Source organism: Caloenas nicobarica, chromosome 2 (assembly GCF_036013445.1).
Source record: "Caloenas nicobarica isolate bCalNic1 chromosome 2, bCalNic1.hap1, whole genome shotgun sequence".
NCBI lineage: Eukaryota > Metazoa > Chordata > Aves > Columbiformes > Columbidae > Caloenas > Caloenas nicobarica.
The window spans coordinates 115791763-116273876 of record NC_088246.1 but is presented as its reverse complement, the minus strand read 5'-3'; the positions used below and the strand labels follow the sequence as shown (position 1 = coordinate 116273876).

The 482114-nt window shown below is 41.2% G+C and overlaps 8 protein-coding genes across 12 annotated transcripts; 3 read left to right on the top strand and 5 right to left on the bottom strand.

The window, feature by feature from the left end:
- Nucleotides 1-8700: 8700 nt before the first annotated feature.
- On the bottom strand, nucleotides 8701-125767 carry LAMA3 (laminin subunit alpha 3). The gene is made up of 76 exons (XM_065627294.1): nucleotides 125500-125767; nucleotides 119347-119499; nucleotides 108038-108155; nucleotides 105699-105817; nucleotides 103981-104151; nucleotides 100971-101068; nucleotides 99397-99512; nucleotides 95963-96081; nucleotides 93647-93737; nucleotides 92481-92612; nucleotides 90656-90718; nucleotides 88145-88279; nucleotides 85428-85562; nucleotides 84055-84192; nucleotides 83502-83548; nucleotides 82492-82591; nucleotides 81230-81282; nucleotides 80735-80840; nucleotides 78919-79018; nucleotides 78315-78471; nucleotides 74988-75120; nucleotides 73582-73724; nucleotides 72153-72253; nucleotides 71875-72028; nucleotides 70310-70470; nucleotides 67973-68081; nucleotides 65695-65792; nucleotides 63306-63471; nucleotides 62609-62735; nucleotides 62382-62521; nucleotides 61887-62002; nucleotides 61152-61363; nucleotides 59668-59872; nucleotides 56964-57108; nucleotides 56047-56187; nucleotides 54493-54657; nucleotides 51510-51611; nucleotides 50379-50462; nucleotides 49201-49431; nucleotides 45287-45400; nucleotides 41463-41572; nucleotides 39723-39803; nucleotides 38221-38327; nucleotides 35540-35590; nucleotides 35066-35217; nucleotides 34419-34529; nucleotides 34207-34318; nucleotides 33494-33661; nucleotides 32145-32341; nucleotides 30627-30743; nucleotides 30297-30451; nucleotides 28773-28914; nucleotides 28083-28182; nucleotides 27576-27692; nucleotides 27317-27496; nucleotides 25687-25829; nucleotides 24447-24623; nucleotides 23125-23276; nucleotides 22864-23026; nucleotides 22256-22389; nucleotides 21600-21750; nucleotides 21230-21349; nucleotides 20157-20281; nucleotides 19684-19804; nucleotides 18377-18517; nucleotides 17472-17602; nucleotides 16471-16602; nucleotides 14700-14844; nucleotides 14234-14400; nucleotides 13635-13824; nucleotides 13192-13332; nucleotides 12243-12402; nucleotides 11968-12095; nucleotides 10102-10195; nucleotides 9636-9755; nucleotides 8701-9403 (listed from the first exon to the last, which is right to left on the bottom strand). The coding sequence occupies exons 1-76, from the start codon at nucleotides 125755-125757 to the stop codon at nucleotides 9258-9260; spliced, it is 10137 nt and encodes a 3378-aa protein (XP_065483366.1). The 5' UTR covers nucleotides 125758-125767; the 3' UTR covers nucleotides 8701-9257.
- A 12837-nt stretch (nucleotides 125768-138604) lies between these two features.
- Nucleotides 138605-168278, top strand: ANKRD29 (ankyrin repeat domain 29). Its single transcript, XM_065629118.1, has 10 exons — nucleotides 138605-138688; nucleotides 143989-144099; nucleotides 146120-146218; nucleotides 149303-149401; nucleotides 156356-156454; nucleotides 159406-159504; nucleotides 164277-164375; nucleotides 164850-164945; nucleotides 166017-166115; nucleotides 167668-168278. The coding sequence occupies exons 1-10, from the start codon at nucleotides 138668-138670 to the stop codon at nucleotides 167749-167751; spliced, it is 906 nt and encodes a 301-aa protein (XP_065485190.1). The 5' UTR covers nucleotides 138605-138667; the 3' UTR covers nucleotides 167752-168278.
- An 11283-nt stretch (nucleotides 168279-179561) lies between these two features.
- NPC1 (NPC intracellular cholesterol transporter 1) lies at nucleotides 179562-207935 on the top strand. Of its 2 annotated transcripts, XM_065627620.1 has the most exons (25): nucleotides 179562-179711; nucleotides 186802-186924; nucleotides 188166-188272; nucleotides 188862-189037; nucleotides 190116-190283; nucleotides 190915-191164; nucleotides 192946-193019; nucleotides 193967-194337; nucleotides 194738-194964; nucleotides 195529-195629; nucleotides 196571-196673; nucleotides 197648-197837; nucleotides 198250-198432; nucleotides 199125-199239; nucleotides 200027-200154; nucleotides 200244-200384; nucleotides 200947-201036; nucleotides 201147-201337; nucleotides 202115-202230; nucleotides 202805-202934; nucleotides 203321-203521; nucleotides 204387-204618; nucleotides 205668-205781; nucleotides 206583-206745; nucleotides 207384-207935. In XM_065627620.1, exons 1-25 carry the CDS (start codon nucleotides 179634-179636, stop codon nucleotides 207461-207463), a joined length of 3852 nt encoding a protein of 1283 aa, XP_065483692.1. In that variant the 5' UTR covers nucleotides 179562-179633; the 3' UTR covers nucleotides 207464-207935. The 2 variants fall into 2 exon arrangements, with proteins under 2 accessions (XP_065483692.1, XP_065483693.1); XM_065627621.1 differs by lacking the exons at nucleotides 204387-204618; nucleotides 206583-206745; nucleotides 207384-207935 and having other exon boundaries at nucleotides 205668-205777.
- On the bottom strand, nucleotides 207899-224547 carry RMC1 (regulator of MON1-CCZ1). Its single transcript, XM_065627622.1, has 20 exons — nucleotides 224202-224547; nucleotides 221455-221531; nucleotides 219928-220012; nucleotides 219435-219491; nucleotides 218298-218384; nucleotides 216929-217069; nucleotides 215186-215289; nucleotides 214626-214715; nucleotides 214416-214521; nucleotides 213428-213539; nucleotides 212210-212254; nucleotides 211723-211776; nucleotides 211121-211249; nucleotides 210669-210775; nucleotides 209865-209984; nucleotides 209631-209708; nucleotides 209363-209467; nucleotides 209208-209276; nucleotides 208844-209069; nucleotides 207899-208086 (listed from the first exon to the last, which is right to left on the bottom strand). The coding sequence occupies exons 1-20, from the start codon at nucleotides 224373-224375 to the stop codon at nucleotides 208007-208009; spliced, it is 2046 nt and encodes a 681-aa protein (XP_065483694.1). The 5' UTR covers nucleotides 224376-224547; the 3' UTR covers nucleotides 207899-208006.
- Nucleotides 224548-229812: 5265 nt separating this feature from the next.
- Nucleotides 229813-241781, bottom strand: RIOK3 (RIO kinase 3). Its single transcript, XM_065627589.1, has 13 exons — nucleotides 241575-241781; nucleotides 240403-240524; nucleotides 239403-239548; nucleotides 239172-239276; nucleotides 238523-238632; nucleotides 237671-237814; nucleotides 236655-236782; nucleotides 235377-235562; nucleotides 234710-234869; nucleotides 233644-233724; nucleotides 233466-233555; nucleotides 232986-233093; nucleotides 229813-231517 (listed from the first exon to the last, which is right to left on the bottom strand). Exons 1-13 carry the CDS (start codon nucleotides 241779-241781, stop codon nucleotides 231416-231418), a joined length of 1689 nt encoding a protein of 562 aa, XP_065483661.1. The 3' UTR covers nucleotides 229813-231415.
- Nucleotides 241782-245163: 3382 nt separating this feature from the next.
- Nucleotides 245164-304343, top strand: TMEM241 (transmembrane protein 241). Of its 4 annotated transcripts, XR_010605723.1 has the most exons (16): nucleotides 245164-245294; nucleotides 247406-247452; nucleotides 250005-250082; nucleotides 254664-254745; nucleotides 257985-258062; nucleotides 259454-259479; nucleotides 260883-260934; nucleotides 262100-262148; nucleotides 264166-264211; nucleotides 265477-265512; nucleotides 273072-273106; nucleotides 274334-274403; nucleotides 276802-276895; nucleotides 300325-300389; nucleotides 300893-300948; nucleotides 303666-304343. XR_010605723.1 is itself a non-coding variant. In XM_065627591.1 (15 exons), exons 1-15 carry the CDS (start codon nucleotides 245223-245225, stop codon nucleotides 303724-303726), a joined length of 891 nt encoding a protein of 296 aa, XP_065483663.1. In that variant the 5' UTR covers nucleotides 245164-245222; the 3' UTR covers nucleotides 303727-304343. The 4 variants fall into 4 exon arrangements, 3 of the variants coding, with proteins under 3 accessions (XP_065483663.1, XP_065483664.1, XP_065483665.1); XM_065627591.1 differs by lacking the exon at nucleotides 300893-300948; XM_065627592.1 differs by lacking the exons at nucleotides 300325-300389; nucleotides 300893-300948.
- A 13059-nt stretch (nucleotides 304344-317402) lies between these two features.
- On the bottom strand, nucleotides 317403-393487 carry CABLES1 (Cdk5 and Abl enzyme substrate 1). The gene is made up of 10 exons (XM_065627590.1): nucleotides 392958-393487; nucleotides 357477-357548; nucleotides 355128-355220; nucleotides 346107-346184; nucleotides 335762-335861; nucleotides 334120-334276; nucleotides 333233-333336; nucleotides 323180-323286; nucleotides 322049-322256; nucleotides 317403-320473 (listed from the first exon to the last, which is right to left on the bottom strand). The coding sequence occupies exons 1-10, from the start codon at nucleotides 393485-393487 to the stop codon at nucleotides 320333-320335; spliced, it is 1590 nt and encodes a 529-aa protein (XP_065483662.1). The 3' UTR covers nucleotides 317403-320332.
- A 29039-nt stretch (nucleotides 393488-422526) lies between these two features.
- Nucleotides 422527-460742, bottom strand: RBBP8 (RB binding protein 8, endonuclease). The gene is made up of 19 exons (XM_065628072.1): nucleotides 460653-460742; nucleotides 458932-459156; nucleotides 454020-454062; nucleotides 449312-449407; nucleotides 447118-447230; nucleotides 445279-445354; nucleotides 440629-440798; nucleotides 439096-439197; nucleotides 437933-438030; nucleotides 437184-437311; nucleotides 435367-436249; nucleotides 435154-435280; nucleotides 433939-434036; nucleotides 433002-433116; nucleotides 431930-432097; nucleotides 431250-431319; nucleotides 430172-430268; nucleotides 425475-425616; nucleotides 422527-422782 (listed from the first exon to the last, which is right to left on the bottom strand). The coding sequence occupies exons 2-19, from the start codon at nucleotides 459041-459043 to the stop codon at nucleotides 422685-422687; spliced, it is 2736 nt and encodes a 911-aa protein (XP_065484144.1). The 5' UTR covers nucleotides 459044-459156; nucleotides 460653-460742; the 3' UTR covers nucleotides 422527-422684.
- Between the last annotated feature and the right edge of the window lie 21372 nt (nucleotides 460743-482114).

Genomic DNA, 482114 nt, shown 5'->3' with positions numbered 1-482114 from the left:
TAAAATGTCTGTCCCTTTTAAGCCCCTTTTAAGTACTGAAAGACCACAATAAGATCTCCCTGGAGCCTTCTCTTCTCCAGGCTGAACAACCCCAGCTTTCTCAGCCTGTCCTCACAGCAGAGCTGTTCCAGCCTTCTGATCATTTTTGTGGCCTCCTCTGGCCCCTCTCCAACAGGTCCATGTCTTTCCTGTACTGAGGGCTCCAGAACTGGATGCAGGAGTTCAGTTGGGGTCTGAGCAGAGCAGAGGGGCAGAATCACCTCCCTCAACCTGCTGGCCACTCTGCTTCTGATGCAGCCCAAGATACGACTGACCTTCTGGGCTGCAAGTGCACATTGCCAGCTCATGTCCAGTCTTTTATCCACCAGTATCCCCAAGTCCTTCTCCGCAAGGCTGCTCTCAATCCCTTCATCCTCCAGCCTGTATTGGTACCCAGGGTTGCCCTGATCCAGGTGCAGGACCTTGTACTTGGCCTTGTTGAACCTCACAAGGTTCACATGGTCCCACTTCTCAAGCTTGTCCAGGTCCCTCTGGATGGCATCTCGTCCCTCAGGTGTGTCAGCTGCACCACTCAGCTTGGTGTCATCTGCAAACTTGCTGAGGGTGCACTCAATCCCACTGTCTATGTCATTGATGAGGATATTAAACAGTACTGGTCCCAGTACGGGCCCCTGAGGGACACCACTGGTTACTGGTGTCCATCCAGACATCGTGCCATTGACCGCTACTCTCTGGGTGCGACCATCCAGCCAGTTCCTCATCCACCAAACAGTCCACCCATCAAATCCATACCTCTCCACTTTAGAGAGAAGGATGTTGTGGGGGACCATGTCAAAGGCTTTAGAGAAGTCCAGACAGACAACATCCATAGCCTTTCCTTTGTCCATTGATGTAGTTACTCCATCGTAGAAGGCCATTAGGTTGGTCAGGCAGGACTTGCCCTTGGTGAAGCCATGCCGGCTGTCTCAAATGACCTCCCTAGCCAGTCCTGTTACTACAGACAAACTAAAAGATACAGTGCCAGAGGTTGAAATTTAGGAACATGCAATGCAGTCTTTGGTTCTGAGCCAAACAGAAATTTGTTGTGCTTTGTAAATGATTCTAAACCATGTCTTTTTGTTGTGGCCCTGAGTAACTTTCTGGTTTACCTGTCTAGCAAATTTGACTCTCTTACAGGAGAAAGAAGGACACCTATCCTAGGCAACAAAATGCTACCTGTGGCTTCACTGCCAGGGGACTCTCTACAACTGAAAAGACAAGCATAGGATATATGTGTTTACTTGACATGATAAGATTTTATAATATAACCTTCATAGGCCTGGGGTGGAAACTGTAGGGCAAACAGAAACTTCTTTATAGCTGCAGGGAATAAATAAGCCAGTATTTGCCTTGGGCAACTGCAGCGAGGCAAGGATCAGCCCTAGAAAATAGCAGCAGTCAGGAACGACTCTCAGAGCTCAGTGTCCTTAGATGTGAGAGGACGAACCAGGAAAAAAACCTTCTTATAGCCCCAACTAACCTGGGATGCAGACACAGGTGTTTGGATTTGGGTCACTTGCATCATGTCTTATGCAGAAAGCAGTTACTACTAGAAATAGATGTATCAGAGGCAGTTCACTCTAGTCAATGTTACATTGAAGGGTTTAAGCTCAGCTGCACAACTGCCTTCACAAAGAGGAGGCCAGTGCTCTGCACCTCTCAGAGACGCAGGCCTTAGGGGTCCCTCTGAGGGGAACAGAAGAACAGGCAGGCAGGGGTGTGGAAAGCTGTCTTATGACTAATTGCTGTTTGCAGCTGCAGATAGACACGTGCTTAATTATCTGCTATATGCATGCAAATTTGGTTTGCTCTCACTAGAGTCCAGCTGTTCCCTTCAACTATACTATAATAAGTACAACAAACAAAAGAAAAAGGGTTAGAGAGTAAAATAAAAGGGGTCAGGAATGGCAGCTTTGTGCTGTTTTCCTTCCTGTTGTATGCAAAGCCTGGCCTACCGGTTTTCTGAACTCCCCAATGCAGAGATTTTGAGCTCATAGGCTGAGTATCTGGTCAGAGAGGAGGTGAAGCCTGAGAAAAGCTGTTCCCCCAGCTCCCAGGAGCGGGGAAGGGGTGCAGGCAGGCACCCAGCCTTGCAGCAGGCAGAGGCCGGGATGTCACTCAGGCACAGAATCACAGAGTGTTAGGGATTGGAAGGGACCTCGAAAGATCATCTAGTCCAATCCCCTCGTCGGAGCAGGAACACCCAGATGAGGTTACACAGGAAGGCGTCCATGCAGGGTTTGAATGTCTCCAGAGAAGGAGACTCCACAACCTCCCTGGGCACCCTGTTCCAGTGCTCTGTCACCCTCACTGAGAAGAAGTTTCTTCTCATATTTAAGTGGAACCTCCTGTGTTCCAGTTTATACCCATTGCCCCTTGTCCCTTGGTTGTCACTGAGAAGAGCCTGGCTCCATCCTCGTGACACCCGGGAGCATAGCACTGAGTTGTGGGTTGGAAGGGAGCAGAGACTGGGCTCCTTGACACCACCGTGTAGCCTGAAATGGGTCAGTCAAACTGACAGTCATCCCAGTTTCTATCTAGCTTCTGTCCTCTAGACCTGATTTCCCTTGGCAGGGGTAAATCCTCTCTGAGCAATCTTAAGACTTACTTTTGCTTATGTAGCTTTTCTTCTTCAACTATAAAGTCTTTCTATCTGTCCTCTAGGCTTGCATCTGTTCTTTAGGTAATTTATTGTACTGATTAAAAAAATACAGTATTTTTTTCACAGAACATTAATTGAAACATTCTTTAACTCTTTGTAGCAAAGTGCTTTTCATAAGATCGATACATTGTGTTCCCAACATTTAAAAACAAGAGGCTACCTAAAGGAGATTAGATCCTTTCCTCCTGTCAGCCCAAATCTGGGAACAATAGAGCTATGTTGATTTCTACTGATCATGCACCTGGCCTTTGTTCTTTGGCATTCAGTGTCTCTTTGGAAGATTTAACCTGTTCATTCCTTTTTAATTAAATAACAATGATGATCATTAGTGGTTTTGTGGTGTCTGTTTTGAATTAAATTTGTTCTGAGTATATACGTCATGTTGATTCATTTTATCTTTTGTGATAAATGCAATATATTCAGATTCAATGATCACATGCCCTCTTAAGTGGCTCAGCACTGGGAACATTTCCTTCCTTTAACATGGCAACATCAAGTTACAAAAATCTGACTGAATACAACTTATCAGTTCAAAATTTGGTCCTACTCTTGCGTATGCAGGGGTAATGAAATTCCCAGAAGGGTTTTCTTTTCTTTAACCCTGGTAAAGGCCTAGTGGGCTGACTGCAGGTGCTTCTGATTTCGAGCAGCATGGGAAGGGCTGAGCCGGGGCGGGCTCTCTGGGCATTGAGGCTAAGGGATCACGGTTGGTGGTTTGAGACCAGCCCTTGGCGCTGCCTTCACTGCTGACGCTCCCCAGGCAGAATGATTTATCTATACGGTCTCATTTCCACCCTTATGGCTGATGCAAATAACCTTTGCTTTTGTGTAAAGTTTCCGTTTATGTATCTTTGCATAAAAAAGGGTTATCTTAGGTTTCCTAGTGACTGTCTTGCCCTGTATTACATCACAGATTTAATCTGCTATAACAATTCTCTATAAACCTTGGCAATATCTTAGGATACATTTTTTACAAACTGTACGTAAGATTTTCTGCATGTTTTAATAAGGTGTGTGAGCCAAAGTCCTGTGAAGTGGTTAGATCTTTCCACTCAGCCACTGAACTTTGGGTCATGTCTGTGTTTTCTTGGAGAATTGCCCAGAGCACCTTTAGCTTCTTTACTACTTAGGTTACTGTCCCCAGAGGTATGTCATTACCTTTGATTTAACTGAGTACAGCGAAGGGAAAGTTAGAACTTCATTACTGATTTGACACCTCATTTTCAGGTAAATTTTATTAGTTGAAATCCTTGCCTCAGCCAAAGGAACTGGTATCCAGGTGAATTTCTGACTCTGTTTGTAGCATCCAGGCAGTAATTCTGATCAGAAACTAAGCAGAAGGATCTAGAATTAAGATTTAAGGCAGTTGCTGTTACCTGACAATATAAATCCTATATTAAGTAACATCTCGTGCTGATAGATCCTGGCTCATTATGTTATTAACACACCCTTAACTGTGTCTGCAAGAGCTGGACACAGAGCCATTTATTTCTGTATCCTTTAAAATGATTTTCTTCATTATGACTTCAGGCTTCAAAAAATGGATCTGAACCATTCTTTCTGGATTGAAATTCTAACATTTTCTTTCATATTAATTTAAAAAATACTGACATTCCTATGAATGTAATTATTCATTCTTACCAGTGCACAGTCCTCCTGTGACAGGAATCTTAGACATAGGTTCCTGCACAATAGAGAAATCTGCTGCTGTTCCCAGTTTAAATATAACTGAACAGAGACAAAAGATCTTGATGTCAACTATTTGACTTTTTATTCTGGGTAAAAATACAGCAGTGCTCAATCTTTATCAACGAGCAGGTGACATCTTAACAAAGAAACTGCATCTCATGGAACACATCACATATGCTTCACATTTGGAATAACCTGTAGGAGACACAGTAATTGGCTGAGGTGCAAACTAAGATAGGAGTATGTTTAAAAAAATCTTATATATTTTGAATGCCATCAGCTGCAAACCACACAGTATGATATGAACAACAGGTCATAGTTTGGTTTCGTTGCTATAGAGGAGCTCCAAAATTGACAGAGAGAACATAAAGACTCATGGGCTATTTTGCTCGCAATTCTTTATGCTCAGAGGATGCTTCATTGCAGCTCTGGCAATGACCAGCCTCTTGCAGTTTTGAGATGTCTGGGCCAGCTGCACAAAGGAGGTTTATGCTTATGTCTTGCAGTCTTAATGCCTTCAGCAAAGCTGTAACATTCTGTTATGGCGCTATCCCCTTGAACGTAAAGTAGTTGCTTTGCCAGGAACATCCATTTAATGTATTTTTAGAAAATACAGACAGATTTACAGAAGACTGAACCTTTGTGCCCTAAATTTCCTTACATCATTAGAGAAAGATGCAGAAGGTTTTTGGTTTGGGGTTTTGTTTGTGTGTGTGTGTGTGTTTCTTGGGTGTTTTGGTTTGGTTTGATTTGGTTTGGTTTTAATGAGGAACCACAAATTCAATGGTAAGAGGCAAAAAGCATGGCAAGAGTGCATTACAAAGCCATAATGCATTTATAGCATTTTCAGTAAGACCGCGTTTTCCAGGCTATTTTATGGGGGGCAGAAAGGAAGCAGAGAGGAGAAAAAAAAGCAGTAATTCAGAGGACTCCAAAACGGGCAAAGCTACTAGCAGGATGGAGAGCTAAAAATGAAATGGCTCACAGGTGACTCCAAAGAAATAGTTACAAAACTGGAGAAAGTTAACTCACCCAATTCATTTCGCTGCTGAGAGAGTGAAAGGTCAGTGGCTCTGTGTTTTACGTGAAAGCTCCACAGTAACAAAAGCACAGACCTTTGAGCTCAGATACGGGAAGACTGTTAAAAAGTTTTACTTGGAAGCTTTTGTTACCGGAAGCATAAGTTATAGTATCATTTATAAGCAGTGAAAATTTTAAAAAAATGTTTTCTTTGAATATAAATGCTTTTGTCTACAGTGAATGTATATTTCCTTTTAGAGTGCCCTGTGATCCATTTCATTTTATTTGCCTGCAGTTCTCACTGCCAGGCTTCCTAACTGTCTGTCAGCTCCCATTGATCTGGCTGTGGTTTGTAGTTATAATAAATGGGAACTCACAGACCTTAGTGTCGGCCACCTCAGATAACATGATCCTATTAAATCTAATCCAAATCAACTAGAGAAAAACCCTTTGCCTTTGTAACTTATATGGACAAGAGAGAGATTTGGCGCTAGCAATACCAACGTGGTTTAATCTAGAAAGAAATTCTGTTCTCTTTATGCAATTGATTTGTGATTCAGAGGAGCCATTATAGCAATCCAAACACACTGTTGAAGAGCGTGGGTTTTAAGCCATGCACTCTCAGCGTATTGAACACTATATTTGATCCATTTTCATTAAACTTTTCAAAACTTTCCTCAGAAGCTGGAATTTCAAGAAGTACAAACCATATAGCAAAATCTTGCCAGCAGACATTAACATATGCATTTGTTTGGTTATTCCTTTTAATTTTAAGGCGAATGAAGCAAAATGCAAGATGCAATACCTTCATACCCTTGAACACAAGCAAGGAGTAATAATGCAGGCTTAGAAAGGATGTCTGGAGTTGAGAGGTTTTTACCATTGAAAATATTAGTATTACTTAAAGGCTTGAACAGCAAATAGTAAAGATGACTAGAGAATTAAAAATTACAGGGAAAGCCTCTCCTGGAAGAGTTATTTACTTTTGTTCTGACACAGAAATTGGTAGATACAGGGTAACCACCTGAAATGCTGTACCCAAAGGATGTAAATAATCCATGGAAGTTACTGTCAAATGGCAACACTCGGATGCTGAAAGCCTTGGAAATAGTACTTATGACAGGAAAAAAAAAGGACACTGTGTTCATCCAAGGTTCACATTGCTATTTATTCTCACACCATTTCATCTTACTACAAGATTGGGTCACTTCTGGTCTGCTATAAAATGTATTGGAGGAACACCCAATACCTGAAAAGAAGGAATCTTTACGACTAAAATTATAATTCATGTCATGAAACGATTGAAAATTCAGCCTCTTCTTTTCCAGAAGATGTTTCCCACATGAAAAAAATCAGAATATTCTAAGCACGAAACAGATAATGCATGAAATACAGTTCAGTATCCATGGGGATTTCTTCGATAATAAGAGTTCTTTATCAGACTAATCTAAACAGAACAACTTTCCTCATGTAAAAATTATCCACTAGTTCTTCAGGATCAAAAAGCTTTTTACTGTTTTTCAGCCTGATATAGATTTATCTACGTTAAAGTACAAAACCTGAAACTCTAGTTGGCTTTTATTGATTGTGCCAACGTGTGACAGCCTGACTCTGTGGAAACAATACAACTGAAGAATGGGTGGGAGGGGAGAACAGCCACCAAGAACCTTAAAACCAAAGAGACTTTTCTATTTCTTTCTTTTCTTTCTTTTTTTTTTTTTTTAAATGCATTAGGATTTTATTGGAATTAATACTTACTAATCATTATAACTTACATTTACTCAAGTATTCACACATTTTTCATTTCTTCTTGTCAGCATTAAAACTACTTCTGATAAAATAAAATCAGATGGAAGGGAATTGGCTCCAGGTTGTGATGCAAAAAATCTTTGCCGTGTTTGCTTTTACTGAGGAGGGGGGAAGGAAGAAGGAAAAGGCTTTTTTTTTGTGACCAGGGAAAATCTGCTTCAGAGAGCAGTCAAGTGGGCATTAGATATGAAATGTTACTAGAGAATTACTTGATAAAGTTTAACCATTCTTCCTTTCTCCTTGTGGAAATTTTCAGTGCCAACTAAGTCCAGTAAATCAATTGAGTATTTCCACAGTTTGGGTCACCTGAATATTTGACAAGCTACTTCAAAAGCAGGCTTTACATGTAGGAAAGATTCAGTTGTTGCCATCCAAACAGATGATTTCCAAAAGCCACCATCTCCAGGCTGATGGCTGTTTCTGTCCCACATGACAGGCAGCGGTACACAAGAAGCTGTTTCTGCAGAGCATCTCCAGAGGGAGGGCTCCACCATTCCAATCCTCTGCTCCTGCAGAGGCCTCAACCTCGGCACACTTTCACCTCATCCCATTCTCTCCAAAACCAGCTCTACACCTAGGAAACCTCTGCACAGACATAGATTTACCTCTAACAGAGTTGCCATAAAAGAAAAAGCAACACAAGATTGGGTGTGAAGGACTTCCTGGTGCTTTTGCCACCCTACAAAGCTGCAGAAATTTGATAAGGGCTTAACGACCAAAGGCATTTGAGCTATTGGGCTGGTGTCTTCTGCTGTTAATCCAGCTGACACCTCCTTCCGAGCACACTGAGGACATGCTGCTGCACCTTCAGCAAGAAGACAGTGGAAGGCAGGAGGAAACATTGTGTTAGGTGAGAAGGACGGTTTGTTTGCATCGCTGCCTACTCCTGCCTAAGACCAGCCTTAGCAAATGTTTTAATTTTGCAAAACAGGGTTGGCATCAGGGAAGTGAAAAAACCCCAGTAACTATCAAAATGCTGCTTCTGAATAATAATAGAAGAAGCAGCCATATCAAGTCTATTCAGTCCAGCCCTGTATTCAGAAGAATAAAGCAAACTGGCTCCCCCACCCTCCACCATGGGTCACAATCACGTACAAAGTAAACATTTAAATGTCAAAGCAAAGAGTTTTGCTGGTTTAGTCCTGTAATTCATGCCACATAACTGTAGCAGGTGCAACTGCTGTTCCTAATATAACTTGTCTTCGTTTAATCAGAAAAAAAAAAAAAAGCAGCCTATGGAGGAGACTTTCTGGCTCTGAAGATTACATAGAAAATTACGCTCTTTCTGAGGTTTTTATATAACTAAATTCTAATAAGCAGAGATGATGGACTCCTGCTTATTCAGGCAGATCAGCTTATTAAAACTACATAAATATTTGCATAAAACAAGCAGGATTTAGCAGCCTGTAAAAAGTACATATAAGAAACATCATGTTCAAATAACCAAACAAGCAAAAGGATGGTTTACAGAACATACTGCATTTATTTGGCCCCAGAATTCCTAGCATTGTAACAAACTCCCAAAATTTCACTCCTTAAAGTGCTTCAAACTCCATTTATATTATTATTACTTTTAACATTAATGTACATTTCTGTATAAGCATCAATCCAAAGAGATCTCTATTTTTATAGAATTCTTTATATTAGTGGATCAAATTTGCTCTCAAGATCACCAGCATTAAGGCAAATTTCCAGAATTAAGACACTGGAGTTACTCAAGTCTATGCTGTTGTTGATGAGAGCAGAATTTGGCCCAGTCAGGTATATACAGTTCTATTTTCTGCATATATTTCAAAAGGCACAACAGATTACCTTGGAAATCAATAACATTTAAAAGGGAGTTTACCAAAGCAAATACTTTCAATTTGCTTTGGCACAGTCCACATCCAGAGGATGCATTTTCTCACCAGCTGTTCTGAATAACCAGCGTGATGACAGTGACGCGGTGATCAGCAAAAGGGGAACCCACGTTGCGTGACTTCACTCAGTACTTCAGCAGCCCCAGCCTGATGTATGTACAGGTACCATAACAGCAAAGTCACTTTGTTGGGCACCCATGCAAACTCACAACACCGTGAACCTCTGAAATTCTCCTGGTGGAGACATGTTTGTCGTTGATGTTAATATTCCGAAGACAGCCAAAAAATGGGTCTTTAACTGGAAGCCACACTGTGTCCAAATTTGCTAAAAAAAACCCAAAACAAAACACAAAACCCAAGCCACAAAAACAAACAAACAAAAAAACACAGGTAGAAAGATCAAATTAATATAATGAGAATTATTTTAAAGAACATTAAGTACTGCAGGCTTTAAAAAGAAGGGGAATGACATTGAAATACATGCATGAATGGGATTTTGGTTTGGAAAGGAAAAAAGCCACACAGAGACATGAAAAAATAAGCAGCAATAATATTACCTGGAATTTTGCCAAAGTAGAGTGGCTGATGTTCACGTCTAGGAGGAAGCGGTGGAAGTCCAGTCGTATAGTTATGCTGTGTACCCACCTCTAGCTGCACCATGTTCTCCTTCTGAGAGACTGCAAAGAAGCAGGTAAATGAGTACTCTTTCTCAACCCTACTAAAGAAACAACTAGATATGGCTCTACTTTTAGATAGCATCTGTCTTGAAATTTAACTCATCAGAAAAATAGATTTTATTTGAATTCAAAGTCAGGTTGACATATGTCATCTAAGTACTCTCTTTCTAAATACAGCCCCAAGCCCCACTCTTACATAAAGGCTTGAATTAACACAAGACACATTGTTCTAAAGAGTATACTCAGAATAAACAGAAGTGAAATGATTAATAAAAAACTGGAACTGCAGCATTCTGTGCTCACCATCCTTTTGAAATTTCTGAAGAGCTGTTAAGATACAACGTACCTGCAATAGTATGCCACTGTCCGTTAGACAGAGGTCGCTTAGGTGTGACTGATGTCTGGAATTCTCCAGCACCACTATTTCCAGCAGCAATGACCTGTACAAAAGTTATCTTTTAAGTTACCGTGACAAAGAAAAGCACAACAGATAAATACAGTACTTTAAGTAATTTACTGAACTTGTGATGGCTGCATTTCACCTAATAGTTTTACGAGTCACAGTCGTTGTATACATATTTCAGAAATTATCCTCTCCAAGAGGAAAGTAAATTTCCTCAGTAGAATGTCAGGAGAGGATATTTGACAAATTTTACAAGCCTAAATACATACCTTTGTCTCTCCCTCTCCATCTTACAAAATTATGTTAATTCTTTTGACATAAGCTCTCTGAGACAAGGTCTTTCCTACTAGGCCTTCTTTTCCTTTCCCAAAGCAGTCTTCTACATGCTTGGCATCTCCTGAGAGAATCTCTGCAGTACATTTCTCTGGCATTTCACACAACTTTGGACTACTCATAATTCACTCATGTACCTTGCAACCTGACTATTTATAGTGACATTTTGAACAAGCACCTGCTTGTGCTTCTCACATCTTGCTTCTCATTCCTTGCAAGTGCATTATTTTTTTTTCAACTCTTTCCTTTCAAACTTTTTTCCAGTGTGATAGTTACAACAAACTTGGTAAAGGTCAGGTAACTGATCTGCTGAGGCCACCTCCTATCAGGCTGATTGATGGTGTCCCATTGACCTTTCATTCCTTCCTGTTGCATCCTGTCAATGCTGACAGCCAGCATGAGTCTAAGTTACTGCTGAAAAAAGTGGTCAGTCTTGCCCTTAAGGAGTCCCCAGCTCTGGATGCTCCTGCTACTTGTGCTAATTGTGCTAGTTGTGTCTTGAACCAGATCAGTGATCTGGGGGAAACTAGCTGATGACAAAAAGATAAATAATAAAAACGAGTTCCCTAATCTGGGAAGAGAAGAGCAAAGCTGAGCTTTCTGAAGTGAGGTAGACTCATGCTGTTTTAAACCGTGCCATGAGACAGCAGGTTCTGTGGAGCACTGACATCTTTCTAGTTGATGTCTCTCCAGCAGCAACCACAATAGTTTTGTAGTCCAAGACTCACATTCTGAAGCTGTGACATTATGAAAAAGCAATACTGACAATAATCACCACCATGACACAACTAGAGGAGAATATGCTAACATGAAGCGAAACCCCTTGTGTTCTATAATGGACATGGTTATAGAGCTGCATAATGACTGAAGAAGGAGTAGGAATATGCTTCAGAGTTCTGTAGAATCACAGCAGCATTTTGATTGGAAGAGACCCTCAGGATCATCGAGTCCAACCGTAACCTAAGTCTAGCACTAAACCATGTCCCTAAGAACCGCATCTAAACGCCTTTTAAACACCTCCAGGGATGGTGACTCCACCACTGCCCTGGGCAGCCTGCTCCAATGCCTGATAACCCTTTCTGTGAAGAATTTTTTCCTAATATCCAATCTAAGCCTCCCTTGAGGCAACTTGAGGCCATTTCCTCTCATCCTATCACTTACTCTAACCTCTGGCCAAAATCCCAGTGGATTTTTGCAAAGGCCCAGAAGTCTGAGAAAACTGAGACTGTGCTCTACTGCTGACCACTGTGAAGGAAACACATGCAAGTTAGTGTGCACACAATGGAAGCTGCTAACGTAGGCATAGTGACAGGTTAAATACACGATTTTCCATGTGATGGTTTTAAACAACTCTGAGGAAGTTGTTCAGTGTTGTACCTATAGACAAATGCAATATGTAAGTCCAGAGTTCAAGGTCAGAATTCCCCTGCTAAATGAGGACAATGTAGCTGAAATGGAAACACAGTGTGTACTTACCTTTCCTCCTTTCATGTAAATAGTCAAGTAGTCGTCTTGCTTGCTTCCAGCATGGAGGAGTATACCTGTTGAGCTCCTTGGTCGAATAGTAAATACAATCCTGAAATCCAAGCCCATCAGCAAATTACCTGTGGAGAACAAAACAGTGAGTGGAGGAGGAATCACAGGAGGACATAATTGGAAAACCACATAAAAATAAATGAAAAAATCCTTACGCATGCACACATACACATTTAAGACATAATTCCATATACTATAATCTCTACACATCTTACCAATGGAGATATATCCTCCTTCATTAAAGAAATAAATCCCCCTCTCTGCAGGAACATCCAGACATGGAAGTACGCCATTTTTTTGCTGAGATGCATTCAAGACTTGTCCATTCATCTTAAAATTCCTCAGGCAACCCTTGAAACTGTTCATTGGTATATTCTGGAAGCATATTTCAAAACATTAATACTAAAGCATGATGGCATTTTTTTTAGTAAGAATACCCATTAGTTCTTATGTATTGTTGGACTGCAGAAAAACAAGGCACCTAAAACCCATCTCTGATGCAGTGAAAACGTATTCCAAAATTTAGAAAAAGAGCTTGAAATATGAAAGTAACAGTTGATTTTGAGTTAATATAACTCCTGCTTGCAGAGCAGATACTTCCCAAGGATGTGTCAAAAAGACAACATGAGTTGTGAAATGTCAAGTGCACCCTTCTTAAGAGGCTGTTTATTTAAATCTGATTTTATAAAAGGCCCAGCATCATTAATTGTCCAATTTTTAAATTAATAGGAACCACACATATTTCCATTTAAAATCCAGTTCTACATTCATAATTCTTTAATGAGAAGGATTCCTTTGCTTCTCTACAGATTATTGCTTACGCCACTGAGGTAAATATTCTGTGGGAAGAGGATGTGCCTAGAATTACAAATGTGACTTTGTTATGTTCTATTTTTTAAAGAACAGAAACGAAAACAGTACATGGTTGTCATCAGTGTCTCAGCAACACATGTGGAAAATATTGATCCAGCTGAGATCTCTGTTAATAGGTCAGGAAAAAGGTCTGTAATGAAGAATGGCAAACAGCAGTCACAGATGGCACTCAGTCAGTGCTTGGAAATACCCCCCAAACCTTTTCAACAGGGAAGTCCTGTGTATTAACACTTTCACATGTAATTAGTGCAGCATGAGGACTGTGTGTGGGTGGATGTGCCTATTATTTACCTGTCTTTTCAGTGATGGCAGCCCTCCCACATAGATTGGCGACTTAATGCTGACGGCAGAATTTGTTGCTAATCTCCCATGCTGGGCCCTTAGACCATCAACTACAAGGCGGACGTTCTTCCCATCTGTGCCAAAGACCACCTTTGCAGGGCGCAAACATAACAGAATGAGAAACCCCCAAAGCCAATGAAAACCTCTGGAGATATTTTTCTTTAACTTAAACACGGTGTTGTCAAAATATTTAAACTCAAAAGAGCATACTGGGACCATCAGTTTCTATAAGCTCTCTCATAACACAGACCCGCCAACCACATGAACTTTGAGGCACAGCAATTAACTTCAGATGACCCAAATCAAATTTCTAATAGCTTAAAAATTCAATAGGCTTTGCCTGCTGAATGCTAGTTGTGGTTTCACCACAGTTCCTGTGCCATACTACTTACAGTGTGCCATTGCCCATCATTGTATTTAGTACTGGTTTTGATTTTGATTTGTTTTCCTCCAAAGCCGAGTGAAAAGACAAAACGTCCTTTTGAAATGTGAAGAGCCATATAAGAGTCTTCAGACCTTTCCTCCATGAAAACTATTAATCCTCTTGATGATCGAGTCCGTATATCTACAGAAAAATGTAACCTGTAGAGGAAAGGAAGCATTTGAAATATAGGTCTCTTTTATTAGTTGTTGTAGTCTTTCTGTTCTCCAGAAAAATGTCACTGAAACTCCATTTGTGAAAATGCAGAATAGCTTTTGAGTGGAATCACAGCGGTTTGCATTGCCTGCATTTCTGAATGTGAATTAAAGTTGACATATTCAGGCTTAGGATTTGGCATCAATATGCACTGTAATTTCCACGACATCCAAGTCAGTCTACTCAGTTTGGCTAAACGTTAGCAAAGAAAAAAAATGCACGAACCTTTAGAATCACTCTTCTGTCATGCCCCAAGATATAAACAAGAAGAAAATCCTGGCTCTTGGCACACAAAGATTCAAGCAGCTTTGACAATTCGAGTATTAGGAGGAGAACAGAGAACATTTGTATTACCTGTCTGTAGATGCTGGTGGAGAAAACATGTAGGATAAGAAACTGTTGGGGGTGTTTCCAAGGAGATAAGCTTCACTGCTGACATTTAGCTGAGTTGGTAAATTGTGGTTTTGCTGGTCTGGCAAATTAGCGGCTCTCAAATAATCAAGGTATTTTTCATTCTTTACCTGTAAGACAGAATTGAAACATTTACTGTGTGTGAACATGAAAAAAAAAAACATTTCAATCTACACATTTAAGAGTTCCCACCTGAGACGGTCAACAGCCTTCTCTAAATGACAGAAAAGCTGTTGTCATTCTGGACAGGTATGGGTTTAGCATGGAACTTCAACACAAAAAGAACCTGCTTCAGGTGTGAGATGGAAGGAAAATAACAACATTTGAATCTCAGTTCTGCAAACCATGGTTGTGCAGGCAAAGGTTTGGCATCGATATGGAGTGAAGACGACAGTAAAAATAAGCATACCTTGAGCATCTTAAACCTGAGAGGATTCTTAAATTCCTTCAGCAACATTGGTTTGAGGTTCTCATATTTGCGGCAAGCTCCGAGGGATACGCCAGTCTTTGCAGTATAATTAATGAGATTTTGAACCTCAGGGAGCTGACCTGCCCTGGAGTGATGAGAACAGTAAGTTCTGCGACACGACATTCCTTTTCTTTAGCCTAAACAACAACATACTGTAAAACGGTGTTCTGTACAAAATAGATTTCCCAGTGACCTGATGTTAAACTACCAATTTTTATTTTTCAATGAAAAATGTAGGTTTGATGCTGTAAAAAGTATTCCTATTTGTCCTGCTTCTGCCCATTTCTTTTTGGCTGTGGAAAAAACTCTGATGTTTTCTTCTCATCTTTTCTAAACAAAGTATTTTTTGCTAAAAATTATCTGTTAAAAAAACACCACAAACAAATATTGCCATTGAAAAAAGGGGAAAAAATGACAGCAGCCTTTATAGAATAAGATTGCTGGGTTGGACTACAAAACTTCGCTAGTTGATTGTGCATAACCAGTGGCAGATCAAGAAAAAATGGCAACATCAGATTCTGCTAACTCTGTAATTCACTCTCTCCTTAAATAAGATGTTATAATGAGATTCGTCGAGGGTCAAAGCCCACCACAATTTAATATGTAGCTTTAGTATTACAGCTAAATTATCAGAAAGACTGTCAAAACCAATTTCCTGTGTGTATAAAGAATAATATTAAGTAATACTGTCATTTTGTAAGTTGTACCCAGCATCTCTAATCAGTACATTACAGAACACTTTGCATCTAGAAAAAGCAATGAAGCTCCTTGCCTGTGGTTCTTTTTTGCGAGGAGAGTGGTATAGTTGGGAGCAGAACCTGAACTACTTCTGTTCCAGTCCAGTTCTCCATTCACTTAATCAGACTAGCTACTATATAAATTCTCCATCTACTTTTGTTCTAAAAGCAATTTTCAAATTTGTCTTCTGATTGGGAGGTTAATATACAAATTATTTCATCGTCTTGCAGTGCTTTAAATGAAGATATAATTTGAGCAACCTGATCGACTGAAACATGTCCCTGCCCAAGGAAGAGGTTGGTCTAAGTGATCTTTAAATGTCCCTTCCAACTCAAACCCTTCTGTGATTCTATGATAAATCAAAATATACTATTTTTTGTAAATTCTACACACGTATAAATATTCACCAAAACTTAGCTAAAACAAAGCCTCACCGGGAAATTACTTGTGACTCAAGAAATGCTTTAAAGAACATATTTATGCCTCATTTCTCTCCCAAATTTCACCTGTAAGATGTCTCTAATAACCAGATAAACATGTGAAAAAAAGAGACAACATAAATCAGGCGCCTGATTTCTGTACATACGCTCTCATTTGTTGGTGTAGCTGGTTTGGTTCTGTCAGTAAGCTTTGCTCCCTGTGCAGCTATAATGATATAATCCAGCAGATCTTTTTGGATGCCTTGTTGGGACACTTCCAATTTGCTATGTTGAGTTCATTTTTTGATTTAAAGACTACTAAACAAGTATGATTCAGACTAAAATTCCATTACATCTGAACAGCAGATTTAATTACAATTTGATACCGTGTATATCTGCCTGAATAAAAGAATATTTGGGAGCAGCGAAGTTATGCATTCATGAAGACTTCCCGCATGTAGAAGAAAAGCAATTTAGCAAAAAGTTATTTTAGCGTGATTAAAGGGGACAACAGACCAAAATGCATGAAACAGAATTCTTTCTAGGCCAAATACCTTTTTATAAAGATGTTTGAGATGCAACCTTCAAAATTATCTCCACCGAATTTTATAGGTTCAACTAATGCCCGTGCTCTTGGAGAGTCAACTGATTTTAATGCCGATTCATCATCAACCAGCAGATGTACTCTGAAACAGAGTGAATAAAAATAAACATGTAATCTAAAAAATTGTTATGAGCCTAAATGAAATATATATATAAAAAGAACCATTTGACAGATGTGTTTGCCTGTTACATTGTAATTATGCTAGAGCTTCATTAGCTTCTGGGATTTTTTTCAGTATGTGCTCACTGACTGCTATGAAACTGCTCTGCTTTTTGGTAGTAGATGTCAAGCAAGAGTTGAAGCTGCTACTTCAGTCCTAGGGTGAGATCCTGCTCCAATTGAAATTTACGACAAAGCTCACAACTATGGGACAGGATTTCATCCTTTGTGTCAAAATGGTGCACTTGACATGTTAGCAACTGCTAGTTAGAGATAACATTAAGTTATAATTACCTGCAGTTATAGCCAATCACTCAGAACTCGCCACTTCAACTAATACTTATGTCATTTTATGTGTTCCACAGAAATCAATTTGATTTAGGAGCTTTTCAGTAAATTGTCTCTTCTGGTATGTACATAACAGATCATAGTTGAAAAAAACAGCCACAATATTAGCTTCTTTCCTGGGCCTTTAGCCACCTATGTTACAGTGACATGTGTAAATGTTATGGGAAGAGGAAGAGTTTCAAAGCTCCAGCTTGACAAGCAGTCAAAACTCACACAGTCTATAAAAGACACGCATAGTGATGTCCAGCTGAAACATCACAGGTACTGACATGCACATTCATAGACCAAAAATCTCCTTTTGCTTCGTTATTTCAGTATCCTGAAAATTTTAGCCATTTTTACACAGCCATTTTTAGCTGTCTACCCAAAGAACAAGTCACACAAAATTTTAATATTCTTTCTCCAACCACAGCATTAAAGTATCAGATGAAGAACTGGACTCACCTGTTGTCTGTTTTTATTACTGTCACATAATGCAGTGACCCATCTTCGTATTTCTTTTTCAGTTCAATTTCCATCTCTCCCATCTTTGCAGTTACAATGCCAGGTCTCAGAAAGATGGTGAGAATATTAGGCTGCAAAAGAATCCCACAAAATGATCAGTTGAATGCAAGCGCCTTTAGTTCTCTTTGATATTGCCACTAACACAGTTCTCAGTGGTCTCTCATGGGAAAGAAATTTTCTTAAACTACATTTCTTAGTCACCTAGTACCACGTATTATGTCTAGTTCTCCACAATTAGAATAGTTCCTGTTTTAAAATACTTCTGCACTCTGAATATCAAGCAGTTCTTTAAAACACTTGTTTAAAATATTTTTACAAAAAGCAGAGGATTCCATTCTCCACCTCTCAAATACCTGACGTGCATTCACTTCTTAACTCCTCCAGCCAGCAAGAATGGGGTTCTGCTTGAACCTTCCTGCTTTCTGAGGGAACGTAGCCAAAATCAATCCCTTTCCTCTGCATATTTGATCATATCTGTGTGGGCAGAATGCCAGTTTTTCCTGAGAAAATATCCAGCCAACCGTATTGGGCAACAGTTATCTTACTGGGATGGTGGTCTTACAGTGCATGAGCTACTCTGCAGAAGGCTTGAGTTCAAAGCTCAGTTACTTGTTGAACTACTTGTTGGTTGAGTGAAGAAATTGCCAGGGTGAATTTCTCTGGCCTACAATATGCAAGATGCCATGATCAAAAGATTATTATAATAGGCATTTCTTGCCTTAAAATACAGGAATCTATATGAGGCTTATGACACAAACTGACACCAAACTGACACAGTCACAAACAGACATGATTGAGCCAGAAATAAAACCAATCACAAATTCTAAGTTGAACATATTTCATACCCAAAGATTGTAATTTAAGAGTGTTCCAGTCGATGCCATGGTCTGAAAGCCAAAGCCAACTTGGAAATCCTTGGGAAATGGGAAACCCGCTGCACTCAGGCTCAGCATTCCCTTCTTGGAGAAAGCCGCAGATCTGATGAGCTGAAAAAGAGATAATAATGCTTTCAGTGATTTTCCTTTTAATCAGAAGAAATGGCAACATGGGACAACTGCCCTACTCAACGTAATTGCAACTGACTCCAGTTAAATCCAACCACAAAGCAAGTACAATTATTTCAGTACAGAACAGACAGAATGAATTTGTTTCACCAGCATTAACTACGATCTGAGAAATTCTAAAGGGAGGTGAGACTTGCTGAGTATAACAAGCTGTTAGTCTCTAGCTACTCTTCGCATTGACACGATGGCTTTGAAAGTTTTCACATTTGGGGACACGAAAGTGAGCAGCTGGAGGAATAGTTTGTAAGTACAGAGCTGTGCAGATGAGCTACATAACTGAAGCTGTGCGAGTCACAGGACAGAATATATCTGGGCCTTTTTGAACAAAACGTATTTTAATACATGAGAAGTTACACAGATATAGAGTGAAGTCAGATCCTCTGCATTGGGAAATGGCCTGTGAAGAAATTGCTCTGTGGAAGGTTTAAATGCCACAAAGGGAAAGCAAGTGAGCACAAAATTTCATAGTAAAAAGGGCAAACGGTGTCATACACTACGTAAGTAGCAGTAAGTAGAAGCAGAAGTGCAATTTTCATCTCTCCATGCAGCATTGGTTAAGCCAGCACTGAAACATCCCATTGTCCCATTTTAAAAAGAACATGGCAAAACTCAAGGGTGCACAGGTGATAATTATAAAACAATCAGATGAGTGGAGCAACAGCCTTACAATGAGAGACCACGGTAGAAGCCGAGTCTGCCCAGCTCTTTCAAGAAAAAAGGTTGAGTGGTCATTTAATTAGGAAGCATAAGCACTTTAGTGGGAAGAAAGATCCTGAGTAGTATTAAGTAAAGTATTCTGGCCTAATCAATAACAACTAGAAGCCAACAAGTTTACATGGTAAATATGAATTCTTAACTGTACACAATATTAATTAAGAGGGTGGACTATGTGCTGAATCAAGCTATCACAGTTGGGGTGGAGTCTCCATTCTTCTGTATCTTTATACCAAGCCCAGGTTCCTTTATTACCATCACACATTAACCAAATATAATTTTCGACCTAAGTAAAACATAATGATCCGGGATTTATAGACGAGCCAGACTCTGTGAACTCTAGCAGAAGCTTTTTTAGGAACTTTTTTAGTTACCTTCCAGTCATCTGAACATTTCTTGCTGACACCAACAGTCTCGTCAAAAATAACAGATGCAGTGTTAGGGTTTTTCACATTCTTCATGCAGCCCCGGAATGGAGGTGTGGATATATCAAAGCTGATTTCAGGGAGTGGAAGAAAAAAGAGCTCAGTAGCCTGGTATTTCAAAGCACACACCAGTACAGCAGCCTGTAAATGCTGACGATATAAGAAACAGAAAAACAGAACACGAGCGATCTTTCTTGCACACAGATACTTCATGTTGATCAAACCCAACCTTCAGGATACACTCCAACAAAGATCCCACCATTAACCAAAAATCACAGATCATGATTGTGTATTATACACTGGTTATTTTCATATCACATAAGATACCTGATACAGAGTGTGAAAGAAATTTCCTAAGAAAATAGTTTAGACAGGGTTTCCATACAAAGCCTGTGTATTACAGTCATTTTATAGTTACTCACCGTTCCCGTAGAGAAGGTGGAATTCCACCCAGATAGTACTTAGTGAAAGGGAAGACATTTATGTCGGCTTTAATATCACGACTGACGTGAACAGTATTCCTACTTCGGGCTAGCACCAAATGAATCTGAAATAGGTGAATAATGAGAATTACTTCACTTAGCAGAAACAAAAATAATGTAGCAGATTAAAAGTACTCCCACAGAGCAGGACACTTTTTTTTTTTACCTCCTCTTGTTTACTAGTGACTTAAATCCAGAAAAACTACAGTGCTTCAAAGGTACTTTGCAAAATTTGGGCATTTAGCCAAAGCAAATGCCTAAGGGAAATGCTCTACCAGCCAAATACAAGGTGAGGTTTTATTTTCCTCAAGAAGATTGCCCCAAAAATACACCTCACCTAAGAGTCAGATATTGCCTTCCGTTTGCACTTAAAGATTCAGGAGCTGCTGCCTGATCCGAATCCTGGGTCAGTCAGCTGGGTGGAGGTAACTTGACCCAGTACACAACATAAAGATTCCTTCCAGCAGACCCTGCAACCTACCCTACTTAGCTGGAGATGTAGTAAGGGTAAAAGAGAGAATGAATGAACATTGTCCATCAAATATTTTAACACTGTATTTACAATTTCACTCTGGTAGTTCTACAAAAGAGCCGGATTGAAGCTAAGTAGACAAGCAACAAAAAAAAAAGAATGCAAAAGAGGAATCTCTGTAAAGATCAGCCTGGCCTGAAGACATAAACCCCTAGGTGGTGAAAACACTCATCTAAGTATCAAACTAATGTTAATAATCACAATGTACACAGCTCTCTTTAAATAAAGCAATACTCTGACAAAGTGTTGTTTGTTTGTTTTTTCCTTTGGTGGTTTTTCTGTTAAAACTGAATTTACTCATAGGAAAGCATGACAGTAGAAAGATTAATTTTCACATGTCCAAACTAATCCCCAGCAGCTTGATCTCCTCAACAGAAAAGGAAAACTTCACAACTAAACTTTACAACAGGATGTTTAGTTTCAGCTATTAATAATATGTAATTTACAAATAATGATCACTTGATTATTTAAAACGACATACTTGTTTAAATGTTCCATCATTTACAGTTGCATTGGTTTCTATTTCTTTTGGAGGATCAGAGCCAACTTTGTATTTAAAAACTGTATGACCATCTTTAATGAGCACACTGATGAACTGATCCTGCAATTAAAAAAAAATAAAAACAAAATAAAAAAACACCAGCACAAACTGCCAAAATTTCATATGTATTTCACTGTCATGTGAATAATTTTAATGAAGCTATCTAGTTGCTTCCATAAAGCTTTTGGGGGAAAAGATAACACAAAACAGGCTAAAACAGTTATTACTAAATCTAACATGTTCTCGAGTAAGCAAAGTTTTAAAAAATGTTCTTGGACCGCAAAACTGACAGAAGTATTTCAGAAATTACCTCATTTGCAGCAAAAAACACAATGCCTTCATCTGCAGTAGTCTCAATTGTCTGCTCATAGCGTACTTGGCTATGGATATTTGATTCTTTCAATGTGACGCTGGCATAACCGGTGCCTTCAAAATAGCTTTGATCAGTCTCTTCTTTATACCTGTAATAATTCAGTGTCACAGATGTGAATATATGAGAGCAAAAACTGTTACCACATGGACTTACTGTCATAATTTTAAAAAAGCTTAAGTTAAAGCATTGGGTACGGGGCCACTGATAGAGCCATATTCTGATCTAACCCAAGCAAAGAGAAAACCTTCCACTGGCTTCTATTGGAATCACATATGGTCTTAAGAGAGGAAATCATTAGTGACTGACTTTTTTGCAGTTAATATAGTATTTACTTTATAAAGGAGTGGAATACAGTAGCCTACGAATTGTGTCTGGGCATTATAACATTTAAAGTATTGGCCAATGGACTGAGATAGCCATAGATATGAATAGTGCCAACACTGAGGATTTTCTCTAAGAAATGTAGTAATGACTAAAAGGTAGAAAAAAATCAGCAATTTATCCACAGTGGTTATTGTTCTGGATGTGAAAAGACATGAATTCATCATGATAAAAATCACAGAAAGCGAAACACTTCTGTGTTTACATCATACCTTCTGCAGGGTTGCACTTCAGTGGTATTGAGATTAAATGTCCTCTTGAAGTTGTAAAGGCTGATAATGTGCTCATTTAGGTTGTCTAATTCAATGCAGCCTTCATAATGAGGATAGTCTAGTTTACGTGGAGGCTGCAAGATAGTGTCATCAAAAACATCCCATCAACATCAGCTGACAAATTTTACATCTATGTGTAACTGCTAAGACTTACTGCAAATATTAATAAGACATGGAATATGACCTCCTTAATATAATAAAATTATTATGTCTTTATATATAATACTCAAACCATCTGATAACACCCCAGGAGTACTGCAGCATAATTTAAAGCCGAGTCATATGGATGGATTGGGAATAGTACTTGGCAGGGCTGGACAGATTTCTTGCTGTTGTTGGCACATGAATTACTATCATGCTCCCTTCTTTGAGTTTTAGCATGCTACAAGCTATAGGAAGCAGCATCTCCTTGCATCCCGTCCATTCCTACTGACACGGATAAACTTTTACACAGCCTTTGAAAGACTGCTAGTGACAATCTGTACTTGTAAGAACGAAAGAATGATTAACACAGAAAACTCTTTAAAAGACTAAGCAACTCTTTGTACCCTAAAATCTGGTGGGTATCCTCCAACATAAAAGACAACGGTGCTGGGATCAAGATTTAGAAGAATGTCATTGCTTCCGCTGCTGGCAGTCAAAGGGCTTTCATACACTGGAGAAGCTGCTGTTGCTGCTTTGATGTAATTCAGCTTTGCATACTGGTAAATCCTAAAACCAGAACAGACAGGCAAAATATCACATCACTCTAACACAAGATGTTCTTAACAGGTTTTGGAAAAGACTGTTGTGCACTGTGGATCTTATACCTTTCAAACTTAACTTGATCCATAACGGCTTCCTCAGTTTCGCTTTGAGTCACAAGTGGCTGCACGTCTATTTCTACATCACCGTCTCCCAGGTTATAGACACAAGTGAGGTGACCATCTTTCACAGCCATACCAATATAGTCTTTGGAAGCCTAAAAATAGCAAAGCAAATAATCATTAATAAATGATTAATGCTAATGAAGGTAAAATACAGCAGCACTTCCTCAGAGACGTGAGCATACTGTGCATGAGTCATAAGAAATCCACCCACCTAACGAAGAGAATTGTTATTAAGTTTATCAGTTTGGGGAAGAAATAATTGTAATCTTATATATGTTGCACTGATTCAGTGAATATAGTTACAAATTAATTGAAGAGTCATGTGTGTCTTTTTATTTTTATAACAATAGTAGCTAAAATAATTGTAACATTTGTAACATCTCCCAGCTAAAGCCATGAAAACATGGCACCTTTACTAAAAATTAGACTCAACATCTGTGAAATAAAAAAGATGTTTGGAATAACACTGAGTCAAGGACAATGGTTCCTACTGAGGTGACTGGAAGCAGTCATTTTCCCAAATAATTCAAATTTTATTTTTCCAACATACCATATTTCACAAGTAATGATTAAAATGCTGTCAACAGATATCCTGACCAGATATTCAGGGGATAAAAAGGTGAAATCCAGTGTAGAGCAACTACTTTTAAACAGCTCTTCGTGTATGCACAAGACTCACTACAGATACAGCTGCTGTTAGATAACAAGACTCAAACATACATAGTTAGGAACCACATGCAGGAAATTTTTTAAATGTTTGATGGTGCTTGAACAAGCCTGTATACACAGCAGGTCTGTAATGTTCTGCCTATTCAGAAGACAAAAATATTAAGAGTTGAGAGACTGGATTTTAAAACTGAAGTGGTCGCTTTTTTTCAACCAACAGAGAAACTCACAGTGACTTATATTGTGAAAGGGGTCAAAGCTCTGAGGCAGGAGTTGGGCCGTGTTTGTGCTGACTGCTGCAGAACCTGGCACTTCTGACAAGACTGTATGATTGTATCCATGACTGATAAGTAAATTCCAAAGGAGCAAAACAGCAAAGCATCAAAGGGAAAAGCAGTCGGTCACCCAACAAGTTACTTTGTTTGTGGAGGAATGAACTATTCTTCACAAAACACTTCTTCCACCGCATAATGACAGTTACAAAGAAATGGGCCAACAGTAGCTGTAAACTTCAGTCAAAATAAATAATCTCCCTTCTGTTTCTCAAAGCATGTTGTCTGTTCTAAAAATCAGATTAAATCTCAAAATATACCTACATCTTTATTGCCCAGGTACAGTACAAACTTATTTGATGCCCTCTGGGGGGTGTCTAGTCTTGTCTGAGGTCTTTGGAGAAAGAAAGAGAGGGAAGTATAGCCTTTCACATCTTCAAGGTTGCTTGGAGGTCGAACCTCTACACCAGAGCTGCCATTGAACCTCATAGGAATAGCAACCTGTTAAGAAAAACAAAATTCAGTATGTTACAATTATCTATTGCTACTACTCCTACTTATTTCACCATTGTGTTTAATTGCAAAGTAACCTATTGCATATTCTAGTTATGTTATAGCCTTCAATTACTACAGATTTGGACTCTGATCCCACCAAGCAATGTAATTAGGAAACAGACTGGATAATACAGTATTCTGTATTATCAATACTTATCACTAACACAGCACTTTTTTACTCCAGACATCAATTAATCAACTCTTACCGTGCCTCTGTCAAGTAATTGCTACCTTGAATACAGGGACACGGAAGGACATGCCCTGCAGCTCTAAAGAATGAGTCTATGAATTATTTAGATGTCTACATACATATCCTGATGTTTCCCTTAGCTGGACTTGACTGTCTGTTGGAAATTATAAAGCACCTCTGATATTAATGAAGACACATCCCACTACAGCTATTTACACGACGGTCACAGATTCCTCTTATTCGTTGTAACTGGAGGTTATTTGTGATGACCTCAGCGATATGTATCAGGGACCTGAGACCATGTTACCCCTTGAGCAACTACAGCAATTGCTTAAATGGAGAAGGGGCATCCAAACAAGAAGATGCCAGTAGCTGATTCCTAGTGTGGTGGGGCAGCTGGAGACATGAGAGCACTGGGCTACACAAATTTTGGCAGTGCCAGCATTCAACTGGCCATGCATGGGTGCAGAGCCTCTAAGCTGCAGGGCTGACTCTACCTCTGCTGCCAAAGCCACCACAACGTATCTTGGAAGATAAGAGGCTATTGGACAAATAAGTATTGCAGAGAGGCCCTGAAAAAAAAAAGCCTGCAGGAGAAGGATGGAGCAGGATGCTACTGTGTCCACTCATTTTTATGTACAAATTATTATGCTTCCCATCATAACAGTTTAAGTGTTGGGTGGTGCTGTTGATTTAAATTTATGTCTGGTCTTTCACAAAAATTTTTAAAAAACTATTCAGAAAGAGAAAGAGGAACAAAAGTACTGCTGTGTGTTGAAACCACGGAGGTCAAGCATGATTGCAATGTTCAGGACAGACCTTATTCGCAGCATCTCTTGCCTGCTGAATCAGCTCTCTTATGCGATTTAAGTTCTCAGAGATGTTGCTTATGGGCATCAGCTGTTGGTTGATACTCTCGATCTTGCTGAACAGATCTGGAAGTTTGTTTGTCAATTTTTTTACTGCAGTGAAGGAAAAAAAACATTGATGATGAAAAGAGGAAGAAAACAGATGCCAAAATATGATATCACTACATGATTATCAGAAAAGCTGTTAGCACGGCGATGACAGAACTGTTTTCATAACTCCTAGAATATTAGGAAGCCCTCACTGAAACCAGCAGCTTATACCGAAGTTATTGCACTCTTGAAATTTGTGGCCAAAGGTATTTGCAGAAGATATTATGATAATCTCAACTTTCATTAGGTCAGGAAATGATTTTTCATCTCCTGGGATTGAAAAAAAAAAAAAAAGCCTGGAAGCACTAGCAGACTGAAACTGTATCATGCAGAAGCCAAATAAAAAGAAATCCAGATCTATTATTTTTCTAAATATGATTCCTAAACTGGTCTTGTGACTGCAGGGATGTCTTATGACTCTGCAATAACATGCAGGGCTAGGTCTTGTATTTCTGTTATCTAAAATGTTTTCTTTCACTTGACTATATCTGACAAAGTTGCTGAAAAGAGGAAAAAAGATGTTGTTTGTTATTGTCCCTTATTCTATATTCCACCCAGTCTGCATGCAATCCTTTCCAATTAATTTCAGCTAACAGATGTCTTAGTGTAAGCTAATTGTCTAGGTCCCTTTTCTAGTCAGTGCAGCAGAAAAATCACAGAATCACAGAGTGGCTGAGGTTGGAAGGGACCTCTGAAGGTCACCTTGTCCAACCCCTGTGCTCAAGCAGGGACACCTAGAATCAGTTGCCCAGAACTGTGTCCAGATGGCTTTTGAGTATCTCCAAGGATAGAGACTCCACAGCCTCTCTGGGCAACCTGTGCCTGTGCTTGGTCACCCTCACATTTTTCTTAAGTTCAGAGGGAACCTCCTGTGTTTCAGTCTTTGCTGCAAGGTCATGTTGCTGGCTCGTGTTCAGTTTGGTGCTTACCAGTACCCTCAGGTCCTTTTCTGCAAAGCTGCTTTCCAGCTGGATGGCCCCCAGCAAATACTGTTGCATGGGGGGTTTTTTTCCCCAGCCACAAAACTTCTTGATATTCATGAGGTTCCTGTCAGTTCATTTCTGCAGCCTCTTGAGCTCCCTCTGGATGGCAGCATGACCTTCTGATGTATCAGCCACTCCTCCCAGTTTTGTGTCATCAACAGACTTGCTGAGGGTACACTCTGCCCCATCACCCAGATCATGAGTGGAGATGTCAAACAAGATCGGACGGAGTATTGACCCCTGGGGCACCCTGCTAGTCACTGGCCTCCAAGTCTTCAGAGACCAGTCATGGTATCAGCTTTTAATACATACCACAAGACGGCCTGAATCACCTTCTGCTGTAGCTGTCCCTTTCCACTCACAGTATAGGAAGTCCAGAACACTAACTTAGGTGCCTAACTTTTGGATGACTAAAATTTCTGCTGCAGAACTGACCACATTCATCTAACAGTGACTTAGCAGGTCTCAGATAGCACCTGCACCTGCAACAGCAAATACAACACCTACCTGAATTGTTTGCCTCCATCAATGCTTTACTGAAGCCAGCACTCTGTGTGCTTCCATAGGTGCTCTTCATTTTCTCCACATCTTCTTGAATTGGCAGCAGCTTATCCAATACATTAGTTGTGACATCCTCGGCACTTTTTACCATGTTCTTTGCACTGGTGATGATGCTGTCGATGTCATCTGAAACACATAAAAATGCATGTGCAGATTCTTATAGTAACAGATTAAAAAGGCAAAACAGAAGTGATCAGTAACAGACCTCTGTTTATCCCATTGAGATTATTTTGAAGAGTGACAAGATCAATTTGCAGTGCATTCTTCTTTCCATCAGCAACATCAATTCTTTGCTTTATGTCTTCAAGGGTCGGACCAAGAGCTGCAAAACAGTGAATGTCCTGTATGAATTTTAAAAAGAAATACCAGCTCTCTGTTGGACAGGTGGTGTGGAAGCACCAGCCTGCACTCTTACACAGCTTGTGTTACCACTGAGCACTGAATGAGCATTTGCACTGCAAAACAAGCACAAGGCTAAGGATTTGCTGGACAGGAGTACTGAGAAGGTGTATAGCATAGCAGAGGTATCAAATGCATTTTCTCGCCTTTTTGCCATTGGAAATAACCATAACAAAATGTCCCATTGTAATGGAACTAGCCTCTTCTGGTTAAACTTGTGCTGCAGAACTTTGCTGAGCTGTGAAGATTCATGGTTCAATGAAAGTTCGTCATGCTGTGCCAACATTTCTACTATCACTTTCATTTTCAGTACCTTGCAAGGTCTTTTCAGTCTCTTGTGCTTGATTCAAGAGTGTACTGCTCTCAGTTTTTAACTTTGTAGCTTTTCCTGATAGATCTTCTCTCTTCACAGTCTGGTAACAGAAGCGTGGCAATGTAAGACTGTTGTAATAATTATACTAAAATTTAAAAAGTAAAAGAGCCCATTCCAGTTTAAAAAAACAACTATAGAAGGGCAGAGATTTCATGTGAAGAACAGCACCTTAAATAACAATTATCAAGAGTAATTTAAGCATAATACACCCTTGGTCTTTAGCAAACTTCTGATAGATTTTGGAGCATTTGTAAGAAATTGCTAGCATGTAACTGTTAGATATTACTCCCCTGCTGAAGAGCTTGTGGGTGTTACTCCTGCAAAGTAAAAGACAATACCTGAAATCGCATTCAGTGATTACTGGGTTTGCCTTATACACATCTCTTTATTTTGCACGGAAAGGAACAGTTAGTATTCATGTGGACGGCCTCATCAGAAAGGCAGTAACTAGTCTGCTTAGTGCTGAACCAAGGCTAATTCGTGAGCACATAGAAGATCAGTTCATATATTGGCTGCAGCCAAGTAAGGCACACCAAGACACATGGGTCTTTTTTGGTGCCTCTCTGGTAGATAACAAAAAAATCTAGTTGTAACAAGTTTACCATCATTTGGCCACTTACAGGTACTTACCGATAAAGCTGAGTCAGCTGCACTCCCAGCTTTGCTGGCTGCTTCCTCTGCTGCTTTGATGGCATTAATAATATTGTCATAGGCAGTAGAAGCTTCCACAGCACAGCCTACCAGCTCGTCCTTCCTGGCACTGTTCTTTATTCTGTGGGAAACAGAGTGGAAAATGCAACCTTCTGCAAAAACTATGGCCCATGAGAAGTATCCTGAATCCAGTATTTTCACTATTTTCCAATCAATGCCAATACAGAAAATGATTTTCAGCTAGATCTGTACTTTCTTTCTGCAAAAATATCAAACTTAGAGGCAGAGCAATATGAAAAGATTCTTCAAATTATGGGATAAGTTCAGGTGCTTTGAAAAGCACAACTATGGGCCTCCAAAGCAGCCTTTAAATGACACAGATTGTGAGAATTCACCAAGGCACAAAGTCAATCAGGCATCTCCATCACAGTCCCCCAAATACACTTCAGTTCAGAGAACTGCAGCTTCCAGATAATCTCCGGCTGCTCCAGCATCCTACAGCAGCAGATGGGGCACAAGATGGAGCAACTACACCACCCTTGGGCTTTTCCCCAAGAACCAGTGCAGTAGCTCTGGAATCAGAAACAAAAGACAAAATCTCTTATACCCACTTCCCATGAGCTGTGCAACTGTCCAACGTTAGCTGCCTTGTATTTGTGAGAACATTGTCCTTTTAATTGAAAAAATCATGCTGAAAACTAATAAAAAGTTAATGATTTTTTAAATTATTATTATTTTAACCAAGAATTTTCCACCTGAATTAGGCACTTTGGAATTTAATTTTTGAGAGTTTCTAGTTGGTATAATGACAAAATGCAAACAATTTGCACAGGAAAAAAAAAATTAAGAATTTTGCTTTTTACATTTTGTTCAGATGTACAATAGAAAGCCTCCAAACTTCACTCATAATTCCAAGCTAAAGTACAAGTAATGGAGAGAGAAACACTTGATTCATATCAAGTTTCTCGTATTTTTGCCTTTCTATAAGATTCCTTGAAGTATGAGAAAAATATAGGAAATCTTTTCCTCACTAATGCTAAACAGGCAGGTCTGAAGACTCTGCCAAGACAACATTGCTTCCAATGATTTGCCCCAATCCATTGACATCATAAAGGTATCCCTTAGTATGAGTACAGGAAATAACACTACGAAAAAGATATTTAGAATATGTTCCTATTCTGTACACGTGGATTTTCTCTTGCTAGTAAGAAGTTAATGCTGTGTTAATGCAGCACAATAAAGCCATATTATGGGAGTCCCTACTTCTGGGAAAAAAAAAAAAAAAAAAAAATCGGGGAAAAAAAAAATCAGGAGAAATAAAGAAAGATCTGGTTTGTGGGGAAAAAAGAAAACATTTGTACATCAGGAAGAAGCAGAAAAAGACAAACCAAATTTCTTTTCAAGTTTGTAAATGGTCATTAAAGCAAGTGAAGTTGCAAACAGAACATTGCAACCATGGAAGTTATGTACAAAAATTTCTTATTTACAGGAATAGCAACATACTCTTCCAGTTGTTTTGCCAAGTCTTGCAAAGATTTGGCATGTTCCTCAGCCCTCACCACCAGCGGTTCTTTGCTTGCTGATAAGGAGCCATTTGCCAGCTTTTCATTCATATCCTTCCTTGCTCCATCCAGCTGAGCAGCCAAGCTTTCATATTCCTGTGGGTTTATAAAGATAAAATCTTATTTGTATTCATACATGTTTGATTTTGTCCTCATCTCCTTCAGTGTTACATAGATAAGCCTCATGTCCTAACCACTGAGCTATGCTGCCCATCACAGTGACAGCAAGGTATTGAGAGTTTTAACCTTAACTTAAGAAGGTTAACTATACCTCTTTGCTCTTCTGCAATAATCCAAGTACACTGTTAGCTTGCGTCAGGGAAGTTCGGGCAGAGCTCAGAATATCCAAGATACTTTTCTGTTGCACATTTGTCTCCTCAATCCTTTTCTGAGGAAAAATGAAAAGTTGAGTAACACATGATTGGGTTAAAAATGAAAGGCAGGGAAAACTGTATCTACCTAACCTAGTTTGCAGTAGGATTTACTGAAGGTACCATTGCTGTGTTAATCAGACACCTATAGTGTTCAGGGTCTAATGCTATCCTGCTGGTTAGAGGAGAAAACTCAGGAGTCAGCTGGGCAGCAGGCTATGGCAGTTCAGTTATTAGCCCTCAAAGTAAAAGTAGTATGGGTAGTTGAGATGAGCTGTCAGGACAGACTACCTAAGTGTCTGACTCCTCAAACCTGGAAACTTCAAACCTGGAAGCTAAAGCAGCTCCCGGGTGACTACCCTGATCTTTTTCGTTCTCTTGAAGGCAGAAATACAGTGATTACACTATTCTTTCACCTGGGGATCTTACCAGAAAGGGGGTGTGAAACCTCCTCACCTTATTCTCTTGAAAGCTCTGAGGGGAAAGAAGCTCCTTGGTCTAGAGCAGCCCTATGACAATCCATAGTGTAGCTCTAGGGTAATGGCACACCACAAACACAGCCGGGCAAGTGGTGTTGCAGGGAGGGATGCATTAGCTCTCTTCAGCTGGGTTGCTATCACAGTAATGTGTCAAAACTCTCTGTACCAGGGAAGTGTATCAGGAGATTTATGACTTCTACAGATGCATCCATCTTTTAACACAACTGTGCATACTTAGGTGGCATATGTATTGTATAGTCCATGCACATAAAAGTACAATTAAATATTGAAAGAGACAATTGAATGCAGAAATTCTTTTGTTCAAGCAGTGTTAGTAAACTGGACAGACATAAGTGTGCAAAAACAGTGATACATTTCAGCAAAATCACAATTACTTTAAAATAATAGGTCCTGCAGCACTCTCTTATTTCTTGTACTATTTCACCAGCTCTAAAAATCAAGCACTGCTCAGGAATGACAGCTGTTCCTTGTCACCTTTCTGATGAGACCTCAGAAGCAGTTCTATAGAATATTAATCCTAAATAATTTAAAAGTACTGCACATGTTATTGCTCCCATCTTCATGGCTGTTAAAGCCAAATACTTTAAGGAACTTACTACAAAAAGTACATCAGCATCAGGAATTTGATCTAGAATAGGAAACAAAAAGGCTACTGGCAGCTGAAGAGAAGGGCCAGGCAGAGACTCTCCTTCCCCGCTCTCATCAGAACTATGTCTTGGTCACGCTGTCCTAGTCACATAAAGAGGACACAAGTGGGAGCCATTTATATCTGTCCACACATACATCATATGACAGAAAAAGGCCCTGGAGAAAGTCTAAAGAATTAGTGCTACCTGGCTTTGCAAGGCCAAAAGTAGCAATCAAAACCACTTCTTATCTCCTGAGGTTTAACTTTCTTCTCCTGAACCCCGACATTACCTTGATGTCTTCCAACAGAACTCCATTATCTCTGTTTAAGTTTTCGGCCTGCTTGATTTGTCCAGTCGCCTCATTCAGAGCTTCACGAAGGTCAGTGATTTTGGATTCATATTCATTCAATGAATCCCTCACAATTTTAATAAGCCCGTGGTTTTCTTGGTGGTACTTTTGTAGTTCATTCTTAATATGTGCCAGTACTGCAGTATGAGGACCAGAAAGAAAAGTTTTGTTCACAGAAGAAGGGAACCAGAACAAACTTCCTTCAAAAGGGCTTGACATTTAGGATTAGAAAGCTGTGGTTGTGTGAAATACTGAGCATCCTTTGCAGCACTCATTTCAATGTTACTATAGCAGAGATGCTACTCAGCATCTCACTGGATCAGATCTGCTCACAAGTTTGCTGCTGCAAACACAGAGCACAGATAAACATTTATTTGGCTACTCCTAAATTAAGTAAGGATGAAGATGATCTGCAAATACTGAATTGTTTTATCTTTTATTATATGGAACTAACACAATTTCATCAACCATTTCATCTACAATGCAGATATCTACATCTGTGCTAGTCGCCAAAGCTTCCTCTGTAATCAGTGGAGAGACATAAACACATTTAATTTCAAAGAAGGTAGAAAAATAGAAGAGGTGAAATCAATCACACTCTTCAGGGTGCCCATTTTACTGCCTGCAAGAAGAGTTACAGAAGAGTTACTCGGAGGTAGGTATCAAAGTCTAAAGTTGGGGAAATTATTATTATTCCTAAGGTCATTCACATTTCTCAACTATGCCCCTGGTTAGGAGATAAGCATGTGAATCTGCTGTCCTTGCAGTCTCTAATGTCTGGAATCAGGTTTCTGAACGTCCCAGTCAAACATATACAGAGAACATAAAAGGGAGTATAATTAGTGCAACTAGGTCTTCTGAACTCCCTTAACCTTGTATGATCTGGTCCTTGGGACTACTCCAGCAGCTTCTTAAAATCTGTTGTTAAATTACACGTATAATGCCTCTAAAATAGCTGCATCTGCCATAGCCTATATAATACACAGAAGTGCTGCATAGGTGTATATTATTATAGGCTACGTCTTTATTTTACTGAGATACATCTAGTAGTTAAAGAAGGACCTACTGGGTTGCTTCCACAGCTCAACTCGGTTTCTTCCTTAACAAACTAAAAATGCTTTTAAAATCCCTCCAGAACTACAACTTTCCTGTTGACTAACGACTGCTACAGATCCCAGGGCTACATTGCAAAATGCCCCTCCCTGCACTCCATCCCAAACAATCAATAATGCTTCAGACTTAAGATTGATCTTTCTAGAGAGCAAGCAGCTGAGAGAACAAGCCCTTACACAATTGAGCTTCTGTTCGCTCCTTCTCCGCCTCTGCTTGAAGTTGGCCAAAGTTGCGGTTTCGCATCTCCCTCACCATGCGTTCAGCTTCGGCCAGTTCTTTGGCAGCATCTCCCAAGGGCAAGTTGTTACCTTCTACATTCGTACCAGCTATTTGTTCCAAAAGCACTGAAAAAAAGTGGTGTTAAAATCAAAGAGAGGATGCATTTAAACCTATGCAAAGGACACAAATAAGTCTCTTTTCTGAAAAAGGTATGCCTATTCCTGAATTCCTTAATGAAGCAGATCTATTTTGCATTAACTGTATTAAGTTGAAAAGTGTTCCATGTCACACAACCAGTGCTAATAAGATGGCATCAGGCTTGAAATGTGTCCCAAATGACCAAGTTCACAGCAATAATTTTAAGCTTCTAACTTAAAAGAACCTATGCAGACTGAAGACAGACTAAAGCCATCATAGTCAATTTGTTGCTCTGAATGTCCCTGTGGGAAAGCTTCTCTGTCCCTATTCACTACATAGGGAAGGTAGGCTTCTAAATTAACGTTCTATATTAGATTTCTAATAGGAAGAGTGAATTCCACAGCTATGTCTAAATTCTGATTTATGAAGTTGCTTTCTAAGAAAACTTCTCATGTTTAATTAAGAATATTGTAAATAAACTGAAAAGATTCCATAAAACAAAACATGTTATGGAGTTAGAAATTATTTTTACCTTGTATATTGTTGACAACTATTTGTATTCGTGAAACCAAATCCTTTCCTTTTTGATGAGTTTGGCCAAAATTATTAAATAACATCTCAGCTGCTTTGTAGTTAATTTCAGCCTAGCAAAGGAAAAAAGCGATTACACTAAAAATATCTGAATACAGCATGCTAAAATAAGAGTCAATAGATGTGTATTTTGAAATTGATTTGGCAAGTCACCTTTTCCTGGAGAGCATTTATATCATGGTTTAGGTTAATGAATTCTGTCTCCAACTCATCTGCCTTTGAACCCTGATTATGAACAACAGAACGGTAATTGTTCAGTAAGACCTGAAAAGAAAGAAAAAAATCCAATAAATCACCCATCAACAGGAGACAAAAAGCAAAAGTTCACTGGATTAAATCTTTACCCAAGGTAAATAAAAGCAGCATTACTGACATGAAGGCTGACCAATTGCTGCCCAAAACCTGGGCTTTTTTATCTGAGTGTAGAGAAACTGCTACTCCAACCAAAGAAAAGTTTTTAAGACGAACTCTGGTATTGGCAATTGGAATGCTGGGGTTTTTCAGTAATGCAGAAACATGAAGTGCTGGAAACAGACAGAGCTATAGGGAAAACTCTGAGATATATCTTTCAAGGTGAGCAGTCCTCAGAAAAATCAGAGATACTGATTCTCTTTCAGAGCATGACATGGAAACAACAGCTTTCTTTTAACAGGTGAAGCCCAGTGCTGCCAGCATCTGGTATTTGAAATCAAAAGTTGATGTATGTTTCCTTGCAAGCTGACAAAAAGATGGCATAAGTTCCTAGGTTCAGCTCTTATCTGCTTAACCTGAAATCCAGTTTTCTGTTTATGTGCATCTACCTTTAACTCCTTGATGCGTGTTTCCAGATGTCTCATCTGCTCCAGTGTGTGGGTACTCGCATGGACATTTTGCAGCTGAGACTTGATCAGCTGAACCTCATCACCTATTGTCCTCAAATCCTTCAGCAGCGTAATTACACAGCTATCGCAAGCTGGAGGGAGCAAGAGCAAAGGAAAACAATACATATTATTGCCTGTCACCTGGTGCCACCTGAAGAACTAAGGCAACAACAAAGCCCACAGTAGTAAGGAGAAGTGACCCAACCCAGAAATAATGAGGAGGCCCCATTTACATCTGGCTAGTTGACCTCTTTTATAATTTTTTCCAAGTGTTTGATTAAATATTTGCTTTTAAAGGATTCATTACAGGACACTTCCAGTCCTTTTTAAACTCTGCCACCCTTAAAAGAATCATCAGTGTATGTCTGAAGCCAGCAGACAGCTATCTAAGTGCAGTTCTATTTTATGACTTACGGTCGCAATCTTCGTTTGGATCCACATCTTTTGGTTCGTTATTGAAACACTCTGAAATCACAAGACTGTCATCAGTAACCAAAGTTTTCTTATGGAAATACTATTATTGCATTTTTACCCTCACTTTTTATGGTTAGCAGCCATTAAAGCACGGTGCTGCCCTTTCCCAAATCCATACTCACTGTGAACGAGCCCAGATGCCCAGAAGGCTCGAGCATGCCAAAACATTCAGCTCCCACTTACGCCTTGCTGAGTTCAACATCTTTTTCGGCCCTCAAAGGAAACTGACCTTTGGGTCTTGGGTAGCAGCAAGACTTGGGTAGCAGCAAGAGGCTCTCTCACATCAAGTGTGCTAAATATATTGCCAGAATTTGCCTAGAATAACAGCACCGGGATTGTAGCCAAGGCTGTATTGCTAAAGCATTTAACCCAGGACATGGGTTGAAACCCCTTTATCTACTTGAACATCCATATTCAAGCCACAAATTCTGATTCCCCAAAGAATATCTTACCCACAAGGAACTGAGAAATGTTTATAGACTTCCTTCATACCTGTCTCATCTTGCAAGACTGAGGGATTAATCGAGCTTGAGAGAAATCCAGAGTGTACGCATGGAAGGAGGCACTGTACACAACCCAAGGCATGGCAGGTGGGCCACAGATACAGGTGGTACACAACAGACATTGCCCTCAGACTTTCTAACAAGCTGGCACAAGTGACTGCCTGTTCAGTGTCTGTTTTGGTTTCTTTGTCTCACAAACCCCATTACAAGAAGCTTATTGCTCTCCAGGTGCACATGGGATCGTAACATCCTGGGATCCTAACTTCTAGGAGGCAGGAAAGGAACTGGCTCCTAAAAATGCCGTCATATAGGACAGTAATCTCCCCATCTTGATGCCCAAGCTCCTTTTACATGCTTGGTCCTACTGCCAAACTCTCATCTCCTTTTGAAAATGAAAAGGGCTGTGCATGTCTTTTACTCTGAAGGAAAAGGATGCACTCGGGGTAGAGGCTGCTGCTGTCAAAAGCCAACATGAGCTTGCAACTGTGAGAGGTTACACTGATGAAATTGGACCTGAACTTTAACAGCAGTGTGAAACAGCCTGGAACAAACTGCCTCGATGTGCTCTTTCCTTTGGCACTTGCACGTTAAGTCATCAGGAAGCAAAATGGGATTGGTAGTGAGCACTGCTGCCAAAAGGAGACAAGTGACAAAGAATATATTTGTGAGAGAATGAAGGAAATTATCCCGAAATTAACTACTCGTGCAGTTGTGCTCTTGTGTAATTCAGCGAACACCAGACACATTTCAGCTGTCACTGTGAGATACCAATTAAATAAAACTATTATTACAGCCTATGCACAAACAACATCAGCCAAGAAATGGCGAAATGAGAAAGTCTGGCCAAGTGCCGAACATCATGCAGAAGAAACCTGCTAGAACATGCTGTGCTGATGATCACAGAGAATTTTATTCTTAATGTGGAGAAAGAGATGGCTGCTCAGAATACATAGTTGGAGACAAACTGAAAACAAACTGGCTTGTTGAATTTTGCCCTACAGATTAGTTTGTCCTAGTAAACTCTTGCTTCAAAAAGAAAGGCATGACAAAACATCAAACACTGCTTGGATCTGTTCCACACAAGGTATAAATATAATAAAGATGTATTACTTCACGGATGAAAAATGAAATGAGAAATAGCTATTGAAAAATTGCACCAGGTGTCAACAGCAGTTCACATCACTTGCTGGTTTTCTAATTTCTGTGACCAAGATGATCTTGTGGTCATTTGAATGCAAGTATGAACAGCAGTGCAGAGAAAGGAAGAGCATGGAAATATTAGGAGTTATTAGCTTGACAGTTCACTAGCATGTCAGGAGGAAAAGCTGCCTACAGGGAAAGAACAGTGTAATTTTATTGAGGAATGAAAATATGGGAGAATCAAGGTCCTTTTCAAGAGTAGTGGCCTATGTGTTTCTGAATATAAATGAGTATCTCAGGGTCTGAGGTGAATCAAGGTAAAGACAGTCTGAGGAGTGTAGGATCAGGCCTTTTACTTAAGAATTATAATAAATAAACCAAATACATGCTAGTAGTATAAAATTCTTCTAAGGCTTACTAGTAGTGGAGTACGCGTGTGACTGATACTGGGAGAGTCACAGATGTCTCAGATTGCACGATGGGGCATAGCAGCCTCCTGAATCAGGTCCTAACTTCCACCATAAACACAGCTTGGGTACCTAAGATGGCAGTGCCTGATGCAGACTCTGAAGATGTCACTAATGTGTCCCAAATACATTTTAAAAAGGCATACTGAGACTGCTCAGTTTCATAAGTTCGTATCACAGACTGGCAAGATATGACTTAACCATGGCAGAAGAGGAACCATAATGCATTTGACAACATGCCCATGAAATAGAAAAACAAAATAAAATTGTTAGTATTTATGAAAGGAAATACATGATAAAATGGCGTACAAGGATGAACTCAATGACTCAGAATAGCCCTTGTCTTACCATGGTGTTATGTTTTAAGGAAAACTTACATTTTTGTTAAAAATTATCTACATTTCTTATAAGTCTAGATTTTTCCTTCAGTTCAACTTATCTAAATACCTTCCTTCTCTGCTTCCCAGAGAGAAAACAACGCTCCCTTCCATGTTCATAGGCCCTCACGTACCTCCAGTCAGGTGGTCACAGCTAGCCGGCTGTCCATTATTATTACAATTACATTTCTGACAGTAGCCTCCATATTTTTGTGGATTTCCAAAATATCCTGGAGCACAGCTAGATAAAGAGATACAAATAATTTTTCTTAAATATTTGAAGCTACTTTTGCGAAATATACTTTCCCTTGGCAAAAACCGCCAGTTATTATCCTGAATAAACTTTCAAGAACTTTTGATTCCATGTCTTGACTTAGACAAAAAGAGTTTCTTTTTAATTTACAGTATCCTCTGCACTATAATAAAAACATCTTTCCAAGTAGTGCAGATTTTTTTTCTAAAAATAAAAGAACTCCCACAATGCTCATACAGGAATAATTCACTTAATCTGAAAAAAATACAATGCACACAGATACATACATACATAGAGAATTCGACAAGGCCTAGCCCAGCAAACCACACCATCCCACCAGAAAACACATAATAAGGAGGATCATAGTGCAAGCACATGTGAGACATGTCAAACAGCAGTGGCACTGAATGACACTGTCAGCCTTCTGCTGGGTGACACCTTCTCTTGCCATCTGCCAGCAAAGCACTCTGTGTGAGTGATCTCTAAACATTTTATAGGTAAAATATATTGTCCCAGCTGGCTAGCTAATATTCCTAGAAGTCACTCTGTTGTAAGATCTACAGGGGTGGTAATGCATGATGGTCCTGGTGAGCATCATGAGCCATGGTGAGCAGCTGAGGCACGGCTAGATCAGGAAGAGAAAATCTGTCTATGATCTGCAGCTTAGATGCCAAAGGTAACAGTCTTGAAGCACAAGACAGTGTGCTACTGGAGCTACTGTCTTCAGGTGAGACATCACGACTTATTGGCCTCGAGTTTCCGAACCAGGTAACACCACTCCATTATGCTTAAATTTCCCCTGGATTTGAAACTCAGTGAAATTGCTTCCTCTGCTTGCCCAAAACTGCCACGCTGTTCCTCTTGTGCTTTGCCAAACTGCTGCAATGTTCTAGCAAATAAGGTGGCTTCAGTGTTGTGTTTGTATGCTCCAGAATGATTTGGGATGAAAGGTATGGTGTTAAATGTTATGTGGTGGCTGTTGGATAACTAAGAACACTGAAGCACCACCAGCCACATTGGAGGAAATGGGAAAAAGTTTTCAACTCAAAAATTAATGAAGTGGGAGTCATTATTACCAGAATGAGTGCAGGATGAGGCAAGGCACGAGGCACTTAGGCAAAGAGGCTCACTCTTGTCTTTTTTGGTTCAACTGTGCAGTTACTAAATAGCCTGTGGAGATTTGTTTACATTTCTCCAGGGAGTGTTGGGTTTACATCTAGAATTACACTATAGCACCACACTAGCAGCTATTCCTATAAATAAACACTCCTTAAGCATGTGCATAGTATGCATACGCATATGTCCATATATTACCCAACACAGACATAACCCCCTTTTATGGTGTCTCTCAAAAACCTTGGTCTTGAGAAACAAGTCACTTACCGTTCACAACGAACTCCAGTATAGCCTTCTTTGCAGAGACACTGAATTTCTTCACCATTTGCCACACAGCCAGTTGCAAATCTTTGAGAAGCAGCAAAAATATTATTGTGAGCACATCGTCAAAGAGGTTTTACACTCTAGAGGCTAAATTAAGTTAAATTATTTTAAAATTAAAAAGGTTTTACAGCAGCAAATTACTTCTCAGCTAATTTAATTGCCTCTACATAAATTGCTGTGGCTTATTATTTGAAGTTTCATATTTTTTGAATGAATTCTTCCCTTAGACTAAAAAATAGTAATTTCCTGACCCTCTGGACTGAGAATAATAGTTCATTACCCAAAGGAATGCCTAAAATAAACCTTAACAGTGATGCTGTAAAATAAAACAAGTCTGGGTAGCTATTTTATCCTACTAGGCAAGAATCAGTAGCCTGTGCTAGACAACATTTCCTCCTGTTTAGATAGCTTTTTTTTTTTTTTATTTTTTATGGGTGGAAACATTAGAGGATATTTTTATGTAGCTAAGGTTGTGGGGATTTTTGTTTTGTTTTTAACTAAGGCAGAATAGAGTTTTAGAATGTTTGCTATTTCCATTTCTTAATCTATGAACATTTGCATAAAACAAGTCTGTGTATCAAAGACAGGTGTCTGCACTACGAATCACATATAATTTGACTAGGTGGAAAATTGTCAACCCCAATAATGCCAGGTGGGATGCATTTCTTATGTCAGGAATGGTATTTACCACCCTAATGTGCGGCTTATGAAAGTGCACGGGTTTATGGTCTCCCTAGGTATTTCATCACTCTTAAAGCAAAAGATGACTGCAAATATGTTCGGTCAGCCTCAGGCAAACACCTGCAGAAGAGGCCAATGCTGTCAAAACCAGATCTATCAGAGTTCTCTGATAAATGAAAAATGTGCCTATTGTCTGATAGCGTAAATCTCTCACTTAAGGCTACTCAGTGTTTGCTAATGCACCTGGCAAATGCTATGTGGTGCCTTTAGTAATTTATAGGTTAGGGATTTTAAAAATATATATTTGGTTTTACGTAACACGTTTCACCTTTCACAACTGACCTATGATGACAATGTGGCTAAACATACAGTGCATTTGAAATGCAATTTACTGCCCAATTTTAAAAGCCTGGCAACCTTATTAGATCCAATGAAATGGATTTTTTTCTAGCTCAATAGGTTTGCTCTTCAAACAGAGCATCCACCTGAAGACCAACCACACTCTTTCAGAAATCTAGATAGGTGCTTAACAACTTCAGTGCTTTTATATTATTTTTGCATCCTACTAAATTTTCTGAATTCACATAAAAGGCTTGTTTAATTGACTCACATCTTGCATTTCAGCAAACAAGAAAGATTCTGGTTGTGCCCAGTAAGGGAAAAGACTTTCATCCCGTATTTCTCTCTATGAAGGAGATACTGGTGGTTTTATACATAAGCCCATTACAACTGCCTCGTGGTCTCCCAGGCAATGAGCAGTGTGTCTTTGTGGTTCAGGAACTGAGTGAGAATTGGAATACGCAGCTTAATAAAAAAGGCAATGCCATGAGGCAGAGCACCAAGTTACTGCTGGCCTAACATGCCTCAAATGGATCTGATACCCCACCATTTGGGGTGATATGAAAATACAGAAAAAGATCATTATCCTGCTGTGGTAGTTTTGTTTTGTTTTTCTTCTTCCTCTCCTCTTTACTCTTAACTACCCATGACCTTTTACTGTACCTGTTTGTATAAGGGCAAGGACACACTCGACAGGAACCTTGAGTGGCATCTCCAAAATAACCATCTTTACAGCGCTCACATTTGTCCCCAGCAGTATTATACTGACAGTTCTTAAAAAGGAAACAAGCAAGAGAGTTAACAGCTTTTTACCACTCAATACGGCTTTTTTTTTTAAATTATAGCCAATCTACTCAGAGGATATGTCTTTTCCTTCTACATAACCAAGCATTTCTTGCCAAACTGCCTTCGTGACCAGGACAGATTGATTCCAACGATTCTCTAAATTGTAGAAAGTATGATTCACTTACTATTGTGGAAAAGTAACAGATAAATAAGCAGCATTAAATATCTTTTTTAAAAAAACCAAATCAGATACGTAGTTTGTTAGGGAACATTCCATTAATACACTCCCTATGTCATGATATTTCAATTAAAAGTTACTATGTTTAAATGGAACTTTAAATTTTGCATCTTAACACTAATTAGAAGGCAGATGTCATTTAGAAGCATGCAATTAATTGAGTCCAAGTACATTCTTAAAAAAATCCCATGAGATTAATAGAAAAAGTATTTATCTTAGTAGATTCAGATCAGAATTTAATTTCATGTACTTTCTCCAGTGTATATGTAATTTTAATTATCTAGGGAAACTGGAATAAATAATGAAGAGCAAAGGCTGGGAAAACAATTGAATCTGATATAACTGAGCCACTTTTTCGATGATAAAATTGTTGGTAATTATATTTTATTTTAGAAACAGTCCTATTCCTGGTGCTGTGCAATTGTCACAAACATTTATGCACTATAGGAAGAAGATGAACAAGTTGCTTTTGCATTACCTAAAGCAACGCTAGTTTAAAATAAAAGTTGTTCAAATACATTTTTGATCAGCCATAAAAACTCCATGTGACCAACACTCAAGAGACGTTCACACTCCCAAGTTCTACAACTGCTTTCTTCAGTGTGCAACATACTGATCCAGTGTCCCACAGAGTTGGGGGTGTACTAATAAAGTGAAAGGTGGAAAGAGAAAGTGGGAAATTGTCTGTAAACAATCACTGAGCAGATCGCACTCCCATTTCATGGACTTTGGCGGCTTAGGGCTATGGCTGAAGGCCCTACTGCCATGTTTTGCAGCAGAGTAGCATTTTTCCCTGCAAATGAGACAGTTCTGTCTCACCTATCTCCTCTCACGCTCCATTCTCCTCCACATTTCTTCACACTCAGATTCCCTCAAACACATCAACAGCGCTTCCCTCAGCTGCTGCAGGTAGTAACCCCTAATTTGGTTTTGTTTTGGTTAAAGAATTAAATTTGTGGCTCACTTGTGAAAGGTTCTGGGGAAGAACAGGGAAAGCTCCAGTTCACGTGTGGGCCATTTAGCTAGGGGAAGCTAAAGAAATATGAACACACAATGTGTGTAAAAAGAATCATTTTAAAATGCAGCCTCTACAAAAGCTGCTGCATATATTCCCAAAAAACCTTCATGGAAAATTCAGAAGGTTTCTGAAAAATTAATGTACGTTTTTATAATCCTGAAAAATAAATTAAACTGCAAAAAGAGTAAAAGAGAGGTCTTCAAAAATAATTGCATTGGTGTCAGCTTGGAGGAACCTTTCCCGAAGTTTATCTCCTGGCTTTTGTTTGAATTGCTTCTCTATAGAAATTGAGGAAATTCCATATATTGCCAAAGAAAGTTTAAGTTATTTCACATATAAGCCACTCCCAATGTGGCATGCTCTTCCTCTTGCTATGTGGCGCCTAAGGACTGAAGAACCTAACCCTGTGCTCCCAAGGCACGGTGGAATGAAGCCAGAGCAGCAACTCCCTCATGGGTCTTCCTTCAGGCTTCACAGGGCCAGGGACAACCATGGAGTCACAGCATCTCCAGACCGCCAAGAACTGACAACTCTGAAAGGAAAACTCTCAGGTGGCTCCATATGCACCTGGATGGTACAAGGAAGCCAGAACAGAGCGTGTCAGGGCCGCAACAGAAATACCTATGTACACGGGGGTTACATGACATGAAAGAACTTGTCATGGGATGAGCAAGTCTCAGCGTCATGCTGCTGCTGAGAGAACCTGCCTTTCAGAAGGAATGGCAGGGACCATGAGGACACAAAGCCCGACTTGTGGCAGAGGGCCAGCTTTCCCCTGCAGAGGAGAAGCAGTTCTTCTGTCTTCTCCATCTCCTCCTGCACCTTGTTCCCCTCCACCTTCAGCAGCGCAGCACTGCACCCCTTTCCTTCCACCAGCACCCAGTGGGACAGGTGCCGCCTGGCTTGGCAAGCATTGCACTGCTGCCATGGAGGAAAGTGTCAGCCTGGGTTCAGCCTCAGAAAGCCTTCTCTGGAGGCTGTCACTGGAGAGACGCTGCATGTGAAGGTACTGGGGTCCAGTGCTCCAGGTGAGGAGCGGGAAGAAGGAGGCCACGTGAGCAAGATTTGCACCTCAGATGTGAAACTTAACAGCTCCACATTGGGAAGCCTCCTTGTCTTCTCTGCACCACTACAGGTCTTTGTTCCATGGCTCCTCTACACAGAGACAAACTTGCTTCTTGGCTCATGATGGAAATACAGGCCCTCTGGGCTTTCATTTTTCACCACATTATCCTGGATGACTTCGCTTGGCCTAAATTTTGTCCCAGGGCCAAGTGTTGATTTAGCTCTATCTATCTGAAAGTTAATCCAGCTGTGAGAAGGAGAGGCTAAAGACAATCCTAAATCACATACTTCATGAGGTAAAAGAAAAATTTGCATTTTCTTTTTTCCCCTTTATAATTTTCATCTGAAGTAAAATGTCCTCATCTTTATAGCTCTGCTGCAGCACTTTCCTGTCACGGCCTGCCCTGCCTCTCCAAAGCAGCAGCCTGTAAGTCATCCCCCAGAATGTGCAGAATTGGTTTATATGTTTCCATTAAAGCAAGAGGGTTGGCGGAGACAAAGTCAGGGGAATGACATAACGCACAGGAATGCACCGCAGGCAGAACGGATGCAGCACGAACAAGGAAGAAATAACAGAGAAGACAGACCATGAAAGATGTTGGCACGGTTCTTGTTTACACAGTAAGTGAAAAATTAGTGAAAAGTTTTTAAGTGGGAATTTTTCAGAACAAACTGTTCAAAGAAGCATAATGGATATAAGTCAGAGAAGCACAGTCGGCCAAATGTCACGCTTACGTTGCCATGAGGACTGATCCACTCCCGGGAGGCGGCTTGGGGTTTAATATGGTATGCCAGGGAGCATAATCTGCCCCACTATACCTTCTGTAACAGCTGAAATTTCCTAATTAATCTACCATCTATCCCCTTTTTCTCATTTACTCCAATGTTTTTAAATTAATCTAGCTGTAAATTAAGATTAGTGGAGATTTACTGATGCTGATTAAAGAAGAGATTCTGCAAAGGCTATGCTATGCGTGAATGTGCTATTTGTCAGTGTTGGCAAACCCTAGTATATATGTATAAAACTAAGTACCGCATATGCCACAGTAAGACCCATATTTATTATAAATAACTGCAAACACATATGTACTGTTATCATGCCTTTTTTGTACCATGAGCTAACAAAAATTATAGGAGAAAGAAGATGACAAAAACGAGGACACAAATTATTCTAATCATCCACAGTTACATTAAATTTGCATGTAAGTGTATGAAACTTATGTTTATTAACAGTACAAGATATAGAGAATGAGGCACGTAAGAATTAGCTTAAGTTGCTAGGAGTTTAAGAATACTGTGTAGTCTATGATGCAGTAAGATAAATGGGGTTTTTTTCACTTTAAAAAAAAATTCATTTCTTGAATGTTAGTATTTACTTACAATACATTTTCCAGTACCATCTTGACACCTATTCGAATTTCCATTGCAGTTGCAGGGGACACAGCGTCCGGTGAATAATCCTTTATTCTCACGATAAAATCCAAGGCCACATTCCTAGACAATAAGCAGAGAGAATTAAAACAGTGAGTGTTGGTGGAAAGAAAGTTTTACAGGTTATGGGAAGGGTATTTTGAAATAGTTTGTCATTTTGAAGCAGTAGTGGAGGTGTACATTTCCTTGCAAACTCTTCTAAGCCCATACTGTTGAAGCCTGTATTGTTGTTCAAATCATGAGTATTTAAACACAGTGAATAGCAATGAATGGAGCTGAAGTAGTTTCGTCTGAACCCTGGGCTCTACAATTTGTGGTAGTGGGGATTTCATCATTTTGACTCTAACCTCTGAGCAAAGTACATTTCCTGTGGCTATGTACAAAGGTGTGGAATATGATTTTTAAACCACAGAAAAAGATTTGAATATAGATTCACACTACAGTGTTCTCAAAGAAGAACACATGGAAATCTCACATATTAGCTAGTGGTTAAGTGAAATCTTGATATTAATTTAATTACAGTGTATTCTTTGGAAATACTTCTAATGAGATCTCTTTTACACGAATTCATCATGACTTCCACAACAACTCTACCTGGAGCTATACAAAGCCATGGTTAGACAGAGGTAGGTGATCTTATGAAACACACAGAGCAGTCTAATTCTAAGTACAGGCTTGTCCAAGAGATCTGGGAAGCATGAGAAGAATGTTCAGCTGTTGTGAGCACAGGAGCATGAGCACAGCCTGTCATATCAAAGTCAGGTTTAAATAGAGAGCTGAACCAGAGGAACGTTATGAATGAAGCAAGAGACATGAAGTTTGTTAGCCTACACCAGGAAGGTAGTAACTAATATGTTAAAACCACGTTCTTCCTTGGCATGGGCACGGAAAGTGCAAGGGTAGGGAAAGTACAAGCAATTCTAGCTGGGCAGGCAGCCTTCCCGTGTACAGAGCAATTAAAGAATTCATGCCCACCTTCTCTGCTCAGCATCCTCCTGGCACACCAACCACAACAAAAATGACTGGACATAAATCTGTCCTTTCTACTCCTAGGTCCTTCTGACTAGTAACTAGGCTGGTGTGGTGCAAGGAAGATCAGCAGCTATATGAAAGGGAGGAGAAGGCTGTGCCCCCCACGAAACCGACACTTTCCAGGTTCCTGCCTCCAGCAACCTACTTCTGCACTGCACCTCTACCTCACCTCTACCTCACCATTAGGGGTGGCCCCGATGACATTCAGAAAACATGCGACAGATGAACTTTAAAGCCATAAAACTTTTCGCATAGCAATTGCACCACCAAGACCTATGAGACTAATCTGAAGACCAAAAAGGTTTGCAGGACGGTGTCTCGAAACATGTCCCAGTGATGTGAGGTGTAAGTATTTATGCAGGGACAGGATTAACAAATGAATTTATCAACCATGTAACTACCAAGAAAAAAAAAAAATCACTTCTCCCAAAGCAGATCCCAAAAGGAATATTGAGTTATTGCTGTTTAAACAACAGTTGCAAGTAGCACCTTTGCCTTCTTAACATGTGGGATAAATTAAATTTAAAAAAAAAAAAAAGCACAATACTAGTATCACCAAGAGCTTTTAATAATGAATTCAGTGTGAGCGAGGACTGAATTTTGATTAGGCACTTGAAATCCTTTAGATATATTTTTAAAACAGTGAATAAGTTCCCTGAACAGCAGAGAGCCAATATCCACAGCTTCTGAAGGAAACAGGGCCTGAAATACATTAAACAGCATGACTAAGTAAAATATAGGCTCTAATGCATGCAAATTTTATTTACTGAAAGTCTGTTTTGGAGAGCAAAATGAGTCACTTATTTTAAAAATATATCCAAATGCATTTGGAAAAAATCTGTGCAGCTTTTTGTTTTTCTATTTATGCTGTCTTTAAAACAACACATTTGGAGTATGTGGGCACTTTGTTTTTGAAGCAGCATTCATGATACTGACAAATTATTCCAGACGAAGATAAAGCTCTAGGCACTTTAAAATACTTTGGAGTTCAGGCTGGCTGTTTTCAAGTAAACAGCAATTTAAAAGCAACTTCTAGCACACACTTTTGCTAGCAAATTACTCTGAGGTAGAAGATTAGCCTTCTTATTACTTTTATATTAAGTAGTGTATAACTTATTATCAAATTACTTCATTTAAAAACAAAGAGGAAAAAGGACATACAAGAGGAAGGGAAAATGAGCAAATTACCTGTCTCAGGTAAAAATCCCATTGAACTTGTTGCTGCTGACTGCCCTCCTGCAGGTGAGGATACGATAGCCTCTGTTGCATATCTTGTGCTAAACAACGCCCCAGGGCTACTAACGTGACAACCAGCCATCCTACATTCCTCGGCCTCCGTGCTTGGGCCATCGTTCTCCTTTAGCTCCGGTGCGAACATACGCTGCTCTCCTGTTGGCGCTCGCTCGTTCTCTTATACTCACCCTTCTTCTCCAGCTTCTGACTCAGATTAATGAGGCGCTGCACTGCGATGGGCCCCACCTTTAAACTTTATCCATGAGTCAAGTTGTACAGCACACATTACCGTTCCTGAGGTTAACAAGTAACCCCGCAGTTCCTGTAGCTCAATATATACCTAAGTCAGGGTGTGGCAGGCATCACCTCCACCCCACCTAAGGCAGCCAGACAGAGCTTGGTGATTAGAGCACTAAATCACTGCCTGAGTAACGCTGCATAAACATACGGGGCTTATGAACTACCCAGGTGAGTGTCTTGATCACTTCCTTTCGTTATGTACTTCTACCAGGTTATACAAAAAAAACCCCAACAGTTTAGTTTATCAAGGCAGTCTGTTGAAAGCAATGGGATGGCAGGAGGAATTTCAGTCAATGCTCATCAATTTGTGTGTGGCAGAGAACATCAAATGTATGCAAAAAAACCCACGTTTCTGGAAATACTTCCAAAATGGTATCTGACAGAGGATGAAGAGCTGCCCTGAGCAGTGCATGCACACATGAGACACAAGCCAGCCATAAAAGTTGTTTTGGTCAGTCTCTCTGCAGCTGCTCCAGTCTAGAAATTATACTTTCATTCTCATTTCAAAAATGTTTGCAGGGTTAGTACAGCAATTGCTGCTTTATGGTAACCCTCAACCATTTTCTGACAGAATAATCCCTCATATTTTGTGCACTTTGTACACTGCTTATCTCTCCAGTACTTTATTCTGCTGCTTTGGGTGCTTACACATGGGAACAGTCAAGCTCTAAACTAAGCAAAGTGACAACCAAAAGAATTACAGCTATAGGACCAGCACCAGGGATGAGATATACAGCTGTAGCTAGGATTTCAATCATTCTTCAGGTAACAGTGTTACTTTGTAATGCTTATATTATCTTTCATAAAAATATCTCCAAATGTTTTTTGCAAATATGTTAACTTCAGCTTTCAAACATTTTCCTATAAAAATAGGAAAGTATCCAGAATTATCTGTGTCCAGGTTACTTCCCTTAGACCCTGCTAAAATGAGGAACACCAGGAATCTTCTCCACTGTGTAGAGTCTCACAGACTGTGATCAAGTCAATTCCGACCTTCTCTGCATTAAAGTAAGTACCAACTGAGATTATTCAGCCTGTCACAGGGCATCACAGGAGAATCCCTCATTATAGTGCCTTACACATACAAAATGACATTCACAGCTCCACAAAAGCAATCACAAGTTGAATAACCCTACAGTGCTTCTTAGACAGTGAAAGTATTTGAGCCATTGAAAGTGGCTTCCAAGAAGCATGTTTAATTACTTTAATAACCAGCCTGTTCCTCTAACTAAACCAGTGTGAATAGCTGTAGGCAAGACAGAAGATAATGGTACAGCACAGAGGCAAACGCTACCTACCTGACATGAGTCACCAGCGTACTCCGGAGGGCAGGAACATCTCTCTACGCTGTAGGCAACGCTGCCACTTCCCATGCTGGTGGCTTCTTCCAGCCCAACCTCACCAAGGGTTAATCGCTGAGTCTCCGTGAAGTAAAGGCCTCTGATGTGTAAACCATCTAGTCGAGACAGGATTATCATCAGTTCTTCTCTGGATACAAGGTTATTACTGCTGGCATGCCTGAAGTTTCCCTGCACATTAAGGGCACAAAATGAGCACAACCCAGCTGCTTCTTTTTTAAGAGGATCTGCAAAGAAGACAGGATGACAGAAAAAAAGGGAGAAAAAAAAGTGTGGAACAGACCCCTACAGTGCCAAATGGTGTGGGGTGAAACAGAGGTCAGGAAAATAAATATAATGAATGTGAACACAGCAATAATTACCATAAAAAGGGGTGTAGCCTGTACTTTGCAAGATACATACAGCTTTGAGGTATCAAAAAGTGAAGAAGCATATAGGTTCTTCTCCAGTCACCCAAATTTCTTTGAGGTAACACCCACCAAACCACAAAACAGTGGAGGAAAATGCTTTTATTTTTAAGAGTAAGTGAAGTCCTACAAATCTAACTTTTGAGGGCTGCCTTCACATGTTTTCTTCCTACTAATAGACACAGCATTACTGAAAATGAAATCTGGCATGAAGAAACATTTGATTTTTTGCCTATGCATGAGACGGAAATAACCTGGTTTGAATTTCTGAGCACAGATTTAAGGTAGGAATGAACCCTGCTCACTTCAGCTACCTAAATGCTGGATACCCATTCAAGACTAGGTACCTAGACACCAAGGAAAACAGATAACAGTTCATTCCATCCCTATTAAGTACATGTCTGGGGCTGCAATGAATCATCTTCCATTGACGACTGATTCCAGTATTACTCCACTGGCCCTGGAGGGAGTGTTACGGGCTAGATTGGACAAGATGCCTGACTTAGAGGTGCTAAAATTAAGTGGCACGAACCAGAACCCAGGTTCAATGTGGCAGGAAAGAAAGAAAATAAAGTTTTTATTTAAGATCTGCAGCATTTAAGTTTATATTCATTAACATTATCAACTATATGGCATTTCTGCACAAAGTACCTGCATGATTTATGTGTCACTGGGAAGACAAGGGAAGGTCATTCCATTTTCATTTCTTACCTCAACCAGCTGCACACGGCCATAATATTGACGGTCAGGCAGTGGGTTGTTGGGATCCATGTAAACAACTTTCATTTGCTGGCCCTGTGTAAGAATGAGGATATAACACTGATGTTTCACTACTCTTTATGGTAAAAATTTGCTGAAGCACATTAATACTGTTATTGGGGGGATGAAAACTTAGGTAATACTAGGAAAACCGTGTATCATTTCATCAGTGAAGTGGTATAGCAAACACTGTGTTCGAGTCAGCAGAGTTTTCACTGCTTTTGCCTAGTAACAACCTTGCTTTCCAATAAAACACCAAGAGAATTAAATTACTGCTTACCAGTTTTCAGAGGAACTAGTTATTACTTTTGAGTAAAAGCACTTTTGTGTTTTCAGTCTCCTTTGCTGCCACACTCTCTCAGAAAAGGAGCTGCCTCCTGATATCATCTTTAGAGCTTGCCTTGGAAATTTGTGGCTGGCAAGAGGAGGGGAATAAGACTAATAAGGGAGTGAGGAACAGGGACTCTGACTCGACATTCTGGTGCACTTTGGATACTACTGTAGTAGTTTATGAGACAAGTTTCCCAATGAGAATCCTAGAATATTGAGTTAGTATTTCTGATGGTCTGAAGAAACAAAGCCACTCCCTTAGGAATTTCAACAAACTGTAAAAGATTTCAATTTTGGCCTTAAAGTGGTTAAATTAAAAAACTGTTAACCTAAACCGCATTTTTACTTCAGTCCCCTGAAGCCTTATAATTATACTTCATTTTACGCTGAAGAAAATTCTCACAAAAAGCAAGATTAATTACATATGGAATCCAGCACGTTTTGCAGAGCCGAGGCCATACTTGTTGACAACTGTGCAAGGCATTAATTTTTTTTTTTCCACAGGTGCATTTCACAGAAAAAAAAAATCTGTTTTATCTTTTCATTTGCTCTCAAGTTAGTTATGCTTAATAATATGTTACTTTGGCAAGAGAGGTGTGTTGATGGCTTTGAGTAAAATGTAGTTAATAGAAATGCAGCAAGTTGCTATAAAAGTTAAGCACACTATAGGAGCAAAATCTGCCACAGCTGTCATGTAACAGAAGAAAATCCTGGTATTGTTATTGCTTGAAATAAAAAAGTTTCAAAACTTACTGTTAGTTGTATATCAGGTCTCTTATCCAGAAGAACCATGCCCTCACTAGGTAAGCCAAAAGATTTCACTTGGTAACTTAGGAAGCCACCATACGAAGAAAGCTATAACAAAATGCACAAAAACCAGAGGTATTTGACTGCGCTATTGCTCAATATTAATATAATTTTGTATTCAAGTTTACCCCATTTTCCAGTTCTGCAAATACTATATTTACTCTTTGTTCTTTAGTCCAAATATAAAAATATGTGTTCCTTGGAAGAAAATTCTTTAAATTTTGTTTACTTAGTGTATCTGGCATCACTTTTTGAGCAGTACCTGTGCTCTGGAAGGTTACCTGCATTGGGGTTTTTTTTTCATATCTGGGATTGCACCATCTGTGATCATGGAGAAATCACATGTTCACATGAACAGTGGTCTTCCCCAGACTCTACAGAACAGATTTGGCTCATCAAGGAGCTGATATTAGACTGACAATAAAAGTGGTAATACACCACATGAACAGCCATGGATAAAAAGGAAAAGTCAGACTAAGCTGGGTTTTATATGCCAGCATTTTTCAACCTTACTACAAGCATGAATCTAATCAGGAAATCTTTGCTCCACCTCCTGAAGGACAGGACTTCTACTGATATCACCTCTGTTGTAAACAGAACGTTGCTGTACGTTCGGCTGAAACTACACTTCTTTTGGCTCCACCACAGGTGGCCTCAAACCCAACCAAATACATATGCTGCTGCCCGAAACAAAGACTTAGGTGAGTATGTTTGAATCATCTGACCAACAGCTTCCCGGGCTCATGTATGAGTGACTCAGTTTGAAACATATTGAGAGGAAAAGAAGCTCCAGGCAATTGCCCAGACAGCGTTTGTTCCAAGAAGAGCCTATGAAGAAAGTTTGTGGGTACTAGGTGAAATCAGGTGTTTTGCCACATATATACTACTTTGTCTTGCACCCTTTGCTCTTATGGCTTACGATTGGTTTTGATGTGGGAAGAAGAACAGCTTTGTCAGGTTTTGGTGCTCTGCAGATAAGCACCAGCCTTCACTCTACCCCTTCCCACATACTTTGATGAATTACAAACATAACACAGACATCTCAGTCCTAAATTTGTTCCTTGGATCACAGGACCATAATTAATGATATTATCTTTAGCCAACTGCATTTTCAAAAGCATCATTTGGAACATTGGCCATATTTTGCCAACATAATCAAAACAACCCCATATAAATATATTTTTAAAAAATATAAGAAAATTTAAGTTAGAGCTAATTTCCTGTTTAACACACATTTCAGGACTGCACCATATGACCAGCTGTTATATTACTGCTTGTTTAATGATTTTTTTTTTAATGGAAAAATATTGGTGTTGTAAACTACCCTCTGTATTCTATATGCACAGTGTTTATTTTCTAACATTAAGAGTGGTCTATTAAATAGAATGTTAAAATACACAAAAGCAGAAAATGAGGATGATGTGATCTGAATTTCTCAATGCCTGTTAGTTTCTGCACTGCTGTAGGTTTTATATTTGATTCCCTTTTAACTTTGCAAAGAAAAGACAGAGAGGGGACAGGAAATATACTCTGCTAAATATTAATGTTCCAGAGTAACTAGTTAAAAGGTTTAAGATAATAGAAAACAGTATTTATATCCTCATCATATTGAGTGACCTTGTTCACATTTTCCAAAAACAGGTATCACTGAAAGTAGACCAAAATATGACATTTTCAGAATGTAATAACATGAATGACTGGTTAATTTATGAGCTTCTAAAGCTAGAATCAAGATAGCATTTTGGGGGGTACTTTCGCTACTACAGTACAGCCGGTGTCAAAATATACACTTACACACAGTGTACAGTAAAAGCAGGGCCAAAAATAGAACTATTTTATTTACTGTGTTGTCATGGTAAATAAAAGCAAGTCATGGCATGCCTAGTTAGATACTGTGACATTCAACACAAAACTCTTAGCACTGTTCTTAACAGCTGTGCTTAAAAAAGGGTAATTGCCTGCTTTATATTTTGTTGTGGGAACAACAAAAGTCCTTTTGGTTTAACATTGTAGCAAATAAAGTGTGCTTTATCAAGAAATTTATTTGAAAAATAAGTTGCAGACATTGAAACAAGAACCTCTATAACATTGACAAAAAGCACCCTCACTAAACGTGCTGTTCAACTGAAATTTACCTCTGAGCATAAGAGAGCAGGGTGAAAAATACTGCTCTAGTCCTTAAAAAGGGCACTAAGAGGAACTTCAAAACTTGTACCATTTTAAATGCCCTAGTGTCTATCCCATTCGTTTTCACTTGTGTGACAGTAGGGTTGCATCTGAAAAGCCTGTGTGTCCTACAACTGGCCAGCAGCCGTCAACACAGGCAGAAGACCTGGGGCTCTGGGCCTGAAAGCCACAACTAGCAAAGTCCTCCTGGTCACTGTGATCCTCAGGCTGAAGTGCTGATGGATGTTAGTGGTGAGCAAGGGACTGCTCCCGTGCATGAGTAGAAAGAGCAGCAAGCACTTCAAAGAATACAAAGGTTAGAAAACCAGGTGTTGCTCTTCCCAAGCGACATATCGAAAGCAAAAGTTTGGGGTTTTTCTTGTGTGCCACTGAGCATGTAATCACCTTTTATTCTTTTGGAAATGTGCCCAGGAGGTACTCTAGGGAGTCTTAGGGATATTCAAGCACATTGGCAAGATCTATGTGTTCTGTCTTTCAGAAAAGCAGCTGAAGGTACCAGCTCCCTGAACCATAGCTCCTGACCATGGCACCCACCAAGATGATTAATTTGGTATTACTGATTTATAATTTTAATACTCTATTCAAAAGTCAAATGTCGTGATTCCTAGCATGACAAGAGAGAGACAAATCTCATGAGGGAAGAGGGAGAAAAGTATCTAAGAAAACCAACAAGACTCCATTTTTTTGCCAGCATCTTTGATAAAGACATGTTATTAAAACAGATGAGTTGGGTGTCATTTACCTTCTCTCCCAGGTAAGATGGTGGTGCTTTCCAGTACAAACTGTGCACTGAAGCAGGCAATTCTTGAACATCAGCCACTACGCTATTACTGACCGGATTGAAAGTGACTGGAATGTCAATATTTTCATCCACTGCCTCCAAGCGCCAGTTCCTCATGTCCACAAACTAATGAAAATACATAAAGGAAATAAAAGCTTGTCTCACGCTTTATTAAACTTTACCAGCACCAAGTAATGAAGAGAAATTATTTAGCCTCTATAATTCCCTTAGCATGAAATTCAATGACTTCAGAGCCAGTCTGAAGTCTTTGCACAGTGGATGTTGCAATGACCTCAAAAGAGAGCTTAAGTGGGATGGATGTGCCAAAGCTACTTGGGATGGAGGTATTTGGTTTGTCACCTGCAACCTCAACTCCATCTTCAGTCACATGAAGTCATAACCCTTCTGGAGGTGAGTAGGAATTGTGTACACAAACCCAAGGATACAATTTGGAGGTGCTTTTGTAAGTCCATTGCAAAATCAAAATAGGGGCATAACCTAAAAGACAGAGTGAAGACCTGTTGTGGTAGGTTAACTGTGAGAGAGGGGACATGGCAAGATATTTTGGAGAGGCAGGCAATGTAGCCTAACATTCTGGCTCTTTAATGCACATTTTGTGTTCATGGGTGTTGTTTCGTGAAAGACCATACATCCTGGTATTTATCATTATGCCGGGAGTAAGAAAGCATAATGCGTATGTTCCAGAACAGTTCTGTGGTGGGTTGACCTTGGCTGGCCAGAGCAATAAAACAAAAACAAAAAGATAGACATGTTTTCAAAAACAGTCTTTGTGAGGACAAGTAATCACTAGAGGAAACTTTCCTAAAGCAAATGGAAGTTTGCTACTGACTTCAAAAAGGCCAGTTTTTCATCCTTTGCTTGTAAACAGTGAAGTGCCACAACCTGGATTGCATCTAGTCAACATTCAACCCTAAACTCCTCATCCATCATTCTAGGGCTCTGCTTCTCACTTTCTCTTGCATTTTTTTCAGGTAGTTGTTGCTTTTTTTTTCAGTCTTCAGCCATCTTACCATTTATTTATGCTACTAAAATCCTGTCTTCTTTTCTCACACTTGATGTCATGTCTTTTTAGTAGGGAGGGAAGAAAGACAGTTTTTACAATCTCCATAGAATCTGTCACACATCTCTTAGGTTTCAAAATGCATCTGTGATATAGACATGTAAAATGACACGTGCTTATCAAAGCATCTTGAAGGAGACCATTGACTTTAATGATGAACAAGTGTCTGAAGACACAGCAATAGATGGCCAGCTCAGCTTCAGTCCAGCTAGTGATTTGTAAACAAACAGGTGAAAAGGGTCATTTCTGCTGAAAGGCACTTTCCCACTACACCTGCGTTTTAACAAGGCTGCACTACATCTGCACTATTGCTTGCAGAATATTTTTCCTCCTCAGAAACTTATAAAATATATTTTCAATTTTGGAAGAAATACGACATGTCCTTGGAATAAATGCAGGTTCATGAGAGCAAAGAAAAAAACGATTGAATACACCTTGGTTCTACGATGATTTGTGCTGCGACAGTTGCTGGTTGCCCCAAAACAAAAGCAAGAAGTGCATCCCTTGGGATTAGAAGGGTCCAGATAAAAGGATCCTGGTCGGCAAATATCACATTCTGCACCTTCAACATTCTCCTGTTAAAGCATAATTGAAAGAAATCTCAGAGTTTGCCTTTTGGTTTTGGTGAGGCCCCCAAAACCTCCTGCACATAAAACAAATCTTCTGAAAGAATAATTATTTAAATTTATGGAAACATGAATGAAAATGTGTGATTGTCTGGATACACCGTATTCCACATGCAAATGAAACTGGCTTCTTGGAGACTTAGTTATGAGCTGTCTTTCCAGTTTATAAAGTGAACCACCAAGTAATAAATATTAGTCAGAGACAGCTGGTAACTTCCCTGCCAAAACCCTCCTGCTGGCTTTTCCAAATCTACAGTATAAAAGGTCACTTGTGAAAGTTCACATTTATCACATTTAATTATGCAGAACAGAACAAAAGAAGATTTCCTGGATATAATGATGTGGTGAAATGTCAACTGACATAATATGGCTAAAAAAAGCATGGGACCTGGTTAACATCCAAGAGTCAAGATACAGATGCATAAAGTGGATGTGTGCAGGGTACAGACTGCTTCAGTGAATCAATGGACATCCGCTCTGCAGCACTGCAACACCCTGCAAAGCCTAAGAGTGCCTGTAAAACTGACAGATATTGAACTCATCAAAAATGGTATTTAACTGCTACTGTGATAATCTGTGCACATACTGCAAAGTGTGATGGTTTTGTATTTAATTCTTACTGAAAACTACATTATAAACTCACTTCATTCCCCCCATTAAGCACAAAACAGTCACTGATGTGTAAACGATGCTTGTGAATGCAGAAGTAATTTGATTTATCTGACCTTGCAGAGGCAAATTCCTGTCTGGGGATCGCAAACATCTGGTTCTGTTCCATCTCTGTTGCAGTTACATGGCACACAGTTTGGGAAACCATAAGTACCAGGAGCACACTGATCACACCGCCGTCCTTTTATTCCCGGTTTGCATCTTTATCAACAAAAACACACAGAGGAGGGAGTTAAGAGGGTAGGCAGGAATGCAGCAAGGAAGGGAAGATGAAAGCAAAAGGCAGGTGGATCTCTGAAGTGCTTGCATGGCTATGACACAACTTCATCACTTTTTCAGCAGCAGGTTAGTATTGTTCTCTGATTCCAATGGTGAGAGTTTTTATACGGTTGTGGAACTGATTAGGAATGGATTTGATTTCTAAGGTTATAAATGCTCACAAGGGAATTAGACTCCTACAGCTATACAGTGCTTGCAGAGCAGAACTACTCTCTCTGTACAGCAAGGTGTGAAACATGGGTGTTGTACACAGGGAAGCGGAGCTGGAAGATGATTTATAGCTGGAAGATGTGACTGGGCATTTCTCAAGGAATTCACCTGCTAACATAGAGGTGGAAAATCCCTGGCATATGAATAATTATGGGGACTTCAACCTGCCACAAGGCTTGGATTAGTTTATAACTGTTCACAAAGGACAAAATCCACTTTGCTCACAGTGGAGGCTGGATGTCTTGGGTTTACTTAGGGGAAGTACAGAAGACACCAAAAAACAACATCAAACTATGAACAAGGCTTGAGGTAAGAGAGAACATTGTTCAGTGGCAGCAGCTGCTTCATCCTACCTTTACAACAAATTTGCACAGTCGGGTAAAACTAGTGAAAATATAGGTCTGATAATCTCTCTTCCTCCTGTCTGTGCCAGCAAACTGTCTGTACCAGCCCAAAGGAGGTTTCAAGAGAGTAAGAATCCATCGATAAAGAATGACTGCCGCCACCACCATCCACATCTTTACATTGCAGTTGTGGTGAGATAGTTTTAAAAAGTCCAGCAAGTCAGTGGAGTGTCCTTTGGCTCTCAGCACCAAATTTATATGTGCACTAACACTACAAATTTAATGGAAAGAAACAGTTGAAGTATGCAGACAACATAGACTGCACCTCATGGCATATATGAAAGCAGTTACTCAATTCACCAAACAACAGGCAAAGCTTCCCAGAGTCTCTCTGAATGCATTACCCTCACATACAGACAACTGGAGCTGGATGGGGACTTTGAACTTCATGTAATCCACAGACGGAAAAGTATTAATCATAATGTAGTAGTTAGCTATACACTTCAGCAATCAGCCCAAAAGGCAAATGTCAAATTTTGCTTCAGATCTTTTTGCCATAAATTGTCATTTCTTTGATATTTCTAATTAGGCTGCACATGAAAAATATCACCGTTATAACCAGGCAATACAGCTTTTCACTGAAATGGAAAAATGTGACTATTTCTGCAAACATTATCCTCAATTTTACTCGAGTTGAAATGTGCTAAGGCCTTTCTTTGAAGTACTAAATTTTATTTAACTGAAGTATTTATATTATTTATTTTTGCATAGTATTATTTTTATTTTTATTTTGAACTGTACAGGGAAAATGAAAGCAGAGACTAATCAGAGTGAGTGTGCATCAAGAGATACAGAATATGCTACACTTTCTAAATATGAAGAGAGATTCCTGTTTTGCCCAAGGGGTAAGAAAATTATTCACTCCATACCAAAAGGACAGACTCAGGAAAAAAATTTAAATTCAGGAAATAATATGAGCACTCTCCGAAAATTAGTGTCCTCTATCATATTACAGAATTTACAGGATTAATGGCAGAGCAGGAAGGACGATATTTCTTTTTGTTAGGACCCTGCAAAAACATAGCCAAACCAATCAAACTAAACTAACCAAGGCCTTACACAACCTATGGGCTATCAAGTATTTGTACTCATTATTTAAGGACTTGATTTTCCCAAGGAAATAATAGAAATGTTCAACTATACTAATAATGACAGCATCTAAATATGGGAACATTCCCTATGGCTGTGGCTGTATGCTATACATATTTTAGAGGATGTAAATATGAGAATAAAACTAAACAAAAAAAAATTCATCTCAGCATGCTAACCTACAGAAGAATAAGCATATATCATATAGAAGGGATTATTTTAAGGGTAGTTATCACCTGCAGCTCCAACAGAACCGTATTTTCCATACACACAGCACCTATCATTAAAATTTTTCAAAATTCATTGAAGACATTCATGCATTATAGTACTTAAAAACATCATTAGATTTAAACCTAGGCAGACTGTGGAAGGTCAAATGCAAAGTTTTAAGAATTGGGGAGATAAGGTACACCATTACAAATGATGCACATGTCCAGAAGTCAGCAGCTCTGATGTGAGGTCTGCTGCTAACTGGACATTGAATAAGCCATATGAGACAGACACAGATTTGGTGACTTACCATGAGCAACATGGCACGTCACTGGCAAACAGAATGCATCCCCAGGAATCTCAAATCCCACTATTATTTACCTGCACAAACCACATTTTCACTAAACATTGCAGGTACCCCTGAAACGGACGAGTTCTCACTGTCGCCACGTACTGCTTAAATCCCTATTCATCATCATGAGTTTCCCTCATCCCCTCCAAATACCTGAAAAGAATGGTGAAGCAAGACACTCGTACATTGTTTATAATGCACATAACCCAAACTTACTTGCACTGCCCGTTGTTTTTTTCACATTCTGGGCTTGCCACATTAATGACTCCTCTTTCTGAACAGTTGCAGCTCTCACAGCCAGCAAGAGGGTGATAGCCGAAGTAATGTTTCTCACACACTTCACATTTTGGTTTCACAGTTTGTGGAGGGCAAATGCATTTACCAGTCATGTCATCACAAAGACGCTGCCCACAGTTGCATACTAGGTCAAAGAAAAAGTTGTACAATCAATCACATCTCAGCCAACAATCACAGAATCATAGAATCATAAAATAGTTTGGGTTGGAAGGGACCTTCAAAGATCATCTAGTCCAACCCCCCTGCAATGAGCAGGAACATCTTCAACCAGATCAGGTTGCTCAGAGCCCCGTCCAGCCTGGCCTGGAATGTGTCCAGGGATGGGGCATCTACCACCTCTCTGGGCAACCTGGGCCAGTATTTTACCACCCTCATTGTAAAGAATTTCTTCCTCACGTCTGGCCTGAATCTCCCCTCCTTTACTTTAAAACCGTTACCCCTTGTCCTGTCATAGCAGGTCTCACTGAAAAGTCTGTCCTCGTCTTTCTTATAGGCCCCTTTTAGTACTGAAAGGCCGCAATAAGGTGTCCCCGGAGCCTTCTCTTCTCCAGGCTGAACAACCCCAACTCTCTCAGCCTTTCCCCAGAGCAGGGGTGTTCCAGTCCCCAGATCATTTTTGTGTCCTCCTCTAGACTTACATTTGAAGCAAACACATACAATCTGTATGTATAAAGGACATGATTCTTTTCTCTCACTAGTTTTAAGCTCATGGTCACGGAAACCAACCATATGACTCTAATGGTGGTTTCAAAGAGTAGCTTTAGTCCCCAGCCCTTTTCCACAGATTGGTTGCTTAACTTCACCACAAGCATTATTATCATTTCCCCAAACTGCCAAGGATTCAACAACAAATAGTTCTGGTGTGAAGAGCACCACTTTTACAAATTAACAGTAATAAACAGAGTATAATATCTGGGAAAGCTGCTGAAGACTCTTGGTGTAATCTATAAATCTGGCGATATTTTTTAGAATAGCACCAGAAAAAGAGGAATTAAGCATGCTATGTCTCTGATTATCTATGGAAAATCTTGAAGGTACAAAATGGGATACAACAGTAATAACTTACAAATGATTTAGCGGTCAGTGCAGAATAATCCATTTGACTGAAAGAGTGGCAATATGAATTTTAACCAATAAAACTGTAAGCCTGCTACACCTGATCAGACAACACATGTGAAGGCACAGTTCATAATGAACTAGATGTGCTTAAAGGGAATGGGGTTACTTCTGCATTAAACTGAAAGCTATGCTATGCAACATGTAAGGTGGCTCAAACATATGATCTCTCTCTCATATGATCAAGCCCTATGGAGAAAAGTAAGGCTGCAGTACCTATGCAGTGAAATCGCAGAATTAAATAAAAGGTCAGGTCAGGCGCTGAATAAGTCCGAGTATGTACTTACACTTGCAGAACGGGAATCCATAGTAGCCAGTTTGGCATCGGCTGCACTGACGACCGATGACGTTAGGCCTGCAAATACACTGTCCTCCCAGGGGGCTGCAGGTAGGGCTCGTGGCACCCGCACTGTGGCAATTACACGGCAGAGCTCCGTTGTTGTAGAAAGCCACCAGTGACCTTGCAGAGTCCTTACAGAAGGCAGATGATCCTTCTGGGCTATTTAAATTGAAATATAAATCATGTAAGTATTGGCACTTGGGAATTGTTCTGAGCGTGCTTTGCAGTGGTTCAGTAAATTAGGGCCCTGGATTTGTTTGGCATAAGGATAGCATCACTACACATGCAAGGATATACTTTAACTAAATTAGTGGTGAATGGCTTTGAACATGCAGGTAGGAGATTTTTTTTTTTCAAAGAAAGTGCATATATTAGTCATATCAGTTCAGACATGCCAAGCAAAATACTAAGTACCAAAGATGGAAATACCAAAGACAGAAAGATGACATAGATTTTCGTCTTTTGTACTGTGAGTAATAAAGCTCTACCTTTACATTTAATTTACAATAGAAAGTCATGGAAAAATGACTCATGGAAATTTAATGGGCCAGCATAAGCCATGAAAAGCATTTTAATGTAGCACAATGATGGGGATTTTATACATATGTCTTAAATACCGACTGAAAATAATATTAATTCCCAGCTTGTTGTCAAATGATGTTTTTTAGAAAGCGATGCTTACTCAATATAAAAACTGTTTCCTCCACACTGGCTGATAAAATCAAATGACTTGTCCACTGTCTTTTTGTCAAGAATTTTGTAACTGTAGGTGTCTGCTGGAACAACTAAGACATTTTCCTTAAAACAACAAAAAAGCTAAATTGTACATTTCAGAGAAAAGCAAAAGACACAGGCTAAGGCATTTATATATTTAAATGTTGCTTTATTATGCATTTTGGATTTTCCCAAAACCCATGACATTTTAAATGGAAAAAAAAGGAAAATATACTAATCTTGCCCCCAGAGCTGTGACGCTACAAGCAGTGTACAATAAAAACAGTGTATGATATCTTAAAAATTTAAAATAAAACAGAAGCAGTGCACAAAATCCTAAAAATTTGGAACACAACATTAAAACCCAAATTCTTTCTTTTTGGTTTTCATCTTTGCATCTACTTCTAAATGAATGGTGAAACTAAGAATAACATTTCGAAGTACATTTAGGTACTAAACATACCAGAACCAGCGTTCGTCCATCTGGTATCATCACTGTAACAGAGACCTCAGGTTCAGAAATGTCAAGCTCAATTTGGTTTTCTGCAATCACCTGATCCCGACAGCCAGAGGTGTGAGGGCAGAATGAAGCATTGAAGGAACCTAGAAGAAAAAACATGGTGCCAAAAAACGTTCCATGTACAAAAATGCTGAGAAAGGAAACGGGTTAGATCAAATTCAAACGCTTACCTGACCACAGACGTCCTGCACCCACATGCACTTGCACGGGGAATACTGGGTGTGTTGGCTGATAAAAATGTACCACAAATACATATCTGCCCAAGTGGGGCACTCTGCCACCCAAGGTAATCTGGTTCTGCAGAAACAAGAACAGCTCTGATGATAGCATATTTGTTTCACCTATCTGCAATGAAGTTAGCAATGTCTCCAACGAATCATCGAATCATAGAATAGTTTGGGTTGGAAAGGACCTTCAAAGGTCATCTAGTCCAATCCCCCTGCAATGAGCAGGGACATCTTCAACTAGATCAGGTTGCTCAGAGCCCCGTCCAGCCTGGCCTGGAATGTGTCCAGGGATGGGGCATCTACCACTTTTCTGGGCAACCTGGGCCAGTGTTATATCACCCTCATTGTAAAATTTGGCAAAATATGTAGAATATGTCATTACAACTGCATGCTCCTATCTGTGTTCATGCCAAGCATACCTAATGCTCTCCTGCAGTCTGTGAGACTACTCTGGAGTTCAGAAAGAAGCTGGGAATTTTGTTTCTCTTTCTGTATATTGTCTTTGTGGCTTACTCAGTCTGCAACATTTTGATCATACCACATCATTCAGTTTTGATACTCTTAAAGTATTTCTTCTATTTAACTTTACTAAGAACATGCTTTATAACTCAGGAAACAATATTTTCAAAATATGAGATACCTGTAATGGTGTCAAGGTGACTCCATTAACTGAGTCAGAAGGTAAAGTGACACTTAGTGGATCATCCAGTATATTTCTCTGTACTTCAGGAATTTTCCCATCATTGAATGGATCCAAAACCAAAGCTGCTGGGGGAGTTTCGTACACTGAGGGAATGCACGTTGCACTAAAACCAGAATTATGTAATTACTCTTGGGGCCAAGAGAATTTTTTAAGCATTGTAAAAGGAAGAGCTCGCAAAAGTCAATATATTAGACTGCAGTACAATTAATAATGCAATAGTAACCTCTGTTACTCTTTGGATTCTATGTAAATGAACAGGAAGTAAGTGAAAACAAGAGGTATGGATTTAACTCACAAAAGGGAAAATGTACATCAACTGCTTTTACTCCCTCGAAATTTTCAAAAGTTGAACAATGTCAATGGAAAGAGTTTGCTAGGGAAGAGAAGCCTAAAAGAACCAAGAGTGTTTAAAAAAAAAAAAAAAAGTGTGAATCCAGTTAGCTACATTCACTAGAATCTGTACTAATATTGAATTCTCAGTTCCACAAATATTTACGTAGGTGTATCCTTTAAACATGCAAGTTTTCCCACTGAGGTCAACTGGACTACTTAAGTACTTAGAAGTTAAGTATACACTCAAATATTTGTAGTATTGGAGCCAAAACAAATAACAGTGCTCCTTGAAAGCATCCTTATTCATTCACTGCTGTGTTTAACTATTCCTTCCTTGGTGTATTTAATTCTGAAGGACTTGATGGAGAGAAATATTTTCCAAGACTGCAGGAGAAAATGGTTTTGGGGGTTTCCTGCTAGTATTTGTTCACTTCTCGTAAGTATTCAACAGACAATTATTAATCTTCGCTCAAGACAGGCCCAGAACTGCAATGGCAAGTGTGTTTCAGGGCCAGGACTGAGACGGATTTGCCAGGCCTGTGTGGGAAATCACAAGCAGTATCCACTTACAATACTGTCAAACTGAGCCAAGACTCTGTACCTTTCAACTTGGTGAACGCTAAACATTTTCAGAAAAATAAAAATACTGCCAAATAATGGTCTCAATGGCAGAACGTAAACATACAATAAAAAAACAAAACCACAAAACCAAAGTAAAAAGTACTAATTTCTACATTAGCTTTATTTTAAATCTTGTTTTTCACCCAGCCTCTTTTCCTCATTTTATTCAGAATGTAAATGTGCAGGAATGCAAAATACCTTTTATGCGAGGACAAGTATCTTCAGTTTTAAAAAGCTACTCTCAGTTGTCGCACTCTGAGCAGGATGATTAAAGCTGCAATTCAATGCTATGCATGCTTGGAAGCCAAGTATAGTCACATGCCGTTATCCAATTTAGTATCCAGATTTTTCTGCTCACTATTTCAATTCAACCATTATATTAGAAGCTACAGTCTGGAAAACTATTAGACCTAGTCACCAACGCCTTCTGCCTCTGAAGTCCTGCAAATGACATTTACTTTTACTTTGAGGCCCTTCCCATTGCCAGATCAGTAGGAAGAAAGCCTTAGGAGTAGCATCACAAGGGACATCCTGGGGAGTGCAGCAGGAATTGAAATGTGGGACTCCCTGATTTGGAAACTGCAGCGATAGCTCCTCTCTGGCCCAAAGAATAAAATATAAGGAGAAAAGAGCTTCAACAGGACATAACAAGTGATCTGCAGAACCCCAAACTGATCACGTGGGAAGTGAAAGTTCAGTTTCGGATCTTCACAGCAAGAGAAGAGCCGTCAACCCGGGTCAACCGAGTGCTCTAATTACTGGTCCCATACAAGTATAACAGAGGAGCAGGATCATGTGGCGTTGCTGTGCGGGGTGAATGCTGAGGGCAGACCTACCATACAGGCCCCACAATGAGATGGACAAGGGAATGGCTTGTTTGTGAAGAAAGGGTTTACATCTTGAGTAATTTGCTGCTGTCAAGTTGAGCTGGTGGATTTGTGCATGAAAGGGCAGTCACATCCCTTACCTAATGGCAAATTAAAGCCATTTTGGAACAGCTGAAGCAGCAACGTGCAGAATGAAACTCCAGGTGGAGCAGTAAGGATTTCAGGCCACAGAACTCACAATGTTGCTCCAGCTTGGATACCTATCACGCTGGAGAGCATGTGAGAGATGTGTGTTTTCTAATTCATTAGCACTCTGTGGTTCAGACAGGCCTGAAATACGCTAGTGTTAACAAAATCCTGGCCAAAGACTGTCTAGGTTAACACTAACACTTTAGCTTTTTTTACAAATACCACTTTGCAAAAGCAGTCTACAAATCACCTGTAAATCACTGAGCAAAGCTTCATTCAAAAGAATAAAAATGCCATTTAGTCTGCCTTTCAAGGTCTTTTTCAGAAAATACGAGGAATAAAAACAAGCAAGTTACCTTCCATCATGGGTACTCTTGTAAGCAGCTATGCACTGTACTTTAGGATTCACATATTCTGGAGAAAATTCTTCGGCTGAAATAATACAAACCTTATGCTGAAAAATAGCACAAGGCACAATTAACAATTAATATCATAAATAACAGGGCCAGCCCTGAAGGGGAAGGATGGAGCCTAATTTTATCATAGGGAAACTTGAGCCCAAAGCCTTGTTCTGTCATGGACTTCCCACAAGATTTTGGATCCTGTTCCCTGCCTGCACCTCAATACCTCAGTGCTGAATATGATTTTTCTGTCCTTCTCAGGAGAAGGCTGGCTGTTGGGAAGTTAAATAAATTAAAATGTAAGTATACCTGTGGCAATGGGAATGACAGAAGACCAGCGTTGTGTGGTCAGAAGCTAGACAAGGAGCGAACAAAGGGAAAAAGACCTCATCCGTGATGCTAGACCCTGGGGGAATTCCTAGACCTTCTGAAAAGCAGGCACAAACATTTGCACAAAGTCTGTAGAAGTGAGTTTCAGTGACACCAGGATTTCTCCCAATAGATTCAGAACTCATTTTAAAAGCCAGTGAGACTTTTTTTACTTTTTTTTTAACTAGAGCTAGACATGAGCACATGAAGCTGTGGTAGTCCTGCTGTAGACATGGTGGTAAGGACGTAAGGGAAAGCTTATGGGTAGATACAACAGTTTGCACTAACAGAACACACCACTTGCACTTACAAAACACAGAAGTGCAGATTAGAATACTTGTGCATGAACTACTTGAAAAGGAGACAAAAATACCTGATAGGCAGTAAGATGACTAGCACTATGTATTAATATAACTAAAAATTACACAGGGAGAATTCATTAATGCACAAAGTGATTCAGTTTAGAAGCAGGTCCTAAGGGAGCTCAGCTTGTGTTTTAGCAGTAGCAAGCAGGAACTAGAAACCCTTCACAAGCTAGAAGGCAGAGTGCTAAAAGTCCCTTTCCTGGGCAGCAAATGTTGTGCCTGTCCAGCATGTAATGACCAACAGGGCTCCAGCCCATGGCGGCAGAACAAGGGTAGACTCTGAGGCTCTGAACTACACTTTATGAGCAGCTAAAAAGTTAGTGCGAAACACGATCTGGGTTTAGGCAGCTCATATGCATCAGCATGAGGTGAACACCATCAATTTGCGAGAGCCCTTCTTGAAAGCTGACCTCGGGAACACCATCTCCTCTTTATTTAGACTTGATTTCTGAACCCCAGCATTGGCAGTGGTTCCCCTTTGCCTCTCTGATCTAAATGACAGGGGGTCACACAAGGGTCTTTAAGTCCAAAGCTGCTGCCATTGACTCCATGGTTAGTGCCCATAGACCAGGAGCTCTTCTTTTTTTCCCCTTTCTTCCTATCATTTGCTAAGTGCAGTCTTTACATTTAACAGAGGGAAATATTTCCTGTATCTAAGAAGAATATCAAAATTTATCTTGCAACAAGTTATCCAGCAAATGAAAACTAGAATTTAGAAATAAAGAGATTCTTAGCACATGAAACTCTACATGTGGAGATAGAGACCAATAATATCGGGGTCTTTTCAATATAGGTCTTGTTAGCACAGCAATTGCTGCAGGGAGCTAATAGACAATTTAAATGGCATTGGTTTGCACTTAACACTCCCTCAAGAAATGATGAAAACATGTATCAGTTGTTAAACCTAACAGTTCCACAAAACTACTATGTGTTTATAGCTGGGTTTCAACTCTAGATTTTAACCAATTGTGTAACTCACCTTTTCTTTTTAAAACGGAAAACAGAAACAAAAGAAAATTCAGTGTCCAAAACAGTGTATTCCTGGTGTGGCCAAAAGAGGGCAGTGAAGACTTTTTATTCGAGCCATTTAAAAGATAGGACTAATGAACGCGTTTATTACCTGAGATTTTGTAAGAGATTGAGGAAACTCCAATGTGGGTTTTGAGGATTTTCAAAAAGTGAAAGGTAGATGAAAAAAATATGATGAAGTATAAAAGCTACTAGAATATTTTTCATTTCAAGTTCACGTGTATGAGGGAGAGAGGAACTGAAATAAAGCACGAGAGAGTTGGGAAAACTCTCGTCAGAAAGGCAAATTTCTGTTTATCTTTGATCAAATTTGCCTCAGTATTCTCTGAGTATATATAAAGAAACATCTTCAAGCATCTAATACACATCCTTTCACACACTACAATTAAGCATCTGAACATGGGGAGAAAAGTATCTCTCTTTACACAGGGAGCAAGTGTTAGAAAAAGGAAAAGAAAACAAAAACTTACCAGAAGAAAATTAATTGATGATGCCTTAAGATGTATCTTTGTATCTGCTAGCAGGTCATAAGCTGCAATTCGGTTCCTATTGTCAACTACAACGCTGCGACAAAGGAAACTGAGAAAGAAAGCAGGGTTAAAAATGAGCTCGCTGGCATTGCTGTGTTGTTTATCCTATTGCCTAGCTCAGCTGCCCAGCTTTTGGCCAGCCTCAGCCCTGGTGCCTGGACGTTCCCCTGGATTGTAGGTAACCTTTGGCCACTGGTGAACATACTGTATCCTCACTAGGAAGACAAAGGATGGACCACATACAAAACACTGCTTGTCCTTTGTGGGTTAACCTACTCAGAGACCAAACCTCCAGACTTCATCTCAAATCACCATTTAAGCTACTGCTTTAAGTAGGATGTGGACAGATGCACATACATGCTGTCTGCAGAGGTTTCCAAGCTGTGTAAGGTGGCGTGCAACTAATATTCTGCGCTTTGGTCCGTGTTCCTCAAGGTGCCAGCATGTACCAGCTGCTGCTTTCCAGTTCTGCTACACACCGTTGATGGAGTGGGTCAGCAGCTCTCTCCCACACAATGGCAGCTGGGCATGTCTCGATTTTAGGAAGCTATCTATACACTGAGGTGCTCCTCAATACAAGTGAAAAAATGTAGGTCTGCCTCTTAGCTACTGCCTCTGAAGGGCTGCGCATCTTTTGTAAAGAGAAATACATAATAAGAGGAAGAGTCTTGCTAAAGGCTTCAAACTGCATTGTTCAAGGAGCATGATCCCTGCAGCTTGGCAAAAGTAAAATCAGTTCCCTTTTGCTAAAGAGAAGTCATACGAGGCTTTAATTTCTTTCCGTTCTTCTGCACTTCTTCTCATGTAGGCCAGCCAGCATGGCCTGGGTGAGAAGGTATAACCACCATACAACTGCTTATTTCACCACTAGGAACCAGGGAATACGAAAGTTTCACTCTCGTTTAGAGCACAGCTCAGAAATAATGTCAGCTCAGGGCTAAGGACATTTAAGACTGGAGAAATGTAGGTCTCTTACTTGTGATTCTCTGGAAGCTTGCAATGTTTTATTGGGAGTTACAAAACTCATAGAGGTGTAAGATGGCCTGGCACAATATATTGCTAATACTACAAGTTACTCTTATCTGCATGCACTTCACTATGTCCTTTCTTGATTTATTTTGTAACAGAAGAGACTTGTAGCTTCCTGCTTAGGAAAGATGACCCAGCAATTTACTTGCAATGTGACCACTGCCTTCATGCAGAATGGTCACAGAATTTACTGCACTGCTACATTAAAATAGCAAGGGCTTTCTTTGTCTTTTCACAACCAAGTTCTTAGTGTATCGTAACAATCTTAGTGTATCAGAACAAAAAAGTATGTTCAAAATCAGTCCATAAACTGTGTTTGGAAAAAAAAAGCAATAAAATGGAAGCTTTATAGCAAGTGGTCTGGGGCTCAAAGTGTTATGTAACAGGATAAAATAAGAGCTTTCCCCAGCAACAACCTGATGAGGTCACTGCTGCGTATAGCTCTGCTCTGTATCACAAACATGCTGATGAAAATGATTTTTCTTACTGGGCAATTTCATCCCAAACATCCCTAAGCCTCCAATCTGCCAAACACTTGGCTCACAGGAAAAAGGGATGCATGTCGGTAGTCCCTTGGCACTGGGCAGGCTCTCCCAGGGGCTTAAACATCTGCAGGATCACAATCCTAATTTGAGTCATAAATTGAAATGCTCAAGTGTTAAAGGCAATCTTGCTTAGGACAGACAAAATGTCCTGTGCAGAAACATCTGCAGTAAGCTCAGTAGTCAACGAGGATAAAGAAGCATTCGGCTGAAGACCTTGCCTACAGCCTAACAGCCAGAGAATGGCTACACTCAGAATTTCAGAGGCATTTAAACTTCTGCTTCGGCAGATCCTGTTAGAAACAGTGGGAATATGCTTGTAAAACTGTCAACTACATTTTTTTATAGGTAAAGCCCTTGAACATGCTTTTAACTAAATAAAAACAGTGCAGGCATCTGCAGCCAACAGTGATGCTCTTTCACTGGACTCTCAGATTAATAGTTTATAAGGACTTATGAATGTACATAAGGAAAGTAATCCTTTGTATAGGAAAACAGCTCACTGAAGTAGTCACAATATTTAATGAGCTGATTGCACAGAGAGAATTAAAAAATCTGTACAATACCCACAGAATCATGTACTGGACTTTAAATAGTCCTAAAATTTGAACAATCTACATGGTAAAATGGATTCCAATATCTAAAAAGTATAATTATATTCTGAATGCTTATCTAATCATTCAGTGATTACATCAGAAATTCTTACCTGTATTTACAGCTGTATATTCTTACTTTGCCCTCAATGACAGGTCCAGGGCTATGTATTATTACCGCGGCGGTGTATAACTGATCCTCTTCATTGGCATATTCAAAAACCAGAACATAGCGACCAACTTGAGGAACATTTATTGTCATCTGTAAATCGACCTAGGTCAAGATCATTGAAAAAAGAAAAAATTCTTTCGATTTTTCACTCCCTTTGTTGTAGGAAGCTCCCTTTTCCTGCCCTGCAAGATGACTGCTCAGCATCAGTCCAGGGCCAATCCTGCACTGCCTCAGCAAAAGACATTCAGCAGAATGGAAGCAATGCTTATACATATCACTTCGGCCACTAATAAGAGTCAACCAAGTTCACGAAAGAGCTGACATTGAAACAGTTCTAGGAAGGCTGTAAAATAAGCCTGCGAAATGATTATATTATTTCTCTTCTCTCCGGTAAAAGTACCAATGAGGAAACTTAAATGATACTGAAAAATTGTCACCCTCATCTCTAAGCTATCTTTAATAACAAATGAAAATTGACTTTATTTTTCCACTGAGAAAAACATTTCCAGGAACACAATTCCTACTACAGCAGTGCTGTATATCGATTCCCTACAAAGAGCAAAAGCATCTTCTCCAGCAAAAAGCTAATGCCACTTTCTGAAGCATCAAGTTTTTCTTTCAGTTTACCTGCACAAATTGTTTTAAACAATATTTGATTCAAAATACTTCGAAGTATTAATAATTGCATGGAAAGCACTGTGGTTACAGGGGAGGTTGCTACAGTTGGCTGCATAATTATTTTCAAATTTAAATGTTTTTTTCCTCAATATTGCCTTAGGCTATGAACACTTTAACATGTAAATAATTCTGTCAACAGCCCTCTTGACTTCACTGCAATTATTCATACCAGTGAAGTTGTGCACATGCATCAGTGATGAAGCACCAGGGCCTGTGTCATGTAAGTATTCTTTTTGCACTGAGTATTTTTAAAAGCAATATCAGAGCACAGTAATAGAGGACATAATCATTTTACATGCCATTATCATTTACTTGACAAAATACCTTATTTTTAGAAAACACACTCCTAGTGTAACTTTTCATTTCATAAAACATGTTTCTGTTTAAATGGACCTACAGCAGTGGCATAATTGTTTCTGCTTGTTTTTTAGTAAAGCAAATATTTTACATAAGTATAGCTATTTAAGATAGAAAAAAATTAATTCAGAGTGACACTGTGTACAGCATTTCAGCTGACAAACCATTATGCCATTTCTTTTGTAATTAAACAGTATGCTGAACAAACCAGTATGCCTAAAGCAGAGGAATTTTTATTTAATAAGATACTTTTGTCAGAGTGAAATGTCCACTCTGGACACCAGTTATAAATCTGCCTACACTGATCCATCTACGCAGTCGTGTATTAAATGCAGAACTTGGCACAGAGTCTGCTTTAGGGATGCACTACAGATCTGCAAATCCTGAGCAGTAAATCTGCAACCATTTTAGTCCAGTAGGTTTATAACCAACAGTGGAGATAGGACTGCAATTAGCAGGTAGGAATCTGACCTCTGTTCCGCTGATATGGGACATCACTGGTTGATCAGGAAATGGCTGTCGCACAGGTATTCTTCTGTATTCTCCCTCATGTCTGAAGTATGTTGCCTCTGAACCAAGGACACAGGAAAATTTGCCCAGTGGCAAATGCTGATAGAGCAAGCAGCTTACCAAAAAAAAAAAAAAAATCAAACCAAAACACAACACAGGATTATTATTGTTTCCAAGTGCAGCAAGACAATAATAAAATAATCCAAGACAATGGCTAATTCTGCAGCATATATACTGACTGCTCTGTTGAAGCATGTCCCGAATAGGTGCAAGGGTCTGTAACTTGTATCTGCAAGATGGACGCTTCGTAGTAATCACTAGGTAACAGCACCATATAATCCTAAGAACAAAGAATACAACAAATGCAAGACCATGCAGAGCGTTACAAAAGGAACATTTCTAGACTTTCACAATGTAGCAATGAACAAAACCAGGCACACAAATAATTTTTACAGAGGATATCTGCAAGACGTGGATTTTGTTGCTGTTACATGGGCCAATAACACCAGGATGGGTCTCCCTAGCTCTACTTATACCTTCATAGAGATGGGATGAAGGCAGCTGCCCTGTGAGCAGGGAAACTCCAAAGCCACACTCCCATCATGTGTTTTAAAAGATGGTGCTTATACCAGTCCCCATGGCTTGGTTACACACAGCTGACTGGGTGCAATCCCCATGCACACAACTCAACTCTGTGTGACTCCACCATGGAGACTCAGCTGTCCCAGGTGACCTTATAAAAATATTCCATGTAATCTATTAAGCTGTGCTTCAAAAGCTGGTGTATTTTTGCTCTGCCTTGCCTACTTAAATTAACATATTAGAGCTTATTTATAAAAACTGTTATTGTGAGAATACACTGGGTTAAGACAATTAATAAAATAATTTTCAAAGGTGTTAGTAAAAAAACCCAGGCACAATAAGTACTGTCACTTTCAGCAAGAAATATGTTTGCAAGCTCTTTTGTAACATTTCATGTGGTATTCCATAAATTTAACAGAGCCCTAGGCTTAAAGACTAAAAGACACTGGCTACTTATTAACTCTATACAATATACATATGAATTTCAGTATGCTGTCTGTGCCATCATACATGTTCAAGGTTTTTCATAAATGATCACCTCAAAAAAATTGTATTCTTATAGCAATTTCTCAGAACTGCTGTCAGAAAACTTCTCACATTTTCAGTGAGTGAAACGAGGATAATGATGGGAGGACAAAAACATTTAGAAAATGAGCTGCTGACCATGCAGCCCATCTTATAATACTTTTCTGAAGAATCTTTGTCAAGAAACTAAAGCCTTGGTCATTTGTGGCTAAGACAAGCTTTAGATATGACAGCTGATAGGTAAGAATTACTAATTTCTGTGAGCATTTATGTTCAACAAATTGTGCTGTATGTTAATACTACTTTATGCTTTGAAGGTACAGATTCCAGACAGACTGAAAGTCTGTAAGAACAAGAAAAATTAGAGCAGGTAAAAGTCAGAGTAGCAAAAAAAAAAAATAATAGAGGCAGAACTGTACATTTTCATGATGATATTCTGCTGCTGTACTCTTTGCTTGTGCTGAATTTTAATTGCTTGCAGACTACTTCACAGCAAATAACTCCAGAGCAAGACCATCATGATAGCCTTCAAGTACTTGTTTTCCTCAATTATTTTCTTACCAAGAGGACTCCCTCTGCCATTATACTGACAGTCCACGTGCCTGGAACCAGTGAGAAAGGCTCTGGGGAGCTTTTTCCTGGGATTGTGACAAAAGCTGGCTCCTTGCTGGGTGGGAAGACAATTTCTTTGCTCTGAGCAGCCCCTGCCAGCAAAAAAAAGTCAAGTAAAAAAATAAGGGACTGTGTAAAATGTCTCTACTTGCTTGGTGATCTGGACTAATGTTTTTATCCATTAAACTGTCTAACAGGAGCTGACCAATGCTTTTCTGTCAATATGTAATAACAGTGCATTTGACCATGCACAATAAGCTACAGAGCTATGCAGTGGTTGTTGTTTTCATTCTTATTATTAACAGTTTCGAGCAAGTTGGTTCAGAAAAGCAGAGCTTATCCTCTGTAATGGCCAGTTTCACAATACTCTGAAATACTCACTTCTTCACTTTCCCCTTCCATTGTTTTCCATTCAACCTGTCTCTGCACTGACTCATGACACAAGGCCTGTTCTCATGTGACTTTCAGCCAAATATTTCAGATACTGGAGGTTCTCAGTACCATCTAAAATGTTTAGTTACAGATAGCAACTGAAGGTAACTTCTGGGCAGAGATGATGTACAACAGAAATATAGCTGCAGGATGCTTTATCAAAGAGAAGTCATGAGGATCAATTGTTATGAACATTAAAGGTTTCCTCTTTGAAGCTCCTGGACACAGACAAAAGCTGGTTCCCTGCCTTCCAGGCAATATAAGCCAGACCCAACCACAAACTGCTGCCACTCTGCTGAGTGGTATCTGCCAAGTCTTTGGTTTCGTCTTTTCTGAATTACTGAAAGGATCTATGACTAAACTCCATCAGTTTCCACCGGTATGCAGAGGTTAGGCACGATGAGAGATAGTTCTGGAAATAGGCTTGGTATGCCCCTACCAGTAAAAGGATATGGACTTATCTTTCATCAGGGCCCAAAAGGCATCACATGCTGTTGAGGTCTGTAGTCAGAGCTAACTTGGTGGATTGGATTAATAATTAAATATTATTCATGGAATTAAGGCAGAAGCCACCTTTAAACTGAAGCACTAAAGGCAACTAAACCAAGATAAGTGATGCTATCCCTTCTTTCAAAGCTTCAGAAAATACACAATTCAGAGCTGCCAAGTCCAGAACTGAAAGTACTGTTTGGCAAACATTTGAAAAAAACAGATCTTGATTACTGCTGTAAGCAGGTGGTTCATGCAAACACAGCCACATCAATTACACAGCAAAATAGATTAGGAAAAGCACAAAAGCACTGACACTGTTAAAAGTGATGCATTTTAAGGGACATCATTACAAATTTGACTCAGGTGCACCTGGAAAAGGCATTTCTGATGTAACATTCATCTGATCTGTTGCGCTGTTGAGTTGCACCTACCTGTTTCAGGCCGAGATTGACAAGCAGATATGCGGCCAGATAATGTTTCACCTCCAGGGTTAATATACCTCAGGATAATGCGAGATAAGTACAGGTTTGATTTTTCCACATTCAAAGTTATCCTCACTTCGTTCTGAAAAATCGAAGTTAATAAACAAAAACAGCCATAAAGTGCTGAATAGAGGAACAGTTAGAAGCCATGCAAGCACCATACTAAAGTCCTACAAGAAAAACGCACATGCAGACAAGTATATACTGGAATAGTAATGCTGGTGTACGACATAGGAAGACAGGCAAGCCTAGTGAGAAAATTAATTCACTTACAAGTGTAATTAGTGCCAAAATGTTTTCCCTCAGCAACTGAGATCTTCCCTTTAGAGCTTTTTGAACCCAGGCTGACATAGCGGAGGACTAGGTGGAAGAGTTTAGGGGAAGCCACAGTGACAGGCACAACCACCTCTGGCTGGGAAAAATAAAAAGAAAGGGGAAAAAGGAGGAAAGGAAAGTATATTATTTGTTACTAGCACCCAGAGAAAGAAAAAACCATTTGGCAAAGACAAACTCCATTACAGAAAAGAAAGGCTCAGGCAGTTTACAAAAGAGTATAGAACAAAACCTGCTGTGAAATAAAATAACTCTTGTTGGATAACATCCAGAAAGACACAGAATGGCTGAGCTAACATGTATGTTGATATCGCACCTTAAACCATGTACAGTATCTCACTGTTATTCTCCCCTCCCGTGCCGTAAGTAAGACATACGGTATCAAGAGCTGCCCATATTCCCGGCTTCCTGAAGAACAGGACAGAACCATTGACCCATATCTAAGGTCACACACAACGGTCCACAGCATGCAGACATCTCAGACCATCACTGAAACTTCTGCTCTTCCACCAAATCTCGCAATTTAATCTTAGAGACGTGATGCCATGGCTCTCATCACCCTCAGCTGAGCTGACACCTCTGGAGCCGTGCAGTTCTCACCAGGCCTGAGCAGACAGCAAGCCTGTCAGGGGCTGCATTTGCACAACCCCCACAATTTAGTTTGCAGAGCAACAGAATCTGCAGAGACATGTTCAAAGGTTGGTGGTGGGTTAGGAAAAACTAGGATTGGTGCAACCTCAATGGTTTGGCTTCCTTCTTTCCATCCTAAATCTCCCCTCACAATCCAACTCCCAGTTTACCCATCACAATCCACTCAGTGTCCCTTTCCAAGACACTTGTGGTATGGTGAGATCCCCACCACTGTGGTCCATTGTGCTTCCCCAAAAGCACACAGGATTTATCAGGTCCACACATTTGAGAACAGAGCACAAAGTCTCATTTTCTCTTACTGCTAAAAGCTACCATATATTCAAGATTGACAGCTCCCATATGCTATTCTGAATGTATATACCTCAATTCTGTCATCATCGATCTGGAGACCTCCACTTTCTCAACAGAAATGCAAAGCAGAAAGCAAAAATAGACATACAACAGATGGTAGGGCTGACAGATCTACAGAGACTAGATAGCTAAAATACAGGTGATTGCAGAAGCACGGTGGACAGAAAATACAGAACAGAAAATACAGACAAGCAGGGGAAGGTTTTATGAGTGTTGCTTTAAATGGAGAAGGATGACTATTGAAGGATACTACATGGATAAAACAGGCACTGAGTTAACACTTGAAAAATAGATACAAACAAAAAATAAAAGGCAAAAGAAATAAAGAAACATGCTTCAGGAGATTCAAAATGGTTTCTAAGCTTTAATGGAAAATCTAGAAGACATGTTGAAGAGAAAAAAAATATGTGAGGAAAAAGAGAGGAAGAGATGGTGGTCCCTGGCTTCAAGCAAAGGCAGGGAGTGGGGAGAAGTTATTCTTTGAGCTCTGTCACAAACTTGGGCAACTTTGGCCAGCACTTTAAAATCTGAGCCCATCTATCAGCTCTTCAATCTATAATGAGAAAGCCAGGTCAGCAGCATGACAGGATACGGGTCACCAGCTCCACTGAGGTCACACACAGCTTATTCATTTCACTTCAAAAATTTTGAACTGTATTGAAACAGTTTCTTTTCACAAAAAGTTGCCTTTTGTGTGGTAGATATGGTAATACCATTTGTCTTTGACAAAATAAATGTGAGGAGGATTATTTCAGGGTCCTGAAGGACACAGAAACACTACGTCAAATTTAGGAAAGTTTCTTGAAATTAAGAACGTGAGACTATCTCAGTTATGCAAGGATCTAACCAAGGAGGGCCCGGAGCTGGCAATTACTTACATGAGTGAAAAGCTTTACCCAGGTAAGAAAACAGTGCACAATTTTAGCAAGATTAGAGACTGAGGCCTTTCACTACCTCTTTACAAAATGCCGCTGGATATGAAATGCAAAAAGGATCTGAGTTAGAAAGCTGAAGAAATCACAGCTGCTGGAGAGTTGCCTTCATTGGTAAACATGGAATAATTCTGAATATCCAAGGAATATGAACTCCGGGATTTTAAAAAGAGAGAAAAAAAGAACAAAGACGAAAGAGTGAAAAATGAAGAACTGAAGGGAAATCACTACACTTGTGCAATGGTTATGTGCTTATGTCCCAGTCTATAGTAATCCATTAGTCCTTGGACAACTTACAGAGGCTGGACACAACTATACCAGAGTACTACTTTTAAGGAGAATGAGCAAATCCCATTTATTGTTTAAATCTACCATTGGTTAGTTTATTTGTACACTGTCATGAGACTAAAATAAATGTTGCCAATATGCTCCTGTTCACAGCCTCTTTTACTGAATAATACATTTTCCTGTTTGATGTAATGTGAAGGTATCATTCCTAATAAAAGTTGGTGCTTTCCTCTTCTTTGTCCAATGTAAGTTGCAAGTATAAGACAACTTCAGTGGCAGCACTGTGAGGGTACCTGAAATTCTTATGGAACCAGACTACCATGGAATTGTGTAATTCAAATAACTTAGCCAAGCATCAATCTTCTGCTGATTCCACTGTCCTTGTCGTGACAAGAATTTCTGCAGTTAGCACTCTAGACTTTAAAGCTATGAGTTCCTTTCTTTACATCTATTGCAAAATGCATGTTCCTCACAAAAAACCCTCCAAGAACATTTCTGAAGAACACATATTTGCACAAGCAATGACCAGCTTGCAATAAATACTGACGCTCACTAATCCAAACAGCAATACAGTGCCAAAGGGTTAGGATTAGTGAGATCTTGTCTCTTTTTTTTTTTCCTGATTTTTCCATGACCTTGCACACACACAGCAGTACTATAGAGACATACATACCACATCTTATGTTTTCATCCCAAAGCCTTGAGTGAAATACCAGCTTACTTGTATAGAGGACATCTGGGCATATCCTCTCCAACTGAAGCCAGGAAATTCCCGAGGATCATAGCCAAACCGAATTTCCCTTCCCTTGGCAGTAGTACCATCTTCAATCTCAAACTTCATGTGGTGCAGATCAGGGAAAAAATAGGTTTTTTCAGGCCTTTCAAGGAGAAAAACACCAACAAATAATTACCAGGCACTGTATGATCTACATCTAAGAGCATAAAGCAGTGGGAGGGAGGTGACCTACTGATGACTGAGGAATTCTGGTAGCAGCTAATAAATTCAAGACAGCTGATAAAATGGATGTAGTGAGAATTCCCTTTCCAGAAGCTTTTACAGCTTACATACGTTTTCCTATATGACTCTTGATCGATACATAGATGTTTATGCAATACTAATGCAAAACAGGTACTGGTTATTTACGGAAACACATTAAAAAATCTTATTTAAATAACAGAAGAAAACTGCCCAGCAAAATTAATATCAATAACTAATACAATTTACCAGCTCTTTTATCGACAAACCCAGAATCTCACGTGAAAGGTTAGCAAGGGACCTGCGGGCAGTTTCAAGAGAACCATGCTGAAGCCCGATCTAGACTCACTCCCGACAGGCCGTCCCCACGACGTGCGGCCTGCACCGGCAGCCACCCCAGGGCTCGGCGCACGTCGGGCTGAGGGATCCTCCAACGTCACACCGGCAGCCTGGCAGACAAAGAGCAGAAGTAAAATATCCCATCAGAAAAGAAGTGATGAAAGTTACCAGAAAACACACTTCGCTTCCATTAATTAAACATGATTATCGACCCATTTCCTCCTTCCAGAGCCCTTCAGACTCCCTTCAGACTCTTTCAAACACATGCTAACACATGTGCATAAGCTGCGATTATTTCTGGCTTCCCACGTTTGTGGTTGTTTTCTTTATTTCTCCTTGGAATGTGACAAAAGACACTTCAAAAAAAAATCACAAGTAATAAGCCATGCCACATTACTGGACTACACTTTTGCTGAACAGCCCTTCAATTGTTTTGCTAATAAGTCAGAATATCTACAGCAATATCATGATAAATAACTATTCTTAAAAACAAACCCACAAAACCTAACTTACAAAAAATGTAAGATGTTAATTTTTCAGAACCTGGCACCCCAATATTTATCTTACAAACATTGCACACATCAAGAATATGTATGTTGATACAGTAGCATATGCATAATTTTAACCAATACTGGACAACAATATTGAATATTCTATATTCTATAGGACACAGGACCTGTGACACAAACTAAAGGACACCTCTAGAAATGATGTATAATATATCATACTAATGAACAGGTATGTCTAGGCTAAAAATTTCAAGCTGAATTGAAAAGTTGAAGGTTCCTAAACATGTATTTACATCGTAGTGTAAAAAGCCTGTTTTCTAAGACATGTTAAGCACCTGTAGTCTCACTGAAATCAATGATAATTAGGGTATTTGACACCTTTGTGAAACCAGATCCCTTTCAATAGCTCCTTGGTTTGCACATTAGGCATAAACGCTGTGCTTAATCCAGTAGCCATTATTTTTAACTTTGCACATATTAAATGATTGTTAGAAGTACTTCAATGTTTTGAAAATAAATCTCTTGCAATGACCCTGTACAAGTGTAAAGTACACTGAAGTCAGTGAAAGTGCTTTCAATAATTTTAACAAACCTAAATCTACACTGGGGGGACAAGGAGGGAATGGAGGTGTTGAAGTAGCCCTGCATCACTCAAAACACATGGCAGGGCAAGAATTCTTCAGAAAAACAATCACTTCTCCACATCACAGCTACATCTGGCTCTGCTTCAAAACACATTGAGCATTGGGCTAAAGCAATACATTAATATGCCTGCAAAAAAAAAAAATCAAGCTAGTATTTGTTTCAGCAATTTAAGTTTTTATTGTGGCAGCAGCCCTTAGAAAACTGCCAAATGGAACAGAGAGCTACCACTCTTAAAGGTAACACTTGCAGGAAAGTCAACCATCCCTGGCCCCAGAACTTGAGAGAAGGAGTGAGAGGAGGAAGGACTCTGAGTTAACTTATTTGATAGCATAACAGCTTTAGTAGTGCCTCGTTCAATCTCACTGTGGGTTTTGACAGAGAAGCCTCAGGTGGTGGTAAATGAGGCATGGGTGAAGGTGAGGTGAAGGACCATGAAAGAGGCACAAAATAGCTGGGAACCACAGTGGTAACATCTGCCTTGTTCTTGCTCCCTTTGGAGACCAAAGAAGGATTTACACAGGTTACAGGCAATTACAAGCCATAGTGCAAAATGCTGTGCACATGAGTGATTCAACAAATACATCCACATTTTAATAATACAACCTAGGGAATTCTAAAGACTTTTCTGCTAAGTGAAAATGTGCCACTAGAGGTGTCCTTTATTCATTTTACCTTGGCAGCCAAAATAATTCTTGTTTTCGAGAGCATAATAACCAGCTTGACAAGTGTCACAGGAATCTCCACAAACATTAGATTTGCAGTAACAATGCCCATTTTCCTACGAAGAAAACAATTTCATCAAAAATGTTTCAGCATCTTTTTCAGTACTTTTATCTTTCAGTACTTTGAATTCCTCTGATTCTATAGAGGAAAAAACACTCTATTTTTCAACCGAAAAGTACTATCTGGACATAACTTCTGTCATTTATAATCTTCAATGAATAGACTAAAAATACGTAAACTCAAGATGAAAAATTTTTAGAACTTTTATACATCCCTAGGATATATAAAACTTCTGTATAAAACTGCTTCTTTGCTGTATAAAACTACCCACTTTATGTGCAAAAGCAATAATGAGTACTAAGATTTCTACCTTACTGAATGTTACAACAATTTTTCTTTACAAAAATCAATTTAATTAATGTCTTTCTTTTAATTTCACTTTACCTGCTGACATTCTCCAACTCCACTTAGTGTTCCACTCACATCACACTGGCACGCTGCACAGATTAAAAAAAAACAATCTGCATTTTGTCTTTCCAAGGTACTTTGCAGGAAACAAACAAAAACACAGCACCCTGAATCTGCAATTCTGAGTCATCGTGCCACAAGGTGGATTTTACTCTGGAAGGTTCAGAACAGCAGATGGGTACTGACACAGGGTGAGAAGAAAAAGCAAAGTAAGAAGAATGAGGATTTCTGTGTATGTGCAATTCACTGGTGTGTTTTAAAATGTTCTAATTTGTGTTTAACAAAAACAGTTGTGAGTATGGATTTTCTTAGAAACATTCAGACAATTGATGCAAACCAGTGTCTTCCAGCCTGACTGGCACCTTCTGTTCTGCAGTGCTACCTTGGGACCAGTCCAACTCTCCATATGAAATATAAATGAAGCAAATATTGTGGGAATGAGCTATGCTGACCTAGAGGTTTGGTGAAATCCAGTATTGACACTGTGACTGAAGGCAGAGAAGATGAATTACATTAAAGGTGCAGTAATTAATCTTTGAAAAGATATTTAGACTGTACAGTATTTAGAGATTTATAGTCAAAGACATCATAATATCAGTATAAGCTCTAAGGCTACTCATCCTATCCAAGTGGCTGTTGTGGTGAACCTATTAGAAATTAAATAGTTGGGGAGAAAAAATCTTTAAAGATTTTTTTATCTTTATTCCTTTTAATCTTTAAAATTATCATCTGCCTGAAAAACACACAGTTACTGTTAGCAAACATTGAAAATTTAAAACAGATCAGTATGATATAGACATAAACCATAATAGATTTGTCACACCCTGAGGCCATGAAAAGGCTTTTTACTCCTCTGCAAACTAGGAGATTATAATAAATGAAAAAGCACCTTTTTCTCTAAATAATGAGACAAATTCTGGTTTAAGTGTTAAGGGCAGAAATTCCATCTCCCTCCAGTAAAACTGCCATAGGGCCATATGAAGTATACACATAATTGTAACTCAGAGCACACCTTGGTCCAGGACTAGCAAACACTTATGAAATTACAGTCCGATTTCTAAAAGTAACTCTTGGTATCATGGGTAATTTGGTGTTACAGTTAAGTAGCATGAAAAACATGCTGTTAACAAGTGTTGTGAAAGTCACTGAGCACCAAAGATGGTGACAGTGAAAAAAGATGAGTTTCAAAATAATTTAGCACATTCCACAAGCCAAAGAAATATGTCATGAAGCTGTACCTGTACATCCCTCAGGGTTTTCTTTAGCCAGGTTCCAGTACAACGGTTTGCATTTACTACAGGTAGGACCTTCAACGTGCTGAAGACATTGACAATAGCCCTAATGACAGAAAGGAGTTAATATGGGTTCATCAGTCTCATCAAAAACATACTGCTCTTTAGTACTAAGAACAACCTAATATTAACAGCTCAGGTAGTTTACTGAATTTTACAGATGCATGGAAACTGAGGCTGATTCAGATTTCTCAGATTTTTGTGTCTCATACTATCAGCGCAGGATTGTTCCACCCTACATATTTTTTCCATATCTAATTTATTCTAAATGTCCCAACCACTGTACTTTCTGATTCTTTTATAGCCTTATTAGAACTGCTCTAAAGTATTAACTGTTTTGCAAAAAATTTAAAACCCGAATTTCCTTAAAAATTATCTTTAATTTTTGTATTTACTTTTTCCTTTTTTGGTGGAAGACACACATAACTGTGTACATGAGCCTACATAGATACCTCTTCCATTGGTCAGACTTATTCTCTAGGTCTTCTTTGCTACACATTTAGCAAAGACTCTAATTTGTCATAACATCCTGCTACTGATAACCATCACTGTATTAATAATAGTGGTATAGCAACAGTTACAAAGAGGTAATATTTTTTTCTGTAATAATTTGATGCTGAAATGGTCTGTTGCAACTCAGAACCTTTGAGACGTGCACAGGCTTATATGCATATTTGCATGTACAGATTAGTGTTCTAGCATACCAAGAAGACTAAGCAGTTTGAATATTCTATATGTAATCAATAAAACCCCCCGCCCTCAACAGCTAATTGCACTGATATGATCAAAGAACAAAACACAAAAGTCTGTTTTCACCCTTACTCTGCAAATAAGCTCATGCAATTCTCTCACAGTCTAAGAGAAGGCTTCAGGACTTGAGCAATGAAGTGAATGTGTCCAGCAAAGGCACATGAAGTATTAGCACATACTGTTAGCTGCAATAGTAGAATACTTACGGAATGAGAACCAATGCTACCTGAAGGGTCACATTCACTGTTGGCACCTTTATGAAATTAAAAAACAAACACATTGAAAGATACTTTGAAAAGAGAGCTGTGGAATGTAGTAGTGCAGAAGTACAATGCAGCAGGTGTGAGTTTGAAAGGGCTTTTTAATATGGCTACCTTGGAGGGACACAAATACTTTAAATGTCAAGACCAGCAGAAGCCTTTAATAATTATTTTTCCAATATGTATTTAGCCTGGTTTAGACTGTTTGGTTTGATATGCAAAGTAGTCACTTGGAAAAATACAGCACTAACCTACAGAACTGAGAGAGGTTTTCTCAAAGTTCCTGGTCCATCATCATTTAGAAAAGGTTTTAATCTTACAGTTCACTTCATACAGAATGACAAATAAGCTCATATAGTATGTGCTCTTGGTGTGTCCCTTCCCATGCCTCAGGGGGTTCCTATAAAACTTTGCAAGCAGCAGACTGCCCTGGAGAGTCCTGCAATAAAAACAGGGGTGACCACATCCAGAATGAAGGATTTTCCCCCAGAAGCATTACCTTGGCAATAGGGGAAGCTGTCAGCTGCAGAAAGGCACCTGTCACACTGTCGCCCCGTGACACCTGTTTGACACCAGCACTGCCCCGACACAGATTCACACATGTTGTGCTGGGAACCGTCGGGAGAGCACTGGCAAGCTACACAATGAGAAACACAGGCAGTGGTGGGAGGGTTGGTTCACCCTGTAGGTATCAAGCAACAACTTTCTAAAACATTAATACTGTAGAGGTTTTGAATACTATTTGTCTAGAGCATTCTTCTTTTTTCTTTCCCATAAATAGCTCACAAGGTCCCCCTATAACTCACAGGGTTCTCATCTCTGCTTGGAACCTGTAAGTCTGAGGTGACCTGTACCATCTTCACATTGTTTTCCTCTATTCTTGACAGAAATAGGTAGGATTATCTGGAACCGTAATAAATCTCCCTTCCTCAACTTCTTTGTCCCATCCTAAGAGCAGGTTTGGTTTTGGCTTTCTGCTTACTTGATCTTCCTGTGGTTACAGAAAGCACAGGGCAAATTCTGTGATTTGACCTACACTTAAAAATATGATGGTGAATTATAGAATATAAAATTGTATGCCCATCACACCTTTAGATCTGAGGGCAGGGGAGGCCAGAAGCAAGCTTTGAAATACACCATGCAACCAGTCTTGTTTCAGATTCCTACGTAAGGTCTCAGTTGTGCAATGAGTTACACACACACGGTAAATAAGAAAATGCCAGAAAAAAGAACAATGCTGCTACGGCCCAGGGGACTTTTCTGTGTTCACATAGAGTCTAAGGGTGAAATGGTTAATGACAATTATTTTAGTAAAGTAGTAGCCAGTCTCCTAAAGAGAGAGAACGAACCTGTCAGATTATTTTTTGTTGTGGTGATTAGTAATAGCAGAATTCTCAGGATACGTTCCTTCTTTAGCACTAATAACCATTTGATTTCTAGAAAAGAGCAGTCCTGTTCATGATGATCAAGTCACTTGCTGATTTTAATGACAGAGCCTGGGCCTGATCAACTGATCCACATGGGCAGGAAAAATTGTTGATATGATGGCAGATACGCAAAGTCAAGCCCTTCTAGACTAGGATTTGTGGTGCAGCCTTGGCACATGTCAAGAGCACACATTAATGCACTTAATTAGAAGTTTACAGGACGGTGTATCAAATATCAGAAGCCCAAACAGCTGGAACACAGCTCACATTCTCTAAGCTGATGGAGCCAAAACTCAGGAAATGCCCACTGCGAAGCCTAAGCTTTAGATTTCATGTTTTAAAAGAGATACAACTGCAGCAAGGCCAAACACTGGAAACTATTGTCTTCTGTATTGCAACAATTAGAAGGGAAACCCCAGTAAAAGGAGGAAAGGCTTTTACTCACGCAAGCAGCTGGGATAGCTGTAATAACCGGGAGCGCACTGGTCACAGCTAAGTCCAGCGTAGCTGCTGTGGCACAGACACTGACCTCTAGGACCACATGTTTTCTCCACTGAGCCAATAGCATCACAGTTACATTCTGCATAGAGAAAAAAAATAATAACCACCCTGACAGATATATGTCTAAACCAGCAGTTATTTAAACCAGAATTTGCCAAAAAAAAGTTACATTTGAATGTAAAGAATTCTTGAAGAAACCAGATTAACCATAATTTTACCACCAAAAATAAATATAATTAAATAGATGCTTATACTGTAATCACCTCCTCAATCACTGATAATCAGGTTCTTACTGCAATTCTATAATTTACAGTTTAAAGATTTAGTTTGATGCCTTGCAAAACATGTGTAAGGGCCAGACATACATCTTTCAATGGAAAGAACGTCACATGAGAGAAGTACTTAACATCTGTAAAAAATAACCTCTTGAGAAACAGCATCCACAAAGCTAGGCTAGGCCTAATGGCTAACAAGAAGCTATTAGTAATGATGCACAAGCACACGTCCATGATGCACAAGGGAAAAACTGCTGACATCCTAATTCTACAAGCTGGCAAGCAGTGCATTGCCAGAATTTGCATGCAACACCCGAGACACCTCGTCAGACCACAACAAAAGCTATTGTCAAACTTCTCTTGGAGTTACCACAGCTTTAGGCTAACAGCTCTATCATAGGCAAGACGTGCTATCTTATTGAAATGATGCTGGATGTTACACAGGGTCACACTTTTCTAGGTACATGAATGGGAGCCCATCTGGGAATCCCAGCTGCGCCAGATACAAGCTGAAGTATTGCAGATAATCACTTGCATTTTATGACTGACAGAAATGGCTGACTGACAGAAATATAAAACGAACACTGTCTTTCTGTTCCCTGTTCACGTTCCTGGTTCCCCCTTTTGGTTCCTCTTTCTGCTGCAGCCAAGGACATCTGACGTGGCTGTTGTTACTTCAAAGAAGCCTGGAAAGAACACAGGGCTTGCTAGGAAGTTCATATTAGAGAAATACAAATACTGAAGCTTCCAAAAACATCATCCACACTAGAGTCGACCCCCAGCCAAACATTATATTGCATTTTCTCCTCATTTTAATAACATTAATTTGTTTAAAGGCTTTATTTTGATATCACTCTTATTGGATAAAGCTTCTATTGAGTTCAACAGGACAGGATGAGAGAGATCAGCTCTAGCTGCAGCAGCCAAGAAGTTAATAGATCTACCTCCCTTCCGAAGATGACAATTCCAAACAGGAGTAGCAGGCTGGGCTGCTCACTTTCCACCACAATTTGCAGCATGCTGCATTAGTTTAAGTCTAAACCCATGGCAGCTTATTTTAACAGAACAAGCTGTGAACTACAGCAGTTTTGAGTAATCCCACTGATTGTGTTTTCAACTATTTTTATCTGTCTTTCACAATTTGTTTTTGCAAGCTTTTTTAAGCTTTTGTGTCACTTTTCAGCTTTTGGTGCTAAAAGTTCAAAGGTACTCAATACAAGTTTGATTTGCTTTAAGATTGCCACCTGATTCAGTTCTAAGGAAAAAAAAAGTTTAAACCACTGAACAGTGTGTCCCAACGCAGAATCCTGGTTTTATGTTTTTCATTTAAAAATGTTAATCTACTCCAGACCATAAAATGTGGTCATGTGGTGTTTCTTTATTCCACCCATTGTGTTTGCTAACACAACATAATTGTCTTTGCAAGGGCACAAAGGATTCTGCTGTCTATTCATCGGATGTAAACAAGTACGTAAGCCCAAAAGGAAGAGGGCTACTATAGCCAGCAACCAAAAATAATGAGAGAGGAGAAAGTAAATCATAATGTTCTCTGTAAATATTGCTACGCTGTACAGAAAGTACATACACCAGGACTCAGCAATACCCTATATTCTTTCTCACTGTAAAATTCACTAAGGATTAAGGGCCTCTGTCTCTCTCTCTGCAAAGGCAGACAAAACCTAGGGGCCAGATAGTACTTGATGGATTCCTCATACACACAGAAAACCACTATGACATTCAAGGTTATGTTTCATTAGTGCTGATCAATTTTCCTCTCTTGTAAAAGGCCAACTAGTCCTTGGTGGCAAGTACACTGGTGAAACCCTACAGAGACTATTTGCATGTCATGACTATGTGAACAGAGGTTGGATCTGTGCCTGTCGTATGATCTTAAAATTAGTGAGAAATCACTGTGAAGGGCAAAATGAGAGTATCTCATTTTCAGATTTATAGAACACACATTTTACAAGGTACCAAACAAAGACCCTCTGCTAAAGCAGATCAATGCTTCACGGCTCCACTATGCCAGTTCCTTAGCAGTCAAGCGTGCTCTGTTGCTGTAGTCTCCATGTGAAAAGAGCTTTCAAATCCTTTGGTTATTAGTAAGGCATCTGTGCTGACTGAGGCTATATCAAACTGTCTGACCACGCGAAAAAAGCCTATGAGAGAGCAGACACTGTAATTCTTCCACACTATGGAAAGATGCCTGGAAGTAGTGCTTGGAGAACGAGAATGTATGAGAATTTCACTGTAGAGAACAAGAGTCTCTGGCCCATTTACTACTATGAACATTGCTTCAGCCATGGCAAAAACAGTACTTGAAAAGCAGTTCAGTCTGCCTGTTCGAGGGCCTGTTTGATGCTGTACATGCAATCAGCAGCCTTACCTTGGCAGGCAGGGAAAGAGTGGTGGCCAGGCTGACAGCTGTCACACTGAAGTCCAGCTACCCCAGAGCGACACAGACACCTCCCGAGAAAGTCGCAGACTTCGGGCTGGGTACCCGCCAAATTACATTCACACACTGCAAATGACAAAAGACATTTCAGACGCAGCCTCTGCACAGGCTCTCTTCTTTTATTTTTCTTTAAATGAAAAGAAAAAAAAAAATCAGCATCAAGGCAAACATTAATGAAAGAGCAAAAGAATCTGGATAAAAGTAACTACTGGGTTCAATATCAGCGTTGCAGCACTACACTTAGCTCATCTCCCTTCAGAGTCTGATTTATCGATGCCAAGTGGTATGACAATTATTGAAAATAGTTACATCTTTTTTTAAGACTAAAATGAAACAATGTATGGTTTTGATTTACGATCTCAAGTGGCAGGGGTTAATAAAATGCCTAAAAAGATAGTACAGAGATAGTTAATAAAGTTTAAAAATAGTCAGTTTTCTAGTATTGATTAGAAAGGGCTGCTTGGTGTATCAAAGTGAGGTTGCAAATTCAAATTAAACACAGTTTTTAAAAAAAAGAAAAAACAAGAAAAAACAATCAAGGATAAGTAAGAGAGATGCTCCTAAAGGTATTCTAAATTTCATCAATGTTACTAAATCCAACCCCTAACTGGAGTCTGACAGCTGCATCTGACAGTAGACAGCAATCAAGGAAATACAGGCATTTTTAGATAGAAATCTCCCCTCATCACATTCTTCTTGTTTGATTTCTGTGAATTTTGGGGGAGTCCCTTATGAACACACTTCCTTGGCAAAAGAACTTCATCTCTCAGTATAAAACTCAGGTCTGCATTTTGGATATGTTGCAAAAAGGGAACATTTGTCTTACCCTGGCAGAAGGGGTAATGAAAATACCCAGCTGCACAGGTGTCACAGGAAAGCCCCCAAAATCCCGTTCGACATCTGCACTGTCCAGTAGTTCCATCGCAGTCACCGCCCAGCACTCCTGCGCCATGGCACTGGCACGCTGAAGAGCACATTTGTAAAGAAAATATTTGTGGCATTACAATCTTAAAGTTCCTATTTCACTTGGAAGCTGAAGGCTGGCATTTACACTGGAGCACAGGCTCCAAGCACCAAAGTAACTATGGCACTTACGTAGACACTGGAGGCCAAAATATCCTGGTTTGCAGCCACCTTCTAGTTACAACAGGAAAGGAAAAGAAAGAAAGGAACAAAGTCAGTGCATAAAATCACGCAACTCCTCTTATGTTTGCAGAGAAAAACAGATCAGTGCTTAGCAATTATTTCTCTTGAATTGACAAAACTATTTTTATGACCCTTACATACAAATCTCATTTAAAAAATAATAATCTGTAATCATGCTTTGTCTGCCAGCACAAATTTATAACTTCTCCATAGAAGCTTCTGCTTAGAGGCAGCTGCCTTTCTTATGCCTTCAGACTCAGATGCTACTTGTTGAAAATGTAAATAGCTCAAGATCTGTTTTCTCCTGTTTATATTTATTCATTTTTCTTCAGAGTTTTCTTCCTTCTTCCTTTTTAAAAATATGTGAGAGAACAGGATATGCATACTGAGAGGCCTACCAGGGCAATTATTGTGGATGCTGTATGAAGGAGATAAGTGGACTGAGGATTTGTGGGCTGCGATGGCAACTGCAGACACTTTTAAGAAAACAATTGGGACTTGTAAATACATACATGGATTTGTACTGTCTGCTTATATCTAAGCATCTACTACATTCACGGAAGAAAACACTTTTTCATTTGTCAACATAGACTTCACTTCTATTAAAACTAATAGAAATAAAGGGAAAGGATGTTCATTTTAGGATATAAAAAAGGTTTTGAGGTTTTTTAAGGTTATTAATCCTGATATGAATTACAAGTATGTATATGATTTAGCGCTAGCTGTGATGATGTCTCTATTCTGCAGTATAATAATGTATACTAAAAAATATAAGCCCACTGAGGGAATCGTATAGATTTCAGGCAGCTTTGCAGGGGGCTAAATGATAAATATGTAGCTGTCTTAGAAATCAAAGTTCTTCACTGCCAAGGGCAATGTACAATTTGCCAGGTGCAAGAGGACTGTCCAGAAGCAGAGGCCAGATAGTCTTTAAGAAAGAGATTTACACTGCAAAACAGCTGAGAAGTTGTACATGTCAGAATATCTTGCTGGATCTGTTCGTAAGAGCACCAAACAAGATGGTCAGCCTCTTCTGCAGATGTTTGCCGGAGGCTGGTCAAACTTATTTTGATCCATAACTCTTTGTGAAGCTAGCCCACTAAACTGTTCAGAACGAACATGACAATACGATGAACTGGCAAGAACAAATGCTCTCTGAAAGATAAATACCAACAGTGGCAAAATTACTACATAAATCTCCATGAAAGAGCAGGCACCACCAAAACAGTGAAAAATAGTGACACAGGTCAAAACAGTGAAATGGGAGAAAAAAAACCCAAAACACCAAGAACTTGCCAATTATGTCACCAGCCATAGCATCTCTTGGATTTGGAGAAGTAAAAGGATATACAGGAATACCTTTAAAAGAAAAGAAACAATGAAGTGTATTTGAAACAGATACAGTTATTTCACTAAAAATCGTCACAAACCATGAAGTCATCTCCTGTCAGTAGAGTATGATATTCACATGATCGCAGTAACAACTTCAGCTTAGTGTCCTTTCAGTTAGGAACACGATAAGAAATTTTACTTTTGCTCTCCAATTCAGGTGCAAACATCCCTTCTCGAAAGAACAGTATGAAAGGCCAGACACCACTTGCAAATGCTATCAATTTGCTTCCCTCCTCTTTACCCTTTTGTACAGAAAGCTTCCTCATGCCAGATGGTGTTATGAGAGCTATCTAGGGAGCTCCGTATTTCACACTCCTTGCTTCCAGCTGAAGGTCCATTTCCTGTTATGTGCTGTTATCACTCCTTACCTGAACTGTAAGGAGAGCTTTTTATTTGAGAAGCCTCCAGATTAGGAATGGGAAAGACACCCCAACATACTTTCCTCCATTAAGATGGGATCCAAAGTTGAAGTGTTACCAACACCAGTGGATTTTAGACCAAGGTCTACCTGAGCTGAACTTACTTAAAAATGTTGCATTACAAACAAAAGGATAAATGAGATGTAATAATCTAGAGTGAACTGTACAGAGAAGATTTATTCTACTACAGCCATTGAATTCAAACAATATTCCATTTTTTAAATCTTTTTTTCCTTTGTTTTGTATTGATTTCGCTCTTCTTCCATTTTTATCATGGTATCTGTACTTTAGTCAGACCTCAAATCTTGCCCCAGAACACCCGTTTTATCGGCTGTCAGAAACATGCTTCTCCTGAGGGCATAAAACATTCTCACTGATACATTTTTAGAATCTGATCATGGAAAAACAAGCTTTTATGCAGCAAATACAATCCTGATGTTACTTGTTCCTCAGCTGTTTTATATATAATTTGTTTATGAGGAAAGCGTTTAATTTGCTAAATTCCCAACACATACTTTTAATCTCTTTATTTTAAAGTAAAAATCTGATTTTTGATTAATCAATAGCATTAGTTAGCATTCTGTTACCATTTTCAATCAGCAGAACAACTCAGTATTAGTGCCACATCATTTTTTCTAATATGTTTATTTTCTCTGGATTTACAAACACTTCTTAACCACTTTTTCAACCACTTCTTAAAAAATCTGAATCAAACTGGAAACCTTCCTTTCACAACATATCTGCACCTATTCACAGTCCAGCAAAAATAAAAGAGCATTGCTGAGAGCTCTATGCTCTGCCAGGAGAACCTTTCCAAAATTACACAGGCACTGTTTTAGAACTATTTTTTTATTATTTTAGAAGCCACTGACAGCCCACAAGCTTTGTTTATCAGGGATGCAAGTTCCAAATCCTAGGAGGTTACAGGGAGAACACATAACCATTTTATCCTGTCTTTCTCACTACAGTCATGTTCCACTTCTTTATATCTAAAAACCCCAAGACATGTTGAAACAATTTGTCCGGGGCTTTAGGATTGGAGTTCATGACTTACTGAAAGAGAGGCTGTAGCCTTGACGAAGATGTTTTAAAGGAACTCAGAATTGTGAGAATGCAGCACAATCTATTTGATTTTCAAGTAACCACCATTTTGTAAAATAAACGAGACTCTCATCAGTATTATGACAATTGATTTATCAGAATGTGTAAACATGTGAAGCTGAAATGCCAGATGTTTTAACCAAGTCAAGCTAGTTCTTTAATGCACGGTTAAAATACTGGAAAAGTGGTATTTTAATGTGTATACTTACGGATACAAAATGGGTAATCATAGAATCCATCAGCACACCGTTCACAGTTTTCTCCCTGGAAATTCTGCTTACAGAAGCAGCGGCCAGACCCTTCCTCACAGTCCTCTGCATGCTCCGAGTTACAGCTGCAGGCTAAGTAAGTATCAGCAATTAGGTGCTTTTTTGAAAAGAATTAATTTACCGTTCACAGCAGTGCACAATGACATTATAATAGTGTTTCATTCGCAGTTGTGAATGCCTCATTGTTTAAGAATGAAAATTTGCATACTGTAACATATTTTCCAAGTACTCTATGTCACCAATTAATATTTGTGATATCCCTTAGAAGCAAGACCTATATTATTTTCTTAGAGTGTTTAACTTTTTTTTTGATTCAGAAAGTCGCATGTTATTACTCCACAGCACTACAGAAACTCTCTTTTATGTGGCTTCTGCTCATCTCTCACCATGCTCTAGGCTGAGCACCATGCTCCAACCACCTTCCCTTACACACCACATGCAACATTAAGGCAGCACTCTGCAGCTCTGTTGACTTCCCATTCATATCAATATCCCACACGACAAACCTCGGTTTCCTCCTACCTGTCACAAGGCTCCTTCAGCCTGTTTGTAATTCAACTCTTATCTCCTACCTATACTCAGTTCTTATTTTTTAAATGTTATATTAGTAATTATCCTATTGCATTACTTATTGGTCACTGAAAATAGTAGTGATCCTCCTGACCTTTTGAGCTATAGAATAAAATTTTCAAGCAACCAAGAGCCAAAAGATATCTCATGTCTACATCAGAGAGCTAAGAGAAGCAAGGCCATGAGACTAGGAGATAAGAGTGGCTTCCTAGAGGTCATGCCACCTCACCATGGGGTGTGTAGCAGCACCCCAACCTTTCCTGATCCTGTCTCCTCAGCAGCCTTTTCTGCCTTCCTCCTACGGTCCTGCTGCTGGCCTGAAGCTTTAGGTTCATGATACATAAGTTGAGAAGGGTCTAAAAGGATCTAAAGCAACACAGAAAGTCATTTGCAGTTGCTCTCCAACATCTTTTGGCCACTCTTTCATTTTTCCTCCTCAAAAGATGCATCCCATACCCAGGGTATAGGAAAAAAAAAAAAAGCAAACATGCCCATAGCCCCTACCGTAAGAAGATACTTAATAGAGAAGGACTCACGTATACAGCCATCAGGAGCTCTCACTGAAACACCATAAGGACGATAATAACCTTTTGCACACTTCTCACAGTTAATACCAGCTGTGTTATGCTGTGCAGAATAAAACAAAAGGAGAATATGAGATGAAAATGGGAACTTGGAAGAATTAAGATACAATAACATCCTTTACACTGTTTCTATATACAACTAAGAAAGGATCAGCACAGGAAAAAAATGGAATATGACTGCAAAAAAGACAGCATTCATCATTTGTTGTTCTTTAATCCTCTGTTCTCTACAGATTTCTTTGTCATTGTATTCTTACATAAAGAAGCTGAATTTTGTCTCTAAAGCATGATAAAAAAAGCTATTTTAACAAAAAAAAGCTAGGAAAATATTCCGTTTTCGCTATTACATTATATTTATCTCTTTTTACACTCCTTTCTTATCATAATGTATACATGGTTTAGGCAACTGCATCATTAACTTTTCCTCACACAATGTATTACTTTTTTCAATATCCTATGGCTAAGGTTGGCAACATCAAAATTAACCAAAACCTGATCAGTCAGGTTGGCACAAAACAGATCTTCCATTGGAAAAGTGTGCACCTCTGTAAACAGGTATTTTCAGCATACAGAAAAAATACCGTAAGTAACTTGAACTACGGCAAAAATAAACAAATCCCCTGTGAACGCATCCCTGAGTGTATTTCAACTCATGCAGCAAAGCTCTCCCCTGTGGTGGGGGTGCAGGAGCATGCAGCGGAGGTGGCATTCACCAGTTGAGTAAATCATGGTCATGAGGCATTTTGGCAAGCTCGTAGTCTCGTAAGCAGGGAACTGGAAGTGGAGAGGAAGTTTCTCCCTGGAGCAGCTGCCCCGAGCTCCCACTCGCTGTTCAGCTCCTCCTTAGGGAGCGTTGAAGTTCAGGGCTGTGAGGGGGGACCTGGTATTTAATGGGGGGGGGCTGGTGGGGCAGTTCATGAGCAGGGCAACCAGGATGTTAATGGGGCTGCTGCTCACAGTTGGAGTTCTCGGTTTCAGCAGCAGTTTTGGGTTCTGCTTCCAGCTCTTCCAGGAGTCTCCTCTAGTGTCTTCAGATCTGCGCTACTGCTGGGAAAGGCTGAGGCTAGATCAGGGAGAGTGATGCTCACATCGCACAGAGCACATCACAGGAACACGGTGGTTGTAAGGGACCTCAGGGGGTCAGGTGGTTCAGTCCCACTCAGAGCAGAGAAAGTCCAAGATTAGATCACGTTAATCAGAGCCTTGTATGACCTTTCCTGATAGCAATTAGCCAGAGTAGAACAAAAGTTACTCAGGAAGAGAGACATTCTTTCTCTTTCCAAGAATGTGTTATTCATTAATGACAGATACAGCATAAAGTCTCTGACTCCAAGTTTACATCTGCCGATTCAATCCACCTGAGTCTCTAAGACAGTTAAGGGGCTGGAGAATGTGGCATGTAAGGAGAAACTGAGGGAATGGCTTTGGTTTGCTTGGAGAAGTTCAAGGCAGGGTAGGGATGTCTAATGGCAGTTTTCTGCTGCCAAAGAGGGGGGTTACACATGAGATAGAGTCAACTCTTCTCAGACATGCACAGCAGAAGGATAAAAGCCAACAACAAGTTGCAGTTGGGGAAATTCCTATTGAACAGTAATAAAAATCTCTTTACCATGAGAGTGATCAAGTGCTGTAGTAAGTTACCTAGAGACTGTGTAATCTTCATCCTCGGAAATGTTCAGACTCAAGTGGACATTTCTTGGTGCAAGCTGATATAACTTTGTATCTAGCCTTGGTTTGAGTGGAACAGTAGTCTAGATGACTTCCAGAGGTTCCTTCTACAATTGTGTGCTTTTTCAATACCTATAAGCTTCCTTCTTGGCATAGCCTATGCCCTCCTTTACTCCCGTTGATGAACGAGAGTCCTCTGTGTTTTGCTGCAGTAAGGAATGAGCTGGCCTGAGCTGGAATTTAATTTGGTTAATTTTACTTCCTTCTGTTAAGCAGGGAAATGGCAGAGTTCATAATAACAGGAAAGAGATTTTTTTTTTTTTTAGTTGTTTTAATTGTTGCATTGTGTGGCTTTGTTTGAATTACACAGGACTGAGCACAAATACAACTTCTATGTGTCTTTTATATATTAACAAGCAATGTTGTGCGATGTAAATTATTTTCAGACACCTTTTTCCCCGCTTTGAGTACAAGTAACAACAACAGAGACACAGAGCTATCTAGACTGGTCAGCCTCCAAACTATTGCTGTGGACAGTCCCACTTCAGTAGCCCTTCTTCAGATATCCTTTATTTAAATTGACCAAAATGACCTTTTTACCTGGCAGTTAATGCAGACTCCTCCACCTTCATAACGCCCAAGGATGTTTAAGCTTTCTCGACGCTGATCAACATCAGCATCATAGTAGCAATCGGTGGCATGTCCATGGCAATTGCAAGCTGAAAAAGTAATATTCCAAGTCAGCTTTCATTATAATGCTGGAATTCAATAATGTAGCAGAGGTGAAAAAGAAGCTTAGATTTTTTTTGTATACATACCCTCAGGTATCTTGGAGTATGCTCAAATGCACATATTTGCCTATCAACAACAGGATTTTCACAGCAGAAACATGCTAAGATGGTCTAGATATGAGGAAAGCATGTGATGCGAGGCTTATGAGAGGAGGCAACGGTTGTGCCATCTCAAAACTATATAGTTATGCATAAATGCAGAACTAGGAAGCTCCAGAAGAACGGTCTCAGCAGTTTTCAAAAATTGTCAAAAGCATGTTCAAATGTTTACTCCGCTTTTCCATGTCTAAAAATACATCTGGGCTAAAGCTGTGTACACTAAATCTTTATTTAAAATAAACAATAATAACAATAAGATAAACACAAATAAAAATACCTACACCAAGGAACTGTCATACATATAGTACAAATATACCAACAAACTTATGTATACATTTACCTAGCTGCTGTCTTCCAAATGGATATTTTTAAAGTACGAGTTCATTCTACTTCCTTAAAATTCTGGATTCAAAAAGAAGTATGGTTTGAAGAAGTATGATCTGAAGAACAATACTAACAACAACAACAACAATAATAATATATAATATATTATTATTATATATATTATATATTATTATTGTCTAGAAAATGGTAGAATTAGGTGACTAAGATAACTAAATTCCCCAGTTTATGGTTGTTTACAGTCTTAGCTGTGATAAATTTTACTTTGGGTGGTTTATGATTAGCTCCTTTATTTTTCCCTTCTGTTAAGTCAAATAAAGGTAACAGCTGAACTCACAGTGGCTCTGAATCCGCCTCTACATACATGTTCTGCTGTACTTTTAACTCCTTCTGACAGATGCCGGTATTGCGGTGATCAGAAAAGACTGAAAGATATCTGTGAGGTTTTGCTTGCAGGGACATCAGCCTCACATATGGCTCAGTCTAGGAAGTTCACCTATTGAAAACATCTGAGATATATCCACTAATATATCCCCTTGTGGCCTTATACATGCATCAGCTGGCTTCACCAATCTCCTTACATTGACGTGGGACACCTAAATCCTGAAGAACCTTTGCTGTTTTACCTTTTTGCAAATAGGCCTGGCAACATAAAACCCAGAGCCAGCCCAATGCTTGTGCTTTGCTTGCAGAAGAGAATTAACCTGAAAAATAGCTCCACACTTTCAATAGTTCCTGCAAATAAATTTGAGTAAAGGGTGAGGGATTTACCCACAAAATAATTTATCTGATTTCCTAGAGATCAGGTATGTGTATCTCATAATCTTCCCATCTTGGTTAAAACTAATCTCTTCCCACTGGTCATGTAAAGTTCTGCCTGTCTTCACTGAAATCTTCCAGATCTACAATATAAATCTGAGTAGGAACTTTGGTGGGTTTTATTCATATAATTCTTCAAGAAAATACAACATTGCAAAAATGAGATGCTGGTTCAAGATACTAAGTCAGAAAAGGAAAGAAGACTTGAAAAAAAAAAAAGCAATGTAAATAAAAGCTCATTGCCTCTAGGGCCAAACCACCTGTGAGCTACAGCTCACAAGTAGGTCTTCTAATAGCAACAGGAAATTACTTGCTCTGATTATAGTAATAGCATTTTCTCTCACAGGGGAGCAGAAACCCCTTCTACCTCACAAAGCACCTTCTCACCACTTTGGGCCATTTGCTGGTCCATACAGTACCGGGAAACTCACAACAAAAGTTTGGGCTTATCCCTACAAGCTCCCACCAACCTCTTTCAACCAGTTTCTCTCAAGGAACCTCAGGCTTCTGGGAAGCTTAACGAAGTTGCTTTAATTCCTTCATTACTGGCTGCCAGAAAAAGAGGTCTGCACCTGGCAAATGCTCTCAAAAAATCACCTCAAAGCGCTAGGAGCAAACCATACTAAAAAGGGTATTTTTTCAGAGGCAGGTAGAAGCAAAGTGGTTTTGGCTCAGAATCTTGTAGATGATCTTCTATAAACTCATTCTTTAAAAAACATGACAATATTTATGTTCTTTGTCTATCTCTTTCCTGGCAGAAAAAGTTTTCCTTTCAAAGAGGGGAATTAAAATGAGGTTTCAAATAATGTCCAAAAGCTGTGTCCCAACATGCCTATCATTGGGACAAATATCAAATATTTTAATCGTTTTCCTCCCTCCCAACACTCAGTCTTTGTAGTGCAGTTTTGATTAAACAAGCCTTCTCTTTATTCCTCAAACTAATCATATAGGTACATCTCTTTGGCTTTCAAATAAGGTTCCCCCGTTAACGGTTTGTACCCAGTGGCTACACTACTCTCAGCAATGGCAGACAAGGAAAATAAATTAGGCCAGACACAAAAGAAAATATAGGCTGCCAACACATTTGTTCAGAATAAGATGTGCATATAGTTCATACAATCATACAATACCAGGTTGGAATGGACCTCTAGGGTCATCTGGTCCAATCTTTCCTGGCAAAGGCACGGTCTAGACAAGATGGCCCAGCACCCTGTTCAGCTGAATCGACGGCAACACTGTCTGTACCACCCTCACTGTTTTCTGGCCAGGAGGATGCAAAACACCCACGTGTAACAGTACCCACCCCCTCCACCAAAAGAGAGTCCGTGCCATCCTTTTCTTTAACAAAAGAATGGAACACAGAGGAGGTGGGAGAAAGGTCAGTCGGCTTCTCCAGCTTGACTACTCAGTCTGTGGACCTCAAGCTCTCCAAATTCCCAATGACAAGCACGGGAGGGGGTGCAAGAGTGGAATTGCCAGCAGTCCCCACCAAGAATGCCTGTGTGCCCACATGGGGTCAGTGAGGGGCAACCATCAGCAGGGGAACACAGGGCAGCTCAAGCATCTGTAAGCAGTGTGAGCCTTAAGCAATCTCTGTTCAATCTGAACAAGAGGCTGGATGATGGGGAAGCAAATTTTGGACTTGTACAAGATGCCCATATTCTCTGCTGTACTAGTGAGGATCCACAATCTGTCAGCAGACTGGGGAGAAATGTTGATTCAATGTACTAGAAGAAGGCTTCCACTGCTCTCAGGTAATATGCTCACACAAATTCTATTTTCATTGTTCAATAAGAGAGAATATAAATAATATTCACTGCATCATCTGTTCCTTATTGCTGTATGGAAATAATTTTCTCAGTAAAGAAAAAAGGTGTTAAAACATGCAACGTGGTGTGTATGCTCTATGAATATGTGTGCTATGGCTAATTCTGACCCACTTGTCAATGTCCCTTTTAATCTGGCATCTTTTAGGCTACTTACATTCACATAGGTTTGTGCTCCCAGCTGTTGCAGGTTGCCACTGTTTCTGATTATATCCAGGGCAGCAGTGATCACAGGTTTCCCCACAAGTGTTATGCTGACATTCACACCGAAACCTACAGAAACGAAAGCCTCTTATTCTACTGAAGCTGGATTTAAACTTTTTTTTTCTTAATTTTATTGCAGTTCAAGACTTAAACGTAGTGTGAAAAGGACAGGATATAAGCTCACATATAAAGAGGTTGAACAGTAATATTAGAACATTTTTGAACTTTCCTAGAACTCTTTGTGATTGTTTACTTTAATCATGTGATTATGAGTTTATTAGCATAAATTAGTTATAGAGAACATTTATAATTGGATTCAGTGGACTGGATTATTAAAATTTGTTTTAGACTATTAAATCATGATGATACAAACCAGTGTAGAATGTATCCTACTTTAGCTTCATTCCAAGGTTCAAGCTTGTTGAACTACAGTAAATCAAAATATTTATCACCTTTATAGGCATGCCTTCAGAATTTTTTCACTATGCTTTGTTTATAATAATTTTATTAGTGTTTTTAATACACCAAGATCATAACTTAATCTCATTATTTTTAAAATAGTGCACACTATTCATCAAGAAAATGTGGTTCATATTTATTTTTATTTAGCTGAATAGCCTACTTAAAGGGCAGGCTCTCATTATGGGCTAAGTCTTACTATTGTGCATAGTAACTGAATCCCAGGAGTAACATAGACCTCGAGACTGGAGAGGGCTTTTCCAATGTTCCTTCTTATCTGTGTAGTCTAATAAACAACGTGCAATAAACTTTTCAAGTATAACCATCCTGTTCTCATGGATTTTACACCTTCTATACTTACTTTTCTCTAGCATAGATGTCTTGAAAGGATGAACCCACTTGCCCACTTACTCTTCATTAGAACACAATTTAAAATATTGCATTGTCCTGATAAAAGTTTGTTTCAATGCCACAGTGGAGAGCAACAGCTGATTTAAACCAGGCTTTTAAAATATGTTTTAGATATAGCCTGATTATTCACAGTCACTTCCCTACAGCAGATGAGCTGAGAAGCCTGATCTAACACCTTGTGAAACCAATACAGAGATCATAAACTTCACACAGAAAGAGAATAGTTCATTTAATTTATGCTTTTACTTTTTATAGTAATGATTAAAAGCCATTGGATCTTGGCTGAGCTCAGTTACAATGCACAATATCTCCAGGAAGTTCCCTAACTTTGTTCTTGAGTTCGCTTTCTAATTCCTGCTCTTGGAAGGTGATACCAACCTATGTTTTCCACAAAGAACTAAGGGTTTCTAAAAAATTATTCAACCTGCCAAACTTTTATTTCAATTAAAAAGAAAAATCTAAGACCTTTTTGTTATTATATTTCATGTACAATAGCTCTTTATATGTTTTCTTGTCAAATATCAGCAGATGCAAGGTTTTAAATATAAAGAAAAATCCCTATAAGACTATATCATTCTATAATAAAAAAGGTCATTTGAAAACATTCATGTGGGGTTTTTTCTCATATTAAATTAATGTTATGCTCAGTTTACTTACTGGTATCGGTTTTCAGTACTCTTTGCATTACATACTTCAGCATGGCCATGGCAAACACATCGACCACCAATACTGATGTCTTTTATACTGTAGTAATACTATGGAACAAGCACAAAAAGTACATATTGATATTTCCTTACTTGTATTATGTCATAAATATCAACATCAGATTGTTAAATCTTGCTTATCAGAATTTTAAAGGCATGCCTTTACAAAAGGCCAAAGTCAGGCAGCCAGTGGTCAAACCTCTGTTGATGTTTATGTCCCAGCACTAGTACCAGCAAATCAAAGTCAATACTCACGGGGTGCCTGATAGGAACAGGTTCGTGCAGCTCACATCAAATGCATATTGCTATAGCTCTCCATTTCCCAGCACCCACACGGCCACCAGTACCCAGGCCCAAAGCTTGTTCAAAGCCAGCTTGAGGACGGAGATGTAAAGTACTGTCAAAGTATCGATTTGTGAGACCTTGGTCTGGTCAACACACCAGACACGCTGGTATGGGCAGTGCATTTTCCCCATTCAGTCACTAAACACTAGAAACAGACCAAAATCACCAGGTCAGCCAAAATCACTCATGACTCAAGCTGGATTTGAAATTTTGACGTGAAGTTGAAACACTTTGTATCTCATCCTCATGCCTTGCAGGCATCTAGGCAACAGAAAATAAAAATTTAATTGGTTCGACTCAGTGAAATTATCATTACTGTATACATAAAAATAGTAACTTCTGCAAACATTTTTGTAGCTCAGAAGTTGTTTCCTTGTCTCCTTAGAGCACCAGGCAGAATGCAGAGCTGTTGTAAATCTTGATCTCAATGTACTCCCAGAAAAATTAAAGGGGCATATTTAATGCCACTGGAGAATGAACAGAAAAAGGGTCAGAACATTATGCGGTCTCCTGTGCTCACTCTAGTAACAATACAGCCCCTCTAGGTGGTATATATAGCCTCTCTCATTGGTGATCCTTCCCCTGTACTCAGCACTGGTGAGGCCACACCTGAAGTGCTGTGTCAAATTCTGGGCTTCCCAGTACAAGGCAGGCATGGGCATACTGGAGAGAGTCCAATGAAGGGCCAGGAAGATGATGAAGGGACTGGAGCACCTGTACAATGGAGAAAGGCTGAAAGAGCTGGGACTGCTCAGCCTGGAGAACAGAAGGCTCAGAGGAAACTTATCAATATTTATAAATACCTGAAGGGAGGGGGCAAAGAGGACAGAGCCAGGATCTTGTCAGTGGTGCCCAGTGACAGGACCAGAGGCAAAGGGTACAAACTGACACACATGAAGTTCCCTCTGAACATTAAGAAACACTTTTTCACTGTGAGGGTGACTGGTACAAGTTACCCAAAGAGGTTGTGGAGTCTTCCTCCTTGGAGATACTCAAGAGCTGTCTGGACAAGGTCCTGGCCAACTGGCTCCAGGTGACCCTGCTTGAGCAGGGACGTTGGACCAGGTGACTTCCAGATGTCCTTTCAACCTCAACCATTCCGTGATTCATTTCAGTTACATATACATTCTCTACTTTTACATGGGTGGAATTGGCTGGGCACAGATGAGATGCTTCCCCAAGGCACAGAGTTTTTCCAATTAGTTCTCTTTGCTCTAGGCAGGTGAAGAACAGCAGCTGGGATATACAGACTAGGAAATATTTTTTGCCTTCTGAACTCTCTCTATTCAAACACACACATTAATTTCTAACTGTGCACACTGTTTTCATACTGTAAGTAAAACCTAGGCTTTCAGTGTTTTCAGCACAGTTGAAAACATATTTGACCGTTTTTGTGTATGAGTCTTCACAACCCGGTCTATAGTTTCATACAGCCTTGCAGAGCTATGCTTTACTACTAACAGTGATTGTACTGTCACTGGTCACTAATAAGTCAAATTAGCAATAAGACAAATGATTAATAGGCCAAATGGCCACAGTACAGACATACAATATGCTCTATATAATTAGATGTGCCATGAACCCAAACCATTAACAGGGGAAGCCAGGTAGTTACTTGAAAAAGAGAACAGAATTGGTCTGGTTTTCATCTGTTTCTATAATAACACAAAGATTTTCCTTAAGAGTATTAAATCTTAATAAAACACTCAACTTTTCATTCATCTATCCTACATACCATGGTTATGATAACATCAGAAGTTCCTTACACTAAAGCTGTGCTGCTTGTTGAGTACAACGAATACAGCATTTACATCTGCCTGTGAGCAACATCTGAAAATTTACTTAAGACAACAAAGTTATTTAATGGGAGTGCTATCAAGTAACTAGAATAGTTTTATATTTTTTGATGCAGAAACTCTCACACACATTTGTGCAGTGCCTCACCCCAGGGTTTCCTCCAATTGTTACCGAATCTTCATTTTAAATGAAAAGGTTAAAAACAATACAATATGAAGCCTGAGTCTCTCTAAGTATATGAATTTCCATGTGGTGTTCCATCGAAAGAGATCATTTTCCTTACATTTCCCCACTGAGTGGGAGTGGGATTTGGTTTTCAAGCTCTTGGATAGTCCAAAATCCACTGAAAACAATTAGGCATCTCAAATGATTCGTGGAAAGACAGTAACTTTCAAGTATGCCCTTTGATTCCTGCTCCTTCAGAACTCAGGTACTGTTTCCTGCAAATCTTTCTTTGAATAAATAGGGGAGAAAATAGTGTCAAATAAAACTGAAGAGATTTAGTTCCTCAGCCCTACATAAGATAGGTTAGAAGATTTCCGCTTTGGCTCCTTATAGCTCCTATGATGCACTCAACTTCCTTCCATATTCAAAAACAGGGAAAGAAGACAGTCTGTAACAAAATCATTAATTATTACTTCCCCTCCATAAATCTGTGCTGGCTGAGTTACCTTCTTGTTTCAAACGAATCTGGAGAAAATATGGGGATTTAAAGGTGGGTCACTGTAAAATTTGATAGTGAAAAAACATGCAGATAATTTTTTGGTCTCTAACAGGTTGAATACAATTGTCAAGCATATCTGGGTGAAAACAGTACTTACTCTACGGGTTACAGTGGGGTCTCGTTGAGCTTTTGATATCAAGTGTCCAAGAAGTGTATTAGTTCTGAGAAAATGAAGGCGGATATTTGTTGCTTTTGTGAATTCTCGAAGACTAGGGGAGTAAGTGAAGTTTTTTGCTCCTGGGCGTCCGTTTACCAAAGATACTACAATCTGAAAAAGAAGTAAGCACATTTTTGTTAAAATATATCAACTGCAACTGTTAGTAGTAGCACAGAGAAAAATTAATAAAAGAATCCAAAAACTTATTATTGTTTCTGAGCATATTTGCAGTAACAAATACACATTTCATACTGAAGCCAGGATATTGGGAAAAATAGTGTTGTTAGTCTTGGACTCTCCTGAATTCTCATTACCCATATGGTACATAGGAAAAAAAAGTATCTCTATCTGTTTTGAAAACAGTAGATATAACACACAAAAAGTACAATAGGAATAGTTGCAAATAGTTACACTAACAGTTGATAGTGTCAATGGGAGTTTTGCCTGAGTAAAAACATCGGATTTTGGCTGTTTCCCAAAGCACATTTATTTTTGTATTAAGGCGCAAACATTCCTGGAAAATATTATTGTTACCAGGTCCAGTGCCTGGGAGCATATTAATGGTCTTTTGGAAGAAAGTACACAGTGTTGCTTTAGAAAATCCCCTCACATGAAAGCAGGTTTATCTGACTTCCAAAACAAGGGCTCTGGTACTTTTTTATTTTTTAAAGAAACAGATGCCAGCAGCTTAGCAATAATGAATCTCTATTAAATGAAAAATCCAGTATGCATATACAGGACTTAGTGAGAGACTTTCATTTATTTATAACCAACCAGATAACAGATTTCTATTTTCAAACATCTCCTATACTCTGAAGCAGGTAACAAGGGAATGGTGATGGCTCTGATTGCAGCACAATTCCTTCAGGAAAAGTCATACAACATGTAGTAAGGGATGGCAACAGCAGTGTTCTTCTAGGGAAATTTTTTGCAATATTTTATCAGAAAATTTTACAGATATGTTAATAAACAAATTCTACTTTAATATGAAACTACAACCCCAGAGCCATATGCTCAAAATTCTGGCTAATTCTTGAGGAGATCAGATCTGGACTTTAACCACTTCAGGTGTAAAAGGAGAAAGTCAGCAGGAGCCATCAGCACAGCCAGGAGTTTAACACTTATTCGAAGAACACAAGCCACACAAGAACACAAGTCTAGCAGGGAACAACAGCTAAGATCAGAGCAATGTCTTCCAAACACATGTATTGTATTATAAATGTGTAGCATTTTATATATTCTTTTCTTAAATAGCTATTTATTCTTGAATGGTAAATATCTGCTTCCACAGCTTTATGCCCATGAGCAATTCTGATGCAGTAAAGTCTGCTCTGTATGTTGGAAATGTTCAGAAAATGAGGTTAGCACCTTCAAATGCATATGGTTTGTGAGGTACCTAAAGCATGATAAAAGTCAACACAGGTGGCTCTGAGCAGCCCCTACCCCCACAGGGGACGGTGAAAATTAGGAGGAGCCAGCTCACCCTCCAGAAATCTCACCAGCTACTCAAGTGCTTGGTTATGGACTTATTAATGTAGCTTCAAGCAGCCATAGCTGAAAAATTGCTTCCAGTTCTAGGTTTTTATTGAAACAGCAAACTTCTGAAACAAATGCTGCTTCCTTCCAGCATTACACATCACTTTCCTACCAGCACTTACCTCTCCATTTTCAAGAGGCAGAATGCGAGAGTACTCTGTGGTGCACAGGACATCACTGTCCCTCCTCACTGGAAGGTTAGCTTCCTTTCCAAAGCGCTGCAAGCAATCTGCTTTGGAGTCTAGTCAAGTGAGAACAAAATTATTTTTATGTGTGAAAATAAACATTATTGTTTTAATTTAAATTAACTACGAAGTATCTCTTTTGCTTTTCGGTAAATTCTCCCCTGTAATTGAATAATAACCAGTGATTGTACCGCTCAGCACAGAAAAACAGAAATTCCTAAAAACAAATTATTTCTTGTCCTCAGCAATCACAGAATCACAGAATGTTAGGGATTGGAAGGGACCTCGAAAGATCATCTAGTCCAATCCCCCTGCCAGAGCAGGAACACCTAGGTGAGGTTACACAGGAAGGCGTCCAGGCGGGTTTTGAATGTCTCCAGAGAAGGAGAATCCACAACCCCCCTGGGCAGCCTGTTCCAGTGTTCCATCACCCTCACTGAGAAGAAGTTTCTTCTCACATTTAAGTGGAACCTCTTGTGTTCCAGCTTGAACCCATTACCCCTTGTCTTACTGTTGGTTGTCACCGAGAAGAGCCTGGCTCCATCCTCGTGACACCCACCCTTTATATATTTATAAACATTAATAAGGTCACCCCTCAGTCTCCTATTCTCCAAGCTAAAGACACCCAGCTCCCTCAGCCTTTCCTCATAAGGGAGATGCTCCACTCCCTTAATCATCTTCGTTGCCCTGCGCTGGACTCTCTCCAGCAGTTCCCTGTCCTTCTTGAACTGAGGGGCCCAGAACTGGACACAATATTCCAGATGAGGTCTCACCAGGGCAGAGTAGAGGGGAAGGAGAACCTCTCTGGACCTACTAACCACCCCCCTTCTAATACACCCCAGGATGCCATTGGCCTTCTTGGCCACAAGGGCACAGTGCTGGCTCATGGTCATCCTGCTGTCCACCAGGACCCCCAGGTCCCTTTCCCCTACACTGCTCTCCAACAGGTCATTCCCCAACCTGTACTGGAACCTGGGGTTGTTCCTGCCCAGATGCAAGACTCTACATTTCCCCTTGTTATATTTCATTAAATTTTTCCCCGTCCAACTCTCTAGCCTGTCCAGATCTCGCTGGATGGCAGCACAGCCCTCTGGCGTGTCAGCCACTCCTCCCAGCTTGGTGTCATCAGCAAACTTGCTGATAGTACACTCAATTCCCTCATCCAAGTCATTGATGAATATATTGAACAGTATTGGTCCCAGAACTGACCCTTGAGGCACTCCACTAGATACAGGCCTCCAACCAGACTCCGCCCCATTGATCACAACTCTCTGGCTTCTCTCCTTCAGCCAGTTTGCAGTCCACCTCACTACCCGATCATCCAGTCCACACTTCCTCAGTTTTGCCGTGAGGATGCTGTGGGAGACGGTGTCAAATGCTTTGCTGAAGTCAAGGTAGACCACATCCACTGCTCTGCCATCGTCAATCCACCTTGTTACGTCTTCATAAAAGGCTATGAGGCTGGTCAAACACGACTTCCCCTTGGTGAAGCCATGTTGACTGTCCCTGATGACCCTCTTATCCTTGATATGTCTTAAGATGGCACCAAGGATAAGGTGTTCCATCACTTTCCCAGGGATGGAGGTGAGGCTGACCGGTCTATAGTTGCCCGGGTCCTCCTTCTTGCCCTTTTTGAAGACCGGAGTGACATTTGCTTTCCTCCAGTCCTCAGGCACCTCTCCCGTTTCCCAAGACTTGGCAAAGATGATGGAGAGCGGTCCAGCAATGACTTCAGCCAGCTCCCTCAGTACCCGCGGGTGCATCCCATCTGGACCCATGGATTTATGGATGTCCAGATTGCTTAATTGCTCCCTAACCCAGTCCTCATCAACTGAGGCATTCATTCAGTGGTGCCTGACAAGACATGGCACAATATTTCTCATATTGTCACAAAAAAGCTACATATGTCCTCCAAGATTTTGCATTTGTATTTGCCTTTGATTTTTGTGAGGAAGTCCAGGGTCCCATGGGATGAAGGACACTGTAGTTCTAACATACTCAAAACAAAGACAAACCAAACGAAACTAAAATTCCCAACAGACTGAGAAATATGCATGTGCTGAGTTACACTTTCAAAATATCATACTCATTTTTAGTGACACTCTCATCGCCAGTTCATTGTGGATAACTAAGACAAGAGAAATGTATTTGACTTTCACTGTCATCACAGCAGTTGAAATCTTTAGTGAGACCCATGATCTGATTTTCCTGCTATTGGGCGAATGATTAACAAAACCTGTCCACAAAAGAGCAGTGACACAAGGATTGATACTCACGAGCAAAATATTGCCAGGGGGTGTAAGTTCTTCCAAAGTCCACTGATCTTTCTAAGATCCAGAGATCTGGACGAGGAGAATTTGCAAACTTGATAAGGATGTAGGCAACATGGAAGAGCTGGTGACAGAATATACATAGATCATATCAGGAGTTTTCTGAACTTTAAAAAATTACTGCCATACTAAACCCAATGCAAATAAACACCTTTTCTTTAGTGTACAGTGATAAGGTTATCCTCTACAATTCCATTCCCGTTAAGATAATAGGCCGGATTCTCACCTGGCTACCCCACCCAGCAATGTGCTCCAATACATTAAGAAAGCTGCAATAGGACTGTGTTAAATGCCATCTCATACATTTTAGAACAGCTCTGTTTTGCACATGACTGATTGCTTGAGTGTGTTAAGGGTATAGTTCCTAACCTTGAAAAGTTAGCATCATGACACATCATTTAACCAAGATACTTTTGCAGCATCCTGGTACATCTGTGTTGCATTCCAACCATGTAATCATGCTTGTAGCCAAGAAAAATCACAATGGCGTAAGAGAAAATGCACACACTCTTTACACTGGGACTCCTTTAGCTGTGTTTTATGGTAATTTAAGCCACTTATTCCCTCACTTTAGGAATATTTCTATCATTTATATCATTTTGCCATTTGACAGACTTTCCAAGTAACAGAAGCAAGCCACCCCAGAGTTTTGTGGGTATCAAGTATGGAAGAGATTCTTATGACTGGTAGCTTATTCATTGTCTGAAACAGCTCAAAGAGCTGTTGATTCTAAGGGTCATTTAGAATTTAAAAAACCACAGTATGGATACGAGTTGTAAATAAAAGTGATCTGATACTGAGGTACAGTCAATATTCAAGTGAAGCCGTACTGGAATTTCCCACTCAACAGCCTCAATTCAGAACCATCTGCTTCCAAGAGATTCTTCCTTTGGTGGTGGAGGCAGGGAGTTACAGTCAACAGTCTGTCAAGTAACTGCTGCCAGAGCCCTCATATCAAATACACCCATGCAGTTTATCTTTTCTCAAACATCACAAATGTCATAACCCTGAAGCTAATACACAGGTTGTTAGACTCCAAACCACAAGTGTATACAAGCTCCCAACCACAAACTGGGAACAGCATCTGTTGCCATGCCTGGCCCATTCAGCTGCCAGCTAGGACCAATTCATTAGCTGTCACACCAGCTGGAGCCACCAAGAGCCAGATGCAAATGGTGAACACCACAGTGGAGCAGATATTTGGAAATATGTGTCCCTAACCAGCACTGCACATGCCAGTCCCATGGCTTCACACATGTTGCAGTCATATGGCTACATGCAGCCTCAGTCTTCACACATCTATTTCAGACATCAACTTCTGAATATGAAAAGTATTCACAGAAGAAAGTAAAACCTTCTTATGGAGAAATGGGAAGAATTCAGAGACTTCATGGAGCATGTACTCATGATAATACCTCATGTCCAAGAAGAAAAAAACTGAAACTTTTTCATTGTCCATTCATTTAATGCAGTATGTACAACTATCCAGGGCAATCATCTGTTCTATACATACCAAGGCATCACTGCAGCAGGTGTCATACCTTGAAACCTATTTCAGAAACTGCTGATTTGCTGAATGTTGCTTACCTAGGTCAGTGGAGAAATAACTGGGGAAAAAATAACCTTTCGTGTCAGTGTCAGAGTTTACCCTGACAAGCACCAACTCCTCTCCTGTCATACTAAATTAGGTACCTAAATAGCCAGACAGTATCTACGTATACAAAATGACTTACTAGACAACAGTATCAAGCAAAGTGAGTGGCAGCAATTCTATTGACAGAACCATGACAGAACTATGCACAATGACTGCAAAGGTGGAGTAATGCCCTTAAATTACTGACAGAAAGTCTCTTCACTGATTGTCAGAAATAGGTAAGTAGTTTGGGAACTGTGGCAAGATTTGCTCTTACCGAGTTTCTGATACTCTTTGCCTAAGTAATTTCTGCTACTTGACTGGCAAGTTTCAGAGCAGGGATATTAGCCAAGTGGACATTACATGTGATCCAGTATGGCCATTCAATGCAAAGACTGGTATCCTCCCAGGAAAGCAGAAGAATTCTGAAATTCCTGAAAAAACAGTGCTTCATGTTCTTGCTTTTGGTCAGCTGACTCTCTCAAGGGCCATTGTCCTGTTCAAAACAAGTTTGCACTGGGCAGGCAACTGCTTACCCATTACTAGTCTTGCTTCCCCTATGTTTTAAGGTCGTTGGGACTCCCATCCTTACATGCATGTTAGCAAGTGTGGATAGCACTCTGTGTGTTGATTCATACAAATTTCATCAAGGCAAATGGTTTAGAAAGCTCAAGAGGAAACAAAAGAAGCATACAGAGAGGGCCTGCCTTCTCCAAGGCCCCATTGATTGTAGTCACATTGTGGAATCATTACAACGATGACCTTCTACCTACTCTCCAAAGAAGTAGATGACCTCTGCTTCAGCTATTATATACAGTTATTATATTATTTCATGCAGATGCTATTTTAAAGTGCTGACACAGCCAGTCTCGTCTTGTCTCTTAACAGGTGATACCTTCTCATAAGCATGAGCAAAATAGTAGCAGTGAATTCCATTTCCTCTGTACTTCCACTCTGCTGAAGAAATATGAGACATACTCACTTCTACATCAGCGTCACCCTGGTCTATAACCTTTCATAAGAATATAGAGGATAAAGTGGCCAAAATGAAAGTACACAACAGTAAAACAGCTGAATCAGCACGTGCCATCCACCAAACACCTGCACGCCACTTCTGCTATGCAGCTGCGGAATTTGCTTAAGCCTACGACTACTCAATGTGTGTGAAGCTGAAGTACAGTCCAACATATGTGCTATATTAGGAACCCCACAACATGCTTCTCTATCAAGCCTGTCAGTGCAAGAATTGTCTCCCATTACCACACTTTGCATACTTCCATGCAAACCACAAAATGAAAGAAAAACTGTATGGCAACTTCAATCTTCTCTTGCATATGAAAACCTTCAATTTGCATGCAGCTCTCTAACATCTCATAGTTTAAAATACTGCTCAGGTTTGTACAGTCACATTCAGAAAGGGGAAAGGGATAGGTCTTGATAAAAATTAAATTAGTATCAGTTCATGACAATATATCACTAAACCTTAGTCACCAACCCCACCGTATGTCCTGCTTCTGACTTCACACGAATGCCAATGATTTGGCTCTGACCTGGATCAAGGATGCAGAATGATCACTGTGACTGAATATTGACTAAGTAGAAGAACGGCCTCTCTCCAGATCTGATGAGGCAACAATGGAAGAAAAACAATCCTTGGCTTGCAAAATAAATTCCAGGTAAAGATGGAGGAGTAATCTTGCTGACATAAGACCCATAAAAGCAAGCATTAAACCCAACTTTAATCACATATTCTGAGATGACATTTCACTAATTTAAATCTTGATGCTATTGTACTGACAGAAATAAGACCCACTCTGAAGAAAGGCATAATAAACTCAAAACAGCGTTTTTCTTCAGTCATTCAGTTTGGGGAAAAAAGGAAGTGAATTTCTTCATTTAAAAAAAAAAAGGTTTATTTGGTTGCTTTTAAGTCAAGTTTCTTTCATTAAAAAAACAACAATTTTTCAAAAGGAGCGTTAAAAATGTAAGTAAACATTAAAAATAACTGCTGGTTTTGTGTAGTCATATGACAATTTAAAAATCACCAAAAAATCTGAAATACAGCTTAATCAAAATTCTGACAGTTTTCTTATATGAATAAAGAATTAAGTTTAAAAGTAGAAACAGTATTTTGTTTCCAGTAACGGAAACAATCCACTCTGGAAACGCATGCTTGAAAGAGGATGTATTCCTGTAAACATCCCAACACCATATCCTGCTGTAATCTAGCAGCACGGGTCAAACCTAATGGATTGTCAACAGCTGGAACTTCACCAGTTCCATATTGATGTGACCTTTTCCTGTTCACTTAAGCTTGTTCAGATTTGAAATGTTCTTGCAGGCAGTGGCCTTGAAGGTTTATGAAAGCCTGGATAAATTTTTTAAAAATCAGCCACTAGGATGGGCAAAATGACTTGTTCAACTGAGAACGGAAAATTATAATTCAGTGTTAGGAATTACCGATATTACATTATAAGGAAGGAAACACTTCTATAAAAGCCCTTACAGGTGAATTTAAGACTGTCTTAAAAGAGCTCATTTAAATTGAATTAGAATCACACTATACCATTATTGTTGATGATATAACATTCATGAACACCATGCATACTACTTGTTTTAACCCAACAGACAGAAAACTTTCTACAACCCATTGCATTCTCATGAGAATTCGAAAAATTACAATAGCCATTAAAAACCTTTTCTCCATTTTCTCCTTAAAATTCTAAACAGCTCTTTAAATAGAGGAATTTCCAAGATTTGTTTGAATCCTGAAATACGTATGCAAATGGAAGAAAGACGTGCATATACAAAAGTACAGTGTATTTTCCTCCATTCCTACCACTACCAACTCAATACAGAATAGTAAAATATTGGAATTACTTCTTAGTTAAATGCAGGACATAAACTAGTAGAAAAGAAAAACACATTATGTCCTGAGCAAGCATTATGCTGTGTGCCACACACGTAGCAAAGGATTGTTCTCCCTTTTTGGCTCATGAAGAATAAAAATTCCTGTAGTGTGGTAACACCAAGAACACAACTAGAGCCAGGTAGATCATCTATCTGAGTCATCCTGTATATCTCAAGATGTGTTCAAAGAGATACCAACAACATTCTTCATGTAATCTGAATTGCAGAAGTACAGAGAACAGCTGTTTCCAACACAATAGTATTTCCTCAAACTGTTAGCAGATATAGCTACAGCACCAAAACTTCCTTCAACACGTTTTTCTAGGCTTCAGACTTTTCAGACTGTTTTTCTAGGCTTCTGACATTATTTCGAATACTGCCACTGTCACTGGGGTTGTCATTGCACATTATGCAGAAGATAGTGAGGTCCCTGCACTGAAGGATCTCTGCAAAAGATTCCCTGCATTATCAGACACGCAACCTTTCTCTGCTTGCTGGATAAGTTAGTAAAAAAAAAGGGAGAAAGAGGCAGAAATCTGATGATCATTCAGTATCTAAGCTAAACTTCTCAGACATGGACCGATGCAGGAGTGGGTACCAAGGAAATGTGAATTGTGCTTAGCACCTGCTCCAGAATGCATTAAAGTGAGCAATTCGCTTAACTTGAGAGGAAAATTGTATAGGTATACCTCCAAATATATTCCACATACATATGCACTAAGCTATAGATTAGTGTAAATATATTCAAATATTCATGGATTAATACGTGCGAGTACGCGTCTGTTTAAAGATTTGTACGTAAGCTTTTAACCATATACCTTTGTGTGTGTGTGTGTGTGTGTGTTTCTATATGTAAGTGATTTAATTCTCTCCTTTTTAAGTACGGTGTGACCCTTGACATCATCAAATCCGTAACATAGTCAGTTTTAATTCTAACAAATCCCATTGATTTGTTTTAAATCATTTTGTTAATCAAGTGCTGACTAAGCATTATCAGAGATCATATATTACACTTGTGATCTACCTTAATAAATCCTAAATTGTTGCTAAACCAAAACAGAGCTAACATTCCATTCTGCAACATTTGTAAGTCAGTGCCTGTGAATATGCCTCATTGACATGTCTGGAGATGTTAAGTCTTATCTCTATCACAGTCAACAGGCAGGACCAGAAGGGAGAAGCTCTCCACACTTCACAGTCACTGTTCTGGAAAGAAGAAACATTTCCAGAAATGAAAAGGTAGTCCATTGTCCAGGTTCAATTGGTCCTTGGTCTTTTTGCCAAGGCTGCAGGCAAATACATCAATGATTGTCAGTTACTATCCTGAAATGTCTCATGCAGCCACTTTTCCATTGGGATCTGGATAAAGACCAACTCAATGTTCATAATTATTTCTTACATATGGCCTATTTCTTCACGGAACATTGAAGCTATTCATAAGGGAAAGGATTTGTATGATTCAGACCTCAGTTGTCCAGGAGATAAACGTCCCCTTATGAGGGCTGCAGTCCAAAGTAGAAAGAACACAGTAGTACTGTCAGCTCTGGAAGGCAACACAAGAAAGTGCAGAGGGTTGAAAGCTATCAGCAGAGGTCCTGCTTTTACTATATTCAGTTGAAAGTGAGGTATTTAGAACAACATATCACAAAATGAAAGTAATGTGTAGGAATGAGCATGGAAAGGGAGCTGGGAGAAGCAGAAGTACAGATATAGAGGGAAGTGAGATCAATAAGTGGGAACGAAGACCTTCCTAAAGGGATGCTGAAGAAGAACCAGAAGAAGACAGTGTCAGGAAAGTGAAGGACAGCAAGACTTGCAAGATTTTTTCCTTTGTGTTTTGAGAATAATACCAAATCAGCACCAAAACCACGTTTTAAAGCCAATGACATAGATCTATTCACGCAAACATAACAAAAAAAATGCTGAGCCATTCAAAAGGTCTTTAATTAAAGTTTTAAGAAAACACAACACATTGACTACATCTTAAAGGACAATATATGAACAAGAAAGGCTGTATTTAGGGTATTTCCCTGATTAAGGCTGGCAAGCCAGCTCAGTATGAGCTGCTTGTAGTGTGACCAAGGAATAAATGGAGTGTGTGTTACCTGATACGAATTTTAGAAACTTCTATCAGACAGCTGCTACTTGATTAGCTGAAGTTGTGTTAATCTAGAGTTCACGAGTAGATTCACCGTATTGCGGTATGAGCCAAAATCAACTAACTTCAAAGGACAGCGTTTTGTGGCATCATCCCAAATCAGCTTCCTGCACAAACTGATATACCCAGAACCAGAGTTCTCTAATATGAAGTAACGCAAGATTCTCTGTGCTGTTGGCATCCCTATTTTTGGGTACTGCACGGACAATATTGTACCCTTCCAAGCCCTAAAAGCCCCTTTTCTCCCCAGTGTGAACCAAAGCAGCAGAGTAGGAGTCAGTGTCACTGCACAGGCGGAGCTGTGCAGGGGTTCCAGAGGCTTTGCCTCACTGCTGGGGCAGTTCTGTACGACTGCAGAAGCTGTATGCACTGGTTCTCATGTCCTAATTTGTTGGACTTCTCGTTGTTGTCATAGAGGTTACACAATTCCACACTAGAGCTGGGTCTAATTTCAGGATCAGCAGTAATATAAAGTCTTCAGTAGTCAAGCACGGTGAATGCAATGACTATTTTTGGAAGCTTGTGATAAATCTCCCACCACCTTGACGGTTTCTCCCTACAGGAGAAGGGCCTACAGGCCATTTAATTTTTCCAGAATCACAGTTAAATTAACTGTAACTTCAGACGCATTTTAAGAAATTATTTCAATCTTTCGTAAGTTAAGAACAATTGTTTTTAATAACAACAATTAGCTAAGGCTGATTAATATTCCCAACGACAAATATTATTTATAAAGCTATGGACATAAAGGATTGCTATCCAATATAAAAATTAAACCCATAAGAAATAGCTACCATATCAAAGCAACTCAGAAGATATGCCAAAGTGCAAGACTTTTTTACAAAATGTTTACAGGCTTTAATTAGCAGATAACATAAAAGCATAAAGTCCTAAACAGGCCATCTCTGTTATCTTAAATTTATGGTTGAGTTTCCCTCTCTCCTTAATGAAAGTGCTAATTTGGACATTACATTCCACTGTGTGCCTTTAATTTACAACAGTGACTAATAATATTGCTACATAAAAACTATTCAACATACTAGTGTGCAAGACTTCAGCGAGCCTGAGTCTTTCAGCACTATATTATTGCCACAAAAGCACAGTAAAAAATGACGCATAACTAAAAGCAACAATAAAATTTGTGGACTACACTTTTTGAAGTGCAACAGTTAGACATTTCTTTCTCATCATATACTATCAGGCTATCCTAAACCTTCAACTTCTTCTGAAGACGGAGTTCAGAAAAATACCTTGGGGGGATATTACTATAAAACGTGCTGAGCATTAAGCAAATCGAAGATGAGGGCACACCTGCTAAAATTAGGCAATCCAAAGAGTCAGGGAAAGGGCAATGAACTTCAGTCAGACATTCTGGATTCAGAAGTTTAAAATATGTCGAAAACTATGTCGGGAAAATCAGGACCAATTAAAGGAATAAATGAGACTTCATTTGATCCAAGCATTTTAAACAAGTCAGGAATAGCCACAGTATAAGCACATATGTTAACGGGATGGAGAGAGTGCCTCAGGGATCAACATTAAAATTATTATTCAGAAGGACTGTGATTGATTAGAATTTTAACCACAGTACAGAAAGTCAGAAAGGGAACTAAAGCAGGGCTTTTGCTTTAAGGGTTTTACTTTTTCTGTCATTACAAAGTACAGCAAAATGAGCATTTTGCTGGCAGAAAGATTTAACATCCTGATGGGATTTTGACATTCAAAATCACCCCTAGCCTTTGTGAAACAGAAGCAGCAGCAGGTGGGTGTTCTGTTCCAACTACAGGGTAGTGAGTGCTCAAACTTCCATCATGGTGCAACCATTCAATTAAATATTGTCTTTAGACCATGTTGAAAGGCTCTGCTGGGACACTACTCTCAGTCTTAAAGATATAATGGCAGAAGCGCAGTAATTTAAAAGCTTTTGACGTTGCACTAAGTTTTGCTTCCTCTAATTGTGAATGTTTGATGACCAACTTACAACTCAGTCATTACTTCCCTGCATGGATATGTATCTTACTCTTTGTCATGTTTTGCACATGCAAAAACATTTCCATATTTTGTTTGTAAAGAAAGGTGCCTCGTGTCAAAATAAAGAACGGGACAACCACTCAGTGAGGAAAACTACATCCCTGCTATCTTTTCAATATTGCAGCCTGTGGTTCTGCAAGATATATAGGCACACATTGGACTTTAAGAACATTTATTTTTCCTTAAAAGCCAAAACCTTCATTGCAGCTAACTTGAGGGGAAATTGCAGTCTGAAAATTTCTGTCTCTGTCAACTACTGAGAAAGTCTGCATGACTAACACACACTAAGCTCTTAATTTTTAGGACCCTGAAATAAGGTAAGGTGAATTGGGGTTTACCTGTTTGCTGAAGTAGACTTACTGTGTCACAGTATTTAATTTTCTTCTTCACTATTAGTATTGTGCATTACTGTACAAATTCGAGGTGTGAGAATATTAGGCAAGATGTCAAAACTGAATCTCAAGTTGAAACAAATCCTGAGATTAAGGTTTAACTGACTGAATGCAGATGTGAGATAATGTCCATGAAAAACAAACAAACAAACATCACATGAATCCTACTAAACACTCATCCATTTGCCAACTAAAATTATCCCTTCCTAATCACAAGACCTGCAGTCATTTTGACCTTTGTCTTGGGTTTCCCTCACTTCCAAGTAAGCTCAGATTTGCCTTTCCAAGTGCTAACAGAGTAAAGAGAAACACAGCTTCCCGCTGAGAAATCCTTTAGTAACTACAAGAATTTACAAGAATTTTAGCACATAGTAGTTGCTCTCCAAGGAGTCCCATAAGAAGGAGGAACTCAGTTCATATCCTTCCTCTGAAGGAAGGAGGTTTCTCAGAAGTTCACTCAACATAAAAAAGGATAAAGTGTCCGTCAGCAGATCCTCCAAAGAAGCTAACAAGTACACAGTGGGAATAGAAGTTTTGGATGGAGCAATGTGCTACCCAAATGAATAATTATGACGTAAAGTGTTGGTCACAAATATGCTGGACTACACCATAAGACAAATTATAGCCTGCAACCTAATCCTGAGTCTTGCAGAGACCACGATGGATGCAAGTAGTTCAGAAGCTAAGGTCTGCTTTACTGGGAGGTGATTGCCTTCCCACAGCACCCTCCTCTGCATTCAGTGTCCCTGCTCTGTATGCCCAGCCTGAAAGACACACTTCCCTACAGTTTGCTGGGAAAGAATGACTGAGCATCTCACTTCACAGGAGCACAAAGCACCAGAGGCTGCAACACTCCTCAACTGTACAGTGGAACAGAAAGAGCAATACAACTCAAGAGGTGGTGTCCTCAGCCAATGTGGGAACTGTGGTCTAAAAATTCATCAGCTTCTACCTAGCTCTCCCTTCTTTCATGGTATGGTGGAAAAAAGCAACCAAGAAAACAGGCATATCATCAATTAATAGAAGTGCAAATTCAAAAATCACAGCAGTTTAGTTTACTGATATTCTCTATCTCAAGTTGTCTGGCCTTTCTGCACTGCTGCTATACTGAATCCAAAAACACTGAATTAAGATATCCTCAAAACAAGAACCATTCCAGTCATGTGAGGGACAGGAGCATTAAAACCTCATGTAACAGAAGACGTAAAATAATTTGCACCTGAATCCCCAACAAAAGGGCAGCTAAGTCTCAGCGAAACATTTTTCCTTAGTTATTCATCCCCTTGCTGTCAACAAAATCGAACGCCCATTTGAAAAATCCTGTCCTATATAATCCGTCAATGAACAGTTACTACTGTCCAAAATATATATGCATATGTATACATATATTTTGCAGCCCCCAACCATATTTATAGTTTTATATTTTCAGCTGGCATGAACTTGCTGAGTGTAACTAATTTCACTGGACCAGTGCCCAATTATGGCAGCTGAGAATCCGTCTCTGTGACTTAAAATACAGATACAGTTGGCTACTTGACTATCGCCTGCAGAGGAAATACGGGTGTTCATGTTACTGTCACAGTACTAATTCATATTACACTAGTTTTCCTGTCCTTTCCTTTTTAGATCATGTCATCAGTATTTTCCTGTCTATCTTGCAGATCTGGCTGGATGATTGAGAAACCAGAAGGACCCCTAAGGCAAAAGCAGACTCCAAACAGTATTCTCAAAATGTGTGCATGGTAAGAAACCATGAAACTTCTTTCTCTCTCTCTCTCTCTCTCTGTGCCCATGGAAAAGGAGAATATGAAATGGAAGATAGAGCCCTAGTTTCAACAGAGCAGTCCCCTCTGTAACCTCAGGTTAACGAGTTACAGTGTCTGTGCAAGAAAGCAGGCAGTCATTAAATCTGTGTGATGCCAGTGGCAAGAGCCCAAATCATCAAAATTCCCAAAGGAAAACAATCACTTTAATAAAGTTAACTTGGTGAAGAAATACAGAATGCAAACCATACCAAAAAGCTGCGTTGTTGTAAGTTAAAAATCATCAGTTCAAACATCCTTCCCAATTGCAAAGTTTCTATAGAAATGCAAAAAATGGTCAAACCTCACCCAATAGCTCATGCACTCACCTGCCCCAGATCTAGAGTGACATTGACTTCATTGTACTTCAAGCCCATAGAAAGAGGAGGACTTTGCCACCAGCGCTCCGTGCCATCAATTGCATTGGTTATCGGGTGAGCTTTACCGGGATCAGCAGCATTGCAGTAATCACAAAACTGTCCCTGAAACACAATAAATTAAAAAGATGGTCTTAGCTGAAATCTTATGCAGAAACGTGTTGCTATTAATTCAGATTCTGAACGTGAGTGTTGACTCAAAATGTGGCTAAATTTTGTTTCTCTCTTTAAATACTGTAATTTTTAATGTATAAATTATTTCCCTAGCAATTAAAATACACACTTATACCCTGAAACACACTAAATTTTATGTTAAAAACTAACATTTCAGAAATCTCTTTAAGGAAACTAGAATAACTCTTTATTAATGAATTTATTAATACTTTGGTGAAATTACCTATATCACATCTGCAGGAAGCTAATGAAACAAAGACTCTTAAAACTGGATTAAGACTAACACACAAATCATCCCAAACTCTCCTAAAAGACCATCGAATATTCACATATGTACATAGCCTGGTATTAATAAAACCATAAAACATACTCTATATGTTACTTGCCTGTAAGTTTGGTGTTACAATTTTATAATACTGCTTTAATTTTTTTCATGCCATTGTAATACATTCTGAATCAGAGACTTCTGAACAATATGTACTCATGGAAAATGCAATGGATCCTATAGACTTTTCCCTTTATTTTTCCTTTTAAAGAATCCCATTGTATCTTCATTTGCAGATGTTGCCACCCAATTTCCAGGCCACAACTAAAGTCACTCTCCAGAGATGCCCTGATAACCTCTCTTTGATAGTCTCTAAAGCTCTTTGTACTCTTCTGTACAATAATGATGAATAAACTTCAGGAAACTTCATTGTCTTTTAATTTGGCACCTTCGCTTGCCCCATGAGCATTATTTTTATCTTCAAGAAACTGCATTTTACTGTCTACTATGATTAGTGTTGAAACATTGTCATTAGTTACTAAGGCATCTTCTTAGCGTCCCATTCACTTCTTACTCCAGTCACTGGGTGGAGATAAGCATTGAAAATGCTAAACTGTGCCAGACACAGATCTTTGTAGAACCCCAATAGAATAATTACATTTTCATTAAATGGCAGTACCCTCTTAATGGTTACTCCAGTCAGACCCTTGCTTAATCCATTCTGCCTGTGAGGTTCTGACACTGTGTTGGACCCATGTTTTATATAAAGTAATATTTGCAGCACTCTCTTTATCAGCTAAGCATATTTTCTTCAAAAATATGTGTCAAATCTTTTGTTGTTTCCATAACCGATATTGCCTGGCATGAAGTACTTCCCTACCTTATAAGTACTAACAGAATCCCATAAAACTGCCATTATTTTGTTTGTCGCTGCTGTAAGACTAACCAGTGTAAAATAACTGGAGCAATCATACTTGACCACTTTTACTAGAGGAATAGCACTAGGGCTCTCACATTCTTGCTGAGTACAGTCTTGCAAGCTTGGTGAATTTAAGATGCTTATCTCTAGCAGAATTTGTTTAACATCTGCCATAGTTACTAATGGATTGGAAACTACTTCATTGTTCTCATGTGATACAAATACACCATTTTGTGTCTTTCAAACACAAAACATAGATGTTTACTGAATATTTCCACATAAGTAGTAATAATTTCAGTATCTGCCTCCAGCAATGCCTCCATCCTCATCCTGCTCTTCCAGAAAGCCCAGAATACGACATTGTTTCCAGAAGATATGGCTACTGTTAGCTGTTCTGATTTAGCACTGCAGGTGTCAACCTGGCTGAGGGTTAACTCTTGAGAATTCAAAGAGCTGTTCAGAGACTTACTAAATCCTCAAGCACATACGTTGGTTACCTATGTCTGGTGTCATGTTATAATATGATTCTCCTCCAGCTCTGTTAGAGAAGATGCTTTGACTGATTTTCCTCCCAACTACAATACGGCAGGGATCTGCTGCATTCAGATACAGTTTGACGCAGCAGACACCACACCAGCCCATGCGAGCTACAGGCAACATTGCCAGTTTCCACAGCGATGACAAAGAACATCGTGTTGCTATCTGCAAAATCAATACACTGAGAAATCAATCTATGCACAAACAATTGCAGTTACCATCACGTCAGAGCATCTTTCCTGATAAATGCATACTTGGAGTTCTGACATATATATGTTACAACAATACAGGCTTCCCTAAATAGTTTTATAATGTGCGTGAAACATGTTCTTCAGATCTGAATTCACATTCACAATTATCAGGCTGGAAATAAACAGGAAACGCTGCTACAGCAGTTTCAGCTCTGATCTGGAAACAGCCTCAAAAAAACAGGTTGAATGAGCAGAAAACAATGGGGAGTATTAAATGCAAGCGTAACACTTACATGCACCTATGTGATTTCACTATAGCAGAGCACTTGATCTGAACTCAAGATACACCCTTTTTCTTTCTAGGCACATAATTCAAAGACTTTCATTGCAACAGCTGGAGTTTCAGCTATTTAAAGTACATTCCAGCAACACTGCCAATAAGGCAGCAAAACAAAAAATGAAAGAAAGTACATTATTGGACAGAGCAGCCCTCCCTGCTTCCCAATGGCAGCATCTCAGGCACGTCGAGCTCAGCCTGGCTGCTCCAAGACACATCTCCATTCCAGGAGACTGAGCCTCGAGACTTTGATTTTGGCTGCAGTTCATCAGGCAGGCAGGTGTGCATTTGCTGGTGACCTTATTACCCTCCTTGCCCCTGGTTCTCCCAAGTGAAGGAGAAAACTGGAACCGCATGAAGGAGTTTGCTGAAATACACTGGCATGGACCAGAGACACTCGGGGATGAAAATGTCTCACCTGTCAGTTATAGAAAATGTCGACAATGAAGGATTTGTTCACTATTTAATACCTAGCAGCTCTGTGCCCACTGGCAGGACAGGACAGGTATGTAGCTAAACTTTAATTCACACCTGCACACCACTGTGCATAGATGGGCAGACAAAACCAGGCATGCCATTTATCTATCAGTTGCTGAAATATTTTACACTGCAGTGCATCTCCTCACTCAACACTGTTCTTATTAAGTCATTGTCCCTCTTGCCAATGCACTAAATAAGGGAAACACACTGCTTTCCACAACCTATGTCCAGCACCACCTTCAGAGCCTCAGTTGAGCTGCCCATGAAGGGACTGTCCACCCCATCGATCTCCAAACACTTTTCTGGATTTGCCAGGTACTACAGCCTGCATTAAAAGACACGCCACCAAATGACAAGCTGAATGAGAGAGGTCAGTGGCAGAGCAGTGGAAATTAAGCTCGGACTGCTCTTCCTCTCCTTGCCCTGTTTTCAGTGTTCCGGATAGCACTGGCGACAGAGCTGTCTGCTCCCTTCATCAGACTGAGGATCGCTCTCCACGCCTTCTTTCCAATTTCTATATTCATAGAGCAACAGATGCAATCCAGCCTTGTAGAGACCCCAAAAGTGACTGACTCAAGTGTACAGCATTGCTTTAATTTGAACTGGCCTGACACGGTGACTATTACACCTATCACTTTATGTAAAAGCCTCATGACCTTCCCTCAGACTCTTCAGAAACAACACGTGAATACTTATGCTGATTTTAAATCCTTCCATGTAAGCTCAGCTTCTGTAAGAGTTTAATGCACTTCTTTCCAATTTTTCATGAAAGAAGAGATTCTCTTATTTGCAGTGTCTTTGAACTTGTGAGGTAGAGTGGCTTGATAATACATACATTGTGCTGTTATCGCATTTTCCATGGCTGGATTTCCCTGGTCTTTTGAAAGACTTTCCAACCCTTCTTGAACCACAACAACTACTGGTAAACCACAGAAGTATTCATGTTATGTATCTCAATGGGGCTTTGTTAAAACTGGAGAGAGACGCTGCTGTACCCACACTTACACAAATGCTGTAAGAGGCACAACATGCTTGCTTGTGCCTTGAGCTATCAATAGTCCTTCTGGGAACATGAATCAGGAGTGAACCATAATTGCCCTCTAACCTAGGACCTGTAAGGCAAATATTTAACAAGAGAAACTCCCCCTCTTTCCAGCCTCTTCCTACATACCGCAAAGCCTCATTTTGAGTTGGATGTTAGTATACTAAGGGAACAATTACAAAAACCATCAGTGGTAACGTGCATCACACAACAGGCTTCGTTTTGCTTGCTTGACATGTTTATCTGACGTTTGCTTTGGCTGGCTTTTTTTTATACTGTGATTTCTGATAGTCCAAGGCATGTTAGTATGAGATTCCACTGCAGCAGTGGGCTATAGCGTGTTGCTGAGAGATTATTTGGCTTGCTGTTCACCTGGTGGCATGGTTGTTTCAGGTAACTTTAAACATGGGTGTTGCATTCAATATGGAAGAATGGATGCCTAAACTTCAGAAGTGTGTTAGAAACACAGGACCAAGCAGTTTCCTGATCATCACAAGCTCTTTTTGTAACCTTAGTTTAAGCATGTAATACTTGTGATCCAGTTTTCCTATTAGTTAAACTGTGTTATACTCAGCCTGTAAGCATTTCCAAAGCGCTTTGAGCTTTTTGTGACAGATGACACTACACAGGTGTAAGGTAAACCGAGATTTCATGGTAAGGCAGGGAGGCATGGCAGAGAGGAGTTCAGGGCAGGGCACACTGCTGGCTGTGCCTGCCTGATGAACTGTGAGGGGAGGCTGCGTGATGGTGCATGCTCCCTTCTGGCACATGACAAAGACTATATATGCTGCAACTTCTTAGTCCTCTCTCCCTCTCTTGAGCATCTGTCCCCATTAAAAAATGAGAATAAAACCTCTCTTATCCATTGCAACCTCTTCTGAAGCCAGATAAAAAGAGTTGTTTCACTATTAAAACATACAAACACCTCATAAGACTTTGAAACACTAGCCTTTCTTCCAAGACGCTAAAAATTTAATTGCATTCTTTCTGTATTGCCTGGAGTCAGATAGTGGACCTTAAAGCTTTCGAAATCCCCTTCAAATTGCAGTTTCATTCTGGCTCTCTTCTCCTCCCACCGAGAGAGAATACAAATAAAATAACTTTGGAAGGTCTGAAGCTTTAGGAAAGTCCCCCCTTTAACAAAGTTCTGATCAAACCGATACTGAACATCTATCGCAGTACATCACAGAGTTTGGTGCATTTGTTACTCCTTCCTTACTCTCTAACGGACAAGTTAATACAAGTTCCTACCAAAGGAAACATATATTTCCATTAACTCTTTTCTAGAAGTTTTGTCGTCTATTGTTGTCTTTCTTGTGATTGGCACAAAACATGTCTAAATAATCTTATGCTATGCTAGGGGAGACTGTCATCATCCTCCTTGCCCTGTGTGCTCATCAAAGTCCCAAAGAATCTCTGGCTTCCTCCCACAAGCAATGCAAGGCATAGACAACGAGCCTCACATGTAGAGCCCGTAAAATACCACAAAACCCCCTGACTAACACCGGACCTCTCTTCCCACCACCCGCTGGGAAGACGCCAGATCTCCAGTGAGGAGGCCACCAGTGCAGTACGTCCCCATGCATTCCCCCACAAGTCTCACTGCTTTCCCCCCAGCAGCATCCCGCTGCTCACCGCGGACCATGGGCCAAGCGCTGAGGCCACGAAATCCCGCTCGGGTACCCTCTAAGCCACCTCCGGGCGCCCGGCGGGGCGAGCGGCTCTCGCATTGCCGGGAGCAGCCTCAGCACCGTGGGCACCGGGAGCGGCTGGGGCAGCGGGGCCAGGGGGGCCGGCGCTCCCAGCGGTGGGGTGGGGGGGTCTCCAGAGGGTGCCGGGACACCTGCGGGCAGAGGCGCGGGCAGAAGCGCCGCTGCCCTCTTCCACCCTGCCCAGTGCTTCCCTGCGTGGGGTGCCGCTGGTCCACGCTCCCCTCCTCTGCCCGGGACACACTCCCAGCCAGAAGAAAGCCCTAGAGAAAATGAGACCACGCACTCCAGCATAATGCCGGCGCCTCCGGAGAGGAAGGAACTACCCAAAAGGGACACCCCCCGACACATACACGCCGCTCCGCAGCGCGGGGAGGCGGTGCAGGACGGGGAGCGGGGTGCGAGGGGAAGGGGGTCCCGGCGCCGTGACCCCACACGGCAGCCCGGTTACCTGGATGGCGCGGCCCAGGGGGGCGGCGGCCGGCCCCCCCACCAGCTTGCAGTACAGCTCCGGCCGCCCTCCGCCGCCCGCCGCCTCCCCGCAGGTGGCCGTCGCCCAGATGCTGGCTGCCGCGGCCAGGTTGAAGTAGGGCGGGTGGAGGCTGAGCCCCATCCCGCGGGAGCCGGGGGGCTCCGGCTGCGCGGAGCAGAGGCTGAGAAGCGGCAGGAAGAGCGCCCAAAGGAGCGGGGAGCCCGGCGCCGCGGCCATCCTGCGCCGGGCTCTGCCCTCGCCGCCCCAGGGCGGCTCTATAGCTGCGGTGGGCGGGCGGGCCGGGTGCGGAGGAGGCAGGGGGGCTGCCCGCGCCTCCCCGCCTGCCGTGCGCCGACCGGGGCGGGACGGGACGCGGCCCCGGTGCGGGGCGCTGGGCGGAGCGGATCGAGTCCCCCGGGACGTGCGGAACGGCGCGGGGGATGGGAAGGGTCTCCGGAGCAGTGGGGTTGAGGCAGGTGTGAGCCCTGACGCCCAGCGCCGCGGGCATTCTGAGACGTGACACCCTCCCCACTCACCAACTCACGGCTTAGCTGGAGCTTTGTGATCCTCCCCCACTCAGAGGTATGTGGCTGAATAATTGTAACGGACTGTGGAGGAATCTCAGAGCATCCATTCTCGTAAGCGGTAACCTGTCACGTCACATACAGACAGTAAAATCAGGGTTTTCCACAGCGTCCTCTTCGCGCAGGGCTGTCTCCACACGAGACAGACCCTGCTTCTATCTGCGGGTCTTTGGGAAGACACCCTGCGCCAGTGTGCTGCAGAAATCCCAACTCCTCCTGCCATTTTCAGTGCTCTGAGGCTGCTGGAAACCGTGTGGCCCGGGCCACCCTGCTACAACGCACAGCCAGCCCTTTGGGGTCCTTGTGAAAAGGGTGCTCCTGCTCATCCTCGGCAGACAATGAAACTTCTGTCTTTTTGAAGATATTTGGCACAGGCTTTGGATAATACAGAAGCTGGAGAGGAGGCTGGGGAGGGAGAGGAGGCTTAAGAACTGTGTCTTCTGTATCAGGAGTTGCACTGCTTGATGGCATTGCTATCCTAAGTTTCATATCTATTCACGTTTCCAAGCCTGCATGCTCTCACACATCCAGTGCTCACACATCCAGTGCTCTTAATAAAATTTGTAGGATTCTGATGCAAAGATATGGTTAGATACACATTCCTCTAATGTTTTAATAGTGATTTATGTGAGTAGCAAAGTATTTCATAACTTTATGGGGGCTTTGCTACATGCCACACAGCACTAGCAAGGGAGATCCCTGGTATACTGTTTCAGGAAGCACCAGCGACAAGCTATTGATTTTGTCTGCTACAAAGTATCACTGCCCTTGGTTTTGTGCCACTAGGGCTTTAGCACACCACAGAGACAAATCTGTAGGAGACAATTTTTGTGTTCTTTGTAGAAAAGTTGGCTTTCACAAATGTAGCATGCTGCCAACTTAAATATATCAGATTTGGCTATCCTATCCATAAATGTTTTTAATTTCTAGCACAACTTAAAAATATTCTCCTTTTCCAACCATGATATTGTGGAAAGGAAGTTATCTTATTGCACATGTCCATCATGTCATTTCCTACAATAGTTTATACTTCATAAAATCTATGAGAAGCTTGAACACACGCAAGTAACAACATCTTCAAATGTTCCATTAAACAAAATGCCCCATTATCAGGTAGGATAGCCACTGATATTTTCAACCTATTTCTTAAAAACTTGTTAAATCCTAAGACACTTGGAGTATGTAAGTTTTTACAAATGGAGATCTGCAAGTATCTGGTGTAAGTGGCCTTTAAGTCTACAACAAGCAAACTCTTACAAGGATGTGCTGTCTATTAACTTGCTGAGTACCCTTGTCATCTTTATTGTTGGAGGAATTAAATCAAACTGAATAAAAGCTGAGCAGAGCATGTTCCTGGTAGAAAAGAAACATTAAGGAAAGTCCATTATAAAGTACAATATTAAGAGGAACTGATAAAGATTACAATTATGAAGCTAACAAAATTATCACAATCTCTTCCTGAATAGTCAGATTATCTTCAGACTGGGCATCCAGTTAACAATCTCTGAAAGATGTTGCTTCTGTATATATCCAACAAGCCATGATACATTTTCTCCTTCTCAACCAGAAATAAACTTACTGTTTTGCACAACATTTGGGAAAATGAGTTTACTCCTGTTATCCTGTACTCTCCTACAGATTGGATTCCAGTTCTGGGATTGCAGATTTTTACGGCAAGGTATCTTTTGGTATGGAAGATTCAAATCGAAATAACTGTAAAATGAATAACCTTTAGTTAATTTGGACACACTTTGTGCACAGAGCCCTGTCTGTATATGTGTGGAGGTCGTAAGCAGCACCTCTGCTTTTTGAGTTCTGAATTCTTGTTCTGCATCTTTGTCCCTGGTCTCCAAAATAAACACTTGGGAAGGCTTTTTTGAGAAGTGTAAGCCTAGAATAAGGATAAGCAGAACACAAACCAGGTGATTCAAGTATTAATACATTTGATGAAGCTTTAAAAAAATCACAGAATGTACTGTGAAAGTATAGAAAACAAATGCCTAAACTTAGAGTTTGAAATGGAGAACTACATCCTGTGTCTATTAGAATCTACTCCAAATTTTCTTCGACTACACTTGTATAGTGTAATACCTGATATGTTTTTCTAGCATGGTTTTGTGGGCAGTTCAGGTAAGGAATCCAGCTTCAGGAGATCCTTTGCAACCTCACTTTAAAGAGAAGATTCTTGTAAACTGTCTAATAGGTTGCACAGCACAAAAGGCAGAGATGTCCTTTCTCAAACAGGGAGTATCAGTTAATTTATTGGGAAGTATCACATGAGAAAATGTGGCTTATTTGAGCAAGAACCTAATCCTTTAGTAAAATAACGGCATGTTCTTGGATCTGGTTTCCTGGAGTTAAAAAACCCAATGTAACTTTGCAAACATTGAGAAAATTAACCAATCAGATGGAAAAGGAGAGGAAGCAATCCTATTCCTTTCCTTATAAAATCATGTGCTTTTTGTTCAATTTATAGCTATATTTTAAAATATTTTGTTGGACCTCTGGGTGATTTTTCTGTCCTTTTGCTAAACGCTTACACCAAACAAGCCTTTCTTATATTCATTGTGCTTTCTAGAAATGAAGACTAAATTGTCACCTTTTAGATTTTCCTACCCATAGAGCATATGGGATATATCATGCATTGTTCTCACACTCATGCAATACATATGTTCTCAGACCCACTTCACCTCCCACTGTAGAGTTATATACAATAATGTACAAGCAATGCCCAGGAAAAATGGCCACTGTATGAATTCATCTGAGTGTGTCTTTATATTACATGAGCTTCACTGCCCATCAAGTTTAGATTCTCCATGGACTCAGCCATTTTCATTATCTGCATGAGTATCAGTCAGCAGTTAAGTGGCACACATAAATTAAAAGGCCTATAAACCCAAAGCACTTGAATGCAGGTTCACTGGCTTCTCTCTGGCTGAGCAGATGGAAAATAGGTAAACAGTTAACTTCAGACTGAGTCATAAAATCAACATGTACAGAGGATAAAGCAGGTAAAGGAAAAGGAAATGATAGATGAAGAAAATATTCAGTCACAATCTGTACACGCTGCCTGAAAGCAATAAAACTTCAGGAGGGCAAAATTCCAAGACTGGGAGGGGAAGGATAAAAATCTTAAAGTATAATGTACCTGTGCAGATGCTAACATACAAGTGTTTAATTTCAGCTGTTTGAAGGCTGAAAGGCACTAACACTGAAGTGAAGTTGGTGTGATGGTGCTTACACGGGACTGGAAACTGGTCTTAGATGGTAGCTGTAGTCCTTTCGTTGACTTCCATGACATATCGTTTAATCTATGTGGCTAAAAGCATTAATTGGCTAGCAACAAAAGGAAAAGAGAGAACAAAAGAGCAAATTCATTGAAATACTCAAATGACAATTTGTGGAAGTCATTGTGTACTACGTACTCAAGTACAATCCTAACTTCTCTCTGGTTCCTAGGTCACAAGCCAAGGCATCGGTTCGAAGGTCCACACGAAGGAAGTTTGTAACAGCCATGTGGTCCTAGCAGCTGGGTGTCCTTATACCAGCTTATACCAGCAAATTTGATATGAAGTCTGATATTGTAGGAGGCCTCTAGCAAAAGGACCATGGAGTGAAAAGAAAGGTTCAAGGTAACAAGCTGCCCAGGGGGGTTGTGGAGTCTCCTTCTCTGGAGACATTCAAACCCCGCCTGGACGCCTTCCTGTGTAATCTCATCTGGGTGTTCCTGCTCCGGCGGGGGGATTGGACTAGATGGTCTTTCGAGGTCCCTTCTAATCCCTGACATTCTGTGGTTCTGTGATTCTGTAACATCTCCTTAGAAGGATGAATGCATACAGTTATGAACATGTTGGGTAGATTATTTCTATTATTAGATAAACATCTCCTTTTTCAGGTCCAGTTTTGTAAATTCTCAGTTCTATTTTTAACAGGTTTATGGGATACATAAATATTTGGTACAGTTTTCCTGAGAAGTCTGCAGGATTTGTTTCTAAAGTAATTTTTACTATTTCTCTTATTATCACTGTTTATTTCTAAGAGTATCTCCCCAAAAAAAAAGTAACTTAAAGAACATTCTTTATACACTAGTTTTAGTAAAATAGGCCTGTATTTTTTGTAAACATTATAGAATCAAGAAATAGCCCATGGAGTTGGTTATGCTGCAGTTAAGCAAGGGAAATGTAAATGATAGCCCAGATGGAAAACATTTTGTTTTATAGACTGCTTTTTCAAAGCTATTGCTGATGATTTAAATACATTTTCTTGAACAAGAAAAATTTAAATTAACTAACAGTGTGTGATTGTAAGACAATTTATTTGCAGGACATTTATGATTTCTGTCTTTTTTCAGAAATGAGAGAAGTAAACTAATTATGATCTTATACTATAAAAAGCTAAGCTTTAGTTAAATCGTTTTAAAGTTTTGGTATTTCACAAATTTCATCAGTGCAGTCACAATGCAAACTTCAAGACTTCTCAGTCTAGTAAAAGTAACAATTTTAGGTATTTCAAAAGATATACAATATTTTAGAAAAGTAATAGTGTGCTGGAAAGATCCCATCATTTCAGCAATAACTGGAAGAGTACTTGATACAGTCTTCCTATTGTTTTCATGATTTAAACTCAGGCATATCTTAAATGACTGCTCTGCTTCTTTTATAATGAAAAAAATGCATAAACTGTTTAAAGATATACAGACTTGCAGTAACTCTGGAAAACACAGACCAACCATTCATTTCTTCCACTCATCAGAGCGTCGTTCTCTGCACAGGCACTCATCACAGTCTGAACTCAATACGAACATTTAAAGCTTCAGCCCAAAGCTCCATCACCTATGTGAAAGGAATAATTGACAGCATTTATTCATCACATGGGCCAGTCATTGGGAGGAACCTATTTCTGGAGTCCTAAAATCGGTTCCCACTACTTAAACGGAAGTAGGTTGAGGACAGCGATGAAGGCAGAGTGGTCAGTTGTCACAGGAAAATCTCCCACAGGAAGCTCTGCCTTTGAATGGATCTCATGGAAGCTGGTCAAAATGGCTTACTGTGTCCCATAGAGGTTTCTGTTACACAGCTCAAAGCAGCTGGAACTCAAATTATTAAGCAAAGCAGACCTCTGCTGCATCTCACAGAGCAAGGCAGAAATAGCACATATTTTTTCCAAGGGCAGTGCCGTTTAAGGGATAGGAACTTGTAGCTGTTACACTTTTCCATGAAGTACTGGGAATGAAATGTATGTCTTACACTGCGTGCATGAGAGACCTTCCATTGCCTACTTATGGAGACAGACTTAACAATGGATGTTTGCAAAAGGGCCATAAAGTGAATTTGTGGTTTCTTTACAGTACACAACTTTCTGAAATGTATACAGCAGATTATTTGTTTCCCTGGCACAAAGAAGGACTGTAGTTGAAAAGCCTGAGCTATACTCAGTGGAGACAACAAGCAGAGAGCACTGTGCAGCTAGAGGTTGGCGTTGGGATTGAACGAGAGGTAAACTTCCAATATGTCACATGGAATACATGTTGATGATATTTATGTTCCAGACAAATGCAGAATCGAGTCCCAAACCTTCTAGGAGCTTGCTGTTTGATCTTGGAAAAAAATGCTCAGTTTCCCTCACCTAGGCATTACCACCAGTATAAGACATACAAGTATGACTTAAAAAAGAAAAATAAAATTTTACATGAAAAGTTCAGTATACGAGTGCAGTTGAAGACTATAGAGTTTCTGGTAATTGTAAATTTGACAGTCACTCAATCTATTAAATTAATTTTATCTGAATTTTGCAATATTTCATTTTCAAATTAAATTAGGTTCTAAAACAAACAAATCAACAAAACCAGGTAAGATTCCTTAAAGAATCATACATAAGTGTCTCCCAAAGCCTGAAAGTCTCATAAAAGAGGGTGCAAATTTATTGGGAAGGCATTAAAGCATGAATTAACCAGATGCAATCCTATTAATTAATCCTAGGAGTTGTCATTGTATGGTAGGACTTTCTGATTTCAGTGCTTTGAGTATCAGATCTTGCTGAAGTTATGTTATTGAAATATTTGTCCATAGAGTGCCAGCAAGAATGTTTTGGCTTGAAATGAACGGCATCTTTTTCATTCATAAATATTAATATTTATTATATATATAACATATTATATATATTATAATCATTATGAAGTTAGGGGATTATGTACCACCTCAGCAGCAAGGCTGTGAGGCATCTAGTATGTGTGTGTGCTTATGCATTTTCACAGTGACACATTGATGGAAGTGTACTGGTACTTCCATGATTTAAAACTCCTTGTACATAAAAGTGAATGCTGAAAGTAAAATGACAGTTCACCGAACTAATTTAGAAGCGCCTCTCAGATCTGTCACTATTCCTCTTTTTAAGAGTAATTGCCTAAAAATATATTGAAAGACATTTGAAATAACAATAATATATTGCACTCAAATTAATATTCACCTCATAATGGCCTAGCATTTTGAAAAGAAATGTTAGCTAATTACACAAGAAATGATCCACCTGAGACATGCCACTGGTTTTATCTGCAGTTGTTCAAGTGTTTCACATAAGATGAGCATCTCATTTAAACAAGAAAGCTCAGATATTCAACCCTAAGTGCCCATGAAGGAGCAAAAGGACATAAAAAGTTGCAACCAAGAAAGAGCTGAGGATTCCCTTTGGGCAGAAGAATACTCCCAGGTGAAGTAGCATGCTGGATTAGGAATGATTAATACTCCCAGGCAGATGATGGGCATGCCCAGGCACTCCAGGCTGTACTACTCTTGTTGCACAGGTAAAAGCTGATGACACAAGCTGTGCCCAGTAGATACAACATGCTTGGAAAGTAACATATTTTTTGTGCATGCTCTGTACCATGACTTTGCCTACGCATAGAGCATCCTGAAAAGGTCGAGTTCGTGTGGAGGGTTGATGGAGCATGTGTACATGAAGTCTACAGTACATCAGAGCGGGCAGGCAGATTTCCAGATGTTTTGTAGCCTGCAGGACATGTATAAGACCTGGACAAATAATGAGACTTCCCAGATTCTCACTGGATGAGAAAACACATACAGGGCGAGTGGAAGGGGCAGTGGCACAAGGCTTTGACTACCTTTCAGGCAGGAGGGTGGGTCAATGTGGTTATACCACCCAGCTTATTATTAGGTATTTTTTCTACACTAAAGACTGCATTGCACTGAGGAGATATCTAAGCTAGTTCTGGCAGCAGTAGCAATCTACTTTGGACAGCACAGGCTGTCTACTTTTGCAAGTAGTGAAGACTAACAGGAGTGGATCTCTACAGCAAACAGTTGGTGGCAAGGGCCTGAAGGACCATTGTACCTATTTCATGGTTTTGTTGTTGTTTGTTTGCTTGGTTTTGGGGTGGGGTTTTTTGTTGTTGGTTTGGTTTGGTTTGTTGTTTGGTTTTGTTTTTTTCAATTCAGATTGGCTGCCATTCAGACGTAGGACAATGAATACCCATACGCAGCTGCAGTCCACTAAGTCTGCTCCTGGAGAAATTCGAGTTTAATTTAAAAATATATCCAGTTTGCATAGTACAAGATCACAATGAGAACAGCACAATGATGGGAGACAATGGGGAGATTCACTTCACAAGCATGCTCCTGATCCAGGCTGAAACACTAACGCAGACATCCCCAGGGAGATCAGCATGAACTGATTTAGCTAGCCAAGCAGTTGGGCTTGTTGGTCCACTCCAATGTCCATGCTGGCACAGCAGAACTGCTGGTGGTGTCCAGGCTGGCCGGCTCAGTTTGCTGTACAGCACATTGCAGGCTTTAGCCAAGATCAAGAGTGATTTTAGAAGCATAGAGAGTCCAAAGATCAGGGAAAGAGAAAAGTTTTAGAGCTGCCGTCTTATTGTGTGCTGATACTGAAACTCACTGGTGAAAACTGATGTGTAAAAACCTTAGTTTGATGCTTGGAAAAGTGCAGTTTGTCCTGGGTGTCTGCATCTTGAGTTACAAGGCAAGAGAATGTAAGGAAGCCAAAGTGATGGCACATTTTTGAAGATTTTGCCACAAAAGGCTTGCCAAGCCCACACAAGGGGTCACAGGCAAAAACACACAGCAGTCCTCCAAAAGGCAATGATCAAAGATTTTTGAATTATGCAGAGAGAATTAGAGTAGTAAAGAGGATTTATACCTTAGTAAAATGGAAATTGCATTTGCTCTTAACAGGAACTGGGGATATTACTATCGTCTGAGTAAAAAATTAGGCTTCAAAATTTTTAACTGAAACTGCTGAAGAGTGCTCTAGTTTACCTTTTAGATTGCCTTTTGTTTTTAATCTTTTGATAAAGTAATTTATTTCTGGAAAAGCATTCAAACCTATTTACATTTTTTGAATATTTAAATAACTAAATGTTCACAGAAGCAAATGTCCCAGGACAGAAGGCAATGCAGATACAGCTGAAATCAATAACATTAGAGTAAGGTCTCCACCTTCTGTAAAACTTTAGGAAAAAAAAAAGTTACAGGCAGAGAATCAAGGTCAGAGGCTCCCATCAATGGTCTTTATACAGGTGATATTGGAAGCAGAGGCATCAACACTAGGGACACACAGCCACATGGGAGATAAGTTAATGCAGAAACATATTTGTCAGTGTAATATCTCCTGAGTTACACAAATGCAGGGTGTGACGCACCCCACAGTAAAGAGTTCTGGAGTCTAGAAGGTGGCAGTCAAATTTAGCAATCAGTTTTAGAGATGGGGGCAGAATCCTGTGTCAGAGCTCACCAAAGTTACAAAACTTATACTAACCACCGTACTCTGCTGAAACATATTTTTCAGTTTACATACCCAGCAAGCAAACTTATATTGCTCTTCACTGACATTTCTAAAGGTGTATTTGCTTGTTGATTGTTATTTTTTAAAGCAAATAGAAATGAATGTATGCATTTGCATAAAAACTTGTAGATACTTGGATCAAGATCTCCAAATGTATATTTTGGCTAACCCAAAATTTGTGACACTTCTTTTAATTCTTCATATATAGCTGTGCCTGACCTGCTCTGGCATAGGTGAGGTTTGTCTGTGACTTAGACAGAACAGTTGGATCAGCTTTTAAAGGCAATGGTTTCATTTGTTCCAGCAATTCATTTCAGGTAGCCTTCAGATTTTTATAAAAGAACACGACTCAGGATATTTGAAATAGTCACTGTGATGAAATATTAAGTGATCGGCATGCAGCCTGCTGCCCTGCAGATTAATTCTGCCAAACAGGTAACAAATCCCAACCAGTTCAAATATCTTGCAATCTTAAAAATCCTGCCAAGTATCAAAAATAGGGGAGATGTGGGTAGTGTAACCACATAGCCCTAAAATACAGTATTTCCACTGCTAGTGGCAGGCACTCAGTTTGCAAGGCCTCAAGACTGAGGCTTGTCAGACTTGCTCTGTTGACCTCCACTCAACTTCATTTTACACAGTTTAGCTCTAACAGCAGTTTTTCTAATTGACCGAGTGTCTACGAGTGATTCATTTTACTTTCATTTACCTATGTGTAGTACTACTACGGCTTTACGACTCTTACATAACAATGTGGCATAGGGAAATGCAGACCTGGTGTGACTAAGAAGTGGTGATACAGGGTGCAAGGTACCTGAGCATGGGCATGGGATGATAAGAGGTGGGACACAAGCTTGGCACTGGTGACCTCATGCCTATAAATTACTTGCCAATAGTCAGGTACAGAGATGCAGACCTGGAGCTAGACAAAACTGGATTTAGGGGTAACGAAAGGAACTAAAAAACAGTGTCTAACAAACATAAAAGCCACCACGTGTAGTAAGTTTGGTTAAAATGTGGAGCTGCAGAGCAGCGAAGAAATAACAAGATGTAAAGCTTGTTAGCAAATGTATAAAATGACTCTATGCAGATCCTGAAGGAAGGAAGGAAAAAGAAGCCATCAACATGAACATGATGTTCCCTTCGTCGAGCAACTCCGGATGCTGACAGATCACCATAACATCCCAAACCACCACCACCAAAACGAAACCACCAACTTTAGGACCCAGCAGAGCAGGGGAAAAGTGAGGATAATATCAGGAAAAGGAGTAAAAACTAGGAAGTGTTTTTAAGTTTTTAACTGTAGTATTATTAATACTGATTTTTTTTCTGCATAGACTTATTTTTTCCTTTCTCTGCAGTAATTACATCTCCTCTAGTAATGATTCTTGGATTAGGCTGCTAAGATTCAGTTATACTAACTATAAATTCTTGGTTTTATATATATGAGTGTGTTTCCTCTTTGCTCATAAAAAAGATTTTGAGTGTAGCAATAGACAGAGAGATATACCAAATGCTTTGTGGGATAAACTTTCAAAGGGTCACCAAAAAAGGACATTCCTTATATATGTATTTCCCTATTCAACAGTTCTGACAAATTATTGCACCTGAATATGAAAACAGCAAAATCACAGGAGGCTGTGTGCAATTGAAAATAGGTGCAGCCTCAGATTTTGTGGGCAAATTAAGAAAGACGCTTCAGAATTTGTCCCTTGACATCGAAAATAAATACAAACTTCCCCAAAACCTGTACTGTGTTAGTCTCCTTTTTTGTCATTCATCCACAGAATTCTTTGTTTTTACTTTGTCAGAAAATTTAACATTTTGGCTGATGAATGTGAAAAGAATGGTATGTTATTCACAATAGTTTGAATAAATATTAATACAGGGATTTTCCAGGGGTGAGGCAAGGAGTGTGTACGGATTAGTAATTTTTTCCTCTATCCGTGGGCAAGCATCACTGGATCAGATCAAGGATGACTCTTAACTGTGCAATCTACAAGAGTTTATTCTGTATTTTGAAGTTTAAGAAAAAATCAGACTGATCATCCATGTTTGTATGATCTCAGTAATTAAGGTGAGGTTCACGCCAGACCATATATTCTGAGATAAGTTTAAGCTTTTAGCAGCTTTCATCTGCTTGCCTACAGTTTGGTTTACTGTATGCACATATGAATATTGCCCCAGGAAAAAAATCTGCAGAAGATCCTCTACTTGCAGATTTGTAGAATAAACTATTTGAATCTTAGTGCCAGTATTTTCTCTCAATGCACATGCATAATTTTCCCATGAATGGGATTTATGTGTGCACATCAAAAGAAGAAAATCCCTAAGGGCTCAGTTTAAATCAACAATAGCAAAGAAATTCAGGAATCTCCCACCAGAGCATGCCCTGTTTTGCCTACTTTATATCACGCAGACTTTGAATGAAATCTGTGGCAGCCAGGCAAAACAGGACATGCATTGGCTTTATGGTTGTTCATTTTCAAGGCTTAAAATTAAGCCCTTAAGAACTTACTGTCTTCCTAATGAGTGCACATCACCCATGGGAGATAGTGTTGGTGATAGCTGGAGACAGGCAAGGTGAGGGAACGCTCACCCCCACACGCCTGTGTGGTGCATTGTGAGTACACTCACAACCATCCCTTCTGATAGTTTTTTCCTAGATATCAAGGGAAAAGGCTGTGAAATAAAAAAGTGGTGCCATGGAGGTGGCATCAGCTCCGTGAGGAGACCCGGGGCTGGAGTGGGAGTGGTTTCAGACCATTTTGGTGCCATTTCTGAGCAGCAGAGGCTCAACCTGCAGGTCTGAACCAGTGGCTGAGCAGTGTGGGTTCCCACCATGGGGTCTTGCTTTTTGGGAGGATGCTGCTGGTGTGGGTGGCTGCCTTGGCCACTGATTAAAAATAGTAATAAAAATAATAATAACTATAAAAATAAAATTAGTAACAACTCTAACACCCCCTGTAAGGAGCCGTTGAAGGAGGAATGTTGTTTTTACAACTGATCTGGCACCTGACCCCAGCGGGGGGAAAGGACTGAGAGACATCAGACTATGAATCCTTAATGTAAAACAAAGTCTCTCCAAACTGATCCTGGAATGCACACTGATGCCTGTATTTAAAAAGTTAAGCTAGGAGGAAGGGTAGCCAAAGAGCCAGGAATCTGTATTTTAAATAAATCAATAAGGGGAAGGGGGCTGTTAGAATTAGATGAATGAAATATGTAAACTGAGGCAGGCATTGGGTAAGACTACAGACATAAACCCTAAAGTACCCAACCAGTGGGGAACAGGGGAGGGAATTTGCGGCCGGGATTTTGGGGGGAGTATAAAGCAGGAGCTTTTTGCCCTATTCCAAGTGCCTACCTTTAGGTAGAACACCCTTTTTTGCAAAATCGTTAATAAAATATGCTTTGCTGAGAGATCCTGCCTGAGCCTATTATACATTGGCAAGATGATCGTTTCCTACACCCCCTCCAGGGGAAGAAAAAAAAAAAAACAAACAAGCCCACAAAACAACAACAACAACAACGCACGAACAAACACAAACCACGCACACCTTTAAAAGGGCAAGGGGAATGATAGCCAGAAGCTCATGAGCACACCGCCGTGCAGGAGGGAGGCGCCGACCCTGCGCCCCGCCCCGGCCCCGCGCAGCCCCGGGGCGCGGAGGCGTGCGGAAGAGCGCGGAGGCGTGCGGAGGGGCGCGGAAGAGCGCGGAGGGGCGCGGAGGCGGGGAGCTGAGATGTGCAGGATGTCGTTCAAGGTGAGCCGGGAGCCGCGGAGAGGGGCGGGGGGAAACGAGTTTGGTCTCCCGCTTTGTGCTTGCTGTGCCGGCAGCCCCTGAAATGCTCCGTCATATTCTTGGATTTAGGGATTTCTGTATTTAAATATATACACATATGTACTGAGGAAAAACGGGGGTGTTTGAGGGCGGAAGGAAGGAAAACAGGAGCATCTTTCCCGGGCTATGGGGTGCCCCGGGTGTGCTGCGGTGGCAGCTGATGGACCGAAAGGATGCATGGTTGATGTTATATAAACTGGGAGCCTTCCTGAATCCTTACGCCGGCCTTAGGGTGGCCGGGCTCAGCGCTGTGGGTTTTGGTGCAGTCGGGAGCCCCCTCTTCACTTTTTCTGATCGTCTCTGCTAGTGCTGGTTGTGTAATAGTGAGGAGGCAGCATTTATCCATGCTCTTCATTTCAGGCTGTGGTGGCCACTGAAACCAGACTCGTTCCTTCCCTTCCCTGTCTATGATTCCTGTCGCTTTTTGTGCTTCATCCATCCAAAACTGGGCAAGAATAGTCGTTTTCAAAAGATCATCTAAACCAAGGGGTTTTTTTAACCTGAGGACTGGATTAATAAGATCAATTGGCAAAGACAGAAGCAAGCAGCAATTTACTGATGCTAATGGACAATATTTATGCTAGATGTACATCTTCTCTGTTGTGCACTTCCTAGATGCTGTGCTTGCCCTTCTCTTATTGATCACCAGCTCTGTGCCAGTCCTTTGCCATGTTGCTTGTGTTGCATTGTTTTGTTTGATGGATTATTCCTTGTACTCACCCCTCACTCTAGTGAATGTGTCTCCCCTCCGGAGTGCTGCTGCTGTGGTGGCACCATGTTGGTTTGATGGTGGTGCAGCAGGTGCTTTCCACCTGCAGTTAAAGCCACTGATGTGACAGGGACCAGGTGGAATCTTCGTATTCCTTCCCTTTTTGGTCCTTCGTTGGCCTTGTACCTCCTTTCTTTTTTTTTTTCTTTTTCCTGTTCCTCCATTCTGCCTCCATGAGTTTTTCCCACTGTCATTTCTCACAAGCATCCACCCTAATGGATTCTAGCCCCATGTTCCTGGTGGTGCCAGCCCCTTCTTCTTGCATTCTTCTCCTTTTTTTGGCCTCTTGGTTTTTTTTACCTTGTCCTTTAGGTCTTCTTTTCTGTGCTGTTCCTATCAGCTCATTTTCTGTACCCTGTATCTCACTTTCTATTCCCTCAGGTAGTGCTGGTTGAGGTAGCTTACTACCTGCTCCTTCTCCCTCTGGAGAAATGCAGCCCCCACCTCCCTCTGCTTTGTCTCTTTTTTCTGTATCTTTTTGCTTGGCATTTTCTCTTTCCCTCAGAAGACTGTGTACTTACCTTGGATTCATACTGTCTCTGCCACTGCCTATTAATGTTTTCCATCTTATTATCCTACTTGCCCATGAGGTAGAATTTATCTTTCTCACTGTCTGTATACATGAATATCCTCTCTTCTCCTACCAGCTTTTGTGTGTCTAAGCTTACATTTACATCTTGAACTACCTTTCTTTTTTATCAAGATCCTTCGTGTAGTATGTATTGCTATCTAATAAAGTCCTCTCACTTTCCTCCGAAGTCCCACTAACATTTTCCGTTGTATCAAGCTTGATCACAATTTCCAGTTCTTCTTCTTAAAACTTTTTACTCAGTTCCTCCTTTCCACTAGGACTGGTTTGGAAATTGAGAAAGAAAAGGGAACTTTCTTGTTTTTTGACAGTACAAGGAACCAGCTGCCAGGCTAGTGGGTTTTTTCTCCCCTCTTTTCTTTCTCTTTGCCTATTGCCTCTTTTCTTCCATCTTCAAGATCTCTGTTCAAGAATTACGCTTTTCCTCCTCAGTTGTTACCCCACTGTGACCTGCCCTTTCTCTGCAAACAGCAAAGCAAATGTGGAGCGGGGAGCAGGAGCTGCTTATCATGGCATTTAAATGATACTTTCCCCCCCAATATTCCTAAAATGACACATACAGATACATTATCACATTTTATTTTTTTCTGTATTCCTGCATAGAAATGGTCTTGTCAGACTTATATATTTTCCTCTAGACCATTTTTGAATAAGTATTTTTCTTGATGTCAATACAGCATGAATATAATGCCAACTTTTCATCTTTGGGCTCTCGTAAGAGCATATAAACAATTTAAATGAATAGCACAGTCAGAGTTTGAAATAATGCTTCAGAGCTCTTAATGAAATGGAGGAAATTACATCCTGAAATTTGCTGATGCTGCAGCAAATGTCATAATGAAACATGTCATTTTCACCAAAGCTATTAGCTAATCACTTTTAAACATTTACTGCATTCTGTTCCCTGACTGTCTATGCTGAGGGTCAGTTGTTTACTTTAAGGAGTTTTTAGGACCAGACTAGCTTTATAATAAGAATGACTTGAAAATTGTATCCAGTTAATCTCTTAAAATTCAATATTACTTCTCCCTAAGAAGTATCAGATGAGACAGGATGGAATTCATAAATGAACAACAACAGCAGCCAAGGCTTATGTCATATCGTGTTTAAAACCCATTTATTGCTCAAAAATTATTGAATTTATCAGATCATTAATCCCAAAGTAGTGTCTTATACTTCACCTACCAGTAATGTCAGTATTGCTGGTTCCACCTGAAAATGAAGAGCACAGCATTATAAATCCTTGTTTTGAAAGCAGAAGATAAATTGCCACGTGGTACTCCTTGAGGCTGTCCTTGTAGGGTGCCCAGATCATCTGAATTATTTTGCACATTCCATTCATCTTAGCAGGTAAAATAGCTCAGATTCGTGTTTGCTTTTATCTAATCACTACAAGGTTGATGGTCCGAGTATGCTGTATACTCTACTTTTATACAAGGAATCCCTAGTAATGTGGAGGCATGAGGGGAAGTACAAGTACTGATAGCAGTCATTCCAAATTGGGTCAAAAGCACCTCTGGGAAAAACCTGATTTAGTGTCCTTGATGCGCTGGAGAATTCTTCCTTTCCTTGGGTCTGATCCAAAACATGAGGACAACTTTGCTGCAGAGCTACTGTAGGAATTACAGGGGTGAAAAAGGTAGGAATTCATGACTCAAAAAGGCTAAAGACTTTAGACTTCTACTTCCAGACTAGGTTAACCCTGGCAACTTAGTTCTCTCCTCATGTAAACTGATGAAAGCAGGTAGAGTTCCTGAATATGGATTCAGGTTCCTGTCTGCCTGATCGGTAAAGGAGTTGTTGTATGGTAGGCATAATAAGATGCATTCACATTGTTACTATGCCCTCATAGTGAAAACCAGGCTGCATGAAATAAATCTTTCTCTGTGTGGATATCTTGCCATATCCCAAAGCCTCCTAAAACTTTAAGGGATAGAGTGAGACAATAAAAGGTAAGGAATTTGATTTCCCATTCTGTAAGGTCTAAATATCATTCTTTTGCAATAGCTTTCCACTGAATAGCATAATAATAAAGAAAATAAGACAATATTCCCAACTACCAGCTCTATAAATAAATATCTGCCTAATAAATCAGAGCAAAAAGGGCAACAAAAAAGGCAACACTGTCTGTTTAGGTCAATCGTTCGCTTTTAAATAAAATTTCAATGGTTGTAAGGAAAAAGGTAGGAAAATACTACTGTGTTGCCAGCAAGAAGGGTATAAACTACCACCTCTACTCTTGACCAAGAGTATCTACAGATTCACCAGGGGAAATGTGTTAGCTATAACAGAAAGATCAGAACTTAGCCTAACGTGTTTGCTGAATTTTTCAGGCTCCTGTTCTTGTGTGTGCTGGTACAAGAAACATCACTATCAGTTTATAGGAAGTGTCTTATAATTTATTAAATGGTTGAAACTTCTCTTGTCTCGAACAGCTGCCAGTTTTCTAACCTGTGCATATTAAACAAGCAACCAATGGAAGGTGCTCGGTTAGACAGACCTGGGAGAGATTCACACAGGATTGGTCTTGAATCTGCTGGTTTCTGCAAGATTTTTTCCCTGTGTGACAGTGAAGAAAGCAATTTATCTTTGCTCTGTGTGTTAATTTTAAGTATTACCATAAAACCATTCAGTCCTGATTTTCTACCACACAACACGTGCACATTGACATTTAGACATGGGGAAGTCTGTGTGACATTTTCTGAAGCAGAATGGTTGACTGTTGCATGTACTCTGGACTCTCTCTGGGTTATCCTGAAGGAAGGATTCCCTGCAGAGCAAGGCTCCCAGGTATTTTTGACACTGTTTTGGTCTAAGATGTCTATCAGTGAAATGATGCTTTACCAAACTGTTGGTGGTTTGGGGTCTTATTAAAAATCAGCAGCGTGAGCCTGCTCCAGGCTACATGCCATTGCCATCACAGCGTTTTTTCCTCCTCTGCACTTCACCCATCGCAGCGCTAACATGTCAGGGCAGCATTTTGGCAGCTGCCTGCATGGATCAGACAGGGAGGTCAGGAGCAAAGTCCGTGGTTTAGCTTTTTTCTGCTGTCCTCCTCCTATGCTGGGCCAGTGATAATTTGCTCCTATCCAGGAGAAGTCACAGCGCAACCTTTTTTCTAGGACTAAGAAAGCCTCAAAAGGTTATTAGATTACTATTTAAGAGTAGCCTATGTTATCTAGATTTCAGAATTTCCCAATTTTGCCTTATAGTTTGCCTTGCATACATAGTAGAAGAATCCGTAAGTCTTTGAACAGCAAGATTTTAGCCTTTTTTTTTTTTTTTTTTTTTTTTTTTTTCCTAGCATCACCCAGGAGATATGCCCCCAGTTACAAGATGTTAATTCCAGGGAAGAGGCAGACCAAACAGTATGGGAGATGGATGAGCAGTACCTTTCCTGTATTGGGACTTTATATGCAGAAAAGAAGGAGATGGCAGAGACTTAACCTGAAAGCCAGGAGGATGTCCTGCAGCAGGGCACGTCAGCAGGATGATTCAGCCTCTCTAACTGTGCCCAGCCCCACCACAGAAGCAGATAATACAGGTACCAGTTAGCACGTTGTTTCCTGTGATGTTCCCCTGTGGATCTGGACTAGCGTCACCGTCTCTCATTATAGAGCAAGCTGAGAGAGACAGGCTGCCATGGACACAGGGAACACCTGAAACAACATGAGGTAGCACAGGAAGACCGATCTCTTTAATTGTGCAAATAAATTAAATTAGCTTCCCTTCCATGCTCTGGTTTTGAAAGAACACCACACTAAGCTGAAACTTGCCTGGCTTGAATGCAGAATTTGCATGTGTCCAAAGGCATCTTCTAAAGTGTTCTATTTCTGCCTTTTTTTTTTTTCTTTTTTTCACCAGAAAGAAACACCACTTGCCAATGCTGCATTTTGGGCTGCGAGAAAAGGAAACTTGGCTCTCCTCCAGCTGCTGCTGAACAGTGGGCGAGTAGATGTGGACTGCAAAGACAGTGTATGCACACAATGCACCTACACCCACGGCACTGATTTTACATCACTTTCTATAGCCTGCTGCACTGAGGGTGTGGCAGGGATCTAACATGAGACTTTTGAGAGTCTTATGGCATTTAGGGTTGATTTAAAACCTTCTTTTGTCAGGAAGCAAGCTTGATACTCGAGATAAAATAGTGTGATGATTTACATCGGTGGCAAGAGGTCAGGAATCTGCCAGCACTCAAAAAAGTGCTTACACAGTTATTTGTGGCGCTGACATTAGAAACACAGATTTTAGCACCTCAGGCTTCTCTTTTCAAGAAAATGTCATTGTAGTAATAGATCACATTGAAGAATTGACTGGACCAGGCCCAGGTAGCAATGATTCTGTCAGCTAGCAGAGCTCCTCATAATTATTTAAATAAAAATAAATAAATTAAAATTAAAATTAAAAAAAAACCCCCACACATCTAACCAACCAACCAAAAAAAACCTGGACCACAGTTTCCATGTAGACAACATAGAAGTTTGCATCTGATGTGCAGCCATTCCCGTCTGGTGTGGTATGCAATGTCCTATACCCAGCGGTGCCGTCAGAACTGCTGGCCTCCTAACTTCTTCCTCCCACCCCCAGTATCTCCTGGACTTGGCACCAGCATGAAGGCACAGTGAGACTGCCAAGCAGAGAGGAGCCTGGGATTTCATGGGAATTTCCTTACTGTAACTGGCATGGATTGAAATTAGTTTTGAGATTATAAATGGGTTGAAAACACAGAAAATGGGTATGTTGTGCTATTCTGCCTCCAACATATGGAGAGATACTTGATCGTACTAAGCTATGGCAAAGAAAAAGGGAAAACTGAGGTTGTGAAGTTCCCAGATTGCTTTTATTTAGTGTTGGAACTGACTTACTGAGAGTCGTGCCTGTTTTGAACTGGATTAGTACCACTTCCAACCTCAAACATGCGTTTGCCAAAGCTTCTCTCACTTTGAATACCTTCAAAGTGAGAGAGATTTTCTAAGCCCATTGACTTTAACCTATTTTTTCATTTTCATGTCATTTTTGCCCTGTAGGCAAGTATTTGACCTGCAGTGCTTCTGGAGCTGATCTGTGACTGTCATTCTGACAGGGAGGGATGTTAAGATGGGGCATGAAGTAAACAGGATAGAGATTGATGTAAAGAAATAAGGTCCACTACTGCTCATTTTTTCTCAAAAGATTATTTTCAATACACTGTAAAATATCCTGACACTAATTGTAACAGGCATACACGTTTTCTAGAGTAAAATATTTTCATACAATTAAGGCTGCATGCTTCTTTTCGATAATAACACACATTCCTTCTTTAAATTGAACTGGTGTGTGTGAATGTTTTAGAAGGATGAATTTCATCCTTGTTCATGTGGTTTCCATGCATTGTCCATGCACCACGTACATATAACCTAAACCTTACTTGATTCACTGGAACAGTGAGCTTATGGTGTACTGAGGGAACTCAAATGTGAAGTTCTGGTATGGAAAGTTCTCTCCTATGGTGTGAAGAATCACAGAGTGAGTTTGCTCTCACCGTTTGGATAATGAATTAATATTCAGATCACCAGACCTTACTCCGCACTATGACTCAGAATTAAGTGACTCAGCTGAGTCACTCAGTCACTGTGTCTAAGGTTATTCTTCTGGAAATGATGCAAATATCTTTGGGATTGTCTGATAAAAATGCTGTGTATAAACCAAAAAATTCTTGTTATTCTTGTTGCACTTATTTTGGGACAATAAGATGAAGTCATTGCGTACGTATTTGTTGAATGGTCAGGCTTTAGCACTGCAGGCAAATCTGTAATGTTTTTGCTTTGACACCTGCTAATTGCTTATTTACAAAGTATTCTTGACAGTAGGTTTTAAATGATAGCAGGGTTTTCAATGATCATAAGCTTCCTTCAGCTTTTCAGAATATGTGCTGTCTCTTCCAGACAGCCTGATTCATTGCTGGATGTGTCTGTTGAACATACTGACTTTTTTTTTTTTTCCTTACTCCCAGCTTGGCACAACAGCTCTGATGGTAGCATCTTACTATGGCCACGTAGATTGTGTACGGGAATTGGTGTTGCAAGGAGCAGATATCAATCTGCAGAGAGAGGTAGGAGAAGTTGTGCATTCAAACAGGGACTGATTAAGTGACCGTTGATTTATTACAAATAATAAAAAAGTGTTGTCTATTGCTTTTTGCCAATTGTTTATTTGTCATTTGCTATGCAGTGTATGTATGAACAGAGTCCGTTCTCCTGAGGGCACCAAAGAATCAGATGTCTAGAGTTTATAATAGAAAATGACGTGCCAGAGGTACATTTGTAAATAATTTATCAAACATTTCCAGCACATCTGGTTGGCGAGGGCAGTTCTATCTGAGATGTAGCCCCCCAGAGTTGCATGTTTTATACATCTGCAGCTTTACTTATTGGCACAGTAATTTATAGCTCTCTGGATGGCATAAGTGATAAGGAGAAGTCCTTTACCTTTTGATTTGCAGAGTCTGGTCATTAAAATGGAGCAGATGCCACTGCTAGCATGAGGTTTATTTTGACTTCGTATGCATTGGAGTTTCTGTCTCTGAGCCAAGTCACCTCTAACAATCACAGGGCTTCATCACTCGTACCCTTCCCTGCATCTCTGCTTTGTGTTCAAGGCATCTCTCACACCATGACATGCTTGCGGAGGGGACACTGTCAGTGACTAGTTTTGTGAAAGTGCCTTCCCCCCATACTCCGTGCAAATGATTGTAAGGAGTACCTGCAGCTGGTCTGGTCTGTGTGCTGGCTACACGGAGAGCAGGATTGCTCTGGGACAAGGCCAGTCGTACTGGTCCAGGGAGAAGCGCAGTGTAAGGAGGGCATGCAGTAACATGGGATGGCAGCAGGCAGCACAGGGCAAGAGAGTGCTCGTCACTTTAACAACACAAGCAAATGTTTCTTGCTTTCCTTGGTTACCTGGAACTAGAGCATTAATCTCATGTTGACATCTGCAAGTTACTAAGTCAGTGAATGCTGTGTTTGATGATATAAATGTCTTTGCACTTACTGGCCTAAACTTGCTCTAACCATGACTGTTAGTGTCTTTCAGAGGGGTCCTGTTCCAAAACCCCATGTATTTAAACATGTCCCTTCCCTTAGGTAAACACTGCTTGAAAAGCAGCAACAAAAGGAAAAGTTGAGGACAGTTTTATGGAGCTGCTCTTGTGTATTGCTCAGGACATACCAATTCAGCAAGCCAATAAAAAGAGAAACATTGAAATCCTCCAGAATCACTCTGGTGCAGAGAGAATGCAAAACAGATGAAGTTTAAGCCCTGAAGACCAATGGCACTGTTCTGAAACTAAATCTGCATACTCAAACCAGTGCTCATGTACTCTGAAGTTGTTGTGAAGCTTGGGGAAGTGGGAGTCCCCTAAATATGTCTGGGAGAGGGGGCTCTGAAATGGTCTCAAGGGGCCATATGAATTTCACATGCAGCTCCTCTTTTCTGCACCTTCTACACTACATGGGATGAGAGCCCAAAGTCAGGAAAGCCTGCTTGGCTTCTCTCTCTTCCCCCCCATCTCTTTCCCCCTCTTTCTCTACTCTCCCCCAGCTTTCCTCTTTTCCTCCTCTTTTCCTCCTCTTTTCCTCCTCTTTTCCTCCTCTTTTCCTCCTCTTTTCCTCCTCTTTTCCTCCTCTTTTCCTCCTCTTTTCCTCCTCTTTTCCTCCTCTTTTCCTCCTCTTTTCCTCCTCTTTTCCTCCTCTTTTCCTCCTCTTTTCCTCCTCTTTTCCTCCTCTTTTCCTCCTCTTTTCCTCCTCTTTTCCTCCTCTTTTCCTCCTCTTTTCCTCCTCTTTTCCTCCTCTTTTCCTCCTCTTTTCCTCCTCTTTTCCTCCTCTTTTCCTCCTCTTTTCCTCCTCTTTTCCTCCTCTTTTCCTCCTCTTTTCCTCCTCTTTTCCTCCTCTTTTCCTCCTCTTTTCCTCCTCTTTTCCTCCTCTTTTCCTCCTCTTTTCCTCCTCTTTTCCTCCTCTTTTCCTCCTCTTTTCCTCCTCTTTTCCTCCTCTTTTCCTCCTCTTTTCCTCCTCTTTTCCTCCTCTTTTCCTCCTCTTTTCCTCCTCTTTTCCTCCTCTTTTCCTCCTCTTTTCCTCCTCTTTTCCTCCTCTTTTCCTCCTCTTTTCCTCCTCTTTTCCTCCTCTTTTCCTCCTCTTTTCCTCCTCTTTTCCTCCTCTTTTCCTCCTCTTTTCCTCCTCTTTTCCTCCTCTTTTCCTCCTCTTTTCCTCCTCTTTTCCTCCTCTTTTCCTCCTCTTTTCCTCCTCTTTTCCTCCTCTTTTCCTCCTCTTTTCCTCCTCTTTTCCTCCTCTTTTCCTCCTCTTTTCCTCCTCTTTTCCTCCTCTTTTCCTCCTCTTTTCCTCCTCTTTTCCTCCTCTTTTCCTCCTCTTTTCCTCCTCTTTTCCTCCTCTTTTCCTCCTCTTTTCCTCCTCTTTCCTTCCTTTTACTTCTGTCCAGCCATTAAAATCTCACATATTCATTTTTGGGTGCTTGTTTACTCACATGTCAATGACAGTATTTTATACAACTAGTATAAAATATGGGGTTTCCACTCTTCAGTGAGATTAAGGGAAAGCAGAAGTTGCAGGGCTGGTTACAGTTGCTTGAAGGTTGCTTGGCTGGGTGGGGAGCTACTGCTCCAGGAGACCAGCATGACTTATTCCAACAGCAGTCACATTTTGTCAGCAGAGAGTCCAGCAAGGTGGAGCTCTGCTGTACCAAGTAACCACCTCCCAGGTCTTTTTACACCCTGACCCAAATCCATCTCGTGCTCCTATTTGTCCCACGTTGTAGCAGCAGGTGGAATAGGGGTTGGTTTCAAATTGGCTGTTCCTCTGTTGTGCAAGACGTTTCTCACTCTGGGCTCGTTTCTCTATCTGATGACTGCGTAGAAGTGAGTGAATCCTGAGAGGCCTATATTAGAAAGACTGTGCAGAAGCCCTTTGTGAAACTTGCGTTTTACTCAAATGTATGGTGCTGAACAGATTTCTCAGTGCAGTGGGAAGAAAACTGACCTAAGATACCTAGTGTCCTCTGAAGTCCTCAAAATCATCATGTCTTTTCAGCTGATATTCAACCAATTGTACTTTTTAATTTGAAATGTGTATACTACAGTCAAGTGTGTTACATGTTTGGGGGTTTTTAATCAATTTTTTCCTTACAGTCAGGTGCAACTTCTCTGTTCTTTGCTGCACAGCAAGGCCACAATGATGTAGTGAAGTTTCTCTTCGAATTTGGAGCCTCCACTGAATTTAAGAATAAAGTAAGATGATGGGTATATTTTTGCATGCTGATACATTCTGACAATCAGGGCTGGTTTTTCCTATTTAAACACAATATGGCAGCAGGAAGATGATAGAATTATTTCCTCACTTGAACATTTTCTGAGTAATATGAGTAATGCAACATATTGTGAAAATATTAACTACTAGCTTTTAATACCTAGACTTAATGGCATAAGTTCATCAAATATCAGTCCCTTGACAGTGACATCAGTCTTTCCTCTCTAGCTATCCTCCAACAGAAGAACAAAGGGTCTTTTTGTATGTGTTAGGTAGGACCCTGGTTTAGGTGTATATGTACTTCACTTGTATAGACTGAAATTTTGTCTACATTGAGATGTCTCTGCATTCCAACCATAGGAGACATAAGAGTATAATGGCTTCAGTCTCCCCTAAATTCCCATTTACCCATCTGTGACAAGAAGATTAAATGCACCTCAGGGCTTCTGTTTCTTTGTTCAGGCAGGTCCTTTTTCAAAATCTTCTTAGAACAGTCAAAAGCACAGACAGTAGAGCCTGGGTTTGGTTCATCACCCCTCATGGGGTGAACAGCATTAAGAAGAGTAGTTCATCACTGACAGCAGTATATCAACTCAGTTTCTTTGCCCAAGGCAGTACTAGCACTTCTGCTTTCAGCAAACAGAACCAAAAGCACCAGATTTTCATTAAATATTCTTACCCTTGACATGCTGGCCACATTTTGGAGCATTCCCATAATTTGGGGAAGACACTTGCCAGTCACTGACACTGGGCTCCATAGTGATGTGTTTGAAGGAGAAGGAATAATTCCTAACCCCACAGCAACCAATTTTTCAAGGTGTTATAGTCTGTGATTTGAATTACTCGCTCAACCCATACCTGCTTTCCTGAGTTCCTGGAAATATAGGCTTTAAATACTAAGGGAATTGATGGAGCATCAGAGACTCAGCTCCTTATGTTCCAGGAACTAAAAATCCTGAGGTTTTGTGGCTGGAGTTCACACATGCCCACACAGTAGGATTCTGGTACCCCAGAGAGCCATGCTAGTGGTCAACAACTCTCTGACCACAGCAGCGATCAGAAAATGCAAAAACATAAATGAAATTATGGCTGTTTAATACAACATGCATGGAGTGCAGCTGTGGAACTTGGCAATGTAGGAGGTTGCAGTGCTAAATACAACAGCTTCATTTTAAAGTGCTGGATAATGTCATGTGGGACAGAGCTGCTGGGAGAAGCTGCACATCGAAATAAGGATTGCTTCTCAGTTTTTTATTTCAGGGAATAGATGAGGGATAGCAAGATTCAGAAAGATCATCTCTTGCATTCAGCTGGGCGAGTGAACTTACACTGTCCTTTGAGTCATCTGGCCTATAAAAAGGCCACAAATCTATGATGAAGGACCAATGGTGTCCCAGGCATAAGAGGAGCCTGGATTACTCACTGCAGCTCAGCATGAAACTGGGTAGTGTTTTTGCAGAGGGAGGGGAAGCAGTGAATGCAGGAAACTTGGTAAGGAGGGAAGACAGAGGCTGACTATCTTATTTTGTCTAGAGGGACAGTTACATTTTCACCAAACCTTTCCACAGCCTGTGAACTAGGAGTCTGTGAAGAGGCCGAGACTTGACCCAGAAGGTGAACAGCAGGCTTGAAATTGTCTGATCCTTCATGACAATATATGCTCTTTTTTGAAGCATGCAAAATATGTTGATGTGAGTCACTAGGGCAGATAAAAGGGAGTAAATATCTAAATGATAAGAAAATATTCCTGCATTCAGCTGCTCCTAATAGCTTCCATCTTTGGACAAATGCAAGTTTGGGCTCTACTGTTGGTCGCCTTGAAATTTCGCTCCCGGCTCCCATGTTCCTGCCTGCCTCTTCTGAATTCAGACCTGACTGGACTCATGTGCCAGTCCTAAGTATCTTTTAAGCTGCAGATTGTTGTTCTTCTCCAGGCCACAGTTTTCTGTCACTTCCAGTCAAGCTGGTCACAAGACAGCATCAGTTCCCAGGGAATATAACATGACAAACTGGTGTGCAATGTGTATGTGAGGCTATTTTCCAGCAGCATCAAATGTGCTTGTTCAAGGACTCCCTCTTTTTTATTACCTCTTGAAGAGGTCTATCAGTCACTTCAGCATTCATAGTATGACACAAGCTATAGTGCCTGAAAAGGCTCTTAAAAACTGAACAAAGGATAGTTGGAGTAAAATTAATCTGACACTGGTTTAAAAAGTCAAGGCTAGTTATCATGTCCATGCGCTCTTTGCTGAAAGGACATGCTCTCTCTGAATAGTAGTATGAGGACATTGCTAGATTCATCATTAATGTTGGAAACTGCCGTGTTCATTCTTTCATTCATTCCTTGCCTGGGGACTGCAGCTCTTCTTCTGAAATTAGGATTTAGACAGAGGAATCCAAACGCTTACAGCTTCCAGACTGGGCTTTGGTAAACCACCATATTTTTAGACTGAGGCTGGGTGGGAAACCAGCTTGTACTTTGTGCAGCAGTGTGTACCTGAGCAGGAGGCACGACTGAGAACATACTGCATTAGTATTCCTCTTCCATTGGCCTTCTGGTGTGCTTTTGTATCAGTTCAGTTTTTTGATTTAATAATATGGTTTTCATAACTTGGAATTACTCCATCAAACCATTGCCTTGTTAACAGGCAACTACGATAATAGGCTTCTCCATCCTCCCTCAACCCCAGAAACAACATAGTTGACAACATGTGCCTTTTCAGGTCAGAGATAAGCATTTTCTGATTAAGGCACTCATCTGGGAGCAGAGCTGGGAAAGATATAGCTGTTTTTAAAGGACACTGCAAACTTAATCAATTTACAAACAACTTTATTTTATAAATTAAGGCATGGAATTGAAATAAGAAAATAAATTGAATGTATCCCAAGAAATAGAGACTTTAAAGCAAGGACGTGCAAAGGCCAACATCTTCTTTTTCATGTACCTCTCTGTAAATTGTAATTACTACCTTTGTTACTCATATATGAGAGTGGTGGAGAACTATCTTAATATAGGCATTCAATTCTTGTTACCTCCTGTATCATTAGATTTGATATTCACTAGAGCAGGCAAAGCAAACATTCTAAAACAGTGTAATAAAGTAATTAGCAATAATTGCTGATGTTGTAAAGAGAATAAATATTGAAGGTTATTTTATATATTAGAACATACATATTATTCAATAATATTATTCTGCATTGTCGCAGTCTGACATCCCTAGAAGTATGCATCATAAGTTAAAACATGTTCTCTTTTGTTACTCTTAGACATAAACATGTGGGGTTTTAAAAGGGTTTGCACAGCGGCATGTTTTCTGAGCAGTGCTGCTGGTCAAATGGTGTGTCAGAGGCTGTTTTTCAGCGAGTAGTGACTGCAGAAGATCGGTTCCCCTCCCTTGTAGCATATTTCAGAGATGATAAAACACCATATAATTCTAAGCTACGTTCAGGTGATGATGATGGAGGTGAAGGAAGAGGTAGGCAAATAGACTGAGAAGTCTGCACCAGGTAGTGTGTCCTTATCGGATGCTGCTGTTCGAAACACTCACATGGGAGATTGGCAGCTGCTGTATGTGCCGTCAGTGGGGAGGATAGACTGTGGGGATAAGAAAAAAGGTTACAGAGGAAGAATTGCAGATGTAGCTGAAAGAACTGGCTTCTATGTGTTCTTGGTGTGTGGGAAGGGTTTGCAGTGAAGGATTAATAGAAGCTATTATAGTGTCAGGAGAACAGGGTATGAGCAAGAAATAAACCCAAAGGGTATGCCCTCTGTCAGCCCCACCGCTGGCATCCCACCCGCTGGGGAAGGGCCATTGCCCTCGAGTCATAGACTGTCCTGAGTTGGAAGGGACCCACAAGGATCATAGAGTCCAGCTCCTGTCCCTGCACAGGACAAGCCCAAAATTCACACCGTGTCTGTGCTTGTTCACGTGTCCCTGCCCTCGCTTGCTGCCCTGCTCAGAATTTCCAAGAGCCTTGCCAGTACCAAAGATGCTCCTTCAGCTTTTTACTCATCTTGGCTGAAGCCAAAAAGCAATGAAAAGAGGGAATGACATGGCTAAAAGGGATTTTTATACTCTGACATTTACTTTTTTTTTTTTCCCCTCATAACTCATCTGCCTTCCCAATAGCATGTAAAACTTTGTGGTCTCCAGCTAGACTGGAGGAAAGGCTCTTGTGCTGGCAAAAAGTGAAGAAAGTCTAAGAGAAAGCAAGATGGAGGCTCAATAGGCATGAGTGGGGCTGAGCTTTCTCCTCCTAAGAAACCATGGACCTTCACGCTGTTTGACAATTTCTCAGTTTAACTGAGTGCTGTCTTACCGCATAGTCTTGTCAGTGGAAAAGATTTCTTGTCCCAAGTTCCCTTTCTTACAGCAAGGCTTATCTCTTTATCAGAGTATTCAAATGAACCTCAGTCCCTTCTTTTGAACGTATTCAGCTTCACAGGAGACGTGCAGTAGAGCAGGTCTTAGAGCTCAGTTGTCTTACCGATCAGGAACCAAATCTTTGATCCAAGGAGTTGTTAGCCAATTCTTTCTGACCCAGAAAATACTTGATTCAGGGTAGGCAGCTGGAACTGGGAACTACCCAATGTTTTTTTCTGTTCCCTGGACTCTGATCAGGGTGATCTAGGAAACTTGGTCACTCTAGTCTGGAAGAACTAAATGTTGTATTTTGGAAATGTGTCCTTTTAAAAAATGTATCTGATTAAAACTGTTCATGGGATTCAGCCAAACACTTGGTCAGGATCCTCAGTTTGAGACATATAGATATATCCTGAGAAGTGTCTCCCTTCTTAAACCTCAAGCTGTGACATTTCCCAAGGTGGGGTCATGCAGCTGTACTCTGAGCACTGGGCACCAGCTCTGCTGTGCTAACTGTGCTTGGCTTTGCAGGCCTGCCTTTTACTTGGGTTTGCCATTTGGTTCCCTCCAGAAATTATGTTAATAAGCAAACAATCTTCTTAAAAATAACAGGGGTTTGTGGAGAACACAAGAATTTTGAAAAACTAAAACCATGACCATAAAGGAATAAGCAAGCTATTCCCATATGCAGATAACTGAGCATGCCTATTTACCCTCCACGTAGGGAACCTCAATATTATTAAGCTTCCTATAGCTGATCCTTCCCTGCCTCTCTGCAGAGGACCTCCAATCTGCATAGCGCAGTTTCTCTTCTTAACTCACTAACCTTTCTCTCCCAATTTCCTTCAGGGAAAGAGTCTTAGAAATGTCTCTGTTTTTTGTTTGTAGCCTTTTCATCTGGCAACTCGCTACTCAGCAAAACGGGCTTTCAGCTGGAGACAGGAAATACGTTTCACAAAGTGATTAGCTTTTGCCATTGTGTTTTAAGTGTGTATAAGGTGGTTTTTAATCCAGAAACCATTGTGGTTGCTTTTATGTTTTGTTACAGCAGTTCCTATTAAATTAGGGTAGTTTAATTTGACAGCAAAGTCTAATGACTCATTGTAGCTATAAAGTAACTTAACTCTACTGACCCGATTACACACTATATTTACTCAATCCAGAATCAATATGGAATTCGTAGATTGTCATATAACAGCTTCACATCTGTGACTTTGCTGATACTGAAGCCTTGTTTACTTTTCAGTGTTGCAGGGAGGGAGGGTGAATATGAGGTTTTCAGAGTAGCTATAGACAGTCCATGTGGGTTAGTTCAGTCATGTCAGAGCTCAAGTTTTCATGAGGTTATTATAGGCATGAGATAGCACCACAGATTAATAAATTTGATTGGCACTTCCCATTATAAAACACTCGTTTGGGCTTTCAGGCTGTAACTTCTCTGGTGGATATCTGTCTGTGTGGAAAATTTCAGCCAAAATTTGGAGCTGTTTCAGAGAACAAGGCTGGGGGAAAACACAATCTCTTGCCCACATTAATAACAGCTTTAGAAACCATTTATCTGAAATGCTTTAGATAGCTTATCTTACAAAGGACGGGTATGAGACTGGGAGAAGGCAAGGGAGGAGAGAGAAGACCTCCGCTGTGGATGACTTGCGGTGTGCGTCATCCTTGCATGATGGCATGGTGCCATCCCAGGCAGAAGATGAGAACTTCGTCTCTGTATCAGTGTAGGAAATAATGGTAATTTTTGAGTGAGATACGGGGCATTTAACAAGATGGCAAGACTCACATTTGCTGTCTTAGTTGTTTCAGCTGGCTTGGAGACAATTGCCAGCAACACTGAAGTGTTCTCCTTCTCAGGCAGCTCCCAAGGGAGCGGCTCTGCAACCAGGACTTGATGCATGTGCCTAGGTCTCCCTTTAGTGGTGATGTGCAGCAACTTTAACTACCTGGGATTGCTTCTACCTGCAGGGATCTCTTCTTCAGCTGAAGTAACGGGGCCTTCACTGGTGGTCATGGGTCTGGTCTGAAGCACACTTCCACAGTTAGCTAACATGCTTTAAAATGCATTCTTCCTACTCTTCTTCAGGCCAACAATCAACAGGCGAGAGGCAGGACATGACAGGGCATGAGGTTCTGCCCAAAGAAGAGTAGATGATCAGTAGGCTTTGGAGCAGGGGAAAGGCGTGCTGTCCTTCAGTAGGTGGAAGAGCTTGGTAGGGACGCGGGATTTGGCTGTAAAGGGAAGAGACATGGAGGAGCTTGGAGCTGTGAAGGGAACAAAGCTTCTAGTGGGAAGGCAGAAGCTAAGGAACATAAAGCAGAATTTTCTTGCTTCCTATCCCTCACTAAAAATACTCAGGAGAAAAATTTTCATAGTGACAGGGCCAAGTTTAAAGACTTATATGGCAAGACTGGGTGTTAAAATTATGAAAGATTCAGTAGCCAGTAACCACAGAACTGCTATGAGCCAAATTCTGAAAATCCTTAAAATTGGCGCTATTTTATGGTGATGTTCAGTCCAGCACCTGCCCTCTCACCTCACCGTGCCCATTCTTTGCTTTTTCACAGGATGGAGGTACTGCTCTTCTAGCTGCTTGTCAATATGGGCATACAAAAGTAGTGGAAACTCTGTTGAAGCATGGTGCCAACATTCATGATCAACTTTATGTGAGTTATTTGATACAAATAATATTGACAACATTTGTGGTGGAACAAATGTGCTGTTGATTGGACAACAGTGGATACTCTGGCTCCAGCACAGAGAAGCATTTGCCAGACATTGTGGTTTTATAGTACTCCACTTTTTTAAGATGTGAATTTTGTCAACTGTCTGCTTTTCACAATTCTGGGAGAAGTAGCACAAAATCAGGAACAATGATTTAGCTGCCTCTTGGTTCATTATCTGTATGAAGCATATGCACCAAATCTGGATCAGGTTTGTGCTGTCTGTTCGCCTTGAAGAAAAGACCATGTCGTGTTCTACCACGATTTGCACTGCAAACAGAAGACTTACTAGCTATAAAGCCCCTGAGGTTCTAGAGAATCAGTTCATCAGTTTTCTGCCTGAAATAGTAAAAGTTAAAATCTTTAAATATCTTTAAAATATTTTTAAAATATTGATTAAAATGATGTTATCTGATATTTGTGCATCTCTAGCTTGTCAGCGCTTTGGGCGAAGAATGGTTACAATGGCTGAACTGATGTTGTCTAGTTGACTTTCAGAAAGCCAGATTAAGCAAACGAAGCCCTGCATTTAATTTACTCCAAAAGAAACACAAATAAGTTGAGCTTTTCAGCCTTCAACAGAAACGAGTGGCAGATTTTCTCTCCACTTCCTCTCGTTCCTACTCCAGGGCACTCAGGGCTGATAAAGGGGATATAGGGGTTTTTTTCCACCGTTCCCATGGGGTTTGGCTCTGCAGGATGCCATCACACTCTTAGGTCCTACGAGCATACGTGGGAGCCAAGGGCTGGTGACCACAGAAGCCACCAGCGTGCTAGGGGCTGGTTTCACAGGGGGTCCCCTCTTTTGTGCTGCACTCGCCCCGTATTTATAAAGAAGGGTGTCCCACCCTCGCTGCTGCACAAATAGTGCTTGCCTTTCTAATCTGAGGGCAGTGATTCATACCTCTGCATGGTAATCCCAGGGCTCACCACTCCATTTAAAAATAGCCACGCTGCCACACCCGCAGACAATTACCTAGAAGTGAAGGCAGTAAAATAGCTTCCTTATTGTGTCTCCTGGAAATCAGAAATATTTGCAATTGGATTTTGAGATGTATTTTTATTGCTCACAGACATTGGACAAACCTAGTCAGAAACAGCTGTTTATTAAGTATAAAATCTTTTGAAAACAAGTGTTCACCTGGCTCCTTTTGTGAGACATCATGAAGCTGCTTTTTGCAAAGCAGTATCTGGCTGGCAGTTGCACTGGCAAGTGGCCGAATGAGCAGGATTTTGAGCATGCATTTGGGTAGTCATCCCAAAACCATCAAGATAGATGTTTTAATCTTAAATTGACTCACGTGAGGGGTAGAAGAGAAGAACACAGAATACCCTAGCTAAACTGTGTTTCTTGCAGAAATATCTTCAAAACAGCTTTCTCATTACGGCATCAATTCAAATCAAGTACAGAAACCTAATAATTAATTTTTTAAATGTTAGGGAGCCCAAGGTTCTCCATCTTGATTGATGCTACAATGAAGAGCTTCTTTATTATTACACAGCCTTGTTTACTTTCTAAATGGAAGTGTTCTCACTACCCCTGTCTCTGGAGGAAGCCCGCAAAGGACCTTCTAACATCACACTATTTCATGTATTCGCATAGCAGCCACAGAAAGCAGCCCCTCAGAGGGCCCAGGGGCATGCATTTGTAGTGCCAGCAAACACTTCTCGTGTTTACCAGGACATTTGTCTTGAAACCAAGGTCAAACATTTTAAATTGAGTCTCTGGGGCACTATATTCAGCTCATGCTTCACTAGGCCTGTGCTGAGTTTTGCAGGAAGAAGAGTAGCAAAGCAGTATCTCTAGGCAGACAACAGCATTCGGTCCCAACATAGTGATATGTCAACAACATTAGGCTTCCACTAACATGCTCTGTATTTTGTAATAAGCATTATGCATAAATTGGTTGGAAGATGTGTACTTATACATCTGAGGTGTGGTGAAGTGGTTCTTTCAAGTCTCTATTTAAATTAAAAGAGTCTTCCCTCCTAGGAAAACTTGCCCTAGCATGCTCTGTGCTGAGTACTGTGGATACAGGATGGGCAAACTCCTGTCCCACTCTCAGTGCAGGTTTCCACTTCCAGTTGGTTGGACAGATTCAAATGCTATTTGAAATTTGTTCATCAAAAAAAATTAATGAGATATGATTTTTAAATATTTTACCTAAGGAAAAAGCTTATGTGAAGTCAAATGCTGAGAACATCTGCACATGAAAGACATGTTGAGAAAAAAAGAAATCCTATTGTTATTCATTTCTTTCTCAAGCCTTTTGCAGGAAAATGCTGGTTTCTGATAGGACTATGAGATACTCTGTCTTGCATGTTCTACTTTTACATGGTTATATTACAGATGAAGTCTCTTCTGCAGGATGTGCCAGAGTGACATGGTAGTTGCTGGGGTGGCACAGCAGTGTCGCACAGTACTTACTCCTTCAGCCTAAAGGGCTGAAGTCTAGTCTCTGTAGTCTGCTGGAGTCTCCTGTTCTGCAAAACATGTTTTCACCATGTATGTTTATGTAGCAGAACAATACTGCATGAACATGTAACAGCTAAATTAACCAAAATAAATATATTTTTCTCTATAGGAGTGGATTTCTTGTTATGTAGATCAATGCTTTGATGAACTAGACTCTTAGTATTCCAGACCCGGGATTTAATGCTCCGTTTGGTATATGATGGGAAGCAGTACTTGTTCATGCTGAATGAAAATGTTACCATAGTTTGTTATGAACTAGAGTTTGGATTTTGGTAATTATTTCTTGACCTTGGCTGTATATGTGCTATTACACTGCATGATGGCTTAAAAAGGGGAACTTGATTCAGTTTGGTTTTGTTTTGTGTAGAAAAAATGACATCATTGCAACACAGTGTAAGCTAGATGTATTTGTTCTTAGGATGGAGCTTCTGCAATTTTCCTGGCAGCACAAGGAGGCTATCTGGATGTCATCCGACTGCTGCTTTCATCAGGAGCAAAGGTTAACCAGCCACGGCAGGTAAGCTTAACAACACTTCGGAGAAGAGCCAGGGTCTAATTACTAAATTTTACAGTTATGAAAAATTAACACTGGATGAGAGAGATTTCCTAGGTGTTAAACTAACTGAGGGATATGTAAACATGCATCATGTATGTATATAAAAGCTCTCTTGGTTTCCTTAAAAGGATTTCTTAACTGGTTAGCAGTTTCTTGACTCTAAAATCAGTGGTTAAATAGCACATTTAGATGCCGCTTTGAGCTGTAAAGCTCGCTTTACTCTCAGCACTTAGAAACATCTGGTTAGAGACAAGGCTTCCCAGGAATCTTTGCCTGCTTTGGGATAGCTTCCCCTGTGGTCTACTGAAACCCTGCAGGCAAGGTACCTGCCTTGCCTCTTCACTGCACATTTTAAATTGATGGGATAAGGTCTTGTCCTTGCAATCAGTCATGGATGTCTGCCAGGTGGCTGTGATCACTGACTGCAGCAAGTAAAAAATCAGCAGACAAGAGCAAATGAATGTGAATTATAACAGTGGACGGTGTGGCATGTGACAAGCTTTGCCAGGTATTTTCAGTATTTCCTTTCATCTACACCAAAAAGCCTGACAAATCATAGCCTGGCAGCAGTGATTGATCTATATGACTTCTGCTGCATCTATAGGTCTGCGTAGAACTGCATTAGCATTTTATGTGCCCAAAGTAAAGTAATTTTCCTGCTGCCTCTTCCCCTGCCTCTCCAGCAGCAAAGTTGTGCTGGCAGCTGCTCCCTGAACTACGCTTGAGCTGCTCCTACGCTGCCTCCACACTGTCTCCCAAGATCAAAATTAAGAAATGCTGTTAAAAGCTGTTAATTAAGACAGTCTAAAAGATAAATGTAGAAGGATAGACCAAGGTATGCCTTTTGAGTGGGTCAAAATAGAGTTGGGGAGCCTTAGATTTAGCTTCACCATGTTGCCATAAAAAATGCATTCTGCTAACCACAAATGTAATACCCCATCTAATTCTTCCTGACAATATTTTTTTAGTTCTCTAATCCAATCTCTACAACACAATGTTTCATGAGGCATTTTTAAATCTTAGTTGAGTCGAAGACTTGACTCTGTGTGACTCTTCCTCCTGGCTCTGTTTAATCTCGGGCAGTATGGGCTTACTTTGCTTCAGGGTACCTCTGATCCTTGCTAAGATTATGCCTGGATAAGTCTGTGGCATTTGTATTTGGGCCCACTGTAACCTGAAACATTTCCTTGACAAATGGAACATTTTTACTGTTTAATTAGTAAAGTAATGGTTGGATGGACTTCAGTCTCTTTCTTGCTAACAAACAGATTTGTACTTTGTTCGAAGGTGGCACGTTGGTCATGAGGAATGTAGCTGTAGATGGGGCAGTTTCGATGCCAGCTGAATCTTACTGTCAGTCACAAACCACACTGCTCTCACTGCTGTAGGCAACTTTTCTAAGCAATGTAACATCAAATACAGGGCTGCAGAGCGCCAGGTGTGAGTTCCTGCTTCTCTTTCCTCATGGTATCCAGGTTTTCCTCTCTGTCTTGTGAATTTGGGGTCTTAGTTCATGTGCCTGAGCATGCGCTTCTGTCTTGTGTGTCTCCTGCTGCTGCTGCAGTGGGTACCAGTTCCCCTTCGGTCTTGTGCCCCATCTCCCGGTCCCACCTGGATGCTCCTGGCACCACAGAGCATCTCGGATGGCGCTGGCTGCCTGTGCACAGGCCCCCCAGCTGAGCTTTCACAAGACTGAATAGCAGAGCTTCCTGGAAAGTTTCTTCCCTGGCAATGTCATTTCTCTTGGTTTTTAGCCGCCTTCTGCTCTTTCTGACATTGTGGAGCCAGGCAGGAATTCTTTTGTCATCTTTTTGTCTAGACAGAGTCTGAATCCTGGTGCAGGAGACGTTTCTTTCCTTCTCCAACTCAAAAACAAAGCGAGAAGGTTATTTGCCAATGAGTTTTACACTCTGTTTTGGCAGCTTGTGTCCCAGCAGGCTTTAGTCTAACTGGCTAAGCAGATTCAAAATACTCTGAAAACTAATGTTTTCTCTTAATGCATGCTACACAATCACACATATCTGTAAACCAGTAAACCTCTATAGAGTATAGACTTCAGACAAGCAAGCAATTTCTTATTAGCAAGAATTCAGCTGGTGTAGTGGTGCGTGTGGACTCATGGGCAGAACAGTGCAGGAGATGACACCGAGTAGCCTGAAACTAGGGGCTCCCTGTCCCTGGAAGTCCTTACTGGGAATTCAAAGGGTATCTCACTTCCCAACCTAATCCAGCCCTTTACAACACTCCAAGCCACCAGCAAATATTGAGATTCAAAGCTGCAAAGCGAAGTTTTAGTTAATGAGTGAGAGAAACAGCATCAGAAATTTTGGTCAGAGTATGTTTGGAACTGCTGGACAAAATGAGATATAAATCATATTTATTAGCTTGCAATCAATATGGAAATAAGCACAGCTTAAAAACATATGGGGTATTTAACATTGTTCTAGGAATGTAGTGGTCTACAGTCTGTTGGGTGGGCAGGAGCACTAGAAAAGTAAAGTAGTTTCTGAATTGCTTCTTTTCCTGTTCTCACTTTCTTCCTGACTCATCTAATATCTGTTTACACAGAGATTCTCATATGGCCTCTTAGTACAATGTAATATCTCTTTCGAACCAAACACCAGCAAAAAATGGACATAAATCTCACCTACTCCATATAAATATTATACTTGTTGGCATAAACCTGCCTGTTAGGTGCTGTTTGCATGAGAGAACCTGACAATAGTCAATGTGAGCCTACTATCAACTTCATCACCTTTGTTCTCTTCAGACTAAGTCCTCCAAGACAGCCACTCTTTCTCACAACGTCTTTTTGCCTCTAGCCTATAAATGAGATACTGAGGATGATGTCTAACAATAATACCACTAAGGACAGTTAATGGTAATAGTGACGTTAGCCAACACGTGTATTTTCTTCTGCTCCTTTCCATTTATACCTGGAAATAAGAGTTGTTCTCATAAACTTCACTGTGAGTAAAAGAAACTTGCTATATTCCCCATGCTGTGCTTGTGCATGCACTTCTTGTATAAATAGAAGCGTGAATTTACACAGCATTGGATCTTCACGTAGATTAAATTGTGTAAGCGGCTCTCGGATATTTTCAAAGTTTTATAGGCTTTTTCAGCATCCCTATTGCTATTTTCTAGAGCCCTCTGGTGGGGGGAGCATAGAAAAAATATGAAGTGTCAACTTACTCATAGGGAAAACACGATAAATTGGAGAGGGACGGGTTTTGCCATGAGGCTAACATCACATACTCTGTATACAAGAGAGCCTTTGTTATTTTTGAATCACAAAGAACACTCACTGTATTAACAGGATATATACTAGAATGTCAGCCACTAATTTCAATGAGTTAATTTATAGAGAAACTATAGAAGAGTGGACAAAGATCCTGTTCCTCACCATTTGAGAAGACTGAAGAATTCAGGATGTGCATTCGTTCTTTCTCTGAATCAGAAAAAGGGAAGCCCAGAATGTTATATCAAAGGAAGAAATAACTTTTCTGTTTCTTCCAGAGGATTAAGTCACTAGCCCACAGAACTCAGAGAACTGTTTCAACAATGTTTTTTTTGGATTGCATGAGCAAGTCATATGAATCTTCAGTTGGCACTGAGGAGAGAGATTGCTTCTTTGATCAGGGTGGAAATATTTAAAGCAAAAAGTTGTTTTCTTCTGAAACTTCTCATTAAGGCTCTTTTGAAAGCCCCAGTATTTTTTTTCTTCCTTTTTTTCTGACAAGTCTTCAGGCTGCTGGGGGCGGTGAGGGGAACTGGCAAGTGCTGAAGGCAGAAGCCGGCACCCCGCTACGCGAGGCCTCACTTTCATGTTAAAGTCCCTACAAGCAAAGCCCTTTGTTAAAGGCCCACAAGACTCAATTTGGCACCACGTAGCCGCTGGAGTCCTCCTGTAGTCTGGAGAATCAGGCCATTTAAAAGCAAAAAGAGGAAAAGACACAAATCTAAATTCTAATTGCAGTGAGAAATACTTCTAGTGCTTCAGTTCCCCTTTGCATTGAGATGGGAAGCCATCACAAAGTTTAGCTTATTCAGAATGTGCATTTTATTTTCTGGGGTTTTCCACTGAGATAACGATTGCACAGGACAGTTTTTCCAAACCAGATGGCTTGACACTGGATTCCTTGATAATTGCCTTGTTTTCTAGAGGAATTCTTGAAGATAAAATTTGTGGATTACCATCACTGTAAGGCAGGACATTTTTACTGGATTTCCCTAGGGTGGATAATGTAACTAACCATTGAAAGTTGGTGATCATCTTGCATTGTTCCTTAGCTTCTGTAAACAACTTCCACTCCATCTAAACAGAGACCCACTTGCAGAATTTGCCCACACGTGCTGAGATTTGCCTGTATCTTCTAGCTGCCTGGAGTTCAGACTATGCAGGATAACATTAGCCTTTACATTTCAAATTTCCTGATGTATTTTAGGCACAACTGATAAGCCAAAGAGGGCTTTAAGTGTTCACAAAATAATGCCCATTTCAGGTCAACTAATCAAGAGAAAACAACCAAGGATGGAGCGGTTCTGGAGCAGTTCTGACTTGATACACTGAGCTCCCATGGCAGCAACACTGCGTATGTCTATCTGTGATGTGGGATTTAACTGAGGAATTGAAATACGTCCATTCCAGTAGGCAGACCTGAGCAGTAAAATACCAGGGAGCACAGGATCTCAACATGATAGTCTCATTAGCAGTCTCATTTTGTTTGCAGGATGGTACAGCTCCCCTGTGGATTGCATCGCAGATGGGTCACAGCGAAGTGGTGCGAGTAATGCTGCTCCGGGGAGCTGAGCGAGATGCTGCACGGGATGTGAGTAGCACCTCGTCCTGCGCTCTGGCTACAGCTTAACACTTCCTAGCTTTTTTTTTAGGCTGCAAGTCTGCCTGAATGGATGCCCAGTGTCCCCAGAGTCTGCCTGGTTTGCCAGGCTATGAAGTCCCACCATGGGCTCCTTTTTTCCCTTTGTGTCTGGGACAGCTTCCTGGAAGGACCTCCTGGAATAAGGGAATGGAAATGTCCATATAAATGAGAGACAAAAGTGATATATGGTGTCACTGCTTCATTTCACCCTTCATTTCACCCTGAAGTTTTCACCTGCCAGAGTAACAATCCTCCAGATGCCCTCAAAGCAGCAGCATAAGTTGTGGAGGTGCCTCAAAGACGATGAGCAGAGGACACTTTCCTCTCAGAAGTGTGGGGGGGAGCCGGCGTTTCCTTCCAGCCAAGGGGAATGCAGGTAAAGCATTGGTAACAACTGAGCTGACCTTCCTCTCTCTTTTAAAGGATGGTACAACTGCATTACTGAAGGCTGCCATTAAAGGGTACAACAATGTGATAGAGGAGTTGCTGAAATTCTCTCCCACGCTTGGCCTGCTGAAGGTTAGTAGTGAAACATACAAGTTTTTAGGCAGAAAATCAAGAAGGCAAAGGGTCCAACGAAAGATCTGACATTTACGGCTATACCAGTGGAAGACAATAAGGAGCTTGAGCCCAAAAAAGTCAACAGAAAAATGAAATTATCTTATTTAGCCTTTAATGCCACACACAAACTAATCTGTTCGAACAAAATTGTGAGTTTGATTTTTGGAAGGAGAAAGTACATTGTGTCATAGAAGCAATTCTCCTGCATTTCATAATCTGATTTTATTTCTACTATAAATGGGCTGCTGTCAATGGTGCAGTCTTTAGAATTTTACCCTGTCCAGTATTGCATTTAGTCAGCAAAATAGTATTCCAAGAGATCTGATATGAGCAAATCTCTACGTGACTTTGTTTTCCTCTTAATTAAAAAAATTACTTGAAAAGTAACAGATATTTGGAGGGTGCTTTTTACTAGCTGATCTAATTTTATGTGCCTATAAATCACATACTTTGATAGCCTCTGTGCATGCAATTAATTGGCATTTTTATGTACTTGAAAATCCAGGTGGCATTAACTTAGTTGCTAATTGCAAGTATGAAATAGCTTCCACGCCTATTTGAACTGTCAGTTTGCAGACACAAACAAAAGGCCAGCCATAAAATATCACCATTCAGCTGTCTGACATTGAGACCATTAATCATCAGAGAAAGAAGATAAAATGCACAGATGGTTTCCATTACTGCTTGTGCTTCTGTTTCACTTGCTAATGGCTGATTTTGCCAGGCAGAAGCAAGTGTTGTGTTCGTTTTACCTCTAATCTATTGACAAGGGTAATTTTTAAAAGGAAATATTGCTGTGGTAAGGTGAACTTGACTCTCATTTTTATTAAAGCATTTTAAATCACTTCCTTCGCAGCCCACTTGCCTGTCAGTGCCCTGTCTAAATCAGACCCTATACCTTTGATGACCTAACCTCTTCCACGTTACTTCTTTCTGCTTCGTAGGTTTGTTCTTTACAAACATTTGTGTTTCAGTGCCTTTTGATTTCTTCCCATGCATGCTACCAATGTCTCCCATGGTATTTTCTAGAATGGGACCTCTGCTCTCCACGCAGCTGTCCTGAGCGGCAACGCGAGGACAGTGGCACTGCTCCTTGAAGCTGGAGCTGACCCGTGCCTGAGGAACAAGGTATGTCCTGGAACACCGTCCCTGGTGAGGAGCAGCTGGGGAGGACCGAGCGATGGAGCCCTGTGTGCCGCGGAGGCAGTGGCAGCCCACGTTTCTGTGTTGGTCCGTGGTTGCCTCTTGATCCTCTCCTGAAGCACCATCGCTTGGTCCATGTGTTTCTGTATACAGCCATCTATAAGGGTGCGAGGCAGTGCCACTGGTGATGCCAGTTCTTGCAAATTACATCAATCTGAGAATAACCGAACCACTCACTCAAGAGTCACAGATTAATTGTTAACTAGTCACGGGTTAGCTAGGTTGTATTTTAGGGAAACAATAATCTGTTACTGTTTTGATAAGTCATAATTTATATTAATAACTCCATACAGATATGCAAGTAGGCAAAATGTGTTATCTGGGTGCCTTTGATAAGAAAACTCGGCTAGAATTCAGCATATTGCTGCTACAAAAAATATCCCAAATTACATGCCTCTTTCCAATATCTTACTGTAAATATGTTAGTTTCTCGAACTAGATTCACATTATTTTTATAACAGAAACTTTAGTGCAGAAAACTTGTCCTGGTTTTATTCTGTAAATTGTTTTAACATTACACGTTTGATAATTTCCATGAAAATGTCTTCCTCTGGATTGTGTTTATGAACTATTTGCCACTAGTATTTGACATCTGTCTGGGTTTGTTAAGGTGTGAACGGATAGTCTGGTATTTACTTCTGGTTTATGACTGGGTGGATGAAAGTCTGTAACACAAGTAATCCAGCAGGCACCTTCTAAATGTTTTGGTCATTTAATACAAAACCTGTGCCTGTTATTTATGTATCATTCCACTTGATGGCAGCAGAGTTAATGCCACTCATACAGTAATTCGCATTTATAGGCATTTTGTTTTGCTATTAACCCAAAAAATGTGCAAGATTCTTCTGCTACTAATGGTGATTTACAGCAGGAGGGCATGCAGTATAAGAAAGTCTGTGGCTGTAACCTCTTCTACTGGATTTTTTTTTATATAATAACATGCAGTTTGGCACAAGAGTACATTTGCAGGACAAAATCACTTATTTTCAGAAGTAGGTTCATTATAAATGCTTCATGTTACGAAAATTGCATTCAATAAATGCAGAAGGCCAAACTCTGATGTTCTATTGCCAGTCCTACAGAGTAGCACTGACTAGTTCATAGCAATTAAAGTTTGGATTTTCATGGACTTTGGTACTTAAAGACCTGTCTTATCTCCCCTAAAAAATCAGCTGCTATGCTCTCTGTTACTTCTGGGGCAGAAGCACAGGGAGATCAAGGGATACACCGTTTAGCCTGGACTGTCACCACAGAATAAGCTGACCACTCAAATCCCATGCTGGGATTATTTTGAAGACTTAAGTGAGACTTGCACACTGAAAGGTGATTTCTTAAGATATCTCCAACAGTAGCATAGACAACAATGGAATGAACATATCATTATAATGCCTAGTGTTATCTTCTTTAGATCATAAGGCTTTTAAACCATGTTTTGGAAATATTCATTTCTGCTAACCTCAATGTTTTCTTGTTCCAGGCAAATGAACTGCCAGCAGAACTAACAAAAAATGAACGTATCCTCCGACTTCTCCGCATGAAGGAAAAGCAAAGGAAAAGCTAATGCAGCCCTGTAGCAAATTGGTTTGACAGAGATGTGCCCTGACCACAGTAGCATGACAGTAAACCCTGACGGTTGCCCAAGAAGGGCTTGTTGGAACAGTTGCAGAACTGATCAGCCTCTCCAGCACATGCTCCCTGAACACATGAGGCCCTTGCCATGGGGTCACCACGGGCTAGGGCCTCCGCCTGGCATTGCTGAGCACAGAAAGACTGCAATGGGAGCAGGGTTTGGCCTGGGAGCTGCATTTGCACCGCCTGTACTCCAGGATCCCACCAGTCCCAGCACCCACATTTGCCTGCAGCGTACGCATCCCCGCACACGCAAGCTCTCCCACCGTTTCAGAGACACGTTCCTGTACTGGCATGGCCGCACACCCGTAACGGGTACCTCGGGGTGCTCTTGTGGGTCAGGAGGACTCAGCCTTTGTGCCAAAAGGACTCCCAGATCTCCCAGCTGTTCGGATGCAGTTGGTCCTGGAGGAGCCCCATGGTGCTGCTGCCCTCCCTTTGCTGGCAGAGCTGGCTCAGAACATTCCGCTCTACCTCCAAGTGCCACGTGGGGCTAGAGGTGAAATCTCACCTGCGACATCTCAAAGGGAAACATCTCCTGCCAACCCAGGGCTTTGGTAACATTTTGGCTACTACATGAAGCTCCACAGAAATGCTCCAGAGCATTACAAATTATGCCAAAAGCTATCAACCAAACAATAAGCAAGGAGATGTCCTCCTCAGTCATAGCATCCTGATCCGTCAATCTGTCCAGGAACAGAAACACAGCAGAGCAGTTGGCAGCATTTTGTGATGCATTCGCAGTGCTTTGGGGCTCCATCCCCAAGCCTACAGTCTACATTTGTGCATTTTGGTGGGTAGGGGAGGACCAGTTACTGAGCAAACCAACCAGGGCATATCATTCACTGGTGCAAGTACCCAGAAACTTGGGTACAACAGCAGAGATGCGAGATAAGTAGTATACGTATGTTCTGCACACTCATATATGTGACACTATGGTTTAGAACCCACAGCTATGCAATGCACTTGTTCCTCAGGACTGTGACAGGAGTTAAGGGAGAAGTGCACAGTGTACAGGTATTTCAACAGCTGGTGAGAGGGTTACATGTAGCTGCACTTGAACAGGCCCACTAATTAATGTTGGCATGGAAAGTGAAGGCCTAACAGCAATTTTGGCCTTTGTTGTGGTTGAGATGCTTAGACATGCTACTAGTGCCTGTGCAGGGAAGGCAGTGCTAATTGTAGATGGTTTGTGAAGAGCTATGTTTTAACCATATTGCTGTAAGACACCCCATTAAAACCTGGTTATTTTTGCTGTATAAACAGTATATACTAAGTCCTGTTAGCCACAAAAAACATTAGAGATGATTTTATAGTGAGTTGAGGTATAGCGTTAGTTCAGTGCATAAATCCAGGCACTTTACCTGCCTTCGAAACTTAGCAAATTACTGAAAAATTGCGTTAAAAGTTGAGGACAGAGAAGATTGTAGAGAAGCAAAATGTTCCCCACTTAAACAATGTCTGCCTAGGACTCAGCTGAATTGTTGCACTTTTGCTTCGGTGAGTTAAAAAAAAAAGCAAAAAAAAAAGCTTTTAGTGAGCTAGTGAGCTAGCACAAATGAATGTAGGTTACTTATTGCAAATTAGCCATATGTATTACCAAATCATAAAGCTATTCTTTTTATGAGTAACTTAAGTAAGAAGTTCTGGTGAAGAGAACAGAAGTGGGCAAACCTTTGCTTGGGAGCTGGAATTGCTATTCAATTTCTATTCGGCATTAGAAAGGAAAACTTTAAGTTTTCCAACAAAATAAGAAGACACCAGAAAAATCTATTTGTTTAGGTAATTCATGCTGCTGTCTTTTAAAATTAAAATAATGTTGTGCCTAACAGAAACTTCCAGACAAACTGGTACAGTACCAAAGAATTATGCAAGATGCTTAGAGGATGGTTGTATCCAGGGTTCAATTATGCAAAAGACTAAAAAATACTGAGCATGCAGAAATCTCAAGAGCCGTATTGGGACTTTAAGTTGCACAGCATTATGTGAGACTGGACTCTAATTTGTTTAAAAAGCAATGCTGGAGAGGATAGGTTTATTTGGAGCCCCCAGTGGGCTGAAGATGAACACATTGTTTTGGAGAATGCCAGAGGGACTCTAGGCAGTCTGGCCTCAATATTGATCTTTATCCCTAAAGTTTCTTCAAATCAACAGCTGGAAACAACCACACTCTTAAGATGAAAAGCCCTTTCACAGTTGTAAAGGAGAAGGATAATCATTAGAAGGTCTTCAGCAGTCATGCTGGGTGAGTAATAAATACTCTTAAGATCAAATAGGCTGTAATGATCAATCAATCTTCCTAAAAAATGTGGAAGCCTTTACTGTTGGGGAGGGTGTCCTGTTTTTCCCTGATGGTAGAGTGTAGGACAAAGGACAGGGCAAGCCAACAGCCGTCCCATGACAGCTCAAATAAGTAAGCTGAGATAACAACATGCAAGTGGCCAGTACCTGCATGCGGCCTCTCTGCCAGGCATATTTTCTTGTGAAAGTGGTCTGACCCCAAAGGGAGCAGCTACTCAGCAAAGAGCTGCTTCTTGAACTATGCCTGTCCACGGGAAGATGGATGTTTGCTCTTCACCATTCAGAGTAGGACTTCCCAAGTCATGTGTCCAGCTGCCTCCATGACTGGCCACCACAGCTGGGGCTCTCATGCAACAAGCAAAGAACACCTGGGATGCCGCACCCTGTAGAGCACATCTGTTGTCCTTCTTCTGAGAGGATGCAGTTACCAGCTCCTTATTTTTTTGAGCAGTGTTGAGCTATAACTGGCTTTTCTTATTTCTAAACAAAATTTGAAATGTGAGGCTAGAACAGGTTGAAGGGAAAGGCTCGTAGCTCCCTCCTCACTCTCATGAGTGTTCACTGACATGGCATGTAGGCTGTGTGGGTCTCCATGGTGGAGAACAGGCAGCAAAGTCTTTCTCTGTCATGTTCAAGCTGAAGTTGAATCTACTTCAACAAAGACACTCTTCAGCCAAAATGGGATTTTTAGGCATGGAAACATGCCTGTTGGGAGCATCTGTTTCATCTTGGAGCCTTTGGAAAGAGGGCTGGTTTTAGTTTTGCGTTTCCTGTAACCAAAATGTGCTCATTCTGCCTGTAGATGGGTTTGAAATTTGCAATACCATTTCTCACCATGCAGTTAGTTCTTAGTATTTATGTAGCTGCTGTTATCTTTAAAGTGCTCAGTAAATACTGCTGTGGTTTGTTTGTTGTTCTGAAACGGAAACCTGCTTTCCCTTAGCGGCTGAAGTGATTCACTAATATTGACAGTAGCTCTTTGCATAGTTGTCGTGCCTTTTGTGCAAGGCTTTCCAAGTGCTCTGCAGACACTAGTATCTTTGTATGTTCCAAAATGCATTGCTGTGGGAGGCAGGGAAATAGATTATTTCATTCACCCACCAGTGAAATGCAGCAGCTGTTCATCAGTTCATGTCAATAGACAACAGTAAATTTAGACTAGAAATTCAAGGGCACCAAATCCATTTCACAGTTGGCAGGGTAAAGGTGGGTACTATGTAATGATATGAAATAATCTGGAACAGGATAACAAGCCAGATTGTTTTTTGGGTGAGGTTTTGGGGTTTCTTTTCCCCCCAAAGTGCCATATATATATATATATAGATATATATGTATCTATCTTACACCCCCGAAAAATGAGCTCCATTAGCACACTGCTTTTCGGCTTGTCTCTTTGCACATTCAGATCCAGGGGCCCAGCCTGCTGGCCTCTCTACCTGGGATTTATGCAGGTGCTATAATACGATGACTTCCCATCAGCTGCAAGTGAGTATAAAGGATGTGAGACCGAGAACAGGCTACACAAATGAGTCAAGGAGAAGTAGAGCTTTTTTAAAAAATTTGTTGTTGTTGTTGTTGTTTTGTTTCACTAGTATCAAGCCATTGGAGAATGGGGATGTGCACAAGGAAAGGATCATGCGATATAGAGAGAAGTGGCATCTGATCAGTAACAAGGTATTGGTGTAGCCTCAGAGGTCTCAGATTCATGGAGAGCATCATTTAAGAGGATCACTGCAGTGCAGTGTTGAGGGACATGTATTTAGTAATGATAAAAAAGGCAATGTTGTACCTCCTAACTTGCACATGCTGTTCTTCCCTTGGAGTGAAAACATCTGACTATTCATCTACCCACCTTTGTTTAGTTTAGAAAAGCTGAGAGGGTTAGAGCAGCAGATCAAACAGCTGCAGGTCATGTTTAATGCACTTTAACAACAATGGTTATTTGCCTCAGAGTCAGAGCCTAATTGCAAGAATAATTCATGCTTCTTTATTCAGCTGGTCATGGTGACTATTGGGAAATCCATAAGTAAACCAAATCTTGCGTTGTCTCAAATTTCAGAACTATTGTACAGAAAATGAGGTAGCGCAAACCCCATCCCATTTGTACTTCACTTAATATGAACACTGAGCAGATGTAAAAAACTACCTTTGTCTGGAACCCTTGAGTCAGTGGTGTTAAAACATTAATGTTTGCTGTGAGTCCAACCAAAGATTATACACATGGCTCTTTTTTCCAGCAATGGAGTATTGTACTGCACATGTGGGTCTAAATGGAGTTGTGCCTTCTCAGAGCAGCTCTGCATTTGGTCCTTGGAAATGTCACAATAGTTTCATGCTTTTCTGAATTCCACTTTCTTTTGACCTGCCCTTTTATGCATTTGATAAAAGCTATATAAATTTACCCAATTCCATGTAAGACTAATATTCTGCAACAGGAATGTTGCTTTGCTAAAACACAGTTTTCCATGCTATTATTTCAATAAAAATTAATACTTGGATTATCTTGTCTGCATACTTCAACATTTCTTTCCTCCCTATTCTACTCTGTCTCTTTGTAGAATACCAGAATTAATTTCCTGTTTATATAAAGACCACTTTATTCTATTCCACTTGATTGGTTAGACTTTTGCTATTTTTCAGGTTGTTACAGATGAGATAGCGTTCACAGAACAAATAAAGCCACTGCCTTGGCTTGAGAAACAGGAAAATTTGATTTAGCAAGACATAACAAGGTTTCTTTCAAAGTTCCAGACATGAGTGACAGAGTCCCCTTGATATTAACATCACTCAGGTCAGATCTGATGGGAAGATTATAAAAAGCAACTTAGGAACCAAAGGAATAAGACTACACTTTTATTCAGTTAGCCAAACATGTCTCGGTGGTTCTGTTATTATTCCTAGATGTAAAACTGGTCTTTACACTGATCTGACCTACTTCAGTTTAAAAAAAAAAAAAAAGGCTACAACCTGCTGATACGCTTCTTATGGCACACAGTGGATTATTAACATTATGAAAGGGGAAAAGAGTCTACAATGAAAAACATATTTCTGACCTTGTGTTTGACATCCCTGGCTTTTTGCCTCATTTCTACGATTTTCTGTTGTGGTGAGCTACATTTTAAATCATCATCAAAAATTCTTACAGCCACAACTCAGTAAAGCATCTCCATCAGTCAGAAAATACCAGGAGAAAGTGCTGTGACTTGTTCATGGCCTAAATTACTGCAAGGATGACTTCTGGTAGTGGAAAGCTCCTTAATTTTGCATATCAAAGCATAGCCAAACAGTGTCAAGTGGTTGAAATGAGTGAAGATAATTGTCTATTGAAAAAAAAGAAAAGCTGAGATCCAAAAAAATCCACCAAAACCAAACCAAAACAAAAAAAACCTAAAAAACCAACCAAACCAAAAAAACCAAACCCAAAACACAAAATCCCACAACCAAACCAAAGTACTTTTCATTCTGAAAGATGCATTTCACTTGAAACATTTTGTGTTTGATTCAGGAATTACTGCATGAAATTATGTGATATGCAGGAAGTAATACTATGTGATCATAATAGTCTCCTTGACCTTAAAATATATGAATCAATACATTTTTTGCTTTGTCTCCTCAGTGATTTAAAGAGATGCTAACTCTTATGAGATGAATGACATGACCATATGCCTAGCAACCATGGCTGTATCTGCATGGCAAAATGCAACGTGAGACACGTACCTAAATTGTTTCTAAATAATCTGTTTTGCTCTCCCAATGTTGACAAGGCATTTTAATGGGACAAATACTTTAATGTCCTGCTTTTAATGTTGAGTCAGTTGTTCAGAGCTGGCACAAGGGCTGTGTAGTGCTGCATCTTGCCAGGGAGCAGGGATCAGCAGAGCAACCTCAGGCACACTGGTGGGGGACACAGCGAAGTCAGGAAGGAACAAGGGATGCCACTTTTTGCTGTGGCAGATGTCTCACTGGCTTGAACACACAGATGGAGCATGACACAACACAGACCTGGAACGGACTACTGCGATTTTATATACACATATGCAAATATACTTTTTATCCAGTGTATGGGATGAGGCTCCTCCAGTCTCCCTGGAAAACTGATATCAGAACCTTGCGGTCTGCTTGTCTGGACTACATTGCATGAAGAGGCAGAAGAAACATACCACTTTCTGAAGACTCCAACAGCAGGCTCTGCAGGTGCTCCCCTGGCCACGCTACTACTCACTGGGCAAACTGTTATAAACCTTACAAAAACTCTTCCAAGTCCATATTCTCCATTTCAACAGCAAATCCTGAGTTACCCACCAAGTGGCAGCGTGGTGTTCACAGGGACTCAGTAAATTACATTAATGCAAACCAGGAGCCATATACATCCATTAATAGGTCAAATCTCAAATTTGTTAGCATATCAGTGCTTACACACAGTATCTGGCGTGAGTACACACTGTACCTCTTTGTTCACAGCAGCAAGCGTGGCGTGTCTGCAGACTCTGCTGCAATAATTAAGCAGCATTTCTACAGCGCTTTCCTTCAACAGCTCACTGGTTGACACCTAGTTTTGGAGCTCTTGGGCCACATGTTGCCATGCAATTGGCACCTCTTTACAGAAGGCAAAATTGCACTGCGGAGGTGGGAACCTGCCCAGATCATCCAGCAAAAATTGTAGCAAAACTGGAACAAACTTTGAGTCATTTGAATTCAAGTCCCAAGTTTTTGCTACTAGGCAATAAATGACTTCACCTGATTGTAATAAAAGTGAGCAAATTTCAATGACTTCAATGATAAATGCAGAAAGAATGTGACCTTAAGGAGTGACTTTCTAAGATTAGGTAGAGACACACTTGCACAGGTTGGTAGAGCAGCCATCAAAAGTACATTAGGGCAGAAACAAAGATGAAAAGATAAAAAGACATGATTCAGCATCACCTGACATACTACATGTATATTTAAGTGAGTATATCTAAGTGATTATCAGCTCCCTCAGTCTGATTTGATCCCACGTAGGAAGTCTGAAGCCAAGAGTATCTGACCAAGGTAACAGCTACATTGAGGTGGGTATAATTAAAAGGCGATTAGGCCTCCACAAGTGAGGAGAGCTGACAAATGAGAGCTGATTAAAAGAATATGATTTGCTCTACAAGACCAAATAAGAAACACCATCTTTGTTTAGTACAAGTCTTATTCCGGTTTAGCTGGAAAAACCATCTTGGAACAAGCTATTGTGGTTCGGATTGGCTCGACGAAAAAGTGGAAGAGTGAGAAATTGGGTGAAACTTCTCACCCACCTGTTGCAGCTTGTCTTCACACAGCTTGCAAGATGTCCAAGGAGAATATTGTGCTTTCCCATGTGCTTGTGCAGGGTATTGCTTAACGTAGCTCCCACTTCTTGAAAGTGCCTCTGGGTATTAACGCAATAGAAATAATAAAGGCTCATAACGAATTATGGAGAATAAGCAGCAATGGACTTTTTAATTCGTTTTGCTGCAAAGTGATCACGTATTGTGTTTCCATTTGTGTGCCTGAGTAATTCTTCAGACAGACTGCCATCCAGAAATCGCAAGGTCATTACCACTAGGTGCTTGAGTTTCTACTGGAAGTGGCAGCACAGTTTTCATTTCTGCGTTGAGTAAAGCGATGGATACACAGTAACTTCTACACCTATGAAGGCAACACTCAGGGCTTTCCAGCAAAGATGTAGAGGAGAACAAAGCAGGCAGCTGTTCTACACGAGCTTCCCAGCACCCACCTTTACACCATTCAGGGTATCCAGTGAAGGAAAGAATGAACAATTAAAGACTTGTTTGGTGTGACGGAGGCACCAAGTGACACTCTACATGATAAATTAATATTGGCCTCTTCTTCTGGGCAGCAAAATTTAGTTTTGTTTATGCTGCTGACAAGCAGAACAAGTATTCCCCGTTAGCCTTCCAAGCGGACAGTCCCTAACAACTATGCAAAATCCTGGGTTTAAAAAGGAACCTTATGAGACAAAACTTGACAAGTGTCCTTCAACAAGAGCAGCCGGGGGTGCGGATGGTCTCCCTTTGGCCTTATGTACCATAGACAAGGCAATGAGCTGTTGGCAGCAGCGATCCCGGTTAACTCTTCAGGGCTGCTTTTTCCCTGCCTAGAAGGAAAGAGATAACTTTCAGGTGACACGGTCAACGGTGACAACTTTATCATCGATAACACTCATGCAACTACACATAAATGCCCGGGAGCTGCTAGAGGTAGCTCTGCATCCTCACCCCCTGAATATGGCTCAGGGCTGCAATGAAGGCTGAAGGCTGCAGTGGGACTGACAGAATCTGGACCCAGCTCTGGTCTGCTGGCTGCCAGCGTACAGAGGCAACATCAAAACAGACTATGATATGTTTGGGCTTCTGTACCTGACATTATGCAAGATTTCGGAAGTCTCCACAAGCGAAGACAGGCTTAGTCTGATTAGCATTTGTTCATCAGTCTTCAACATCTACAGCACTTCACTTTAGCTTCTGAGTGCAAAAAGGCAGCACTCCATGAGGGACTGCACTGGAATAACAGTGTGAATATAGACCGCCATCTAAATACAGATATGCATCAGAGATTTAGAGAAATATTTAGATAAATATTAAAATACTACCTCTTCTCTCTGTTTACACTGTGGGTGATAGACACGTGTGATATTACGGACTTAGTTTATGGTGGAAGTTATCACTGCAATAGATTCCCTATATCTTGTTTTGCAACCTTATAAATTGGTTCTTTCTCACCTATGATTCTTAAACCACTCTGTGTAATTCATTCAGAAAGGAAATGCCCTTTCTCTTTAGTCAGTTTTGCTATCCTTCATGTTTTCCATAAGCGCTGAAACAATGTTATTGCATTTTTTTAACTTGTAGCTATGCAAGCTATGCTTACTGCATCCTCAGCTTACGTCCAGTGCCCAGAAAATGTGGCAACCTAGTTCCTTGCTTTTAGGATCACACTGCATAGCGCTGAATTTTTTTTGTTTATGACGTCAAAATTAAAACCCAATATAACTGCAGCTACTCTAGTTTTGTTTAGCACTTGCCAGATGCCAAGTCCCACACCTGGGATAGAATAACTCCCTGGAAAAGTACAAGCTGGGTGGACGGAACCAATTTTGCAGAAAGAAACAGGGTGGTTGGGCTGGGCAAGATCCTGAACACAAGTCAGCGGGCTGTATCAGCAAAGGGGTAGCCCGTAGGTCAAGTGTTGGGGCTATTCCTCTCTCTTTGAGACTTGTAGGAGCACATCTGGAGTACTGTGTCCAGTTTTGAGCTTCCCAGATTTAAAAAAAAATGACACTGACATACTGGAGCAAGTCCAGTGTACTGCCACCATGATAGCTGGGACTGCTGGAGCACATGAGTTGTGTTTGCTGAGCTCTAAGCAGACAGCTGGTTCTGGGGACATCTTTCTGTGCTACACAGCTACCAAATGGGAGGATGCAGACAAGGGGGAACCAGGCTCTTCTCAGGCAGGCCCAGTGACAGTGCAAGAGGCAACATGCTCAAGCTGGAACATAGGAAAATCTCTTTAGAGATGGGAAATAAACAAAAAAACGAACAACAAAAAATACCCCAAACAACAACCCCAAACTGCTAAGTGTGGTTGAAGAGTGGAACAGTTTGTCCAAGGAGGCTGTGAAATCTCTGCCTCTGGACAACTGGACAACTCCCTGAGCCAACTGACCTAACTGGATTCTGCTTTCAGTAGAAAGTTGGAGTACATGACCCTCTAGAGGTCCCAAGTTACCCCGTGAAGCTATGACACCAAGACTAATCTGCATTTTTGTCAGCAGATGGCAATATCTGCTAAATTACACATTTTATTCCAGCAGTGCAATGTGTGCTACCGAGCAGCGAAGGCAATAAAGTGGTGGAGAAACCACAGAGAGGCCACATGGGAATGCATCGCACCCTGCTTTTAGTGAGCCTCCTCCCAGACAGATCCTGAACTGACCCAAAACAAACAGATCCCGGAGGGCAGGGTGCAATCAGCGCTCCAAAAACTGCTGACTGCACCATCAGTCATGTCCCCGGTTGACAGCCAGTCACGTGCAGCACACGCAGCTCTGACGGCCAAATTCACCCCCAGCCAAATAAACCCTGGGAAAGCATTTTGCTTGGGAGTTATGTTTATTGAAGCTGCAGGGTAATAGTACACCGGATTGTGAGGCTGACACTTGGAAGTAATGAACCAGTGACTTTAAAGCAAAATCAAGATGCTTTTGACGAAGCCAGGATTTTTAAAGTGACTTTGATATTTATAAACCGTGTGATTATAGAATCATAGGATAGTTTGGGTTGGAAGGGACCTTCAAGGGTCATCTAGTCCAACCCCCCTGCAATGAGCAGGGACATCTTCAACTAGATCAGGTTGCTCAGAGCCCCGTCCAGCCTGGCCTGGAATGTTTCCAGGGATGGGGCATCTCCCTTATGAGGAAAGGCTGAGGGAGCTGGGTCTCTTCAGCTTGGAGGAGACTGAGGGGTGACCTCATTAATGTTTATAAATATGTAAAGGGTGAGTGTCACGAGGATGGAGCCAGGCTCTTCTCAGTGACAACCAATGATAGGACAAGGGGCAATGGGTACAAACTGGAATACAGGAGGTTCCACTTAAATAGGAGAAGAAACTTCTTCTCAGTGAGGGTGACAGACACTGGAACAGGCTGCCCAGGGAGGTTGTGGAGTCTCCTTCTCTGGAGACATTCAAACCCCGCCTGGACACCTTCCTGTGTAACCTCATCTGGGTGTTCCTGCTCCAGCGGGGGGATTGGACTGGATGATCTTTTGAGGTCCCTTCCAATCCCTGACATTCTGTGATTCTGTGATTCTATGAGGCATCTACCACCTCTCTGGGCAACCTGTGCCAGTGTTTCACCACCCTCAGTGTAAAAAATTTCCCCCTCATGTCTGGCTTAAATCTCCCCTCCTTTAGTTTAAAACCATTACCCCTTGTCCCATTGCAAAACGTCTGTCCCCATCTTTCTTACAGGCCCCTTTTAAGTACTGAAAGGCCGCAACAAGCTCTCCCCGGAGCCTTCTCTTCTCCAGGCTGAATTTACACTTCCGCGCCCTCACGGAGCCGCTGACCGGCTGGTGCCGCACCCAAGGCGGGACGTTCCGTTCCGGAAAGGCGCAGCTCCGCTCCAACCCCGGCACGCGCCTCCCGCCGCACCACGGCGGAGCAGCCCCGCCCCAGCCCCGCCCCTGCTGCGCGCCCCGCCCGTGGCGTGAGGCGCGGCCCCGCCCCGCTGCCGGAGGGGGCGGGGCCGGGGGCGGGGCGGTGGCCGTTGGCGGTGGCGCGCGGGCATGGCCCCTCCCCGCCGCTCCTCGAAGGGGCGGGGCCGGGAGCACCGCCCGGGCTGGCGAGAGCGGCCCTTCCGGACCTGCGCGGGCACGGCCGCCTGACGGCCCGCCCCCGCCTCCCTCCCGCTCTTCCCTCCTCCGCCTCCCGGTGCTGCAGCGGAGCGTCCTGCCAGCCCCCCGCGCCCCTGCCCGCGCCGCCATGGGGAGCCTGCAAGGCAGCCCCCGGCGGGGTGGCCTCGGCCTCCTCGTCCTCCTTCTGCTTCTGTCGCCCGCGCGGGTGAGTCGCTCCCGGGGAGGGCGCCGCGGGGCAGCCGTGTCTGCGGCGGGGCCGTCGGGCCTCCTGACACCGTCAGGAGCAGAGCGGGGCGGTGGGTGCCCGGCCTGGGGAGCGGGATCCCCCGAGTGTTGCTTCAGAGCGCGGGGGGCCGGGGGTCTCCCCAGGGGGAAGCTGGCTGGGGGAGCCGGCTGGCCGCCCGGTGCGGTGAGGCCGCTGGGATCGGGGCGAAGCGAAGCGGGGGGTCCCTTCGTTGTCCCCGGTGGGGCTCTCTCTCCCCTTTCCCTCCCTCCTGGAGCCGGTGCCGGGGTGAGGCGGGAGTGCGGGGCAGCCCGGTGACACAGCAGGCCGGCCCGGGAGCACCTGTTGGCGGGACAGCGGGCGTGCGCTCGGGCTTCGCGCACTTCGGCGTCTGGCCGGTCCGAGCCCCCTGGGGCTGCAGCCAGCCCCCGGGCTGCCGCGGTGCCGCGCCGTGCCCCCGTTGTGCAATGCCCTCCGCATGTGAGTGGCCGTGCGGTCACATGTCTGTGTCCGCTTCGGTTTGCACGGAGTGTGCCTTATGCTAAGTGACAGCTTCGGGGAAGCAGTAGTCTGTGTGTAATAAGATCTGCTATGTGTTAATGTGGCAGTATTAAGACTGCATGTTTCCATAAAATTTAGGGCTGGAATAAGTTGGACTTATTGATACTTTAGGAAAAATACTGGAAAACATTCACTCCTCTCTTCTCAGTCATGTTTTGTTTATGCAGTACTCCAAGATAGGAGTGAGATACCCCACATTCCTCTGGAGAAACAAGGAGTGTCTTGTAAGCCTTAGTGCAGTGGTTCGGGTTTTTTTTTTCTCTCTAACCAACTTGGAAACATACTTTCTAGGTCAAGTTTTATGCTTAACACTTTTTAAACTCACAAGTTCGGCATCCTATGTGTGCGCTGAGGTTCTTCCGTTGTCGTATCCTCTTCAAACAACCTTTAAAGAGCTTGAACAGAAAACTAGGAATTCATTCTTCTGTTACCACTGGAGAAGCCAATTGTTTAGTAGTGACTAATGATCTCCAGGTGGGTAGGTAATGGACTCACACCTTACCAACACTCCTTTATTTAATGTCTTTGAAGGGAGATAGCATCTTGTAGCAATGAGTAGTTTTCCTGGGCTGGTAAGGGAATGACAAGATGCTTTTCTTTAGGTGACAGATGGATACTGAGCTAGGGGAGCTTGGAACAACAAGACTTAGGGGATCCTTGGAGAGGATGTGGCTTTGTGGTCCATAAAAAGTAAACATTGCAAAATGACTGTAACCAGGCAGATCTCGGTTTTGTAATGTAAGAAGGCAAAATTTCTTTCTTCTTTTTTTTTTTTTTTTTTTTGCCATTAACTGTTGTTTACAGCCTAAAAATCCACAAAGTGCACCTTGGTATATTTCAAAGAGAAGCTCGTCCTTCAGGTAGACTGAGCCTATATAGTGTTAGATGCATGCAGAAGGGGAGCATTGTGCAAGTGAACCTGTTTTCTCCTTCAAGTATACTGGTAGTGTAATGTTTTCATGCTTTTGGTTGTGGTGTCTATAAACTAAAGTGTCATATGTCATGTTTCTTCTTTTTAAAGAAGTCAGTGGACTAGAATGGCATTTCAGTTTGCAGTCCTTCCATTATGTACGCTTTCACAAGGAACTTGAAGTGTTCAGCCTGTGTAGGATTATCTTTCACTCTGAGCAGTGCATGGTTCAAGGCTTGTGCCAGCTAACCTGATACTAGTTGGTAGTTAACTATCCATTAATACCATCTAAGAACTACAATGAAAATTTTGGCTCCCTTAGTCTCTTTTCTGAATGTGGATTTACAGGAGGATGATGTCTTGAAACTGTTATTGTTTTCTTATGAACATCTTAATGTACTAGATGGCATCTTGTGTGCTTAATGGCAGCTGTTTCAGTTGATACTCATATAATTATACCAAAACACCAACTGTCAAATTGGTGGCTAGGCAAGGTTGGACACAGGTTTCCTATCAGCAACTGGGATCCCAACCTGTAGGATTTATTTGAGTTTCTGAAATCCTATGGGACGATGTTAGCGGAAGGTGCTGCTCTGCCTCAAACTTACCAAGTGGCCCACAGCGCGGTGTTACGTGATCCTGGGCATGAGGTTCCGAAATGCCTGTGTGGAACAGCTTGCTTGGCAGGGATGGCAATGCAGCTTCACAACAAGACAGTAACGACTTAAATTACTTCCTGGAAAATCAGGAGTGACTTGTTCGTAGTCTTTCTGGATGGAAAGTGAGGAAGCCTTCTTAGAAGGGGAGAGATCACTGAAGGGAATGACTGGTAGAACTGAATCATGATTTGCTGGGTGTTAGACAGTACTTTGTGTGCAGTATTATTACTATTCCCCTGCAGGACATCAGAGTGCGTTGTGGTGCAGATGTCCTTAGTTGCAGACCACTGCTAGTTAGGGAACCTGTACTTTCTGATCGTGCATGCAGTAAGTGTGTATTTTCCTAATAAATCATTGTCAGTTAACACCAGGTTGCTCTGACAGGTACCAAACTATTACCATTATTGCAACTTTCTCTTTCTACTTGACCCTGAATTTCCCGTGACATGTGAAGTGTGCTTGGATAACTCTAGAACTGGGGCTTGTTTTGCCTGACCAGGCGTAGCTGATGATTTTTCTGTCTGAAAGGGAGCAGTCCTTTACCTATGGGCAAAAGGAACAAGAGGAGCTTAGCAGATGAAGGTTGTCTCTGAATTGGCTCTGTCTGAACAAGTTACTGAAAGAGACAAAGTCAGAGTTAAACCTGTAAAGTTTCCTTTAGTCCATGGACCTCCTTCCTCTTATGGGGAGGACTGTGAGGTAATGTGCGACTTCTGGGGCAGATCTGCAAACTCGACCTGGCCACCTCTTTCCAGAAACCAGTCTTGCCATTTATTAAGGGTGATGTGGTATTGTGTTTCCCCAGAACTCAATTTTTTGACCCAGTGGACAATATCAGCTATTAAGTGTGATGTGGGCTAGATATTGAGGGATTGAGGGGGGAAGAGTATGCTGTTTCCTGGAATCTTTCCTCTTGCCCTGCAAGTCCTGGGATCTTTCTTCTTCCCTGCAAGATCCCAGATGTACCATCCTAGAAGAAGGAACGGGAAACAGCTGTATCTGATACTGTTGCCTTTTCCATACATTAGTAATCTTAATTTGGAGAGCCAAACAATGTTCGCTTGTCATCTGGTATTTGCAAGACGACAAGTAGTTGCTGTTTCTGTATACAACATCATCATTGTTCTTTGTCTGCTTAACAGCTACATATTCATTGTTGGTTATGACCAATGTTGCTGGAAGCATTGAAGATTATTGATTTGTTTCAACATGCAGTTGAAGCAATTTGGACTGAAATAAATGTGTGTTTGATCTGTTTGAACATTAATTTTACTACGAACCGATGATAATGCCTGGAACCAGAAAACTGTAACAGAACCTTTGTGGAATGTTAATAGTCATTAAATGCCCATGCTTGCTCATGTGCAAGTTCTTTATTAGGGCTTCTGGAGCTCTGACTTGAGGTGAAATTTTTCAAAGAGGATACATCTTCTAGAAGCAGGAATATACTTTCTGAACTCTGAGGAGGTACTGAAGACTAGTGTTAGCATATTGCCAGATCGCAGGAGGTTATGTTGCTATTGCTTCCTGAAGTAACTAGGAAAGTTTCACTTAGTAATGTGATCTCTTTTAAAAGAAAACAACAACAACAACAAAAAACAACCCACCACACAAAAAAGCCACAACCCCCCAAAAACCCGACCTTATGTTATTCTTATGGAGTATCTTGCATTGTTTAGAAGGCAGTTTGGCTCAACACAGCATTTCTCTGTTAATTTTGGAGTTGGGAGGACTTTCACCCATTTAAGAAACATGATTGTTCACCCAAATCTTAAGTGACTTGGAAGTCTGACTTTGCAAGCAGTACCTTTAACCATGACTTATTTACAACCACACTTACTCATCCCTGTGTCTTCCCACCAGTGTAGGAATGTTCTGAAAGAATGGCAAGAGTGAAGTACTTGTCTTATTCTATAACTTAATCTGGCTTTTACTAGAGGGTTTTTGGAGGAAGAACTTCCAGCTGTATCTTATCAGTGGTAATGGCGTAGTTACTTAGTTACTTATAGTATCCCTGAATACTGTCTGAACTGTGGGAGACCAGCCCTCTCCCATATTTTGTGGCTGACTCAGTGATGGGTCTGCTATTGACTTGTTGATGTTGGAGAGCTCTGGTGGTGACTTTAGGCTGTTGACTTTGATTATGTGGGATTTTTTTTAGGCTTATTGACTTGGTTTAACCACTGTAAATCAAGGATCACCAAAGCTTACTGGTTCAGGGAACAAATTCAGACTTTTATTAGCGAGATCCTGCTAGGTCATGGCATAAATATCTAATCTTGGGTTGTCTCTGAAATTGAATTCTTGGTGTTAATACTGAAATAGAGTATGCAAACTTGCAGCTCTTCAGTAGTTACAAGTAACCAGTCTGTTCAGCTTTTTCAAACAGGCTGAAAGTTTGAGTGATAAATATGTTGGTTTTTCCATTGTAGGTTTTATCGATGTGGGACTTCAGTATTATGGTTTTAGATTCTGTATTCCAATTACAAGTGTAAACTAACACTAGGCCAGAATACTTTTTTTTTCTTCTTGTGTGTTTAGCTGAATACTTTTTGGTGCATGACCAAGTGTCATGTGCAAGTGAGTTGCTCTATGTTCTGTCCTGAAAATGATGGCAAAAAGCCTTGTAGGTAAATTTGTAGACATAATACAGCTTGTATTTTATTTTGTATCTGTGTAGTTATAACTAAGGAAGTGTTACCTTGAAATACAGATAATATTTTAAAAACAATAGAATTATCAGTCAGCCTGGTGTGGTAGCTGAAACTTACCTCCAGGTTTTTCTGTATAAGAAGTGCCCTGAGAACTTTGAGGTTTTTTTGTAACTGGTGACTGCATTACCAGTTTTACCACACTTTCCACTCTGGAAGAAGCTAAATCTTTCTGAAAAGAGTAGGTTGATAATTTTGTGGATTTTAAAAATCAAGAAGTGTTAGATAACAAGACTTAATGAAGCAGAGAAAGTGTTGTGGTATTTTTTCTTTTTTAGAAAGTGTTCATAGAAAGTATGATTACAAACCATTCTAGACTAAACATTTAACCCAGCCTGATAGTGAAGAAATATCTAATCCTGTTCTCATGGGCAGTACTAAGCAGCTCACAATTCATTGCCCTTTTGCAAGAATAGCAGTGAATCTGTGCTTCCTCTTGAACAGATGATTGATTAACTTCTGACACTGATACATACAAACACTAAACCATCTTCTTTCCCCACTTCTAGACTGCTCTTAAAACTTGGGTGCGCAGATGTGAGGAAACAGGTGAAGATAGTGACTTCTAAATTTGCATCAGAGAAGTGTTGACTTCTTAGATTAATTTGATGCATGAACAAATTTACAATGTAGTTTCTGTAAATAATCTCCAAGTTATGGGAATTTAACTTTCTGGCTTATGCTGGTGTTAAACATTCTGTGTTTACAAGTGCAATTTTGAAGGGGTTCTTTCCACCTTCTGTGTAAGAATATGGTGACACTGAGCAGCTGATTACATGTTTAGAAGAAATGCTAGAGTAGACAAATGAAATAATTATCTGGATGAGTGGTACTAAAATTGACTTTTGGACTTGGCTTATAGTGAGTAACTTTGAATCGGGCCATGTTGAGTTAAAGAGAAAACAATTCTAATAGGGTCAGGTGAATTTGCGATGATTGTTGTCCCTGATTTTTAAAAAATACAATTATTTATGTACTCTTTGAAGAACTGTCAGTGTTGTGCAGCACAAAAATGGGTGGTGCGGAGGCATTTGAATTCTGGGTAGCTCTTGGGTGTTATGAATACAGCTTTCAGGGGCCTCTCTGCTCAGTAAACAATATTATTCATGGTCAAGCACAAAGCACAGCAGTCTGTCCTTGCAGCGTAAGCATATGGTGTTTCTGCAAATGCTAGGTCAAGGTTGTTCAGGAGATAAAAATAGGTCAGTTATCTCTCAAACTGTACCATGCGAACTTCTGATCAAGAGCTGGCAGAAGTGCAGTAAATGTTTGTGCAGTCTGCTTTCTGCTTGCAGGCCAGGTGCACAGGAGAACATTGGACCTGACTTAATGCTTTTTCTGTAAATAACTTGTTATTGCATGAAATGTTTTAATTTTCAGAATATTTTGGTTTAGCATGTCAAATGTCTCCTGTTCGTACCACTGAACAAAAAACCCCAGGTTTGCAAGGTACCACTGTCTCCTTTTCAATTTCCTTTATTTTATGCACATAGTGAAGAGCCAATTTCTGAATTTTTCAATAGTCCTTCCAATTGAAACATCTTTAAAATGAGCCTTGAAGCTTTTTTCATTTTACTTCGCACTGTAAGCCCATTTAAATATTACATGCTTAGGCTTAAAAGGGGTGATGGAGAGCATCGTTTGAGATTGTGGTAACACATGGCATTCTTTGGCGAGTGCAGAGCTGTAAAGTTCTGTTTCAGAATCTGCTTTATGCTGCTACTTCCTCAGTCTGTCGCTATAAGTTACTGAGTTTGTGAGAAAGATTAAAAGGTGGCAGGAGGAACTGAAATATTGCATATAAGCAATATTCTTCTCTCCATGTACACTGAATCATGTGCTCTAAAGTGACAAGTTTAACCCACTAATCATGTGCATTGTCTTCTGTTAACAAATTATTTTCTACATCGCCTTATATCTGGAGATGCTTTTAAAGTATTTTTTTCTTAAGTAACTTGCACTTAGTCTTAACTGTAGACAATGTACTTCCTGTTTCTAGACTGGGCAAGGAAGGATGGGGAGCTGAGCTGGAGATCAGTGGTGATGTGCACCCTGTTAAAAGCACATGCTGTTGCTAATGGCTGCTTCATGTAGGACATGCTGATGTTTAGCAGGAAGTTGTCTAAACTGGATTGCAAATGACTTTTGGAATGGTAGCACCCAAACTCTACAGCAGCTGAGACCTTTGACAACTATTTCTAGCAGTTAACCAGTTATCTTATGTTGATTAGGTACTTTCACAGTTCTGTGTCTGGTATGGAGAATGTGGAGTTGCTTCTGGAGACAAGAGATACAACTGTGCATATGATGGACCACCAATAGCACTACCAGAAGATGGCTATGACTTAATGCAGGTGAGCTTCTTTTGGAGGTCTGCTGCTAAAAAATAAGTCTCCTACACTGTAGAGTTCTGTATCGGATTCTGTTGGACCTGCATGATAACCTTTGGCTTTATCATCCTGATTTGCTGAGAAAGTGAACGGGTTATCTCTAATTTCTCAGGTATGGATTGTAGCCCCAACTGTGTGAAGGTGATATACCTCAGAAGTATGAGAAGTCTCCAAGACATGTCATTACAGGCTTTTGCAAACATAACCTTAAATATAGGATTGGTTTGCTTTTCTGCATATTTTCCGCACTGGTTTGAGTAGTCTTTAGTCAGACTGATGTTTTTAGGGCTCTTCAAAACTATAATACATTTTGCAGTTATGCCCTTCTGATCTCTAAAGGACAAGACTAGACTGTTTTCCATCAAATTATCATTGCTGATCTCTTCCTTAAATAGGACATCTGACACTCAAAGGGAGCAAACTTGGACATTTAGTCTCTTTAGCTGTGGCTAATGTGAGACCATATTTCTTTATCTGGACTCTAGCTGTGAAAGCGAACAAAACCAAAGTCAAAATAGAGTTTGTGGATTTGATGTACAATATAGGATGATGCTGCCAGACTTGCCTCCTGGCAGATGGTAGTGCAAAGCATTAAAGTGTGAAATAGCTACAGAGTTAAACAATGGTTTGGCTGGCAGGAGGAGTGACTTAAATATGTAGGTGAGCTAAGTACTGTGTTGTACTGCTTCTGGAGACTTAATATACAGTTCTTGTATGTTACTACCATTTATACTTGTGTTAAATGCATTTGTCTCTTCTATAAATTGAACATGAAATAGCTTTTCCAGGTAACCAGTGATTTTGTGGGTAGTGGCTTGCCTTCTGAGACTTTAGAATCTGATACTATCCAGAAGGTATACTAGAGGATAAGCTGCAAGAATACTTTCAACTTGGATAAACATGTGGTGTCCTTTTACTAGTAGACTCTCAAATACCATTATCATTCTATATATAGACCCTGGTGACTAACGATCATCTGAAGGAGCTTTTTAAAAGGAAGTGATGCCTTGAATAAAACAAGTGATTCTTTTCCCTGTTCTCTAAAGAATCTGACTAGGTTGGTATTTTTTTCTCTGCATCTCCTACAGCAACAGCTACTGTCTTCTGAAATATGCTGAAGCAGAACCCGTAACTCTAATGAGTTGTGAAGTCTTAAACATGCTTTTCCTTCCTTCCCCCTGACCTTGATACTGTTTTTATTTAAGGAACTCTGTCCAGGCTTATTCTTCGGCAATGTTAGCACTTGCTGTGATGTTCATCAGCTTCAGACTTTGAAAAACAACTTGCAGCTGCCTCTGCAGTTTCTTTCCAGGTATGTTAATGAATGACAAAGCAACTAGAGCTTTGTAACATAATAAGAAAGCACATTAAGACTCTTCTGTTCAAGTAGACTGTGGAAAAGGTGGTAATTCCATTTAAAGGCTTATTGCAGAAAGCTTTGGGAGAGGTTCCTTCATCCATATCAGGAAGCTTTAATTTCATGAGACAACTGCTTGCAGTCTGGATTGAGTTAGCTGGTAGAATAAACATTACCTTAGTTTGTCTCAAGCTACTGTATTTGTAATGAAGGCTTCAGATGAGGGTGACATAAAGTACTGTTCAGTCTTTTTCTACCAGAAATCTCCCTGCTAGCAGCAGTTAGTTTTTCCTTCAAATTCTACTTGTATCTGCTATTTGAGGTAGGCAATTTTGTTAGTGAATGTTGTTGATGCTACTGGTGAGGAGTAAGTGATTTTTAAGCACCAGCTAATGTTGCATTGCTAATTAAAAACTTACAGAATTTAAATACTTTGTTCTGATGCTCTGAGCAGAATGTTTACACTTGCTGTGTAGGTCAAATAAGATATGTCGTGCACTTTTACCTCTTCATCTGATTGCTTTTCATTAACTTTCCTACACAGATGTCCATCGTGTTTTTACAACTTGATAAACCTCTTCTGTGAACTGACTTGCAGTCCAAATCAGTCTGACTTTTTGAATGTTACAAGCACCATACCTTATTACGATCCAATATTAAAAGAGAACAAAAGTAGCATTACAGAGCTGCAGTACTTTATTGGAGAACGCTTTGCAAATGGTGAGTAAACAGTGTGTTAATCTACCTAGGCTTTTGTCAAGGTGACAAGACCAATGCCTTCTCAGAAGGAACTGTGAGGAGGAAATATCTCCTTGTCTTTTGAAGTTTGAGGCATCAAATAGGTACCAGTAGGTTCCCATTGAAACTGCTGGAACACTAACTTCTGCCTGGGTAGGAGACATTACACTGATGCTGTTAATAACAGTATTTTTGAAGACTCAGCTGAGACTGAACATCTATACAAATCAAAGGATCATTTGGTTGGAAGAGACCCTCAAGATCAAGTCCAACCATTAACCTAACTGGCACTAAACTGTGTCTCTAAGAACCTCATCTATACGTCTTTTAAACACCTCCAGGGATGGCGACTCCACCACTTCCCCAGGCAGCCTGTTCCAATGCTTGACAAAATGGTTAATAGCTGATAACCCTGATGACTTTAACTTCAGAAAAACAAAGTTGTTGCCAAATACTGAATGTCCAAAGCCGAGCTGACATTGAAACTGTCTGGCAAGTATGAGAGTAACGTTTGTATACAGTGTACTGCAGTGGTTCTCTAAGAGGCATTTACTCCTCTTGAAATGGACTGTTCTAATCCTTTGTCAAATCCAGAGATTTTTTTCCACAGAACAAACAAGTTTGGGTTGTATTTTGGTTTTATAGCAAGCTTGAAGAATCAGTTCAGTCATTATATACTTTGTGTAGTAACCTTTGATCAAATTATGAGGCACTTGAAAGTTGTATAAGGCCTACAGATCAAAAGTAAATAGTTGTCATAATTTTCCCTGGAATTAACTTCATATTAAGTGCTATTCCTTCTCAAACAGTAAAGTATGTTCTGGTGTAATGCAGATTCGTGTGGCATACTCAGAGTAAGATAGCCGTAACAAAGAGTTGCAACCTTGAATACTGTAAATGCAACTGGAAGCATTATTTCACTATCTTAAGATATTTCATCTTGAAAGCTATAAGCATGTTCTTTGAACTTGGTGAGTCTAATTATTGGAAATACTTGGAATGCTCACTCAAATAATAACATTGGTTTAACGACTCTTCTGTCTTAATGCACTCTTCCTAGCCATGTATAATGCCTGCAAAGATGTGGAGGCTCCGTCGAGTAATGTTAAAGCACTGGGGCTGCTGTGTGGGAGGGATGCCAAGGACTGCAATGCCACCAACTGGATTGAGTACATGTTTAGTAAGGACAATGGACAAACTCCTTTCAGCATTATTCCTATCTTTTCAGGTAAGAAACTGAGTAGTCCCTGCCTTGGAAGCTGCTGTCAAAGGCTGTGTGCTGCAGCTAGTATACTGATTTGTTAAACAGCTGCCCCATGATGAATGTCTGCAGTCAGAGGCCTTCAAAGCAATGCAAGATAAACTGATTATCTCTTTCTGCTGGGAAGTCATACTTTGCATTTGCTTTGGTATGCAGCTTCATGTTGTGTAGATATCTAAAACTCATTAAGGGATGGGCTGAGCTTAGGCAACCAGATTGCTTGTATTCTTTGGGAAACTAGGGCAGTACCCTGATCCTTTAGGATTTCTTTGCAAGGAAACTAACACATTACACAATCTGGACGGATGATGGGGGCGACAAATCATTGCTGGAACGATAGAAGTATGTGCTTACTGCTTTTACAAACTGAAGAGTTCTAAAACATGACCAGTCATTTAGTTAGTAGACAACTGTAAACAGTTGGTACCTGCTGTGGAAAAGGCAGTGGCTTTGTCAGCTGTAAGACCAAGAAAAGCTACTCTATAGAGGATAGGGCCTTTCGTATAAAGGGTTAACTCACTTAACTGGGAAGCTTGTGTTGAAGGTCTGGATTTTTACCTGGTAGTAAACTGGTTCCGCAACTTGTGACTTGTCATAGATGTTCCTGTCCATGGAATGAATCCTATGAACAATGCTACCAAAGGCTGTAATGAGTCTGTGGATGATTCGACAGGACCATGCAGCTGTCAGGACTGTTCAATTGTTTGTGGTCCAAAACCTCAACCCCCTCCGTTGCCTGTTCCATGGCTTTTGTTTGGTTTGGATGCTGTGTATGTCGTCACGTGGATCTCCTACATGGGATTTCTGCTTGTATATTTTGCACTGTTTTTTGGAATCTGGTGTTACAGGTAAAGTATTCAAAATGCTCAGCTCTGAAAGTCTCTTGCCTCTTTCTGGAAAGCTTCATTTGCCCAGGACAGAATGCTTATGTCTTAACTTCTTTCACCCAGCCAAAAGTCATGTTCTGTGGCAGATGCTTATACTTACGAGGAGTGTTCTAGCACCTAAAAACACACGGTAGAAAGTAGGCGCAGAAGTTCGTTTAGTTGATGTGCAACTCTTGTAGCATCCATAGCTACAGGATCAAATACACAAATCTACAACTTTCATAGGCAGGAACTTGAGAGTATGTAAAAGTCTGGGGAAATGCATATATCTACTTTGTTGGTTTGACATTAAACCTTTATGATAAAGAGTAAAGTCTCAGTTCAACTGTTTCTGTTCTTGTGTGGTGTGCATTAAGATACCAGAGCACCACCTTTCAGGAGCAGTGAACTGCCTTTGTGCTCAAATGTCAAACTTCTCTGAGAGCTTAAGACTAGATCAGTCCACTAAAAAACTAGTAGCTTGGAGAACCCATGTGACTAAGTAAAAATGCAGTCCTGTTCTCTAACTTATTTCGTAAGTTGTAATTGGAACGAACTGAAACTCCAGCAACGGGGAGGCCTGTTTACCACATGCAGTGTTTCATTAAAGCCACCATTACTTCTGGCTGTTGTTACATGTGCAACAAAGTGTTTAACATATCATACTTTGTCAGGAGATGTGGCTGAGATGGGAAGAATCACGAAAAGTTTGACTTCAAGTTAATGGGTTTGTAAGAACTCGATTTAGGATCAGTGAGAGAGAGCAAGATCTAGTATGGGCAGCCATGTGCAATCATAGTGTTTTGTTACAAGCGTTGGTCTGCAGGAAAACTATCACTACCCTATTGCAAATTAAGTCACTAATACTTTTTCTTAGCCTCCTGTTCTGAAAAAACTAAACAAAAGCTGATCCTCCAGTAATCGTAGCATTGTGTAAAGTAAGGGCCAGCAAGCCAGCTTCTCTGTACTGTGATACTAGTGAAATGTACACATAACTGTAAATGCTTTGGTATGGGTGTGCTAACAATCCAGAGCAGTGGAATACTGTTAATATTTTGTAATAGCATTTTCTGGAGGCTTCCATTATCTAACATCCTTAACTATGGTGGTACTTTTCAGTGCAACTTCAATATTTTTCAGTTATGACCAGGAATCTGAAATTGCTGTATAATAAGAATTGCATCTGTGTGGAGAAGGGTAGTGGGTACAACAAGCTTATGATGTGCTCAGCAGCCTTATCTTACTGGGCAATATATGTAGTAACTACATGAAATGGTAGGGGTGTCTGAGATGTCTAGTTCATAGTCCAAACCATCCTGCCATAACTGGAGGTCTGATTATTACAGCTTACCATGAGGAGGCTATTGAACTTATCTCCTGCTCTGGGTATCAGGAATGAGTATAAGCAATATAGGTCTAGCATAAGTGTTCTGGGCTATAACTTGCCTGTTGTCAGGACAGGAAGAAAGTACCTTACTTTGCTATTTCCTCACTCACACTTACTTAGCCTGACGAACTGGGTAACTTGAGCAGTTTGACTAATGAGGTCAAATATTTCTAATGTAGAAAACTCTTCCACATGTTATCACTCTAAGTTATGATCAATCTAAAGAGATTCTCTGTCCTCTTAATGCTACTGATCTTCTAAATAGACATAAAGAATGTGTGCTTGATCCAAGTTTGACAAGCGTATTAAGATAGGAGGAGAAACCCCAAAAAATACCTTTTGAGGAAGTAGAGTAACGTAGCTTTTTGTCTTGCAGGAGGCGGCACTTTGTCTCAGAGTACACACCAATTGACAGCAATGTAGCCTCTGTGAATTCCCGTCGTGACAATGGTATGTCTTGGATAAGAGTAATAGATTTATTGGAAACTCGGCTTAAGTGCTTCCGCTTTCTTTGGATGGGCTCTGGAATTTTAGCTTCATTAGGCCATATAATCCATTCTTAGAAGGCTTCATTTCAGTCTTTTGGCCAATACTTCTCTTTTAGAGTGGTACTTAACCCTATTTTGCTGGATGCTGGAAGCCCTGGTTGCAGTTTATGGATCTAGCTATTCTAATAGGAATTTCTGGAGTGCTTTGTAGCTGGCAGCGAAAGGGATAGCATGATGTTAAAATCACTTTGATCATGTTCTGACCTATCCATGTATCCATTCAAAGCATGCCATGAAAGAACTGTAGTTTAATTTGTGTAGCAGCTGTGGTAGCTCACTTTAATGCATATACATCTTTTAGCTGCTTCTTGCCTTTATTTGCTGTACTTACTGCTGTAAAAGACAATTTTGTATTAGAAGGGGCAGTGTCAGGTACAGGCTAGTTTCTCCTCTCTTGACCTCACTCAAGGATTGGTTGCTGGGTCTGACTGTCAGTGTAGACATAGCTTCTGGTGCTTACTACAAGCAGAACTAAAAATTTCATCTTTCCTAGTGGAAAAATCTTTCCTAGTGACAACCAACAGTAAGACAAGGGGTAATGGGTTCAAACTGGAACACAAGAGGTTCCACTTAAATTTGAGAAGAAACTTCTTCTCAGTCAGGGTGACGGAACACTGGAACAGGCTGCCCAGGGAGGTTGTGGAGTCTTCTTCTCTGGAGACATTCAAAACCCGCCTGGACGCTTTCCTGTGTAACCTCACCTAGGTGTTCCTGCTCTGGCAGGGGGATTGGACTAGATGATCTTTTGAGGTCCCTTCCAATCCCTAACTTTCTGTGATTCTGTGACTTCAAGAAAATGCTGCTTAATGGACTTCTCAAACATTTACTGTTTACTTCTTGCTCTTACAGGGAAAATTACCTGTAGTGAAAGGCTTGGTGAAAGGTTTGAGAATGGCCTAAGGATGACATTCACGTCATGGGGGGCTTTCTGCGTCAGAAATCCACGTCCTGTTATCCTCTTCTCTGTGGTCTTCATTGCAATGTGCTGCTCAGGCTTTGTGTATATTAAAGCAACCACAAACCCTGTAGATCTCTGGTCAGCCCCAAGCAGCCAAGCTCGCAAGGAGAAGGAGTACTTTGACACACACTTCGGGCCTTTCTTTCGTACTGAACAACTTATTATTCAAGCACCAAACAGCCATCCAGACACCTATTCACCTTACCCATCAGGAGCAGATGTACCTTTTGGGCCTCCACTTACCAAAGAGATTCTCCACCAGGTAATTGGGACTTCCCACGAGCAAAGACCTAAACATACCCAGCAGGTATAACAATATGGAGTTGGCTTCCATCTGTGATGCCATGTGTCCATCAAAACAATCACTAGATATTCATATTAAAAATCCAAGTATTACCATAAAAGCTTTTTGCTGAAAACCTTGTCTTCTGACCTCTTCTATTAGAGGTAGACCTGCAGGCTAAGTTCCGGTAAGTACTCTTGCTGCAAACACAGAAATAATGAGATTTAGTCATGTGCTTCTGTTGGTGTGTACCACTGCCTTTGGAAACTTAGAGGAATACAGCATGCACTGAAGTCTTGTCTTGCAAGGGAAATGCTTTCTTGTGCTGCTCTTAAAACTATGGTGTGTATTGTGGTTTTTTTTTTTTTTTTTCTCCAAGGTACTGGATTTGCAGGATGCTATTGTCAACATAACTGCTTCTTTTGACAATGAGACTGTAATGCTGAAAGACATTTGCTTGGCTCCTCTTGCTCCCTACAACAACAACTGCACTATACTGAGTGTACTCAACTACTTTCAGAATAGTCATTCCGTACTAGATCACTCTGTTGGGGACGAGTTCTTTGTCTATGCTGACTACCACACTCACTTCCTATACTGTGTTCGGTAAGCAGGATGATGACGTGTTTTTTGAACTGTAGGCTAACTAGGTATTTGTCTTGCTGGCAAACAAAATTAGCTCATTCTTGCTGCTCTCTTGAACCTTTTCTCACCTCTTTTTAAACTCACAATACTATGTGGAACTGCAGGTTAGTATAGATTGCTTCTGTTTCTTTGTCTTAGTACTTTAACAGGAGTTGTGTTTTAATCGGGTTTCAGGTTACGCTTGGTTTGGTGTAGGCAGTGGCTCTGTTTTACCTTAAACGTGTTTCAAATACTTCTGAGAAGCAGAATTCTGATATAGAAGACAGTTTCTAAGTTTTCCCTTCAGTTCACAGTTCAGTGGGCAGAAGCCACTCCTTTTCCTAGGAACTATAAGGAAGACACCCTTAAAACTGTATTTAAATTCAAAGCAAACATAGCACAAGGGCAATGTATCACTAAGAGTCTTATCTCATTTCTCTCTTGATAGTCAGTTATAACACAACAGCTTTTTTTGTTTTTTGTTCTGTGGTGCTGTGCCTTAGTTGTTGAGCAGAAGCTAACAGTTGTTGCTGGTGATCTCTCTAGGGCTCCAGCATCACTGAACGACACAAGCTTGCTTCACGATCCCTGCTTGGGAACATTTGGTGGACCTGTATTTCCATGGCTGGTGTTGGGAGGATACGATGGTAAGTAGCAAAACAGTGTTGCAGTTTGTCTTGAAAGTCTTGTGTGCTGCCTTTGGCACTAAAGGTGCACTCTCATTCACCAGATGCTTAAATGCACTCCAGAGAAACTGGAGTTTTGTTCAGCTTTCAGTAAGTAAGGACATTTTAAATTTTCAGTGGATCAGTGCTGAGATTGGAGACAGACTAGGCATTTCTAGAGTAGTCATTACTAGAACATACTTGTCTTGTTGACAAGCATGCGAGTGTTCAGTCTACTTTGGGCCTACTAAAGGATCTTTAGTTTTTAGAGACTAGATAAGACATGAAGTATCTCAAGTTGACACGCTGGAACATGTGTGTTTTGCTTTTGAGTAAAATGAAATTTTGTTACTGATCTGACAAAGCAGTTAAGGATAGGTTAAGATGTTCATAAAGGAATCCATTTCATAATTATTCTGAAGCCAGAATTTTGTTGAAGCAATTTATCCAATTAAACATAACTTTATAGATATATCAAACACAAATGTGCTAAAACAGCCTTTGAAGGCAAGCACTTGATTAAACCGTAGATTTTTGTACTTCCTTTGAATAAAAGCCAAGTATGCAAGAGGCATCATGTTTAAGAAATCACATCCTGTTATCTCACAAGATGGAAAGTCATAAGCACTGGTTATATAGTAGCCCCTTGTCTAACAATGCAATGACGTGATGTTGGGGTGCCATGAACATGGTAAACAATGAATGATTACTTTTGAATGCAGTCTGCAATGCTTATTAACTTCCATTCTCACTGCGGTAATGTCTATTTCAGTAGTGGTTTGTTGTTAAATAGATCGCATTTAGTGGAGCTGTGGGGATGGAATTGCTTTGGCCAATACTGATTTTAAACTTGATTGTAGCTGCCTGTAGGAATGTAGGCTGCATTTGGTAATGCCTGACAATTTTTCTTTCCTATTCTATAGAGGAGAACTATAATAATGCTACAGCTCTTGTTATTACTTTTCCTGTCAACAACTACTACAATGACTCAAGAAAGCTAATGAAAGCTTTGGCATGGGAAAAAGAGTAAGTAGGCTTCCTGTATTCTGAAATGCATAAATTACTTAGAGCAACTTTTAAATGTAGATAAATGAAAAACACCTGTACTGCATTGGCAATTTCTCAGTGTAACTACAGGGGTGTTTTGAGAAGCAGCAAAACCCATTAAGGACAGAATGTACTGGTCATAAGACTTTCACTTTATCTGGCATACTTCATTTGCTTTGAGGAGATAAGTTCTAGTCTTGTTAGTGACAAACTAGTCCAGTAGTACTTGCTGATAAGTAACTTTAGAAAGGATTTGATATATTTCACTTTGGCTAGACTTACACAGGTAGACTCTCCTGTTTATTTGACAATTATCACTAGTGGAAAGGTCCAGCATTATCCTTTGATTCTTAAGCTGTAATTTTTACAAAAGTCTTCCAGGTGAGGTTCTAAAGCTTTCATCCCCTTCACCATCTTGAAGACCTGATGTTGGCTTACACAGGCCAACTGTTCTGGATAGCGGTTCAGATAAAAACTACTGCACTAGAAAGTCTGAGACTTAATAAAAGTATAACTAGTGTCTACCTGTGTCACAAGCACCTCTCTTCAGTTAGGGAACTGAAATAAGGGATAATAAATTGCTCAAGTACTGTAAGCAAGCTGCAGTCATTTCACATGTCTGGCTTTGAGGAAAACTGCATTTATGCTTTGAAATGGTTTATGCTTATGCAAGATATCTGATTGTCCTCAAACTCTGGAGAGAACATGGAAGGTATTTCAGCATAGTGTATTTCTAGTGCTTGGAGTAGAGTTCTAGGGATGTGTAGTGAGCAGCCCTCTTTTAAAAATGAGCAATGTCCCTCAAAGTAGTTTCTGGCCACAGTGGACTCTTGTACCACATAGATTATTTAAATTTGCCTTCAGCTGACTTCCAAATATTTTCAATACAAAATGTTTTATCCTTTAAAGTGTGACTGATTTTTTTTTTTTTTTTTTTTTTCCTTCCCTTTTAGGTTTATTAACTTTTTGAAGAACTATGATAATCCAAACTTGACTGTATCATTTTCTGCGGAACGGAGTGTTGAAGATGAAATCAATCGTGAAAGCAACAGTGATATTAGCACTGTAGTGATAAGCTATATTGTAATGTTTCTGTACATCTCCATAGCTTTGGGACACAGCCAGGGCTGCAGAAGAGTAATGGTATGTGTATAGTTCTCATAGCTATAAACACTGAAGCTACAGATTGCTGATTAGTTTTTCTTAGCTTTAAGTGACTGAAATATTTTTGCAAACTGCTCATATTCAGTCTTGTATTAAAATTAAAGCATCGAGTACTCCTTGGGCAGGAACTATGGGAAGCATTGTCCTTGTCATACTTGACAATTTGTGTGCTTCATAGCCTCAACTAAGTCTATTTTCACTTGAGGTGTCCAGTTAACTTAAGCTTTAAGGCTTGTAACTTCAATTTATTTTTAAAATATCCAGATCTTCAAAAGAATCAGGAAAGCGTTCTACTAACTACACAAAATATGTAAGAATATGGTTTTTACCTTTGCTATAATCTGTCCTGTTTGATGCTGGCTTGGTTGACAGTCATTAACTTTTTTTTTAGGTGGATTCAAAGATCTCCCTGGGCATTGCAGGCATCCTGATTGTACTGAGCTCGGTGGCATGTTCTATAGGCATTTTCAGCTACTTTGGAGTCCCACTGACACTGATTGTGATAGAAGTAATTCCCTTCTTGGTCTTGGCTATTGGGGTGGACAACATTTTCATTATAGTCCAGACACTTCAGGTATGTGTGTGTTCATATAGACTATTCTCAATATGCCTGTCTTTGAAGGCTGTTAACTTGGAGCAGAAAGTCTTCTGCATTCCAGTGTGCAGTCCAGTTGGAGCAGCTCTGGACCCTCACAGAATATCTACGGGTCTTGGAAAGAGAGAGACAAGATTATATGTACATTCTCACTTACTGCTGGTTGATATTAATCTCATGTAACATAATTTCTGGTCCACATTCTAATGATGTACAAATGAATATTATTTTAAACATCCTTCTCTGGTAGTTGTAGAACTCGACTACTGTTTTGATAGCTTGTAACTTTAGTGTATTGTGAGCAGTAATCATTGACTAAACTACATGCTCCAGACTAGGGAGTTCTGACACCAAGTCTTAGTGGGCAATCGGCTTTCTAATTTGACAGGCACAATAACCCACTAAAACTGACACTGTCTCTGGCAAGTGTGTGGTTTTGGGTGAAGTACTGAACTTTACTACTGTATTTTAAGTTAAGTTTGAAGCAAGGCAACAGTGATATTCAAGCTGCTTTTGTATTAGAGAATCTCTGTTTGTTGATCTCATGTTAATGAACTTAAAATGATAAAAGATAGTTTGGGTGTTTGAAAGTGTGTGGATTTTTTATATTTCCTATGAAAGCACTTTTTAAGTTGTGTGATTCCTAATTATAATAAATTGCCTTAAAATAGAGAGATGAGCGCCTTCAGGGTGAAACTCTGGATAAACAGATTGGCAGAGTCTTGGGAGATGTGGCACCCAGTATGTTTCTCTCATCTTTTTCGGAGACTGTGGCATTCTTTCTTGGTAAGACTTCTTTAATATTTGAAGACAAGAGTCTGCATGTTGCAGGAAAAAATGCAAAACTAAAAAATAAAAACTAAGCAAGATTTTTTTAGAGGAAGTTTAGCTTAGTTGTTCATTGCTATAATCAAGTTCAACTTGGCCTCTGCTGAGAATAGGCATTGTAGTACTTTATGAGACTGGCACAGTTAAGAAGATGTAATTCTACATCTGTCAAGCTCTTCAGCTTGAAAGGCAAGAGCCTTTTACTGATTTGTAGTGACTGACAAATCGAAGTTTGACCTTAGTAATACATCAAATAACAGGGTGTACTAGCTCCTACATTGTTTGATCATCTTGCTACTGCTTGGAAAAACGTCCCATGACAGATTATGTTTGAGGTTCACTCTTACGGTATATGTCAGAAGCATATCTTTTGTTGGCACCCTTCAGGTATAAATTTGCCTTCTTTCATAATGAACTTGTTTATTTAGAGTGTAATTTACCATTGGTTCAATTTGCATTGAGTGGTTCAATATTGAAGCAAGATCTTGCTTGACAACACTCCTTAACTACCCTCTTATGTGGCCTGCACAAGACTAGTGACTTTAGAACTCAGAAATGTCTCAAAGCTGCTCACTTCTTTGCACAGTTTGCTGTCAAACAGATCAAAGACAGCAGCTGTAGCTAGGCTCATATCAGCTAGGCTTTGTCCTGTTAATGTTTAAATTGGATATCTGTCTAGAAAATGCTCATGCGTTTCTGAGAGCAGGGAGCTTGCTTGTTTAACAAACTGGGTCACTTCCTTCAGGGACACTGTCTACGATGCCAGCGGTTCGCACTTTCTCCCTTTTTGCTGGAATGGCTGTGCTCATAGACTTTATTCTTCAAGTCACTTGCTTTGTAAGTCTCCTGGGCTTGGATATCAAGCGTAAAGAGGTGAGTATAAATGCACCCGTAACTGCAGTGTAATACAGATAGCATCTTCTGCAGAACAGTACTCAGTCTGGTATTTAATCAACTTTCAGGGGAATGGACTGGATATTCTGTGTTGCATCAAAAGCAATGAAGAAATGAGTGAAGTCCAGCGTTCTGAGAGCATGTTATTTCTGTTCTTCAAAAATCTGTATTCTCCATATCTGCTGAAGAACTGGATGAGACCAATAGTAGTATGTACACTCTGTTTACAGTAAGCAGTCATCTAAACTTGAGCAAAAGTGTAGTGAGCCTGAAGGTTGCATACTGAAGAAGAATCTTCAGCACAATGAAACAAATGAAGCTTCTGGGATTTTTTGCTTTCAGCCTTAGTATTGGAATAAACTTTTGTAGCTGCAAGAGTATTTCTAGTAAACAAGAGGCTTGACCTTGGATTGTCCAAGGCCCAGATTTAAGAGTTGCATTACTGACAATCAAATCACTTTAGGCATATGCCAAAAATCACCACATGTTGGCTCCTACACAGTGTTGTTGCTGAATCTGTGATTCAGTTTGAGGTTACTGTGCTTATTTGCAGAAGGTGCTTGGTATATCCTTCACTCCTGCCTTTTAAGTATAAATTTTCCTTTATGGCTCTGAAGGGAACTCTGAGTACCTAGGTTTTACTCCAACTAGTTTACTAATTTGGGGTATCATACTTAAGCTAGAGCTTTTTGCATGGTTGCTATTAACTTAATAAATTATTGCTTCTTGTTTCTGTGTGGTTTTCACTTTCATGAATTTTCTCTTTTGCAGATAGCAGTGTTTGTGGGTGTTCTTTCATTTAGTACAGCAGTCATACACAATGTAGAGATTGGACTGGATCAGTCTCTCTCAATGCCAGATGTAAGTCTTAAGATCATGGTGCTCTTCAGCAATTTGTGGCTAAAAGAGATTTGATATCTTATTGTGCTACCTCAACATTGTCATAGTAACTAAAAACTTTTCCCTTTAAGGACTCCTATGTAATGGATTACTTCAGCCAGCTCAGCAAGTACCTGCATGCAGGTCCTCCTGTCTACTTTGTCCTAGAAGAAGGCCACAACTACACCTCTTTGGAAGGACAGAACATGGTGTGTGGTGGAATGGGATGTAATAACGATTCACTTGTCCAGCAAGTCTTCAATGCTGCAGAAATTAGTAGCTAGTAAGTCTTTCATGCTTTTCTCTGCATAGTCACATGGAAGAGATGTAGCTGGCTAGTGTGTCCTTCAATTTAGTTCAGGCTCAGCTGTTGATTGTACAGCTGACACTTTGTTTTATACTGTGGTTTGGGGAGGGAAGGGGAAGGGAAGAAGCTGTGACAGTCTCCTAGAATGAGGATAAAATCTGTGTGGACTGGTGGCATATGTTGATGTAATTGGGTTTGGAAAAGGGGCTTGATCATTCAAGGAATCTGGGAATGGTAGGAAGAAAAACTTGCAAAGACCTTTCAGTATGGTTAAGCTCTTCTGGAAAATGACTTGCATGCTCAGCTTCTAAGCTTGGTGGATAAACTAGCCTAGCAAGGCTAAGCAGGAATTGTATCTGGAGTTCAGTAGCTAACAACTGAAGGAGGTATCTTCCCCATTCCTTTAAGTGTAGTTCAGTGGTTTTATTTCAGCCTAAGTGAAGGAGATACCTTGCTTATTAACTGAGGCAACAATATGTAGAACAGGATGGGTCATAGAGTGGACAGGGGATGGAAAGCTGAGCTTGCCAGTGGAACTTGAATGCATGGGAGAAGCTCCTGCTGTTTTCTGGCTGCAGCGTTATAAGCAAGACTGGCTTTTGGCTGGGGTACTGGAGCAGGGGGACTATGGGGAGAGCTAACTAGCTTGGACCAGAATGAGTGGCCATGGAGTAAGTCAGAACTGGAGAGATCAAGGGATGTGTTCTGGAACGAAACACAAAATTACTGGTGACGGTTGTGTTATTTTATTAGCACAAGGATAGGCTATGCCCCATCATCCTGGATTGATGACTACTTTGACTGGGTGAAGCCACAGTCGTCCTGTTGCAGAGTCTACAATACCACTGGGCAGTTTTGCAATGCATCAGGTATTGACGTCCATCTTGTTGCTAGGGGATTATCTTGGTTTATGAGTTTGTGCAGACAAAACAATTTTTCGTGGTATGAGTCAGGCGAACAGCTTTCCTTCGAGTGAGCTGGCACCTCTTGAGTTGCCCTCTGACTTATGTGAATTGCTGTTTGATTGAACTTACACATTCTACTGGAATGCTGCAAGTTGAAGATGGCCAACCTAGACAGCCAGTCTAATGACTATTACGAAAATAACATATTATAAAATGTTGATCCTTCTGCTGGTTTCATTAGAGTACAGAAACTTAGTGTTCTGGTTTTGTTCAGATCTTTCGGTTTGGTATAGTTCTTATCTGGTCTAATGTAGATAGTACACAAGTAACTGAGTTCTCTGATAGCCCTTGCCTTAGTAGTAATAAATAAAAGTAAAGGACTACAAATTTTATATGAATTTCAGGGCTGATCAGTTATTTCATCAGTGAAAATGCTTTTTATGGAATTGTATCCTGTAGTGTTGCAGGTCAGAATTTACTAGTGTTACAACAAAGAATACTTGGTCCTCTAACTGACCTTCTTCCTATATTTCTTCAGTCATTGATCCATCTTGCACTCGTTGTCGACCACTGACTCAAGAAGGCAAGCAGAGACCACAGGGCAAAGACTTCATGACATTTTTGCCAATGTTCCTATCAGACAACCCTAATCCTAAATGTGGCAAAGGGTAAGAGCCATATTCTGTACATCTTGTTTAGACCAGTGTGTCAAAGATGCTTGCTCTGTAAGTGTGACTTTGTCTGCAATGCTGAGAATCTAATGTCCTTCTAAAGGTCATAAAAACACTGACATGTCACCTGTTCTATAGTATTTTCTGAAACAAAACTTGGAAAACAAATGCATCATCAACTAAATGGAACAGCAGCTCTCCCTTGTACAACGAGAAACAACTTTTATAGTCAGTCTGTTCCAGTATATCTTGTGAAATGTTGAAATGTATTGTGCTCTGAAGCTTTTAGCAGTTTTGGAAACTGTTAGAAACGAGATGGAGTTATAAAAGCTAATACATTTGAATGGTGCTGACATTGACATAAAAATGTTATGTTTATATAGAGGTCATGCTGCATATAGCTCTGCTGTCAACTTTATAAACAACAAATCTGATGTTGGAGCTACTTATTTTATGACTTACCATACTGTACTGAAAACATCATCTGATTTTATTGATGCCATGAAGAAAGCTCGGGCCATAGCAGATAACATTACTGAAACCATGGGCATCAAAGAGAAGAACTACCGAGTGTTTCCTTACAGGTATGCTTAGATCTTTCTTGCCTTAGTGACAAATATTCAGCTTGAACTGAGAAAAGGTACTGGTTAATAACATCTTGGAGACTTGAGTCTTGAGTTTTGTCTAACGAGTTGTAATATAGCGACTCTGGAATTTCTAGTAAAAAACACAACTTACATCTACAGCACTTACTTCCCTTTGCTTTGGCTGTTAGCTAGCTAAAATCAAGAAACCTGTCCTTTAATACAACGGTGTCTCTGGCTTCAGCTCGGGCACTTCCTAGCTTTCATAGTAGGGTTTAATAGTTGTAACTTAAGCAGATATGTTGACCTGAGTTGTTGCAAGCTGTAATGTGAACTTATTGACTTAAAATTTAAGTTATTTAAACCTAAAGCGAAGGCAGCAGTGATGTGTAGTGCCTGTCTAATGGTTGCATGATTAACATACTGAAGAATCTGTAAGAGTACCATGATGAAATGGAGTTGGAATTGGTATCTGTACAGCTGAAATACCGATCTCTTAGCTTCAAAGAATTCTATCCATTATTACAGTCTTACTGCATAATGAATCAGTTCAGACCCTCTGCAGTAGTTCCTGCAGGTACCACAATCAACCTGAGGAACTATCTCCTGGTAACTGCTGTAGCTGCTTATATTGAAGTGTGGGAATTAATCTGACTTCCAGATACAACCTTTATTTGAAGAGTTAATGAAGAGCTGTTGTATAACAGCCAGCATCCTGTAGGAGCTGTTCCACTGATGCTAGGAAGCCAGTTCCCGTTGGTGACTTCTGTAAGGAGAGAACTACTTTATCCTTGGCACAGAAGCTAATCTAATATTAGCATATAGTAAGGAAGATGGCTAACTGCAACTTCTCTTCTTTCCGCAGTGTGTTTTATGTTTTCTATGAACAATACTTGACAATTGTGCATGATGCTGTCTTTAACCTCTGCATCTCCTTGGGATCGATATTTTTGGTGACAACAGTGCTGCTTGGTTTTGAAGTATGGGCTGCTGTCGTAGTTTCAATAACTATTGCTATGATAATTGTCAACATGTTTGGAGTGATGTGGCTCTGGGGCATCAGCTTGAATGCGGTTTCATTAGTGAATCTTGTCATGGTAAGTTAACAAGGCATTCCTCTGTTTCTGTTTCCAAGTCTTGAGCAGTTCTGTCTTATATTTTTATATTCCTGATGCTGAGTAGTATTTTCTACTAAACTGTGACAGGCATTTGAACAGTAGTGGAACTATCTTAATACATCTAGATGGTGGGTTGAAAACAGGTTTATTCTGATGACTAGTCCTAGTACTGATAAGATGCTGCATAGCGGACAGTTCAAGTGCTGGTGGTGGTCTCTTCTGTTCTGCAGCAACAGTTGTATTGCTACTGTATAGGCCAGGTGCTGTTGCACATCAACAGAGGTTGTTGATGCCTAAGGTAAGGATACATAGGTTAGTGTTAAGGCTTCTGCTGCATTCATGTTCTACAGAGTAGATCTGTGTGCACCAGCCTGGTTCTTGCGTAAGTGGGTGAAACCACTTGGGCAGAGAGTGCCTTGGTGAAATGCTCCAGAACTTGGTAACTAATTGCTGAGTGCTGGAGCCCTGGTTTACCTTTCCTTGGAGATATTTCTGGCAGATCTGAGACAGTTATGAGAGAATAAACTGTTGCCCTGTGTTACAACCAGGCATATGTTCATGTAAGTTTAGATGAGATTTGCCAACTGTTAATTCAGTGTTGTAAATGACTATTTAAATAGCTGAACTTTTATGGTATCAAATCAGCATGTATATTCAGTGTTATCCTAAAACAATGTTATTGCAGCTAATATCTGTAAACCGATCTTAGTGCTCAGTGTTCACTGCAGGCACTGTATTGAAGCCAGCTTTCTTCAACACCAAGAAACTTTTGTTCTCCAAAATGATCTCATGCTCTGATTCCTGTTTAATCAGATTAGTTGTCCATCAGTAATGACTGGTGGTAAAATGCCATACAGCACCTGCTAGAGCCTCTAATAACCAAGTAATACTGTAACTTCCAATGACGTTTTAACCCTGGGAAGTGATCAGAGCTGCTAGAACCTTTCTAGCCTGTCTAGAGGTCTGAGACCTTACCATCAAAGTGCTCATTTAAATGATATTGTCATGTGTGTTTCTTTTCACTCTAGAGTTGTGGTATTGCTGTGGAATTCTGCAGTCACGTGACAAGAGCGTTCACTGTTAGTACTAAGGGCAGTAGAGTAGAGTGTGCAGAAGAAGCTCTGTCTCACATGGGCAGTTCAGTAAGTATCCACTGTACTGGGGGGCAGGGTGGAAATGAGTAGCCAAGTTACAACTTTACAGACTATGGTGATATCCTGAAGTTGTAAGGATGGCCTTGCATTTTCTTTTCAGAATACTTGATTAAACCTCTTAAAGGTCAGCCTATGTTCCTACTAGTAATAGAGGTGCTCAAGACTCAATTTTTAGTCTGATAATACTACTACCTAATTCTAGAGAACAGAGCTAAAAGCCTTACCTGAACTAGTAGTTTGGATTAATTTTGAATTGTCCTGTTAAAGTGCTTCTCTTTTGCACATACTCAGAGGTGACTAGGAAAAGATTCTTCTGAATAAGGGATGCAATCGGAGCTTTGGGAATGCATGCAGGGTGCAGTGTTTAGGTGGTACTGTCATGTCACTTAAACTAAGATAAGTGACCTGGATGGGGTTGGAGTAGACTGTTCTGGTGGTGCATGTACCGGACCCAGGTAAGGCACTTCACTGGAATGAGAGTTATTTCAGTAGTAGTTTTCATCTTTATCTGCCTGAAGTAAACATTAGGTGGCTGTACAGATTAGAGTGACTTTTTAATCACACTGAGCCTGTCCTGTGGTGTCAGGTTCTAGTGGGGACAAGAACTTGAACTCTTCTCCCAAGTAGTCCTTGGATTTGGTTCAAAGGACTAACAGTCAAGGAGGTATGCTGCACATAAGAGCCTCAAATTATGTAAGAATTTTAGCAAATGTTAAAAACTTAAAGCAAATGGATTACATAAAGCCCTACTTATAACTTTAAAATACTTATTTTTTTTTTAATTGACAGGTTTTCAGTGGTATCACACTGACCAAATTTGGAGGAATCATAGTACTGGCTTTTTCCAAATCTCAAATCTTCAAGATATTCTACTTCAGGATGTATCTAGCTATGGTTCTGCTGGGAGCAACACATGGACTAATGTTTCTTCCAGTTCTGCTTAGTTACATAGGTAAGATGTGACAATCTGCTCTAAAACACTTCAAATGACAATAGCTAGCTACATGTGGACACTTTCTCTCCAATTAAATGGAAAGGTTGCAGAGATAAAAAGCAGCACTGAATGTGCCTCTGTTCAAGTCGCAGGTCTGTTGGAAAACAAGGGGTGACGGGTGGCAGTGGAAGCTCACTGAACTGAAGCAACCACAGCTGGCCCTGTGTGGATTGCACTGTGCTGCTCTGCAAGGAGGCAGCTGCTGTGGCCCAACTGACAGCAGCATGATTCATGTCTCTTAACCTGGGGACAGGATGGTGGGTGGAAGCAACAAACCTGCTGTGGGACAGTGTTCCTGCATTTGCAGGAGTGATCTTGCTTTTTAGTAAGGATGGTCCAAATATTGTCCTCTTCAATTTGGGAATTCATGCCTACGGTGTAGTTTTTAAAAGCAGACTTTAAGCCTTATTTAAGGAGGTTAAGTGGGGATTCACCTGCTGCCCTTGCTGCTGCTGACAGCTATTAACAGCTGAGCAGAAGCATGTTTCTGAAGCAGCATTAACATAAAGCTGGACCTAGACTTGTGCATGCTTCTTGATGACCGACTGATCTGCTGTAATGTTGAGACTTTGTAATAACTCTTTTCTCTCACTCAGGCCCATCAGTAAATAAAGCTAAAATTCGTGCTGCACAAGAGAGGACCAGAGGTACAGAACGGGAGCGACTCCTCTTCTAGTTTTTAACAGTGTTCAGTGGACTCCATGAACTCTGGCTTAGGCCCAACTCTCTTAAGAACCAAAGTGCAGCAATGTTCTATGACATCACACTGTAACCATCACTGACTTGACTCCTGCACGGATTCAACTAGAAGATACCAGCTGCAGCTTTGGACATAGCTTTAAACTCAGGAAATGCTAGGTGTGGCTCACATAACAGTATTACTAAAACTTAGATGTGTTAACAAGATTACTGAAACACTTCTGTTTACAAGAGGTTTTTTTTTTCTTCTAGAAACCTAAACCAGCTGTATTGCAAGTTGAATAGTTTTTTTGAGGTGATGTGTAGGAGAATGGACTGCTAAACCACTGACACTAATTTTAAATGCAGGTCAATGCAATTTTTGTCTCTATTTTTAGGGGGAAGCCAACACAAGTTGTAATATTTTTAGTACTCTTTGCCAAAATGTCTTGTATATACTTTATTATAAAATAGCAATTTTGTAGTTCAAAAATCTACTTAAATGCAATAAATTAAGTTTATACATTTCAGTGGAAGTCTTTCAGAATGTTGTGGGCTTCATAAGAGCTTCTTCTCCAAAAACTTGTTTGAAGAAAGTGACATGTTCTTCACAGTGCTCACCTAAAGGGGGGGAATGCAAAATAGAAGTTATGTTATGTTAACTTTAAAACTCAAACTGAGAAGCAACACTGTGTACTTATGCTTAACCTCAGTTTAAAAGTACTAATTATTTAATGCTTTTGAGTAAAGGAGTTGAACAATTTTAAAGCAAGGGAATACTGAAGTGTCTCCAGTCCTTTGACAAGTATTCTTGTAAAGGAGCAGATGTCTGATAGAGTTCCTCTATCTAACCAGCAGATTTATATCCATGAGAGTTCTTTACTGTCAAGATGTGAGATCTTGGAGTGGCACTCTGTGCCGATAGGCTATCTGGTGATTAAGAACATGCTGTTGGTACAAACAGTTTAAATTTTTCTTTTTTTTTTTTTTTAAATGAGAGGAACTGTAGTGTAAAACAGGCCTTGGATTTTTGTGATCTGTGGAAAAACAACTGAACTCAAAGGTTTCTTGATCCAGTTCCTGGCTTTAGGAGAAAGCACTAATTAGAGATAAGGGCTTTACTAAACTAAGCAGTGCAAGCAACTGCAAGCCAAACAGGTTAGCTTAATCTGCAAGTTCTTTGGCTCAGTCTCTTCACTCCTGGGTGCAGTATACAAAGGAGTAAGACAACTTTGGAACTATGCCTAAAACTAAGCCTAAAATACAGACTAAAATGCACCAAGGGTTTTATTTTGTAATACAGACTCAGCTGGAGCAGAAGTGAAACAAGTCTTAGTTCTGCTTGCATAATGAGTATCTTGGTCTGCTTGTTGCTTACCTGGTGTGAAACTAGGGTTTCCTCGTAACCGCTGATTTCTTTGTTCAAAGAATCTGAATATCGTATAGAAAAGCATGTCATCTTCTGCTTGCTTTGCTGCGTCAAGGAATTTGCGGGCTGAAATGCTGTCGTGTCCTCCAATGCCCCTGATGAATCTCAAGGCAGCCAAAACTTGGTGTTTGGACAACAGAACTTCCACTATTTCATCATTTGCTGTAGAAAGTCTCTGTGAAGTCAATCACAGCTGTAAGACTTCTAACAAATGATTGAGATGCTAGTTAGTCACTTCAAGCTTGGTCAGGTAAGCTATTTGATAAGTCTAACCCACACATGACATGAAGTTACTATAGTATGAAATGCTTACTTTTAGCATGTCCAGAGAGAGCTGATGTGCGGGAGGGTAAATGCTTTCCAGGGACAGTAACAGACAAGCCTAGGGCAAAAGTAAGAAATAACCTTGAACTTCTGAAGACTTCCCACCTCCATCACTAGCTTATTGAAGTGCCTTGTCTTACATACCAAAGGCTTGGAGTCACTGAGCACATGGTACTGCAGAAACTGATGGAGCATGTAGAACAAGTTGTGTTGAACAAGGGTTTTGATGACCAGTTCATACAAGTAGTGCTGTGAATGCAGGAAGAAGACCATCAAAGGTAGGTCTCAACACCAGTCTTTACAATCTAGAAGGTAGTGTTGTATAGGACTTAAACACATGACTGAGACTGGTTTGAAACTGTAATTTCGTGGAGGTGATATACTTGGTATTTCATGTATGCAAGTCTTTTACCTGAACTGCAATCTGGAACTGGTTAAGCGAGCGAATGTACTCCATCAAGACTGCTATAGTGAACTTATGAGGTGCTTCCTGGACAAGAAACAAGTGTTAGGTGGAACTTGCATAGCTTCCCCCATTAATGACAACTCCATAAGAATGGGCATCAAAATACCCTAATCCTGATAATAAAGCCTTCCCCAGGCTATTTCAAGCAGTCAAGTTTGCTAGCACTTAACGTTAACTTACCTTCTTCTCTGTAAATACAGATAAAACATGTGTGTACATGTCAGACTGGTCAATGACCGCTTGAGTGCGGACTGGACGTTTCAGGAGTGGATTACTTCTACTCAGGCCTGCTTCTACCACCTAGAAGAAGAAAGCCTTTTTAAAAGAAAACTAGTGGTGTAGTACAGTTTTAGTCTCAGACTGTTTTTCCACGGGGAACATAATTATAAACATATTTTGTTACTACGCAAATTCACATCTGTGGTCAGGTAATACTAGATGCATTCTATTCAGTGTGGGCTTTCACATTAAAACTGCTTTTACAAGTTATATAAAAATGATGCTCCTATTTTAAGTCTCCAAGCCAAGAGATGAATCAATCTTACTATGTTGGCACAGGCATGCTGCTTTAGAAGGATTTTTAGCATGTGGCTGCACTAGGAGTTTTAGCAGAATTAAGGGCTGTATCTGTGCAGTGGTACAGTGTGCCATGAAATCAGTGGTTTGGAAATTATTTTGATAGTTATGGGTTCCAAGTTGCTTTTTAAGCTTTTACCCTCTTCCTGCTTTCAAGCACTGGGGTATGTTACTTGTCATACTGGAGATGAGCTATGCAGCATCTGCCACAGCAGAGCACTGAGTGGGAGTCTTGGTGCACCTTGCATAGTGGACCTTCTGCTGTGAGCCTGAGGCAGACAGGACCTCGGGGTAGGCCTGAATTCCCTAAGCAGGGAAGAGCAGGTATTTTGCCTTCACTGTGATGCAACGTGAAATGCAAATAGCATTGGCCTGTCTTTGTAAGCTGCTGTATCTAACATGGTTTACCATTGTATAGCTTTGCTCAGCTTCCAAGTACTTCTTATATTCATGATTCAGTTTGTCAAAAACAGTTGCAATCACAGACAGTGATCCCCTTTCTGGCTCACTAAGCACTGAAAAGATAAGAAAAAAAAAAGAGCTATGAGGAGAGATAATCAGGAGCTTAATGTTGCCTTTTTCAAAAGGTGATCTTTAAGCTTTATTCTAAATAAACACTTTCAGTCAGGTCAGATGTACTTAACTAAAGGAGTGGGGGAGAAGGAATTGAATTCTTTCATGTGGTTAAGTAATTCCTTTAAGAATGGTGACTGAGGGTAGTCTAGGTAAATGACATCTTACAGGACCAAGGTAGTTCCAGAGGTTATCTCAAATCTAAGAACAGCCCAGCTAACTTGTGTGAGCACTTATGAAAATGCAGTGTTGTACTTTCAAGATACAGACAAAACATGTGAACTTACTTTGAGAGCATACAGATAGGATAACCATTTTGCATTCTTTCCTTTGGAGAAGGAAATCCATTAGTTTTCCTTTATCTAACAAGAGGTTAACTACAGGTTCAAGTTTCACTTGAAGACTCCAGAGGTAACCTTGATTTGAAGGAGTAAAACAGAAGTGAATTTCCTTACACAGTATAGCCTAGGTATCCAACTTCTCCACCTTACATCTCAATTATGATTTATTTGCCTTCATCTATGTTTTAGAGCGGCATTACCCCAGAGAAGTTGTAGTAAAAATATGGTCATCTTCAGTTATGACTACCAAGAGTAGTCATCTTACTAGGTACAGCTGCTTAGTCATTGGTTTTAAGCTGCCTTGTGCACTGAGGGTAGAAACTATCCCCCTTTTGACACTAAGTATTGTTAGGGAATAGACTGCCTTAGCTTATTGAATTATTTGGCATATTGCCTCTTAGAGAACTTGTTTAGAAATGGCTTATATAGAGTTTACTCAGCATAAGTAAATTTGCTCAGCATAACTTCTGCAAGCTGTAAACCTTTGAACTTTCTGCTTCATTAAGTAAAAAAGGCTGCATAGTAGAGTCAGGCAGCTTGCCACTTACCTTCACTTGCACTGATGATAATATCAGGTTGAAAGACAATCCAAGAAGAAGAATCTAAATGTTAAAGTTCTAACATCCATAGTTAACACTGCTTCTAAACTTTTGCTACTAAATTCTCATTACTGTACTGAAGCAGATCCCATTAATGTCACTTAAACTTACTGTCACCTTTTCTTGTAAAAGGTCTTGAACCATATTCTTGGAATTACATCTTCAGTTCCATGGTGCACCTATTCAGTCCTTTCATATTTATTGGTCATTTGAAATGCACATATGGTATTGCGTTATACTAGATTTCCATATTTACAACTCGATGAAAGCATTACAGTCTCTTGGGAAGCATGCTCTTTTGTCTTAAAGTAAATATGCATAATCAGCTAAAGCCAGACTTAATGGGTCAAGGTAAGAAATGCTGGCTGCTTCTATGCTTGGTACATAGAATGAGGCTTTAGCAAGACTTAACACTTCTGGAGTATTGAAAGGATACAGAGTTTACATGGAACAGGAGATGGACTTGTCACAGAGGCTGGACCTACAGAAAAATTAACATCACGTGAAGAACAGTACTAGTCTGGCAGCTCTCCTACATGAACAAAATACAAACTGCAATCTTACACTGAAAAGGCAAGTATAGATTGTAATGTCTAGCAGTCATGTTACAGCACACAGGCAAAAGAGATATATCCATTTGTGTGAGAGAGATAATCTACATAGAAAATCTGACACTGGGAAGGCAAAGAAATTCTTCAACACGTGACTCTTTTGTTTTTCAGCTAAGTTAAACCATGCATGCAGAAGTATTCCATTTCTCTTACTATAATTCTACATAGGTTCCATTTGCTGTATTTATATGTAATCACATTAATTTTTTAAAAAGAGCAAGACTGGTTTGTACTTCTGATCCTAATCTTTGTTTAATACAAACCTCCACCTGCAGATTTCAGTCATACTTGCTATTAGTGACTTCACAATTCAGACGTTAGAGAGGTTTTATGGTGCAATTGTTCCTATAGAAGCATCTGCCTCTTCTGTAAAGAGAACCACACTGCTTTGCTGTATGTTACTGGAACTATGCTCAGACTATTTCTAGCTACTTCCAGCTTGAGCGTAATTATCTGCTATACTTCTAGGATGAGAATAGAAAGATAATCCAAGAAGAATCTAAGTGGTAAAGTCCTAATGTTGATCTTAAAGTTGCTTCTAAACTGCTCCTAAACTTGATTCTAGCTTAGATTATCTTTCAGCCTCTTTATGTTATTTAGGAATGGCTATGTAGCCATGATTTAAGCCAGAAAATCATGGAGTGCTTTTAAGTAGACACACAAGCTTTTATAGCTGGGGAAAAAAACCAAACCCAACACACATACCACAAAACAACCAAACAAAACCCATCACACCAAACAACTTTGCTTTTACAGTTCAAAGTACATGGGGAAGTATACATCTTAAACATCAACTCTTACTCTTCTGTAGTAGGCACAAGTTTGGAATGCATTTACACTCAATGCCTTATTACCTTCTTTCTTCTCTCACCCCCTCCTAAGTGTGTGTATATATATATAGTGTATATATAGTGTGTGTATATATATATAATAGAAATGTTAGTAACAAGCACCCTCAAAATTGAAACACTCTTGTATGCCAGCTGTTATATTTAGATAATCTTGGTAACAGTGTTAGGATATTTATTACATAGTAGTTTTACCTGCTACAGGTATTTGATAGGGTTGTATTGATCGAGGTGGAAGTACAAACTGATGGATTGTAGTAGACCCATCAAATTCTCCTTTTAGCTTGATGTCAAATATAACTGAAGTCTGCAATTGAGAAGAGGAATTACTATTCACAAATGTGAATTACCACCCATTTACATGTATTCAGGTCACTTTTCACTCTACCTTTCACTCTTGTTCAACTCAGGTCACTAATGCTTCTACTCAGTATGGACAACATTCTTATGGAAATTAGTTTCACTTCCAACGCTAATGAAACATGACTTCAATTAATGGTATCTACCCTATTTGGTCTGATTTTGTTTTCTGTATTTACACAGTCATGTTTACAGCTTGACCACAATGCTGGAGAATAAGTGCTCTGGGTAAAATGCTCAAGCGTAGAATTAACATGAATTATAACTGAAACATCAACTAACCACCCAAACAAGATAATGTGCTCCAGTTCTTGAAGCTGCCCAAGAGAAAATACAAGAAGCCAAAGTCTTTCCACAAGTTAAGAGCAAAGTACCATTTGAGCTTTACCACTGATCAAGCCTTGCTATTGAGACTACAAGCTAGCAAGTTTTACCTGTGCTACCATATGCATAAGATCATTTGTATTCATAGAAGTTTTTGCAGAACTGGGCCTTCAATAATTTAGTATCCAATTTAATTCTACCTCTTCATATAATGTCTTCAAAGTCTACACAGTGCAGCATCAGAATATCACAGGAAAGTGACAAGAAAAAAAGTGTATGAAAAAACAGGCAGTGGCAAAAACCCTTAAAATGCTAGCCCAACAAGGTAAAAGGATAAGTCTGAATCTCTTAGGCCTTTATGGGTTTATTCCTGTAAAGACTCTGGCTTTTGGAAAAGGTAAGCATATGCAAAAATACTTTCTAAAGCTAACAGCCATCATTATTAAAATCTGCCATAACTTTAGAAGTTGAAGTACAATATAATATAAATAAACCACACCTCAGTGTCCTGATGATGGACTACCACCAAGTTATCCACAACATTCAGTGCAAACTTTCCAGTTCTGTTCAGCTTTAAAATATGTGTCTTCTTACAAGAGCCCTCTCTATGGGAACAGATGAGAAGAACAGGTCAGTAAGCCTGTTTTAACTAGAAAAGCAGATGTCTCTTCACATGAATTGCCACTAATATTCTTCATTTTGTTCTTACCTTGGTAAGTGATAGAGGACCACTTCTGCTCCTGTACTATTGGAAGTCCTTGAGTGATGCCTCAAATAGAGAACATAAAGCTGCCCATATCTAATGAGACAACAGGATTAAAGCATTAGTTTCAAGTAAGAGCTCTACCAGTCTGTTAGAGCCATACATTTAATCCTAAAAGAACAGATGTGAGATTACCTAAGTCAAGTGATCAATTAATTAAAAGTGAAAGACTAAAAGAGCACTCGGTAAATCACAATGCATGGCCTACTCATGCAAGTTAGGCATCTAAGAACTCTACCAACACATCAGTTCAAAAATGAAGCATTCTAAAAATTTCTCTACTAACAAAGAACAATTTCATGTGAGACTTCCCAGTTAGCTTCCCCTCCCCACCTTGCCCCAAAAGAGTTGTTGAGATGCTTTGTTCAAGGCAGTAACTGAAGCACCTTAAAGCAGTAGTACTGCTAAAACAAGAAACAAGCGCAACCATGTTAATGTTCTTGTCTTCTCTCATCCCCAAAACTGTCACACTGCTCCATGAAATGCTTGATTGGTTAGATACATACATTGTAGCCATAGCAATGTCTCTTTCAGAAAGGCTGAGCTTGGAGGATTTGGGTGCTGCTGGTAACTCAATTTCAAATTTTGATAGTTTTGACATTGTTCCACTCTGTTAAACAGGAAAAAAAAAAAAAAAAGAAATCCATTGTTAAGACTCCAAACAGAAAGGTCTCATACTTGACCTTTAACCAAAGGCTGCATCAATAGCACCCCCATGAGGTGAAGGATGGTGATGGCTGAAAAGAAAAAAAGGGTTAGACACTTTTTTCCTACTGTGATCCTAAACACATCCTTCCAGTATTCTAATTTTAGCAGCTTTATCATCTTGATTTTATAACACCAGCTTCAGCTAGCAAAACATTTCAATTTTAATTAAGTCAAGATGAATTTGCATGCAGATCCCATTTACAGTTGATCTCAAACAGCGGTTCTCTTAACCTCCTTTATCAAAACATATGCTCCAACTTTTAAATAAGTGCTTACTGGGAAGGGGAAAATATCAGTATGTCCTGCCAGTCACAATCTCCTTTCATTCCTGCTAACTCCAGAATCTGCATTACACTCAGCATATTCCTGCTCCCACCCAAGCTTTCCTCTCTCCTCTTCCTCTTTTCCTAAAGAATTTATATTCAAGCAAGTTTTCAGAGTTTCTGAAACTACTTCTGCAATTCACTTCCCATTCTCATTAACTCATTCCTGAGTGTGAAGTGTAAACACTACAGAAGTCTGCCCTTTGCTAGAGCTCTATTTTCAAAGATTATTTTAGTACAGTCCCATTTTCCATGAAATCTTTAAAGGTTACTTTCTGAACACAAAATTATTTAGCTTCAAGCTACAACTTGATGCAAAACGTTAAGGAGGGAGAAGCATGACCTAGGTCCTTAAAAATAAAGCTGTGAGAGGCTAGTAAGTTCCACCTCGCCACCTAAGAGAACATCATTTCAGGACAGACCCTACGCAAGATTAAACCAGGAAACCCATTTGAATAAGCTTCTTTTTAATCTCTTCCCTTAGACTACCAGAGAAACCTTCCTAATCCCTTGAGAGAAGGAAGACGAACTCTGTAGTTATTTTACTCATTTTTTTAAAACATCTTACTGCATGATTAACTCAAAACAGATTCTAGCTTTTACTACACACTTTTTCTAAGCCAAAAAGAAAAATATTTTCCCAGTAACCTTAAGTGTTATCCACAGGGAAGAACATTATGAGAAATAAATACTGTAAAAAAGCCCTCTAATGCTTGGGACAACAGCTGTTTCTTCAGTGCTGCCTTTTTTCTTTCTTTCAAATTCATCCACTCACATTTGGAAGGTGGTTGTTATGAGCACAAGTGAAAGGCCCTTAATTTTTCTTTATTACCACACTACAGAGTGCAAATGCCCATAGTTAAATTAAATAATATACCCTTCTTTAAGTGAAAAATAAAGATCTCTTGAAAGATATTTAAGTTGTCAAATACTGGGTCACTAATTTTTTTTTTTCTCCTTTCTCAAGGTCAACTGTCCAACTGGACACACCTCTTTCCAAAGAAGACATAAGAAAGAGCGCATTACTTAATTTTAAGCCATCACCTAGGAACTGCCTTATATATTTTTGCTTTGTGCTTTGCTTATTGTCGTATAAGGATGTGAACACATGCACCTCTTGGAAGAAATCCAGGAAAAGCAACAGAATATTTGAACAAAGCAGCAGCCTAAAAAAACCAGAAGCACACAAAATGAAAAGTGTGGAACACATGTCTTTACCTTGAAATAGAACGGCTGCAGGACGTTGCCAAGAACAGTGGTCGACAGAAGAATAACAGAGCTCTCTGGACAATACATGTACCAGTTGACATTAATACTCTGATTCTTCAGAAGTTTTAAACTTCGTTTCTCTGGTAATACCTGGAAACAAGGGATATTAGCGTTATAGTGCCATCAGGATTCCACAGCATCAATGGTACTACACAGTAGCTAGGACTGTTAAGCAAGAAACAGTTAAGTGTTAGGGCATTTGCAGCGCGAGAATTAAAAATCAGAAACCTGACAATTACAGCTTAGTCCCCAATTTACTATAGCTAAGGAAATGCACATCAAATTCTCCTCAAATGCTAATGAGCAGAAAGGTGCTGTGTCTTGCCCCTCATCCAGGTCTGGGTATAAGTTCTGTCCATAACAAAGAAAACAACTAGCTTTACACAACTAGTCAAGTTTTTATAAAAGTTATTACAATATCTCTGCTGCCTTCACTCCCCAGCTTCCTTAGTCTTTTAAGAACTAAGATAGTACATAAATTGATTATCTTCATTTAAATTTATTATCTTCATTTTGAGGGCTTAAATAATTATCTCCAAAAATATACTTATTTGATTTGATCCTTTGACCTGCAGGGTTGACATTCATGATCCTTTTAGGTGCCAAATGTATTTTTCCTCTCAATTAGCAGGAAATAATGCTGCTTTTTCAGTTACTTTCTTTAGTACTAGTTACTAGTAAGAGTAATTACGTGAAACACCATGTCTTAGCTCCAGGACCAGAACTATTGGGAAGCGCACAACTTTGGAGGAAGCTCATAATATCTCTCATCATGAATGTCAGAAAGGGCTATTCATTCACTAGGTTTCTTAAAAGCGTATGCTAAAGTAATTAGACAAACACAGAGGAAATCAGACAATGAGACTAACACAGGAGCAAGCTGCCAATTTGCAGAAAGATGTCACTATCTAGTAAATTATTTGTTCTTTGCTGCATTGTAAGCATGCACACATCCTCCCCAATGCCAATTTGTTTTGCATTAAGTGATACTTCACATTAGATTTAGATACTCATTTCCATACAAGCCAAGAGCATTTACTAATCTAGAGTTCTCAAGGCTTGATTCAGTACTCCTTTATACAGGGCCTTTGTTAGCTGTGCTAAATAACCTGTTAATGATTAATTCCCTCTGCCCCAAAAATGTATTTCTCTCAAAGAAAAATAATTATAATCTACAAAAAAACCAGCAGAATTTATATTTTTGTTTTAGTAGTGCACTTTCTCAATTAGAGAGTTAGAAGAAAGGAATTAAAAAATACTGTCACAAATTTACATTTTCAAATCTCTAAATATGTCCTACAGGAGTAATTTGTATTACCTGGTACAATTCGATTCCTTGATCTGTGATGAAGACAATTTCTGTAGAACTTGTCCAGCAGAATCCTAAAATATTGGCATTCTTTGTCTTTTAACAAACAAGCAAACAAACACGCTTTTACTTGGAAAAAATGAACTATTCAGATATGCTAATATTACTAAATGAAGAACGTGGGATCAAGGGCAATTCAGTTATCCAAACACTGGAGTTAACGCTTTTGGCCACCCAGCATGCATCAGCTACTTTTGTTAAGACTCATAAAACTATGTATTGACACAACTACTGTAGGATTTTGGGCAGCGTGTAAGATTTACAAGTTTATTACACAGTCAGATTTTATTTATACAGCCAAGTTCTTCTGGTCCAAATCACGCTGCCAATTCAACCAATTCCTGACATGAAAAGACGGTTCCTTCTGTGGACAGAAATCAAAAACTAAGTGGACATATTTGCAGTGACTTGACTCAGAACACTACCATAAATGCTTTGCTAGAATGGTTTACTCAAACACATAATCCTGAACAACAAAGCAGAGAGTGCTTTAGCTTTCAAGTCTACAGGAATAAAGGGATCTGTGCAAATCAGATGTTTAGCAACTTATTTTAGCATTCTATTACCCCAAAATGTAATTTATCTTAGTTAGAAGTTGGAAAGTACCAAACAATGACAATGGTACTTGTTTCTCATTTAAAAAAATCATCAAAAAAACTAGAAGGGTTGTTTAAAAATACCAAACATAGTCTGCAAAATAGTAATATCTTATCATCACTGATCAGTGAAATCAGGGTAAAACCTCCACATTAACATATCTGGCATTTGTATAATTACTGTCCACTGGTTTTGTATCATCAGCACTTTGTCTCTCCTCTCCTTCCCCAACCTTGACTTTTGTTGCCTCCACAGCATTTCCAATCCTTTCTAGGAAAGAAAGTGACTGGACCAGGAAGTTTTTAATGCTATTGTTAATACCTGTTTGTTTACCTCAATTCAGATGGATAGTAGCGACTACATATCTCATTTACTTCATGTTAGTGTTTTGGAAGGTATCCCAATGAGTTCTCTTGTAGAGTAGAGGCCACCAGCGTAAGTAACATTAGAGTTTCACTTAAGCATATAAGTTTTGGACATTTAACTTACCTTACATTCCTGTGTATACTCTAGCTGAGGGCTATCTGGAATAAAATTCAAAAAATCCTGCAAAAATGCCCATGAAGTATGTTAGCAATTATGATGCGCAAACGAGATACATAAATAGACACAAGAGAATAGATATTAGTTTATCAAATTGTTTTGGTTTAAATATATAGACACAAGAGAATTGATATTAGTTTATCAAATTGTTTTGGTTAAAATATATAGAAGAAAAAATTACTATATTCCACTTCACCCCTGCCAGGGAATTCTTTACAGAAGTTGGCTCCCCCACACTTTTTCTTAAATGATGACACTAGCAAGACAACAATGTTGCCTGTTCAGCCTCTCAGCATGACAGTGGAATTTTCACTACAGCTGTTATTAGCCATCAGTCCTCTTGAACATTTGTCTCAGGCTTTTACTCTGGTACTGTCAGTATTAATAGAAGATTTCCAGCTCCAGTTCCCTGTCTATCTGCAGGGCGTAGGTTTCTTACCACACTCTTCAAAGTTCTCTGTACAGCCAGTATCTTGTTCCCCAAGGAAAACTTGATGCACTTCACTTCTCCTTTGTCTTCCATCCTATACAGAAAGAAAAAGAAGTTATGGAAGTATCATCTAAAATAGTTTCCCCCAGAACTCTGTAATATACCCTCAAAAAGACAATGATCGGGGGGGAAAGTGTAATGCAAATGCTTTTGTATACAACACGAGTGTTGCCAGACAATTACAGGATTCAAAACTCAGACTGGAGATAAAGGCAGTTCATTCTTCAGAAGTCCTGCACATATCTGTTACAGAAACATAGCTAAGGCTGCACAAATTAGCACCTGAAGTTACTACAAATGCTCAGCTCTGTTGGCCTATGATGTGGAATCGAAAGACTGTGGGACTACTCAAATCTGTGTTCTCAGTTCTGTCTCAGTGAGCCTGGAGCTCTGTGACACTCACCAACATCCTGCAATCGGGTCCTTTACTTCCAGAACTACTGCTAATCGACACCAGCCCACTTGCCTCCCCATTAGGACACACACTTTAAAAGAATTTCTGATGTTAAAGGGGGAGCGAGGCTACTTTCACACTACTTGAAAGAATAAAAAATGTATTCTTACCAAACAAGCATCAGTACAATTGGCATGAATAAAGTAGTACTACTTCCAGTATGCATTATTAAGTCCAGACAAAGAGAGAACTAGATAGTCAGGCAGAAAAATTGTGGAACCTACTGAAGTTCACTGAGTATTCTCTCAGGATTTGTGACAAAGGTAGTCCAAAAAAAAGTCAAATAAAACCAGCAACTTTCAGGATAGGCCCTATGTAATACCTGACAGATCACAGTAAACACACTTTGAATGCAAATTGCTTTATCCATATGCGGATTGAAGCCACCTTCGAGCAAAAGAATTTTTCCTTACATATGGACAGCAGAGTGCAAAGAGCCATTGCTCTTAACAGAGGCATATATAAAATAGTTTTCTAAAGATAAAGTTTCATTGGAAGTACTGCTGTCCAATTCTGAAAAAACCTCCCACATTTCAATAAAAAATGGAAGATATAAAAGACAATTTAGATTAAACAAGAAACAATGCAAGAAACGTAGGGAACACTGTGCTTGAATCATAGGCATAAAATTCAAAAATTACAGTTCTCTACACATTTAAGTTTACTTCATTTTGTTTAACTTGCTAAATAGCATCCTTGAAGAAGTTATTGCTGTTGTAGGAATCACCAGTTTGAATCTCCATATTCTACTACATGCATAGCATGTTTTAATAAAGCATTGCTGTTAAAAAAAAAAAAAAAAAAAAGCCACAGCCTAATAACTTCCCCCCCCGGAAGACTATAAATTCATGAGGGCAAAGCATGCCATCTTAATTACAAAATTTTGTCTAAGAAAAAAAAATCAAAATATGATCACAACTGCTTGTAAATTTTACGCCTAAACTGTAGTATATCAGTATTAAGTACCATGTAATTTTAAGACTACAGAATTCCATCCCAAGACAAAGATAAAGGTGCCTTACCTGAAGGAAATGGGATTTTTATCCTCCAAACCTTTAACGACAACTCCTGTAGCTCCTCCAGATCGAACAGCAAAAACCTATTTAAAAAAAAAGTGTTTTGAACACATTTGTAGTTTATTAAAAATCATAACCCCTTAACATGCTTTCTTTTCTATAAGCCACACCTTTAATTTTTTTACTAGACATCGTTTTTGTTCTTGTACAGATCTGCCAGCTCATACTGAGATTCAGTAAGTAACCAATTCCTTTCTCTGGAGCTCCAAGTTTAATTGGAGTTTGGAGTTGACAGGTTTACAATGGTACTGTAACAGTCTTGTAGGCATATTCTGAACTACTGGGCACATTAAAACAGTAAAAGTCTGTATAAGCTCTCCTTTTTAATTTTTTTTTTTAATATATTCTTATTTTCCTAAGTCAGGTACTGGCACAAGTATCTGAGACATCAGGGCATTGTTTAAAACAAAATCAGTTTGCGGACTGGGAAGCAGCGTAACTCAGTGACCCAGAAGCTTTCTCTTGTCAGAACACGTTCTTAGATAGGAATAGTTTAATAATAATCTGCAGTTTTATCTGTACCTGAGAAGTTTCAGCCGACTTGCACTAATAACTTAAAGAATTCCTTTAGCACAACGGCACATACATATGTATAAAACCTGCAAGAGCTATATGGCTTATTGAGCTGGAATAAGGTAACATTAAAAAAGTTATGCTCTTACAAATTATAACTGGCTTAGAAAAAGAAAGTCAGGCAGATGCCTTATTTGTACTCATTGTACATGTAGAAGCACTAGACAAGACAGATCTGCTCTCAGAATAACAGATAAATTGTTTGATTACATTAGGTATACTACTGGTGCAGCATGCTCGTGCAGAAATACAGGTGTCAAGACTATAAAATGCAAACAAGTCCACAGCCTTACCAGAATGACAAATACTTAGTTTAACTACTTCTAATATTGATGTAGATAGAAAATGAAGGCAAAACTGTCTTAATCTTTGTGAGGTGAGAAGACAGCATGGACAGATCTCTCAGAAGGACGTTCATCTGAGAAACAGTCATTGGTTAAAAATGGTTTAGAGACACACCAGAAATGGAACAATTTTAAAGTAGCAAAAGACCACAGAGAATTAAATTTCAGCTTTAGTTGAAAATAAGTTTCTTTCAAGCGAACTCTTAACAACTAGTTTCTGTGTAGTTACGTCACATCCACACTATGATACAGTGTCTCCTGGCAGGCATGTTTAAGTAATCTTAATTCAACTTGCCCTCAAAACCTAAGTAAAGGATTATGGTTTATAAAGAGAAAGGACACCACTAATTCTGAACAGAGTGCAATAGCAAGAAACACATCCCAGAAATACTCGCCCATCTCCAAATATACCACTAATCATGTCCACACCTCACATGGTGAATCATGACATTTATATGGATAATAAAGCTTGAATGTTTCAATTCTGTGAATGCTGAGATCACAGAATAGTTACAGAAATTAGACAGCGAAACATATCCACATCTATATAAGCTTCATGAGAGACTGTGGATCTTTGAGTTATACTGAGTTGAATACTCAGAAGCCCACAGAGATATTTAAGGTGAAACACGCTTAAAAGAACAAAAGCCAAGAAACAAAAAGCAAAGCATTGACTCAGGTCTGAGCCACAAGTAAAGCTTCAAGTATTTATTTTTATGAATATACTGAACTTTAAGAATTTAAAAAGGAAAAAAAAAAAATCAGAGAAATGAAGTGACACACTGAAATGACATAGTCTGTCAGTAATGTTGGGACATTTGGAACAGAAAGAAAGAGCGCTGACTCTGAAGAATTACAGGAAGACAGCAGTGAAAATAAAGGCTGGTGAAATTCAACCTAATAAATCTATGTTGATGCATTTGAGGAAAAAAAAGTTACTACCATCTCTAGCAAGATGACGGGTTCTGAGCCAGCACCCAACAGCACGACCTCGCACCATAGCAGTACCACAGAAAGAGAACAACCAGCCTCATCTCAGCAGCCGAGGAAAGGGGACAAAACCAGCCCCTGGCATGAGCCTCCAGGCCCCTCTGCTCGGAGAGGCAGCCGAGCAGCAGCGGGAAAGGCTGAGGCAACGGGCCCGAGGCCGCCACTCCAGCCCGGAGGCGGTGTCCAGGAGCCGCCGGCCGCTCGCTCACCCCGGCCGGCTGGGGGCTCGGCACCGGCACAGGGCAGCGCTCTGCCCTCACCCGGCCCCGGGAGAGAGGGCAGGGAGGAGGGTGGGGGGTCGCGATACGGTCGCGATACTGAGGAAGCTTGGAGGAGACTGAGACTGACTAATGTTTATAAATATGTAACGGGTGAGTGTCACGAGGATGGAGCCAGGCTCTTCTCGGGGACAACCAATGATAGGAAGGGGCAACGGGTGCAAACCGGAACACAAGAGGTTCTACTTAAATATGAGAGGAAACTTCTTCACGGTGAGGGTGCCGGAACACTGGAACAGGCTGCCCAGGGAGGTTGTGGAGTCTCCTTCTCTGGAGACATTCAAACCCCGCCTGGACACCTTCCTGTGTAACCTCACCTGGGTGTTCCTGCTCCGGCGGGGGGATTGGACTAGATGGTCTTTCGAGGTCCCTTCCAACCCCTGACATTCTGTGATTCTGTGACAACACCGTGGGTCGACGAGCACCCCCCCCGGGCGGCCTGTCAGGACGGGCAGCGCGGCCTCCCGCCGCCCCCGCGGAGAGCGCCCGCTGCCGCCGCCGCGCCCACCTGCTTGTTGGCCTCGTCGAAGAAGACGCAGTTGACGGCGTTGGCCTTCTCGAAGTGCACGGGCCGCGAGCACAGCGCCAGGTAGCAGCCGCCCTCCGCGGGCCTCGCCCGCCCGTCTCCTCCTTCAGCTCCTCCCGCCGCTTCTTCCTCCCCCGCCGGCGGCTCGCGGCTCATGGCGGCGGCTCGAGCCACCCGGCGCTAAACGGTCCCCAACGAACACCTCTCGCCGCCCGGCCGGCCGCTTCCTGTTTACACTCCCCCCGCACGTGACGCGAGGCCGGCCCTGCCTTAAAGGCGCAGGACGCGGCGGCACCGGCCGCAGGAGAGCGCGCGGGGGGAACGCGGCTGCCGGCGGCCCCGGGCTGACAGAGCCCCGCCCCGCGCCGCCCCGCCCTCGGGCGCGCGGGGGGCGGGGCATTACGGGTCCCCGCCCACTCCGCCCCTCCCTTCGCGGCCCCGGTTCGCCTGCGCGGGAGGCGGCGCTTCCGCGTCATGAGGCGGCCCCGTGTGTCGGGCTGCGGCATGGGGCTTGTTGCGGGCCGGTGTCGGGAGCCAGAACTCGCCCGGAGGGAGAACGAACCTCCTAACGAGGCCGGAACGGCAGCGCGGGGCCTGCGCGGGGCGGCGCCGCTTCCAGCCGCAACCTGGAGCCGCGGGTTCGATACCGCCCTGCAGCGCAATGTCACGCTGAAATCCTTCCCTGTACCTGGGAAAGGCCTCAGGGACAGCCGGTGGCTTTGGTAGGAAGGAAAATACTTACAGTGGGACATGCCATACAGGAGGTAAATACAGTTGACCCAACCTTTTATAGTGTTTTCTCAAAAAAAAACCCACGCAAAAAACTTTAAGTGGGAGGAGGAAGCAACTGCCTCACCACGCTGCCTTAACTTGCTCTTTGCCTCATCAGGACTGAAAGGCAGACGCTATTGATTATTGATACTGGTTTTGTGCATGAAACTGCTTTTTAGTGGCCATGGTTATAAAATAGATCGGAAAGGGAAATTAAACTCATACTCTGCAAACAGTCCTTATTTCAGTAACAGTATTAATAAAGCATTAATGAAGTTAAAGTCTGGGTTGCTTCTCAGCATTTATGCTTCTTGTTTGTGTTTTACTTTGAGCAATAAACTAGCAAAGTTATGGGGTTTTTTGTTGATGATGCACTGGCTAATGCCTGAGTTCACTAGTTGCAAAACCTACAGTATAATTTGGAAATTGTGTGAGAACATAATCAATTACATATTTGTTTATTTGCTATCAGGTTCAGAAAGCGAAATGAAAGAAATAAAAATATGTGGGGGAGGGGAAAGGGGGAAATGATACCAAATTACAAGTCTTCAGATTAGACCAGAGTGGCACAACTTAGTACAGGAGAAAGACAAATTTAATTACCAGATACTGACACAGTATCACACAAACATCTGCTTGCTGACTTGTGACTCAGTCCAACTGCAATAATTTCACATCAGACTAGAGAAACTCAAGTCACAACTAGGAATTGCAACAAGCTATTTGTTCTGCAGAACAGGACCCCCATGTGTGACCAAACAATTCTATGTTAGCTAGAAAGGGCAAGTATTTCCAGAGCTATTAGAGTACAGAATCACAGAATGTTAGGGATTGGAAGGGACCTCGAAAGATCATCTAGTCCAATCCCCCTGCCAGGGCAGGAACACCTAGGTGAGGTTACACAGGAAGGCGTCCAGGCGGGTTTTGAATGTCTCCAGAGAAGGAGAATCCACAACCTCCCTGGGCAGCCTGTTCAAGTGTTCCGTCACCCTGACTGAGAAGAAGTTTCTTCTCAAATTTAAGTGGAACCTCTTGTGTTCCAGCTTGAACCCATTACCCCTTGTCTTACTGTTGGTTGTCACCGAGAAGAGCCTGGCTCCATCCTCGTGACACCCACCCTTTATATATTTATAAACATTGATGAGGTCACCCCTCAGTCTCCTCCAAGCTAAAGAGCCCCAGCTCCCTCAGCCTTTCCTCATAAGGGAGATGCTCCACTCCCTTAATCATCTTTGTGGCCCTGCGCTGGACTCTCTCCAGCAGTTCCCTGTCCTTCTTGAACTGAGGGGCCCAGAACTGGACACAATATTCCAGATGCAATCTCACCAGGGCAGAGTAGAGGGGGAGGAGAACCCCTCTCGACCTACTAACCACCCCCCTTCTAATACACCCCAGGATGCCATTGGCCTTCTTGGCCACAAGGGCACAGTGCTGGCTCATGGTCATCCTGCTGTCCACCAGGACCCCCAGGTCCCTTTCCCCTACACTGCTCTCTAACAGGTCATTCCCCAACCTATAATGGAACCTGGGGTTGTTCCTGCTCAGATGCAAGACTCTACATTTTTCCTTGTTATATTTCATTAAATTTTTCCCCGCCCAACTCTCTAGCCTGTCCAGATCTCGCTGGATGGCAGCACAGCCTTCTGGCGTGTCAGCCACTCCTCCCAGCTTGGTGTCATCAGCAAACTTGCTGATAGTTCACTCAATTCCCTCATCCAAGTCATTGATGAATATATTCAACAGTATTGGTCCCAGAACTGACCCTTGAGGCACTCCACTAGATACAGGCCTCCAACCAGACTCTGCCCCATTGACCACGACTCTCTGGCTTCTTTCCTTCAGCCAGTTTGCAGTCCACCTCACTACCCGATCGTCCAGTCCACACTTCCTCAGTTTTGCCGTGAGGATGCTGTGGGAGACGGTGTCAAATGCTTTGCTGAAGTCAAGGTAGACCACATCCACTGCTCTGCCATCGTCAATCCACCTTGTTACGTCTTCATAAAAGGCTATGAGGTTGGTCAAACACGACTTCCCCTTGGTGAAGCCATGTTGACTGTCCCTGATGACCCTCTTATCCTTGATATGTCTTAAGATGGCACCAAGGATAAGGTGTTCCATCACTTTCCCAGGGATGGAGGTGAGGCTGACCGGTCTATAGTTGCCCGGGTCCTCCTTCTTGCCCTTTTTGAAGACCGGAGTGACATTTGCTTTCCTCCAGTCCTCAGGCACCTCTCCCGTTTCCCAAGACTTGGCAAAGATGATGGAGAGCGGTCCAGCAATGACTTCAGCCAGCTCCCCCAGCACCCGCGGGTGCATCCCATCTGGACCCATGGATTTATGGATGTCCAGATTGCTTAATTGCTCCCTAACCCAGTCCTCATCAACTGAGGCAAACTCCTCCATTGCCCTGCCTTCCTCTGGGGCCTCAGGGGTATGGGGCTCCTCAGGACAGCCTCCGGCAGAGTAGACAGAGACAAAGGTGGCATTCAGTAATTCTGCCTTCTCTGTATCTTCTGTCACCAGGGCACCCACCCCATTCATCAGTGGGCCTACATTGCCTCTGGTGTTAGTTTTATCTGCCATGTATTTGAAGAAGCTCTTTCTGTTGTCCTTGACCCCTCTCGCCAGGTTTAACTCTAAGGAGGCCTTAGCTTTCCTAGTTGCCTCCCTACATCCTCTGACAACAGCCTTATATTCTTCCCAAGTGGCCAGCCCCTCCTTCCATGATTTGTAAACCCTCCTCATCCACTTGAGCTTGCCCAGCAGTTCCCTGTTTAACCACGCAGGTCTCCTGGCTCCCTTCCTTGACTTCCTGCGCGTCGGGATGCTCTGATCTTGATAGAAGCTGTCCCTGAATGTTAACCAACTATCTTGAGCCCCTTTACCTTCAAGCAGCCTTGCCCACGGGATTTCCTCCAGCAATTGTTTGAACAGGCCAAAGTCGGCCCTGCTGAAGTCCAGGGTTGCAATTCTGCTCGGTATTCTGCTCCCACCACAGGAGATTCTGAACTCCACCATCTCATGGTCGCTGCAACCAAGGCAGCCCCCCACCTTTACTGCTTCAACCAGACCCTCCTTGTTAGCGAGGACGAGATCCAGCAGCGCACCTCTCCTAGTCGGCTCCTCCACCATTTGCATCAGAAAGTTATCGTCAATGCACTGGAGGAACCTCCTAGACTGAGGCTGGCTGGCTGAGTAGTCCTTCCAGCAAACATCAAGGTAGTTAAAATCCCCCATAACAACCAGGGCCTGTGACTGTGAGGCCACGCTCAGCTGCCCGCAGAAGGCCTCATCAACTTCCTCACCCTGATCTGGTGGCCTGTAATAGACTCCCACAACAGTGTCACCCCTGCCAGCCTGCCCCTTAATTCTCACCCACAGACTCTCAACTCGCTCCTCAACCGCACCTGGACAGTACTCTATACATTGTAGCTGCTCTCTCACTTAAAGAGCAACTCCACCACCATGCTTGGCTGGCCTGTCTTTCCTGAGAAGGACATAGCCATCCATGACCACATTCCAGTCATGTGAGCTGTCCCACCATGTCTCTGTTAATGCCACCAGATCATAATCTCCTGACCGAACGCAGGTTTCTAACTCCTCCTGCTTATTCCCCATGCTGCGCGCATTGGTGTACAGGCATTTCAGGGAGCGAGCCGAGTACACTGATTTCACCCTAGGGGCCTGAGGGGCCTCTCGGTCTTTATCGATTCCAGCATGCTGCCCCACTGATGCAAGCCCAGCTACAACCCCATCCCCCTTCAAATCTAGTTTAAAGCCCTCCAAATGAGCCCTGCTAATTCCTGTCCCAGCATCCTTTTACTCCTGTGGGATAAACCTTTCCCACCTTTACCTTAAAGTTTGTAATTTTTTACAAAATAAAAAGTTCTTTGCGTGTTAGCCGGAAGTTTAATTAATCCAAGGTCAAAATTTAAGAAATTCTACTGATGTTATGTTTAACCTTCTATGACTTCCCTACAGGACAGCAAGTACTTTCTGTAATTGCAAAAGGAATATTAAGATAGTAGAAAACCAAGGTATAGGGGAGGGGAAGGGGGAGGCGGGACAGAAATCAGCAAAATATATGAAGACACAACTTGAAACTATTGTGATAGTTTCTGAATTGGCCATTAGAATAACCATAACATCAGAAAAGTTAATGGCTTAGTTAACAATGAAAAATCTGTATTTACTTTAAGTGATTCTATTTGGTTAATAACAATCCTAGAACCTTTTATTTCAAAGTCCAAGAACATACATTAGCAACTTTTTCCTTGTTTTCAACTACCTGATGAAGTTCCTAGATGTTTTAAAATCTCAAAACAAATTCCTGAGCCAGTTTTACTGCTGGAAGTGGAAAAATGTTTAGGCAATATAATCAGGCCCAGTAGCTTTAAATCACAGACTTGAGGACCATTGGTTGTTGGGGGTTTTTGTATGTTTGTTTTTTAAAATCAGTGCTAGGCATATTTTAGAAATTACAAATGACAGTAACAACTTAAGCTTCCATTCAAGCACAATGATAGAAGCAGGCTCCTCTGTTTCAGATGATGGCTCAAAACCCACCACCCCCCACTTCCCCTTCTTTCTCCTCTCTTCCCCTCACTTAATGCAAATATCCTTAACAATCAACATCTTTCCTCGACAAGTACATTGTGAGGCATTAGCAACTACTTTGAGATTTTTCCTCTAAGAAATGGTAAAGTATCAAAACTTGTAATAAGCCTGGAATAGGACTATGCTTTTTAAAAGCCTTCTCCTCTGAACACTTTGAGGAAGATCGGGTTGTATTTGCTTTCACTCTTCCTGAAGGGGTTAAATAACTGTAGCACCTTGCTCTCAGTACCTAAGTCTCTTCTTTCCCTGATATCATTATTTTGGGCAACTGTTTCACCAAGCAATTAGGAATAGACTTAAGTCTCCAAAAGATGTCAGTTCCTTTATTTCAAAAGCAAGATGTAAATGCAAGATAATTGTCCCATTTAGAAAAGGGAAGAGGATCCAAATACTGGAATGAAACTGGCAAAAACATCAGGTTTGTTTACTCCTTACATGGTACCCACCAAAATAGTAATTCTTCTATTGTTACAGTGAACTAGGGTAGTCCTAGCCTAACACTGCCTCAGTGCACTAGTGAGGATCGATGAAGGCCTGTACAATGCAAAGAACCACACAAGAATCCCACCAGATCTTAAGCTTTTACTTCACCATCAGTTTTCCAATTAAAAAAAAAAAAAAAAAAAAAAAAAAAAATCAGTTTCACAGCACACTGTGAGAACAGTAGCAACACTATATTCTGCTTGATAAAGAGCAGCATCAGAAACAGCAATCAGTTAAAAATAAGCTGATCAGAATTTCTTAATTCCAAACTATCCCGCTACATCAGTGCATCTTTAAATGTGTTGTTTTGGAGAGAAACACTGCTGGATTTTTAGAACTTCCTAAAATAAAAAGACTAACATTAAGAATAAAAGCATGAGGAAAAAAACCAAAAATTTGAGTATTCTTTTTGCTCTTGTAAGCAAAAGCTTCATTTAAAGGTAACGATGATCAATAATTAGTTTTCATGGTCTATGATTATCTTCAGAGTACAAATGTTTGATGCTTTACCCAGAATTTCAGTTATTTTTTGTTTGTTTGTTTGCACCTAGTTCTTGGAACCATTTGTTTATTAAGTCTGAAGCTAACTGAACTTACTCTTTGTTATGCAGCTTGGATGCAGCTCTTGGGAATTCCTGGCATGTCACCAAGAAGTCCTTTGCTGGTTGGATTCAAATCTGTTTCTCATGTAATATCCAACTGTATTTACAGAGATAAATAAAGCCACATTCCATGTGCTTCAAATGAAAAGGTCCAGACTTTTGCATATATAAAGACATTGGTTTGTTAACAGTTTCATACAACTGCAGCACATAGTTTGGCTTTTCATTTTGCTCTTGGTGGAGAAGGATGAAAGGTTCACTGACATTGTGTCACAATTGTGACACAATTTCTAATTATTTTTTCAATAAGCAATAGAGATAAAAAAAAAAAGGGGAGACTCTCCTAGTATGGTTTCCCACTAAATACTTCAGATGATCTAGGTAATTTTTTGTTTTTTAAACTAAAACATACAAGCTCTGAATCATGCAAAATATGACCACCTCAGCTACAATAGTCTAACGTAACTGGGCAATTGGTGAAGTTGTCAGACCATCCGAAGAGGTAGTGACAGTCCATTCTCACAGTGCCAGCCTGACGTGGGCTAAGTTAAAAAAAAGAAAACAAAACACTGAGGCATCACCGTATGTTCGCTCTGTTTTCCATTTTGGTGTTCCCAGCCAACCACTCTCTCTTGACATTGGCAGTTGACATTTACCACTGCACCAACATAGTTAGAAGCAGTAAATTTGTGTTTCATTTCGTTAGCAGCTATATACTCAGTGCTATTCAGCATATATAGGTGGGTCTCCATCGCCTGAAAACACTGACAGTTTCTTTCCATGATTCTGCACGTGATCTTCATTCATCTTCTCCAAAGCTTCAATCTAGAGAGCCAAAAATAAATCCATGCTGAAATCATAAAACCACACTGGCACCAGAATGTTTCTACATGTTGTTAAGAGGTAGCTACTGATGACTGATAGGTATATACAATATCGATATTTCAGTGATTCAGTCACATGTATGGGGCAATATACTTTGGAAGTACAGCTTGAAACATCTCAGCAAGTTAGTAAAATGAGTAGCGCTTGTTTATAGTTTCATGCTACATAACCAAAATGCACAACTTGCAGGGAGGACTGGATGATTCTTAAGACTTCAGCTGTATTCCCCAAAGTACAGAGGTGTCCCTTTCTCCAGCTCTGAACACCTCTACTGTAACTCAGCCAATCCATCAGCATTGGAGAAATTCCAAGTAATACTAAGAAAACAAACCCAATGCAACCATTTTTAATGGTGCAAGTTGAAGACAGTTATACTTCAATGGTTTGTGCAATCAAAACAACACAGTACAGTAGCTTATTTTGATCTTCAGATTGTTACATTTAGATTACTTCCTCTGGCACTCCAGGGGAGATAATTTTAGTTACTAGCAACTAAAGTCAAAGCCTGAACTTTGAGGACGGGCTGCTCAAATTCACTTCAATGTAAACAGCAGTGTCTTTCCCATAAAACTTATAAGCACAAAGGATGATATAAAACAGTACCCCTCCACTCCCCACCTCAACGCTCACACCAGAGTCAGTGAGGGAATTATTTTTTGCTTGATTAACTGATACATAAGGATCATGGAACAGTGACATTGTGCTCCTTTTTCTCTCTTCCTCACTTTGGGGACCTACCCCAAGAGGTAACTAGTTTCAAGCTCCCACAAGCTACATGCTGGACAAGCATAAACCTAAACTATCATTAGGAATTAAGTAGCTGGAATTGCCATGTTGCCCTTACTTTAATTAGTGAATACAGATTATATATCTGATATCAGGATGCATGCCTTGAGGAGTTACAGCCAAAATTTGAAAATTAAAAGCCAAAGGTGACCCAAGATTCCTAGTCCATATTTACACTACCGTGATTTTAGGCTTGAAAACTGAAAATGCAAGCTAAAACTTTTAGTTCAAGTAACTTAAAATCTAAAACATGAAAAATAAGCAGTAGAACATTTTTTAACCTAGCTTTCCTTTCTCTGAACAACCTTTAACATATGTAAGGAAAGACAAAGGTAGCTTTTAAACCAAAATAGATCACTAAATTTTCCTTAAGGGTGAAAGAAGCCATTACATGCAACATGAAGCCTTTTATACTTGGGAGCAGGAACGGTGGTGGAGAGGTCTGTCAATCTGAGTTTCTGAAATGTTTTTACTAGGTTGAAATAATCAAGTTTTGAAAGAGACATGCAGAATGATTGCTGAAACACACACACACTAATTGTATAAGCTACACATGCACAGTTAAGGTATTACAACAGCTACTATAGCTAACCAAATTAAAACGTTAGACACAAAGATATACCTCTGCTTGGAAGTCTACTTCATTGTCAGCTGTAATATTTAAACCTGAGACAGCATTGAAGAGTTCGCGCTCATTAAGTGCTTCTGCCACACCTGCCTTCTGGAAGAACTAGTCAATATAAAAAGTACACATTAAGCACTACTACACAAACCAAAATACTCTGTTTCCTTCCCCAAATTACAATTACAATATTTAGTTAAAATGAAATTTTTGCTTTTGTTGACCTACAGATAAAAATAACTGAAAGAAGATTTAAATTTCTGTGGTACTGTTTCATTCTTTCACTTTTTTTTGCTTTTGGAGAACACCATCAGTACAGACAATATGCAAGAGTAACCATATATATATATATAAAAATAAATATATGTGGTGGTGATTCGTTTTTTATGGAGTTGTATTGGTTGATTTTTAGTTAGCTCTGAATTTTATCTTTGAAAACATTCAGTATAAACAGAAGACTGTCAGATGAAGAGGTCTTACCTGTGCAACATTCCTACAGTCTCTGAACAAAAACTCAAGTCCATGAGGATGGGTTGGCTCCACAGACTGACTGACATCAATAAGCCAGACCTGTAGTCACAGAGAGACAACGATTCACTTTGTTTTAACGTTTCACATTAGATGAAGCCTTTCATTTCCACATTAAGAACATGCTCACCTTCCCATCATGCCAAAGCATGTTGTATTCGCTCAGATCTGCATGGACCAGGTTGCACTCCTTATACAACTGCTGCATCATCTGCAAGGAACCAGATGAATGAATTAATGAAATGTGCTACACTCCAAATAAATATTGTTTGCATGACTATAACAAAACAAAGCCTTTCCCCAATCACTCACTCAATTTACACCATTTTTCTCCAAGTCTTCAATAAAGTTTCATACAGGGAATCACACTTTTGCTAAAGTGCCAGCAAATGACGCTTTTATCACTGAGCTTAGCTTTGGCAAGTCAGAAGAATCAGTCTCACAAACTCCTGTCAGCTCGGCCAACCAGTCCAAGTGCATGAGACAGATAAACACGTTCTCTAAATATACCTGTCATTCTCATCTCTGTCACACAGGAAAGAAGTTGCACAGTTTTAGGTACTGAACCCTAACTAGTATGCGAGTTCACTTAAAACACAGTTGTGTTGCTCCACTGATCTCAAGATTTGAGGCACAGACAATTCATATCATCAAGCTGCTGGGTTGATTGGTTTTAATGTCTATAATGGCATAGTCAGTAGACAGCAGGTACACATTTGAACCAATTATGGCAGATAATAGGAAAGCAAGGTATCCACCATGCAATATTCTAATTCATTCTTTGATTTCTAAATTTGCTAAAGAGAGGGGGGTGAGGAGGGGGTTATGCACTGGAGACTGCTTAAACATTGTAAATTAATTATTCAGGAAGCCCAGAAGACTTTAGAGAACTTTCTAAAGCACATATGCTTCTATAAAAGGGCAACTGCTTGCTCATAACTCCTCTGCTGCTAATTTGCCGTTTGTCATCAAGTTCCAGCATGTTTTCCACTCAGATTAAGATCTGATCTTTTGTGCATAATTTCTTATTTATTCTAAGTCACACATTAAACAGCAGCAAAAGAAGCCTTTGGACTCCATATATCGAAAGTGATGCAAGCATCCTGACAAGTAAATAAATGCTGATTTGTCCTTTAAGGTATTCCCCTGAAAGAAAACACAGCCCAGAACTGGAGGAGAAATCAGCATTGTCTTACATTAAGAACCTGATAGTAAGCCTTTTTCATATCTTCACTACTAAGTGTTACATCCTTTAGTTTAGGAGCTGGGACTTGATCCTGGCCAATGAAAGACATAACCAAGACGTGTTTCTTAAGGATAACCACTTGAGGACAAGGAATTCCTGCATTTTGCATTCTGTGGATCAAAAAACAGATACTGATTAAGAAAAACAAAACAAAAATCCCCCAAACCCTACAGTTCTAGTTCCTTCTTGCTCATTTCCAGTCTTAGAGAGCTGTGCATGAGAAACTTGATCCTGAGTCAAAAAGTTTTTGAAATAGACCAAATTGAAAACTGAACATATATATATATTTTTTTTTCCCCACAGTATTTCACATCAGAAAAATTCAGATCTTACAGTCAGAAGTGGGTCTAAAAATGCTCACTAAAAATTAATCACTTTTACAGCTAGAGCCTGTTAACTTCATGGGCTTGTAAATTCTGCTGCCACATCACTGAAGATGCAGACAATTCACTAACCTGTACAAAACCAGAGGCTTATTCAATCTCTGCTGGGCTGTACATTACTTAGCTTAAAAATCAAATCTAAACTTCTACCCAGAAGTAGTGTATCTTCCTTAAATAAAGAATAGGAAACCAACAGGCATTTGGTAAGAACAGCAGGGGTTTTTTTGTCTTTACCTTGTTAAGTTATGCATTTCTTTCTCAGCCCACATACGAATAATCTTTCGTGGATTCAATTTACTGAAGCGGTCTTTAAATCTGTAGTCATCCTTAATGTATTTGTCACGGTTCTTGAATTCATTAAGAGTTGTTTTAAACACTTTGATAGCACATTCTGGAGGTATAACTTTATCTTCAGTTGCACTTATTGTGGGAAAAAATCAAATGCATAACAAAGTTAACTATTCACATATTCACAAGTAAATGCATGGGTTTGTTTTTTTATTTCTTTTAAAATATTGCAAGATACAGTGATATTTACTATAAGAGAAGATCTGATTTTCTATCAAATTTGGAAGCCAATTCAAGTTAAATTTATACGAGGTCAATGATTAAGCTTATACATGAATGATTGGATTTTGGCCTTTTGATTATGTAGCTTCTCACATAGGTTCCATCTCCCAGTTTGTTAATGTTTTACTTAAATATCATAGCTAGTAATAGGCCTGTTAATGGATGTACTTGGTTTAAGAAACTACAACTGAAAAAAGGGCTTGCATTAGAGTAATGGTAGTTTCACGTTTTGTTCAGCACCACAAAGATACTGCCCATTGAACAATACTAAGCAAAAGAACACTCCTGAACATCATTCAAGCAAAGATTTAAAAAAAAAAAAAAAAAAAAAAAAAAGGCAGCACACCTGTTCTCCCCACCCCCAATTTAGGGAGGTCTCTTTCAACATCACTAAATAGATTATCTGGATTTGGATTTTATTCGTTCTTTCTTAACTCACTTTAAACTAGTGGTGTTTCAATGCACTACAATCACTACTAACGTACTACAATCCTTCTAGTGTGGGAGTGTTTAAAACTGGACTCTTGCAAGACTTGCAAAGTGAACTGCATTGCAACACTATTCTCAGGGTAACCCAAAATTAACAAACAGCACCTCCACTGAACTGCACAGATGGAGCCAATAATACAGTGATCTGTACGGAAAGACAATTTCCAGGCAGCCTAAGATAATCATGACAGATCTGCAGTGTAAGACAGGTCAGTGGAAAGAGCTCCTCAAAATCTCAAGTCTTCTTTTTTTTGTAAAAGGAATACACATTTTTCCACAGAAAGCTATAGTGGATTTGTCCCTGTTCATTAAATGGTCTCCAAGAAGGAAAGTGGGGAATTTTTAACGTGACGGTTGGTACCATCTAGTTTAAATATTTTTGTGGTTTCTGCTTTTTAAACTATCTCTGGTATAATAGTTAAAGCTACTGTCAGTAACAAACAATATACTTACTTTCCCCCATATGCATGAAAAACAACCGATTCTTTTCCTGTGCTGACACAGCCTGTGATGGTCTCCAGCATCCCGGAATTGACCATTTTGTACATAAGTAAACGTGTTTTAGGATCCACTGCTTTCTCCTACAAGCAAAAAATGAGCACTCAATTCATTAAAATAATTCTTTGCTTTACAGTGAGTTTAGGGTATTTATATACTGTAAGTGTTCACCTAGGTGGAAAGAATAATGTATGAAGATCATTCTCTCAATTGATAGAGAAAAAACAAACAAAAACCAAACAAATGAAGCAAAGTCAAACTACTCCAGCACTACCATCTTAAGATTTCATACTCTCAAGTACCTTAACAGCTATGTAGCAGACACAATATTTTACCAGTTCCACATGAAGTACAGACTGTGACTCAAGAGCACTTTCTACAGTGTTTTCAAGAAGTCTTTGCAAATCTTGAATAAAAATATCCCAAATATTACATCCCTTTTATATCAGTAACAGTAAAACAAAAAATGAAACACCTAAATTTGAAAAAGTCCACAGCAGGAATTACCAGAGGCCCTGCTCTAAACTCACCCACAAAGCGTATCAACTGACTTTCTAAACTATTAAGTCAGAGTTTACTTGGTCACATGATCTTCCTGAAATTTGCTATGAAGACAGATATTTGGAGTCACGTGATTCAGCTGTAGAGGATTAGTCCTCTGGATGGTTTCTAATAAATAATTTCTGGGTAGTTTATTCATTGTAGCTGATTAAGAGAAGTTTAGAAAGCCAAAGAGAAAAAAAGATTTAAGCTGCTTGCTCTTATTTTTATATAGCACTCACAATAATGCAGCTCAAATAAAGACAGCCTTTTTCTAGTAGGAGTTGGCCGATACCATCTCCTTCGGCAACATGAACATAGTATCATTTAACTGTTTTACTAAAAATCGAATGTTTCAAGGAATTACCAAAACAGTGTTCAGCTGTTGCACAAGATAAAAAGCATACAGAGAGACTTTAATGAAAACATACAGCAGTGGAGTGCTCCTTCTTTTCATGAAGTCTTGCACTTCGACGTTCCTCAGAGTACGCATGCTGCTTTAAGGCATTGAAGACTTGATTTGACAACTTTAAGTCCATCCCAATTCCATCCCCAACTTGGAATTCAGGTGCAAACTACAAGCAGAAATAACAGAAATTTAGGCATCGTTACTAAGCAGACACCAAAAGTTGGCACAAGCAGAAATTTCTCTTTCTGATTTGTAAAAACCCAGTGTAGAGTAGGACTTATGCAAAACCTACTTTGTGTAATGCTGCTGCTACGTTAAAAAATATACTGCTCTAAGCTGAGAACTTGAAGTTCTGCCCAAATTGATCTGAGATTACCCAATATCCTGTAAAACAGCATTTGCAGCATTTCCTTATTTGCAGAAGTTGTACCAGTTGCATTAAAGTGAGCAGAAGGTATGTACTACGGATAAACAGACTGAAAAGCAGAAAGTCAAGCAACTGACTGAAAATAAGCTACTTGGCTCATCAGGCAAAATTAATTTAAAAAAACAGGTTACGTGACAGTTATGCTTTTCAAAAATAGCCTTGGTGTTTTATTTGACTGTGTACCAAACTTGCTGATAGTTTTGTTTTGCCAAAACAGTTCTGTGCAAATTCTTGAATTGCAGTCATTAACAAACTTTTATTAAACAAAAAACCTGCACAACTCAAACTGCCAATTTGAATAACTAATCCAGATACTGCCTCGCTTTCATCTGATTTAAAAAAAAAAAAATAATCTGCATTGTATACCACAGCACAGATGGACAAATATTATTTCTTTGGTTGAGTTACAGCATTCCAGTTTTACGAACAAAATAAGTTTTCACTTACATTTTCCATGCGAGCAGTGTTCTTTCTTCCACATACCACTTCATCATGTTTAGTAGTGATGTCTTTTCCTTTTCCTATGAAGCCCTTTCTTGGTGTAGTAGTAGGTTTATCTGCCAACAGTGAGAAAAATAAATCAACTTTACATCTAAACAAACCTAAGTAATGCTCATAAAGGTTCCACAATGCCCACAAACAAAAGTAACATAATTTCACTTATTAAACAAATTAAAATACTTCAATTGTATGATCTTAATGCAGCCTTCTTTTATCCTAAACACAACAACTTCTTTTGCTATGTTATGACTTAATTCTTTGTCTTCTCTGACGTGTCAGACACACCTTTGACATTTTAAAAGACACAAATATTCAATATCACGTGCAGATGCTCCTAGCCAAATGTAGATGACAGACAGGCATATGCCACAATACTTTCAATGTACAGTAGTTATTTTACCAGATTAAGACGCTGAGGCAAATACACTGGCAGACAGAAGCCTGAAGTTACCCGCCCAACTTCCTTCATAACACCACCCAATTATGTGACCTGATTTTACATACAACAGGTAGGTCTCCTCACGTTCAAGAAAAACTAATGTCATTCTTAAGTCTATCATCCAAAGAAATTGTGTTGTTTAAAACTGTCACATACCTGCTCTGTAAGGATCATGACGGGTATCCTGCCAATCAACCTCATCCTCTGAGCTGTCACTGTCATAGGGATGTACCTTCCGATAATTTTCAAAGGATATGGAGACTTGAGAAACAAAACAAACAAGCATGTCTGATTACCAGGGGTTTGCTACTTCCTCACAACTCTGTCAACTTAAGCAGAGCACCAAAGATATTTTTGCTTTGGAGATATCTCTTCTGATGAGGGTACCTTTGCTATCTCCATTGATCTTCTTCTCTTCACGCCGAAGCTGTGCATCATATTCCCTGTCAAATTCCATCTGCAGCATCTGAGCTAGCATTAGGTCACTAGAAGTGTCAATATTTTCTCCTGTAATAAATGGTCCTTCAGCAACACTATGTAAAATGAAAACAGAAATTTAAAAAATTAAACACAGTAATCTAAACAGAATCACTACTTTATACCATTTCACTCTATACAAGACATCACGCAGAGCAGCACAGAAACTAATGGATCTCAACTGTCTGACCCCCCTCCAAGCCAACACTAAATATTAATAGAGCATGACTTTATTTCTCTTTGCCAGTCCTTTGCAATGCAAATATTACTTAAACTTTTACTTGTTTACCATTCTGTAAGAGGCATTAGGCTCTATTTTTAAGATACTCTTCATGAAAGAGAAAGAAGGCATACATCTATATATGTATATATATATGTCTATATCTTTTTATAACCAAATAAAACAAAATTTTTTAAAAAAGCAACAACAATAAAATCACAGTGTTGCTTTGCTGTGCTTCACAGAAAAGACAAGCAAAATTCGTATGAGTTTTGAACTAGTAGGCTCTTGGCCTATGTCTAGAGCTTCTAAGTGTTAGGAGGATACAGGTGACACACCTGACAGTTCTCAAAACAACATTGTACACTGCTAACAAGAATCTCTAAAAGGGAATTAAAAACACATCTGTGACGTTTCTCAAAAGATTGCTTATAGACTTGCCTAAAGCACCCAAAACAATGTGCAGAAAATATCAAGAAAGAAGGTTATCTTCTCTGTCACCCTTACTAAGGAAGAGTTTTAACTGGCGAACCCATCTTCACTGAAAAAGACCTGAAGAAGACGAGTCAGGAGAAAATAGGCAAAGCATTTACTACATGGCTACACATTAAGTACACTGTAAGAAAATGCACAAGAGATAAAAGATGGCTCCAAATCTATGAAGATCACTAATCCAGGATTTAAACTTACGCAACCACTTCAGGAAAAGCAGCATTTTCTTCTTCTAGCTGCAGCTCTTTCGCCAGCTGTTCACTCATCACATCAGCAAGGGAACATGACATTGATGTTGTGTTATGGGCTCCCCATGGACACTGTAAATAAACGTTTTATTCGAGTCAGCAAGAAATGCAGTAGCAACACAATAATCGGGATAATTAGGATAACTGGCTCTAAAATAAGCTCATGTAATCTCATAAGAACTTGTCTTCTACAGATACTTAGGGAAGGATGATGAACTAAAGTACAGAAAATACCTCAAGGAGTAGTTTCACAAACTCAATAAGAGAACTGTGATTGAAAGGATGTTGATGGTTACTTACTACTGGGGAGAAAAAGAGTCAGTTTATCAGTGCCAGTACCCTCTGAAGACAGGGGCAAAGCCTTCCCAGTAAGCTCACTTACAAGTACATACAGAGTCTGTGTAATACTTCTCAGAACACCACAAAATTAATGGCTTAGGCACAGCTTTCTCCCCCGTTTCTAGAGCCCTGAAAGGACAGCCGTCATAACCACCCTTTCAAAAACACAGGACACACACACACACACCCCCTCTGTCTGGAAAAGTGTGGGGGTTGGGGAATGATGAAGCCAACCCAGTTGTGACTCACCACCTACCGCCTTGATAACCAAACTGACTTGAATCCAATTCCCTGCTCGCCCACTGAGCCTGGAAACAAGCGGCTCCTTTATCGGTGTCTGACAGCAGCTCTCTCCACGAAGATAACTGCGAGCAGCAGCGAACCCCACCGTCCCCGGCCGGCGCAGCTCACTGCCCGCTTCGGCAGCGGAGCCAAGTGCTCGGTTTGCCAAATCGCTGTGACCCCTCGCTGTGCTGACCGCGGGCTCTGGAAGCCCCAGCCTGCTGGCAGCGCGGCGGGCGGGAGCAGAGCAGCCGCCTAGCGCCGCTACCTCCGGGCCTCCCCCCTGCCCCGAGCGGAGCTGGGCCGCAGGCGGCGCCCGAGCCCCGGCACCCCCGTCCTCCCCCACCCCCGAGGAGCCAAGCCAGCGCCGGCCGCGCCTCTACGGCCCCGGAGGGTCGCAGTGCCGTGGACAGCCGTGGGGAGCCGGGCACAGCCCCGCGGGCCGCCGCCCAAGGCCTGGCTGCGCCCAGCCGCCGCCGTCCAGGCCCGGCCCGCGCTCACCTTGCTCTGCCAGGCGGGGCCCGGCCCGGCGTCGGGGGCGGCGGCGACTTCTACCGAATCCATCTGTGCATGCAAGGGCGGGCGGGCGGACAGCGCGGCGACGGCGACAGCGGGGACCCTCCTGAGGCCAGCGACGCTCCGAATGCGAAACCTTCCGGGTTCTCCCCTCTTCTCTCTTTGACCGTCACCTGCCGTCAGGCTCCCCATTGGCCGCCGGCTCGGGGCTTCGCCCGCCTTTCCGGTGATGTCACCGGGGCGGCTGCGGGGTCCCGGGTGCAGCAGGAAGGCCCTGGGGGCCGCCGGGGGGCTGAGGCGGCGGGCCGGCAGCGGGGGGCCAGGGCGGTGGCAGCCGGGCCGCCGGGGAGCTGTGCTGACAGAGAAACAACCGGGATGACATCACTGACACTGACAAACTGGCTCTTTTTTGGCGAGTTTTACGCGGACTGTGTGTCCGCTTGTAGGCAAGCTCTCCGGGAAGGCTTTGCCCCCGTCTCCACAGGGTAGCGGCACTGGCAAACTGACCCTTTCTTTCCACCCGTTAGTAAGTGACCGTCAACATCCTTTCAATCACAGTTCGCCTTATTGAGTTTATTAAACCACTTCTTGAGGCATTTTCTGTACTTTAGTTCATCATCCTTCCCCAAGTATCTGTAGAAGACAAGCTCTTATAAGGCTACATGAGCTTATTTTAGAGCCAGTTATCCTAATTATCCTGACTATTGTGTTGCCACTGTATCTCTTGCTGACTAGAATAAAATGTTTATTCAGAGGTGATGTTTGCTTTTATCTAAGGAAGTAAGCAAGCGAAGGGGAAAAAAAACCCATAGCCAAACTAATTAATTTGATCCTGATCCCATGACTCACTACAAATACAAAATTAAATACCTCATATGTGATCTGGCACCTGTTACACCTCAATTGTATATGTAGTGTTTACCTGGAAAACAGTACTGTGATTAAAATGCTCTGTTTCCAGGACAGGGCTGACTGGATGGCGTTTTGCTACAATACAGTTGCTGTCTGACATCTGCTTGAGCAAGTTTCCCACCAGGAAGGAAGCGATGCCCGGAAACCTCCTCGGGCCCAGCTCACCACCAGCTGTCAGCGCTATCTGCAAACGCCCAGTACTGTGCTGTTGCTGCCACTGTCGATAACCAGAAAAGCAGCTGAACCAAGCCGGCTGGCTCCCAGAGCAGGAGGAGTGGTAAGGGGTCATACAGCCCCTGCAGCATCTCCCAGCCTGCGCACAGTAAGTTCCGCATTACACACCGAGCAAAGCCCACGCTGCCAGGGCAGGCCCAGCAAAAGCCACTCTCGTCAACTCTTGGGTGTGCAAGAATCAGCTTTGTTGGCCAAAGTTCATCTGATTTGTCCTTAACAACCTACAATGGTGTAAGACGTTACAGTCTCCCAAGACAATCTGTTCCAGCGTTCATTACTGCAGCAAGTCCCCAGCTGAAGGTCTGGGAGAGGGTCGTAGCGCACAACCTGCAGGCACAACACAGGCGTGTGCCACGGAGGTATTGGGATGGCTTTGTCTGGTGATGCAGTACCAGTGTGGTTCTTATCCCCTCTGCCCTTAGCCCTGGAGGAAAGAGATTATTTTTTTCCCTCTGCAGCCACTTTTTGGGGCATGAAGATTGCTTCTGTGCCCTCTTCTATCTTCTTTGGCTAAATTTATCAGTTTTATAAATGCGCAGAATGTCAAAGCGATGTCCTGCTGCCCTGAGAAAATCATTACTGTAGCACGGCTGTAGAAACACTGATTATGAAAATGGGTTTTGGTAGGTTTTGATTCAAAAAGACATTAGCAAAGACTTAATATTCCTATGTCTTTTTATTAATTTCTAAATTTTCAGAAATACATCTTCTGTATGAGTCTCTTAGATATTACCTGATTAGGCCTTGATCCCATGACCTCTTATATGAGGATCTAACTTTGTACTGAATTATATTATGAAGAAATGTTCTATAAAATGACATGTAAACAAAATCATTTGCCACACATTCACATCTCCTAATAAAAATAGTTTAAAATCTAGATAGAGCAAAATCCTCCCTTCATATTACTCAAAATAATTCCAAAGCTGTATAGCAATTACTCAATATGTAATTCAAGTTAGTCATGATTGTGATAAACAACATTGGCAGAAATGTATATCTTCACACTTAATCGCTCACTGTCAGTGACTTACAAGAATTCAAACCTGCCTCTGCATTTTGCTCTAGGAAGATATATCATCTTTGCCCGAGTCTCTGACTTATAGTAAGAAATACTGTAAGAAACACAGAGCAATATCACTGTAATATTTTGCATGACAACGACACTCCACTAACATAAAAATTCAAAAGTATTCTTATCACACGCTTACATTAGTTTTTGTAGATACCTGCATACTTCTCTTGTTCTTTTTTTAAGCTTTACAGGCTGAATTTTGGCACAATGTAAGGTATACCTTTGTTGCAAAATACACATTTGGCATGCTTACATAAACATATGCTCTGCAAAGTGTAAATGCTGTATCACCAACCCTGCCCTCTCTATCGCATCCATTTTGGGGGCATGTCAGTGATCTCTGTAGGCCTGGAGGGACTAAACCTTTCGGCACTGGAAATTTAAAAACAGGGTGTACAGAGAGAGCCTTGTATTTGCATTACCTCAGCAAAGTCAAGGTGGGGACTGCAAAGGCAGGGCCTTGCCAATACCAGATCTGGGAAGAATGAGGTTTACCTAGGCCATAATAAAAGAACGCCCAGTGATCGTGACTAGGTAGGGCATGTCTTTAATTGCTTCTCCACCTCTCTGGGCTATTTATAGCTTACACATCACCGATGAATCACAGAATCATAGAATAATTTGGGTTGGAAGGGACCTTCAAAGGGCATCTAGTCCAACCCCCCGCAATGAGCAGGGACATCTTCAACTAGATTAGGTTGCTCAGAGCCCTGTCCAGCCTGGCTTGGGATGTCTCCAGGGATGGGGCATCTACCACCTCTCTGGGCAACCTGGGCCAGTGTTTCACCACCCTCAGTGTAAAAAATGTCTTCCTTATACCTAGCCTAAATCTCTCCTCCTTTAGTTTAAAACCATCACCCCTTGTCCTATCGCAACAGGCTAAAAAGTCTGTCCCCATCTTTCTTATAGGCGCCTTTTAGGTACTGAAAGGCCGCAATAAGGTTTTGCCAGACCCTTCTCCAGGTTGAACAACCCCAACTCTCTCAGCCTGTCCTCACAGCAGAGCTGTTCCAGCCCTCCGATCATTTTTATGGCCCCCTCTGGCCCCTCTCCAACAGGTCCATGTCTTTCCTGTGCTGAGGGCCCCAGAGCTGGACACAGGACTCCAGGTGGGGTCTCACCAGAGCAGAGCAGAGGGGCAGAATCACCTCCCTCGACCTGCTGGCCACGCTCCTTTTGATGCCGCCCAGGCTTTCTGGGCTGCGAGCGCACATTGCCGGCTCACGCCCAGCTCCCCATCCACCGGTACCCCCTCCCCTCTCCCCGCGGCGGCACCAGCGGCCCTTTAAGGAGGCGGCGCCGGGCGGGGCAGCCGGTGCCCATTGGGGCGGGCGGCGCTACGTGTCGCCGCCATGGCCGCCGCCCGCCGGGCCCGGGCGGCGCGGTGCTGGCGGCGGGGCGGGCGCTGACAGATGTATTTGAAGCGGCCGGCGGGCGGGCTCGCCTTCTGCCTCTTCTACCTGGCCTCCTGCTTCACCAACAAGGTGAGGGCGGGCGCGGAGGGGCCGGGCGAGGCGGCGGGAGATGCGGGGGGCGCTGGGGAGTTGATCCGCTGTAGTGAGAGCGCGGCGGGGGCGAGCAGGGACCCGGGAGGAGGAGAAGGAGGAGAAAGAGAAAGAGGAGGGACGGTGCCCCTGCTCGTCCTGCCCTGCTCAGGGGGAGCGGACGGGTCAGGGCTACCCCACCAGTGGAAAAAAAAAACAAAACACAACCAACCAAAACAAAACAAACCCCAACCAAACAAAAAAACCCAAACCTCTGGCATTTCAGCCCACAGCCCGAGGGCTGCCGAGCGCCGTGTGCGCTCGTAACTGCGAATATGTGTTAACTGGAACAAAAATACGCAAGTATCCAAGGAAAAATGTGAAATATTCAAAGTGTTACAGCAGTAGCGATGCAAGTATTAGCTTCCGTGGACCATTTGACAGTTTAATTAACTTGCAAATTAAGGACAAAAAGGCCGTTCGTTTCCCACTGTGCAGCTCAGTTGCCTGTTGCTATTGCTGAAATGTCTAAGCAAAAGGAGAAAAAGGCTGAAGATGGCCACATTGTGAATAAAGCTGTAGAGTTTAAACATAATTTGAAGTAGTTGTTTTGGGTTTTTTTCACTCTGAGAGGGGGAGATAGAGTAACCACTCCTTGCTGTCTTATTTATCAGAGAGTGTGTCTGTGTTTCTGGTGCAGATTTCTAAAAGAAATTATCTTTTTGAAGCAATTTGTGTATGGATATCCTGAGGGAGACTTAAGAAAAAAGCATCATTTTGGAGGTGAAAATAAAACCTCAGCACTGGCCACTGGTTTCTGTTCCAAGGTGTTACTTGCCATTAAGGATGCCCAGAAGCGGACTGAAGTCCAAGTGTGAAACAAAGTTTGTCGGGAAAGATAATGCACGTGATTTGACAGACAGCTGGGAGCAGGGATTAGTTAAACAGAGTGGGGCGAGAAGAGCTGCCAGATTGCATCATACGTTGGAAAAGGCACTTGGCTTCACTATACTTGAGTGGAAGTTGGAAGGACCTTGACATAGGGCCTCCATTTTCAAACCCGAATGTAGGTTTTAGTGTAGTAAAAATAAACAGAATATAGACCTTTCCGTTGTTGCAGGTGGTATGTAAATGCAAGCAGAGGCATGGCCATGTGCAGGTATATCCTCCTGATTTAAAACCCATGTGGCAGTTCTGATAAGTATATGTGTAACATGACCTTTTGTGAATCAACATGCTCTGTGTATTGAGACCAGATTCTTAGTGACATCCCTCACACCTAAAAACTGGACCTTGCAAAGTGCTCAGCACAGTTTCCTCTCTGTTGAAAGCTTTCGGCTTCTCCTTTTGCCATTGACAACTTCTGCTGGTTCCTGGAAGGAATGGCAGGTACCTTTCCTCTGAGGAAGCTTCAGTCATTCTTCTTTGCAGAAATAGTATTTATATACTTCATTATGGGAAGTTGTCAGTTCCTGATATACATATCGAAAGGCGTATGTATTTCTGCCTTTTATTTGCATATGTACATATACAGTGGGAAAGGACACTAGCATCCATACTTGCGGACCCTGACAAAGCATAATAAAGCAACAATACAGAGGCTTTGCTTTTTTTCCTCCCATATATTACATCTCCAAAAGGCTTTATGGACTGCTTAATGTTTTCCACAAAATGGTGTGTGAACAGAATGTTAGGTCTGTAAGATGACTTAATCATTACATTAAGATTATAGGTCTTGATTCTGCCAAAGGTTGCCTCTGCCGTATGATACGATTTTAATTTACAAGTGATTGCGTCTTTTTGTTCTGTTTCATCCTTTTCCCATTCAGTGCAATGCATGGAGTGTGCTCAGAAAGTGAAAGAGCAGTTCAGAAGGTAGCCCTCTCTCCATCGTTCAGTGTGTCCAGTCATGTGTGTCTGATAACTTCCACAGTGACCGGGGCAGCATCCAGCAGTTCCGGCTTGGGAAGAGAAATTACAATTTTTTTTTTTCTTTTTATTTTTCTTTATTTTGGTAGAAACTTTCTGTGTTTTGTTGCTCTCATGGTTGTTTGTTAATGTTAAAATGCCGTGGGTGTTTGACCTCCATTAATTTGGTATTTGTTTTCCAGTATGTCCTGTCTGTCCTGAAATTTACCTACCCTACCCTTTTTCAAGGGTAAGTACCATTTTAAGAATACAGTTGCTTGAAAAATGGCTTTAATCAGTAAGTGTCTTACGGTTCCATGCTGAAGCTAACTGTAGTACCTCTTGTCGTTTCTGGCTTTTACAGTCTAGGGAACATACTTTATGAAGCCTTAGTAAAGCATCCATTAATGTGTCTTTGTTAATTTTTAAACATCATGATTGTGCTGTAATTAAGATATATAGACTCCATCATTTCTCATTTTTCTGAAAGTCTTATACTTCAGCATAGAAAAGTAGTATAGTATAGCCTGTCTTCTTTGGAAATGGCACTCATGGATAATGTGCAGTTGCGGTGTATTCTTTCACTATGATAATGAAAACCAACCTTAAACCCATCTTCAGGCACATACAATTACTATGTTGCTTATTTTCATGCTTAGCCTTTGTTGTAGCTCTGCATCACAAGTCACTGTCATATCTTAGTGATCGTAATGAGAAATTTAGTGTTTTGTCAAGTATCCATATATACCACCAGTGCTGTTAGTATTTTGAGAGACATTTAGTGAAAATCTGGCCTCTTAGAGTCAAGACTTCACCCATTTGTTCTTTTGAGATAATAGTAAAACCCACAAACACTGGATATCTTTAATTCCTTTACTACTGCTTGGCATGGTTTATATTTTCGCCTGACTTGCAGCCGCAGGACTCTTATTATAAGAATAACTGCCTTGGGAATCTCCGTTTTCTTGAAGTGTACGCAGCTCTATTAAGTATATAATGAATACTTTCTTAAGTCATATGGGGAAAGGGTTGTGAGTAATGTATGTAAAATACAAATGTGGTAAATCAACAGTAAAAAAGCATATTTCAGTGGCAAGCAACTGCCTTATGGCATCTGTGTTGCCACAGATACTTCCTTTTTCTATTATTTGGAAATGCATCTCAGCATCTTAATCTTTTTCTGTAAGTTCTGGATTTTAAAAGGTGACCTTTCCCTGAAAATTATTGTGTGGCTCAGATGCACTTTCATTTAGAGCTATGACAGATGAGCAAAGGAGGAAAAGAGTGTTATTCTCAGTTCACACTGTTATTGTTCATTGTCATTGGTTTTGTTGCCTATGTAGTTTAAGACTATATTTCATAGAGCTAAGCATCTGGAACTGTTACTAACTTCAACTTCTGCCCTTAAAACCTGAGACAAGAGGAAATTCTTTACAATAAAGTTCATGGGAATTAATCACTGGCTTGGAATAGGGCATGATCAAGCCTACACCAAACATTAGGGATACCTGGCTTTTGAGCTCTCTTATGCTCTTAATCTAAAAAAAGGTGAAGTGAGCTGTGATAACAGCTTTGAATATTCATCATACCCATGTGGACAATGAGCTCGCCCTTCTTTGACACTGTCCAACTGTATGTAATACTGCATAGAGTGAATATTTGTTTATTTGTCTATGTGTGTGAGAGATTTTAAAAACTTGCTTAAATGCATTGCAATGAATGGGAATAATAAATAAAACGACTTCTCTAGCTGTTACAGATGTTAATGTAATTTAACACTGTAGTACAGTATCTCTGTCTGAACTGTGCTAGATGTTCAAGCATTTTCCCCTGAGGAACATGAAACACCTCTCTGAAAACCACTATCTTAAGGAAGAAGGAAGCTAATAACTTATTTTAAAGCTTAAAAAAATCAGTGTGCATCACTACTAATTTTAAGTTATCTGCAAGCATTTCTAAGACCTCACATACTATTTCCGTAATAGATTAAGGAATGTCATTATGGTAGGATAAGTCATTAGATAGTTAAGTCAGTGCAGAATGTGTGTAATTGTTACATACCTTTTCAATGCGAAAACCACAGTATTGTGGTTTATGTGCAAGGTTATCTGGCTAGAAAGATGTTTTCTTTAGAGGCTTTGAATCAGAGGCTCATGCAGCATAATGATGTTATTGTTGATGACACTTGGTGCTTCCTACACAAGTTGTAGCGGTGGGCAGGAAAGCATTCTGAGTTTAAGGAAGTTTGTAATCTAAACCCAGCACAAATAACCATGGGAAGTCACAGAGCTAATGTTTGAAACTACTAGGACTACACACGTCATCCTTGGGGCTTATTATTTCAGCTGAAGCGAGTCTTTGAATCTGGAAATATTGTTTATTTGTTCTAACAGTAACAGTTTATGCACAAAAAGATTAATCTCTTGTCACAAACCTTATCTCACTTGCATCTTCAGATCATCATGGCTATAGCATCACTATTGTTATTGTAAACCTTATGTGGGAAGAGATGATAACATTTGGATTCAGTAACATGACTAAAGTAATTGTGGTAGATGGTAATTTAGAAAGCATTTGAAACAAGAGGTGGGAGAACCAGACTATTGGAAAATTTGGAGGAAATTAAGGCCCACAAAAATGAAAGATTCAAAAGAGGAATAGTGGCGTGCCTGGAAACCTAGAGAAATGGTAGATAACTAGAGTCATGGGTGTGCTGTGGGAAATTCTGTGGATTCTAAGGTCATGCTCCATGCGGTTAAAAAGGACAAACAATTCAGAGGTGCTGTTTTGTTTCTATTTCAGGTGGCAGACATTAGTGGGTGGACTTCTGCTTCATGCCTCTTGGAAACTGGGCTGGGTGGAGATAAGCTTGTGTTCAAGGTACTGTGGGGTTTTCAGTAGCTGCTAAATGTTTATTTTCTGTAGCTGCATAATGACATAGTTAGGTTGGTTGTGGAAGTTAGGAACTTGCTCAAATATAAGTCGGGGTGTATGTATGCATTCTGCTTCACAGGTGTAGGAGAGATCTTGTGGTTTGGTCTAATGGGTGTTCAATGACGCATACTTCAACTGATTACTAATATGAAGTGGATTCAGTTTAACTTTGGTAAGACAATCAAAAAAGCATAGTCATTCATGAAAACTAAAAGGATAACTTATTCAACTGTCTGTCCACATCTCTTCCCTGGAGTATTTTATAGTATTGTAAGAGAAACCTTAGTAACGTTAGTTAAGAGCATTGACACACCCTTCCCCAAAACTCCAGTGCAGTGAAGTCCACAAATGTCATCTGCCTTTTTCTCTAAGAAACGTATATTCCCATAAATGGGAATCACTCACCATTGCCTATCTCCAGCATTTATAACCACACAGCAAGAGCAGCCATTGCAGTACAGGATTGGCATAATAATCAAACTCCAAATTAAAAGGTGCTTTGTAGACAGAGGTCACCTGCTTGAACTGAGTGTGACGGCAACTCAGAAGAGTCATCCAGCACGCTGCACTCTGCTCAGGTGGATCCATTCTGTGGTATGGAATGTGTCGTATCTTTTTTTATTTTGCAAAATGTTATAATTTAGAAGACATATGCCCACAGCAATTGTCGAATCTCCATCTCTGGATATATTCAAAATTTTACTGGACAATGACCAGTGTAATGTGACTTGACTCAGAAGCTGGGGAGGATTGGACTAGATGACTGCCAGAATGCCCTTCTAATGTAACTTTTCTCAGTGATTCTGTATAAGTAAATGGCAACTGATGAATTTTCTGGTTGGGTTTCAAACAGTTGTCTTGCAAAACTGAATCTCCTCATTTAGATTGAAATTCTGTTTGTATGCCAGAAGAACCAGGCTTAGTTCTGTTTTCATGTCTGTGCAAGTGACTACATCACCACTGAAACTTTAGTCAAGTTGTAAATGGAAACTGAATTTAACTTCCTATCTTTTATCAACAGCATTGATAAAATGAGGATATTGGTGTAAAAGCTGTCATTGATATTGGTAGAGGCAGGATTGGGGTCCAAACCTTGCTTTAGTGACAGTTACTGATATATATACATTATTATAAAACATATATTGTTTATGCAGGTTTTGTCTTCACAGTACAGCCTAAAGGACAAAGGAATACAGCCACCAATAACGTCCTTTTTAGTTCAACCTTTCATCACTAGATGATTACTTTTGCTTTAAATCATGAAATTAAAGAAGTTGAATATTTTTTTCCAGCTTGGAAAAGATATTTTTATTTTTTCAAAACTTTGAAGACATTAAAGAAAATACTGAATAAGAACCATTTTCTGCTGTCAAAGGGGATGTTTTTGTCTAAGAAAAGTTTTGGTGAAAAATAAGTTCATGTTTTGATTTCAAGCCACTAGATGTCAGCACACTATAGGAAAAGTGATTAAGATACATCTTCAGAAACCTCGTCATTAGTTCAGCTAATCCAGAACGCCTTTTCTAGAATAGACTGAATGAAATTACCAGAATGAATTGATATGTTTTGGCTGTAATTCAGCCAGCTGCTGAAGCATAAGTTTAAATCTGTCTGTCTTTAGAAGAAGAATTAAGCACGTGCTGTAATGCTTTGCTGAACTGAAGTTGGAGCATGCATCTCCTGTATTAAAAACAAAACAAAGCAAGCAAAAACCAAACAAACCAAACGACAAAAAAGTCCCCCAAAACAACCAAAAAACTCCCCAACAAACAAACAGAATGTCTCAAAGTTTCTGTGTACCACTTCTACTAAAGCTGCTTCCCTCCTTCCACTTCCAAAGGTGATTTTTCTTTTTCTTTTTCTTTTTTTTCCTTTTTTTTTTTTCTTGGTGTATGTTTGGGATACATAAGAACACCATATCTAGTCCCTGGTCTTGTCATGCTTCAAATAATAAACTGCCACCCATTTGTTTGTTTGTTTCCACAAAAATCTCGGTATTTCTATCATGTGGACTGATCTCATAGTCTTTCTGAGCCAGTTCAGGCTGTCCCAAAGTGTCTCAGCAGAATAATTTTATTACATAGAGATCATCACCTTTTTTTCTGAAGTCAGGAATGCTAACTTCACGATAAAGACCAAACAAAAACATTTTATTGAGAGTAATTTCTCTTAGGCTTTGTGGATATCCTGCTTTTCATTTGCTTCCCCCTAGTACTCCCAGCTGTGAGGGACTCCGTCACTATCATTGCTGCTTCTAAGGGGTGAATGGTGACTGTCTGTCTGCAAAACTTGTATCCAAAGCAAGGGCTCTGTGGAGGGCAGAGCAATGTGTGCAGCATCTGCACAAAGCTTCCAGCACTGAGATCTGGTGCCCAGCTTCTGCCCGTCCTGGTATGCACTCTAAGTCCTGTGTGTTCTGGTTGGTATTTCTTGTAGCACATGAGTTTTCCCAACAACTAAGCAGCAGCTTAGAGCAGGGGTGTCAAACTCATTGTCAGCGGGGGGTCACATCAGCTTCCCGGTTGCCTTCAAAGGGCCGAATGTAATTTTAGGACTGTATAAATGTAGAAGTAGTTACGTTTATACAGTCCTAAAATTACATTCGGCCCTTTGAAGGCAACTGGGAGGCCGATGCGGCCCCTGCTGACAATGAGTTTTACACCTCAGGCTTAGAGCCTTGCTTAACCCAAAGCTCCAGAGTGTGGTTTAAGGGAACCTACCCGTTGACTGAAGTGGGCTTTGGATGTAGCCTTCACCACCACAAACTCATCGGTTCTTTTATGTCACTGAGCTTTCCTGTTTTGCCTGTATATCACTGTTTTGCCAACATAAGAAGCTACTAATTGGTTTACATACAAGACAGATTGTTGGTGCTGACACATTACATCAAACATTCATGCATTCTTTTGCAGTCTTGAAATTCCCACTTGGCAGCATAAACTTCTACCCTTACATCATGGAAAAGGCATTTGAAGTCCTTTTCCATTGCACTTTGCAGTGTTGCACTGGAGATGAAGATATATTTGGGATTCCTAGAATTTAGTGGTGAGGAACATGAAAGAGTGATATTTTTATGTTCTAAATGAAAATTCAGTTTTCATCGTGTGTTCCTTTCATCTTCCCAGCCCTCCTTTCTTTTTTCCCCTCACCCCTTTCTTCCATTTGTTTCAGTTCCAATAGGATGGGGGTATTTTTGTTGGTAAGAAGGTATGACAGTTTTAGATCCTGATCTTGACGAAATTACAGCTGAAGTCGATAATCTTAAAAGGAACAGTGTTTGTATAAAAAATGAGGGTGGCTACTCCAAAAAACAGAGCAAATATTTATGCCAGTGAAAAGATCTAAAGATTACTCTATTTTCCTTACCCTGGGTTTTTGATCAAGTCTCTTAGAAAATTATATATATAAAACAAAGAGGAAATGTGCTGGTTTGGTCTGTGTTTGCATGAATCTTTGGGCATGTTTTATCTTTATTCAGACTGTTGCAATTTCATCGTTTAGTGGTCTATTTTTCTTGTGTTCCATGAAGTGTGGTAGTGTAGAGGTACCTATAATTACGTTTTAACTCTTACATGTTAGTTGGAAGTGTAATCCAAATTAAGGACCTACAAGCAATTTGGTTTCATTTTGAGAACCAGCATTATTCACTAACATTTTCTTGACTTTAGTTCAAAGCTTGGGAAGAGTGAATGGGGGTAGCAGTGTCTTCGGTCCTGGGAAGCCTTTGGAGCAGGACTTTAGATCACTGCTACTCCTGTCCTCCCTTGCTCAAAATCTTACATTATTCTCTCTGAAATTTGCCACCTACACAATCTATTTTTCCCCTTAAGTACCAAGATCAAAAAAGGAAAAGTGCAAATTCTGAAGCTTCTTCTCAGAACTGAAACCTGACCCTATTGCAATAACCATGGCTGAAAAAAATATCAGCTTAATCTGCGATGACTTCATTCCTCCATTAGTTGTCAAACAGCCTCTAGGAGTTTGGCTTAGTCAGAGGAGTATCATCAGGAAATCTCAAGAGACAGGCTCCCACAGAGACAATCTGATCTTTAGGAAGAATTTCTTTGTGAATCTGGCTGAGAAATGGACGTGTGGGTGGGTAAGTGTATTTGTACATAGTGAAAATGTGTGCTGTCTGTGCAAGTACGCCATTTTATGCCTTTATTTGTCAGTTTTTCTTCCTTTTACGGTGCATCAAGGAAATTAGCTGAAATTTCTTTTCCCTGAAACCAATAGGAGTAATTTCCATGACACAAACACTTTTGGAGGGATAGAAGCCAGGGAATGAGTAAAAGAAAATATATCTGCAGATAGTTCCTATCTGGGGTTAGATGAAGTGACTAATATCTGTCTCAGACTTATTTACTACATGAGAGGAATACTGAACAATTGTACAATGAATTTAATATGCACACCCTTGAAATACATGTACATATATGCATATTATTGTATTCCTTGCAAGCCACTGTTGCTGGCTGTATGTAAACAGAATGTGGTGAAGTAATGGGATTTTAATTGTTTTCACAGGTCTGAAATCCTGTCATGGCTTCCTGCTTCAGTACTGTTTGTTGGCATTATTTATGCTGGCTCTAGGGCACTGTCTAGATTGGTAAGAAATGCACAAGTAGAAGCTGGTTCTTTTTTACCTCTACTTTACAAGCAAAAACCATTCGCTTCATACAAGGTGTTTAATGCTGTTCCTGGGTTGAGAGGAAAGAAGGGAGGAGGGGTTTAAATAATACATAAACCATTAATGGTGCTAGAGCAGTGGTCCAATCCTACACAGTGTGGAGCAGTATCCAAAAGCACCTCTGTGACAGTCCAAAGCACTCAGCATTTCTCCAGAGCCCTTTGTGTTTTGCAGAACAGATCCTCAGCAGTCTGAATTGTGCAGGTGGGGGAGAAGCTGTAAGAAATTACTAGCTGTAGCTTTGTAAAAGGGGGAATGGGGCTGTGGGATCTGTGGGAAATCCTTCCAAGAAAAGGATGAAGATCATTTCAGTGAAAGGCTTCTGATGCTTTCCAGGATTTGAAAAAAATAAATTGAAGATTGGAAAGAGATTATGGGGAGGGTTAGATTAATCAGTGTTATGACCCATTTGAATCACAATAACCTACCAAATGTTTAGAGGATATTGAATCTACTTTCATTGAAGTTGAATGCTTTTTACTTAAATGATACAGTCTTTGTTTAAAATAAAAAATAAAGGTGATGTGAGTTTTTAAAAACCAGCAATGCTTTACTGCTCTTATGCAGTCTGCAAGGCCAGATTCTGCACTAGTTCCCTTCTGCATTCTGTCAATGCATCTTAATCTAACTCTGGGGCCAGCTCACTCATGCCAGCTCTTAAACTCCAAGAAGGATCAAAAGGGAATTTTTGACAAGATTCTGCTTGTAGTGATCCCTTGCACATCCCAGCGGAGAGGCAGGGTGGAAAAAGACAGGAGGTCTCTGTCCTGATAAAGAAGGCTGGGGGCCTCATCTTGGACCCAAGTGATGTTTGGGAAGCACAGGCATGTGCTCAGAAGCCCCGTGCCTCCAGATCAGCTCTGTCTGGGGGCAATTGCATTTATTTCCTCTTAGTTCCTTGTCAAAGCAAGTTCCATTGGGCTTCCTTGGTGTAAACTGAGCAAAGATCCCTAAGGAGAGCCCTTCCTGGAAACAGCAATAAAGCCTTGGTGGCAGCATCTTTTCTGTCCGCTCACCTGGGAGGTGGAGGAGATATGAATTGCATCCTCTCTTCTATTTCTTCTTACTTCCTAATCATCCCTGAGTCACTCAGCTTCCCTCCTGTCCCTGCTCTCATTGTTCAAGAGTGAGATACACTGGAGTGGCAGAGGTGCTGTGAATGGTTTTGATTTGTATCCCAGACCTTTCTTAAGGTGCATTTCCCATTTCTGAATGGCTTTTTGTTGTACATGAATGGGGATTTGGAGGCCTAGTTCTGTGGCCATTTTAGGAGTAAAGACAAAAGGACAAGTAGTCTCAGGCCATAATTATGAGGTAATGCCTTGTGCTGGCGCTAAATTCAATTCTACATAAAGCTTTACTTACAATAACTTTGCATATAACAATTTTATGACACAGTGAGAAGGAAAATAGACCCTCCCAAACCTCTACCTGAACTGGCTCACCTCAGCAGTGTATTTGAATTGAGTGGGTTTATTCTTAAAGCAGAAATTTATGTGCACTTTTTTTTTGATCAAATCCAAGGAGACCCACTTTCAAACACTCCTGTATACTGGCAGGGTGACAACCTCAATTTCTCTTTGTGCCTCTCCCTAGAGGTGCTGGCAGCCTCCCCTGCCCAGGAGGTCAGGGCTGGAGCTGGAGGAGCGCTGCTTAGCTCCGCACTGTGATGCATTAACAAAACTATGCAGAGCTGCGAGGGGAGGTTTGTACAGAGTCTATTCTCCCTGTCTGCCCAACCAGTAAACCTTGCTTTTCGTAAGCATTATGCCCACTCAGAAATTTAAGAAATACTCACATCAAAGACAATAGACATATGGAGAAGTTTAACTGGGCTAGGCAAACTGGAGCCATTCTTGGCTCCAAAGGACACTTGGAAGAGCAAAAAGCAGGAGGAAGGAAAGAAAAACCCAACAAATTGCCTTCGCGAAAGGAAGAATGTAAATTCTGCTGTCAACTTGTGTTTTTTTTCTTGTATGTCCTGTTACTGTGTCAGGCTCAGGATGCTGTTAGATACTTCTGGTTTTATGTTCTCAGTTGTCCAGCAACAGGATTGAGAATGGTTTTTCAGAACCTTTGAAGCTGGGACTGACAGCGTCATGCCAGTTGTGTTTGTGTGATTTTTTTCATTCCTTGCTAATTTAGAGGTGTTAAAAGTTATCTTGGTGTAACTGTTAAGTTTATGGATCCACCCAAGTAGTCATTATGACTTAAAACGTTTAATTAGCGATGCTTATCCAGCTTTATGAGAATGAAAAGGAAAATGAGAAAAAAAATCCAGATTTCTGAAAACAAAGTCAAATTTAAGAGATATTTGCTGCTTATATCACCCGATACTTAAAAGGCATGGACGTAACTGAGAAATTAACTCATTCTCTACTTGTGTGATTTAAATACTATACACAAGTGGGGAAATACTGCTTCTTAAAACTGCCTTAGTCTTTCGATTATCTTTATTGGAGCAGAGAATTGCTTCTATTTCAGCTGAGAGACCACAGATCTGCTTTAGAGGAAGTATTACAAACCACTAATTCTGGTTGGTTTTGCCTGGGGCAATGGGTGTTTGATTCACAATTGTTATCATTGGGGTATGTTTCCTAATGAATTCATGTTGGGATGATGTCCAGATACCTCACTGGGTATAATTTCAGCATCACTTGTGTATGAACTATTGTATTTCTACCTTAATTTCTGGCAGCTCTTCCTAGCAGTAACTGAAAGAAATCACTTGAAATCATCTTGCTTGAAATCATTTTGTTGCTAGGAGTCACACTGTATTCTTAGTACAGTAGACAGAGATAGGAAAAATAATGAGAGCTGTTTACCGTGGAGGCTGCAGATATTTGAAGAGAGGCAAAACTAGAGGCAGAATCCCGGTGCAAATCTCACCGAGGTAGCTGTGTACAAACAGACCGACGGAGCATTCGAAAGCAGGAGGAGAAGCAAGCATGGTCTGCATCTGAAGATGCCTGTGCCTTGTAATATTGATTGCAATGGGTCTAAGTCCCTTTTAGGAGTCGTAGCATGGGTTTACAGTTTAAAAACAAAACAAAGCAACCACAATCATATGGGACAGCTGTCCTTAAGAGGAGTACTCCTTCCTATGTGTGTGACTGTTCTGGGTTGATTTGGGTGTTTCTGTTCTCTCCCAATGGCAGCCGATCCCGATATTCCTCACCGTGCACAATGCGGCAGAAGTTATAACCTGTGGGTTCCAGAAGTTTGTGCAGAAAGAGGTAATTGATCTATTAATTGATACATTCAAGGCACCTCCTGTGATATAACTGCCCTGTAGCAAGCTACCTAATTTAATATGGGCATGAATGCCACGTGCTTTTCTAGTCTTGCTGTGATATCTAGTCATTAATGAAACCCCGAGAGAGCTTTGCTGTTGGCAAGCGTCTATACTGATGTTTTCTTTTCTGCTTTAGTTGATGAAACACTGCAAATGCCTGTCGACAGTTTGATCTGCTTTTTTAAGACTGGCTTGGTCCTGCTTGTTTTTTCCTTTTCAAAATTAATATCCCCTTTTTCTCATGCCCCACATAAAGATCTCATTGTTTGTGCTGAGAGGAAGGAGGACTGGGTCCTTGGATCTAATTAGTGTGATATATTTAGTGTGTTGTGTGATTATAGATAGATCGCATCTCCACATGAAATGCAGCAAAACCAGAGCATTTTTTGATTTATTTTGAATGCTTGAGAATTAGTCCCAACACCTTTTAAAGTTAGAAGAACATTTCCTGTGCCCTTTAGTAATAGCTGGGTTAGTTTCTCACAAACTGCATTGGGGATTCTTCTTTTTAGGCTATGAAATGCTTTTCTAATGGACCAGAGGGCTGTTGTGTGAGGTAGCACTGGGAAATCATTCATCACAGAAGTAATTTCTACAGCGGCCTCTGACTCGCTGTGGAAGAGATCTTCTATTCACTACATCTGTTGTGTATATAGAAGACAAATAAATGGCCTGTGTTTGCTACTCCTGACAAACTGAAAAGGTCACTAAGGTTATGCCTGAGGGACATAGCAGTGTGTACCATGGCATGTCCACGTGGCGTTGTCCTCCAATTAGTGTTTCTGTCAAAGTATTTCATATCTTCCTTCTAGCTCTCATGCTTATGACTCTTCTCTTTAAAAACAAAAGTGCTATGGAGAGGGATAATGCAAAAACAGGTCTTGCTGGAAAGCTGCTGGGGAATAATTTTGGACCAAAGGACTGGGAAACTCTCATGAGTTTAAACCAAGGCTGATTTGGCTGGGGTAGTACCCAAATAATTAAGAATACCCAATATTTAAGTACATACAATACACAGTTTTGGTATAGTGCAAGTTAAGTTTGAGGATCGGGTATAAAGTTCACACCTGATTTTAGGTTTACCTGCTGGTAAGTAATCTGAAAATATAAATCAAGTTGAAGTAGGCTAATCTATAATCCTGGTTCTTTTTTTCAGATTAGGTTTGCTAAGCAGTGCTCAAATGTAATGGGCTGTTGAATGTTGCTTGCTGGATTTTTAATGTGTTTGGTACAGTCAGATCAGCTGTCATCGCTTTCTTCTTTTTGGAAGGAGAAAGCACTATTTCACAGCTTTCAAATTTTAATTTTTTAATCATACTTTCTTTTTTACAGCAAACCTCTCATCTGAAAGTCTGTAGGTAAGCTTTAAAAACTGCTCAGGTTCAGATTCAGACTTGTTTTGACTCCAGCTTCTGTATTTGCTTCAGATAATGGCATGCCGAAAAACCAACCAAGAATGTAAGGCACATTCTTGTGGGTGGTGATCCCAAATTGCAACATAAGAGTAATTAAGTATTTTAAAAATGTATTTACTTTTTTTTTAACAATTGCTTAAATAGATACATATTTGTCTCCTTGTAAAAACAAAAAAGCCAGAAGGCCGGTGTTCCTGAATAACAAAGCGGTGCTTGTAAGAATGTTTTTGGAAAGGAGATGGAAACTGGGTTTGAAGTTCCAGTGGGTAGTCTTAAACACTTAAGAGAAAGATAATTAGCGTGATAGAAAATAGCTGAAAAACGCCTTTCCTAAGAAATAAAAGGTTAGTGATACCTAGTTCTGCTAGAATAGTTCATATTAAGCTACACAACCTACCAACCCTCCTTGGCCCCAGTTGTTTAGGCTCCAAAAAGGAGATAGAAAGGGACAAACGGAAGTCAGCCGGTCATGTATTAAAACTTTCTTTCTATCCCCCATCCCCCAGAAGAATGCATATTTGTTGTCTTCTACATTCTGTAATCTTTTAGCTGTGGATAATGTTGGGTTATTATTTAGTGTACTTAGAGACACCATCTTCCTAATTTCTCCCCATTGTTTCCATTATCTGACTTACTGCAGCCTTGTTTTCACCACTGGATTATTGTCAAGGCTACCAGTTTTTTATCATCTTCGTTCAGTCTTTTCCTATGCCCCTAGAGAGCAGGAAAATGAGTTACAAAAGCAAATGTGTGTTGTTATTAACAATGACAGTCCACAGAAATTCCACATCAGTGTGTTCAGTGTAGCCTGTCAAAATACTGACTCAGCCACAGGTTAAGAATTTACTTAGTCCAACTCAGTAGCTAGGGGAGGACTTGTGTTGTCCTTAAGCCATTTCTAGTGTGATACCACCCACTCCCACTTCACTCTGTCTTCTGGAGTTACAACATAGTCACCCCTGCTGGAATTGTTGCAATAGGCATTCACCTTGAGGAAAGAACTTTTTTATAGCCGTTCACAGCCACGAATCAGTGAATTTTGGCTTTGTGAAGCAGCCTAGGGAAGCCAGATGGCAAGTGAAGAGTAGTATTCCATACCAAAACAATTGTTTTTGTCACTGCTGAGGTGTTTTGTGCTGCTTCTCGTACAACTTCACTGTGCATGAGTTATGAAGAATGCACGATGTAAAACTTAATTTTGGTGACAGAAATTACTGCTAAGATATAGAATAAAAATTAAACAAATGAAATGTCAGTGTAAAATTGAGTGGAATTGCCTATACATTGCTGAAAGAACAAATCCAGGTTACGAGCTTTTGGTCTTATCTTTTTTCTCTTCTCCACAGTGTGCTGTTCCTCCTGGCGGCAGCAGCGTGCCTTCCTTGGTGTGACACACAGGTGAGCTCTGCTTTGTAAAGCTGCTCTACTTAGACCTTGATGTTTGACATCTTATTAGAACACGGGGGATGCAGCTTTGACTTGTAAGCTAGGGTGGGATTCCTGCAAAGGAATTGTAAATGTTGCCTGTTGCCGTGCTGTAGTCTTGCTGGTTTTAATGTGTTTGCCTCATGGTAAAACCTCTCAGTGGTGCAGACTTGCAGCTCATCGGTGAAGGTGGTCGCTGGGGAAACCACGGTTTAACTTCTTACAAGCCTTATAGCAGATCACTTAGATTTGAGTTAATTGCAAGTGCTTTCAGTATGTTCCTAAATTAGCTTTGTAATCTACATGCTTCCTGTAGCTCCTGGAGAAAGAAAGAAGGTACTTCCAGAGAGCGCTTAATCCAGCAAAGATCTGTTCCTTGGAGGTGCTTTTCTCTTTTGGAATCCATGGTTTAGATACTTTAGTTAATATTTGAAGTCAGGTGGGATGAATCTGGGAACTTGTCTGGTGGCATCTGATCAAGTGTCACCACCAGAAGTGTTATACCTGCTCTGGCTCCCTTCATAGTCTGTGGTGCAGAGCCAGGAACTTCTGGTCTATAATTCATCTCCCCTGAAACCAGACATCTAAAATACGCCAAGTGAACTCGTTTCAATTAAAAAAAGAAAAAAATTCCTTTCCATGTGTATTTTTTCCCATTGATTGTGAAGAAAGCCTACCTTACTTGGAGGCAGAAGTCTGTTTAAAGCACTTTTTTTGGATACTCTGCAGTTAGTGAGAGCCTTGGGAAGAGAGAGTGCTTAGCGGCTGAGAGGGGACAGGAGGCAAGACAAAAACCTTAGTGATGTTCCTCTGATCCTCTTGCCCCTGCCTGACTGCCAAAGGAAGACTAAGCATACTGGGGTCTATATTCTCAGATTGTTTAAAATGGTGTACATATCTGAAAGAAATAGAGCTGTCCTTGCCAGGACTAACCGAGAACCTGGGTAATTGACGGATGGAGATCTCTCAGCGGGACTGGAAAGACTTCAGTCTTCCTAGTCTTCTTTAGTTGCCTTCTCTTTCTTTGTAGCACAGCTCCCACTTGCTGTGCTTGCTCTGTGAAGTTAACTGCAGGGAAATGGCGATACGTATGTTTACATGAACGTGCATTTATTTATGTAGGTGTTCTTTATTACAGTTTGATGCAAACGGTTATTTATGGGCCCTAATTCACTTGATCTGTGTTGGTAAGTCATTTTCTTTTGGAAAAATAATTAGAAGGAGTAAATGTGTTGGTGAAGCAAATCAGCTTTAGTATGAAGTTATTGATATTGAAGGTTCTTGATGTAAGAAACACTTGGAAAGCTCAGTAAAGATAAGAAAGTGGATTCCTTTTATACCTTTTATGTTGAAAACAACAACATAATAAACTAGATATTGCAGTCAGTTAACAGTGGATGAGAAAATGCACATACAATTTTAATAGCATTAAGCTTTTCTGGGAGTTTTTGATGGTTGTCTCCTAAGAGATGCTTCTTTCTGAGGAGAGGAGAAACATGGAAAAAAATGAAAACAAGCAGTAATTTGTAGTTGGAGCTTTATTGCACACACTGATTTTATTTAAAAACTGACAAAAATATTCTAAAATGTCATGGAATATGCTCCCAGAGGAAGGATGTTGAAATGGTGGGGTTTTTTATGCAATCATATGCATTTAAAAAAAATTTTAACAATGAGTTGCATGACCTGTCAGATTTTCTGTTGTCCTTTTCAGACTAAACATTGATTTAGTTAACACATAATTCTTCCCTGAAAAGCCAGAAACAATAAGACCCAGAAAATCTGCAGAAAACAAGAGCAGTCATTTTTTACCAGGAGACTGGTGTCTTTTGGAGCATTAGGCTGGTTAATAAGGGACTTGTATTTGGTTCTTAGCTGTCCTATAGACTTAATGAGTGATTCATTCTTATGTTAAGTCTTGTCTGCAAATTAGGGATGATTCCTTCTTTATTTTGTATATTCATATTGTAAAATTTTCAGGGCAGAGGTTATATGTTTAAGCTTATTTTTGTCTAGGGAGGTCTAGAGATCCCACTGGAAAATATTGTTAACATACAAATAAGAAATTTTTTTTTTCCTTTAGGAAATGTTATATGGTGAACATTTGCTCATTTAGATAAAACAAAAAGCTAAGCATTTTTCACTTCAAATACTTGTTTGCTGTAACAAGCGATGATATTGCTTTGTCAAAGCCAAGAGGTCTCATTTGCAAAGCACTGCTAAGGCACAGAGGTGGAAAGCTGCCTAGAGAGTCTTCAGGAGGCCTCTTCTGTGTGCTTGAAACATGTAGGAAGTGTCAACATAATGTTTATGCTTAAAATGTAGCTTTCCATTTTGCTTGTTTTTGAGAGAAAGTTGTCAATATGACTGGAGTTTTTTTGTTTGGTTGGTTTTGGTTTTTTTGTTTTTTCTATGTAATTAGATTTCCTGTCAACTAACAGAATTAAGATGCTACAAGAAAGGGCAAACAGATGAACTGACTTATCACACAGTTAATGAAGACAGAGCACTAGTGACAGGACATGTGTTCTACCCTTCAGCTTGTCTAACAGAGGCAGAATTGAGGACATTACGACATAGTGTTCTACTGGATTTGCTTTTTATGTTCTGGTTTAATTTGTGAATCAAAGAAACCCAACAAAGCCTTGAAGAAGGGGTCTGATAAAATAGAGCCTGAAGCTGTATTGTTCCTTCCTTGAGTGCTTAAAGCTTTTCCCAGAATAGAAAGGGGAGCTAACCAAGAGGTGGGTAGGTCAAGAATGGAAAGAACCTGAAGACCCTAGAGCTGAGAGAATCCTAAACAGGAAAGACAGCTCAGAGCCAACAACTGTAGGGGTCTGCAGAAATGAACACATCATAGAAGCTACCCGAAAAATGGGGTGGGCTGAAGAACCCATTCTGTGACACTTTCCTGTGTGTATTTACACACACCCCTTCGTAGCTGCCATGAGCTAGTTGTCGTCTCTTCTTCAGAAGGACTAGCAGAAACACATAGCATGGCAGCGCTCCGAGACAATAACACTTGGAAAACCATTAGTTTGAAGCAATAGGTTCATTTTACTCACAGTTTGGCCATCCTTTGTGCCACCTTGCTAAACTGTAATACAGAGGGGTTCCACGTCTGCAGGTACCATGGCCACACAAACCGTCGTTTGTCAGAATGATTGCATGTTACGGCAATTACACATGTCGTTTCAATTACAGGGGCTTACAAAGTATTTCACAAGTTATGGAAACCTGGCTCTTTAAGGTAATGTGTTTTCATGTTCTTTTAAGAAGAAAGATTGCTATCAAAGAGGGTTAGAGACACATCTGTCTAGCAGCCAGGTAAACTGTAGGGATCTCTGTGTTATCAACATGAGCTGGGCCGCTCTTGGTTAATCATTAATTACTTTAATTAATGACTGGTAAGAGAAGGGGTAATGAGTTCCAACTGGAGCACAAGAGGTTCCACTTAAATTTGAGAAGAAACTTCTCAGTGAGGGTGCCAGAACACTGGAACAGGCTGCCCAGGGAGGTTGTGGATTCTCCTTCTCTGGAGACATTCAAACCCCGCCTGGACGCCTTCCTGTGTAATCTCATCTGGGTGTTCCTGCTCCGGCGGGGGGATTGGACTAGATGGTCTTTCGAGGTCCCTTCCAATCCCTGACATTCTGTGATTCTGTGGTTCTGTGACTTACCTTGCATGAGGAGCCTTATTTATTGTTGATAACAATACATGTAGTTATTGGTAGTTATACTACTAACTCAAACACTGAATTAGTTTTAAACAGTGTATTATCCAAGAGTGATGACTCAGTCCTGGAAAAAGAACCCTTAATTACCGGCACAGGCATGAAGAGGAAATGTTAGTTTGTGTTAGCCTTGCAGGCTGCGTGGTTTGAATCTGTCAGTATCTCCCTTTGCAACACCACCTCAAAAGCGTTGGGCAGCTGGTGACTTGCCACAGGACTTGAAGGCTGAGTACCTTAAAAACCTTGAGACCTCGCACTAATCCCATGTGGTATTAGAACTTCAGCCAGACAATAGTTGTTCTGAAAGCAGGTGACATTACGTGTTCACAGTGTCTATAACCTGCAGTTGTCTGTATGGATGGAGATCGATATGTTGCCGCTGCATATTATGTATATGTACATAAAATTTACAAGTACGGAATATGGTTAAGCTCATTTATTTCAAAACCATTTTCCATCTCAGTTTAAAGGGTGTAAATTTTAGTCAGTCTCACTTTATCTTCACGTCAAATGGAACTCCCACTGACATAGTAACAACAGAAATAATGAGCAAATGATGTGTAAATTAATATGCCAATTAATATATTGATAATATTTTTGTTATAATGTATATAATTATAATATTATGTTAGTATAACCTAAATATATTATTGTGTCATATATTATTTAATATTATTATAGCACTGTAACATCATATTATTACTTATAATACATTGATCTCTTATACCAAATGAACTGCAGTACTAAAAGAACACCTTTTTTTCTTTCCTTCCTCTCCCAGTGATCTGGACCAACAGTACATCAACTATGTATTCAGGTAAAATGAATAAGCCTTTGATACACCATAGCTGGTTGTATATGGTATATGTTTTCATTTTCAACCATGGCTTGTTTAGGAAACTCATAACTACCACTACTTAAATGTATTTATTTGGCCAGACATTCACTGAAAGAACAGTGCTAAGCTGAATGGCTTAGCAGCTCAATTTTTTTTGGCTCTGGTTATATGAGGACATGCCAATATACACCTGGGGAGGTAACGAGGTGTTAATTATGAATTTTTTAATCATCATGTGCACAAGTGATCTATCATTTCCAGAAATAATATTTACAGAGTAACTCCCTGGCAATACCCCTTTTCAGAAAATAAAACTTGTACTAAATTGCCAGAAGGGGAGGTTGTGATTACAAAAGCACGATGTGCAAAGAACATGGGCAATAACTGATTGTTCAGAGTGCTGTTAGCGGTGGGATTGAGTAATTCAGACTTTCATTTGGTTTCTAATTCGGAGACAGAAAAGTGGCTTGTTATTTTGTAGTTAGTGAAAGAGCCTGAGTCACTGATCAGACTCCTCTGTGGGGTTTTTTTGTTTGTTTTGTTTTTTTTAAAAGGTCAATCCTTTCCTCAAAGAGCCATGTAAGCCAGAACATTTGGTGTGCATGGCTTCTGCTAGATTTTTGTAAAGCTTTATTTGAGGTAAGGTATATAGAGACTTAACTAGATTTTCCCCCATCTACAATCATATCTTGTATATGTTGATCTCTTTTCTTGGAATGGTAGCTGAAGTTGTATGGGAGCACTGTGGAGTATGGATACTAAGTTTTAAGAAAAGGTGGTCAAAAGGAATGAAATCCATAAATTAGCTTGGGAAGGAGCAGAATGGAGAGCAGAAGTTAGGAATAAGCATAACAAAAGTGAAGTTGTGCTTGTCCATTTGATTAGATGGATGTGTGCTCTTGTCTGACCACATTAAGATCCTTGATAGGAACGTGTCTGGGACGCCAGTGTAGGACAGTTACTTCAATTCCCATTTATCTTGTGAACGTCATCAACATTATAATACTGTGTATCTCTTTCTATCTTAGTTCAATCAAATGTCCTATTTCAATAAATAAGTAACACACAGTGTTAGGGAATGGAAAACTTCTGTAACATAGGCCTCTGATTTGGGGTTCGTATGATTCCAGTGTGTATTCCCAGGGGTCTGAATATCAGTGTGCTCAAAGCAGGCTCTTGTTTAAGTCAGTTGTTGTTTTCCATCTACTATGAAGTGCAAAGCACATCAGTTGTACTCAAAGAAGATAGCTGTGTTTATTGAAACTTTTCTGAAGAATTAGTCATGGAACTTACAAATATGCTGCGATGTGCAGCCATAACCCATGAAGTCTTGAATGAGCTGTGCCTATTTGTCAGTATTGAAGGGAGAATTGTGAAACAAGCACTAAAATAAATTGATTTTTCATTTGGCACCTGCCTGACGATGGCTGTCTGTTGTCATTTTAGTTAAAAATTACATTCGGGCCTGAACCTTTAAAATCAGATTTTGGCTGAAGGTCTTAATTTTGCAGCTTTGATTGAAAAGTCAGGACTGGGTTCCCTGCTGTGTTAGTTGATGGTATCCTTTGAAATTTATGAACCTGTGTCCAGCAGAGAGCAGGAGTTCCACATTACAGGGAGAGCATGATTATTGATTGAGAGGCTTTTGAAAGGGAGAAACTTCTCGCTAAGGAACTGTGAGGTGCAGTGGTATGTATTTGAAAACTGTTCTTGGTTTTATGTGTGGCATTTTTTTTCTTGTTGTTTTTTCAAACCAACAACAACAATAGAATAAAAGCAAAAAGGTGTTACCAAAACTTGTAAAGATTTTCGTCTTTAAGGGTCTCAAAAGTCAGTGTAGCTTGTGAGCTGATGGTGCAAAGCAATTGTGCAAAGGTGGCTTAGAAGAGGTAGAAGACTGGATGCTTATTTGTTTGGCTTGAGTCTGTGGATATCTATATGTCTATATCTATCTATGTATGTATATTTTTCTATGTGTTAGAGAAGCTTGCGGTCCATATCATTTGGACCTCATCTTGTCTAGGGAAAACAAACAGTACCATGGGCAATGGAATAAGTGACATCTGATTTCTTTTAGAGTTTTGTCATAATAGTGGATGATGTTTGAAAGGTGTGAAATTTGGCAGAAGCTCTCTTCTTGTTTGCAAACTCCATGATGTGCCCGTGCCGGGAAGGTCCTCCAGTGTTGAATGGGGCCGAAATCTCTGCTGCAGAAGGCACTGGCAGGGTTTGTCTCCTTGTGAGACCTCTTGGAGATGATTGCCACTTCCCAGATTTGGATGAAGCTGGTCAGCGTGTTTGAGAGCTATGTAGAGCTATATATGTATGTGTACACACAGCTTTATTGCACAAGCTTCATTTCTGTAGAAAATAGTCAAAAGTATATTTGAATCACACTGAGTAGAAGGCATTTTACTCTGAACATTCTCTGAATGAGGGCTAACTGCTCATGGGCAATTCTGGGTCAGAATTACTATAAATGTGTGTTTATCTCTGTCAGAGGGTACCCAGCTCTAATGTTTGTGATTTCGCAGGTGTTAAGGTGTATGCTGCTTCCTGTGTTCAGGGCTTCTGGAGGACTGTTTCAACCATGACAGGATCCCAGTTCTACCTCCAGAACAGGACAGTCTAATGTGTACTGGTGGTCTTGTCTCTATGAGTATGATTCTGTGATTTATGGAGGACCTTGCTAGGGTGGTATCAGTGCAGCTTGCTCCTCTCAACACTATTATCAATAGGCCTTTATAAAGATCCTTCTTTCTAACCTAGATCAGACAGCTGGCTGTACAGGGAAAAGAAAGCAGCTGTGCGGGCACAGCCAGATGGCGTTTAGAATCATAAATCATAGAATCTTTTAGGTTGGAAAAGACCCTTAATATCATTGAGTCCTACTGTAAACCTAACACTACCAAGTCCACCGCTGAACCGTGTCCCTAAGCACGTGTCTTTTAAACACCTCCAGGGATGGTGACTCAACCACTTCCCTGGGCAGCCTGTTCCAACGCCTGACAACATTTTCAGTGAGGAAATTTTTCCTAATATATAGGTAAATATAGGAAAATTTATAGTTTTTTTACAATAGAGGTTGTCCAAAACGTCTGTTTGGTGCGGAAGCAGAGTTGTATTCTCAGTGTAGAGACTGCCTAGATAGAGCAGATTAAAAGTTCTGCCCCAGGCTACTGGGTGCTAGAATGTACCAATATGTTAGATTAAATATGTATATATTTAGATTAAAAATAAACATTAACTGCATTTGCTCCATTGGCCACTTCCAGAGGTGCAACTGAAATTAGCAAAGTCTCCTAACAGACGCTGTCTCTACGTGCCACACACCGTTCCTTGGTTTAAAATCTGGAACAATTTGGGAGGGGAGAACATCTTAAGCAAATGTACATTTGTGGGAACTTTCCAGAACCAAACAGATCTGAGGAAATATTTGCTGATGTTGAAAGTGCGGCGTTCTTCTCACTTCATCACTTACAGCGCGGTTATTCAATGGCTTTTATAAAGGGAGCCAGAGCAGGAACAAGTGTAGGAGGGACAGCAGAGCTGTGCCATGCAGGGATGGGAGGGGTGATGGTGTTTCTCCGTGCCCAACCCCATCTTGTTCATCCATCCCCCTTGTGTTTCAGGATGTGGGGTAGAGAGGAGGAGGAAGAAAGGGAGGGAAATGTACTTCCAAGAATCTCCCTCTAATCCTTCAGGCTTGTTCCCACTGCAGCATTGTATTTCCCTGTGCTCTGATTTCTGCATTGATGTTCTACTTCCTAGTGGTTTTACCAGTAATCTCGCATTTTCTTTCATTCCTTCCCAGTCCCCCACTTTTTATTACGGAGGGAGCCAGATTTCTCCCTTGTAGCAAGCTGGCAAGGGGTAGTGCATCTGCCTGGCATGTTGAGGGATACAAAACGTATCTTAGAAGTGGGTCGCAGCTCATCTTGGGCTTTCTCCTGTGCTGAGACAGGTAGAGATATTTTACTTCTTGTGGAGAACCTGGCATCTGTCACTGTCTGAAATTTGTTCACAAAGGCGTACTAGATAGCCTAGCAGTGACTGGTGAGGAGAAAACAAAGACAGCGGGAGAGTTTCAAACGGTGAATAAATGTCACTGACCAAGGTGTGAGGTTAAGGCTCTACTCTGCAGCTAAACTACATCTGGCTTCTGGAAGAGCTGCTAATCTGTCGCTTTTGTGAATTAAAAAAGCTGCAGTAAATTTCCTGCAATAGGGAAGGGCAGCTTTGCAGCCATAAATTGCCATTCTTGCTGACAAAACCCCTTTTTAGCCAGAAAGAAAACCATGAGTGCTCCAGCCCTCAGTATTGAGTACAGGGAAAAAGAGAGGAGCAGAGAAATCTGGCACAGGGATTTTGTTTTTGCAGCAGCCTGATGTCCAAGCTGTCCTGCTTGAAACCTCTGAATCCCTAATCTGGTTTTACAACATCATCATGTCTTTTCTACTGATGTTCTGTTCAGAGCAGAGTTACAGTACAGCTTTAATGCCGTCTAACCCATTTGCCTTAACCTGCCACTTCACAAAGAAGGTTTTGTTTGCCTCCTATATTTTCTTTGGATTGAGGCCTGGGATGTCTGCTAGGGTTATCAACTCAGCTTGGTTGCAGAAGCAAGTTTCTCTCTGAGCGTTTCCCAGTCTCACTCTTTTTTTTGTCTAAAAATTAATAATGCAAAAAAGAAAAAGTGGAGAGACATGGCTTAGTCGTAATTCTCATCACTGTTGATACAGTTTCACTTGACCTGCCAGTCTCCTTTTTTCTCTGATATTCACTCAAAAGCAATAGGCCTTTTCTACTTTTCTCTCTTTACCAGGAAACTGAGGAATTGGATCTGTTTATTGTTAATTCCTCTTGGCATCTCATGCAGGAAGAATGTGCATGTGTGGGGAGGAGGGGCAGGGGGGAATTCCTACTGTAAGTGATCTGCTTTGCCTCATTTAATGTCTTTGTGACAACCACATCTTTCAAAACCATATATAAATATTGACAATGTGACCATACTGTACCAGCTGATGCCTTTTAAAGACATTGTATAAAACATTAAGCCTCAAATACTCGCCTGTCTTTGTCATGAACCGTATCATAGAATCATATAGTTTGGGTTGGAAGGGACCTTCAAGGGTCATCTAGTCCAACCCCCCCGCAATGAGCAGGGACATCTTCAACCAGATCAGGTTGCTCAGAGCCCCGTCCAGCCTGGCCTGGAATGTCTCCAGGGATGGGGCATCTACCACCTCTCTGGGCAACCTGTGCCAGTGTTTTACCACCTCAGTGTAAAAAATTTTTTCTGCATGTCTGGCCTGAATCTCCCATCCGTTAGTTTAAAACCATCACCCCTTGTCCTATCACAACAGTCCCTGCTAAAAAGTCCGTCCCCATCTTTCTTATAGGCCGCTTTTAACTACTGAAAGGCTGCAATAAGGTCTCCCTGGAGCCTTCTCCAGGCTGAGAAGTTGCCACCTTCGGCCCGTGGCCTTCCACGCCTGATTTCAGTGACAAGCTTTCCCCCAAGACTTCCTTGGCCATGGGATTTCCATGCTTTGCAGTTCCTTTTGCTGCTGGCACCTCTGCAAATGACACTGGGATTCAGCAAAGCATGCTGAGGGCAGGCCACTGTGCCCAATAGCCCCATCACGTAGAGAGCTGGGACCAGCTGAGAGCGAGGAGGCTTGGGAACAGTAGCTGTGTTAACACTAGAAAAGGGAGTTTGCTTGCTATGAGCACCGCACTGATGTTACTGTACTGCTGCAGGTAGCTCATTTACAGCGAGTTCAGCTTTCTAGCCATAGCCTTGTGTACTGCGAACCACCTCCAGCTCTTTCTCTGCTTTCACTTTTCCTTGTGCAGGCTTCCCTTCCTCTGTGGGCTGGGCTGGCACTTCACTGCCATTACTGGGCCTAGTGAACTGTAAGAAGCACTGGCAGTTAGCCAGGAAAAATTGCCTAGCTTTAGCATTCATAACTTGAATGAATGTCTTTTTACCTTTGTAAGTAAGTACAGTGTTTGCTGCTCAGCACGTAGCAACCTCTCCAGATACTCTTTTCTCCTTCTCCCTCTTGTCCTTTGTGTTTGTCATGGACGTACGTTGTTGCTAATGGGAGGAAGCTGTAGCTCTGATTTGAAGACTTGCATGCTTTTCCTATCTTACAGTGCCCCAGAATACATTTCCATAGCCTTCTAACCATGGAAACAACAAGGAATGAAAAACTTTGGGGGGGAAAAAAATAATCAGAAATTTACCAGAAGAACTGGTAGCACTGAAAAAGGCTCTGTACAGCCTATACCACAAACTCAGAAGGTGAAGTTTTTGTAGGACCAAAAACTTTAAGTGATACTCCAGGCAAAGAACTGGTCCCATCTCATTTTCTTGTTCACTTGTACCTTTCTGAAAAGTTTGCAGCATTTGGGCTGGTACTTGGTTTTATTTTAATGTGTTTTTAAAAATTTATTTAATTGCAGCATTTGTCCTTTCTCTGACATTTGGGGCATGAATGTGCAGTACATGGACAATCACACACATAAGACTCAGTATTTGACTCTTATATGTAATATATGCACATCCCTATAAAGCGGACATTGGTATGCACACAGCTGACATTAATCCTTGGACAGAGAGACACTCAAGTGTAGACACAAGTACAGTTCTCTGTAGATTCTGGCTCAGTAGTGTCACCAGCTGGCTGAACAGCAAGTGGGTCTGTTAAAAAGAACTTAGGGATAACAGTGAATGCTGAGGTCTATATGAGGCAGTAGTGCATGCTCATGGCAAATTAAGGCAAACCGTGTATTGGGTTACATGAGCAGGAGCGTGGCCATTAGATTGGGAGAAGTTATTGTAAGCATTGCTGAGGCTGCAGCTGGAATAGCCTATTCAGTTTGGGGGCTCCCAGTTCAAGAAAGATGCTGAGAAATTCAAGATCTAGCAAAGGGCCACTGACATTGTTAGGGACTTAGAGCACCTGGCTACTGCAAGGAATGTTTGAAGGCGCTTGTCTTGTGGAGACTGGCAAAGTGGAGACCGAGGTGCAGCCTGACAACTGCCTACACATTCTTGAAAGGAAGTTGCGAAGATGACAGAGCCGAACTCTTCTAAAGAGTGGCAGATGGTATGACATGGAACAACAACCACAGATTGCAGCTTTCGTGGTTTAGAGGTGGGACATCAGGAAAAACTTCTTCGCTAGGAGGGTGGGGTGGTTCTGGGACAAGTTACCCGGAGAGGTGTGGAATCTCCAAGCTGGGAGATTTTTGAGACCTGGCTTTTTGAGACAGAGCCACAGAGGACATGATCATATATTAGTGATAGACCTGCTTTAAGTCAGAGCTTGTGTTAGGTGACCCCAGAGATTCCTTTCCACGCAACTTTTTTTTTTTTTTTTTAATTGATACTTATGCCTCAGACGTTCTACTTAACTGGAAAAAGTTTCACCATGAAAAAAAAAACAAGCACAAAGCTGTCAATTCATAATATTTAAGTTATATCATAAATTCTGTAGTATGCAATTAATCTTTTTTTTATTTTTCAGTGTGGTGCTGTTGGCATCTGCATCACATCCAGCAGGTAAGGTGGACTAAGTTGTTCCTTTTTTATGTTTCCATATTGCCTTTCCTTTCCATGCATGTTTTCAGAGGCCAAACTCTGTAGGACTTTAGCCCTGGAATTCAACAAGAATACGAGCAATAATATGATATCCTGTAGGAAGAGGAGGGTATATAACACTGTGTAAATTGCATGATGTTTACTAATAACTTTCTTAGCTGTCCTTTGCAAAGAAGCAGCATGAGACAGACAACAAAGAACAGCCTTTGAGGTGGTGCATGGTAAAGAAAAAAGATTCCCTAGGTGAATATGTCCTCTTCAGAGCAGTGTCTCAGCAGTCCATTGCTCCCAATGCTATGCAGAGATTTCATTTTGTTGCTTTCATAGGATGTATCCCACCACAGGATTTGAGGTAGCAACAGATCAAAGGCTAAAAATGGAGAAGTTGAATATTTGATGATGGCTAATATTCATATCATACTGGTGTTGAAATAGTTGGAAGGATAAAGATAGTCTGTTGCTTTCACTAGACATTTGCTCAGTCAGAAAAACAAAGGAAGAAGCATTTAAATAAACATAAATTTCCCCCTTTTGCCTGGTGGTACATATTGTGTATATAGCACTCCCCCACCAATATAGACAACATGTTAATCAAAATAGTCCTGCATTTCAAAAAGTGAAAGATGGAGCTTCCTCTGAATCTGTAGAGCCCGAAGGCTCCTGAGAATTGTTGTTACCAAGAACAACCGGGGCTCAGGTTCCTGGAAATGCAAGTACTCAAGAGCTTTGCTTGGATCTGGGAGACTTTTTAAACCTCTCAACTTGCTTGGTGTGACAGAGTTCAAATGCCAGAGGGGGAAGCAGCCAACATATGTCTGTGTTTCCTGTTGCTTCAATAGGAACTATCACGAGCTCTGTAATATAATAAGCCCATATGATGCATGTCTATCCACTGGCAACTGTTGCTTAAGCAGGATCTTTGTACACTAGCAAAGAATACTCTTACGTACCCCTTTACCCTTTTTCAAGCAAAGGCAGGAGCTGGCTAGAAGCAAGGTCAGAGAGAAATCATTAAACACACTAGAAATGTGGAAACCATCCTAAATGAAAAGTCAGCCAGCTGTAAACGCTCAAAGGAATGTTAAACTAGTGATGTTCATTTAATTGCTGTTCCCTTGCTTGTAAGACTGGGTTGTTTTTTTTTTTTTTTCTGCTGTGTTCCACTGTGTGTGTTTCTTTGTCCCTCAGGTGATCTCTTCAGTGCCTTGGACTTCCCGTTCCTGTACTTCTACAGGTTTCATAGCAGCTGCTGTGCCAGGTAACCTCTCTATAACAGGCCAGATGAATGTTTTCAAAATAAGAGATCCTGTTGACTTCCAACCTTGACTCTCAGTTAAAAAATTTGGAGCATGCAAAACCTTAGTTATACTAGTTTCTGCTGGCATAAGCCAGTAAAACTGCAGATAATACGTATCTGTGTGTATGTGTGGATGTGCATTCGAAGGCCAGAGATTCAAATGTGCTGGAAGTATATGTGTTTAACTGAGTGAGTGCATTCTGACCAGGAGAATTCCCAGTCACCAGTAAAATATTTTTTACCTAATGTAGCAAAGCATTGCTAAATAGCATCTATCAAAAGCCTCTGAAGTCGGATTAGCCCTTGTAAAACTTGCTGTTTGCAGTGATTACAAAGTATTAGTCTTCAACAGTACATGGGTGTACATGGATTTATTTGCCTGTACATCTTGTTATTTGGCAGAATGCTTCTTTGGGGTAAAACGGAAAAGCTTTAACAAGCATTCCTTTATTTTGAGTAGCAAAAGTTCACTGCCCAATAGTGTAATTCTCAAAGGACAATGTAAGTAGGTTTTCTGTAGATCTTAATTATCTCAAAAAAATTTATTCCTGTCTTTCCCCTCCAGTCCTTTGCCAAATGGAATTATTTTCCTCTTAGAGGGGAAAAAATATTTACATGCTAACTGTTGGCAAAAATATTTCCTGATCATTAGGGATTTTCTTAATTGTATCCGGATTTTCCATTTAAAGAGGATATTAAAAATTATTGTTAAATAATTTCCCTATCTACATAGTTTTTTGGTATGAAGGTGGCTTTTTTTTCAAGGGTGGGCTATCCGGCCTACAAGTAACTTGCAATTAGGTATTAGTGAATAAGTTGTTCCACGGTAGGTAGGTGAAATCTGTTTCTTCCTGAAGGCAAGGTCTAACTGCAGGTGCTAGTAGATATCTGTCTAGCCCAGATACTCTTCTTTTTCACTCTGGAATTTTATCACTGTTGTAGCTTCCCATTTCTGTTTCAATTGCCCCAGCTTTAGTGCATGTATAGTGGATAGCACTGTACACTACCACAAGTGGAAAGGAATAGTTAGATGGAGAAACAAGCATGTTGGTTGCTCTCCTATGTTTTGTAATCTAGTGACTTTGTAGATGCAAAGGATTTGGAGGAAAACCTATACAATGTAAAGTAAGGGTAACTGATGCAGCTAAGTTTACTATCCGTGCAGAACGTCTGAAGCATTAGTAATAAGGTGCGAAGCGCTCAATTTATTGAATGAAATGTTAATACATCAATGTTAATTGTGACATCAGTATTTCAGGTGTTATAATTAGCCATTTCACTTTTTATCTCTGAATTACACTAAATGGCTTCAAATCACTCTGACTAAAAGCCCTTCTCAGCAGGGCAGAAGATGTGGAACAAACTTAAGCAAACTCTCAAAAGTTTGAGCAATGCTACTTCACTGAACTCACTGATTTCTCAGAGCGGAATGTGCTGCTGTTCAGCACTTCATCCTCTGCACCAGGGAGCTGAATTTGGGCCTTATCTTTTATCAATAAAGCAGCATCTGCTTTCTTGGCTCCGGGCACAGCGGATGGTCCTTTTATGTCTCCTGTTATGGCTCAGTGTATGAGACTCTTGTACTTCCTGCTCCGGGGCAGTTATCTTACCCTACTATGGTGTATCAAAAACACCTGTACTAGCATGTGCCTGAGATGCAACTTTTTTTTTTGTTTGAAACAACATCCAGAGCCAAAGCTTATAACCTCTGTGAGGTGTGGAGCAGAGTTTCCTTAAGAGTAGTCTTGGCTACAGGAGCACTGGGGACTACTGTCCTGTATGACTTGAGAATCAAAATTCACTTAATTGTCAGCAGAGAGCTTTGTAGTATGCTGTTCCCAGCATTACTGAGTCATCTGTCTGTTTGTTATACAGTAGAAATGTATTTGACTTCCTAATTGGAATTTAGGTTTCATGAAGTTTAAACAGCTTGAAAGCTTCAGTCAGAAACTTTCCAGTGGTTATTTTTTCAATTCGAGGCTCTGTGGGGGTTGAAGTGAGTTAGTTGCCAGACGTGTAGCTCCTGTTGAAATTAGCAGTGCCTTTATTCAGAGCCATTTCAATGCCTGAAGTTAGTATTTCGCCTCATGTTTTCAATAGTCTCTACTTTTCTGATTATGCAAGGGTATTAGAGGCCAGCCATAAGAGTGTCAGACTTTACTCAGACTCTAGAACAAAACCTGAGATAGACTAAACATAATGTAAGCTCTTTGTCCACCAGCTTTCTTTCTCCAAGCGGGTTTAACACTGCTTGAAGGGCGACTGTTCAATTCTGCATTACGAAAACCAAGATGCCAGTAAGAGGTTGCTTAGTTGAAATTAAGAGACTTTATTAACAAGCTTTCCCCATCCTTTGCAGTGGACTGTTGGGATTCTTTCTGATGTTGCACACAGTGAAGCTAAAAAGCAGCACAACCTCAGGGCAATATGCAGCATGGAGTTTCCTTGCAAAGGTAAGAGAAAGGATGTCACAGAAACACAGTGGATCTGTGCTTCTCCCAGGAGAACTGAGGAATTTCTGCATCTCTCTACTTTCCCTTGTTATTCCTGTGTGATGCTCCTGGGGCCTGTCAGTGCAACCTGCATGTAGAGTTGAGGTGACAAATATCAGGTGCGTAATAGGCCAGGATCATTAGCTGAGGTGAAATGCTGTATATAGACGGAGTTAAATGGAGCTGGGCTGATTACTGCAGCTAAGGATTTGGCCTACTGAATCCCAGTAATACAAATCTATACTTTCCAAAGGTGTTTTGGAGAAGAATACTCCTTCTGAGAGTGCGTGCACCAGCCGTTGTTTCCAGTGTGTCTTACCAGAGGCAAGAGTTAAAACTAGTTCCCTGAAGTTCAGTACCAGAGCTCCCACAGCTATCGTTGCAGGGGAGAGTGGTGGATGTCATTTGGCTTGACACTAACGAGGCTCTTGACAGTACCTCCTGAACTGTTCTTATATCCAATTTAGACTGTTACAGTCTGGATGGGTGGACAATTAGATGGGTGAACAAATGGTTGGATGATCAGGCTCAGAAGATAGAGGTTAACAATTCGTACTCTAACTGGAGGCTTGTGACTACTGGAGTAGCACAGGGTCCTGTCGTGGGCCACCTCCTGTTTAACATCTTTATTGAAGAATCAGAGGTTATAAGAGTGCACTCACATTTGCAAAGGACACCAAACTGGGAGGAACAGTCTATAACACTGAAGGACAAGGTTGCCTTCCAGAGGGACCTGGCCAGGCCAACAGAATGGGGCAACAGAAATCTTACAAAATTCAGCAAGGATAGATGTGAAGCCCTATACATGGAAGGGAAGAGCCCTTGGCAATAATATAGGCTGGGGACTGGATGGCTGGGAAGCAGCTCTGCAGAAAAGGACCTGGGGATTTTGGTAGATAGGAAGCTGAACATGAGCCAGCAGTGTGCCCTGGCAGCTACGAAGACCAAACGTATACTGGGTTGTGCTAACAGTAGCACAGGCAGTAAATTCATGGAAATGATCATGCCTCTCTACTCAGCACTTGTTAGACCACATCTGGAATAGGGAGCCTTGTTTTAGGTGCCTCTATACCAGGAAGACATTGATAAACTGGAGTAAGTTTGGCAGAGGGCTGCCAAGAAAGTCAGGGGGCTGAAGCACTTTCCTTGTGAGGAGCAGAGAGAGACAGCTTTGGGAGCATCTAACAGACAGCAGCCGCCCGGTAGCTATGGAGAAATTATTAAAGACAGATCCAGGTTCTTTACGGTGGTGCATGGTGAGGCGGGGGAAGAAGGATAAGTGTGAGCTGAAACAAGAGAGCTTCAGATTTGGTACATGGAAAAACTTTTTCACCTCAAGAACAATTCAGGCAGGCACACAGGTTGTCCAGGGAGGCTGTGCAGTCTCCAGCTTTGAACATTTTCAAGACTCAACTGGACAAAGCCCTGAGCAACCCAGTCTGACCTCCTGCAGTCCATTCCTACTGGAATTATCTTATGATCTGTGGATCTAGGGTTTGGCTCTATTTGATTTAAGTTATTAACAGCTCATTTGTTAAATTATCAGTGGTAACTGCAGTCAGAAGATCTTGTCAGACTCCTTTTCCTTGGTTAGATTTTACTTAGTTTCATCACTCTTAGCTAAGTCATCTGGAAACCACAACCTTCCCGTGTGGTTTGTGATCCCAGCTTTCCTACTACAGTGAATGAAGCTCTTACCTTACAAAAAAAAAAAAAAAAACAAAAACAAACCCCTTGTGTAATATGCTTGTTTAGAAACTGTAGTCAAATGGGTCTTTGGTTTTTCTGGGGAAAACAAGAAGGGAGTGATATGCCTTATTTTGTGCTTTGCAAGCTGTTCCACACTGTACAAGTCACATAGAGTTTCTCACCAGTCTGAATTTCTTCCAAACATTCTGACTGTGCAGATTTTAGTACCTTAGCTTTCTTCTTACTCCTTGGTAGCAAGTCAACTGATCTAAAGCTTGCTCTTGCATCTTTTATTTTCTTTTTTAACATTCTGGGTTGGAGATAGGAATAGCTGGCTCTGCTAGTAGGTATTATGAATAAAGAGAAATGGTTCTACATGTGGTATTTGTGACCTATCCAAAAAAAATGCAGGCAAAGATGTGTTGTGAAATATATTTTAAGTAGATTTGGGTCCTTCCCCGTTGAAGTGGATCAGAGCCACAAAGTCTGGACAGGATCAAAGCTTTTCCAAAGTTCAAGAGTTTCTAGATTTGTGGGGTTTTGGCCAATTCTAGACTTAAATTAGACAAGGTTTGTTCTGGCCACTGTTGTCAATGAAATTACATGGCTTTATACCAAGTAAAGATTTGTCCCCGTGTCACTATGATAATTTAATCTGTTCTTCAGCCTTAAACATCTCTGTTAATGGGCATGGTTTAATTATCTTGCTTAGTAAGGTTTTTGTAACAGGGCAAATTAGTCGTTTTCCTGTTGTAGCTTCTAACCCAGTGCTCAAATTTTATGTCTTGAATAAGTAATATGGACATGAGATCTGTCTGTGGCACTAGTCATTTTATCAAAACTAGCAGTGTCTCTAGTGTTTTTCACTAGTGTTTTAAAGCTTGGTATAAGAGTGATTTCAGGGCTCTGTCATACCCATCTGAGGCAGTATGAGGAACATGGAGGAACTGCTGCTCCAAGTGATTTTGGAGTAGAAGTTAGTGAATGCTTGAAAAATTCAGGAACGCTATATGTCACTTTTAGAACAGGGATCAAAAGAGACTGCAGAAACAGACACAGGCAGAAAGCAAGAGCTGAACTGGAGCCTGTCTACAAGGGTAGGGGCCGATCTACCAGCTCCTGCAAAATTCTCACAGGGTATCTTTTAAGGAACCGTAAATTTACATATGGAGTAGTTAGGAAGAGTCTTGTCTGTCTGATCACTAATGCTGCTTCCTTCAGGTCTTTGGAAGTGTTAAAACTACACATTGATCCAGCCCAACATTGCCTGGGTATAAGAGCTGTGTCAGTCTTAAGTCATCTTAGATGCAGACATCTTAAGTCATCATAGATGCAGAAAAGCACTATTTAACTCCTTCTGTAAAAATATGTTTAAATTCAAGTGTGTGACTCTCTTTAAATTAAAAAAAAAAAAAAAAGGAAAAAAAGAAGGAAGTTAATGTGGATAAAGAATAAAGATAGAAACTATTTGAATCTGGACTTGCAGAATGAGATCCAGTGGAAAAGAAAAAAACTCTGGTCATAACACTGGCTTTGTGTTCCCACATGAGCATTTTTCTTGGATTGAGTAGTGCCCTAGATCATCCTCTTAATCTCTCAGACTGACTGAAGTTTTCACCAGCAGTTGGAAAGGAGCAGCATGTGAAGCCAGAATATGTTTGTCTTGCAAATGAGCCAAGAAAGGAGAAGGCTCCAGTCCTCGGACAGCAGCGGAGGTCTCTTGAGAGGCGCAGAGAATCAGAAAATCTGTTTTCTATTTAGATGCTTTGTACCTGTGTGACTGAGCTGGGGCCGAGATCGTTGCCACCACTTCACTTCTTGTTAAGTGCCGATAGACCAATAAACTAACCATGAGATCTGATCAGGCCTGCTTTGCAGATTCAAGGCGACGTTCTTTGTGAAGCCCACATATTTGGCCTCCCTGCCCTCTAATTTTTCATTCACTTAAAAACTGGAGCTGGGTCGTAACTTGTTTTTATGATACTTACTTTGACTGTGGCAAGTTAATCATTGTATGAGGTTTTTAAATTCTTCTCCATAATGATTTCTGACAGCTTTCGTGTCGAAGCGTTGCTTTGTGCAGAGACAGATGAAGCACAGGTTTCTTCTGTGTATATAGCCCTGTGTAGTATTTATAGTGACAAATGCTCTCTGCACTTTTGCTGTGAAAGCAAATAGTGTATGTGTTAGCCACATCTGTATAGATTTTTGAGAAATGCCAAGAAATCACTAAAGCGATCTGTAAAACAAACAAACAAAAAGCTTTTAAGAAGCCCAAGAAATATGGAATGCTTTGTCGTAGCCTTGCACAGATTTAATCCCCAGAAGAGCAAGGAGTTGAAACTGTACTGAGATTTCTTGTTTTAATTTGAAAGTTGTTCTAGTGTCATGGGTCACGTACTGGAAGGAAAAACTGGACGTGCTCATATAGGCAGACAGAAGCATCTGGTGAGAATGCTAATGAGCTATAACAGTGCTGTCAGTGAGTTTGTTTAGATTAAGGCTGCCAATCTATATCTGGTGTTGAAACCTGTTAGTGTTTCTAAAAGCTAAGCAGCAGAAACAATTTAAATCATGAATAGAAGAGGAAAATGGTATTTCAGAATATTTCTTCAAGATATTGGTTACTTATGAATTCATCCTCCTGTATCATGTTTAGTGTTATCCCAATAAACTTGTAGTAGGGAATTCAGCTTGTTTCCAATAGGAACTTATTGAGACAGCTTGTTATAAAGACGAAGAATATACAGGAAGGTCAGTGGAACATGGATTTTGGATTCTCTCTTCCTCTCAGCTCTGAAGAACTGAAGTTGGATAACTGAAATGAAGTTGCATTGGATTTTACACTGATTTTCTTATGCATTGGTTGGAAGAAAATGTAGGTTAATCTGAGCAGGAGCATGCAGCCCTTTTCCCTATGGCCATCCCCTGCACTGTTATGTACTCTAGTGTAGCTGAATAGTGTTGGCGGCTCCCTGATACATAAAAGCACCCCCTGACAGCTGCTTTGCTTCCTTGTTAACTTTAGAAATGTTTGTCCCTGGTTACCCTGTGTTTAATGTTGGCTACCAGACATTGCAAAAGTACTTTTGCAGAAGCATCTGAAAGAGTATCTTATCTATGGCTCCTATGTACCTAACTGTAGCTCACTGTGCTTATACCCCAGCAGTTTTAGTCCTCTCCCAAAATACAGGACAGCTGTTCAGAATTACTCCTGTAGTCTTTGATTTTACGTTTTGTGTCTGTATATCTGCTTCTTTGGTCCCCATGGTGTCTTGAAGAGAATGGATAGACTAAATCCATCTTCATGTCAGTGCAAAAAAAAAAAGGATGTTATCCTTCTTAAAGACTGGAAAAGTACTGCTGTTTTTTATTAAAGCAGAAATTATCTTTTTTTTTTTTTTGGCTTCTCATAAGATGGAGAGGCCACAACTGCAAGTCTTCTGGGGCTCCTAGCCTGGTTATGCTCACTGCACCTCTCTCCACAGATAGCAGTTCACATGAAAATTTTATCTGCTTTAATTCCAGGGGCAAACCAACCAAGAGAAATAAAATAAATTCATGTTTTTCCACATTTTTGCAGTTTTAAAGCCTCTGCTAAACCATGCACTCCTATTCGTATATCTCTTAATTCCTCTCTCACTGCTGCTTATTATGCAAGTGCTATAAAATATTCTGGTCCAGAATGTCAATTCCTTACTTCTGCAATGGCTGTTTACTGGCAGAAATAAGTGCCACTCTAAAAGATTCCTGCCATTGGTACCTTCTGAAGCAAATAGCTCTTCTTGTTCATCTCTGCCCTAATGGGAAAGGATTCTGGATAAAAAACCAATCTGTTTAAAATTTTTGTGTATATATATCATAACCAGAAGAAGAATGTATTTGGTCGTTTTGCACTTGCCCACTTGGTTATATTGTAGACTGAAGTAGTGTCATCTTTGCATGCTGTTGTGCTCAGGCAAAAGTGACAGGGAGACTCTTGGCTGAAAATCACATTGCTTTCTTGGCTTAGACCTCCTAAAGCTTTGTGCAGAAATGTCATGAACTCCCACTGGAGTTCCATAAACACAGTGCGTTTGCATTCAGCAAAGATCCTGCCCTGAGTGCAAGGCTGTCTCAGGATCTGTGCTTGCCCAACCTGGAAAAACCCTGCAAACCTGGAAAAACTACAAGCCAAGGCCCTGGGAGAGGGACCGTGTGAGAGACCTGACCAGACTCTGGTGGTAGGTGCTCTCCATGGCACCAGTGTGGTTTGAACTTTGTCTCTAATCTGAGAGATGGAGTTTCCACGACCCCGAAGCTTTCAAGTGTGCCAAGAGGGGTTCTTAACAGCAGGAGTGAGCTTCTTCCATCTACACACCTTGGGTACTCATGTGCATGTGGATATGCACACACATATGCATAAAGATAATTAAAAATGGTAAAAATCCTTATGGATTTGAGGTCGGTCCTCGCCGTGTGAAATATGCACTTTTATTCTTGACACATCTACCTGATTCCTGTGAGTCACCATGGGGACTATGCAAATACCTTGGAAAAGAAAATGTTTTCCTCAGCTGAGCTTGACAAGCAGATAAGGCAAACAGTGTGCTCCTAACTGTGCCTTAAGGGTCTAGAAAAAAGACCAGTTGCTGAAACCTTAGAAGTATAGGGTTTTGGGTAGTTTCCATGGAGACAGCTTGGTAGTTATGTTGTAGCATCCAACACTAATTACACCATATAATTGTTGGGAAGACCAGTCTCCATAACAACTCCTTTGTGTGCTACATGACCACTAAGCTAAGTGTCATGGGCTCCCTGGGGGCACTAATGCAATTTAAGGAAACTGTCTCGTAAGAATAGCAGAGGCTCGTTGGAGATTTTGAATCTCCAGGTAGTGGAAAATTTTAATATGTATCTTAAGAGGTGTTGTATGAGGGCTGCAGTTGTGTATCCATTGAAAATGGCAGCTACACAGCTTTTGAGCGTGACATGGTCACACAAATAAGCACATAAAGTTATGTGTTGCAACTTGGGGGTAGTATTACACCATGATTTTCATCTGTGCTTGATATAATAAATCCAGTCTCAGAAGACATTAATTGATAGATTGAGCCCTAAGGGATGCTCTGAATTAGTTTGTTTCCTTTTATCCATCATGATATCCATTTGAAGTGCATCGTGTACATTTGGTGTTGTCATTCTCTTGAACATAAAACTCACTGCAGATCCATTAATTTAGAGTACATCTTTGGATGGTACTTTTTCACCCCTGCCCTTGACAAACTGTCTCTATATACTTGACAGTAGAAAATGACAGTTTAAAAGTAGATTTTGTCAACTCTTAACAGAATTTTGAATTGCAGAGGATGCAGGATCATTGTTTCCTCTGCATAATAGATTCCAAGTCTCCTGTGTGTTTATTTGGTCTCCTGGAGTTACTTGCATATGGAGACCTGAGGCTGGGAGATAAATCAGAAGCGTGACAAAGAGAAGACGAAAGAATGAGGACTCTTTTGGAAATAGTTTCTGTTGCTAATGTGGTGATGTAAATGCCAAAATCATATGAGAGAACTGTGCACTATGTATAATAACATACTAATGTAGAAGGTTTCAAAACTAGCTAAGGCTAGGCTTCCTAAAATGAGCAAAAATAGCCACATTCTTCTCCCTTGCTCGTTCCCTGTTCTTTTCAGGATCTGGCTCGCTAGCTGCCTTTTTGATTCTTAAAAACTCATAGGTGAAATGTCTCCAGGCTGCCTCACAAATCTTGAGCTTTCTTCAGGACCTCCTCGTGTTAGCGAGCTGCTGCTGTCTGAAACGGGTCTCCCAGTCGTTCGCTTGCTCTCCCTCCCCAACTCAGAACCAATCTTTGCGAAGTCTCAAGTGCATCCATTTTTCAATCCCCCTCTGTACAACTGTTTAAGGATTAGATTTTGACTTTCAGCAAAAGTCAGCAAACAGCCACAGGGCTCTGGAGGAGGCAGACTGAACAGCTTATGTCCTGTCCATGGAATATGTGGTGCTCAGGGAAATCACGTAGGCTTCAAACAATCTCAGGAGATGACCATGAGCTGTCCTTGTCCTATTCATGGGTAGCACAGAGAAGAAGAGTCCAAGTCCAGCTTTCTCTTCATGTATGTTGCTATGGACAGTTGTCCTAATGAGGTGGAAGAGAGTGGGTCTTGTTGCAGAGTCTTCCCCACCCTTTCTGAGGGAATGGGAGGCCAAAGACTATAGCCAACTAGAGTCACTTCTGTCACTGTCGTCCCATGCGTGAGGCATACAGGGCCCTCTGGTGCCCACAGGGCTAAGTGTGTAACCTTGTGACATTGCTCATAAAAGGCATTGCTCAAAACGGATTAGCTATGTTAATGTTTTAAAAAACCCATTTTTTTCAAGTATCACAGTTTTTAAGGTTTCTGGTGGAATATTTTGACCTTTTGAATGGTTGGAAAGCCCTGGAAATACTTTTGGTTCTGAATAAAAACAGAAAACCTTAAAGAGCACCAATTCTTCCTTGCAGTCCTTAGAAGAATACTACTACTACTAATAGCATGTTGATTTCTTTCCATTACATCATCACTAAAACAGCATAAACACACCAGAGAATGGCAATGCAGAGCCTATGTCTCTGTTATAATTGTTGGGTTGTACAGAAGGGAGTAGCAGGGAGATTTAGTTATCTGATCTGGGAACTGTTTGTTTATGAATTAGGTTTTCCCAAAGGAGTCATGAGATGGGAAATACAATAGGAAATGGACTTTGTACATGCACAGAAATACCAAGACTGTAAGTGTCATGCGGGAGAGAGGTCGATGGAAACTTGCTATTTTTGCTAACAGATTTTTTAAAAATACTTGATCACACATCCTGAAGTTTCCTATGCTATTTTTGATACTAGTGATATCCTCCAAAGAGTTCCAAGTTAGTCATGAGAGAAAAATGTTTTACATCTGATGATGTTGACAAGGAACATAAGCGCTTCACATATGCCTATGGATTTTAACAATGGAAAAATGCATTATATTGCTTTTCACTAAAACATTCCCCTTGAGCTAGGTGTCCTCACTGGTTCTGATAATATCCTCAAACCCTTCCAGCAACATTTGTGCTTTCCGTGTATGAGTAAAGCAGCGTGCGTAGGATCTGTCCTCTTATAGCAGTGATACTGGAGGCAGGAAGAGCTTTGAAGAGGCACTCAAAAAATGCACAGGTCTTGAAGGGGCAATGGCCTGAATCTGCAGTGTTCATCCTGAGACCTTCGGGCAATCCAGCATGGAAAGAGCAGTCGCTGAGAATGTGTTCAGCATCCTGCCCAGCACCCCCTCTACAGCAAGGTATTCCAGATATAATCAGTCTTGGCACAACGGGCCAGTCCCCATCTGGGTCATTTGAGCCAGCCGTGGAGGTGCCTTCAGAGCAGACAGCTGGGTGGGTGGTCACCTACCCTGATACCTGTGTGGAAAAGAAAGTTCGTTCAGTTTCGGGCCCCTCATCATAAGAAGAACGTTGAGGTACTAGAAAGAGTGCAGAGGAGGGTGATGAAGCTGGTGAGGGGTCTGGAGCACAAGTCTGATGAGGAGCGGCTGAGGGAGCTGGGGCTGTTCAGCCTGGAGCAAAGGAGGCTGAGGGGAGACCTGATCGCTGTCTGCAAACTGCCTGAAAGGAGGTTGTAGCATGGAGGGGGCTGGTCTCTTGTCCCAAGTAGCAAGTGATAGGACGAGAGCAAATGGCCTCAAGTTGCACCAGGGGAGGTTTAGACTGGATATTAGGAAAAAATTCTTCATGGAAAGAGTTGTCAGGCATTGGAACAGGCTGCCCAGGGAAGTGGTGGAGTCACCATCCCTGGAGGTGTTTAAAAGGCGTTTAGACGAGGTTCTTAGGGACATGGTTTAGTGTTAGCCTTAGGTTATGGTTGGACTCGATGAGCCTGAGGGTTTCTTCCAACTGAAATGATTCTATGATTCCCATATTGCTCAGGGGATAGTTTCTGCTGTGAGTCTTCTGGTGTGCTTTGTGAAGGTATTATCTGGTATAGGGCACTGCCTAAGCACTTGGCTTTGGCCTGAGTGTCCAGGTGACTTTTGAAAAGACGTTCAGTTTTTGTGATGCATGGAAACACATTGATGTAGCCTGTAACACATCTGCCTTTGGCCCTATTTTTTTGCCGCTGTCTCTACACTGTTGAAGTTCTCTTTCAGAAGTTGTGATCCCTAGAGCTGTGTTCTCTTGAACTTTAAAAGAGAATAAACTGACAGGGGTTGAAAGTATCAGCCTGGTTAATTTGGACTTTGGTAAGAATTATGAAATGGTGGTCATAAAGTGGCTAAATGCTGAAGAATTATCACAGCCACTAAGCAGTCTATTCTTAAAAATATTGTCTTCCACCACTGTGCAAATAGATTATGCCTCTAAGGAAACTCAGATCAATTCTCCTTTTCTTCATGGACCCCAGCTGCCAGGAACTTTACATTCTGCCTGCTGGAACCAGCTTTTCTTTTTTCGCCTGGATGCCAGCTGAGCCAGCACTGAGACACTGCTATGGAAGGTCATGGTCCAACTGTGAGGACTTTGGAATTGCCTCCTCTCCCGCTTTTGGGCAGAGGTCCTGATACTGCAGGGCAGTTATAGTAACAGTTCCTGCCAGATCTGGCTGCTGGCCCACCCGCTGGCATCTAACACTTGCGAGGAAGACAGACATAAGCAGATGCTGAGCTCAGTCCTTCCCAAAGAGCCAATTCCTTTTGTGCCAGATATATGTAACAAACTGTCAGTTTGCCTGTTAAATTTGCGGCTTAAGTGTGACAATGAAAAGCATCGTCCTCTTATCTCGGTTATCAGCCTTCTCTGTCTCTTCGTGGTAATCTCTGTTTCACGATCTCATCAGGGTTAGGTGAGGTGAAGAGTGATGTGGGATGCCAAAAGGCTAGCTCTTGCTGAGCTTAACATAAGATTAAGTGTATTTTACAGCAGCAGAGCGTTAGAACAGCTGGCTGCTCCCCAACTCTGAGAAGCAATACTTTTCAAATCAGAAAAAATAATTCTTTAACACAGTATACCATATTACTGACCAGTAAAATTCAGGGTATCGAACAGAAGATAATGCTGAGACAATTGACTGAGTAAAAGTAAAAAGAGGTGTGTATTCCTTACAGGTTCAGATCTGTTCAAAAGGTTTCAGTGACTGAGTCACTAGTAATTTCAGCAGAAGCAGACATTATATAGAAATCTTTCTAGGACAGAAATGGAAAGATTAATATACTGTGTGCCACGGTGTGCAAGTCTTGTATCAACTAAGGTCAAGATGCAAATCCTTCCTTTTCTCTGATGTGCACATTGACTGCAGACTTGCTGCATTAGGGGAGGATCATAAATTCTCCTCAATTCTCTGCCATCAGCCAATACTTGATTAAACAAACCCTTGGTCCACTCCGGTTGGTGTCTGTGACCCTAATAGGTAGAACACTTCACTGCTGTTGTTGTTGCTGTTGCAATGCTTACTCCATTACACAAATATTTAATAATTCATGAAATAAGGACAAGATGGTAAATCACATTGCCCTGCCAGCTTATGAGCTCAGAGGTATCAGGGAAGAGACTAAATGGTAGGAGCAGTTTAAGGCCTTTGCAGTAATGGGGCAGCATATAAGGAAAAGATACTCCTACAGGCTGAAACAGCGGAAGAAAAGTACAGTGAAGCGTTATAATTTATGCAGCATTTGCAGGAAACAGGAGGTGATGGGGCTTAAGTTGGGTATAACCTGGAAATACTAGTATTTTTCAGCTTTTGGTCAAATATACATGTATCAACAGTCAATCTTATAACAGCAAGGATGGACAAAGCACTTATTGGCAAAGTCAAATAAAATTAAACTTATTTCACTGAAAGAAGCCTTCTCATATTTCTCATTAAATGTCTTTTGTTGTCCTTGCTTGACAAAGCTTCAGCTGCATGGATCGTGCCCCTCATTTGCAGAACTGACCCGAACAGATGCTGTCAGTCTGGTGCCTGCACACCCACCTGTTGGAATTGTGATTGATAGTGTTTCCACATCAGCAGAGCATGCTTCGGGGAGAACGGCCGTGAACTGCACAGGGTTTTCCCTTCAGCTGCCTGATACAGAACCAGAACACTGAGAGTAATGACAGCATCTGGATTAAGAGCAATACTTCCATATGAACAGAGGCACTGTTAAAACTGAGTTCTGTACTATAACCACTCTGCACTTTACAGGCTGAAGATTGGTGGCACTTCCCCAGCTATCTCATTAGTCACAGGAAGGGGAAATGTATGTTCTGGCCATTATCTCCAGTAGTGGAGGGCAAATGCTTCTTGCTTTGCCTTTCTCTTTATGATGATAGCAAGTCTGATGTTTGTGTTTGAGTGAAGGTAGGGTGGAGTAGCTACTTGATGTGCAAAAAGAAATAGCTACCATAATTTTCAAGCCAATCTAGTATTTTACAAAGGGCAAAGAGTTTTGTTTTTCTTTAAAAGTCTCAGGATATGTTTCACTTTTTGTAGGAAAGGAAAATGAGTTATAATGTTCTTGTAATTGTTTACTCTTATCAGTGGTGTATGTTTATATATTTCTATGCTATATATAGTAAGTGTTTATATATGAATGCATTTATAGGTATGTGTTTATACATTGATAGATGTAGGCCTTTCTGAAAAGAAAAAGTCTTGTCTTGTTCATGTCTGATCATTGTAAATATGACCATGATATCCTGTCTCTCATAAGAGAATTGCTTTCAAAAATTCTATTAATTACACTCAGTAACCCACATACCCTTCTTTACTTTCTGTACTTAACTACTGGAAAATGTCTCTGCAACATAAAATAACTGCTGTATCTTTCTCTGTGGCCGCCCTTGTGAGGTTTAAAAAAAAGAAAGAGACAGTGCAGAAATGAGGAAATTAAGGTATTGCCCAGAATCAGTCAGAAAGGCTATCCTTTAGCTACACATTAAATCTTTGTATGGCTGAGAGCTTTAAGGTGCCACGCAGCTTAAGGAGGTGAAGGCAGAGGGTTCCCTAGCAGTGATTCAGAGGCAAGAGGCAGATGGGCTTTTCTGCGTTGTAGGATGGGGCTGGGCATACAGCTGGGTTCCAGCATGACCCAGTAACCACAGTATCCGCTGATGGCTCATTTTCTCCTGTGGCCAAACTGCTAATGAGATGCATACGGTGCAAGAACAATAGCTTGGCCACCTTTGTCGTATGAGGAATAAAAGAATTAAGAAGTTAGGCGACAATTCAGCAATTTTTTTGGCATTCACATGATGCTCAGGGTTAAAAAATGGTTACTGCGGCATATTAATCAGAAAGGATTATACAATAATCCTTGACAATATGTTAATCTGATAAAACAGGATGCTGAATGACTTCAAGGGAGCTGATACAACCACCTATTGCTTCAATCTTGCACTCGCAGGATCAGTATCTTGCTTGTATTAGTCATTGCATCCTGGAAATGAAAAGAACATATGAAAAACAGCACCGAGAAAAATCTTCATAAATGTGATGGAAAGCAGAGGAGGGATACCTAATTCCCTAAATACTGGAACTGCATATGGGTATCTAGGCATAGAAATGCAGAGGATTATCTGCCCTCTAAATGCATACTAGGGATAATTAAGAAATTAAATTTCTTGTAGCAATTGAAAAGCTGGTATATAGGAATGTTCCTCTGTGATACAGAGATTATTGTTTTGTGTATCAGTAAGGTGAAAAAACCCACCTTAAAAATATCTGGCTATTTTGCTGGAGGTGAGCATTTATACTGCTTCTGTTCCAAAAACATTTTAGAGAGCAGGTTGCTCATTGTGTTTGTTATTTGATCCACCTTCACCCTCTTTTTTCATGTTTTATGTTTTAAATGCGACACGTAGCTGATTTTAAGATGGATCAGAAATTAACTGCTATGAAAACCAGATAGATTCATTTACACTAGAACTACGTTTTATCATTTTGCTTAGGCATTTGACTGCCAGGGCATTTTTAAGCACTGGCTGCTTTTGAGTCACAATACATGGAACTAATTGCATTCTTAAAGAACCCCTGGAATTTACCATTATTGTTTTAATAATGCTCAACAAAATAAAGAAAAATAAAATACAAGGAAAGGACAGAAGAGAGTGACCAAACCTCCTTTGAGAAAAAATGTGCTTTAGAGTGGCTGGACATCTGTGCAGGCATTTAGGCAAATATGAAATAGAGGATCTCAAAGAAATTTACAGCAGCCGGTAAAACTTCTGTGTGGCTGGATCAAAGCTGTGTGGATGATGAAGTCACTGACTCTATCACCGTTGCCATGGTGCCACCGTTGCTATGGTGCCAGCATCACCAGGCCATCCTTTAAGTCACATCCTTTAAGGCCTGTGCACCTCTTGGTCAAGAGTGTGTGTCAGGGAGGGTTGAAAGCTTTTCTTCCTTCAGGAGAGCTGAGCAGAGTCCACCTGTGAGCAATGTGCACCTAAATATGCTGTAATGCACAAACCCATTGCACTGTCTGCTGAATTCATAGACTGACAGTCTCCAGTTATGTCTGTCGGGGAATAAAAACCCCTTAGGGCATGTCTGCACTTTGCTCAGGCTGTGAGGATAATGCAGTAGCTGGGCTCAAGTTGGCTTTAATGAGCAGAACTGAGAGCAAGACCTGTTTGGTTTTCCCCTGTTTTCCAATATATTTCACTTAAGATTGTTTCTTTCCCTTGTTTGGGCTACTCGGCTTCTCAGGCAGGTTCATGGCATTGATTTTTCCTTTGGAAAGAGCCATTATTTTGGTGGTTCAAGGCTAAAGCTTCATTACTTCTCCTTGGGAAAAGCTGTGTCTTTGCTTTAAATCCTTCCTTGTCGGTGGATTTATTAGTACTGCTCCTTCAGGGGGCTGTATTATCAGCTGAAGCCATTAGGTTAAGCAGCATATTTTGTCTTGCCTTTGGATTGGTAACAACAGGCTCTCACAGAACAAAGTTGAAAACTCTCACAGGTCATTTTGATGTGTTGATTAATACACCTGAATCAATATCTATAGGAAGGAGGCTTTACAGAAGAGTTGGTCAGAGGAATTTTGCCCCATTTTGCTGTATGTCTTTTAAAAAAAGATTGGCTATGTCACTTTAAAGATGGTTTACAAGGAGCCTTCAAGCTTCTAGAAATTATCTAAACTGCATGGAAAACCTTCTCATTGCAATAGACAATATATTCGAAAGCTTCCAGGTAAGCTTTTATTTCTGTGGTAGATTCCCCTAAAGCTGACCTGCAATTAAACAGTTAATGCTTGTTTGATTTTGGTCTGGTTCTGCAGGCTGTATTCATTCGGGTACTGTGCAGGACTGGGAAGATCTTCTGTGCACAGTATCTGCAGCTGTTAATACTGCTCTATTTTGACTGACGACTATGGGAGAAAAATAGTATATTCATTTTTTCTCCATGTTTTCTTTGTATTTGATTGTTTTCCCCTGTCCCATTCACAAGCAGGCTGGTTGTATTTGACTTCAGTTCTAATCCTCTTTCTTGCGAGGAAGAATGTTCCCGTCTTTGTCATCTTCAGCAGAGATTTTTGCTGCCCACTTACGGCAGGTGTCCAGTGCCTGTACCAGCCATCTGTCCACAACTGGTGAGCTTATTGGTGGTCGTTAATGCCTCTCGTTGTTCATTGCTGACTTTCTGCAGTTTGTGAAACAGTCAGCACCTGGTCTATGAAGATCTCCTCTCAAGTTTGGGCTTTTTCAGAAAGGCTTGTCAGTATGTGCTGGGCCGCTTTAGTCAGGGTTTAGACAGGAGAGATCCAGGTCCCTTGGTGTTCCTTCCATGTATTTGGCTGTCCCAGTTAATGCCTTATTCTTCTGTTTCTGTATCTTCTGGATCCATCTGAATCAAAATATTCTTGCTGAGGTCCAGAGAAGTTACCCATCTGGCAGTGTTTGGTTCCCTTAACTTTGGATGTAGCACAGTGGAGGAGAGCTGGATAGCAATGGCTTGTAGTCCAACTGGGATGAAAAATGTATGTAAACAAGGAGGAATGGTGTTAATAGCTTAGTAAATTCTTGTGAATTAATGAATACAGAAGATTGCATTTAAAGAATCAATGCCCTTTTTTCCTGTTCTGAAGATTTTTGTTTCATTTTTGCTAGATCTTCATACCTGACATAACATTTTGTGTGCACATATGTACATATGCTTATTCTCAAGTAGACATGTATACAAAAGAGACGTAACTCTGAAATCTGGGAAATTATTTCAGTGGCCCTCCCTCAAGAAACAGAAGAGTATATGTTGTTACTGATGATTGCCAGCTGTAATTTCTGGTAGTACTGGATTATCTTGATGTAACTGTTTTGAGTGGCACTAACAGTGATCCATTGCCCTGGTGATATTTGATTATTATCTTAGCAGCTGGTTAAAACATGCAGAAGAGGGAGAAAACAAATATTATGTCTATAAAAAGCTTGACATTGCTTTAATTCCACCAGTAGAATGAAAACAAAGGTTATGTACATCAGAAGCTTTTTCCTTATGTTTTGAGAAGATGACCTGATGATAAATAGAATAATTTATTTTGAACAGTGAGTGAACTTGATGAGCCATTTCAAAATACTGTCTTTGGAAAAAATACGCATTCTTGTAAGGACAAAAGTTTTGGCACTTTGAGGAAGTGAGGTTACAAGGATTGGCTCTGTGTACACAAACTAAGGAAAACTTTGTAAAGTATTCTGTGTTCACTTACAGCAAGAACTATGACATTTAACTTTCTAGCAGTTTTACAGTGAATCAGAGGAAACATACTTTTTATATAGTATGTACCAGCATAGTTGTAATATTAACAAATCACGGTCATGTCTGGACTGAATCTCCCATATCTTTCCATTCCAGATAGGAAGATTAAATCAGAATCTAAATTTTGAAAATGTCCTCATCCATGTTCTTGACTATGTAGACAACGTGTTCCTGAACACCTCAGAAGTGTTAGATATTTAAAATCTACAGCCAGCTCTTGCAGCTTGAAAATCTTTCTCTAAAGTGATGGAAAGTCAGAGATGGAAGGGAGCAATGATAGCTTGGTCAAGAATGACACATTTATTTAGTCAGTGCTGGCTGGTTTGAACTGATTGAGAATTGACACCGTAGAGGCTATGGGATAACCACAGCTGGTCGGTGGAGAAGGCAAGGCAGCAAAGAATGCCAAGTTCCCCATTTCTGTATCTCCCAGGATCCAAGTTTCTGCTTTGTCAAGGACCAGGAACCTTTAGGATGCCATTGCCATCTCCTGTCTTCAAGCCACATGTCAGACTTACCAGAATTTTCTGATGTTATGTGGTCAACAAATAGCTCTAATAGAGAAACTGGCTCAGCAGTGATCTTGCCTGTACTCAAGGTCATCCAGCAAAGAATACTCCAGGCAGTCTTTATTTTCTATTTCATTATCTATAAAACTAAATTATTTTCCAGTTCTAAATTAATTTCTAAATTTATTTCTAATTTTTTAGAAAGAACTTTTAGGAAATAGATTTGGCTTTCCCTTCTGAACATTTTTTCCTGTCTGCCCATAATGTGATTAGGAGAAAGGAGGGGATCATTCACGTTGTGAGTTGTGTCGTGGTCTGTCAAAGTTCCTTTGGAATTCTTTAAGTCTAGTGGTAGTAGTGCCTCCCTCTGCTCATGAATCACTAAAGCAAATTTACAAATGCAGATGTACGAGAGCACGTTCTTTCCTATGCCTCCTTTTGGCTGTGCAAGGGTGATTTTATGTGCTGGATTTGTCCCTACTGTGCAACAGGTTCTTCCATATATTAGGATATTCATGCTTGGTGAATCTTAGTCCATTACCTAGCATTTCACCCATACCGTCGTTGTTCTTTTGCCGGTAATTCAGCTTGAAAAAAAGCAAACTCTGGACCTGAGGAATTGACTCCGTTCTTCTCTTTGGATCCTGAAGTTGGGCACTGCGTTCTTCAGAGCATGTTGTTAAATGTAAATGACAATGTAGGCAGCGTGTGGGGTGTTACATGGCATCTGGGCCTGTCTTTGATTCCCAGAATGGTGAGAATTCCTGAGGTTTTCACCCTTTTTTTTTTTGTGGGGAACTGAATCTGGGAATCTCTCCTAACCAAGAAAGAGTTTGAAACCTCTAATTGTCCCACGTCTTGTGGGTTAATTCTCTGGAGGCCCACGTCCCCCTGCTTTGCCAGGCTGTGGTGTACCAGTACCCGAAGCTCAGACTTTCAGACAGACATTTCACCACTGAGGAAACAGCAATTTCTTTCCTCCTACTTGATTCCTTGTGATCTTTCCTTAAAGCTTCACCGTAGTTCATGCCTCACCAACTTCTGACGAGTTATGGCCATGGTTCCTCTAATGCACAAACCCTAGAGCTCTTGGATATCTGCAGTCATTAGGTATAATGAGTTCAGCCTCATCCGTTTCTGTTTCAATGTTTACAATAGGTCTTTCCTGTCACTGAATCTCCTCGAAATATGTTGCTCTTATTCAGAAACTGGAGCAGGCATCTCACGAGCTTTGTTTCCCTCTTTAGGGACTGGGTTGTAAGGTGGCAAAGGAGTCTGTATTTCTCTGCTGTCCCACCCTTTCTAGGTGGGTCTAACCCCACTTCTGGTGCAAACTTGTAGAAGGGCTGCTGGAGGAGCTTGGAGAAGCTTGGAGGAGACTGAAGGGAGACCTCATCATGGTCTGCAGCTTCCTCACAAGGGGAGGAGGAGGGGCAGGCGCGGATCTCTTTTCTCTGGCGACCAATGACAGAACCTGAGGGAATGGCAGGAAGATGTGCCAGGGGAGGTTTAGGTTGGACATGAGAAAAAGGTTCTTCCCCCAGAGGGTGGTGGACACTGGAACAGGCTCCCCAGGGAGGTGTCACAGCCCCAAGCCTGACAGTGTTCAAGAAGAGACTGGACAACGCCCTCAGACACATGGTGTGAACTGTGAGGTTGTCATATGCAGGGACAGGAGTTGGACTCGATGACCCTTGTGGGTCCCTTCCAACTCGGGACATTCTGTGATTCTTTCTATGCTATTCTAAGACCCTTCTCTGTGGCACAATCAAGCCACAGGGCTGGGTTGGCCTCTATTTTCTCTCCTGGTGCTTGTTTGTTCCTTGTCCTAGAGCAGCAATGTAAAGAAGTCCCATCTGTTCTGTTTCATTATCTAACTATTCAGGCCAAATCTTTGTTCCGGCAGTCGTGAAGCATTCTCCCAGTGCTTGAGCTGATGCTGCTCTAATCTTCTTCTTCTTCTTGATGGGATCTGCAGTCCTAGCTCATGCAGGCTATCTGCATTACCGTATAAGCCATTTCATCTATGGTAAGTTCGCTGGGCCGATGAATTTCTGCAAGTTGTGTCCTCCAGCAGTGGAGGAGATCAGCCCGTTCTCCTCTTACACAGAGACCTCATCTCAAGTAAGTATCTATCGCAAGGATATTTCCTTCAGTGTTGATACACATTGTAAAGAGCTAGAACTGGTTTTGACTGAGATAACAAGCACATTCTGAAATGCCAGGATTTTTGTTCATTTATAAAATTACTTGTAAATAATTCAGTGATTTGAACTATAGAAATAGTTGAGATCAAGGCAAATGGGTGTTAATAAAATGTTCCTTTAAATGGATCTTGTTTCCACAGTACAATGGAGTGACATGTGAAATTTAGAGTTATTTATTTTAAGAAACAATATTTTTTCTTTTTTTTATTGTGCAAAGAAGGGTTTGAAATTACTTCTCAGGAACGATTTCAGCTCACATGGAGATGTTTTGTTGAATGATGCTACACTTGGATTATTTTTCCTAGTCGCTGAAAGCTTTGTCAGAATTGTGTAGAAATGTTCACGGCATGAATGTTTTTAAGAACAGCTTTTGCAGTACTGCCTGGTCACAGTTCCTTTAAGCAAGTAAGTAGGCAGACTCCATAGAGCTATTCCTGTTTCTAAAATTGCTGAGGTTAAACCATCCAGTCTGTATCATTTGGTAGAATTAGTGACTGTATGTCAAAATCTTGGGGACCTTTGTTCAAAATATGCTGGTTATAGCTAATTAAAATTTTCCTTTCCACCTCCTAGTTTCAAAGATTCAGCACCAAAATATGTTTAGAAATCATTAACTTTAGTTTGTCCTTTTACTTGCTATCTTTCGTCTTGCAAGCTCATTCCTTTTCCTAAAGCATCTGAACGGTGACCTTTGAAGTAAAGAAAGAGATTACTGCACTTAGCATGTTATGGTTTTGTGGTTTTTTGATGGGTTTTTTTTGTTCGTTTGGTTTTTTTGTTTTCTTTTTTTTTTTTTTTAAGGACATTCAGAACATCCATGTAGGTGGGGTTTTTTTAAAACGAAATAGGCACTTAAAACACTTTGGAAAATGCTGAAATGTACTTGAAGGAAAATTACCTTCTGAACTATGTCCTTAGACTTAAGATTCTTCCCCTGGAATAAATAATATGGTTAGCTTCCCTGAAAACTTGTTTTCTATTTTTAAATGTGCTCCTCTTTTAGATATATAATCAAAGCTGGATGTTTTAGCAATGTGTTTTCCTTTTGCTTTGTTTTTGTTTTGTTTTGTTTTTTCTTTCACACGCTTACTTCATGTGCTCTTCCAACCCACATTTTAGTTCTCTTTGGCACTGAGAGACTCTTACATAATTTTTCAAAAATACAACAGTGTTCTGCTGGAGTAGCCCAAAAGGCTACAGCCTGCATTTTTGCAGAGGTTTAGGATGGTCGCAGTAGAATGGTGTATTGTTTTTGATAAGGCCTGTTTTGGGAGAATTCTTAAATGCCTGTTTCTCTGCTGTTGGCCTCTTCTCAATTTTCTGATAAACGGGACTTTACAAGGGAGTGGGTGACACAACTTTAACTTGTGTCACTTCTCAAATACAGCACTTCAGTTTCTTTCAGGAGGACAGCTTAAAGAAAAGAATGCTCTGTAGATACCACAGCTGCTATCCTTCATTAGTTCCTGTTTACATGCTCGGTAATGAATATTGTGTCTTTATGTAATAAGTTAGTATTAGCCTAAGATAACCTTAATGCAGTTGATTCTACAATATTCACGCTGATGTAAAAGAGAAATAGTTCCTTGTAGGTCAGCACAGCTGCTGCAAGGTGTGTGAGGGGAGAATCCCGCCTGCTGGAGCAAGACGTGGATGTATTTTAGAGTGATGCATTTGAACTGACAGATATCCAGCTTAGCTTAGGAGCTGTATTGGGGTGAAGTGCCTGAAAGATTCAGCTCCTGAGTGGTTAACTTCCACTGTTTACAGTAGGTGTGAGCTCTCTCTGGCTGCGAACGACTGTGAGACAGGCCAAGGTGTGACCTGAATGTGGAAAGTTGCAATATCATCTTCTTGAGTTTTGAAGAATAACTTTCAATTTGTGACTTTTCCTTCTCCTCTCTCAGTCTCTTTTGGGTGCATCTATGTAGTGATATGTTTGCTTGTATGTATACATCCGAGGCTATAGGGGTAGAGCTGATATATACCTTTGATTTTCCCCTGGAGTGAGAGCTCACTTTTTCTGTTAGCTTTGGGCTTTACAGTATTAACCATGTTTTTCATTGCTCTGGTAGGCAGTGTGCAAATACTTAAGTCAGATGGATTAATAGTTTGTATCAGGAAGCCTGTCTGTGGTTGTGTGGATACCAGCAATTCAATTGCTGTGCAGGAATGGAGTGGATCTGCATTTTCATGGCATCCTTCCTGGATGAAGTCCATCTCCTGCCTCTTTCCCTCTGCAAGGTGCCTCTGCTATAGGCAAATGCAGAACAGTGAGGGCGTGATTTCTGGTAATGTCTAGGAGTTAAAAAAACATCTGAATGCCTCAGTCTCCCTAAATTACAGAACAACCCCCAACAGGCCAGAGGAGACGCTCACTGTGTAGTCCCCATCAAGCACCACCACTCCCGTGTGGTGCTTGCTGCCACTGCGCCGTCTCACTGCTGGCTTTACATTATTGTCCCTGCTCCAGCTAACTCAGTTACAGCGGGGCTGGAGAAGTGGGGGACAACCAGCTCTTTTTCATCCGCTGCTGCTCATGATCCTGCACTGATCACACTCCAGGCAGATTCAGAACCCTGCCTTTTAAAATGCAGCCCTAACAAATGTGGTGGGTGTTGACTAACAAATGGTTGATGCAAGCTCTGGTGCACAGAGTCTACTCTAAAATGGCATTTGCTTCCCTACTGCACATGTAGTAGTGTTTTAACGAGTAATAGATTAACGAATGAAGTTTCTGCTGTCACCCCTGGGAGTCAACTAGACAAACAATGATTAGGAAATCTTAGCTGATAATTGTTTAAATGTTTTGTTTCTTAATTTCATCTTTTTCCTTGGGCAATTTTGTATTATCCTAAATAGCGCCTCTCATTCCTCAGTGTTTGTGTTTCCCAAGTATTTGTAAATCACTACCAAGTCTTCCTTTCCCACAGGCATTGCTTATCCTAACTGTTGACTGAAAATCAATCCCTCCATCTAATGGCTCTGTCACTGCTCTCTGAACTCTTTCCATTTTACATTATCCATCTGGCAACAAAATGTCCCAAACTGCGCACAGGATGCAGATGTGGTAGCTCCGTAGCTGTTGAGGCAGGGAGCTGTTACAAACCATTGTATGTCAGGAACTTGCTGGTTTTAGGGTCAGTACTGTGAAAATATAAAGTTGTTTGCCCACAGCTTCTCTGCCCAGAACACCTCGGTGTAATGGTATTTGTGATATAAACCCACTGAAGTTGCATTGTTTTTCTTTATGCTGTAACCTATTCCTTTTCTTTGGCTTTTCTGCACCCACAAACACGTTTCAAGCTCTCATTCTTCTCAGAAATATGAGCGTTTTCGAGCCTGGGATCTAAATGCTGTCCCAGCCTGCTGTGGGCAAATAAAAGCCAGGAGGTTTCCAGGCCAGGGCAGCTGGGATGTGTGATAAGGGACCTTCTGCTCTGGTTCCCTGTCCAGGTTCTGTAGGAGTCAAAACTGAACTGTGACACATAACCATCGTACTATTTTCCCCGTTCTTTCCAGCCTAACGAGCAGCATCTTTTGCATGTGCTTTTCCAGCAATACCCCACAGGCAGGTTCCTGCCCCAAGCTGGCTGTGCAGCTCTTGTATCCCTGCCTATTGGGATTTCTTCTGCTTTATGGATTGATCTGAAGGGTTAACGTGAGTGTCTGTCTCTTCTCCCAAGTAACAAACGATAGGACAAGAGGAAATGGCCTCAAGTTGCACTAGGGGAGGTTTAAAATGAGTATTTGGAAAAACGTCTTCACGGAAAGGGTTGTCAGGCATTGGAACAGGCTGCCCAGGGAAGTGGTGGAGTCACCATCCCTGGAGGTGTTTAAAAGATGTGGTGCTTAGGGACATGGTTTAGAGGTGGACTTGGCAGTACAAGGTTAATGGATAGACTCAATGATCTTAAAGGTCTTTTCCAATCTAAACAATTCTATGATTCTCAGATTCTACTTCCTGCTGTCTCCCACTTACATAGGGGAGGGAGATTGGGCTGGAGTAGAAGCTCCATGTTTAGCAATATCGTTGAGTTTCTCCTGTCCACTGACAATCTGTTTTAGGTACTAAATGTAATGGTTAAGACAGACAACAAAGAAAAAAAAAAAAGAAAAAAAAAGCGACTGCACATTACTTCAGCAAAAGTATTTCATTTTTCATTCGTGATATCACAAGATCACAGGGTTGTTTTTTTTTTTTTTCTTTCAATTTTACAGGTTATCACTGCTAGCTTATCACCGTTCTTCTTTGTCATGACTGCCAATGTACTAACAATTTCTTGGTAAGTGCCTACGTGAGCTTTTTTCTTAACAGTAAAAATGAATTTCCACACAGTGCTTCATGTGGAAATACTTTCTAAATGTCACCTTCTATTAGCACCAGTAATATTTTGCATGTAAGGAGAACCAGGTGTGCAATGATGGATGCAGTTCAGCAATACAGAGCATTTCTTCTGCCTCTGTGGGAGAACACAGACATTTTGGACATCAGGCCTCACCACAATTCACTCAGCATGTTTTACAGCTTGACAAATGGAAGCAATAGGCAAATAAATGACCCATTCAAAGTCATGCTATAAAGTAGTGGCGGAATTGGAAATAAAACACAGGCATCATGGTTTGGTGACAGCATCTTTTTAACCAATAGGGTACATTCAAGTTGCCCTAACACAGTGTGTACTGTGAATGCATACAATGAAAAAACAATGATAATAAACTTTTTCCAAAGCTGTATTTTGTAATGTATGGCTACACGTTATGAATCGCCTTAACCTGAATTTTTCAGATAGCAATAAGAAAGGATTGGCGTGCAAACTTCTTTGGTCAAAGACTATAGTTTTGGTAAGTGAAAGGGAATTCCAGCCCATGACTGACACTCCTGAATGTTTCTACTATGCAAATAACAACTAGATATGAGGTTGGGCATGTATCTCTGAGGACAGATTTGTTGTCGGAAATGAAAATCTGCTTGCTTTTTTCCCCTCACAGTTTGATTGTCATCCTAAAATATTAGCTATGCAGGAAATGGAATTAGCATATTCTTTTTTTGGGTGTGAAGTTACAGGAAGGAGAATCTCAGTTTAAACTAGCCTCATATACACATGTGTGAATATGCGTCCTCGTATGTATGTTAGGCGCATGTAATCTCAAATACTAAAATAAGTAATGTGTAAATTTTTTTAGCTCTTGCAATGCATTTATGTAGCCTATGTGTGTAAGAGGCTGAACTAATATCAATGCACTCCTAGTGCAGACCATTAACTTGCCGTTCCTCACCATGTTTTACATGTGTTTGTGCAGGTCTATCATGTGCGTCCTAGAGGTAGGCTTTTATAATATGTATGTATTCACTGACATGTATACTAAAAAATCATGTATACCTTTGTTAATGTGAGAACATAGACCTGTGTAGTTGCACACATACTACACGCCCCATACGCACTGGAAGTAATATAAATGATGAACACATATGTATCTTTACAAGAAACTTCGCTTTAGCCCTTGGGCCACTGTTGCACTTTGAGAGTCATAATTCAAAAACATAACCATTTTATTTATTTAGTTAGTTAGTTAGTCAGTTATTTTGAGTTCTGTTATTGCTTGTGCATCAGCAGTGCCTTGGCTACCAGCAAAGCTCTGGAAATAGTTAGATGATAGCAGCTGCAAATAACTCATGAGATCATTAATCACCGAATTTTTTAATGTTGCTCCAGTGTTGTTATGGACAATATCATATGTTAATTTCTGAGTGATGGGCAAATGCAGTTAGCTGTCACCCCACAATAAACAGAAGCTGGAGGATTTGCCACATGGTAAAATTAAGGTAAATCAAGGCTTGACGTTTAGCAAAGGTTTTTGCTTTGGCTCATCTTGAAGTTATAATGATGATTTCTATTGGCCTAGTAATCTGGTGAGTATGGGCACGTGGATACCTGAGGTTTATTAAAGAACAGTTTAGATACAGTTACCTTTTTACGGAACAGGGCTGTACAGTTTACTAATTTTTGTACAGAATTGCCAGTCTAATTTTCAGAATGCCACAGCAGAGATAGGCTTCTTTTTTAAAGCCTTCATTTAAAATGTTGTAGAAAACAATGTGTTTACAGAAATTTATAAAAAAAATAGTAAATTCTAAGAGTCAGTTAGGTTTTGTTTTTCCTATATTCAGTGGGGTTTTTTCCTTAGGATAAAGAAGAATATAGTATCCAACCTTAGCTTCTGAAGGAATTAATGCAGAGGGGATGTTTATAACTGGAGCTGAAATCCATGCAAGACATGGGGGTTAACCTTCTCCAGAGAAAAGTGCTCAGAGGTTGTTAGTGATTACAGGCAGGCAGACTCTCATGTTTTAGATCTTTTTGAAAAGCCTGCAGTTCTCGCAGCCCTTTGCTCCTCATTGGTAATTCCACACCCAAAGGTATTCTGTCTCCACAGTGGACTCTCTACAGACTGTCTGTAGTACCTACTTTCCAGGGCTGATTACTGTGTAATTGTAAGATATTGTACTGTTGTTATACAATGTTTGATCCTCTCAGGAACAAGGGCAGTTATGTGATTTTTAAAACAGCTCACCAAAGCTAAGATTTAAGCGAATGTAATGCTGTTAAAGACCAGAGAGCCTTCAGCTTTACATGTTGGTTTTGGGTTTTTTTTTCCAAGAAAAAAAAGAAAGCGCCCTCTTACAAATGGACTTAACAGAAGTTTGTTCTTTAAGGAGCTTTCCTGTTTCATAAACTCACTAAACCATGAGGCTAAGATGAAAAGTCTGTACACTCAGCTTTGCACTGTTATAAAAGGGGAGACGAGTTGGTATCCTACCATATTCCCGTCAATTAGGATAGATAGCAGAGGAGATTTGGGGATTATTAGCTGTTGCACGGGTTGAGTGCGTTGACAGCTTATTTCAGTGAATGGCTTTTGTTTGTAAAACCATTCATCCTGATTTGGAGCCCTGCTTCTAGCCTGAATCGTGGAGAGAAGCATTAGTGCTGTTTTGGCTGGGGCAGGTTCTTTCACCAGTTTCCTCACAAAGAGAAGCAAACATGGGAATTCTACCCACCTCGCTACTACCAGTGGGATCTCCCCTGAGCAAAATTCTTTTTCCCAGTTTCCTCAGTCCCCAAAACCTAGGCTTTACATCTCTTCATCACTTCAGGAGAGAACACAATACAAACAGAAATTGCAAGGGGGAATTATTAACCTAATGAAGTTCAAACTTTCCTGCCTTCCTTTCCTGTTCTTGCTAGTGTATGGGTGTGCAGCTGTTCTTTTACCCAGGTGCAACCTTCTCTATCTAGATTGCTGTCGGTGTATTCTCATGTGAATACCACCAACTCTAAAATATAGAAAGAGTAGTTTCTGGTGAGATCAGTTAAAGAAGACATTTCTGGTTTCAGCCCTTTCTTAGCAAGGCGAATGAAAAAATCACTGGGTTACTGTCTCTAGGTTTAGATGTGTTTAGACAAAACAATACCTTTCTCTTAATGTTGTGCTGTTTGGCATTGTATCAAGTAGGGGGACTTGCCTGATGCTAAATGTGTGGTATACTTTGTTTACAGCCTTGTGATCAGTGGAGTTGGAGAAGCTTTGCTTGTTTACACTGAAAGGACAGGCACATAAAGAGGAACCGGATCTCACCAGCTGGGAAGGAGCTGACTTGCAGCCTAGAGACCCCATCATGAATAAAATGCGGCAGCAGGAATGAAGAAGTGCAACCAAACACAAGGAAAGAGACCTATTGTTTTTCTATTGAGAAAGAAAAACTATGCTATTAATAGTGCTGGTAAGAGAGCAGCATAGTTGGCAGGATGGTTAGGAGCCTTTGCCTCAAAGCAGAAGACAATCTATTTCTGATTGATGTGGTAAAGGAAAAACTGTTGTGTCTCATGCTGGTGGCTCTGTGTGAGAACCTCTCAGGAGCAGCTTCTCGCACAGGGAATGGAACTCAGGAAAAGCAGCATTCCCAACTGGATGCGCCTGTTTCTTTGGTTGGAAGCTGACAGCAGGTTGTACCAAACAGCGTCAGAGCCCAGATCCTGCCATGAATTCAGGATCAGGAGGGATGGATTTTGTCTCCAACTGTTCCATAAGCAGCAAGCTGCTGCACACAGGTCTCTAGTCACGTCGTCTGAACTGACACAGTGACTGAGGCCATGGGGTGTCTGGAGATAATCCACTTCTGGAACTGCGGCGGTATGACAGCTTTGCAGAATGGGGAAATCAGCAATAAATCTCAATATCTGTAGTGGTTGCTCTGTGTGTATTTTTTTCCTCTCCCGTTTTCTGAGATTTCTCTTGAGCTCCACAAATTTTTGTCAGCTGGAGGGGTGGAGGGACACATAATGTTCTCAGCAGTGGTTTGTCTCTTAAATTATTGCAAGAGGCAACAAAGATTATGAACTTTGACTGAATGTCATGAAGAGTGTAAGGCAATTCATGTCAAGAGTTCTTAAAATAGTTTCATTTCTGGTTGCTTAATGGCTGTTAGAAATTAGTCTGGATACATTAGTGCCTGGGAAACCAATCTATGTGAAAGTAATATTAAATGATGAGTTGATAATATTGTGGGGAAGGTCTACATGGTAAAAGGAGCTTGGTAACAAATCTTCAACGAGTAGAGGGACTTCTCTCATATGACATTAGATTTCTAAAGAGTAATCCCTTAATCTAAGTTGACAAAGTTTCCTTCATAGTCAATGGAAGGAGAGAGATGCCCTCACAGAGATGATTCTTCTTGAAAAGACTGCCGTGTTAATATGACTGAAAGACCTTCTGGAAGTGCTCCTCTCTCTCGATGGAACCCGGGTGACTAGTCTAGGCAAGACATGTGGCTTTTAGAAGGCTACAGTTAGCAGAGGCGTATCTGCATCAACCTCACAAATTCCACCAGATGGGTTTTAAAGTATAGCTACGTTTAAACTTCAAATAAAACACCTTAGCTTAACGAAGAAGGTATGTTTTACAAAAGATGGCAGTCAATTTCTATCACTGGAGAGTTTTAAGTAAATTTTCATTGGTTTTCAGAAAAAAAATGCTTTCATTTAAAAAAAGATAATTCAGAGAAGTACTCTGACCTGTATTGTACCTAAGCTTATCCCAACTGATCGCAAGGTGTCTTTTTATACTGGCATGTTGCCCATGTATGCTGGGTCACGCTCTGGCTTGAGTTTGGAGTGAGCCATTTTCTTGCCAGGTGGTAAAACTCAGGTTTGGGAAGAAAGGCAGCGAGAGGCACAAGCATGAAAAAACATGTGCTCGAACTTGAGCACTGGTCCTGAAACCAACATGAGCCACATGGCACGGGCGCTTGAGCCTGTCCTCACACCCAGTGAGCCAAGGCACAGCCAGCCACGGACCGTCATGGCCTTCCAGGCTGGAAAATCAGACATTGCTGGGAGTAATGGCTGCAGTGTGCTGGCTCTGGGGGAATTCAGTCTCTGCAGCTGCTGAATTAGCATCTCCCTGTGTAGTAAGACCACTACCTTTTTATTTAATGTCATGCATTTAAACAACACTGAGCGGTTTGCTTCTGCTTTCATTTTTGTGCCTTAGTGCAATGTGCTTGCACTTCTAAGACTCTGCTTGATGTAAGTAAAGTCTAAATTGGTTGCCACATAAGCAAATCGAGGAAGCAGAGTTGGCAGTGAAGCTGGGCTCCTCTGTCAAACATGGCTGGGAATAAAAGGCACCCTCTGACCTGACCTGACCTGCTTCAGGTGAGGATGACTCCTGCAGACCAGCGCGAGGCTCATCAGCCTTGCTAAAGACTCAGAGTAGGGTGGAAGGGGAGCTCCATGGCCTTCAAAATCTAGTTTTGCATATTCAGAGTTGTCTCAAGGTGCTAAAGGCATGGGTTGGCTTCCTTCTTCCTCAGGCGGTGGCAGACGTGACAGCAGAGCTGGGGTCTGGCGTGGCAGCCTGCGAGCGAAGGGCTGCTCGTGCCTTACCAGCAGCGAGCCGGCGGAGGGCTCGCCCTGCTCGAGGGAAGAGTTTGCAGAAAGAGAGCCCTTCGGTGGGCTTCTGGATGTTGGAACAAGTGGTGCCTTTTGTCAATGGTGAGTGCTAGGGTGGGGATGTTGGCCTGGGAACGGTGAGCTCTTGGGAAGGGACGCGTTCCTGCCAGCGGTATTTTGGAGAGAAGAGATGCAGAGAGGCGCGGGTTGGGCTCCCTGGCAGCAAACAGCCCCGGGCAGGGAGGGGATTATGGCAGGGGGGAGACATGGGGAGGACAGACATGGACTGGCCACTTGTGGAGGCTGGTGGCTGGAAGGGATGGGGCAAAGCAAACCTTGGTGGTTCCTGAGGAAGCAGAGACCTGAGCTTTAGTTCAGCCCTGCCTCAGAAGGTGGGATAGTGCCTGGTGAAAAATGCACTTCGGGGTTGTTACAATGAGGAGGAAAACTCAGAAGTTCAAGCTGAAGATGGCTCTTGCAAGACTAGCGAACAGTTATGTTCAGTAATTTAAGAGAACAAACATGCAAAGGGTGGATTATTTATATCTAATTGTCCTTTTTTCCAGTCAGTCAAAGATACAAAGTGAGAAACACGCAGCTCTAAGGAGGAGTTCCTTTACTTTCAATGGCACTAATTAATGCCACTAATTACTGCCTGACTGCAACGCAGTAGGTCTGTATCTCAGCTGCTGGAAGAACCTCTGGTTTTATCAGTATCTGTCATTTAAGGAATTTAGTGTCTGAAGGCTCCCCAGTTCTTGAACTGTCTCCACGTGGCACTAGAGGGAGAAATCAGAGTGTGCTGGTGTTTCTGAGGGACAGCAGGTCCCTGGAGGCTGTCCCATCGTGGCGTTTTCTTATCTACTGGTTTTGATCAAACCACTCAGACAGAGATGGTCCTGAATCATGTAAACCCTTTCTGATCTTGTCTTGCTTACGCTTTTATTTTTCAAATGCCTTTTTTTTCCCTCTCGCTGAAGTAATGGGTTTGTGGCAAGGCTTGTATTATCTGCTGCAGAGGCTCGTGTGTGGCTGGTCTTAGTGCTAAGGAGCCTCTACTTAAAGCCAAGTGCCATGGAAAGAAGACTGAAATTTTAAAGCTGATGGATATAGACTACAAGTGAGTTACTAAAACGCAGGCAGCAGCGATGCTGTTTCAAAACAGTCTTGTGGATCTGGCGGCTGCGACATAGCTTCCAGCAGAAAATGTTGTTAAATGAATTAAATGAACCCGATGCTCACCACTGAAGTGATTCTGTTGTCGCTTATTGCCGAGTGGCTGTTGTGCTTTGTGTTGGAAGAGAATCTATGCCATGCTTTCGGTACCAGTTTAATACTGAAGCTGAAAATCTGCAGAACAAGAGATCTTAGCAAGAAGCAATAGGAAAAGCTTTTAAAATTATATTTTAAAAAGCAATAGACCTATTAAAAAGCTCGGTAGGGGATAGAGTTCTGATTTACTATTACTCTTTTTAACACATATGTCCGAGTTGGTGGATGAGTGTATATATATTTATGTTCTTGTTTTCCATCCTCAAACAAGAAGCTCTGAAGAATTCAAGAAATGTGATGTCAACACAGGATATGTTTTGAAAAGGATGCTTTTATTAAATATTGCAGAAAAGTTAGTTGCTGGGAGCTGTACTGAGCGCCGAGGAAAGGTTTCCTCCAGCTTCGTTTTCCCTGTAAGCTAAAGGAGATGGTGAGTTGAAAAAAACTCCGTAGCAAATTTGCCTTGCCCGGAGCAGAAGCTGAATGAGCAGCTTTCAAACAGATCATCTGCTACTGCGAACCAGGCGACAGGCTCAGTGTGAAACTTTAATCCTGTTCCAGACGACAGACACAGGGACAGGCTCATTTTGTTTGAAGAGAAGGTGTGGGTGAGGGGAAGGAGATTGGGGGCAGGACTGAAAAAAGTTTGGGCCAAAATAGTTTCGTACCAGGAAATAAAATCAGAAGAGATTTGCTTCTGAAAATTGAGTTGCTTATTCATAGGGGTTTGTTTGTTTGGGTGGTTGGTTGGTTGGTTTGTTTTGTTTTAAATTAGGGTATATTACAAATACATGTCTGTTTAGTCCCAAAAACGGATTAAAGGAGCTCATGAAGGTTGTGTAACTGTTTCCATATTAATTGCCTTGTTTGAGAAGCTTAACCCTTTTTAACTATGCTTCGAAAGTGACATTGTGTAAGCTTTGATTTCTGTTAGAAAATTGACTATTATTTTTTGGAGGGATGCTGGTGAAAAAGTTGTGCTGTCTCTTCTTGATCAGGAGTGTACCTCTTCCTTACTGTCTGGGATGGAAAGCAGTCAGTGCTCTTCTACCTTTTCATAAATGTCTCGGCTTCTAGAATAGATGAGAGGAGCCAGCTGGCATGTGAAGTTCTTGATTTGATGGTATACAAAAATCTCTTCAAAAACCACACTGAGAGCAAACTTAGAATATTTTGTCTCATGCTCTGCCATTAAGATTTAAAAACATATAGCTCAGAACTTGCCCAATTGCCAGCTTGCGCCTGCATAGAAAAGCAAACACATGGTTTTCTGAATCGTAAAGTGAGTGCGATCCTCTCAAAAAACTGCCTGGCAAAGGATGAAATCCCCTAACGGCATTTGCAGACGTGACTGTAAGAGAGGGTGCGTAATGTCAGGAGCTAAGAGTGCTTGAGCTTTTCTTATTACTGTTTGCTATCAGCAGTTCCGCACCTTTCATGACTTCTCACAAACATCATTTTGAGAGGGTGGCAGACTTGGGCTTCTACAGATGAAGCTGAGGAAGAGGTGGTTGCTCTACCCTAAGACTTGTGTTGGTCCAAGTACCTGAGGGTCAGTACACCCTGGGAAGCAGACGTAAGGCCCATTTTCCTGTAGGAGTTTGATCCGTGTTTATGCTTAGCTTCCAATTTCTGTACCCCTTGATGATGAGGAGGAAAGCTGCTGTGCCAACAGGTTTGTTGATGCTGGAGCTGCAGGCATCCAGCGCCTTGCAATCCTGGGTCACGTTAATGCCTGCCAGAGGCAAGCTGGCTGAATAGAACAAACCTCCAGCACAACCCCAGCTGATAAGGAGAAGGCACTGATGTTGTTTGGAGGAAAGGGATATTCAGACTGAGGAAATGGTAGTTTGGAGCTACGCTCATCAAGTCATAAGACAACGAAGATGGAAAGGAAAGGTGGAGAGCTGGAAATGCCACTTGCCGTGCCTGGTTGCAGAATGGGCATCACTAACACCAGACAGATTAACAAGAGGGTTAAAGTTTCTGCTAAGAGGACTGTGGCTCAAGCATGAAATAGTTGTTGAGCAGAAGCGTTTTGGAGATTTGCAAATGCCCACTGTAAGAACTAGGCTGCAGTAATTAGCAGTCACAGCACGAAAGCAGAAAGCATTCATGGACTGGGGTGGGAAACGCCGCAAGGCAAATATTTCCCAAACCTTCCTTTGCAAGCTGCTGAGACTAAGCCACTCTGGCTAATCCCTGGCTGGAGATGGGAACCAGAAGGGGGTTTTTGCCGTTTCTCTGTCGAATGCCTTCCGGGACATCAAGGAATGAGCTTTGGCTTCAAACAAGCCATGGAAAACTTCTCTCAAGCAGTCACCTCTCCCTTATTAGAAATAAGTAAGTCTGTTCTTTGCCTTCTAAGGGGAGGGGTCCCTGTGCCTCCATACCAGTTACCTCTACGAGTTGACAAGTTAGCAGATGAAGTTCATTCAGGTTAGAGCAGTCAGAAAATCTTGAATTGAGACCCTCCATCCCCATCAGTCTGCAACCCTGCAGGCAGTCCAATGCCAGCAAAAAGACCATCAGCATATTGCCAGGGGTGCTCAGCGTGATCAGCCCTTACAGTGAGTTTCTTCATTTAAGCTGAGTGACAGAAATGCCAACCCCATTTTGGTGTCACTGGAGACCAAGCCAGAGGTAAAGTTGCGTGTGACTCTGCAGGCATTACCCTGGATCTCGCTTGCCAGCAGTTGAATGACCCCGTCTACTTGTGAAGCAAACTTCAGCAGTTCGTGGAGAACACTCCGATAGCTGTAGTGTAGGCAGCACGATAAATTTTTGCAGGCAGAAGAAAACAGCGTCCAAGTTCTTCTCATCCTGCCTCTTGCTGTCCTGCTGCCTAAGACTCAGATCTGCAAATCACTCCGGTGATGGCTGCTCAGAAAACAGAGCTGAACTTTCTTTCAAACATTATGCTCCTTCAGGGCAAAGTTAATTGTTTTCTCTCATTTAATGTCTCCAGTTATATTCAAAGAATTAGGATGTAGGATAGACACAGAAGCTAAAAATTTCAGCAAGGCAGCTTTTATTTCTTTATTAGACTTGTCTGTTCATACTGTCTTCAGCATTGGTGCTCCTTGGGCTTATTATTGATGATGAATAAGAATAGACTGTGCAGATTAACACAGATGGTTGTAGCCTCAAGACTCGATGAGCTGTAACCAAAGAAAATAAATTTCTATTTTCAAGGAGAGCCTTACACAACAGAATTTCATGTGGCTCAGCTGTATTCAAAGTGGAATATTAAAATTGCTGAGCAACGAATTGAATGGCTCATTTTGTGAATAGCCATGTTGTATGGGTAAATTGCTTACCACAGCCCCTCAGATGGAAAAAACCTCAACTATAGTGTTTTCTTTTGGGTTAAAACAAACAAACAAACCCATAAAACAAACCCATGGTGATTCAGAAATCTTTGGAGAAAAGCAGTGTGGTTCACCAGAGCTAATGCTGAATTGCAAAGGCAGCGCCACTGAAAATTTTCACAGAGGAACCCTTAACCTCCTGCTACAGAAACCGGTGTAAAAGCTAGAAAATAAGTTCCCTTTCCCTTCAAAATCTCTCTTGTGTTTTTCACTCTTCTTGTTTATGGAAATATGACGCAAGGGCACCATTCTGGTTCAAACTCCTCTTTGAAACCATGGAAGTCTGTTTTAAAGGAGTCAATGCAGTGGAAAACAGCCGAGATGGTTGTGTAACCTCTTGCTGCCACTGTCTGGGGCTTCAGCAGCCCAGGGGAGAACAGGGAGAGTTTTCCAGACTAGAGGAAACTTGGCTCTATCACGGCGTTCTGCACTGTGATTTAATAAAGCACATCTTCTTTTAAACCGATGCAGATTAAATCTGTTTATCAATCAGTCAGTTCACTGCACATGGGCTTTGGGCTAGATAAAGCTCCCTTAAACAGATGGTTGTGCTGGTGGGAATGTCTTAGCCTGTGATTTCAGCTAGGAGGAGGAAAATCATGGACTATTATATTGCGCCAGCTCCCAGTCCACTCAATCGTTTCATCCAAAGGTAAAGACTGGAAGGGTTTTGCAAGTTCTTACGTTTTTTCAGGGAAAGGAGAAAAGGGAACATACTCTTAAATAGCCCATGTCTTTCACGCTGGTCTCTCTGAGAGACTTCATGAACTCACTTCATGACAAATTCTTTCATAGGCTGGAGGTTCGGCCATCTTTCCTTAATAGGAAGGTACAAAGTGCTCTGAAATATTTTTGACCACTCCAAAAATATATTCCTGCTATAGAATTCTATCCTCATTTTCCATGTGATAGTTTAAAAACAAACAAGAAACCAAGCCCATGGCATGAGATTTCAGCTGGAACATTCTTTAAGGTTTTGGGGTTTTTCTGGTGTAGAATCCATTAAGGTTCCGTGTCATTATATTGGTTTCATCTCCTCCTATATTCTGTAGTAGTCTTATGTAAATAACCATAGTTACAGTTATGCTAAAAATAAATATTTCTCTTACATTATTGCTACACTGTTAACTGAAAAAAAGAAAATAATATGAGGGCACTATTGTAGTTAAATCAATCAGTAGGTTTAAGAGCAGCAATTCAACATGGTTTTCCAGCTTTTTATTTACCTATTTTTCCCTTTAAGAATACCATTGCTACGACCTAAGCTCAGTTGCCCTTTGAAAAGTCAATTTACTGGCTTCTGCTCTGTGAGCAGCAGCAACCCAGTGTAGATGGGTTTCCACGTGCCTTCATGGGCTTTTCTAATGTCTGATGAGATCTTCAGTGAAGGTTGCTGCAGTGCCTTCTTCCCTTTACTCAGCTGCTTATTTTAATGAAACCACAGAATGATGTCCCTGAGCCTCCTTTCACTTTCTCAAACTTAGTGATGAGTACAGAAGTGAGTGGAGAAGGCCCAAGTGTCATCAGATATGTCTCAGATCTTTCAGAAGTTAAGGAGAGAATAACTTGGGTGGTTAGCAAATTTAATGTCATGGCGATCGATGTCCTATCATATATGTTCAAAAGATCAACTCTGCAAAGTGCCTGAACTTCCTGCTGGTGAGGAATATTTAGATTTTTCATCCCTGTGGCCTTGAAGACTTTCATGGTACCCTTCTTTATCTTCCTAACCAAGGAGCTGCTTTGGGTCACAGATTGCCATTTCTTTAATATTTATCTTAATAATTGTGCTGCCACCATCAATTAAATTCCCCAGATATTTTTCTCCCTGACCTCCTGCAGCTTCGATCTGAAATTTTCCATTTTCCTGCCCATGGACACCATCACAGCCTGAACAGAGTCCAATTTTCCATTAACGGACACGGCAGGCTTTTAAAATGAATCAGACAAAGGGTGGAGTCTGCAGCTCGGGGTGCACCATGTAGAAGAGTCAGCCAGACCCAACTCCCACTACTGCACAACCTTCTTCCTGCGAACCAAGAGGAAAGAAAAAAAGAAATTAAACCCCCCCCCATCTAAACAGCAGCAGTCAAGTGAAAAGCAACTAACAAGGAATAAAAGAGAGAACATGATGTCATGATTCTTAATCCATCTACATGATCCATAAGTTAAACTGTGATACCTGAAAAGTTCCTTAGAGCGTACATTTGAACGCAATGCCTCATACGCTCCACTGGTTGCCCACGGAAATACTGATGGGCATCCAGTCTCTGCTGCTCACTGGAGGATGTTTCAAGATAGCTGGGAGGGTGTTGCTCCAGAAGAAGGCATCAAATATTGAGCACAGAGTGCATGTAAATGCCCTGGAATTGCTTATAAGCTTGAGATGGTCTAGTTTTGACTAGAAAAAAAAATGTTCACAACTAACAGACTGAGGTTGGAACAACTTCCTGATGTTCGCAAATGAGATGTGTTGGACTTCGTCCATCTGAAACATCTAAATCATGCTTAGATATTTTGTTAAAATGCTTATGCTCCATGAGGAGCTACGGTGCAGGTAGTTGGCGGGCTGCATCACGGGAGGCCAGAGCACAGACCTGGTACTCTTTGAATAGCTCCCTTTTGGCCTTGAGGGCAGAAGGTAAGTTGCTAATGATTGTATTTCAATCATGCTGTTTTGTGCCCTTTTAGTCCTCTCACAGATGATGGGAGATGCTTTTCTTCAGAAGACATGATGATGCAGATTGAGATGATGATGACGATGATGAGTGGGTAGTCATTGCTTCAATTCTCCTTTCTTTAGGTGAGCATGATTTCAACACGCCTCGGTTCTCCCTTTTCCTCATGGGATGCTCATGCGGACAAATGTGGTGAAGGCCCCTTTCACTTCTTGCCGGTGCTGCAGGTTTCCTTTTGAAGGAAAGCTGAATGCGTGGGGGGTGTGCACAGCCAGCTCTTACCACAGCATGCAACCAAGAGGTAGCCAATGTATACAGTTGGGAGCCAGGCCCACCATGTGCTCCTGCCCTGCACTGACAACAGACTTCATACCTTTCCTGATTAAAAAGGACGGCACATGGCAGTTTAATTGCCTCGCCAGCTGTGCTCTCACCCACAGAAGTGGCAGGACATGAGGGGGTGTCTGAGGTTCAGGCCTCTGGTTAGGGGTGTTCACACGCGTGGTGTTCTGCAGGGACATCCAGCTGCCGGCAAGCGGGGAGGGACTGGGGAAACAGCACCATCTAAGCCGTTAATCCAAATGGAATGGTAGCAATTCAGTCATTTTTGCTCCGGATGGGATGAGAGCAGTTCAGAAATAAAAGCCTTTTAAACATATTTTTTGAACTTTACAGCTACTACGTTTCTATATAAGGTTTTATCTTTTTAAACCAAAAATTACAATCAGGCCCATGGAAACTCCAGACTCCCAGTGCTTTCTGCATGTCTATAATTTCCTGAACCGTTCCTCCCTCCCCCGAGCAGCACGTCAGCCCGTGATTCTCGGCAATCCTTCCGAGTCTCTTCCCAGAGCGTTATCTCCCCTCCCCACCCTGAGTGGCTGTTTAGTCAGGACCATATTGAGGTGTGGAGGGGTGGGGGGAGTCACGAATGTGCTGCTGTACCAGCCCCAACTGCCACCCATGCTCCTTGCAAGACGGTAGCAGACCAGCAGAGGAGAAATGGGTGGCTCGAGGTAGCCTGGCTGTCTCCAAACCTTTCTTGCTGGAAGGCTCCAGTCTCTACAGGCGCTGAAGAAAAGCTTGTCTGAAGCTCAACCTAAAAACTAAAAGAAAATCCCAAGAATCCCTTTCCTAAATCATTGAACAGAATCCATTCCTGGTGAACAAGTGTCTGCCTGTGAACACCAGGGTTTAATATTGGTTTGTAAATAAACCAGGCTTCATAGGCTGTCCTTCTGCCTGGTCATCCTCTTACTCTCCCAGTCAGCCCTCAAAGTAAAAACCCTCCAGCTGTTGGTAGGGGGAAGCAATGGGGAAAAGGAGTCTTGCCCTTCATGTCTGTATGTGTTGGGAAGGAGAGAAGACTATAAAGGCTGGCTCATTGGTGCTGGTGAACTGAAAAATGCATAAATTTGGACCTCATGTTGGTGGTTCTGGAAGCCTGGCTTGCATGACTTCTTCCTCAATGGATGTACCCTCTGGTGTTAGCCAAGGCAACATGCCACTGCGCTTTGAAAGTCTTGGAAGAGGATTATTTTCACCTTGCCTTTCTCCTTTCAGTATCTTGTCTAACTAGATACCTGACCTTTGTTAAAAATACCTGCTGCCACAGAGGACCCACCAACCCCATAGTCCCCATGCAGAAATATTTCAGTTTCAGGTTAGATGAAATACTGATATGAGTTCAAGAAGTTATAAATTAGTCAGCTTTGAAATTCGCTTGCAAACTGGAAGGCTTCTTCTGGTGTGAGGCATTAAGTCCTGGACAGGGAACTGCTGGAGAGAGTCCAGCGCAGGGCAACGAAGATGATTAAGGGAGTGGAGCATCTCCCATATGAGGAGAGGCTGAGGGATCTCGGTCTCTTTAGCTTCGAGAAGAGGAGACTGAGAGGTGACCTCATTAATGTTTATAAATATGTAAAGGGTGAGTGTCACAAGGATGGAGCCAGGCTCTTCTCGGTGACAACCAACAGTAAGGGGTAATGGGTGCAAACTGGAACACAAGAGGTTCCCCTTAAATTTGAGAAGAAACTTCTTCATGGTGATGGTGACGGAACACTGGAACAGGCTGCCCAGGGAGGCTGCGGAGTCTCCTTCTCTGGAGACATTCAAACCCCGCCTGGACACCTTCCTGTGTAACCTCATCTGGGTGTTCCTGCTCCAGCGGGGGGATTGGACTAGATGACCTTTTGAGGTCCCTTGCAATCCCTGACATTCTGTGATTCTGTGATCTGTCTAACAGCGTAGCAGAGGGAAGGTTCCTAGCTGGTTTGAGATGATGCTTGGCAAGCTTATGGAAAGGGTTGTATGACAGGCTAGAGGAATGCATAGGAAAAGTAAATTAACTTCTGATGGAAGCCAATATTTAGCACTCACTAATCTACACAAGTCAGCAGCAACTTCTTGGCCCCCCCGCCTTGCTTTGAAGGCATACAGGTCATTTTCCAGGATCACAGTGCCTGCTCTTTCCCAGTAGCACACTGGAAACATTACTTCTCACTGTTGGTCTTGGTGTTTGCCCTTTGGGGCTCAGCAAGGCATTTTTTGGTTTATAGTGACTGAAAAGCTCTTCTCTGAGCCTGTCTGGACCAGCAGGCTCCAGGCTGAGGCAGGGAGTCTCTGGGTCTCTGGGCTCACAGTAAAGTCGGTGGGAAGGAACAACATTCAGGGTTTCGGAAAGACCTTTTTGCTTGTGTACACGTTTCTTTGAAGGGATGCACCTGAATTTCTCTTTTCCTATTTTTTTTTCTCCTTCACTACAAAGTTTAAAATATAGGATGAACCAATTAAGGACAAATTCACCTCCCACACCTTTCTCCCCTCCCCAAACATGCAACTTGGGACAGATTTAGCCTCAGCTAGTGGTGGTGGCATTGTTGCTGTGATTGCTCGAGTCTATCACTTTGCTAAGCTGCTGTTACCTTTTTTTTTTTTTTTTTAATGTGGGGCCTGGTGCCAAAATCCTTTAGTGTAGGAAGGTGTCATCATCTCCTAACAAACTACTCCTCACTGCTTCCAGGGAAGGGCTTATGCTGTGGGCTACACATGATGGGGCAGAAGCAATTAGCTGAAGTTCTCTCATTTAAAGACATTACAGACTATCCCAAAGAAGTCACTGCCTTTAAGTGAGTAGTTTTGGAAAGTGATTAGTAAAGCGTTTTCCTTACATTTGTATGTTCTGACATCCGTGTAAATCCAGCTGAAGTTCAAACTGCTACAAATATGGCTAGAGGTAGGTTGAGGTAGGGAGCCAAACCTTTAGCATATCTTTCTTAGCGTGGAATGAAAATGCACAATAAATGGCTGCTGTTTGTCAAGACCATCTGGCCTAGCTAGGCCTAGCTAAGTGTGGGATTTAGGGGAGAAAAAATAGCTTGAATGCCAATAGGTGGTGGATAATTTGGTCGTGTGCACATGCGTGAATGTCCAAAATTGAACTTTTGTCCTCTCAAGCGGAAGCGACTGCTTGTAAGCTACAACTGGTAGAGGGGCCAGTTGTAAATTTTACTAACACCTGGACAAAAGTGGTATATCGCAAATTCTCCAGTGAACAAGGAGTCATGAAACAGGGGCATTGCTGAGCAGTCTGCTTGTGCCTTGTCCTTCTGCACACCGACAGTTTGGACTGGGAGAACCACGGCCCGGCAGATCCAGGAGGAGGAGCTGCTGCCAAAAAGAAGAGCTTAGAAAAGAACAAACTGAAAACCCAATGGTTTCAGAAGAAGAAAGTGAAGATCTTGGCTGGAGGAAGGGGGCGCTCTGCAGGGAGACAAATGCCAGGAGATGGCGAGGGCCCTTGGGCAATCCCACCATTGGCTTATTTAATAAGCAGCTTTATGTTGCAGAGGAACACAAAAACCAAAACCATTTGACACATGGAGATGGGACAACAGAATACATTCACATATTGTCACCGATGAAAAAGAGCCTGGGTTTTTCTTTTTTTTTTTTAACTTTTATTTATTCTTTTTTAGAAAAGGAATAAACTCTGCATGGTAGAGTGTATGGTATATAATTTCAAAACAGAACAAGTGATATGGAATGGATTATTTTCCCCAACTACTTAAAGTTGAACCTAAAATCATTTGTAAATCAACACTCATTACCATGTAAGACAAAGGCAAACAATCAACATGGTTTTTTTGTTTGGTACAGATTTCCTCTACCACTTCAGCTTGAATTTTCCCAGGGTTGGGGAGAAAAGGGGGGCAAATCCTGCCCGTTATCCTAACCATAGTTGTACTGACCAAGCTTTGTGCTCTGAGACCTAGCATCATATGGCTTTATATACGTTCTTAAGTGAACAGTGCAACATCATCACCACCTTAAGTGTTTATTCCACATTCAAACTGTAACTGAACGTCACTCTGAAACCTTTTCCCACCCCCAAAAAAACAAGAACGACAATGAAAAGCAGAAAGTCTCCAGCAATCAGATTTCATCCCAGAAATCTGTGTAAACTGTAGATCGGGGTTGGGTAGCAGCACAGAAGACAAAAGATGTGACAGCGTGATTCAATAGCGTCTCTAAAGACTAGTGTAAGACTGTCATTCTTTAGTCTGCATCTTGCAATCACAATTTGCTTTTTCCCTGCAATACTATAAAGCAACACAGAAGAAAAATAATCAGACTCAAAAGCAAAAGGTAGAAGCCTTTACGGAAGACTAAAGCTTCTGCTTAGCCTTGAGTGGTCGCCATTAGAAACAGATCTCTGCAATCAGAAGCGAATCTTGAACGTATATACACGATTTTGGTGGGAAGGGATGCAGCCAAGGATGGAAGCCCTCCTAGCAGACCCGCAGAACTTTTTGGCTTCTAAGTCAACGCTGCAGCACCTTTTTGGGGCTGAACACACTGGCGGGGCAGCCATAGGTGTTGGGCACACACCAGGGTCTTGGCTCCTCTGCTCCTTGGCTGCGTGGGGGCCGGGAGGAGGAGGAGGGAGCAGGAGTGCCAGTGAGGGCCCCCCCTCCCCTCGCTCCGCAGCCGGCCGAGTGACGTGTGGGTTGCAGCGGGGAGGTTAAGTGCACGGTTCTCTCTTTACCCCCTCCTCCCCAATCCTGTTGGAATGTATCTAAACAGTAATTAGCTAAGTATTAATAATAACTATAAGCTAGCATCGTCACCCTCCCCCTTAAAATGGAGGGAGAGCAACAGGATCAAACAAATTCCCATTTGTCCTGACATGTGTAACCTTTCCAGATCCTATAGAGCAATCATACGCAGGCGTTTTGCATACTAGAATTTAAAGGAGTCAAAAGGTGGTAAAGAAACTGGATGTTTCTTGGCCTAACTGAAGGAAATAATACAACTGATTAAAGTAAGAGCAAAAGAAAGTAAGCATTAGTGTGTTTACAGCCTCTGGTACGTCCCACTTCTCTACGTTCTGCTCACAAGCCCTTTCCATACTCTGAGCAAGCACTCCCAAACTTAGAGAGGTAAGGCTTCAGCTAAAATCTCATGGCTGAGATTTATTTTTATGTAAATACCATAAATGTATTTGATTTACCGGATCCATGTGGGGCATGCCAAGGGCAAGGCTTGCTAAGTGAACCAGTACAGGAGAAGATTGGGCAGGGATGTAATCCCACAGGATAAGAGCAATTGAACGATGTCCGTAAGCATGGCAGTAGCTTAGTGTGTATGGAGCACTGGGGAGCTTGGATGAAACCCTCCAGCTTTCTGGGTGTCCAGTCAGAACCAGGGAAGCTGAGAGAAGCTTTACTGTAAAACTCCAGTACTGAAATGCCTAAAGGAACTGGACCTCTAACTTCAATGGGCACCGATTTTAGGTTTTGCACAGTCAACTCTAGTTAAAAACCAAAACTGTAATAGCTGATGCCCCTGTTTGTTGGAGCCTTAAGACACCTGTTATACTGCTGAGCCCTACTCTTTTTTTTTTTTTTTTTAATAAAACACTGTTTTAAGATAGAGCACAATAAATGTGCTTATTACGCACTCTAACATAGAGCACAGAAATACAACACTACAGAGTGCAAGTCTAACCATCTCCACAGTGGGAAAAGTGCGAAGGTTAAAAATATGCATGTGGCTTAACACAAGATATTTTTAAAAAACATGACATGGAAATCTCATACTAATGCTTTCGTCTTTATCACAAACATGACTGAAAACTTAAGGTCAGTTGCTGATCCTTCTCTTGTAGTAGTAGTAGTGTAATCCTTTCAAAGGTACAACATTGGAAAGATCAGAGAATAAAAAAACCCCTCAAGTGTCCAAAAATGATCCCATTTACCACTTTTCCAGTAGTTATGTTTTTCAAGAAGTAAACACGTAAGGTCACCTTGATCTTCACCATCGGTAACTGATCCACTCGGAAACAGCTAAGCCAACCACCTGGACTGAGATCAGCTCGGTGTCGCACACGCACTCACACACGGGTACACACACAAACACCCCACAGGAGAAAAGTGCACTTTCGATTGCTGATACAAAAATAGATTGGCACATTCTTTTTTGACACAGTGAAGAGAATCCTCTTTAAAAGCTTTTTCACAACGTTAAGAAGTCCTTTTGGAAGTTGCAGCAGGTCTGTAGAAAAAGCGCTATGAGAATGCACTCGCGTGGGCTTCCAGGGTTTGTGTGATGGAGAGCGGGGTGGTGGCGGGGGCTGCCCTTCTAATTTTTGCCTACTTTTGTAGCTGTAGTCCCCACAGGTAGGGTCAGTCACCACCCAGTTTCAGCACATCAACCATTTACCAACAGCTCAGTCTTCACCTGCTTTGAGAAAGTAACGATACGTAAATTTGTCAAAGCTGAGAGCCTTACGTCGACGCGGTGTTTCCTATATGTTGCTGGAAAAACTGGTTTTGGGGGGAGAGAGAGAGCGAAGTGTTAGGAGTGTGATTTTGCATTTCCAGTAGTAACTGCGGCTCGGGAGAGCCACGCGGGAATAGTCGGGAGCTCCTTCCCCGCAGGGCAGCCAGCGCTAGGAGTTCTGCACCAAGCGTCTGTAGTGCGGCATCACCTCGTGCTCGGGAAGGTGGAGAGCGAACTCTAAGGCCACCAGCACCGGGAACTCGAAGGCGATCAGCTCTCGCCTGTTCAGCCGGAACTTCTCTTCCAGTTTCTGCAACAACAGCCAAAGAAAAAAAAAAAATTCTGAATGAGGATTTGACTTTCTAGTGCTTTCTTACAGACATTATTCAAAACACAGGTGCTGCTGTCATTAAACCTCTGTCCTGCTGGACTTGCGTGGCTCTGGGGTCAGAAAATGAGAGCAGGATGAACGGGATGTAGTGATTCCTTCCTGTGAAGGTGAACTCACAAAGCGCAGCCAGCCGTGCAATTTCTGCAATGTTTGTTGTTTCACTTGTTCCATCTCCAGCAGATACATCTTCTAACGATCACAGTGATCACCACTGCTGGAAGAGCAATCTCCTGACTTCGTGCAAACATTGAAATCACTTGTGTAATTCAAGACACGCGTCTCGTAACTGCCCACAAACTTCCCACGCTCCTTGAAATCACTAATTTTCCTTCCAGCATCAGACTGTTATGACACTCTACTGAGGAAATTATTTCTGCTACGATTAGATACATTTGATCTTAATACCTCAGAGGCAGAAGGTGTCACCTGCAACAACCATGAAAACAGCAAGTAGTAGGAACTACTGTCCTCAAGGGGGATGAGATGGGTTTCATAGTTGGACTTCTGCTGTAATGTACTAAACCTCCCATCTGTTGCTTTCCCTGGAGCTGGATGCTACAAGTAGGCAACCAGCTGTTCGGGGGTATTTCTCCCCTACCTGTCCTCTTCTTCTGATCTCCCTGGCTTGCTACTTCTCTGCTCTCTGGTCTACTGAAAAGCTCAATGTGTCTTAAGGATGGACCAATGTTTCAGGATAGCAAGAGAGGCCAGATCTTCCAACTCCCACTGGGTTAATTTTTTTTTTCCTGGTTATTTGGAGTGCATTCTAACAAACTGACTGTTAACCCAGCTCTGTGACTGTGGCAGAAGGACATGAGTCCAGTCCTGCCCTCCAACCAAGTTCCCATGTCTCTTGAACTGAGCTGGTTGTAGCCAAGCACCCAGCTACCTGCCCTGTCTGCAGGACTAAATCAGATTGGCATCTCGGTGCTTGCGAATGGATTATGGAATAACACTCCCCTCTGTTAACTTTTTCATATGGATGGGCTAGAAGACCAAACACCATACCCTACAAAAAAAAAAGTGGGCGTAAGGTGTTCTAGTGGGAACACTTCTTTAAGTTTTCTTGCCCAAAAGCTTAACTTGATGAAAGAACTACAAACCTGATAGTCTACCAGACTCCCTCTGAAATTAGTATCTGCATTCACCTCTCAAAGGAAAGTCCCTATGGACACTCTTGAAAACATAATTAAAAGCAAAATTCATTTCCTGAGGGTTAACTTTTGACTTGTATTGATAGAATGGTGGTCAGATTCCTCTCAGACCTCAGAATTTCTGGTACCAGGGTCTTCGATGACATCACATGAGCCTCCCACGTCTCTGCAGTGACATTGATCACTATTCCTTCCACATAAATGTGTAACAAAAAATGGTATTTAGCTGGCTGTACAGCTGGAAACCCAGAGGAGAGTGTGACCACTGACAAGCACGCTGGTGTATACGCCACACCAACACTTCATGTAGAAGGAACGCTGGAAATCTATGGATACGTACATCTATAAGATGCTTGACTTCATGTTTTCTGAGGTCACTGCCAATTTTGGCTGCTAAAAGAACACAGGCTCCAGCACACAGCTTTCTATTCTGCTTGTTCAGCTTCCCCTTGAGAGCGAGCTTCTCAAAGTAGACAAAGGCCATGGCCACTGTGGGCTCTTCAAAACCACATTCTTCTTGTGCAAGCTTGCGCATTTCTCTCTTCAAGCTGAGTAAAGAGACCAGAGAAATATGCTGTGAACTGTGTTTTAAAAGCACTTCTCATTTCACCCTAAGAGCCATCCTTTCAGAGATTCCTCCTTAATCAAACGGAGGGGAAAAGGAGAACATAATTTACTGGGCAGATATTTTTATGCTCTGTTTTGGGGACACATTTCATGGCACACTTTGACCTCACCCTTCTCCCTCACTGCCCCCAATAGATAGTTGTGTCAACTGAAAAGCTCTGACAATTTTAGTAACAATATTTCATCAGAAATCTTAAGCTGCATACAATTTATTTAGTAACAACAGCTTGATCGCTTGTGCTCTATCTGCATCTTTGCTGCTGGTTATAGTTGGTCAAATCCAAACCGACAGTCCTTCCATGTATCCCAGTATTGTCTGTTTACACAGCAACACGACTCAGGATCCTTACGGCTACTTCAGTCAAATGAAATCATCATTAGTCCAGTGAAGCAATATGTCCAGCCTGCTACACTGGAAATAGTGATGAAATATTACAACTTTTCTGTGAAGCTGACCACTTGTTTTACTTCTGGCCACGCTCTCTGGAAAAGGCACAGAAGTCAGCGTTTCTCTTTCCTCAGTCTCTTTTTAAGCTAAGTACCGTGAGCTCTGAAACTTTTCTGTGTTATTTTTCTGGATGTTTTAGTATAGTGCATGCTCAACTTGCAAGCTCAGTCCATTAGATGCCACATTTGACACCTGACCAGTGCATGTTTGTACATTCCCCTATCTTGTTTACTCAGCCCATTAATCAAAGCAATCGTCTGACTTACTGTGCACCTCTGCCTGTCACTGCTCCTGGAAGATCAATCAGTGCTGTGCTTCCCCTCATGTACAACAGCAATTGCACCGAATGTGAGACAGCTGCATCATGTTGCAGCCTCACCAAGCTTTGCAACCTACCTTCTTATTTTACTGAGGGTTAACTTGATGTGAGGGAACTTCTCCTTAAAGGTCTCATTCATGTCCTTCTTGAGATCTGATGGCTTCACGTAGTCTATGACTGTGGTCTGTAACACACAGTCAAGAGAGAATTACTCTTTTAGTTGGTAACAAACAACATCACTTGATTCCCAAAAGCAAGGAATACCAAACAAGTGCCTGTCAGTTCCAATGCTTTCAGTAGAAGGGAAAATTAAGCCCGAATTAAGGCAACAATTTGTTTGTGACTGCTCCGTCAGAACAAGTGACCTGAAATCTGAGATGACCGTTCAGCACAAGCCCTGAACAACACATATTAGGATCCTTCAAGTATTGCTGAGAGTGAGTTTAAGCTAAATGCGGGTGAATAAAACCTAGCTGAGAAGTCTTGTTAAACCAAAAGAAATCATCACGATAACCAGTTTGATGACCAGATTTTGTGTGCGTATCTCCATGGGGTTCTGAGACATATTGTGAATTTCTCTCAAGTTGATTCTTCAAAGGAACTGCTGCTACAAATTGACTGCCATTTGTGATAAAATAGGTGATTAGCCTACATGTCAGGTAATTCAGTAGAGTGCAAGGTAATAATACGCTCACAAGTTACACAGTAAACAGACAGAAATACTGAGTTAGGACGACATTCAAAGTGTACAGCCTCTCTCCATTATATTGAGCTTCCTATTCCTTTTTGTCACAACCTAAAGAATTTCCCCAGGTAGCAGAGGGCCCTCCTGGCCAGTACCGCGATACCAGTGCTTGCGTCTATGGGTGTACAGCACGTCTCTCATTCTCTCAATCTTCCTTCAGGTAGCATTTTGCCCAAATCCTCTCGCACCCCTCACCTGGCCAAAATCTATCAGCTGCACAACAAACCAACCCTCATTTTGGGGATGTGCCAAGTCTCTTCCCAGCTTTGGCTGTTCTGGCTGTTGGACAGAAGCAGAGAGGAGCCCCAGGGCAGCCAGGGGACAACCTGGTCCCCAAGCATCCAGCTCCGGGCCAGCTTCAAGTGCAGCCAGTGGGACAGCAGCAGTCTGCAGGGCATTCTCCTTCCAGTAAAATAATTTGTCCCTTCTAGTTTCTGTTCATGATTAACGTATATCATGGCAAAGGACCATTAACACTAAGCAACAAGAGGTGGGAAGAGGCGTGAAAAACACTTGTCAAGTGTTATGCCTTTACAGAAGATGCACCCTTGCTGTACATATCCTCATGGGAATCTAAATCAGCCAAAAAGACTGACTGCATATGCTTGCAGGTTTTTTTCTCAATAATTAAAATAGTATATGGAAAGGCTTGGGGAGGAGAGAGTGTAATGGCTCTAGAGAGCAACTGGACAACTCTTGTTACCCAATCATGTTCTTGGCTGGATAAGAAATGAACACAAAGGGCAGAAAACCACACCTAACTTGTCCTGCACTTCATTTAGGAGCTATGGTACTGAAATAATGGATAACTATAGGAATCTAAAAGAAAGCAGAGTACTTGTTTCCCCTAAAAAGTGCACAGCAGTATTTGAGATAAACATACTGTAATAAAGAGGAAAAAAATAAACTTCTTGCCACAGGTTGCTGCTATAGTCATATATATGTTTTAAAATGTGGGCCATTCCACTATTGGACTTGCAACGTGAGCAGCATCGTCTGTCCAGATAAATCACTCCTCACTATGTCCTGGCAGGCAGTTGACCAGGTACATCACGCACAACAGCTGCCTGCTGTTGTCCCAAGTAGAAATGCTTGCAAGCCCCCCCACCAACACAGTTACGTATTAAGCAGCAATCCAAATTTTGCTCAATAAAGAGGACAATTTAAGGGATTTCAGTCCTATTAAGGAAAGCGGCCGGTTGTAAGAAATCATCAAAAAGGAGAAAGCCACGTCCAACCCCTTCGGCTACCCCTGCTGCCCTGCCTGCTTACAGATGAGCCAAAGCACGGGTCTGGGCAGAAGCTGCGGTGCCACTGAGGTTAAAAACTCATATGCTGTCTTGATGATGTGCTACCACGCCTGAGCAAAAGGAAGAGAGGAGAAGACAGGGAGGAGAAACCCTGCCCTGCTGGGGGCTGAAGGGAAAGGCTGGTCGGGGTCTGCCTGATTTTAATCTTGCTGAGGTTGGAAAGACAGATGCACACACCTGTATGGTTGCGGCTCTTTGTCACAGACAGCTTCTCATGTGCTTCATTTCACCTGGCAGGGCTCAGCCCTCTGAACCAGGAGAACAAAAATCTCACCAATTACTCCTCTCCTTTCCCTGGGACATCACTGCCTGTCTGCCTACTCCTTGGTTTTGTTGCCAGAGGACCATCAGCAAGTTGGGTGCTTCTGATGCCTACACTGATACACCACAAGTTTGTGTTATTAAGGGAGTTCCTCTTAGTACTGCTATAAGAGGACTACTGAAACAAGGCGCATAACATAATTTCGAACAGTGCCATCTGCTACTCCAAATACAGAAACATCGGTCCACACTGCTCTTACTTACAGAGTCAAGAGACACTGAGCACATAAAGGTTACCTGCTGTTAATCCAAAGATGATTTTAGTTACTGCCAGCATTTTTTGGTTGTCTTGGGCAATCCTAGAAAGAGTGAGCTCAGTGTTACTGTGCAAAGCTACATGACACTTTATTTCATGCTTCACTGCAAACCTAACTGCCCGTTGTTTGCTCTCCATTATCACGGAGCTCCTTAGTTTTATCTTAATTACCTCCTGCAAAATGATCACGGGTTTTTCTGGCAGACTTGCCTTTGGCTCTCTCCAGGTGATCATCTTCCCTTGCACAGAGGAGGATGCAATCACGCATGAACCTCCTGTGCATGACAGACACCACTTTGCAGCCGAAAGGGCACGGCAGCGGAGGGAAAGCTCGACCATCCTCCAGACTCAGCCGAAGGGCTGCACAGAAATGATGCCGGACAGCAAGTTTCAGTTGCTTTCACCTCTAACAAGTGGATGCTGGCCATGGGGTGACTGCACAGAGAGGGAGCAGCAGCCCCCAGGGTGCACCTTTCCCCACAGCTGCTCTGCAGACACCCTCTGTTTCACCCGGGACTCCTCCAGCCCCTGGGAGATTTGCCAGAATTCAGCTAAATTCTCTTTAGAAGGCAAAAAAGCTCTTTTTTTAAAAAAAATGTTGTTTAAAGAAAAGCACTTGGAGGCTTGAGAATAAGCAGATGGCTTAAAACTGAAAATGGTAAGGAGGTACGGCTATTTTTAAACACAGAGATTTGTCAGTTTTGTCCTGTTGATAAGAATCTCCCCCCCCATAACTCCAAATACTGCTGCTTCCTGCGAGACAACAGTCTCTACGATATAAATCACAATAATGAAATCCAGATGAAAGCTGGTGCGTGCTGGTTTTGATTCATGTAACAGGATAACGGCAGCATGTTTGAACACACTGGCTCTCAGGCAGCTGTCTCATCTTGTCAGTGCCATGCTGGAGAGCTCAGCTAACTGCCCTTATTCTCAAGAAAAGGAATTGTGCAACTTTTCTTTCTTCCCCTTGAGTTTGTTTTTTGTTTGGTTTTTTTTTTTTAGCTGCTGCAGATGCCCAGCTTTGTCTGATCAGTGGGATTTGCCCAGCTGGTGCCCATAGAAATGCATTCATGTGGGACCCTGCCCACCAGAGAGGTAGGCAGAAAAAAAAAAAGTTGACAGGTGATTTAAAAGCAATGCTAAATTCATGTCTGTTGAGTGATGGAACTAGTTACCCCTTCTAACTGTTTCTGACCAGGTAGCCAAGCACCCCTCTTGCTGTCATGCCGTGGCTGGGGCACAGCACCCACGAGGCCACACAGAAATCCTGGTCCCCGACCCCTCTCCTGCCCAGGGCACCTCCTGCACCCCATGAATGGCTTGGAACCGAGTAGCAACCCTGCCCACAAGGGACAGAGTGCAGGAAACCTTTGGGGTGGCCCAGTGACCCACAAGGACCAGCTGGGATCTGACATGGGAGGGCTCTGACCTAACGTCATCCTTCCCTGCCTGCTCTCTGCTCAGCATTTACGTTTCTCCTCACTCTTTTAGGCCATTGCATGGTGCCTGAGCTGCCTGCGTGTCCCAAATGAAGCCACCATGTCAAAGAGAAGATGTCACAGAATCATAGAATTGTTTGGGTTGGAAGGGACATCTTCAACCAGGTCAGGTTGCTCAGAGCCCCGTCCAGCCTGGCCTGGGATGTCTCCAGGGATTGGGCATCTACCACCTCTCTGGGCAACCTGGGCCAGTGTTTCACCACCCTCAGTGTATAAAATTTTTTCCTCTTGTCTAGCATGAATCTCTCCTCTTTTAGTTTGGAACCATTACCCCCTGTCCTATTGCAACAGACCCTGCTAAAAAGTCTGTCCCCATCTTTCTTATCGGCCCCTTTTAAGTTCTGAAAGGCCACTAAACGGCATGGATTTTTGTCTGTCTGGAACAATTCTGGTATTGCCCATGTAGAAGCACCGTTCAAAACTGATGTGCCAAATTTTACGAAGGGTTTGCAAATATTTCCCTAAAAGGAGCACGGTGATTTTCTATCCAAACATGCTTTCTTATACCCAGTTTTATTCCCCACCAGGCAGGCACTTTGCACTCCCAGAGCTGTCAGACACACGAGCAAGGCACTGGGAACTACCAAACTGTCTCTCTCATATTCTAATCTCAAATGTTTGTAACTTCTATCATCCAGGAACGTCTGTCTTGTTTCTCACAGCTTATTTGCACAAAACACATTTCACTTCAGTATCCAGCGATACTCCTTTGTCAGCTCTGTTCACGTCCTCTGTATACAAATCTGTGTATGTATATTTTAGTTTAGCAATAGAAGTCGCACAAGACAAATGAAAGCCTTGATATACGGTAGATGCCTGGACAACATGACAAATGCTTCAGCTGAAGTCTGTACTCTGCACACTTTTTGCATGGCTGGCAGTTTTGAACTTGGAGGTTGGCTTGTGTGTTATTCACGAGTGTTTTCAAACAGCTGCTTTCTCATAGGAAAGCTGTATATATAGTTTCATAAATATGGGAGGAGGGAGGATGCCTGAAATGGTTGGAAAGACTGGCAAAATGAAATATTGTTGAAAATAAATCCTACTTTGGCATGCTACCAGTAAAAGATGATCTAGCCTTGGATGCCTTTGTCTCCCGCTTAAGAAGGATAAAATCAGAATAGGTGAATAAAATGAAAGGTATATGATAGGTTCTCTTCAGCTGTCATTACTTCGTACCCCTGATAAATCTGCTTGACAGAGAGCAGACAGAAGGTTGATACCTTTAAGAGACTTTCGGTAGGTCAATGTTAAGTTCTCGACCATATAACAAATGAAAAGAACTCTGCACTGCCTGCCTACCTTATATATGGCTATAAACTGTCAGTAATCTAATGCATATACTTATGGGTGACGATGCATATATATGGCAAATCCTGCTAGAGCAGAGGCTTAAAACAGTGACAGAAAATGGGAGAGATTCCTTCTTTATAATTTTTTTTAAAAAAAGAAAGACTAAAAGATGTTTCTGTTGTTAGAAAGGTATTAACATTCATGGATTTTAAACTGAAAGATTTAGAATTTCACAAAGCAAATAATCTCAAAAGTGCCTCTTTGAATTGAAGTACATGGAAGGATGCCAATTTATTTTATACAGTTAACACACTGAAATAATTCTCAATTAATAAAGTGTGTCATTGTTACAAAATACGTGTTTATTGGACCCTCAGCCAAATATAGCATCAAACGCATAGAGCACAGGGTTTAAATATGAATATATACCACCACTGTGATCCTCTGCTCCTTGAGGCTTTTGGGTACAAGGTCAGTAGCTGATAAAAAAGCAATCTGGAGATGCTTAATTTACAACTACGGAAGCAACTCGAAGAACAGGGTGACGGCACCAAAGGATGCCGGCTGTAGCGGAGTACTCCTGACCTTGATGCTCCTTGGGAAGCAAGAGACCGAACGTGCTATATCATCATGCAGGGCTTTTGTTAGACTAAAAGACCAGGGCAGCAAGCAGTTCTAATTTTAAAAGCACATTGAAGGACTAATATTTAATAACTCAGACTGGCTGTGCTCGACACTAGTGCTGTACCTGGCAAGCGCAGGCTGACAGTCAGCCCGCTGTTAAGAGCACTGCAGACTTTTGCGATGTGCTTTTTTATTAGTGGTGGAGAGATGTCTATTTATTTTGACATAATTAAAGCACTACCCTGAAATCATAGTTAAGTACCCAAACCAATTTCCAAGTGTATCCCTTGGGCACGGACAGATGGATATTGCAGGGATGTTATTACAGAAGGGTCACTCAAAGTCACGATGCTGCTTTTCTTCTTTTGCTGCAAGTTTTGGCAGCACACGGCAGCTAGGTAACACGCTCCTGTGCTTCTGGGGAGGCTGGACATACGCTGGTCGACATGAGACTAGAGCAAAGAAATTACTGCTCTGTCTGGTAGATAAAGTTCCTGTTCTAGAGAGATTTAAGAATCTGCAAGAATTCCTGTTTTAGCAGTATCAGCCAGGAAGACATCTGTTAACCATGACATGATGTTTCCCTCCTCCCTCCAGCACGAAATTTTTCTACCTCTTACTGTTTATATTGCGGCAGAGGTTGTAGACTCTCCTAAAAGACGACACAAAGCGAAATAATTTCTCCAGGATAGACCAGAATTTTAATATGACTAATATAATTAATAGAAGCCGTAGAGTTTGTGTTGGGAAAGTACTGAAAGCTGCTTTTTCAGGATAGTCCCATGGCAGGCTGTGGGTATTGCTTTTAAAAATGCAACAGGGAAGTGTGTACCCTTTCAAGCCAGGAACTTCACTGCAAAAAAAAAAAGACCAAACCGAAAGCACTTCTCCTTCCCCACAGCTTTCTTCAAGGAGTAAGCTCAGCTACTCCTTGAAAACAGCTGAGGACTTGCAGTCAGAAATGCTCTGCAAGCTAGGACTAATTCAGCTCAGTAAAATTACAAGACTATAAAGCGATGAGAAACTCAGGCTCCACAAAAATGGAGAGAACTGCACATCAAGTGCTAACTGCACGTATTTCAGAGTAAAATCCAAGCCGGACCACACAATTTGTTCGTCTTACGCCTCGAGATAAAGCCTGCAGTGTTTACTGACGCAGCATTCACGGAGACCTCCACAGAGTTTTACCAGCAGTGTAATTTTGTCCTGCAAAGCACCAGCCAGGCTCCCAGGAGTAATATCGGTGCACGTGGCTCTATCCCGCAGCCAGCGCCGCAGCCCAGCACCCAGCCTCGCTCATCCGCACCGCCACACGTTCACGATCCTCTTGCACACCTTCCCCCCTCTTAATTGCTCTGAGAACCATCGGGGTGGGGGGTGGTGGTGGGGGAAATATCTACAAGCTTGCAGCTGCCAAGCATTAATGCTAAATGCTGGCCAAGTAACAAAACTTTAATTACGAGCTGCAGCTCTCTCCACACACAACAAAATGTTCAGCGCTGACATCAGAGCTGCTCTCAGCTGCTCCGGCACTTGTCAGAGGTAGTAATTACAGATACGTTATGCTCAGGACCAGAGATGGATTTAAATCTGTGTACAGCAGCTCTCCAGCCTTGTGGTCATTTGGCAGAGGTCCGTCACTACCATGGTGGCTGTGCACGGCCAGGGAAGAACCGCAGGTTTCTCACTGTCCTCAGACTGCAATTCACTTTAATTGCAGCATATGATGATTTTTATATCTGGGGAAGAAAATGACTTGAAATCACAGTCTATTATGCTCCTGTTCACACTGATGTGAACTGCAAGGAGAGAGAACGCCAGCCGAGTCAGGAACATCTCATCTGGATGTGAGTAAAGTCTCCTACATAGCTGATATGGCCCTATATTCACCAGCTGGATGCACAAGCCCTCCTCACCCACAGTCCAAGCTGCAAAATCCTATTTAACCTGCAAGCTCCCAGGATATTCTGGCACCACCTTTTCTCCCTTCTCGTGGTTGAAAGAAGCACCAGCCCCTTGTGAAATCTCTCACCTGAGCACTCAAGAACAATCACCCACTCTTTGGTTCCTTGCAAAGCTGTGCAGCTCCTGCATGGCACCACAGCTATGCTGCTTCAACCAGGGGCGGGCAAAAACCTGGGACAAGATGGCTCTTGGCACAGGCCTGTGATTTCCACCACCAAAAGAAACACAGCACTTAATGTCCTTCGGCCCTTTCTTAGATTAGTGCCTGCCTTCAGAGAGAGAGACTCGAGTGCTGCAGACCCTCAGGCAGTGCTGAAGAAGCGATGGCTTAAAGGCAAATTCAAGCAAAAAAAAATCCCCAAATGTGAAATAAGACATTTTTTCCAGACACAGCATTAATTAAACCCCAGAGAAAATGAGAAATCAGGGAGAATCCTGTCAATGCAGACATATTCTAGACAAACAATGACGTTGATTTTAGCAATTGCCCTTGAAATCCATTTTTCACCTTTAAAGCACCTAATCATACCTCTGTCACAGTGGAAATCCCCAGCCAGCTCCTTACTGCAATAAAAGTACCTCAAAATGCTGTGGTTAACCAGCATATGGAACAGAAGTGCATCAAACACCCACTCCTGGGCAGAGACGTCCCTGACCTATTTTGGCTCACCTGACCCCATCCATCTCAACACCAAGTTGAAAGGGGATCAAAGATCTCAGGTGATCTCAGAGGACTCGTTACCTGGTGCACATTCACGGCCTGAGGAAGGTTAGAGACACAACCATGACAGCTAAAGCTATGTCCACTTTGGATGCCAGTTAACGACATCTTTGTCTTTGAGGGAAGGCAGTTCCCTGGTCCAAGGCAGTATCCATATCAAAACCTAACAAATATTTCCCCACTCAGATGTAACTGCCATAGAAGGCTGATACTTTGTGGATTTGCAGCCAAAAAATAACTTGCCAACCCTAAAAGTAAAGCTGTCTGAAAGCAAGCAGAGGACATACCTGACTTCCCATTTGAAAATCTAGTACAAACACAGCCTCAGAGATCAATCAAGCCTCTCTGTGCGACAGGCAGAACATTCCTGCCAGCAAGGAGATAAGCTTCAATCTACATGGAACACGTAAAATCCATTTATTTTGAAGAAGCAGCACCCAAGAGCCCTATTATCAAATAAAGACCAGGGTGGGAGGTAGAAAAGAACCAAAAAAGACCATATGTTTACATACATGTGTAGCTTCTTAAATCATATCTCTCTTCCAATTTAAGTGAGGGCATGGACGACACTTTAGCCCTCAACGTTTTAAATCCCATCCTATTTGTATATAGATAAGAGTACTAGGTCAACACTTTGTGGGGAAAAAAAAAAGGCTTTACCCTGTTGCCTACTACTGCTTTGGGTGTATAATTCACACAGACACGTGCTCACACACATACGATGATGCTGCATCTTGCAACAGTCCTGCCAAAAGAGCACAGCGGCCTACAGACTTGGTGCAACCGAAAAAAGGCTGCGGAAGTCTCTTCCACAGAAAACACTGAGTTAGAGCACAGATCAAGGAACTGTTATGCGTCTGTATTGTTATGGGTTTGGATGTAGTGAAAAACGTACAGGCTCTGCTTGTGATTGCTGCAATTAAAGGAAGGACTATCCCATGGTGAAATAAATACCTGGGAAACAAAGGCCCTACTAGACACCGAAACACTGTTCTGAGGAGTGAAGGATAAGCATCAAAACAAAATGTAACTTCATGACTTCAAAAAACCCTAATGGGCATCCTCCTATTTTGTAACAGATGACAATTAGAGCAAGCATAAATTTTCCTCCAAATGCGAGAGAATGAACATATTGTTCTAACAAGCCTTTCATCTATAGCATTTATGAAATACAGCGGCAATAAAAGCATTTACTTTTGTAATACCTCCACGAGTTTGTTTTTACACGTCCCAATAAGTAACTTTCATTTAGAACAAAGCATTCCAAACAGCTGTTATTAGTAGATTAATAAGAATAATAATCTTCTTAAAATACGGCCAAATGTAACCTTAACCATCAAAATATTGTTACCAAAATTTACCTGTGCTACACCGTATTTTGCATGTCACTTACCATATATGAAGGAAATATTAAAACCCGCTTATGTTTGCCACATGGCCATTGGGGATCATCTAAAAGATTTGGGTCATATTCAACAAAGTCTCCCAGGTCGCTACCTATAAAACAATGGTAGATATAAGAAAGGAATTAATTACATCAAGAAACCTCTGGACTTAACAGAAGTGGCAAATGAGTTCACAAATAATACAAAAGATTACCTTCATGCAGTATTTTTTAAGGAGTCCAAAGATTTCTCTAAATTTTGAAAACTCTTAAGTATTTCAATACTAATAAAATTTGAAAAGATATAGAGGACCTATAGCTTATGAATTACCTGGTAAATGTGAATTTAGGGCTTAGAGAACTGCAAAATTATATAAAGCTCCACAACGATTTCTGTTCCTGGCAACAAGTTTTCATCTGTTGATGCAGATGTTTTGATTTGTTTCATCTGACACGCCAAAATATCTTAAGCATATAGCGCTTTGGCTTATGTTTTGCGACCGGTTTTGTAAACAAAGCCCCTTCCAGCCTAACAAAGGTCACAAGTATTATTTACACCTTCAGCTTATGGCTACCGTGTTGCCACTGTAAATTTTCCATAGCAAAGGAAGGTAATGATGAGCCTGATGCAGGAGGAACAAACAATGCTGGTGACAGAAGGAGTGGCATCGGGGGCTAGAGATACAACCAGCAGCCTTGTTTACTTAACTTTGTATCATCTGTAAGCCAGCTTTGCTAAACAAACAGGGAATGAGCTGTGTTCCACCCATGTGAGACATATTTTGCTTAATTTAAGCAAAACAGGGGGCTAAACCATGAAATATGTCCTTCTTTCACAATAACTGCCTATCATCAGGGTACGTAAGGATATTAAAACACACTTCTCAAGAAGTTACCTGCGTCAATGCTCCCCTGGGTGCTGTTAGCTCTTGCCAAAGAAAGGCTACGATGGCTTGCATTGCGAAATTGGGAGAAGGATGAGGTGGAGTCAATTGTGTTCCTCCGAGTTCCCAGAGCATTGGTGGGAAATAGGAACTGTGTGTAAGAAACCGTCTGAAAAGAAAGAATGGATGGACAGTGACTATCAATCCAGCTCGGCTGCGGTGTCATGCCTTTGGTGCATCCCAATTGGAAGCAAGGGAAGCCAAATTAGGGGAGGATTTTCTGGATTTAATAGTTAGGCACAGACGAATAAACACCAGTCACCTACACTTGTTTCAGTGCAGTCAGTTTATCCATGCAAAAAAAACGCTTTTGCAAAGGCATTAGCTCTTCAACAAAACCAAACCACAAACACATACGAGCTCTAAATACCCTGGATTTAAAAATCCTACTCAAGGGTCAGATTTTAAAGTATGTCAATTTCGTTTTTGTTTGTTTGTTTTTTTCTAGAGGGCCTTCTCTGTAGCAGGTTTCAGCTGCTACTTTACTTGAACAGCATCATCTATATGAGTCCCTCAGCACAGAGCTGCCAGAGGCAAATCACCTGAACATTGCTAAACTTAAGGACTTTCTCCAGTATTTTTCTCCTTTAAGATTTTGTCTGGCAGAATCTTATTGGTGTCACGAGTGAGCTACCAGTTTACATCCGTGGTTGAGGGAGATAATTTACTACCTCCCAATATGGACTAAGTGTGAATGAATAACTTGTGACAAAATTATTTTTAGAGCGTACTAATTCTCTGCTTGCACCGTTGGCCAGGAATAGGCTGTGTCTTGCTTCTTGTAGGTTTATTATCCAAAAATAATATTATTTTGAAGAAAAAGGTCATCTTGGACTCTAGACTGGTTTATGAGGAGGTCAGAACAGGTATCAAATAAATCATGTGAGCTTTCATTTATTTATAAGCTGACAGATTGTCCTCAGGAATTTACAGCCTGTGGTCTGTCCTGACACCTGGTTAGGTGAGTGGATCATGTGTAGCAGCATTGACCTAGGGCCTTTAAATCCATAAATGACAGCAGACTGGGTAAACTGAACTGTAAAAAGTAAATCAGGCTTTCAGAAAAAAAATTGTTTTAATTTATGATTAAAATTGTCTCTGCATATTTGTTTAAAACAGATCACTTTCCCTAAATATTCGTAATTGCTTTTCTATTCAAGTGAATGCACTCTTGGATTTTGAAATACTCATCAGATTTGTACTACTGTCTTCCTGCTCTTTGGAAAAACATACTGTTAAACAAAATTTATTTTATTAAATAAAATTAAGAGCAAACAGAATTACAGCTTACAACTCTCACCAGAAATTATTTTCAAGCCTCTGACAATATACCTCCTATTAGAGGCAGGGGAAGGCTGAGTGATTCAGTAATGCTTTACAGACTCAGATGTTGCCAGAGGCAAATTTCTTCAAGGAGACAGAGTTGTTTGCACTGACAGCTCGGGCAGTCCTCCCAAATTCCAGTTTTCACATACTGTGCTTTACCTATTGTGTTACACTGTATGTTATAATTTATTTTTATATCTGTGCTTGTTATTTGTTAAGCCATTTTTTCCCTTACTACACAAGATCTAAGGAACTGAAGAATCCTCACCTTCCCGTCTGCTCCGAGCTCCACACCTTCAAGACCAACTATCTCCTTGAGACACACTCCCGTAGAATGGCACTGGCGTCCACCATCCAGCTTCATATCCCTGGGGAACAGAAACCAGAGTAGAAACAGTTCTTAATACACATGCACGCCTTATTTACCTTCCAGCACCCAATGCTGAAATAACATATAGCAGCATTAATCCAAACATGCCAATGCAAAGCACAGCCCGGATAACTTTTCCTACAGGGAGCATTTGCATTGTCTAAAATACATTATAGTGATTAGTTACAGAAAAAATCCCACTTTGTTCCAGGTTGCACCTCATACCCCACCTATGGTGTAAAGCAAGGTTCCCAGTAATTGGGTGCCTCTGACAGAAGCTGGCACTGGGAGGGAACTGGGAGTCCTATAAACTTCAGGTGAGACCCAGCAATTTAGCCTGAACACTTGACAGCCGCGTGTCCAGCAGAGGGACACTCCCAGAGTACAAACCTACACTGTTGGACAGAGGTAATTGTCCATGAAAGCCTTCGGGAGGGATTCCTGCTCCTCTGGAGGATGTCGGAAGCCCAGTGACCCTCCTGCTGGAGGCCAGCAGGAGAAACCCAGCTCTCCATCGCCTCGAGGTGGAAACCTGGGTATCTGCTTTAGGAAGTGACCCACTTGGCATCTGGCACTTGGAGGTAAATAAGATGCTAAAGACAACCTGGCTGTATCCCACACTTCAGCCTCACAATCAAAATGTGAGTGAAGGTAAAAAAGACTATGAGCAAATCAGTGCTCTGCAAATGACAGCTGTATATAACTGCAGAGTATTTCTCTCACAGTATTTTCCTGGCTGATTTCTCCTGAGGTCCAAATATGTGATTAAAAATCTGTATGGGAGAGATGCTGACACTGAGGCAGGGAGAAGCCCTGCAGGCTCTTCATCGTGTTTCAGGGCTGGGCTTTCTCCTACTTTGTCTCTGTACGCTCTGTTTTCTCATCTTCCCTTTCCAACCTGTCACTCATTTTATTTCTCTGAAACATGGCAATCGGTGAGTCCTCAATAAATCATGTACTTTACTGCTAGAAAAATCCAACATGTCCATCTGCTAGAAAACATACTTCTGTGACAAAGGAAAAGACTGTGTCAAGTTTCTAATCCCAACAAAGCCCTCTTAGTTTCTTGATTGAGGTTCACTTAGCACAGTGTAACATTATCATTCCTGTTTCCCGATATTGTATTACTCAGGGGTCGGACAAATAATTATGTAAAAATAACCCTCTGTCAGAAACATGCGACTAGCCCCTCCACTCTTGCACAGAATGTGCATAAAAATACTGTTTCTCATAGAGATAAATGCCAAATAATAACCATTTCAGCAGGGCTTATCCAAGAAACAAACACACAACCTGAGGAAGCCTCCAACCCCAAAAATGAAAACAAAAATCTTAATTACCTGACATAGCATAAGAACAGTCTAGTTTCCTTCCATTCAAAACTTTACAGACACAGAGTAAGGAATAATGCCACTATGACTTTGAGAATAACCCATGGAGAAATCTCTTCATGCAAGTAACAGACTAGGATCGGTAAGTCTGTAACTCATCAAATTAAAATCTGGCACCCTTTGGAGAATCAGCACAGCAGCTTTTAAAGGAAAAGAAAAAAAAAGAGCAGCTCTGGGGACTGAAAATAAACCAGTGCTCTCGGAGCAGGGATGAGAGTCAGCTGACAAGCATGAGCACGCACAAGAATGATCCCTGGACATTAGCTGAAGATCAGTGGATGTTAAGGCCTCCATTCTCCCCATCGTTCTGATGTTTCTAAATAAGACTCTACCTTCAGGACCCTGGGAACAACACTCTCATCCTGAGTAGCAAGGGCTACTTAGGGTCTACTGCTCCTGTACATATGCTCTGTATTTCCAGGCAGTATATGACTGCTTGTGTTGTAAACCAGAGTAATAAAATATTAGTGTTTGGAGAGAAACCTGTCCATAAAACAGAGAATTAAACTCCATCTCTTGAGGAAAATCAGAACTAAACAATGTGCAGTTTCTTATAAATGTATAAATGGAGAGGCTCATCCCAGCTTATGCACATCCTCCCCTCACTGGCAAAAGATCTCAGTGAACACTTACTATGAAATTCCTAGGTGACTTTACCTTATGCTTTTTGAGTTACTTATTATGACAACCAACACCAAGCTAGTTAAGCTTTTGCAGGACAACCTTCATTTTTTTCCTTCTCTCCTATTACAGACAAGTAAGTTCAAAAATGCCTCAGCAAGCCCAGGGGCTGCCACCCCAGCACAGCTGCTTCCTCCCCACACATGCCAAAATCCCAAGAGCAACTAGGGAAGACCTGGGGTTTGCCTCTGCTTTGCCCTCTCCAAACGGGTGAATTTTTCTGGGGAACAGTCAGGATGGTTGTTTGGGTACGGCCAGCCCAGCAGCGCTGCCAGCCACAACCACCAAGTCCTTCAGGACACACACCCTTGCATGGCACCATGGCCAATGGGCCCCATGGGGCAGGAGCATATGGAGAACAGGCACTTCATATTAAAAAAAAAATCAAGCTTTCACTGCATTTAATTTATTTAGATTACTGACGGCACTGGGAAAATGCACAAACCAATAGCCAGTAGTAAAAGGTGCTTACAAAATGCAGAGAAGGAAAGATGGTCCTTGCCAAAGAGGATTTTAAGCAAAGAAAACTTCCTTCTTCCTCAGTTTTGATTTTCCTCTATTTTCCGAAAGTGCTTTTTAAAAAAGTTTTCAAGGGATTCAAGTTAAATACGAAAAGCATAGTAAATAATAGGAACTTAATTCTGCTACCTTCAATTTCTTTGAGCAGGGAAAGCTTGAGGAAATGAGAAGATCAGGGATGACATTTCCTTAGGAGGCAAAAAACTAGATCCCACTTTCCAACAAAATTTGGGGAGTTACCTTGATTTACATCAGTGTCAAGCTCTAAATATTCTATTCATGCATACCATTTCCAGAAAGCTGAGCAGTGTTACAAGCTGTGCTCAGAACTAAGCGTATCATTTTAGTTGTCCAGAACTGCTGAAAAAAATGAAAGTTTCTCCATCTAGTGAGAGCTCACAGATTTTCTTGGAACAGTACTGGGTGACTTGGGATCCCAAATTTGTTGTGGGATGGTGAAAAGTTTTACTGAGCAGGTAGATAAGAATAAGAACAGGAAATCTCACTGTATCTTTTATTAGTCAGGCCAGGATTAACAGAATATAAATTGGATACTATTACCTTTGGAAGTATAACATTGCTTTAATGAATCAAACGTTATGCTTTGATGTGATCTACAAAGCCTCATGAAGACTCCTGCTGGGCACTAGCTCTTTAAATGACAGCAACAGTTGAACACTTTAACCTGTGAATAATTTAGGAGTCCATGAAATATTAAATAGATTTCCAGATACATGAAAAAGCTTTCTGCTCATTGCAAAAGGAATCTGATAATTGTTAGTTAGAGATCTAAGCCTTTTGTGTCTGTATTTTGTGCTTAGTGATTCTTGACTGTTAAGATTTATTCTAAAAGCAAAGGTGATTCATGAGACATCAAGAAAAGATACTCTTCGTATCCTTCACTGTAAATAACTTCTACTTAATGTCTATGTTTATATGCACAAGGACAATGACATCTTTGGAAAAGATGCACTGCCAGCCAGCCCAGCAGCAGATTTCCTGCTGCCTGAGACTGCCTGCTTTAATTGATCGAGAGCTTTCAGATCCTAATTGCCATTAGTGTTGCTAGAACAACAGATCCAGCGGCAATTTACAGGGAGAGTAGGTGGAGAAACTCCTGGAAAGATGGGTCTAATGGGCCAGTATCCTTTTTCTCTCTCCAAACATATTCAGGTGTCAGCACGTCAGCTTTTGTCCTGATGTTTTGCCCAATGTGGAGTAAAAGCTCAAAATGTAAACATATTAGCTTTTTGGGATTCACTGCATAATTTCAATCTAAGGGAACACAGGGCAACTCACAAAAATGAGCAATGATGGCTCTATAAAATTCATACACGGGATGATTAGTTTTGAAATGTCCTGTTGTGGGAAAAAACCCAGACTTAGGTGTCTTTCTGTAAAGCTGATATGCACTTGGTTTTTGATTGTGTTCGATTTGGGAGAAGCAAGGAAGGTTGGCAATGGTAAAGAAAAGCAGGGCTATTTCAGTTTCTCTGTTACAGGCTAAAAACAGACAGTCACTCTTCCCCAAGCCTATGGCATGATAAATGTTCAGAAAAAGCACTCGAGATTGATGACTTAATCAAAATTGCCCGGCATACAAAATCTGTTGGGTATGAATAGCAAGGAACTGGGTAACAAATCTGAAGGGCATAACAGAGTATCCTGCTGTGCTGTGAGCTTATTGCTACTGTCCTTACGGCAATCTGGATGCTCTCATTTCTCCTGTAAATATTCCCGTCTTCCACACTCACTGAAATACTTGTTACCTTGCCTGCCAAAGTAAGTGACAGCATGGGTGTGGTGTGTGAGACAATCTCACCTAAATGCTTCTTTTTGCCTCCTTTTGCATACAACTTTTTTTATCCATTTTAAACAGACAAAGATCTCAGAGTTTAGATAATGAAGGCCACTGGGAATGCCTGGCCTATGGACTCATTGATTGTTGTGGCTACATGTTATTTGGGGTGATGGTATTGAAAACGTCTTGCTTGCAGCATCATTGAACTCTGGCCAGCACTTAATTAAATTCAAAGTTAAATTCAGCAATGATTTATCTTCAGAAACTGGATGAAGCTGGTTTGTAACATTTCTGAGGGCACAAATTCTTTTTATCTAATGACTTGCTGCTTTACTTCAGAAGAATGGTCCATTTCCTGGGCTTCAATCTATTCAATTACCCATATTGTGTTACTTCCCTTAACTGGAGGCAAATTCAGTCAGATAAATACCAATATTCTTGTCAAGACAGCAATATTCAGCAGCTCTGCCTGCTGCAGGTAAGTTCCTAACCACGTAACCGATTCACTGCCATGAAGAATAAAAGAGGAGGTGAACTGGCTGGTTTTATAAGGACACGCACTGCCTGATGCTCTGGATTTTCTGCCCTGTAGCTCATCACCTCCAGCCCCAGTGCCACTGCAAGCCCAGAGGCTGAGAACAGGATGACAGACCGGCCGTGCTGCAAAGCCGCATCCCTGCGACACCACCAGCTCTCCTCCTGCCCCGCGTCTTCTAGATTCATCTCCTGGGCGGGACTTCACAGGACCTCGGAAGCTCTAAAAAGGTTCTTATAACATCATAAAATAAAATATAATTCGAATAGGTATGATTTCAATCTGCGAATGTTTCTGCCATTAACAAAAACAAGCCGAAAATGTCACTTTTCAAAAACATGGTTTAAAATTATGAACCATTATGATGCCAAAGAAAAAAACAAAACTATAAACCCAACTAACTTCATTGCCTTTTTTCCTGGGGGGAAAGACAATATGGTACCTTCTTCTTCCTTTGTAAAACCACTAACAGCGACAGACACACATGGCCACCTCCTTTTTTGAAAATGCTTAGGCACCTTAAAATACTAACAAAAATCGGATTGCTCTCAGTTCTCTACAAGCATCTTCCGAGCCTTTCTTCAGACCACATGGAGCAACTCCAATGATACCCACGAGGACTGTCAGAGTTGTACCATCTCCTTGGAAGTTAAGAAATGGTGTCTAGAGAAGCTTCAAGAGCAGGTAAGCAATGGAGAATGGGTTCCCTTCTTCCTCTGCCCGGGAAATCTGCCTTTTCAAGGGTAGCTATCTGGAGGCAGAGCGGAACTTGGTCCTTCTCCATCCCAGCTGGGGTCACACAGAGGGTTCACAGATCGCCCTTGCACAGACCGTGCTGGGGAGTGAGGTGGGCAGAAATCTGCAGGCACGTCCCCTGTGCTGGCTGCAAGGGACAGCTGGGTTGTAACAATTCTTTGGGGACATGCACAGGGACCTTGGCACTCAGAGCACAACCTGCCTAATGCCTAACGGGCTAATATCTGCTGTGTCTGGTCCCCAGCTCCTGTCTCAAAGGGCTGAAATCCAATTCACCTGAAACCATCTGCAGCCCATCTCCAAATGAATGATTCCTTCAAGTCTCGTTTAACCCATCTTCAAATGGCTCCACTCTTTGGTCTGCCATGATGCAAATCCCCTCTGAGGGCCTAGAGCAGGTCAGCATGTGTGTGCATGTGCTGAGTGCGTGTGTGGCGGGGCGGCTATTTGTTCATGACCTGAGGCATCTCCCCCTGTCCTGGAAGAGGAACAGCACCAAGGCTCAACTCCACCTGCCATGAGCTTCCACCATGACGACCTTTGACAAAGGAGGTGTGTGCCACAGTAGCTCGGGAGGTGCACAAGGTGCATCTCTGATAACTGTCATTACCTCCCATTTTCTGCCCCTCTGCAGAACTATGTGGAGATTAATTCTCATCTGCTGAAAGGAAGATATGAAGTGGATGTTAAGCCAGAAATCCAGTTTCAATACCCTTTACAAAGTAGTTCTTCCATCTTTCAGAGCATTATATTTAAATAAGAAATAGGAACTTACTTTAAAATAAGAGGAACTTGAAGAATAGTATTAGCATAATATTAGATATGATGCTTCAAATTTGTAAGTATTATTAAAGAATACTGCGGTGTCAACACAATCCACAGTAAAACATCAGTGAATGGTGAGAAAGGAGAGGAGAAACAGTTTTTATAAAGCACAGGTATCTCTCCACAGTGGTAAAAAAAGTTTAGTCATCACTGCTGCATCTCCTCATGCATGTGCTGTTTGTAAATGTTACCACAAAATCCCTGTGGTAACAGCATGTGTGTTTCACAGGTGAACAAGATGTTGTTCAGCAGAAAAATTCCACATTAATACCCTTTAGGCATGAAGATTTCCAACACATTGAAAAAAAGAGTAGCAACTGCATGACTGATCCTGCAGTACCACCCTTAGCCCTTGAATTGCCTCACCTCTAACCTGTGCATCACACAATGACTTCATATTTCATAAGAACATAAACAAAGCCGAGCATTCAGCCAACAATATCAGTGTTGCTGGGTCTTGTATGTGCTACCTGCCTCTGCGGATCAGCCTGTAATGATGATGAGTGTGTGTGCGTGTGTTAATTTAATAGCAGAGGCAACACTGCTGTTACAGTGCTCTCAGTACAGGGCAGCTGCCTCATCGCTAAACCCTGTGTAGGGCTTGATGACTCTGGGCTCTTAACACTGCAGGACGCTGGGGGCCAAGTGAAGCCAACAGGGAAGACGCTCAACATCTCTTTCAGCTTCTGCCTTGCACTATAGCCTTCCTTACACTGCTTTCAATGTCTTCAAGCTTTGGTCCTGCACGTTACCCTACTCTTGGTCATGGAAATGGATGACGCTGTGCCAGTCTTCAGGTCTCCAGCAAAAATCTTAATGTAGCCAGACCTGGAGAGAACTTACGGCCCAGATCCACGAAGTACTTGCCTCTCAGTGACTCCAGCAGGAGATAACATGTCTCAAAACCTTTGTTAATTTAGTTTTAGTTCTCCCCTTTTTGCTTGCACAAAAGCACTATAAGCTAAAGCATTAGGTTTCCATCAGATACAAGATACGGACAAAATTTTGAAGGCAGAAAATTCTAGGGATTACTTTTGTTCACGACTACTTTCTCCCCACCATGTCACTCTTTGCTTTGTAATTTTCACTTCTCTTCAGCATAACAAAGAAAACCAGAGAAAGTAATTCCCCTGGCACACACTGTCCTACCTTCTCAGCCCCAGCAAGTACCACCAGATGGGCCTTCTGAAACCACTGGCAGCAAAAACCACCACTGATCACCAGCAGCCCCTGTGCTGCTCTGGAGCACGTTTCCCTTCAAAAATCTGCTGCCAGCCACGCTTTGGTGAGCTGGCAACTGCCCAGCTGCCAGGGACTCGGGAAACCCAGGGGACGACTCAAATTTCATCTTCTCATGTACTTCCACAGCTCTCCTCACCACACCGTCCCGACCTGCATTTGTATTTCTGCAACCATTGAAAAACACCGTCTCGGGGCTTGGGGAGGGTTTTTGCTATTGTAACTTGACCTCAGCATGAAGGTGGGCAAGCAAAGGCCACAGCCAGGAGGACACTGCTTGTGTCTCACTGCAAGGGCTGATGCTGCCCCATGCACCCTGCCCATGCAGGCAGAGCTTCGCTGTGTCTGCAGGAACTGCCTTTCAGACAGGTTTTTAGAACAGGTCGGCTAGCGCAGTTTATCTGCCAGCATTGATACAGTAGAGCTCTTCTGTGCTGCATATACAACATAACAGGGGCTGTCAGCCTCTCCGAAACACAGCTGTGCCTGGAGATCTCCTCGCTGGCCACGGTGCCCGCGAGTCGTGGCAGAGGTGGAGAAGCAGCAGCAGCTCCGCCGTGTGCTCCTCTCACAAGGAGCAGCCTCCCCTGCATGCGTGTCCCTCCTGTTCTCCTGCGCTCCTGACAGGGCTTACTCCAGCCTGTGTTAACTGCAGACATGCCCAAGGTTCCCTGCAACAATTTATTTTTCTAAACTATTCACTAACGTTTGCAGAACGTAAACCAGTCAGGACGTTTTGCCTGGGGACACACATCAGCGATCCAGAGATTCAGAGAAAGCAAAGCTAAAGGGTGCTGTCACTACAGCACTTGAAAAGGGTACCAGTGTCTCCCCCCGCTCTCCTACCACACATCCAAAATGTGCAAAGAAGCAAGCAAACACTGTGCAGCCCAAACAGAGTGGCTACAGTTCATGCCATACTGCCTCATCTGTTCTTTGCACCAGCTGTTCCTGGAAGGAGGTGCCACTGAATTGTTTCTCTCTTCCTCTGATGCTCTGGTAGAAAGACAGAGGGCATTTTTTTTTTTAATTCTTGGCTTTTTAGCAAAGGGAACAGGGCTGGATTGTTTTGTACTGGCACTTGCTACTTTCTCATCCCATGCCCTTCTTGCTGTGTAAGCACGGCACAAGACATGACATGCTGAAATAATATTTAGGTTTGCAGCTGAGCTTGTTACCGCTCTAATTTAGAAACTATAACCAGTCATCAGCATTTCAAAATACATTCAATTTTCAATAAAGAGGCAATTTCCACAGGCCAATGACCATAAATGAATGACAGTGTACCCAAGAAGAACGAACAAAGCTGCCAGTCTGTCAAGAATTTGCCTCATGTGTCATCCTCATTTAATTAAGGGAAAAAATGTACTGTAGAAGACAGGAGAGCAAGTCAACTCTCCTATAAAGGTGTCTCCTTTCTTTGTGCATTAAAAATAATCTCCCTTTGTTTTGAATTACTGAAGCGCAAGCAACTTGTGGCACATCATTCTCCAGAACTGAATAGATGGCTGAAAAATACAAGCCAAATTCATCCTTTTTGCACTGGATGAACTTGACTCTGGATGATTTGTGGGTCTTTCGAATCCACCCCAGTGTTATCAGCTGAGTGTTCCACACAGATTTTAAGCCTCACAGGCCCTGAGCTGACCCCAGCTACAGGCAACTCCCAGCTTTCCGGCAAGTGGCCGCGGTGGCCAAGTTTCACCCTCTGCCCCAGGGACATGGAGCTGCCACCCACCAGCATGACCCTTCCCAGCCTTGTGCTGTGCCTCTGGAAACACCCAGCAAGCCGTGCCCCAGAGCCTGCCAGGCAATGTGTCCTAGCCAAGTTCAGCTTCTTCCACTTCTATAGGTTCAGCGCAAGAGCAAAAAGCCTTCTCGGTCTTTGGAGAACTGCTTCAATCCAAATAAACTTTTCTATCAGAGGTGTAGCATCTCAGCACGTTGAGGGATGCACAGCAGCTCCACGGATGTTGCTTATACCAGCTAAGAACCTGCATGGTATTATGGCCAAAATAATCTGTTTTAACTGACTGAATGATCTGACTAATGGTTAAATGTACGATAAAAGGGTATTATGTTTAAATCCAAATATTTCTCTATAGTTCTGAAAATCTAGATACAGTAGCACCATGTTTGCGTGGGAGAATGAGAAAGCTAAGACTCCTTATAAAATAAAAGCTGTGATGTCTAGAATACTTGTTTTGTCAAAGCTGAGTGAAGTCAGAATAGATAATAAAACCAGTGTATTTTTCAAGAACATTGATTTCAGGAGGGTTTAATAATCAAAGGTACCACAACACATATAAATAAATCGGTGACTGAGAGCTGCAGTTTCAACTTGGTAATGTTCCACAAGGCAAATATATCTAAGCGCATTTATCTCTTCTTAGAGCAGATACGTAAAAGCATTAGCCTCCATCATCCTGTTGTCTTGTTATCGGGTCTACAGGCAAGCCCAGAAAGACTATGTAGTACATGTATAAATATACATACCCGACTTGGGTACAGTCTCGATATGGCAGCACTGAAAATATGCTACAGAAGGATCTTCTGCTGCTGATAAGGACTATTCTAAAATATAAAAGAAAATAAGAGAAATCAAAGACTAAAATTTAAAAATCCCACCGCAATAAGCAAAGCAACAGATGTTACCATTGAGGAATTTGTAATCATAAAACTTCCATCGCGGATGATTTCTCCCCCCTCTTTTTTATCTTGCAGGTAGGCTATTGCGCTACTGACTCTTCACAGAAGCGCTGAAGCCTGTGCCATACATTACACAGCAAATGAGTAGTGGAGTTCCAGCCCCTCTACAGGCTTTCTACCTGGAGTACATTACTTGGAACCCAGGACAGACGTTTTTCTAGTGAAAGGAGCCCTGGTGAGAGGAGTCCACCCAGAGAGGCAAGGAGCCATTCTGGCAACTCATTGCTATGGCTGAAACCAAACAGACAAAACCCACAGCAACCCCCGTGATCCACACCAACAACCACCTGTGATGGACACCACAACTCCATGGCTGACTTGGAGTCTGCATTTATCAGACAAGAATTTCCAGCTGCTGGTCATGATCTTTCTCTGCTAAATGAGAGGACTCCTTTGATTTTCAGCTTCCTGCTCCTGCAACAGACTGAGTCACGGATGAAGTCAAAGTTTGCTATTGTCATAAGCTTTCAGATCCTTTCGCTGTTTCCCAGGTTTCTCCTTGAGTCTTTTCCAGTTTTTCCCCATCACCCTTCTTGGTCTCTGGGCAGTATCACTGGCCTCAGCGGTTGCACAGATGGCGAAGATAAACATCACATCCTTCAGTCTCACCTTTAAGATCAGTGTCACAGAATCACAGAATCACAGAATGTCAGGGATTGGAAGGGACCTCGAAAGATCATCTAGTCCAATCCCCCTGCCAGGGCAGGAACACCTAGATGAGGTTACACAGGAAGGTGTCCAGGCGGGTTTTGAATGTCTCCAGAGAAGGAGAATCCACAACCTCCCTGGGAAGCCTGTTTCAGTGTTCCGTCACCCTGACTGAGAAGAAGTTTCTTCTCAAATTTAAGTGGAACCTCTTGTGTTCCAGCTTGAACCCATTACCCCTTGTCTTACTGTTGGTTGTCACCGAGAAGAGCCTGGCTCCATCCTCGTGACACCCACCCTTTATATATTTATAAACATTGATGAGGTCACCCCTCAGTCTCCTCTTCTCCAAGCTAAAGAGACCCAGCTCCCTCAGCCTTTCCTCGTAAGGGAGATGCTCCACTCCCTTAATCATCTTTGTGGCCCTGCGCTGGACTCTCTCCAGCAGTTCCCTGTCCTTCTTGAACTGAGGGGCCCAGAACTGGACACAATATTCCAGATGAGGTCTCACCAGGGCAGAGTAGAGGGGAAGGAGAACCTCTCTCGACCTGCTAACCACCCCCCTTCTAATACACCCCAGGATGCCATTGGCCTTCTTGGCCGCAAGGGCACAGTGCTGGCTCATGGTCATCCTGCTGTCCACCAGGACCCCCAGGTCTCTTTCCCCTACACTGCTCTCTAATAGGTCATTCCCCAACCTGTACTGGAACCTGGGGTTGTTCCTGCCCAGATGCAAGACTCTACATTTTCCCTTGTTATATTTCATTAAATTTTTCCCCGCCCAACTCTCTAGCCTATCCAGATCTCAGTGTCTAACCCTGACGACCTGCCAGCCTCTGCGCTCCCTAACCACATCAGCCCTCTTGGTTCTGATGTTGCATTGACACTCAGGCACAACTGATCCCACCGCCCCTTGTCCTCCAGTGCCACATCTGTCTCGGTCACTAAACTGTCAGGGCTGAATCCCTCCTGTAAGCACGGTTTGCCTTCATTCCTTACAGGCAGGTAGCTCAAGATTTGGCTACATAAAAGCACACGTTATCTGCCTGTGCAGAGCTTATCTCAGAATCCAGGCCACTCTTACACCAAATGCCTTGTATTTTTAACCAGTCTCCAAATCTCTGCATCATCTGCAAAGTCACTATGTGGCATTAAATCAAATACGTTAGAGCAACCTTTTGTTTTACAGCCACACTATTACCTTTAGCCATCATGCTCTGACATATCATTAGTCAACATCAAAACCACCCTGAGGTCAAGACCCACTTTCCATAAAACTGTCTGGACCACCAGTAACTACATTATTATAGTTTTGGGAGATGCAGATTGGCAAGAAGCCAAGGGAAGCTTGATCAAGACCAAAGATCTAAAATGCCAATAAATAACTGATTATTTATAAATATAGGATCATAGAATCATTTCAGTTGGAAGAGACCCTCAGGATCATTGAGTCCAACCATAACCTAACTCTAGCACTAAACCATGGCCCTATACCCTTTTTCCTTATTACCTTCAGGACACCACAATTGTACAATATACGCTAAAAAGACCCTTTTTCCCTTCTAGAGTTGGCCAACAGGCTGTATCCCCTCAAATTCCTCTGAGACACAATGAGGGCAGTTTGTGCCATGTTCTAATCTGATTAGTTTTAGAATTTACTGGTGTTTTACCTTTCTAAAAATCTCCACTTGTAGTCCAAATGCTAGGACCTACTGTTAGGTTGGTTGTCAGGGCTACTGCACTCCCTTGCCCTGCTCTTCAACATTGATTTTTTTCTGACATTACGTGCTACAGGTCTGTATGTGAGGATTTCACCTGAATTTTTCATTCTTTGTCCTACACTGGTCAAAGCTGGACAACAAACCCTAGTAAGCTATTTTGTTCTTTACTGCCCGAAAACCACTATATGCACCTACGAATCTCCTACCAGTTATACTGTTATTTAAACACTGTTTCCTTAAGGGACCAGCTTAGTCATCGTTCTTGGAAAAGGCTTAGATCCCCAAGAGAGCTGCTGTATGTAATGCTTGGGAAAATGCAGAATGATCGATTTTCCTTCTCCTGGATCATTCTGTTAGAGCAATCCTATTTTCTTCCTTAAAAGCATGTTTAAAAGCAAAGTGATATTTACCTGCTAATAAAAAAAGGTTTCTAATAATAAACATGCACATGGCATTTGGAAGTTCTTCTGCAGCAGATAATGTATGATTTAATTGTTTGTCTGAATGCTGTAACACCCCTTACCTATGGTAAACATCTCGGATCCTATAAGATGGTCTCATGGTGCATCACTAAGTTATAAAGCAGGGAGGAATAATTTTTCACATTTGAGAAAGGCAGCAAAAAAGCTGGCATATGATTAATTTTGTGCTTGCCACTGCTGATTGCTGAATGGTTGCTACTCACAACAGCTTGCTTGTTCACTGGAAGCCTTGTTTGCTGATGTATGAAACTTGGCACAGATTTTGAGGCTGACATCAGAAATCAGCTCTGAATTCTGAAAACCACGGTACCCACTAAGCATATTGCCCCCACTCCCTCTGGCTTCTTCAGGAAATACAGCTCTTCCACAAACACCCTATACCTCCCTAACAAAAAAACCAAAACCAACTAACCAAACAAAACAAAAAAAAAAACAAGAACAAGAACAACAAAACCCCCTCAATTCTTAATACTTAAACAAACTAGTGCTTCCATGTCCATGAGCAGAGACAACAGAAGGAAGTTACCACTGAAAAACTTGCTGTGTGTATCAGGAATCAGACCAGAAAGGAAATAAAAAGCATCAGCCCAGCCTCTAGTTTTTTCAGATTTCTTTCCCAAATATTGCCTCTCCAACTGGGGGACCCTCTTTACATAAAAATCTCCCAGGCAGAGCAGGAAAGGAGTGCACAGCCTCCACCGCCAGAATGCCACAAAACCTGCTGGAGGGGGCTAGTTCAAAACAGCCTTAGGAGCTGGACTGGAAGAGAAGCAGGGCAGGCAGCGGTCAGAAGCTCATCACAGAGGGATAGAGCTGCATTTTACTTGGAGGTCTGATGATATGCATGGAAAATAAAAATATTCTGAGGGTCATTAATGGTTTGCTGGAGCAGAAGGTCCAGAAACTTGTCACAAAGTGCACTTTGAAGAAGGTGTGGTGGTAGCTGGCTGCTGTTCAAGAAAATGGAATTATTGTTTATGGGAGAAAAGCGTTCTCCTGGACTTCAGCTCTTCAACAAAGAGCATCTACAACCCTGTGCAGCTCTGAATGACTTCTCTCTGACATCAGAAGCAGTTTGAGTCAGAGTGGGTTCACGTGCCCCGATTGCTATTGTGCCATGTAGACGTCTTTAAAATGAGTTAATGAAAAGGTTTTCACTCACTAATTCTCATATTTCACCAAGAAGTTGTACTAACTACTATGGTTCAGAGCAACCATTATTTTGCAAGAGAGATCTGACAATGTGTAACTGTCTGAGACTGTACAAGCTAATCTTGCAATTTCTTTAATGAGGTGTATCCTATGAAACTACAAAAACTTATTGAGCACAAGGCTCTCAACAGAATCAGCAATTCACTTGACTTGAAGAAGATAATGTCTGTTTTCTCTAGCGTCTGTCTAGGTTTGAGTGTGTTGCACAAAAAGGCTGCCATCAGCCAATGTGGTGTATATCTTATGTACCATATACATGCAGAATATTGTAGCCTCTTCTTTCATAGCTGATTGATGATGTTTGACTACCAGGGCTTTGCTGCCCCGCACGCAAAGGTGAAACACAGAAACCATGGATGCTATCTGGGTGGCAGAAACGATTTTGGAGTCTCCTGAGCTCAAGCTGGGGCTGTTGGAAGGTGGCTGAAAGTAATAACAAACAGTCAAAAGGGCACCAAACCAGACATTTCATACCCTGCAGATGCTGTTTGGCCCTGGCATGGAACTGTATGTACACTAACAAAAAAACTGAGAAAGCTATAGCATGGGGTGGGAGAGGAGCACTGTTTTACTGCTTTTATATCTGCTAATATAGGATGACTCTAGAAATGTTCCTGTCCCACTCTCGCCATAAATTGTTTGTTCAGCTGGCTCAGGTTGTTGTTTCGGTGGCCTGTTTCTGCTGCATAGGGAATCTTCTGCTCCACAGTTTATGGAATATACCACCAATAAACCTGCTGAGTAAAGTGGGTGAAACCACATGCTGGTTGCTACTTGTGCTAACTTGTACGTCAGGGTTGCCTTGCCTTTCTCTTTTAAAGGGAAAATTTATTTTGTGTTATTTTACAAGACTGTTTTGACAGTACAGTCTAGGAAACCTAATTATCTAGCTCCTTTAATAAGCTACGTCCTAGAAATCTGAAGAAACTGGTTTAACCAGTGCACAGAACCATCAACAGGAAGCTTTAAAAGGATTGGCTGATAAGCTGCAGTCTGGGTACAGGTGATTTCTCCTCTGTGCTGAAACAGATCACAGAATCACAGAATGGTTGGGGTAGGAAGGGACCTCTGGAGATCATCTATTCCAACCCACCTGCCAAAGCAGTTTCACCCAGAGCAGATCACACACAGGAAAGCATCCAGGCGAGTTTCGAATGTCTTTAGAGAAGGAGACTCCACAACCTCTCTGGGCAGCCTGTTCCAGCGCTCTGGCACCCTCAGATGCTGCTAACTTCTGTATGGACACAATTTCCATCCCTGCAGTTGGATGTGAGTCTAGACTGGCTTCTTCCACCCTGCAGCAGTTTTCTGCAGGTCAAGTTTCTTCAAGTTTTTCCCAGCTCTTTGGAAAGCTAAGTATGCAGCTTGAGCCATAAAGCAGTTTCCCAGATCACAAAGCTCTGAGGAATGAATCCCAATACCTTTTCCCTTTCATTTTTCCAGAATTGACCATCAATGTCATCAATGGTGACAGTTTCTTCTGCAATGTTTGTAGAGATGAACTCTTATTTTAACCACAGCCGGTCCTGCCTTGCTGCTGGACTGCCAAAGGCTGTACCCAAAGCATCACTGCTCAGCTTGTGTCATCCCCGGGGCTGAGAGGGGACAGGGACACCTCACTTCACAGGCTGAGAGCCACAAATATGAGCAGTTAGAAGAGAAATGAGCCCCAAGCTATCTTGTATCAGACATAGTGTGGCCAGCAGGACTAGGGAAGTGATTGTCCCCCTGTACTCGGCGCTGGTGAGGCTGAACCTCAAATACTGTGTTCAGGTTTTGGGCCCCTCACTACAGGAAAGACACTGAGGTGCTGGAGAGAGTTCAGAGAAGGGCAACAAAGCTGGTGAGGGGCCTGGAGCACAAGTCTGATGAGGAGCGGCTGAGGGAACTGGGGCTGTTCAGCCTGGAGAAAAGGAGGCTGAGGGGAGACCTGATCGCTGTCTGCAACTGCCTGAAAGGACTTTGTAGCATGGAGGGGGTTGGTCTGTTCTCCTGAGTAGCAAGTGATAGGACAAGAGTAAATGGCCTCAAGTTCCACCAGGGGAGGTTTAGACTGGATATTAGGAAAAATGTCTTCATGGAAAGAGTGGTCAGGTATTGGAACAGGCTGCCCAGGGAAGTGGTGGAGTCACCATCTCTGGAGGGGTTTAAAAGACACACAGACGAGGTTCTTAGGGATGTGGTTTAGTGCCAGTGTTAGGTTAATGGTTGGACTTGATGATCTTGAGGGTCTTTTCCAACCAAAATGGTTCCAGGATTCCATCATCCACACTGCAGTTTTCTTTGCTGTGACACTCACAGTCACAAGCCAGAGAAACAATTACTGAAAGTGCTAGCTATTTTAATGACCAGCTATCAAATTCACCACTCAAAAATATGTTCGGTGGAGATGTTTTCAAAGCTGAGTTCCTCAAGTTAAGTGAAAGGTTGACATGCTGCAATAGAAGGCTCAGGGGTTTTGGAAAAAGCGCAGAGAGCCCAACTCCAGCACAGCTCAGTGTCATGACCACGCACAAGCTGCCTGGAACGAGGTCCTGGACACAGGAAGGAGTCCCAAGAGGTGTTTCTATCCACTGCAATACCTGTGCTCCTCCGTGTCACAGGGAACCAGGGACATCTTTAAAGGTCTTAAGGTACTCAGAAACTCTGTTGATTTTAGGATGAATGCATAAAGCAAATCCACTTGGATTTCCAGAGGTCCTTTTCATCCAGAATTCCTATTAACTTCAGTGGCTGCAACAGCATCCAGACCCCTCAGAAAAACAGGGTATGTGCTCAGATTACTTACTGCTAGACTTAGCTGGCCTTTGGGGTGACACAAAGTGTTGACTTTGCATCTTATTTTTAGCTAATATTGCTGTGGCTCTTTGTCCATGGGATGAAGAGCATTTCCAAAACTTTGTATCTTATTCTTATTGTATCTGTCTTCTACATAAAGGGATCTTTATTATTATTATTATGGAAATACTCTGGAAAACTGTGCCTGCTGATAAAGATAAGAAGCCAGTTGAATAACAGAAGCTTACTCACTGTTTCTTAGCAAGAAAAATATTCAGTTATATTATCAGACATAACAACTGATATATAAACTAAGACAAAATGCTAGGATATATCCTACAAACACTTTTTTGCAACAGATGGAAAAAAAAAGTTCATGAATCAAATATTTATTAATTTTTTTCAGGTAACATTTCTATCAAGTTTATGGCTGTTTTTATGTAGGCATCTCAGAAATTAATCATTCTCTGTGGAATAATACCTTAGGAATAAGTATTTTCGCCTATAAGAAATTCATAAAGCATACATGTATTTATGCACAAAACAGACTGAAATTAGAGGGCTGCTTTTCAGCATTTGACTCCACGTGTATTCGTTGTGAAGATAATAATTGGCTGCTAGTCAGACAATAGTTAAGTCGACAGTTCTGCATACGTCTGGTTTGCTACAAAAGCTGTTTCTTAAAAGCCCTCATCTCTCAGAGCCACCTTCTCCAATATTTATGTTGATTACTACCTTTCACTTCATTTAATTGTATGTGTGAGAATAAATGTGAGGAAAATTTTACTGGAGCCAAGTAACACCTACCAGAATTCAATTCATAAAACTTGCAGTTCAACGTAATGTCAGAATTTCTATCGACCTGGTTCCATGTTTGATGGAAACCACAGGCTACGTGCACAAATCGGTCCACAGGAATGTACGTGGTTCTTGCCCACAGCAGTTGTATGAGAACAGGCATGTGCAAGGGTCGACTCTCAGCAGGATGGTTTAGTCTACACGAAGCCTGTTCAGACAGCCTATTTCAAACCTATTCAGGTTTGGAAGGACATTAATAAAATCATGAGGCACATGAGGAAATTGTCTTGGAGAAAAAAGGAGAGGGCAGGTGTTGTCTTTATAAGCAGGGAGGAGCTAGTTTCCTTTCTGAGCTGGATGATCCTGCCATAAAGAACCTATTTTGCTGATGGAAACACCGTGACAGGCACCGTGCCTTTGCAGTAAGGGAAGTCCCTGCCGACTACTGCTGTACAGGTCCCACTGGTGCTGCAATCCAGGCAGCTGCACCGCTCACACATCCCCCAGAAGCCCCCCTGCCTGCCTCTGCCCCGAAAACAAGGATCCCACTCCTCACCTTGCAGCCACCACCCCCAGCTGCGCATCTACCCACCAGCACTTTGCGTGTGGGAGGACACAACGGTGTGACCGGGATCTGTCACATTTATAATTTATCTTGTAAGACTCAGGATAATCTTAATACCTTTCCCTGAAGCTGTTTTCTTGAGTTACTTGTCTGCTAAGCCTCCCGCCAGAGGCACCCCTGACAAGCCAGCTAGCTTGACGCCTACCCTTACACCCACTAATAGATGTCAAAACGTCATTCAGCCATTGCTAAACTTGTTCCCGGCAGGTTCGGCTCTCACACTTAGCACCTGGCACTACCCTCGAAGAAACGCAAGCAGACAATGCCTAGTTTACTCCCACTGATTTTCATTTTACGCAAGTTACCAGTATTATGGAGACACAGGTCTTGAAAATCCACAGGCCAGCACTTCCATTGACTCGCACATCACTCGAGGAAGGAGCATGCACTGCAACCTGCACCTTCACAGACCACTTTAAAGCCCATTATTATACATTTGGTTAAGCAGCAATAGCACACTGTACCCTTGCCCGGGGATGCTGACCCTGCCCTTTCCCTCAAGCACCATGGATTGCCTTTGCAGAAGCAGCCTTTGCATGCACAGTACCTGCCGTTTCTGGTGTCGTGTTGCCGCATGTTCTTGATAAAATGAACCTTCTTAAAGTTCTTTGGTCTGGGTGATCCTGAGAGTGTCCGACATCTGAAAAAGAAATCAGTTGGGGGGCGGGGGAGGGCGGGAAAGAAGAAAAAAATAAAAGTACTCAGTTGCCTGCTGTACAGCCAAGAAGTCTACACAAAGGCAGGAAGGAAAGACAAGACAAATGATTCAAATCACCCTGTGTTAGGAATCAGCAAGAACAAAAAAGACAATAAGTCTGGAAATGCGACGGCTCAAATAAAAAAAAAAAATTAAAATAATAATAAGAAAAGGCACCACCACCCCTCCCTTCACACAAAAAACCCCACGTAATAGAAAAAATCTCAGCAAAAAAAAAATTTCCTGTAATCTGCTGTGACAGCTTAGCCCAAGCTTTCAGAGGAAAAAAAAATTAAACCAAAACAAAACCTGGTAAAGATGAGATTTTCACCCTTATAGCAACACATACACTTTTGTACCTTCCTCAACTATTGATAAAGGAGTTACTAAGGAAAGTTCTTTCTTCTTTTAATTTTAGAAACATTTAAAATCTCTCATTTGCAAGGATAATGCCTATTTGCTTTTTACTCTAAATATCACTTTTCGCATTCCTGACAGCATAGAAAACAACTAAAAATAAATTACCTCAGGGGAAAAAAAAAATCTTTCTTCAAAATATTAATCCTTAAATCTATTCTACATCCAAATGCACTTTTTAAATTGCAGTTAGGGAAAGAAATTGCCAGAGGGAGGAGAGATGAGACAAACAGCAATATCCCCCCTGCTTCCAGCTTTGCTCTTTTTAATCAGCTGAAACCACAATGCATGTAGAAGCTTTTTCTCTGTCTCAGTGCTGTTTTCTTGCATGGCACAGCACAGCGCGCAGGCAGCAGGGATAACTCCTGCGCTCGCTGCGTGGCCAGGGCTGCTGGACCACAGCCACTGCATCCTCCGTGGAGACAAGGGACAAGCATCCTCTGCCTGCACACCGAACCAGCACAGTCCCTCTGTGTTGAGCCTCCCTAATCTATTTTTCCCATCCTCTCCTATGCACAAGCAGAGTTCAGCAGCTTCCCAATCCCAAGAGGTCCTTTTGTTGGACTGAAACCACGGCCCACCAGTCCCAGGCCTCCAGAGACTGTTCCCAAATGCCATCATGCTGCATGGGCACACCCTGAGGCGGGATCCCATCACTTTGCCATTTCTGCCTTCCTTCTGTTAGTAAACTCCTTGAGATTCCCTCACCCTCTGGTTGCAATTAATTAGCCTTGTTACTTTCTTCACGGGAAGATAACACCAAGAGAGAGGTTCTACCACCAATTCTGCTAATTAGCAAGTAAAAACACTGCCTGGCAAACCATAATTTGTTTATATCTTTTGCCAGTTATACATGTTTGAATCATTTATGAGAATGCTTCATAACATGCTGGTAAGCATTCAACAGTAAGCTTGGTAAAAATAATCAAGTCTTGGTAATGGGCCAGTTGGTACAGCCTCTGCTATTAAGTCTTTGCTTCGAGGTGGGGAGAGACAGCCAAACTGTATGTAGATAAACAAGGCTATAGGCTAAACATCAATATCAACCAGCTGAATTGCAGGTCCCAAGATAAAGAGACATTCAAAATCAAGCTGCTGCCTTGCTGAACAGCTGACCTGGAAGCACACCACGCACCGGTCGGATTACTGCTCAGCCCGTTTCTGAACTGTTAAGCAGTTGCTCCGTTTTCCGTCACCCTAGTGACTAATTACTGCGGTTCCCAGAGAAGCTGTGGCCTCCTGGATGCAGGAATAAAACCGCACTGAAGCTGCTGATGTAACAAGGGATGGGGCAGATTTATTAGTGAGGCAGCAGTCACAAACTTACCAGCCAACACAGAACGACAGTAACGTTGGTTACTGGAATAAGACCATGTGTGTGGAGAAAACAAACGATAAAAATCCATAAATGATAAGAATACTAAAAATACCACCTTTCAAAAGCTTACTTTATTAAACCAGCTGTACTTATTTTTAAAGGTACTGTGTTAGAAGCTAGTCATTCCTGTTAGTGACAACCAAATTTCTCTATTAATCAAATCTGACTTTTTATTTTCTGACATTTTATTTAAATATTGACTTTTTACTTAATATCCTAAAGCCAGGGAATGCGTAATTCATGTCACCTACCACCCTGCAGGGTGCTTCAGGTTTCACTTTACCCACTATGAAGAACATCTTAATGTGAACACCCAGCTGGTTTCCCACACGCGCAGGGACAGTAGGTCTGTCTGTACACGTGTCTTACAGACAAGTAACCGGAGAGAGAGTAAATAAAATGACCTTCGCAGTGGGGCATTTTCCTCAATGTCCTCCAGAGTCTCCAGAGAAGATCGCTGGGAGATCAGCCGACGCCTGCAGAGAAAACAGAACAGAAAAGAACACCATGGGTTAGAGGGCATGAGAAGGCCCTCAGAGCTGGTTATTTAGTAATGCTGACAAACTGACATTCACTAGCCGAGCCGTACCTTTGGATATTAATCAGTTTTGTTCTGTTCTGCTTACCTTACTAAATCCTATTGATCCCAACCAGAAGCAAACTTACTCCAGACAAGCTTCTGTAGCAAAACAGAGAAGTTGAAACCTCCCGACAGTTCCTCCTCAGTTTGTGCTTTCTGTTTTTTCTTCCTTCAAGGGTTTAACACCCACCTAACACCAGTCCCACGTTTACTGTGGTAGAGCTTGCAATGCTACAAGTACAGTTCTTTGATAAAATAACACAGACATAGATCTACAGAGAGTGCCTGTCATTCACACTGCCATGCTTCTCTTTGCCCCGTGCCTTTTTTACCCAATAAATGCCACTCGTTTCCCAGTGATGTCCACCTAATCTCTCCTGTGAGGACTGACTGAAGAGAGATGAAAGATGATGGAGCAGCAGCACTGGGCACAAACCAGCAGTTTAAAAGGGAGCTCTGACCACCCCTCGGAGCAGCATGGATGAGTTCAGTACTGTTTTAAACCAGTTTTCTATGGCTGAGTCAGATCCTTCTTCCAATTCCCATGAAAAGAAGTAAGGAAATCCTAGCATTCCAAGTTTTCTGACTGTTCTAGCAGGCAGGGAAGAAGCCCCAATACAGGCTTGTTTTAGCAGCAACCTCCAAACACCCCAAGGGCAGCACAAAATGTGGAGCTGCACCCAGCCCTCCAAAACCCACCGTAAATATAAAAAAACAAATGTAGAAAATACGGCCCACCTGAAGGCATGTAATGAAAAATTAAGCTGGCTATCATCAGAACGACCCCGCTGGTGGGTGTCAAGGAGCAGCAACAGCCACTGTGCCCCAGCACGGTGAAGTACGAGTATGAATTTAAATTATAAAAGTCCTCATTGGCTACCACTATTTTTTCCCCAGTTACCTCAATATCTTTCCTACCAAGCTGCCTTACTCCCTAGACCTGCAAATGAAGAGTTTCCAGATCTCAATGTGTTTATACCCCCATGCTTGGAAGGGTGCTCATTAATGTATTCCTGGGCGGTATTTTCACAATAAATTGTCTTCTCTGATGCCAGCGTAAGCAGTTTCTAATCCTTCTTGCAATTTGCTAGCCCCTCCAGTTGTGCTGCTACAACTGTTCCTGCAGCTGTGCTGCAAATCTGATTACTGAAATGTTTTTCAGTTCAAAATAACCCTGAGGTTCAGTGATTCAGTTTACTACTAGTTCAAACACCAGATTTCTATCACTAACCCCCAGACAATACATTTCAGGACAGTTTGAATGTGCGTGTGGCTTTCTGTGTACTTAAAAAACCATAAAAACCCCCTCAAACAATTTCTAGAGCAACTAAGTGTGAAGCATAATCCTCTTAGGAAAATATGCAAACCTAAATCCCCTCAGGCTTTGTCCTAATTAGAATTTTAGAAGATCTGGTGCAAGATAGGATACACCTTCAAAATTCTAAGAAAAAATAAAGTCTGCATTTCAGGGTGTGCTGAACTTGCTGGCATAGACAAGGAAGAGGGGACCAAACATCTGCCTCTTGTGCCCATCGGTGCTCCCTCAGCTCCATCCATAGTCAGAGGACACAGACACGCTCTTACAGAGAGAAATTCAGATCAGGAGGTGCTCCCCCTCAATTTTCAGTTGCATTGGTCCGTAAACAAAAGTTGAAAGGTTCAATTACCAGCACCACTGATAGCAGATGATTGTTGTTGCTTTTTAATACCTCTTTACACATTATTAGCTTAATAACACGCTTAAATGATGGTACCCTCCCATCTTGTGGTGTTACAAAAGCATACTTTGCGTGTTGTTGGTCAAAGAGAGATAAACAACAGTACAGCCTTGCTACCTTCTTCGTATCAAATTCATCTAACTAGTCACACAGTATTTACCCTAGATGCTTTTTAGATGCCGTAAGGCGCTTGTACATCACCAGATGCATATTCCAGCTGCCACTGCAACTCTCCTCCAAGCCTCTCCTCACCCGAAGTTTTGCATCGTCCTCAACTTTATTGCCAATGGCTTGGCAGAGATCAGTTTGAAGATCCTACATTTGCCTCTGTTATTAAGGCAGATGCACTGGTTGCCAAAAATACATGTGACCGCATTTCATTAACTCCAGGGCAGCTTTAAAGGCTGGTCATCCAGCTGCCTGTTCACATTCCTTGGACTTTCCTTGCTGGCCACAACTTCTTAAACCCAGCACCAGAGATGCTGCCTCCTGGGTTTTGCTTGCTAACCTTGAATGCAACACAGGCTGGACAGGAATCACTGCCACATCCCTGGCACAAAGGACCTCACACCAATTTTCAACAGTAGTGATTCTGTAGTATTTTGGGGACCTACCACAGCAAGGGAGTCTGCACAGAGAAGTGGGGGATGCTCTTTGGCTCACCCACTCATGGGAGAGGAGCACTGGTACCTGAGCACCCTCTTGACTACTGTGAGCATAAAAGCAACTTTGGATAAATTCATCCAGGAAGGAAGGAAGGAAGGAAGGAGATAAACACCCCCAAATCACCAGCAATGAAGAAGCATGGGTCCCACAGAAGCCTGCAGTGATATAAATGGGGGCTGCCCCAGCCCAGTCCCCTCCCTGTGCAGTGAGAGGGAGGACAACCAGGCCAGCACCCAACCCAGCTGAAAACTGCCACATCTTTCACTTGTCCCCAAAATCATTAGTTTTAATCAGTTCAGCAGCGGTGAGGCAGATTTGCAGCAACTCTGCTGAAATCAGTTCACTTTGCCCAGAAATTGCACCCTCTTTTCACTGAAGAGCACAGTTGCGATGAAGTATGTGCAATTACTCCACTTTATCTCAAATCTTTATTTTGAAGCCTAATTAAGATGACCTAAATACTAACCTTTTATAAGCTTTCCACAGCTGGATATTATACAGAACTGCCAACTAATGAACTCACCTGCTGTGAACAAAGTCACATCCTGTGCCACACACATAGGGAAAAAAAAACAACTTTGGAAAAGCAAAGCTTTTGAAAAGGTGTTCCAGGGAATACAAGCAAAACCAGTTTTTCATTGTCTTAATTAAAAATTAATCGTCTCAACTGGTGTTTAATATTTAAACTAATTTATCATCTTTCTTCAGTCAAGTAGTCAGGGCTTGTCTATACAACATCTAAAAGAGTTATTTTTCAAAAATTGGTTGAAGTGCTACAGCAGCTGGTATATGTAGACACTTGCACTGAAAACAACCCAAACTGATTTATATCACACATCACCATCATTCTGATGCAAAGCTGTGTTGATACTTATTTTATAATAAAAAAGTCCTATTTTGATAATAATTAGGGGAAAATCTTCCTATTGTTAAGGAAGCGTATCTATACACAGACCAAAATAAAATAGCACTATGTGGCTCATATAGGATTCAGGCTTTGGGATAAGTCTTTAGGTAGATGCATTTTCAATATAAAATGCTTTAAAACTTGTGCAAAGTAAATGTCAGCTAGCTAATACACACTAAAATACAACTGCCTTTCATAACAAAACTGAAGATGTTTCAGTAAAAATGTTAATTTCTCCTAATTCACAGAAAACCTTAAAAAAATCCTCCTAGTTTAACTACCACATCCTAGGTATACCAAACTCACCCTTCACTCTCTACACCCCCATACACACAGAAGCAAGCAGTTTAGCTCTGGAAAGATGATGACCTCCTGGTTCTAACCATCAGTCCCTGTAGGACATTGTTGGTCACAGTCTCATCTAGCTTACAGATTTTTTTTGGTCTTAAAATCATGTAATACCACTTTCCCTTAAACACCTATCTAAATTTTTTTTTTCCTGTTTCCTCCCTGTTCCCTCTGCAATTGTTACATGAGCCCAGAAATAACCAATACCCTACAATCAAATTCTAAGCTCAGTCCAAAGAAAGAGACTCGAGATAACTTGACGCCCTGGTATTTTAAACAGCTGTTTTCCAAGGTATTCATGACCCTATTTGCATACTGGATCTATCTGTGACCAGCTGTCTGAATCTCTGTGGAAGTTTCTTAAAACCTAAAATGTTGTTTCCGTTTCCCCTCTCCAAAGTCTGATTAATATGTGGCTCGGTTGCAAAAACGAAATAAAATACAAGGACAAAAAACCAGAAAGCATGTCTGTAACCAAAACAGCAAATAGCCGAAGCGAGCAGACTACAAAAAGATTCACTGTAACCAACCCATCAATTGGTGGAAAATTATCTTCACTGTCAATTGTTGCAAAATACTCAGCTCGATTAGGTTAAACATACAAAATCTTAAGTCCCATAGACAGGAGGTGATAAAAAAATGGAACTGCAATCAGAACACTGGATAAATTCATCCAGGAAGGAAGGAAGGAAGCCAATGATAATCCAAGAGATAAGGAAAAATAAATCCATGTGTAATGACTTTCTAGCACAGCTACAAAACCAGGAAGAAAAAGCTGCATTTTAAATACACGTAATTTTTGTGAAAGCTGTGGGTGCTTCTGCCCCTGCTTCTGTTGGGATTACAAACCTACAATGGCAGCTGGCAGCGCGAGTGCCGCTGGCTCCCAGAACAAAAGCATCCCTCGCGACAAGCTTCTCCACTTCGTCTGGGACAACTGAATCCCCTCAGAGATGCAGAGACAGTGGGACACATGAGTACTATTCATCTGAACGTCTGCTGACTGCATTAACTCTGATGGGGGAACTTGGGAGGGCAAAGATGCTTCAGATTGTTGGTAGTTCACATGCCCACTGGGTCACCTCCTCCCTTCAGATGGCCAGGGACAATGAATGTGTATGAACAAGGGCCAAGGAGCAGAAACAGCAAGGCTATCACCTTCTGGTCACAACAGTGTTTCTAATATTGTGGCTTAGGAGCATCGGAGAAGCACAAGACTGCTTGCTGCTTAGAAAATGTTGAATTCTTTATTTTCACTGTGCCTTCATCACAAAAGATGTCTCCTACACACAGGAAAACTATGCTAGATATATATATACACACAAGGGGAGTGGAAGGGAAGTCATTATAATACTTGCAGTGATGGGGAATGAGATCAGGATACCAATAAGGATACGTCAGGGCCTGCCTAGAGGTGTAAGTGGTGGGTTTTCCTCTGCCATCCATTCACCCTTCTGAAAAGTGACATCTCAAAGAGGAGCTCTTGTCTCAAAGCCAGCCTACCATTGCCCAAAAGCCAAACTAGTCCTTTGCAAGCACTTCATGGGGAGTTACCAAAACATGCTTTGGACATGCAGCTCCCACATGCATCACCTGATCCTGCCTCTATGGGAAGAGCAACCTCAGGGCTGTTTTTTCATTGCGTTTCATATTGTTCCCTCCAACACCAAAATGGCTTGAACAGTAAAAGGAAAACAAGGAGAGTATTCGATGAGATCTAAGATCAGGCTTCTAGGTGCTAGACTGGAAAAAAAAAATTTAAGGTAAATACATCTATTATATATTACAAGTAAATACGTATCTATAAACACAGTTCTGGTGTATAGTCCACAACAAACCCTGGCTGTTGAGTATTCCAGTTCCTTCAGCACATGCTGGCCACAAACCTATCTTGCAAGCAACTCTGAGTTTTGAATAAGGTACATTTACCATTCTCCTCCTTAACTCCTTTAGAGTTAGGATTTGGGTACAAACAGAAACGCAGCTGCTGGCTGTCTCCTGGGCCAGGGGACCAGGTCGGCACCAGAGATCTGCCAGGTGCAGGCAATGCCCTGTCCCTTTGTCACCTGGGGGAAACCTAAAAGCCACTCATCTCTGACTACTCCTCAGCCTGCCAGCTGAATGCTCCTACCCGAACTCCCAGGCTGAGCTGCTGTCAATTAATACACTCTTCTGAAATATTATACAAGACATCAGCTGTGTACGAATCCCCATTGCTTCCTGACCCCTCGCTGTGTGGCCCAGCATGAACCCAGATGAAAGACTCGCTAATGAGCCACCTCTCACCCTTTGAAATTTTTACTGGGATTCTTATGTCCCAGCTCATTTCTTCCTATCTTTTGCGAATATCACAGGAAGACAAACACAGGAAAAACAAACCCTGAGACTATTAAAAATTATTAAGGGAAACAGAGTTTCCAGGAGCTGCCCAAATCGATATAAAGCAGTATTTAATTGTGTGCTATCATAATTACACATCAGACCCATTCTCTGCAAGGAACATCAAACTCCATTTAGGATGTCCAAGCTGCACAGTGCATTGGCAAGGTTGCCCACAATGGGAGTTGAAAGCGTCTGGCGCACACTGAAAATGCATTGTTTTGTTAATCCAGCAGCCCAACCCAAACACACAGAGAATCTACCAAGAGACCTCCATTTGGCTGTCACCTACATGCAGGAAAGATGCAAACACGGTTTAAGACCACAACCTTCCACAGTGTGCTGTGAAGGAAAGTCTCTGATGCAGAAATCCTGAGCTAGAAGGACCCCCGACAACCTGCTCCTCTTGGGATACATATTGCAAGGAGAGAAACCTTCAAACCTTAGGCTAGTAATAGCCAAGAGAATGCCACGCCAAATGCCTCCTCGGTCTCCACCAACCTTCTAGGGGTAACCAGGAAGATGGGCAGAAAACAAGACTCCTCCCAAACCAGATGTCCCCTCTGCACTGAGTATCCTTCCCATATTGCCATCTAACTCCTTCTCCAAACCTCATCCTCCCACAATACCCAAGGCAGAAACTTTGCAATACACAGCACTCAAACTGCTGCCTGCTGACCTGTCTGCATTTAGTATCTTGGCGTAACAAATACGTATGTTGCCATCTTGAAGGTAGGATTTTTTTGTGTGTACAAATCATACTCATGTCAAATACAGAGCGCAAAAAGAAAGAAGGAATGAAGGAAATCAGGATGACAATACTTAAGTATCCTGCTGACCTTTCAAATAATGCTCTGTTCACAAATTATTATGTAGCTTTACACACGTGATCCTTCAAATGGCCCACAAAATTCTAGCACAGCTCTGTCACAATGTCCCAGAGGGATCATTTGGGTCTGGTTATATCAAATATAAAATGAGGAATACCAGTACTGTGAAGAGATGGCGGACTTATACTAGAATTGCTGAGAAGCAAGCTGTTCACTGACAAGGCATTTGTACAGTGTGAATGTGTATACACGTGTGCAGAAAACCAGAGGGTACAGTAGAACTGTTTTTTATAGTCTTTCACAGTTCAACTTGCTATATTAATTATTAGTCTTGCTGGAAGACATTATTCTGGGAGGAAATGCATTCAAAATTAGGCATTGATATGAAATCTCTAGTGAGGGAAAAAACCAGGATTAAGTCTGGGAAGAATGGAAGAGCAATCACCACACGTTGTTGATTCTGGGGGCCCTTTCATTTTCACCTTCCCCAGCTGGATTTCCAATTCACTAAAGACATACCTCGTTTGAAAACCTACCGTCTTCCCTCTGCAGGCAGCTGCCTCTGTACCCAGTCCTCCTCCATTACCCAAGCCATAACGAGGAGCTAAAGCTGCAATTCAGTAAGATTCATTTAAAGACAGCAGAGCTCTCATATATCCTGAAGCATCTAAAATCTACATCCTCTATTATCTGTAACCAATGATTTACAGATTCACTGTCTTCACTTTACTGACTCTGCAGCAACGTGAGAAGACTCAGAAGGCTTGTGCGCAGTGATTTATTTTGAGTATGCCTGAACACTGCCACAGCTATATTTTTCAGGCCAGCCATTACCTCATGACCTAACACATATAATCATGGTATGACATCAATGGGCACCAGCTTAATTAAAGACACTCAAAACTACCAAAGGAGCAAACAACAAGATTAATCATCTGTCCTTATGAAAGCAAGGATGCTTGCCAAAGCAGATATAATAACACTGTAAAGAACATACAAATTATCCATCTTTATGTCCTTTTTCTACAGTAAAACCCATACTATAATAGCCTTCGTCTGATCAACATTAGCCTAACAGATTCTTCATGTGTTTTTTCTGCCCAACAAACTCTGTGCATTGTAAAACAACGCATATTTAGGTCTGTCCACAAGCAAGGGTGCTTCTTAAAAGTCACATAGTAAGGAGCTCAGTTCTTGCAAGCTCAAGAAGTGGGCCCATGCACAACTCATGAGGTTCAACAAGGCCATGTGCAAGCTCCTGCACCTGGGTCAGGGCAACCGCCAGTATCAATACAGGCTGAGAGATGAAGGGATTGAGAGCAGGCCTGCAGAGAAGGACTTGAGGGTACTGGTGGAAGAAAGATTGGACATGAGCCAGCAATGTGCACTTGCAGCCCAGAAGGCCAATTGTATCCTGGGCTGCATCAAAAGGAGTGTGGCCAGCAGGTTGAGGGAGGTGATTCTGCCCCTCTGCTCTGCTCTGGTGAGACCACACCTGGAGTCCTGTGTCCAGCTCTGGAGCCCTCAGTACAGGAAAGACATGGACCTGTTGGAGAGGGGCCAGAGGGGGCCACAAAAATGATCAGAGGGATGGAACACCTTTCTTATGAGGACAGGCTGAAAGAGTTGGGGTTGTTCAGCCTGGAGAAGAGGAGGCTCTGGGGGGACCTTATTGTGGACTTTCAGAACTTAAAAGGGGCCGATAAGAAAGATGGGAACAGACGTCTTCACAGGGCCTGTTACAACAGCACAAGAGATAATGGTTTTAAACTGAACGAGGGGAGATTCAGGCTAGACCTGAGGAAGAAATTTTTTACACTGAGGGTGGTGAAACACTGGCCCAGGTAGCCCAGAGAGGTGGTAGATGCCCCATCCCTGGAGACATCCCAGGCCAGGCTGGACGGGGCTCTGAGCAACCTGATCTGGGTGAAGACGTCCCTGCTCATTGCAGGGTGTTGGACTAGAAGCCCTTTGAAGGTTCCTTCCAACCCAAACTATTCTATGATTCTATGATTCTTCCCTCCTCTTCTCGCTAGGGACAGATCCTGGAGCCAACCAGCATAATTGCTCTGGGAAAAGCAAACCACCTTCTCTTTCCCTCCATCCCTGCCACTGTGACTGGACACAGCATCTTCCTGTAACTGGGCACTGGGTTCACAGGTGGTTGCACAGGCTTAGATCACTTTCTTCTCTCTCTGTTGAGGTCCCTTGCTCAGCACAGCAAACCGTAATTGACACATTCCCAGCCTGAGGTTGCTCTCTCCTGGAACAGATCTCTAATAAAAATTTTAATGTTTTCAGAAATCGGTTTACTCCATTCAGAACATCTAGTTCCTATGATCTGCAGGGTGAAAGACCAGCTACAAACCGAACGTGATGGTACAGCTTATCACAGGTACACACACAAAGAATAATTACAGTTTCGAGAGTGACCTTTAAGAAACTGGATCTCTGTGAGGAACCCTCATTTCTCCCTACTCCCAGTAAGCAAGTATTACGGGGATCCTCATAATACTGGTAACATTTGGTTGTGTAGCTGTATCAGCTCCTCACTGTTAAGGTACGGTGGCACAGTAGTGTCCAAAATTTAGATAAGCTTGCCAAGAAGCCTCCCCGTCTATTTTCACAACAGAGAGTACCCAGCAGTCGCACTAATTAACTTTTCATCAACTTGGCAAATGCAGCCTACATCTGTAGGCTGGGGAACTGCCTTTCCCTGGATCAGTATTTCCCCAGGAGCGGACAACACAATCGGCAGAGGCTGCAGACTCAGAAAGCATCACCCCTGCTCCCGGGTGCAAACAGCCTCTTCTAAGGGCAGCATCCCCCACTCACTCAGAGAACACATGCTGCTTTGCCACTCTAGAAACAGCTAGATGTGAAGATCTGAAAGGGTCCCAAATTCATGGCCTTTTATATCGTTACATTCTGCATATACTCTCAAAGTGCTGGGTGAGCAGATGTACAAATATAATGCTTATTCTGGTAATCTGAGAAGTCTGCTACTTAGTAAATTATTTAATTATTAGAGGACTGAATTTTTCTGGGTGTCAACTAGTTGGTTGGCCAGCAAATATCCCATCCTGAGAGAACAGTTTTCCATCAGTTTGGGGGGAAAAGGTAACTCCAAGAAATCTGAACAATGCCCTTAACAAAAAGCTTTAACTTTTGGTCAGCCCTGAAGTGGTCAAGCACCTGGACTAGATGATCGTTGCAGGTCCCTTCCAACTGAAATATAATATTCTATTCTATTCTATTCTATTCTATTCTATTCATGAGGAAAGCTGCAAAAGCACTCTGCTAGACTGGGCATACTTACATTTTAAATTATCAGAGCAATGAAAAACATCTCAGTGACAAATTTGGGCAACAAAGTCAATTTAGAGGGCTGCTTTAAGACCAGCTTTTTAGAAGGCAGTACAAGACCCAAATTTCACATTTATGTACTTGGCGAGCTCCTCTGCTTTAGTTCCCCCAAGTCAGTGCCATGCTCACTGTGTCCACAACCAGCCATGCTGTGCCAGAAGCACCAGAGGCAGCAGCTCAGGCAGATGCAAGAGCAGGCCGTCCTCTTAAAGCAAAGATCACTGTACAAAACAACTCCAGTGATGATTCCTGACATGTTCAGTCTCTCCCCAGCACACCCTAAAGATACGTTGCATTCATATTTACGCAACAAAAATGGGAAGAGGCTGGCTGGCCTAGTGTCACAGTGACCTACTTCAAATGTCTCTTAAGACCTTGACCTGATCTAATCTACAGTACATGTAACAAAACAAATAGATAAAGCAATTATTAATAATACAGTTACAACCCATCCTCTGGTAGAGATGATTAATGAAGAATGGGTTCACACCCTAAACCTTACAGGAAATGTGGAGAATCCGAGTTACCCAGCTCTTCGCATCACAAACAAATTGTTAACACAAATGTTAAGCTGCCTATGGTGAGTTTATATACCTTATACATTACTTCAGATGGGGACCTATACACACAGGAGGCGGGGGCAAAAAGTCTAAAAATTACAGTAAAGTCCCAGGAGGGGCAGTTTGTTAGTGGATCTCCCTCCTCTGCTTCCAAGGCTCAGCAGAGGCAGAGATGGCTTCCCCAATCCCACATTTGATGATGGACTTTTCCCTTGTCCAAAGCGATTGCCATAAGCTTGACTAACAAAGCATTTAGAAAGGTCTAAAACATCCCTCAACATTTCCAAATCTTCGCAGTAGTCAAAGGTGGCTGCCCGAGGCACCTCTCTCCAAATGTCTGGGAAGCACAGGAGACCTGAAGAACATCTAGCACGGGAACATGAGGCGATGCAGTGGTCAGTCCCCTCAAAGCTGAGGTGTCCTACCCTTACTTAGCCTGAATGATTTCCAGGGCCTGGCAGGAGCAGTGTTGTGGTTACATGCGTAGCTATGCTAAGGCAGAGTAACAGACCTTTGGATGGCAAATGCCATGACTATAGATGCAAGAAATGATTTAGCTCTTCTTTAGCTGGGACCCTTTTTAAGGCAATGCAGAAATAGATATGTTTGATATTTAAGGCTTTGCCTATCTGCCTGGAACAAACCAATCACATTACCATTTCCCTAGGGTGAGTAAGCATAAGGATAAAACCTATGTGGATGTAAGCTAACAAAGATTTCCTGTTTTTCTGGTTTCCCTTTCCTTTCTCTTCTCAAAATCGCTGCACTTCCACTGGCACCCTTTAGAGACAAGGGCCCAAGACTTTTTTAAGAGTTGTGCTACAGCCTAGTCCTCTGTGAATCGGAGGATTTTTCTTAATAACATAAAACAAGGCACTTTGTCATCTGACTCAGTAGCAATCTTAAAGCTCTGCAATGAATCGCAATGAACTTGCAGCTCGTTAGCAATGAATTCAGTTGATGAAAGGTTACAAGGAACCAAGGACAATTTTTACAGAGCATCTCCAGGCACTTTTTCCAGGCCATCAGCTCTCTTTTGCTAACCAACGAACACATCTTGCACTCTTTAGAAAGTCAACCGCCTGTTTCCCCGTAAAACTCCCCAAAGTATTGCCTAATGAAACGCACAAAGAGTCCTTCTCATGCTAAGGGACCACATTTCAGGATTCTGCTCACATGTTTTACTTGGGGATGCTTTGATGTAATAGCATGGGAGAGAAATTTTGAAGGATTTACAGGTTAATCAGCCAGAGCAAGGATGTGGGTTAGGACTGCTAGAAGCACGCTCCTCTGGGATACAATCTGCAGCTCAGCTTACTGCAGATGAAATGAAACACGCTTTGGGAATGCAAATGAATTAGGATGTTACAAAAAGTAATTCAATTTGGACCGGCAGGGTTTTAAATTTGCTTAGTTACCTACAAGATCTTTATTTAACTGTAAACCTGGCACAATATCTAGTATGATCAGCAATTTGGACTTCACTTCATTGCTATTTTAAAAATTAGGCTTGGTAACTTCTTCTAATGGGTTTTCAGGTCACATCTATATTATATATATGTATATCTCTATGCACTTACACACTTAGGCACGCTCTGTAACAGATTTGCAGAACAGTGGGATGTTTCATATGCATAAAAACAAGGCTAAGATTTTCATTCATATCACCAGTGTGGAAGAGATAAGTGGAACAAGACAGCTAATTAGTCATTCTCCATTTTGATCCTCAATAACCACAAAGAGAACTTGTTTTTTTACTGCAGGCATTGTCTTGCATCAAACAATTTGTAGATAAGAAAAATAAGTTCTCTTCCTGAAGGCATATAAGCAAGTATTTTGATATAAAAGATGAAAGAGCATTAGAAATTAACTGTAACACTTCTTCCCTTCCCTAGCCACCGGAGTATGTCCATTAGGATGCATTGCTAATATATCACTATATTATCCAGACTGACAAATTTTGCGCAGTCTGCTGCTTCGGTACTACAGAGCACAAGCCATTAATAGCTGACTGCCTCATTCAAATGAAACAAGACAATTATCAGCTGTAACTTACACAATTAATACTACTGCTGCCAGCATTTTCAGCAAAGATTTGGTTCTTTTATAGCTCATTTGAAGTCTTTAGGGGATGTGTTATTAGTACATCTGTCCTGCTGTAAACATAATTATCATGCAAAATTCCATTTATCATGCTGATCAGGATGCACTTTCTGTCAGCTGATAAACAGGCAAGGGAATCTGATTGCCCCAGCTAGCCGGGACCAGGCTCATCTCCAGGAGCATTTCTGCTGCCTTCCAGTCGAGCCCATGGCAATTTTCTGAACAGACACAAGGTTCGTGATAACCTCTGAGTGTGGGTTATGTCGGATTTGAGCTTGGGCTACATCCTATTTGACACCGCTTGTTTGTCTCATTAGTTGGTTTGATGTTCTCCTGTAATTCTCTGCTCCTCGCTCCTCTCCAAGATTGAGCAAATGCCTTGTAGGTGTCCAGGCTAATGGAGCTGCCGCAGAGGGAGCAGGTAGCAACCAGATTCAGCATGATCATGACCTTTTATGGGTACCATAAATCACATCCATGTCCTAGACAACAGGCAACACCTACTTCAACGCAGCATCACTTTTAATATACAAAAATGGGCTTGGGCGAGATGTAAACAGACATCAGTAAACAGGTACCAATCCACACTATACTGAATTTTGTCTAAGATGGGTATGAGATCTTAAAGAGTGAACACCATTAAGACTTATCAAACTCTGGTACTTTACATGCAGAATAGCCCACAGTTGGAGGCTTAATGTGCAGAGAAACTTTCCTCATGGACAACAACCTTCAGAGACCTACAGAACATCCTGACAGCAAAATAAGATTAAATGAAGTAAAGGCCAGCCCCCGCGCAGTCCTCCTGCAAACTGCGGCCTCATAATTGGTTTAAACCAGCCTCATTCATGCTAATAAACTTAGGCTGCGACCAAAAGGCACAGTGCTGCTTCAGCTATCTACCCAGCCCCTGCATCATGCCAGCAGAAGGGCTCCTGCGGTCAACCAAGTAAGGGAATCGATCCCGCTAACAAGCGCACAAGTGAAAAAAAAAAATTATTAGTGATCAGTTCTTACAGGGTTTTGTGAGGGAGGAAAAGACCTGCTGTCCTCAATGGAATCAGCCCCAAACAATCCCCAAATCACAGCAACAGCCTTGCTGTTCCGGCAACCCCGGTGGTTGATCCCATAGCTCCCGTCTGTCCCCAAGCTTTTCTCTATCACAGCTACAGGTCTCACTTCCAACTCAGCCAGCTAGCGGCTACAACAGTCACAGGGAACAAGTTTAGGCTGGACTCCTTCAAGCTCAACAGATACAGATGCCAAATAGGCCTGTGGCCAACACTGACCAACTTTGGCCTCTAGGTACCGCATAGCACAGCTCCAGCACAGCTGATGGTTTTCTGCTTGATGCAAAGGAAGGAGAGCAACACATTGGCAGCAAAATCAGAACCTACTCATTTTTCTTTATCAGTTTAAACATCCTTTCTTAAAAAAAAATGTTTTATAAACTGCCTGGCAGGATGTAAGGGACTCTCAGGATGCCCCACGGCTGATGGAATCACGCTGCTGGACCGAAATGCAGAGGAGGCCAAGACTAATTCCCGATGATATCAAAAAGCAAATGTTGTTTCAAAGATAAATTATTTTACTGCTGATAAATGTGTGATAAAGTGTATGAAATATTCTTTTGAAAAGTGGGACAAATTCATAAATCTAAACCAAGACAACTGCTATTGCAGGCTGACATTGGTACATGCACAACAACTGCATGTCCACAGAAACTATTAAATTCACTATGTTAACATATTGATCCATTACAGATTTTAGGCAACTTATTCCCAGATCAATCTGATTTAATTTAGTTTTTAAATTTAATTTAATTTTTTAAGACAGGGTGGCTGTGTGAAATGAGCTAGCACAGTGGTTCAACCAATTATTCTCTTTATCCTGATTTTCCAAGCTGCAGTAAAGCTGCTTCATGACCTAATCTGATAGCAAGTGTACCATCGTTATATGGTGGTGCAAGCAAATGACTTGTTAAGCAAGCGCTGCTTGGTGTGAATAAAATACATTGCAGAACAGCATCTGAACATAAACACTGAGAGCAAAGGCAGACCTGCTTTCCTTTACACTGAGCTCAGACTTCAACTAACAGAAACAAGCAGGCCAAAGGGACACTCTTAGGTTTATAACAGCAACAAAAAAAAATGCAGAACGCAGCTCTAAGGGCAAAATTTTCAGGCTGGAAATCCCAAGTAGCTCCAGCAATCAGGACCACAGACTACATTGTTAGGAGGCAGAGGCACTGCTAGTTGTTGGGTGCAGGGTTTCGACTAAATTAAAAAAAAAGAAAAAAACAATAATAAAAAGATCTGGTTTTATTTTAGCCACTATTCTCAGAAAAATTTAAAAAATCTCAGATTTTGTGGAGAACAGAGCATTTTGATTTGCCTGAAGCCAATGCTTCACTTCATAATTTTTTTTGTCTTACTATACATATATATGCATATATATTCATTAGATGATAGAAAAGACACTCATAAAAAAAAAAAAAAAACAACAACATTTCCCATTGTTTGAACATGTCACCTTTCTGAAAAATTTTTCTCCTGAAAAAAAAACCTCAAGAGTTTCCTCTGGTTTGGCTTAACAGCATTAAAGGTTGTGTTTCCAGGCAGATGGAAAATCTGGCTTACCCATAGCTTCCTCCCACCTCTCCACACATAACAGTTCACCGTTGTGACCACAAGAAAGATGTCAATCACTGCTAACACTTTAATTGGCCCCCAAAGTCGTAATCTTTACACAGCAAATATAATAAGCTTTCTCAGTGACATACTGCAACAATGTTTAACAGGATTGCATAAGCAAAGTTATATTTAAATTCACTGAAAATGCAACCCAATTCTCCCAGAGCATGCTCTGGTTATAATTAATGACATATTTCACTAATATTCACTTGTCCAATTTTTTTTTTTTTTTTGCTTTTAGGCTTGTGCCCCACTAACACATGGACGGCAGAGAAAAAAATCTCTTCTACTAAAGAAGCTCTGTCAGGCATTATGGATAACATATGAAGTGTGGCCATACTGTTCTCTGTCCTCTATTACTCTAAATTTTATTCTCCAGAAGCATTTTCAGCAGCTACTTCCAGGCTGTAACCACAGCAGGAGCCGGAGGTATTCAGCTACTGACGTCAGGCAAGCCAGCAGAGGATGGAAAAGGAAAAAAAAAAATTCAAAGCATTTTCCAAAGTGGCCCAAACACTTGGAGGTGGTGAGGTATCACTCCTCCTGGTTCTCTGTCCACAGCGTGATGCTGTACCGAGGAATCACTAAAATGACGTATTTATCCTGTACCCTGTTTTACCGCGTATTTCCCGAGCTGTCCTACCTCTCTAGTGAGGAGTTCCTTTGAATTTAGCTCTCCTGACTATTTGCAAAAAGCATTTGAAAAAAGGAATGAGAAGACCAACTCCATGGTCCTTCGAACAACCTGTTTAGTTTCATTTGCAGACAAACAATGTGCTCCATTGCTTCACACACCCGCAAGATTTCATGCTAAAGGATGGCAATTTTCTGAGCAACTCAGAACACGGACTCTCTGAAACAGAGAACGCCAAATTATCTATCCTATTCTTACACGAGAACAGTCAAGAGAGACTTTTTTACACCAACAAAATTACAGTTTTCTGAGGCAACAGAAAGACAGACACCCCAACAGACAGCCTCTTCAGGGCAGGCCTCATGAATGGTGCCTCTAGCTCCATGCATAACATGAACGTATGAAAAATTACATGAAGGCATATCCTCCAACCAGTCTCCCGATCCACATGTCACTACAAAACAAGTCTTGATCCCAAATCTCCGCAGCATTTCAAGATCCTCCCAGCAATGGGGGAAGGACGGGGAAATAAAGAAGAAAGTGAGAGGAAGAAGGAAATGGCTGTTTCCCCTTCCCAACCTTGTATTTCCTCTGAAAGCTTTGCTCTCCCTTTTACACTTAGAGTAAAAACAGCTGCTGCTTTCTTTTCCTCTTTCCTAGAAAAAGATGGACAAAAAAGCCCTACCTTCCTTTACTCTGGCAAATATCCCACCCCATCCCTGCCAGGTTTGCTGGGGAGCTGGAGCAGCTGCTGTGACTGGCCTGCAGAGTCCTGCATAGAAACAACCTTCACTCCGAGTGTTTCTTATTTTTAATTCCCATTTGAAGTTTACTGCTCCAGAGCATAACGAAATGTCCATTAAGCTTTTCACAGAATCAGGCCTTTAATTTTAAAAATATTTCTCTTGATGTCTCAAAGACAATTACTTCTAACCTCATCTACATGGGCAAATGATCTGACAAACCATACATACATAAAAACCCCCACAAACTGAAAGGAAACTCAGTAATACCAACCCCCCGAGCTACCACAGCCAATAACCCTGTCCAGTTCCACAGGGACTGGGGAGCTGGCCATGGCATGGCCTAATTTAATGAATATTCGGGAGGAGATATGACCTTATTTCAATTCACAGACTACAACAACTGAAGAAAAATTATTTAAAAGAACCAGAAATACAGGGGGTAGCTCTGTGTCCCATCCCAACACTACACGCTGTGATCATTTTGCAGTGCCACTTCTTGACCTTCAAGGTACTTTCACTATCGCTGGCAATTCCGCTATTGTCAAAAAGCATTAAGTCATCCAAACTCAGGTATTTTAAAAAGATACTTCATGACTGGCTTCATGCCTCCAGGATGAGATTGTGGGTGGCCACCTTAACCCAAGCAAGTGGCTGCTGTTGGGACAAGTTTCAGCAAGAGCCAGCGATGAGCTGCTCACAGGCACCACCCCCAGTGTGACCATAAAACACCATTACGAAACCCTTATTCGTGCAAAACAGGTAATTTTGAAAAAGCTCCGAGCTGGATTTTAACATCTCGGTCCGGCAGGCGATGACATCCCGTCTCGGGACAGGTTAACCACCTGTCGGGGATTTAGCAAACCCCAGAGCAGCCAGCTGGTTTTGTTCAGACAGGCAATGGTGCCGCCGGGTCATGTCCACAGGTGAAAAGCATTTTTGAAAAAGGAGGCGATTGCCTCGCAGGAAAAAAAAAAAAAAAATCAGAAGTCTGTCCTGACTGATTTCAGTATTACAAATTTCTGGACACAGAGGGTGCCCACATCCAGAGCCCTCCCACAAATACAGTTGGAAAGGTGATGACAGGAGAACAAAATTAAAGGGTTGGAGGGATGCACGGGTGCCCTTTCATTTCTCTACACCTCCTCCTGTAAACTCACGAACCATATCACTGCTCGTCAGGGTGTGTTGGGGAGATGTCAGCGCAGAGGTAATTCATCAGAGAGCCCTGCTTGCGGGGGACACTGCCTTATCAAGCTGTCTGAGCTGCCCCAGCCCATCTGTGCTGTACCCACGTCTGCCTCAGAAGCAGCATCTTCCCATGACCAGCAGTTCCAAGGCAGCCGCTAAAAGCAAAATCGCGATGGGGACAGTTGTTACCATTTCCACAGTGGTATCTGGCATTTTTCCGAGAGCCTTATCTCCGTCAAAAAATATATGCAAGGACTCTTCTACATGTGCGTATGGGGCCTCCAGTATTCATCACTGATTATCCAAAAGCAGAAAGCACGAGAGACCCATGACTGTTATCCATTTAAACAACAATACAAAGCTAAAACATATTAAAAATTTATGAATTTCTGTGAATCCTAAAGAGTCTTGTTTTTGCCTTCTGGTATGTAGGTCTTTAAGGCTGCATCATTTTAAAGGTTTTTTTGATCTTGAAAGTTAGAAACTTGGTCAGAAAGACAGAATACAAGGAGATTAGACTGAGCATCTGCACCTCATCCCAGTAGTCCAGGAATTTAAAAAGCCCTCTCTCATACATTGCAAGACTTTGAAGTTGGCGATATTGGAGTAAGTCCCTATGCAACAAAGATGAAGAGGAGACATGGGATCCTTTATTGGATCATGTGATTTAGAAACGTTGCTAGTGCTTCCAACCGTCATGAAAAAACATACTAAAAATCTTTTAAAAAGCTACTAAAAATCCTAAAAACCTCTAAGCCACGGCTCACAGTCTAAGTTGTTTGCTCCTGTTTCCCTTAGCCAGGAGTGTGATGTGCATGTATATGCTACCTTTCAAACGTCATTATTGAGTTCTGCTGAAGGTACTTGCCTCTAGGTAGAAAAGGTTTGAGTCCCTGAAAGCAGATGCAGTGGATCTGGCTCTCCTATTCCATTCAATTTAAAAAGCTATGTATTTCCAAAACCTGAAAAACCTAAACGTGGTTTAGAGAGCAGAGTCAGACCTGTTCTAGCTTAAATCAGCACCTATTTCAGTTTAAGGTGATACTTTGGGTTGTGAAATAAAACGTTGGAATTGTGAGCACATTTGCTTCAGCCAGCCTCTGCTTTGGGGCCAGTAATCCCTTTAATTGCCCTTAATCACCTCCACGCACCTCCAGACAGAAGAGTCTTTGCTCCATAAGCAGCATCAGGCAGGCAACAAAAAACTTAAAACAGAAAAACCGATGGGAGAAAATTTTGACAGCAGCGGATTGTCTCCTTAAAAGACTAAGCATGTATATATATTAAACCAGCCTCACTTTGCCACAATTTTGGATAAAAATCAGTTTTTGTCACAGATGTCTCTGATCTAGTGTCTGGTATTCTCCCAGGTTGCAGTGTTATATTCAGCTTCTAATATTACAAGAACTAATTACACACATTCATTTACAGAAACATCTCTAAGGTGACCACTGAAAGCCCATTTTCTCCAAGATTTTACAATACACCAGGCTAATAACTAGAAAAAAAGTCACTAATACCAATAATTAGATCTGATCCTTCAAAACCTCCTGTACTTCAATATTCCAAACAAAGGTAGTAACTGCATGACTAATGATGCACTTCTGCAGAAACCTCGGCTGATGGGGCTCGTGATGGGGCTGCTCACTTTGACTGTCTTGGGCAATGACTTCATAAGCTGGAGGCAGCAAGTTATGTGCGAGGGTAAGACTGAATGTATCTGCAAGTGTTTGCAGGATTGGGCTCTGATTTAAAAAAAAAAAAAATCAATGACAAAAGCTAACACTTTTTTTAAACTCATCACCTCTTTCAAAAGATGTAACTAAATATAACGCCAAGAGGATTTACTTTACGATAGCCAGGAGTGTGGTGAAAACACAAAAAAAGTCTGTCTTTTTAAAAGGATTAAGACATACACAGATGGCACAAACATTAAATGCAGACCTAACAACTCCAATACTGATTTTACATTATTTTTGTGTGAAATGGCTAACCTTATAACATCACACATATTAGATCATCTGACTTGTGTGTCTCTGCATATTCAGCATCACGGCCCCAAGCTGAATAAACACACAGAGAGAAGAAAGAGATTCTTGTTTCCTGGCGAAGCTTCTTGCATCAAAGAACTGAAAGCAGGGCAAAAGGCCCATTCAAAAATGTGTCACAAAACATTTAACCGCAGACCTAGGAGCTTTGTTGTGAGAGGGGAAAAATAACGCATTTTGAACAACAATGTTGCCTAATGTGATTATGTATCTACAACAAATTCCCATTTAAAACTCCCCTACCTGGACTTAAACGCAAGCTCGTTTTTCCTCTGCCAGTATTGGTTACATCATTTTATAACAGATATTAAGCAAACAGGGTATGGACCACAAAGCTGCTACTGAAAATACTTAATTTTCCAAGGAGGCCATCAGATAGGCAATTAAAGACACAATATACCTCCCTATAACAATATATTTTATTATCTGTCAATACACATCTCTGTATTTTGGCTTTAAGTAGGAACTCGGGAAGCATACACTTTCTGGTATATTTTTGGTTTCCTAAAGCTTTCAGATTACACATAAAGTAGCATTTGGGTAAGTAAGTAATACACAAATATTAGTACCCTGATGGCAATACTACAACATATGAAGATGAACTGCTTAGCATCCTTTTGAACTTTCTAACATACAAAAATTTCTCTTCATATTAGCCTGAAGGGTACGGAGAAGGAGGTTCTGTGTATTCCCCCTACACAATTCCTTTTCTCGTTTGGTTGGTTGGGTATTTTTATGCCTAAACTAATTCTGCACCTAACCACAACAAGCATACCATGCTTTGAAGGTTTTCAAGAAAAAGAAAAAAAAAAAAAAGAGAACCAAAATTGGGAATAGAACCACTGCAGTTCTAGACAGGAAAAAACTCTTTCGGCAACTGGAAAAACTTATCCCTGCACCTCATAAAGAATAAATACAGCTAACAATACAGAATAAACATCCTTGCTTGTACTCATAAGGACAAATACAACGTGGACACACAGCTATTGTTTGAAGCAAAGCACACCTAAATCCTTCACAGTGACTGCTCCAGCCATCCCACCATGCTCCAACAGGCTCTACACCAGTCTCGCAGCCTGCAGGAACAATGTCAACAAGAAGAGGGATGGTCGAGTAATCCCTGTGCCTGCCGTGAAGCTTTCCAGGGCAAGACGGTGCAAGGTGGTGGTGGTGGGGAGGGCAGCAGAGCAGGGGTTTGCAGCTGATGCTCAGGTTCTCCCACGGCTGGTGCTCAGGTTCTCCCACAGGAGCTGTGGCGGGGCAGCCAGTGGCGCTCCCGGCAGCGGTGATCGAGATACTCAATCCCAACAGCGGCAGACCATCTGTACAAGTTTAACAAGTAAAATGGGGGATGCAAGTGCTAACAGATCAGCCTTCAGTTACCTGTGAAAGAACTACAAGGAGAACTGAGGAAGTTTCCTCTCTTGGGCAGGATCTGTTAACCACAAGTTGGAAAACAGGAGATTTATACATCTTGCTTTTTCCTCTAGGAACAGCAGCAACCTTGCAAAGAATCCGTCCAGTGAAGGAACCAAAACCACATTTCTGGCGCTGTCTCTCCAACTGCCCAAGTACCCGCAGCATTTTCCCTCCTCCCCACAAGTCTCTGCAGAGGAATAAGTCTGAACTAAGTGCTGCTGTGCAAGGGCAACGGCCCACACAGCAGCAGAAAAAAAAAAGACCAAACAAATTACACAAAACTCATATTGTTTTGCTTCTGTCTTCCTTTGCCTCCTCAGACCTGAACAACTGAGGCTGTCTAACACGGAAGGGAGAGGGGAACGGTTTTGTGCTTGGATGGGCCAGAGCAGAGAGATGCACAGATGCACTCACCAAACGCTGCCTGCAGCTGGCTGGGACAAGGGGACAAGCACAAACGTGAGGAGCTGCAAACACCAGGGCTGGAAGAGGAGGCACCCAACCCTCAGCCTCTGTGCCAAACCCCAGTGTGGTTCCCCCTGGCAGATCTTGGGTGAGACCAACCACAAAGGCTCATTTGGTAGCTACTTACACAGAAGTCAAAGGCAAATTTTTGCCTTATGGCTTCCAGTGAAAGTGAAATCAGCTATACTTTGTATAAAAGTGTTTGGTTTTTTTCCTTTCTTTTAATTAAACAAACGAACTCTTCTCTCCAGATCTCTTGAACTGAAACCACTACTTCCTCAGCCGCTGTGTGTTCACTTCTAAAAACAGCACGGGGCAAGGGTAAAACTGTGCTGGGTATGACATTAGACCTCTGTGTTAATCAAGCTCACAAACTGCCATCAACATGTGATGCAGAATTTTGAAATTTTGGTTTTCCTGTTTCACTTTTTCCAAAAAACAGACGGGAAAGATGGCTGTTAATGTGAATAACTGTAATTAAAAAAAAAAAAATCAGTTTTCACAGAACTTACCACATTACTAAATCAAGATTTAGAAACCTCACAACTGACCAGTAAAAAGAAAACTGATGCCCAGTGCTATGACTCAAGCAAAAATTACGTTTTCCCTGCAAAATCTTTTTAAAACCCCCAAGGGAAAGAGAGAAGTCCGTAATTCCCAATGGAAATGACTAGAGAAAAAGCATCTTAATTCATAGGGTCAAACAAAAAGTGTATTAACCCAAGTGGAGGGAAGGGTGTGAAAAATTTAAATTAGTTCAATATGAATCCCTTTGTCCTAGAACAGGGACCTGAGACTCTGTGGGCATATCTCCACTGTGTCTGAACAGTGCAAAGCCAGGTGGCATGCTGCAGGAACACGGTGCCTGTTCTCTGATGACTGACTGGTGTCCAGTCCAGAAATCCAGGCTGGGGCTGGTCTAAACCTCAGCACCAAGCTCCTGGGTCTACTGATCTGATCCTGATGGGCCATTAAATAAATTATAGCGCTGGCGGGTTTTGTGTAGCTTTGTTTCAGTGCACTGGATGTTTAAAAACCTTATGCAAAACAAGAAAGAGTGTAGCCCAGTGAGACTGACCGTCCATGTCACAGGCATATCATGCGAGGAGCTGACCAAGCCTTTGAGATGTCTTTTTATTTCAATTTTGCTCTCGTTCTGAGCTTGTGGAAACAACAGCTTCAGAAGCAATCGGAGAATTACACTCACATTGCATTAGAAAAGCACAACCTGCACCTCAGTTTTCTGCTTGTTATAGCCCACGTCTCTCCATGGGCTGAGATGCAAAGGATTAATAGTGCTGTGGCCTCCAAAGTCACATTTCAAGTTTTATAAAGGGCATTTTTGTCCATTTCTATTAGTGGGTCAGCACAAAGCAATCTCTCTGACCCAGTGATTAAACCAGAGGTGTGCTGTTAACATCAATAAAAACAGAACCACGATTACATCCCACAACAATGGCAACCGCTCCCCAAAAAAATGCCAGGGAGGACAAGTATATAAATGGGAGCAGGTTTGGGCAGTGTGGTAAGCAAAATCTGTAAAAATCCTTTAAAAAAAGCACATGCTGTCTTTTCAAAATGAGATTTTCAAAGGAGCTCAGAGAGTTCCTCAAAATTCATGGTTCAGAGGCTATTTCAAAAATCCCGGTTTGAATTGCTTGACTGCTCTGCTCACTTTAGCTGGAATAACACAAGACAGACACCTAACTCAGAACAAACACTGGAGAAGTGAAGTCTTCATTACAGTAACCCCACATCTTGGCTAAGTGGATGTAAGGGTCAAGAGCCTCTCAAAGGCTGGGTTTCTTCTAACGTGTAAATGACAGCCACAAAAAAAGAAAAAAAAAAAAAAAGACCATGTTGAAATATTCCTGGCGATCATACAAAACAGAGAACTGCAACAACTGTACGACAACTGCCAGTTACACGAAATACCCAAAACTGTTGATATCACATTCACTTATGCAGTAAGATATTCGAGATATGCAATCACTCAACAGGTTGGAAATACCACCTCCGCAACTTGAATCGAAAAGACGGGCCTAATCCTGTTCTTGTTTGTACCCGAGCAACCCTGCAATTAATTCAGAGCCCGTTTGTTTTCAGGTGCCTCAACCTTTGCAAACACACAGTGGCTCACAAGGGCTTTTCCACTCCAGCCTCTTTGCTCCCATCCCACCTCCCCACGGGAAGTAATTCCAGTTACAACCCACAACTTTGTGTAAGGTCCTACTGCACAAAACTGTTTGTGGGCTGGGGGCTTCGCTCCTAAGGGATATGAAGGAGCAACAGCATTTTGTACAGCACTGAGCGCAGCTTCAGTACCACACCGTAAAAAACCAATCCTCACTCCTGCTGCAAGGCTATGTCCTTCCAGGAGAAGGAAGTTTATGAGCTCGCAAACTCACTCCGAGAAAATACATGTTTCTGCTTGCATCACCCATTCCATCTTCACACAGAGGATGACGAGAGCAATAGAAAATACTTCCTTGAAAGTGCCTATTTAAGGGTGCTGGCGAATTCATGCAATTTGCATTTTTTACTTTTTAAATGCATTTGCTCAAACTCTGCTCCCTGTTACACTCTAGCACTATCTTTGACTTGAATATCCTTACATCAATAAGGAAACGAATGAACAAATAAGAAACCAATATTTATAATAATCCCTTTAAAACAAACAGAAACAAAAAACCTTGGACAATGAAGTCTGTTCCTTAAAACAAATGTGTGCAGACACTTGCTATTTGAGAGGCTGCTTGTGAGTTCTGCAGACCTGGAGTGCCTTCTGAAATAGAAAAGCATTTTATCTTGAGGTGAGTCATGCACACAGAAAAATACGGATTTTACAAATAAATCTCAAAGGTCACGACAGAGGCACTTGACAGTGGCACTTTGTGTTCTGCTGTAAACAATTCTGCCTTTTTAAGCAACCGCCTCTTAGCTGCCACTTCTTCTGGATTAGGTTATGCTAAAAGATGGCATTCTACAAAAGAGTAAACATCACCAATTAAAAATCACACCCCGTTTTGCTTTAATTAAGAAAACAGTATCATAATATTAGGAAGGTTCCTGAGATACCCAATGGGTTGAAGACAGGAGGTTATGTGAACGCCATTGTAGAAAATGTAATTACACTTTTGTATTTTAAAGACCATGCTTCCAAGACAATAGCAGAGGGAGAGATTTCCACACCTTTCTGCATAACCTGCTGCAGCATCTGCACGACTCACCCCCCCAAGCCATTAAACCATACTTTGCACTGTAGCATCTGAAAGCTGTTTTTCCTCTCTTCATATTACCCAAAAAACACCGCCATGTTTTACAGCTGGAAACAGTATCATTCACTTAAAGCAACTCAGAGAACTACGAAGTTTGCTTGTTAACTACCAAGCCTGCTCAACTGTGCCTACACTACAGGTATCAAGACAGAGTCCTCATTTTCATGTAGCATCACCTAAGGAGAACTTCACTCTCTGGTGTGTCACCCCACGGACATGTGGGTGGTCCTTCTGTCACCCCGCGTTTGCCTGGGTGTAACTGATAGCAACCTCGACTGAAAAAGGAGGAACTGAATCTCCTTTTCTGTGGGATCTATAGGTACTAATGCAAGTGCAGAAGCAACAGGAAAATAAAGTTTTGCCTGTAGAGGGGTATGACGGAAAAAACACAAGGAATGAAGTTGTCAAGCAAAAAAGAAAAAAAAAAAAAGAAAAATATGTTTTTGAAGCATATTTCAGACCATAGCTGACATCTAGCTTCTGCTTTAGGTTACATCCTTCAGATGGGTTGAGTACAGAGTACAGTGGGGTGGGAAATGAAGGTTCCTACTACCATGCGCCAGCGCGAACAAGGAGTAACCAGAGCTTCTTGAAGTGTAGGTATGGCCTGTATTTGTGTACACACAAATGTATGCACATGGCCCGAGCAGGTCTGAAGGCAAAGGGCCTCATGTGACAGTTATTTCCTGGTTCCCCTTTCTCCATCCCTACATGTGCCGGGGGTATTGGATTAAACCAGCCATCCCTCCAGGTGACACAATGGTTCTCCATGAGTGCCCAACGCATCCTAGGTCCTTGGGATGCCCTCCCCCTACAGCAGCATGCACCCAGGAAACTATTATAAAATGCAGCACATCTCTCCCTGAAGTCAGCTGGCAAAGATGTGCCACTTGCACCCCTCAAAGGGCACACCACCACGCTAGGGTTATAATCTGCCTCTGTGCTAGCAGATGCAGTGGGGAACAGGCTGCTCCAGTGCTGTCAGTTCTCTCTATAAAAAAACAGTGGTAGTAACATCCAACCCTTTCATCATGATGAAATTAAACTCCATGCCACAGTGCCGGCAAGTACACCTCCTGTCAGACAGCTCAGCTCCAGGTCTTTCACCTCCTCCTCTTCCCTTCTGGCATATTAACCTGTGTGATCCAACCCTGTTGGAGGGCTGGGGCCTCTCTCACCAGAAACAAGGATGCTGGGAATGCTGGAGCCTCCTGCATGTTTCCCTATCCACTTTCCTTACTGGGGGTTGCTGACCCTGTACTTGCAGTGGCTCTCTCATCCTGAAAGGGGAAAGGAAATTATGCTACATGGAGGGGAAAACACAGAGAGAGACCCATCACCAGCCCTCCTATGCTGCAGAAGACACAAGCTCCACTCCAAGGACAGTAACAGCACCTGGTGGCCAGTATCTCTTGAGGCTGCACTGACAACACCACAGCATCCCAGTATCACTTCTCTGTCCCCTTTGTCTACATAAAAAAATGTGTGCAGATATGTCCTGTACAGTCCATGTGCACCGGAGAGCACATGGATGGCTGAAAAAAAGTCACCTGCAAATGGGCTGCAAATCAAGTGGCACTACCAGTTTCTTGGCGCTCAACATTCAACCCAAAGCCCAGAGAAAGGCAAAAGCAAGCTGAAGAGCTTCATCTCCGTTCATTCTATGCAGCTTAGTTCCAGCTGCATGATGTGTTGCAGAGCATAATATCATCTTACAGATTTTTCCTGTTAAAAAAATCAGGTTTTTTTTTTCTTTGCAAGAAAATTTATGCTTCCTTTGAATGCTTTTACCCATAAACTGATGTGCCTATGTCTGATTTGCCTTGACAGCATGTACATTTGAAAACCTAATCATATTTACCTTGGTAATATGATTATCTGTAGGAGCACCAAAATGCAATCTGCTGTTGTCTAAAAAATTATTAAAGTTATCTAGCTTTATATTTTTTAATCTCCCTAGTGTTATACAGTAAAATCCCTGATATTGTAAAGATTTACTTACTAGCATAACTTTATACACTGGTGCTTTTTTTAACTGAGCAGTTCTATACATACGTAAATACCGTTCAGGCTTTGCAGGATCCTGGGTCAGAAAGGACATACCTTACTCTGCTATCCAAGACCAGCATAGGAAAACACATCGCAGTTGTGGTGAGTGAATCTTTTTTCTCCAAACCTCAATTTCACAAAATTGCTAGTCTAATCTATAACAACATGGAGGAAAACATCACTGCTTGCTCAGAACATGTGCTTGTCCTTTATATTCATATATAGGGTGAAAGGCTTTAAAAAAAAAAAGAAAAAAAAAAAAAAAGAAACAACTTCTATAAAGGAAGGTAATTTTTGCTTCACTTCTTATTCACTTCTAAATTTTCCACAGTAGAAAACCTTCCCAAGGCAAAAACTCTGAAATGTAGCTGCCAAGAGTAGTGTTGACTTTGAAATACATCATAAGAACAGAAAATACATTTAGCACTCATGACAGGAAAACAGTTGCAATGAATATAACACAGTAGCCCCTGTAAAGGAACCTCACAGTTCCTTAAATATGTACTTCTCTAAATCTGCATATTGCAGCCTGAAAAGCAAACCCCAAGAGTCCTAAAAGCTTCCCACTGGCATATCGCATTTTCTCCAACCACTGGTGAAATTTTCTTCTCCTGATTTGCCCTCTTTACCCTACTCTTGCAGCAAATAAAATTTCTGCTAAGCTCTTCTTATGAAATCGAATACCATTCCTTAAGTTTCTCAGCGTGTTATTTGCAAACTGCAGGTCAGCAGACAGATCCTCTCCATATGCCAAATTATGTCATTTCCATTTTCTAGGAATAATACTTCTTACAGCAAACCAGCAAGGGGTTTTTAGTTGGGTTACGAAAAGAGCCAGCTGTGTGTCTGGCTGCACCTGCTGTGTTGCTAAGCCTGGTATCTCATGGCAGCCCCACAGCCATCAATAGGAATTCTGAGTGTAGAAAAGAATGATTGTCAGAAAAGACTGATTACATCCTTGGAGGTATTAGCATACGTCCAGAGGTGAATTTTGTGAGTGTTTTCATGGCTCAAATAGAATCCGATTTCCCATATTTAGCATGGTCTAAGTTGATGTCTACTGAAGTTTCAATGTACAGGAGTCCTAACACTAAAACCAAACTTCTGCATTTTCAGGTTAAATTATGAAGATGATCCTTTATGTTTGTGTAGTGGAGATCTTGCCTGAGAGACTACAAACAGCTGAAAGCGGGGTGGAAAAAAAAAAAATCAGGATTTGGTTCTGCTTCTTTACCTCGTATCACACTCACCACTCTACAGAGGCTCTGGACAGCCCACCTGGTATTTCTTTAAACAAGAAAGCCACAGAATTACTAGAAGGTTGGTTTTTTTGACACATGGGAATCTCATATTTGTGTTTTAGCTGTTTTGAATTGTTTCAAGATAAGCTATATCCTCCACCAGAAGAGTTCTCAAAGTCATAATAATTACAGATTACAGCATAGTTCCTATGCAAACGCTGTCATCAAACTATGATCTGTCATTATGCCATCTATCTACCATCAAACTATGTTTTTGTGATGGTCTGGAGGGCTCCTAAGGAAAAGTACCTGGCTACCTGCACAGGAGCTTTGCCAGTAAAGCAAAGGGTAAAAAGAAAGACTGAGTAATGGAAATGGACCGACCACACAAGCAAACCTGCTGAAATGTCTCGCCCCTCCGCTCTCCTGATGGCTAAGGAGTGGTCACTGCACACCGGTCAGGCACCTGCGCAGCATAACCACGGGACTTCCCGAGGCAGCATTGGACCTGGAAAGATTTGAATTGGTGGCCAGCCAAGGCAGCCAGCACAAACACAACTCTTCAGGTGTTACCAGCTCAGGTTTTCTCACAAGGGTTAATGAGCAGCCACCCAGTGTCGTGCTTTAACCCCAGCCCGCAACTAGGACCACAGTAGCCACTCACTCCCCTGCTAAAGTGGGATAGGGGAGAAAACCAAAAGGGAAGGGAGAAAATCGTGGGTTGAGATAAGAACAGTTTAATAAGACAACGACGACAACAACAAAAGTGATACTCAATGCAATTTCTCACTAACTCTGTCTGTGCCGAACAGCCCATCCCAGAAAGGAGAGCACCCTGGTCCCGAACAGTCGATCCCAGCGAGAGCACAAAAAGGCAAGAGGCACACAGGCCAGAGGGTCACTGAAAAATGGCAGGATAGCAACAGGCTGAATTCCAGCAGAACTCCAAACAGAGTAGAACCAAACTCCAGAACGGAACCAAACTCTCAAATAGAACTAACCAGCTGGAGAAGTCGACTCCAGTTACATACCCAGCATGCCGCTGATGGCGGGGAATATTTCATGGAGCAACCTGGATTTAAGTCTGGGTTCTGTCCCATTACTCTCCCTCCCAGCTGCTATTTTGCACCTGCAGCTGGCAGTTCAGAAGTCCTCAGTCTCCCTGACAACAGCTAAAATATCAGTGAGTTCTTAAATTCTTTTCATACTGATTCCAAAACTCAGCTAGCTACTGGAAAGAAAGAAGGTAGCTCTTCTCAGGCAAAGCATGGGAAACCTAGTGTATTATCCCATTCTCACAGCAAATCCAAAACAAAAGACCGTGCCAGCTACTAATAAGAAAAGTTCGTAACTGCAAGAAGAAAATCAACTCGGTTTCAGCTAGCCCAGCAGACCCAGGCAGAGTCCTCTTACCTGTCTGGCTCTAAGGCCGTCTCATTCTGAAACCTGCCAAGTCCTGAGGCTTCGGCAGAGGCAGCTCCCTCTCAGCATCTGTCCCTCTGTGAAGGTGTCTAATTAATTCCCTAGTAGTCGTGAATGCTACATTCTGTTCCAGCTCCTCTTCAGAATTAACAGCAGAGGGGTTTTATTTTGTCTGATGAATATTACCTTTTTTATCTGCCAGAGATGCTTGCTAAGTAGTGTAATAAAAGCCTAAAATATGCCAGAGCAAACTTCTGTGGATCTGTTTTTAAAAGCTTTGTGTATTAAAGGAACAAGGCTGATGCACCTATGCTGTCTATCTGTCTGTGCACCGTCGTATTGCAGTGACTTCTGAATCACGGGTCAACTTCAACCCACATCTGGAAGATGACCACATTTTCACAAGTTTCAAAGGAAGCAACAGAGGGAGGCACAAACCAGTGCCCTGCACAAGGGACAAAGCAGGCAGAGACCACCAGAGATGGATGATGGTCAGCGTGATGTGGGGCTGGCCATGCTTGGCCTGTGCACAGCTCCGGAAGCCCACCAGCGGTCAGTGACTGCTTCTGCACGGCTGTGCTCATGCTGAAGGACATGGGTGTGCTCAGTGTCCCTCACAGGACTCCCAGAGGAGCTTGCAAGCTGCGTGCATGGGGACTGCCAGCCCTTTCTCGGGGCGGGGCGGCCCTTGGGAGCAGCATCAAAGACTTACACAGAGCCCGTAGCAGTGAAAACGGGTCATGAGGGACCTGCCCCAAGAGATGCAGCAGGACGCTGGTGCGACCAGTGAAACAGCCCTTATCGCCCAAGTCTTAACCCTGTTGTTGAATGTCCCCTCTTCAGGGTGGCACAGGAAGGCCATTAAGCCTCCTGAAGTGACAGCTGAAGTCAATAAGCATCCCCTTCTTCAGAGACAGCAACCGTCAGTGGTATTCAAGGTCACACACCTATGAAAAGACTCAGTTCAGCATGCACACTTCCCATTCACTTCTCAGACCATTAAATTGCTGTTTTCACGCTACTCTTGTATACATCATTCTGAAACTAGGGTTGTCTGAAGGGCTTTAGGTTCAGTGAATAGCAGAGGCTTCATCACACACAAAAGGTCTGATGTGTTTCCAGCGGCTCACAAGCCCACTCCTGATGCTGGCATGACCCCGCAGGGTGGACGGTGCCCCCAGCTCTTTGTTTTGCTCCTCTTTCAGGATTCTGCCTGCAAGACACTTGTTCCTGAGAGGCTCTTCTTTTGTCTCCAGCATGTTCGGTTTGGAGGCATCTTCTCTGGTGGACTGAACCTGCACTGCCTGCGGGCTCTGACCTCACAGCACTCCACCACCAAACTAAACGGTGGGATTGAGCTCCTCAGCAACACCCTGGAGGCCACCTCCAGCACTATCAACCCATAACACTTCGTGAGCCCTACAAAAGCCAGGCATGTCAACTGTTCCAGCACCCTCCTTCACTGCATCTCTCCAGAAGATGAACACTGAGACCATATGCAGCTCTTTATTTTCTAATGGGTAGAAACAAATTCAGTCTTCACAAGCTTTACTAGTCATAAATTAATTTTAGAATCACTCAGGAAATGAGATTTGCCTTGTAGGTCAATAAATTCTTAAGACAAACCTATTTGGACCATGATAACTTCAATGTCCTTTGGAGTGGACCTCCCTGCAGCGATTACTCAGCAGATATTCCTCTCTGCTTCCTTCTCAGCACCAGCTGTTCCCAGAAGGAATTCTCCTGCCCATCTGCCTTCAAGCCTGACACAGCAACACAGACAAGCAACTGTAAGCAACATTTCAACTCCAAGTCCAAGCACTGACTTGCTTTCTTAGGGGGAAAAAAAAAAAAAAAAAAAAAAAGGCATGCACTTGTTTCTAACTATCAGGCTCACTGGGAAAGGCCTTAGGTAGAAAAGCAAACATCAGCAATATTTTTCCTGAAGAAAACTATGGCAACGAGAATTCTAGGCATACATAAAAACAAGTACCTGTGACCATCACCTAACTTCCAGGATCTGGAATAATTTTAAACGAGTGTTACTGAAATCTTGTTCCACAGAGTTAATTTAAGAAGTTATTAAAACTAATTATAATTTGACACAAAGCAAAACCTGGCAGAACCTGTTCCTGGTTTCCAATAGCCTCATGTCCTCAGCCATCCATTCACCACAAAACTGAGAAAAACTTCTGCACTTGACAGGAGCCTTTGGCATCAACAAGCCAACTTCTGAACAAACATTTTTTTTTCCATTTACATATAATTACATACTAGCCTCCGAACAGCTAGAAGCTCCTTGTTCTTTTTTTGTATCGTTTGTTCCTCGTGAATACACATAGAGCACAAACCCAAACCACATTAATGATCACCTTGTTAAATATAAACTAGTATGCGATTATACAAACTGCTAACACAAACAAAAAAGCCAAGAAACTCTGATTATATGTTCACAATGGTTTCTGAAAACTAAATAAAAACAACAACATAAGGCAGCCTGTCCTGCCTGATACTGTAATAGAAAATGGTTTCACGTTACAACATAACTTACATGTCTCAGCACAGAGGACTAGTTTGTCAAACAACGCATCAAACTCAGTATCAAGCCTGCTGCAAGGGGAGTGGAAGGATGGGAGGAGAGACAGTAGATGCACACATGAACCGCAAAAAAAAAAAATCTCTGATTTTCCTCTCTGCATCCTCCTTCAGGTGAGCTAATGTCTGTCTCTGGGCAGCTGCAGTGATTCCCACCCCATCCCGCCAAGAAGGGCAGGCCACGTGCTGGGCATTTGGGTCCTTCCTCTCCACTAAGAGCAGAAGGTCTGCTTGAACCCTCTGTCCTTGGGCTTGCGCCAGCCCTGTGCACGCCTACGATTTATCTTCTGCGCAGCCAAAACTGACCCCAGCAACCGGAGCCCCTACCATGGCTTTTCACTGAGACGATGAGGAGCAAACGTTCGATACAGCCATGGTCTGCAGCTGTCCGTTCCTGATGTGTAAAAAATATATACCTTTTCCAGAACTGAAGCAAATCTATTGAAGGCAGGCCAAAGTCTGCCCCAGGCTGCACATGTGCAGCATCACGGCAGTCAGCAAAGCTGGGGGCATAACCTGGAGCTCTTCTGCACCGGTGCCAGCTGTAAGCAAGTGCCACAATAGAGAGCCTCACGCCTGGGGGAGTTATGCAAGGTCTCCGCCACAGTTGAATATAGCTCTCAAGAAAACGAAAGAGTACGAGAAAAAGAGCACTTTCCTTACATCTTATACCACAAGAAAATACACAGCACAAAGGAGGGCTGTTGTAAGACTGGAGGAGCACCCTGACCAGGTTTTGATAGGCAACTTCCCTTGCCTTGGACTTGGGCTATACATGCAGCCTGTTTGCACACTAGCAGCACAGCCAAGCTTGGACGACACTGGATTTTCAGGTTGTAAACAAGAACAGTAATTACCTTTCCCTCTTAAACTCCACACTGTTCTCACGTAACAACAACAACAAAAAAAGCATCAGTTGTGGAAGCAAAAATTCAGAGAGTGGCAAACAGGGGCAAGGGAAAAAATGAGGGTTTGGAGGAAAGAAGTGATACAGGTGAGATCTGGGCATCCTTCCTAGAACTGAGCACAGTATCAAAGGGTACAAGCCAGGAAAACCAAAGAAGATCCTCGGGAATCCAGAAAGATGACACACGAATCTTCCATGAATAACTGACTCACTAACTGCAAGGCCAAGGAGAATCTAGTCTCTTGAACTAAGAGGGTACTGCCAAGCACATTATCACCAACAAGTAAAAAGTTCAAGAGTAGAAACGTAATTCCCAAATCATGGCCTGTGGGTCACTCCTAACTCACAAGGTCATGTGCAGCAGTGTGCAGAATCATGTCACAGACTAAAATGCCCAAGTGTCACGTGGCTGTGCTGGTGAACCACAGTGCAATTGGAGGGTTGTCACTGCAGAAATGTTTTCAGAGATACAAGACTGGGAGAAGATGGGTAGTAACCCCCCAGCAGGCATTTTACTTGGGGAGGTGGGACTCCCTAGCACAGCACCTGAAAAGAGGCTCAAAAAAGCCACCAACATAATCCAGATGGAAGAAAAAAAAAAAGAAAGAAAAAACAACCCCCCCCCCACACACACACAACAACCAACTGTGGGGCACACAGCTAAGACAACTTTCTCCTGGAATACCTCCAATTTCTCCAAGCTGGTTGGTTTTGAAAGGGATTTTTCTACAGCGATCTATGCTCAATTACCCTTATAAACCCTTGCAATTAACATGTGACTCAAAGTCTACCTATTTGTCCAAGGGAGAAACAAGAAAGGAGTGTGGCAAATGGGGAATGTGGGAGTGGCGACCGATGCGGGCTTGGGGAGCGCAGTAATTTCCTCCAGCTTCTTCCCTGGTTCTTTCCTCCACCACAGCCTTTGATATCCAAGAATGTTGTTGAGGAAGTGAAGGAAGATGATTTTGTACCCGTGGAGCAATTAATCCATATGCATTTGCACATTTTTACATGATTGCACTTTCTTAACCAAAAGTCTCAGCTTTTCAAGAAGGTGAGGATATTCCTTTAGGAATTAAAGGCAAAAGAGTACCTGGCAGCAAGGAACAACCCAGAGGAACATGAAGCGCTTGTAGACAAATAACTTATTTAGGGAGGTAGTGAGACGCTGCCCACACTGTGCACATACACCACAGTCCATGGGCATCGATGGAAAGATTTCCTTCCCCTTTTGTAGGCTACAGATCTGGCTACAGTGCCCTTGGCTCAGGGCTGGTTCCCAGCCTGCTGCCGATAAGCCAGGCGGCACGGCGGGCTGAATCCGCCACCAGCCATGAGAAAGGGGTGACAACTGCTCCGGAGCCGCGCTCGGCTGCAGAACGGGACGGCGGCGGTGCAGCCGTCCGCCTGCACCGCTTAGCAGGAGCGAAACTTTGAGCGTGACTGCTGCCGCCCGGGAGGCTCGGGCACCTTTGCAGACCTGCCCCTGCACGCCCGCACATCCCATCCCCGCCGCTGCCGCTGCTCCCCCCGGCCAGGCGGCAGCCAAGCGCCCAGGCGCCCGCCCGGCCCCGCCGAGGAAGCCTCTGGCGCTCCCACCCTGCGGCCAACGGGCCTCCCCACGGCTGCCCCCCGCCGCCCGGCTGCCGAGCCCCCGCTTCCCGAGGGGCGAGCCCGTCGCCTGCGCATCCCGCGTGTCATCTCCGCATCCCGCGCATCCACCATCCCCGCGGCGCGGCTTACCGAGACCGCTGCAGCTCGAAGGCGGCGGCGGGGCCGGGCTGCCCCAGCTCTCCGCCGCCGCAGACGGGGCCCTGGGGGCTGGCGCGGCCGAAGGGCGCCGGCAGCACCCCCGCCGTGAAGGAGTTGAGGCGGCCGCGGCTGCCCGCCGCCGCAGCGCCCAGGAAGGCGGCGGCCGGCACCTGCACCGCGGCGAAGGCGTCCTCCTCCTCCTCCTCTTCCTCCTCCTCCTGGGCCCGGGGGGTCTCGGCGGGCGCCGCCGGGGGGCTGCCCAGCCGCGGCGGCGGCTGTGGCGGCGGGGCCTGGCGGGGCCTGGCGGCGAGGCCGTCGTTGCCCGGCGGCGGGGGCCGCCCGTCGAGGGAGATGCTGGTGAGGAAGGAGAGCGCGGCCTGCCTGCGGCGGGGGTCGCTGCGCGCCGGCGGCGGCTGCGGCGGGCCCGGCGGCGGCGGCCCCTTCCTGGGGCACGGCTCCGGTGGCGGCAAGGGCCCGGCGGCGGGACTGCCGGGGCTGGCGGCGGTGGCGGCCGCCGCCATGGTCGGCCGGCTCCCCCTCCCCTCCCCGTTGGCCGGGCGCTGCCTCTCTCTGCCTCCCCCTTAAGCGGGCGGGCGGCGGGGCATGGGTGCCGTCGGCCCGCCGGGGTGCATGGGGGTTCCGCGGGAGCGCCCTCCGCCCAGCCGCGTCGCACTGCCCCGAGCCCCCGCCGCCCGCCCGCTCCGTATTTATAGGTGCAGCCGCGCCGCCGAGCGCCCTGTGCAATAACACGGCAATCACGTGTGGGAAACGGGGAGCTGGAGGAAAACAAAAGCCCGGCCAGCAGCCTGGAGGAGGAGGAGGAGGGAGAAGGGTGGGTCTCGGCGAGCTCCCTCCTTTCAACCTCTTTTTTTTTCCCTTTCACCCTCTTCCCTCCTCCTCCTCTTTTTCCCTTCCTGGATGCGTGGGGGCGGGCGGGAGCGGGGGAAGGTGGAGTCTGTGTCCGTAGTACACGGCACATGGCTCTCGGAGGCTGGCACCGGCAGCACCGGACTCGGGGGCTGCGGCTCGGCCCGGCCCCCCTGCAGCCGCTGGAGCGGCACCGGGCTGCACCGTGCCATGGCAAGTGGCCCGGTTGCTGCCCCGCTGTTTTTGCCGGGAGGGGGTCAGCGCCCCGGGGCAGGCGCTGGCGCCCCGGCGGGCGGGAGTGGGGAGGCGGGCGCGACGGGGCGGGAGAAACCCCTTGGGATGCGCTTGGCAGCCGGCGGCGCGTCCCCCTTTGCGGCTAAGCATGGCTTGTCCCAGCTCGCATAGGTGACCTGCTGCAGTGTGAGGCGTGTGTAACATCTCACGAGTTCCCTAAACCATTAAAGCAACCTTCTCCCCAGCCTTTCCCTTCAACCCCTTCCCCAGCCATTCCTTCTCCTCTGCACCAGAGAAAGTGCAGTTATTTAGTTTGCCCTGTCTCATGTAGCCCAAGCCCTAAATTTGTGTATTCCCTGTCTTTTCCGAAGTGATGGCTGTTGTGCAGCTGACTGCGGTTCTGCACGCTCCCTCCTCCTGCAGCTGCGGCTTGGAAGGGTGAGCAGCCAGTCCCACCTCAGCATAAAGCTCCTTCGTTTTTTCTTTATTTTGATCAAGTCAACCGTGCTACAAGTGTTCTTGTTCCGTGATGATAATTTAATCAACAGCTTATGTAAGGGTTGGGTAACAAATGCATACAAACAGCAGAACATATGGTTGTTGCAAGATAGTGATGTGCGCGTTCTTCATGAAGCATTACAATGGCTTGTATTATATTCCAGTTATAGTTGGTAGATGATTTACAAGCCATTCCAAACTGTCACAAGTATTGTAATGTCCCCTACAATTTTATCAAAATTTTGCTAATTTGATTAAAAAAAATAGATTGATCAGAGAGAGGAACCTAATTGTATTGTTAGAGGAAGCCCAGGTTTGTGTTCCCCTCAAAACTGACCTTTTAAGCATTCAATGACTTTAGAATCAAGCTCTGTGACTTGGATTGATTTCGGAAAGTTTGGCTTTTATTGACATAGAGTGCCACAAAACCTAAACTTTAAGGGGCCAAGTCCCTGGGATGTGCTCCTTATGCGGTAAGGATGCTGTATGGGCAGCACCCAGAGCAGGAAGCAGTGAGCAAGGGAAGAGACAATGATGGAGGAAAGGTACATTTCCTAGATCCCACCTTCTTAGAGAGGTAAGTGCAATTCTGAGATGTGCTTTCTCATTTCAGACTGCTCTCTTGAGGTTTATACTGATGCTGGTCTTTCTAAACAGAGGGCACTGGTGTGCCTGTCCCTGTGGCACATCAAGGACAGATCATTTGGTTGGGAAGTGGGTAAGCTTCAGTGCTAGGCTTGCCTCCCCAGAGAAGAGCCCAACTAGCATATCCCACCTGCTTGGAGGATGCTCTGTAGCACTGTGGTTGCAAAGTGTCCTTCAAACTTCTGTTTCGGAGAGGAAGACCAAGAAATTGCAGGCCTGCTGCCTTCTTTTGATGGGGCAGGCAATGCCCGTTTCTGGCTGGAGGCCCTGTCCCTGCAGTGGGAACCAGAACGATGTCTGGTGTTGGGGCAACGATGTACTCGGCTCCCACAGAGAAGCTCCATGGTCCTTTTGAGACAATACCACTTCTAAAAGAACTCAGGATGTTTTGGAGGAGGGCTTCTGGGCCACAGAGAAATGTCAAAGCTCTGTAGCCTGATGGTCAGCATGTTCACTGGATGCTGACCTCTGGTCCAAGGACTACTACTAGATGGTACATAGGTCATGAAACTCAGACCTGCCACATTACAGCTGAGTATGGTATAATACACTGGGAATTTTTTTCCTCTTGCATTTCTGAGGGGAAGCAGCCACAGTGTATTTTTCTCTGGAGCTCGAAAGCTTGCTATGGCAACTGAGTCCTGGAGTGTATTTTCTAAATCCAGCCTCTCACAAGAGAAAGGTCTGGGAAAGAGAACCACCACCAAAATGCCAGAGGTGGAGTTTCAGAAGCTGGTCTAACTTGGGACATTTTTTATGAGGACAGAAGTGTGCACTCCTTTCACAAAATTACTCCTGTGATGGGGTAAATAGCTCTCTGTTGTAAGCATTATTTTAAATGGAGCCAGAGCTCCTCTAGAGCTGTCCTAGATGAGAGCGTTACCCCCTTCCCTTGTCCACATGTGCATCCAGTTGCTTTTCGACACCTGATTTTTACTGTCTCTGAGATGGGGAATACTCATGTGAATAGCTGAGTTTATCAAACCTCCTTGCATCAAAATTAGAGAGGTCAGGGTAAATCGTAGGTCTTAGCTAGCCTGGCTCATTTAGCTGAGCTCACCTTGCCACCCACCTCAACATTTGCAGAGTGCATGTCTGTGTCTGCCTTGATGGACACAAACTGATGCCCATGGTCTATAACATACGTAAGCCACCTCTGAGGGTGTTGTGTGTACACAGACTGCCTTTTCCAAAAATTACATTGAAGATGGGTTAAAACATCCCTTCCACTGCACGTGAGAATAAACCGGTTTGATAAAGCCACATACAAGAAGAAAAGCCTGTCTTTTTCAGTCTAAAGTGAAGCTATTTTTATAATGAGTGGGGTACCACAGTACAAAGATAATTGGCATGTTAGAAATACCAGGTTCTCTAGACCTATTTGTACATTTAGTAGCAAATTTAAATGAATGTGCACAACTTAAGGTGAATGTTTTTTTCCAGTTACTTATGTCATTTTGATCTGTGCTTAGCAAAACTGTAGATTACATGTGCTATAGTAGTCCTGTTTGCTGGAGGATATGTGGAAATGTTAAATAAATTGACTTTGCTGATTGAAACTTTTTTCTTTGATGGGGAACCAGTGGTTGACTAGAGGAAATAGCAAAGTTGAAAGGAAAACCAGAAAGCCATATTCTGGAAGCTTGCTTCTGTGACTGTTTTTTCAATCATTTCCCTCTCCGAGTTCTCTTCCAGCCAGCCGGCTCTACCCAAGTGCAAGCAAATGTTTTTATTTCAGAGGTCACAAGCTTATGTAAGTGGTTGGATGACAAGTGGTAATAGGAGTGATAGAGCACGATGGCTTTTTCACTCAGTGCACCAAGAGCTGGAAGAGAGACTCATTAGTTGAGGGTGTTCAAAGATAACATGGAATTTGGGGGGCCCATTAACACAGGTGAGCAGCAAGCCTGGCTTTAAAGAGCTTGAGGAAGGTGGAAGGAGTCTGGACTAAAATGAAAGCTCAGCAATTTACCAGTCTGAGGAATGAGATTGGAGAAACGGTGCCTCTGCATACCTGCCTTCAGACGAAAGTTAATCCAAGTGTGGAAACCTCATGTTGTCTCGGGTTTACTTTAAGCAGCGTGAGGGCAGTCCTGCTGGAACGCAAACACGTGAAGAGCCAGTCTGAAAGGCCACAGACCTTGAGCTAAAGCTGGTCTCCTGAGCAGCTTGCCAAGTCAAACTTAAAGATGTCTTTGCAGGTGAATCGAAAACTTCACCTCAGATTTCAGTTGGAGGCAAGATTTCTTTATACTGACAGTTAACTCTGCAGAAATAACCAGTCTTGAGTCACCAGTGTGAGTCACCAGGCCAGTTCTTGAGTGGCCTCAGCATAGTGCTTGCCTGCTTTAGTGGCAAAACCAAGTTTTTTATTGTCACTGATACTTGTTAGAGCTGCAGAACCAAGGCAGCTAGTGGAAGAAAAAATAAATGCAATTATCTCTTGTAATTTTGACAGGCTTGTTTTCTGACTGTCAGGATCAGTCAGGTAATGCTGTTATGCAAAGCTCAGTGTGAAGATGTAGTCTCAAGACAACACTTCTGCACTCCCGTAGTTGAGAACAGAGGTCATTATTACTGGTGGTCATGGATATCACTGTCAGATCCTAACAGTTAGGCAGATTTCCCATAGCCTGTGAGCACTCTTGCTTTGCAAGACTTTGGAGAAACAAGAAATGCACGATCTTTATAGATGTTTTTTCTGTCCTTCCCGGAGTCCCTTTTCAGAAGACAATTGCACTTTGAAAGAGAAAAGCAGTTGTAACATTGAAGAAAGACTTGGAATATGAATTTAATAATCATCTGCTTAGAAGGAGTGTCTGGCAGAAAAAAATAGAGGGAGTTTGAACACGTTTCACTGAGAGCCATAGTTAAGAATGGAAATTGGATAAAGACAGTACAAATTCTTTATAAAAGACTAATACTGCATCTGGATAGCAAGGCCTGTTTTCGTGCCAGGCCCCAACCTTCAGTCTGTTGTAAATTTAGCCTGATTCTCAGAAATGCTAAGTACTTGTGCTTCCCAGTGGTGATTTTTCAGGAGCCTGAGTGTTTTACTTGTTGAGGGCCACCTTTGCTAATTGAAACATAAAAGCTTGATACTAACGTAAGTGTCACCGTATTTGAAGAGCAGCGTTCCTTGGATAGGTGTGGGTCCACACTTCCCTCTTTATGAAGAACCTAACTTTGTGTTGTTCCAGGGTAGGTGCCAACATCAGCCTGTTAACCTAAAACCAAATTCATGTATGGCGGCAGGAAAGCAGGAGAGATTTGTGACCGCCTGCCATGGTGGTTGGAGCAGCGTGTGTGCCCGCGGGGCAGGGCGTGCAGGAGCAGCTGCCCTCAGCAAAGATGAAACGGTGTCTCTGCAGATCAGCTGAGGTGTGGATGGTCGGGGCACCCAGCCTGCCACTCTTTTGAGATGTCAGAGGTGCAGCATGCGTGATGTTTTTGTGTGCGTTGAAAGGTTCCTGAGATCTTCAGTAGGCTAGTAGCGCACATATACGTGGTGAGGGCAAATTTGATAGTTGTTTGCCTCTTGGAGAAATTAGGGTAGTCTACTTAAGTGGTCAAAACTGGAATCTATATCAGTTCTCCATCTTAAATTGCCTTTATGTGGGGATGGTGGCAGCAGCCTTTTATTAAGAATACTTGACTTTTTCCATTGCTAGATCTGCACTAGATGCAATTCAGGCGAAACATTTCTTGGAAAACTTTGGTCAAAATGGTTATGCCAGCTCCAAGGGCAAGACCAAGGAAAACACATTGCTTCGCCCACCTTAGAAATTCTTGTGACATTTCCTTTTAAATACACCAGCATCCCTGCACCCAGACAAGAATTCAGGAGTTGGGCTTCTGTCTCTGAGGTGGGGCTGGGGAAGGAGGAGGGGGTGCCCTTCCTGTCAAAATCCACCTACCTCTGTCCAATTTTAAGCCTTTGAATCATAGCTCTCATATGCTAGCTAGGGACTTATTCCTGCCCAGCAGCTAAAACTGCTGGTGAGGATATATCTTCATGGAGCAAACCTCAGCCTTCTGCGTTTGCTGAACTGGCTGAGCACATGTGGTCGGTCCCCAGAGCTCCAGGAGCACTGGGAGGGATGTTCCCAACTGCTCCAGGCCATGGTGGAGGCAGCTGCTGGACCACGGGTGCAGAGTGGGCAAGCGGAGCGGAGGAGGGAGCAGCCTGTTCGGATGTGGAGAGAGAAGGAGCAGCAGGAGGAAAAGATACCATCCTCGGGTCCGATGCATACACACGGGGAGGAGCTGAGGGCTTGCACATCCAACATGAATTCTTCCTCGCTTTTTTTTTTGCGTGCTTGAATTTTTAAACTTTCTTATTCGACTTAAGCTGGCTTCGAGGTTTTTTTGTTGTTGCTGCTGTTGTTTGTTCATTCGATATGCTAACGGGTCCCTTGGAGACCCACACTAAACCAGGAGCTCTGGTTTGTTGGGTGCTGCTCAAATGCTCTCCCATGCCTCAGTGAGTTTGTGGGATAACTAGACGAAACAAGGAAGGTGGCCATGTCGGAACTGCAACTGGAATGTGGCCGCTGCTGGCTCCTGCTGGAGTGATTAAATGGGAACAGGGCCACATAGCTCCTCCCTCCCTTGAAAAACAAAAACTGTGGGCACTTGTACAGAAAACAACCCCTGTCTCTGTTTGTCCTTGTCTTGCTGCAGTTTTCTTCTGTGAAATCAGATTTTTGGGTTTTTTCGGTATCGTAAGTTAACATAGGTTCAAAATGGAGTTGAAACAAGAAATGGGCAAACGTCCTGTCTGCCTGGAAGTCTCCTTAAGCAGCAGCATAAATAAAAAGCAACTTGTAACTGCAGTAGAACAGAACGACTGGTCACTAAAAAGAGCTTTTTTGAGGTTTTCATTAAATGACAGCTGTGATTTATCCTGTTCTTTACCATTTTGAGACAATTTCAAATCAAGTACAGGATCACTGGACATTAAGATTTTAGAAGGAAGCCTGGAAGAACATCTGTCTTCATCATGGCATCTGTTAATTTTTAATTGCCTCGGGATAATTTTAAAACAGGCTGAAGATTTCTGAAACATTCATGTGAGCAAGTCCTTCAGTTTGCTGGCTGTTGATGGTAGGAAAATCCTCCAGTTCACAGGGCAGTCAGACTGAGGAGCTGGATGAGAGTGAAAACATTGTTGACACCTTCTCAGACACGGTTTTCAATGAGTAAAAACATGAAATAAATAACATCTGAAGTTCCCAGAGGGACATGCTGGTGGAGGGTTTCACTTCAGAGACTCTCCTACGAGTTCAGCTTGACTGGAAATGTTTAATATCCAAGAAAAAGAAAAAAAAATGTTCAAAGGATTTTTTTTTTCTCCTCTTGAAAATATTGAATTCAGGGAGTGTGACTCCAAGGGGAAATGAAGGAGGCAAACGGAAAACTTTTTGGCGGCAGGAGCTGGAGTTTTGCATTCAGCTCAATGGCATTTTTCGGTCTGCGTGCAACATGATCTCCCATGAGCACCGCACTCAGTTCACTCTGAAATTTCAAGGAAAGTTTAAGAGCCCTTTTAACTTCGGGAGATCCTCAGCGGGTAGCGCTCGCCACAGGCTGGTGTGGAAAGCAGGCAGCCAGAGGGGAGAAATAAAACCTACACCTTCACCCTTGTGTCCCGTCACCTCGGGCCACTGGCACAGGGCCCTGGGGGGTCTGCAGCCGCTTCTCCTTGACACCGGGATGGGGTACGGGTCCTGTCTGGATCCTCCCTGCAGTACTGCCAGGTAAATATTTGCCACTGGCAAATTTCCAGCAAACTAAACCCAGCCAAGTCAGCTCTGCCTCTGTCCCGGGGTGGCCAGAAAAACTGGTGCAAGAGACTGAGCTTCTCAGAAGGAAGGTGAAATGGTCGTGCCCTTGGTTGCTCAGCTGTGGGCTGGGTAGGAGGAGGATGGTGGGCATCTTCTCTCCCCAGAAACCTCTGAGTCGCTGCCTTTGCTTCCCAACTCCTCCTGCTTGCCTTCGTGTTGGGAGGGGAGGGCGTCCAGCCCCCTGCTCGAGGAACAGCACATTCACCTGCAGAGGAGTGGCCATGGGTGCCCCAGCTCCGCGCTGGGGTCCACCAGGGTAGGTGGCTGCCCGTGGGGCTGGGGACAGCTCGCTGCCATCAGGAGGTAAACCAGCAGCTCAGCCCCAGGCGGAATAACCTTAACTTGCCACATGCACGTCTCACATAACCCGGAAGAAACTAAAGCTGCTAAAAATTGGTCTAAACAGGATACATTTCTCCTCTGAATGTTTTGGCAGGAGAGTTTTGTAAGCAGCAAATGGAAATGACATAAACAGAAAGGCGATCGTCTGGCAAGACACATCCAAAGTTTTCTGCTGTCTCTGCTCAAATTGAACAGCACCTCAGTGTAATAATCTTCATGTTGAGATCAATGAGGCTGTTTAAATAAATGAAGCACTCAAGTGTAGAAGAAAGTAAGGGAAGAGAGACGGCACTGAAATCAAAAGACTAAAATTCAAGCCTCCTTGAGCCCCGAGGAAAGGATAAATCCATTAAGCTGTGAAGAAATCAGTGATGGAAAGAGTCCATCAGATTAATTCTAGAATTTATTACAAAATAAGACTTAGTTAGGGGCCAGAAAGTGAACTGAAAGAAATGGCAATGTAGTGGGAAGAAGCAGCTCTCCTAGCAGGGCGTTTGGTACATATTTGGTCCCCCTGCAGGTCTTTTTGTTGGGAAGCTTGACACAATGGTGTTTCCTTCTTCCAAAGTGAAGGTTTAACTTTAGTTCTAATTTACTGCAACCAAACCTTCTGAAGTTTACTTATAATTTACTGCAACATCTTTGCAGGTGGCTGTTTTTTGTGGCAGTCCCTCAGGAAAAAGAAATGTTCGGATACACACCAAAAGGAATTAACAAGATTTTGGAGAGATATATGTGTATTAAAAATATATGTGAATGTATGTGTGTGTGCATATGTGTGTGTGTATATATATATATATATATATATTTCACTTTGCCCTGTGGGGATGTAATTTTGACTAGCTATAATAAGACATAATACATATGCTCAAAGTAGAGCAGGAGAAGTAATACGTAGCAGAATTATTCTGCTAGCTGTTTTTGGAAATGTTTTAGCCATCTCCATGATGCCAGTGTGACTGCGTTCCTATGGGAACAGGCTGCCTCAAAGTGAGAGGCTTCTATAGCAAGAGTAGGTGAATCCTGGCTAAAAACTTGGGTTTTAGCACAAATCTAAATATTCTGCAAATTTCAATTATTCTGCAATATTCTGATTAAATTCACTCATTTTCAAAACTAATTAAAAGAGTTCTGCTCTGCCAATGAGATGCAATCAGCAACATTCAAACCATCATTCAGACTAACTAGTAGATCCTCAGTAGTAAAAGCTTGTTTGCACCCTCCTTGCAACCACGGTGTTACTTCCAGAGCTGCATCCTAGTGATGATACCCCCTTTGAAAAGCACCATAGTGCAGGAATAATCCCATGGGCTTTAATGGGACTTCTGCTGGATCACAGTACTATTCTTTGTGAAGGAGCATATTAGAATCTGGCTTGATGATGTTTGCCTTAAATGTGTATTTCCTCTGAAAAACAAGGTCTTGTGTTGTATATTGTAAGAGTTTTATGTTGCCTTAATGTTGACTTGCAGCAGGAGCAGTGCTTACAGAAGAAAACCCTGGAACTTCAAAGCGCTGTCAAATATAACTTGAAAAGAAGGGGTTCTGGGGAAGAAAAGCGTCGATCTGACCAGTTGGTCAGAGACCAGAATGATCACTGCAGCTAGCTCTGTACTTCTTTGAATCAATATCCTGAGTGTTCATTCCCTGAACTGAAGCAGATCAAATGCATCTTTGCCTTTTTTTTTTTTTTTTTTTTAAGTTTAGTCTGTGAAAATTGCCAGCAAACTAGCTGTTGTGCCGGTAAGTGATATGAAGGAGACAGAACTTAATCTGCAGTTCTTTGCCAGCAGGTAATGAATGAATGAACTGGGAATTACAGGGAGGCTGGGACTTGAATTTCAAGGCAATCTTCTAAGTTGGGGAAAATACACAGTTAAATGGAGTCATGTGCTGTACGTAAAGGGTACAGATGTCAATGAAACCTCAGGTGTGGTCCCATCATGTCCCATCCAGTACTATGAGTCCAGGAATATCAGTTTTCTACTGGAAATAAATGAAACAAGGGTGTCAAGAGTTGCATCTTCCAGTCCTGGTCTTATCCTTCTTGTAACTGCTGCTGAAACTTCTCTAGCTCTGTTCTCAGTTGGTCTATGTCTTGCCTCTGCTGGCGTGGTCCTGGCTTCCCTTGCTGATGCTCTGGTGTCAGTACTGCTCCTTTTGCACCTTGCTTGAAGTGCAGAGGGTGGCCAGGGTGATACATCCACCAGCTGAAGGCACAGGGACCTTGTGTGTGCTGGTTCCCCTGTCATCCTTAGGGCAGATGATGGTGAGATGACCCTCAGAAGAAATCCTTAAGGTGCTAAGACACAGCAGATTTCAGACGCTGGTAAAAAAAACTCCAAGGAAAGGGCTTGGTGTTGAGAAACGTGAAGCACATTTCAGGAGAGATCTGCTGCCTGCACTGGATTATGCAGTATTGGTGTAACAGGTCACCTCAGCACCTCACAAGAGGCCACAAGGTCCCATCTCCTTGTACAGTTTACCCTGAATGATTGTTTATTTTTGGGAGTAGAAAGCATGTTTATGAGGAAAAGGAGTGAAGAGGAACACACTGTAAAGAAAGGTTTGAAAATTGCAGAACTTCAATTAGTGTTGAAATTCCTCTTTCGAATCCCAAGAAACATCCTGGTTTAAATTTCCTACTGCTCTAAGCTGCAATGACACATTGTCACCACTCCCTATTTTTGTTCTTAAGAAGGTACAGGAATTTTAAACTGACTGACACCTAACCAGAACTTCAGTGGACTGAATATAATATCTGATAATGTACCATGAAGCATACCATGCCCTTGGAGAAAACTGTTTGCCAATTCTGTCTTTAGAATGACCCTTAGAGCTCACAGGAGAACCACACAGTGAAAACATGGGTGTGTTAATCCTTTGTAAGCTCGGTAAGATGTGAATTTGTAGTAGCCATCTGCTGGTCTTGAGCCTTTAGTATTTGCTTGCCAAGCAGAAAGAGGCGGGTGAGGGATATGTGGCTTTTATTGCTCTGTACAAAGCATACGGAGACTGCTGAGAGAAGAAGGAGGATGAGGGCACATCAAGGTAAGAGGATGACAAAAGCAGGACAGATCATTTGTCCCAGAGCGTCAAATGCTCACGTTCAGCATGCACTTGTTTACAAAGTGGATATATTTAAAGGGCAGCAAGCCAAGTAATTTTAGGCCAAATGTGTGGCTAGTTAAGGAAACACATTACAGTGCATTTAGAGTGATTCCCATGAAACGTAATTTTAAACTGTGCCCGAATCTGTGCAGTTTTGCCCCAATTCATAGCCAGAGGATAGCACACAGTGAGGCAGGACACTGTAACACTCAGTGCCAAACAGACTGAGGGCCAAAGCTCTGAAAGGGGCTGGTCCCTTTCACAGAGGATCTTTCCCCTCCCCGCTTTGAATATTCCCTTGTAAGTGTTACACAATGTAAATGCGACTGCTGTGTGTGGGTGAAACCCAAAAAGAGCAACTCCCCACGTGAAATGTGCCAGCCCTGCTCACCATTTGCAGGGATAAACCGTGTTTTGTGCCAGGATGCCTGGCTTTGAACAGGGAGTTTCCCCTGCCCAAACAACAGCAACATGGGGCGGGGTTGCCCTGATGGCGAGTGTTTTTAGAGAGGAGGAGATGCACAGGTGGAAGAGAAATGGTTTGCAAGAGAAGCAAGGTTGATTTTTCCTGTGAATGCACCAGGATGGTGCTATGGCAAACCCCTTCGAAGCAGGGTTTGCTGGTTTTCCATCTGCCATGTGGACAAAGAGCCTTTTCCCTGGGCGTGGATGTGGTACCTGACCCGGGCAGCGCTCACTGCTCATCCCTCTGCCCTCCTGCAGGATCCCCTCTGGAAGCAGCACAGCCCTGCACGCACCACGGATAGTTTTAGCTAGCTGTTTGAAGTCCATCAAAGCAATCTTTAATACAGTGTGACCGACTTAGAGGCTTTTTTTTTTTTTTTTCCTTTTGCATTGGCTGCACAAGGAATAAAACAGAAGGGATGCAGGACATGGCAAATGCTTCATCCTGTGCTGTAGCATGAGTGCTTCAACAGGACAGACTGCCAGAGGAACATAATCTCTGCCCTCGTTCTTCCTGACCAGGGTTGATGGAGCTGTTTTTCCAGTTAATTTCCAGCTAGGCTATCAAAATAAACATCTCACCAAAAGCTTCTGCCTTGAAGTAGCCACCCTGCCTCTGGATTTGGCTTCTTTCTGTTAATCCCTGTGCTGCTGAATGGGGGTCTCCTCTCCCAGCCTTTCCCCTGTGCAGCTGAAATTATGCCCTGCACAATCTTACAGCGCATGTATACCTCACGTTAGTTACACAAACGCACTGTTTTAAGGGCTTAGGGATGTCCTGCCCCAGTGACATTTAGCTCAATGCAAACCCATCATCCACATCACAACCCAAAGTGAACAGGTTTTTGTGCTGTGCCTTGTGCAAATTTTGTCATTAAGTCACTAGGCAAGAGGATTGGATTTTGTCTGGTTTTATTTTGTTTTGTTTATGTTTTAATCATCATTATTTGCAGACAAATTCTGAAGTCCATGTTTAGGGCACCAACGGTGAAATTTCCTTTAACTCTTTCTAGCAGGGGGTGAAAATTGAGTCATGACCTTATGATCTGAACATAAGCAAACAATCTGTTGTGGCAAACTCGTGGGGGGATAAAAAGAATATGACGATTCAAGGCAACAATATCCTCAACTTGAGATCATCGTTTTCACAAGGGCAGGGTGGTAACAGTTGTCTGTTCATCAGAGGATTATATATTCCTGCTGTTACTGCCGTGACCCTAAATAAAACCTCTAATGCTAGTGCAGTGGCATGGCCAGGGAGCACAGCGGTGGCAGGAATAAATCCCTCTCTTCTGCTTTGGGGGGTTTCTATGGACAGGGTTTCTGGAGCCTTAACTAAATTATTTTTCCTGTTACGTCAAGAACTTGGAGATTCAAGTAATCTCCCTTCTCCCACCGATCCCTTTCTAAAATCATAGGTGAGAACTCCCCATCCTGCTGAAGATGTAATTGAAAGGCATACAGAAATACAGTGTTTAATTCCAGGATTTTCCTGTATTTTGGTTAAAAATCTGCTGGATTCTGAAGCTTAGGTTGTGCTAGATTTAAAAACACTTGTCTGTCCAAGAGCACAACATGAATGAATACGAGCATTAAATTCTGCTGACCATTCACTGGCAAATTTTTCCGCTGCATGTGATTCCAGGACAAATATTGATTAAATAACCTCCATGTGTGTGAAGTGTGGCCTGACACCCAGAGCGACCTTTCTCTTCCGTGTCTAATCACCAGAGATAGCTGTAAGCTTCCTTTTGTATCAAAAATCTTGTTTCATAACCCAGCTCCCCTGCTCTTTGGAACCTGAGTTTCTCCATTTGTTTGTTCAGCCAGTCGAGGTCTGCTGAGATATTTCTCTGTTTAATTTGCTTGTTAGCTTTGTTGCTGGCTGAAATGGCCTGGGGCTGGTTTGTTCAAGGCTTTTTAAAATTTTTTTTCTGGAAGAGCCGATGGAGGGATTTGCTCTCCACAAGTCGGCTGGCATCACTGCACATGAGGTTCGCCTCGCTGCCTGCTGCTCGCCCGCCTGGGTGGGCAGCATGGTGTGCACGGGCACCGAGCATCCACTGAGTCTCCAATGGGTTTTATCCAACGGACCTCTCTTTTAATTTATAAAAACACCATCTGATATTTTTAAATGCTGATTTTTTGGGGGATGCAAGGAACTGACACCTTTTCTTGCAGAGGTGCTGAGCTTCTGGGACAGACGGAGAGGGGACGGGGTCAGGGCCAGTGTTTGTCCAGGTCTGGCTCGGCTGAAGCTGATGAAGTGCAGAATGCAGCAGAGCAACGGAGTTTGAATGAGATGCTGTCTCTCTCGGGGGTGCTTTTTATTACAGGGAAAGAAGAAAAATATTATAACTGACCAGGACTGAGGGGAATCTGCAGCTTCCTCACAAGGTGGGGAGGAGGGACAGGTGCTGATCTCTTCTTGCTGGCAACCAGCGATAGGACCTGAAGGAATGGCAGGAAGATGTGCCAGGGGAGGTTCAGGTTGGACATTAGGAAAAGGTTCTTCCCCCAGAGGGTGGTGGAGCATGGGAACAGGCTCCCCAGGGAGGTGTCACGGCCCCAAACCTGACAGTGTTCAAGAAGAGACTGGACAACACCCTCAGACACATGGTGTGAACTGTGGGGTTGTCACATGCAGGGACAGGAGTTGGACTTGATGACCCTTGTGGGTCCCTTCCAACTCAGGACATTCTATGATTCTACGATTATAATTGCTTTTCATAAACATGGAGTGCAGTGTATGAGGCTCCTACAGAGCCCCTAGCCCGCCCAGTAGGCTTCCCATGGGAAATCTGAGGGAGCGCCTGGGCCCCTGCACACACTCCTCTGTACCCAGCCACCCTCCGTGTCCTGGGGATGTATGCTAGGAGCTACAGTGGTGGGAGCTGGGCCCTGGATTTATTTGTCTGTCATTTATGCCCTCACTGTAACTACTAATGTCCAGGCTTCAAGCTCCCAGCAAGGACATGCATGTTTGTGGAGCATGCATTGCTCCCTTCTAGCCTAAGAAACAGTAGTATTTCTTCTCATGTTAACTAAAAATATTCTTATTGGTTTCTCCTGAGATTATGATTCTTTTATAAATACGTATATATAAAAAAATAATAACTCAGACTATATATATCAATAAATACATTTTTTGGTGTGTGTATATATATCCCTGATTTCCCCTTTCTTTCTCTTCTCACAGCCTGAGCAGTCCCAGTGAGTGGACAGTAACTTTCCATCACAAATGCTTTTCCCGTGACTGTTTTTTTTTGTTTTCAAAGCCTGCCACACGAAAATAGACATAATATTTTCATTTTGACTGTCTATAAATAAATAGAAAGTTGACTTCCAGAATGTGTTACTAGAGCACATCAAGTTGTTCTAGGATTACTACCTTTTTAAAAAATACTCTTATGATTTACATGCAGATAAGTATTGTGATGATGAACCAAAATCTCTGTTACGCAGTGGTCACTTATAGCAGCTTCAGTTTTTAGTTGGTATTTGCTTTGTTGGGTATTTGTACCTCAAACCAATATGCTCACATCTTTTTGTTACCGTCTCTTGAGACCTGATTAAAACTAAATCTTGGTCTTCATAGGTCCAAGCTTGTATCTCGAGCCATGCGTGTGCCAAACCAATGGGATTAAGTGCCATAGGAAGCCCTCTTCCTCCTCTGCCTGGCCTAACCTGGCCAGTAAAGGCTGGTGCGTGGCCTTCAGCAGAGCTTCGCTAGCATTGCATGCTTCTCTTCCTCCTGCTCGGTGTAATGGCAGAAGCTCTCTCCCTGAGGATTCTTCATGGAGGCTGTCTATGCTTTTAATGTTAGCTCAGCTGGCAGAAGGCAGCAATGCTCCAAGTGTAGTGCAAGCAGTGTAGTCCGCAAGGGGAAAAGCACCTCTCTTCTCTACTGCTGAACCCCATGGTGCCTCCTGAGATCATACTGGGACCTCCAGGTGGGTCACAAGTTACCGTGGACACTGTCATCTTCTGCTGGCCTGCTCCTACTCCTTGACCTCAAATTGCTGCTGGGCATACAGCTCATCTCCATGCAAGCTGATCTGCTTGAGGGAGATGGGACCTAAAGCAAGACTTAGGAGCGACTTAATGTCACCCAAGATTTGGATTTTGCCTGCCATGAGCAAGCGTTGCTAAGGCAGCCCCACAGCAGAGAGGCAATCTCAACACAGTCTGAAAGGAAAATATGGAAATATTTCTTGTAATGCCCCACACAGGGATATCATTACTGACTCAGAGCTTTAGCAGGCTCCAAGCTGGCACCCTTTGGCAGGGTGGTAGGGTGCTCCCAGCCCTTACTGTCGGGGCATGTGGGATGGCACTGTCCCACAGAGACACTTTGCTCACTGCTACTTCTACTGGGATATCTGCTTATTTCACATGGGAACGAGCCTTCCTCCTCCACGGAGGGTGTGAGTAAGCTGTATGTCCAGACAATGGTCCAGACAAAACCTCTGGTGTGGGAAACCTCCGAACTGCTGGAAGCTGGGATGCTGTGTTATGGGAAGAACAGCTCGCTGTACTTTCCCCATGTCTTTTTCTATACTCTTTCTTTAAAGTCACAGCTCTGGTTTAGCGGACCACTGCTCCTACTAGATGTGCTGCTCTTCCTGTGGCTATCTTTTTAGACATATGGACCAAGCCTTGAAGCTGCCTTTCAGTTCAGCTTCATCAAGATCTGCCCCTCGGTGAGGATGACTGTCCACACAGCACACACAAATACTGGCGTGGAACAGATCTTGCCCGACCATTTTGCACTTGGGTCACTGGATTGACCTCTCGCTTTGACCAGCATGTTTCACTGTTCGTTTTCCTGGTACATGATTTGGAAATCCCTGCTCTAGAAGTATGTAGCTGCTGAGTGAGCAGGCTGAATATTAGGTGGAGGTTAGAGAGATCCTTGCTTCTTCTTCGGACATGCTCCAGCACCTCAATGTCTTTCTTGTAGCAAGGGGCCCAAAACTGGACACAGTATTCCAGGTACGGCCTCACCGGTGCCGAGTACAGGGGGATGATCACTTCCCTAGTCCTGCTGGCCACACTATTCCTGATACAAGCCAGGAGGCTGTTGGCCTTATTTATTTGTTTATTTATTTTTCCCATCGCCTATTTCTGTGTCACAGAAAGCATTGGAAATCAGGAAGGACTTTTCCTTGCCTTTTTTTTCAACCCAGGGCAAAGCCTTCAGCACAGGACTGTGTCACAGCCCCGGCTGTGCGTGCCTCTCGTGTGACAGGACCGCCTCGTATCAATGCACGGCTTCAAAAGGTTACTTAAAAAAGCTACTTTGCAGGGGAAAGTGAGAGTGTAGACCAGCTATTCACACTTAACAATGCTTGCAAAGTGAAACTGGCTCACTGGGGACCAAAAAACAGACAAGCGAATAAGGCTAACCGGGTTCCACTGTGTCTTTTGGTTTCCCGGGGAGAGGACACGGGCATCACCTGTAAAGTTTGCCCTCTCAGCTCAGCTGGGGGGTGAGTCAGTTGTTCCAAACAGTGTCACAGCCAACTCAGCCCGTCATCCTGGCATTTGCTGAGGCGTTGTTTCTGCTTGATACCATGTCTCAGGAATTCAAAAGGATCCCTGGAATTTAAAAGGACCTGAAAGCTTTCCATTGCTCTGCTGTCTCAAGAAGGTTTTTCCTGTGCTTGCTCATGTTTTTGACGCTCAGAGCAAACAGATGCTTGTTTAGAAAGAGGTCAGAATTCCCAGACTCATAGGAAATACTGTCTGCTTCATTTTGCACTGATTAGTAGGCGAAGCTAAGCACGGGAAGTGTCCCTGTGAATAACCTGAGCCGTTCCCTCATTCAGGGCAATTTTTGCTCATGCTGAGAGCTCTCTTGCAGCATAAGCAGTGGGAGACCATCTGTGCACGAGCTGGAGAAACATGTAAATATTGCTGCTTTGGGGCTGTTGTTTAGAAGGTGCTGAGCTAAATGATTTATGAGTGTGCTCAGCACTGATGCTGAGAGGGTTCTTCTCAGGTTGGCTTTTATCACTGACAACTCCTTATGGGGTCTCGCTTACTGGAAAATGCCTAGTAACTGGGCAGTGGGAGAGACCTGCAGTCCCAGGTCACTTAGCCCATGATCTTGTGCTCAAAGCTGTGTAATCCCTTGCAGCATGAGAGAATGAAACCCACAGGCATTGAAGAGAATGAAACCCACCCTGGAGGCCTCTGCACTAGTTGCCGCTCAAAGTTTATCCCTCTGTAGTTTCTTTCTCATATATTTGTGTAGGGGCCGAGTTAGAGGTTGCCACTGCAGCGATCAGAAGTGGCTTCCTGTATAGATCCTGGAGCAGACACCAGTAGAGACCAGACACGGTGCATCTCTGTAAGCCTGGGGGAGCACAGTACTGACAGCCAGATGTGGTGTTCTTTCTTGGACTTCATGGGCAACACTTGCTGTGTGATTGCTGTATCATGTGCCAGTTATATAGACCAGTTCTCACCCCAACACGTTTCCCTTGTCCACTGTGGAGTCATCTATTTGTTTAATGGAAACCCTTGGTTTAGAAACTCAAATAATCTAAAACTCATTCAATTTCAGGCTTCAGGTTGCTTATTCGTCCCCTCTGCTTTCAGCAGAGCAGAGCCCTGGATGTGGGGACTCTCTTTTGACATTCATGCAGCTTTATTTGATGGAGGTTGCTGGACCCAGCAGCCCAACAGGTGAGGCTGTCTCAGCTCCGTGCCCCAGGTCCAGGCTGTAGCCAGGCTGAGCACAAATTCCCAATAGCCACGCACACAAAACCTGTATATACACTTGCACAAGCAGCACAAACATCTTCAGTCCTGTCTTCATCTACATCTGATCAGGATGAAGGGCCATCAGTGGGAAATACATACCTGTGCACCATGTGGACAGCAGCTCTCCTCATACACCCAGTCTATCCAGTAGCTGCAGACACCTGGGGGGCACACAAGCCCCCAAGGCCCCCAGCCCCACTCCAGTTGCAGGCACACAGACCCCTTTGTGTGTATGCGTACACACACGGAGGCCATGGACTCCTCCAGTAACCAGCCATGGGCACCCAGTCCACCCGACAGCTGGCCCTGGATGCTCGCGTCTCCCTTTGCACAGACACACACACACATGTGCAGACAGGTCTCACAGTGGACCCCAGACCCCACAGTCACCCCTGCCACTGGCCTGGAACCTCTGGCCCTGCCAGTAGCCGACTCCTCCAGCTGTCTCACAGGGCAGGGACACACATGCATTTGGCCCAGGCTTATCTCCACTTTGATACGTGGCTCCCAAGCCACCTATCCCACTTGCCTGCCAGCAAGGGTAGAGACCTCCCTATCCTGAGAAGTAGATAGAAATGGAGTTTAATGAGGAGACAGGCCACATGGCAGCAATGGCATGCTGGACATGTCCAGACAAGTGTACTGACCAGCTGCTGTTGGCATGTGCTGGCCTCTTTATTCCCTAATTTCCTCACACTTGTTATTCCCCAAACCACCATGATCTCTCCTTTTCAGTGGTTTTGGTTCCTCCCTGTAACATCACGGCCTACAGCTTCCTCACAAGGGGAGGAGCAGGGGGCAGGTGCTGATCTCTTCTCTCTGGTGACCAGTGATGGGACCTGAGGGAATGGCAGGAAGATGTGCCAGGGGAGGTTCGGGTTGGACATTGGGAAAAGGTTCTTCACCCAGAGGGTGGTGGAGCACTGGAACAGGCTCCCCACGGAGGCAGTCACGGGCCCAAGCCTGACAGTGTTCAAGAAGCAATGGGGCAATGCCTTCAGACACATGGTGTGAATTTTGGGCTTGTCCTATGCAGGGACAGGAGTTGGACTCAATGTGGGTCCCTTCCGACTCAGGACATTCTATGATTCTATGATCCTATAAGTTTGTGCAATCCTAAAATGCTGTTCCTCTGCATCCCATAATGTGCCACGGTCTGTCAGGTGCTCAGGAGAGTTTCTCTTCTTGTGTCACTATGACAGATGTCACCCACGGTCTATGGGGCTGAGTCTCCTCTGGGACAGCCCTGCAAGGCATCAGGGAGGGACTCGTGTCCTCACTGAAATTATTGGGGGCCTCCACGCTCCTCTGTGTGTGGAGCTGAGCCTTTTGTCAGAACATTAGGTCTGACATACAGAAAACTTTTTGCCTTCCCATCTTATTTTGAAAGCTTTGTTTAAATAAAAGCAGAAATTCATACAATCATTTGATTTTATGGGCTGGAGCTTTAGCAACGCAACAACTGTGGGCTTGGCGGTGAGAGCCCAACCCTCAAAACCATTGCAGAGATAAAAATGGCAAAGTGGAATTGTCTGAAAACACAACCAAAATATCTAAGTGGACACATGTAAGTAGCAAAAGAGAAAGATTTCAGAAGGGCGGTCAGTAGGCCAGGAAAATCCTGGAATTCAATGTGTTGAAAGTTCATCAAACCTGTTTGATATAAAGCTACCCACAGACCACTTCCAGGCAATAAATGAGTCTCTACTATGCCAAAGCCTTGAAAAATTGAAAAGGCTAATGAGTGGGCAGTTCAGAAATCCTCCCCGGAAAATTCTCCCCTCTGGCATCAGCCATAGCCAAGGAACATCAGGTCTTTTATATTGTAGCTTTTTTTTTACCTTTCAAAAGAATGAGAAATGTGCAGAGCAGGAGCTATCCTCCATGAGGTCTGCAGGGATGGCAGCCACAGACATAATTGCCTTATTTTATTTTTCTCTGCTCTGTTCACAATATTTTCCCACTTGCATGATTTATTCTTTGTTAGTATATAGCATAAACAGAAAAAAAAAGATGCAGTTCCCTCTGCCCGAGTGGTAAAAAATACAGAAAAAGAGGTGACCAAGACTTAAAATATAGTAAGCCAATCTGAAATATTTGATTCAACAGCCATCAGTTGTATGATGGCTCAAGGAAAGCCACTAGAGTAGAGAGTTAATCCAGACTGGTAAATTTTGAAAGTGGCTGTGGAATAGGCCAAGATCTGACAAAAGGCTTTTGGCCATCTTTGTGTTAACATGCTTCTCAAACTCTGACAAAACAAAGAATATTTTCACATAAAACTCCTTTGACATGGGTTGTTCTCTGCCAGTGCCTACCTACAGCCAAGCTTTTTGCAATGGGATGTGAAACAGAGCATCTTGCTTTCTCTTTGCTGAACTTGGACATGTTTCAGAGCATCTTGAGTCTGTTGCCCTTTAAAACAAGTACCCCATTTGAAAGATTTCAAGTTAGCCTGAACCAAAAGCCAGAATCCAGAATCCTGAGAGAGATGGGGAGCTGCTGAACGAAATATTTTACCATGAGGGATGCAGATGATGTCCCTCAGCAGGCAAGCATCAGTTTTTCTCCTGAAAAGGTTCATACATCTGAGACTCAGAAGGGTTGGTCAGGTTAAAGCAGGGTGCTACCTCTAGGTAGCGAATTAGAGTGACGGAAAGAAGTGTTGGTTTTTGGGAGACTCCTGCGAGTCTCATAACTGTGTGTTGAAGACAGTCATTCTCTTGGAAAATGACTCAGTGCTTACTACAGCTCATGGGTGTCTCTGCATGGTGTAAAAAGAGCTACCAGGGGCTATGGGGACATGGGTGAGAGCCCCTAGAGTAGGTCATGTCACGCTTACATACCCACTTAGAATAATCATTTGTAGGCTCTTGGTAATGAATGCCTTAATTCTAAATGTTCATATTCTCATGTCCTTCCCAGATCAGTCCTAGAATAAACAGATTCTGCAGTTTTCTTCTGAGAAAACCCATGAGATCCATTTTTATATATACTGCATTGGAAATAGTCTTCATCACAAAGGGAAATATATTTTTTAGAAAAATTGTTTCAGTGGTAGTTCACATTTGTTTTAAGGAACATAAATGCCTTTATAAATGAACCACGTTCTGTGAGGAGATCATATATGCAGTAACTTTAAACAGCTGGCACAGCCTGGAGACCACCGGTACCCACAGCACAGACTTGTTGGGGTTTTTTTAAGAATAATTGATCACATTCAATGACTTAGGAAACCTTAGTTTCCATAATGCTATGTTAGAACTATTTGGCCATCTAACAGCTTGATATAATTTTCACAACAGCCTCCTCTGCTTATTCTTAGCATGGAGAAGAGCCTTAATGAAGTCTTGGTGAGGGCAGTTGTGGAGCATCTTGCCAGTAAAGCACCACTAACCCAAGACTCCTCCAGCTTGATGCTCTCCATTAACTAAGGCAGAAGATGGAGCAGGTCAGACACACACGCAATTCCTTCCTCAGGAAATGTGTAATACCTTTCAAGAGTCACTAAGAAAATACTGTGTCAATACTCAGAGACTGAGGGATAAAAAGGGCTTTTTGACACCCCCCCCCCAATGAGTTAACTCTTTCAACACAGGCTTGAGAAGAACAGTCATATTTCCAATCATTTCATGTGCTTACCTGTCATAGAACAAGAGAGAAGTAAAGGAGAGTATGGCTAAAAACATATTCTTTATAACTTTTTGTATTTCCTTTTTTCCTTGCTTAAGTGTCAAACTATTAAACTTCAAAGTCCCACTGGTTTGTGTGAATGATTTGCCAAGCATTTATCAATTTATTAGCTATTAATAGAGTGTATTTGGCAGGCTAGCAAACTGAAAAGTCTTCAGTTGATACCCAGCAAGCAAAACACTTTAGAAGTGCATATAAAGAGCACAGTGATTTCAGAGAGGGTTGTCATAATGAGTTTGAGTTTCTTGCCTGCTTCTATTCATTTGGCAGTAATGATATAAACTGAATTGCATTAGGACAGAGTGAAATAATACAAGAAGTCTAATATTTCAAACCCAATTATTTTAGATGTAATTTTATGGAAAATTTTGGCTTTATGTTCCAAAGTGGAACACTACTACAGTTTGAGATACTGGATGTTTTCATGGAATAGGAAATCAGCTTTTCTGATTTACGAGTATCAGTGTCTTTGTTCTAATTATATTCATCCTTACATTTGTGTGATAGAGTACCTGTATTTTTGAAAACTGGCTTAAGTAAAATAAAATTTTAATTAAAATAATTGCCTTTTCTAGGACATCTGTTCAACATTAAAAGAATATCAACTCATTATCTGATACACATTATCCAAGATAATGTTAGCATTTTTTGTTCATTTTATGTTTCTTTTCAATTGCTGCTTAAATTCCCAAGTGCTCTGAAATAGTGAGTCATTAGGAATGTCATTTCAAAGGCTGTATTTAATCTCTTTATCTTTTCCCACAACTGATTTACCCAAGGGCATGAGTAAAGCACATGTAAGAGATTCCCAAAGGCCTCCAAGTCGTTATTTCTTTCTTATCTAGCCTTATTTTATTGTCACTTTATTTAAAACTACTCTAAAAAGACTCATCGAGTTGCTAATTTTGACTGTGAGGAAATTGGGTGGCTTGTGTCACCACACTGGATCTGAATTTTGTCTCTTCTGCTTCTTGTTTCACATGTGTCTGATCCACAGCATGGTCTCCTGTCTACTTCTACTGTCTTTGGAGCACAGGCATGTAAAGGTCTTGTCTTTTCTACCACCATGGGTTTTTTTAAAGCCTTCTCCACATGAAACTGTTAGATAAGTATAATGTCATATATATAAGTATATATGTATATATATATAAGTATATATAAGTATAATGTCAAGTAAGGTATTAAGTAAGTGAAAACTAATTAATTCAAAGCAGTTATTCAAGTTGGTGAATACCAAGCGTAAAAAATCAAAGACCTAACTGATCTCTACTCTGGAATTTAAAGTCCTAGGTAAGAACATCAAAGATGTTCTACGTAAACTGCTCAGAAATAAGAAGGAAAAAAAGAGGGAGATCTAGATTTCCAAATTGTGGTTAAAATTAATTTATACTGGTATAGTAGTTGAAATGTATTAATATGTGTCATCACCACACAGAAGTGGTACCTTCAGAGAAGAAATGGGTGGGATAGAGGTAGACATGGGACTCTTCTTACCATTATTTCTGGGGATATTTTCCTCACTTTGCTTGTCTGAATATCTCATGTGTGTCACCAGATTGTATTTAAATCTTTGCTTGTGCATCGGCTAGTTCCGAGAGCTGAAGTTCCAAGTGTTGTTACTGGTGTAGAAAACATGTACCAAATGTTACTGTTCTGATCTGGTAACATACTCTAGTCTGAGGATGGATGCCTTCCCAATAAACACATGCTTTTAGCTTTCCTGTCTGTAATGAGAAACTTTTCTCCCATGTTGACCTTAAGCTCCAACTGATTTTTCTAACAAGATGCTAAAAAGGAGCCTTGGCTACAAATGAGACTCTGATTAGCTTTGCTCATGGCTGCAGCTGGAATGCAGACAAAAACCACCCAAGGGCAAGTGGTGTTCAAACATCCTTCTCAAAGTTCCTGCCGTGCAGGGTTATCTCCCACCATTGCCAAGAGTGGGAGACAGACATGGCTGTCCTTGGCTGGAGACTCCCAGTGTCTCTCCTCACAATGAAGGTGGTGACATATCTCCTCCCAGCCGTCTGGGAGTCTGTGTGGCTCTGCTGTGATGATGCTTTCACCTCAAACACTGTGCCCAGGACGCCAAATGTCTAGCTACATACATATCCTAAAAGTATTCTAAAAAGGAGAAGCAGATTAAAGAGAGGGAGACAGAAGACACAACTGTAACCCAGAAAAAGTCTCATATTAATATGACCATCTAAAGGAGAAGAGATTTATCTGTATTTACAGCGCTCATCATTTCAAACTTGATGGTCAAAATGCACTGTGTATTTTTATATCACGTCCTTGTTCTAAGACACAGCAACCCAACCTGTGCTGACCCATTACTTTGTAACCTGTAAAGTAATCCACATAAGACAACACTGTTTATATCATTTACAGCACATCATATTTCCATGTGCTGACATACAGGAACACAAATTGTCCTCCAAGGCTGCATGCAAAACACAGACTAAGGCAACAAGAGAAATTCTGAGAAAAATGCTTTGCATTTCAGTTTTTATCCAATTAAACTGTTCCATGTGTGCATGAAGCAAGCTTGGTCCATCTTCCATTGAGTCAAACTTTGGGCTTACTTCTGCACTGTCTCACTCTTTCCCTTGGTAGTTAGTTGTTCATACTTGTACACAGAGAATGCTCCTGGAAATTTTATGCTTCCTCTGTTCAGGAGCAAAGCAAAGAGTGAATCTGTTCAGACTGAGCAATATTTCTGCACTAACACATGCAACAGAAGGTATCATTAGCCTTTTTTCCAAATTTTCCACAACTAATTAATTTAAATATAGTAAAGCTCTTTCTTTGAGGCTTGGGGTCAACAAGGCCAGGCTGATTTTAGTGTTGATTATGGCTAAAAAGAAGAGTCCACTGATACCCCACAATGTATCAACAACTAGCACCTCACCACTCTCTTCCTCTCCTTTCTCTGCTCTTCCCCTGCCTATGATTTTGTTCTCCTTTTTTGTTTTTTTTTTTTTTTTTGACGGGAGTTTCCATTAATCAGCAGACAGATATTGTCTTCCTCTTGCTTCATTAGGGACAAGCCATCCATCCTTTTGGTGTGAGAAAGGCGAAGTTCAAAAGCACAACTAATGACCAAATCGGCCTTGCAGGCCACGCAGGAACCGCAACTTACCTGTGGACATTTTAACAACAATCTGCCTGATTTCTGTGCTCCTAGCAGCCCAAGAAACAGTTTATGACTAAAGGTTTGCTTTTCAGGCTGAGATCTGTTTGCAGACTGAGGCCCCACCTTGAATCCTGTGTTCAGTTTTGGGCCGCTCACTACAGGAAAGACATTGAGGTGCTGGAGAGTGCAGAAAAGGGTGACAAAGCTGGTGAGGGGCCTGGAGCACAAGTCTGATGAGGAGCGGCTGAGTGAACTGGGGCTGTTCAGCCTGGCGAAAAGGAGGCTGAGGGGAGACCTTATCGCTCTCTACAACTGCCTGAAAGGAGGTTGTAGCATGGAGGGGGTTGGTCTCTTCTCCCAAGTAGCAAGCGATAGGACAAGAGGAAATGGCCTCAAGTTGCACAAGGGAAGGTTCAGATTGGATATTAGGAAAAATTTATTCACAGAAAGGGTTGTCAGGCATTGGAACAGGCTGCCCAGGGAAGTGGTGGAGATACCATCCTTGAAGGTGTTTAAAAGACATATAGATGAGGTTCTTAGGGACGTGGTTTAGTGATAGAGGTAGGTTATGGTTGGACTCGATGAGGGTCTTTTCCTACCAAAATGATTCTATGCTAAGGCTCTGGATGTGCTAAAACCACCAACTTGCTATCTTCATGTTTTTGGGAATGACACTAGGCCACTGACTTGAAGGCTGTACCATCATTGGGGCCGTGCCCATGTCTTAACATCACAAACTTGAATATATGCCAAGAATCAGTAAGGATACGGGGGTGTCATGATGCCCCAGTACTCCAGAAGAAGGTCTGCTGGAATTCCTGAGAGTTACCTTGGATCAGAGTTCAGAAAAGCTGACTTTCACAAACCACAGTCCACTCCAACGAGGGTTGTTTCTGATGAGGTCAAATGGATGGGTTTGTAGATATTACTGTCTCTTTAGGACCTGTTACTATGACAAATTATTATAAAACAGAAGTCAGATGAGGCTGCCATGCAAACATGTTGTTGTCAAATTCTCCCAGTCACAGCTGATGTGGTAGCAATATATGTTGACGTATTCATTAAAAAAGATGCACAAATCCTAGCATTAGTTACCCTAAGTATTCCCTTATTTCATATAATGAGAAGTCTTAAGAAATTGGGTAACTAAAGAGGAAAGGGTAGTCTTATATCGTTTTAAATGTAAAAGCAGTTCCTTACTGTCCTCTAGTGGAGCAGAACTCTCCTCACGGACACTGCTTTTTAAAAAAAAAGTATGTATTGCTGAAATACTAAATTGTACATTGTTCACTCTTACCTACCAAAAATATCAGCAAATTGTCATTTGTAGGTATCAGTTGAAATACTATTGAACTTTGAAGTAAGTAGAAGTTAGGAGCAAATGGCAGAGTTTAAATAAATGGCACATTATCAACAAGCTTTGCAGCTATAGATCTGTGGATACAGGATACTTGTCATGTATTTAGTGACAACTCTTAAGCCATCCCTAGGTTGGCAGATGCACACGGAAAGATGGGGTGTGTCACATTTTGAAGAGGAAACTGTATCTCAGGTAGTAAGATTCTCTAGTAAATATACTGTAGAATTTGGCAGTATCAAACATGAACGAACATGAAGGGACACCTACAGAGTGATTATCTCCCCTAGGATACTCTCCCAGCTTCCTGCAAGCCAGACTTCAGATGCTCTTGAGACATTGGCAGTATCTTGAACACACCCTTGATGATTTCTTCCCACCTTATGTTCTTGTTAACCTGCCCAGACTTTCTGTGTCTATAACATCTTGCAGGAGCTCCACAGCATAATCTGAGGTTCAAGTGGGTTAAGTAGGAAGCTGCTCCTTTCTGCTTGTAACTACATCTGCTGCCTGATGCCTCTTAGTGACAAACTCATCCTATTTACCACTTCCACACTTCATGACTTCATTGGTGCCTATCATGCCCCTTCTTCTGTGTCTCCTTTTCAGATTGAATGTTAACTTCTGCTTTGCAAATTCTTCCCTTTACTATATTCTAGTTCTACTTGCTACTTTGCCCTCCCCACTTTCTGCAAACAGGCTGACTGAAATGGGTCCTACTAGCAGAAATCCACGGGAATTTCCTCCTGCTGTGGTAATTTGATATACCTTTAAAACAGGCATAATCTACCAAAGAACTTTTCCTTTTATACCATGACAAGTTGATTCTACTGCAAGCTGTCAGACGAACCATGTTTAGACACCTTCAAAGAGTCTAGAAGACCATTAGAATGACTTGCCTTTGAGAAGTATTGACTTTTCACATTATATCTATCCCTAGGTGTGAAAGTCTTGTTCGTTATACTCTGATCAATTAGCCGACTGTTTCCAATACTCTATAAAAATTCAAACTGCAGCTCCACTGACCTCCCTGGAGTCTTTTTCAAAATCTACTAGCAGAATTGTCACTTTGTACTCCTTGACCACCAAATCTGCTTTAAGTGAGAAGTTCCACACTACAGTGTGGTGGTTGGCAGTTTCTTCCCCCACTTTTGGATGCCTGGGAGGAGGCTCCAGTCCTGGCCACTTGCCAATGCTCATTGCACTGACCTTTTCTGCCATTTCAGTTTATAATAGCTTCGCCCACCTGCCCACATTTATTGTCAGCATGTGTTAGTATATAAGGGAATGACTAAAGATTTGCATTGTTATTTGTCTTTCTGCCTTTGCCATTCCCTAGGATATCCCTATGACATGCTAGGGCAAATTAATCAACTAGGCAGGTAGGGTGTGGACAGTCCTTGGCGACACACCTTCTGTTTTTCTGCAAGGCCTGTGATTCCAGCCTAAGAGGATTTTGAGTTACTTAGTGTTACACTTCATCTAGCTTTTTTAGTTTTCTTTTAGGGCATACACCATAACCTCTCTCCCAGCAGAACCTCCTGCCACTCCTATGTAACTGCACATGGAATTAAATGGTCCTATCCACAATGTTTTAAAATACATACCTTTTTAAAACACACACACATATATAAAACATAAGAATAGAAAGTGCAGGCGTTTCTTAATATATGTATAAACCCCAAAGTATCTGTACTTTCTATTGTTTTATTTTGGTTTAAGGCATTTAAAGAGTTGCTCGTTGTATGATTTCTTTTTATAGAGAAATCTCACTGGTAGAGCCTAATTCTGACTGTACACTGCTTGAATATTTTGTCTACTTCTAGAATGCTATTTTATTCCGAAGTATCTTATAGTGATCTTTGGCTTGCCTACCTATGTAAAAGCATTACTTTGCCTCTGTGATACCATATGTTCTTACTCTCCAAACTCAAGTATGAAACTAACTATATCCCCTGCTACAAAAAATTAATTTAAAAATACCTCTGGAGAATCCTTCATAATCTAGTGACAGTAACGGTCATAATCTAGAACAACTCTGAGCATAACTGTAATCCAAATTTAGAAATAACAATGCTTATCTCCTTATTGATGAGATACAGTAACTGAGTACAAATAGATCCAAATTAAAAAATAAAAAAGATAAATACTGGATATTCTAATTTAAACATTGAGGAAAACATGGTGCTATACCTTTAACACCAACATTTAAGACAGACACTTGGACTACATGGTTTTTATACCTCCAAACTATTAACAGTAGATGCCTTTCATATTTAATAGAGCTTTATTACAAGTGGATACAACTTTATTGCCAACAGAGAAAGGCTATATAAAAAAATCCAGTGCAAAATAAAAGCACCCTACAAAATTTGCATTTCTGTTCCCATTGACAGGCATTTAGATCTTGCAAGAACAACCGTGATTTCAGTGACTTCAAAGCAGTTACTCACTGACAGGATTTGCTGGAATTTTAGCTGTTGAATTCAAAGAAAAGAAATGGGAGACTCATTGTCTGAGAGATGCAAAAATGAATACAAAATGTATTAACACAATACAAAACGAACATACATGAAATAGTTTTGTTTCCTGGTGCATCAGATTTTCAAATTAATTTTATAAAATTTACATATTTAATGAAATGATTTATCATTGGGGAAAACACAGTTCTTTAGTTCAAGTTTATATTAACTATAAATATCTAAAGACAGGAAAGATACTCTTCAAGTTGGTGTGCCTTACTTCCCCATCCTTTATGTCTTCTGCTCTTTGCCTTTTGGTGAAAACATCACGGCATAAGGCTGCCGTCTTTTTGGACGTTGACAGGGAGCAAGATCTTCTTTAATATATCCTTAAAAGAACAAATCTGAGGTAAGAAATACAATCTAAAAACATGTGTATAACTTCAGTTTCATTTTTTGTTTACCTTCAAGAAATAACCTGTATTTTTTTTTCTTTTTTTTTTTTTTTTTTTTTTTTTTTTTTGGTAGCACCTGGTTCTCACTTGACAAGAGGTGAGAGATCCCAGGATGCAGTAGCATTAATGAAAACACTAAGCTGCTTTCTAGTAAATGACTGCATTGTAATGCAACACAGACAGATAATACTGAAGAGAATGAAAACTATGAATTGTTCATCTATTCAAAACCAAATTGCATTTTTCATTGTCCTTTCTACAGATTTTACATAACGTAGGAGTAACAAAATATGTAAGTACTGCAAATTCAGTTGACTAATAAAAATAACTTTTAAAAATATATTTCCTAGTCATACAGATGAAACTTAAGGCACATGTGCTTTGTGGGTCTAAATAGTACATCTCTTTGTTTTGAGGGCATTCTTATTCACTAAAGACTTGCCCATCTGGAAAAAGTCAAACGTGAACCTACAGATCAAATAGACCTTGAAAGCTCTCTGATAGAAAAGCGTACAGAAAATTTCTATAATATGTTTAACTTAGCGAACACTGAGAGTAAGCAGATATTTTATGCAAATCAGTTACAGCATCTGGCTTTTGTCAAATCCTTACTGTTTATCAGCACTAACATCCGCTGACGTGAGAGGAGTAGATTCCTACTTCATAGCTGGAAAATGCTTTCTATGCAACTCAGTTATTTAAAAACCCACTACTGGTTCAAGATACCAGTAAGTAGAAAATACATCCTTTGTACCCCACTACTTCTGAGTGACAGCTGCAATGGCTGATCATGGGAACTCCCTCTGGTGTTTTGGTGTTCTTGCTGTGCTCTTATATAATATGGCTTTTTAACAAGAGAGGGATGATGTAAAGCCTGCCTCTGACGTGCTGTTGAAGACAATTAATAACTGAACAGATCTTAACTCAGATAGCTAAGATAAGCAGATAAGCAGATAGCTAAGAAGCTAATTTTAACAACGTTGCAAGCAGATTCCAAATGGTTACTAACAGACAATCTCACGAACAGGATGTCTTAATTGCTTGAAGTTATAAATGGACATGCCTAGCTGAGGTCAGCTTTCACATCGGTCGGAACAGGTAAAAAGTGACCAGGTTGCAAGAGGAAGGACTATGTTTTGTTCATCTTGAAAGATAACGATCAAGAACCAAAGGCAGTTCTAAAGTGATGAGAACTCTCTCATTACTCACAGTAAAGGAGGAATGGATTAGCCCCAGCCAAGCCCTAACTGGATACACAAGAGAGGAAAGAGATTACCCCCAAAGAAAGCACTGATTCAGCAGCATTCCTGAGGTGTAGGCTAGCTGGACCGAGGGATTCCCTTTCCCTTATGTGATATCACAGACAAATAGATAGGAGGAGAAACCAAACAAACCATAAAGCCCCAAAACAAGCAAACAAAAAACCATAAATAAACAAAAAAACACCACCACCACAAACCACGAACCATTTTCCTGAAGACTGAAGGCCAACCAAGCCTGAGGCAGTTAGGCCCAAGCCTACGTCTGAGGAAGCTTAACAGCCTGCAAGTTCAGTAACTAGGTTTAACCTTTTGCAGTAAATATTTAAGTAGTGGGGACTTGATTAGGGCTTCAAGAAGAAATTTGACATTTGAACTCCACAGCAGCGGGGGGAGGCTTAAAGTTATGAACACCATGTTTGAAATGCACATATTCCTTGGAAATACAACTTGAAATTTAAACAAACTCAACTCAGTACATCTTCATTAAGTGGTACGATGTGCTCTACAAAAGGTATGTAAGTCTCTAAAAATCAAGGCACTCTATTCTGAAAGATTAAGGATGATACTGTAACACTATCACGTAAGAATACACATATATCTCTGGATACATTTTCCTATGCCTGAAACTGTTAGGAGAACAGATAAAAATAAGATTAACCTTTCACAACTAATAACATATACACTAATAAAGACATAAGTAACTCAAAAAGAGTTCATATAGGGCTTCTTAACTCCGTTTCACCACTTCTGAAGAAATGTACATACAGTACAGTACAAACTCACTGTGTTTTAAAGTCATTAGTGAAAACTCATTGTTAGACCAAGCTCCAAGATTTAGATAAACTATTTAGGGAAGAACAATCTTCTGTGCAAATAGGAGTCAAAAACCAGCTTTTGAGTGTCACTAACATCCAAGGCATATGTGTTAAAAACTAATCACATCAATGTTTCCATTATCATATGATATTATGGAGCTCTAAAGATACAGATAAAGGAGGTCAACACTGCCGCCTGTTTTTCTCTCCTCAGTAAGCAAAATCTCTCAGCCTTCACCCCTGAAAATGTCCCTGCTCTTGCTTTGGTTCAAAGATACGTTGGGTTTCAAGTTCTATGAACATTCCAATTTTTTTATCCTCTCTTTATCTAGGCTCTGAGGAAGTTTCCTTATACTTCTAAGTAACATACGAGCTGCTTAAAAAATATAGTAGTTATTCAAAATAATGGTTTCCAATATGAAGTTCAACAAGATTGGGTGAGAAAGCTGCTTTATGAAACAGAGGTAATTTCAAGGGACTATTTTAGGGAAAAAAAACCAAAAACCAAACAGCTTTAAAAAGTCCTTTGTAAGCCTTTTTTGCACAAACCTCTTTCGACACAAGTTTGGGTAGAAGGAAATCCAACCTCCCAGAAATTTTCAGGTGTATTTGGAGGAATGTAGCGAAATCTGTGTCTTGAACAGGAAGCTAGTTTCTTTTCTCTCTCTTCTTCTGGAATGTCTGCATAATACTGAATGTTAAGAAAGAAGAGTATTCCAAGTTAAGAAATGCATACATATAGAGCAACTGCTTTACACAATGACATCATTGTTAATCACTGTTTGTTGACACTTATCTAAAAATAATGGTGAAGACAGCCATGAGTAGAGATTTGTTATCCAAGTGACAAACATCTGGCTGCTATCCTAAAAGTTTACCAAATTTACAGATTAAGTATAACCTTATAGTGGCAAGTTTGTTAGCTCTATATCTTTTAACTTACCACAGGTACAAGGTTTAGGCACATGTATAATTACTTCTGTCATCTGTTTTACTGACTGATCTTACCAAGCTACATAGCACAGATGTTAAAATAGATGGGAATTTTCTAATAAACTAAGTTTCAGCTCACATCTACAAATAAAATAGAAACATGAAACTAGAAAATCTACACTGCTAAATTATTGCCAGTGTCTAAATCTACAGCATTAACAGCAAATGTAAGTCAAAATGCTTCCTGCTTTAGTACTCCCAAATTAGGAGTGCATAAAGAGCTGGTTTAACTAGCTAACAGTGGGACACCAGAAACTACCTGCTAGTGGGGCATTCTCTAGAGCAAGGGTGTCAAACTCATTGTCACCGGGGACCACATCAGCCTAGGAGTAGTTACATTTACACTGTCCTAAAATTACATTCGGCCCTCTGAAGGCAACCGCAAGGCTGATGTGGCTCCCGGTGAAAATGAGTTTGACACTCCTGGTCTAGACTGTGCAGTAAATTGGCTAGCTACTCCTTTATCCCTGTCAGCTGTGTTGGGGGCTGCACTGAGAAAGACATCTAGACTCTCCAAACTTCTTTGCTGGGCATTCTCATGAGCAGCGTCATGGAAAAACAGTGAGGTTTGTAAAGTTTTCTACTGTTTTAGTTTGTGATTCTAGTTAGCATCTCCTAAAAATAGCAATTTGGCACTGAGATATCATAGAGTACCAAAATATTTTCAAGGCTGAAGGCACTGTTTGATTCAAGTGACTAGCCAACAGGCACAGTATGGATCGCAAAAGAAACCTGGCCTCATAAAAGTGGTAAAACAATTGTGCTGAAATGATAGTGTTATGATTCAAAAAGGCAAACTTGAGTTTAAAACCTCATTCTGCCAGCTGGAAAGTGATCTAGAGTCTGAAACAGGAAAGGAACAGAATACTTCTGTCAACAGAGATTACCTCCTGTCTCCATCTACTGGTAGTATTTCAGAAAACCTACTTATTTGGAATAGTAAAGTACACTAGTAAATTCATTTTTCCTAATAGATGGCAGGCAAAATATAAAACAGGCATAAAAATCCTCCTCCCCAAAATCACGAGATATAAATACTGATGATTACGTAGACAGAAGAGTAATCAGAGCTCTGAAAATGTCAGTGACAAACCTGCCTCAACTAGGAATAGCAGACTTATTACATCTTGTCATTCTGTATTTTGTGGGGACTGCAGCTCTGCCTGAAACTGAGGTACATTTTCTTCCCCCTCCCCCTAATCAATTCAGGTTTCTTCCTGTTCTACAAAGTGTGACACCAGAACATATTCTGCTCTTGGAGCCCTTACTAGTTCAGGAATCTGATCTACTAACATGTGGGTCTCCTGGTCAAGAACAGAGATTGAGGTTATTAGCAGGTAGTACCCAAAATTTCAGATTACTGGTCTGTCTCCTACAAAGCCCTGGTTCACAGCATAAACTGCCAGTTCCACAGAAAATATACAGGAATGGTTATGAACCCTCAGTAAAAGGTTCTTCAAAATATATTGTGCACTAAGCCCAGGTTACTCCCACAGTCTTGACAGCAGAACCCCTTGCAGTCACTGAATTTGGAGACAGTTTGAAAATGTTTGCTACTGTTTTATACAACATCCCCTTAAACAGGAAAAAAGCCTGTGACCAGGACCAGAAACTTAAGTGGGTATCAGTAGCTCAGAGACTGAGCCAGATAGAGTTGGGTCACTGTTATGCAGTTGGACTTCAGAGACCCAGCTGGAAAAATGTCTGTGATGTTCAGTTAAAAATCTAGAGACTAATGAAAGAAGAGGAATGGGTAATTATCATCTAGTACACATCCATTTTCACTGGTAAAAGTCAAGAATTTAGATAGCATTAAGTCAACAAAATTAATTATAAGAATTCTACAGTATCTTTGTAAACCAAACAGATTAATAGACAAATCTTATTTAAGGATAATTAGCAGTGTGCCTTACGCTTGTCCTTTAAACAGCTTGGAATTTTAGAAATCAGCCTACTAAAAATTTGCAGTGTCCCATATTTTTTTAATTAAAATGTTTAAGATTGGTGTGGAACATAATGGACCAAACAATGAAAAAATACAGTATAGTTTTGTCAGAACAGAAAATCAAATGACAAATCAATGATCAAGCTATGTATGTATTAAAAATGAACTAGGAAGTAACTTTTTAAAAATTTTGTTGTGGCTCGTTTAGAAATCTATTGAAATTTACAAAAATGAGTGCTATATGTCTGCTAAATAGCAAAAACAACTCTCAGTTGTTTTCCAGATCGATCTCACTATCCACACCATTTTCAACCCTCAGAAAACATTCAAGCTACACTTTTCAATGTGTAAAAAGATACGCAAGAATCTCATCCTGCAGTATCCTCACTGTAAAAGAATTGTTTACAGAACTCTACAATTTGTAGTCTCAAAAAGAGAACAAATCCTCGAAATGTTCTTCTCATTAGTTTAGCACAAAGTTACTTACGGAGTAATTTCTGTAATCTAAACATATATAAAAACATCTGACTGATTCTTCTACTTATATAAGCCAGTCTTAATAACTGCACTAATGAACATTACTTTTACGAGCTACCAGTAACTCCTACGTATGATCTTTCTCCAATTGCATCACAGTCATAACAAACCAAAACAAGCCATCTTATCAAACGTTCTACACTGTAAAGTGAATTAGATGCTTCCATGAAATGTTAAGATAAGAACTTTAAAGATAAGGACTTTGATATGAGTTTGCTGTGGCACGTGCAAAAGTTCAATCTCTCACACCTCCTCAAATTGTCAGGTAACTCTTCCCGCTCTCATACTGCTCGCAGCATATGGCCAGAAACAATTGACTGGTTTCTACCCACTCTCTATAGATTTCCTTAGACTTTGGAGACTTTTCAAACCTGTGACTAATAAGTAAGCCAAGACTTTTTTAAAGCATCATTTATGCTTTCCTTAATACTCCCCTTTTCTGCAGACATTTCATTCAAAGATGGTTTTATTATGGTGCAATGACACAGCCAAGCATTCCACACATGCTTATCTTCAATGGTGTACATAAAAAACCCAACAACAACAAATGAAAAAACAAACAAACAAAACCCCACACCCAACCCAAACTTTTCTAAAGCTTAATGTAAAGACCTAATATTGTAAAATAGGAGCTGTATATGTTTCCAAACACCATAGTTACCACCCCCTGAAACATCTTGTTTACTTTCAAACTCTTTAAATCAAACACATTTTTGAAAATGGCATATTTGTCTGTAAAACCTAATTATTTCTATTTAATGAGTTTTACCGAAGTTATTTTTTTCATGAATGTGTTTTTGTCAAAAATATACTCTAATAGATTTATTCAGCTAAGTAAATGTGACTTAACTATACAGTGAATAGTAGGATAATCTATGAAAAATGTTGGTTCTATATAGGTGTGGAAAATAAGTGAAAAGATTTCAGAGGATTCATCATTATTCAGTCATCAATCCACACTTCTGGCAAGTCATAATGTATTACATCATTGCCTAATTAACTCCAGCCTGAAAGTCTACTAATGACCAAATGAAACATGTCCTTATTAAAGATGTAATTACTTCAGTACTTTATCTCTATACCAAGTATCTGAAAGCAGTTTAGTAATTTGAAAGGGAGGAAAAAATGTGTGACATAAACCCTAAAATTTCACACTTTTAAAAATGCTGATGTGAACATTTTTGCATGCATTTGTGCATATACACATTGGCACCTATGCTGGTGTGATTACCTGGAAGCGCAGGCATCCCAGAAAACAAGAAGAAAAAAAAAAACAAAACCAAAAACCTCACACAAACACCCCAAACAAACAAAACCAACACCACAAATCAAGACATATCTATATATAGGTACAACAGGACAAGAAACTTACTTATTCCAGTAGCTGTACATTTCAGTTAAGCTTTTGAGCTTAATTTTAGAAATTTGTAACCATTTTTTGACAAGCTAATGTATTTTTTATTAACAAAAATCTTACTGGAACCATAATGTGAGAAATTTCCATCCCCATATAGATAGACCAAAAAAAACCAACCAAACAAAAAAAAAAACCCAAACAAGACTTTCTAAGTTATATGCAGTTACTGCAGTTGAAAACAAACCAACCAACCCAAAACCTGATAAAAACAGCTTTGGTAAACATTTACTTCTCTACTACTGTAGGTGCTGATGATGATACAACCAGATTCATGATTTCAATAGCACTTTCGCACTTAGATATTAGCAGAGTTAGAAGAATGGAAGACTGACCAAATTTTAAAGCATTACTTACCATTTCACATTCCTTACAAGTATGGCCAAGCAATTTTCTCCTTTCTTCTTTTTTTCGAATAACCTCAATATGAGGAAAATCTAACACAGTATTCTTTCTGAAAAACAAAAATGTTTTTACATGATAGCACAGTTATTTCTCCTGCATGTCTGGAAATTTTTGGTTTTTATAACATAATGAAGGAGAGTCTCAAGAAAAGAAAAAAAATATCAGAAAATGCCTGCAAAACCCAGTCATACTACATTTCATAGCTGGGCTATTTTTGTAACTACAACAGTTCCAGTTTTTTCAAATGTAATATGATCTTTTACATAACCAGAGATGTGTCTCCTTATTATGGCTTTCATAGTACGAAAGCAATTACTAGATCAAAATTACTCAAATATAGATCTTCTGTAGAATATTTATTTTGTCCAAGACACAGTTGTGTTTGCACTGATTTCTGCAAGAGGAATGTATGTTGGGGTTCAAGAACAGAATGAATAGATTATTTTCAACTTACCTGCTCACAAAACACTCAACAAGTTTTCATCTACAATGATAACATATGCTGAGGTAAAAAAACCCCAAGATAACAACTATTTAACTGAAGGGCTTAGTATCATTATGAAATGAAGATTCAGACTACCAACGATGATTATACAGAAAAGCAACAGAGGAAGCACTAAGAGGTACATTTGTTAAACATTACTCATTTATTGCCTAGAGGAAGGGGCAAAAATGCCAGAGAAGGTTTTTATTTGTACAAGCAACCCATAGGCTCTTTGCTCATAAACTCATGCATGACCACATGCCTACCAGAAACAACATGGGTTATAAAATATTGCATTCAATAAAATTATAAAAAGCAGAAGAAGCAATCCCTTCTCTTCAGCAAATCCGATAGAAAGGCATCTCAATATGTTTCTTTTTTTCCCGTTAGCCCAGCTTTTATCTACGGCTTTTATCTAATTCACTAGATCTTTACCTGTGCATCTTCAGCTGTTAGTATGTTATGCACAAACACACTTATTTAATGGAAGAACAAGTTCGCTATGGGATATGAAGAGCCTTAAAATGCCTATGTAGAACTAATTACCTTTCATCACTTTTGAAATAGGGCTCCACAAAAGCTTTCTGCTTGGCTTTATCTTGTTTATCCTCATGTTCTGTAAATATACATGCAAAACAAAAAAATACATATCATAAAGGTTAACAGACTGCCTGGAGAAACGTCTGTATAATTATTGCTCAGCTATTAAGAAATACAAAAATGCCATGTACATTCAGCCTGAGAAAACAGATTGAAACAGATACTAAAAGTAATATAGAATTGATTGAACCAGTGATCAAAAAGCACTACTGGAGTAGAAGGAAAACAGCAGCGAGATATATTAAAAAAGGTAAGCAGAATAGCAAAGGAAAGGTCCTTAAAATACAAAATGCTGTAAAATATTTGATAGAACCTAGGATAGGAAGAAGCAAATAATCTGCAGCCAAAAGCTGGTGTTTCCTGTAACAGTCACTTTACTGTACAGCTCCTATGCCATCTTCCATGATACCACCCATATTTCTGTGGTGGCTACATAAATGAACTCCCAAAATAATTTTCATAGTGGTTTATATTATGTCCTCACGATGAATAAATTTTCCCATGAATTTATGAAAAATGAACTCATGGTTTATTTGTCATATTTGTTCCTAGAGAACAGAGCCTGATTTCAAATAAACTTTCGTTGTTTAACCAGGCTAATAAAGACAAAACAAATTATATCCCACTCCTTAGTTTCTTGCTTGCTGCTGTTATTCCTTTATCCTGCTCTTCATCATGAAGAGTTTCTTTTTCATCATGTGCAGGACTATCTTCTTGTAGGCAGGATTCATATTCTTCATAGCTTGTTCGATCAAACATATCTATTAAGGTATCATTCATTTTTTTTTCTTCTCCTATTATAAAAAGCATAATGAACATCTAAATCAGTCTCTCAACAATTTAAGTCAATAAAACATATTAATCTGTATCAAAAGAACTAACACTTGTTTCCCGCTCCAGTATTGCTTAGCTCAACATCAGCAACACATTTATTCTTTCTGCAGCTTCTCTGACAATCTTTTAAATGTGGACAACGCTCATTTATTTTTCATAAAGACAGCTTGATTCAACTTCTAAAAGTCAATTAATTGCAAAATCACTTTGGTATAGCTTTAACCTTAACACTGGATACATGAAATTTTTATTCTTGTAATTATGGAGTTATCCAAGCAGAAGGAAATACTTTCTGTGGGTAGGAGATAGACTAAGGAAATGTGATCAGGTTGCAACAGCTTAAAAAAACAAACCACACCATTAAAAGTCACTGCCCTGCAGCCATGATTCACCTGCCATTCACATTCCACATACCATAAATTAAATGTGAAATAAACACACTTGGATTTATTTTAAATATACTAGTCCTAGTTATATGCCATTAAAAATTAGTCTTCCCATAGAAAGTCTAATATGACAAACAGCAAACTTGCAAAGCTGTTTGTTGTAAGAGTGTTTGTTGCAGGTGAGATCAGAACTGTTATATGGTTAAGTATTTAAGCACTGTAAAAGCATAGTAACTGGCTCTATCTCAGCACAAATCCTATCGAATAAATTAAAAAACCAAAACCAAACAACCAAAAAACCAAACCCAAACAAGTACTGATTCTACTAGGAAACAGACTGATCTTTGTAACCTGCAAAAATATATCAGTGCTGTTTTACTGCAAGACATTTTCTACTATCTACTCATACAGGAGAAAAAATGCCCTTTACTCTTCCTTCCTCCAAAAAAAAGGAAACCAAAGAAAAAAAAAGTCTTACTTGGACTGCTTTCCTGGTTTTGCTCTTGATTCTTCATTTTCAACAGCACACTTTCACTAACATATGTATAATCCATATCAACAGCTTCCCCTCCGACTTTTGACTGAGAACCACCCTAAATAAAAAAAGCAAACATGACAATTGCACTCAGAAGAAACTTGTGTGGTTGGTGTTGTTGTAGATCTGAAATGCTTTCATAACAGTTACTGGCATCTTTTTGGACACTTTCTGTGATGTTTTTCCACAGCAATACCTGCACGATAAAGACGTAAAATCTAGGTAAGAGAACAACATGTTTTGAAAGTCAAATGTGAAACATTATCTGGTAGATTACTTTACCTCATAGGCAAGAAATGCCTTAAAAGTTTTCATGTTAAATTCTACAAAGATAAAAAAATAATGAAACATACAGAAATTAAAAACCAGTGAAATTAATACATTTTAAGACAGCCTTTGAGTAAGACAAAGCAAATAGACTTCAGGAAAATTCTGAGATCCTAATAACCAACCTGCACCCAACTCAAAGGAAGATAATAGTCACTTTCTGCATATTTGCTATTACTTAACATAAAGAGATACCACCATGAACATTTTCACAGGAAAAATTATGTGATTTAGATTTTTTCTTTTTTTTTTTTTTTCTTTTTTTTTTTTGGTCTTAAAAGAAACCTCAAACCACCCCCCAAATGCATCAGTTTCATACTGAGTAGCCACCTGGATAAGTTTATCAAATACGCCTAGACAGTAGGAATTTTTTAGGATAGCTCTAGTGTACTATGCATAAACAAACATATCTGAAGTGCAAACAGATGCAAAATGAGCTGAATTTAGATTTGCTAGAAAGTGGTTTTGGTCTTCCCAGAATAAAGTTCATAAAGTTGCTTTTCTAGGCTTTTTTCAATATCATAGAACATTTCAACTTGTTACATGAGCTTACCTTTGTATCAATCACAGTAATGTCCATTTTGTACTGTGAAAGGTCAGCTCCTGGGTCTATGCTCCACTGGAGGTTTTCTAAAGGTTTATCTTTCAGGTCTGGATGCCAAGAACATGACAAAAAAGACAAATAATCAGAATCCAATTCTGCCAACAACATCCTATAGCGTCTAAATAAAAAGTTAGCTTTCCTTTTATCAGTTCTTCTTTGGGCTTAGGGATTGTTTTTTCTCAAACAACAAACATGCTCATTTGGTGTAAATCATATTTTGTCAGAAGAGTTAGAAACAGAACTTTAAGTTTTTTGTCATATTCAGGGAGCACACCACGCCTTTGTGTTTGTATGAGGTACTTAATACATAGACTAGAATAGACATAAAACACTCTTGCAGGTAAAATCTCTGTACTGTGTAAATCAAGTAGTATTAATACTGGATGTAAGACATTAGAACGATAAGAATACAAAAGTTAGTTCTTAGAATACAGAAGAGTACAAAAGTGTGTCTGGTCATTGTTCCAGAGGTGGCTCTTGATTTACCTGTGAATTAGTGGTTTAGATTCTAAGCTACATGGCCATACCAACTGCTGACACTTTTTTTAAAAAATTCATAATGCAAGTATTTCTAAATAAAGTATGCAGTGTAACAGCTCAACTAAGGAGTACAGAAGCAGTGATTCTGCAACCTCAATTCAAAAAATAAGTTTTGAGACTGGGATCACTTAGCAAGAAAGAAGATACAACTTCCAGGAAGACTATTTGGCAGCATCTGCTCATTATCACTAAAGGTACGAAATTCTTTGAGGATCATCAGGAATCATGAAAAATATTAACAAAATGGCTTATCTCTACACGTAAGTACAGTTTTCAGATATTTGATATAGACAGTTTAAACTTTCTGAGATGTTATTTCAGTATCTGTTATTCACATGCTGCAGTAAACAAGAATGCTAAATAAACAAGAAAGAACAAGATTTCTAGCCTGTCGAGTTTACAGCTGAATGCCAATGATATATTTGTTATATAGTGGCAAAAGAATGACAGGAAGATGCAGATTTAAAATGTGGAGGTGATTCTGTTCAAGTCTTCTCAAGATAAGACTAAGTTAGAAGCAGAAAAGATTGAAGTGGGAAAGAAGATAATATGAAAAACTCTGTTCAACCATAGCACAGGCTGGGGGGGCAAGGGACAATAAAAGGAACATTTTCATCAAATTACCTTGCTTATTTTGCAGTACTTTATTTTTTGATAGTCTACAAGGGTTTGGTTGAAGTACAGATGCAGGTTCAGACTCTCCATGTCCTGTCCTTGTTTTCTTTCTATTTGGTACATGGCCACTGGCAACCTAACAACATATTGCAATTTTACTATTTCCTAAAACTTAAATATAATATTTCAAAGGAGAAGGACAAAAATGACAGAAAAGCATACCTTCACATCATCAAAAAGTTGCTCTGTCTCTGCAGAACTTGATAGCGGTGCAATTTTGAAGGGAGGAACTTCTTCTTTCATTTGGATCTGCATTTTCTTATCTGGGAATGGTTTTCCCAGGATTGCCACTTGTACATAGGATTCCTCTTGTAAATCTCTGCCAAACAAACAGCTCTCATTGTTGGCATTTTGAATAGATGATGAACCTTCAGGAATGGGTTTCCCTAGCTGTGAAAAAATGTCATGCAGAGTCACCTGTTTCAGTCTGTTTTTACAGGTCTCCTCATTTGCTTGTTTTTTCTCTTGACAACGAACTCCGGAGAAGCGATCAGAGAGATCCAAGGGCTTATCAACTGTGTGTTCCCCATTCATATGTGGAAGGTCTGATTGAAAGGGCATAGAGTTCTCTTTGTTGAAGGATGTCTTTTCACAGCGAATTGCATGTTCATCTTCAGCTTTCTTTCTCTTAGCACACCGGCTTTCTAACTGCCGCTGGTGTACGAGAAGGAAATCACTCTTGATCGCCTCATTTTTAGCTGCACAAGTGTTTCCAACACAGGTTACAGGCTCATTATTCTTTTTCACAACCATTTGCCTATTGATAGAGGCCTGGCTGATAACTGAGTTGATTTCAGTTCCAAGATTCAGTGGTGCAACAAAAGCAACATCTTCAGATTTTGATCTACTTTTATGTGGTCTGGAACTGGAAGGATTGTTGAAGAGGTTGGTTTTGAGATTAGGCTTCAATCCTGAATCTAAAATACAAGGGGCATGACTTGTACTTGAGTTGTTCTTCACACTGCTAGAAGCTCCAAAAACAGGAGAAGCTACCTGAGAATCCCAGTCAACATGTGGTGGAGTGTTCTGAGACGGATCTGAAAGACTAAACACAATGAGAGGGATTTTTCTGGTGTACACAGTGGGCTGGGAGGAGAGAAAGGGATATAGAAAAATTACAAGTTTCCTATGAGTGATCTGCTTTAAAACAGTTAGAGCTGCTAGTATTAACTCAAAGCAGAAGGAAAAATAAAAGGGAATTTTTTTTTTCTAGGAGTAAGTACTGTTGCATTTAGAGCTGTAAAAGGCACACAAAACAGACTTTATTCTTCATTTTAGTATGGTGTGAAACTCTGCCCCACATTCCACTGAGAACCAAGGACAAAATGAAGCTTTTCTAGGCATCTCTCCTACCAAAGGACTCCCTACCTTTCAATGCAGTAAAATGGAAGAAAGCGAGAACGGCTGTGATAGCAATCTAGGTTCTTGCATAGATCTTATAATCACAATAACTTCTGCAAGTGAAGGAAAAATGTGCAAGCTTCTTTCAGGTACTCTGCTTTTTACTTGTCATCAATAAAACATACATTTAAGCGAACAAATAGGGGCTAAAAAAATTCAGTTAAGACCACATCATCCTGAGGAGAGTGGGAATGGCAACAGTCAACCACTAGGACATCTAGTTGGCAGAAAAGTTGTACAACCATTTCTCTACCCCAGCTCCAGGCCTCCTTACCCCCAGGTTTAGGGGCCTCAGAAGACACCTTGCAATAACAAGAGTCAGTGAGGGAGGGACTAAGTACACAAAAAGCCCAAATCAAAAGTTCGAGAATGAAGTCAAAGTCCACAGTTTTGCGTTTTATCAGTTCCTTTGCTTCTAATGTTGTATTTACTTGCAAGAAGCCCATATAATATGAAAATATTTATTTCCATGTCTGTACCTTTAAAACAAGCTGCTGTAAGGTTTAAAATTCTACTAAAACTAGAACTTCATATAAGCCTGTTTAAAACAATATTATTATAACCAAGTGGAAACACACCCTAAATTGTTGTCATCATTTCTTGATTCAGAAGCTGGATGTTTTCTTGAGTCTTCAGACTGCGTGCTCTCTGGGGCCTGGCTCATAACAGTGTTAGTTCGGGGAGGACTTAGTACACTCTGGGACTCCTTGTGAGTGGTGAAGAAAAATGAAGAAAGGAAGTGTGAGAAGCTATTAGAATTAAAAATTAGAAATATGCTAGGTTTGCACATAAATATTCTGAAGACCCATTTAAATTGACATATGTAAAACTGAAAACCAATAGAAGTTAAAAAAAGGAGATAAAATTTTGATCAACAGCTTTAAAGAAATCTTATGGAAATGAAAAAAAAAATCATAATTCAAATGCACACACACACACTCAAATAGTCCGCATACTGTCACTTTCACTGTAGTTACCAAGCAAAAGTGTCAAACAATCTCACCTGAGTCACCAAACAATATGTTTTAGTGTCTTAGACATGATTACTGCGCAACGGGAGTTTGGCAGACCCAAGCATTTAGTCCAATGCCTCAGTCAAACCTGAAAGTTGTACACACAAGCAGGAACTGTTCCCCTACCCTCCTCCCCAACCCCCAGACAGGTCGGCACAGTTATCTCTCTTCTTGCTAGAGTAGTTCTGTAACGAGTAAGCAAAAGCAAGCCAAAGAGAGGTTACTGCAACTTGGAATACTTTTGCAGAATTTTAATGCAAAAGAGAAATATACTGACAAACTGCCTATGTAAGAAATCTGGGAATACTACTTACAGATTCCTCTTGAACAGCAAGTCCAATTGTTTCTGCCACGACTGCAGCCAAGTTAAAAGATGGCTTTGGCACAGGATAGCCTCCCATCCTTGGTTTATCTATACGAGTAGAAAAAAGTTCACGGTGAGTTACATACATATTATAATATCTTACTTGACTCACACAGATGTTACAAGCACAGAACTAAAAAGACCACGAATTAAAATCATAAATAGTTTGACCTGTGTCAGATAAAAGTCTTATCTGGAAGTGGTAAATGGAGAAGGAGGGCAAAAGAGTAATTTCTGATAAGAGCAAACTGCTGTCTCATTATAGAGAAATAGTCTTCCAATTTGAAACAGCTCCCCAGAACTAAAATACAAAGACAAGCCAATGTAAAAGTTGCTTTTCAAACTCCCAGTCCAGGGCATGAAAAGTCTGAGAAAAGTGTGTAGAACAGTGGAAAAGTATATTTATAGTAAGATGCATATTTCCTAGATTACACTTATAATTATCTTTCTTATATCTTTACTAGAAAAGCAAATAGATGAGTTTCCCTTCTTTCAGTGGTTTAACATTACTCAGTTTATTAAACTGGGGCAAAGTAATGTGATGGGAAAGTACAAGAACTACAACCAACACAATGCTGACATGCACAAATAATTTCAAAATGCCAATTCTCAGCCATTTATAGTTAGATACTTAACAGAAAAAAAATCAGACACAGAAAGTTCTTGTCAAAGAAGTGTTTATGCAGAAGGACTTAAGGCTTGTACCAATTCACAACTGAAAAAAAAAGGGAATAATTAACAGATGCCTTTCTAAATGTTACATATTGATGTCAGACAGTAAGTGTAATTCTCAAAATGCTTTATCTCCCATACAGCTGGAAAATCAGATGTAAGACACTTGGATAAGTCACCTAAGACATCTGCAAAAGTGCTGCATTGAGCTTCCTTTTATTTCTTGACTCTAAGCCCTGATGCTATGACACATGATTGAGTGGCATACAGACAGGCATCACCAGACAGGCATTTCAGCAGCAATTCTCTGATTAAACATAATATTCTCTTTCTGGCACCTTCGTGTAGAGATGAACCCTCACCTGTTGAGAAACCCTCCATTTTACAATATTTTTGCCTTATTTTGAATGGAATTAGAACTAAATCAATTAATACACTTACTTGGTACAGGGGACAGTTGTGGATCACACGTGTCTGCCACTAGTATCTCTTCTCCGTGGTGACTGTTCACTTGTGTGGAATACAGTGGAATTTTTCCAAACTCTAGGAGAAGATGTAGAAACATTCTCAAACAGTGAAATTACATATCCTGTTACGATAATTTTGTGTAGATACAGACCACGATTTTAAAAGCACTTGAATGTGAATTTTGATATGTCAGTAGATCCAGTCATCTAAGCACATCTGATTATTTTTATTCTGAGATATCACTATGACAAATTAGTCACAAATATTTCGTATTGATCCTCTATCTCATAAACACAAGCCCAGCCAGTCATCCATTAAACAGTGACGTGTAATTACATCGCTTTCAATACTGACCACATATAAAGTATGTATTCAATCTATATTTCAACTGTTAATATGGCAACAAAACTATTACGGAGTAAACCATTAAATGGAATAACTTGCTGCATCAGCTAAGGTAATGAAAGGTAAAAACCCTGAGACTTGAATCATGGCTGATTTTGTGCCATGTAGTCCTTTCTATCTGGACACCAACAGCTTTTCATAGCCATTAACCATGATAGGTATTTACACCATTTCTCACATATTTAACTTTGGTTTAATTTAGTAGCTCATTTTTTATATACAAAAAAATGGAGAGAAGTAGGTATGTTTAGAAAGGAGAAGCTATTCACAGCATTAAAATTACATATACAAAATAAAGGGCTTGAATAACCATCCCAGTCTCTTCACCCCACAGTTGTGCTATTTTCCTTCTTGGAAAGAAGCTTTTAGTCAAGACTTATTTAGATGTAATCATATAGTATTTAAAATACCTTTTTTATTCGACAAGATAAATTAACATATTAAGAGCACCTCAACAGTTTATCATATTTCCTGTGTATGACTAAAGTACAAGCCCAAAGTCCCTTGTTTCACAAAAATATTTGTTATAGTTAAAATACATTAGAACTATTTCTATGACATTACAGAATGAAGTTTGGAAATCAAGTGTGCACAATACTTCTGGACTTAGACACAAAACAAATGCTAACAGTGTATCAGTACTGGAAAAAGAAGGATCATGTAGCTGCTAGAATTAGAAATTTATCAGTTTCAGTAATATTACTTTAATTGCAGAATTGCTGAATGGGGCAAAACATTTATTTCACTGTCCACTAGGTGGTGACATAGCTGTAGGCACAAGTCAAACCCTAACAGATTTTATTTTTTAGTAAGTTTGGAGTTACAGCACAGATATGGGTTGGAAAACTGTTATATTGTCATGTGTATGTGGATGAAGAAAAGCAGGAGGCTGAGATAAGCTTTGAGCTGATATAAGAGTTACTGCTAAAGACATGTTTCCCCAACTCATGTATTATGGCATAAATGGAAATGAGCCAAACAAAAAAAAACCCCACCCACAACGTTTTTTTCCACTCTTTGCAATCAAATTTATACATTATCTTTTTCTTTAGCATTCAAAAATATTTTTTCAAATTAATTAAAAAAATACAATACTCTTACCACTGTTGCTTTCCACAAGTTCCAAATCTGAGTGTGTATGTTCTGTGTATCGGATATGCTTGTTCTCTTTTTTTCTTCTCATACGATTAACCACAGAAAATGAAGAAGTCATAACTGGAGAATCTGGAATGACTCCTTCTTTTAATTCCACTGCTTGTTGCTTTTGCTCCCTGAAGACCAAATTACGTGGTCAAATAAAACCTCAAGTCAGCAAGATGAAGAGCTTTTATTTCATTTAGCAGGACAAATCATATGGTTCAAGAAAGCAACAATTTAGAAAATACAGCCATCTTAATAATACCACAGTGTAAAAAAAGTAATACTAGAACCCAGTTTTAGACACAGCTAGCAACAAATTCACAATTACTCAATCAAGCCTAAAACCAGCATGCAACCCTGGTTCTTCACATCAACGTTTAGCTACTGCACTATGGAAGACTTTCTCCCTGGAAGAAACCAGGGACTATACAGTTTCTAGCTTGTCCTCTGAAGCATGTGCTACTTGAACGAAAGAAAGCTGAAATGGATGGACTAGTGTCTCCCTCCCTGTTTGGAAGGCCATGCATACCCCAAGAATCCTAACTATCATAAATACAAAACAAAAGCTTTTGGACAATTTTAAATGGTAATGAACTGCACTATATTAAAAACAATCCCTCTCCAGACCATTGTATAATACCTCTTATTAACCCCACAAAGGTCTTCAGAGAGGAGCATAAAAAGCAATGAAAACCATGTAAAACAAGTAATGTAAAACACGAGTTATGAAGCTTCTTTTCTCTCACACTACCAGCTCTAACAGCATGTTGCAGAGCCATTATATAAAAATTAGTATAACAAATAACTATGTCTTTTCTCTTCAAAAACTCTATCTAGACACAGCAAGGAAGTAACAACAACAACAACAAAGCATTAATTTCTGTTCCTTTAACTTAAATAGAGTTTGTTTAGTACTTAAAAAGGGCATTGCTACCTGTCATATGGTGCTGGTAGCAAGAAACAGAGGATGCAGTAAAAGAAAAACACAAGGAAATCTAACTCATCCTGCTTGGTCATCTTTCTGCAGTAGCACTTTTCCTTATGACTCTCAAGAGAAAACATGGGCCAAAAAATAATTTCCTGACTATAAACAGAAGGATGTAAGGCTTTGATGCAAGGGAAGAAGACGAAATCTGGATATATTTTTCCTTGCGTTGAAATGAACCACAAGATCTTATACAAAATAAGTTAATCGGAAACTGTAGAAAGCTGCCCGGCTTGAGACAAAAAGCTTTTTTGCAGCTAGGCTTTTTACCATGACTAGCTTTGAACGCTTAATGACAAACAATGATGCACTGATGCTCTGAAGTCTGGATGAATCCTATTGTACGATTCTGTAATTCCTCTTTTCTAGCACATTTACAAAGAAAGCACCGTAACTGGAAAACTGTATCACCTACTTACATCACCTTAAGCAACAAACCAAAATAAACAGCTAGCCAGTACATTCATCCAGTTACTTTGCAAACTGAAGTTAGCTATTAGAATTCTCGTCACATTTTCTGGCACATGTGGCCTTGTATGACAAATTAGCCTACCGTAAATGTATTTTTCTGTACCTTACTTCTGTGCAAGCCAACAGGTAGTTCCTACATACCACCACAAAAAATTATCAAGTTAAGAAACTGCCATATATACATGATAAATATATAATAAATAATTTCTGAATCTGGAAACATTTATCTGAGACCCCAGGAAAGGCTTTTGCAGAAATTTCCTTGCTATTTCCATCTGTGGATAACGAAACCCTAATCCGATAAAGGATCGGATAATGCAACTCTTCTATAATTTAATTGATTCCAATTTTATAGAGGATACTTAGACTTTTTTTTCCTAAGATACTAAACCTTGGTAACAAAATACAGAAGACTGCAAAAATCTGATTTCTTATCATGCACCAGAAACAATCTGGTACCTTGCACCTATGTGATTATGTTATATCGATCTAAGTTTTTCGCTCTAAATAAAGTCACATGACTACAGCTCAATGCAGTGGCTCTACTATGAATAGCAGGACTATCCTTGTTAATTACTGTTTATCTACTCAGCTCTGCACCCACTTCAATAACCATGTAACATGCAGAGAAAGTAACTTAAGTGCTACATTGGTCATTGTCAACTTTCCTGCAGTGGCTGGAGATTTTTACTGGAAACTAAATTACAAGACTGGGGATCAAACTAAGACAGGTGGATGGATCTGTCTGGTGTTGATTTTTTTAATGTCACCTCCTAACTGCTCTCAAGTTGCATAGGAGAACCATTATTAAAAAGCAATTATACAGTGGGAGGCATATAGAATTTTTTTACTACTTGGTATTAAACAGGAGTACTCCTAGGGCCATGAAATATGTTACTCTGAGAAGATGAAATGCATACAGAAAAAGGATGATTAAGGTGTAAATGATGGGAGGCAAACCAAGAAATACAAAGGAATAGGACCACAGTAATTGTGAACTGAAGTCTAAGTTGTTTTACTTCTCTACCCAAGTTACTTTCTGACAAAGACAAGAAAAAATTACAAGCAGAAAATGTATCAAGGCTACACATCCTGTCCCATTCTCCCCATACAGTATGCAGCTTGTTCAGGGAGTCAAAACTGAGGTAAGTTTCAGATGACATCAGACCACAGCTACACAAGTTGAGTGGAATTCGGCAAACACGATGCCCATCGACAAGAAGGGCCAGAAGGAGGATCCAGGGAATTACAGGCCTGTCAGTCTGACCTCAGTGCCGAGGAAGGTCATGGAGCAGATCATCCTGAGAGACATCACATGGCACATACAAGAAAACCAAATGAACAGGCCCAGTCAACATGGGTTTATGAAAGGCAGGTCCTGCTTGACCAACCTTATTTCCTTCTATGACAAGGTGACCCAACCAGTAGATGAGGAAAAGGCTGTGGATGTGGTGTATTTAGCCTTTGACACCGTATCCCACAGCATCCTCCTGGAGAGGCTGGCATCTTATGGCCTGGATGGGTGTACTCCGTGATGGACAAAGAACTGGCTGGATGGCCGGGCCCAAAGAGTTGTGGTAAACAGAGCCAAATACAGTTTGGTGGCTGGTCACAAGTGGTGCTCCCCAGGTCTCTGTATTGGGCCCAGTTCTGTTTCATCTCCTTATCAATGATCTGGATAAGGGGATTGAGTGCATCCTCAGTAAGTTTGCAGAGGACACCAAACTGGGTGGGAGTGTTGATCTGCTGGAGGGCAGGAAGGCCATACAGAGGGATCTGAACTAGCTGGATTGTTGGGCTGACGCCAGTTGTATGAGGTTCAACAAGGTCAAGTGCTGGGTCCTGCACTTGGGTCACAATGACCCCAGGCAGCACTCCAGGCTCAGGGAAGAGTGGCTGGAAAGCTGCTTGGCAGAAAGGGATCTGGGGGTGTTGATTGACAGCTGGCTGAATATGAGCCAGCAGTGTCCCCAGGTGGCGAAAAACACCAACAGCATCTTGGCTTGTATCAGGAATAGTGTGGCCAGGACTAGGGAAGTGATTGTGCCACTGTGCTTGGCACTGGTGAGGCCCCACCTCGAATACTGTGTTCAGGTTTGGGCCCCTCATCATAAGAAGGACGTTAAAATACTAGAGAGAGTGCAGAGGAGGGCGACAAAGCTGGTGAGGGGCCTGGAGCACAAGTCTGATGAGGAACGGCTGAGGGAACTGGGGCTGTTTAGTCTGGCGAAAAGGAGGCTGAGGGGAGACCTTATCACTCTCTACAACTGCCTGAAAGGAGGTTGGAGCATGGAGGGGGTTGGTCTCTTGTCCCAAGTAGCAAGTGATAGGACAAGAGGAAATGGCCTCAAGTTGCACCAGGGGAAGTTTAGATTTCATATTAAGAAAAAAATTCTACACAGAAAGGGTTGTCAGGCATTGGAACAGGCTGCCCAGGGAAGTGGTGGAGTCACCATCCCTGGAGGTGTTTAAAAGGTGTTTAGATAAGGTTTTCAGGGACATGGTTTAGAGCTAGAGTTAGGTTATGGTTGGACTAGATGATCTTAAGGGTCTCTTCCAACCAAAATGATTCTGTGATTCTAAGAAAGTAACACCATCCCTGCCTTGCACAGTGCACCGTATTTGCATATTAATCACATTATATTGCACATTCTTGCTATCATATCAGATTATAATTTGACAGTCAATTTGTAGCTCATTATTCTTATGGCTTTCTTCCAAAATTTACTATTTTTTTCTTTTTAAAATTATAAGAAGTTTATTTTTAAAATTTATTGCAAGATCCTGGCACTTGCTGACTAGCTGAGCAACTACCTTCCTAGTTAATCTAGGAGGAAATAATTGGTCAAGAGTGAACAGCAGAATAAAAGGATAAGATGTGAGGCTTTGCTATTCACTGTGACCAGAATAATCTTGAACAACCATGAAGTCAAACAGAATTTCTATGAACAAGATGCACACAGTTAAAAGAAAGTAAAATATCTGCACAATACAAAGATGCTAGTTTTATGCTCTTATAGTGGCAGCAGACTGTTTTCGCGGTCTATTAAAACAGAGGAAACTCAAGTTTTAAAGACTTAAAAGCTGATATTTATATTCCCAGACATTACTACTGAGGAATGAGGGGGGAATATCCAAAAAACCTCAAAACTTACTCCAACTCCTTCTGTAACTGCTGGAACTGTTCAGTTATCTTTTTATTTTCATCCTGTAAGTTGGTTTTTTCATTCACTGCAATTTATAGGAGGAAAAAAAAAAGAGGAAAAAAAAGAATCAGTGCACACATGTTAACATCATAAGATACTTAATTTTATCAAGTCCTTTAAGGAAACAGAACCAATTCTAAAACTTAATACCATACACCCTCCGCATGGCTTACCAAAAGGAATTTTCAAGCCAGTCATTAAAATGTTGTAAAACGGTGTGTTAGAAAAGCCAAAGGTATCAAAATTACTGGATCATAATATTAGTTCTACACAATCATTAGTTTTGTCCATGTACATAAAAGTGAGACTGTGTTGTAAAGACAAATGAATTGCTCACTCAGCTCCATGGACAAAATCGCTTCCTTAGCTTGAAGGCAGCCTATGAAGTCTAAAGTAATTAGAATTTGGTTTTAGCCACCAAAGCGACCAGCTAATTGGAGAGAATGGAAAAAAATTTCTTAAAAATCAGGTGAATATTTTGGAATGTAAGAGAGCAGTCAGAAATTTTTTATTTTACTTTTCCCAATTTCCAGTTAATTCTGCCTGTACTTCACACTAGCTTATTGCATCACCTTCAGCCTTTTTTCCAGGCTGTCTCAAACTAATGTAGTGATAGCTTCCAACTTTTCGGTTCACTTTAATTTTTATTTTCTTGTTGTTATTTTTTTGTTGTGTATTTCACTTCTGGATTATTCTTCACTGAACTTTTTTGCTGGTTGCAGGAAATACATAAATTGTCATATAGATCTCAACCCAAATCCATGGAAGATTACTGTTTTGACAGACAGTGTTCAAGAAGATTTGTACCTAGAAGGTCTCACCCTGATTTTTATGGCACAGAGCTTTATCTAGAGATTGTTTGTACCATGTTTGTTGTTAATCATTACACTCAAGGATTCAGAATATTTTTATGTAAATATAAAATATTAAGAGTCTTTGAAAAATTAATGTATTTTATATTAATATATAATCTAATATTTCTATAATTTAATTAAGCACTGAAAAGATTCTTATTGTGTCTGGCATTTCCCATATTTTAAATCTCACTGAATGTCTACTTATTCTTGATCAAGCAGGACTATTAAACAATACAAAATAATGGTAAAGATACCATTAACATTTTAAAATCCTGTCCTGTATTAGTTAGTACTTTATACAACTATTTTTTCCAAACTCTCTTTATGAAGAGATTTGTTGTCTCCAGCCTTCTTGGCACCTACAACAAATAGTTTATTTTTTCCTGTCCCAAATGTACTACTTCCTGATTTCAAAAAGAGCCAGCTACAAGCTGTCTGGTGTAAAGCGATTCTTCCGTGGCTTCAGAGGGTTATGTGAAGGTTATGGGTTACTGCAGTTAAGCGCAAAGACCAACTACAGGACACAGGCTGGACCCAGGGAACTTCTGTTTGAACTTGCTGCTTTGTAATCACCAGTTACTTTTGAAATCAGGGTTTCCTTAGGAAAGCTGGCAGTCAGTAATTCTATGCCTTAGCTGTAGAAATAAACAGAAGCAGCCACATTTTATCTAAAGTAGCTACTTCACACTGTAAGATTTTCCACATCAGTTCACTTTCAGTATCAGCACTTCAATCTCAGAAGGTAGGTCAAATGACTAGTAATTGGTATGCTGCATATTTTCAGACTGTAGAGTTAAGTATCTATCCCCTGACTGAACTTCTCGAGCTTACTGAACACACCATACATAAATTATATCAAGTTACAGCAATTAATAAAGAACTAGTTTACAAAATAGTAAGTTTTGTCTTGAGACTCATGGATAAAACTCACTAAGCTCGGTGATAAGTTTAAGATTCTGCTGCCGTATATTTTCAAACTCTTGCTGCTTCTTTCTCATGTGTTCTTCGGTTACAGCACAACGATCACATAATCCCGCTCTTAATCTACAATAAAAGAAAAAAAGTCCTTCTGTTAACAAAATATTGCCACACATGAAGCAGATATCCACACTTAACTGGCCTTTTGAACAATGAAAACCAGACAATTTCTGACAACTATGCAGAACACCACTAAGTACTGTGGTTTTATATGTTGACATAGCAATATTTTGAGATTTCTGAACAGTGTAATACTACACGTAGTAACGTTTGCATAAATGCCTGTAGGTACTGGTACTTCTAAAGCAACATGCATTACTTTAATAAAGTGGAGCATGCTACACCTTGCCAGTGAAAGCTTTTGTGAGGTGTCCTACTAAGAATACTGTCAGCTATACATTACGATTCATTATAAGTACAGTTCATTCAAGCATTTCAGTAAATAGTTACTACTTCATCTAAGAAGGCTATATCACTTCCATTAAGCAAAGTAATAAAAAGACAAATAGTAAGTTCGCTCTGTAACAAATACCAAGCAAATATGAAATCCGTTATCTAGACGCCAATACTTAAAAGCGGATTCAAAAGTCCACGTGAGGCTTTGCCTCCACTGTCTCTAATGGTTTAGATCAGCTGTTTAAAGCTCACCCACTATCAGAAAAGGATTTGTTACGATCACTCCATCCGACTTGACACATTCATTCATGCAATGAAATGTGTGTTCATTTTACAGGTGATAACCGAAGTATACTTATTTCTGGTACAGAACAGAAAGCTAACAGCTTTACTGAAGTATAAACTAGACATTATTTCGCCTGCTAAATAAGAGACCAATTGGTTAAGAGTTCTTGCATTGCTGCTGCTAGCACTTGTAGTATCAAAAAACAAAAAAACAAACAGCAGCAAACAAAAATGAGAAAACCAAAACAAATCAACAACAAAAAAACCACAAACAAACAAACCCCCACAACCCCAAACAAAACACTTAAGTTTCCAATTCCACACTTGAATACTGGAAGTAAAAGCCATCTTGGTTTATGGATATTTTAATATTGTGGAATTATGGAAAGAGTATAATACTGAAATGCCTCTTCATACCAGCTCATCTGACTAGCTGTGTAATATACACAATTTTATCATCTCCTTGTATTAAACCACTTTAAATACTCTTCTTGTTTTCTGCAATTTGAGTACATCATCTGCTAATGGATTAGGAAAAAATCCATCCACTCTGCAAATGTCTCTCTACCTACATGGTGCGAAAGTTTGTTACCTGTATGGTTACAAGTTTATCCCTAAATGCCCTTCACAGAGAAACAGAGCTGAATGCAAAATTTGACTATCACAGCTCTAGAATTTGAGGTAGCATAGGAATGTGGGAAAATAATTTAATATGTAATGATCTCCTGTTCCCAGAGAGTTTCTGAGAGCCTATTAGCAGCAAATTTAACATACGCTTTCCAAACAGTTATTTTTAAAAGAAGAAAAAATGCACTGTAATTTCATGTCTATTGGTTTTGTTTTGCTACACCAGACTAAAAAGGAACAAATAAGTGAAAGGCAGAATGGGTCAAAGGGTGATCAGAATGTCTAAGTCCAAAAGAAGGCAAAGACAGAACCTGTAATTAAATTTACCTAAAACTGACAACTGAGGAAAAAGACCCCCTCCAAATCTGAAAGATTTCCTAGCAAGTTCTTTCATGAGTTTCAAAGTATATTATATATTTTGCCTTGGAGTTTTGTACTTGTATTACATCTTGAACAATATCAAACCTAACTCTACGAAAATGGATGGAAAAAATGTGCCTTAAAATGGCCACCAGCCTTCCAAGCTGATCTATTTAACTTCTGTTCATCTTAACTGAACTAAGCAAGCTAAGCACTTTGAAAATAACAAAATAACAAACAAAAGAATTCAGTCAGAAGAATCTAAATTCTACACTTTTCTTTAAACACACTATTTGGATTGTTTTAGAAAAAGACTGGTTTATGAAAACCAGCAACAAACAAAAACAAACAAACAAAAACCAAACAAAAAACCCCAAACCAAATTAAAAAGACAAACAAAACCAAACTTAGAAAGTATCCAGAGCTACTCTGTAAGAAGAAAACACAACAAACCCAAAAGATAAAAGACGCTACTTCACCTGTCTTCTAAAACCTTAATAGTATCATGAAGTGCTTTTTGCTGTTCTCTGAGCTGTTGGTTCTTGGTGTAAAACTCTTCAAGCCTCTCTGCATCCCTAAAATCAAACAGAGAAAAATATAGTTTTAGCTTTAAATTACAGCTATTAAGTTTTCAATAGAGAAGTCTCTCTGGCTTGTTTCTTTCATATTCTTGGGAGATGTGATTATCATCAGCACAAATATTGAGTTGAAGATAAATGAAGCAAGTGTTTCTGATGAATGGTAATTTAGAAATGTCTGAGTTAGGAAAGGAACAACTAGTTTCTAATTCATATTACAGCTGGGCTTCTGTTGATAAATCTGATTTTTGGTTAGGATAAAAATTAGAGTTGATGACAGCCAAGGCAGAAAAGCTAATAGTACTCAAGCAACAATTTCAGGGAATGTAAGCTCAAGCACATCTCTTATTTGATTTTGCAGCTCAGCTTTCACAATCAGGTCATTTAGGTCACATCATAGGAGTGAGTGCATCTTGCGGTGTGGCAAACCACACTAGCTTTGTAAAGCTCTGATAAGTCTTTAGATCCATTAGAGGTTTAGTTCCTCAAGAAGCAATTCTCAGAGTCTATAGAACATGGATTCCTGTAATATGAATACAAGCAAGAGACCTCTCTTCCCCAAAAACTCAGAAGATCTTGGGGAAAATAACTTCTCTAAAAGCTAGGATTATTTAATTAACAAAGAACATTTCCTTCTCAAAAGAGGTAAGCAAAAGCAGTAACATATCTTTCCATTTTTAGCTCCCCTCACTTTTATTATCAAATGACAAGACTTCTTTAAGATGCAAACAAGGTATGAGCAAAAAGCATGCAAATTTTTTCTACAAGGAAATTAACTTCCAGTAGAAGCTAAGCAGCTGAATCTATGAAACATGACAATGACTGATTTCTGAGAAGTCATTCCCAGCTGTTCTTGTTACCATGGAATCCTTTGTATATTCCATGAAAGTGTGTGTTTGTTTTCAGTGTGCCTGAGAAGGATTATTTGAGGAAGCCATGAAATTAGCTGACAAAAAGCTGCTAAGCACACACACAACAGGAAATAGTAAATATATTTACTAACCTGTTGATACAATTCTTTTACACAAACATACTTTTAAATTGGCACTTTTTTTTTTTTTTAAATTGGCACCCTTTAAGATAGGGTAGTCAAACACATTTTTATATTGCTGGTTTTAGGGTAATACAAGAAATTAACTATCAGGGGTCACAAAGCAAATGGGACAGCCAGAAGCTTCCGCAGTGTACAATCACAGGCATATTTTATTAATACTGAATTTTAAGAACAGGTATTTTATTTCTCTGTACTACCAGTCAGACCAATATTATCATTTTCAGCTGCATATACAACATATAAAACAATGACATGCAAATAGTATGAGGGACCTTTCAAGATTTGTACTTTCACTTTGGGAGGACAAAGTGTTAAAGTCCTGTTACCTCAGTTCATTAACCAAGTACAGGCAAAATCTGAACTCTGACAAAAGCAGTCTGTATTTTTCTGACATCTATGGCATAAAATATGCTATTCACAGAAGGCCTAAAATATCAGATTTTAAAACTTTTTGTCAAGCTACCTTTAAGACATTCTATGGTATTATTTTGAAAAAAAAAAAAAAAAAGAAGAGAGACATTGACATACACTAATACTCCATGCCGCCTTCTGCCTAAACCCTGTAAAATATCACATTGAGAATAAAATGACAGAAGGAACCAGGCTTTTTTTTTTTTTAGTATTCCAGCACACCTGATAAACATGACAGACATTTTTGGCTATGAAGGCACCCTGAGTAACAAATGGTCTCTGACCTAGCATTTACAAGTCATTAGCTCCAATGCTGAAGTGGGGTACAAAATAAGGTGTTCATTGTCAGCTGATTACCAAGTCTGAAATACTAAACCTCAGGTATTCAGATGCACCAAGGAGAACAAGACTTCCTATGTAAGAGTATTGTATCCACAATGTGGTAATTGTAGAAAGCTTCCAGCAAACAATAATTAAACCATTTGGTATGCGTTCAGTCACATCACTGATAATATTCGTCATCTAGAAAATTAACTGACAAATTTAAGATTTTCAGAATGTGTAAGCAACTCATGACACACCAGGTTAAATTAACAATACCGGCAAGAGATAATTTCATCCATTTAGATTAAAATGAAATACCTACTTCATTTCTGAATTATACATTAAAAAACCAAGATGATAAATTGATTTTTCCAGGAAAGTGTAGCTTGTAAGTACAAAACATAGCAGCAAATATTTGCTAACTAAATGTCATCTAATAACCAAACATAATTTAATCTAGTAACATAAATATATTCCTTATGACAGTGCAATATCATTCTTAATGTTCAGAAAGAATATCTTTAAAACATAAACAACACGTATACTAATTTTAATGAAAGATATGACAAAATCCCATGGTACACCCTGAACCCTAAGTCTTGATAATGTTCACATGAACTCATATTTCCAATTGATTAAAAATTCACCAATAGACTAAATAAGCAACAGGGCTCTATTGCCACTTTTTAAAAATTCATTTGTGAACTCTTACGCACAATTAAATTGCAGCTGCAAATAGTATACACTCTGTTGAACTAGTGTTGTATATTCAACAAGAAGCCATATGAAAGCTGACAAATCTGGATCCTGAGGAGCAGATGTATATGTGGGGGAAACAGGAGCTAGCCACGCAGACTTTTGGGATTGTAAACCCTGCTGTAGAGTTGATGAATTGCTTAGTAAATGCAGGGAACCCTGACAGTACCAGAATAAGGTGGATGCTGTTGTGGAAGTGACTAATTAATATTTCCTTTTATGATCCTATCCTAAACAGTTCCTTCAGCTGCCACTGCTACCTTCTAGCAGCTTCTCTGCAGCCTTTAGTTCCCAGAAAGTGCAAAGAAAACACTGTTGCGCCCGCTCAGCAAGCATCAGACTATAGCCTCCGCAGATGAGATCTGTATGAATGCAGCCGAAATATGAGAAAATATAATACTGCAGAGGCTCAAAGTGCTACTGCAGATAATCAAATGTTGGCAGAATGGGTGATATTTAACTGAAATTAGCAAAATACATGCTCAGAGGAGGTTTGAGCACTACAAAGGATAAACAAAAACCAAAAAGATATCTAGGGAAGGGAGCAAACACAGCCATTATACAACTGAAGGAAATTCTTCCAAATGGCCAGTGAAAAGAAACAAGAACAACTCTCCTAGAAGTGAGACACAAGCATAATTCCAGAAGAACTGTTATTATAAAATTAGACAGCAAGTAAAGTATGTACTGTAGTACAATTAAATTACACCTGAAATGCCAGTCTCATTTTAAGATGCATTTAGATACTTCACGTTACAGGAAAAGGAAAGATGGATTCCACTAGAGGGAATTTACTCCTATGGAAAGACACCTTTGTTTCCCTCACAACCAGAAATATAAGCACATCGGGGAGTTTAGAGAAGAACTATCAAAATGCTAGAGAATTGCTTGAGTTACTACAGTGCAAAAAAACCCCACATGATGACCTTATTTTTCTAGACTAGGGAAGGGTTATTTCCTGCTTATAGAATTCAAAAAATATAACAAAAAAGAGGCAGCTGAAAAACCTAATAGGAATTAATTAGGAAGAAAACTGACTATATGATGATAGAAATGTTAGTTCTGAAGAAGCACAAACTACGCTTGAGAGCACTGTGGCTACACTTTAAAACTCAGATTGTATATCTTTGACTTCAGATGGCAATGCTGGGAACGCTAATTTGCAGCATTTTTGCTAATTTTAAGAAGAGTTTAATTTCTTTAACATACCTAAGATAATTATATTGTTTTCCAAAGTGGAAAAAGATCAAGTAATTTATTTTTATTCCTCCTACACACACTTTATAAAGTGCAACTCATAATACATGATACATAATATTAACATAATATTAATGTAATTAAACCTGAAGTCAAAATTTGAATAAGGAATCACATTAGCATATCTCCTATAATTTCATTAAACATAGCTTCAGTCAGCAGAAGGAAACTAAAAGCTGATTTAATGTTGTAAATACATATTGTGATTCTACTGTACATGTAAATCTTGTAATTCAGATTTTTTTCCCCTGAATTGCTTCTAATGAACAGAACTAAAACTTAGTATCAAATAATGACTGCAAAAGAAGTTACATGTGCCTTAAAATATAACAATTCAATGAAAATTAGCAAGGTTATTACCAGAATCTTTACTGAATGACTGAAACATGAGTTAAGACACAACACTAAAGGCAAATGTAGCAAAAAAAAAGTTATAAAAAAACTGGCCTGTTGTCTTGTTACTTACTTCTCTTTTAAAGATTCAACCTCCATTTAAAAATGTCTACCTAGTTGTCTTTCATATTAGAAACGTCAACATCTTGATAGGTATTCTAGAAATACCATAGATAAGAAAACTTTGTACCAGTCATTTGCTCAAGGAAGGCAAATCTAGTGTTCAGGTTCCACACCCTATAAAGAGTTACATGTATCTTCAGCTGCCTTCAGCTGAATTACTGGAAGAGCAGAGTTTTGTACATGCCTGAAGGAAGAACTCATGAAACCTCAATTGATCTTACAAGAATTATGGCCCATTAAGGGTACTCAGACTCTCCTTTAATAAATTAAACCATTAGTTTGAGTACTTACAAGCATCTTTCCTTTTTCAACTTGGATATTTTCAGCTGTAAGCCTGAAAAATTGAAATAAAATACATGTTATAGAATTCTGATTCAACAAAATGAGTGAAACAATAAACTAACTCTCCTTTCACCAATGACATCTGCAAAATGCCACTAATTTTGGGAGAAAATGGTTCATTCTGGAGTTCTTGAGTATGTTCTACAGGATCTTGGAAACAAACACAGACATTATGATCCTAGGAAATAGGGACTTATTAAAAACACACATGGATTCCCACTTAAACAGGTTAAAAAAACCCCTTGTAAAAAAGCCCACATATGAATACCAAGCACCGCCCATTTATTTTCATTGACTATGTCTACACAAGTAGCATAAAATATGTTCACTGTACAGATACATGCATAATCCTACACTTGAAATGTAGCATCCAACGACTGAACTGAAAAATATATTACAATATATACGCATAAAGGAAACATTAAAAATGGATAATTCAAGGCTTCAAAACACAAAAGGCCAACCTAGTCTATTGGAGGTATGCCACCAGACCTTCGCAGCCAAAGCTTCTTTGGAACCCTCTTAAGGTGGACTGAGGAATGATAATTCATCTGTGGCCCTTCTCCCACTAAGGCCCACACACTCCTAAACATATGTCTGTGCAGACATGAAAAGGTTTGCAAATACAACAGATGCTTGCAGAAGGAGAAGATGAGGTCTCTTGTAAGCCTTCTTGCAAATCCATTAACCATTGAGGATAAAATGATAAACTTATGAAATCAGAACACTTTTAAGAAAACTTCTGACAATATACATATACCCAATACAATATCTTACAATTGAAAATGTTGTTTAAGGCAGCTAACAGACATTTTTCTCTCCCCTACCACACTCAACTGGGAACATCTCAAAGGGGAAAACTACTTGTTGAGAAGGCTCCCTCTTTAGGCCACCGACAATGTAACATTCAGAGCCTCAGTGAACTCATGTCACAGACTGCTACAAGACACCAGCGAGACAATGAGGTAAAAATGCACGGTGACTACTTTAAAAAAAAGAGTTCCTAGCAAATATAGCAAAATTCCTTTTATCTGTAAGTGTTCAATACCTGTGAGATGTTATGTTCTATCATGCAGATCAGCATAGAAATAGGGTTTATTTTTTTAAGTAGATGCTATTCATCAAATCAATTAGGCATCTGCAATTAGAACCCTTATAAAGCTGTTTTAATGCTGCTCCACGCCCATTGGAAGGAATGAAGCTGCACAACAATGTATCTCCTGTATGAACAGGTAGTCTGTTCATCAAGTATTTAGAATTGTAACATTGGCAACCTGAGCCACAAATTGAACAGGGAGAGCTCAAAAGGCCCAGTACTGTGCTACAGGTAACACTATCTCCCCTCTCACCTCAATTCAGGAGGAACCAAACTAGTTACTTAAAGGTTGCATTTTTTCTTAATTCAAATGACTGCAATGAGAAGGCAGGAAACCAGTTTGTTACATTTATCCAAGAGCATTGAATTACTACATGGGCTGTAATCTCTTCCTTTTGTTTTTCCCAAGCATTGGGAGGTTTTAAGCATACTCATTTAAAGAGCTATGCTTAAGATTTCATTATTTAACATCCTAGTGAGCACATATAAGTATGTGAAATTCCAATATATACATTGCCCAATTTTATCTTTCACACAATATTTCTATGAAATAGGCAAGCTGCAGACTACATAAGTTTACTTAAAGCTCATGAACGCTTTAGTAAATGACACACTGTCCCCATTAAAGTGATGAAGACTTTATTTAAACTATCGTTAGGCAGATTAATTAACCACACAACACTATTTTATGAAACCTGCAACTTGATTAGACTACGTACCTTTAATTTTTCAATTAACAGCTATGACAATCCCTGTTCTGATGAATTTTCAGATGCATTAAACGTACGTACTTAAAATTGACAGTGCCTGGGAAGACTGCAGCATCTTTATCGCTGAAGTTTTCTTGGAACGGGTTGGACAAGCTTCTGTCAGCACTGACAGAGACTTAATCCTACCTTAAGGGTACAGAGATGGACTAGATGACCTCCTAAGATTCCTTCCAACCCTGTTTTCTATAATTATTTACTTCTGAAGAGCTTCCAGCCATTTCATTTCCTACAGCAATCTATCAATGAGATTGCTTTCCTCATAATTTTCTCTACATCTACGACTACAGTTTTTTTCCCCATTGATATCTTCTGCTTTTCACAGGTAAAGGAATCATTGAAGAGAATTAGGCTATTCATTGTACACAAAACTCCCCTCACATTTCCATGCTGAAATACATTTCTTTTTAGCATAGAGTTTTAGACTTCAATTCATCCTCAGGAACCATGTTGACATGACACACATGCAGCAAGTATCCATATAATTATTTTGAGGTAGATGCAAGTATTAACACCTGAAGAAATTAGTCACTTTATAAACAGCATTATTAAATTCCTTTCTAATTTGTGAACACCACACAAGTATCCTACGCATTCTACAGATAGGAAATAAAAGTAAATACAGTTTTAATTACCATTATTCTGAGCTGTCGAATACTTCTTGATTCCATGAAAAGTCAATTAACACGGACCATGGCCAACACCTTTGGAAACTGGATTGTAGGAGTCCTACCCATTGTCACATAACGAATTTGAGAGAAAATGAGAGCTATTTTGGCTGAAGAGGGGCAAAATTTGGTATTTTTTGCAACTGATCCATTTTAAAAGAGGCTGAGTTTGTTTAGCTAACATAATGGAAAAATACACACTTTACAATGTAGCAATATAAAAATTCAATAAAATCCATTTCAAACTGTATGAGTTTGAAGTATTTTCTAGTCTACATTCTATAGATATATAAATACGATAACCTGTAAAATAGGCCTGACTATCCTACTTTTCATGGATTTGTAATAAATAAAAGAATTCCACCATTATGGTGTTCAGTACATCGTGCATTGTACAAGCAAAAAGCTTTTTCTCCAACTACTAACTTTCCCTTAATCCACCTTCCACCATCTTTAAAATAATTTTTTGCTGACATTTAGATTGGAAACTCATGAGTCAATTTTAATTCTTATTTATAGACTTCAGAAACAAGCAAAGTCCAGGCAAGCCTGTGTTTGATGTTTCTAAAATATCTTCCAGTATTATTTTCTATAAGAGGATCCCCACCTTTTGAAAAAATTAACTATCCTTCAGGCATGTCTTTGATGTTATCATGGGAGACCTAATTTTACCTAACACGGTGCGGGACATACTGACAAAGGGCTAGGCATGAAAAAGACTGCCTAGTGGCAAAATTATCTGGCCCCACCCAGCATGCATTCTAAAGCATATCTTCACTTGCATGAAGAAAACCAAAACTTTAAAATCACGTGCTGCACATCCCAAGAAACTAGAGAAGGGGTCACTTAACATTACTCTCTACATTAGAGCTCTTTGTTTGTTCAGTTTTTGTTGTCCAGACATGCCATAAATTGCTAGATCCCATTCTGTCAGTATTTCCGCATTTATCTGCAGTTGACATCACACCAACTCTGAAAACAACCATCAAGAACTACAAAAAAAACCCAACACAAAGCAAAAAACCAAAAATTAATTAAAAAGAAATATGATTTTTGGTGTGTTTTGGAACACAATATAAAAATCATATTTCATATGGTTACATATACTTTTTTAATGTAACAAAATGCTATTATATGGTACATCTTTCCTTTCAGTTGCCAAACTGATAGATGTTTTTCTATATTTTTGTTTCTGGTGTTTGGGTTGTTTGTTTGTTTGTTTTTAAGTTACTAACGTAAAGCGTCAAGGCCCAGTGTTGCAAACTGTTGAGTCAAGACTTTCAGTGTGAGGTATGAAACCTCTATACATCATAAAACAATTACCCACAGCTTTCGAAATTAAGAAGTCATGACACAACTGGACCTAAATGGACAGACCTGGAACTGTTGTGAGGCTGGTGGAAATGACCAAGGCCACTGGAATGGTCTGGCTACAAAGATCCACTTGCATGACTAAAGCTCTTAATCCACAAAAACTGACCTGCCTTTATTCCAGCCTAATATAAACACTATTTCAGGCATAAGCATATGCTTGTTGGAAGATTCAGTTAAACACTGTCCTAATTCAATTCAAAAGAATGGATTGTGTGACTTACAAGTAGCCGAAGAAAATCTTAATTTCTTATGAAGTATTTTTAGCAAAACATTTTGTGAATACTACTTGTGAAACAATATTATAATAACTATATAAATGTATGGTGTAATAATTCATCTTTACTTTGAGTGTTATTAATGCCCTGCACTACTCAAGAATGAGCAGACACAGTCAATCCATAGTAAAATTGATATCACAGGTCACAAAATATAATTTAAGAATAAGCAACTCTATTATAATTTATCTTGAGAAAATTCAGAACACTAAAACCAAACAAATAATTTTCACTTCAGTAATATTAATCTGCAGTGGTGCAGATTTGCACAAGTTAGAGGAAATAAATGATGCGATCCATTTTATGTATTTGAAGTGGCTAAATCCAAAGGCAACAAGAAAACCCACCCATTTAATAACTTGATTTGGAAACTTTGAATCATAATCCATTAAAGTAACATTTAAATATTTCCTAAGCAAACGCAGATCCCATTTAACATTGTGTTACTTTTTCTTCACTGACCTAGCAAATCTTTTACACTTGTTGATAGTTTAAATCTAATCCTGCTAAACCAGGCTTAGGAAGTCAATCTGTAAGGGCCATTTCTAATAATCCAGTCCAACTTTCTGCTTAACATAAGACACAAAAAATGTATTGGGTTCCATGCAGACAGAGTAGTACTCTGTTTCAAAGTCTTCCCGTGATAACAGTCTACTGTGAATCTAAACTTTAACAATTTACCTTGTACTTCTTTATCATGACATTCTTTCAGTTTGGACCATAATTCCTTGAAGAAATCTCCAGGAGGTTCCGCAGAACTAGGGCTCCCACAGCTCCCTCCAGATGCATTCATCTTGCTTTTTCCTGCTCCAAACTTTGTTGACTTATTTGCAGAGCGGGCTCACTCTCACACTTTAAATTTGAAATTACATAGTTACGAAGCTGTTTCTGAAGACAGGTGTACGCCTGTAATGACAGATCAACAACACTTCTGTTTGCATTTCTCAGACTGTAACTTGCAGCCATGGATGAAATACAATGCTTACTGCCTATCCATGTGTACTTATATACTGACAGTCACCCTAAACGTGTGGAAGATGCTAAGTATTTTGCTACAAGTAATTATAATCTAAAAGAATTTCCCCCCCTTAAACAGCTTAGGAGTCTTAGGATGCTTAGGAGTCTATTTTTCCTAGGTAAAACTACAGTAAAACAGAACTGTTTTCCAAAATCTTGCTGTCAGCAAAAGCATTTGTCAAAAGTTTTGTCAGAGATATATTTGCATACACACACCCCTTCCATAAACATGGATTCAAATGACACCTTTCTGCAAAGAAAAGCTGACGTCTCCTTAAAGTCTTTGTGATTCTACATTAAAATTATTCCCACTCCTTGATGAAAAGGAAAGAGGAAATTAATCTCAAAATTTATAAACCTCTAAAACATTAATATTTGAGGGGAACTATCAGACAGCTCTGTCTTAAAAGCCAGACTGCCTACACAACTCACAACAATCTTATCCATAATTCTTATTTGTTTTGAAGGGTTTCTCAGCACAGATGATGCCCTCAGGTAAACTACAGGGGAAGCACAGTACTGAGATCTGGGTCTGAGCCAAGGAAAGATTCAATTCTATCAGCACTGTGTGTTCAATTTTGAAATATGTAATCTCTCTGTCCTTCAGTTCTCTGTGTGTAAAACTGGGCATTTAAAGTTTTCCCCATTTGATGCTGTCAGTTTTAAACACAGACTTTTGAACAGGGACTGAGTCATTACCAGGTGGACAGAGCTATCACTATTACTCTGTAACATAGATTACAGTAAGAAAGAAAAAATTGAAGGTGTTTTGTACTATTCCTAATGTAGCAGTGTGAACAAGAAAACCACAATGTCTATATAACAAATAAAAGAATCAATTGGCTCTGCATTTTTTGAGGCACAAATTATAGTTGTAATTCAGATCATACGAGGTGTGCAGTCAAGAAGCTGCATTTCCTGTCTTGAGAGCCTTCAAGTAACTTAGAATATCTGAATGCAGCTACTGGTTTAGCTGGTCCCCTAAATTCACTATGACAAAATGTTTAGTCCAGTGGTCAGTGACCTGTTGTAGGGCCTGGAGGCCTTGGTTCTGGTTTGCTTTCTCATATCTGTGTGCACAGTCTTAAGCAAGTCGCTTTGCTTTCAGTCTGGCTGTCTTTAAAATGGGATAAAAATAATGGGATAATGAAACAAAGCATTATTCTCAACAACAAAGCAACACTTGAACTGTATGTTTCCTATACTATAAGATACTTAAACGCTACAGTAACGGAGCTGACAGAACATTCAGCAACCATTAGGTGAGACCGCATTTGCTTTAACACACTCTGTCTATAGAAAATTCCATGCCCATTTCAGTATGTGGTTTCAAGTTAGCTAATGTTCTTATTTTAAGATAAGTTCTTAATAGAAAATAAAATTACCTTTTCAAATTAGCAATGTCTATAATTCTTCAGCAGAAGTTGAACAGTAATCTGCTTGCATCTTTGCAGCTCAAATGCTCCACTTCGTGTGCGGTCACATTAAACCATCTTACAATGCTTCTTTGTGGAACGAATTGCCTAGTGACATTAGGAATCTCTTTTAAACTCTTATTTTTCTACCTTAAAGCACAGATATCTCAGAAACCATCTTTTTCTCTGTCAAGTGCTAGAGCAGTGAAATCAACAAACTTGCTCTCTTACTGTCTTAGATTTGTCAGATGAATCATTTTCCATAAAAGGGCACCTGACTCTAGAATTACTAAAGGCTGTCCCTACTGTTTTTGGTTTGATTCTTTTTTATTCCCCAAAAGGCGAGTGTAACAAAAAAAGGTAAAAAACTTGCCCGGAGTTTCTGCAGATGATCAGTATATCAACTGAATACAAACGCGGGGGGGGGGGAGTGGGGGGAAAGAGCAACAGTTTTTCCCAAGCTTCACCTCCTTCAAGATCCCAAAATAATACATTGCTTTTTACAGGTGTTCGACTTGTCTTCAAATAGAGGGCCCCCAACAAGTGCAGAGCCTTTCACAGGTCTGAGCAGTTGCACAGGTGTAAAAGACATTCAGTGATGTCAGCTTCTCAGCTTAGTCTCCAGTCCTAAGAGAGGATTTTCCAGTCCTTAGGAAAAAACCAAAACCAAAAACCACCTGAGCTAGACGTACAGACACTTGCAGGCAGGGAGAGAGCTGGAAGCCGCCTGAGGAGGGAAGGAAGTGCAACAATGCCAGCCCCTCTCCCCAGTGTCCTGCTGCTGTAGGCAGGCAGGGCGCTGAGCCACTCTCTCAGATGGGGCTTTGCTCCTAATCCTCCCGGCTAAATCTTTCACAGAATCACCTACGCATTTCTGTTTCCCTCTTCTTCCAGCCACCAACTCCCTCCAGCACCGCCAGACTTTGTGCAGCTTCATAGAAGATTGCCTTCCTATACACGCGCATCACTGGCGGTCAGCACCGGTAAAGCGCTGACGCTGCTTATCTGTAGTTACACTTGGCCGACAGCAACACACCGCCTCTCTGTGATTCTGCAGAGCACACAGCTTCCTGAACCCCTGACCCTCACCAAAAAGCCCGAGCACCGGCTGCTCCTACAGACTCGGCTCCCCCGTACCACCCGGCGGTGATTTTTTGGGTCTCCCCCTTTTCACAAGCGCTATGCAGGGAACTCACTCTTAAGACACGGCGCGGCGCTCTGAGAAATCCTGCCATGACCAGCGGCTGAGAGCTCGCCAGGCGGGAGCACGCCCCCGCGCCTCGCCTTCCCGCCGGCCTGAACGGCAAAGGAGGGGTCGGGCATGTCCCACACTCCCGAGCGACAGCCTCCGAAACGCAGACAACGGGCAAGCGGGCCCCGCTCCCCGCCCGCGGGGGCTCCCGGAGGAAGGAGGACCAGTGTTTGCAACGTGCCCCGCGGGAACCCGAGAGGACTCGGGGCCGGGGGGGGGAGGCCCCGCTGGCGGCGCGGAGCGGCGGCGCAGCCCGTCACGGCGCCGGGCCGGAGCGGCAGCCGCGCGCTCGCGGCCGTTACCAGGAGGCGGCGGCGGCGAGGAGAGCGCGCGCCGTTACCTGGTTGGCTCCCGGCGGCTCCGCGCGAAACGGCGGGAAAAGGGAAAGCCGGGGCCCAGCGCCTTTCCTTGTGCAGGGGGGGCGGGGCCCGACCGGGTCTCGCGAGGCTTCCGCGCTGCTCTCGCGAGAGCAGGGTGGTGAGGGGCGGCTGCCGCGGGGGCTGCTCTGGGGGCTGCTCTGCGGCCCGGGGCTGAGGTGCCGAAGGCCTCGCCATTTCAATATCCGTCGAGTCCAGCCGCCGCTGCCTCAGCCCTCTTGCGCTCAGCCTGTGCCTGGCCCGGCGTTTGGGACTTCCAAAGAGAGCGGCCTGAGAAGAGCCAAGGGGACCAGCCGGGTTTTAGCAGGTGCCAAGCGCTATGGAGAAGCAAGGGTGTGTGCGAGAGCCCGCATTAAAGCAAATGTTGCGCATACAGGGGCAGCCTACCTGGAAGAAAGTCTTGATGGTTTAGATGTAATTCCTGTGGCAGACGTGGCCTTGCCAGTATTCAGGCTGTGCTGCCAAAGCTACCTTTTCTGCAGGATTTGTACTCTGCTGACTGCTGGAGTTTACACAGAGAAGATGTATTCACAATGCTTTCCCCTCATTTATTGATCTTAACAGATTCTGTGGGTTTGTCATTATAGCATATGATGCAACAGCCTAGAATATATTTATGCGGTTATGAAAACCTGTAGGCTCATATAATTAGCATGGTATAAGGCAGCTAAACTTTTGTGTCACTTTTTGAGATTTTTACCAATGGCAGGTCAATGTTCTTCTGTTCATTGGGACCGACCCCGCTGTCTGCCATGAGAAAAACCCCTTGATTTTTAGTTTGTAGTTGTCCTTAGAAACAAAACACAGCTTTTTACTGTTACTATTCTGCCTTCACACGATTCCACTGGGCCATTTTGGTATTTATGTTAACACTTGCAGACACAGCTTAGTCCCATGATTAGAGAACACAATGGTGATCACTTTGCAAGGGCCAGTGCTGCAAACAACATACTTGCTAGATGGTTAATAGAAGTATGAAAGAAGTTAGGTGTTCAGGTATTTAATAACTGTTAGTAACTGTTCCGTCTTGTCACATCACTCAGATCACTCAGATGTCCAGCAAGTATTGCAGCTATAGAGCTGCGTAGCTAAAACTGAATCTGAAATACGTCTTCAACATTTCTAAAGTATTTTGAAATACCAACAGACAGGAATCGAAGACAACCCATGATTAAGCACGCTCTAAATCTGTTGTTCACCTTTGTTGAAAATAATCTTGGTTTCTCTCCAAATATGTACCTTGAAATTTGAAGTATTTTGAAAAATCTGGTCATTAACTTTTCTGTTCATTCCTCATCGTTGTTTAACCACTTATTTTTCAACTAAAATAAAATAAAACCAGTGTTCAGTAGCTCAGCAGCAGATTACTTACATTGTAAGTTTGATCCATTATCGTATCAATACACAAATGGCAGAACTAAAATTAGCTATGTCTTATGGAAGAAACAGTCATAATAGCTTGTGATAGACACTCTAGTCTTCTTAAATAGTATGTATTGTCAGCTTTTTATTCTACCTTTGAAACTCCTATAATCTAAAAGTTTGTGATGTGGGAAAGTAATTATTTCCTCAGAGGTAAAAGAAACAGATGTCTTAAATATACATACAGACCTGGTAAGTAGCAATAAAATAGCCCTCCTGTCCACTGTTCAGGTATTTTACCATAAACTGGACCTTCCTGTTTATAGGAAGCACTCTAGAAAATAATTATGTCATCCATTTTATTTCCCAATAAACTGTGTGAACAGTTTATGTTCATATTCTCTCATGTTGAACTTTACAGCATTATAAATCCGTTGGCTTCTAAAGTGTTATCTAGTCAACAATAAGTGATAATGGATTAAGACCAGCAATTGAACTTTGCCTTTATCTCCCTTCCAGATTTATTTGATTTTGTGTATTCCCTAATCACATACTTGGCCACCAATTACTGAACAGATCCCTGGCTCATTAAACGTGCTAGAAAACTACCGAAGAGTCTGATATTCCACATTCACTTGTACTTAATGTCTTAAGCTGACTAGTCTAACTGGAACTGCATCTCATTCATCTCATAAGAGTAAGCACACACACCTAGACAATAAAACTGTGGGAAAAATACTTCATCATTGTTACACTTGAACAGATACGAAACTTTCTGTGATGTCATGGCTCATGTCCAGATTTCAAAGTAACCCTTAATATGACACATTAAATTGGGCAACAGAATACTTACCCATGAGCGACTCGGCAAAAAGAGAATCTAATTTAATCTTAGACCAATTTAGACCTGGCTGGTCTGAAATGTTTAATCTTACTCCTAGTGTGTGAAGCTGTTGATCTTCAACTACACTTTAGTGGCAATGCCTTCCTTCTCAATGACTGGACTGTTTACCACCAAATCAACTAATGACTGAATTTCTCTTGTAAGAGTACTGGATTGTTGAAGCACAGATAAAATTAAAAATAGCCTTTCATTTCCCTCTCCTCCTTTTTTGTGGAGTAGTACAGAGGCCGCATTTGTGTTTCTAGCCATTCAGGTATCAGAAGGTGACCTAGCTCACTGCATTTTTAGACAGAATAGGGTTAAAAGAGGTTAGCAGAAAACTTACATTGTTTGTTTCTATTACCTTAAATTTAGATGTAAAGATTAAAACCAGCTTTGAATTACACTGGGGAACTCCAATGTAAATATTTTAATTGTGTTAAACACAATGGTAAATATATCACTCTTTTCCTCTGTATGTAAATGTATATATATACATATGCATCTATATATGAAATAGTGAAGTCCTTATTTAGTTGTGTGAGATTTAGTAGATTGCACATACACGGGCAGGGCAGGGCAGGTAGATATACATGGGCAGGGTGCTCACAACCTCGACTTGCAGATCTGCATTGGGGGCTAAATATATTGCTTAATTCTCTAGTCATGTTCATTTGATGAACTTTATGTTGCAGTTGCCAAAAAGGACTTCAAAGGAGCCCAACTTCAGATGCAGCAAATAAGAGCAAGTCGCACAGTTCAACAGCTGCCTAAACGGGATTTGAACTGGGAGTGTAGGAACTGGCAGTTCCCGGAACGGTGTGATTTCTTACAGCCGGGAGGGCACACAGAGCACTCCACTGCTGTCTGGCACAGGTAGTTGCTTTCTCTGGAAAAACAAGGAGGAGCCACCCCATCACCCCCACTTAGCTGAATTTGATTCTTTTCAAGCTGCTTGCATAGCCGCTTTTGAAATCAAGCCAAGATCAAATTCCCTGATGGCAATAACATTGTTCACTTTAAGAAACCCTCTTCTTTGAAGTGCTTTCACTGCTCCTCATCTGTAGTCAGAAACAGCCAGGATTTATTCAACTGAAACTTTCAGTTGTTTTAAAGAGCCGTGATGCAGAAAAAAAAAAGTAACCTGAAGGATGCTGTTGCAGGACCCCAGTGCAGTGTTCCTGGTCCTCAGACTCTAAGCAGAAGCAGCACCAATTTGCATTAGCTGCATGCGGAAATGTTTTGCTCCTACTGATGTTTCTCTGTTTAACATGAATAGCCTGAGTAGTTATGTATATTTATCTCAGCCTTGGAAGGCTGCTCCAGGCTTTGAAGGCTGAAATAAAAGTTTACGGTTCTGTGTACAAAATCATGCACCTGCCTTTTACTGTAGTGAATGACAAGAATTCAGGACAGGGAAACAAGCAACAGAGAAACAACATATGAGAAATAATATTTTACTTACCTTTGAGAAAAAAGGTCCCTAATGGCCACTGCCCTTCCTGCTCCTCCCCGCCCCCCAAAAGGCAGCTGTGGAAAACCCACATAAAACAGAACACATAAACTGTATAAAGAGAGGATGGCAAGCAGTATTTTAAAAAACTGATTTATTTGGTCTGAATTTTTAAAATGTGCTATGTTAAAATCCTGTAGATGTAGAAATCAAAGCTCTCTTGTAGCATTTTATAGGCTCTACAGACAGTCTCTGTGCAAACCACACAGTTCAGCCAGCTATAATTTTTTTTTTTAAATGGTTTATTCCTTAGCAAGCTTTCCTTCCATATTAGATAGCAAAATTAACAGAGGTGATAAAAAGTAAATGCTTTTTCCTGATGGATAGTTTTAGCTTCCGTGAGAGCGCAAAACTTTCCCTGTGTTCTTTTCTGTTTTCCCACACTTCGGAGAAAAAAAATTTACACACAGATACCATGCTGCTAATGAGAAGGTCATCTCAATCTGCTATTCATTGAGTTTTTAAGCTGCTCAGGAGGTCTTTTGATCGGCACTTTACAAAAGAATTATAACATTCATTTTTGCATCAACTTGGAAATAGCTGGCAGTAAACACCTCCATAATTGAAGCTTCCTGTTGTGTGACTATCATAAAGTCTTACATAATCCTGTATAGATATTTTTGTATCTAGTGATTTTTGTCCACCGAGGACACTAATTCATTATTTTTTTTTTAGTATCATGAAAGATAATGGTATTTGTTTCACTTAAAGACAGACAAAATTAAGATTTCCAGGGTTATGAAAGTAGCTATGTAAGGGTTTTTAAAAATGTAGTTACACAGATGGTAAGAAGATTCACATTTACTTAAGTTAAAGAGTTATTTTGTCCTAGCAGGCATGACAAAACCTGTCTTCATTCCTTTCTATTCAGCTCAGCAAGTACTTCTGTGCTCCAGTAGTTAATCAGTTACCAGATTCCACAGCTTTTGTTTTCACACTGTTTAATTTTTCTTATTTGACACAGAGCCTGTGAATGGATTCAGTTGCAGATACAGGTACAGCTTTCAAGACTGCCTGCTCTTTATGATTAGGACTGCTTTTTGTTACCATTGCCACCACCGTTACTCCTTCTAAACAGGTACATTTCTAATAAGTATATGTAAAGAAAGCAGTTAAGAATGACAAGTACATTTCCTATCTTGCAATTAAGTCCATTCTGAATATGTAAATCTAAGTTTAATTTACTCATTCCATAAAACCAAACAATTAAAAAAGTCTGACCAGAATTAGTAATGACACGTCTTACTGTAATGGCACTGTGTCTTGTCACGACAGTGCTGTTGTGAGACATGGATTATAAAAACACTGTCTAAAAGAGAAGACCAATAGGCAATATTTAAGGGATCTGCTCAAAATACTAAGTAACTGGCAATGGAGTTTCTGTCTCTCACTCCTGTGCTTAGTTCATTGAACTGTCTCTCCAATAAATACTCCTGCAGACAGAGCAGATGATGTTGAGCTGCACACAGAAGGGTCAGAAAGCTGCACTCACACAAATCCTGTCAACAAGTGCCATAGAGACTGGCAGTACTCAGACACATTAAGGAGAAAGCCATTACATCACTTCAAGCATAAGAGAAATTTTTGCTTAAGGTTATCTTACGTTAATGTTAAAGAAAGACTTTCAAAACTCACCCTTCTGTTTGAATTGTGAAAAGTTCTGTTCTTGATCGGGGTGATAAATATTTACTATTGACTTCCCCTCCAGCTATAAACCTCAAGTGTAAGTAAGATGAGGAAGCCACTGTGGACCACACTAGAGAATGCCGAGAGGAGATCTGCTGCACCTAAGATATATACAATGTGCAATGGATAACCTAATATGCCTTTCATTTAACTGGCTGGGCAGGTTTCTGCATTCTGGAGAGCATGGAATCATACCAGAATTTGTTGGCATAACAGGCCCGTCAGACCGGTTCCCTGGGCGCCCAGGAACCTGCCCAACCAGTCTGCATCAAAGGCCGGCCCAACATGCTGCAGCTCAGCTCGGCTCAGGGAGGCTTCTTACACAGTGAATTATTCACGCCTCTGTCAACTCCCAACATACTACTCAGAGAGAATGATGTAGCCTCCAGCAAAATAATTTACTGAGGGGTGGAGGAGTGATACATCCTTGTTAAGTGTAGCAAGATCTTATTGTTATAAATTTTCTTTCATTTTATATGCAGATGCACTAGGCTAGAGGTCTTGCTCAGCATGAATACGAAGAAAAACAGGAAAGAAAATGCCTTTTAAAAAAAAATAACGCTAACCGTACAGACTTATGATAATCAAATAGCACCAAATCTTTAATGTGACCAGCTAAAAAAACCCAAACAAACAAACAACAAATTATGCTCTAATTCAGATTTATCTCTAGTCCTGCTTTGTTTCAGTATACCTACCGTATGTATGGGATTCAGCATAGCTTTGTTATTTGTGGGTGACTTTGGGTGAGCCCCATGTCAGTGCAAGCTCGCCCTGAATTACGGCACAGGATATTTCAAGGTGAAACTGGTCAGAAAACATGGAGTGTGTAGGACATGCTTCCACAACCATGAGGAACTACTTATGAGGCAACACTCTTCTTCTCCGAAGGACACAGCAGCTGCCCTGTTACAATAGCACAGGGGCTGCAGCAGCAGCTGTGCTGCTTCTTGTTCTTGGCTGGGGGGCAAGAATACTTGCACATCAGTCCTGCATATAGCATAGTTATTCAAGCTGTAGGTACAGATCAGGATATGCCCCAACAGAAGCCTGCATCTGTGTAAACTTATTACTTTTTTTTTTTTCCCCAAGTACAAATATAGACCATAATTTTTAAAGCTCCAACTGTGTTTGTCAGAGATGTTGACCACTAGCCACTTGCAGAAGTTTAGCACTTCTGGAAATGTGATCATGGGTACATGGAATCAGTCTGCTAAACCTATGTTTAGGCATGTTCCTTTATTTTTTATTTAAGCACCTGAAGTTAAACACTCAGGCTTGAAAAAATTGGCTCCACTGAATGTTGTCAAAGGTTCTGAGTAACTGTAGAAACCTGTGTTTGTTCATAAAATGATCCTACAGTGGTATCACTGATCCTTTTTTTGGATCTTTTCTTACACGTTTTAATAATAGTTACTAGACAACTAGTGGTCAGAACAGGAAGTTACCATCAAATTCAACCAGCGTTGTGCAACATGGGCAATTTTTTCATCATTGACTGAACACAGAAAAAAATGTTGTTATTTGAATATACTCTACTCAGATTATTTTACTGCAGGAAACTAGCTCTTCCTTTAAGACTACATCTTACAACAGCCTTGAAAGGAGGCTTAATTCTGAAGAAGGCAACTGGATTACTAACTGAGCTGAAATTACAGATGTATGCTGTCTGTGCTTGCAGTCACTCCACCGTAGGCTATGATTTCATACAGTTAAGCAGGGCTGGGCTTGGTCAGTACTTGGATAAGAGGTTTAACAAAAAGTCCGCTGCAGGAAGTGGTTTTGGTGATTCAGGAGGCTATACTGAATAATTGGGCATCAGTGCCAAATGCGATAGAGACATTGATTTCTGGATATGCCACAGTGTTGGTGCCATACAAAAATTGAAGTTTTTAAAGGCTCTGAAGCCCTTTCCATGAGTACTACATCTTGAACTGTGAGAACGTACTATATCTGCGTATAATTTGTTTATATGACTGTCGTGTAATTGGATAGATGATGTAACTGATTAACACAAGTAAATTGCCACCTAAAATAGCTGGTAGACTATACAGTGTGGAAAAAGTTCTGCTTGCATAATTGACTTAAGGAAGGTGTTGTGCTTCAAAGCTGGTCTACTTCCAGCTATGTCAGCTGGTCTCATAAAAGATACTGTCTGAAATTTTATGTCCTGCTGAGGAAAGAACATTTTGACCATTTTTAAATAGGTAGAATAAATGCCAGCTTTCTTGATACCTTTTCTCCAGATTAAAACTGGAGCCTTATAGTGAATCTGATGGTATGTCTTTAAAAGACATTGGGCTTGCCATTTAACTATTTACTGGAGTCTGGAGAGTATAGGGGTAAAAGGGATCTTCACTGTCTCTTACTTTGACTTGGTAGCCTGAAGAAGAGTTTGGACACCCTTTCTGCTCTCCAGCCTCTTGCTCCCCAAACTAAAATGACCATGTACACACCTTACAGATTCAACAGGGGCTTCTCATGTAGGGTTGCTGTCAGGGTTGAGACCTTAAATTAGGCTTTTATATTCACTTCCACAAGTTACAGAAATTTTATTTTTCATTAGTAAAAAAGCAAAGGTATAGGATAAAGAAGTCATTGTATGTATCAATACATTCTTGGATAAACATCACTTAACTGTTGTTCTCAACCTTTTAACTCATGACAGTTCTATAAATACGTAAACCACAGAAATAAGTCAGACTTGCTCAGAGTTTTCTGTGAAAGAGATTGCTTTTCCTCCTAAAGAAGGCAGTATAATTATCTGAAGTACTGTATCCTCCCTTATATCAAATATAATTTCCAAGAAAGGGATCTCACAGATAAATTCTCTTTCAAATCAAACCTATTATTTAATAAAATACTTTTCCAATTGAGAATAAATTATAAGTTATTTGCCATCTCCAGCCTCAGTCAAGAAAAGTCGCACAATGCTTATCTGTGAACTTTTCTAATTTATAAAATGATCACATAAAGTCTTCTTCAGAAGAAGAGGCTCAGAGAGGTGCAATTCTGAAAAGTAAGACAATCTAAATGGTGCAGGCTTCAACTTGTTCTTATGGTGAAGGTATGCACAAACATTCATGTCTACAAGTATTCATTACAGAGTTTACAACATACCTCCCTGTAGCTATCAAAAGCTGCTCAGTACTTCACAAACAAATTCAGATAACACACATGCCCCCACACCCCTATCAGTGTTGGGTAATATTTCTCTCCTCAACTGGTTGTGTAGCAGTGCAAGGATGGGGAGACTGTTGGTTCATAAAGAGCATATTAAAAAATAGGCCAAGTCCTATCTGGGACAGGGAAGGGAGGTAGAAGCAGTTAATTTCTGACCTAGAGGCCAGCTAGAGAAAAATGCCTCCAAGAGAGCCAAAGGATGTAAATGCAACCTAAAGCTTTTTTTTTTTTTCCCCTTTTCTTTCCTGAGCAAGAACAGGTTTAGAATTTGTTACAACTAATTTGCTGATGACAACAATTTCTCATTTACCTCAGCTGAGACAGCAGGGCATTGGCAGAATATAAAAAAAATTCCAAGAGCATTATCAGTATTCTCACTGCAAGAGTAAGCCTGATGTAAAAGCTTGGCTGTTTGAGAGGAGAAAGCCTTGAAATATTATTCTTTATGGTGTTGGTCCACCTCTTTCTTCACAATTCTCAAGACTGTCTTTAACAGTTGATCCAACTCAGTAATTCAAGAAGGGAAATCAGTTTTGTGAACTTTTGGGCATAGAGAGGTCTCCCTATGATCTGTAATGCTACAGGAATGCAGTAAGGAAATGTAAGAGAAGAATTAAATCCTAGGAAATTCCACCATTCACTTCTGCTCTTGGAGAGGAGGAGGGGGAGAAAGGAAATAGAAACAGAAAGTAGCAGAAGCACCTCAGACCGTTACACTGGAATGGTTACTTTGGGACCAGATTGCACAAATGGCTGGCACCTCCATTTTTGTTTCATTCAAAGAAGTCCTCCCTACAAGTAGTCTTTTCCAGCACTCTTCTATATAGAGAGTGATTGGTTATTAGTTATTTCAGAAATGACTTCCATAGAAGAAAGGGTCAACATCCCTTGTAATTGGATTTTCTTCTTGTCTATTATCTGTATTTGAATTATTATTGTGAAGTATTGCAGCTTATCCTCTAGCAGGCAGGAATACTTTGCCTTTTTTTGTGGAGATTAATCTTCACTGAAGTATGAGTATTTGCTACAAAGAGACTTATAAGGCAGAAACCAGAGTGGTATTGCTGTAATTGTTTGGGGGTCTGAATAATTTTTTTTCCTGTTATTTGTCTTCTTTTTCAGATGATACTGTATTAAGCAACAGGCTTCCTATGTGGAGACATGGAAGCATGGGATACCAATGACCTCACAGCTATATTTTCTGATGCTGACATGAGATACTTCATTTCTCCATTTTGTATTCTACATCTTCATTTTTTTTGAACATGAGAACTACTTTCCCACCTCATGGTGATCTAGTTTGTACTTAGAGCCTCTTCTTTGTCAAAGACCTTGGAAAATCCAAGTAAATTATCTACTACTCATTTATCTGCTGTTCTACTAATACACCAGATAGTTTTAATAAGGAGCTACAGTCTTCTGTTGCAGGAGGCTTGCTGAAATGTCCTTAGCATATTAAGTTTCTCTTTCTGTTTCATACTGCTAATTGTAATAATAGTTTAAATCAAGTTGTTACTGAAGAAAGACTCACTAATATTCCCCAAGATTATTCACTAGGTCTAGTTTTTTTTTAAAAAAAGAATATATATTTGTTGCTTTCTGGTGCTTTGAGTATTAGTGAGAAAATATGGGCTTGGTTTGGAACTTGATATTAGTGAGACAGTATCTTTTGTTAGAAACTTCAAATGCCACTTTATTATTAAGCATCTTCAGAATTCAGAACTTCAAGAGAAACCCAACCACTCTTACGTTCTGTTACTTCATTCAGCAGTTTTTTGTTGCAGCATTTTCTGTTCCAATATCTAAAGCTTTGTTGGTCTCTCATGTTTCTTGTACTTAGAAACAGCAAAACCAGGAGAGTATTGCGAAAATACTAAATGGAAGTAAATGTACATTCCAGCTTTGCAAAAGAAAAACAGACCTTTGCAATTAATATCGTTCAGGTAAAATTATGAACTTCTAAAGTCAGAAGGAGCTTTGCTAGTGACTTTACTAAAACCAGATTTTAATCCTCTTATGCTACCATTTCTGTATGATAAAAAAAATCAAACAATCTTTTGAAAAAAATCACCATTCCAGAATACGTTTCTGGCTTGAGCTATTAAGGGAGCTACTAGCTTTGTGAAGCAAGAGGGAAAGATAAATTTGAGCAGCCTTTTCCCCTGTGCTGCTAGTCAGTACACAGAATATAGGACCATGTTATATTGTAACATGAGAATCCCTTCCACGCCTTGTGTAATAAAAGCAGCAAATCAAGACACCAACCCATCAAGCCTCCAGCTTTGGCCTTCAGCCTGTGACTTAAACCGTAAGTGTGCTTGTATCAGTTCAGTGCATCATCCAGCAGATCACTAACTGGCTCTAATCCTGTGACCATCTGCCTCTGGTGGGTTCTGCGGGAGAGGTCCAGCAGCATCCCGTTGCAATAAGCTGGAAAGCAGACTGCTTAACCATGCCTTGTGCTCAATAAAGCTGTTAAGTGGCAAGCTCCCCAGCTGCATTGTAGGGTTTTTCCATTGTGCCTCTTGCCTGCCAAATAACACCTTGTGTCAGATGTGTTCTTTTGTCTTGAAATGGGTTGAGGTACTGTGTTGCATGTTAGAAAAGAGGGATCATAAGAACTTTTTAAATGAAATGCACTTCATCATATTATTTTGCTTCCTTAGTGACAACACTTTTAAGGCTAAATAGCAGTAATTTTTTCAAGAGCTACTAATGTGTGTCTAGAATAAATAGGATAAGACCAACATTGCTTCATCAGTCTATCTCCAAAATAGCTAGTCTGCTTGTTAATTCACTTTGCAAGGTACAACATATTGAACTTAGAAGGCGCTATGAGAAGACATGCTGAATCTGAAGCTGACTGCTGTTGTTTCAAAAGCAGTCACTCTCAGAACAATCAAGTAACCTACAGAAAACCCGGGGAAACTGGTGTTTGTATAGCTCTTAGGTCTGATTCCTTATCAATGTTCTGTGGTTTTTATGGATATCCATAATTAAAAATAAATTTGGCATTTTCTCATATTCCTTTTTTTGCTCTTTGTGTAAAGAGAAAAAGACTTTTGAGCCTTTTTTTTTGGTCTTATTTGTCATCATTTCTTAAATACAATTTTGTGACCTCTAACTGCTGTCCCCACTTAAATATCTGAGAAATTATTTATGTCTTGGCTTAATCACACTGAACTAAATTAACTTCTGTTAAAATAAATGTAACTAACAGGAAGATGAATTGGGCCTACTTATTTCATCTGATCTTCTCCTCTCTCATTCCTTCAACTTCTGTCGTCTATGGGCAATAGCTTATATTCAGCAAATACAACAAAGTCATAACTTAATTGCTTAACCTGTTGTCAGCTCTCAGGACTTTAAAAGGGAAAACCTCACACCAGTATGGCAGCATTATTGAAATGGGATGAACAGAGGGGCTTGTTTATATGCTTCATCCAGTATTTCTTCTTTATCCTGTTTAAAATATAGATTAGCTGTCTCCTGGGCAATCCCAGGAGGAGGCAGCTTCTGGCATTCGGAGGGGAAGAGCAATGGGAGGTAGCAGAAGGTGTGGTGTGCCTTCCCCCAGCACAGCTCCCTGCAGAGCTTCTGTCCCCCTTCCTCTGCCGAAACACGTAGCTGGAGCCCTGACTCTCACAAATGGCAAAGAGGCTGTCGCTCCCCTTCTCGATTTATCCAGGAGCCAAGTTTGCCATTGTCTCCCAATTGTGCCAATGAAAGCGTTTGTCAGTTTTCTTTGTGGAGAGCATCAGTGAAATAATCTGGTTAAAAATTCTATAGCTTAGCAAAAGGGACTTTTAAACCAAAATTACTGAATTAATATAATAGCGCAGCCCCATGAACCCTTTATTAGGGTAGCTGAAGCACTGGCTAACCTTCACAGGGCAGGCAGAAGTGATTTGCCCACAGGGTTATTTTTTAAACAAAACATGTGTTACATTTTTGAACAAACCCATCAGTGGTATCATGTTATCATGTTTGAGGGGGCACATGCTCAGACCTTTTCAATAAGTGAAAAGGATCAAACTTTTGGGTAACTAGCACATGTACAGTGACCAAAACCTTATTTAATATGATATGAATGCTGTTCAGGCCTTAATGTCATGAGGAAACTGTATAATGAACTTACAGCTACAAAGTAAGCACATTACTGGAGTAATTCTCAAAACAACACAGTGCTTTTTCCTCATTCCCAACTTGTTTATCACTGAAGAGATGGGATCAAATTAAAAAAAAAACCAACAAAAAAACCCCAAAAAACAACAGCCAAACACAGGAAAGGTAATTGTGTATTAACAATGTATTTTGTGTCAGATGTATTTTCCTCCCTCAGGAAAGCTGTATAGCTAAAACATAAACTCTTCACCTGCACGGGAAAGATTTAAACTTTGAAGTGATTCTTCATTACATGCTGCCGGTCAAGTTTCTTTCTGCACTGTGATTACTGTGTTACACATAACACCACAGTATTTTCAATGCTCCAGTGATCAAAAAAAGAAGTACAATACAGACACAATGTAAGTATTGTTTTTATGTAAATACTTCTGAGATTCTGAAAATTCCAAGGGAGGAGTGAATTTGCCTTAAGGAAAGCATATTTTTTCTAGAAGTTCCATAAGCTCCTGACAGAAGGCATTTGTGTCAGGACTGATGGCTCCAGGTAGCCTTTGTCGGAGCCTCTACCTGAAGCACAACCAGAATCCAGCTGATAGCTCCTCAGGATTCTGAGCCATCCTGTCTGAGAAAACACATACTACAAGATTTTGTTGTAGAAGGACTTTTTAAATGATTCAGTTCAGCCAAACCAAATTCGTCTGCAACCACTTCTATTGATTTCCATTCCTTATCACCTAAGCTAAGCCAGGAAGTCTAGTTTGAATGTGAACTTCAGTAATTAGACAACTTTTTGGATTTGCTCAGTGCAATCAGTTTAAAATCTCACCTTTCATCAGCATGTCTGACGTAGGAAGATTAAAGAGAAGTAAACTAAGGCGCGAATTTACAGCGCTCTAGCTACTTTGCCTTAGACCCTTCTGAACTAACACTTGTAATAAGTGTGTGTCCTACTTTCAAAGTGGACTAACTAGTGAGCTCTGATGGCATTCCCTAGTCCATCTGGCAGTTGTTACCTTGTATAGCTGACACCTAAGTTGATACACTGGAACTTGCTCATATACGGTGTGCGAGATTCCTTTGTATTCTTCCATGCTTAGCACGAAATGGGCAGAAGTGTCAGCAAGCCTGACCTGGACCATCTCCTCTAAAACTGGTTCTTGTACAGGTAAAGTGTGTAAATGAATTGGGTGCTATGTAATTCAGGTATCTGAAAGGGACTGTCCTACCATCCCTTGTGCAAATTCTCCCAACGTTTTCTTCTTTAGGAAAGAAATAATATTTTAAAATACGCTTTTTCAGAAGTAAAATAATTGGAATTTGATCTAGAGTTATAAAATGGGTCTAATTATACAGTGTGGAGGCCTTGAGTGTTTCTGTTCGCGAATCAGCAATGTGGTTTTCTTCTTATATAAGCATCTAGAAATGCAAAATCAGAACATGCTGGCGAAGCCATTCTTTGTTTGGCCCAACACTGAGAAAAATGACTCTGATGCACCTTCTAGAATTAACATAACCACATTTATAAAGGACACCCCCCCCACCCTCGACAATCTATTTGTAGCCAAAACTAACTGGTAACAGTCACTCTTCTTAGCTGGCCCAAACACAGACTCTCCACCTACCTTCTTATAGCTGGGCTGACTCATACGCAGTCAGAACCAGATAGTATTCTCTGTAAAATGGAGGCAAATAACCTAAAAGATGGGAAAGAATAGTGTCCAACAAACCCCTTTTGAATTCAGGTGATGAAAATGTGTGAGCTAAATGAAAATCTGAGAGAACACCTTCCCCCACCCCAGGCAATTTAAAGTACATATGGAATAGTGAACAAACAGTGCATTTGTACCTCCGGTCATATATTTTTTCTGACACTCATGTCCGTAGTTCACTCCTGGCTCATACTCAAGCAAATACAGGAATATGATTAGTTCTGAGAACAAATATCAGGGACTAATATTTGAGTTATGCTTTAAAAGGCACCGAAACAAAAGCATAAAGTGTTAAAACACATCTGAGGTATTGATCTAGGCTTTGCTACCACTTAAGCAGACATATATTAAGATACAAAATATTTGACTAGTGAAGTGCATAAAATTATTTTCCAGCCTGAAAGAGATGAGCTCAGTTTAGGTGAGGGAATACTTTGTCCTGTTGTGCTTTCTCCTTCTGTTGATTTGTTGCTCTTTAGGTTTTGTGTTTTAGGATTCTTCAAAGAATTGCGTCTATTTATTCTGTGGAGGCACACGGAACTGAGGGATGAAATTGGTCCCCCTCCTTTATAAACTGGGCTGGCAAGGATTCTACTGCCTAAAATCTTGTGCTGCAAGGGAAAGGGATTGCTTGGTGTCCACACAGACAATTGCTGCTTCTCCTGTGCAGCCAGGTACCTAGCTGCTCCTCAGGAAAAGGCTAACAAAATAGATGGATGGTGGCTATTTTGGGGTGAAAACAGAAGGGAGAGAGGGGTTATATCTCCTTGCAGGAGCAATCTACTACTTCCACTTTCTTCACTGCAACAGCTGGGGTTAAACCCTCAGCTCTTGAGTTTTGTCAGCACATGCGAGTTACTTTATCCTGTTTTTTAGGGTGCCCAGATTCAATATTCTCATACCTTCTGAGAAGCCCTGGAACAGCCCAGTGTCAGCAATGCTGGTTTCTAAGAATTCAGCACACTTATATACTTACTGCTCAGATGATATCTTTGTTGTTTTTCCAGTCATGTCTGCTGCTTATATTTTAAACACAAAGCAGTACAAGGATTAATGCAAGTGGAATGTGAGTACTGGAACATGGCCTATTTGTTACAGGAAACTATTGTTATGCGTTACTGATGATCTGACATAGGCTCGATTGTCTGAATTGCAGCATAAAACGGGAAACTTACCTTTGAGGAAATATAAACCATTTATCAATGGCTAATCTCCAGGTTGTTTTATTAATGTCAGTGAGAAACAATAATTCAGTGACAGAAATGCGGTAATTTTTTTTTTCATTGTCATAGATACTCTGCCTGGGTCACCAGTAATACCAGGTGGATTTTCTTCAGAAAATAACTTTTTTCTTTTTTGCATTGCTTGTAGCCATTTACAATACCAGGCAAGAGGAACAGCACCAAGAAAAGGCATTCTGGTGTCAGTGAATTTCATGGCACAATGGAGTTGATTTCAACTGGAATTGGTTTAAAAACTGAAAATGGTCACTTCAGCTTCCCCTCTCTTCTTTTTGGAAGTCTGTAGACCCTGTTTGGCCCATTCCTGGGCTGTGAAAGAAAATGAAAGCTCGAGCGTGCCCTGGCTCCCCACCACCTTGATGACCTAAAAACTGGGCAGGATCTGGCCCAGCCTCTGTAATTTTGATCAAAACGCCCTTTTTAACATAAAAAGAAGTTTATTGGTGGGACAGAAGTTACTGCATTGAGTTGTCTTGCGAATTTTCTTTTAAGGGACACCAGAATTACTGAGAATTCAAATAATACTTAGCTTCGGTATAACCGTGGGAGTTTCTATCTGCCATAGGCATGACGTAAAGGTTAGACTGAGCCTCTGGGGGTGAGGAGTGTCAGGAGTGATCAAGGGTAGGGAAGGTGGACAGGCTGCTACATTTTGTTGTGCTTCGTGCTTATGATAGCCCTATTGCACTGCTGCTTGGAGACTTGGCCCCTTCTCTTTTTCAGCTGGCGTAACGAAATAGTCCACCTCTTCTTCCGGATGCATGTGTATGTGTTGTGGGAACAGAGGGAGCACGAGCAGCACTGAAAATCCCACGAGGGATCACAGAGCACACTCCAAAGCACTCGGCTGATGAGCTGCAGCCTGTACAGCAGCACCGGGTGCTGTAGTTGTTGGCAAGTGTTATTGAGGCCGGGGTTGGACTAGGCAGCAGCTGACACTATTAGTATTGAGGGTTTGAGTAGGAAGGAGGGCCTTGGAACAACAGGGATGACAGCTGGCACAGCAACTGAAGTGTGAATCGGTGCAGGAAGAAGGAAGGAGTTTGGACGACAACACAGACAATTTGGATTTGAGTTCGAAAGGTTTCTTCTCGTGAAACTAAATGCCTGCTGCTACTTTCTCTAAATATACTCGCTCTCAGGGGAATTTATATTGTTACCCAACTGCTTATGAAGCAGTTCACCAGTACTGGTCAGAGGCAATCTGCATATTCAATTTTTAATCTTGTTTGTGTGGGGGAAGTGGTTTGGACCTTTACTAAGCATATTGCAGTCCTCAGAGAAACCAGACAATTCTGACATCTGAAAAACAGTAACATCAATGTTTCCAATCATCAGCATTTTTAGCAGTATCAATCAAGCAGCATGCTTAAGAAACCAGGAAAACATCTTTATCCAAGCAACTTTTTCCCATTTCTGGGCTGGTTTGGATTTTTCTCTGATTCAACTCGGGAATAATCACCTTATGGTGATTGTTAGGAAGGTTGGAAGAGTTAAACCAGGGTGAATATGGCCCTTTTGTTTGTGCTATCTGTACTTTTTGTACTCTAAAGCTCAGGGTGACACTTGATATTGTACTTAGTCAAAGCCTTTCAAACTGTGCTCTCTGTATCAGATTAATGATGCTCTGAGTTACACAGGCAGCAAATCAACCAAATCAATACACATACAATAGCTCAGGTGTTTTTTTGTCAAAAGAATGAAGAACTTGCTGTGACAACAACACCGGAAAGATAGAAATATGTGGGCAGCTGGCAGTAGAGCCTCGCTTGGACAAGTGAACAGCCTGAACTAGTGTCATCTCACCTGGCATGTGACCTGAGAGAATTTGGCTTTGAGTTCTTTCCTCCCTTTTGCATGGCCCTTTGTTCATTGTCTTTCAGCAGTGACTAATGTTTGAAATCCATATGCTACTGCTACATACAGAGCTGTAGCACCAGAGGAAAGCAACCTGAGCTTTAGAGACACTTCAAAAGCAAAAGGACATAATATCTATCCTGGGACAGCCACTTAGGCTGGTCTTTTTATAAAGTTTTGCCCCTGAGGACATTGCAGTTGCCTAATTTTGAGCAGCCATTTCCTTACCTTTGTTTTGAGGGATCACTCAGCTCAACTGGGACCTCTGCACTTCCATCAAGGAGGCTAGCCACCTCAATACCTAGCTACTAACTCATGCGTGAAATACTTTTCAAAAAATCCTGATGTTAGGAGAAAAAGAGATAAAACTGCCCGTTTCTATTTAAATGTTTGAGTCTGAACAGGAAGAAGGACTCTGTTGGTAGCCTGAGCAGCTTGCTTCTGCAGGGTCAGAGCCCAAGCCTTCCAGAGAAATCCCAATGAGATTGTTGTTACAAATGGCTGTTCTTTATTTTTTTATTAGGTTATTTGGTTTTATTACGCAGGAAGATCAAAAGACATATAAGCACCATGAAAGAAAGCTAGGAAGAGATGCAAGTCCAGAGAACCTGGCAAAAAGCTACCAGGTGAGTGACCTCGGGGAAGCTGAGCTGCTGCTGGCTGGGCCTGAGATGCCAGGGTTAAATCAAGAGAGGTACTTGTACTGGCTGCTTAGGAAAGGCAGATGCACAAGTGGAATTTTATTTCTGTGCTTCTTGTCCCTCTATAACTGGAAGACAGCTAATAGCAGGAATGCTGCTGCCTCATATCCCTTCCAGAGAAAATGATTACTTAAGGCAGAGAGTGCGTGAGGAAAGACATTGGCTTCCTATTCTGTAATACTTTCCCTGATGTGTTACACAGCATGACAAATAGAACAACACTTTCATGATGTTTATATGTTTTATAATACATGCTAGCAGTAGAATCAAGGCCAAGTGCCAAGATGGTTAATTAATTCCACTTTCCTGAATTACCCATAAGGTTTTAGTTAAATGTGGCAATTATCTCCTTTAAACTGTTAAACCTGCAGAAAGTATTTATTACCTGCTGTCTTTCTACTGGCACAGTGGCAGGGGCAGAGAACCTTGCTGTGCGCTGCTGGCTTGGTGACACAGAAGTGACACGCGCCTTCCTGCTGCTGTTAGAACCACGATGAGCTGTGCCAGAAGCCCTGTTGTGCACGCAGCTGCCAGCAACTCCCTGCCTGGGGAGTTCTCATTCCAGGAGATGAGACAGAAAGGGCAAGGCACCAGTGTATCATCTTCATGGCAGTTATATGGAGGAAGAGAAAAGACAGAGAGATGAGGTGGCAGGCCCAAGGTTGCCCTGAGGAGCTGGAGTCACTTTAAGGAACTGAATCCTCCATTTAACCTATGTCTCCACCCCAGGACCTACCCACAGAGCTCCATATTAAATCACACAAATCTTACAGATTTCTTTTACAGTTTAATTTCCTCCTGCTGCTAAAACAATGGCAGTCCCTGGCCATGCTTGCTTCATGGAACTTCAAGGGCTCCGGCAACTTGAGCAAACAAGGAAAACCACAATCGAAGGCAAAACATGCTACTCCCTGCTTGGACTTCTAGTCTTATTCTTTCTGCTGAAGGTTCCTGGTTGCTTTTTAATTATCTTAATCTGATTAGCCTTCAGTGGACCTGTTGTATGATAATGAACCTGGACTTAAACCTAACAGTGAGGTTGCTGCGTGACTGCATAGGGTGATCTAGTACCTCCCAATCTGCTGGCAGACACATTAGAGGACCTCTGTTCCAAAGCTGGTGGACTTAAATGGTTCTGGTGTTTTATGCCAACAAATTACCAGATGTCCTGTGGTGGGTCTTATGGCCCTGTCAGAGCTCTCTAAGCCATGTGTGCAGGCTTCATTCACTGCATGGGGCCAAGGTATTTGAGTCTGCTTTGGGCTTCAGTGGTTCTTTCCTGGGCTTCCTAGCTCACTTTGAGATGCAGGTCTCTGTCAGTTTACAGGATAAAGATGGTGTTTCTGACCCATGTTTGATAGCTAGACCACCAACCATTCCAGCAATCCATAGTGAGTAGACAAAACCAGAGGACAATGTACAAGCACGTGATGAATTTCAACTCCTTTACGGAGTGGGCAGGGAGGAGGAGATGTTCTCCAGATCATAGCTTTCCCTGCTGGTCTGGGGAGCCATGGCAGTGAGGTGGTAGGAATCCAGCTGA

What these genes read in the sequence shown, in the direction of transcription:
- ANKRD29 (XM_065629118.1), top strand. Translation starts at nt 138,668, where the DNA reads ATGTGCAGGATGTCGTTCAAG. An exon ending in AGGTTAACCAGCCACGGCAG is followed by an intron (nt 159,505 to 164,276) that starts GTAAGCTTAACA and finishes TTTTGTTTGCAG; the next exon opens with GATGGTACAGCTCCCCTGTG. An exon ending in AGCGAGATGCTGCACGGGAT is followed by an intron (nt 164,376 to 164,849) that starts GTGAGTAGCACC and finishes TCTCTTTTAAAG; the next exon opens with GATGGTACAACTGCATTACT.
- RIOK3 (XM_065627589.1), bottom strand. Translation starts at nt 241,781, where the DNA reads ATGGGGAGCCTGACGGCAGGTGACGGTCAAAGAGAGAAGAGGGGAGAA. An exon ending in AGAAGGAGCACTCCACTGCT is followed by an intron (nt 236,783 to 237,670) that starts GTATGTTTTCAT and finishes TTTTGCTTGTAG; the next exon opens with GAGAAAGCAGTGGATCCTAA. An exon ending in CTTACTATCAGGTTCTTAAT is followed by an intron (nt 233,725 to 234,709) that starts GTAAGACAATGC and finishes GGTTCCTTGCAG; the next exon opens with ATGATGCAGCAGTTGTATAA.
- RBBP8 (XM_065628072.1), bottom strand. Translation starts at nt 459,043, where the DNA reads ATGAATGCATCTGGAGGGAGCTGTGGGAGCCCTAGTTCTGCGGAACCT. An exon ending in AACTTTTTGATGATGTGAAG is followed by an intron (nt 435,281 to 435,366) that starts GTATGCTTTTCT and finishes ATATGTTGTTAG; the next exon opens with GTTGCCAGTGGCCATGTACC. An exon ending in TTACTGTGATTGATACAAAG is followed by an intron (nt 433,117 to 433,938) that starts GTAAGCTCATGT and finishes TTTTTTATTTAG; the next exon opens with GGTGGTTCTCAGTCAAAAGT.
- LAMA3 (XM_065627294.1), bottom strand. Translation starts at nt 125,757, where the DNA reads ATGGCCGCGGCGCCGGGCTCCCCGCTCCTTTGGGCGCTCTTCCTGCCG. An exon ending in CAGCTTCCCCTATTGCCAAG is followed by an intron (nt 83,549 to 84,054) that starts GTAATGCTTCTG and finishes AATTTCATAAAG; the next exon opens with GTGCCAACAGTGAATGTGAC. An exon ending in TCAATCTCGGCCTGAAACAG is followed by an intron (nt 73,725 to 74,987) that starts GTAGGTGCAACT and finishes TTTTGCTGGCAG; the next exon opens with GGGCTGCTCAGAGCAAAGAA.
- CABLES1 (XM_065627590.1), bottom strand. Translation starts at nt 393,487, where the DNA reads ATGGCGGCGGCCGCCACCGCCGCCAGCCCCGGCAGTCCCGCCGCCGGG. An exon ending in TAATATTTCCTTCATATATG is followed by an intron (nt 323,287 to 333,232) that starts GTAAGTGACATG and finishes TGTGTGTTACAG; the next exon opens with ACCACAGTCATAGACTACGT. An exon ending in ACCCTCAGTAAAATAAGAAG is followed by an intron (nt 322,257 to 323,179) that starts GTAGGTTGCAAA and finishes CTCTTTACTCAG; the next exon opens with CTTGAAGAGAGAAATGCGCA.
- NPC1 (XM_065627620.1), top strand. Translation starts at nt 179,634, where the DNA reads ATGGGGAGCCTGCAAGGCAGCCCCCGGCGGGGTGGCCTCGGCCTCCTC. An exon ending in CATTATTCCTATCTTTTCAG is followed by an intron (nt 190,284 to 190,914) that starts GTAAGAAACTGA and finishes GACTTGTCATAG; the next exon opens with ATGTTCCTGTCCATGGAATG. An exon ending in AATCCTAAATGTGGCAAAGG is followed by an intron (nt 202,935 to 203,320) that starts GTAAGAGCCATA and finishes ATGTTTATATAG; the next exon opens with AGGTCATGCTGCATATAGCT.
- RMC1 (XM_065627622.1), bottom strand. Translation starts at nt 224,375, where the DNA reads ATGAGCCGCGAGCCGCCGGCGGGGGAGGAAGAAGCGGCGGGAGGAGCT. An exon ending in AGTATACACAGGAATGTAAG is followed by an intron (nt 218,385 to 219,434) that starts GTAAGTTAAATG and finishes GTTTGTTAAAAG; the next exon opens with ACAAAGAATGCCAATATTTT. An exon ending in GACATTGCTATGGCTACAAT is followed by an intron (nt 214,716 to 215,185) that starts GTATGTATCTAA and finishes TTGTCTCATTAG; the next exon opens with ATATGGGCAGCTTTATGTTC.
- TMEM241 (XM_065627591.1), top strand. Translation starts at nt 245,223, where the DNA reads ATGTATTTGAAGCGGCCGGCGGGCGGGCTCGCCTTCTGCCTCTTCTAC. An exon ending in TACATCAACTATGTATTCAG is followed by an intron (nt 265,513 to 273,071) that starts GTAAAATGAATA and finishes TTTATTTTTCAG; the next exon opens with TGTGGTGCTGTTGGCATCTG. An exon ending in AATGTACTAACAATTTCTTG is followed by an intron (nt 300,390 to 303,665) that starts GTAAGTGCCTAC and finishes CTTTGTTTACAG; the next exon opens with CCTTGTGATCAGTGGAGTTG.